The sequence below is a fragment of the Camponotus vicinus genome, unplaced genomic scaffold (assembly GCF_025532165.1).
Source record: "Camponotus vicinus isolate PSW18456_S1 unplaced genomic scaffold, iyCamVici1.0 SCAF_6, whole genome shotgun sequence".
Classification (NCBI taxonomy): Eukaryota; Metazoa; Arthropoda; class Insecta; order Hymenoptera; family Formicidae; genus Camponotus; species Camponotus vicinus.
The window spans coordinates 10,845,755-11,384,916 of record NW_028141978.1 but is presented as its reverse complement, the minus strand read 5'-3'; the positions used below and the strand labels follow the sequence as shown (position 1 = coordinate 11,384,916).

Below are 539,162 nucleotides of genomic sequence, written 5' to 3'. Positions count from 1 at the left end.
GAAAGTTCTGCAGAAATATCAACAGTAGAATATGTGATTTCCGAGTAAAATGTTAGCTGAATAATTCTTATATTAAATGTAACACTTTTTTTTACAGATTATATTAAAATTTAATTTAATCCGACTATATAAGGAGAAATTCTGAAATTCTGTCATACTAGTTATTTACGTTAGGTGTATATACATATGTATATGTATATATGTATATATACAGGGTGAGTTTTATTTCGTGTGTCAATCTTTTTATCATGCGGGAGATTATCGACTGCATAATAAATTGATCGGTACATAAATGTCAATTATTTGGACCGACCGTATCAAAGGCTCGAATATAATGTGTAAAATTAAAGCAAATTAAAAGCTGAACTTATGTAATATAGATTTATTATTATTATTATTATTAAAGCTACGTATTTATTATTATTATTATTGTACACATTATATTCGAACCTTCGATACGGTCGATTAAAAAAATTGACATTTATGTACCGATCAATTTATTATGCAGTCGATAATCTCCCGCATGATAAAAAGATTGACACACGAAATAAAACTCACCCTGTATATATATACACACACACACACACACACACATATATATATATATACATACATACATATATGTATATTTACAAAATATTTACAATATACAAATATATTTATTCATTTTTAAAGCGACTAAACTGTACGATTTGTTATTCAAAAATGTTTTCTTTATGTGCATAAATCCTATTATAGAAATATAATAGAATTTGTGCACATAAAAAAAACATTTTTGAATAATAAATCGTACAGTTCATTCGCTTTAAAAATTAGTAAATATATTATAAATATATAAATATTTTCTTATTTATAATTAAGGAAACTTCTGTCTTTTGCAAATTGGGGTTTTATATTACATAACATTTAGTTTTCAACCTTGAAAACGATTTATATAAAAAAAATAATATACATAATTATGTTATAATTTTGCTCATATTGGCATTTACAAAAAAATAAATTTATTCATTTAATACGAAACATTAGTAAATGATAAATAACATTGGTAAAATATTAGTATATTTTATTACATTACTTTTGAAAGATGTGAGCAAATCGTTTAGTCTTTATTTTAAGAAAGAAATTTAGCAAAAATGCCGTTCTAATTTTTTTTTAATATATTGGAGAAATATACAGCATATGATGAGATATTTTTATTTTATATATACATATTTACTTAGTAATATATAAGTAAGATTTCCTGGAAGACATATAAAATATATTTCGTAATTAATGGAGAGGTGTAAATAAATAATTTGATTTTTAGTTAGAAATAATTAATTAGTGGAAGCTCTTCGTCAAAGAATGTTTCATTTATTATTATTATTTTTTATTAACTTGTAATTAAAATTCATCACAGATCTGGTGCAGACTGAAAATTCTTTTAAAATGTCAAAAAATAAATATGATTGTATAACCGACGAGAAATCTAGAAATCTCGCTCTTCGGGGGAAAGAATAATTCATAAAAAATAATTTATAAAAGAATCGGGATATTTTGATTCACTATCCAACTAAGGAAAACAATATTTTGTTAATCTTGGCAATCTCATTAGCGATTTAGTCTGTTTCCAGTCTGTTTCCGCTTCTTGCGATATCTAACGAATACAAACAAACACAGGCATTCATATCAACACTCATATCAACACAAGAAAGTACGAAAGAATTCTCTATACATTTATAAAAGACATCATCTCAAAATCCAAAAAGAATGATAGTTCAGACTTTCAGAAATTTCAGAAAGTTCGTACTCTTTCTCTTTCTCTTTTTCATTTCTTCGAATATCTTTTAAGTTTAGTCTCTGAATCTCGATTTTTTTTATATTTGATCACGCTATCAGAGGATAACAGTTCGATGCAACATGAGCGTTTTATATACGATGATTTACAGCTAAATATACATTTGAAAATTGAAGTCTCTTTGAATATTGGCTTGTCATCATTCATCAAAGCCTCGATTGTCGATGAATACGCGGTTTCTAAGGCCACTGTCCGAGATGTAACCGGTAGCCATTTTATATTGGTTCGCATATATCACACTGTTTTCATTTTCCTTGATGTCATCCTGAGAATTTTGCGTATCCTGCTTTTTATCGTCTTTGAAGATTTTTCGTTTGCCCGATGTGTTTTCTAAATTTTTCTTCTTGTATGCTTCCTTATAGAAGCCACGGAAAAGGAAGTAAAACATTATAGCATGCATGCCGATCCACCAAACAAAAGCCTTCGGATAATTGCACTCGATGAAGAGCAGCTGGAATGCATGAATTATTACGAGAATGAACTGGATCATCTGCAGTGTCGTCAGATATTTCTTCCACCAGAGATACGGTTGTATTTGTGGGCCGAGCGCCGCCAGAAGATAATACGAGTACATTACTATATGTACAAAAGCATTTAAGAAACCGAAGAAGCTACTGTGACCGCCTAAAAAAATATAGATATTGGATTAAATCTATTTTACAGACGAAGATTAAATTTTTTTTCCTAATGTCAAAGCCAATCAGAGCATTTAAAAAATAGACTAATTAAAAAAATAGACTTTTCTTATATCAATAATAGTAAAATATACATAGACTTTCAAGATGATTAATTAAATGTAAATAAAATAATAAAAGATTGTATATCGAGCGCTTACCGGGAGTGAATTTAACTCCGAACCAAACGGACATAGGCATGCAGCCATGATGAATAACATGGAGGGTGCTAATATGATCATTTTTCTTCCTTAATACGAAGAAAATCGTGTCCGTAAATTCGACAAACTTGGAGATGTAGTACCACCAGCAAACTCGCGCCATTCGCATTGCGATTGGATTGTACGAGTAATCGACCGGTTGACATCTGAAGGAGTAGTGCTCACCCCAACCGGAAACCCAGCCCTGAAAGAGACGAAATAAAAGATACAAAATATCTCAATGAGTTTTCTTCATGTTTGAGAATATGTATACAAACACTTACTTCTTTGAATAACCATGACGAAAATATTACTTGAAAGAGATTGTACCATATCATCACTCTTCTGAGATCGAAGGGTTTTCGATTCTCCATCAGTTTCGGTCCCAGAACTTTAACGAAATAGGCATAAAATAAGCAAATTGCTAGTGTGGGGAATGGACTGCTCATCATAACCCAATCATTGACCCTCGGGTCGCTCTTGTTGTCCATTAAGTCTCGATAACCATCGTATATTATTTGTATTAACTGCGCCATCTAAAAGTAAAGTAATACTTCGTTATTGTTATGTTATTTGAATAATATTTTATTATTTTTATCATTTGATTTTTAGATTATATAAATATGTAACAATTCAATCTAGTTATACAGGGTGTGTCATTTTAAGTGATGCAGCTGAATATCTCTTAAAGTAAAAGAGATTGGGAAAAATGTTTCAGACAATAGTTGTATGGTTTCGAGGGGGACATAAGACGGTGCCATTAGTTTGACTTTGAAGAGTCAGCTGAAGGTCACTTCCAACTTTGTAAATGGGACACCCTATATACTTTTGCATATTTTTGTAGCTCATCTCGAGAGCTTTCCAAAACACTATAATTAAGTTAGTTTTCGTTAAGTACTTTCCGAGTTATGAGGCTTAAAATCATTTCTTAATTTTACATAAACCGTAAAATATTTTGTAAAATATTCATTTTTCGATTATCTTACCTTAATACTTTTATGTACAAAATAATGAGAGGAATCAATTGGTGTAAAGAAAACACATAGTTATTTTTAAGAAAAAATATGTAATTTGCAATTAACAATTCCATATTTTTTCTTAAAAACAGCTACGTTTTTTCTTTGCACCAATTGATTCCTCTCATTATTTTGTACATAAAAGTATTAAAGTAAGATAATCGAAAAATGAATATTTTACAAGATATTTTACAGTTTATGTAAAATTAAGAAATTATTTCAAGCCTTATAACTCGGAAAGTATTTAATGACTTAATTATGGTGTTTTGAAAAGCTCTCGAGATGAGCTACAAGAATATGCAAAAGCATATAGGGTGTCCCATTTAAAAAGTTGGAAGTGACCTTCAGCTGACTCTTCAAGGTCAAACTAATGGCACCGTCTTATGTCACCCTCGAAACCATACAACTATTGTCTGAAACATTTTTCCCAATCTCTTTTACTTTAAGAGATATTCAGCTGCATCACTTAAAATGACACACCCTGTATAATTGATACTGTTTTGCGCGAAAGTAGACAAAGAAATTAGAAAGTAAAAGAAAAAAGTATTAATATAATTTTAATAATCTAATACTATTGATATTATTATATAAGATTCTTAATAAGACTGTCCAGTATATTATCGATATATTAACATAAAATTACACAAAGTTAAACGCTCCCCAAAATTAACAAATTAAAATGAATAATAAGAGGCAATAAGGAGCCAACGCAGTTGTAGGGCGTGAAAACAAATTTTTTCTCCAAACAGTCAATTAAAACGATCTTTCTTCTTTATTTCATACGTTTCGGCCTCATTTCGAGCCATCTTCAGTGATTCTAATACAATCAAAAAATGCCAATTAAGACAGTAAAAAGGATGCGGTGTCAGTAAAAAATACAAAAGAGAGAAAAAAAAAAAGCATAATCACATACATACATAGTCTATAGGAGTGAACGCTATCTCATCCAAGTCGATCCACCCGAAAAAGACCGATGCAAGCAGCACTCTCAACGGTAAAAAGCGCGAGGAGTGATGCACTGACAAAGTAAACATAACGGAGTCATATATTTGCAATAAAAATTGATTGACAACAGTCAAGGGCTACTCACTCGGACAACGAGAAGACCGGCAGAGACGAAACGAACACCCAGCACGCAAACAATCAACTAAGTCGGAAATTCAAACAACAACGGAAAGCGATATCAAACTGTGGTTGAACAAAAACAATCCGTGTACATGGAGGGCAAACATCAGCCCATTAAATCTTAGATATGTTTTCAATAATCGACAGACACGATGTGTTCAACTTTAAAGTATCGCTTTGGAGGTTCAACGCATTCGTATGAAATAAAGAAGAAAGATCGTTTTAATTGACTGTTTGGAGAAAAAATTTGTTTTCACGCCCTACAACTGCGTTGGCTCCTTATTGCCTCTTATTATTCATTTTAATTTATCGATATATTGTTCATGACATATGACCATATTTACTGCTTGAGCAACATAGCTTAAGTGTATGTTTCAAACACGTGCATAACATAATTATTGCAAAACTAGGAACTAGGAATAAAAATAACTGACATCATGATTTTTTATATTATAGTAATTGAACGTCAGCGAATTTAATGGATTCAATGTTTACTATACCGCGATATTATGAACGCAGATGAAAAAAAGTCTAAAAAAATAAATTATTTTAATCGCTTATAGAAGGATAAAATGACTAGCACATCTAATATAAGCATTTTAATTTATAACAAGAATTATTTAAATTACATGACATGATACAATATATTCAACGTTTTGAAATGAGTCTTGCTTTTTTGATTCAAGATTCAAAATACATAATATAATATAATATAATATAATACAAGCACACTAAAAAATTTTTATTTAGATAGACGCTTAATTTAAAATAGAATTTTTTTTCTAATATCGATTATGTTATTATTATATTATTAATCATAATATCAATAGATCTAACACTTTGATTTCATATACATTATAAGTAAAATCTGTATATTAGCCACCAAAAAATAGCAATTTAAAATGTATTATTTAAAACACATCGTCATGTCGTGTACGTATATGACTTTTACGCACGACTTTTATTTTTAAATTTTTTTTTATCTCGATAAATTGCAAATGAAAGCAAACAGTTTCTGCACCTCGACGAACTCTCGACCTCGGCCTCGTTAAATCGCGAGACACGCGACTTGATCTCGATTTACGGTGCAGATGACGATTGAGGATTTACAAATCGCGCCTCTCCGATGATGAAAGATTAGGGTTCTATTCTTTTATCTGTTAAAACTTGTCATAAATTCATCGACGATATTTTTATCATATTGTTTCACAATGTGTGAAAAAGCGCGCCTTTGTGTTATAATTTTTATTCTCGTGGGAAGTCTAAATCTTATTTTTGTAGTTTTAAAAATATAGTAATGTCAAGGGCAATATTGTATTTTATGTAATTCTTTTCGTAAATCGTCACAGTAATAACAAATAAAAATTTTACGAGACGTGACTCTTTTAATTTCCGGATACAAAATTTTTACAAATCGAATGGAAGACGTGATTCTCTTTTACTTCTGTAATTAAAATGATTGAAAGTTTATCACGTTTGTTTGGAAAAAATTTTAAACTAATCACGTCGAAAAGAATACACATTTAGTTTTTTAAAAATATGAGATGTGTGTTGAAATTATTAAATATTATTATGCAATTATAGAAACAAATGTTATAAAGTATATTCACACATCGAATTTATTAATATTTCGATGATTAGTTGTAATACGTAGTGTTGCAGTAATTATTATAATTTTATCTAATTAACATTATAGAATATTCTGCGAAAATCGATTTGCGATTGTAAGTGATTTTCTCATTATGTTCTCGACATTTTTGACGCGTTAAAAATACACATGTCAGTATTTGATTTTTATTTTTTACGAAAAAGCTAATGCCACCTAACGCTACTACATATGTAAAAGCTTATACATGGTACTTTTAGCGTGCAACATTATGACAAGCATTTGATTTATGATTTAATAGGTTTCTTCAAAATGCATCAATAGATGTTTTACTAATTATAGTTTCTTTAAACAAGTTGTAATAGATCTCTCTTTGACGAGAATGTCAGAACGTCAATAAGTTTTAAGCAATTAACTATTGAAAATAATATAAAGAAAAATTATTTTCTGTAATTAATTTTTTATATGAATTAAATCAAATTTATATATATATGTGTGTGTGATTTTATTTTTCACACAGAATCAAATGACAAAGTTTTGAGGTGTAAAAATTGTTACACACACTGGTCGTTCATTGGTGGATTAGAAGTTGATTTTTTCATGATTTACTAATTTGAACGATATCTACATTCGCGAATGCACTTGTTGCGGAATTTATCGGTCTATAATGCCTGTTTCTACCAACGTCGTTTAACTTTAATCTTAGTTTAACGCACTCTTTGTCTCCTTCTAACTGTTCCTTTAGAAAGAGACAAAGAATGAATTAAACTAAGATTAAAGTTAAACGACGTTGGTAGAAACAGGCATAATTCCTCTTGCGATGTGTTTCGAAATTTGACATACCCAGAGTTGGGAACGTTACTTCAAAAAAGTAACGCGTTACCGTTATCGTTACTTTTCGTGAAAAGTAACTCGTTACCGTTACTCGTTACTAATTTTGAAAAGTAACTCGTTACCGTTACTAAGAAAGTAACGATTCGTTACTTTTTCGTTACTTTTTATAATACAAAAATTAAATTAATTTATTTTAAAATATAATTATTATTTTATAGTATTTATTATAGTTGATTTTAAAATATAATTATTACTTTTATATATTTGATAATTATAAATTATTCCATCATTGATGTTCTTCATATTCAATTTTTCATTGTAATTTAGAAATTTTAGATTTATGAATACAGAGAAAAACATCATGCATGTATATAATTTTCCAAAATATTTGCAAACTGTTTTGTAATAGGAATAGATTTTTCAATTACTAAGGGGATACTATTCAGGATTACAAAATTAAAATAACGATAAAAAAGTAACGGTTAAATTCGTTATCGTTACTGTAAAAATGTAACGACGTTACCGTTACCGTTACAGACAGAAAAAAGTAACGATTGTTACCGAAAAAAAGTAACGGTAACGGTAACGACGTTACAAGTAACGCGTTACTTCCCAACTCTGGACATACTATTCATTCTCAATTGCTTCGATTCGACATTGTCCTTCTCTCCCGGATTCAGAAACTCTGGATTTTTAGGAGTTAAAAATTCGAGCATTCTTCTCGTGCCTTCCCCCGTGATTTCGTGATTCGACTGTCACGAAAACGAAACTCATTACTCACGAAAAACGACAAACGTGTGCGGCGACCGGCGTCGCGACTTAGTCATGGGATTTTGCAATCCGCGCATTCGCTGCGGAAAGGAAAAGTTAAGCTGCTTCACCAAAGACTGTATGCGGCTAAATAACTCGTTCTTCGCCGCGTAAAAATGCGGTCCCTCGCATGCGTCCTGGATTCATAGTCACAGAGATACTCGTCTCGTAATCCTGTTTGCTCCTCCGTTCGCATCATGACCGCTTGCACCTGCAGCGACTGTTGCGGTTAATGCCAAACGAATGTTTTAAAAGATGCGCAATACCTAATCATAGGCGTCGACGTTTAATTTATTAATTATTGGGCGATGAAAAGAAGCTTATTTATGGCTAGGGTCTTCGGCGTAGGTATTCGAGTAGATATATGTGTCTGTGGTCGAAAATGATTCTTTCTTAATAAAATGTTACCTATGTACATCTACATGTATATGTTACCTATATTCTTTCTCTCTCTTTTTTCTTTTTATACTTAATAAAATTGTATTACCGAAATCTACAAAGTTCGTGATATGTGCTAAGCAATTAAACATTATAAAAATTTGTATAATCATGTGTCTCGATGTAGAATGACAGTTTTGCAACTTGTGCAATATCTCCTTTTTTTTTGATATTTTCTTCTGTAATACTAACGAATTTTCTTGATTATAGGTTGCCCTTATGTTATGTAAGTGATCACTAAAAGTAGTAAAGAAATGGTAGTGTTGCTATCGTTAACTCATTCGCAAATACTTTGATTCGCAAAACACCTTGGAAAGATTTCTCGTGATCGACGGTCTAAATGTTACGGCTAATTTTCTGGGCACCGTTATTCCGAAACCGTTTGTCGAATAATCTCTATCTCTTGACGGCGGGACACGTAATAGAATTTGCAAATACATTCGCTTCGAGGCACGATCGTAAATCAAGTTGAAAAATGCGATAATCACGTCGTGGAATTTCCGCGACATCGTCTTTAATATAGCCGTATCTTTTTTACATGTACACATGTCTCTGAGAGTATCTTCTTTCCCATTCATATCCAAAGAGTTTACCTTCGCTCGATCGCAAACGCGCGGACTCTGATCTCATAAAATTCAAATTACTCTTTTGTGCGTTTTCTCGATGATTATTGTCACGCGTACTTCAACGAATATGCAAAAATATGAGAAAAATATGAGAAAATGGACTTGCAATGTAAACAGTAATGTTCCACGCTTGCCTTGTGATGCAATTTGAATCATCGCGCTTTTTAAGTGCCACTTGTTTGGCGAGTCAAGTGCATCTTGCCACATTTATTTTATAACGAAAGTGTACCGCGTTTTTGTTCCATTAAAATATGCGTCTTCAATAATGATACATTGCCTATCTGTGAAGCACGTTTCTCATGTTAACCCCCTTTTCGTTACGTGTTTTTATCAAGGGATCAAAAGAATTCGCTCGCGACCTTTCGGATAAATGAAGAAAAATATTTTCTTAAGTGCGGTATGTATCGAAGAAAAAGAACGATTGGAAAGTGAAGGACAACCAATAGTTCGCTGTACAATCTTTTCCAGATTATTACAACTACTATAGTGATATTAAATCAATATTTTAATATTTTAATAATAGGCGCAATATAACAATAGAATATAGCTAAAATAGGAATTTACACACATACATTTACACAAACTCTTATGTATTTGTCTTGAAGAATTTTTTTATAATATGGGAATTTATTTTATAAATATTAAATATATTAAAAATATTTGAAGTTTTCAAGAAATAACAAACTCCTTTTCTTATTTCTTTTTTAAATAAAGGAGTATATTTATTCAATTTGAGAAATAATTGATTAGATTCAAATATTTTACATGATAATCCATATATGTATCTACAATATATATGTATGATAATTGTTGAATCATGTTATTTGAAAATAATTAAGTACACGTTTTCTATTACATACGATTTCAAATAGGTGAAATAATTATTCTTGAACAATTTTATATTAATTTAGTAATACATTTGTTGATTTCAAAATCAGTACAAGTCATGAAACGAGACATATTATAAGTTGGACATAAAAATACATTTTACATATTATTTATAGATTTATATAATTCTGTTGTTATTATGAATTGTATTTTAGAAGGAAGATGATATAATTATAATCTCTATAACATTAATAATAATTCTATATGTTCATTATGTTCATATAAATTATGTACATTCACAATTTCTGTCAAGGAATCTTATTTAAATGCAAATCATATTTATTTCAATATCTACAGATATACAATTATGATTATGAGAATTTATTAAATAATTTGTATTCAGATCAATATTAAATGATTAATAGCATGATAAATAGAATTATAAATAGAATGATATTATTAAATCAAATAAAAATGTTAGGACCTTTTAATAAAATAAGATGTGAATAGATTCGTAAAAGCAGGTTTATTAGGAACGGTTAACAAAACGTGATGTGTCTTATATGCAAGCTATTTGAGAAGCTTACGCGAACTAACTAACGATAACGAAAGTCGTGATAGTAGCGCCACCATGTCAGGAAGCGCGGATTGCAAAATGAACTAAATGACTAAATATAAAGATTAATACCAACAAAAAATAAAAACAAATGTTTGAGAAAATTTGATGTATCAAGGCTTCATGAAGAATGCATTAAATTTTGCATAATAAAGAATGATGATTTAAATAATTAATCTATAATTATCAATCGGCACATTGAAACAGTTAAATAATCAATAATTTATGATATCTCATCTTTTCCAAAAATTCTTTTTTAAAGATTTATTATTTCTTTCATAAATATTTCATTAATATTTTATTATTATATTTTGTTACTTACATACATTGTATGTCTTTTTGATTATGTAAAACAGTAAATATTGAACAATAATATTAAAAATTCTAAGGTAATAATGATTAACAAATTACTAAAATTTTCTACATCTAATTTGACGGAAAATTTATTTTGTCTACAACCTATGTGAGATTATTGAAATACAATATCATTGAGAGAAATTCTCGAAAAGATAAATAATTCATTGATATTTTTATGCGATAAAAAGCAAATGAATTATTAATATTTATTAAGTTAAACATACTTATAAAATTTTAGAAATTTTTACAAATGGATAAGAGAGATTTTTGTGGTCATTCATTATTTATTATTTAGTCTGATTGAAAGAGATCTTTAAATTTGCACACATTACTCATAATTAAATGATTTTATTTTTATAAGCTATTTTTTTTCAAAAGGAACAAAACAAAAATATTAATTTTAGGTTTTTAAATACAAATCTTCTAGTGATATTCATTGCATTTTTTGCAAATTTACTCATTACTATATTTAATTTGCTTTTTGTTGTATGTATGCATTGCATTGTATACATACATGAATAAAACACAGACTCGGGCATCTCTACATAGGAATGATTCTCGCGGATGACTGTTACTCGGCATATTAATAATATATTCTCGAATACAATTTACTTCGCCTATCCTAATTCGAGTATAATAGATGATGATTCGATAAATAATCTCCCACATAATGCAATGTGTGTGTATTTGTTTGTTAATATATTATATTAATATTTTATAAAACAAATTCAATATTATTTGTAAATAAATAAATATATGAATATTTATAATGATAATTATAAGAGTATCGAGATAATTAATGTCTTCTGGTACCATTATATTTAATTAAATTTCTCTATAATATTTAAACATTATCACTTAAATATAGAAAATGATAGAAAAATATAGAGAATTATGGAGAATGTTATCGTTTAGATAGTATAATTTGATTGCTTTAGAATTTTGAAAAAATCTATAAATTAGATGTGTTTATGTATAAAATCTCTGTATGATAATGTGAAGCGCAGCGGAATGCATTATTGTTGTCGCGTGTTCATACTTTGGCATACAAATTAATAAGTATATCAATTGGATATCCGCCTACTCGTAGATAATAACTGTGTAAATACACAGCAATAATGTTGTATAAATAACAGCGATATGTGGAACACGTGAAATTGTGCGTAATACTCACTGTTCGTTATTCTTCTATCGTTATCAAATCTCGCTGATATAGAGGAAGATACGCCTACATAGAAGTTTCACCGCGGACACGACGTCCAATTTGTGAATGAGTCGTGATCACGAGTGATAATTATGAGCAATACACCCGATAAAACAAATAAATCGTGAGAACCAACGGGAGTGAGTGAATATCTCCGTCGCGAGACAACTGTCGACAAACTGAGGCCGCACCGTCATCGCAGGGGCCTTATATCGTCTCTACCTGTATAACACCTTCATGAGCATGTTGTAGGTTACACACCTTCCCCATCCACCGCTTCCGTGCGCAGATCTACTCTTTTACAATCATCCCCATGAAGAAAAAGAGAATAGATAGACCGCTCCGCGGTTGCGAGTGATGATGCGGTTTGACCATTGTACGTTATCCGGCTGCGATTCCTATACACGTGAACGTTTGTCCGAATTACTTTATCTTTACAATTGGATAGGATTATAGTATTAATTATACAATGATATACGAAAGATACACAGGATCTGCGCAAAGATGCTTTTTATTTCCGCGAATTTATTTGACAAGTGAAAAATGTATTGTGCCTCTGGAAAAAAGCCCTGTAAAAATTTAGTTGAAAAATACAAATTGGATAAATAGATTACAATCTTTGGATGATAAATATAATGTATAAGTGCATAAAATGTGTAAATATATTTCGTTTGTATGCGTTATTGGAGGACGCTCATATATATGTATATGCTAATTTCATATTATACTTCTTGTAATTTTTTTACATATCCTTGAAAGAAAATATATTTTTATTTGTCTCGCCCACTCTATCGATTGGACTTTAACCGGCTCTATATAAAATGTTGTTTCATTTGTAACCGGTTATTAATGTAATATCAAGAATTTGTTTTAATTTATTTCTTTGTTGTGTCTATATATTGACTGATTTACTTATTTTTATTTATCTACTTTGAAATATCAAAGATGAAGATATAGCTCTTATATCCGCATGCGTATCTCTCTCTCTCTCTCTCTCTCTCGCTCTCTCGCTCTCTCTCTCTCTCTCTCTCTCTCTCTCTCTCTCTCTCTCTCTCTCTCTCTCTCTCTCACTCTCTCTCTCTCTCTCTCTCTCTCTCTCTCTCACTCTCTCTCTCTCTCTCTCTCTCTCTCTCTCTCTCTCTTTCATATCGGTAATATAAAATTGTGTATTATGTGAATTATTATTATTTTAATTGTAACGTATAATATTTAATTGTAACGTTTGAATAACGTTTAAACGTTTGTTTTTATAAGTATTTGGAATATGATTACGACCGTTTACGATTCTAATCGATGTACACGATAGTCGATTTATTTCCATTGGAATTTCTTGATCCTTGAGCGATTAATTTTTTTTTATAATTGATATATCCCGCGAACTGTCTTATTTACAAAAAAGTTTTTACATAACGATCTTTTAAATACGAAACAAATATTTGATTAACAAATTTTTACTTATTTATTACATAGAGTTTTGCAAAAATACTTGAAAAAATATTAATAAATTAGTTTCTCTTCTAAATGATTCAAGATATACAAAAGATATACAAAAATGTTATGTATGCTTAAATATAAAAAAATGTATAATGTATAATGTAGATAAAATTTCTACCTAATTATTAAATTCTACTAATTTCTGGTTAATTACTAAGCACAATTGAAAATTATAGTTATTAACTTTGAAACTTTTACTTATTAACTTTTACCGATACTTTGTTTTAAATCAAATGCAACGACGAATAAATTCCTTTTTAACAATGCTTTATTTTTATATTTATTATGATGACACTCAATTTTTCTGATTTTCGTGTCGAACGCATATATGCATGCTTAATAAGGACATTTTTTTTGAAAACACAAGTCATATAATTGAGATGTACATATATTTCTTTTTAAGGTTCATGGCGCAAATGACTTAATTACCTGAATATTTTATTTTTTGCAAGTGCTATTAACTATCTTTCGTAAGGATTATCTATGCACGATTTATTCTTTACGTGCCAACAATCATAAATATTTTATGACATTGAACCTTTTCTATGATAATTTATCCATCTTGCAAAACTTAATATTGTATGATTAAATTCTAATATATTTAAAATAAGCTTATATAAGCTTATATTATATGTAATAATTTTCTTTTTCTTTAATTAGATTTGTTTATATTACATTACATCAAGTGCATATATATGACAGTTTTAATTAAATACTATTGTTAAGTACTATACCGTCATATTACATAATATAAATATGGTGTATCTTACAAATAAAATATTAATTAGTTTTTTGCTTTTTGTACTTTTCATATTTTGTTTTCTATTACTTATTTTAATATTATATATTTAGTCATTAATACACATGTATGTAGGGAGCTTTTGACTCGCACTTATTAGCATGTTACTTTTGCGTAGTCATTTAAGAAATTTACGAATATTATACTCACATATTTCATATGATAATGCTATAATTTCTATTATCTTTGTATATTCATATACTCATAATTTACATAATCACAATACAATTACAACAATGAGCAAAAATATAATATGGAAGCGTCTGCATTGATATACAACAATAGCAGATTATATGTATTTTGATCAAATTTACGAATGTATAAGTTATATTTTTTTAACGTAAATGTTTGTGGTTTTTTATTTCTAGTTTCTTGAATAAATTATGTAAATAACTGATGCAATTCACAATTCACAAATAAAATAATAATATTGGAAGGTCAATTTTTAAATGTGAAAGTCTGATATCTATATGATAATACAGGAAGAGGGAATTTTTTCTTACTCATCTTTTAATGTTTTTAATTTCCTTATTAAGATTCATAAAATATGCGTGATCACATTATATACATATTCTATTAAATTGAATTTTTTAATTGAATTTTTTTTCAATCTTTTTTTTATGTTATATCTATTTTTAATGCGTACATTAATGAATAGTAAATGCGCATATTTAATTATTTTGTTACAATTATTTATAGAACTTTACAATATTGATTAGTAAGTAAATGATATATAAATTCCAAATGACTGAAAATAAAAAGATTGGGAAGGTCACATCGTTTCTTGAATCCTTGATCGTACTTGTAGATTAAAACGTCGCATTTTTGTGTTGATTAAATTGATGTCTTTAAGTGGGTGTTGGATAGTGTCCGTGACGCTAACGATCGTAAACGACGTATACAGTATCGATTAGGAATCGGCATTCAAGATGCGTGCGAGAGCCATTCGAGCGAACCACTCCGTAAGATCGAGACGCAATCGAGACACAAGTGCCATTAGCTATTCATATAATTTACTATTATTCGCGATGCGCACAACGAACTTTGGCACTGGGTGGTCCTTATATGTAAGAGAGCATGCACGGTGAACAAGCCTACGATCTGCGTGGCGCATAATGCGAATGAGCACGAATGTTGACTGCTTCTTCTATCCGTTGAATATTCGAGTCGCGTATCTGACCGAAGTTGAAAAATAACGTGAAATTATGAGATTAGATATAGATAGCGAGAGTGATTTGTATTTGTAACAATAAAGATAAGAATCTGCGATAAGAAATATTATCGTAGCTCCAGTAACGAATAAAGTTGGAATGTGAAAAATTAGATACAATGGTATATATATTATGAATCGAATATTATCGGAATAAAAATGCACGATTTTCGTTTATTCTTCAACATAAGCACTTAGATTATGAAGATATTTTCTTGAATTTTTCCAAACGGTCCAAAAATAAATGATAGAAACATTTCATCTTTATTATTAGTTTAGATTTATTCTACATATTATGTGAATGCAATGGCTTTTGCATATCTTTATTTTATTTTTAATAGTACGCAATTGTAATTAAAAAGACATGTAAATAACAACACGAGTACCCATAGATATATAAAATATTTGTCTATATTTTTATATGTCTATACGAGTACCGAATGGATAGGGAAGCGACATTGCATCCACATAATATTTGCGGTGGTGAACCGAGACTATAGATAAAGAAGACAAAGGCTGAGCTTAACTTACAAAGAAAATTTTACGTTGGTTACTACCAGGTCTGGATGACCTTGGCCGTGTCATTCCACGACTCACTAATTGCCATACCACGAGTGATTATCGTTCACGGAATTAAAATTCGCATGGCGCGAGGATGACGGGTGCGCGCGTTCGAGTTTAAGACACTGTTTGCACGCAAGTGGTGTACACGCACATTTGCTACGTCGATATTTACTGTTTATCTCGCGTTAACTCGAGCCAACAACCTGTGCATTGTCGCAAACATTCAAGATATTCGTCTTGTATATTTGCTTATTTGCAGTCTTTTTCTTTTTTTTTAATTTCAGATTAGTACAATTTTTTTACATGTGTGTGCTTTATAAAAAGAGATACACACATGGATCAATTAATTGATATAAAATAGATTCAAATAAAATTTTTTGTTTTGATAATAAAAAGAGGATATTGTTTGTATATTTAATATAATTAATTATTATAAATGGATAGATTGAATCTTAAGAATAGTTTTAAGAAAATTATGTTTTTCTTAAAACTATTTCTCTAAGTGTAAATTTTTGCATTTTTAAATTAAATATAAAATGTAATTTTTATACAAACATTGATGAATGCAATTATTTTAATGATCAATTTTGCTCGATGAAATATATTAATCAAATATATATCAATTGTTTTCTATAATATTTCAATGATATTTCAGATACAATTTTGTCAATATTTTTAATTATTATTAGTAAATACATTATTATTACAAGATAAAGTCAATCGATGTAATTTTAATTAATTTAAATTAATAATTTTGTTATTGTTGCAAGTAATATTTTGGAATAATTGAAATAGCAGAAAACTGTTAATTAGTTTCAGAATTATAATAAGAGCCAAGTTAACATATTATAGTTAAAACATTTCATTTTATTTCAAATCCGATTTTACTTCATCTGAAACACTTTTAAAAAATCGAAATAGAAATATTTACGACTTCGTACAAAGATTCCACTGAAAAAATCGGACGAATTAAAAATATTCTATTTTTAACTTGCAATTTTGTATTATATTTTTATTACTGTTATATTTTGCTGAGAAATAAAATTGTTTCCTTTTTATCTTCTGATAAAATATATTCTGTATGATTGTTTTTCGTTTTCACAGAAAATTGCTATAATATGGCTTTTCCAACTTATTATCAATCAATATTTAAAATATTAAGGAAGATTTTTACGATTGAACTTCTTTTTAAAGTATTTTTCGACATTGAAAAATTGGATTCTCACTTTCTATGAGATTCACAATGCTAATCATCGGAAGAATTAATTAAGTACAGGAAATAAAACGTATTCTTGGCATGATTTTATAAAATATTGTTTATTCCAGGAAATATTTAAATTTTTTACCGGTTTCTTCTATGCAGAAATTTCGGCTTGATCATTCCACTGATTAATCAGTCACTTGTTTTTGCAAGAGTTACAAAATTAATGTTTGATTCTTTCAGGATGCCCCCAAAGTGGCCAAAAAGGATTTTGAAGAGTCAGACCCTTTCATCAATAGGCCGCTCATTATAAAGGAATTTTTATTCACGTCCTACCTGTCTCACCGAAAGAAGAACCTGGTCAGCAGAAACTTGTTGTCCTTCGATATTTATGCCGCATTCAATGATCTTTCATTTGTGCAATGAAACAACCAATACACACTATCTTAATCATTTTATAAAGAGAATTAAAGGAAGATATAATAGATCATCTGAATGGATATAATGTTCTTTTTCATTTGCTTTGCATTTTCAGTGTTCTTTGGACTGAATGAATCGTGTTAATGATAGCGCATTTTATGATTTAAAAATTTATTTAAAATTATAAATTTAAAATTTATCCGAGTGTGTAAGTTCATGGCTATGTGTCGACGTAGTTGTCTCATCTGAAGGCAATTTATTTGCGTATTGACCTTCAAACTCTGTGCAACATTTACGCACTATGTATTCGGCGGTCGAGAAATCAAGGTCTGATGGTAGGTCTCGATCAGTATATATATTTCCTATGTACATATAAATCCACTTTGTACTCAAAATAGTCATAAGAGGTCTTCCGTAAAAATACAAGGTTGTATCTATTTAACTTCAAAACGTAATATTATTCTACGATTGTAATTTAAATAACATCTAAATATATATATATATATTTTCCTTCTTATATTTTGATAAATAATTTCATCGTTGAGAAAAGTATTATTTTTTCCTATTCAATTTTTTTTTCACTTTATTTTCATTATTATTATTGTATTTTTTTCAGAGTATTTAAGGTTGAAATCCAAGTTTCTCACCATTTTTCTGCTTTTAAAATATTCTCTTACATTAACAAATTGTAATTAAAATTCATCATGCTTATGCACATAATATTTTAAACTTAGGGAAATTAATTTTTTTCTTGGTAAATATATACCGAAGTAACTTCATTAATTCTAGAATATATAAGGAGATATTTATAATCTTTTGTTACTATATTTTACATTGAATACTCTGTTGCTTTTCGAGATTCTTAAAATAAAATCTTTTGGTATTTAAAAATCTCGAGATATCAACACACTTGGGATTTCCCTTATTCTATTCTTGTTTATTAATTTGTCAAGAATCTTGTAGTTTTCCTTTGCGCAAATGCGGAAATAATGTGTGAAAATTTTCCAGAAATAAACTATTATATAATATCATATTTTTTTCGTATTTATGTTTATACATTTATTTTTAAAAATGTAATAATATATTTTTAGGAATAACGTATGTTTTAAGGAAAAGATTATTTATTTAATGTCAAGGCGTTAGCAATAAAATTTCATCATAAACAGCTCATTCTTGCATAGAAATGTTTTCAATTACGCATTTGGATAATAAAATCTCATTTAATAATTATACACTCCTAAGAAGTCTGACGATGTAGAGATACGCGGAATCAATATGTTAACGTGGAATTATATACATGTGACAAAAAGGAATGCACGGTCGATGGCGTTCATTGTCCGGTAAATCAAATGTTCAAATGTGCATTGCTTATTTACGTAACATAAACATTACTTTTCTACACAAAGTTCTACTTATTTTACTTTGCTTTATACTTGGTAATTTCTCGCTTGTCATTCTAGTTCTCATAACAAGTAACTGTGATGAGATTCAATAATATTTAAAATAAACATAGCACATTTCAATTTCTTTTTTTCCCACTCAGATATTCTATTGTTATCTTGTACATCTTTTTTCTATACTTTCTGGTTTGATAATTATTATGAAAATATTTTCTGGTTAACGCATCAGTACAAAAACGGAAATGATTCTTTTTCATACAAATCTCAATTTAATATTTGTAAAGATTATGCAGAAATTCATGAATTTTTATAGGAGCCTGTTTCTCCAATCTTTTTACCGATTCAGTCTAGTCGTTTTCCTGTTGACCTCAATGATTCCCATCATAATAACAGTAGATTTGTTTAAATTAAATTATATCACATGTGAGAATAATTGTGTGTGTGTGTGTGTGTGTGTGTGTGTGTGTGTGTGGGTGTGTGTGTGGGTGTGTGTGGGTGTGTGTGTGTGTGTGTGTGTATATGTGTGTGGGTGTGTGTGTGTGGGGGTGTGTGTGTGGGTGTGTGGGTGGGTGTGTGTGTGGGTGTGTGTGGGGGTGTGTGTGTGTGTGTGTGTATGTACATTCCATATATGGAATGCTCTTCATGTCATTGTATAATTAATATATATATATATATATATATATATATATATATATATATATATATATATATATATATATAGAATTAGTTTAAAACTGAATATAAGGGCGTTGATTTGTTGAGCGTATATTTTTTCTTTAGCGATATTAATTTCTTTTTAACAGTATAATAATTCTTTTTTTGTAAATAAATTTTTATTCAAAAGTACAAATATTAAGGAGGTTATTATATATTTTTTAAATAACATATTAAAAAATGTTAAAGTTATAACTATTTTTTCCTATTGTTTTTTAAAAAGCGCTGCGCACACACACACAGTGAGCAGTAATAATATAATATATTATTCAACTTATTTATAACTATAAGATGTAAATAAACTCACAAATATTTTGGGTATGTTTGCGAATTTTAAAAAGTTTGATAATGTATTTAATAATAATTAATAATGTTTGAATATATATATTTAATATATTATTTAATATTTTATATATTATTTAAATATGTAAAAAAATAATTGTTTATAATTTTATTGAAAATTATGATTTTCCCCTTTCTCTTTCTTTTTTTATTTTCTCTTACAAATTATTTTAAGCATAATTCTTAAAATTTTGTTTTTTCCGAGATAGAGCATGGACTGCGCTATTTGTAACTATAAACAGTGTAATAAACAGTGTACTAAATGTGATCAGAAAAGTTGAAATAGTGTGAAGTCATTTCTCTTTCTTTCTAAGCGTTGAATAGAAAGTGACAGAGATTGGCTGTCCTATTCTTCTTTTTTGATGATTCTTTGATCACTTTAAAAAAAATTTGAAATCACTTAAAAAACTTCCAAATACGATTTCTAAGAGTTGTACAGAGAATTAAAAGATCTTTAAAATGATATTATTGACTCCTATTGCCATTTAAGATTTTTGAAAGGATAGCTATTCCGACGAAGGGGATAAAAAAATTTCGTTGTTTAATACTTAAATGTCCTCCTCAAAAACAAAATTGACGTGTTTTGGCATTTTTCGCAAAAAATAGTGATTCATGAGAAATAAACGGGTGGAAAGTTTTAAATTGAACACCCTGTATACATATATACACGCGTATCGATCGATCATCTGTTCATTGATTTTTTCATGTTATGATATTGATTTTTACTGTTGATTTTATTTTGTCATTTCTTATATACATGTTTATTATAAGTATACGTACATTATAATGATTAATTAATATATTAACAAATTATAAATAATATACAAAAAACATTTAATTCTTTTTTAAATAAAAATTTAAATAATTGTTTAATTATTACATTTTTAAACAGATTTATAAAACCTAATGTTTTCAACACTTATTTGAAAAAAGATACATTTTTTTTAAGAACGTAGAGAAGATCTCTTGTTTACGTTTTGCTTTTTAGATTTATTTTATAAAATATCTGCAATCTTATTATTATTATTTATAGATATAAGATGATTACACTGACGTAAAAAGATGTAAAAAATAATATTAATTTGATATTTTTTACATCTTTTTACGTCAGTAAAAGAATTAGGTAGCAGCAATTTACAAGTATTAAATCGTAAATGCACATTACAATGTAGGTATTTTCCAACTTTTTATCTTCAATTTCCACTTGAGTAATTTGAATAAAAACTATTGCATATACTTGTGAATTAAGTCATATATTATGCGTGTTAATGAATTCGTGTTGTCAATATCCAATGTCATCTTAAATCTCAGACATTAAAAATTATATTTTTGATTAAATGGAAATTATTTATTCCGCCAATTGTATGCAATTCAATTTTTTACCCTTCTAAACATTTTGCCTGTAAAAGAATACTAATGAATAATAATAATTTTTTTAGAAAGAGAGAGAGAGAGATATTCTCAATAAATACATATAATTATAGCTCTATTATTTTGCTATTGTATTGTCGTAAGTTAAATAATTTCGATAATTTATTAAAAATGTATTGATAATTGTATGTAACACATATATAACATGTTATAGTTAAGCAAATGTTTTTTTATCTAAAAGTTAAAATTGTTAGAAACAGTCATGCGAGCCAAACCATGTACTATAATTTTGCTTCTGCAAAACACACATGCAGACGTTTGGAAAATGAATTGCGACATTGAGTCGTAATAATTTGCAGAAAAATGTCTTTTTTCAAGTTTATCTTTGATTTTGACTGGTTATTGAATATCACTGTTTGTTGCATAATATTGCAGTAACCATATTTTTGCAATGAAATTTGTCCTGGTGATAATACGGTGCTAACTGTGAAAATAAGATGAAAAAATACAGAAGAAGAAATAAATATCACGATGCATTAATTTTGAATTCGAGGAGAAATAAGAAAAGAAGAATCTCCTTGTTTGCATAATTGCATTTTTTTTTAAATAATTGATACTCATGAATTGGAATTGTGACATTTTTAATGTTGTTTGCGGAACATATTTTGCGATGAAATGGACGGTCAATTTTCTGTAATTTCTTGTTTTACTTACGTTACATTTATCTACTTTAATAGTTTTATAATAGCTTTAAGATAAGTATTACTTTAAATAAATATGATTGATTACTTCACAGAAAGGCAGTACATACAAGATACTGTGTCCCATCAAAAAATTGCTGCAACTAATTAGTTATTTTTAAAGGTATATAAAGAGCAGAAAAAGTAAAATACCGGTAAAATTATAATATAATTTAATAATATAATATAAAATAATAATAAAATAATATATTAATAATATAATATATTTTCGAAGTGCGTATTGTCAAAATAGAAACCAAGTCTTCGAAAACTGTAAAGAATTTTATATAGTGTCTTTTTTTTAAAATCACATTTTATTAAGTTTATTAAAAATTTTGAAAGAAACTTAATTTCTGCTTTAATTATAACGGTGAGCAATTCAAAAATATTTATTATTAAGATTACCGATATTTGGAATTTTTTTATGAATGTTTGTGGAATGATAGAAACATCTTTGATTATCTTTAATCCATATGTAAATAAAACTGCCAAATGTTTTCTATTAGAAAATATTCTAATTTTCCTATGTGCGTTTAAAAATGATAACTGATCTTTTCAGCAACTTTCTCTAGGATACTTTGCATATATTAATTTTACTATTTTTATTTTATTTTTTTAATTTTTTTACATTGAATTATTTTCTGGATTATTTTTATGTCATAATCATCAATAATATTTAATAATTCATCGATATACTGATGCTTTTCTATTAATTTTTGCAAATATTATATTATATCCAATCCATTATAAATCCTTTCTCTCTTTCTCTCTCTCTCTCTGTCTCTTTCTATTATCTTTTCTTTCTCTCTATATAGAAAAATTAAATACATATTTTTATTAAATTTATAAGTTATGATTACACTTGTTGAATATTCATTTATCATTGTTTAGCTACTTTCTTTATTACAACTAATTGTAATTTAAATTAATACCTATATAGATATGATGCATTAATGCGAGAAGTATCTACTTAATAAATATTAAAGTATATTTATAACATTCATTACTCATATGCGCTATATTTAAGACGAAAATCGGATACTGTTGCTTGATTGCATTTTGCATATGTATTTCATAATCGCACAATCTTTATTAGGTATTCAACAGATTACTATTTCGCACAAAAGTCGTGTAATATCATACATATTTGTAAATTCATAAATTAATATATTAAAACGATGAATCACAATATGTGTGATTCATAAAAATCATAAAAATAAAATTATACGCAGTGCACGAAGTTCATATCTATCCATCTTTTTTTTAAAACATAGCTTCCTGAAGGTTGTGTATCAGTTGCTCATTCTCCTCAATAATATATGTATTCATATGCGTATCGAGTAGAATAGAAAAATTGTATACGCAAATATAAGAACTTTTTTCATCTTTTCTTGCAATTTTCCGAGAAAAAGGAAGAAGGTTATTACATCTTATAGCAAAACATACTTATTATACAACTACAACTATATACATTCGCTGTCATGTTCGTGATGTCGTCATGTCGTATATAATTCACTGCGAACTTACTAATCGAATCATTTTTTGTCATTTTGTTTCTATCAAAGAAGACCTAGAAAACTTTTAATGAGAGTAAATTTCCACATTCATTTTTACAATGCTGTACAATCAAGATTGATGTATAACATTTTCGATATTATTCTTGATTTTTTTTTTGAATATCCACTGCATATTTAATGCGAATCACATGTAATTATATGTAATGTGAATATTTAATAATTTGATTGTATTATATACATTACGTTTTTATATTGCAAAATTATATATTGTTAATTATATTACATTGTAAATTATGTTTTTATAAAAATTTTACAGAATATTCAGATGTAAATGTTAATATCTAATAATTCCGGTAATATTAAATAAAACTTATTATTTAACTTATAAATATATAAATAATAAAATAATAAAACTTATTATAAATATATAAATAATAAAACTTATTATTTAAATTATATTAGAACATAAATAATTTGTTAGATTTTTAAAATTTTTAGTTTACTTAAATTGATAAAATATTATTATTATAATTAATTTAAATAATCTAAATATTGCATTTTTATTATTATTTTAAAACATATCTTTGTCAATTATTCGCAATGTTAAATACTTATATGGAATTATTCGATACTGATAGCATCATTTGTAATTTAAATTATTGTATTTAAATTATATGTATTATAATTTATATATACATATCTTGCTATACAGCATTATACAGGGTGAGTTTTAATGGTTGTGTCAATCTTTTTATCATACGGGAGATTACCGATCGCAATTTTAATAAATTGATCGATACATAGATGTCAGTTAATTGGATCGACCGTATCGAAGGCCGAAATATATGTACAATTAAAGCAAGTTAAAAGCTGAAATTATGTAGTATGGATTTATTATTGTTAAAGCTACGCACTTATTATTATTATTATTATTATTATTAAATATATATATTATTATATTTATTATTATTATTATTATTATTATTATTATTATTATTATTAAAGCTACGTATACATATTTAATATATTAAAGCAGTAAGAATACATATTTAAAAATTCAGTTCAAATTTAACACTTTAACATTTTATGTAAAACTTTATTTCAAATTCCGCATTTATTTTTATGATAAAAATTTTTATTATTGTTATACGCTAAAGGTATGTAGTATTTCTGCCTTCTTGAAATAAAATCACGCAATGCGTGATTTTTATTTAGCTAACTTTCGAATAAAAATACATGTATTTTTATTCGAAAGTTAAGCCTACGGCACACGGTACAATTTTTCGTACTGGATTTGATAAGATTTAGTAAAATATTAGAAATGCTGCATTCTGATTGGTGCATTTTTAGTATTTTACTAAATCTTATCAAATCCAGTACGAAAAATCGTACCGTGTGCCGTCGGCTTTAGCTAATATGGGATATATAACCTTTCGGGAATTATCGGATATGCGACGGAAACACCCGAAGGTTGCTTTTGGAAAGAGACAGAGCTATACACCTCCCTCACCGCAAACAGAGAGAAGAATGAGAGGTGTCACGGCCCGCTTTTAGGTGATCCCTGAAAGCGATACGCCCTCTGTGGACCTTGAAAACGTGCACCTAAACTACGAAGCCAAGGTGCACGAATGTTCTCAGAGGGTAACATATAAGGTGCACAATTTCTGGTTCTGTTCCGCGCTATGTGCACAAAATGTCGGTAGCACCAGTGCTGTATAGCAAGGTGCTCACGTATATCAAATAAATTTTAATATAAATGAGAAATGACGAATTTGCGATCCTCTCTCTCTCTCTCTCTCTCTCTCTCTCTCTATATATATATATATATATATATATATATATAGAGAGAGAGAGAGAGAGAGAGAGAGAGAGAGGATCGCAAATTCGTCATTTCTCATTTATATTAAAATTTATTTGATATACGTGAGCACCTTGCTATACAGCACTGGTGCTACCGACATTTTGTGCACATAGCGCGGAACAGAACCAGAAATTGTGCACCTTATATGTTACCCTCTGAGAACATTCGTGCACCTTGGCTTCGTAGTTTAGGTGCACGTTTTCAAGGTCCACAGAGGGCGTATCGCTTTCAGGGATCACCTAAAAGCGGGCCGTGACACCTCTCATTCTTTTCTCTGCCGCAAATTTCACAGCCCCCTCGCCCATATGAGCGCTTTAGACTCCATCCATATCTTCTTAGGTCCATGGTTGGGCATCCAATCGTTTGAACCAAAGAGAAGACTGAGAGGTGTCATGGCCTGTTTTTAGGCAGAGAGAAGCCTGAGAGCGGCCATGCCCCTGATTTAGGTGGAACCCGTATTTGAAGCGCCTCTATGTCCATAAAACGTGGACATTGAACTACATAGCCATGTCCATGAAACTTTTCAAAGGGTAACATGCTATGTCCACGATTTGTGGTTCTGTTCCGTGCTATATGCACAAAGTGCCGGCAATATGACTGCAAAAATATGAATGCAAGACAAGTTATGTATACATCTTTAATGTAAATAAGATTTGTGGTCTCTCTTTCTCCATATATATATATATCGAGATTTATACTAAAAATAGCTATATACAATATATAGAAATTTATTCATAATATGACTATACTTGAAAATAAGATATTTTTTACCAGACTATTAATAAATAATTTATATATTTAAAGAGAGAGAAAGTTTGATATTATTTTCAATATAGATCCTACACATTTCTTAAGAATAAAAGTTCTAAATAATAAAGATGTATATATATATATATATACACACGCGCGCGCGCGCGCGCGCGTGTGTGTGTGTGTGTGGTATATACGTATGTATGTACGTATGTATGTATAAAAGCAATGCGAAAGTTACGTGAGGAAGCGAGAAGGACAAGTAAAATAACAATAAGAGCGAACGAGATAGAAATAGCACGAGCAACGAGACTCGAGCTCGAGAATCGGATTTTTCTTGCGCGCTATTATTTTCCTCTCGCTCGCACCTATTACTGTCTCGCTCGCTCCTATTACTGTCTCGCTCGCTCCTATTATTGTCTCGCTCGTTCTTGTTACTGTTTCGCTCGCTCTCGATTCTTGGGTCCGCTTATCTTTCCGAGCTATCTATCACGATTGTCAAGTGTGACAAAGAAAGTAAGACCATGAGTAGAGAGCGAGCGAGATGACCTATCATCAAAGAGTTCCGAAGTCTCTTACAATCGGTTTCTTCGCTTCCTCTATCCATTCGCAATTCACGAAAATGTAAACATCTTATAAAATAAAAATTGAAACTTTTATTTTTAATTTTATCGGTTTGAAAGTAATTTTAATGAATTAATGAGATTTTGGCGATTAAAATGATATCAAACATGACGTAAATCGGGTAATTTTTAATTAATCTGATAATAAATATTTCATTATAATTATATATTTAATTAAATTTATGCGATTTATATCGTGTTTGGTATTATTTTAATCGCAAAATTCTCATTATTCTATTAAAATTACTTTCAAATGAATAAAAAATGCATTTTATTTTTTGACATATATTCGTGAATATTATAAATGAAGTCTCGTGTAAGAAATTTCGGAATCTGCGGCATCGGGAATTTTTTCGTTATTTATAATAATATATGACTTTAAATTGCCATAAAATAAAAACTAAAGCTTTTATATTTTGTTTGATCTTTTTTGATTAAAAGGGATTAATGAAATTCTTGCGTTTAAAATGACATCGAACACAATATAATTCGGATAACTTTTACTTATTGTTATATAAGTAAAAGAATGTTTCTAATTGAAAATTATTTGAATAAAATGTTGGGTTTAATGTGATTTTACAATTAGTCGTAAAAATCATATTAATTCTAAAATTATGTTCAGTAAGATAAATTAAGTAATATAAAAATTTTAGTTTCTAATACATTTTCAATGTTATCAATTGTGGTGTTCACATGACGTCTCCTGGTCTAAATATGTTCAATATAATTAATATTAAATGGTCTATATATTGTGCAGTGAAACAATTTATTTTAATTTATTATATATATATATGTATATACAGGGTGTCGCAGATCACCCGTTTCAGCCGAATATCTCAAAAACTGAGCGCGGCAGACAAAAATATTTCAAACAAAAGTTGTAAGGTTTCAAGTAACGCATTACATGGTGATATCAGTATGACCTTGAAGAGTGTTGTCAAGATCAGGGCAAAATCACTTTGGATTTTTTAAATGGAACTCGCTATTTTTATTACATATTCTTGTAGCTCATCTCAAGAGCTTTCCAAAATACTATAATTAAGTTAGTTTTAATTAAGTACTTTCCGAGTTATGAGGCTTGAAATCATTTCTTAATTTTACATAAACCGTAAAATATCTTGTAAAATATTCATTTTTCGATTATCTTACCTTAATACTTTTATGTACAAAATAATGAGAGGAATCAATTGGTGTAAAGAAAACATAGTTGTTTCGAAGAAAAAATATGTAATTGTTAATTGCAAATTAAAAGAACAGTTAGAAGGAGACAAAGAGTGAGTTAAGCTAAGATTAAAGTTAAACGACGTTGGTAGAAACAGGCATAAGTCAACGATTAAATTATAAGATAAATCGCGATTTAAAATTCCCGAGAAAATGCGACGAATAAATAAATCGATAATATTCGGAATATCCGATTGTGATATGTATACCTTTTATAATATAATAATCGAAGCGTCTCAATAGACATTATAATCGCGCGCGATATAATTATCACATAAATGCGAAGATATTTGGACAGACAATTTGATGTCTGTAATATTTACGAATACAGTACTCATTGTCTGAGTCAATTGCGAATCTTTATAAGATAAATCGCGACTCGAATTCACGGGAAAACGCGACGAATAAATAAGTCCATAATATGCGGAATATTTGATCGCGATACGTAATTTTTATAATATAATAATCGAAGCTCTCAATAGACACGAGCGCGATATAATTGCTATCACGTAAGTATAGAAAATCAAAAATATTTCGACAATCATTTGAGGTCTGTAATGTTTGCGAATATACAATTCACCGACCGATTTACTTGCGAATTTTTATAAGATAAATCGCGATTTAAAATTCGCGATAAAACGCGACGAATAAATAAATCGATAATATTCAAAATATTCAATTGCAGATACGCGAATGATATATCAGTAATATCCGATAAAAAGAGGAGCGATCTTAAAAATGGAGAACGATTAACATCTTGTGTCTACATTAGATTTCGCAACATCAATCTGCGAAGAAAAGTTAAGTAATCCATTGAATGTCGGGAACTTCACTGTAGGAGGGAACGAATCCTGGATCTTCCGGACTATTCCCGATAGCAATGATTTCAGTAATAAATCAACCACAATTATCCCTCGTCATTATCTCCAATTCACGAAATTGATATGCACATTAGAAAACATGTTCTTCCATTATTAAGAAATATATTTCTTTATTGAAAATTAAATGGATATAACGACCTTTTTTATTGAAATGTGATTACGAACGATTATATTTATAAATAATAAAATACATGCATTATTGGAGTTTGTGTTAAATGTGCGAACACATAATTTGGGGTACGGTTTGCGCGCGCGAGACGAATCGAACCCGATATCAGCAAGATTTAAAAAATTTCAATTCGAACAGTGTGCAAAATAAAATAAATCAAATAATTTTAAACAATTAATTCTAGATTAATTCTCTAGATTCTTATTCTTATAACGTTTAAATTAATAATTTCTTTTCTTTTAATCAATATCTTACTGATATAGGTACCCATTCGATTTGTCTCGAAATTTTTAAGTATTCGCACATTTTATATAATATACATGTATAATTTCGCGTATATATAATATATAACATTATTAAAAATTATAAAAATATTTTGGATACGTAAATTTGTGCATGTATTTTATTATACATATATATAAAATGGTATATATCTAAAAACTAATATTTCAAAATGCCGATGGATGTCCAATACCTGCAAATAGTTTCTTAAAAGAAACTAAAAATTAATGTTAATATCCCCAGCACCTAAAAATAATTTTTCAAAAGAGACAAATTATATTAATTAAAAATATATTCGTTCGTAATTATTTTTATCAAAAAATTTATACAAATTAATTACAATATGAAATTACTTGAAAACCTAAAATTTATACACAACGCTATATCCATATTTAATCTACTATTAAATCTTTCTAGCATTATATATATAGACAATAATAATACCAATCCTAATAATGATAGAACATTTTTAACGAAGAAAAGAAAAGATACATTTCTCTCATCTAAATATATATTATTTAAATTAATTCGACGTTAAAGAAGCGTATCATCGTTGAATTACTACCGAAATCATTGCTTTCGGAAATTGCCAGGAAAACCTGAGATTAGTTCCTTCAATCTTACAATAAAAATTCCCAATTTTTAACAGGGCACCGAACTAGACGTCGCGAATGGATCTCACAAGAACCGATGAAAAATAATTCTCCATGATGAAAATCGTTTTGACTCCTTGGCGGTACGAGCCACGCAACTTTCATTAAAGTTTATTTAACGGAAGGAACAATGGTAACTCTTTTATTAAAACGACAATCTCGTCTAAGAACGCGAAAAAGAATGCGAAAAAGGACGCGAAAAGAACACGGTGTTTTCGCAACGGTAATTTATTAATTTATTTATGAATATTTTCCGATATGAAAAAAAAAATTCGTAAATACAAATATAACCAAAAAAAATAAATTATTAAATTCATAATAATTAACTCGCGATTCTATAATATCGAAGGTGATCGTTAAATTTTGTGAAGTTAATATTTAATCGTTGACTTATCACAAATCTTATCGAATCTTCACTCTCTTATTCGACATTTCTTTATATTTAATTAGCAATATTTAGGAATATTATCTGACGAGAGGGACAGCGATAAAATTCTTCTGTTAAAATGATAATCTTGTATAAGAACGCGAAGAGAACGCGGAAAGAACACGGTATTTTCGCAATCATAATTTAATAATTTATTTTAAGAATATTCAGTTCCTCTTTGACATGAAAATACAAACAGTTACTCTTTTATGAATATTCCAAAAATATATACTACAGAAACAAATACTTTAATTTAATGAATTACTATTATGTTAATTACTATTATGTAATCATTATACGTATACTTTCGATAATTTTTCGTGTAATTTACATAAGAATTTACAATCATAAATACAATTTCATATAATATAATTATAGTCATAATTGTATTGTATTTTACAATTAAAATATCAATGTTAGATATTATAATTAAAATACAATTATAACTATTTATAATTTACAATTTACAATTTACAAATTTATGATGCTATCAATATCAAATAATAATTCCATTTATTCAAATATTTAATAACATTGATATAATAATTTGATATTGATAGCATTAACATTTGGATTTAATATTATATTCGATTTAATACACATACATTTTTAAGTTTTAAAATAAAATATAACATGTTAAGATTTCTTAAACGTTAATAATTATGCAATTTCTTTAATATTTCTGAAGATAATTTTGATAATTTAAATTTCCCTTTTAAAACATTTTTATTTTTAAAACATGTTATATTCATTTTTACGTTTTTAAAAATAAATTCAACTTAATTAAAATAATTTTAATTTACCCCTAGGATTATTGGAATATTAAAAGAAAGAATGAATCTTACTTAATAGCCCTAACAACCCTACTATTAAAGGATTCTAATAATTTTAATAGCTCCAACAATCCTACTATAACAGAATTCTAATGATCTTAAGAGCCCTAACAACCCTAATATTAATAGAAGAATTCTAATGATTTTACTTAATAGCCTTAACAACCCTACTTCCTGATTAACTAAAATTATTCGAGATTTGAGGAACCTATCTCTAATCATCACCTCACCTAATCATGTATATATTTTAGTCACGTGCCCTAACCGCGTACCCTAACCGTACTCTTCAGGCCAGTTGAACCTACCTTTCGTTGATCCTGGCCACTTTCTTTCTCGATCTCTAATCAGAGATCGAAGAAGGAGATAATTACTCCTTCTTTTGCCGGATAATTACCGGCAAAAGAGCGTGAAATATTTACGCTCATTTAGTAACGATCGTTCGATTTCACGATCGTTCGTTAAATATTGAATATAACTTTATTTTAACTGAAATAAAGCCAAATTACTACAAATTTCTATAAATTATATTTTATAGTAAAATATAAAATTAATATGTGTATTTATCATATTACAAATTATTTAATTAATTAATCATTTGGCTTTATATTAAGTTAAAGTAAAGTTTAAAAACAATATCTACAAACAAATTCTACGATAGATGAGCTATGAGCAATTAGAAGATAAGTGCGTATTATAAGAATAAATTAGCATCAAAAATTGATAAAATTGGTAATTGTTAATGCGTGTCCTTTATTTAATAAATTAGACAAAATCTTTACAAAAAAATCTTTTCTTAATCTCTTCTTTTTTTAATTAATATTTCAATATATTTTCGCAATAGATGCAAAGCATAAGTTCGAAAGAACTTATTAAAATTATTTAATTTAATTGAATTAATTTAATTTAATTATTTAATTTAATTTATTTAATTTAATCCATCCTAGCTCATCCATTTTAAGGCAACGGATTTATCTACAATCTACAATCTACATCTACATCTACATCTACATCTACATCTGCAATCTTTACGAATCTGTTACCTTAAAGTTAAATAAAAGTTTTTTTCACTCACCGGCACTGATGCGCAACAGCGGAGTTGTTGTTATCGAAGCTAGTTGTCTGTAACATACAAATATAAAATTCATTTATAATAATGCTCACAAAATGCAATTAATATTTAAAAAAATCTTTATCGCGCGGAATTTTATATCCCATGTGTAAAATAATAAGCAGATAAACACGTATGGAAAAATTTTATAAATTTTTGAAACCGTTTTTTAAATAGAAAATTTTATATGACTTTTATAAAAATCTTTCTCTTTAATTCATTTAAATAATAAGATCGAATTATTGTTCGTTTATAACAAGTTAACGATTTATAACAATTAACATATAAATAATAGATATTCACCATCAGGTTGCTCCGCCGATGTAAGATGCCTCTCCCAGGCCTCCTCCTCCTCTCATGTTGTTGGCGCGCGATAACGACACTCCCGCACTCGCGAGCGATATTTTTATATCGCTATTTCCGCTATTTTACGCGATACTTAACGGTGTCCGCACTATTTCGGTACAATAAAAAATTTTCTATTTGATCGCGCGATGTATATACTTAATATGTATATACTTTGAACGGCACTCCCGGTTTCGGTACGAGCGAAAATCCCATTTCACTTACGAGAATCAGCTTCGAGTCAACAGGTCGGGAATGCAACGATACAACGAGCAAGGACTAAGCCCAAACCGGAAAGAAGACGAAGCGATTAACGGAAATAGAGGAAAATGAAGTTCACCAACTCTTTTTCGCGCATAATTATCCTATCTCGTATCGAACCTGGACCCGCTAAGCACGATTTCAGGTGCTCCGCCCGGACATATTATGCCTGCCGCGGTTGCTATATGCTACACCAGGCTAGTAGACGGCAAAAGAAGAGGATACCCACATTTTTTAAATGCTAACATTCAGCAATTTAGAAAATGGGTAGGCAACCCCTTTTACCGAGCGAAAATCGTGCTTAGGGGAATCCACTCGACTCCTCGACAGGGTTAACACACGCAGTGCGTATGGCTGTAGACGAGCAAAGAGAAGGGACCCATTGACGACCATTCCGAGCAATCGATCAAGTTCTAACTAATTCGGGCCGAATCACTTGACGAAGCACGAAGCACGAAGCGCGAGTGTACGTTGTATAGTAACGTGTGCAAACTCGAAACATCCCAGTTAGTTGGCATCGGAAGTAGAGACTCGTGACAATAAATGAAATTGGGATTTTATATGAAAAAGTCCAAAAGTTCCGCGAAAACGCGACAACGCGAGAATACTGCAACGCGAAAACGCGGTAACGAAGCGCTTGCCGTCCGCGGCACGTTGACGGCACCGACGACGCGAAAGGGTACTTAGCTTCCCATTCAGGCACCTTAAAATTGATCATAAATAGAAAAATTTAAGATAAACCTCAAGGCACCATCCAAGTACTAAGCCCTCCCACCGCGACAAGGTGTACCCCATGGGAGGGTTATATTATATATAATTTTATATATAATATAATACATAATTTGAAATTTATTTTGTAATATAGTACATAAATTTAAATTCGCAAATATAAATAATAAATAAAAATATAAAAGATAAAAGAAAATCTATTATATAAAGCAATGTTCAAAATAATTGATTTTAAAACTAATTATTTTTTAAACTAATTATTATATTTTAATATTATAAATTTCGTAATTACAAAATAATTTATATTTCTTAGATATAAACTTTTAGAAATATGATAAATAAAAAAATTTCTATTTTTTTTATACATGAAATATTTAAATAAATATATTAATATGAAATGTTTTATAAAATATAAGAAGTAACTGAAAATATTAATTAATAAAAAATTTTATAAATGTTTTATAAATATTTTAAAATAAAATGGAATATTTTTTTCGGCATACGCTGACGTTCGTGCACTCGTAAATAATAACGCGATTTAAGGTGCACAAGAATTTTAATAAACCGCGAGTAACATACAAGAATTCAGAATAATCGTAAAATGGATCACAAATAGACGCGCGTCCGCACAGCTTGACAGCTGGGCTCAGATTCTTTGACAGTCGTTGTTTATAACAATATCTTGACATCGCGCGCGGAAACGACCTTCTTCGAAAGAATTCAACGGGTGACGAATACACGGGACGGGACGCGGGGACGCAACAATATAACAAATAATGAATGTGATAAATAATTTATATTAATGACTTACATCATATTTCATTGGTCCATCCATTTCCAAAATCTCCTTTTTTTTTTGCTTTCTTCGCTTTTTCCTCGTGGCACTTCAATCCTCGTTGCACTCATTTGAATTCCTCGTTGCACTTACATTCATTCACGAAAAGTTCCTCGTTGCACTTGCAATTGTGTTCAGAGAAAGAATTTGATAATATATGATACGTCTCACATCACTACTCAAGATATTCACTGCTCAAGAGCCACTGAGCGAATGATCGTAAGTCAGAAACATTACCGCGGTACTGTTTATATCGCCAAGGTTGACTATGTAAAGAAAGAATTTGATAATATGTGAAACGTCTCTCACGTCACTACTCAAGATCACTGTGCGAATGATAATAAAGCCGTGTAACATATTAACAATAGCGCGATACTGTTTATCAAGGTCGAACACGGTGTTATTGATAATTCTCTCGTTGCCGAAATATTTTCTGTAATATAAAATATTCGTGCGCGGAATATTAAATTATAGAAGCATTTTAATTTATTGATTAAGATTAATTGATTATTTATTAAACTATTCATCATGAAGTCTTTCGTTATACTAATTATTTGCATCTATAATTCGATTGTTTTACTTCGTGTTCTTTCACAATCCCCCCCCAAATTATATTTAGATTGTCAAGTAAAATGATAAAGTAACACGGATGGAATATATTTGTGACTCTAAGTATTAAAATAATAATTATTGTCCGTAAAGATTGCAAACATCGATGTGATTATTTAATATGTTGGATTCCTATCACATTAAATCGATTCTCGATTAAATTGTATATTAATATACAATTTAATCGAGAATCGATAAAATGATAGGAATACAAAATATTAAATAATCACTTCGATCATTGTGATCTTTACGGACAATAATTATTATTTTAATACTTAGAGTCACAAATATATTCCATCCGTGTTACTTTATCACTCTACTTGACAATCTAAATATAATTTGGGGGGGGGAGGGATTCTGAGAAAACACGAAGTAAAACAATCGAATTACAGATGCAAATAATTAACGTAACGAAATGCTCCGTGATAAATTGTTTAATTAATAATCAATAAATTAAAGTATTTTTGTTATTTAATATATTTCGCGTTAGTGTATATTTTATAATATATAAAATATTTCAACGAATTGTCGATAACACGGTGTTCGACTTTGGCAATATAAAATATAAACAGTAGCACACTATACGTTACGGCTTTGTCATCATTCGCGCGGTGACTCTCGAGTAGTAAGGTAGTGGTGAGAAACGCTTCGTATATTGTAATTTTTCTACTAAATACGATTACGATTAGTATCGAAACATAATTTGCTATAAATATTAATAATTAAAAATTAATTAACTTTTGATAAACGACATGAAACTGTATCGCAACGATAAATATTTATCGAATCGTAATCAATCATTACTGCGAATAAAAATTGAAATAGGGGATACATGAAAGATGACAAGAGAATTAAATATATTATGATCTTTTGATCATCGATGCTTATTATAATATTTCTTTAACAATATTAGAATTAAATATATTTCTTGTTTAATTAACCAGGATTGAGAAAATTTAAAGCATTGGTCGAAATATATTTAATTCTAATATTGTTAAAGAAATATTATAATAAGCATTGATGATCAAAAGATCATAATATATTTAATTCTCTTGTCCCCTTTCATGTATTCCCTGTTTCAATTTTTATTCGCAGTAATGAATGATTACGATTCGATAAATATTTATCGTTGCGATACAGTTTCATGTTTATCAAAAGTTAATTAATTTTTAATTATTAATATTTATAGCAAATTATGTTTCGATACTAATCATAATCGTGTTTAGTACAAAAATTACAATATACGAAGCGTTTCTCACCACTACCTTACTACTCGAGAGTCACCGCGCGAATGATGACAAAGCCGTAACGTATAGTGTGCTACTGTTTATATTTTATATTGCCAAAGTCGAACACCGTGTTATCGACAATTCGTTGAAATATTTTATATATTATAAAATATACACTAACGCGAAATATATTAAATAACAGAAATACTTTAATTTATTGATTATTAATTAAACAATTTATCACGGAGCATTTCGTTACGTTAATTATTTGCATCTGTAATTCGATTGTTTTACTTCGTGTTTTCTCAGAATCCCTCCCCCCCCCAAATTATATTTAGATTGTCAAGTAGAGTGATAAAGTAACACGGATGGAATATATTTGTGACTCTAAGTATTAAAATAATAATTATTGTCCGTAAAGATCACAATGATCGAAGTGATTATTTAATATTTTGTATTCCTATCATTTTATCGATTCTCGATTAAATTGTATATTAATATACAATTTAATCGAGAATCGATTTAATGTGATAGGAATCCAACATATTAAATAATCACATCGATGTTTGCAATCTTTACGGACAATAATTATTATTTTAATATTTAGAGTCACAAATATATTCCATCCGTGTTACTTTATCATTTTACTTGACAATCTAAATATAATTTGGGGGGGGATTGTGAAAGAACACGAAGTAAAACAATCGAATTATAGATGCAAATAATTAGTATAACGAAAGACTTCATGATGAATAGTTTAATAAATAATCAATTAATCTTAATCAATAAATTAAAATGCTTCTATAATTTAATATTCCGCGCACGAATATTTTATATTACAGAAAATATTTCGGCAACGAGAGAATTATCAATAACACCGTGTTCGACCTTGATAAACAGTATCGCGCTATTGTTAATATGTTACACGGCTTTATTATCATTCGCACAGTGATCTTGAGTAGTGACGTGAGAGACGTTTCACATATTATCAAATTCTTTCTTTACATAGTCAACCTTGGCGATATAAACAGTACCGCGGTAATGTTTCTGACTTACGATCATTCGCTCAGTGGCTCTTGAGCAATGAATATCTTGAGTAGTGATGTGAGACGTATCATATATTATCAAATTCTTTCTCTGAACACAATTGCAAGTGCAACGAGGAACTTTTCGTGAATGAATGTAAGTGCAACGAGGAATTCAAATGAGTGCAACGAGGATTGAAGTGCCACGAGGAAAAAGCGAAGAAAGCAAAAAAAAAAGGAGATTTTGGAAATGGATGGACCAATGAAATATGATGTAAGTCATTAATATAAATTATTTATCACATTCATTATTTGTTATATTGTTGCGTCCCCGCGTCCCGTCCCGCTGTATTCGTCACCCGTTGAATTCTTTCGAAGAAGGTCGTTTCCGCGCGCGATGTCAAGATATTGTTATAAACAACGACTGTCAAAGAATCTGAGCCCAGCTGTCAAGCTGTGCGGACGCGCGTCTATTTGTGATCCATTTTACGATTATTCTGAATTCTTGTATGTTACTCGCGGTTTATTAAAATTCTTGTGCACCTTAAATCGCGTTATTATTTACGAGTGCACGAACGTCAGCGTATGCCGAAAAAAATATTCCATTTTATTTTAAAATATTTATAAAACATTTATAAAATTTTTTATTAATTAATATTTTCAGTTACTTCTTATATTTTATAAAACATTTCATATTAATATATTTATTTAAATATTTCATGTATAAAAAAAATAGAAATTTTTTTATTTATCATATTTCTAAAAGTTTATATCTAAGAAATATAAATTATTTTGTAATTACGAAATTTATAATATTAAAATATAATAATTAGTTTAAAAAATAATTAGTTTTAAAATCAATTATTTTGAACATTGCTTTATATAATAGATTTTCTTTTATCTTTTATATTTTTATTTATTATTTATATTTGCGAATTTAAATTTATGTACTATATTACAAAATAAATTTCAAATTATGTATTATATTATATATAAAATTATATATAATATAACCCTCCCATGGGGTACACCTTGTCGCGGTGGGAGGGCTTAGTACTTGGATGGTGCCTTGAGGTTTATCTTAAATTTTTCTATTTATGATCAATTTTAAGGTGCCTGAATGGGAAGCTAAGTACCCTTTCGCGTCGTCGGTGCCGCGGACGGCAAGCGCTTCGTTACCGCGTTTTCGCGTTGCAGTATTCTCGCGTTGTCGCGTTTTCGCGGAACTTTTGGACTTTTTCATATAAAATCCCAATTTCATTTATTGTCACGAGTCTCTACTTCCGATGCCAACTAACTGGGATGTTTCGAGTTTGCACACGTTACTATACAACGTACACTCGCGCTTCGTGCTTCGTGCTTCGTCAAGTGATTCGGCCCGAATTAGTTAGAACTTGATCGATTGCTCGGAATGGTCGTCAATGGGTCCCTTCTCTTTGCTCGTCTACAGCCATACGCACTGCGTGTGTTAACCCTGTCGAGGAGTCGAGTGGATTCCCCTAGGCACGATTTTCGCTCGGTAAAAGGGGTTGCCTCCCCATTTTCTAAATTGCTGAATGTTAGCATTTAAAAAATATGGGTATCCTCTTCTTTTGCCGTCTACTAGCCTGGTGTAGCATATAGCAACCGCGGGAGGCATAATATGTCCGGGCGGAGCACCTGAAATCGGGCTTAGCGGGTCCAGGTTCGATACGAGATAGGATAATTATGCGCGAAAAAGAGTTGGTGAACTTCATTTTCCTCTATTTCCGTTAATCGCTTCGTCTTCTTTCCGGTTTGGGCTTAGTCCTTGCTCGTTGTATCGTTGCATTCCCGACCTGTTGACTCGAAGCTGATTCTCGTAAGTGAAATGGGATTTTCGCTCGTACCGAAACCGGGAGTGCCGTTCAAAGTATATACATATTAAGTATATACATCGCGCGATCAAATAGAAAATTTTTTATTGTACCGAAATAGTGCGGACACCGTTAAGTATCGCGCGTAAAATAGCGGAAATAGCGATATAAAAATATCGCTCGCGAGTGCGGGAGTGTCGTTATCGCGCGCCAACAACATGAGAGGAGGAGGAGGCCTGGGAGAGGCATCTTACATCGGCGGAGCAACCTGATGGTGAATATCTATTATTTATATGTTAATTGTTATAAATCGTTAACTTGTTATAAACGAACAATAATTCGATCTTATTATTTAAATGAATTAAAGAGAAAGATTTTTATAAAAGTCATATAAAATTTTCTATTTAAAAAACTGTTTCAAAAATTTATAAAATTTTTCCATACGTGTTTATCTGCTTATTATTTTACACATGGGATATAAAATTCCGCGCGATAAAAATTTTTTTAAATATTAATTGCATTTTGTGAGCATTATTATAAATGAATTTTATATTTGTATGTTACAGACAACTAGCTTCGATAACAACAACTCCGCTGTTGCGCATCAGTGCCGGTGAGTGAAAAAAACTTTTATTTAACTTTAAGGTAACAGATTCGTAGAGATTGCAGATGTAGATGTAGATGTAGATGTAGATGTAGATTGTAGATTGTAGATAAATCCGTTGCCTTAAAATGGATGAGCTAGGATGGATTAAATTAAATAAATTAAATTAAATAATTAAATTAAATTAATTCAATTAAATTAAATAATTTTAATAAGTTCTTTCGAACTTATGCTTTGCATCTATTGCGAAAATATATTGAAATATTAATTAAAAAAAGAAGAGATTAAGAAAAGATTTTTTTGTAAAGATTTTGTCTAATTTATTAAATAAAGGACACGCATTAACAATTACCAATTTTATCAATTTTTGATGCTAATTTATTCTTATAATACGCACTTATCTTCTAATTGCTCATAGCTCATCCATCGTAGAATTTGTTTGTAGATATTGTTTTTAAACTTTACTTTAACTTAATATAAAGCCAAATGATTAATTAATTAAATAATTTGTAATATGATAAATACACATATTAATTTTATATTTTACTATAAAATATAATTTATAGAAATTTGTAGTAATTTGGCTTTATTTCAGTTAAAATAAAGTTATATTCAATATTTAACGAACGATCGTGAAATCGAACGATCGTTACTAAATGAGCGTAAATATTTCACGCTCTTTTGCCGGTAATTATCCGGCAAAAGAAGGAGTAATTATCTCCTTCTTCGATCTCTGATTAGAGATCGAGAAAGAAAGTGGCCAGGATCAACGAAAGGTAGGTTCAACTGGCCTGAAGAGTACGGTTAGGGTACGCGGTTAGGGCACGTGACTAAAATATATACATGATTAGGTGAGGTGATGATTAGAGATAGGTTCCTCAAATCTCGAATAATTTTAGTTAATCAGGAAGTAGGGTTGTTAAGGCTATTAAGTAAAATCATTAGAATTCTTCTATTAATATTAGGGTTGTTAGGGCTCTTAAGATCATTAGAATTCTGTTATAGTAGGATTGTTGGAGTTATTAAAATTATTAGAATCCTTTAATAGTAGGGTTGTTAGGGCTATTAAGTAAGATTCATTCTTTCTTTTAATATTCCAATAATCCTAGGGGTAAATTAAAATTATTTTAATTAAGTTGAATTTATTTTTAAAAACGTAAAAATGAATATAACATGTTTTAAAAATAAAAATGTTTTAAAAGGGAAATTTAAATTATCAAAATTATCTTCAGAAATATTAAAGAAATTGCATAATTATTAACGTTTAAGAAATCTTAACATGTTATATTTTATTTTAAAACTTAAAAATGTATGTGTATTAAATCGAATATAATATTAAATCCAAATGTTAATGCTATCAATATCAAATTATTATATCAATGTTATTAAATATTTGAATAAATGGAATTATTATTTGATATTGATAGCATCATAAATTTGTAAATTGTAAATTGTAAATTATAAATAGTTATAATTGTATTTTAATTATAATATCTAACATTGATATTTTAATTGTAAAATACAATACAATTATGACTATAATTATATTATATGAAATTGTATTTATGATTGTAAATTCTTATGTAAATTACACGAAAAATTATCGAAAGTATACGTATAATGATTACATAATAGTAATTAACATAATAGTAATTCATTAAATTAAAGTATTTGTTTCTGTAGTATATATTTTTGGAATATTCATAAAAGAGTAACTGTTTGTATTTTCATGTCAAAGAGGAACTGAATATTCTTAAAATAAATTATTAAATTATGATTGCGAAAATACCGTGTTCTTTCCGCGTTCTCTTCGCGTTCTTATACAAGATTATCATTTTAACAGAAGAATTTTATCGCTGTCCCTCTCGTCAGATAATATTCCTAAATATTGCTAATTAAATATAAAGAAATGTCGAATAAGAGAGTGAAGATTCGATAAGATTTGTGATAAGTCAACGATTAAATATTAACTTCACAAAATTTAACGATCACCTTCGATATTATAGAATCGCGAGTTAATTATTATGAATTTAATAATTTATTTTTTTTTGGTTATATTTGTATTTACGAATTTTTTTTTTCATATCGGAAAATATTCATAAATAAATTAATAAATTACCGTTGCGAAAACACCGTGTTCTTTTCGCGTCCTTTTTCGCATTCTTTTTCGCGTTCTTAGACGAGATTGTCGTTTTAATAAAAGAGTTACCATTGTTCCTTCCGTTAAATAAACTTTAATGAAAGTTGCGTGGCTCGTACCGCCAAGGAGTCAAAACGATTTTCATCATGGAGAATTATTTTTCATCGGTTCTTGTGAGATCCATTCGCGACGTCTAGTTCGGTGCCCTGTTAAAAATTGGGAATTTTTATTGTAAGATTGAAGGAACTAATCTCAGGTTTTCCTGGCAATTTCCGAAAGCAATGATTTCGGTAGTAATTCAACGATGATACGCTTCTTTAACGTCGAATTAATTTAAATAATATATATTTAGATGAGAGAAATGTATCTTTTCTTTTCTTCGTTAAAAATGTTCTATCATTATTAGGATTGGTATTATTATTGTCTATATATATAATGCTAGAAAGATTTAATAGTAGATTAAATATGGATATAGCGTTGTGTATAAATTTTAGGTTTTCAAGTAATTTCATATTGTAATTAATTTGTATAAATTTTTTGATAAAAATAATTACGAACGAATATATTTTTAATTAATATAATTTGTCTCTTTTGAAAAATTATTTTTAGGTGCTGGGGATATTAACATTAATTTTTAGTTTCTTTTAAGAAACTATTTGCAGGTATTGGACATCCATCGGCATTTTGAAATATTAGTTTTTAGATATATACCATTTTATATATATGTATAATAAAATACATGCACAAATTTACGTATCCAAAATATTTTTATAATTTTTAATAATGTTATATATTATATATACGCGAAATTATACATGTATATTATATAAAATGTGCGAATACTTAAAAATTTCGAGACAAATCGAATGGGTACCTATATCAGTAAGATATTGATTAAAAGAAAAGAAATTATTAATTTAAACGTTATAAGAATAAGAATCTAGAGAATTAATCTAGAATTAATTGTTTAAAATTATTTGATTTATTTTATTTTGCACACTGTTCGAATTGAAATTTTTTAAATCTTGCTGATATCGGGTTCGATTCGTCTCGCGCGCGCAAACCGTACCCCAAATTATGTGTTCGCACATTTAACACAAACTCCAATAATGCATGTATTTTATTATTTATAAATATAATCGTTCGTAATCACATTTCAATAAAAAAGGTCGTTATATCCATTTAATTTTCAATAAAGAAATATATTTCTTAATAATGGAAGAACATGTTTTCTAATGTGCATATCAATTTCGTGAATTGGAGATAATGACGAGGGATAATTGTGGTTGATTTATTACTGAAATCATTGCTATCGGGAATAGTCCGGAAGATCCAGGATTCGTTCCCTCCTACAGTGAAGTTCCCGACATTCAATGGATTACTTAACTTTTCTTCGCAGATTGATGTTGCGAAATCTAATGTAGACACAAGATGTTAATCGTTCTCCATTTTTAAGATCGCTCCTCTTTTTATCGGATATTACTGATATATCATTCGCGTATCTGCAATTGAATATTTTGAATATTATCGATTTATTTATTCGTCGCGTTTTATCGCGAATTTTAAATCGCGATTTATCTTATAAAAATTCGCAAGTAAATCGGTCGGTGAATTGTATATTCGCAAACATTACAGACCTCAAATGATTGTCGAAATATTTTTGATTTTCTATACTTACGTGATAGCAATTATATCGCGCTCGTGTCTATTGAGAGCTTCGATTATTATATTATAAAAATTACGTATCGCGATCAAATATTCCGCATATTATGGACTTATTTATTCGTCGCGTTTTCCCGTGAATTCGAGTCGCGATTTATCTTATAAAGATTCGCAATTGACTCAGACAATGAGTACTGTATTCGTAAATATTACAGACATCAAATTGTCTGTCCAAATATCTTCGCATTTATGTGATAATTATATCGCGCGCGATTATAATGTCTATTGAGACGCTTCGATTATTATATTTATAAAAGGTATACATATCACAATCGGATATTCCGAATATTATCGATTTATTTATTCGTCGCATTTTCTCGGGAATTTTAAATCGCGATTTATCTTATAATTTAATCGTTGACTTATGCCTGTTTCTACCAACGTCGTTTAACTTTAATCTTAGCTTAACTCACTCTTTGTCTCCTTCTAACTGTTCTTTTAATTTGCAATTAACAATTACATATTTTTTCTTCGAAACAATTATGTTTTCTTTACACCAATTGATTCCTCTCATTATTTTGTACATAAAAGTATTAAGGTAAGATAATCGAAAAATGAATATTTTACAAGATATTTTACGGTTTATGTAAAATTAAGAAATGATTTCAAGCCTCATAACTCGGAAAGTATTTAATTAAAACTAACTTAATTATAGTATTTTGGAAAGCTCTTGAGATGAGCTACAAGAATATGTAATAAAAATAGCGAGTTCCATTTAAAAAATCCAAAGTGATTTTGCCCTGATCTTGACAACACTCTTCAAGGTCATACTGATATCACCATGTAATGCGTTACTTGAAACCTTACAACTTTTGTTTGAAATATTTTTGTCTGCCGCGCTCAGTTTTTGAGATATTCGGCTGAAACGGGTGATCTGCGACACCCTGTATATACATATATATATATAATAAATTAAAATAAATTGTTTCACTGCACAATATATAGACCATTTAATATTAATTATATTGAACATATTTAGACCAGGAGACGTCATGTGAACACCACAATTGATAACATTGAAAATGTATTAGAAACTAAAATTTTTATATTACTTAATTTATCTTACTGAACATAATTTTAGAATTAATATGATTTTTACGACTAATTGTAAAATCACATTAAACCCAACATTTTATTCAAATAATTTTCAATTAGAAACATTCTTTTACTTATATAACAATAAGTAAAAGTTATCCGAATTATATTGTGTTCGATGTCATTTTAAACGCAAGAATTTCATTAATCCCTTTTAATCAAAAAAGATCAAACAAAATATAAAAGCTTTAGTTTTTATTTTATGGCAATTTAAAGTCATATATTATTATAAATAACGAAAAAATTCCCGATGCCGCAGATTCCGAAATTTCTTACACGAGACTTCATTTATAATATTCACGAATATATGTCAAAAAATAAAATGCATTTTTTATTCATTTGAAAGTAATTTTAATAGAATAATGAGAATTTTGCGATTAAAATAATACCAAACACGATATAAATCGCATAAATTTAATTAAATATATAATTATAATGAAATATTTATTATCAGATTAATTAAAAATTACCCGATTTACGTCATGTTTGATATCATTTTAATCGCCAAAATCTCATTAATTCATTAAAATTACTTTCAAACCGATAAAATTAAAAATAAAAGTTTCAATTTTTATTTTATAAGATGTTTACATTTTCGTGAATTGCGAATGGATAGAGGAAGCGAAGAAACCGATTGTAAGAGACTTCGGAACTCTTTGATGATAGGTCATCTCGCTCGCTCTCTACTCATGGTCTTACTTTCTTTGTCACACTTGACAATCGTGATAGATAGCTCGGAAAGATAAGCGGACCCAAGAATCGAGAGCGAGCGAAACAGTAACAAGAACGAGCGAGACAATAATAGGAGCGAGCGAGACAGTAATAGGAGCGAGCGAGACAGTAATAGGTGCGAGCGAGAGGAAAATAATAGCGCGCAAGAAAAATCCGATTCTCGAGCTCGAGTCTCGTTGCTCGTGCTATTTCTATCTCGTTCGCTCTTATTGTTATTTTACTTGTCCTTCTCGCTTCCTCACGTAACTTTCGCATTGCTTTTATACATACATACGTACATACATACGTATATACCACACACACACACACACGCGCGCGCGCGCGCGCGCGTGTGTATATATATATATATATACATCTTTATTATTTAGAACTTTTATTCTTAAGAAATGTGTAGGATCTATATTGAAAATAATATCAAACTTTCTCTCTCTTTAAATATATAAATTATTTATTAATAGTCTGGTAAAAAATATCTTATTTTCAAGTATAGTCATATTATGAATAAATTTCTATATATTGTATATAGCTATTTTTAGTATAAATCTCGATATATATATATATGGAGAAAGAGAGACCACAAATCTTATTTACATTAAAGATGTATACATAACTTGTCTTGCATTCATATTTTTGCAGTCATATTGCCGGCACTTTGTGCATATAGCACGGAACAGAACCACAAATCGTGGACATAGCATGTTACCCTTTGAAAAGTTTCATGGACATGGCTATGTAGTTCAATGTCCACGTTTTATGGACATAGAGGCGCTTCAAATACGGGTTCCACCTAAATCAGGGGCATGGCCGCTCTCAGGCTTCTCTCTGTCTATCCTTGTCTCGTGTCGACAATCAAAACGTGTATACATGTGTATCCGGTCACGAAACGAATTAGAACTTCATTATAAAGTAAAAGTTTAATCAGTAATTCACTCACAATGGTGAAACTGACGCCGGAATTGATAGAACAATCGATGCAATACATTAATCCTGTGCGTGATCGTGAATTAGATCTTAGAGGTTTGTGAGAGAAACCGCGTATATGCTAAATCTTTTATTGCCATTTTATATATTGCGTTTATTATACATTATTCTTGTTCTGTTTGTATGTTACAGGATACAAAATACCCACCATCGAGAATCTGGGGGCGACTTTGGTAAGTACACGTGGCATATATATTTGTATTTATAATAGAATGTTGCTATTTACTGTTTGCTTTGCAAAAAGTTCGAGTTGAATTTAAAAAAGTGATGTGTATTTATATTACGTATGGATATATTTGCAACTGATTTTTTATTATTATTGATATTATTATTGAAGATATTATTATTGAAGCAATATTTATATTATATTAAAATTTCTCAATATATAATAAAATATACTTTCCTTGATTTATGATAGATTTATGATATGATGATCGATTTATATCATAGATTTATGATATGATTATGATAGTTGGACTAAAAATATGAAATTATAAAACCCTATAGTTATATTATAGTTATGATAAATATATTTATTATTCTATATAGGATCAATTTGACACAATAGACTTTTCTGATAACGATATACGTAAACTGGATGGATTTCCACTTTTGAAAAGAATACAAACCTTGTTTTTCAATAACAATCGTATTGTCAGAATTGCTGATGGATTAGAGCATTGTATACCAAATTTACATACGTTGATGTTAACTGGTAATATGATTCAAGAATTGGCTGATCTAGAGCCTCTGATACAGCTGAAAAATCTTAAAAGTTTGTGCCTGCTTCAAAATCCAGTATCGGCTAAGCCACAGTACCGACAATACGTTATATATAGATTTCCACAGCTCAAATTACTTGATTTTCGAAAAATTAAAATGAAAGAACACAATGCAGCAATAGAATACTTCAGAAGTCAGCGTGGCAAAGAAATGACACGTGAAATAGCAAAGAAGGTGAAGGCTCAAACAGCGGGTACAGCTATGGATAAACCTCTGACTACTCCTGAAGAACGTAACAAAATTCGCGAAGCCATTACAAATGCCTCTTCCTTGGAAGAAGTACAAAGGCTTAGTAAATTCCTGCAATCTGGTCATATTCCAGGAGAAGAACGATTGCAAAATGGTACGTGAGTTTGCAAGTTTTGCATTGCATAGTATTTCCATTTCTTTTAACATCTTAAACATAAATTTTGCACTTACAAATATTAAAAATAATATAACGAGATAAATATAAGTTTTACAATATAATTTTATGCATTTTCTATACATATTGTACGTATAATGATGTTTTTCTTATGACAATTTAGGGAGCGGAGCTGTGGAACCTATGGAAGAGGATGATGATTGAGTAACTTGCTTTCTATATTGTATTTATAATGTAAGCTTGAAAAACATGAAGGGACTTCACATTGTAAGTATCTAATGTGACAGTATAGGACACGATACAATATATATGATGCTGATAAGAAATTGTATACTACACAGATATTATCTTTTTTGAATATTACAAATATTGATTTTCTTGATATAAATAAAGATGAAAATATTAAGAATATAGCCTTGAAGCGATTTTTGATATTATTCCTTGTTATTATATGTAAACAATAATTTTAATATATCAATATGTTTATTTCAGTGAGATCCGAATAAAAAGTTTCTTCAAGAAATTCATCTTATTATTGAATCTCCTTCTATATTATACTTTATATAAACTATACTTTATATATTATATTATATATACTTTTATATTATACTTTATATATACTATACTTTATATAAACTTTTGAATTAACGAGACAAAAATTCAGGAGCGCACTTTGAGCAAATTTGACTCGATAAATAATTGAAGATTTGTTATATTTATTTTTGCATATTTTCCTAAAATTTTGTAGTTTATGAAAAATTTTTCAATTTAGCAATGTTAGAAATGCACAAGATCAATGGTAACGAGAATTTGAGTTCGCATATTATCGAAGTATACGATTGTGTTGAACTTTTAATTTATCGCACATAATGATATAAATAATTATTATTATTCGAAGCAATTTAATATTCGAGCGATGTTTAATGTTACATAAGTCAGATCAATAGATGTCGCTGCAACACGTAACAGTGTCCTTTAAGTCTTTGATCAGATGCTCCGTTGAATGTAATTTAAAGAGAAATGGGTAATTACATTGCTACTTACATAACACATCCTGATACAATGCCCAAACCCAGTGGACCACCGACATTTGATCCGATGTTTGGATTTCCAAACGGTCGGAAACCCAGAGGCAAGTATTGTCATTCGAACCTCACTTAACCTCGTATGCGTATTTTCATTACATAGTATCTTGTTATTGTTATTTGATTAAATGACTTGAAGATATAAAATTTACATATCGAAATTTATATATATACTACGTCGCATTCGTTATTGAATTATTTTATAGTTTTCTGTCACAAACAAGTTGTGTGATATAATAATGATTTACTTCGATTTCATATATTGTTGCTTTACATCTGCTATTACATTTAAATGCATATTGGCAATATATTAGGTAATTTTGCTATAAAGAGTATAATTTAAATGTTTATATTGTTTTCATCGCGTATAGAAAATGAGTTATAAATTCTAACATTATTATGCTTTTTACTTTATTACAATTATATCTGATTAAATTAGGCAATAACTGTTTTATTTGGCTTATTTACAATGAGAAATGTATATTGGCAATATATTATGTAATTTTGTTATGAAGAGTATAATTTAAATATCTATATTGTTTTCTTCGCATAAAGAAAACGAGTTATAAATTCTAACATTATTGTGCTTTTTACTTTATTGCAATTATATCTGATTAAATTAGGCAATAATTGTTTTATTTGGCTTATTTATAATGTACCGCAATGTTTTACTGCTTTATCAAAGAGAAAAACTTGAAAAATTATGATGTATTAAATTTTAAGTATAAATCTATGATGTTTATTTAAAAAATTATATGTTGATATCCACTGGTTTTTATGATCATGTTTATTTGGAAGATGTATGCTGTATTTAAATTTTGCTTAGTGTGCTGGATTTACAGAGATGAAAGTATCAGAAGAAGATATGATAGCTGCACGAATACCACATAAGCAACGTGATTATTGTGCCCATAAATATTTGGAGTTACACGACTGTAAGAGGATTCATTATCCCTTCATGGTAAAGTGTGCACACAAAAGACATGAGTATCATGCATGCTATGTCGAGGAGTAAGTAATAATTATAATAAAAATATATAAATATATAAATATAAAAATATAAAAATATATATATGTCTAAAAAAATATCAAGATATATTGTGATAAATTTTCCAGTTATGTTCTAAGAATGAAAGAATATGAAAGAGAACGCCGTTTGCTCGAGAGACAAAAGAGGGTACAACAAGCAGCCGCAGCGTGAAAATCTTGTATAGAGCTTTAATGAATTTTGATTGTTGTCGTCAGTAATTTAGGATGCACATATTAAAAGATGGAGTCGTGTCCAGCTTGTATATAAATTATATCAATAAAATATATAACGATAGATTTTTCACTTCATAAGACGTTCAATATACATAATTTAAGAAGATTGATATCAGATTTACATCAAAAATTTTGATTTTTTTTTAAATATGACATGGTACATGTTTGAAATAATTTTAATTATTTCTTGTAAACTAACGATACTATTATTTCTATGACGCATTTTTTGATATATAATTTCGAAAATATTTGGCAAGAAATCAATATTTTCGTATCTAATTCTGAAATGTATACAATAACTTCTTTTTTATGTAGCAGGGAGGATAATTGATTTACACGAACGTAGAATCTATAGATAATATTTTATTTATTGTTACAAAAAAAAAAGAAAGATACAATATGTACAAGTCAGCACACAAGTCATACGCAAGTGAGCGGTAATCCTAAGATTGGAGGTAAAATTAGCGTCTCGCGTCTCGAGACTTAATAACTTATTTTATTAATTACAATTGTTAAACCCCTCGAGTGTGTGTGTCGACGTTCGCGATGATCGCTATATGCAGGATGCGCGCTCTCGGCGCCCTTTAGAGTCGCGCAGCTTTATCGAGGCAATCGATAAAGTACGGAAAGCGCCGCGAACGTGCAACTCCGCGGGTCCTCTCCGACGGCATCGGGCCGTGTATGTCCGCACCGGTTCTGATCTCTCTTCGTCGCGTATTCATCTCGCGTCTCGCTTAATATTCTGTAGAAGCATAGTAATGACAGTGGTGAAATATATTACGTAGCGTAAGATCGCCCGGGGTTTCTTCTTTATACATTGAATTACCTGAAATAACAAATATACCTCTATATCGCATCTCTCTCTGTACCTCACGGAATGGTGAGTTTGACAGAAGGAGCAATAAAACATAGTAAACTAGATTTTCTCTCGCTATGTGTATACGTGAACAATTTCGATCAACTATAAGCTCCATTCTTTACAAGTTAATCATCAGTTTTTCAGACGAAAATCATGTAAACGGAATTTATTGCAAGTGCATCGTTGATGTGTAATTTCATCCGTGTATTCATTGTTTTGCAATTTGACTGCCTATAATAAATATTTGTATTATGTTCAAAATATAAAATTAAGACACGCTATTACAAAATTTCGCATAACCTGCATTGCGGTATCGCTTAATTTTATATTTTGAACATAATACAAATATAAACTTATTAAATTCTATAGATCTTTCTTCAGTTTACGCATATAGTATTAATCGATTTTACAATTATCTATAAAAATTATACCAAACAATATATATATTGTGTATAAAATAGTTTCACATTTTTAATTTAATATTTTGCATTGATTGCTTTTTGAATCATGTGATTATATGTTATGCTTATTTTAATCTTTATCAATAAGTATTTGGATAATGGACAGGTACATTAATTTGTAATGGCAGATATATTTGAGCTTGAATATTTACAAAATATCTTGTAATAATAAATAGATCGATATTTACGGATTTCTATATTCTTTAACTAATTTAATAAAAACTTTTCTCACTGTGTAATAAATCGATGCAATATGACGATATTATATTGAGCAATTGTTTGGTATAAAGATTTTATATAAAAAAGATTTTAAGAGATTCAAGTTGTGCAAGGGATTTTTTGACATAAAATTAAAATTCATAAAGAAAAAAATACGAATGAAAAGTGCTCGCGATAATATTATAAATGTGCATTTTACAACTCATGTGAATAATATTCTTAAATAGAGCCATCGGAATCAATCATTTTGTAATTATTTAGTTGGAGATGACAAGACTCCAAGCGCACGCATAATAGCTACTTTTATATTTACAATAATTCTACTTACACGATGAAACATAGTAATTTTTATGAAATGATAAAAGAGTTACAACACACACTAAGGACACTAAGGCATGCTTGACACAATGATTCCGAGCTTCTGAGATTCGCATAATTTTCAAGATAGGTAATTCTAATATGACAAAGCGTATCCTTGAATTATACCTGTAATCAATGTAATGTCACATTTCCGCTTTATTATTGTTTCATTTTGTTTTCAATGTTGCTCTCTTTACATTTTATTAAATTTTTAACTTCAAAATTTTTTCTAGACTTTATTTTACGTAGATTTATTTTAACTTGTTGAATGTTTTTAAACAACATAAAAATAGTAAAATAGTAAATTATATAAAAACAATATAAAAATAGATGTTGAACGCCAATTAAAGAATGATAAAGACGATATTTTTGAAATTGATAGAAGTGCCGGTCCAAAGTGTGCGCGAGATTTGAGATGTCCTGCGAAGGACACGATAGGTATAACGAATAAGAATCCTCTTCTTTACGGAAGCAATATCTACTGCTTCGCAACTAGTGAAATGTTTGACCTCGATCGTCTTACCAGAAAGTTGTATCGGAAGCTAATACGATTTATGTCTGTGCAAATGCGACCGAAACAGTCGCATTAACGGATAAAAAAGGGGTTTCTAATGCATTCTTTCCTATGTCATCCTAGATTTCTCACTGTATATCGTTTTTACAAATGGATATGAGAGGATGCGAGAGACTGATACAAGTATTAACCCATTGGCCGACTGACTCATCTTCTTCACTTATCAGTTTCTCTTGCCATCATTAAGTTTTTTCATTACTTGCAAGTTTATAATTGTTATTTTTAAACATCTATATATTTCTATCTATTATATATATATTACACACATATAATATACATAAAAAATTATATATATACTAGGTGTTAAAAATGTCTGGACACGGTCGAATATCTCGATAAAGAAGAGTTTTACTAGAAAGTGTTTCAGACAAAAGTTGTATGGCTTCGAGGGGGACATAAGATGGTGTCATTAGTTTGACCTTAAAGAGTCACCTGAAGGTTACGTGAAGGTCACCTCCAACTTTTTAAATGGGACATCCTATATACTTTTGCATATTCTTGTAGCTCATCTCAAGAGCTTTCCAAAACACTATAATTAAGTTAGTTTTCATTAAGTACTTTCCGAGTTATGAGGCTTGAAATCATTTCTTAATTTTACATAAACACTAAAAAAAATATCTAGTAAAATATTCATTTTTCGATTATCTTATCTTAATACTTATAAGTACAAAATAATGAGAGGAATCAATTGGTGTAAAGGAAAAACATAGTTGTTTCGAAGAAAAAATATGTAATTTGCAATTAACAATTACATATTTTTTCTTAAAAATAATTATGTATTTTCTTTACACCAATTGATTCCTCTCATTATTTTGTACATAAAAGTATTAAGGTAAGATAATCGAAAAATAAATATTTTACTAGATATTTTATTGTTTATGTAAAATTAAGAAATGATTTCAAGCCTCATAACTCGGAAAATACTTAATGAAAACTAACTTAATTATAGTGTTTTGGAAAGCTCTTGAGATGAGCTATAAGAATATGCAAAAGTATATAGGGTGTCCCATTTAAAAAGTTGGAGGTGACCTTTACGTAACCTTCAGGTGACTCTTTAAGGTCAAACTAATGACACCATCTTATGTCCCCCTCGAAGCCATATAACTTTTGTCTGCAACACTTTTTAGTAAAACTCTTCCTTATCGAGATATTCGACCGTGTCCAGACTTTTTTAACACCCAGTATATATATATAATAATAAGTAGAATTATTTTATAAATATAAAAGTGTGTTGACGTGAAAGTGGTGGCAATGCATTTTTTACTCATCTCATCACATCTGTCTCTCTCTCTCTCTCTCTCTCTCTCTCTCTCTCTCTCTCTCTCTCTCTCTCTCTCTCTCTCTCTCTCTCTCTATATATATATATATATATATATATATATATATATATATATATATATATATATATATATAAAATTATTATATATATATATATATATATAAAATTTCATCATTCTTTTTGAGTACATTAAGAATTATGATATTTTCCCTATTGCGTGTATTTGAAGTTTCCTTTTGCACAACTGCATATTCTGAATATATATACTTATCCGTCGATATATTAACAGAGACAGGTTTTGGAAGTTGATTCACTGATGTAGAAGGGAGGTATATTTGAACGAATTCGTGACATGTGTGTATGTGTACGCATATTTTCGTCCAACACATGAGAACGAAGATTTTTTTATCTTCCATGTGTTCTTCATGTATTCTATTCAGCCTTAAGTTCCTTCGCAGATTTTCTTCTACGATAAGCAGTCCTATAAAAGTCAGAGAAGAGCACGATAAAGATCAACGAGTGAAGTAGAAGTAGACCCGCCACCAGTTTCGGATAACCGCAGTCAAAAATGAAGGCCTGCGCGCTGTGCACGAATACCACGAAGAACTGTACCTGAAAATTAATGCAGATAGCGATATAGCTGGACACTATAAATCATGAACAACTTTGGTGAGTAAAGAAAAAGAATGTAATTAATAGCTAATAACGGAAACATAGAAGTGTGGGAATTTAAGCCTCGAATATACAAAACTTATAATTTGCAAAATAATTAACATAAATTTACGTCTTTTTTATATACTATCTTGTACTATCTTGTACGTATACTTGGTTTAATACTCTTGATTTCGTCATATTTTATAAGCCATATATATTATATCTTCTATACAAAGATCTTTTTCTCGAGCCTCTTGCACAGTCGTGTTGCGTATTGCGATTAGTTCGCTCAACACGATTGACTTCATCAAGCAATTCGAAGAAAATGCGCCAATATACATTATGTAGCAATAACTGCTCATAAATCCATTGCTTACCACATGTTCGTTCTTTTAACGATCGAGAGGCCGATTCGTGAATGAAACAACATCAGTAGTACGGGCAAAAACTTTTTAAAGTTTACCTACTGATGTTTCTCACAAATTGTTTTTGAGGACTTGTACAAAAAAAAGTCCATTCAATAGGGCGAATCGTCATACATAAATATCAGACACTGTTAACCGATTTATAGAAAGTACATATAGATGTATATGTGTGGCCGAGTTTTCGCGAGCCGATAGCTAAATTCACCGCGTGTTCATTTGGTAAAAACTTGCCATGCTTTATTATCGAGATATACTTTCGGTACCAATCTATTCTAATCCGCTCCTCTGCTTAAAGTATATAAAGCAATTGCGAACGAATGATTATATTTCACGAGCAAATGCTACTTCTAAGAAATTTATATTTTGAACATTTTAATAGTTTCATTAATTAAAAAAATATGTTAGAAGATGTTGTTAATTAAATTAAATCAAAGATATAGCCAGAAAATAAATATAATTAGGATATAATCAGAATTAGCTGGGAAAATTATTTTCATATCGTGCTAATTTGATATTTGCATTTGCATCTTATGAAGCGCGTGTAGGATTTTTTGAATTGTAACTTTTGTAAAGCTCTTTAATTTCTGCTCATATTTAAATGTCAAATGTCAAATGTCTCATTAGATTATTATCAATTCAAGAGAAAAGATCTCTTTGTTGTAATAATCTAATATTTAATTAGGAATAAAAATATGCGAGATCATTTAATTTCAACTGATATTGAAGTAGCTTATATCATTATAACATTTTCTATAATTTGTGTACATACTAATATATCGTGCAATATATAAATTAACATTTACAATTGATATATCGTACGTGTAGAATCTCTTAGATTAGAAAACTTGCTAAAACCTCTTCTTTCATTTTTACTTACTTAAATGTCAGACATCTTGCTATTAAATTTATTTGTTAAAAAGGTTGTGAAAATATTTTCTATTACTGTAATCTAATCTTTAATTCTTTATGAGATTGATTTTAAAATATTGCAAATGAAATTGCTCATTATTTATTAAATAATAATTAAATCATATGTATATGTTTCTATTATATCTTTCGAATTTCTTGTTATCATCGAATATTTTTCAATTACTATTTATTCGAACAATTACATACTTTTTCAAGTTCTCTATGTCGCAATAATTGATTTAGCAATTACCGTCCGTAAACACACCCGTGCTATTTATCTACCATTCGATTTAATTTCGTCATCGACGAAAATAAACTCTTTTTTATAAATGGTGGCTGGTTATATCCTTATCTATCCGTACGTTCTTTCGCGAGATGGAACTTCTCGGGGGTGGGGAAAAAGGCGAACAGAAGCGAATACACCTGTGCCTGTACCTGGCATGTAGCGGATCGATGGTCTTGCGAGATAAACCGGGATAAGTGAGTATTTAGGTGAGGCTTCATAGGTATGCAGCCGGTTCGCGGTAGCTTTCGCGACGCCGGTTGCAGCGGCGACGGCGACGACGTTGACAACGACGATGACGACGACAGTGACAACGACAACGCGGCGGTGATGATGATGATGGTGTCGCCGGGGTAGGGCAATGGTGGTGGTACAAGACAGTGTGCCACAGTACGACATATCGGAATGCCAAATTGTTGCGCCACCGCCAGCGTGGTTGGTCGGGTCCGGTGGCCGGCTTTAAAGCGAGGTCTAGTCAAGTCGAATTGCCCAACGTGCGCGCGTTGTACTTTTCACTTTCCCTCACCCCTACCTTTCATGTGCACATACGACGTATGAAATTTTGCCTAGGTAGAGACCGGGACCGACTAATCTCTAACGAGCACGAATGTATGGGCCGATGGCCCAGAATCCGCGAACGATCGCGAGTTCGTTCGAGCAACGTATTATATATCCGGTGAAAAAGGGGAAGGTGTCGCGCGTCTATACTTTGTCAAAAATTTGTCCTCTTTCCAGTAAAATCAATCTTAGATATCTCATATTTCTCGATTCGAAAAGATATCGTCGATGGGAACGATTTTGAACAATTTTGCCGTGATGTGCAAGAGCTTGAGAATATTAAAAGAATCTTCTTAAGTCGTGAATATATCTCTGTTAAATATGGGCAGAGAGAGAAAAAAAGGCAGAGATAGATACTTGAGAAAATATACTCTCTTAAATATGTTTTGAGAGTGTATCGGTACAGTAAAAAAATTTTAGCAGTGTTTAACTTGATTTAACGGATATGAATAAAAAAGGAATTATAATAATCTTAATAATCTTACTTCGTTTCTATGCGTTTACAATCAGAATCACTATTTTTTGTTTAAAAATACGTTACATTCATGAATATGCTATTATGCTATTTTCGTACAATTTATTTTAATTTTACGCAATAAACGTGTCTCGTTACAAGTTTATTGTATTTTGTAAATGCAAATTGTAAATGCAAATTCGAGTATAGTATTCATTACAATTTTTGCATAGATTTAATGTACGATTGATTTAAAATCGCCACGATTATTGTAACGGAAAACGCCGAATGTTGCGAGACCAGTTTTGGATCCTAAACCGCAACCAGTAAAGTGGCACGCAAAAAAAACGGGCAATGAAAAGTACGTTCTATCGTAGACTTTGGTTACTGGCGCGAAGCGAGGACAGTTTTAGACAGTTACTAAAATTTCCTATTTTTTCTCTTTCTCTTTGTTTAAAAAAAAACGTTACTTTTATTAAAATAATTATACATTTATTTCTTTTTATATTATTCCGGAATTAATACTCATTAATTTTTATTTAAGAAACTGTTGATTTTTTAACGTTCTTAGCGATGAAATAAAAAGGCAGGTATTGCATTGAGAAGCGGACTTACAAGAGGAAAGCAAATACGCTACGTGTCTTAACGGGCAATTAGCATATTTTGCGTGTTACCGATGCACACCCTTTAAACCTTTAAGGCAACGGGTCGGTAGTGCTTCTATCCATTCACTTTCAACGACGCGAATTATTATCGCGAAACTTGTGTTGAGCAAGAAGAAGGTATCACGAATCGGTTTGATTTACGCATTGAAAAAATCGCGTAATACCACCGTACAACAATCGCATTTGAAACATTGAATCGTGTGTGAATTTTTACTATATTATACTCGCCCAGAATTTCGCTCAGCATTCTTGTGTCTGTAAATCACCGGTAGGCATTGAATCGAATTATACATTGTAAATTATATATTGCATACACTGCGCTTGAAAGGGAGAGGAAAAATCTATCCCGGAGAACGCATAATAAGTTGATTCATTCATCGTGATAACAGTGACTGAGAGCTTTGAAGAAACTGTTTTTTAAACAAATAACGGTTTTTTTAAAACTTATTTATGAAATGTATAGTTTATGTATTAAACATAATCTATAATTCGGAAGTTTTTTTACTTCTATAATTTGATACTGCGTTTTTAATTATATAATTACAGATAAAAATTTTTGCATTGTTGTTAATTTTATGTTTTTAAATTCTATCTTAATATGCCATTTAAAAATATTACATGTATTTCGGCTTGATTTAATTTTAATTCCGTTCTTGAAATAACATAATGAACATTTACAAAAGAATGTGTAATTTAATTAGATTCGCTTACTTACCAGTTGTACTGTGGTCAAGTGCTTCTTCCACCATAAGTACTTTTGATATTCCGGGCCCATGGCTGCTAACATATAATACGCATACATGATCACATGTACTGCGTTATTAATAAGATTACCCAAAGTACCATGACCGCCCGCGATAAATTTCACACATATCCACGTCTCTAGAGGTGTGAGAGAATGATGATACAAATGCAGGAATGTCACCTGGCTGTCCTTCTTGCGTAATACGAAGAATATCTGAAATTTCAACGAGTAACGTTACGACATTTTTTGAGGTCGTAATTTCCTGTTATTCAGCTTAGGTCTAGATTCGCTGACCCACGTTTCAAATAGATTGAAAATAATTGATTGTAAAACTATGTAAAATTGAGTTTAGATATTTCGTCAAGGGATTGGAATGCTTTTCTTTAGACTACATTGTCATAAATTATTAAAATATATCTTCGGATTACATCATTTATATATACATATATTTCAAGTCATATTTTTCAACATGAAAAAATAAATAACAAAAAATTATTAATTATTTAATATAAAGTATATTTATAGTGGATGATATTTTTCACTGTTGTAATAATTTGGCAAATTAAGCTCTTATATCGTATATCTTTTCGAAAATATCTTAATAGTGGCAACACACGTCGTTGTTAAAATTGAGCAACGAACAATAAAAGAATCTGTTTTGCGATGATTCCTATGTTCGGTTGGGTTTCGTACGCATGCTGTTGAAAGACTAACAAGCACTTTCTCTCTCGCAAGGGTAGATAGGTAAGCTAACATCCACTTCGCGAATTGTTGGTTCCTTCGGTCAGAGTCTAACAAACGCTCAGCGATCGGCTGATTAAATCTTATCTGCTCCTTTTATCCGCCAGCATGATTGCATGCTCGACAAGTAATTCGGTGCTGCCCGCGCTGCTCGCTCGCGCTAATGGAAACGATTGCTTAAGGGTTATTGCATCGAGAGAAGGGATATACGAGCATATATGTACGTGATTATCCGATTTTCGTGAAATAAGCTAACCGTATACTTCGCCTCTTTCTTTACTCAGGATCTATATATCTTATGCATATACATATCTGTTGCAAGTACAGGGTTTACTAGACCGTGTGTGATGAAATAAAAAATAGGTAATAATTTTTTTTAATTGATAGCATAATTTGACAGAGAGAAAGAGAAAAAAAAAGAGAAAGAGAGAGAAATTTTGCAAAAATTAAATTTTGAAAGTGCAAATAGATAAGAGTCTTTTTCTTTTAATTTATACACTTATAATTTATAACTAATAATTATTAATTTATAATTTATAATTTAATATAATTTGGATTTATATAATTTTCTTGTTCATTAAAATGTCATTAAATGTTCATTAAAATAATGAAGTTTGTAAATTGTTTAAAAAATTGATCACGTGATGACATTTTCATTAAAAATAATGTGAATAACACAGTATATGAAGATATATCGAATATATAACGTGATATATCGAATATTTTTGTTTCTGTCCGAAGTGAATAAGTTCGAGTATGGAAATAGATCTCTAGTTTATGTCATAAAGATACATTTATATATAATTGCATTTTATTCATTTTTTATTTATTATAAAGAAGTACTATTTTGAGATATATACTAAAAATATTTTATTAATAGATATATTCTAAATCTAGAAAGTGCGTCTCGATACGATAATTTTGTTTCTTGTTTTAACGTTTTGAATGTTTAATGTGACAACATTTCAAAGGAAATTATCAAATGTTTATTATGACTTTTTGCGCGTGATTTTTATCATTTAAAAATCTACGTAATACTTTCTTCATATTGTATTTATTTTAATATATTATAACATTTTGTTTAATTGTACCTGATTATATATTGATTTTATTAATAATATATATCCATATATTTTTTTAAAATTTTGTTAGTTTGTTTTTAATTTTTTCTTAAAGTCCAAAGAAATTCTCTTTAAATTTGCTGATTTGACCTTTTAATTATTATCATTATTATATATGTCACGCGAATGTATGAAAGTGAGTCATACCGTGTCAGCGAATTCCGTAAATTTGCTGATGAAGTACCACCAACAGAGGTTTGCCATCCTCAGAGCGGATGGATTGTGGGAATAGTCAACCGGTTGACACTTGTAACTGTAGTCAAGTAACCATCCGGACATCAAATGCTATAAAAAAACAGAAAACATCTAATTAGATGTATATCAATTAGCTTCAATAAAACAATTTTGATTCTTTAGTGACCTCATAAGTCAGTTAAAGATAATTGATGTCTCAACTCATTCATTTCGATATTTATAAGAACTGTTTAACTTCAACATAAGTTGATGAAATATAATTTTGTATACGATCGGTTTGAGCAAACATTTGTTGTATTTCACCATATTGAATCGCGCAAAACAGAGTTGGTATAACTCTACTTTCTCTATAAATAATAAAATTAAATATGCCTTGCAGAATCAGTATAATTGAAAAATAATAATGTAATAAAATTTATTATTTTAGATTAAATAGATATATTTTATAAAAAATACTAAAAAAAATTCTTTATATTCTCTTCAGACAGATATATGTAATCGCTATCTTTAATTGCTAATTGCGTTCTGAGTAAATATAGCATTATTATTTCATTGGTTTGGTGGTCTAGATTCAGTTATAAATGTTTATTATGAAGATTGCACGTTATATTTCATTATTAGCTTTCATATAGCAAGTGACTAAGCATAAAACAGATTCAGGAGAAACTATGTGTTTTAAGGCCGACATGTTCCGTTTCGCATATGTTTGCATATTTTATCTGCATAACATTTGCATAATAAATCTATTTTTTTCTCCTATATAAATTCATTTTTTCTCCTACTGATATACATCTTTCTTATAACAACTTTTTCATTTAGTTTATTATATTTTGTTATTTTAAATAGTTTAAGCAATATGCGTGAGAAAATTTTACGAAATTTTTGACGAGAAAAAAAATTTTTTTTAAATATTTTTATTTTTAGAAAGTATATACATACATAAAATTTATAATTTATATATTTATATAAAATACATTTTATTTTTTTTAAAACTGTTTATGTAAGCCTCATTAATCTTGACAATGATGGCTCACGTGTATTATTTTATTTAGTAAATAATATAAAAAGAATAGTTGTTAAAAGATTATAAGTGTTGAATGAACTAAAATTTGCATAGCTGAACGAATAGAAATATCTTGAAAAGTTATTCCATCTCGTACATAAAAAGCTATCCCGATTGACTCTCTAACAGAAACGGCAGTTACTGCGGTTACTTGCTTCTGCAAAATAAACTTTCGCGTAGTTGCAACCGGTTATTATCCATTCTATTGCGCATGAAAAATCGTTTCTTGTTGTTTGACCTTCCACACGAAATTTTACTTTGTATTTTTGATCGTGCACCGTAGGAGAAGTGAACGAGGTTTAGCACTTTATGGAAAGTCGAAAACAGGATGTCGCGTTGCTAACGAAATGCGTACGAGTGCATAAACCGATTAAGCAACATTGTAGTCGCTATGAAATACTATACTTCTTTATGCATATTTCCTGTCACCTTTGAGATCGTTATATAGATGATACGAAAAGAGAGAACATTTTTAAATATTGTAATATTAATATGTGTATGCCTATATTTTGCATTTACTACAAATACAATAGTTAAATAAAATATTAAGTACAATTTTAAGAAAAAGTATTTAGTGCTGTCGACTTAAAAATTTATATATACACGAAATTTTGTGAATATTTATATATTTTAAGTCTTTTAAGGATTGCAATAAAAATGCATGCAATTAATAATGCATGTAGAATTGCATTGTATCAATATGTGAAATTCACGAAAATATTAAAAAGATAAGGGCCATATTTCTATTATATTTGCAGCAGAAATCTGTTAAATAAAATATGTTAGCTAAAAATATGATAATAAAAATGATATAACTACAAAATATAAATTAGTTCGCGATTAATATCTTTCCATTTGAGAGATAAAAACGATTAATAAATGGGGAAGGACAAGTTGCGAAATTAATATTTTAATTACATTATTACAAAGCGGATGCTTCGTATTTTAGTAACTTTGTTCAGAACAAGGTTGCTAAATAAAAATATTTGCCACGCCTAGTTATGCGGTAATCAGTAGGTCAAGGTTATTATCAAAGAAGCAGAAATGTAATCTCTGTTTCTAAAATTGTAAATTCTTTATCGAGCAAGTTAAGTTTTTTTAATGCGCTATATAACCAATTAATGATAGCTTACGACAAAATGAAATTTTTCAAAATTTATAAGAAATATAATTTCTTATTTCTATGTTTACATTATTGGAAATTTCAAAATGTTGAAATTATTATAGTTACACATAATAGTTACATTTTTTAAATATATTTCTCGAATCCGAAATGTGCGAATTGGAAATGATATTGATTAGAGAGACTGTATATCCGTATTAAAAATTTTTATTAGAAATTTAAAATTTTCTTAATTAATTGAAATTTACAACTTTTGATTTAAAATTTTAGTTATTATTAGGATTTTTACTGAAGCTTCGCTTTGAGATTATAATAAGCTTATACTGCTGTCTGTTCGAATTCAAATTAAATATGTAAACTCTCGAGGAATGAATGGAACTCAGTTAAAAAAATGTTTAATAATTTAAATTTATGATGAGTTTAATAATTCTTAAATACTCATTTGTTCTTATTGATTTCCGCATACTTTAAAAATTGATTTTAAAAGATTACATCATTTCTTACAATAAGTCCATTTTTATGGAAATATTAATATTGATAACATCAAGAAAATGAATGTATAATTTTTCATATTTATAATTATTACCGCTTTTGATTGCTTGATATCTATGACTGTTAATCTAGAAAATCTATAATTTATGTGCTTTAAAAATCATTTTATTAAACTATATTAAATATTATTAATTATTAACTATATTATAACTATACTATAACTATATTAAATATTATTATGAAAGAAAATAAAACTTACGATTAAAATCAATTAAGATAATTAAATCTAATTCAAAATAATTGAAAAATTGATTAAAATATAAATCTTCTCATATAATTTGTTTTTTAATTTATTGTTTTTAAAACATGGTAGAATCAAAGAGCTAAATTTTATTTTTTATTTTTTTAATCTTGCTTTTCATTTCTTATTCATTTTCGCTTAGTGAAAATTAATTGAGAATATTGTACAAAATTTATATTCCTGTCTCTGGTCATTTGACTCGTTTCATTTTCTTGAATTCACGTTCTTTCTGATCTGGTCACCACATTATTTTTTAGCGAATTTTGATTTCAGCGTACAGTGATTTATGTGAGCGTCACAACGCGATAATAGTGATATAAGTCGCTTATTTATTTATCGTACGTAGTACGATACATAAATACTGTACAACATATCTAATTAAGATCGAATGACGTTTAATTACAATACGTAATTATAATACGTATCTTATGGGAATTATCGCATTTGGTTTGTCGCGTGATCGCATAGACTTTTCGCGCAGCATAATTGAAGTTCTAGGTCGAACTTTCTTCCTCGATCTCTCTCTTTCTCTCTTTGTCAATGATTACGCGAACTATTCATCATCTCCTTTCACCGTCATACTTTGTTAACCGTAGCAATCTTGCGAATTCGTATACTGTTCGCTTCGATTCTTCATCGTCATCTCCGCGACTAGCGATCCAATCCTTTTCGATCTCGCGAATACGTACTATACCGATGACATACTTATATCGCGACCTATATAACGAGGCAGAAGTTGCTTGACCGGCTTCGATTGCCGACCGAGTCTTTAGATCCTGACGGATCGTTAGCGTTCGTGAACTTTGTGCGTCGTGTATGTGTTTTCTTGTATAGCAAGAATCTAATGATGGCTATAAGAAGACGTGAATGTCAAGGGTGACTTGGACAAGGTCATATCGAGCTCTCTCTTTCTCTCTCTTTTTTAGTCACTCACATACACATGCACGTACTCTCTCCTTTTCTTCTTATCTTTTTCTCATTCTCTTCCTCGTTTTTGTATTCCTCGTGAGCATGTTTTCCCGCCTAAGGGTAGTGTGATCACAAATTACACGATTTCTAGCTCGTGTGCCTCTTTGTCGAGATATCTACTTTCATGATTCTCTCAATAATCATTTTGTGTTTACCTAATAACTTAATTGTATCTTCTTCAACATTTTTTTTTTTTTACATACAATACATATATTTTGCTTTATATATTTATTTAAAAATTTTCAATTTTTTAAAGCGTCTAAAATAAAAAATATCTTTGTTAGTCTCTTAATGGTATCTATTTTCGATTTTTAACCATTTGCAAGATATTTAATTTTTCATGTAAAATATATAGATTTTGAATCATATAAGATACTTTAAAAATTTTATCAGGTTTATTAATATTATAGATTTTTTTTAGATGAGGCTAAATATGTCATTTTTTGAATTTATTTAATTTATTATACATTTATTATTATTTAAAAATAATACATATATATGTTGATTTTATATTGATAAGGAATCATAAATTTATTTTATTTTCTTAAAAAGATAAAATTAATGTTATCATATCCTCGATTAATCATAATAGAAAAAGTTATAAAAAATTCAAAAATATTACCTCGTACATCATTCCTAGTGAGAAGACGACTTGAAATGCGTTGTACGCTACTAGGACATTTCTGAGTTTGTACGGCTTTCTGTTGGCCATCATACGCGGGCCGAATATGACAACGCCATATATATAAAGGAGTACAATGAGAACTGTTGGTACAGGCGAGTCCATCAGTGGCCAGTCACCAACACGAGGATCCGAGATTGTCGCGAGAATTTCCGTGTATTGATCTAAGGCCATCTTAACCAAGCCCTGGGCGCCTACGAAAGTTCTGTTTGAGTCCGTCATCTCGAGAATGAGCTCCGGCTCCCTTTCCGCTACTAACTCCGCTGCCGCCGATGCCATTTCTAGAAAAAAGATTATAAAAACTGATATTGTTAAAAATAAACTTCATTTAATTAAATTTAAAAATTTAAAAATTTCACATTACTCATCAAATCATAATTTTTAAACATAATCAGAAATTTTATAAAAATTATTATGTTAAATAATTTCAGAATATTTTGATCTATAATACATAGAGTAAATAATATGTGCAATATATGCAAAACGCTGATTTATCAGATTGAGTGACGAGGGAAAAATATTTTAATTTGTGGATGATACAGATGTAAACGCGCGAGAAATATATATTTTTTCCGAATATTATTAAGACATATGTGCTAAAATCATAAATATTTTTTACAAAGAATGTGAAAGAACAATAAACCATTTCTTTAATGATAGAAGGATTAATAAAGTTTTGTAAAATTTCAATCCTCTGCATATCATTAATAAATACTTGGCTTGATTCGATTCATTGACGGATATTTGTATTTGCGTAGGTTGCGCTTAGTTGCGCTCTGAGCTACAATCAGATTCATTTGAATTGATTATTTAAATCAGGTTTCGATATTTGCAATTTTTATTGGGTAAGGTATTCAATTTTGTTAGGTCATCTACAGTTAATATCTCTGATCGAGCAAATCGTACACTTTATAAATTATTAATAAAATTGAATAAATTGATTAAATTTTATCATATGTGTGTTTTAGTTTAAGGGGCTATTCTACTGTGACGGCTCAAAAAATAAGCTATTTTTAATAATTTTTTTTTTGAAAACTTGCATGTATCGGTACAAACTTTTTTTTCGCTTAAAGGTACACTCTTAGAGAATAGAAACAATTTTTTTTGTTGCATATAAATGTATATTTATTTAACAATTTATAATCGTGTAAAGGCATGAAAAAAAAAGTATGTTGCTGGCGTTGATGATTTGCGCTCTCCAGGTGATCTGAAACAAAAAATTCAAAAAGGTTCTTAATCTGTATGAGTGTCGCTATCGCCCGAACTAGAATTATTAAAAAATATTAATTTTAACTTATACTTTTGCCCAAATTATGACGAAAAAAAACGTGTTTTTCGAACACTTTTGCAAAAAACGACGCCATTTTGTTATTTTGCAATATAAAATAATAATTCTAGTTCGGGCGATAGCGACACTCATACAGATTAAGAACCTTTTTGAATTTTTTGTTTCAGATCACCTGGAGAGCGCAAATCATCAACGCCAGCAACATACTTTTTTTTTCATGCCTTTACACGATTATAAATTGTTAAATAAATATACATTTATATGCAACAAAAAAAATTGTTTTCTATTCTCTAAGAGTGTACCTTTAAGCGAAAAAAAAGTTTGTACCGATACATGCAACAGTTTTCAAAAAAAAAATTATTAAAAATAGCTTATTTTTTGAGCCGTCACAGTAGAATAGTCCCTTAAATTAAAATTATTAATATTCTAATAAATTTTAATTTTATTTAAGAAAATTAATATTCATCTATTTTTTTTTTTGCGAATATGTATTATGCATATGTATATGCATTATGCATAGGAAAAAAAAGACATATTCGCTATTTATAATTTGTGACGTTGCCGTTCCGACGCGCGTCCATCCGCCCCGGGAATCTTGACGAGGCGCGAGCCGAGCGGCCGCGCCAGAAAAAGATTGCGAGAGCCGTATCGAAATCTCCGGAGAGACGAGCCCTTGTTATATTTCGCGTTATTAATTAATTTTTTTTTGTATTATTTTGTACGTCGGGCAACCCGCCGGAAAGCAACCGGAAGAGGCGGAAGAAGAATCCTTTTTGCGACAACCGGTACGACATTTACGACCTCCGATTTGAGAGCGGAGGTAGCGCCCGAGGATCAGGACAGCACAGAGTCGCGGGTGGAATTCTCCCCCGCGAAAAGAGGATGAACAGCGGAAAACCAAACAGCTGTCAAGGACCGGAATCGCAGGGCCCGGTCGGCGCTACCCTCCGAGGATGGAGGACGAACAATCGGCATAAAAGAAGACCGCCGATAGCAGGATTATCGAAATTATGATTTTCGAATTGTCGGGGCCGTAACGGCTCCCGATACGACGTTGTTGCGGGACGCATTAATATCTCGCGTGTCGCGGCGCTATTGGCCGCGAATCCGCGCATCCCTGCGCGCAGGATTGACGCCGTTATTCACCCTTGATCGCGAGATCCAGGCAGACACTGGTGCGGGCGCTCGTTGAAAACAGTCGCTTCATATAGTCGGTTCTTCGTTGTCGTTTTGTGTGTCGCAGCCGAAATCAGGGCGAGAGGACGAGCCGAGGATCATCCCCTGGCCACGGGAGAAAGTATCGGTGAGGTTGCCTATCGCATAATTGTAAGCCTCTTTTCGAACATATTGTTGTCGACTAAAAGAGCGAGTGAAAGAATAATGTAAAAAGATCTGTAAAATTGAGTCGTCGATGAGATCGTCGAAATTTCCGTTACGTTTTTGAAACGCCGTTCGGCCTCGCAAAGTCCGGCCATAAAACGGGCCAGGAGAACTACAAATATCAGCGCTTTCTTAGAGTCTCGATTTCGTGTTGTTATTCTTATCACCACTATCGAGGAATTATCTGTTATACATTCCGTTATTTAAAATTTTCGAAGTTATGTTAACTGCAGTTATATTTCGTTAATTCAGATTTGCTAATTTATGTTATTATTATTTCTTTCTTGAATTCATTATTTCTTTTACTTTATATTCTTTTTTTTATATTTCTTTTCTTGAATAAATTTGTTATATTTTCTTTTATATTAAGCTCGCATAATTTATTTGAGTGTTCGTTTTTCGTGAGTGTTAAATTCCGTTGTGCCTGTCGATTTTCGTAATTCCCAAAAGCCTCGCATAAAATAATTCAATATCCTTTTCAACAGACCCTGCCCCTCTACCGTTAGGCGAGCTAATCGGCCCGTGGCGAAATAGGCTAGCATTTTTCGCGTTATTCTGGCATTTAGCGAAACTGATACGTGAAAGACCGTATCTGGCGCCCAACTTCGAGATATCGAAACGGCCTCCGCTTCGCCGCGCAGGAGCACCCTCCATCCCGGCTCCCTCGGTCGCGAGTACCTCTTCCCTCTCTCTCTTTTTGACGACGTTTCCGTTCCCCAAATTTCTCTCTACCATCCGAGAAAAATCTTGATAAATTGAAAAACACGTCGCAGCATATACATTTATTGTGGATCATGGACTGACTGAATTGCATTCTCTCAAACGATGCAATTTCGCAATCGAGATTCGCGAATAACTCTTTCCGCTCACGTTGATGCGCAATTATACATATAATTCTAACCATCGATCGAAGCGAATCTAGCCTGTATGAATGCAATAGCTTGGGGAATTCGTCGAGGACATCATTAAGAATTCTCGCGTTATCGCGAAGTCATCATGCCACGCTTTCGCTGTGACTTTATGTACGGATGTCAACCGGTCTCCTTTCCTTCCCTCCCTCTTTAGTTTTTATCGTCTCCATTAATCACCTCGTATTTTTTTCTTTGTCTTGTTTTGCACACGAATAAATCACTGCATCTTTGTCCCTATGAGCGAGCGCAATGATGTCGCAGAGGATTGCGAATACAAATAGTATATGTATACAATAATGAATATTTAGTTCGTTAGAAATATAGAAATAATTAATTTACATTAAAAATATAGGTGTATTGTGTGTGTGTGTATATACAGGGCGATCCTGAAAAACGATCCGTCTATAAAATGACATATTCCTGACACCATTCTAAGACAATTTTTCCTTTACCAAAATTTGATTTGAAGCGTAGTTTTTGAATTATGAGCAAAAATAGTTAGTAAATCACGCGTCGGGTACAGAAGGCAGGCAGGAGCGGCGCGGCGTGCCGCGAGCGCGGGCGCAGTTGACCGCCCGACGGGTGATTATCACCGCATGAGTCGCTAACTATTTTATCTTATAACATAAAATTATGCTTTAAATAAAATTTTGGTAAAGAAGAAAATGTCTTAGAATTACGTCAGAAATACGTGTTGCTTAAAATAACGTTATTTTAATAATGAAAAGTTGTTCCGGATCGCCGGCCGTCCGACGTTGCAATCAGCTGATTGCTACACGCGATGTGTGTATGGCGGAGTGTGTGCGTAAGAGAGAGAGAGAAAGAGAGAGAAAGAGGGAGAGAGGGAGGGTAGGAGGGACAGACATTCATACACACGCACGCACTTATTTATTATAAATAATTAATTTTTTAAGTATGTCATTATACGTTTCATGTTTTCTACCGCATTCGCAATGCGAAGGTTTTAGCCGATCGTTCGTCTTATCTCGCGTCAATCATGCGCCACGCGCGGAGACTGCGCGACCACAAGAGTTATGTTGCCAGAAACGCGACACGCGACATCTAACAAACGACTTGCGCGTGGCGCGTGATTGACGCGAGATAAGACGAACGATCGGCTAAAACCTTCGCATTGCGAATGCGGTAGAAAACATGAAACGTATAATGACATACTTAAAAAATTAATTATTTATAATAAATAAGTGCGTGCGTGTGTATGAATGTCTGTCCCTCCTACCCTCCCTCTCTCCCTCTTTCTCTCTCTTTCTCTCTCTCTCTTACGCACACACTCCGCCATACACACATCGCGTGTAGCAATCAGCTGATTGCAACGTCGGACGGCCGGCGATCCGGAACAACTTTTCATTATTAAAATAACGTTATTTTAAGCAACACGTATTTCTGACGTAATTCTAAGACATTTTCTTCTTTACCAAAATTTTATTTAAAGCATAATTTTATGTTATAAGATAAAATAGTTAGCGACTCATGCGGTGATAATCACCCGTCGGGCGGTCAACTGCGCCCGCGCTCGCGGCACGCCGCGCCGCTCCTGCCTGCCTTCTGTACCCGACGCGTGATTTACTAACTATTTTTGCTCATAATTCAAAAACTACGCTTCAAATCAAATTTTGGTAAAGGAAAAATTGTCTTAGAATGGTGTCAGGAATATGTCATTTTATAGACGGATCGTTTTTCAGGATCGCCCTGTATATACACAATACACTTCCATTATTATTATGCACAACATGATTATCCCGCAATTACGCGAAAAACTTATCGGAAAAGATCAAATATTCATAAACGATTATATAAACACGATTATATATGTATATATAAAAAAATATGAAGAAAGATGTAGAGATAATTTTCAGAAAAACTCAATAATTTATTTTTTTTATATTATTGATTTTTTTATCTTCTTATATTGCAGATTCACGTGTGACATGTAATTATAAAATATGTACATTAGATGAATATTTAGTTCGTTAGAAATATAGAAATAATTAATTTACATTAAAAATATAGGTGTATTGTGTGTGTGTGTATATATATACACAATACACTTCCATTATTATTATGCACAACATGATTATCCCGCAATTACGCGAAAAACTTATCGGAAAAGATCAAATATTCATAAACGATTATATAAACACGATTATATATGTATATATAAAAAAATATGAAGAAAGATGTAGAAATAATTTTCAGAAAAACTCAATAATTTATTCTTTTTATATTATTGATTTTTTTATCTTCTTATATTGCAGATTCACGTGTGACATGTAATTATAAAATATGTACATTAGATGAATATTTAGTTCGTTAGAAATATAGAAATAATTAATTTACATTAAAAATATAGGTGTATTGTGTATATATATACACAATAATGTATATGCGGGATAATCATGTTGTGCATAATAAGAGGATTGTGCGTCGCATGTTCAGCACTCTGTCTCTGTCATGTCACGTAATGCACTTTTCGAGATTTAGAGCTTGTTGTTATTATTGTCGTAAATGTTGCCGATGAACAGCACTAATTCACGAATAACACTTTCTCACTATTCATCGCGAAAAAAGTCTATATCTTACCGTGCATCAATACCGTTTTACCGTATGGTCATTAGATTGCATTCCCGTAGACCTGACGATTCGTATTAGATTATTATACATGAGTCGTGCGAATTTTCGCGCATGACAACCAATTTGTATAACGCGACAAAGAAGACAGTCTGTTCTCGTAAGAGATCGTAATCGCCTAAATCATTTTCGCAGTCGATTTTCACTTCCGCGCTCGATTTAGGGAACTCCATGTAATCACCTTTCGGAGACTCTCGTTGATTTTTTTTCCACTGTCATGTCGGGTGACATCGACTAATCGAATGGAATGGAATCGCGAGAATAGCCGCGACTGCGTCTTCGCGATTCGTAACAGTCGATTGCTTATGATTTCCGTATTTATGATGTAACTCGGGCACTTTCGGCGGACATGCGAGTTAAGTATTACAATTTTTTGAAGACACAGTTTAGAGAAAATTTCACGAGAGAGAAAAGATCGTAACTACGATATTCTCACAATTTGATTACTCATGGTTTCCGTAATCGTGATGCAACTGCAATATGCATTGAATCCTTTGAAAATCGTTCTCGTGTACATGTAAGAAATTTATTGTACATATTCTAAAATTATCGATTTATTATTTAAAATTTGTTTAAAAAACCAAGTTCCAGAAAATATACATCTGATAAATTAAAACGATACTTTCCCGAACTTTTGTGTTATCTTCAATTATGTATCATATGCGGCTCATTGTTTAAAAAAGAATAATTCCTTGGAATAAATCGCTTGCGATTAACATTAAATTATTATTAAATTATATCAGGGATTTCAAATAACAAGTGATTAGAGAAACGATTATTTCAAGGATTGAGCCACACAATCATCCAATCATACGATATCCAATTATACGAACAGGGAATACATTGTCTATTGTAACATCTTTATTGCATTTATCCATACGCGTGGTTATCGAAATACGCTTATAAATTCCGCTTATAAAATGGACACGGGGGATGAGCAAGTGGCAAGTAGACCAGAAAAATAAACGAGCCGCGATTCGATCATCACCTCAGTGGCCTGTGCGGTGTTCTAAGGCTAGCGGAGAGTTTTTGCGTTTACGTAATTGAAATTGCAGTTCCCGGACTGCGAGAACTGGAGTAACGGCTATACGCGACTGAAGGTTGCTCAATGTCGTTACGTGGCCCTTCACCTTTTTCTACGCCTTATAATGGTCAGTTTTTACCATCGGTTTTTACCTTTTACGTAGCGCGCGCGCGTACATATACACGTACATGATGTGGGCGTCAAAACGGAAAGACCGGTCATTTGCGCTCTCGAGCAACCTTCGTTATATTCCGCAACGAATGAACCTCCGATTTCGCGTAACCGGATGCCCGGTTATTTAAACACGATCATGTCATGTCGACGATGTCAATATTGTTTATGATTAGGATTACGCAAAAACACATTGCACTGTTTACCGAGAGAATCTGGGTTAACGATCTAAGTTTCTACAAATATTTCTACGTTGTTTAAGTGAAAGTATTATACACGTGGATTTTTCGTTAAATTTTAGAATAAAAATTTATTGAATTTTTATTCATTTTTTTTATTTTATTTTCGTTGCGCTTTTATATCAGATAAGAATTCGCAAATACGTTCAATATTTTTTAATCTTTAGAGTAAGAAAAATTAGTAATTTGTTTATATCAATTATATTATGCGTTATTGAGAACGAAAAATCTGTTTTCAGTCATGAAAATAGATATTTTTCTCTTACGAGAGATAAAATTTTAAAAGAAAGGAAGAAAATCATATCTCTTAAATATATTTATATATATGGGAGGAAACGAGATGTCTTTGTGTGTGTGTATGTGTGTATGTATATACAGGGTATCCCAGACCACCCGTACATCTTAACATTTGAAGTTCATTATTTCATCACAATTACTTTCAAGGTCAATTTTAAGATTGACAGAGGCACTTTCAGAAAAAACGTTTGATACAAAAGTTTCTTATTTTTTCACGTACAATTCGAATCTGTAATAAAAAGTACCATGTTCCCCTAAAAAATTCAACTTCCGATCCAGATGGCGTATTTCCGGTCGGAATCAAAAGTTGAAAATATCACCATTTGATAGAGCGTACCCGATTTACTTAAAAATTGTTCGCGATTTTTGATAAAAGCCATTTATTTTCATTTTAAAAGGGGTGTATGGGTGGTCTGGGACCCTGTATATATATTTATATATAATTTAAAATATATATCTTTGGATCATATATCCTTTAACACCTATCATTTTACTTTAACCGATATCACTATAATATGTTAAACGTTAAATTTATCTGTCGGGGAGAGCGGTGGATCGTTAATCCGGCAAGGTTAATAGTAGCACGTTTTATATGAAGAATCCTGATTCACATCTTATCTCTCGGTACATCGTTCAGACGCCGCGATCCGTAGAGTAAAACGGTACTCGTTACATAGAGAAAGTCTCGCGCGACCGCGAAAATACGAAGAGGATGAAATCGGCGAGCAGAGGGAGATGGAGAAAGAGAGAAATGCCGTATAGCCAGTGTCAGCGAGTTCTCTCTCAATGAGAGAGGATTCCGATGATGTGATGGCAACATCCGTGCCGCGGGATGGCTCTTTGAGTTTAGTGGGTAAGTGGGTCGTCCCGACCGTTTAATTGCCGATCGGCCTCTGCCCGGATCGGCCGTGTAACGTGAGACATTTGCCATGCAGGAAGAGGTGACTCTTCTTCCTTTTATTCTCTTCTTCCTCGATCTCTTCTTCTTCCGCTCCACGCTTCGCACTTTCTCGAACGCGACTACTCTCTTCCCTTTCGCGCGCACTTCTTGTTACTTTCTGATCTCGTGCTACTAATTATCGCCAATCAAAACTTTAACGCGTCTATCAATCACTTTTGCTCAGCACTGTCGAGATTGTTTTGATCTTTCCGTGACATTTTGCCTAAAGAGAATAGAGAGTATTCATCCTAATTTTTCTAATTTAATTTGTCATTATTTTGCAAAAATTTTTTATATATTTTCAATTCATGTGCTTAAACTGTTGGAAGTAAAGCTAAAAAACTATTATTTGTTTAGCAAATTCTAACGATATTTATGCATATGTTGAGCATGATGTTCTAATTTTACGAAAGATTTGCAGTGCACTTCTCTTTCTTGTCTCGCTTTCTCGACCGATTAAAAATTTTGCTATGTCAGCTTTCTGTGTATAATAATCGTTTAGCAATATTTTTGACGAGAGTTAATCGATTAAGTGGAACTTACTTAACGACATTGATTTATGCAAGAAGAATGCAATTGGTTCGATTGCGACTAGGAAATTAAGAAATTGCGGTTAAGAAATTCCGGTTATATTGACCGGATTACAATTGTGTCAAGAAAGTTATACGTTACATTCGTAAATGAGAAGAATGAAGTAGCATTCACATTAATATAAGTGCAACAAAATATAGACAACAATTCCATCTTCCGCCGAGTGTTTTGTGAACTGATTTTATTATTTCTCTATTATTTCTCTTTTATTTCTTAATATTATTTTTGCGTGCTTGACAAATATGTATCATCAATTGTATCTATAAAATTGTATCTATTTCTTAAGTTTCTCTCATCTTATGTATTTCGAACAAGATAAATGTAATTAATTAAGTATTAATTATCTTCTAAAGATTCGAGATATTATAGCTTCAATCGTTTGTTACACTTATTCGAGTTAATTAATTATCGTGAAACAAAGAAATAGAGCGCAATACTTTGTGTATATATATTACAGATTTTTATGTTGATTTTTAGGTTTTCTCCTTCGCTCATTCTTGTGAAATTTCTTTTTAACAATATATACTCGTTGCTATTTGTTCTCGATGTTCTCTTCCTGCATTATTTCTGCCCGCAGCTCGGAAATATATGTCCTATATCTCAGAACGGGTTCTCTCTGTCGATTTATTCATTATACGTCATCGTGCAATTTTTTGTATATGAAAAAAACCGGGTATTATTCGCTAATTTCTCTGTGCTACTAGTTTGTTCTTGCGCGATCGAAATCTATCGACTTTTAAGAACGGTTTTCACCGCTCTTAAATGAGAATAACAACGTCATTACTTAGAAATGTCTAAGTAAAAGCGTAGATTTATTATTACATTATCAATTAAATGATGATATAGTACGGATTAGGAAATAGTTGAAATGTACGAAATTAATAAAATTTTAATACGATATAATAAAATTATAATACATTTAATTTCAAACATTGTTAGAGTCGAATTAGATCAAATTAATTCAAGATTATACACGCAAATGTCAAAGATTAGAATAATGACGGGAATAAATCGAAATAATGATGAGATATAAATGTGCTGCTATTTCTTCTATTCTGATATAATTAATAATTTTTTAAATCAATAAAAAATTACGTACATTCTCCTGTTTAGATTATTTTTCCCTCAGTTTTCTTAAGTTTCAACATTTCTATAAAACCACAAAATCTGATCGATTGCAGTCTTGTTTTTCTTTTACAAATATTGCAGATTTTGATTGTGATAGTCGATTTGAAATAATTTAAAGCATTTCGCGCGTTTCTTTCATTTATAATTGAAATTTATTGCTTAATGTGATGGTTTTGTTTAGCTGCTTGATAAAGAATGAGGTATAATAAGTATAACAATTACATCGTGAAACTTTATCTCATCATCATTTTCGTAGTCCTTTCCTTTTTGTCAGCTATTCATCTAGGGTTAGGGCTTTTAGGTGAGTTAATTATGAGACGCGTCACAGTTTTCAATTCGCATTCTAACATTTTATTTCGATTTCCCTTCCAGCCAGCGAATTATTATTATATGGATTTCATTAAAATCTCAAGTTCTAAATACATTTCTTATTCAAACTAGATTAGACACTAATATAAATCGAGATTGTCAACTAATATGCTAAGCGCATAAATTAGAAGATAGTAGTTGAAAGAGAGATGAAAATGTCGTTATCATTAACAACTTGAAAGTAATTGCCGCAATTCTCAAGTGTTTCAATGTCCTCGATTTGTATAAAAGCAATGATACGTTAACACTCTTTCGAAATTCTGCAATCTCCGTTGGAGAGATCTTAGCCTTGACTAGCGCAAAATATCTTCAGAGTTTTACAGAGACACATATTGTGTCATATGAAATCGTGCGTTAATCTTTAGTGTAAATATGAGATTTATTTCTTTCTTCGCTTCAACATCTTTTGCATGCGATGATCATTCATCTCGGCAGAGAGAACGAAGCTTATATTATTATTTAATCAAAGGACTTTATCGTTCATCTTTATTCGTCTAAAATTTAATGATGTAATAAAAATTTCAGGGATACTATTAAAATTAATGAACTTGAAAAATGCTTACATAAATTAGCTTAAAAAATTTTTTATTGATTTCTTTGTATATTAAAATTAATTTTTTAAAAGTTTTTGTCATAATATTTTATTTAAAAAATATTTATTTGATTTATATACATATAATATTATCTCTAAAGAAACAAACTAATTTATTAAGAAATTGCATATTATTAGATATATAAACATAGATATAAATATATTATTAGATATAATTCAGTTATAAAAATTGTACACTGAAAAAAAATTTCCATAAATTTCCATAAAAAAAAGAAAAAAGATACTTTTTAAATCGGCCCAAGTTTTTACAAAACAAATTGGCATTTATGACGTTTTCGATTGGTAAAACGCATATTTATATTTTATGATCCATCCAAGATTAGAAGATTTTGCGCTTCAAATGTATTCATTTAGAATGTAAAAAACATTAGAATTCGTTAATAATCGTTTTTTTTTTATGTTTATACTCAATTCATGCTGTACTATTATAAGACAATTCTTATCTTTATAATAAGAAAAAAAATCTTATTTTTTTTATATGTTTAGATGTTACTATAGTCTATGAATATTTCGAAAAAGATGTGGGAAATGATCATAATCATAGTTATTTAATTACGCATTTGAAAATAATAATTTCAGATAATTAGTTTATTTTTTTTGTTATTTTGATCTTGTTCACCTTATTCGCTTCATGAAAGATAGTTATTAATGATACTATAATAATGACTAATTCTCCTTTACTAGAATATCATTATTGTTCATTTATATTCAGCAAAGGCATAATATAATTATTCAATTAGTAAGTATCAATTAAATGATTTGTGTGTGTATGTGTGATTTGTACACTTAATTTACCATATTCTGTATTATATATTTAATATTATTTATGGATATTTTGTATACTTGTATGAATATTTGTATGAATTACATAAAAATTAATTAATATATTTCTTGCTGCTCATTTTATGGATCTAATTAGATTTGAATACTACAAATTGTGTAATAAGTCAAGAGTTTCGTTAAAAAATTCGAGAATTTTTTGCATTACGTGCAACTTATAAATATTTTATTTGATGTCGCTTCAAAAGGGCAGATTTCGTTTTCCTCGGATACGCGAAATCGCTATTAAGAAACTGGCTCGAAAACGGTCCAGCGACCTTGTGCCGAATATTACGACGTGTTTCGAGACGGTTGTGTAATGTTACGCATTTCACGTGCCTGGACATACATACGTGGGGATTACATTATAACAAGTAGTTGATCATACAAAGCGAACGCACGTTCGTGTACACAGACTAGCGAGAAAATCTTTGCGAGACGAGCTAAATTTTTACAGAGCTCGAGAAAGGATCTTTTTTTCTATCATCTGTCGAAACAATATATATGCAGCTTTTATAGTAGGACCAAACTTGAGTTAAGACAACTGCGACATTTCTAACGTATATATTTTTCATCTTAATTATGAAAGGTGCGGCGCTATTTTGAAGAATGTACATTTACGTATTCAAATATTAAACAGACTAATAAATTGCGATCATTTATTTAATGAAATCTTGTTCTTTCTTTCTCTCTCTCTCAATATTCTTGTAGCATCTCTTTAAAATAAATTTCTTCAGAAAAGCGTACATTTCTTAAACATTTGTGTGTGTGTGTATATATATATTTATTGAAAATTAATAAACATATATTTAATGATATATTTTAAGAGAATATTAACTTTAAATTTAACTTTAAAGAGATTTAACAAATGTCTATATTTTATTTGTTGCTATTAATATATACGCGCATATTTATTTATATTTTCTTATGTAATTTGTTTGTTAAGAATTTTATTTACACATTATGTACAGAATTATATACACATTTTTTATATACACACATTTTTTTGTCCAGAAATATGCATATTATGCAAAAAAATGGTTTTCGCAAGATGCGACCAAATTTGACCCATTTTTTGATAGATATTTTATTAAAATATTATGGCAGAGAGAGAGAGAGAGGGGGGGGGGGGAGGGAGAGAGAGAGAGAGAAAGTTAATGTCAAAAATGATGAATGTGACATTTTTTCGAAGAACTTACTATGATGTGAGAATATACATGTGACACGGTTAAATTGTGCAGTTGCGCCGAAGAAAATTTACTTGTTCTACTTTATCAATACGAACAGAATACGATTTAGATAGCGAAGCAATAATTATTTTTGCAATAGTTTATGCGTTAATAAAATAATTGTAATCTTGCATTTTTAATTTTTTGTGTATATTTTCACAAAAATTTCCTGGAATTTTTTGGCAGAAATCTTTGTCATCTCATATTAAAGTAATTGTTTCTATTTTTTCGAAGCTCATTTTAAAATCGATCGAAATTAACAAAACGTGATATCGATCAGTATCCGGGAAAAAACCTTAATGTGCGAAATATATATTCTGACGGGTAAAATATATTAGTGAGATGATATTGTCAATATTTAAATGTAGCTTTTGAATATTAACAAGCCTGGCATATAAAATATAAACGACTTAATTGATCCGTTATTGCATCATCGGTATTATTACAGTGCATAAAATTATTTTATTCGATTTTTCGTGTATTTTTTCTGTATTAAGTCTTTAATTAGTTGATTAGTGGAACAGACATAGTAGGATGAATCCTTTATACGACATTAGCGTATTGCTCTATTATTTGATTTGTGGCCAGGTCATGCGTGCGATTTTGGATGTTAGGATGCATATATGTGTTAACAATGTATGATATAATATTTTCACTATTTGAGCAAAATATGTAAGATAATGGGAAAAAATTTTGCCGGCACAGAATTTGTCTTTCTAATCCGATATTGATAGTCTCGTATCATTATTTTGTCAAATTTTCTTCATCTTCTCTAATTTTCTAATGCGCAGCATACCTCAAAAGAATTTAAATGATGCACTCGAGGATACTCGTTAGAGATGCGGATTTTCGCAGTGTAATTTTTTTTCGCACGCGTACGTGCATCGATCCGTTTAAGGAATCGACCCGATTTCTCGCGGCGGAAATTTGTTTCGGACTGTTCGCTCGCTCGCGTTCCACTCTCCACGGGATTTCCCAAAAACCGCTTACCTTCTGCTCACGATCCGCCGGATTCGATTGTCGATCAGAAACTGGCCGGGCACTTCGCACTTCACCACTCCTGCTCTCTTGGCTACTTCGAAGTTACCCGAAGTTACCAATCTCTACGATGATTCAACGGTGCTGCATCAAACCGAGCGACGCATCAAACGGATCATCGGAGACTCGCTCGTTCGACTTTCGCGCACTTCCCTCGAACCTGGTAGACGCGTCGTCGACCGATGCTATGAACACTAGTGATGGATACCGATCGCGAGGGGATCCCCTTCCGACGAGCAAGGGTCGCGGAGGCTCGGAGGGAGGCTGTCGTCACTCCGAGCACTGATCGCTCACGCGACTTTCCTTTTTCTCGCGGGGTCAAAAAACAAAACACCTGTATGCGTGCAAGTAGCTACATATACTCCCACGATCGCATACGCGCGATCAGTGCTGAGTCGCGCGGCGCACAATGATTAGTCCTAAGAAAGGTCGTGAGGTCGCGCACCAAATCGAAACGCGTGTACGCGCGTGTACAGTGCGGATGTGCGTGCGCTTATGGATCTAACAGTCGATGCTGCGGGAATAGTCCGCGGCACGGTAAGTCCCCGGTTTAAGTATTGGCTAACCCAAGTGGGGTTTAAGCGCGCGTGAAAGCGCAAGGAGGGGCTGCACGATCGGGACTCTACCAGGTGATCGTCTGCAAAGTCCGCGCCGCGCTCAGTCAAGGTCGTTTTTCAGGCGGCTGTCTGGAGGAGAAGAAAGGTGTCTCTTCTCGATGATGTCTCCGTATCACGGGCGTGACACCCTTCGGTCAAGGTCACATACCGTTCGAAACACGCGCCTCCGCTGAGAACCGACGACATCGAGGCCGATTCGAGAAACGGACTGGTATTCCCCAAAATCTCGTCATTCATACTAGTTTTTTTTTCGAAACGATCTTTTATATTTTCTTTTCTCGTAGATACGGTTTCTGGATATGCGATCGCTCTTATGGATTTCAATAGGATGAAAATGAATAAGATGTACATTTGATTAATTTCATTTTTTTTTGAAAAATTGATGTTACAGTAAAAATAGTTTGCGCCTATATAGTTAATTCTACTTATCTATTATAAAAAGAATATTGAAGTAGTCGCAATTTTTCTAACGTAATTATATTTTTCATTATTCTTATATATTTATTAATATAATACAAAATATGTTAAGATTAATAAGAAGTAAAAAGATATGGTATTTTTTGTATTATATTTGAAATCGTCAAAATATCAAAGTGCCAATAGTTTTAAATCTATAAGTTAATGAAGATAATAAGTTTTTCTTAATTAAATTTCGAAAACGAAGAGATTTCAATAAATGTGAAATAAATTCGATTCTAATAAAATTTTTATTTAATTGCTAAAGGTATTGAAATAAAAATATTATTAAAATTATTATTTCCTAGATATCATTGAAATAATTTCGATATTGACAAATACAATGAAAAATTACGATTTTATTTTTGCAATGCATAACTAACATTTTCATTAGGAAGAGATATATCATCTTGAAAAGAAACGTAAAGAATGTTGTATATTTTCTGCTAATTCTAGGATATTTTACACTTTGCAACAATTATGTATGTATTTATAGCTAATAATCTACACGCGATTAATGTATGTACAAACATATCTTAGTAGACTTGTAAAAGCAAATTATCATAAAAAAATAAAATAAAAGAATAAACAATATCTCATACTTAAAATATTTAATTTTTTATAATTAATGATGATATTAGAAAAATCAGAACTAAAAAATATATATTAATAATGCATATTGGCGGTGTAATTATTAGACATTAAATAAGATTTCGCTATACCTTATTATGTTAGGTTATTCTAGAGTGATACATAAAATTATATTTCTAGACTGATACATAAAATTATATTACAGAGATTATTATGAGTGTTATTCCACTCTACAGTGCTTTGTTTTTTAATAATATCTTTCCATGACGTCTTTCTATTTGTTTCTCACAACAGAGAGTGAATTATGTTTTTATAACATTTTATTTACATAAGAGTCTTTTTTCAAATTATTATTAATTGTAAGAGAAAAGACATTGGTATTAACAACAAGTAATTATACGGCATGATACATCATTTTCTGCAACATATAATAGAGAATACTTACAGACAAAAAATTGGTATAAAAAGTATATAAATATTACTTGGTTGTTTTGTTTTCTCTCTCTCACTAATTTATTTATATTTAAATTTATATGAAAAGAATATAAATATTACTTGACAGATGTCTGTTCAATATTTTTTATTTATATTCAATCATATATCCGATGATTAATGATTTAACAAATAATGTTTGAAGTCTCTCTTTGTTCATATATTTATTAATAATTGTATGGTAATATTATGCACTAATCTAATACGACGTATAATTAAAATAATTTATGAAATATGCAAAATTAATATATACATATGTATAAATTAAAAATATAATATGTATATACATATTTTCATATATTAATAATCTAATTCCTTCTTAAATATTAGAAAAATCTATCATGAATCAAATGAAATGTGTCTAATATTAGAGATTCTAACTGTTCTTGATTATATAAATTTTGATTTGAACATATTATCTATAGTGTATAATCCTTAGGTAGACTTTGTACTGGTTATTCTTAAAATATATAAGAGTTATATGAATCATATATTTGACAGGATGAAGTAATCGACATGGAAACCAGATTTGATTTCTTTAAGTGGATTCAAAGCGAACTTTGCTTTCAAAGTCAACAGATAAAGTATCGTTAGAGAAACGTTTATCACGTAACATTTCAAAGCCGAGTTTGAATGTTCTTTTATCTCGGCAACACATCGATACACGCAAAGCTAATTTTGGAAATTAATCACTTATCCTTGAATTTCGTCTAAAGAGTCTATTGGCTGGTTTATATAACCTTTCCTTTTAAAATTTCGATTTATAAAAATACAATATACATAGCAATCGTAATTAAATCGCGCTCATCGGTGCTGTAAGAACAAATCGTGTAATTTTGGACCATGTACTATGGTTGATGTAACAGCATTAGAGCCAACACAGTAATAAATTATATTAATATATTAATATATTCATCTAAAAATATATTTGAATTAATTTACATCATACTGATTTAATTCTGCGTTAATTAATCTTGGTATTTCACTCCGTACATTGAACTATTGCATCAATTTCATTTAAATTATATATATATATATATATATATATATATATATATATATATAAATTTAATTTATTACTATAGTTAATAATCTCCTAGTTATGTATTTATAGAGAAGAATTTCTTGTGTCTTTTTTACTTTTAATGAAGAAAGAGCAGTATTTTTGAGACCTAACCTAAGAGACATACCAATTCTTCAAACAACTCTTAGGCATTTTTATGTATTTATATATATATTAGATTCCTATATATTAGATATATTAGATCTTTATTTAAGTTTTTCTTGTATTGACGTAAAATATAGTGTCACTTTGAACTCGTCTAATCGAAGAGAAATTATTTATAATCGATATACCGATCATTCAAAAAAATTCATGCGTAATATACGAATCATTAAAAAAAAATGCGTAATATATGAAAATAAAAAAACTTGTTTACTCATTCTTTATCCTTGTATAATACAGTTGAAATAATGAAGTTGAAATAACAAAGTTAAAATAACAAACCAGTTTGAATAACAAAGTAATATAAATTTAACAAGAGAAAAAGTTACTTATAAGTTTATTATTATATTATATTATATTATTATTATTCGCTTTTTGAATAAAAACGCAGCAAACTAAAAAAAATAATTATAAAATTTTTATAAAAATAACTTAATAATTTAAATTTGTATTGATTGTTGCATAATCACGTGAAATATTCTTCAAATTTTTCGGGGGTTTTGCAATATATATTAACTTTCTAAATATATATAATATTACACGCATTCTCAAGGATGTACTCTAAAATATTCTCTAAAGTATCTGTCACTCGCTCTGTTAGCCACAAATACATTGCACAATATTACATGTTTTATGATTTTCTTATACGCAATCAAGCATTCTTGATGCAACCTTGCATTAGGCAAATGAATTAGTGCAGATTAGATAAGCTGCGATTTCGATATATGATCTTTACTGAATAAACCATTATCAGGGATGATTAATATGCTAGTATAATATAATAAATAATACTTTGCACAATTGATAAATTGTTAAACTATTCTTTTAATGTTAGAGAAATCTATGTTGACGTTATCTTATATTACCAATTGCAATTTTTTAAAATGTTTTGGTTAAAAACATTTTTTACATTAAAAATGTTTATGAGATATTTTTTTCAATTATATCTTTCAAAATATACATTGCAAGCTTGCAGAGAATCTTGTGAGAAATTCGAGTAGTCAAAAATCAGATTGTGTATCTAGAATTGAATTTCGTAAGATCGAATTACAATGAAAAGAATAATAATTTGCTCGCGACGTAATGCAACGGTAAAAATTCCGTCAGCACATTACATATATAAGACGCATATGTTACAGTTAAACGGTTGACGTCATTGTTGATACAATTTCTGCAATTCAGCATTAACTTAAACGATAATAAAGATTATATAATAAATTAGATCATTCAATAAATATCTCAAAATCTGCATCTTGATTTATAATCATATAACATATCCAATGAATTTCGTAGAAAAAAATCAAATTCGCATATTTTAGGCTCTCAAACTTCAATGCAAAAAATTTTATTTTGAAGGACTTAATAAAGAGAAAATGTTCCCTTATATATATGTATTTATTTATTTATCTATTATTAATATAAATAAAATTCATTGAAACTATGTAATTTATAAAAATTTATGTAGGCGGTAATTTAAGGTTAATTTGTTGTTTTTATTAATTATTTTTGTTTATCATATATATATATATATATATATATATATATATATATATATATATATATATATATATATAATATATAGCAGCCGGCTTAGCAAAACTTCTATTTTCCAAATATTTTTTAAAATATCTTTCAATCTTTTATATTAACTTCATTTATCGAGCTTCTCAGAAAGCGTTATAAATGATCCATTGTAGATGATCCAATTTTTCTTTGCAAGATAATTTGTCACAGTTACGTATTATGATTTGTTCGACGAAAATGACGTACAAAGTTTTTATACGTATGAACTATGTTGATATACAATAAGTTCGGCATTTTTTTTAAATCACACATTATATTATATTGTTCATCTTTTTTTTATTTAGATATACCTAATTGTAAGTTTAAATACATTTATATTTTGATACATTTATAGATACATTTATTTTGTATTTTTATCATCTTTAAGATAATGTTGCAGACTTTATGTTTCTATTTTTCAGAATATTTCTAGATGTATTCTTTACATCTACATAATAAGTAAAATTAATTTCATATTCAGTTTTTCTTTGAACAATTATCTTCTTGAAAAAAAGTCATAACATAACACAAATCTATCATTCATTATGCGAAAAAAGAATTAATAAGTTTGTTTTGTTATGTTATGACAGAAAGAGACTTTTAGTTACGTCTCTAAAATTGTAGAATATTCTCATTCTATGAAATATTGATTTTTCATAATTACATTCAAAATTAATATCTCCATATAGAATATCAAAAAATGTGTAAGGAAATACATAAAATTGTATAGGATTAGAAAAGTTTTGAATAAATCTACGAAATTAGAAAGAAAAATGTTTAATTTATAATGTCGTGAATGAAATTTTAAAAAATTTTGATTTTTTGAATTTTTAGATACATGTGTAAACTTTATTATTAAAATTTGAAACTTGCGTACGAAATAGCACAGTTTTTTGTTCGATCAAACAAATTTAATTATTCCATTTGGAACGGATGTCTCAGATTTTATAAAACACTAAAGATGTTAATGTCTTTATAGTGCAATTATATCCCTGTTTGCATATAATATACATATTTGATTAACTAATTTTTGCATATCTTTTCGATAAATTAACAAATTAATGCTTTTATTTGATAAATTACTAAATCACACATGGATATTTGTCTGACGTACAAAATAATTTATTAGAGAGTAAAAACTGGATTAAATTTTTAGTATCGTAAATATGTATGTCTAATTTAGACGCAAAACCTGAAAATTATATTGAGGCCTGAAAAAATATACTGAATATTTCTTGATTTATATAATATTATACATAGAATTAATATTAAACTGTTGACGTTCTTTTGTTTGTAGCATGATGATAAATCTGTTTTGTTTGTAGCATGATGATAAACCTGTTTTATGTGATAGTCAAGGGCATCAAAAACTTCATATTTTTATCGGATTTTAATCATACATATGTAAAGATCAGAGTTGGGAAAGTTACTTTATAAAAGTAATTAGTTACAGTTATAGTTTTTTTAGTAAAAAATGTAATTAGTTACAGTTACAAGTTACCGATTCTGAAAAGTAACGCGTTACAGTTACAGTTACTTAAAAAGTAACGAGTCGTTACTTTGTAGTTACTTCCTTGGAATGGAAATAAAAATATTAAATCTGCACGCAGTAATAAAAATTTAATGACAATCTTATAAAGTATTAATTTAATTCTTGCATATTATAGGGAATTTTAGAATGGCATTCACTTTAAAGAGAGAAATATACATTTTTTATTTTAATTTAAAAACAGCTGAATAAAAACAAAAATTTTTATTTAATGTAAAAGAAAACTTATAAAAAATATAATTTTATTGCATCGCTCTTATAATTTCATTATTTTAAGATAGATAGTATATGTATATAATTAATCTTTACTTTTTTACTATATTTTTTATATAAGTGTATATATATACATACATCACGAATAATCCAAATTACAAATATTTATTACTATATTTTTTTAGTTAGTTTTTTTAATATTTATAACATACATGAAATACTCTACATATTATAATGATTAATACATATGTAACACATATCATGAAATACTAAGATATGTTAAATGATTCAATATGTTTAAAATTTTTATTAATAAAAAATGGGAGCATATGCATTGGGTCATAAAGTATCGATAAAAGCGTTTATGCGCAAGTTGGAGGTGACCTTCACGTAACCTTCAGGTGACTCTTTAAGGTCAAACTAATGACACCATCTTATGTCCCCTTCGAAGCCATACAACTTTTGTCTGAAACACTTTCTAGTAAAACTCTTCCTTATCGAGATATTCGACCGTGTCTAGACTTTTTTAAACACCCAGTATATATATATAATATTAATATTAATATTATTTTTTATATATATTATATATATATAATATTAATATTAATATTATTTTTCCTTTAATAGATATTATATATATATATATATATATATATATATATATATATATATATATATATATATATTAAAGGAAATTATAAGTGCAATATTGATGTAATTGAATAGAATCTCAAAAGATGATATCATATTTTACATGATAAATAAATTTATATAATAACTAAATTTTGAAATTTATGATTAGTTTATATAAACATGAAAAATATTGTCTATTAGTGTTTATTTTTTCTGACATAATTATATGTCTGAAAATATCAGGCAGTTAATGATCCCATTATTATATATTTTAAAAACATCATAAGATATGTGTAGATCTATTAAAATACAAAGATTGATGATTTTTAAAATCAATAGCTAATTTTATATTGCATTTATATATAGAGTATCATATGCTATGTAACAAATCGCATACGCCTGTTGCATTGCAACCATTATTCGTGTCTGCATGCTTATGGTCGCATTCAATTCGTCGACTCTCATACGAATTTACGAAGTTTCTTTTTGAAATAAAATGATATAAATATTTATTAAAATATTGATTATATTGATTGAAAAATTAATTGATATATATATATATATATATATATATATATATATAAACTTTAAAATAAATAATCGGTTTAATAATTTATTAATAGTAAAGAGCGTTTTTTAATTTATTTTTATTTTAAAAAATTTCTTTCAATTTATTCTCTTTAATTTATTTTCTTGCAAGTTTTCTTTTGTTGTTTATAAGATTGATTTCAGATATGTAAATATTGGATAATTAGTAATAATAGTACAATTGATGTATGCGATGATTGATTAATCGTAAACTTATTATCCATCTTTAATCATTTTGATCATTGAGTTCGCATAATTACAAACTTGCAGAATATATCGATTCGTAGAAGAAATTTTTTTTAATCGATTTTTTTAGCGTGAACGTCAATCGATTAAATAGAAAAGCGATTATATATTGTTTATATATATTTTCATATGAAAAGCAAATAAGCAGAAAAGCAAAGAGATGCATGTATTAGTTTCAATTATTTTTTTGCTCTAATTATTTTAACCGAGTGATATCAAATAATAATTTTTTGCAAACTAGCAAAAGAAAAAGTTTCAACATTTTAAACTTTGCCTCAAGATAATATTGTGCATTATTTGCGGAGATTTAATTCATTTCGATTTAAATGATATGCGATGATGATCTAAACTCATGATATTGTTTTTGCCAACTGTATTAATAAATAATGATGAAAATGTAGCAAATCAAACATGTAATTACAATCCATCTTATCAATTTGTTATGTTTGATTTGTTGAATTGCTACATTAATATTTATATTATATATATATATATATTAATGTAGCAATTCATATATATATATATGAATTCATATATATACTTCTATATAGGGTAGACCATTTTTATCAATACACGCGAATATCTCGAAAAGGAGAAGTTTTTTCAAAAAATGCTTCAGACAAAAGTTGTATGGTTTCAAGGGGGTTACTTTTACGTACAAAATAATGAGAGGAATCAATTGGTGTAAAGAAAACACATAATTGTTTCGAAAAAAAAATGTAATTGTTAATTGCAAATTACATTTTTTCTTTCGAAACAATTATGTGTTTTCTTTACACCAATTGATTCCTCTCATTATTTTGTACGTAAAAGTATTAAGGTAAGATAATCGAGAAATGAATATTTTACAAGATATTTTACGGTTTATGTAAAATTAAGAAATGATTTCAAGCTTCATAACTCGAAAAGTACTTAATGAAAACTAATTTAATTATAGTGTTTTGGAAAGCTCTCGAGATAAGCTACAAGAATATGCAAAAGCATATAGGGTGTCCCATTTAAAAAGTTGGAGATGACCTTCACGTGACCTTCAGGTGACTCTTCAAGGTCAAACCAATGGTACCGTCTTATGGCCCTCTCGAAACCAAACAACTTTTGCCTGAAACATTTTTTTCTAAAATGCACCATTTGTGAGATATTCAGCTGTATCGGGACTTTTTGGACACCCTGTATATATACAAAGTTACGAAAGATTCATAATTTATAAAGCTCAAATGTATAGTCTCTATCATATTTGCGTCAACTCTGCATAGATATCAGCAAATTTATATTAGCTTATTCCAATGATTAGATTTTATTATTAATGAGTAGATTTTATTATTTCTCTATATTTGATATATCAAGTAAAATTAAGAAATATTGATCTAATGGATTATTCGGTGGTGATAATAAAATGAAATTTCCAAATAGATGCGATTAGGTTGATATTAATGATTTTATTGCATTACAAAAACATGTATATGACAATAAATGCAATTGATAAATATTCGACAATAACTAACCGTTTTATTCCGACAAAAAATGCAATATTACAAAAGTTTTCCTTCCAAGTTAGTTATATGCGATGCGTTGAGTCCGTCGTGTCTTTGCGATCTTCATAAATTGCGCAACGAGTAAACGACTCGTGTATAAACCGTGACTTTTTGACATTTTCATTTCCCTATCGAGGACATTTCCAACTGCAGTAATATAATGCGAAATATATTTACAACATGAAATAAAATTAATTAGACGCTGCGATATAACAAATTGATAAGATGGATTGTAATTACATGTTTGATTAATATTAATAATATCAGAATTTTAGTTGATCATTGATATTTGATCACTATTCTTAGAAAATGGAGCATATCTTAAACATCAAAAAATCATCAGTCATTTGTAGATGAAAATTGATTTACAGTTTATATTACTGTTGATTTACAGTACACATCATTGCATTAGCAGCAATATTGAAAGATATTATTAATTAAAAAAATTTATATATGTTATAAGAAAAATTTATATATATTATATATTATATGTTATTTAAGAATTATATATATGTTCTTGCACAATACATTTAGTTTAAATTGCAGTAACAATACAGTCTTGAGTTAAAAGTTCAATATATAATACGTTAAGAGACAAATCAAAGCAGATGATGTCATTATATGTAGAAATAAAAATGTAAAAAGAACATTGTAATTAAAATATTAAATTTGAATATTTTTTTATCCTTTTTACCCATTTAATAACTAAAAATTGATTTTATTCATTGAATAACTTTTTTTTGGCTTCTCGAAATTTAATCATCAAACAAACTTTCTTTATTAATCGTTTGTAATTCGAGAATTGTTGATACTTCGATAATTTTGCTATGAAAAAATTATATTAAAAATTCTCTTGTTAAAAAATAATGCAAAGAGTCGAATATTTTATACAAGATTATTCGAAATCTAATGTTTTTTACGACAATTTTAATTTTTTTCATCGCAGATTTCAATCATGAATTGGTGAAAATTATCTAATGTCGTGAAAGATTATCTAGAATCACATTCTAGATTCACAGTCTCATTTTTCTTGATTGTGGTAGTGCTTTTCTATAATTTTTTAAATTAATCGCAAATAAAATTTGCCAAAGAATAATCTATTATCGACTGTAGTTATTATATACATATAAGCGGTTTGTGGTCATCAACCATTATCGACACTCGGGCATACGTACGGAAAGGGTTAACTAGATGCTTAATGTGTAATTGTCTACATTCGCATAATTGTCTGCATAAGTTTAAATATATTTGCGAATATTATACATTTAAAGAAGAATATCAATATATCAAAGCTGTTTCTTCTATCGATATATTCAATACTATTCATCTCTCTCTTTCTCACTCAAATTTTTTATTGATTTATATATTTATACATTTTAATACATATCCTTATTGCATTTTTAAATTATTTATAACTCTGATAGTTTTAGCAATATGTACTGATTATTAATCAATGTTTATACACAATATGAAAAAAAATTTAGTGTTTAGATTAAAAATGTGTGGCCTTTACGACAGATTAAAGTATAATTAATGTCGCGTTCTTTTCAGTCTATTTTGCATAAAAGATGACGTCAACAACGAACTTGCAACACTCGTTCAAATACCGGGGAGGCGAGTATGCAGAGAAAGCATACATTTACCCGCCTCATTTGCTCCTTCACTCACACATGCTTGATTTGCTCCGCGTCCAATGACTGGTGGTGACTGTGAGATTTCCTGTGATTAGTAAGCAACGATTTTGCTCGTCGATACATAGTCATTCGTCAGACTGCAATGTCGATTGCTGTCTTCTCCCTGCTGATCTTCTATTCGTCTCCGTTAGCGGTTTCTTTACGATGAATAGCTGTTGAGGTACGCAAAACCTATGTCATACCGGACGTTCGTAATATTATGCACTTAATTCGTCTCATAATAACGAGATTCCCACGTATATTCTCATGATTACCTTATCATTTTCATGATTTTCCTGTTTATATTGCGCGTAAAAATTTTTTTTGTAAAACATGGAAGCTCTGCATGAAATATTTATAAATTTATCACGTTGTTGAGTATTTTATGTCTTGATTTAATTATTTCATAGTAACAATATATCTTTTTAATAATATATAAAAAAATTTAAATAAAATATATTATAATTAAGAAATAAGAAGTATTTAAATTTATTAATGCCCGAAAATATATCTGTTTTTGCAGAAAAAGGATGACGCTATCCGTATTTATTAATTTCATTTAATCATTTGTAATAGTTTAATTTAACTTGAAATTATCAAATATGTTATCAAATTATTCATTAAACTGCATTTGATAAAGTTGGCGTAATCTTGTTGCGTTTTTATTACGTTAGTTACCGTTTTTCATAATCAATATATACTGGGTGTTAAAAAAGTCTGGACACGGTCGAATATCTCGATAAGGAAGAGTTTTACTAGAAAGTGTTTTAGACAAAAGTTGTATGGCTTCGAGGGGGACATAAGATGGTGTCATTAGTTTGACCTTAAAGAGTCACCTGAAGGTTACGTGAAGGTCAACTCCAACTTTTTAAATGGGACACCCTATATACTTTTGCATATTCTTGTAGCTCTAGTACTTTCCGAGTTATGAGGCTTGAAATCATTTCTTAATTTTACATAAACCGTAAAATATCTAGTAAATTATTCATTTTTCGATTATCTTATTTTAATACTTTTATGTACAAAATAATGAGAGGAATCAATTGGTGTAAAGGAAAAACAGTTGTTTCGAAGAAAAAATATGTAATTTGCAATTAACAATTACATATTTTTTCTTAAAAATAACTATGTATTTTCTTTACACCAATTGATTCCTCTCATTATTTTGTACATAAAAGTATTAAGGTAAGATAATCGAAAAATGAATATTTTACAAGATATTTTACGGTTTATGTAAAATTAAGAAATGATTTCAAGCCTTATAACTCGCAAAGTGTTTAACGAAAACTAACTTAATTATAGTGTTTTGGAAAGCTCTCGAGATGAGCTACAAGAATATGCAAAAGCATATAGGGTGTCCCATTTAAAAAGTTGAAGGTGACCTTCACGTGACTTTCAAATAACTCTTCAAGGTCAAACCAATGGTACCATGTTATGTCCCCCTCGAAGCCATACAACTTTTGCCTGAAACACTTTCTAGTAAAACTCTTCCTTATCGAGATATTCGACCGTGTCCAGACTTTTTTAACACCCAGTATATATATATATATATATATATATATATATATATATATATATATGTATGTATGTATGTATGTATGCATGTATGTATGTATGTATGTATGTGTATGTATCGTTCCCCCGAGATATTGCAAATGCGCGCAATTTTGCGAGTTTGCAGAAATATATGTTGTATTTCGCAATTGATCGTAATCGATTTTGCAATTCGATCCGCGGAATTCAGTTAAGTAAGTAATCGGTTTCGAATTGTGGCCCAGGTGCAAAACGTTTACACGTGCATTACGATGAATATCGACTACGTTTCGTTCAAGGTATTATTGAGTCTGATGAAAGAAAAATGATTTTTAAGATACGTTACGCATGACTTATCCTCTGACGTAAAAACCAATGTCTGCTTTACATGGGATATTAATGTGATTTATAAAGAATGAAAATTTTATTTTTTATATGATTAATTTATGCGAATTTACACAAAAGTGGTATTTACTTTTAAATTTAATCCTCCGAGTTCTTTTTCAATCTATTATTATGATGTACTTTAAAGTTTTTATCTTTTTATTATAGTAATTTTTTGATGCAATGAAATTTACTATTTCTATATTTTATTAAGAATAAGAGATTGTTATTTTTTTTGAAAAAAAATTACATTTAAGATTACATTTTGCTTTAAATATATATCTAAATCTAAATATATATCTTATTGTGTAAAGTATATTTAGTTTATTTAAATTGTACGTGTGTTAAGTATGATACAAACATTCAGGAATGCTTTTGTAAAATTAAAATTAAAATGAGCGAATAATTCTTATGTCTAGCCATCGAAAATAGAAGTCTTTCATGCATACTTGAAAAAATGCTAATATCGTGTATGAACTTTTTTCCTCTATTTTTCCTCATATTGAAGAGCCACTTATTATTAATTTAACTTCTCGTCTTATGACTAACAATTTATAATGTATGTGATTTCCAGGTGTGCATATCATATTTTTATATGAATGTAAAAGATCCATTGTAACACGCTATAAGTTATGTCACACATGTAATTTGTACCTGTATGATTATTGAGACATTGTAATAAATTTATAATAATTGCAATATAGTGTGATTACCTAATTAAGTAACAAATCGCACTGATAATATCTATAATATATTATTAATATATGTATATACTTTTTTATTCTCGAAACTAATAAACGTACCGTACCGTAGTAACCGAGTAATTGGCATGCTAAAGGCATTAATTAACCTAAATTCATCATTGATGAATGAAAGTATGTTTTCTCTACGTATACCGGAAATGGCTAACTCTTTGTACGAATAATTTTGTTTTATTCGCGCGCATATATTATTTATATTATAAAAATTATAAACTATATAATAAAAATTATTACTTTCTTTCACAAAAATCACGAAAACAAAGCTCTTCAAATTTTTACTTTTCTTCAACTAATAATTCACTTTTTTACGAAATTATTCGTTCAATCTTTATATTCATTTAATCTCTAATTATTTGAAATGTTAGATACATAGAGAGATTAAAGGGATATTCTGGAGAATTTATCATATGCAGATTACGCAGCAATATAAAGCTGAGATTAATTTTAAAAAATGAGTGAAAAGTGAAAACAAAGTTTGAATCACAGGGGAATCAAGGTTTTTGATAATAAGATTTATTCTCAAAATTTTTATATCAAGTTTCGTTAAAATATATTATGGCTTATAAATCAATGAGATAAAGTTTTTCGTTAATATTATACATAAATATATTTTTTATTAATATTAAGTTATATGTAACTTTATTTTTTAAAGAGATAAATTTATAAAATTCTTTATAAAATATTTCGTTTCTTTGTATACTTACATACTTGCACAGTTGTAATTAATTTAATGATACTAGAAATGGTAAATATGATGATAAAGAAAATGAATAAAAACTCCATAGATAGACAGCGCATTGCGGTAATGTAATTTTCAAGATATTTTACTTTGGGGTAAACAAATTTCAAATCTATTTTCCGATGTTTATAAACCGCTTGCATTATTAACCTAATCGATTGCATTATTAATAACATTAATCAACATTGTATCTTGGGTTTAATAAAATTATACTTTCACATTGTGAATCGTAAACCTGACATGGATTATGATATGGATTGAAATATCAATATAATTTACTCCTAATGAACGTCGGCTTGTAGCAACAATCTCGGCGTGATTACGGTGTTGATTGTTACATTTACCGACTTATCTTTGTCCCTGATGCTATGTGCGGCTGTCGCGTCGTTCCAGAATCATAGCTCTGTAGATTGAATCATGGCTCGACATTTAACGCCAGTGACATAATCGTTTGTGCTTCGCGCAAATGACCTTTGAGAATGAACGATAAATTCTCCTCATCCTCAGAGTCGTTGCTCTGGCTGATGAGCTTTTTTCCTTTTCTTTTTTTCCTGATTTACGATCACCTACTACACTCGTCAACAAAATTATCGCATAGGTAATTTCATGTCAAATTTTCGCATAACTTCAAATAAGTATAACTCCGTCAAAAATGGTCGTATTTGAAAAATTTGTTTTTCATTTTCAAGCTTAAAGCTTCTATTTTGAAAATCATTTGTCAGATTTAGAATTTATCCTCCCCCCCTCTCGTCATCTCCTCAAAAGTAAGGACGTGTTACGTCTCCAAAAAATTGCATACTTTGACGCATTCCACGAGGTGAAATAAATTTTTTTCGCAAATTTCATGATAATCATCGTAAAATATGGACTTTTATATGTGAATTAAAAAAAAAATTTTTTTGTACGATTTTTTTTCGCGGAGTTACGACATATCAAAATTACCTATACATTTTTGTTCATTTACCGCCAGCATTAGCATTACCCGATGCGTACCACGAGGAGGTTGGTCGGATTTGGCGCATCGTGTGTGTGTGTTTGTAGATATTAATTTTGAATGTAATTATGAAAAATCAATATTACATAGAATGAGGATATTCTACAATTTTAGAGACGTATCTAAAAGTCTCTTTCTGTCATAACATAACAAAACAAACTTATTAATTCTTTTTTCGCATAATGAATGATAGATTTGTGTTATGTTATGACTTTTTTCAAGAAGATAATTGTTCACACACACACACGATGCGCCAAATCCGACCAGCAACCTCCTCGTTGTGCGCATCGGGTAATGCTAATGCTGGCGGTAAATGAACAAAAATGTATAGGTAATTTTGATATGTCGTAACTCCGCGAAAAAAAATCGTACAAAAAAATTTTTTTTTTAATTCACACATAAAAGTCCATATTTTACGATGATTATCATGAAATTTGCGAAAAAAATTTATTCCACCTCGTGGAATGCGTCAAAGTATGCAATTTTTTGGAGACGTAACGCGTCCTTACTTTTGAGGAGATGACGAGAGGGGGGAGGATAAATTCTAAATCTGACAAATGATTTTCAAAATAGAGGCTTTAAGCTTGAAAATGAAAAACAAATTTTTCAAATACGACCATTTTTGACGGAGTTATACTTATTTGAAGTTATGCGAAAATTTGACATGAAATTACCTATGCGATAATTTTGTTGACGAGTATATACGCTCGCGATTTCTCTCTTGGCCTTAATAGCTCGCTTGATTCTTTCTCCTACTCTTTTTCCGACGCGATGGTATCGCATTCAAGGTCTTTGCAAGTAAGAAAGGATTTCGCGTCTCGAGAAAATAAGCAGATTATAATTAGTAATCAAGTTGCACATGAATATATCAATTCATTAATTGATTATTATATGTATAGAGCATCTTATTTTCTATTTTTTAAATCATGCTTTTATTAATTTAAAGCCAATTATTTTTTATAAGAATGTTGGACAAGACAAAACTGAAACTTTTCAATTATCAACGTTACATAATGATTAAGAAAGTGTTCGTACTTTTTAAATATGTACATCTTAATAATTCTGTACGAGATAATTTTACGCAAAAAAACAATTATTTTGTAAAGGTAATTTTTTAAATATATATTGTAAGTTTTTTAATATATATTTTATAATGTATATCGTATATTCTGCTATGTTACATCTGAATTATATTATATTGTGAATATACTTAAAATAATATAAAGATTAAATTAATATCTTATATTCAGCAAAGAATATATTATTATATAATTAATAATATTATATTATTAATATATTATTTTTTCTTTTAGGATCTTTTCTTTCCTTTTCTAACAATATAGAAATAGTTTGCGAAATATGCTAAAACCTATACTATATATAATCTGTAATCATAATCAAGATTAAATGGATCACAAATGCGGTACAAGCTGGCAATATGATAGAAATCTTTCTACTTTCGAATCTCTCTAAAACTAATTTATTAAGAATGCACTAGCTACTAGCGAAGCGCTTTTGCGTCTTTCAGTTTGTACAAGCATTGGCTAAGTAATATATATTATATATATCTTTTGCATTGCTTTTTGTATTATAATTTATAGTTTTATATTATATTTTACTTCATATTGTATAAGATTTTTGTAAACATTGGCAGAATAGTGGCAATTTATACAATAATCTTTTTGCGTTATTATCAATAAATTTTGAATAGAAATCAATTACTACTAAGCTGATTAGACAATAAATTATATTAATTTACAAATCATTACTAAATTTTTGTCAAATATTAAAAAAAATATATTTTCCATAAAAGAAATTGAAAGATATATGCGTTCTTTATTTACCAATAAACATAAATTTTTGCAATTAAGATTTGGCAGATATCAAAATAAATAACAAAAAATTACATACTGCACGAATAATCTACAATCTTAATTTAAAGGAGGCAATTATATTATTGCATATTTAAATGTATAAAATTAATATAAGTAGCGCGATATGCACTTGGAACTTAATTATATTTTTCTCTTACAATCGGATATATTATACGATTAAAAAGAAATACGAACTGTAAATTTTCGATAAACAATATGCTGGAAATAATTTTTTCCTACTTTCTTTTCCATTTTGAGAGAGAGAGAGAGAGAGAGAGAGAGAGAGAGATTTTGTGTGATAATATTATATTAGGAATATTCTTTTAATATAATCTTATTAGATTATAGACATATTAAACTTGGATTTTAATTATATATTATAATCGAATTATATATGACCAATAATATTTTGTATTCGGTATATTAAAAAAATTTTTCAATGTTTTTAGAAAATTATCTCTTTTTTCTAAATAATTTATCGAGATACAAAAACTAAAACAAAATGATTTTTAAAATTTTCAAAATGTGCGAAGTCAGTTTTAACCTGAGATTATAGTTTACAATTGTCATAAAAGGTTAAGTAGATACTATAGTAAATCATAATTAGGAGAATACTCATGAATAAAAAATTGAAATTAATTTAATGTATCTAAAGAATAACTTCCTCGAGTTTCTATAAGATATAAAGAGAAAAAGATTGCGTAAAGTTTAGATTTCGTAAAGTCAATGCAAATCTGCATTAATTTTTTAGAGAACTTCATGATTTTTTAATTTATCATTAAAATACTCATAAATAAAGCTTATATATAAATAGAAATATAATAAAAAATTATATTAAAAAACATGTTTTTTAATCACAATCTAGTGTTACACATCTTTCGACTTTATATGATCTTTATTACAAAATTATAGACTAGTACATATTTTGTTATAAGTACACAGATTTCTCTTATAAATACACAGATTACATGCGTTCGCGATTCTTTTTTTCTTCTAAATAGTATTACGCACTTACGCTATAGGGGGGAGGAGAGATACGTCCATCGTGAAAGAAACCATATATCTCATACAACTTTCTCAGTTTGAATGACGTAATTACGACGAGAACAGCCGATGCCGATGATATTTCCGTAAAAGAGAGAGGAGAGAAAGATCAAGTAGAACTGGACCCTTGAAAGATTGCGGGAAAGGGGACTTCTTTTGTGGTCATTCGGAAGCACCCCACCATCACATCGACCGGTATCATGGTGGTCGTGCTTACGAGAAATCGTATGTTCAAATGTTTCGCACCCCACTTCTTACAGCTATTCGATCCCGAAGGTGGAAAGCACACCGCGGGCTTACTTCAAGCGTATTGCGATCGGTCGTTCAGTCTTTTGGAAACATTGGATCGCGCGAGATCGATTGCTGTGAAATCACTGTGGTTCATCGTAGGAGGATCGGTCCTCTTATCGATTTTATATAGTGCGTGCTTTGGCGACATTTTAATTTCTTTTCAAAAATACGTATATTAATAGGGACGCTTTTCTCTTTTTTCTTGGATTAAAATTGCTGACATACCCTGAAATCATCGTGTTGTACTATTGCGACATTCTCGTCGTGAGCTTGCGGAATCGAAAGAAAGATCGCGTGGTTGCGTCCCGCGCGGACGATCCTAGAGGATGAACTAGTGAATTCTATTGCTATACGTGTAAAGTCCAAAGGTAAGCTTCTCTGCCGATCGACTTTTTTTCTATACTTGTGAAACTTTGAAATTATTGATTGCTACTTTCTTTAGTGATCCGCGAAGTAGCTTAAGAGTTGTTGACATTTATCATAAGAGATTGACGTTTTTGCTGATGCCACTAACCACTATTCTGTGGATTAGTATTTCCGGAAGGAAAGTGTCGCGTTTCATATAATAGAGATTCTTGATTTCTTCCCTATTATTTCACAAACGTCATTACTTGCGCATCATTAAGAGAGAAGAGAATTGAAAATAGTTTGCCGATTTTGTTTGATATAGATTTAACAAGCGCCGCGATTACGATAGTGATTTTACTTCTTATGATTACGATACGCAAGGACATGGGCATTGACATGTGCGAAAAATATTACACTGCAAGTGCAAGTTACACCCTCAATGAAAAACGTTTATCTAATATTAAAAAAAAAAGAAAAACTTATTTGATACGTTATGCAATTTGTTCCCGCACAACGACAACGAGAGGAATTTTTCATGAAAATAATTTGTTAACTTATTATATATTCATTAAATGCATATAACTTTATTACATTTATTATAAGTATTTATTAAATCTCTCTCTCTCTCTCTCTCTCTCTCTCTCTCTCTCTCGAGGCGAAATGAGAGAAATTGGGTTGAGAGAGAAGAATTCTGGCAGAAAATGCAAATATAACAGGAAATCTTCTATAAAATATTTATTTCGCACTTCAACTTCGCTTTCTCTACCAAGTTTCGATTTCTTTTATCTCTCGCGAATAACGGGCTTGGAAATAATAATATTGCGATCAAATATAGTGCTTTTGTAGTAAGGAAATATCTTTCCTACTAATTCACTTGGTAGTGAAAATATTAAAAAGGTACAAAATGTCTTACATTATGCCTATATAACTTTGATATACAACTTTCTTGCATTGATTCTTACAGCGACCTAGTCTTTTTTAACAATGAAAGCGAAAATAATCGTGACACAGTCGTGACAATAATCTTGACATTCTCTTTTTCCTTTTTTCAAACGATTTGGTTCTTTCGTTGTTTACGTTTGTTGTATAAATTCCATGCACGAAAGCATCAAAATTGCTGGTGTTGCATGTCACTCACGCAGAAGTAATATACCTTCCTATACAACCTTCCTCGATTTAATGCTACATTGCAATACTGTGAATTATTTTTCTTTCAATCTTTTCACATATGCTAGTAATCAAGAGTCCACAGATGTATATTTGATTTGTTCGCTTTGATACATTATTACTATTTTGACATTATTACTATTTTACTAGGTTTTTTATTTTACAGCGCACTTTGTAGGATGGTGGGAAATGCAGAAATTGCGAGTTAAGTAATTGTGTAACGATTAAGAAATTAAATAAATGGAATGAAATACCAATTCGAATTTCGCGATATATACACACATTCGAGAATTCAAATTATATAATTTTCTTACTAATCTTAATTTCTTTAAATTTAACATATAATAAAGAATAACGAAGAGTTTTATTTCTTTCGTTTATAAAAATTCTAAAATTTATTACGTAATACATTAGTTATTTATGTTGAATAATCGAAATGAAATTGAGGAAATGATTTATGTCATTATCAAACAATATTTCATTATGCAGATTACATGTTCGTCCAGTTTGCCTATATTTCATATTTCACGCTTGCTCATGTTTGCACAAATTATTATATAGTGTGGAAAGTTTGGAGAGTTTCAGTGGCAATACTTTCCGCTTTTACTTTCACAAAGTTTGTATATTAAAGAAGTAAGGCACTTTTGGAGAGAATTCAGGATTTGAAGAACGTTTATATGTATGTGTGTATATATTATTTTAAGATTAACGGGCAGATTTATTTTAGTTTGTATTATATAAAGTTAAAAAAAATCTTTTTCTAGTTTTTTAAAAGTATTATATACATGTATGAAAAAAAGCGAATTTTTTCACAATTAATTTAATGTATAAAATTGTATTTTACCATTATCTTCACAATATTAATGCAACTATTGTGAAGTAACATTTTTTTATCGATGGAAATGCAGTTGCAAATTTAAATTTTTCAATTATATTGAATTGATTCGGATGTACAATATCCTATGTGAGAATGCGATATTGAACAATGAGATTCTAAAGTGAGCATAATTTATCATATGTCTATTTGAGAGGTTGTTTCATTGTCAATGGTGTGATTCTCGTTAATAGTCATACACGTGACATACAGATGGGCATATCCACGCATGCACGCGATCGCGTGCGTGAATGTCGTTGAACATCCATTTGCTCTATTGCACGTGAACTTTCTGTATAGTGGTATATATATATATATATATATATATATATATATATATATATATATATATATATATATCGATGGTGAAATGGCCAACGGGAAGAAAGCGTAGCAGGAAACCAATGATATGTTGTTACGTTGGTCGACTTCACTGGTAAGACAGCATAAGTGATCCTGAATGTATATACACGGCCGCAAGGTTGATATCACGAGACCGAGGACTGCTCAAGATATTCACTAAGCGAAGCGTTTCATTCGAATAATTAATTTCGGTAAATTGTGCATATATACTATAGAATTGAATTGAATTATTGGAGATTAAAAAGAAAATATTTAATTTTACTTTTTTGGGGTTGCAGTTCAAACATTTGTTTTAAACAATTTTTCTCCAGATTAATAGCTCGAAATGGATCTTGACAGTATAATCGGTCTCCTGACTTAAATCCATTCGATTTTTACTTTTGACATTATTTAAAATCTATTATATGCATGCACATAAATTAATCATATTCACGACATCATATTCATTATTGACTTGCTAGAAAATATGCAAAATAAATGCAAGATTATGCGAAATTGATATTTTTCAGCGAATATGAGATACTCAGTATGAAGCTATAACATATATGGAAGTGCAAGACAGATATTTGAACATTTTTAAAAATCTTTCAACTATGATATGTACGATCCTTGTTCAAATAATATTTTTTACTTGTTTTAAAATGTACATTTATTTTTTGAAATATTGCTATGCATTTATAAATCATCTTATATAAAAATATATATTTACAATGTATAATTTATTTATTCGTATAAAATTTGTAGAAAAAGATATTTATTATTCCACATGTTCACTATTACGTGACAATATTCGTATCTGTTTTATAGTTAGTTTTATAGTCTGTTTGACCTATTTAAGAAAGTAAAATATAAAAATTATCGAAATACTAAAAATCCAGAGCTCAAACAAAGTTAACAGTAATGTAAATTTATGACAAAAACGTGTTATTTTCAAGAGCTTGATTATATTGTTGAGGCGCGAATATATTTAAATAATTAATACCGTTGCATAAATGTAGACTTAAGAGGATATTGTTTGTATGCAATATTGTTTTTATGCATATATTGTACGTAGAGCTCTTATTATTGTATAATTGTCAATGTATGATATTTCAATTTTTTGTTTAGTATCGGATTCAACGTGTAAAATAATTATTTTATTTAATGATGGATTATATAATTATAATTATAAACACAAATTTGAATTTCACAATGTAGCTTATGTTTATTCATTTATAATGTTATATAAAAACATATACATTATAATAATTTAATAATCATAATTTTTATATAAAAAAAACTATTGAAATGCACGCACGTATAATATAAAAATGAATATTCGTATAATGTATGTAATACATATAAATGTAATACATATTTAATTTATAAGAAAGAGCTGAAAGAAAATCAAAATCTATTATTCTATATCTCTCACTATTTATCATGATCACCATGATCAAAATAGGAGATATAAATCCAATTAAAATTATTATGCAATTACAATTTATCAAAATAAATAATAACATTTTGAGACATTTAATTTGAGTAGTAATGTGAATTTAAGAAAATATAATATTTTGAGATTTAATAGAAATTTTATTTATTTTTCTTTCTTTTTCTCTCTATTTTTCTTTTCGAAAACAGTTGTTTTTTTATATTACTTTTTACACATATTATTTCTTTATATTATTATTTTTTTATATTATTTTCCAAAATATATTGTCAGATTGGAAAATACAATCTCAAATAAAACAATTAAAACAGCATATATATATATATATATATATATATATATATATATATATATATATATATATATATATATATATGAATGATTGCAACTTCGTTGAGCAATCGATTTCTCTATTTTTTTTCTCTGTCAAGAATTGCTACTTGACATTGCTTACATCAGTTGAAACGTACAAATTATTGTCGTTAGAATTCCTTTCAAATCGACCAGACATTCTGGAGAAAATTAGTAAGACCTCATTTAACTTTAACGTTTACAAGAATAATTGTCTTTTTTTCATGTTAATTATACACTATATACTAGATTAGTTTTATCAATACCACATATTAGTTTTGTCAATATCTTTGTAAAAATTGCATAACTTACAACGATTATTCTTTTCTCAGATTTGTTGCAGCACCTATGTCAAGTTCTTGCGGCTATATAATTTTCCATTGCAGTATTATTTTTACGATCAATGTTAATGTTCTTTTTTTATTGTACCGCGTCACATTCGTTATGTTCCTTCTTTATCATGAAACTGCAACGTGTGAACTATTGCTAGCTCCTTTCTATTCACTGTAAGTCATAAGATTACTACTCTATAATTTGGCAATCGCGCTGTCATGAAAACAGGGTCAGTATCGATGACATTTGCGTGTGTAACAACCGCAATTATCCTAAATAAGTTTTTCTTCGATTGCAATGTCTAGGTTCTCGATTTTCGATAAGCTTCGTTAATGCTCTTTTTTTTTCTAATCATTAAAAACCAATTATAAATTGCGAAGTTAAGTACTGTTTTATCCGAGCGCCTCGTAAATCTCGAGGATGATATTGCACGATGAGAAACGTAGCTGACAATAAATCACTTGGAAGTTTTTCGATCTTATAATCTCGCACACACAAGGAGAATTGTTGCAACATATAAAACGTATTCGAAACATTGACGACGGCCGACTTTACAGCCGTGAAATTACCAGATAACGCAATACTACATCGTATATGTTTTCATGATGGAGCACCGATGCATAGTAGCGATGAATGCATTCAAGCAACTCTATTCAAAGACATTAGTGCGAAGATAGATAAATAGATAGAGAGAGAAAATGTGTGTGTGTGTGTGTGTGAGAGAGAGAGAGAGAGAGAGAGAGAGAGAGAGAGAAAGAGAAAAAGAGAGAGAGAGAGCTACTAATAAAATTTTAAAGATGAACGATACAATGAGTTACTGTTGAAATAGCTTGCGTAAAGTAAAGGATCTTAAGTATTTGCAAATTCTTTTAGAAGGCTCATACAGAATTAAGGTATAAGAAAAAGCGAAAGATCTATTTATATTCTGAGAAATTAGTAAATTGATTATAATTCGAGAATTTATAATAATTTTTGCATAACTTTTTCTAATTTTCTACAATGCTTGGATTAATATAACAATTAATTATATATATTTTATGTTAAATACATGTTCGGTTATACAAAGAAATAGGATTTGAGCTTGATACTTAAGTATTAGAAATGAAAATAACCATGTATTTTTAATTTACAATTATGCGTAAAGTAGATGTTTGATTGCACATATTTTCGCGTTTGTAGACTCACTGTTCATGAATTAATCAAGCATATTATATATACATCCAATATATATAATATAATATAATAATGCAAGAAAATATTAATTTCTCTTTTGAGAATTTCTTCTCCACCTCTTGCCCCTCCTTCTCTTTCCTACACCTTTCCTTCTTGTTTGCTATTAGGAAAATATACGTAATCAGCTGACAATTAACGAGACCGACACGCGAATGTTAATCATCATGAGAAAATGAATATTGCGTGATTTCCTATTGCTGCAAGTAAGTTCTTTGAAGTCGCGGGATATACTATCTCTGAATGCGTTCGTCATTGGTCAATAAACTCATGGTACACATGTCGTGGCAGACAGAGCAAACGCATTATGCGCGAAAGGTGTATACTTCCTTGGCGAACCGGTATTCGAGTTCTTTGGATCAATGTGGCACAGAAATACGTCGGGAAGGAAGAGAAAAGTTGAACAAACTCTTAGTGGCATACATTTAAATATCCTAGCGTACATTTAATTTTGCATTTGAAAAATTAAAAATTAAAGGTGATGAAGTTGAAATTTCTATATTCTTTATTCGATGTTTCTTTTTTTACTCTCTTTAGTACTATTTTTGCGCGTATATATATATTTCAATATTTATTTTAAATGATGATATTAATGCAATATGTGAGAGAGGGAGGGCAAATTTGACGAATTAATTATCGAAAAGCATATTCGAAATGTTATACCTTATCCTTCCCGCTTCTACTGCGCTCGCAAGAACTTTCCTTATCAAGATCATTAGGATATTACATAATATTAATCGATTTCTATTACAATCAATGTTATGTTATATTATTTTCCATCTAATTATAGAAAATGGAGCAATAAATACAACACACAAAATAACATTATTGATAATAATCTTATTACAAATTGTCAAGTAGATTGTAAAATAATATCAATGTGTACAGTTGTATACGCTGCATTCAATGTGATATAATCATGGTTGTGTCATTGACCGTGAACGTTGGTAACACAATCTGTTGTTAAAAACCACAGTGTAACTGCTCATTAATGCTACAGCTCGTATAATCTATTCTCTCGTATATTATCATGTATATGTATAATGATGTAGTAATATATATTGATATTTACATTGATACATTTTCTTTTATGAATATCGATTTTAATAAGTTTACTTAAACTTGCTTAAAAGATTAAACCAAGCACTGCAAAAAAAGCATGTGAACAGGAAAAGTTTGTGAAGAAAATCTCGTTTGTTTTCAAATCTTTTAGGAATATTAAAATATATATATATATATATATATATATATATATATATATATATATATATATGCATACATAGTTCGAACATATTTTTTTCATGGCTACGATATATATTTTAAATTTATAATATAATTCTTCTTTAAAAGAAAACTGTACAATTCTTATGTTTCATTCTTTAATTGACGCGGAACAGAATTTGCAATTCGCATAAATAAGGCGCAGATCAACGAACAGTGATAACATAATGCATAATATTCCAACTCGAGTTTATCCATCATCGATGTATGATGCAATGTTGAGATAATACGATCTCAGTATGTATAATAAGCAATTATTCAAATTATACATTACTGAAGCGCATTGGCAATGAAGAAAGTGAAAACAAACACTATATCTCCAATATTTGTTATAAGTGGACAAAATAAAGAAATAGAGAGAAAAAAATAATTAGATAAATAAGTTTATCGTGATTATTAAACATTTCTTTTGGAGCATCTAGAATAAGTTATAAAATTATATCAGTCTAAAATATGATTAAAATCAGACACAAAGAAAAAAAAAGTAAAATTACACGATAAGATAAAAGAGAAAAAAAGAGTGGAATTAGCAAAAAATTATGCGAGAGAAAAGACATCCAGTGCTGTCATATTGAATTTACATGTGCTATGTTGTAAATAAATAAATATTAAGTAACACACACATAAAATGAAATAAAACATAAAATAAAAATCGAATAGATATTATCATGAAAAATGAAAGCGAAGATTTATATATGAGAAAAATTTTATTGGACCATTATGCTTTTGATTCAGATAATACTGCAGCATTACAAGGATGCGCGACTAACAATAAATCTAAATTAATAATCTTTTCAGAAGAGAAGGAGAGATAAGGATCGGAACAAGTGCTGGGAAAAGTTAAATAGCGAAGAAGCATGTGTCGCAATAGTAAGTGAAACTGCAGTTGGGGTATTATGGACCCTTGATGGCTGATAGAATCGCGCGTGTGATGCACGCGAGTCACGTGTCCGCGCGTGTACAAATACGTACATGAATGCTCCAAAACGAATAGGGGGGATGATGCGTTGCAATTGCGCCGTTAAAAGGACAAATCGCCAGCAGGCGGTGGCATATTTCGCAAGGCGAATTTATTGACGGTCATTTGCATGATCCTGAAGCAATTGTTGGTTTCACAAAGTCGGTCGTTCATTCTAGAAAACACATATATGTGTGACAGTGGTGTAGGAATATAGCTCTGGCGGTTTATTATGTAAAACTTGGCGGGTCGATAATTCATGTGTCAATGAAGCGTAATGTGAGACACCGATAATAGAAGGATGTCTGGCTGTATGTTGCAAACTGGCATTTCATTGTACCCTTTTCGCATACGCGATAATAATGAGAATAATTGGATATAATTGCGCAAAGTGGAAGTGACTATTATTTCGAGAGTTTTAATTTTGCATTCTGAACGATTAAAGAGAGATGTGTGATTTGAATAAATATACAAAACATTTACATGTTGCACACACATACACAATGTAATTGAGAAAAGTTTTAAATTATATAACAAAATAAACAGAAGAAGAGTATATTTTTATATTGACCGATTGTGTGTTCAAATTAATCGTTGTTTAATTAAAATCTTTACTCAGTTTTATCGTTTGATTTCGTCATTATATTTTCGCGATAATATTAATTTATTTATTTAATTCGTTTCATTGTTTTAGAATATAAAAATAAAGCTAAGGAGAAATATATGAATCATGAGGAATTCAGTATGAAACGTTTGATAAAACGTAGTCAAATCGAGATGGCGCGTCTTTATTCAGTTACGCTTAATTTTTCAATATCTATAGGAAAGTGTACAATAACATATCTGTAAAAATACTTAAAATAAAATTTAGACAAAAGTTTGCATATAGTTTTATCGAAAATTTTTTATATAATTGCGATTGTTTTTCAAACATTACTTTTTACATTTAAATATTACGCTCGTTTCATTTTTGAAGTGATAGTAGGTTATTTGCAAGAATTATTCACATTTTACGATTTACTTAATATTGTAGGTTAATATCGTAAATTGTGAGATATTAAGTTAAATTGAATGATTGTAAAGTTGAGAAGGAGTCTAAATTATAAGTTCTAAGTTAGTGAAGCTAAATTAAGTTGAATGAATACTATTCTGATGATAGCATCGAGGAACCGATTATTTTCTAAAATGAGAAATGTTATGTAAGAGCACTTTTTAACGACATTGCATTGACATTGCATATCCCAAGAGTCATTATACAATTGATGTAATGTTTGGTTTTGCGAAAGTTCACGCGATTTTACGATTTTCGTAAGCCATGATTCTTCTTCCTTTGACGAGTAATAATATAAAATATATCTAGCAGTTATATTTAGCAATCATGAGGAAAGTCGCACTGTGCCGAAAAACATAACATTATGCAGTGATATTCTCGCGTCTATTTCTCAATCAAATAACGAAAAAATAACGATATATTACTCGAGTTATTAAATTAGTGGGATGAGATTATGAATTATAATTGAAAATTTATGTATTGCTGATTGCATATCATATTTTTGCGATAAACAGTGCAAGAGAATCTGTGAAACATCTGATAGTAATTGAACGTTCAAGCGTGAGAAGGCACATACAAAGGTATATGTGAAAAGTAATGTGTGACGATGCTAAATGTGACAAGAAAAAAACTATTATGAAACACCATTCACGTGATTATGAAGAAAATACATTTCCGGATATTTAAGATTGAGGATATGATTAGCGGAAATTGAAATACAACATGCTTCGATCAGTTCACTCTATATTAATGATTCAACGTTGCTTATCATCGAAAAGAGAAAGAAAATATTACAGTGTTGCGGAAAATATATTTTTTAGTAATTGATAAAAATCTAAGCATTGATTTTAATAGTTTGGAAAAGAGAAAAATATGTTCTTCATAAATATTTTTAAAATATTTTTAAAAAAGAAACTATGTAATTTAACATATGTATTTTCTAAATAGCAAAATATTGCTACTTAATTTTTAATTCTTATAGTTTGTCTTTTGTATATTTATATATTTATATAATTATTTTATAAAAATTATATTTAGTCATATAACTGTTATATATAATTTTATTAAATAACTACAATCGAAAAGACGTACTCTCTCGTAAAAAATAGAAGTGATAATACTTCTTCTTATATACATACATAGAAGCTATGTAACTTGTAAAAATTTTTTCCAAACTTCATACTTGTTTGTGGCTATGAGCAGTTGTCTTCTCGCCATGCTAGATAATCTGCATGTTTCACAGATGATTGGACCGTGAAAAAAATGGTTAATTTTCGACAAAAAGGAAATTCGTGGCGACACCTCCCTATTGTCTGAAATTGCGTTGCATACATATATGGGACTGCTTCTTCTAACGAGGGATCGTTCATGCGTGATGGAATCATACGGTTAGTTGTTAGTTGTCGAATCGTTAGTCATAATCACACGCCGGCTTTGCTCTCACTCTTTCAGTGAAAAGTCCGGCGTGCGATTCGTCCATCATCCGTTGCTCGCCTCAACAACTTCCGTCGCACCGTGTGAAAAGTCGGAAAGACAATTGCATTTTATCGAGATGATGATAATGACATCAACAATATTAAAACAATATTAAAAAACCAAACGCGTATATTGAACAGATATGAAAGCGTATTGACACTGATAGAAATTATATTTGATAGTGAGAAAACGATATTATTAAATCACTGCAGCGACGATAAGTGAAGGTCATGAAGGTATGTTCGGGTGAGTATAATTCTGATGATGCGGAATGACATTTACCATATTTGCGATTCACATAAGACAAAAGAAATGATTTACATTTATGATGTTTTTTTCATGATTTATTTGTAGTAAATATATAGGAAGGATAAGACTAATATAGAATAAATAATATATAATAATAAATAAGCAGACAAAATAGACTTTATAGTATTTAAAAAATTTCTTATTTCTTTGTGAAGAAAAAAATATTAGCAAAATAACATTTATACAATACATACATATGTTACTCGATTAATCAGTTAAGACGAATAGAAAAATATTTTTAGAACATTTTTAATATACTTTTATAAAGTTAAAAAAAATAACTTTATAAAAGGATGCTGCATTATCAAACTGCAGATTAGTCGATCTACTCTATAATCAAATCAATTTATTGTTGCGAATTAATACAACGACGAGAAAGAGAAACAAGTTTAATACGATCGGCGTTCGTCACGCCAAGCGTTTGCGATTGCGCATGTTTTTTTTTTAACGATGTACTTACTGCCATTGAGTAATGCCAAATGGCAATTCAAACTGTCATTAGAGGCTGCGAAAATGAGCGGGTTCTTCCTGTCTATTTTTCTTTTATTTTCTTTTTTTTTTTCGTTGTAACCACATCGGATCATATTAGACGTGTGCGAACCGGTTCGTATGCAGATTTATGGGAAGAATGCAGATTTCAGCAATCGACAAACCACGCATCTTGCGCAAGAAAATTCCATGCTGTTCAATTAGGACCTTACTTTAATGGCGATATAAAAGTGAAAATTTCTTTTTATGACAAATTGCGAGTTTTTCTTCGAGTAAAAACGTTATGGATATATGATGTTTGTAATAAAATTTAGCAATTTGGCTATAAGGTGATGCAGTGTGTGTCAAATTTTCCTAAAAACTTACGTTTATTATATGCGCAGAGAACCCCTAATATATGCATTTTATTTAATTCAGAAGCAAGAGCATAGACTTTTTAAATAAGCATTATTGTAATTAAAAATTATGTTAATATATATATATATATAAACACATAGTTGTTTTTAAGAAAAAATATGTAATTTGCAATTAACAATTCCATATTTTCTCTTAAAAACAACTATGTGTTTTCTTTACACCAATTGATTCCTCTCATTATTTTGTACGTAAAAGTATTAAGGTAAGATAATCGAAAAATGAATATTTTACAAGATATTTTACGGTTTATGTAAAATTAAGAAATTATTTCAAGCCTCATAACTCAAAAAGTATTTAACGAAAAGGTACTTAATTATAGTGTTTTGGAAAGCTCTCGAGATAAGCTACAAGAATATGTAATAACAAATAGTAGGTTCCATTTAAGAAATTGAAGGTGACCTTTATGTGACCTTCAAATAACTCTTCAAGGTCAAACCAATGGTATTATCTTATGGCCCTTTCGAAACCAAACAACTTTTGTCTGAAACATTTTTCTCTCCCGGGCTTGGTTTTCGAGATATTCGGCTGGATTAAAATGGGCCACCCTGTATATATATATTTTCTTATATATATATATATTTTTCTTATATATATATATATATATATATATATATATATATATATATATATTTGTGTGTGCAAGAATATATATTGAATATTTATAAATGTATTTTTTTATATATATTATTAAAATTTAAAAACTTAACGCTCATAAAATAAAATGATTTTTTCAGTTAACTTCCTACCATGAATATTAGTGCGCCACCGACAATCGACAGGATATCTAATATCTACAACAACTCAGCAGTGCGTTTCTGGCACTATATATTCCACGATTTATCTGGCAAGTTTACATTATGCGAAATTTATTAAATTTGAAAAGGTTTGTTAGACTATTAATTCATATAATGGCAATGACATGAGACAGTATATAATTACATTCTATTATTTGTGATATCCTTTTGCAATCCTTTTCGTTGTTGCATGAAAGATTGATCTAAATTATGTTACAGAATCATGGATATATATTGTAATATATAAAGTAATAATTAATATTATAATTGTAATGTATAAAATTTTATTTACTGTATCGTACTTTAATCTGGCAACTTTTAATGATAATATAACTTTCTTTGATTGATTTTTTACTTATTAATCTTGTATTATATCTTATAATATAGATAGTTACAGAAATATGTAATTCCGAAATATAGAGTAGAATCACGCAATATTATCTCATGAAATTTCATTATTTATAAAATTGAAAAGGGGAGACAATAAATTGCGCTTTAATTGTACATGATTGATTCATAATAGAAAAAGAAAAAAATATTCAAAGAAGTAAGATCTCTGTATTAATAATCTTTTACGTAAAATATTTATATTTAAAATTCATTTTGATAATATTGAAAGAAAGCGAACTTATTTTAATTTATATTGGAATAATATATAAAATGTTACATAATAATTAATAAAAAGTTACATAATAATGTCAATACAAAATATAAATTAAAATTGCTATTTGATTTAATCATATTTTGTTCTTTTCAGATCCTCGAACTAGAGACTGGTTTTTCATACCATCACCCATACCCGGCGCTAGTATTATAATTGGCTATCTATATTTCGTATTATCATGGGGCCCGAAATACATGAAACATCGAAAGCCGTATCAATTAAAAAATACCTTAGTCGTTTATAATTTTTTACAGATTCTCATTAGCACGTGGTTGTTTTGGGAAGGCCTAACCGGTGCATGGCTCAATAACTCTTACAATTGGAGATGTGAACCGGTGGACTTTTCATACTCTCCGCACGCTTTAAGAGTGCGTAAAATGTTGCATTCGAAACATTTAATTATTAGTTTGTTAAATTTTTGCATATTTCTAATTAATTTCCAATCAATCGTGATTTACTTTCGAAATACGTTTGCACATTGCGTTTTGAAGGCTTACTACAAGCTTATAGTCTTGTAATTTTCTCTAATGCAGCATATTAAAATGTTCTGCGCACTGCGTCCTACATAGATAAGTAAAACTTATCTAACACATATCTATGTAAAACGCAGTGCGTATATACACAAAAATAATGCAATTAAATTTTCCTAACGTCATAAATGAATAGAGGTGGAACGATTGAAGTCATTTATATTTTTATCCGCGTCTTGCGTGATGTTTATTGTAGATCGCAAGAGGTGTTCACTTGTATTTTTTGGCGAAACTCACGGAGCTCCTTGACACGGTGTTCTTCGTGTTGCGCAAGAAAGAAAAGCAAATCACGTTTCTTCATATGTATCATCATACCGTGATGCCAATGATATCGTGGGGCGCTACGAAATATTATCCCGGAGGCCACGGTATTTTTATAGGTATGTCAGGGTAAGGAGTAATATAATATGCACCTCTTTCGTTTTCTTCTAATAGAGTTACCTCTGTATCATTCATTTTCCATAGTTTTAACAATCAAGAATCAAATCATACGTACTGACTCGATATTCGCTTACAGGAATCATTAACAGCTTTGTGCACATCATCATGTACACTTATTATCTATTGGCAGCGTTGCTACCTCATTACCAGTATCAACGGTACCTTTGGTGGAAGAAGTACATTACCACTTTGCAAATGGTAAGAAATAAATGCGCGTATAAAATAAAAGGTAAAATTTTCATTCCACTAAAATTTTCTTTTAAAATTTCTATTTTCGTCTATTTTAATGATTAATTTCATTTGACATCGACCGTTCGTTGACACAAACTATTTCATCATATATTTATGAAAACTGTTAATGCGGCAATTTTCGTTTGATTTACAGGCTCAATTCTGTCTGGCCTTCCTGCACAACTGCCAATTATTGTTTTACGACTGCGACTATCCGAAATTTTCGCTGGTTTTCGTCCTGCCAAATGCGGTGTTCTTCTACTTTCTGTTCTCGGACTTTTATAATAACACTTATACTTCGAAGAATGAAAGCGACGGCTTAACGCCGTCGATCCAGAACTCGGTCAGAGCGAACGGTATCGCGGAGAAAGTGAGCAACGACGAGATACCGAACGGAAAAGGGAAAAGCGACTAATTGGGAGCGGCCAAGGAAGAAGATGATTGCGACCGAAATGAAACGCAATAGCGGCCACTATCATTCCGTTTTTTTCAATTGAATCGCAATTGCAGTCTCTATTAATTAATTTTACCGATGTGTTACAACTGCGAAGAACATTCAGTGCAGAGAGAAAAGATCAAACGCGCACAATGCAAAAGTAAATCGTAACAACCGTAGAAATGGCCAGATATTGGCACAGATCGAATACATTTAATTATTCAATGATTGATTTTTTAGTCTGTTTTTTATACAAGCTAAAGCGATCCATCTATTGCGTATTTTATTCTGCATCTTCTTATCTTTAGTGCATTCTTACATTATAGTGAAATTTTGACAACAAAGTCAATGTCGAACTTCTGTGCATAATTAGTATGTAATATTTCAAATACGTCTATTTTATGTATGATTTAAGTGGATAAATAATGCAAACATTATTATTTCTTCTTCTGTGTATTATTCTATGTATTATTTATAAATTTACAGTTTAAAATATTACGACAATAGAACATATGCGCAGTTATTGCATATATACTTGGATACTAACAAGTTCAAATTGAATGGTACATTGTGTGTGTGACAATTAGATTCGCTCAATTATAATCTCTTCCACACAGTGTTGTTTTCATGAGGAAATACGTAAAATCGTGTTTTATCTATTCTATAATTTAGCCATAATATTCGAATATTCACTTATGATTATATCATAGCTACGTATGATGAAATATACTTTGTTTAACATTTGATAATTTCGGCCAGATATCTAAAAGCCAAAAATTTATGATATTTCTAATAATGTTTCAAAACGTAGGTTTTTCATATTTCTTTGTTAATAATAGATAGGTTATACATGTTTTTTTATCGAAAGAATATTTTATTTCATTTGTTTTCGTTATACTTTGTCATAGATTATCTATATGGATTATCTTATTGCAAATCATAGATATTATAAAAATGATGAATATCACAAAATTTTCTGCTACGTGAAGTTCATAATTTCAGCAAAATATATAATATGTATTACGTCATTTTAAGAGAAATCATATTGCTTTTTTACACAATAACAGATAAAACATTCTATATATCTCGAGAAATCGACAAAATATCATATAATAAATGCTGAAAAAATATATTCACACATATTTAAAGCCTTGCTATTGTCGTAATCTTCGCTTCCGAGAGGTCCGGTGAATTCATTGACAATGTTTATAAGATTATGCAGATTTAGCTGTAATTATATAATTGCGAGTTGAATTGCGATTTTAAATCGTAAAGAGGATACGCGATACAGAATACAGTCATTGTAATGAGAAGTTAGTAATTTATATATTCAAATTTGCAGCGTATCTCGCGACGTAAACAATACGTATCTAATGCGATTAATCATTCGATTGGAGCTAATTACAGAACTAAGATATGATATTAATGAATATCGTGTGCCCTAAATATACAATTTTACGATAATTGTTTAACGAATAAAAATCCTATCAATCGTTTATAGATGCTAATGAAAAGTTTAAGAAGATATTTAAAAGAACGTATTCCAAAAATTTATATCAAAATACAAAAAGTGTATCTATAGTTAATCATATCGATACATATGGACATAATATACTATTTAATTAGAACATGTCAATCAAAAGCATTTTTAACAGATTCAATAATATCTTTTGCTGTTTTTGCATATATAATACGATGCAATAATGTACACAATGTAGTGTATATAAAGATTATACATACATATATATATATATATATATATATATATATATATATATATATAATATTCTTTTTATATTATGCAATTTACAAAGTTTTAAACTACTTGTGAAATTGTGGAAAATTTCGTTTGAACACTGCCGAATTTATCCTGAAAAATTAAACTTTCGAAAGTAAGGAATTTTCAAATTAGATCTTATTGAGTTTTTTAATTAAGTTGGTTGAAAAAAATTAGAATCTTTGTCTTTCTAGAATTTTTATCTTCACTAGGAATGATTGTAGAAGTTCATACATAATATAAATATATGCGTGCACTATACGCATGAGCAAAATGACTTTCGAAATTACGCGTTAAATGTGTTCGGAACAAGTCAATAATCAAATATATGTATATATATATATATATATATATATATATATATATATATATATATATATCAAATAATTGTAGATATTAGGAACAAAAAGTATACACAAATAATACATAACATAATTGTCATTTTTCGAATAGAATAATACACAGTAATATTAAGTACGCAGTAATAGATAAAATGATTATGAAACTTAATTGTCAATTAAATGAATGTAATCACGAGAAAAAGAACTTTTAAAATATTGTTTTTTTGATTATAATTTTTGAATTTTGTATCTTAAATTTTTTTCCAAATTTTGATTATTTTATTTTTTTTTCAATAAAAAATTAACTTCTTCAAAAATATAGTTTACAAAATTATTTATAATAATTTATAATAATTTAATTGAATAATTTATAATAATTTAATCGAACTAATATGTGTATTATTTAAAAATATTTAATAAACTTATTATTTTTATATCATATTATATATTTATTAAAAAAGTTTTTTTATATTGTTTGAATCATCTTAATTCGCAAATGTGTTTGAGGGCTCAACGAATATTCTATTAGTTACTCTATTTCTTCATCAATCTTATTTAATTTAAATATAATATAAATAAAATAAAAATATGTAAAAAAAACAATATATCATACACAATATCGGAATTCACGTCGGAAGAAATATTGATAGCTAAAATAATGAATCCAAAGAAAATGGCTTTAAGCTTGTTTGCTAATTGCTATGAATATCCCGTGGTAAATGCCACGATTCCCTCTTTATCTTTCTTCTAATTTTACATATTGATAATGCTTTCGTATTTAGAGATACTGACAATAAAATATATGTTTTTAGATTTTAAGGTTTATTGGAGCACGTCTTATTTTTTGGAGATACTAAACTACTAGGGTTTCTAATGTAAATAGTTATTACACATACATAATTATAAATATTATATCTCTTTTAGTATAGTATAGACAGTCTTCCAAATGATTTATTTTCGAAGTGTCGCAATTTCAAAATTGTTGATCGATTGCACAAAAAACTTCGATCAAAAATCTCGCGACTCCGAATGAATGGATGGATTATTATGTCGATCATTTTTTTGTATCATATAATGTATAATTTTTACTATAAAATAAAAGTGTAACATATTAATACACTAATACGATATTAATGATATTGTAATCCTTTATTTTTGATGCTTAACAGCGAAATTTTATTTTTAATATTTTTAATTTTTTTAAAGCGAATAAAATCAATAACGTACTTAATTTTATATAAATTTAGAGAAATATTAATTTAATTAATTTGATTTATCTCATATCCCAGATAGCAGAGTGACGTCAAATGACATCTTAATAACGTTTTAATGACGTCATTGTACGTCATTAAGACGTCTGGAGACGTCATCTTGCTACCTGGGATTTTTATATGTTATATGCTAGATATATTGATAAAATGTTGCATAGACATTTATCGTGATAATTAATAATAAATAATTAATAATAAATAATATATATAAGATATAGACAACATTTTTTTAAATATTAAAATATATATATATATATATATATGTGTGTGATATTTTTCATTTAAAATGTATCTAATGAAAAAGACAATACATACACCGTACGTTTGATATATTATGAATCTATATTTAATTGATTCAAATAATTAATAAACAATGTATGTATACTTAAGCAATAAGCGCACATCGTTTTGATGATAAATGACATGATTTGACATTATATTTAAAATTTCTTTATATATATATGTATATATATGAATTTGGCACATGTCACACATTTTGCTTCGGGCTTATATACTGCGTCTGAATAAACACGTTTTTTTTCTTTCTTTCTTTCTTTTTTATTCTTACAATTAACGGATAGATTTTTGATATATAGTTAATTTAACATATATATTTTATAATATTTGTCAATGGCAAATTTATTGACATTCGAAAAAGAGATTCAAAGTCTTAAATATAAAATCTTGATAATTCTTAAATCTTAAATCTTGATAACGCTGGAAATCGCAAGACTGCATTTTAAAATTGCTTTCATATTTTAATATTTCTTCATATAGTAATGAAAACGTTAATATGTGCTTTGAAAGACAAATATATTAAAATAATTTGGTTCTTATATGTAATTAATACAATCGGCGATATATAATTAATACAACAACGAATTATGGACAATTAATTACAATTAATGATTATTGATTATAAGATTCATAATAATTATGCGATAATTTTCTTGTTAAAATGTTTATAGAACATGTATAACAGATGGAGAAACTTCAACATACATGTTCTATAAACTATATAAGGTGGATCACTCAATAAAATGGGCCATTCAATTGGAACGTAGCAAAACGTGTATTGTTATACCATTCAACTTTTTTTACCTTTATCATTTTTTTTCTATCTGTTTTCTATCTAAAATAGATGTTAGAATCCGTCCCAATTGCATGATTCACCCTGTATATCGTTAATCTTATATATTTACGCGCGTATATCTATATATACAGATATTATTTTTTATTGTAAAAGTATATGACACAATTATAGAAGATTGTTGCACTGTAAATTGCAGTCTTATTACATTTTAGCGGAATATATCTTAACTTTTATCAAAAAATGCATTTATTATTTAAAATTTTATTTTATTTTATAAATAAATTCGAATATAAATCCGTATTTTTTAATTAACCATTTGCGAAATAAATTTTCATTATTAGGCCGTTTTAGTTTTATACGCTTTTCGATAAAAATCGCTGAACAAGTAAATGAAGATTATCATGTTCGTTGCGAAGAAGTAGGTCAGAATCTTCGGCAATTGGCAATCCATGACCAATGTTAATATTAGATAGAATAATATTATTCCAAATTGTAGCTGAAATTTATGACAAACAATTTTTATTATTAGATCTGATTTATATAAACAATGTTTCTGCAATCTTTTTCTTTTTGAAATTAAAAATCAGTAATTACAATCCATTTGGCATAAATATTAGCATGCAACAAGATATATGTTAATTGAAGAGAGAATAATCAAAAGAAATAAAATAAAATATATGATACTATAAGATTTATTTTTTGTTATTAGAAATGTAATCTCATAATTTCATTGATATATATCGATAAAATAATAATAATATGAGTTTCTATGTAATTTGTAAATTACTTTGGTAATTTAATCAATATTTTGAGAGATAGTTACCAATTGAATCCAGGTCATATATTTTTTCCACCAGAGATATTTTCTGTACTTGGAGCCAAGTGCCGCGATGAAATAATAACTGTACATAATAATGTGAACTGTAGAATTCAAGAAACCTACGACGATACCTTGTTCACCAGGCAATAATTTCAAGTAGCACCATGAGAAAACGGCTGTTATGGAGTGATGATAAACGTGAAGAAAAGTCACTTGGTTTTGCTTCTTCCTCAAAACGAAAAATACCTTCAAAAGCAAAATGTTACATTAGGGGACGTTTTCTTTATGAAAATCTTTTTTTAGCTTATAATAATATATGTATATGTATATGCGTAGATATATATATATATATATATATATATATATATATATACATACACATATATTTATATTATACACGTATTGTTTAATTAATATTTAATGATTTAATTTAATTGTTATTTTGATTTGTAGCATTATCAATAATTTTTATTACAATCTTATAAAATTGCGCAATTAAAATAAATCACATTTAAAGAAAATAAATTTAACTATATATAACATAATAAAATTTTTACTAAGTATGTAATTGAATAATTGTTATGTTGAGTTTATGTTTTAAATTTATATTTTATAACACGTGATATTTTCCTGATATTACGTGCGTGATAAAAAGAATTCAACTCATTTGTAGTTATTGATATAATCAAAACAATGTGTGAAATTCACAAATACTTAATGATTGTCGACTTAACAAAGCGCTTCGTCCGTATTTCAAAATACCATTGGTTACGATTGCTTTTGTCGGTTAAATGACGAAATGATGTGTAACTTTTGAACGATAACGGAAGTACGATATCGATGATGTAACTTTCGAACGGAAGTACGATAAGAATTAATGCATATTGTGTTGCGAAATCTTTGTAAATCAATTAATACATATTAAACATCTTAATTATTAACTTATTAGTTAATTTTATTTGCATATAAATATTCACCTACCGTGTCCAGAAGTTCGATAATTTTTGCGAAGAAATACCACCATGCGCTTCGTGATAACTATTTGTCCGAAACATATATAATATCGTTACAGTAGTGTACATACATATAATATTGTTAAAATAGTGTATTTACTATTCATCGAAAATTGAAATTTTACTTAATCTACTATTATTAAAAATTACGAAAGAAATGCTTACCTCTTTTTGAATAAGTGCGGCTTTTGCATCAAGTCGACTATTGCATCCATGAGAAGAGAACAAATATTTAATATCGGCATTCAATATCTGAAATAGGCGAATAATTTTTACAAATTATTCTGTATCAAATGTTATAATTTGTTACGCATTTAATGATAAAGAGATGTGGAGAATCACAATAGAATTAAACTTACTAAAGATGACAACCAGATACTGAAGAGCACTTGAACCGCGTTATATAAAATCATAACGGTATTTAGTTGAAAGGCTGGCCTTTTTTCCATCATTTTTGGTCCGACCTTCAACACGAATATCAAATATGTGCCGACAATACATAACATAGGACCCGGAGACCCCATTAAAGGCCAAGTGTCTACTACTGGATCTGTTGGGGAAGAAAATATAATTCGAACTTTTTAAAAAAAATGGCTTCTTTTATAGTGCTAATAAGCTTACCTTTAATATTCTTCAAAACTTCATTATAATTGCTGACAACGAGTCGTATAAGACTGGTCATGATGTTCAGGCTTTCAAAAAATCTGAAATATGAGTATAAAACATATTTGTTAAGTTTGTTTAGTTTTTATGCTTATTATATGAGTTTGAATTTCAAGGTTGAGTTTTTATTTCTCATTATTTTGCACTTACATAATTTAAAAAAATGTATGTAAGAAAAGATGAATAATTCTTCTTACAATGAATAATATGATTAATGAATAATTATTCTTCAACTTTATTACGATTTGCAACACATTAATATAACAATTTTGCATGTAAGATGAATTAATTTTTCATTTAGTATATATTATAGATTTTTCGAGCATTTTAATATTTTAAGTATGTTTTTTACACAGATAAAATATTGATTTGTTCTTCTCAATTTTTCAAGATATATATATATATATATATATATATATACTGGGTGTTAAAAAAGTCTGGACACGGTCGAATATCTCGATAAGGAAGAGTTTTACTAGAGTGTTTACTAAAGTGTTTCAGACAAAAGTTGTATGGCTTCGAGGGGGACATAACATGGTACCATTGGTTTAATCTTGAAGAGTTATTTGAAGATCACATGAAGGTCACCTTCAATTTCTTAAATGGAACTCTTTCCCATTACATATTCTTGTAGCTTATCTCGAGAGCTTTCCAAAACACTAAACAAAATATTTTTTCATTGAGTACTTATTGAGTTATAAGGCTTGAAATCATTTCTTAATTTTACATAAACCGTAAAATATCTTGTAAAATATTCATTTTTCGATTATCTTACCTTAATACTTTTATGTACAAAATAATGAGAGGAATCAATTGATGTAAAGAAAACACATAGTTGTTTTTAAGAAAAAATATGTAATTGTTAATTGCAAATTACATATTTTTTCTTAAAAATAACTATGTGTTTTCTTTACATCAATTGATTCCTCTCATTATTGTAATGCGTTACTTGAAATCTTACAACTTTTGTCTGAAACACTTTCTAGTAAAACTCTTCCTTATCGAGATATTCGACCGTGTCCAGACTTTTTTAACACCCAGTATGTGTGTGTGTGTGTGTGTGTGTGTGTGTGTGAATTTCACAAGCACAATAAAAAATATATCTATATTTAATTAAATACTCTGATCTATCACACATAAATTGTGTAATTCGTAACACTATTAACGGTATTATCACTAATGTAAAATTTGAACAAGCGTAAGAACAAACAATCGATATAAGTGTCTCGTTGATTTGCACTCACGTTCGCAACAGAGAAATTAGAATTTTCTTTTTATAGCATACTCACTCTTTCTTTAACGAGTGATAAATTTTTATCTTGTGATTATTTGTACAAGCTTTAGAATGCGGAAATTTTTCACGGCCTTGAAATCGACACGTTAAAAAGAAAAGAGGAACGAGAAAGCCCCGATATACAATTTTCTTCAGGAGCGTCTCGCTTGCGATGAGAAGAGAGACGCGTCTTACCAAAAACTGATTGTCCACTGTGGTGAGCGCCCACCAAGAAGAAAATCACCGTTCGACAAACGTATCCTGCGATCCCCACCGCACTTGTCAACTTTCGTTACTTCCAATAACACGGTAAATAGTTGACGATGAAAAAATATAGAGGTAAATATAAGTAAATAGAAATAAAAAGTATAACTTTATTTGACTGATTGTCAATCGCGAGTCAATAAAAAAAGGAAAAAAAGAAAGAAAGTATATGAATACGGAAGATCTTTATACATGGGAGCGGTAAAGATAGCAGTAGAAGAACACGCCGAAGGAAAAGAGAATACTGGAAGAATTTGTGAAATGGCCGCCAAAACGCTATAAATATACAACGCTGTAAGTGAACATTCTTATCGCAACATTTAACATTAGATAATAATATGGTTATATAATATAGTTATATAAATATGAGTGCCAAGCGGCGCGATTGCGCTTCTTTTGCCCAGTGCTTAAAACTTCCAACGCATCAATCTGTAAATTCACAGTAACTGCACTCTCGGTTTTTATCGATACGTGTCTTTACTGTTACCGTTTGGTAATAGGCAAAGTAAGACGAAATTGAAATCCCCTAAAAAAAACCTTATAAAGGTAAAAAAATACGCCAAGTACATAAAAAAAATCAAAAAATCTAAAAGAGTGATAAAAATAAAATATTTAAAAACCGATATGAGATCAATACTATTAGCCAAGTACAATAAATTATGTGATATTAATTCGTAATCGATACTAAATGAGTTAAGATTACTTTAATTTCTAAAGCATTTTTTATATGATGTATATAATTTAAAAAAGTTTTACACAAATTCTAAATCGCATAAATGACCTTCAGGTCGAAGTAACATATGAAAACTTGGCGTGCCCCGTATTTAAATCATATAGTAATTCATGAGTCTGAACCTTATGAAGGAAAATGAAAAATGTCACAATTCTGACATGCGATTATCATTTCTCGGGATTGACTGCACCGATTTTATTCAAACTGGTCACAATCGAAAGCTTGTATTCACATTATATAAGAAAAATGCCGTTAGATTTTTAATTACGGCTTTAGTTTCCGAAATATTTCAATCGAAAGTTTATGTGACGTTATTTAACGTAAAATTCCGGATAAGCTACTTGGTAGCGCCGCGTCGAGAACAGTGACTCTCAATGCTCGGATCCAATTTTTTATCAGTTTTTTATGTACTTGACGTCGCGATGCTATCGCGTCGCTTGATAATATAACACTCTGTAGGTGTACATTTTTTTTTAATATTATAAAAATGGCTGCCCGCTTGACTTTTTTCGATTCGGAATTAGACAAGCGCTATCGCGCCGCTTGGCCGCTTTTTTCGATCGAGTTTCTATAAAAGTGGCACTCAAACGGTTAATAACACAATAAAATATTTACATATATTTAATTTTATAATTAAAAATAGAATTTTTTTACATTAAATGTTCTTATTTTATCTCTTTAGATTTGTAATTCATATTTTAATAAAATTTTATTATAAACATCTTAACTACTGAATGTTAAACTAAAATTTTGTTAAAACTTGCTTAAAATTTTGTTTGCTAAAATGTCTGCAAATATTATTAATTTATAATGAAACATATATATATATATATATTATTCCATACATAATATAATATAATATATAATTCTTTAGATGAAATGAGGTCGATAAACTGTTATTATTAAATGTTCTCGAAGTCACTTACCTCACACGAATGGAACTTATCGATGTAATTCGACGCTGTCTCGCGCATGAATGTTACTGATTTTGCTTTCTGCTTTGAAAGGAAGTGCCAGCAGTATCTTCCTTGCGACACTGCTTCCGTTTCGTAGATTTACATATGTTTTAATATCTTATTGTTTGATTAATGAAAGGTCACCTTGAAATGACGAAAAAATAACAATGCAGATCATTATACACGCTGATGGTTTGCATAAAAAACCTATGACTATTTCCTTGAACGTTAATGCAAATTGGTTAATTCTTATGGACACATTTCGAAGAAAACTTAAGTCGCATGAAGCTATGAATTTGTTTGAATGTTTATTCATCATATATTTAACCGGAATAAGTAAGATATAACCGCATATGGGAGAAATGTTTAAGAAGCGTAATGGTACTACGGATAATGCAATAACTCAGGCTTGCCCATCTTTACTAAAGTGTAATTGATTTTCATGTCAGACACATATCGATCATGACATTTCCTTTTTCCTATTTTTTTTCAGATTTACAAAACAGGAAAATTCGCTGATATTGCACCATATAATTTATTTAAAAAAAATTATTCTTATCCTAATATGATGACTGCGTCTGCATTTCATCCATTAAAAATTGAAAATTGGATGAATAATATAATGTAAGATTGGATGAATGATATAATGTAATGTTTTATTGAATCATCTACATGTTTATCTATCAGGTTGAAATGGGAAATTTTAATCATGTTAAGCAGGTCATGATAAGAAAAGATCACACTTCACATAAATTATGTAGAATCAAAACAAGAGTAAAGCATTTCATTGCATATTCTTAAATTAGTCAGGCTCGATTTTGAACAGTTGAGAATCTCTTGAATCAAATTAAAGGTCCATTTTTGTGTTTATTTTTATTTTTGTCCTTATTTTTAAATGTTTTGTGGTTATTTAAATTCATTATAAGTGATTTTATTACTATCAATAATAAATATGATACAAATTTACGAATGTAAATATTATACAGTAAAAATTATACATAGTAAAAGTTTAAATTTTGAATATAACCCAATCAGAAATATATAGTTGTTGTGACATCTTGAATTAATAATAAAGTAGAAAACCAAAATGTTGAAGTAAAGTTAAAATTCTGATCGAATCGATATTATGGTCGATATAATGGTACAACGATATAATTATATTGCATAATAGTGCAAAATTAAAGGGAAAATTCTACTAATTTTACTAAATAGAAAATACTTAAAAAAATAATCATATAAAAATTAGATATTTCCTATTTTATATGCTGCATAATAAACAAAATTCTATCTTGAAACATGTCATAAATTATAATGTAAAAAAATTTTACATTAAAATTATTTTATTTTAAAATGTGCTTGCCGGATTCCCGCGTGATACAATAACGTCATCTGCGCGCCAATAATAGATATGTTTGTATAATTTAATGCGTCGCATTTAACACTGTGTAATATATTTTATTAACATTGCGCTGAACAGGGATCAAATATGATCCGAAACGCGTTCGTTTCTTGCTAATATAATTACTTTTAAATTGAAATATATGATTAATCAGAAAAAAGAAAGTATTATTTCTTCCCTATGCTCCAACTACCGCGTTGTGGCTTTATTTGCTAATTTTGATTTAATTTTTAGTTATTATTATTTGAGAAAAAAATTTTCATTTATTTAACCCCTGGCGAAAATAAATATCGGAGCGTAAGTCGATTGTAAGGAAAGAGTAACAGAAGTGTTAACGCTTCATTTACGTTTCGTTGTTTCAATTTACGCCTCCTAGAAGCTTCGTTTACACTTCTGTTACTCTTTCCTTATATTTGACTTACGCTCCGATATTTATTGTCAGGGACTATAACAACTAATGTTAACCCACTGATAATGATACTACAATTATCTTTAAAGTATTGCATTTCGTAACGAGGAAATATCGCATTCTGTTAAACTGTAATTATTATAATTGGAAAACGCATAGAAGCCTTTATGTCTTTAACGTTCGTAAAGAAGAATGAAAGCATGACTGATGACACCGTTAGATAGCGCCGTCGAAACATTTTATTGCAACAATGTTAAACGCTCAAGAATATCGATCGTTAATGGTAGAAAAATTATTTTACGATTGTATTGTATAACCCATAAAATACCTGTAGAAGTTCTTACTATGTTACCGAGGCAAATACAGTTACATAAAAGCCAAAATGGCTTCTAATAATAGTGTTTTTACAATAATTATAGTGCACAATTGTAATGCACTCTTTATTTTATGTAGCTAATTATTTTAAGTATATAGATAAGACGCCAAAATGATATAAATGATGTGAATGAGAGCATTTTATAATAAATTGTTATAGCAAAAAAATATTTTGTCGCTATTTTATTCTGATATATTCCATTGATAAGAAAAATTTAATACATCTAAGAAGTTTATGACATCGAATAGTTTATTAATAACAAAATTAAGCAGAAATGTCGGCTTTTAAATTCAAAGTTCATTGTAATTTTTGATTAAATTAAAATATTGCAAAGAAATATATTTTTTCACGGAGAGAATTTCTTAAAATTTAGAGCTTCACATAAAATCGCAGTTCAAAGACACAATTCAATGCCACATATTATCTAAATAACGGGAAACTATCGTAAAATTTTTTCGCGTATCACGCTATGCAGCTTTAACGAACTGACAAAAATTTATTGTTCGTTTAAAACAAACCTGTGTATGCGAACCAGCCGGCATGTTTAAATAATTACGACGCTGATGGAAATCAGGTTAATAAGGCACACGAGTGTTATGAATAAAATCGACCTGGAATGTTCGATATTGCTTTCCATCATTTTTAACTAGGAAGTAAGTTAACGATTTTCAGCAAAGAAGTAGGATTATGTACTCTTTGTAGTGGGTTAAGCGGTCGGAATATCCTCGACAGGATTGCAGCGGATTCAGATTTATGCGCTAAAGACACAGATGAAGCTACGTCATACTCTTGCGACTAGAAAGAGAACATAATCTATGTAATCCTAAAAATCGATAAGAGAATAAAAAAAGAGATAAAAAAATATATTTATTTACTATGTTTAATTATTTTATGCAAGCAATTAATTTATAGGTACGCATTTAACCCGTTTAAAATAATTCATAGTGAACCTTTTTTTATTTGAAATAATTTCTATAAAAATTTAAATTAATTGCGCGCAATAAGTATAATAATAATAAAGTATGATAATTTAATAAAAGTACATAATTTAGATAAAAATAATATACTTTATAAAATTTATTTTGTTATAATTTTTGCTTACTTGATTATAATACTTACTTAATTATAATATAATGTATATAAAACTAAAATAAAATACTCTATAATAAGAGTTTTTATAAATGCACATATATTTGTATATGAAACAATAAGATGCTTGTTGATTCAAACGCATACTTACGTCATATAGTAAAATAGATGATTTGCTACGTCAGCCCTATAGTTCAAATAAATAGCATTTAAAAAAACATAATTATTAATGTGCTACGCACGTCATTTTAGTTCAAGAGATCACTAAATACATTCATCAAATTTTCTTATTTACGTGAGCTCTTACATTACAGTAAACTAACTCTATAAAGTTAAAAATAACATTATATTGTAACAGAATTATGTTTATATCCATTTGCATAATTTTATGGTCATTTTTACGCAATTGCGATTAATATTACCGCATTCCGAGGCTGCTATTGAAAATACTATACTAAATATTAAAATATATTAAAAAGTATATATATATATATATATATATATATATATTAAATATATTAAATAGTATTCTATATACTAAAAAGTATTCTTGTATAAGCCATAATATCGTCAATTATGTAATTATTGCATGATGTTGCTATTAAGTAACTGATTGATTTTTACTAATTTTTTTGTGTGAATGTTAATCATCAACGGGTGGCACTGTTTTAAAGCTTTAAGTCAAGTCAACCAACTGTAAAAATTTCATTATTATCGGGCATACATATCATAAAATACGTCAATTAAAAGAGATATAAAAATTTGATATCGTTGACAAAACAAAATGAAACAAAGAGTAAGTGATCAAGTACTGAGAGTAAGACTAAGTATAAAACTTAGGATAAACGCGATGCAAACATTCGAAATATTAATAGAGGTTTTTTAAATAATTATTTATTACATATATAAGTTTTTGGGTGGTTTGGAAGATTTAAAAATAATTGAAAAGATGTGGAAGACGGCAAATAGTCGAGATAAATATCTAAAAATAGTTTCATCATTGAATCTCAAAACAGTATGCAAATTGAAAATTGTAAATGTGATTGTATAAGCGTTAGCGGTTGAAAATCTGGATATCTTTAGAATATCTTTAGAGATACAAATCGTATCATTGTATGTACACAAAGATTTGTATAAATGGAAGATCTGCTTTCGGTTTTGTTGCTATATGTGGCAATAAACATGGCTCAATGGTTTCCTTTTAGAGCTAAAACTGAAAGATTTCCGTTAAATAAAACATAAAATATATATTTATAATATACGATTATTAAATAATCAGACTACAATTATATAAATTTTCAAACAGTAAATTTTGAATAAAATAATGATAAAATTAATTTACTTTATCAATTTTTTATTAATTTATTTTATTTTATTCAACATATGTTTTAAACTGTTTAAAATGTGCTAAAACCGTTTACATCGTGACATACTATTCAGTATACTGAAAACATTAAACGGTTTCTTCATTTCCAGTTAACTGTTAAATAAAAATTTTCGAAAAATAACTGCTTTATTTTCTTATAGATTCTTATACTGACTAAGTGAAAAAATAAGATTAGTGAAATTAGAGATAAAGTCACAGATAAAGTTCTGTGTTCAAGAAAGCTGAGAAAGATTTAATTCAGTGCCTTGAAGTTGCTCGAGATTTTTAAAATTTTTTTATAGAAGTTGTTTTTTAATATTCTATGAAATAAAATTAGACAAAAATTTCAAGATATTTTATGAATATATTTTTTATTATATGTAACAAAGGAAGCGAAACACTTTTAATCATGCATTTCTGTCCGATTGTGAAGCGCCGTTACTGAAACAGAAATTTTGATGACCTTTATGCGCGGATCTTCGAGAGCGTGGACCAAAATCAAATATAACGGCATCTTATAACAAAAACCGAACTTGCTATGGATATATGCGCTTCTTTCGGTACTTCCCCACCTTGTTTGTCCTTTTCCTCTTGCTCGTCCCCGTTCGGATATGTGCTCAAAAAAGTAGGTCATTAGCATCTCGTCCACGGTCATGGCTACAATTAATTATTTGGCCTGCGGTCAACCGGATCAACAAAATCAAGAAACCAGTGTTGGCGCGAGATCATTTCAACCATACGGGAAATGGGTAAGTCACAGAACAGAAAAAAAAGAAAGAAAGAAAGAAGTTAAGACTACCGGTACATTTCAATATCAAGGATGGACCAAAAATACATAAGAAACTTTTTATATAGTTTTAACAAACTGACAAAGTATATTTGGTCGTTTGGATCAAATCTTCTATATCATATTCTCAGAATTAAATTAGCTAATTTAATTTTGCAACTCCTTATGTTTTGTTAAATGTTTGCAAAATTTTTAACAAAGTCACATTTCAATTATTATTAAAATAATACATTGTAGCAATATCGAGATTACAATATCGTCAAATAGAACAATTAATATTTCTTCACTTTTAATGTACCTAATGATAACCGAAAGAGATAAATGATAACAGATTTATATAATTTTAACTAGTAATTTATTATTATGCATATATATATATATATATATTTTTTTTTTTATAAAATTTTTTTTAAATTGTATATAGATAATATACATAGATAAAATATATTTGGATAACATATATAATATACATAAATACATATATAAAATTATGGTTTAATATATATGGTTTATACGCATATCCATACTTATAGAGAGTGTATATTTATACATATTATAATTTATATATTTCATTAAATTTCTTTTTCTATTTAGAAGAAATAATATAAGCAATAGAAATATTACACATATATTTATAAAAACTTTATCATTCTTTATCTTCTGCTATAAAAATACGCACTTCAATTTTTATTTATATCATAAGTATAATATAAATAATGTATGACATGTATGATAATTTATGATATTTATATCATAAATTTGGATTATATTAATGATTACATATATGTGAATGATAATGCTGATAATGTTGATGTTTCTATTATAACAATATTGAATTTCTTATTAATTAATGTTACTTCACATGTAGCTTAAAACATAAATATAGTTGTCTGTAGAAAATAATTATTATAGAAACTCCTCATATTCCGTAATTTTGAACTTGAAAGTTTAGCATTTGTATTATTCTAAATATAATATATTGCAAAAAAATTTTAATATTGTTCTTAATGTACTAAAATAATTGAATAAATGCAAGTAGGCAAGTGCGATTAAAGAATGGTATTAAATAAAATGTAAAATGCATATTTTTCAAGCAGAAAAATAAAAAAATAAAAAAGATGTATACATTCCTTACATTGTTTATATTATTTCAAAAATATTTTTGTATTTACCTCATAAAAATTTTTTTAACTTACACAAAATTTTGCATGATATTATTATGCAAAGAAAATACATACTTACAATTAGAATTTATTATAATATTAAAGCATAGACTTAATAAAATTTTGAAATTAAGTATAATTTTGAGAAATAATTTGATTAATTGATTGTCGTATTATACATAAACTCAAAAACATAATTAAAACGGCTTTGCAATTTCAGATATCAAAATGCTACACTTTACATGTGTATTCTTTTTATGCTAAAATATTTATATGTAACGAATATTAATAATCAGAAGAACACATAATTATAACAATTCTCAGAATTATCAAAATAAAGATTTAAGAAAATGTATATTACAAAAATATCATATCAAATGTTCGGCGAAAAAATGTGAAAGATTTTTCGCACTATCTAATTTTAAGAAGCATATTAATATTAGTGCCAAATATAAAAAAAGATATGTATAAAAAAGAAGAAAAAAGATTGATAAATAGATAGATAGATAGATACATAGATAATAGAGAAAGAGAAAGAGAGAAATAGAATAAACAATACATTATGCTTTAAATTCATTGTTGTTTTGAATTTTCTTTCGAGATTTCAGCGGAAACGCCATTTGTTTCCATTTTCCTCAGTACCATTGCCGGCCGTTTTTTAATGTACGTTTTATAATAAAAGTCTCCAAATAATGTCATCATGAACAAATTCTGTGGGACCATTATATATGCTACCCAAAGCGGGAAGCCACAATCTTCTACCCAGACTAATTGTGCGTAATGTAACATAATCAGGAAAAATTGGATCATTTGCAACTGAGTGATGTATTTCTTCCATAAATTTGTATTTATGTTCATAGTCGATAGCAGATAATGCGTGTACATTATTGCGTGTACAAATGTATTGAGCAATCCTGAAATATAAGGTTAATAATTAATTAACTGCAAAGTACAAGATCTCGTTTATGAAAAAAGAAACCCATTCAGTAATTCTGTACTTAACTTTAACGAGTAAAATTCTTTGATTTTTAATATAACATAAACATTCTATTTTCTTATATTAAATATAATTTTCATATCAAAAAAAGAAGCAAGAAAAAATTTATTATCTTGCAATTACATATATCTGTAAAATTATTGTATATTTTAAACTGAATAACACGAATTATTATAATAATCGTAAAACAATTTTTTTAATTTATACCGAGGAACGTAACATGACCGCCAGGTAGATATTTAGTGGCACCCCAAGAACCAAATACCATGCCCATATGATGATATACATGAAGGAAGGTTACTTGATTTTGTTTCTTTCTGAGTACGAAAAAAATTGTCTCCAACAAATCCAATATCTTAATCATGAAATACACCCACATTGTTCTGGTAATCTGTTTAGGCAAATATAAATGATTTTTTTGTTGTCTCTTATTTCTATGTAAACGTAAAATAAAACTAAAGATATTTATGACATTTAATGTGTGATTTTTGGGCCGGATTATATATACAATTATGTTAATATTCTCATATAAATAAGCTCTAAATAGCTATAATAATGTCATTTTTTTTATCTGAAGAATCTTATTTTATGAATAAATATAATTGATAACATAAAACCCTTTTTAGATTTTAGATTAAATTGAATTAATTAATTAAATTTTTAATTAATTAATTTATTAATATTTATTTTAAATAATTACCTCTATGGCTCTTGGTGAATACGAAAAATCAACCGGTTCGCAAAAGAAACTGTAGTCGCGTAACCACGCCAATGTTAGTGCCTGTGAAATATATATATATATAAGCACTGTATTGATGAACAAATTAATGCATAATCTATTAGTAATATATCAGTTGAGTCATATTCTACATCGAAACGATCAATTTTTATAGTACGAAAAATGTCTATCTCATGATATCAATTATTCCTATTTTAAATTTTTTAAGCATGCCAAGAAGTTTGCAAAAATAGAATTTTTAGATACAAATCTTGTTAAAACATGAATTTGTTGATTTTCACTGTCCATATGTTATTTTTAAATATAATATAATATAATTTTTAAAAATTTGTGCAAAATTCCAAATGAAAAATGAAATTTTCTTCTTGTTTTTGAAAAATAACTATAATAATAAAACAAATGAATAGAAGAATTAATTAAAAATATAACTTACTTTATAAAATATATATGCGTTTATTATCATTTGTGAAAAATCATATATTTGCAATATTCTATTTAGTTGGAAAGGTTGTCTCCTTGCCATAAATCTTGGCCCCAAGTCATAAATGAAATATACATAAAATCCAAGTAGAGCTATACAAGGCCATGGCGTGGATATCATAAAATAATTTTTGGTACGTGGATCTTGCAACATAAGAAAAGTTAAATATTAGTTATTATAATACATAATTAATTATACATATTGTGTAAATAGAGATAAATTTCTTATATAAATAATTATTTTAAATATTTCTTTTAGTTATTTAAAATATTTTTAAATATATAATTTAAGATTGAGAACATATTATAACAACTAAAATATTTACATGACTAATATTGTTATGAAATTTATATAATTGATTTTGTGTCTGTTTTATATTTTGTGAGATGACATTTTTAATTGTCCGTCACAATTCATATTGCGATTGAATGAGAACTGTTAAATATATTTATTTAATTCTTTTATATATTTACCAGAAGATTAATGAAAAAATTTCCTCAAAATATATTTATCATTGAAATATACTTATATTAAATAAGATTAATTATATATAAAATTTTTTATATAAAAATTATATTTATTATTATTTATTGAATATAAGGAGATAAATTATTTTATTGAATTTTATTTTAATTTTAATTTTATTTTATTGAATATTTGTATTTCATTATTAATTTTACTATTAAATTGTTAAAAGATTTAAAGGAGAGTAAAGGAGAGTAAAAGGATTCAATGTCGAAGAAAAATGTATTTTGATTAAACAGAAAAATAAATGCATGTATTGGGAACAATGTTATATAGTACTGTACAATTTTTTTTTAGACCTTTACATAATTTTTTAGTATTGCTACGATAAATGAAAAATAGTGAAATTCTAATAGATGACTAAATAACCTAATGCTACTTATTTTTATGCTATATGCATATGTGTACTGCAGAAAAGTGATAAGATAATTTGATAATTATGTGCTAATTATGTATACTAATAATTGAAAGAGAGAGAGAGAGAAAAAAAGAGGAAGAGAGTGACAAAGAGGGAGAGAGAGAGAGAGCGAGAGATATGATAAAGGAATACATATCACAATAGTAATATTATAAAATAAAATAAATAAACATCATGATACTTACCCTAATGGTTTTTGTGAATAAAAAGAAAGAATATAGAAGAATTTGTGTATGCCTATTTATTTGTTACTCGCAATTTATTATAAACAAAATTTGTAAATACTCTGTAATAAATTAAAATTCTTCTACATAGAAATTTATTTTTTTATAATTTAATGACACAACAAACTATTACTTCTTTTTTATATATTTCACAATATCTTTTATTTTAAATTTAGTTTGTTGATTCAGTGCTAAGATAAGAGATACTCACCTGCTAGATTTTCGTTAATATATTCATATCCTGCTATGAATTTTCCTATAATTGCAGCCATGACGATGATGCATATAAATAGAACTTAGGTATTATTTATATATATATATATATATATATATATATACTTGAAAATTCATTATCTAATTACGATTTTTTTGTCGTAATGCTCACACAAATAATAAATAAAAACATTAATTAACTTGATATACCCTCATTTTCTAACAGTAAGATATTATATACGTTTTCTAACAATATAATTGCGATGGAAAAATAATAATTTAGTTTTGTATTTAGTCTTCAACTTCTTTAATTGAAATAGTTATCTTCGATTATTATGTGAATTGATTATCTCGAATTTGAGACTGAACATTTCACTCGGTCAGTCATGAAGATATATTTTTATTAGTCTTTTTTGTCGCCAATCTACTTCAACGTGACTAGTCACTATGAAACTCGCGAATCGACTGCAAAGACGTATTTCCGTCCTGTCATAAAATTTCTTTCTCATTGTATTATAATTATAGCACGTTTGCTTAACAAATACGAGGGGTCTTCCAAGTGTCGCACTGACACTTATCCCTTCTAGAATATGTGACCTTCCAGGTAACTTAACTCATGATCATAAAAGGATATTGAATATTTATAAGTAATTGTAAATCGAAAAGAAATTGCTCCAGCAGTATCTAGAAGTTTGTTTACATTTTATCTTTTTTCGATCTCTTATTATTTGTCTAATATTTGATTAATTTTATCAATTTGGAATCGAGTATAATATTTTTTACGTCATATTATGCAGTAATTATGATCGATATGCATTGTAAAGGACATATAATCTGAGCGAGAAAAGTATTTATACACTTTAAAATATATTTGAATATTTAGAATATATTAGAATAATTTTGGTGAATAACTTTTTTATAACTAGAAAAATAGAAATACAATAATGTTATAAAAATTTCGCGAATCTATTTTTAACTGTTAATAAAAAAACTGTTAATAAAAAAAGAATATTTCACATTAATTATGATTTTTCTAATTATAATAATAATTATATATATTTAAGATATATTTTTTGAAAGTTTAATTTGACAGTTATATTATAGAAAATAATATTTATTATTATTTTTTGTAATAAAACTATTGCTTTTTTGTTAGAGTGTAATTTCATATATATTGCACATATTTAAGAAAAAAGAAATCATGATTTCTCTTACTGATAAAAAAAATTGGCATATTTCTTCTAATAGTCTTGCTAATAGCTAATAGTTTTGTAATCGACAAGAGTTTTCGAAATTTGTTACGTTTCTAATTTTATTGGTGACACACTTCTCCAGTTTCATCTTCTTCGCGGATGATCCCGGCTAATTACAATATAATTGCATTTACAATGCTCAGATACATTGTTAAGAATGAATATGAAACATTACAGCAATCATGACCAACATTCGAGAAAGAGGAGACATGCACATTTTTTAACTATAACACTGTCGTTTCTGCGTAATAATAGCAAGAATTACAAAATTCCTTACTCTATGCGTTATCGATATTAGTATATATATTTATGTATAGATAAATATCTATTGATACACGATCGTCTTGCATAATAATCAAGAGCATATGAATTGTTAATGAAAAACATTACATTATACGAATTCATTAACAGAAAAAACTAAAAATTCCACAAATTTTATTATGTTTTTAATATTCGAGATCATTATAATATAATATTAATATATATATTTATATTTACTGTAGTATATTAATAATATTAATTTATCTATTTTTTACTGATTTTTTTCAGATAAACACAAATTGATTTTTTATCACATAAAAGAAAAGATTTTTTTTATATGAAATTATTTAATTCGAGTTTCTTACCAATCAATAGGCCAATTAACATACAATATACAGTCATCGACCGCATCTAAAGGACATTAACATTTTTATTTGCACAAAAATATCTTCATCTCAGAAATATCACGAACAGTAAGTGATAAGTTAACATTTTTATGCATTATCATTTTTATCACTGTTATATGATAATATTTCAATTCTAATAAAGCGCGCGCACGCACTTAATAATCATAATTTAAGTTATTTTACGTTATATTATTTATGTTTATTATGTAAAAAATCAAGCAAAAAGAGAATAATAGGTTTTGATTAAACAGTCATAATTCTAAGAAAGCAATACCACAATAAAAAAGTAATTTGCAAATATTTTCTTATGAGAGCTACGACTATTTAAAATTTCTAAACAATCATTATTTTTGTATAATATTTGTGTTTAAGTTTTATAATAATGAACAATAAAAAATCTTTCGCATATAAAATGTAACGTAAATATGTACATATATATTTTAAAATATATATATTTGTAAAATTTAAGCTTTTTTTGTTCATAATTGTGTCAATGTTGTTTGCACATAAATTTCAGAAAAATTACGAATAATGTATGAGTGCGTACGAGCGTGTGTAATGTCATTTATCTATTAATAACTTTTTCTTAATGTTCGATATTTCTTACAATTTCTTACATTATATTTTAATATGTTATATTTTTTCTTCTGTTTTATTTTTTTATTTTCATTAATTTTTAAAAATAAAATTAGTATTAAGAAAATAGCAATCATTAGTGTTTATCGTGTTCATTAACCATGTGCCGCTACTTACATTATGCACGTAATATACTTAATATTCCACGCATGACGTTAATGTTAATAAAATTTCAATTATTAGTAATTAAAATTTTTACGAGAATGTAAGAACAGAGGGAGGAAATATAAGTTATTGTGATCATAAATTGTGCAATCTTGAGACATTTAATCGTTTAGACGAAAAAGATACGTAACTTTTCAATAATAAGGAAAATTGACAAGAAGAAAAAGAAAGATATACAGAAAGAAAAAGAGACAAATTTGGAAAAAAATAATACAGCTTATCAAAGAAATACTTCTCTTAAACGATAAAAATATAAGCAATTTTGCGCTTCAGTCTAGATATATTTTGCGATTTCAGTTAAAATGAGTACATTTATGTTTGAAATATCATAAAGATATGAAATAAGACATAAAGACATAAGGATGCATTAACAATGCAAGATATGAAATGTAAGATATGAAATAAGACATAAAGACATAAGGATGACATAAAGATGCATTCTTTTAAAACTACTTATAAAAAAAACTAACATAAAAAAAATTGTTTTCATGTGATCGCCAAAATACGGAGATCGGAATTTAATTTTCTGTATTTTAGATCTATAAAAAATTTATTGCAATTATATTAGTAATATTAATATGTGTTAAAATAATTTTATTTTATTATTAGAATTTATATTAATCATTGGGATTTTTATCGGAATATACGTTAGTAATATTGCGTCATAGTACATGTTTAAAATTAATAGCATTCCTACAGTTAATTTGATGTTAATGTATCCGTAAACTTCCCTGTTATATATAGTGAATTGTAAGAATATCAAATAAATAATTAAATATTTATTAATTCATATGAATGCGTATATAGAACTACTCAATATATAATAAAGAGAAAGAAAACATCATCGGAAAGATCAATCGATGACACGACAATTTATAGTTTATAATAATTTAAAACTTTATTGTTTTATAAGGCGCACGTAATTAAAAAAAATGATAATATCATATTATACGCAAACATTCATTTTTATAAAAGCTGCAATATTAAATATGAACTCTTTGTTAATTTCAGAATATTTTTTTATGTGATTTTTTTCAAGTCATCTTTTCTTCTTTTGGATAATAAATAAATATTTTATTCTAATTTTCATGTGAAAAAATTGCATTTAGTTATATTTTCTTTGTGTGATTATTTGTTAGTTTTTATAAGATAGATTGCCTAAAAGTGACAATACAGTTGGAAAAATTCGTTTTTCTTAACTGAAAGATAAATTTGCACATTTATTTGATATCTTTTATTAAGATAGTAAAAATATATATATGTGCTTTCTGTATCTGTCTGTAATCTGTCTATAGTATATAGATTCAAAGTCTTTGCATAGAGCGATAGCGGGGATCTTTAATCAATTCTAAGATCACGACCTCAAATTCTTGCATTTATTAGATTATACAATGATAGTATAATTCCATTGACTTCATAAATTGCAGTGTAATAAATACATAAGAAAACTTTCCTCAGTACATATTTTGATAAAAAAATACAAAAGATTTTGTCATCAAATTCTTATTTTGATTTAGGTTAAAATGATATATAATTATTAATAAATGTTAAGAATAAATTTCATCAGCATTATTTATAACTGAAATTAAAAATCAGCGTTTATAATTAAGATTAAAAATCTGCATAATAAATGAAAAAAGTAAATGTAAAAATTAATTGATATGAGTAAAGGATTTAAGATATTTAGCGAAATGACAGTGCAAATATGGAAATGAAGACTGTTCGGCTAGAAAAAGATTTAATTTTGTTATAGAATAAGAGTTAAATTGATTTAATAAGGTTTGTAAAAATCAGCGTATCATTGCTTTTCATTGCGTCTAATGCGCATGCGATAAAAATACTATGATTTTGAAAGAATAATTGTTTTATCAAAAAATATTGTATAATAATTTATAGAATATGTATAAATATATATATATAATATTAATTATTTTTTATAATTTTCTATTATTATAATTGTGCTTAATTTATAATTAATATATATTTAATCCACTCTCTCCCAATGCATATATACTCTCTAAAAGTGAATCAGTGTATTATCACTGTAATCAGTGCTGTACTTATAACTGCTTGTAATCAGTGTATTATCACTGAAAAACAGTAAATACTCACTGATTACAAGCAGTTATAAGTACAGCACTGATTACAGTGATTATAATACACTGATTCACTTTTAGATAGTATATATACATATATATAGATTTTTATGATAAAATAAATAAATGTAATACATTTATTCCACAAAACAAATTTTTCGTACTTTTATTACAAAATTTTTAATGAAAATATGGTATACAGATCAAAAGTATAAATATGTAACTACAAAAAAATGTGTGTTCTAATCATTAAATCATAAAATACACATTTTACAATTAGTACATTATTTTACAATTACGTAATCATACTATATAATTTGCGCGCAAGTTTCGAAAATATTCCTTGATTATGAAAACGAATAAATATTAAAAAGTTCATCTTCTGTGTGCCTTTAATGTTATTTAATTTTTGTCGCACGTTACGATAAATATTTTACGCAACAAATTCCACACTTGCTTGCATTTGCTAACAATATTATATCGCGCTAGCGATGCAATAAAAAAAATCTTAATATTAAATCGTTCTAAAATTAGATAATAAAACACTATATAATATATATCTATCATTATTTATATAAATGAATCAGCACTTTGTTGCGAGTCAAAAATTTTTAAATGTTTAAAGACAGAATATTTTATAGATTTATTATATTAGTATACTTAATAATAGATTCGGCTAACTTGATAAATATTTGTACAATAAAAATAAGTTGATCTATCTATAATTTTAAAGATATGATGTAAATATCAATTTCTCTATTTAATAATATTTTGCAATTATATAATTTTTTTTTCTTTTTAATAACTTATAAAAAATCAACATAGTCCTGAATAACGAAGCATGATTAATCACATTGATTAATCATGTTGTTATCATGTTATCAATAAATGTAGGCAACATGACAGTAATTTAGCAGGTGTTTATCTGGGTTTATTTTTAAAATGAGCAAATAAACATTTAATTTTTAGAAATATGTAGCCATTATTCAGAAATAATATTTATAAAAATTAAGTTTTGATTAATACGACGGGAAAATATTGTATATTTAAGAATGATGAGATTATACGAATTATATTGTCTTTTCATAATATAATTTTTATAATAAATTTTTTTATAAAAATAAAAATCTATTAAATATAGACTTTTGAAGAAAGTCGATCTCTTAGTTGGACTTGTTTTATAAAAGAAACTTTGCCGTATTAGAGTAAAAAATTTAAATGTCATCAAAATATTGCTGAGATATTTGAACAAGTTTGCTTTTCTAAAATAAATATTGTCATGACTCTTAATTTGTGTATACAATTATTGAATAGGTATTTAAGTAATTTTGTATTACCGACATCGTTACAGAATAAAAAATACTTCTATTAAAGCGGCGCTGGATTCTCATCACTGGGGAATCGTTTAGTTTGTATGAGCAATTATTGATAAGACGTTAATTCTATCTTATCGATATTCGGCAAAAAACTTTTTACAAGAGTATTCTTATATAATAATTTAAATATCTTTAACTTGAGATATTTTTCCATCGTATGTTATGATTTGAGCAAGATAATATTTTCTAAAGTTTAAATTAATAATTTAAAAACTTTAAACAATTTTTGTTTTATTTATATTGCAAATAATTCCATTTATCATGCATATCTTTTGCATAGAATTTCTGAAAAAAATAAATTTTTATTATTCATCATTTTAATAACAGAACAAGGTACATCAAAATATATATATGTAAAATGTGTAAATAATTACATATTTAATGTAAATAATATATCATTGATATTATTATAATCTATAATATTTAAAAATAAATTATAGTATAACCACATATAATGACATGATTATACAGGGTGTCCGATTCGTGAGGGACCAAACGAAAAGTGATGATAGATTGGGTCAAACTAAGAAGAAAAATCCTCTACTATTTTGCAAAATTTGCAATAATTATTAAGTAATAAGCAAAAATGTCACATGAAGGTTTAATTTTTTAAATGGAACCCCCTATTTTTTATTATGTATTCTTATAGCTTATCTCGAGAGCTTTCCAAAACATTATAATAAAGTATTTCTTCATTGAGTACTTTTCGAGTTATGAGGCTTAAAATAATTTCTTAATTTTACATAAACCATAAAATATCTAGTAAAATATTCATTTTTCGATTATCTTACCTTAATACTTTTATATGCAAAATAATGAGAGGAATCAATTGGTGTAAAAAAAAAACAGTTGTTTTTAAGAAAAAATATATATATATATATATACAGGGTGAGCCATTTTAATTAACGCACGCAATTATTTCGGAAACAAAGCATTTTAGAGAAAAATGTTTCAGACAAAAGTTTTATGGTTTCGAGGGGGCCATAAGATGGTATCATTGGTTTGACACTGAAGAGTCATTTGAAGGTCACGTGAAGGTCACTTCAATTTTTTTAAATGGAACACCCTATATATTTTTGCACACTCTTGTAGTTTATCTCGAGAGCTTTCCAAAACACTATAATTAAGTACCTTTTCGTTAAGTACTTTTTGAGTTATGAGGCTTGAAATAATTTCTTAATTTTACATAAACCGTAAAATATCTTGTAAAATATTCATTTTTCGATTATCTTACCTTAATACTTTTACGTACAAAATAATGAGAGGAATCAATTGGTGTAAAGAAAACACATAGTTGTTTTTAAGAAAAAATATGGAATTGTTAATTGCAAATTACATATTTTTTCTTAAAAACAACTATGTGTTTTCTTTACACCAATTGATTCCTCTCATTATTTTGTACGTAAAAGTATTAAGGTAAGATAATCGAAAAATGAATATTTTACAAGATATTTTACGGTGTATGTAAAATTAAGAAATTATTTCAAGCCTCATAACTCAAAAAGTACTTAACGAAAAGGTACTTAATTATAGTGTTTTGGAAAGCTCTCGAGATAAGCTACAAGAGTGTGCAAAAATATATAGGGTGTTCCACTTAAAAAAATTGAAGTGACCTTCACGTGACCTTCAAATGACTCTTCAGTGTCAAACCAATGATACCATCTTATGGCCCCCCCGAAACCATAAAACTTTTGTCTGAAACATTTTTCTCTAAAATGCTTTGTTTCCGAAATAATTGCGTGCGTTAATTAAAATGGCTCACCCTGTATATGCAGGGTATCCGATTCGTGAGAGACCAAACAAAAAGTGATGATAGATTATATATATATATATAATCATGTCATTATATGTGGTTATACTATAATTTATTTTTAAGTATTGTAGATTATAATAATATCAATGACATATTATTTACATTAAATATGTAATTATTTACACATTTTACATATATATATATATTTTGATTATAAAATATATATATATATATATATATATATATATATATATGTATATAAATATTCTTAATAACATTTTTAATAATCTTAAATAAAATATATAAATGTAAATCTAATTTTGTATGACAATAATATATACATTATATATATATATATATATATATATATATATATATATATATATATATATATAATACAAAATTAATATTTACATTCATATTTCTTAATGTTATTAAAAATGATTTAATATATAACAAATTTGCAGATATACATATGCATGATAAAAATGTATTATAAGTTAGGTATGGAATCTCTCCTTGAAAGTACTTTGGCAGAGAACTTGTGTTGCAAAATATGATAAATTAATTTTAATTAATGTACCTAGTCACATATTACATATTAAAATTTATTTCACAAATTTTTCCAAATCTCGTATAGTTGAAGAAATGCATCTGTACTTTTAAAGAAATAATAATCAAATTGTCTAGATCGCGCCTAATTCGATAAAACTGTTAAAGATCACTCTCGTAAGTCAATCGGCACTCAACGTAAGTATGTCAAATCAATCTTTCCATCTTTTTCTACTGGCATGCGTTAACCCACTTTCGTAACTAGCGTTGCAAAAATATCGGCGGATTCTTTTTCTTATGTGTTAAATACGGTGCTTATTACAATTATGTTACAGGATTTAATATGTATTTCTCTTGATAAATCATCCTTGGAGAAATATTCTATTCGCGCAATTACAGTCTTGCGAATAGAAAAATCCCGCGTTAAGTTTTTTAATCGGACTTATTGTTAGCTATCTCGTCAAAAATCAAATTACCATTGACGGAAATGGAACCATTGGCAGTGATACGTACAATACTATTAGTTTTCGATTTCTTCGTCATTTCTGATTGTTTATCTTTCGATTTCACATAATTATTTATATAGAACGATCCGAACATGTATATAAATAGACCGGAGTTGAGCACAAGTAGGGATGAAAGCGGTTTTGGGAAATTGCAACTGGTAAATAACATCTGGAAATTGTGGAAGAATATTATAATAAATTGGATGATCTGCATAGTGGTCAAATACCGTTTCCACCAGAGATATTTCTGCATATGCGGTCCAAATGCTGCTAGCATGTAATATGTGTACATGAAGATATGGATGAAAGAGTTGATGACACCAAGGAGAGTCGGATGACCGCCGGCGAAAAACTTGACACCGATCCAACCGCAAATCGGCATCATCGAGTGATGATAGAGATGTAGAAAAGAAATTTGACGATCTTTTTTGCGCATCACGAAGAATACGGTGTCCAGAAGCTCGATCAGCTTGCATATGAAATATACGTAAACAGCACGGGCCATCTATGGAACGACATAATTACGTAAAGATTGAGCGGAACATAATGGTACATGTAATTATAATATTAAGTGACATTTCCTTCACGGAGAACGGAAGGTTCTTTCATCTGACGCGCGCTTGGATATTTTACACAACCACAATTTAAAACTGTCGCAATCATTGCAAAAACAAATAATTCGTCATCTTTTTACGGTTACGAAATCTATTGTAATCTATGGTAATATTTAAATTAAGATAGAATTTCTTCTTAGACTTTTTTGGCATTTTCTTTATATAAATATTTAAATATATGTATTAGTATCTTTCCTTAGTATCTAATAAACTCAATATTTAATATCTATGAAACTTAAGTCTTGTTTTGCGATATCAAAATATTCAGAATACTGATACTATTTAAGTAAACTGAATCTTTTCAAGAGTCTTATTATCCCTATTTTAACCGCTAACACATAAAAAATTACTTAGAAATATTGCAGAGATGCTATGATTGCAATAAAATACGTTTCAAAATTAATTATAATATATTATTATATGTGCAATATTATGTTATGCGAGAAAATCAAGAGTCTTGCATAAATGTAATCATATAATACACATTAATTTATTATAATAAACTTTCTCGCACTGAAAAATAAAACTTTAATCAATTAGGAAAACTTGTCGAGATAATTCAACAAATAAGAAATTATAGAGACATTTAAATTTTTGCCTACTTTTGCCGTGATAATAATTATCAATTCATCAGTCATACAATATACGTTAGATTTTATATGCAAATAGCTGAGCTACATACGCGAGTATAGTGGACGAATTATTGTAGAAATATTACAATTATTTATCAGTTCAAGTTTAATACATAAAAAAGAGGGTGATACTATATAATCCCATTTCATTTTTAATACATTACGAGCTTTCAATATTATAGGAAATTTGTTGGAATGTTTCATTTTCATGTCTCTACAATATCTCTGCAACTTTATACTATAATTATGCAGTAAAATATTCTATGTCATATGATTTATTATCAGAGATTCATTTTGTTAGCAATGATTTAAATCTCAAACTTACCCTTACAGAGCTCGGTTTGTACGAATAATCGACCGGTTGACAAATATAATTATATTCGTATAACCAACCAGCCATTAACCCCTCGTGAACCAGATAAACACTTAATAGGACCTGAATAAAGTTGTAAATTATCATAGTATTCTTTAATTCATACGGCTTCTTGTTTTTCATGTATTTTGGTCCGGCGGAAACACAGAAGTATATGTACGTCGCTACAATTGTCAGAGTTGGACCAGGGCTAGAAACCAGAAACCATCCTTCTGTTCTCGGATCTAAAGAAATGTAAGTAAAATTAAACACATGTATAATATCGTTTTTTTTAATATAAGAATCTTTTTTGTTGTAAAATTACCTTGTCCATTGTCCAGTACATTTCTATACCACTCCACGATGCCCGACATCTTGCAATCTTAAAACTTGAAAATCTGCGAAAATATGTTTTATAAGTTACTTCAAAATTTCAAAAAATTTCATTGATTTCTAATAATTGTATATTTTTTTCGTTCAGAACTTTAAGAGTAGAATATCTTTTTCATATTTTAATAACAATTGAAAGACATGATTTACAGAAAAGTTATTTTATAATACTTTTAAGCAAAATAATAATAGTAACAATAAAATATTTATATAGAGAATTTAAAAAAATATTTTATTATTACACATATCATTATATATATATATGTAATGATATGTGTAATAATAAAATATCTTTTTTAAATACACACACACACACACACACACACACACATATATATATATATATATATATATATATATATATATATATATATATATATATATGTATATATATCAAATATTTCACTTTTCTATAAATTTTGAAAACGTAAAAAGGCTAATTTAATTTATGGGTAGATACAACATTGATACTGTAAAGAGTGTAAAGTATTACAGTTGTATGACATGCACATTAATCATATGTTGAAAAGTATATGGTGTGTTGCCCTCTGTTTGTCTCTTTGCTCATTCTTGATTATCCTAATGTGAGTTATCATTATACGGAAAACGATAACATGAGAGATGTGAAGTTATTTGAGTCTTTCCTAAATTACAGCAAGCAATTACGACGGCCGTGAGATGCATCTACATGTAATTTCAAGTAACATCATTCAGTGAGAAGTCTGCGAATGTTCGCGAAACTTATCATTATTTTTGAACCTTCGAGTTTCTTTGCAAAAATAAATCAAGGATCGATTTTTATAATATCAATTAAATTTTATTATAGCTCATTTATACTACAACTTTTTAGTTTCTTTTTTTATGTTTCTTTAAAATACCAATTTGAAAAATTGCTGACATTGAAAAAAGCGCGCGACTCTAAATCTATAATTTGCAATTTTAAATTTAATGTTAATATTTAATATATAATAATAATATGTAATGTTTAAAATAAACTTTGCAACAAAATTGTTAGGTAAGCTAGAGATTGTATGTAATAATTCGGACGGTCTCATGTTCCGTTGTCATATTACAAAAGTTTCTACGTCACAATGAAATTAATGAACGAGGATTTAGGTTAGCACGAATAGAGGAATTAATTTTCTATGTAATTCTATGTAATTTTCTATGTAGTTCAATGTTTACGAATGTTTCTTTCTTAGTGTAATCTTCTTAATGTTACCAACATTAGCTAATCACGGACTCCTTTTTACCTTTGCAAAAGGTTGTCATGATTGAGTACATCAAATAATATGAATCATTAGGATTCTTCACACTGCGAAACCGAAAACGAAATACAAAACCAATCAGACAAAAAATGAAGAATAAAAAAACCGGAAAAGTCTTTTCAATCGAAAATCTTTTTAATCATCTTTTTAGTTAACTACAATTTTTTCTTGTATCAAAGATCAAAATTTTTTCCTGTATCATCGAATTAAATGAAATGATGAATATCTTTTAGGCTTACTCTCTATAAAATCTATGAACATTAAATATACGAAAATTCCTTTTGTTTTATGGAATGTCTCATTTACAAGATGAGAGATCTAATGCGTGTTACATAGAAAATAAAATCAAAGCTAATGTCAGCAAAAATTCGTTACAATTATGTTCATTAAAAATTTTGGCTTTGATTACCCGTCATCGGGTCAAAGATCTTTCTAAGATGACAGGTTTTGGGCCTTGTTCGGACCAAGGTGAACGAGATTTCTGAACAGCTTCAACGAAGCTAATGTCCTCCTTTGTTAACCCTTCCACGTAAGGCACATTAGCAGACTTCCCCAATGATCAATCTTATTTTCCGTTGCATTGCGATCTTTATCAAAGCTTTGCAAGAATATTGAATGAATCATTATTTCATGATATACATATACACTTATACATACATACATACATGCATATTTATAGTATATACATGTATATGTACATATGTGTAAATATGAATTAATGTTCAAAATGCTTTTTCGTGCTATTTATTTTGCTATATTAATTGTTCCGTTTCCTATAACTCAATATGGTAATGGTAAATATTATTTCCATATGATTATTGGAAGTAGAATAAAAAATGCAAGAACATACAATAACACACATAAAAAATATAGATGCATATGGAAAAATATATAATAGTTTAACAAATACATGTCACAGTTTGCTTATATATGCTAATGTTAAAGTGTGTATATATATTTGAAAAATATATAATATAAAGTCTATAAAACATAACATATCTGTATGTATAATGAGTCACAGCGTACGAATGAGATAATCAATATAGCAAAAAAAGACAATAATGCAAGTAATATGCCTTTTTTAGAGAGGGATATTTTTATATTGTTTTTAAATAATAATATATTACATGTTTGTTTCTACGAATGATAAGTTTTTCTTCTAATCTTTTTATGAACTTTTTTTGGATTTGTGTTTTACAACTGTGCAAATATATAACATATTTTAAAGTTTTATATTATATATAAAGTTATTATATATATATGCGCTTTCGAATCTTAATTTACATTTGCATTTGTATTATACATAGAAAATTATATAAAACAATATGTAAGTAAAACACTTTTATGAATATTAATTTTTGAGTATATATTTGTTTGATTTTATTTATTTAGTTAAAATATATAATATTTTGAAAAAAGAAAAAATATTTTGTAATTTTTATTTATGTTTGATTATCGGTGTGGATAAGTAATACAAATACTAATATTTTTAAAATGAATATCTGATTGTTAATAATCGCGTCTATCTTCTAAACACGAGACATCCATAATTCAATCCATAATATAAATAATACGATAATGAAGTAAGCATGTCGCAAACGACCAGCTAGTTATTACGTTATCCTATGAAATTATTATTACTAGTAAATTGTCGTTCAACAACGGGTTTTGAAAGAAACAATCAAAATCTTTGAAGGACATTAATATAATTGCGACCAAATTTTTGTGGCTAACCATAGTTTACGACAAAAAAGACAATTCTCCTCCTTGTAGAATATATTATCTCACGTTGCTATTTATATATGTTGATGCTACTTGTAATGCATTTTTGACTCGATTCTCTCTATTCAAATTTCATTTTATTATTCAACGCATCTGTTATTTAGTTTAATAGAATTGAAAAAAAATAAAGCAATATTTCGCTAAATGAGATCAAATTTCAAAAGTGCATTGTTCGATTAACGGAGGATGCATCTGCGATACATTTTATTCTTGATTTGTGATTGCGAACTGCCTCAGGTTCTTGGAAGACAGACCTTGAAGAAAAAACTTGACCAAGTGTAAACCGGTTACAATTATTCGCGAGTTTCCTGCGTATAAAGATTGTATAAAGCGAGATACGTTGAAAACAAAAAATTCCATAACTAATTACAATATTTACGATGCACATAAGGAGTCACAAAGATATAATACACCAATTAATTAGTCTAATCACTTTTCTCGTCCTTGTAAATTCTTTAAATCTTTTAATTATTAAGTAAATCTTTTAATTATTTTTTTTTCATATATGTCGATTGCTTTTTTGTACTGCATTTCGTTTATGTATAGATGTTGCAATAAATATTTTAAAATGGAGAATTTCAATAGAGAATTTCTAAACAAAATAGAGAAATAATTTAAAAGAGAGAATTTTAATGAAAAATTTTTAAACAAATACCGAGTAGATTTTTTGCATAATAATAATATTATGATATTAATATTTGATTTCTATTGGATGAATAAAAAAATTGCGAGAAGAAAATAAAGAGGAGAAAAAATATATAAAATATTTACTTCTCTTATTCCTTATGTAACATGATTCAGCGAAACTATATTCATGAATTTTTCATAAAGAAAAGTAAACATACTCACATGTGGATTGTCTTTTCTATACAGCACAAGTTCACTATGTGAAAACGTAAAATATCTTCGTCTCATGCTGATGTGATATAGAATACTGATCCTAATTAAATATTATTGCTTTTTTTAATATGATTATAATATAATATGTAATACATAATGCAGGAATGACCATTGGTAATACATACTATTGTATGTTAAAATTGCGCACTGCGGTTACATTGGAAATGATTAACTATCTATCATTAATGTCTGACATAGCACAGCCACATTCATTTAATGTATGTATTATAGTATTGTATGCAATATAAATTTGCAATGTATAGATTCATTTATTATATATACGTTTAAATATTATTGTTTTCATTGCAATTTATTTGATTTGATATTTTACTAATTTTCTATTTTCACTTTAGTACATATACATAAATGGTTTAATTAATAATGTTTATGTAATACGTATGTATGAAATGGAATTATATATGAAATAATTATAGAATGAAGAATAAATATTTTAAACGAAAATCTGTGTGAAGATATCTAATAAAAATAGTAAAAAACATATTTTTTTAAATTTAGGTTTATTTAGAATTTTTTCATTCAACAACCGCTCAAATGAGAACAACATACTTATGCGGACATTTAAAAAAAATGTTATATGTTGACATATTTGCTCAATTATCTATGACTTTTAAACTCTTTGTAAATAGATTGTAGTTTTAAGTTCCATGCATATATAATTTTTTATAAAAAATAAAGTGTAGATAATTATGATTATTAATTTTTTCTGATTTCTGCAGTATTTAGAATATAATAATCGAAAAATAAATGCATAACTTTCCGAAAAAGTGTGTGTGTGAGAGAAGAGAGAGAGAGAGAGAGAGAGAGAGAGAGAGAGAGAGAGAGAGAGAGAGAGAGAGAGAGAGAGAAGGACAGTCTCAGATGAATGATTCAGATAATCAAAAAATTTATCTTAAAGTACATATGTACGAAATTTCGCACGTTTCAGGATAGACAAACACTGCAGCTTCGATGGCGAAGGTGAATACACTTTTATAAAGTCCCATAAGAGTAACCTCGCCCTTTTGAGACTAAGAAAAGTCGACATGAAAAATCTTTATTCTCGACTGTTCCACCTTGAGACCAGTCCCGAGACGGTGACCGCCAAAATTAGGTTTGTACACTCATCCGAGAAATGCATTAAATCAATGTGCGTGTACATTAAATCTCATATATCAAAAAGTAATTATTTTAATATATTATTTAGTATCACTTACACATAGTATCACTTATATTTAGTATCATTTTCTCTTTTTTTTATAATTATAATAAATTACATTAAATTGCTTTATTATAGATACATTGTATATAAAGAAATTTTTAGTATAAATTATAAAAATTATAATAACATCACGAAAAATAATTCGAAACTTAATGTATCATATTTAATGAATAATATACACATATTTGAAAGAGAAATACAAAGATGAATCTTTTCTAGAATAAAAAAAAATTAATTAGTATCAAAACAGTAATATTATTGAATTGGAAATACTAGCTTAAAACTATCGTCTGATAATACTAATCAATCTCTAGTAATAATGATGTCTAATAATAGTGATCGATAATGAATTGATTACTTCACACTTCACTAGAAATACTTTTATTTAAGGATATCTTCATTACGAAATATTGTGCTCTAAAATAATGAGTTATTAAATGCGCAATACGTAATAAACGAAGAAAACTCAAAGCACTTAACCTTTCCAGTAATTGGATTTATAATTCAATCTATATAATATAAGTCAATCTATATAATATAAGTCAATCCATCAATAATTTAAATATGATTTACATCAATAAAATATTTTGTTTTCCAAATATATCATTAATATTCATATAGTCATATTATTGATGTGAACGATATTAGAATTAGGAAGTATATCTCATGCACATTTGCATAAATTACGTGCGATATTCTATTAGTACAATTATTAACAAACAAGCTCAAATTATTATAAGACGTTTTATTATGATCTCCAAGTTATTGCGTTTCGCAAGCATCATAGACATTATTTCATCGAAATAATGCCTATAAAATTGTTTTAAATAAACTTCTTGAACATTCGTTTGTGTATGAAATTATAACGTGGATTTGTTTGAAATTAAATTACGGATTCCTTTACTAAAATATTATATTAAATAAAAAAATGATATATATTCACTCAAAAAGAAAACAAATGTTACTTAAGTAATTGCCAGGATCACGTAATGCATTTAAGATAAGCAGAAGGTGTAACGTGTATAACTTTTTCGTAAGTCGCTTCATTTATTTTATTTTTTGAATAATTTATTTAAGATATCTTATTGTACTCAATTCGATATATATACAAAAATTATATATACAAAATTTATGTATATTTGCATAAAAAGAATATTAAAATTTTTTAAACTTTTTACAATGCAATATTAAATATTTTTTATTATATTTAATCTTGCAATTTTTTCCAATAGAAAGATTCTGTAGATTCTGATAGATCGAACAAAAAATCGATGGAACTAATCAAGATAAATGAATAGTAGATAAATGAATATGTAGATGTAAATGTTCATTAATCAGTTTTAAAATATTTTCCTAATAGAATATAATTTCTAATTTCTTGATGAAAATTATTAAAAATTGAACAAGTATTTAACAGACTGTTTTGTCAAATGCAATTCTGTACAATCTAATTCTCGATCGAATACAAGTTCCACGACGTTATAGACTGGTAGTAATAGTCGCCTTTACGAATATACTTGAACAGTAATATGTTTTAATTGTTGGAAATGCATTTGGCATGAAAATATTTCATTATATTTTAATTGTTTGAAATTTCCTTATACTTTGTTATATTTTAATTGTTTGAAATTCGCGGCATTGAAAATGTTTCGTTGTTTCCACGATTCATTTGTCCTTTGTGGTCACGCGTCGCGATATACGTAGCAAAATATTTATACTTAGCTCTTGCGAAACAAAATTATGTGGCATGTCCATAAAGAATAAAGAAAATGAAAAATAAAAAAAATTAAAAATGCAGAAAACAAAAAAGAAATGAAGAAAATAAAAAATAAAACAAAATATGATGAATATGTATAAAAATGCATAATTCTCGATGTAATTACACATTAGTAGAATAATGTTATTTTGATATAAATCGAAAAAATAGTGAATAAAATGGATTTTAATTATTTTCCTGTTATCTGTTGCAAGTTCAAAGATTAAATATTAATGTAGTAGTTTTCATCTCGACATTCATAATCTATTATTAATATTTATAACTATTACTTTTATAATTAAGTAGAATAAGTAACAAATAAGTGTACATAGATAGATAAATATAATAAGATGTTTGTCAAATAATTAATCTATGAAATGCTCGACAAATATAAAAGAAAATAATGTCTAAAACGTCTGAGCAATTTTCTAGAGAAAATGAACAATTACATTTCACAATGTTAGTAGAAAGATCTTCTCAAACTGTTGTTTATATTTAAAATATTTCTTATATTTTACTGCTCATCTTAAAGATCTCTTTCGTAAATAATCATAAATAATTCTCAAAATTTTCTAATTTTTCACTTCGACATTTTTTTGCATGATCACATTTCGTTATTTGCCTCTCTAACGCACAATACATAAATAATTTTAGCATCGATAAATATCTAGATATACATCGTACCTTAAAGGAAAAATAATGGTACATGATTATTGGCCGCTATCGAAGTCACTGACTTTCTCGGTCGCGTCCTTAAAAAGTTCCGGCCGTTCATTCACGCGTCCTTCGGCGCGCCAGGGCTTGCGAGGAAATTGTCTGCGACTTCTTATCATCGACATTTTATATATTTATAATGTTTTGTAAAAAATACATTAATATGCATGTTGCTCCTTTAAAATACAATGTATAGCCTGCAATTGCTAATTCTTAAATATATAACGGAGACATAAGACGGGTCACTGAATACATACGAATCGCACATTTCATTGTGCATAACAATTGCGAAATGCTCAAAGAAACCGGTATACATACCATTGCTATATTTGATTCGGTAGAAATTTATGCAGGAATTGTCTACACGATATAATGGAAAAATAGTTTATATAATCTTGAAATAAATTAAAAATTTATTAAGAAAATGAAAAAAACCAAGATTAAAAAATATTTAATTAATTAAAAAATATGTTAATTAAATAAGTAAATCTGTTTAGGATATAACAAGAAATTCTCCTATGACTGTTAATTTTGCTTTTATCTTAATGTTTATTACTTACTTTGTTATTCGACATTGAAAAGGATCCGAATTGGATTGAAACGCGGCGTTTGTCATGTTCAAATTAAATAAACATTTTCATATGGTTATTGTATTGTAATAACCGTTTTATTTTTGCATATATTCCACCATTGCGTTGGTCCTTGTAGCCTTTTAACTAATTTTTATTGATTTTATCTAACGGACCTTTATTTCATTATAATAATTTTGATATAACAAGAAAAACTAATATAAACGGACTTTGAATTTAATTCTTGTGCATTAATGAAACATTCATTAGGTTGCAAACGCAGGTTAGAAACCACTAGCTGACAATTATTATCGAACCTGAGATTGGCATGCGAGTGAATGTGCAAAGAGATATTTAAATATATAAACTTGCTCATATTGCTATATGCCATTGATAAAAGGATTTTTAATTTTAAACATTGCAATGTTTATCTTTTTTTCTCGGATTATTGAATTTGTTTTATTTACGTATAATCAATATTGGCAAGTTAACATCAATTCAGAATAAATTAAGGATGAAGAAGCAAATTATACTTATGTGGTTTGTTAAGCAGAAATAATTAGCGTGACAAATATACAGATAGACAAATAAATCCGATTATCTATTGCAATTTCAATGCTGTGTAAAAACAGATTATTTTAATATCTGCGTATTAACTTAATATAGAAGTAGATAAGTGAATAAAAGTCTTAAAAAAAATTTAATTATAATTATATGAAATTAGTTAATATTTGATGATTTTCTTAACATTACAATTATATAATAATATTATGTTTCATTAATTATCATATCATAATTATCATATTATATATTTTATATATATATATATATATATATATATATATATATATTCATCATAAATTATATATAATATAATTCAAAACAATACTTTAAACGTTTTACGTTATTTTTTTTAAATGTATGCTAACTAAAGTAAGAAATTAAAATACATGAAAACCATCTCAAGAATCTTATTTACAAACGGAAATTACATGTGGCATGTTGTGTTATTGAAAGCGCATTAACTTAACTTTACATAGTCAGTCCAGACTTCAAGTCCGCATGTTATCTCATCTATGCAGAAGTTGTAAGATTTTTTCAAAGTTTTATTGTTCTTTTCAAGTTATAAGGTAAAAATGCATCAGCCGTTTTAATTAATCTTTTGTAAAGATATACAATGAAATTAAAATGAACGTTTTTATGTTACGCAAAAGTAGGTTGGTCTACCAAATAATAAAATTAAAAAAAAAACTCAAATGCTTTTTACAGTTTTCATAATATCAATGCAATCCGCTTTTTACAACTTTACGAGAGTCAATTACTTTATTTAATTTTTTATTTAATATATTGTTCAATTAGACTCAAAGTAATAAGGCTGGTAAAAAATTAATCATTCAATTGTTGAATGTTTTAAATCGGATGAAGTCACAACTTATTTGTGATGAATTATAGAAATTTTTGGATTTAAATACTTACATCAAAGCCCGTTAAAATCGATGCAGCAAATTTCGGCCGCGATCTTTTCGTTGCTGTCCAAAATTGAGTTGGTCGACGATCGTGACGTGCAGTTATCCCACTGATTTCGTGATCTTGCGACTTCTAAAAGTTCTCCAATCTTTTCTTATGTGATTCTAACCATTCGTCGATTCTTCGCAATCACTAATAGAATTTCTGATATTCTCGCTGATCGTTTTCGCTATCGTTTTCTAAGCTCGTTTGTTCGTCGTTAGTGATATAAAACACTTTTGCGAATCTCGGGATCATCCACGTGACTGTTTAACGGATCAGAATAACAAGTGCGTGCAATTGAATCGAAGTACGAAGAAGATCGGGAAAAACTAGGAAGGATAGGCAAAGGGAAGGTGGAGATAGAGAACAACGGATTAGCTGCTGCCGCAAGTTAGCGAAGCACCGTCCGGACACCGTGTGTGGAGTGGCGGGTAAATCTGTGTCTGGCGATGTCGGATGCATAGTGCACCACTATTCTTTCCCCCTTTCACGGCTTACCCGAACGACGTGGACGTCCTCCGGAATGGTAGTGGCGCAATGCATAAATGACGCGATGTATGAGTTTTTACGGCATCAGACCGGTCTGCTTTGTGGTAGACATTGGCAGAGATGTATCAAAAAAATATATATTTTTTTTTATTTATAGATTCATGTCAAAATATTTCTATTATTTTATATCTAAATATCTATTTCAAGGATTTTGAAATCATAAAATTTTAAATATTTTATTTAATTAGACAGATACTTTTAAATTAAGCGTAATGCTATATAAATAGATTCACATTTTATATTATTATAGTTTTAAATGTTTATAACTATAATTATACATCTATATTATCAAATCATCAGATATTTATAATATCTATATTAACAAATCATTTTTATAGAACACCTATAAAAACAATAAATATTTTTTTACGTTTTTTGATTTACATCAAGGAAAGAAAAAAGATTAGGAGTAGAATTTATAAAAACGTTTGGAATAAATCATGAATTGTTTCAGACATATCTGATTCAATTGCTTTTTATAAAAAAATATGTAAATAGTAACAATTATACAAATTCTATTTCCGAAGCATTACTTGTAAATATAATATTTGTAAAAAACTGAAGGGAAAATTGATTATTAATATTTATATTAGTAATTACAACTCTTTTAATCTCTAATTTATGATAAAATTTAAAATAATAGGATATTTTATATAATACGTGCCCCATTATTATATTACAATAGTATATTACATTTATAATTGATTTATAATGATATATTTATAATTTTTATTGCAAACAATTAAAAATAAATAAAATATTATTTATTTATTTTCATATAAATTTACGTGGATGATCATTACTTTCCTAAATCATGCAAATAATTTAATTCCTATTATAATTCCTAAAGTAAATCTCTCTTTATTTTAGGAGAATTACGATAGGAATTAAATTTAAAGTCAGTTTAAAAATTTTATAATATCAAAATTCTTCAAATATACATTCATTAGTGCATGTTCCTCTCAAACATCACTCGTCATCTCATTACTTATAATCTATAATCTAGTCTAATGCTTTCTCGAAAACATAAGTGTTGCAAAAAAACGTTTTTTCCGTCGAATTTTACGCATTACCTATATCAAGATTACTAAAAAGTGTTGCGAAGAAGGTTTGTGGTAATGAGGGTAACATTTATAGTTTTATTGTTTTTAAAACATTACTTTGTTTTGAATTATTTTTAATCTTTTATCGTTATTTTTAATATCGTAAATTTTTCCCTTTTGCAATGCATATTCATTAGTCATAATGAGTCAAAATCTGTTTTCTATTTTTTTAAAAAGTTTTTCATTAGTTTAACATTGAGTTAATATATTCATTTTAAAAGTGAATTTATGATTGATTTAATATATAATAATGCACATTATTTATCTCATTTTGCATAAATATTTCGCTTTAATGACACAAATATATAAACAAATATATAAAAAATACAAATATATAAAAATAAATATATAAACAAATATATAAAATATGCAAATATATAAAAATAAATCTTTTAATCTTTAAAATCTTAAACTTTAAATAAGTTGCAATGTATTTGCATAAAGACAAATAAAACTTCAAATATTAAATATTAAATATTAAATATTAAATATTATGTTACTTTAAATATAAACTTTATGTGTAAACTTTAAATATTATATATTGATAGTTTATGATAATTATTTTATAAAGCCTACACGTTATTTATACGTAATAATAAGTTAAAGAAGACAATTTAGTTTTCTATAAAAAATATAAATTTGATTTATTAAAGTTAAATTAGAATAATTGATATATATGTTTACGTATATATCCTATAGATTTTATTTAATTCATAAGATCAAATTTTTTCTTAAATTATAATATTTTTATGTTAGTCTTTGACTTTAATTAATAAGAATTATATAGATAAAATTACTTATTAGAAACAAAGAGTGCGGACAACTGTTGCCCAAATTTTCACAGCTCGAGATTGAACTTCATTTTTGACTTAAAATAAAGTTTATAAAGATTACGAATATGTAAGTTTCTAGATGGATCGAGTTACTGTTTCGAAGAAAATAATCGATAAAATAAGTATCTTTTATAAGGGTAAAAATTAAAATTTTTATAAAGATGAAAATTAAACGAAAACTTTAGAAAAACATATATAATATAATATTTTTGTATTAATAGCATTGACACAAAATTTATCATAAACCACAGAAATGGGATGCGTACATTTATATAATCTAATCATTTCTAAATGGTAAGTGAATTTTAGTGAGAAGCGACTTCAGTGCAATAAACACTCAACAAGCACGATTTTTAGATAGTCTGATTTATAGAATACCTATTTTGTAATAATGTTGTCAAATGTAAGCCGTGTAAAAGGATTAAAAAATAATAATGTTTCTCGTGATCTTTTGAAATTTATAATTTTTCTCACTTATATTAATGCTTACGTATATTTACAATGAGACTTACACGAAGTGACATATATTTATCAAATGTTTATTACTGAGCATCGATATAAGAGGATTATATTCTCTCATAATAATTTATTATGTTAAGCTTGTTGAAATGGTTTTTCTTGAATGGAAAAGTCTGTTTTCTCTATGCTTATTGATTTCTTTTAATTAAATTCTTAAGTAAATATTTCACATATTTAGAAACAAAAACAGATCCTTACATAATGCTATAATTATTTCTTCATTTCTGAGTTTTTATATTTTAAAGCAATGTAATAAACAAATTTTCATTTTTTATATTATAGTGAAACAAGCTTCAACTTGAGTATAATTCCTTAATTATATTGACATTTTAAATATTGATGCTGTATCGTACGATGTCATCTGCTTCTTGAATGTCATGACTAAGAAACAAGACTATTTGCTATTAATACATTCCTTGGTATATCAAATAAAAAATAAAACGTCCAATCATCATTACGAAAGCTAGCTATTTATCTTTCAATTACGTATACATGAAAATCCCTCTGTTTATGACTTACGCGAACACGTATGACCTTCAAAGTCTTTACACAGTTCACACAAATACTTCGTTTATTATCTTATTTCGTTTATTATCTTACCTCCTCTTTTCTTTTGTTATCTTTCGTTTTGACAAGTTCTCACGTTTTCGATTCTTTGTTACTTAAAATCAGATGATATTTGCAAGTAAAACATGTGATTTACAATGAGACTTACATGTGTAGCTAAATGCCATATAATTTATCCGACCCACATTACTTAACAATAAATAATACAATAATTTATAATTTAAAACAATAAAAATGTGTGAATCTGACAAAAGCCGAGTTATGAAAATAATAAGTAATTTTAATATAAGTATTATAATTTTAAAAATATTTATTATTATACAGGGTGGCCCATTTTAATCCATCCAGTCAAATATCTCGAAAACCAAGCCCGGGAGAGAAAAATGTTTCAGACAAAAGTTGTTTGGTTTCGAGGGGGCCATAAGATGGTACCATTGGTTTGACCTTGAATAGTCGCTGGAAGGTCACATGAAGGTCATCACCTTAAATTTTTCAAATGGAACACCCTATATATTTTTGCACATTCTTGTAACTCATCTCGGGAGCTTTCCAAAACACTATAATTAAGTTAGTTTTCATTATCTATTCGATTATCTTACCTTAATACTTTTACGTACAAAATAATGAGAGGAATCAATTGGTGTAAAGAAAACACATAATTGTTTCGAAAAAAAAATGTAATTTGCAATTAACAATTACATTACGAAAAATGAATATTTTATAAGATATTTTACGGTTTATGTAAAATTAAGAAATTATTTCAAGCCTCATAACTCGGAAAGTACTTAATGAAAACTAACTTAATTATAGTGTTTTGGAAAGCTCCCGAGATGAGCTACAAGAATGTGCAAAAATATATAGGGTGTTCCATTTGAAGAATTTAAGGTGACCTTCATGTGACCTTCCAGCGACTATTCAAGGTCAAACCAATGGTACCATCTTATGGTCCCCTCGAAACCAAACAACTTTTGTCTGAAATATTTTTCTCTCCCGGGCTTGGTTTTCGAGATATTCGACTGGATGGATTAAAATGGGCCACCCTGTATATAATATATAATGTATTTTTAAAATCATATGTATATATTTATCCATTCATACATTTAAAAAGACATGTTATTTCGTTCTGATTTATTTAAAATCTAATAAAATTAAAATTAAAAGTTACATTAACTATCATATAATTCATTCGAAAAATTCTACTTTTGTTAAATACTTCGTGATTTTTTTAGAGAATGATATTAGATAATTTAGATAAACTAAAACTTTTTCTTAATTAAAATGATTTCTTTCATTATTTTAATTATATGTATAATTAAATATATTTTGTTTCAAATTACTTAAATTACTTATATTTTTATCCATATCATACCCTTGTGAATATTAATATAAAAATATAAAAATAAAAATATTTTTATATTAGTACTCATTGTTAGATGGTTATATACCTGTCTTTTGTTGTACGCAGGTTTTTTATAAGCTACTGTCCTCTGTTAAGCAGCAAAACGGGTGGCTAGTTTGCAGGCGCCTTTTATACGCGTATATATCAGGCCTGCTCAATCTATCGATTATAATCGACCGGTTAGTCGCGATCGATCGATCGATCGCGGCGTGATTCTTATAGCTCAGGAACGTGCTATGAAATTTCACTCCTGTTCTACATTTTTAAAACGGTCTTTTCTTATTTAAACATGATTAAAATTTCCCAATGCTACAGTCTGATAAACATGTAAAAGATTCAATGAGAACTCTTACACATTGTTCATCCAATTTTCAATTTTTAATGAATGAAATTCAGGCATTAATTGAGGAAGAGCATGAAAGTATTTTTTAAAAAAATAAATTGTATGGTGCAACATCATTATTACACCGGTTCATCGTCTTCTATATGCCAACCGGAGGAATGCATTCCTTTCTCGTGTTTCACCGATGTCAGAACCGCTAGTTATTCTCCTCTCTGTTTCCCTCTCCATTACCGCTCATACTACTCTCTCTTCGCATCCTCCTCTCCACCGACCATCGTCCTTGCGCACCAGTGCCACAGTACTTGCGTCGTAGCGGTCTTGCGTGCTGACAGAGCGACCCCACTACTAACCAGTTCCCGTTACTAGTGTAGTCCGCCTTGATACCTGATGCGGCAACAGTTGCTTCTCACTTATTGTATTGCTCCGTCTTACTCTCTTACCATCCATTCATTTTTCTGACGTCTCCCCTCTACGTCAATTCTGCGTGCGACAGTTTCTCTCGATCTTCGCTCGCACGAGTCTTATCCGCGCGCTTGATAAAGGCGGCAGTGTCAAGGTCAGAGTGCGAGCGAAGAACGAATGTCAAAAACGTTTAGTGTGGTGCAACACGAGTGAAAGGATTGTTCTGCTCTCTTTCTTTCTCTCTTGCCTGATCATCATTTCCGTCGACGAAACATGTCTCTCATCGTCGAATGCTTTCGTCGCCTGACGGATGCATCGTCTTGCAAGAGCGAGGTATGCGATACACGTGCTGCTTATTTTGCATGGCAAATATTGTTGTGAGTGTTCTGTGATATGGAAATATATTCATGAATCAGGGCATAAAATAAAATGTATTTTGATTATGTTTTTGAGAAATAATTCATTAAATAATTTTTCTGCAAATTCGTATTTTAATTAATTATATTAAATATTTGTTTTTTTTATTAAATTGTATCTCTGAAATTGAAATTTAAAATAAGATTCAAGTTGTCAGTTTTTCTTTCTAATTAAATAGAAGGAAATGTAAAAATGTGGAAGTAAAGTTAGATCAATTTAATGTCATATTAAACTCTCTCTCTCTCTCTCTCTCTCTCTCTCTCTCTCTCTCTCTCTCTCTCTCTCTCTCTCTCTTTAGTATTGTTTAATGTTTCTTCGTACAATCACAATGTAAAAAAAAATCTTTATTTATCACGAATTTGTAATAATAATTCCTAAGTATTTAAAAGTATTTGTAATAAAATATCACTATTTATATCTTTATCTATATATTTATTTTTTATGTGTAAGTTATAAACTTTATACTATTAATATTTTTTCAAAGCTAATAATTGATGTGATATATATAAGAAAAGGGGAAGAATAATGTCAAGTTTGAGTATCAGCGACTTTATTATTTATGATATTTGCATTTTGATATGACGTGTCAACTGGCCTCGATTGAACGCCATTGAATATAAAATATAGGTCACTCAAAGAAAATTGTGTACACGCGTAAAATTTTAGTTATTTTCATCTCTAAAATCTGGAAACCTTGAATATATGATGCTAATGTGACAGCAATTACTTGCAATAAATTATTTGTTTTAGAAGCGATTACTTGCTGAATCGTAATAATCTAATATTATGTGCCGTTTAATAATATATATTTGTTAACAAAGTCTCTTTCTTCTTTCTTAGTTGTTATATCTCTTAAAGTCGTTCTGATTAAGAAAATTTATTAATAATTATTTCTTTCATTTAAATATCACTGTATTTATCAAGTTTATTGTTTTGTTTAAGAAATTTTGATTAAGTATATATATATATATATATATATATATATATATATATATATTAGCGCGCCGTATGAAATATATAATATTCAAAAAATTTATTTACAACAATTTTAAAGAAAAGTTATCAATAAAATTCTATTCTAGCGTCTTTTATATCAAAAATAATTATTAAAACAATTTTATTTCACCTTAAATAGTTTTTTCACATTAAAATATTAAATTAATCTTTTCTTCAAAAATTAATATATATTTGAAGTTAAATTTATATCTTATATATTTAATTAAATACTTTTTAGTTTATTAATGACAGGAATTACTAAAACAGCAATTTGATTTCATATTGCATAACTAAACGTAATATTCTATGAAAACAATGATAATATAGAAAAATAAAACTAAAAACTATTGCTATGTATGGCTGAATTCAAATTAAACATAGAAAATTGTTTTGAACATCTCAGTTATAAAAAATTATTACATTAACTAATATTATATATTATATTATATGTTGTGGTATAAATATATTCTGAAAAAATTCTATAATAAATGCATCGTTATAAAAACTGATAAGAGCATGTTTCATCGTATTTACATTAATTTTATGGAATCAGATTATATCTTTTTTTATTTATTTATTTCAGCTCAGAGGATATAAAGTGACAGATGTGAATCGTATGCGGAAAATTGGTATTGCCTGTAGAAATTTTCAAGACCTTAAGCGAAAAGCATGTTCGAAGTTAAATGTAAGTATATATATGCTACAATAGATTATATAGATTAATTAATTTTATATTATTTAAAACGTTAAACTGCTTTTGGATATTATATGCGATAAAATTCCCGTGCGATACTGGAATAGATATCGTATCGTATGAATAATGTAATATATTTTCATGCAATATAACTGCGTATGATAATGTAACGAAATTTATCATGTAAATGCTGCGCATCCAGGTTCGTCTAGTATTCGGATGATGAATGCTTCATTTTAAGCAGGATTTATGTAATATTCGAATGCATTGTGACATTATTCAACGAATAATGTGAGATTTCATTTCAAGTCATAGGGCAATTAGCTGCTTATGCACGAGATACATTTAAAATAAATTTTAATATACAAGTACTATTGTAACTTTGAATAAATAGCAAATATTGGATATTAGAATTTATAAATGTTTTCTTTCTTTAATTTATGATATTCTCGCATTATTTATAGGATGAAGACTCAACACAATAAAAAAACACCCGTATGTGTTATGCCAATCATTGCTGCTCGACTTATGCTTACATTCAATGCTTTGCTAGAATGTGAAATTTGTCCTTGCAATTGAAAGCAAGAATAGCGCTCGGTGCACGTGCACTAAACAATTCATCATTGTGTTTATTCGACTCGCACTCGCAGGCTCAGTGCATCTATTCTTTCCTGTATTGCTTATGCAGTAATTGTTTAAATTGTGCTGAGTAAATTGCGCTTTTGTTCCAATTTTCTTCCAAGTTGCTTCGCACTTCTTACTATATCTATGATTTTTAATTAGTCAGTCATACAATTATGCGCGATGGAATGCATGGTAATCTACGGGACGATATATCAATTGAAATGCAATCGCGTGGTGTAAGTTATAGTGTCTGCTTAATAACAAAGAGATAAATCATTTATTAAACAAAGATTTGCATCGATTAACTCTCCTGCATAAATTATGCAGTCTTACGATCTTATTTACGCATCTCTCTTTTCTTCGATCTTTTCATCAAGCACTGAACTGATAAGTGTTGCGTTTAGAAATGCATGCAGTAGCACTCAAGAAATTATATCTATATTATATAAGAAATTATATGTGTTGAAAATATGAAATTATATGTCTTGTACTATTATATCCGAGTATAATATTTTCATAACTTTTACATGACAATTGACATCTTCTAATAACAAATTTTTATTTCCAAATTTTAATTAAAGTGCATATGATTCACATTCCTTTTATTTTTTATAATACTGTAGAAATATATTGGAGTTATTATTACAAAATTGAAATATTATTTGCTATTTAACATGTTGAATTTTACTGTTGATTTTACGATTTATTTCACATAAGAATTTAATAAAATGGTAACAGGACCAAAATATCGCGCGCGATAAAGAAACGTATATATAAATATATTTATTCCGAATCATAGTATCAATACTGCGAATTCTTTCAATAGCTACCTTTGATGTGGAAGAGATCGGAAGTGTACAGCATTGTTGACAGTATTTCGAGAGTTAATAGATAGATAGGTTAATCCGGTTGCAGCACGTCCTTGAAATCCGTATCCACCCGCCCGCAACCGCTGGCTTTATCGAACCAGCCGGGCCAGGGACAGGAAATAATCTCAATGTCAAGGGCGTGTGAATCCATTTTCCGTGTTGACTTAAAAGTCGACCCAAATATTTCCGACATATAGCAACTTCAATTCGACGCAGATTTACGAGCTTCGAGCTCGCAGAGCATCTTCGAACGAATTGTTACGAAAAGAAATTAGAGTACAAATTCTGAATCAGCTTTATACGTTACATATAGATATGATTATTATTATGAAATTATCGCGTAATCTATGCATGAAGGTGTTTTAAATACATATATCAAACTAATGTTCTGATTGTATTCAGCATTGATTAACAGTTGTGTTATAACCACTTATTATTAAACATAATGTTACAACTAATAAAATTCTTGGATGAGAACGAATTATTTTCTATTTACTTATTTTGGAACTTGTCGAACTTTAAAGGTTTTGAACTTTCAACAACTTGGATTATCGAAGAAAGATTTGCAGATGTAATATACCCGTGGCAAATTATAGATTATTTTTTCAAACCGACCTATTTTTTCAAACTCGTTGAGAGAAATGTGAAAATGACGCTGTCACGAGAAAAGCGATATAAAAGTTGGTAATCCTTGAGTTCGACCTTCGGGGAATTATATTTATGAGAGAGAGTGCATTACATTATAGGGTTGACGTCTGTTTGAGATATCGAGTATTCTCTTGCATTGTTGCATTATCGATCATTTATTCAAAATAGTTTGTTCATGGACGTTAATTAATCTGTGGCTACGTCCGATTAAAGCTCTTTCGTGTAACTGTTTCTTCCAATCTCATAATATCTTTCATATAGTGTCAAAAGAACTAATTATACCTAATTGACAATAACTTGATCAATAGTAATTTGCAAATGATAATTTGATACGTTTTTACAGATAACTAATGATCCGGCAGAAGTGAATGTTTTTCTCTTGGATGGATCATTAATCGATGAGGAATATTTTCACACATTAGAACCACAGACTACTCTCATTTTACAGAAGCCAGGAGAGAAAGTATTATCTGGTCAGTATATAATAATATAATTTATAAATATATGCATTATTTATATATATTTTATGCATCATAGTTTGTTATTTCTTTTTTATATAAAGAAGAAGCTGTAGAAAAGGTCACGCTGCTAATAGTATTTTTATATCAATTTTTCATTTTTCTACATATAAACTATCATGTTATTAGTTAGTTTGTTAGTGTTTATTTTTTTAAACATAAATTTATAGATCTTACTAATATTTTCTTTATTGTAACTGACGCTTTTAGCACAATTAGTTGTTTAATTTTTCAATGTCAACCAAAATAATCGCACGTTTCCATCAACTTCGAAAACTGTCGCTGCTTTTAAAATATCTCCTACACTTTCTTAAAATACTCCTACATTGTATATTTATCATTGTTAGCTCTATAACTTAAGAGTATATTTTCGAGATTTATTGCTTTACAAATTCAACCTAAGTTTAACACCATAACAATAACTAATGTGTGCTGCGAGTTTGGCCGCATGCCAAAATTAAATATTCCGGTCCAGTATCGCTCTCTTAAAAGTTTACTAACTTCTTGGCAAAGGCCGAGTTGCGCTCTGGGGAAAAGTAGATCGTATTTTACACGGCAGCAAAGATGCCATGCAATTCCTTTTCAAGGACGAACAATTTCCCGCAGACGCGGACATTTTCTACGATGCGCTGAGACGCGTGAACATTGATTTCCTCACTGCCGGCGACAAGGTGACGCAATTCCTCACGGAAAATCTTAAAGCAAAGGTCGCCTTGTTGAACAAAGTGTTGAACAAAGATGACTCCAAGACGGCACTTAGTACGAGGGACGAGCATCCGGAATGGTTTAAAGATTTGGAAACTAATTGTACGACCAAAGTGAGTCCAATAAGGCGAAAAATCTGTCGTTATATATAATTTATACCGTTCTTTCGTTTCGGTTAAATTAATCTTAATAGATTATAAATATTCTGAAAATATATTCGATAGATAATATAATGCACATACATTAATGTAATTAATAATTTTTCAATTTACAAACGAGATATTTTAACTTTTTTCTTAACTAAACTTCTAACTCTCTAATTAATTCTTTGCATTATCCATAGGAAGCATATATGCATCGCAGGTGTCAAGATAGGATACGCACTTATCTGTATAAGACGATCGAGCAGATCAGATGTTCGGACGTGTATATGAACGATCGCAAGGCGAGGCAACAGCTTCTGCGTGCGATAGCGTTCTTCAAAATTCAGCTTAAGGAAGATCACTATTTCGGATATTATTTCGACAGAAGCAGAGCGGAGACTGGAAACTTTAAGGATGATAGTGACGAGACCGATTCTAGACAATGTTACGAGCATTGTCCTTGCAACTTCGGCCATATCAATGACGAAACGTATCTGTATCAACTATATCTTTGTCTTCCTCAATCGTCCGATAGAAGCACGACTATAGTCGATTCAACCAAGACCGACGAAACAGATGCGAGGAGGCTCGTCAAATCCGAGAAAAATGCAAATGACGAGATATTAGAAAGTTGCCCGTATGGTGTGAAACCACAAGGAAAGCAAATCGCCATTTGTGATAGGAAAGGCGAATTTAAATGCGAAGGCCGATGGAACGCAAACGGCTGCGCCTACAGTGATCGACACAGAATCAATCCATATAGATCCAAAGAGGAGCTCGCTCTATTCTCCACATGGAATTTGGATCACAAGTAAGATAATGATTATAGTATTTTTTTTTGCTCATCGATTTTTAAAATGCTCAACAACTGACTTCGGGAAATTATTAATCTGCATGCATGCGTTTGAAATTCTCTCGATAACTTAAATTTAAAACAATTTATTTTCGATGTGTGCGATAAGTACAATGATTCGATTCATTATTATTTGCAGAATTGAAAGGTGCAGGACGCTCGTTCCGAAATTACTACAGCTGTCGCAGCAGGACATCAATGAACAGGATATCTATGACTGTTACGACAATCTGTTTACCGTGAAGAATTTAAGACTAGTTCATATCGTATGCCACGATAAAGGATCGCACAAATAAGCTTCGACTTTAGAGTTTTTATGTTAACATATATTACATATATGTATACATATATTACGTTATTAAAAATATGATCGTGAGACGCGTGAAGGCCAAGATATAATTGTACAAGGGTGCGAGATGATGTATACAGATACATAATATAGATAGAACAGATCTCCTCATGCACAGATCTCTATAAATAAGTATATTTAAGTGCTGTTGACAAAATATAGACTTAGAGATTATTAATGTTAATATAATATCTTGGTTATACTTCCATTGCGGCATGAAATACTAAGCAATAATATTAATAAAATATCATACAGTGTCCTCTAAAGCTTAAAATACTGTAATTTATATTGTGATTTTTGTTTTTGAAGCAGAAAATTTTTCGAGCAATTACTATTGACATAATAATTATAAATTTCAAATATTCTGATTATTTTATGCGATACGAGAGAAAACAGGTTCAGAATTAAATATAACAGAATCGTAACATGTTTAATAAGAAAAATGCTCACTTTAAAATATCATTTGACGATGATTGTCAATTATAGTAGAAAATTTAAAAATATAAATGTAAAAAAAAAATAATTTATTGTATAAGAAAAGAATTGAAAATCGATGGAAAATCAATGTCTCCTTGAATAATTATGACATGTTACTTTGATTCCGATTGAATGAGAGATTTTCAATTCTTATAATAAATTATTTTTTTTACATTTATATTTTTAAATCTTTTGATTGTCTTAATCATATTCTAATACGTTTTCTTATACATAAAAATTATAATGACGTAATGATATGACGTAATGATATTAACGTCTTTTCATATAAAGACATTATTTATATAAATCAATTACGAATACAGGGTTGCATAAGTCACACGCAATGGAAGAACCGTAATTTATTCCAGCGCCTATAAAGTTGACAAAATAAAAAAAACCAGTTGTTTCAGATATATCGTTAAGCATTGAGTATATTCAGTGCTTGTAGATAAAAAAAGGGACTAAAAAAATCCTACTAAGGAACAAAAAGATCCTCTTTCATGCAAAAAATCACAAAAATATAACTCTAATTCTCTATTAAAATCAGATCTGGTTAAAAACTAAGACTAAATTGATTTGTCTTAATTCGGTGAGCTATTGCTCTTCTTATGCTCCGAGAAAAATATATGATAGAAAATCTTTCAGACATATTTTTATTCAGACTGCTCGATAAAGAGACAAAACAAAGTTCTGATATATACACGTATACATGTATAGAAAAACATACACACACATATATATATAAATTAAATCATATATATATATATATATATCTATATTCTAATAAATAATTAATAAAACAATAAATAAACTCACCCCAAAATTTGATACACTCTATCTATAAAAGAATAATATTGTACATATATAGTCATTTTTTTTCTCTAAATTAAAACATATACATATATGTATGTGTGTATATATATATATATATATATATATATATATATATATATATATATATATACACATACATATATGTATATGTTTTAATTTAGAGAAAAAAAATGACTATATATGTACAATATTATTCTTTTATAGATAGAGTGTATCAAATTTTGGGGTGAGTTTATTTATTGTTTTATTAATTATTTATTAGAATTTAAAAAAACTTTTTTGTTAACAAAAAATTGAAAAAAATATTTTTTAATGTTCAATTATAAATATTTTTATAACTCAAATTAAAATCTTAAGAAAAGAAGTTTGCTCTGCATAAAATTGAATGAAGAATATATATATAAAATCTTATTACTTATTTGTGTGCTATTCTCGCTTCAAATAAAATTGTGAATATTTCTTCTTTTTTTTAGATTGCTTAATATATTATAATTAAAAAAACTATTGATAACATTTTTCAAAAAAGCAAGTTAAGTTGGAAAAAATCCATATTAAAAGAAAATACAAAAATTCTTGCAAGCATCTTTATATATATATTATATATTAGGCGATGTTTTAGAAATTTTAACTGTACGAAAAATGATATTTTTATTAATTTTTTCATTATATTTGTATTATACATCTTGCAATTATATGAACTTAGCATACGGTATTGTACTAAAAAAATATTGTTCCTAATTAAGTCGAACAATTTGATTATTTCATGTAAATGTTGGTGTGTTGTGTGTATTGTTGTTTATAGAGTGCAAAGTAATAGTCTAGTTATAAAAGCAATTGTTATGATTTTGACCAATGTACATCTTACTCTTCTGAGTAGACATTTGTTATTCATATCGTTTCTAATGTTTGAAAAATATTATATATAGACATGCGCATCAGCAAATGATTGATTAAAAATTTTTTTAAATAAAAGTTTTATATATAATAAAAAATGTGTTATATATATTTTCATGTAAAATTACACAAAAGTATTCAAAAATTTCATTGAAAAATATGAACATTAATTCTAATAAATAATTATTTTGTTATAATGAATTAAAATCTGATAATAATATCATGTTTTATAAAAAATATAAATTCAATAAATTTTATTATAAATTGAAAAAATATAATTTTATTAGTTTATTTTAATCTCTATTTATTTAATCATTTAATTTAGCATAAAATATAATCATATTATCAGATATATGAATATTACATATAAATAAGTATATAAATATATTGATCATTTATTGATGCGCCCACCTAATGTAAAGTTGCAACAATATGCAAAATTAAATTGAAAATAAAGCAAAATTAATTTTATTCAAGCTATGGAATAAATTCTTTTCGTATAAAATCTAATGAACATTTAAATCTTCAAAATCTAGAACGATATATTTAATATAATATAATAACTTGATATTTTTTATAATTTTATAATTTTAAATAATATAAATTGTTATATTTTATTTATTCTAATACATCTTTGTACACTAAATAAGTCATTGTCGAGAGTGAAATGGCTTAAACAAAATATTTTTTATTTTATATTTATTTTTTAAACATTTTTATAAACAATATATTCCATATCTTTGATAATAACATCAATTTTGCGATTATTCGTTTTAAGTACTGCATTTTACAAACATAAACATTATTTTGACCGTTTTATTATTCATAGATTAAGGATTACATTTTATTTATTTAGAGGCATTGGTAGGCAGATATTGATATGACTGCGTATTGCAATTAATTATACACAATATATTTACACAATATATATTTGTTAATTTTATCTCATTGTTAATTAACGATGGTGATGGTAAAGCGTGCCAATCTAAAACATACCATCTTACCATAATCTTAAACATACCATCATATTTTACGTTAATTTTGCATTCTAAATTATTAGTTAATAATAAAATATGCCAATCTAAAATGTATATATATATATATATATATATATATGTATATATATATATATATATATATATATTGTACTGATGTTTCATATAAATGATATTTTAGCAAAAGAATCACATTATTTTGATACATTCGTTAAAATTTTACAAGTTGTTCCAAAGCAATATAGAATAAAGATACCAAATATGGAATATATTTCTAATATGTAATATTTTCTGAATATGTAACAAACAATGATTATATAGTAATACAATTAGACTATTTAAAGCGATGTTAAAATTAGCAATTAGAAAATAAGCTTTATGATTAAATTATCTTTCTTAGAATACCTAATATTTGATAATTCTTTTACATTAGATACAGACAATGGCAATTGTTGTACTAGTATCTAATTTTTAGATTACAAAGATATAATATAATGAGATAATCAAATGGTATATAGATAATTGATTATAAGTTTTTTGTATAATTAGATAAATTATTTTATATATTCAAGTCTTTTTTTTTCTTTTTAAATGCAAATTCGAATTTTTTTCAATATTTTCTTGCATAATTTATATTATTATTATATTCCTTGCTATAATTTTATATTATTCCAATATGCTTTTTAAAGCTTTTTAATCTAACAAATATTTTTTATATATGTGAACGACACAATTTCAAACGAACATTCAATCGATAAATTGGAAAGCAAATTTTTTATAAAGCAAAATGTAAATGGTATTTTTTCCATATTTGGTATCCTTCCTCTATAAATTTTTCATCGCTTTTATTAATAAAGTACGTGGCCAATTTGAATGGCCTGTTATTTTCAATAAATTTTTAATCAATAGTCAATGCAGTTCAAAGTTCTGTTCGATATATATCGATAAAAATTGGTATTATTAAAAGAGTCAATACTATGTGTACCAAGAATTGTATTTTTTAAAGAAGAGGTTTTATAACTGAGTTTGGAGGCGAAAATATTTTACAGAAAATAGATCATGTTAAAACTTTCTATAAAATTTATATATACAATGACTGATATAACTATAATGAGTTTTCTTCATTATAATCTATTAAACGTTAATTGTAAACGCATAAATATTAACTACAAAACTTGTTAAATGTTAACTAAAAAAACCGTTTTACCAAATGTACTCAAGACTTGTTTAAGACTTATTAGCAGTAACGCTTTTGAAATAGCATGAAGTACTGATTTTGTGCCATTTTTCACTATCCATGAGATTTATGTGTCTTCGAAATGTAGACAAAAGAAATATATATTTGAAAGAATGTTATATAAATATTTTGATGCATTTAATTATATGCTGATAGATAGAGAAGAAGTGAAAAGGAGAAAGAGAGAGAGAGAGGGACAGAGAGAAATTACATTGTTACATATGCATTATTTCAATAGTTCATGTATTTATGTGTAATTTTCTGTTGAAAAATGATACGAGACCTTATGTTTCAACCTTTTGTTGAAAAATGATATGAGTCTTATCACTATATGTAAAGAAAATTTATTTTTGAATAAGATGATTTCCAATCGTGCTAAATCAGAATAAAGAAAAACTACATAAAAATACGATATCTCTTTGTAGATTACATGTAAGTACAGCAAATATTTTTCAATGTATAAGAGAACTGAGTAGAAAAATATATTTTAGGTACAAGAAAAAAGAAGAATTTCATTATCTTTTTATCCTGCTCTTTAAATATGGATATGCTCTTTAAATATGATATTAATTTATTTAATTTGAATTAACCTCTTTCTAATTTTGATGAAATATAAATATCTAGAAAAGCTAAACCTAATTTTTTATTTTTATTAACATATGTGTATATTTGAATACTTGTTTCAGAATATTTAAATGTTACACATATATAAAGATGAAAATACGTAGAGAGATTTCATCTGTCATCTTACGGAGCATCATGCATGATACTGATACATCGTGCTGTGATTTCTGAACTATTTTGCATCAGGAAAGTGTCATAACAAGTTTATAGATGCCATTGAACGCTATCTCTAGGCGATATCAGATTACAGGAATTTAATGTCATTTTTTAGTTGAGAATCGTATTATCGAAATTACTATGATATGGATCAATGCATATAAATAGCGCACAACATAGATCAAAATTTATAGCTGTTGACATTATCGAAAATTTAAAAAATTAATTCTCGCTTTGGCGATGGCAATTATGTTCTTCGTTTAAATTTCCGTGCATTTTTTCAATTAGTCAATAATCTGGATCATTGCAAATGAGTCAAATTTTGCATATTAAACGAACCCAATAATTAGTTCCTCTGACAGATTTTAATTATAAGAAAATAACCTATAAAAATAATTACATTGTGCACATAGCATGTTCTGATCGTTAGATTTTGCAGGACTTTCAAATTTTCTTCATTATTTCCAACTCCCGATTATATTACGAAATGCTATATATGTCTGATTTGAATAATAACGAACTGAAAGTATAAACGAAAAATTGAAAGTCGATGAAAGAAGAGTGGATTTTTATATATATATATACGCTATCCTATTCAAATATATTTTTATGTATTTATTATGCAATTTTTAATTTCGGTGGTTTTCATTACATGCTTTTATAATAATATGCGAACCATATGATAATATTTCTATTATAAATTCAGATTATTTCATCATTTGGTATTTTATATTAAATCGTGAAAATCATTTCTGCAAAAATATCAGAATAAAAACGAAATAATAGAAAAAAAATACAAGAGACACAGAGAAAGAGAAATACCTTATTTAAGATTAATTATTTTTTATGAATCGTATTCTTTATTCAGCTGACAGAACGGTGATTCGTTTTTATGCGAATTTCATAATATAAAGTGAGCAATGAGCAGCGAAAGTTTATTTTAAAGATAACTTAAATTGAAATTTTTAATTGAATTTTGTTCGTATATCAATTTGTTCGATACATGCATATGTATATCTCGCTCTATTATCGCATATCCGCACATAATACATATTTCTCGAATAAACAAAACTCTTACTATTTCATTAAAAATTTGATGAATTATTTATATTAATTATATGTATCAATCTCTGAAAAAGTTGATATGAAAATTATTCGACACAAAGAACTAATTTCGATTATTCAGAAAAGCAATAGGCGAAAACGCGAGAATAATAATAAATGATGCGGATAATGAATGAATTTTCGATTAATCGAGTGAATTGAATGAATACTAAACATGTGGATATACATATAGAGATTTCCTCTCTCGGTCAAACGGATGTAAAGGACAGCCGCGTGTATCTAATCCCCAAAAACTTCCGACTCTCGTATAGATACACGGAGTGCCGGGCTAATGCTTCGCATGAACTTGGCGCGAGACACTACCGTGTCTCTTGATATCAAAAACAAAAAATTTTTGAAAAAAAATGTATCAGACGAAAGTTTTAAAAGTTTTATTAAATGGTCATACCCGTTTGACTTTAAATGAAAGAGTCAAGGTCTTAGGGAGTTCAACTTTGTTTTCTTAAATGGAACTTCCTATTTTTCATCGCACGTTTTTATAGCATCTCAAGAGTGTTTTCCAAAACACTATAATAAAATATTTTCTTGTCAAGTACTTTTCGAATTATGAGGCTTGAAATAATTTCTAATCTTTACATAAACTACAATCCAATTATACTGAAATAAATCTTCACTTGCTTTTATTTCACTAATATTGAAATACTAATATTAAAAATATATATTAAAGTATATATATATATATATATATATATATATATATATATACACATGTGTGTGTGTGTGTGTGTGTAAAAAAAAGATACATATGAAGAATAAGATATTTTAATAGATAGTTTATGATTCGGAGTATCTTTGTTCTTTCTATATTCTTTATATTTTCTATATTCTTTTTAAAGAACATTATTTATATTAGAATTATTTTATTGAAAAAAAAAAGATTATTTTGTTTAAAAAACTGCACATTTAAGTTAAAATCATCTAATACAATTCAACGCACATATAATTTATCTATTTGATACTCACTTTTAATCCTTCTTCGAGAAATTTATAACACAAATTTCAAGTTAAATTGCAATGAAAAATTGCACGTTAAACTTTGTTGCATAATGACATACAATATTCAGTTCTGCATTTATATATATATTTGCATAGATAATCTATTGCAATAGTTGCAAAAGAATTTAATATATGCAATTTTATATAATTATTTGACTATTTTACATACATACACATACACACACACACACACACACACACACATATATATATATATATTCTTTCGCAACAAACTAATTTCCAACTAATTGCAACATTTACAATAGATTATCTACTGCAAATAATGCATTTTTTATGTTAGTGCAATTAAAGTTAAAGTAGCATGATACCATATTGTGAGTTTTAAAAATAATTATGTATGTCGCTTATCGGAAAAGTCTCGTAACAAATTGAAAGAAGGCACTGTCAAAGTGGCAGCTGGCGGCTTTATTTGTAATCAAGACCACCCAGAGATCCAGCCTGATGCGGATAACGAGAATAAATTTTCATTTCACGTATCGGTGAGTTTTTGCGGCTGAGTGATCCTCTATGGGTAACCCCCCGTGGTGCAAATTACCCCGCAATATGTTGCCGATTGTACGGGTGAAGTCGGAAATCGATACGCATCAGGGCAAGGAGGATCATTGAAAATGCTGTGCATATCGTCCTTTGAAAGTACGGATTTTGGCGTTGGTACGAGAGCGGAAAAGTGTCGCAAAAGAGCAAAAATGAAAAAGAGAGCGAATCCTCTGTGTTACATGCTCTTACGAACGGAATTCAAATTGGTTCTCTAAAATCATCCCTCTCTCCTCGATCGTCCTTTCGAACTCTCGAGTGACTTTACTACCGGCACTAATCACTTCACTGTGAAACGATTTACTGATTTATCGTTTAATTTCGCGAAGATGGCTTCCCGATGCATCTCCCCAACACACACCGACAGGGAATCGCATACGTGTGTACGTAAAATCCCCGAGCAAATCCAGATCATAGGACGGTAATGGAGGTTCTTTACCGTAACGGCGACTGGCAACAATGAAATTCCACGAAGTAGTAGCAAGAACTAGTTTTTATATCCGTTGTATTATTAACACGTTTTCAAAGCATATCATATAGGTGTATTGTCTCGAACACATGAGGAGGATTTTAAAAATATATGCCCGAAGATTATATGACGGAGCTTTTGAGCACAACAGAAAGTTTTGCGTCTTTTCGCAGTCATTTAGAGGAGCTATGAATTTTTTACGATGTAAGTGCATACCGAGTTTAAAGTTTGCCAAAAATAAGCGGACTATAACCTCGAATATGCCGAGTTAAGCATGTGAATGAGCACAATATTGAGAGGAAGTCTTCGAATTTCGGCTATATATATATATGTTGTAATGCATATTATTTTATTTTATATTTTCCATACAATATAAAGTTAATTAGAATAAATGATATATTTATTTTTAAAGATATTAATTTTTCTGTTATAAACTGGCCAATATTTTCATAGCATTAAATATATTTATGACATCAAAAATATTAACTATTTGTTTTAACTTTTTGTGTACAAATATTTACGAGTTTACACGTATCTTTATGTATTTAATAATAATTAAAAACTCTTTTGTTAAGTTTAACTTTAAAATAAATTTTACATAATTTTTTTTATTTTAATGTGAGGAAAATTTGGTTTACAAGTAATCTATAAAAAATATTCTAGTATATAGAAAAAGATAAAAAGAAATATTATTTGAAAATATTCAAAATTGCATTTTTAACTGATTTCTATATTTTTTTTACTTCACAATTACACTAGCAAGCTCATCGAGGAATTTATAAGTTTATTTGTTTAAAGAGTACCACAAAAAAGTAGTATTATATTTCCTAGCTACTATCAAAAACCAGTATTTCGTATTTTCAATTTTTCCTCCCTTCACAAATATCAACCCGTCAATCTAGGTGTATTTATGATCCGAGAAACGGTATCATTTAAATTGCATACGCTCCCGTTTTCTCACGATCGATAGCACGCGACCGCAAATAAATATTCCACCGAAAAACGGCACGTTTAGAATTATTGATGGAACTACCAGCAGGAAGTTTCGTCGCTGGTACGCGTTTCAGGGCGCGTCTGATTTCTGGCATATAATTCTTTTACGTGCGTTTCCCCTTTTTATGGAGACATGATATTGCAACGCGCGCGTTGCATCTCGTTCTTTTCGTTCGATTATAATTCCATTTACCACCCGAGCGCAACTTGACTGCTATTATTATTAAATTTCTGCATGAGATTAGATTATGCTTCGTTCGTGCGCGCTTCCGATGGCGGTGGCATCCTCTCAAATACGCTCAGTGATACACGGCATAGCTGTTTGCTGTCTTTTTTATGAATCTACCGCGCTTCGCACATACACAAACCGGCTATTAAACATGCCAATCGTGCATACGTCATCTTTTGCGTTCAGAAACTCTATGCTTCGTGCGATCTGCGGCACGATAAGAAACAATGCTCTTCGTCTTGAGCACGTTACCGTTACCGGCGAATCACCACTCGCGATTCTTATCGTCTCATAAGCCGTTTCAGCACCACTGAAATGGAGCACTCGCCGAAAGGCTTGCATTTCATAATTGGAGTATTCAAAGAATCAGAATGAATTTGAGAATTTAAAATTCGAACCTTTAAGATTTCTTCAAACATGAGACTGTCTCGAGCGACGACACAACAATTCCATGACATAATATTTTGCAACTCGCTCAACGCCTCATATTTGAAGCCGGAAATTTTGAAAATTAGAATTTTAAGTTAAATTTGGATTTTCTATTGTATAGAACAATGTGTACTTTCATTTTATAGTTTTTACAATTACTATTTTATAGTTTCTGTTTATATAATAGAAGCGTATAATTTTTTCCAATTTTATTTTATAACTTTTGCTCCATTTTTGGCTCATATTTGTCCGATCTCGTTTTCATATCATTCTTCCAATATTCCAGTTTTATCACATGTTCCAAAGAAAGATATTTTCTATCATTAGCAGTCTTATTATAAATTTAAAATATGCAAAGAGAAGGCTAATAAGAGTACGAAGCGATGGGCGTAACAAATACATGGATTTCCCATTAATCAATAAATAATTTTATTTACACTTATTTGTCTCGCGTTTGGCTTTTATTAACCTTTCTTTATATATTTGATATTTTGATATCTCTCGGAGTCTTATTGTTTATTTATAATAATAATAACAATAACAACAACAACGACAACAACAATAATAATAATAATAATAATAATAATAATAATAATAATAATAGATATTAAATCCATTTTATCCTTTTTTCATTGCATATTAGTTGTCTACTCTTCGCTAATTCTTAAACACATATAAACAATATACACAAGATAATAGAAAGCTTCAAGCAGTAAAGGCCAACGAGATGCTCTTCTGGTTCACGATTATGTTTTAAATGCGGTAGTACGTTGCTTTAACCGCGACGCATAATTCAAAAGCAATTTCGACGCGATGATCTTGCGTCTCGCTCTCTCTAAGCGTCTACATCGTTAAAGCCGCTCTTGTCATCTGGTTACGCTCAATGCGGCTGCATAGGAGATCGAGAGGACATGTCGTGGACAGTTTAATGTTTTGGTCAAAATTTGTTGAATTATTTAGCGTAATGCGAGCAGAGTCGTGAACGAAGAATAAAATCGGAGAAAGCAGTGACATTTCTCGGTCAGATTTATACTTTTATTAACGCGAATGTGCAATTAATTTAAAAATGTCAACTTTATCGCAAAGTAAACCTTTTCACGTTAATTCAAAATAAATACACATATAATATAATAACAAATCACGATATAAATATATAAATATTCGTGAAAAAAGTTGAAGATTTACTTCTTATTTATTAAAACTTGATAACTTACAAGGAATTATTATAATGCATCGTTTGTATGAAAGTGTATCAAGAATTCAGACGATGTAGTAACATAAAAATCAACAATAAATTTTGCAATAATAGTATTAGAATGTTCCGGTTAGAACAAAGATATAGAGTAAAGTTATAGAGCACAGAAAAGATAATATAAAAGAGGTCAGAAGATGAAACAATAGAACAGATTAAATTTTCCATGATCCTACAGAAACAAGCGTATCTTTTTTACAATTTTTCCTTACTCGAAAGAAAAGAGAAACATTTTTCTGGTGAGTTTAGTATTAAAGCAGAATAAAAGAATAATTATTTGGCGCAGAACAAAATATCTCTGCTTGTATTTTATATAAAATATAAAATCTATTATTTCAGATTGTGTAGTATTATTATTAATTATTTATTTATTCAAAGTAAAAGTCAATGTTGCAAATATTTAACAAGATTATAATATTATATTGCTTGCAATACACATAATTAATAGATCATATTTTGGATATTTTTGGAAAATAAATTAAATGCAAATGATTTTAGAATAACTAAAATATTGTAATTTAAGGAAATACGATTACAGAAAAGAGGATCAATATTGAATGCACTAATATAAATTTTGAAAAAGATTATGTCGACAAGAAGTAATACCTCGATTATCTCGCTTCCTAATTAAATAGCGTATTTATTTTATTGTTGGTGCAAACTAATGCATGTGTATAAAATATGACTTTTTGGATATTGTGATTACTAGAAAAATATAATAATCTAAAATTGTACGATCATTGTTTGCGTTATTTAAAATTAATGATTTATGCTTTTATCGAGAAAAATTTTTCGAAAGGAGATAGGACATGTTTGCGTCAGGGCGAGATATGCGTCGCAGCTGTACTTAAATGCGTCTCGTAAATTATAGAGGAGAGAAGCACGATATTATACCGTAGTCCGACACATATATATACGCACACGCTTACGTACACGTAGACGCAAGGCGACGAAAATTGTTTTTTACGCTCTCGGACGCCTGAACCAACTCTCTTTTGGTGGCTGCCGTTGAGCTCACGCCGGGGATCACCGGGTGGGCTTAAACGGTGTTTTACGGTGCGCTGTTGAAGATCCTACAAGAATTATCCCAGAAACCCTGCAGGTGTCACGTAAGTTCGCTCGAAGGGTTTCCCGCGAAACTTGCCTCGCGAAAATATTCTCGTATAATTTTTGCGAAACACGGCGCGATTGTGATAAGAGCGAAGTTTTCTAAAAAATTGTTTGTGTTCTTTGCTATCTCGTAATTTTCTAAAAACTAATAAAATTGATAGATTCAGTTGCTTGCGCAATTCGAATAGTTATCTTTAAAATATACGCATTTCAAGTACCTTTTAATTGTTTAATATTTTGAAAGCAGAATATCCCATGATAGTAATAATTTGTTTATATTTTTAAAAGAATATCGCGCGATGTATTATTTAATTTTTACTAGTCAATAGTAAAATCTCGCGAGACAGTTGATGGTCCTTATAATAAGAAAAATAAGCGCATCAAAAATCCGCGCATCGAATAATCTTCGCAGAACGACAAAAGCAACGTAGGTCCTTCACTGATGGCATTTCGTGGACTCGATAACGACTATGTGAGAATATTTTCTAAAGAATCCCGTTTCTCCACATACGAGTCCTTACGAACCATCGTGCGACGTTTCCTGAAGTCTACCAACTCGCCTCGAAAATGCGTCTTTACCGCGGTTCGAGTGTGCGAGCCGGGCCAATTTACATAATCTCGTACGCCCAGAATCCCTCCTCGGCCTTTTCTCTCCCCTTTCTCCGTCCTTTCCCACCCCTTCTCATTCCTTTATCATCCCTTTTCCCCGCTTTCTACCGAGTACTAACTCGGGGTAGAGAAACTCGTCTCTTGTACACCGCGATCGAGGTCAAGGCTCCTCCTTCGAAAGTCCCTACCTTTGATCCTCGCACGATTCCCGTTCTAACTCCGGACCTCGAGTTCGGCGCACGCCGCTAGGAAAAATCTTAAATTCCGATCGCGATGAAAGATTCATGAAACGAGGAGTCGCGTGGCGCTCGCGAGCGCATGACCGCTTTGTGTTTTCATGATAGGCCGCTGAGTCAATTTTGGTTTATGTAACAACGGAGCCACTGACGCGGTGCGTTACGTTTGACGATCACATCGATTTTCGTTCGCGCAAACCGCATTCTGCACTCGGAAATGTCCGATACTGTCACTTAAGAATGCATTGGTTAAAGCGCAATATGCAAAATTTATACCTTCGCGAAATATTAAATCAAGAGCCAATAGTAGAATTATTTATGCGGTTCAAATGATCGTTTTTAAATCATTTATTAAAATTTAATTTAATTTTGAATTAAGTTTTAAGGCAGCAACAACGTTCTCTTCACTCATCTTCTATTTTAAGTAGGCTTTAATTTAGTCAAATATTACTATGGTGAGTAATTTATAAAGAGAATATTCTTTGCTCGTATGTACAACATGTATTAATTGTAAATTTATCTTAATTCAATTAAATCGTTCTATATACAGAATATAAAAAATCTATTATTATTTTTATTAATTTATAAAAAAAGATAATAAGATTGTACAAAGCTACATAGAAACACACGTTCGCCAACACGTATGTGTTTGTTCAACGGAATAAACAGTTTTATTTAGTTGGAATTAAATATTTAATCGGATGATCATACTTTCTAGATCGGGCCACGCTACATTTGCTAATGCGTAATTTAAAGTTTTATGAGATCGCACGCTGGGCGAATCGGCCAGGAAAAGCTGGAGAGAACTGATTTCCGGGCGACGAAATTGAGTCGGCAGAGACCCGCGTGTTACTCCCCGTTTTTGCCGAAATTAGCCGATCGCGGGAGAGCTCGGTGCGGACAGCCGATAATGATTGGAAACAGCGGCAACGCACCGCCGCATCGTTGATCGTTACAGTGGCTGATTGTTTCATGACCGTTTTATTATTTCGACGTATATATACGGGAATGCGCGGGGTCGCTCCGTCAGCCGTACGTTAATTCAATTTTCGAACAATCAGAACCGATCGTACGTTTTCCCTACATATAATCGATAAATAGGTCGCAACGCGATGAATTATGTTATGAGCCAATCTGCATTTACACAGCGCGTAAAACTACGTTCAAATAATTTTTAGAGAGACAGAGAAGAGAGAGAGAGAAAGAATATATGTATATCTCGATGAAATATATAAGATACTATGAATTTTTGAAATATTAATTTACAGAATATTTAACTGGGAATAAATGAATTTAATAAATTGTGTGCCTTTTATTGTATTTGCAAGTATAAAAATGTTTATTTGCATAAAATTTGGATAAAGTATAAATATTGTTTGGTCGCAATGTTTGCAATCAAAGTTCATGCAACGCCAATAGCTGACGTTGATTTGATATTGTCGAGTGGCCGATAAATTTTATTGAAATTTATTGTTAGTATTTACACCCAGACAATCCACATTAAATAAATTTAGTTAGAGCACTTTAATTTATTATTCGACTCCCGATATGAAACGATAAATATCGCTTTTAATCTGTCAGTGAGTCCTATATGCTCGGTCTCTCTTTCAGTATTTAATTATATAATAACTCTATTAAATCTATTAATATTAAAATTACATGTTAAACTCTGAATAATGGACTAATAAATTACAGATTAGAAGATATTATTTAATTCAATCTATCAATTTTAGACTAATAATAATAAATAAATTCCGGGCAGTTAAAATAATCTCTGGATTTCTAATTGATTTATCGTGTTATCGTTGGAATAACAATGTGTCAGGGGGAACACGCGTAAAACGCGTCATTCTGTTGCAAACAAGACTCTGCAAAAACCGCTCTCGTAAATTCGTTGAACTCTGATGCGCGACGAATTATGAAAGAGTTAACCGGGTTAAGTACGCTTGTCGTACGTTCGCGGCTGATTATCTCTCCTGTTCGACTAATAATTACACCGAAGCACCATTACACTATACTTCGTGTCGCGGTCTCGTTGCCACGTTAACCCGATTTTCCCCGGCAATTACAGTTGCCGCGTGCACAGAGAAACAATCATGTTCGCTGCGCCGGGGTGAAATGAATCTGGTAGACATTATAATTAGAAACGGACACCGAGCAAAATTAATACTGCGAAAATCATTCGGAGCCTAGACATCTTGAATCGTCTTTTGATCGATAATGTTGCTTTAGTTAAATGGTGTCGAAGCAAAACGATTCAAATAATTTTTTTTCACAACACTTGAGATCGTACATGTATACTTGTGTATTGAAGAAAGAAATGATTTCTAACCAGCATTTAAATATTTAACATTTCGTCGTATAACGAAAAATTAACATATTATCGTCACATTTTCACAGAATATGGTATTGTATACAGTATGTTACCGTATTAATTTACATCTAAGATTTTCCGTTAATAAGACTAAATTCTGCGAAGTTTAGATTAATTTCTGGTTACGACAAAGGAAATGACGACGAAGTAAATTACTGTAGCTAAAGGTAGCAATTAATATACATACTTGAGAACACACATACTTTCGGCAAACAAATTGTTTCGGTGAAGTTCGGATCGAAATTTGCCGGGGATTGTTTCACAAAGCGTCGACGACAATGACATTCTTATGGGATACACAAACCTATCGATGCGCATACAAAGTATCCGCGCGCTCGTATGCTCGTTGTAGATGAGCGAAAATGTGGTAGCGCTCTCGCACACGCGCGTGCCAGTCATATTCCGCCCTTTTTCGCCCTTTCAAAACCGCCGAGCCGGCGCGCAATGCAATATTAATTGTTCAGCTTCGTCACAACGGCGGCATTGTCGTCGATGTGCCATCGCTCCGTAATTTCGTAGTAATTATTTCTCTATTCAGGTACATTCCCGGAATTGTTTCCCCCATTCGACGAATATTGGATTTCTACCAACCATCATTTTTAAATGAGTAAAGTTATTATCGATTTCGCAAAATGCTTTTTCGATGTTAATATTGTTTCTGCAAATGTCCCCGCATTTTATCATAAATTTCCGCGAGTACAACATAATTATCGATATTTAAAGTTTATTTTGCGGAGACAAAGAGACTGGTACGTATGCATCTTATTATCTTTACGTTAAGATTTTTACGAGATTTTGCTGCATGATTTACGCATCGATGCGAATTCAAATAGGAACGTGACAAAAATACGAGTAATCTTTCTTACTCAGCGATTTCTTCTTCTCAAAATCATGGTACTGCGTTCCCCGATTCGTATAGACATTTTTGCGTAGTCGCGAATTATCTGGATTGTGCGTGAGAGGCACAATAGCGAGGGACCGCGTGTACTTGGCAAAGGGAGCTGAAGAGGAGCGGGAAGGAGAACGTAAGGAATGAAAGTTATCGCGAATATAGCGCACCCTCGCACAAAAGACCCTTAACGCCGTGCGCTCTGCGCGGTACTTTAGTTTACTAATGAACCCAGCTAGGGCTATGCTACTCGAAAAGCACTTTTACTTCTGTCATTCTGTCTGCCGACAGTCTGCAGACAGTTCACAATGGCTACTTTTGTAGTACGCTCTTCCTTACCTCCGTCATACGGATTTACAACTGATTCTATCTTTCACTGGACTTTCTTCTTCCGGATTTAAATAGAGGATACCGCGTACGAGACGAAATTTCGTCTCTTTCCTATCAGTTTTACGCGTTAAAACGGCATCGCTTTGAATGGTCGCGCACAGCGCGCATAAAGCGCAAAATTAAATTATTTCATGTTTCTCTCAGAGAAAGTTATGCAGAGAGAATGGCGTGATTCGAACAATACGACTGTTTACGAGGAGACGTAATTAGACATAATTAAATATAAATATATATTTACTTCGTTTAATTAAAATCTTTGTTAAATTACATATTAGTTTGGCTTGCGAAGAGAAACGTCGTAAAATTCAAAATAGAATCTATCTCAATTCTCCGAAATTTCAAATAAATAATTTTATAAATCTATATAACCTAATCAGAGATTTTCTTTAAATAATTAATTAAATCTGTTTTGATTATAAAATCGTTAAAACTTATCTAGTGTATCGATTATCTCAAGAGGCACGAAAAAAGTTAGGAAAGTTTAGTGGCTGGCTTCTATATATCCGAGAGATTCTGTCCATCACAGTCGACTGTTCCAAGATCTAAGCAAAATAAAAATGTACTGAAATTATTTTCTTGAAAATTTTTTATATTGAAAAAATATTTTATAAGAAAAAGGAAAATTTATCATTAAATTCACAATGTTAAATACACATGGAGAAACATAGATTAGAACATATGTTATATTCATGCTGCCGATTGATTTGATTATAATTTTGATTTTGATTTGGATAGCCTCTCGAAATTGAATTTCGATTCATATTTGAAATTGGAAAATATATTCAAGAGAGCGAACCGCGCGAAACTCGAACATTTGTCTTGCGATGAATTTTAATACGATTGCACGTAAACAATGTTCGAATAACCAAAGTACGTGTCGATCGGTGTCGCGGTTGTGTGAGCTAATTAATATTAATTAATATTATTAATATTAATTATAAATACATTGAGACGATCATCTATTGATGCATTCGACGCTCCCGATTTTTGTTCGCATGCGAAATTTGCGCGAGGAAGGGCGCGAAGTGATCGGGATCAAAGTATATACCGACGACGTGCAAACTGATCGATGCAACACTGGCGCGTTTAAAGTTAGATACATGTTAGATACATACATGCGTAATATTTTTATTTTAAGTATTGGCAATAACCCGGTTTTGCTTCATTTGAAATCTTTATAAAATATTTGAAAATAGATATATAAATAAACTTCAAGAGTACACATGCAGTTGCGTATATGAAAACTTATAATGTAAAATTATATTATATCGTGAAACAAAGACAGCTATATAATTGAGCAGAATTTATAACAGATATTATAGAATTTGATGACATGTCCCATATACCCACATACACTTAATAAGATGTGATTATAAAAACAATTAATTATCACATTCAATCTATACTTACATATCCTATTTAATTGTAAATGGTTGTCTCTATGCATCTAAGCGACGCAGAAAAACTCATTCGCGGGAAAATATATAAAACAAAGCCTAACTGAAAATAGAAACTTCAGCAATGTCGCAATTATTATTCTCATTCATTCAAGAGACATAATTTCGCGTTATAATCGCAAGAACGGATCGCTTTGTGACGCTAAGTGCTCTCTAAATGGAGGGAAAATGCTTCAACGATTCCTTTGAATCACTTGTTTTATCGAATAACGATGTTCTGAAATTTATCGAAAAACGATATGAATGTATTCAATAGCCTAGATTTTACAAGTCGATGGGTAAAGTTATGGTAGTTGCTGTCGTTGTTAATGATTGGTTTTTTTTTACGAGAAAACGGAAGACGAAACGCGAAGCCATGTGTGATGTCTAGTTAGATACGCGATCAATTTGTCGCAAAACATCGTGCAATTTTTAAACCATGTGATGGAATTTTAAACATTGAAACGATGAAATACTCGGAGAACTCCAATCCATTGTGCTACTTATTTTTTGCTGAAACAAACGTTTTGGCGTAGAAAAGTATACATTTTCTGCTTTCTCAAGTTGACCAATAAATCTAATTTAATTATAATAACACAAAGCTTTTTTTCTCAGAACACTATTGTATCTAATAAATTCATAAAATTATAATATTTTAACAATTATTTAGAATTATTCAATTTTAAATTATTACTTTTTTAATAATAATTAATAAAGTAAATGCAAACTTCTAGAATACGTTCGATTGTGCAATATATATGAAAAAATTGTAGACAATCGAATAAAAAATCAAGGTAATTTTCGCGTAAGTCAACTATGTTGTAAAAAAATTGATGGAAATGTTATACATTTTTTATTTATTGTGTAATTTCAAGCTTATTGTTCATGTAGCTTGCAACTAGGGTGCTTTTTTTACTTATTGTTAGCGCAATAAAATGCTAGAGTTACATACATTTTCTTCACCTTTAACCTCTTTCTACAACCTAATCTCTGAGTTTATTTTTCTTATTTTTTTATCGTCTAAAAACATCAATTATTTTAAATTTTATCTATATCTATGTTCGTCTTTACACTTCTATTTTATTTAATCAGGTAATTTATAACACTATCATATCAGTACTGGCAAATTAGATAATTATGAGATTGATTAACAATGACTGTGCTAACTATTTCATCATTATTTATACTCGTTGTCGGTACTGACTAGAAATATTTTAGTTAGTTAGTTACGAATTCGTTTAACGAGGAAGATAATGCGATAGTGTATTACTAATGAGCAATCGTGGATGCAAAGCAAATCTGTGGCTTGGTTCTAAAAGAGCCAATGTTAAATTTTGCACATTGGATTATTCAATATTTACGCATTTAATTTCATTGCAAAACAGTGTAAATTATAATGAATAAATTATAACGAAAATTAAATGTAAAATATTTCAATAAGATTCATATAAATTTTTTTTCAAAAAACAGTGCGACCGAAATATACATAAAACAATAAGCTAATAAAAGTAATAAATAAAGTATTTCCACATTGTTTCTAATTAGGATTTAAAGGCGAACGATCCTTTCGATGTGTTGAGAGATATAGTAATATCTTTTGAGCAAATTAATAATAGCTTCACACGATTCGCCATCGTATGTATTTTAATATATGCAGTCGAGCTTTATACATCAGATCGTATTAATGTTCATGAGACGCTATTCTCTCTGTTCTCGCGGATTTCGCTACAAGTGCCACGAACATCTTTAACATCGTAACAGAAGTGAATCCAGGTATGAACGATCGTCTCGATCTCCCATTGGATTACGCGGCCACGTCTACCGCGGTTATTTTTAATCGGCATCCATCGCTTCGCGCGTGCCAGTGTTTTTCACCAAATGTCATTCTTCAAAAACGTGTTTCGTGCGATGCTCGAATGTACGGACAGTCAAGTGTGTTTCGTAATATCCGCAAGTGTAACTGAACAGTGCAACACATCAAGTATCATCGAGGGATAACTTTAATGGATTATTTGAAACGAGGGATTGCTACCTAGAATATGGGTGTATTTTCACATATCTTTCATTATTTCTTGATTTTATTCACACGCAATGTCAAATTTAATACATGAGGGTATTATATTATATCTTTTACATCTCTATAAAATTTCTCTTATAATATTACATAATATTATTCTATCATAAAATTTTATAATCTATAATTGGTGTAATTATGGAGATTTTTTAAATTTGTACTTTTAACAGCAAAATTTTTATATATAAATAAAATACAAAAATTAATGAACATTATAATAAAAAAATATTTTTTTCCAAAGAGAGGTATTAAATTAATTAAGGTATGAAATTTTCTCTAAAACGATTGAATCACTCTTGAGATATGCATATATCCTTTTCTTGAAATGGTTGGGTCGCGATAACGCGTTCCATTGCATTTCTAGCGTATGAGCGCTGGAATTTTTCATCATCATTGAGAAACGATGGAAAAGTAGGAGAGCATGGTTCTCTTTTCGAAATTCTATCGTTAACAAAAGGTCACGTGGCGCAAATGCGAGATATTTTGGCTATCCACACATCGTCGACATCGTCATCGGTTTTGCTTGCTCTTTCTAAGAGCGCGGATAATTTCGACGGGATGGAGCAGGTGTTAACGACGGTTCGTATTTAGGTCTCCCCAACCATATTTTCGACGCTTATCCGACGTCGTGCGTCCATAAAAGCCCGGTATAAGGCTAAGGGAATGGAGCGAATGAGAAAGAGAAAGAGAAAGAGAACGAGAGAGAGAGAGAGAGAGAGAGAGAGAGAGAGAAGGACTTTTCGTGCGCGACTCTAGGAACCCTTCGGCCCTATTTCGGTGAAGAGTTTTCGTAATAATGCGTATCCTGCGTGCGCAGCGCCATAAATATATCCGTGGTGGAAGCTCGGGGTGGCGGGCTTTACCCTCTAAGTGCGAACGTAAACTTCGTTAACGAGAAACTAATTCTCCGCGCGCAGTGGCATAAGAAAGTTTTGCAATTTGGTGGACGAGGCGGAAGGAGCATGATGCACAGGCGGTGAATTACGGTGTAAATTAACACGCTACTCAAGGTCGCTGATGCAGTTTACCCCAGGCTGACGACACTTTTGTCTTTCATACGACGCGAGATTCTCGATTCCTAAAGGCATTAAGACGGCCGTGCGCCAGCTTGAATATGCCCGAAATGCAATTTGTGCGTAGCATCTAAGATTATTACACGCACGTAGACTAACATTATTTATCGCCTATTAATTTCGATTATTATCCTCTGGATCGCAGATAATCAATTGTCACATGTTGAAGTTTGTCCATGCTATTATTGGCTCTAATATTATTTTCTTAATAAAATCTCGAGTTTTTCTTAGCAGAATAAAACAAAGCGTATAAAGTATTTCATACATTAATATCACTAATATCTACTGAATATCTACATTAATATCACTAATAAAGAGTAACGTTTATCTCGAAGAGAACCAAGTGTCTTGAAAATACATTTTTTATTCACCTACTAAATAGACTTTCAATATCTGAGAAATTCTTTCATGATATATCCGCATCTCGTTCTTTATGAAAGTATGATATCGTACACTCGACCTACCTTCTACATTTCCAACGAACCATTCCTCCTTCTTAAGAAGTTTACCCCGACTTGCGTACTTGCCGAAGATCGCGATGGAGCCGGTTCCTCCAAGGAGCACGAGAGCTTCGTGTACCTCTTTACAATGGAATACGTTACCTCCCGAACGATCTCGTTATGCGTGAGTATACATATGCGCGTGTTTATCCAAGTCGCGGAGTAGCAGCGAAAGCTGGAGAGAGAGGAAGAGAAAAAGAGAGGGACTCCTTCCTCTCTCTTTTTCGTTTCTATTCTTTCGTTCGGTTTTCCTCTCTCTTACTTCTTACATAAAGTCCATAATCGATAGCTGGTATCTTTTTTTTCATGAAAGATGCAAAACGCTCAATCTCCATCTTCTATACTCGATCGCTTATTTTCGATTTCACTCGCGATGCTTAAACAATATCGTGTTATGTCATGCACACAATGTGATAACGAATAATCCCTTGTTCTTGTTAACCAGCGTATTAAAAGTATGGCATACAAAAAACATGAGCAATAAGACGTAAATAGAAAATAAAAACTTAAAAAACAGAAACTTCAGAGATATAAATATTATTAAATTTTATATCAATTTTTAATTTAATGAGAAAAATGTAACAGGATTAAAAATTGTTATTAATATAGATCGAGGAGCCCGATTTGAATTGTAGTGCCATTGAAGAGAGAAAGAGAGATTAATATAGATTTAGGTCGTATTTGCCATTTAACAAAACACTGATTTATTTGTTACGTCAACTCTTAATCTATTATGGATTTCATTTTGGATAAAGATAAATTAAATTAGAGAACTCTTAATTGATAAATACAAATAAAAATATTTTCTATTTAGTTTAACATTTTTAATAAAATATATCAGTTTTTTCCGAAAAAAACTGACATGAATTTTATCGAAAAATGGAATCGAAATATGGAATTCTGCCAATCCTGGCAATAATGTGTTAAAAATAGATGCAATCATATATCTGTAATCTCATGAATGGATTGTTCTTCAGTAGATTATACAAAATCTTTTGAAATAAGTGAATTAAATATTTATTTATTTTTTTAGCACATTACGTATACCAATACTTACAAAAATGTTTTTTTGTAATATTCTATTAATTGATTACAAAATTTAAAAAATTTGGATATTTCTATTCACACGCATAATTAAATCCGTTTGATTGACATATGATTAATTAGTTTTATACCGGTTAATGCCATTTACACGCATTTTGTAAAGAATGTATATTATTATAAATATCGAATAAGCGTGTTGAGATATATTCGTAGTGTTAATCATGCATCGATATCGATTTTTTCGACGTTTTCTATTTAGTTTATATTTAGACGTAGCTTATTTAGTTTATATCTAGAAAAAATTGAGTTAAATTAGCAATATACAAGTTTAACTAGCCTACTCGAATGCACATAATGGTATATTTATATTTAGAAATCAATAATATGTGTAACAAGTGTGGTATCCAAAAAAAACAACGGGCTATGACACGAGATAGAAGCTAGTCGATACGCCTTGGTTGCAGCATTATATAGGATAGCAAAAAATATAATAGAGATAGAAACACACACACATGTATGTATGTATGTATATATATATATATATATATATATGAGATTTGAAACGGGGGATCAAATTGCGTTTTCTGGATTTGCACGAAAAGATCCACGAAAATGGTTAGGTGATACAGTTCAAATTACAGGATAGGAAGGGCGAAGGGAATGATGTTATTTACCAATAATTTACTGCAGTAGCGTTACCCTCTTTTCTGTTCTATATAGCTGGATATGTAGGGACAGATTGATATATCTATAATGCATCCGTTGGGAATGTTGTCCATTTCATCTTACGCGTCTGTATCGATACATCTCGGTGTATATATATATATATTAAGAGAGATTCGTGTAGAGAGATACGTGTATATGTACACATATTGCAAATGATATATGTACGCGTGCCGCAGATATGCACATTGTGCACATACGCGCATTGTCAACATACTTTGCACCAACGATTCAAGCCGGTATAATTTTGGCGAGATCAGATTTCGATGCCATTAACACGAAAATAATTTCCGCGTATTAATGATAAAATATATCATAATATAAAATAATGTAAAATATATCTTTTCGTGACTTTTTTACTTGTATAGCGTACAAAAGAACATCTTATTTACTATACGAGTTAGATTTTATTTTATACATTTTGATTTTAATATTAAAAGATTATTTCTTAATTTTATTTACTTAATATGAAAGTTTTATATGTTTAATCTTACATGTGTGTGAAGCTGATGCATCATTTCGTAAAAACTCATAAATAATTAAGAGACAATTCTGAATTTATTTTCAATGACTTTATTTTCAAGTTCTGTAATTCGTGATAGTTTGAGCATGTAGCTATTAAATTAAAAAAAGTTATAAAATAACAATTAAATTAAAGAATAGCTAATTATTAAATTAAAGGAAATGTCTTTAAAAAATTGGGCAATGTTTCATTTTATTCTACAAGATTATTTTTATGGTTTTTTTCTCAGATTTTCGAACATTTATAACTTTACATGAATTTTAGAAAGAATTATTTTAAAAACAAAAAACATCACATAAAATAAAGTAGTCAGAAGAAAACGTATATATGTATGTACTTTACATGAGAGGATAGTTAATTTTCAGCGTTCTATTTATTTTAAAATAATTTTGAATTATTATTAGCATATTCATGTTTTTTTTCTAAAGAGTTCTTATCATGAGCGTTATTAAAAAATGTTTTAATTATTTTCTTTTTGTTCGAAAAAATATGTGCTTTAGAATCAGACAATATATATTGATGAAAAAAATATAGATATAGATATTTGCTTCGCGAGAAACAGTTTCATAAATTACATATTTTCACATATAACAAAAGAAACTATTGTCAGAGGAAAGAAACTACAGATAATGGAAAATAATTTGCTAAATTGGAATGGACTCGTATGTTGATTTAATTTTTGGTAACGTCATTTTTATGAGAATTTTCTCGATTCGGTAATTTTTTTTTTTTGCTAGGAAGAAGAAAGAGTCACAATATACATGCACTCGTGCGCGTTAAGACACACAGCTGCGATTCGTATCGATAGTAGCAAAATCAGTATGCAGGCAGTGACTAAAACCATATCGCATGCAACGCGACACATGCGACAAATAGCTAAAAAGGCCGCGTTGTTCGGATGTACCTTTACATATTCACGCTATGTGGCGTGTTAAGGTGCATTTACAGGGCGTGAGACGCGGATCGCAACGACGTATATACGATGCTGCAAGATGACGCATTCTCGTTCGCGGCAGATTGGCGCGAACGCCACTTTTCGACGCGATATGCACAGTCCAACTTTTCTTATTTTTACATTCGTGACACGATGCAGATCGATTTAATTTCAGTGTAAACATATGTGCAAGAATTATAAAACATTGGTAAAAAAATTGGCAAACTTTCGTCTATCTAATTAATGCCTTATTTTGTTAATAAGTAATTCCTCTAATATCTTTTCGATTGAATGTGTGTCGGGTAAAGTTATCTGAATAAAATTAGAAAAGTTATAAATTAAATAATTGATTCCTTTTCTAGATTATAAAAGTGGCCAGACAGCGAAATAAAATTATACGAAGTTTTTGCGGACTTAATGTATATTTTAATTTACTTTTTTATTTACTTATATAAAATGTTTAAAGAATTAAATAATATTATTAAAAAATCTGATTAGAAAAAGTTAATGGAATATAAAATTCTTTTGAGTTAAATTAAATGTAATTTCAAAATTTTAATTATATAGAACGCAAAAGTCTTTTGATGCGAGAATAGTAGAAAAAATATTTGTTTAAATGAAAATAATTATCGCAGTTACTTGAACTTTCTATTCTTCTAGATTTAATGTAAAATGTCACTAACACCTTAATCATGATGTTCTTTTAATGCCACTTTAAACAATTTATAATTTACGACAGATTTCAAGATAAAATTTTATTTATAATTTTAAATGTCGCATATATATATATATATGTTTATCTTTATTTATATTGTATTTATATTTTATTTATATTTTATTTATATTTATATTATATTGTATTTATTTGATTGTATATGTGTGTATTTTTCTTCTTTGGATATGGTTTTTTATTACACGATACAAAAATTATAGATAGAATTCTATCGCAAATTTGGTGATAAATAATAAATCCTCTATAGTGGTCTTTTTACTCGTATAAAGTATCATTGTATCATATATCGAGTTTGTAGATAAAAATTCATAACGGTTGCGCTGCGAGTTGTCTGCGTGGATATAGAGATTCATCATGTTGTTCTCCAGGACGATGCGACTCGATGCAACCCCCGTATTCTGCGTCGGTTGCATGCGTAGTACGCTGGCCTTTACATTTTGCGTTCGCCATTGCCGTCATCCGCGTATCGAACACTTACAGACAGTTCTCGATTTGCCGCGGTTAATGCGTTCTCTAGGGTGTAAATCAAATACGCACAAAGCGAGAACCGATTTTGCGCGCACGCAATACAAGCGGTTCTTGTTCGGCGCGCTTTTGATTTACGCGGCTTTGGATTTACATGATAGTTTTCGGGCATTGCATTAATGCGTGCGAGTCGAATCGAGTCGGATCGAGTTGAGAGAACTGCACATCGGTAACATCGCGTGCAGTTTTCATCCCTTCGAGTACATACATACGTCAAGTACGTGTGCGCAGGTGCGTGCGCGCACTCACCCCTGTACGTACAGAGATCCGCATGCGCTTACACGTACACCCGTACGTGCGGCGTATGCCGATGGGTGGTTGCGGTTTGACTCCGGTGGCTACCGGATAGGCCGCCGTTATTATCCGTAACTCGCGTTGCGGTTGGAACGGAGCGAACGCGCTCGAAAATCCTCTGCTCGAGAAGTCTGCGTCAGCAACAATCTCCGTTCCGTAAGATCCCTCGTGTTCTTGAAGAACGAAAAACAAAACGAGTACCTTTAAATCTAAATGAATGTCTGTGTCGTAAATAAAAAGCTTGAATATCGTGGAGCATCTTCACCTAGTAAAAATCTATCTAAATTTTATTTTTTTCAAAGTATTTTAAAGAATATTTCAAAAACATTGTTTTATTATCGTGCATTAATTTATAAAATGACAAATATTACGTAATTATTATTTCTTAAAAAATAACGCATTTAGCGATTACTGATATACGGCTTCAATTTTAGAATATATAAATAATATTTAAAGGCTCTACGGAATTTATTTATTTTTTTATACTTATATTTATTATGTTTTATATTTATTTCTTTTTTTATAATTGGATAATATTGTTATTATTTTAATGTAGCTTTTGCAACATTTTATCATGAGATCATGGATAATAACTTGAATAAATTGAAATTATAGAGAGATAGATAGAAGAAGTATTGCATGGGGAGATAATCTTTTTTGGGAGGGATAAACGATCACGGAACTAAGAATGCTGCCAAAATACATAATGCGTGTCCGAGGTTTCCGTATCGACATTCGGAAGTGAGCGATTGAATTAAATTCCTCGTTGAGTGCTTCCGCGATATAAGATATGCGCTCGGGTTTTTGGGGAAGGAAGGGCCTCGGGTCTAACGTGAAATATTTTACTATTCGGCGGAGAGGGCTCTCGTCCCTTTTCATCGTATTCTTGGGGAAAACTGATAAAAGGATCTGGGAGAATATGTGGAGGATGGGGTCGGTTTGTAGAGAAAAGGAGGGAGACTCCTGGTTTAGGGTTTAGGGTGGGTTTTCGCGTATCCCGCGGTAAAGCTTCGTCGGTGCGCCGTAGAAACGATCGGATTACCATTTTTTAGCGCCCACCATCCACCCAGCGAGAAAGCATGGTCTCTTGTTCTCTCGCCATCCACCAACAAGTAATTCCGTGTTTTCAATCTTGGCGAATGACGCGGAAAGAACCCTGGCTTCCGCGCCGGGCGAGCAGTCGTTCGGCTTCTGAAACAAATGTCGCTGGACCATAAACTAAATTAGCACTTAGCGCTGAAACGAAACTGCCCGGCTTGTCGTTGAAGTCTTAGCTGTTTACGGATCGACTTCTGTTTACGACAAATAACTATCAGGTTCGATTTAAGTCTACTGCACATTAGTCATGTGAAATGATACGCAGAAAAATTGGAATGTAAATGGAAACGCAGAATTTCATTAAAATGTAAATAGAATCTATCCTAAAATATTATATTAAACAAGAAAACCAATATTTAATAAAATAGAATAAAGTGTAACGTATATCTGTATAAATAATGTTGGTGTATTTTTCTAATATTTATTATTAAAGAAATTTTTTAAATAAAAATTCTAAACGCACACGAAAAAGAGAGAAAGAGAAATTAGATAGAGTAACTAAAAATATATAAAGATATTTTAAATGTCTGAAATATGCATTACCATGAGATTATCTGACATTATCAATTTTCATCATTTTATATTAATATGAATAAAATTATTTAATGACTTTATTATGTATGATGCAGAGCGAAAAATAATTCATCATGTTGAATAAAGATGTGGCGAATATATCATAAATCATATTTTTTATAAGAGGAAAGAAAAAAGAAACAAAGAAATCATTTTAACGTACATTTGTGCTGCACGAATTGTATTGCAAAATGCGACTTGTGAAATATTCTTTACACACATTCCGCAACATTCTTTCGTTGCTTGTTGAACAGTGCAATTTGATTCTAAGTTCCGTGAATTTTCTTACGAAATACCAAGGATGGATGTTAGCTATAGACGGATGATTTTTAGTCTCTCTTGTTGCCCTTCGAGGATGCGGTCGACAGCATTCGAGACATGCTCTTCGAGAACCTTTATGAAATCGTGGCAAAGCATACCTGGCCCGAAAAAGCAGAGGTTGCCCGGCGCGATCAGGTATGCCGAGAATGGACTGCAGTTCTGCCAATGGGAGGGGTATCGTTTCCGAAGGGTGAGGAAAAGGGATGCTTGTGAGCCACTTCGATATCTCTTTCATATCGGATGCTGATGGTTTTCTTTCCCATGAGAGGAACATCGAGACCGGAAGCCAAAAGCGTACACAATAACGTGTGATACATTTGTGTCTGACATTGAAAATCCGATCGTGACAGAAAATTTTGAGCTTTTTACAATACAATATTATTTTGTAATATACACACACACATATGTTTATATATAAAATTTGTAACACATATATACTTTTATTTCGTAATTTTTGAGTCGTAATTTTGAGCCAAATTTAGTTTTATAAAATAATATAGTGCTGTTGTGTTTGAAAAAATGTATACCTTAATAAAAAAAATAAGAAAAATAATTTATTAAATAAATCTATTAATTTTCCAAAATACCTTTTCTTTATTAAAGATAAAAATTGAAAAATTTTATTGAATCTACTAAATAAATTTTTATACGTAATATTTTTTACAAAATTTAAACGCTTTCAAGAATACATGTTCAATTTAGTGCCTTACATAAAAGAATGAAAAATTGGATAAAAATATGAGAAAGAGTCTATTAAACATTTTATTCCATGAAAACTCTATATATTACAAGAGGTATTAATTTAATATATAAATGAAGATAATAACGTAGAGCGCAAATATATATACAAGAACTCTTGTGCTTACGCGATAAGTAGCTTTTAACATGCGGCAGATTATATCGATTAACAAACTAGCTATTATTTAGCGCTATTTTCTCCGATTTCATAAACACAACAAATGAATAATAGAAATTTCTATTTGTGGAAACAGCGGAAACTTACTTCCCATATTGTTGATATAATGTCAAAATAAATCAATATTAAAAATTTAAAAATTTATTTTAATTTATTTTAAATTTATAGGCATGTTTCATAAAATCGGAAAAAAATAAAAAATACACTATCCTAATAAATAAAACTTATTTATGCGTAATAATTTTTAGTTTTTATAAGAGTTGCTCTTATTATGTAAATTATATATTTGGTAGTTCTCTCGAATATGTATTCTTTCTCTCTATAAATAAATTATGTAAATTTTTAATGTTTATAAATTTCGGCGTAATAAACGTTAAATTTCTTTAATTTTCATTTTACTAAATCCTCAACTGTACTAAAAGTGATACATAAAACTGATATAAACTCATACACAAGATCCATTCACGAATATTTGAATCAAATCGATTAAAATGTTACCAAATATAATCAAATCATTACATCGAACTCAATATCTTATGAAATTAATTCCTGCGGAAAGAGATTTTTTAGAAACATTTTTTCAAACGCGTAGGCCCAAAAAATTCACCCTTTTTTGCCGATTTTTTCCGGTATTTATAAACTATGATTTGTAATAAATTAGAATAGATAAGAGATATCAATTCCCATAGTTCGCGAAACTCGAAGGTCCAACTTGGAATACGGCACTGATGCGGTAGGGTGGAAGAACATAAGGGAGGGGAGGCCGCGCGACAAGGGTTGGGAAAGCCGAAGCGTGGCTCCTCCGGGTGGGGGGAGATGGTACCTCGAACGACTACGCGGGCCTGTCGGGTGCCCCTCTGTTCAGTCCGACCCGGACGTTCGAGGGAGACGCATCCGTCTTCTGTGTTACGTACACGCACCAGTCATACGCACGTTGCGTCTCTCGCTCTCGTACGCGCTCGTAGGATTCGTATCCCGAGGCAGTTTCCGATCTGTGGGTGCCTGTTTTACACACGTACACACGCACAGAGAGGGAAAAAGAAAGGAAGAAGGAGAGAGTCTCGTACTCTGGGAAACGACCTCGTGCGCGCGGTACACGAGGCCTCCTCGGACGAAAACGGAGCACACGTTTGCCTACGCGCAACGTAGACGGATATTTAAACGTGTCGTCCGCGGCGGGGAGAGAGAGAAGGATACACGGGGGAGGGAGGGAGAGAAAGCGAAGAAAAAGCTCTCTCTGGGCCGTCTCGCCGCCGGCTTTCCACGGCCACGAATCGATACCACGCGACCGTCGTCGTCGTCGTCGTCGTCGTCGCTGCCGCCGCCGCCGCCGCCGCCGTCGCCGCGTCGCTTGTTCCTCTCTCTCTCCCTCTCTCGCGAACGCGTGGCTCTTTCTCCGCTCTTTTTGGCTTTCTTCCCCATCGTTCGTTTCGGCTCGGAAGAAGCGGAATCACGCCGCGACGAGGACCGACGCGACCAGGTATATCGCCTGCTCGCGACGCCTCGAGGTGCGCGACGTAGCTCCGAGCCCATCCCCGGAAAGGTACGGTAACGGTGATGGTCTGTTTGCCCTGTTGAAGCCTGTTCCGTAAGCGTTCGAGGGTTTTCACCCTTGTCTCACGAGGAACGGTGATTACGCGCGACCAGGATCGGCGGGACGACCGGTTGATGTGAACTTTTATAAGTGGCGGTTCAGTGACACGTGACGCTGTCAGTTCTCGTCGCATTTATCTCTCTTGGTGTATTCTGTGACGAACGGGGTAACGCGACAGGTGAGACACTTCGCCACCTCCTGATCGTCGTAAAAGTAAGGAAAATTGCCTATTTTAAGCGTTGATGGTTCTCCCTTTTATCCCGCTCCGATCCGTCCCAGGGCGAATTCCGGAGCTAGTGAAATTACATTCACGAAAAGGCGATTATCTTCGTCGCCGACTTTCGGCATTTATGCATTTGAATTATTACGCTTGTAAATTATACGCTTGGCGACCGACCAAATTGCTCCGACACCGTTAATTTAAAAGTCTACGGTTTCGTCGCGACGCTCGCGTATCCGTCTTCGTTAAATTCACTAATCGCGCGACTTATATTCGCGTGAACGTCGCGTGCTCGACTTAACCATCCACGATCACATTGGTACTTAACAGCGCGAGTCAATCGCGATAATTAATCTCTCGCCATAATTTGCACTCGAGTAACTTTGTTGTTAACATCCTTTAAGATTGACAACTGTGTGTTTTAACGTTTAAAGGATTATAAAATTATTCATGTCATATGAAGAAATTAATATTTATTTTAAAATCCTACTGTCTCTTTCTCTCGATTAACATAACGGAGCACTTTTTGCGTTAATGATTTTAATATTAATTTTGTTGAAAAATTGTTTTTGTTATTTTATTATAATTAAATAATAATTACGATTGAATCTGATATTGGCTTATTTGCAAAATGCGTCTTTATATTGTTGTTTTGTTTTCACAAAACAATATATATTATACAGCGTATTGTGTCTATTTGAATTCGAGGTGTTTATTTTAGTAATTTATTTTATTTTGACTGTTCTCTCTTCTCCTTTTCATCTTTAGCAAATTATAAAATTTACGGTGACATTAATATATGAAAATTAATAATTATGAATCATTGACATTTCTTTGCCATTGATTTGCGAATATATTTTTGTTATACTTTCATTTACGCTTTTAATCTGCAATATATTCTATAATATTATTTATTACCTACAATTTCTCACGCAAAGCATGTTTTTCCAGTTTAATAATTTTACAATGACAGATGTGACTGATCGTAACTTTCAACGTTGAATGGATTTCTCATGAATTCTTTAGTGTTCATTATTTTTCGCATTCTTCGTATCCATTATACATAAGTAACAAATATGTGTCGCAAGATCTACTAGACGTCTTCTTGAAAATATTCTTGGTTGATTCAATATCTCGATATTGAAAAATCTCATAAAGTACTAACGAAAACTGTGAAAATCTCGCATGCTTGAAACGTTTGTTCCCATTGTCGAAAAATTAATCGCCTTTAACAGGTCTAATGTTAGAGATACGACCGACGAGACGGACAAAGCGAGCAGTCGTCAAACGAGAGAACTTGTGCGGGCACATTCTCCATTCTGGTATAATTTATGCCCCCGACATGCCATACGACGACCGACGCGGACTGCCTCTAATATTTTGGAGAATCTCTTTATATTCTCAAAGATGATCCGTTGACCACATTAACCCTTTAACAGTACAGAGTTCACTTTGTTCAATGTTTAAGTGCATTCAAAGACAAAGATAAATTAAATTCATCATTATTACACAATTTTTAATATATTGTAGATATATTTTTTGTATAATTCCTTAGGTTCTATTGTTATTTATATTGTTGACCATTGAATTTTATTTTAGTTTTTAATGAGAAAATCAACTCTAAGTATAGTTAAAAGTACAGTTTTATTAAAAAAAATGAGTTGATTATATAATAAATAGTTTTTATAGTTATTTTTTAAATGGAGATAAAAATTTATTTAATTAAGAAAACTTTTTATTAATTTGTAATTCATAGTTATAAAGAAATCCGCATTTAAAAATACTTATTTTCTTATTATATTATTTCAATAACAACAGATATTTCTCATCTATTTTTTGAATATTTTGCCAGTAAACAGAAATTTTGACTTAAATTCTTCAAAATTTTATCTAATGAATATGAATATAATATATGAATTAATTACAAATGTTTATGGCAGAATCGAATGTCAGTCTCATTAGAATTGCTCGCTTTCGAAATGCTATGATGCTGAGATAATAAGAGAGAGAGAGTTGCTTCTTGGGGAAAAATTCGATCGATTTGTAGAATCGAGTATCGTTCTGCGTAAATAAATGATCGAGCGTGAAAAGCCAGGGGAGAAAGTACACAATAACAGACCTATAATTTTCCTCCCTCGCCTATATAGACTTATAGACTTGGCACGTCGCAGGACGGCGTGACAGATATTACCATCGCTCTGAATTCTCTCTCTTCTTTGGCAAAAGAGAGCGGGGAATATAAGTGTACATTTCACTCGTTATTGTTGGCTGAATTAATTACGAATTTATGAAAGGAAGTTACGAGAAAAGAAACGGAAAATTCTCGGCTCGATGCTCACCGGAAGTGGAAATTCGTCGCAGATATGAATGCTTATATTCTCGTCTCCCTTCCTCTCCGACTTCTCTTAGAATAGTACGCCGAGCTATATGAAGCTTGCAGAGCGGAGATGATATCCCTATACTTTAGCGCGCTTAATACAGCGGCACGTTATTGTGTGTCTCCGGAGTTCTTGCCGGGAAACCCGACAACTTTGTTTCAAGGGCTCGCGTTGTCCAAGATACCTGTGGATTAAGACACGATGAATATCATTTAAAACAGTATCATAAGACCAAAGGGAACGAGTTGACAACGAATACGGTTGCTCTGTCTGTTTAACAGTATTATAAAGTACAAAATTACTATCTAATTTGAATGTTTTAGAATTTTACTAATGTAATTATACTTATAATTATATAATTATATATATAGTAAATTATAAATAATATAATTATATATATAGTAAATTATATAATATAATTATATATATAGTAAATTATATAATTATATTATATAATATAATTAGTATATATAGTATATTACTATATATAGTAAATTAAATAATATAATTATATAGTAAATTATATAATTATATTATATAATATAATTATATAATTTACTAGTATAATTGAGAGAAATAAGTAACGAAGACGAAGTGTGAAAAATAATTAATAGCGTCATACAGATATTCCAGCGATTATCGAATGTGAAAATCATTATTTAATATTCGGACATCATTGAAAATTAATATAGAAATTTTCGGTTAACGCTTGTATTACTCGATCGAAGACGATTTTTCCGTCAAGGCAGCTATACTCGAGAACTTGTGGGCGGTATCTGCGCGTAAAGATGTTCTCGCCTTATTCCAATATACCTTCGTCCAAAATGCCTTCGGAAAGGGTTCCCCCGTTGCCGTAAAACAGAAAATCTCACCGGCAGCCTCGCGCGGCCCCGATCGATCGTAACCTTCGCAACGTCATGTACATGCAACCTTCCCCGATCTTGCTAAAAAAAAAGACATTGGTTCAACTTATAGACCCATATGGTTCCTACGAAACGATGACACGTACGCTTATTTAAATACCAAATAAATCGTTTTCTTCGCGTCGCGAATCTCGTGGTCTGTGATTTTCGTGCCGTCGTCGTTGTCGTTGTCGGAGGGTCGTGATCGTCGTCGTGTCGTCGAGGGTGTCTTCGGGGAAGGGCTGGTGGGACGTGCCTCAAACGAGGCATAAAATCGGAGATGAGTCTGTCGTCGCGGAGCGAGTCGGCCTGAATCGAGCGAAAGAGAAAGGGTCGCGAAACCGTTTCGAGCTCCACGGGGCGTATTAATCAATGCAGAAGAATAGCCCCTCGCTCTCGCTGCTGCCCACCCTTTTTGTCGACCGTTCTGTTGTTGGTGCGTATAATCGCGAACGTATATATTTTGTCTGCGAATCCCGGGCGCTACCGGCAACCGAGGATGATTGAGAATGAAAGAATTATCACGCGACATACAATGATGCGCAACATTTTTTTTTCGAATTTCGGCAACTTGATTTTTTCCTCTCGATGAAAATTGGATTAGGGATATTAGCTACTTTCCCAACTTTTTAATTTGCGATACTAAGTCTTCCGCCAACTGACTCTCGAGAAGTAAGATTCTTAATCAAGGTAAAGTGCATTTGTAACTAATGGAAAAATAAGATTTTCTACTTGCACTTCCGAAAGTTCATCCGTTATAACTCGCGCTATTAACAATCTAATATCTTCTTTAAAAGATGGGATGGATTTAAGATGTTCAAAGGATATCCGCGTAGATAAAAAAAATTACTTCATTTTTTTATACACAATTGAAAATGGTGCTAATACGCTTGAAAATTACTTGTGATAACAGCGATTAAATTAAAAACTGTTGCTTCGACGATAATTTTTAGTTTTGAAAAAAGAACGATGTATAAAAACACTATAGAATAATTTTATTAATTTTATTTTATTTCCCTACTACAGGTATTAATTATATATATATATATATAAATGAATAATCTAATATAACACATTTATATGACTTATGGCATATCATATGTAATTATGTGTGTTGAATCAAATATATGAAATATTATTTAAATATTATAAAAAATATCCTCTCTTTAAACACTATTATGGCATTCCCAACATTTTTCAGTTTTACTCTTTGAATTTTAGAAACAATTTGCGCTACGCAAATAATTAAGAGAAAACATTATCGATTCAATGTATCTATAAAGAATCAGAGTCGATATCATTCTACCTTCAACAGACAATCGCAGAGAGAATCACAATATCGCGTTCAATGGAAATGATGTGGCTTCGTTTCCGGCTGTATAGAATTTTGCCTCGTTTTCTCGCTCTCGTTCCCTTAACCGGAGTGCTGTGAAACGAATCGCGCGATGATGACGATAACAACGGAGTTATTTTTTACGAGCTTTTCTCTCGGCGACGCCTCTCAATGTCCGAACTCTTCGCCCTTTCACCTTTTTCTCTCCTTTCTGTCGACCTACGAATTAATAACCGTTCCGTAGCTGCGGGATTAAAGTATCCTCTCCCGGAGGGGTGGATTCGAGGACTCTGAATCCGCAGAGGGCGACGGGGGGAGACAGCGGGATTGGCCGCGAGAATTAATCACTCGTTCAATCTGCGCGAAATCACGCCGTGTAATCGTTCACCGGGTTCGTTATTAGCGCTTGGAGCGCTGTAAAGCGACCGCGTGTTGTATTGTAGTTTCGTCGTTGCCGGTTTGGTAGAAATGGCGGCAAATCGAATGTTTCGATTAATTGGCACCGAGCGACCTTCCAGCTTTTTGCTCATCTCCGGTGCTCATCCCGATGTTCTTTGGCGTGGAACATCGAACGCGCTTCCAGCCATCGGTTTCATCGTCTTGCTTTCGATCGCTCGTCTTAACGAGTTCGCTGAGCAAGAACAAAGTCAAATTCGTAGTTTTGTTCTTGTACAAAATGTTATCAAACTGAAATGTTATTTTTGCACATTCTGTTGAAGCTTAGATTCTTATTTTTAATATAACTTTAGAGATATAAAAGAATTTAAATTTTTATATAGGAAAATACATGTTAACTTTTAAATCTAGATTCTTTGCATTATTGCTGTTTATTAATAAAATGTTGCGCAACCAATCTGCAACCTAAATAGACGTGAGAATATTCTTTAATTTCTATACAGAAAAATTAGAGAGGTAACTTTGTATATTTGCGACTTTTTAATTCGGAGCAAAGCGTGTTTCGTGACGTTTCGAACCGCTCGCGGCGAATAAATGCTAGACAAGAGTCCGAGCGGAGGAGCAACGTCCTTAAGCGGAGCTCCATTTCGGGCCAAGAATTTTAGAGAGACAAAGAGGATAACATTAGAGTCCTTTAGGGTGAAGAAGCACGCGAGAGGGAAGAAACGAACGGACGCGAGCCGCGAGAAAAAGAAGGGAAGTCGGACTAAGACTGATAAGACCTCGTTATGGATTCCGGCGGCGTGCCGGGGTAGGACGTCCTCATTGCCCGAAGTGTCCTGCAAGATACGAAATAATGTCGGCGCGCGCGCACGAACACGCGGAAACGCGAGGATAACTTATCCCGTCCACGCCCCATGGAATTCCTCCTATCTGCCTCTCGAAACTCGTATCTCCGTTTCCGTGACTCATCTCTCTCGCTTCCAATCTCCTACTCTCGGGACAAATCTCGCTCCGGGATCGTGACTACCCTTCCGAAAATAACGTATATCTGGGCGCGATTAGATCCCACGGACTTTTCGAGAGAACTCTCGAAAAAAGATTGCAAGACGTTTCGTTCGCGAGATTTCGGTCCGTACGTTATATGCGATCGTAGTCGCATAATACCATACCGGGAATCTTTCGACGGGATAACATTATACGTCACCTGAAAACTCTAAGGCGAGATCTCAAGTTTTAAAATTGCATAAAAAATAGCGCATGTTTCTATTAAAATACGCGCAGTATTTATTTCATAAAATATTCAAATATGAAGACGATTATATTTTTGATATTTTAATAAACCAATTATCAATTTATTTATATCTTTAATGAGAGGTAAAAGAGATGTCGAAAATCGAACTTATTTTTATATCTTTTATTAATATCAATTTAATGAGCATTATTTTTGTAACATATGTATAATGGTTTATAAATAGTTTATATCTAAAATATATAAATATTATAAAAATTGCATTTTTAGCCGGGAAACAATCATAGAAATTTTAATAACCAGAAACAAGTATAAAATAATTTTGATATGTACAAATTCGAATCAAAATTGCATAGTGCTCTACAGTGATAAATATTTGATTTACTTCCGCTAGAAGCTATGTAAATGTGATACGATGCTGTATCGCAACCGCGATCGCAATAAAGAAAGAAGATTTAAGATGCACCCCTGAGCTCGTGATTATTTCTCGATGGAGATACTCGGAGACAAGGGGTCGGGTCGAAGACATTTTCTAGGGAAAACACTCGGCTGTACCGCCGGAACTTTATTAGGCGCCGTCTTATTTCTCTCCGCAACGCGGACCACCACCGTCTGCATAGTTCTGCGAAGAATTTCGCTACCTCTCGGTGCAGCAACACTTTGGAAACTAGGTTCTATTGCAGAGAAACATCCTACACTAAGGGAAACGAGTGTGCGGTCAAAATGTAAAGATAATAGATATAGCAGTTTTATGTACGCTACACAATTAGTTTTATCTATACTGTTATTGCGATAAAAAACAATGTTTGAAACAAACAATGGTCCGAATTTTATAATATTTTTAGGGTAGTGGCCACAAAAATCTCATGCGACATGAAATATACTCGCATTTTTCTGTATAAAAATCATTCAATTGCTGCGTATGAAAAGCTATTTCGAATACATTCGATGTTTTTGAGTATATGAATTTTTCCACACAAAATCAACATTTCAAAATTTCTCTTGTCAATATTAATTAATTATTATACACGAAAAAGTTTTGGGCTATATTTTCCAAATTTTATTTATAAATTAATATTTTATAATTTTGATATGTCGCGAAACACACGATACAAGGTCGAAAAATAATACCTCTTTAATCTTTTTAGAAACAATATAGATATATACATTTTAGTTAAAGTTTGATCCATTTTACAATTTATAATGAAATAAGTCTTAATCCTCTTCTCCCTTTATTTATAATCTAAAAAAATTGTGAAGGGGTTAACAAATAGTGAAAAAACATGTTTCTTTATTTCGTATAATACCGTTGCTGCAGTGCACTTGCATCATGCATGCGACTTTTACCGGAAACCACGAAGTTGGCGTCGTTCACTGTGGACGGTTCCACCAGCGGTCAGACCGGAACTTCTTACGCGTGATGCTTGTTACATCCGTTTGCGGGTAGGAGGGAGAGGAAAGGACCGAACAGTAGAAAAAGGGAATGGGAAGGAGGAGGACGAGGGACGAGAATCTCGCGAGTAACTCTCGCGACCGGGACTCAACTCGCACCGATGAAAAATTCACGTCGACGATAACTCGGCCGTTGCATTTTTCATAGCGCCGCGAAACTTTCTTATCCGTCGCTTATATCCAGTGTCGTTCTCGACCTGTACCGACAACCACGTGCCTCTGGAGGCTGATAAAGGCTCGCGCGCGCGCGCGTTCGTTGCACTTCCGTCCTGATATCGCTTTCCGTTTCTCCTCTCTTTCTTTCGGTTTCTGTATCTCCCGGATTTTTCGGCGAACCGAAATTTCTCAGAGTATTTCTCCTCTCGACGGGAGAAAGTTTATTTCCTCTTTCGCGTACGTGTATTGTGTTGTTGCAATATCGTGATTGAATATCGAAGAATTCTCGCGGTCGGCAGAAGATCGATCCGCGATCTTCTGCATTAATCTTTGCATGATTTTTTACATTTCACTTTGTTATTGGAACGCGTGACATCTAAAATGTGTAGTCCATAAAAGTACCATATAAAATATTTTTTATGTTTCTAAATAATTGTCAATACATTTAAAAAATATAATTAATCGTAATTAATCTTCTTAACTTTCTAAAAATATTATTGTTTGTACTCTTATAATTTTACACATACATTTTGCATACTCGCATCGATTACTTAATTATTTTCAGCATTATTAGCACAGTAATGATTTTTTTCACCGATCGCAATATCACATTAATATCTGGTAGATGTACGAAAATATGAAATAAAATTGTTTCTCCCTTTGAGAAAGCAAATCCTATTGTTTGCATCCGATCTATTCGAAATCGTAAGCGTCACTAACTATGGCAACCAGATTTTTTTTCTAATTGTCTCCCGGCGCGTGCCCGGAGCGGTCCTTTTGCACAACTTCCGTCGTTCTCATTCGATAGATGATATGTGCCAGCAGCGACGCAAATAGACACGTCGCCCGGTTTTAGTTGGAACGATTCACTCGCGCGAGACGTCCTCGTGATGACAGTTCGACGTGTTACATCCGGGCGTCCCCTTTTTCACTGTAATTCCGTATCTCGGCGCCGCTCCGAGCCGAGCCGCGCTGCGCCGCGCGGAAAAGCGATGAAAAATGTGAAAAACGAAAAGCCCTTTCACGTGATGTCGTGTAACTTTCGTATAACGTTATGTAACTGCGATCTCGTACGGGCGACGCTCATCGTGCTCGTCAAAAACTGAGTTTTATATATATATATATTGGTAATATATGAATGAAACAAATCCCTTTTCCTCCTTGGTAAACTTCGCTTGGATTGATTGATCCTATAATGTTTTCATGACGTTCTATATACTTATCCTTCAGAATTTCAGATACATCATTTGAAACAAATTAAAGGTAATGAACGTATTTAACTGAATTTTAATCTATATAAATATTTACGTAGCCGTTTGAAATTTTATTTTGTAAAATAGACTCTTACATGTGTGCGAAAAACATATATCATCAAATAAGATAATTGCGTTTGAAAATTTGAAAATGGTTAAAAACTGTAATATAAAAATTATACACATCCACGCACAGTTTTACTAACGAATAGATGATTTTTTAAAACGATAAAAATTCGCTAATTGATTTAAAAATTTTTTTTGCTGTGCAATTAACAAATTATACATTTAATACATATTACATAACAGTAACGATAAGATTTAAATGTTCAATATATAAAAATTCATTTCTATACATCTTTATATTTTTATTACAATATTAAAATATCTAAATGATCTTAAAACGAAACAAAGAAATTATTCTTTCCAACTTTTTACACATCCAATAAATATACATTATTTTCTTAGAAGAAATAATAAAAAGAATTTAATAAAAAAAAATAGAATCAATCTTCGAATTCAAAAATTAGGAATTCAATTCTGCGAAAGAGACGGCATTTCTTTTAATTTACTTATTTCGAATAGGAAATGTTTCATATCGGAAAACTGTCTCCACTTTTAGCCGATAGCGCATGCAGCGAGCTAGCTGCCTCTCTCAGGCTCGGAGATTCATTGCGCGTCAGATGGAATTCTCCTGAAAACTCATCTCGAAGAGAGATAGGGCGCCGCCGATCTTTCTATTTCGAATTCAGGCAGTTCGTATTTACCACGCGTCCCGGCACGATTAACTCGTAGGGAAAGTAGATCGTAGCTGGTTTTGCGATTAAATATGCACGATTTGAGGCGAATATAAAGTAGCGGCGAGGGACGTGCGAGGGTCGAATCCGGGGGTCTGTTACATTGACGATAGACACACCCTCGGCATCTGGCTCGGTAGGGTTCAAGGGCGAAGCGAACCACGGCAGAACGACGTTGATTCAAAGGAGCGACAACGAGCTTGCTTATCTTCTCTCTCGAGGGTTCCTAGACGCTCCGCTTACGCTTATGAAGTCTGATCGCGTGAGATGCTTCTTCTCTCTTTATCGTCGACACACCTTTCTGGGGTGCAAAGAGGATTCCACTTAGAGCGAGCTTCTTAGGCAATTGTTATGAAACGACACCGGTGTCAGATATTCGACGCTTGGTGAACGGGATACAGCCGCTTAATTGAAACTTAGACAGGTGCAATAGTATATCAAAATAGATAGATTATTATTCAAGTTTTATGTTTTTGTTTCTTTCACTTGTTATTTTTGACATTTTAATATTCCGTGTCCGTTTTTTAAAATTAGATTGTGACATATTATATCTCCATTATTTTCATTACTTTTTATTTTTATTTAGAAATTTGAGTATATTTTACGTATATTATCTCTTTATATGAGAATTTTCAGAAAAACTTATTACAGACTTTTTAATTTGACCGACAATGCGCTCTATTCGAAGAAGTTTGTCGCTGCACCGCTCTTTAAGCATTTAAAATGGTACGGGAAGAAAGGCGCTTCTTTCTCTCATTACGTTTGAGCTTTGTGAGGATTTACCGGTTTCTTTTATATGAAAACGAGTTTCTCTCTCGAATGTAATCGAGCACTGATACGTACATGCGCAAACTGTATTTCACGACGAGCTTCATTATGCGCCGTGTACGCGACAGCCGGAATTATATTGATATAACAACGTAACTGGTCTAATTATTGGGGAATAATTCAACGATCTGTAATAATAATTATTGTAACGCCGTTGTAGCAATATTCACGTGGAGAGAAGGCAGCCAGTGCAGTATTAATCAGCCAGGATGCTGTTGGGAGGTCTGCATTATTGCGTACACACAGGGATAGGAATTATATATCTGTGTGTTAATTCAATAACCGCCGCTCTAGTTGACCAACAAAAATACACAATCCGCCAGTATTGATGTATAAATTGTTACGAACAATATATTTGCCATATTAGTAAATCATTTTTCAGTGTATTTAAAGCATTGACATAAAATAAAATATAAATGCAGAAAATGCGTTTTTTTGAACAATATTTTCTTTATCACGAAAAAAAAAGAAAAAAGACGACATATACACTATTAAATTTTGCAATATTAAGTATCACAGTTTGTAAATTTGAGAATGAATTATATTTTATTATTATAGAAAAATATGTATATATCCTTTTTATGAATTTTATTAAGAAATCGATTTCGTACAATTTTAGCAGCATATAAATATAAAATCCTGAAGTATATGACACAATTTTTCATAACTAAAATTTCAAATTAGCTCCTTCTTCCGATAATATATAATAGGATTTTTAAAATAATTATTCTAGTCTACGAGATTTTAAAATAATCGATCGACGACAAAGAGCTGGTCCATACGATTTAGAATAAATACCGGTTTCGCACCTGCTCAAAGGGACGAGGCGGAATGCGGAGAACGCGCGCGCGGTTCTCGTTGAGGGGATCGCTGAAAAATCTCGATCCCTCATCCAACTCATTAAGGATACGGCATGACGTAGGGCGTTTACCTAATTTAAATATTCCCCCTCGGTCCCGCAAGGGATCCCCAGAGTTTTCTAATTTAACCGCGGTGGCTCGCGCGTCTGTCGCCCTTCCCCCTTTCCGCGTTCATACCTCAGGACTCGTTAAAGTCCATTAAGCGGTGAAGAAAAGACGGACGAACGAGGAGAAAGAGGGATGGGTATCGCAGGTGCTAGCTTCCCTTATAGAGACGCAGGTGTTGCCAGGCTTCTTTCTCGTAAGATTGCATCGTACATCGTGTATGCCTCTCGCGCTACTCTGTTACATTTTTCGAATATCACAATTCTACGTGGCGTTTCATCTGTCTATTATGAATCGTTCTGTGATAAATCTAAAGTTTACCAAATTTAAGATGGACGTATCTCGCGCGCACGGTAGGACTCATACAAGAAGGATGACATTAGGAACAAAATTTGGCAACACACAGTATTTTCTTCAATACTCTATTTATGTAAGAATAAAAACATATAGTCATAAATAACATATATGCATAGATTGATACTAACAGATAGTTTCGCTTAGTCTATGCATATTTTTATATGTAAAATACATATAATATTGTTTTCGAAATAATATATTACGAATATTATTATTTATTAAATCACGTACATCGTATTTAATATTCAAAACATGGGTTTTTAATTTATTATTTAATGTGTATTAATAGAGTGAAGTGATTTTGTTGTTTAATTGATTTGCTATTTCCAAGGCAAGGGATGTATTATTATATTAGGAAAATAGAAAAAAAAAATAAAAAGAGTCTATTTAACTATATAAATGACATGTTTTATAATGATTTTCGGCTAAAAATGTTCGGAATTTGTTGAAAGTATTGAGTGTTTAGTCAATTTATTTCGAGTATGCTTTCCGATCGGAGTGAAAATATTGGCAGACATATTTTCTGATTCTCTCTTTTATAACAATATCAATACAATAATTCATATACGAAATATAATATATTTCGAAATCTCTTTTTTTATTTTTTTTGCATTAAATCTTAGATAATAACTTAAATCGTGGTTTTAAGTAAATATATATTATATTTAAACCAAAAATTAATAAATCACTATTACACAAGGAATAATTGTATTTATAATTATCTAAATATTAAAAAATAGAAAAAAGCAGTTAATATCAAATAAGCCATAAATAGATAAACTCTACAACTACTTATTCTTCGTTAATTTCATTTAGAAAATTGTACATGACAGTTAAAATATTGATTGATTTACGTGATAGATTATCAAAGAAGTCGAATTTTGGTCATCATCGTTCATCAGATCCCTTTTGTATAACTGTCGGGAGCGAGATCTAGGGTGACTGAGTCACCCCACGCTTGTGTTCCCAAGTTAATCCCCCCTGCGCAATTGGTCATTCTGAAGATTAATATTAGCGATCACAAGTCGAAGAGAGTGGCCGTTCATCGAGCATCGAACATCCAATTGTCGCGGCATTTTCGAAATTTCGCCTTCGTCTCTCTCACTCCAGCGATGAAACATTCGTCGCGTCATCCTCGCGCAAATGAGCGAGCTCATGCGCGCGGCTTCTCCGCACAATGGCCGCGCGCGGTCGTGCAAAATACTGTGTACAAGGCGCGGAAATGCGGCGGGAGGAAGGAAGCAGATTCCATTTGCGGCTAAATGACTGATGCGTTCGCGTGTTGCGCGTCACGTTATGACTCTGGACGTGCGATGATATATCGCCGTAACCATCGCATATACGTTCGTAGATGAGCGAGTACGCGCGCGTATATCTGTGTGTATGTGTGTGTGTGTGTGCATTAAACGTGTGCGCGGGAGGATGTGTGCGTTAACGCGTACATTTACGGGTAAACCACGAGCCCCAGGGCCGTAACAAGAAGCTCGCATTTCAGAGCGTTTAATCATGCTGAAGTATTTCGAAGAGTTTAATGAAGACAAATAGGTATGATATTGTTTACTCAGAAATACGTGCGACGATTAATGCGGGAATTTAGGCGTGGTAATTAAAAGGAATTTGGATGGCTGGAACCGGATGGACAGTTTTCCATTCAATTTTCCTAAATGATAAAATATATTATTTGTGTAGAATGTTATTTTTCACATTATACGTTAAAATAAGCGTCTCTTTAATTTAATAATAATCAATTAAAAATGTTATTCGAGAAAATCGTATACGTATGTATTTATTCGTAACTGGACTTCGCGTTCTAGTAATTATTTTAAATGAAAAAATAGATCTCTCTTGAAAACTTTTTCGTATATTTTTGCAATTTGTTTATCCCGGTTTTGCCAAAATAAAAATCCAAATGTAAACATTTTATTTCACTGGATAGTTTACTAGTTAAGGGGATTAATAAACGTGTAAAATCTTGGTCGTCGCTGTAGATTGGACAGTTTTCGTGTCGAGTATCGCGAGTGTCGCGACTGTAGTATAACAATGCTCGATCAGCATTATGAAATTCACGAAAGTACATAGTTGTGCTGCGTTGTCGGGACGACGAGTTTGGTCATCGTCTACGATATCGACGACGGTGTTGGCTCTCGTTGTTGACCGGAAGACCCGATATACGATGTTGGCCAATGTGTAGTATTCACGCACACACAAACACATATGTGCGCGCGCGCGCAGACACATACGAGTAAAAGGTGCGCAATTTGAATGTCGGCCTCGGTGGTGGCGCATCACCGCGAGATTACTCCATTATACCTCATAGACAATGGAAACCGCTTACCTGTCCGTAAATGGCTTCGTCTACCGCGAGAAGACGACCGGTTTTCTCCTTCTCGCTCTTTAACTCTGCGCCGCGTTCTATTCCATCCACCGTTTCGCCTCTTGTTGTGTATTTCGCGCACCTCGACCTCTTTATAACCCCGATTTACTTATTGCTTGAAGATATACTTCGTGGTAAAACGCGATAAAAAGTTATTCATTTCATTTAATAATATTTATTATTATTAAATGAATAAGCCGCTCGCGACTTTATAATTATCTCTTTATCAGTTTTATGCATATGTATTCACTTTTATACACAAAGTTAATTTTTTATACTTGTTCTACGATAACAATAAATATGTATGTGTAATCTTTGATTTAAGATGAGGATTAGTATTAAATTAGATATAAATTTTGATGAGTTTCTTTATTTGTGTATACTGATACACAAATCGAAGACTGTTAAAGATTGTCCAACATTACAATAAATAATTTTTTTTCAGAGAGAATATATTTATCTCGTTAGCTTGTTATTGGCAGCAAATATAATTTTTTAAATATATCTGCTATTTTATATGTATATACACACATATGTTAATATGACATATGTTTATTAAATTAAATTATAAACTATATAATTATAAATATCATCCACATAATTCTATAATATAAAATAAGTAATAATAATAATAATTATATATATGTTACTATTTATTTTATATATATTATATGATTATGTGTGGTGTTTATAATCATATGATTTGTAATTTTTATATATATATATCATGCATTTAGACTCTCACACATATACTTTATATAGATGATACATATATACCTACATTCTTTTGTAGTTCCCACGAGTTTCGTTTTACCATTTCGAATAAATCGTGTTTCGTCCCTTTCTTGAACAGCCGCCGCTCTTTTATCCAACGACGTTCTCTCGCCGAGCCTGACGCGCTTCGCGGTCTCCCGCTTTAACCACCCTCTCCCACATCCTCCCTTCTTGTCGTATATTCTCTTTCTCATCGATCGTCTCTCGTCAAAGCTTCCCTTTCCATCCTCCCTAACATCGTTACGATATCGTCGCGTGCTCCCGAGACACGTTCGACACGGGTTCGGAGTTGTTTGAAGGTGTCTGGAGCGGGGATAGCAGGAACAGGGGAACAACCGTAATCGGGGGTGGGAGCGGTTGTAATCGCGCGGGGATGCGACCGCACCCCTCGTCGGTATAACCTCATTGCGCGATTGATGTGACACATGCGCCAGCTTTATGATGACGGCTTAAATACGCCTCCTACTTTAATTGAATTGTCATTAATCAAATTTCGATTGAATAAACGTTCGAGCAGATCGAAATGTATAAAGAAGGGATGCAAGATACTTGATTCAAATAGTTTCCATGTTTGATTGAGAATTATAAAGTGCGCATAAAATGAAAAAAAAACAAAAGTTTTATTGTTTGATAAATGATTTATCATTTTTAAAAATATATTATTGGCTATATTTTCTAATTGGAAATTGGTACATCTGTAATTTCGTAAACTCGGAAATCTCAGTATTCAAATATAAATTAAGCTTGATTTACAAATTAAATTCAAGTTGCAGCATTGCCAGTGTTTTAAAAAACTCGAGTTATTTCATTTTAATCTCGAGTGGTAGAAATTTATCGATAGGTTACTACTTATATTTTTTCGCAGTTTTCATTGGGCTGTAACTATTTGCTCTCGAGAGACTATGTTTCGGAAAAAGGGGCAGCCGTGTATGCATCTTTGACAGAATTGCTCGTGAATCGTTGAACGGGGTTCGCGATGTTTCGACGTTCCCGATGTGGAAGATCGAGAGAGCATGTCGCAAACAGCGAATGCACGAAACACGTGCCGCTACTCTCAATCTGCCTCGCAGCGCGAACGGGGAGACTGTGCCGCCGTTGAATTTTGTACGTAATTTGCGGCTACCCTTCTACACACGCGTTCCCGGTCGGTGCACGGTATAGATCTTCGGCTGCAGTGACCTCGTGCTGCAGTGAATGCTGTCTCATGACATAATTCCGGCTCTTTCTTCTCTAAAGCTATTTTTCTGGAAATAACTCGATTCACAATCGTTCCCTTTTTTTTAAAGAAGATAGCTTAATTAAGACTACTGTCGCTACTGAATTTTTCACAGGTGCACTTTTACTGCTATTTAATTACAACTTTTATTTTTGCACAAATAAATTTGTAACTAAATTTTCAAAAATAAATTTAACATAAATAAAATAAATGCAATAACAAGATAAAATATGTATAAAAAAGACTTTAAAATGTTTGACAGAAATTACATTTCGGCAATATTGTTAATGAAATATGATATTTTTCATGATAGATTTCATATATAGGTACACTAAAGTCCATTAACTGGTTGTGATATTCAAATTCCGAAATTTTGATCGAATCGATTCCAATTAATGTTGATCGAATATTTTCGAAATACTTTAGTTTTTTTTTCGCATTATTTTGTAATTCTTGATTTGTAATTCTTCATTTTTGTTCGTAATACGATTTCGTATTAATAATCAAGATGTCCTTTTATGTCAAACTTATGATCTCCATCTATATTTCCATCTTTTTTGACTTATTCAAAAGCGTAACTTTTCCATTCTCTCGTAGCATGATACACATTGAGGTTTTCTTCTGTAATTCTTGATATGCTGTTGTAACGGCAGCTTTCTATCAATAATCGAAACTTGTCTTAGCCCTCCCTTATAAATCCGCTGTCGTTCTTTTCTTTCAATGGTCCTCGCTCGTTTCTCGGTTTACCCTCGTAGCAGAGACGCTGCTGAGGCGTCGCCATTGCGCGGACGTGGCGGCTGCACGGTTCGTCCTTGGTTGTCCTGCCGAGCGTACGGCCCAGCGTCCCTCTGGAATATTAATATGACGCGAAATATTATAAGCCACGACAGTCGACGCCGTGGGAATACTAAATATTATTCCGCGGAAGCTCCGGCTGGCCAGTCTACTACTCCCGTCGCGCCGTTGGCTGTATTTTGCTCTTGGCAGCAGCCCGCAGGACATGCGGCGGTCACGAAATCGCGATGATAAACTGGCTTTCGCGCGTCACGACGCGGCCGCAAAAAGTGCGCGAGCGATCGCGACCGCACGAGCGTCTCACGAGCTCGCGATCCCGCAGCTTCCGCTCGACGATCGAACGATCCCAACTTCTGCTTCGCCGCGAAACAGTACGGCGCTTTTTGCATCTGTCATTTGCGCGGGGTGTGATTTATCGCTCGTATTTTCCGAGTCGAGCTTCGGCAAAGGGTATTAGACGCTATCCTCCGTCTCTTTTTGCGGCCGGTTCTCCGTTCGCGTATATCGCTCACTTTGTATTATATTCGCTATTGTGGTTTTGTCGAAATTAGACACTTTACATTCCCATCGCCTGGTGTCATAGTTCACCACGAGTTGAACTATAGTTGCTCGTGCATCTAACAGCAGAGAAATCCGATTTTCTTGTATATCGGAAGAAACTTGTGTTAGATCGCACGATCATGTCTCCTGATCTAGTCTGAAATCGAACGAGATTCCATTTCGGATTTTACATCACGATTATAATTTATTGCTGAAATATTTGATAAATTAATAGCGAGAATTATCACGCACACAATTATAATTATATGTTATAAAGCCATCATGTAATGTATTAGTTGGTATATTTAATTCCCCGAAAGCTCAAATAGAACTCTGCTCTTTTTATTTATAGTATCATACATAAACAGTTTATTAAAAATCACTTACGGTGAAAGAGTTACGACGCGTGTTGTTCAGCATAGTGACACGAATACGATCTCGAGCATCGATCCGTACGATGAGATAATCGGCGATAACGTTACCCGCGCAAGATGACAGAATGAGCGCGTAAGTTAGACTGACGCGCTAACGCGACATTTATTGGACGGCGGTCGCTATCGCTGCGCATACCTCGGTTAACAGGTCGTTTTCTTTAATGGCCAGATAAACCGACGAACAAGTGATTATTGCCTTGCTTCCTCGTAACCACCTAGGAAGATCGCGGGAAGCGCGGGGGAGGTTTTATTGGTTGTGACCGTGATTTCTTCAAATAATCTTAATATATTATTATATAATATAATATATTAATCTTAATATATTAATATATAAATAAATATTCTCTTCATTTTATGTTACGTATATTATTTTGATTCGTTTATGTGAATGATTATGTGTTATTCTGAGAAATGATATTTAAAATAGATAATTCAATTATTTTCTATTATTTGATATTAGAGTAGATTTTTAATACAATTTATTAGAATGATATATATTATTAATGATATATATTTTATTTATTAAAACATATTATAAATTTATTTATACTTTAAAAATATCTTTAAATTATTCCAAAATTATTAAAGTAATATCGAAAAACTTATCTTTTGTCAGAATATATTTTAGCCCCGAAGAGATGCTCCCGTATCTTTCATGTATTTGTTCCACAATCTATGACACTCATAAATTCGCAATGTACCATAAGCGAAATTGTGATATGAAATTTTCCTTCGATTTTTGGCGCGAAAAAGTGGGCGGCTGTACGACATATCATAATTTATGCTTTGCCCTTCCTTCGATTATTCGCGTTAGATTTAACGAAAGCACAAAAAGTAAGAATGAGTTTAACCGCATAAATCAAGAATTACTGAAATTTAATCACAACATTTAAAGATTTAATCATCAAAATCGTTCAATTTTTCTCAGTTTAATCGATTTTCTTTGATGCTGACTGCTTTCTTTACACAAGCTATATCAACGCAGGATATAAAAGTCATATTAGCATGATATACAGATAAAATATTTATAGTGTCATAAAGGATGTAAAGATATACATTTCGTGATGAAATCTGAATCTGTGTGTATATTTTTATTATTCTGGAACTAGAAACGTGTCTCTTTTATCTGTTTTCAATTATTTATAATAAAATTATAAAGAATAATCAATCCGCTTTTATTAAATGATGGACGTTTATGCCTTATTAATAGATGTATATAGCCATTGAAATACATATATTATGAGAATTATCGAATTGCACTTGTGCATCTATATTTCTATTTCGAGAGAAATTATTCATAGCTTTAGAGATGAAAAAGAGAAATAATATATAGGATAAAGTAAATTTTTATTTAGAGGAAATTACATGATCAAATCAACTTTTTTCTAAATAAAAATCTTTTATTTCGTAGTTTGCATTATCTTTGTTTTCTGAAAATGTGCGATTTTAATATTTCCTTATGTTAAATATACATGTAATATTGTGATAAGAAAAAATTCTTTCTTAAGATGATGGTGTGTCTAGATTGTGTGTGTGATCAAGATGATTAATGCTAAAAATACGGGTAAAGGAAAACAATTGTCGAACGTGACGTGAGGAGAAAACTTGAGACAATCGTTAATATCGCTGATCGCGCAATATCTGCTAACGATATTTTCTCTAGAAAATTCCAAGAGAAGTGACAGGAAAGACTTAATTTTTGATATTCTTTCCTCGAGGTTTCTTAGCAAAAAATTAATTATTGAAATCATACATCTCCATTATAAATTCTTTGACAAAGTCTGATGTTTCTTTATCAGAAATCAGTGATCAAATAACGGAAATGAATCATGAAGCAAATGAATATATAAATTCTATATTTTATATTTAAAAATTGAATATTTTTTGCTCCGAAAATACGTCGTAAAACATAATATATATATGTATATTGTATGTACCTTATAAAGATTGCTTTGATTCTCAAAATTATTGAACGGATGCAAATATTATCGGCGAACAGAATAATTTTCATCGTTCGCGCAAATTCTGACATTATCGTCAAGTGTACGAAACTTTAGAACATAGGAGCATGTTATGCAGAAGAGACGGCGACGGGGGGAAAAGAGGGAGGGAAAGGCCGTGGTCGAAGTGGTGGAAAGAAGCTAACAACGGCAGCATCAGGAACGGCGGCGGGTGCTTGCCGGTCGTTAGGCAGCGTCGTAGTAAAATTAATTACGCCTCGAAACTGTCTTAATTAAAAATGTGTCCGTCGGCCTTGCTCCAACTCTGCAGCCCTTTTCCCCATTCCCTTCTCTCTGTGCCTTAACCTCTGTCACCTCTCGTTCTTCTTCCACCCCTTCTCGACCGACGTAATATTCAGCCACCACCTCGGTTCCCATCAAGAGTGGAGATCGTTCCCTCTTTCCCTCCCTTCTTTCCTCCCTTCTCACCATCACGCGTCCTATACGTCGTATTCCCGTCGTTGCACCCTTATTACCTACTCGGTCGCGAGCATAAGCGTACCGTCATGAATATTATGTCATTATGCAATCTCGCGGTGCATGCAACGCGTCGTGTGCCTCACGCGGCTGCACCTTGCACCGACGTTCGCTATTACATTCGACGTAGTTGCCACATACTTAGGGGCTGGTTCTCCGTGTGTTTTGCTATAATGTTCTCGAGACGCTTTCACGAACCACCCTCAGAGTCCGCGAACACCTTTAATCTATGCGCGCTGACGCTATGAGCGCGCTACGCGAGCTTAGAGTGGGTTGCTTTCCTCGCGCGCAGCGATTATGCGAAATACGGTCTCATACTTGGTGTATTTAGAGGTACGTTTCAACATCCTTGTGTAACTTTGTATTTTACAGTTTATTATAAAATAACGTCTTAATCTTCACATTCTTGTATTCGTTGCCTCGAGTTTTCTTTCCTCTATTTCAGTAACATTTTATGAAAAAAAAAACATTCTGATGGTTTAGAAAAAAAAAAGTATATCGAACGAGCGACGATTTATTCTTTTTGACACGGCAGACTTTGATTGGGCTTACGAGAGGAAACTACCTCTCTAGCAGAAATTACCGTAATCGCTGGCGCGGTAGGTTGTTTTTAAAAAAAAGACTTGTGCGGAGATTTTTTTTTCATGGGGCAAGCAAAGTCACGCGTCCGTGAGAACGTGACTACGAGATTCGTGATAACGTTGCAACCACGCGAATCGCTGCACCGTGGCGTTCGAAACTCTCGCGTTTAACGCCTCAATTGAAGCGCTTTCGAAATGCGATCGCGGAAACTCGAGGTGGCACGATTTTTGTTTATAACAAAAGCTTTTTCCGTCCAGCTTGAAACGAACGCAGGCGGAACGCGTAGTAATTAATGCAGTGCCGTTAATTATGCAATTTAGCGTATGACAGTTGCTTATTTGCGGCATTATGATCTTTTGGCGAGCACCCCCGACGATACATAGAAGCTAACAGACGGATTTGCACGAGAAAACGCTCGCGTCGCCAAATTCTGCGAACAAATAGTATTATTCATCAGCGAGCGAATTATATCATAATTTGCACTTCGGGCATTTAAATCGTAATTTTCACAGCTAATTCCTCCGGCGTAATGATAATGTATGTATTTGATGTGGCTGTAAATATAGAACGACCTGCGTTTAAACGAGAACGCGGATGTAATTTATTCATTTAAATTAGACTCTCGCAAACACATGAGCATGCCAGAATTAATTGGAAAGTACGAATACTCGGCGATAGTTACGTTCCCCGAAATTGCGCTCTCTGGATCAACTTATAGTTGCGAGCCTTTTGCGTTTTCGGAACTAAAATAATTTCCTATGGGCCATTGTTGAAAATACGTAGTGGAATGTTGACGTAGAATTAAAATAATGGAATGTTCATAGAGAGTGTTTGATGTTTCCACCATAGTTTCCTACATTCAATTAAAAAAGTTTGTACATGTCAAACGAATATTATAAACGTGAAAAGAATTAAAAAAATTTGTCGGATTATTCTAAACGTTTTTATCTTACTAATAAAAAATATAAAAACAAGTAATTTAAAAAAATTTGACAGATTTGTTTTTAATATTTTTTTACATTTTTTAAAAATCTTAATTAATCTCTTTTAGTTAAAAATGCGCGCAGTAAATAATTTAATACACACGTATATTATTCTAGGAAAAAATATGAGTTTTTTAGAATAAATTATTTAAAAAAGTGCATTAAATTTGGTTTAATTTAAATATAAAAATTAATGATTTTTAAAATTATATCTCATTATTACATTGTTAGTTTGAAACAATTTTATGTAAACTAGGAATATATGTCGCTATTGAACATTTAAATAGTAGAGAATCTGAAAACGTGTACTCCTTTTGTTTATTGTTCTGCGTCCCTAGATTCTCCAACTACATATCTCTGTAACGCATGCACGTAACTATTATGTTGCCAGTGATAAAGAGAGAATTCATATTCAACTTTTGTTTCGGCTGTAGATGTAAAAGCGCTGATAAATTAAAATTTGTTAAAATGAAATTTTTATATAATTACTTTTAATATCGCGGAGGACAAAGCGAATATAATTCTGTATTCTATTTCCGAATTATACTCTATTTCTCCTTTTTATACAATTATAATAGTACATTTTATAATAGATATATCTTGTATAAATCTATGAAATAATATAATTTATGTTAAACTAATTATAATACATTATCCAATTACTCTTAAAATTTTTCTCGAATTTTTCATGAGTTTTATGATATAGTTTTGCAGATATTTTCATTTAAATATGTAATCTTTTCAAAACTAAAAATTTTTTTTTTTAATTTAATGGCATTTAATATGCGGGAGCCTTTAAAAGGAAGAGAGAGAGAGAGAAAAGAGAGATTAGCTGATAATATTTATACATACTTAATACTTAAATGCGGCTTCCCAATAAACACACATGATGGTATATTATACGTTTAAATCAAGTATTTACGGGAGGTCTAAATGTGATAGATTTAACGTATATCAATTGCGTATAATTTTAATTGTGATGTCTGATTGATATACGTTGTCATAAACTATATTTATTTGTTTTCTAATGCTATTCTCAAACCAATTAAAATCGTATTTGATAAACTAATAAACTACGTTTTATGAGTATATAATTTTTACGAATTACGAGTACCTATATAAACGTATTACAATGATTATTTAAAATACGTATTGTAATGACTATTTAAAATACGTATTGCAATGACTTTAAAATATGTATTGCAATGACTATTTAAAATACGTATTGCAATTACTATTCAAAATATGTATTGCAATGACTATTTAAAATACGTTATTTTTATTATACTTTTAAATAATTTTTGTTTTTAAATAAACGTATTATATACAATTATACAGGTCGTCCCATTTTAACTTATACAACAAAATATCTCGAAAATTAAGCTTCATCGAAGAAAATGTTTCAAACAAAAGTTGTAGGATTTAAAAATATCTATTTATTGATCTTATCACTTTGACCTTGGATAGGGTAATCAGTTTACATTAAAAAAATATGATTCCATTTAAAAATTTAAGATAATTTTGCCCTGACTTTGACAACTCTACCCAAGATCAAAGTAATAAAATCAAGTAGCATTTACTGTATCTACAGCGACTTCAACACTTTCATTATTCCCAATTGTATAGCATGTAGGTGAACATAAATTTTGTGTAAAATATTGAAAATAAGAGATCTGATATTTTTTAATGTAACATTTACGTCTCTAAACAATTTTTAAATACCTATAATAAAACAAAATGTAATAGTAAATAATAGAGCAGATATAAAATCTCTATTATTAATACAGAATTGTATATATTGAGGCCATAAAAGCGCGATTATAAGCAAGACTGTTTAGGAAAAGCTATATAATACTATAGATAATATAGCTGTAAATAATACAAAATCAATTTACATATTATTTGTAAGCAGCACAATAATTTTAAGATAAAGGAAAAAAAACTATTACATTAATCTTTTGCGAACTTGTAAATGTGTTTTAATGTTTAAAATTTAATCAAATATGACACATGCGCATAATAAACATTTTAGTCTTTCTAACTAATAAATCTTCAAATTATTAAAAAAAAATTAATTATAAAAAACTCTCTTATGTAATACAATGAAAACCTTAAAACCATTATAACTGTTAATATGAAATACTAATGTATAAACACTTTTACTGCAATTACACAAAGAATAGAAAAAAAGAAGAGAAACAAAATATAAAAATATAATAAAATTTTTACCTTTGAAAACGTTGTCGAAATTCAATTTTTGTAAGACACACAGAATCGTCAATAAAAGAAATGATCAACAACACCATCAACATTATCGTACAAACACATTTGCGCGATAATTAATTAAAGTAAAATATTAAAATCCGACAAGATTTTAAGCTTTCGGACCAGGCGAGTATTAGCTTCGAAATAGGTAAGCAGGAACGCTATGATCCGTGTGGAGCTGTCGACACTGTGAAATGATGTAGCAACGGCGCGGCAGCACTGGCAGCAGCTCACCGCGGAGTCGAGAGAGCGTTTGTTTTAACAAAAGACGAATATTAACGTTCTTTGTATGCTGGCAATACTTCCAAACAAAACAAACGGGACATAAGACGTTTTAAAGATATCTTAAAGACGTCTTAATAAAGACCTGTTATAATACTATAAAAGACATCTTAATGACGTCTTTACAATTTATATTATATAGTATGTATAGTAATAAATTAATATTTTAATATATTTTGATATTAAAATTTATATATAATACTTACCGTTGAATATATATGTGTGTGTGTGTGTGTGTATGCACTTAAACCATAAATTTATTTTTCTTCACAGAAAATGAAACATATACGAGTACACTTCAGAATACACTTATACACATTAAAATGCAATGATTATTCCATAAGCTGTAATTGCATGTAAGCCATGCAATATATTTTATAAATCGTCAAAATATTTATATTTTAATGCAATAATATATCTTATCAAACTGTAAAACAGTCATTATATGTATTAGAATATGTATTCACCAGTATGTGAGTCAATGAGTAAAATTTGTACTGATATACTTATGAGTATATCATTTTGCTGTAATAACTCGGTTAAATAAAGACGTTATTATTTCGTTACTATTATTATTCTAACAATAAAATTATGTGTCACATTAGTTTCAAGGGAAGAAAGATATTCATAAAATTATTAAATACTATAATCAAAATTCAAAATATGCATGTCAATATAACATGCACGTATATTATAGAGATAATTATTGTATATATAATACAATACATACATATATATATATATATATATATATATATATATATATATATCTTGATACGTTTATAAAAGGAAGTTCGTGTAATTATTATAAATGTTGAAAATGTATCATTTTTATGGTTTTTATACAATCGTATAATATACGATAATGATATCCGTTTTTATTACATTTGCATAAAACAAGACGAATTTTATGCGTTGAAAAATATTATATAAGAATATTATATAAGAATAAAAATATTATAAGAAACGTTTAACTTCTAGAATAAAAATATTATAAGAAACGTTTAATTTCTAGAATGTATCTGCGTCTATTTTATTTCTTATAATCGTATATTTATGTAATCGAAGAAACGTTTATTGAAAACGTATATAATTTATGAGAAAAATCTCATTTATAAATGTTTACAAAATTCTATTCTATAAATGGTATAATCTAAGTCTATAAAACGTTAATAAATTATTGCACGAATAATATATACACACCTGATTTTACAACTAAAATATTATACGACTAATAAACATTTTATTATTATATATATTTAACTCAAAATATGGTCAAATATAGAATAGAATTTTGTAAACATTTATAAATGAGATTTTTCTCATAAATTATATACGTTTTCAATAAACGTTTCTTCGATTACATAAATATACGATTATAAGAAATAAAATAGACGCAGATACATTCTGGAAATTAAACGTTTCTTTTCATATTCTTATATAATATTTTTCAACGCATAAAATCCGTTTTGTTTTATGCAAACGTAATAAAAACGGATATCATTATCGTATATTATACGATTGTATAAAAACCATAAAAATTAAAACATTTATCTGATATACTTATACCACATTTATACTAACTTTACGTTTAATAAATGTTTAATATTCCATCATGTGTTTATTGGGTTAGTACACTAAATGAATAATTTTCACAATCAATTTCTCATTAAAATCTTGATTATACAACAAGAGATTAAGGAGTTGTATAGCATATAATGTAAGGAATAAATTTTTTCTGCTATATCGAATATTATCTTCTAAAGTAGCATCGCGAAATTGTTTAATTTGATCATCTTTCATGCTAATCGAAGTTTCGCAATACAAATGGTAGTTTCAAAAGGAAATTCCATAATCCAATATTCCTGACAGACCTCACATGCACGCGGCGATTATCGGTTCGAGCTAAGCTTAGGTTTTAGCCTAAGGGGCAACGATCGTTACGTAACGTAGCTTGTTTAAACGTGAGCATCATTATCGCTATCCCGAATACCGGCCAGGGCATCGTACGTACGTATCAGAGGACGGGGGGTGGGCGAGGGCGAGGGGCACTCTATTATAGCGCGCTATGGAGATTTGTGCGCGAGTGACGTTCGCCCCGAGTTTCCAGATCGTTTCGAGCCACTTATGGCATCTCGTGCTCTAGCTCTCGCTCACGAACGCGGTGCTCTTTCGTCTCCGATCAAAGAGAGAAGGAGAAAGAGAGAGAGAGAGAGAGAGAATCCAACGTGAAGCTCTATATACATGTACATAACAGGCAGAGTCGTATCGTGTCATTCTGAATTATTGCCTCGGGCGCGCCTTTGTCGCAGATGCAGAGAGTGCGAAAAGATCGTGAAATATTTCACGGGAGAAGGGGTGATGTATCGAGAGCCTGCTCCTCCCGATAATGTGCGCTCTAGCGTAGAGAAATTCGTTCTCTCGCGCGAGAAATCTCATTTCTGCCGGATTTGCGTAGCGCGCGACGTATGTCGCGCGATTTCACCTGAATTATGACGACGTCGTCTGAACGGTGCTTGAGAATATCGTCGTTTAATCTTTTAACCTTCGACGCGACAATTTGTAGAAATACGACCGTGCATAGAGTGTCTATTCTTCGTCAAACGATCACAAAATCGTGTAAAAGTTACATTTAATTTTTAAACAGTTGAATTTTTTATTCGAAGAAGAGCTAAAGTGAAAATGTTCATAATTTTGTCAATCAACAAAGATATAATTCTGTTGAGTTTTTACATTTTATACATGTTTTGTCTCGAATACAGAATTATGTCGACGTTACTTTGACTTTTACTTATGGTTATACATCGGTCTTCATCTCTTGTGAGATTCGCTACTAGTGCTCATCGTCTTCCGCAGTCCAATTGCCACTCGAGAATGCAAGTTGCAGGCATTCGCGCGATCAATGATAGGTACTCGCAAGGGGACCGCCGCGAGCAATCTTATTGCCCGTTCGGAGCGACCATTATCATCGTTATACTTCGATGTAAAGGAACCCGAGGCATTGTGATATATATATATATATATATATATATATATATATATATATATATATATATATATTGTTGCGTCCGCGGAACGATATTTATCGAACGCGCGCGACATAAACGATCGGCACACGCTAATTACGCGGCACCCGCGCACTCGTAAATAATGACACGGTTTAAAAGATTAAGAGAACTTTAATAACAGAACACAGAACTCAGAGAACACACAATAACGATATTAATAAGCCGCGGATCGAAACGCGTCCGTACAGCTCGACAGCTATTTTCCGACTCGACTGTCATTCGACAAATCAATATTCTTCTTGACAACGAGATCTTCCTTGCTTTCCAAAGCTGACTCGACCGCTAATTGAACCAGGGACGTAACACGGACGTAACAATATATATATATACACACACAGAGTGTCAGGGCAATCTCTTCCCAAAAAAAAGCTCTTGTAGCTTATCTCGAGAGTTTTCCAAAACATTATAATAAAGTAATTTTTCATCGAGTACTTTTCGAGTTATGAGGCTTAAAATAATTTCTTAATTTTTACATAAATCTTAAAATATCTAGTAAAATATTCATTCAAAAAAAATATGTAATTGTTAATTGCAAATTACATATTTTTTCTTCGAAACAATTATGTGTTTTCTTTACACCAATTGATTCCTATCATTATTTTGTATATAAAAGTATAGGTAAAAGATAATCGAAAAATGAATATTTTACTAGATATTTTATGGTTTATGTAAAATTAAGAGATTATTTCAAAATACTTTATTATAGTGTTTTGAAAAGCTCTCGAGGTAAGCTACAAGAGCTTTTTTTGGGGGAAGAGATGCCCTGACACCCTGTATATATATATATATATATATATATATATATATGTAGATATTCGAGTGATTGCGTAACATCTCTAAGAGCGTATGATGTGTATTTCGATTTCTTATTTTTTAACGATATTTTTCATATAATAAATTGTAACCTTCTTACTTAATAAATCGTAAACTTCATCACACACAGTATCGTTATTAAAATCTCCTGCTATACATGTATGTTTTTACTCCTGGTACGAATATTGTTATACTATTGTTATTGGTTTGCATGTTTTTTTTATTTATTTCAAATTGTATAGTTTCCAATATGCGATTGCTCAATGTGTTGTTAACCCTCTATTAAATCGTATTGCCTTTATACAGGCTATTCAAATGTATATAATAAATTGTGATTTTTATTATCAAAAACTGATCAATTGTAGAATTTTTCATAGTATAAACAAATAAATGCAGTTATAGTGAACACATATAACAATACCTTTTATTTAGAATGAAACGCAAACATGTATCTATTATAAGCGAATTTTTTTTTACATTAAATTCAAATAAAACGATATAAAATGGGAGAATAGGAGATTTTGAAGTGGATTATCGTTAATCCTAAGTTCTCTAAAATTGTGCCAAATTTAATCGCATAAATAACTAGACTAATTGAATTATAGCTATTGTCATTAATATATATTTTATAATATTTATTTATATTTCTGTTAATTTGTATTATAAATCTGAATAGACAATGATAAATTAAATCCTATTATGTGTACTTTTTGTGCGAAATACTTAATATTAAAGAAGAAAACTATACAGGAAGGGAAATTTTATCTTGCAAGTAAATATTTTTAGGAGCATATTCGTGTGAACTGTCTATTACTTTTATATCTCATTATCCATTATAATCATTATCCATTTAATTATGATCTACATAAATGCGATTTTCTATTCGACAAGAAATTATTAATCGGAAATACACATACAGTTCTTTTATAACAGTGCGCGCATCCACCAGTATACGTGTATGATATATACGCGAATATATAAGAATAAAAATATCGCGCGTGCATTGTAGTACACATCGCATAAACTGCAGTCTGGTGAATTCCGATACGGTGCCTCGCGTATCTCCGGGGCGGGCGACGCGCTTGAAATATGCACGAAACGTAAGTATGAAACGCGCGGTATATCGTATTGCGGCGCCTTTTGTTTTATGCAGAGAATGGTTTCGTCCCCGCGAGTCGCCGACGTCCGGCCGGCGTGGGTGGGCGGCGGTGCATCTCGTAACATCGGGTGACGTCGCGTTTCCCCGCGATAACGCCAGCGAATTATCTTTCCCGGCCACCCTGTCGCGGAGAACCGCGACTTTTTTTTACGCCTGCGACTGCGATGTGACGGCATTAATAAGTAACATTAATAAGAACGGTCACAATGGCGAAAGAAATTACAACATGGTTTCCTACTGGATAAAAGTTGAGAGATAGAAGAGACGACGTTGTTCCGCACGGAGGAAAGAGTGCCATTGTTTCTCTGCTATATAAATTAGCCAAAGTATCTCTAGAGCAAAGTTTATATCGACGATTCTTTCATAGTGAAAATTGAATGAATACTCCTATTCATCTATCACAGCTTTTACATTTGCTCTCTGTTTCTCTCTCTCTTAATTATTTTTGGAATTAAATATTTACAATTAAAGTTAATATAAAATTAGTAGGAAATTTAAGTTTTATTGTTGGCTTATATATTTTTTTTTTTCATAAAAATAGTGTACCGGAAGTTTTTAATTTTATTTTATTAATTTTATTAAATACAATTTTTATTAATTTTAAATAAATGTACACAAAGTATGTGCATTTAGAGAAATTTGATTCAAAGCTTTCCATTTACCGGCACATCGGCTATCAATTCCTAAACATTGCGGCACGGAGTGAAAACGGCGGCAGCGAATGCTTCCTCGCGCGAGCTCCCCGCGAGCTCTCGACTCCGCTCCACGGCCAATTCCCGGATTAGTCGCGGCCGAATTAATCCCCCGTTCGCGAAGTATGCACGAACGATTCGATCAGCGATGCGAGATCCCGAAATCTCTCCGTGGCAGAGTTCGTGCTTTCGACGTCCACGCTGGCAAGGGTCGGCTCGGTGGCCTGGGATCGGGGCGCGCAGGAGGTGGAGGTGGAGGTCGACGAACGCGCGCGAGCGCGGTGGGTGCAGGGTTAGCAATGCGTACCTGTCAAGAGCAGAGACTCTGCCCCCTTCCTCCCCCTCTTCCACCACTTCCTCCCACGCTCTCACTCGCTTACCTGCTTGTTCGCATTTCACCTGATTCGCTCATTCGCGTGTCGTTCGAGCGTCCCCCATGTGTTGATACTCGGGTTACGTGTAACCGGTCACTCTTCCTTATCTGGTCCCTCGAAGAGCAAAACGGATCGAGCTGCGATTTATTCGACTGGAAAATCCGTCACTACTCTCTCGTTCCCTTCCTGCATTGTCGGAAAACGACTGCTTCGCAAGCATTTTCGCTTGTTGGCGCGAGTACGAAGGTGAACTGGTAGCGCGCGACTTTATTCGCTTAGAGAAATTAATAACGATCCGAGTTTAATAGCGATCGATATTCCATTGTAATAATGTGCGTGCAAGTTAGTTTTACGAAGGGACGGGGGTGAAATTGGGCGGAAGTGCAACCGAGAATTTTGTATGGTAGATACACACTTATTTTTGCAGGCACAGCGCATAAACAATACGCTGTCATCACCCATAAATCTGATAAATAGTTGAGCGTGATATACGCATAAAAGTCTCTATTCGCATGCAAATTCACGAATGCGAAATATCTCGTACGATATGTAATTTACGCGTGCTCACGTAATCGATTACGCTGTATGTTGTATACGACATTGATCGTCGATTAATTTTTAAAGTGTAATAAAGGAACTCTTTAAAATTTTACGAAAATTTATGTAGATTAAAATTGTGAAATGTATATATATAAAACACGGTATAAAAGTTTATTAATTAATTTATCTATTTAAAATTAATTTGGCGAAATGGTAAATTTGGTATAAATTTTTTAAATAAATCTTCTTTGATATTTATTTAAAATACAATGATCTAAATCAAATCTTTCTAATGGTGTTTCAATAGTAATATCGAATATTATTCGGAAATAATTTCTAATAATAAATTTTTTTTATCTCCAAAAGAAGATCAAATACTTCATCGTTAAAATTAAACGAAGGTTTTGCCGGCAATAAAGTAACACGTCATATGAAACAACTGGCGCCAGCAATAAACTCCGCCGCATACGAGATCACGACGATTTCGCTATTCCCTCGAGGATTTCACGGGCTTTCCCATGACGTCTCACGCTAGAGAAAGAATTAAGTCGCTCACACGAACGTTCGACCGAGGTGAAGGTTGTCCGATAATCCGGTGACGTCTGGTATACGAAACGAGTCAGTTATTGTCTTTACTTCCTAACCGTTCCATTCGGATAAGGTATACCGTAGGCTCAACCGATTTCTTTTCTCGAGAAACATGTCCGTGGAGTTTTACGCGAAAATCTCACACTCGCATTCTGCGAGAAAGCCGTCGACGAGACGAAGAGAAGAGGGACGAACGGAATTGGATGGGAGGTGATGGAACGTCGATGGAGTGAGAGAGAAAGAGAGAGAGAGAGAGAGGCGGTATCGAGAAATTTCTGAAATACCATGGTTCATGAAATGCACTCGCTCTGCATTCGTACTCGGTTTCTTTTCTCCCCCGTGCATTGCATCGATGCTTTCCATTATATGCAAACGAAAAAAAAATTAAATAATTACTTAACCAAAATTTCCCAATTAGAAAAGAACATTTAACTAATTTAATAATTTTTTGCTATTTTTATTATTTCCTTTTGCATTAATAATTCTTGCCATTTATGCAAAAAATCGAATCTCTTACGTTTAATTAAAGATATTTACATAATACATGTAGAAGATAGACTTGAGAGTTGTATTATTAAAAGAAAATTCACTGAAAACATAAAAGTTAAAAATACCGCGTTCAAATATTTCTTTCAGAGACCTGTTAATGAGACCTATTAATTATTGAACTATAAGAAGCTTTTGACACCGGCTTGTGGCTGTCAACGCGTTGTTTGGGGCGCGGCGTCGACATCATCCCATGAGTCTTCTGCGAATTGATACAGACCTAAAGCTGGAGGGGTTTATTAATCTGGGTATTACAAGACTATCGTTCTGTATTCGAGAGAGTTATCAAAGAGGGTATTAAGGGACCGGAGCTAGTCCCTTCCTTTCGCTCTGATAAGTACATTCGCCCTTCATGTTTCTTAAGGCCATGATCTGTGAGTTTTCTCAAATGCTCTAATGCTCAAGAAAGTTATGTAAATAATAAAACTGAAAGAATATTTTTCTGCGTTTATTTATTTATTATCAAGACTAATTAATTATAACATTCGTGTGATAAAGAAATTTCTTTTTTATAATAGCAAACATATATAGTATGATTGCATTGCCTTCAAGATCATTTTAGTCAATAAGTCAACTTTAAATACATGTTTTATGAAGTTTCTTCAGGAATAATATAATTCAAGAATACGCAAAGCTTTTAGTACAACTTGTTGAGAAAGTATTTTTGAGTATATTTCTTGTGTTGAAATTTTTTTTAGTAAAAATTGAATTTTATATTTTATTTCAATTTTTATCAATATTTATTAATATGAAATATTCTTTTACTTGATTACGTTCAATAATTTAAAAAAATCAAAATCAATAAGGAATTATTATTTAAAATTGCACACACACGATATTTATAAATGTTAGTCACTGTTATTGTTTTTTGCAAAATAGTTTACTCGTATTCGTTATTACGTTAAAATTGCTCCCTATGGTTGAAATATACCGAAAATTCGTGTGGTATCGCGGTCTGGCGCGCAGAGAAGAAAAGGGAAAGAAGGAGGAGGAGATCTGGGTGATAGCCTCGAAAGTTTTTCGCACGCGTTCGCACGCACGTTATTGGTAGTTGGAAACGATCCGTCGACACATAGTTGTTGGCGTTCGGTGGTGGACGATAACGGTAATCCAATTTTTCGGAATAATATTTGTCTTGAAGATCAACGACTAACGTCGTGCGATGCTGCTGATGTGTACATATATGCGTGTGTGTATATATGTCGTGTGCGCTGTACGCGGTGCTTCATTCCTATCGTGACATCTTTCATTTTAATTTTTAATCCATTTTCTGATAAAATACTTAAGTCGGAAGATAAAAGTCAATTTAAGAACAAGAATAACAAAATCGTATAAATAAATGTCATAGAAATGTCAGGAAATAAATAATTAAATAATGGTTAAATAATTATAGAGATGAAGATCCAACATTAAAAATTGAATAAATTTGTCAGATAAAACCAAGAATATATATGAATCGAGAATAATTAAATATATTTCTAAACTAATTTAAAAAATGCATTTCCGTTGACGAAAATAATGTAATATTGAATTGCCAAAATAATTAATATGTTGGCATATTTACTATCGCGATGCAAATATAATGAGATTAGAGAGAGTGACATAATGTATATAAATATAAATTTAATTTTAATAATATTCTCTTTTATTGTTACAAGAATGAGGACAATTTTTTAATAGAAGCACGTATATTTTGGAAAAATAGAAAGAATAAGGAAACTCCGTTTTTATAGATATATTATAGAATAACGACAAATTCTCATGATAAAATAAGTTCAATAATATACGTGTAGTTCATAGAAATGCTCTTGGGTATTTTTCTATGGAATATTATTTTATGTAATAGTTCAAAATATTGACAAATTTTATTGATAAAAATTTACCACAAAAACGGAGAAAGATTTGTTACTCGTGACGTAAAAAAGACGTAAAAAAGACATAAAAGGAAATAAATTTACAGATTTTTGTCCAATTAAATCAAAAATAGTTGATCTGCTGTTTTCTTAGTTTGATGCTTTTACAATCTGATATATGGGCATTCTCGGATGCATTTCGTTACCCTATCTCAACAATTTGACAAAGCATTGAGAGGAATAATACACTCCGCTATCAATTTTTTCATGAGATTGAGGATGACGAAAACAAAGATCATTTTTTTAGCGGCTGTAAAAATGTATGTGCATTTAAAACAAAAATTTAAAATCTTATTTTTAATCCACGAGGCATTTTATGTATGTAAATGTAAAATTTATATAATGTTTTATTTTTAATAGAAATTCTTTCAGTTATTAATTACATAAATTGATTGTATATTATCGAGTCTTTTTTAATAGATTTTTAGATTATGTGATCTTTTGTTGTATATCGCTATGGTAATTGTATATCGTTGTACATTGTTCATTATTTATATAGTTTGGCATTTAAAACGAAAATAGTATTAAATATATATTTTTTCAGCAAACGATCGCGGCGAAAAAAATATATGGTACTTTGTCAACGTTCGCTTTCAATACCGATTTCTCGTTTCTCGGTACGCAAACTTCCCGAATAAAATTATCGTTAGGGAATTCGTCAACCGATAGAACCGACGACAAACGGGCAAAGTCGAGCGTCAAGTCAGTTTCTCGTCTTCAGTGAGTTTCCGTGAGTGCGCTACGCGATTTGCATACAAAGACGAGAACTCGACATCCCTTCGCGCCCCGCGACCTTCTACATCAGGCAGAATGAATGTCGTTTTAGCCATTGTTCGTATATCGATTTTAAAGAGACGTTTTTATTGCGAGCGTCATGGAGTCGGCTGCGCCTTTGCGGCATTATTTTATCAATGATATTTCGCCAGGCAAGTTATCCGATAAAATAAAACGAATATTGCGTATATCGATTAGGAAGAATTTTCCACATCAAGCGCACACGTTGCGTTGATATTTTGACAATTCAAATAATGATGAAAAACATTAAAAATTTTAGGTTAAATAATTATTCATTAATATAAATGATTGTAAAAATGTAGTAATTATATATATTTAACATTTATGTAAATTTATATTTATGAAGATTTATTTCGTTATATTCGTTTAATTTTAGTGAAACTTTATTCATGTTTTGTCTCAGGAATTATTTTCGAAATATGGCTTTAGGAAAAGGAAAAGTTTTAACAACTAATGAATGTAAGATGTCGATAAATTTTTTTACTTGTAAACGTGAATAAATATCAAGATTACTGAAATAGCGATGCTAAAATATCATTATCTTATTAATTTATTCGTCGTATCATGCGCGTTAATTTCCTGCCCATTGAATAATTATGTAAGTAGCGTGAATATGCCATGTCCGAATGAATAAGCAATTTCAGGAAAAGCAATTAATACATTAAATTCTCATATTCGCGTATTTCTAGATCGCAATAAAATAAAAAACGTCACTTCTCCCCCTTTTTTTCGCAATTTGAAATTATTTCAAACAATTTATTCAGTAATTCAGTAAAATTTTATGAATTTAAATGGCATTTGACATCTCTTCACAATATGTTACATATTTATAAAAATTAATTATTTTTAATTATCAGCTAATAATTTTCTCTCTGTTATACAAATATGTGAGTTCTTCCTAATGTGAAAAAAAAATTATGGAATTATTCGGGAAAAATGCACAATTAAAGTACGAATATTCGGGAAATCTTTCGGAATCCTTCAGTTCCACTGATACATTCACTTTAACGTTTCTCCAATCTACGGAATCCCTCCGACGCATTCGCGCACCATGTTAGAAACAACCGACTCCTGTACAGTCAGACGAAAAATCGGATCTAAGATACGTGCCTGATCAAGTTCGCGCGCGCATTTTTACAGGTGTACGTGTATCTGTGTATGCGGGAAAAGTCCAGGAAAAGAGAGACCTTCAACGTAGGGAACACCGTCGTGCTGTTCGTAGATTCTCGTGGAACGAAAAGACACGCTCGACTAATTTTCTCGATGCGCTCGACTGGTCGATCGACGTCGATTTCGAGTGGGCGGGAACTCGTAACTTTGGGAGAGAACGCGGTCCGGGAGGATGAAGGAGGCGTTTGAATTCATGACTGTCGTAAATATGTTAATACTTCGTAGCCACCTCCGTCGTTGAGAGGGCGATTTTCGGAGACGTGAGAGGGCATCTTTCTATAGATATTCCTTATACTGAGAGGCACATTGTGAACAGGCGAATTGCATCGTCAATTTAACGCCGTAGAGCATCGAAAACTTCTTATGAAGTTTGGTATTTATTGCTTATTGAAAGCATGCTCGATGATGCGCTCTTCTATTGTCACTTTATGTGACTTTTCGGTAGCACGATACTTCGTGAATGTATTTACGATGCGCTATCAATTGTAACTGAAATGCTGTTATCACATTTTTAAATTATTACGATAAATTGATGAGTAAAAAATAATAAATATCAATACAAATAATTATAATTAAATAGAAATAGATAATGAAAGAATGGTAATAATATAAAACAATTTGTATAATAATTCATCTTAATCGATTGTTTGCATTAATGACGAATTTAGCTTCTAATTGATTTGATATAAATATTCTTTGATTGCTAATAATGCGTTTAATTATTCATCTTTATTGAGTTAATAGCAGCTGATAATGCAAATTACACTGTTATAAATTCGATCATAGGTCCTTAATGAATGTCGATTAGCGTAATCAATCCATCAGATTTATTTTTCCATTTCGTGAGTTCGAATATCCAACATCTATCAGGTCGATTACGTAACGTTATACATTATACCTACTCTATATAATGGTTTTGACGTGGACAATCTAAACTCTCTGGATATGCTTGGAGCTATTCCTAACGATTGATAGAGCTGTAATTGTATTGGCTGTGCCTACAAATAACATGCCTGTACCGCTAATACACTTTAGGACTATGGATTTAATGGCCCGTATTCTGAACGGATCGCTTACAAGAGCAGTAGCAGTTATTAGCGGTAGGTCATTAGACGGTTTGCGAGGCTAACGGCCGACAGGTTCGCTGAACATGGTCGTTTATAATCGTTAGGCTGAGCATTGGTGCTAATCGAATGTCGAGATAATACCTAGCATATCACAGCGAATGAAAAATCTTCGAAATTCGACCAACTGCGCGATTAATTCGATTGTTAGAGATTTCTGATTAATATTGTTATAATAATTACTGCGGAAACACACATATATACATTTATTTATTTATTTATTTCAAGAAGGAATATATTCTATTATTAGTATATGTAATTATGATTCTAATAAACAATAATAGCACATTTTCTCTGCAATAGAGGAACAAACACTCAGAATATTATTCTATTTCCAATATTGTTGTATTTGATTGCGAGTGTAATCATATTAATTATTGGAATATATACTCTATATATTAGGATCATAAATACTTTCAAATTATCGCTCCATCTTCATTAAATTGAAGACATGACTATTCAAACAATATCGTTATACGTTTTACGTAGATTATCTTTCGCACAATTTCCAAGAGACGATTATAAACAAGATGGCGTTAATATAATGAACAACAGTATTATATCTTTAGCATTTAATCAAAGCGCAGTTTGGTCGCCATCTTCGGTCACTGTGTGATGGGTATATCTGTAAAATACCGCCACATCGCCGTAATAATATCGATTTTCCGTAATACGAGATCCCGGCGTCTTTGATATACCTTCTTTTTTTTCTTTCATCCTCCACGATGACGGATCACCCTTTGTAACAACACACCGAGTAAACAACGTTCTTGTTTTTATGCGCATATATGTCCGCGGATGTCGCTCCTATGTATAAAAATAGTGTATGCTTTTATCTTGGCTTTTATCTTGACTACAGTTTGTATCTGAAGTCTTTAAATGCGATTATCGGATAAATATAGACGTTTTTCTTGGATGGAATTAAATAGGCCGCAACATATTAAATGTTACATATATTGAAATAAGTCATCATATACATTTTCGTTCGTTTTCTTTTTAAAAAAGTTGAAATAATTATGTCAAGGACCAATACAAAGTTAGACATGATTGTTCGTTTTAAATGAAGCGAATTATTATCGGAATATAAAAGGGGTCGTGAATATGTTAGTGGGCTCCGAACGTAAACATTACTTGTTTACAATGTCTTATTATTACGAGGTCACTGAACATCGAGAGAGGGTATTGTAAGCTATACGCAAAGAAACCTGGAATTTTACTCAGTTAGTTGTTAGCTTTCGGTTGAGAAAGTTGTGCCGGGGAAGATCGAATAAGTAGCTGCGGAGAGCAATGTAAGTAGCGCAAAGTTGTATTATTACAGACATTTATTATTATTCATACCTAATAGCTCGTATATGTCGGTCGTGAAACTTAATATGTTTTTAATCTTAAAATTAGCTTTTGATAGCTTTTGGCGAGATACATTACAATCTCTATTATTCCTCTATGAAATTTATTCGCGTTACAGAACGGAATATGCTACGATGCAATTAGATAAATTAATCTAAACGTACATCTAAATTACCGTAAACCTAATTAACCTAGCCTAACTCTCATCTACATTACGTGACAGTTAATTACACTCTATCTCTCAAGAATATTAGATTATCAAATTAGATTCCTTTCGAATATAGAATATCTTTTTTTTTCACTTATTGTACAAATATATCTACTTGTTCATATCTCTTCTGTTTGAAAGCTTTTTCGTTTTAAATTTCATAAGTTGAGGTAAAAATTTTTGTATTTATATAGGATCGCGATTACCATTTAAATACGTGTATATATAAACTGAGGCAAGTTGTATGCGAAAGATATATTTAGAAACATACGCAGATACATACGTACATAGAGCAGATTTTCGACGTGGTAGTTCGCGAAAAAGAGGGAATGGCGGAATGTACTCCTACTTCATCTCCATAGCAAATATTGGATCGTCGGATATATACTGAAGATTTTGGATATTGCTAGCACAACATCCTCCGGCGTCGCTTTCGGTGCTCCTTGCGATAGAATCAACAACCTTATAAGGTTGACCTCTTATTTTATTACGCCCAAGTAAGAGCATATCTGAATCGCGCACAATCGCGAATCGACCGCGCGTGAAATGTCTTAAAACTTTCAGCTTCGTACCGTGTAATCCAAAAATTTTCGATTCTAAAATTTTCTACATCGATTCTTCTGCTGAAAAAAAATCATCTCGATATTATTCATAAAATTTTTTAAATGAAAGATGTATTTTGGAGAAATGTGTATTGTTATAGTATTATTATATCAAATTATGAACTGACTGTTTATAAAAAATTATTATGCTGATATGAAATCTATTACGAATATATATATAAGCATATCGAATATTCTAGTTATTTTTAGTTTAGTGATTAATTTAATAATTATTTGCGATATAGTGTTGCTTGATTTGCAACATACTATTGTCGGCTAATTAAGCACTCTCGTTAAAATAATATCTATTTCGCGTGATGCAGTCGCGGCTTAAGTCGAACAATTAATATTTGGCAGACAATTGTATTAGTGTTGGTGCGTTAATTAGCCCAATTTAATAGGAAATGATGCTTGTTAGCGGCTGTGTCGTTGGTAATCGGTTATTTTTTCACGCTTGCACAAATAATATGGTTCGGTATCGAAACAATGATGATCGCGTGCATCGGTCTAGATATAATTATTACCGCCCACAATACCGTTCGCTCGTTACGCATTCATTTACAGCAAGCTGATGTAACGTAATAATGTATATCGTCGATATTGTTTGATCCGTACAATTAATATAAAATTACACTTGCCCCTGTAGTTCGCTTGGCTATTTGCGTGGAATTTATGCCCACGATAACTCGAAGGACTGCTTATGAAACATAATCGAAGCTTTCTCTCAATAGAAATTGTGATAATTTTAATCATCCGTAAGTTGATTGAAAATTTATTATTTCTTTATTTGTTTTCTATTTATAGTTTATATAGTTAGCAAACGATAATTAGATTAATCGTTTTAGAAATTAAAAACTCGAGAATAATTTCGAAACTTTACGCAAATAAAATTATTAGCGTCTCTTTATTTAGACTTTTTTAAATAACATCCATAAATTTTTCTTTACTTTCGTAATTTTCTCCGGCAATTTTGCGACTTTGTTACCCGCGAGATGTGACATATGTGTTACAGCTGAATAAAATCGTTGTCATTATTGAAAGATTTATGGGAAATATGAATCAGAAGGGAATAGATAAATTATGCTCTAGCATTATTCTTCGTTCGCTTCGACATTGAAGATGTGCGAAGCGCTGCAGTTTTCTAATTCTTTTTTTTTCCGGTACGTGACTCGGGAGAGCCCCAGTTTTTTCCTTCGACAGTCGCCTCCACATCCGGAGACCAACACAACCTAAGAAACACCCTTCGTCTCGTGAGTGTCCGATCGCGGCACGTGACACGATGCAGAATGCACTTTCTGTTGGAGCGTGTCTCCCTCCAACAAATTGGAAATTGATTTCTCTCGTAGCCATTGTCCGGTCTTCGCGCCGATTCCGCATGAGTAAATCCCCGGTGCGCAAAACAGTGTCGTCGTTCAAGCTCGATAATTTATCGGCTTTACGGTCGGAATGAAAGCTTCACGTACGCGCGCGTGAGAAGTTGGTGAAACGGCGCAATGTTAGAACTGTCGGGAACTGCATTTATTCTCCAAGAAACGTTCTGTCAGATATTATTCGCCCGTATGTTTGCGTGAAAACGCTTTCATTGAAATATTGCGCGACTGTTTATTTTAACGTTTCCATTGCGGTTATACTCGCAGGAAAACGCATGGTGGAGTGGCATTGACATTTTTGTACGCGAGTAGTAAATATTTGCGGCTGAATATGTGTACGCACAATTACCATTAATTCGAGATTTATCCATCTGTGCATTTCCCCTTGTGAGCTTTAATTTTTTCGATAAATGATTTTTTTTAGATTACGCGAGTCGCCCTTTGTAATGACATTTTATGTAATTTGATATGAAAATAAGTTGCCTTGTAATTTTGAATCTACAATGATTACTTAAATGAGAAAGAGAGAGAGAGAGAGGAAGGGAGAAGATATGAATAATGAATCTTTAAACAAAGTCAGTGAGTAAATAATCTTTAATGTCTGAAGTGATTCGTCAAAGTGTGCCATAAGACATTTATTGCAATGAAAATGATAAGATAAATTCGTCAAGATGAATAAACAGCTTCTTAACATACTGCGAACGAAATAGAAAAGAGGAAAAAAGGACGCGGAGTAAGGGAAAAGGTGAGAGAAATTGTAAAATCCGAGAGAAATATTTTCTCATCTTGCAAAAGCATCGCAAGACATGAACGATTACCGGATTTTTGGTGTAAATGCGGAATATGAACATCGATCATCTCGCGAGAACGTAATAATTTAAACGGTCGAATGAGCCTCGAGTGACAATCGCATTTTTTATCTTCTTGTCAGAAAATATAACTCCAAGCCCGCGATCTTTTTCTCCATTTTCGGGACACCTGTCTGTTTCGTGTTTTCAACAGAGACAGCATTTCTTATGTCACTGCAAAATTGGCAAATTCAAGCAAAACATTTGAGTGATGAATTGCATACATTGGCGTATATTTTTAACGAGATTATGAGTTTGAAATTCCGGATGCTGTTATAATTTCTCTCGAGCCATGATTATATGAAGAGCATATCAAATGCTCAATTGATTATAAATATCTCTGACTAAGTTACAAATTATACAAGTAAATTATTTATATCATTTTATATTAAAATCAATTAATAGCATAAAAGATTTGTATTATTTGAACCATTTTTACATATTAAAATTTTTTTACTGGGGGCCCCAGTAGATGGCGTGATAAGGAATGTCTGTTGTGGTCGGTGAGTGAGTGCAATAATTTTAAGGAATTATTAGGAGAACCACGTTAGACACAAAGGTAAGACAGTGTTATAATAAGAAAATGAAGGGAAAGGAAGCTGAGAAAGTGTAGAGAGATAGAGGGATACGATAATAAGGGAATTAGAAGAGAGTACAAAGCAGGACAATAAAGTGAGGTTAGGTAGGCCTGAGCTGGATAGAATAAGTGAGAATTAAGTAGGTGAAGTACAGATTTAGAAAAAAAGTAAGATGCACAATTAGAGATAGGGAGAAGTAGAAAGGGAAACGAGAAAGGGAAAATGTTTTTATTACTTATTTCATTAAAAAATTATAAATATTTTTACAGTTTTATAAAAAATACTATACGTAACATTAATGACCTAGATTTCTTATATAAAAAAATTATACGCTTAAAAGAGAGTTAAGATTTTGTTGGGAGTTAAAATTTTTCGTTTCTCTTTCTTCTTCTCTTTCACTTTCTTAATCTTTTTTATTATTTTCTTTTTAATATCATATGGCAAAAGAGTTCAAAAATATCGACCGAGAGAAAGCGCTTATTTTATTTCCTATTTATTTTATTTCTGTTTTATTTCGATTTCGATTCGCAAGCAGACTACATGAAAATTTCGCGAAGGTGCGTTTTATAAATATAAATATAAATATTTTTACAGTTTTATAAGAAATACTATACGTAACATTAATGACCTAGATTTCTTATATAAAAAAAATATACGCTTAAAAGAGAGTTAAGATTTTGTTGGAGTTAAAATTTTTCGTTTCTCTTTCTTTTTCTCTCTTACTTTCTCGATCTTTTTTATTATTTTCTTTTTAATATCATATATGGCAAAAGAGTTCCAAAATATCGGCCGAGAGAAAGCGCTTATTTTATTTCTTATTTATTTTATTTCTGTTTTATTTGATTTTGATTCGCAAGCAGACTACATGAAAATTTCGCAAAGATGCGTTTCATAAATATAAATATAAATATTTTTACAGTTTTATAAGAAATACTATACGTAACATTAATGACCTAGATTTCTTATATAAAAAAAATATACGCTTAAAAGAGAGTTAAGATTTTGTTGGAGTTAAAATTTTTCGTTTCTCTTTCTTTTTCTCTCTTACTTTCTCGATCTTTTTTATTATTTTCTTTTTAATATCATATGGCAAAAGAGTTCAAAAATATCGACCGAGAGAAAGCGCTTATTTTATTTCCTATTTATTTTATTTCTGTTTTATTTCGATTTCGATTCGCAAGCAGACTACATGAGAATTTCGCGAAGGTGCGTTTTATAAATATAAATATAAATATTTTTACAGTTTTATAAAAAATACTATACGTAACATTAATGACCTAGATTTTTTATATAAAAAAAATATACGCTTAAAAGAGAGTTAAGATTTTGTTGGGAGTTAAAATTTTTCGTTTCTCTTTCTTTTTCTCTCTCACTTTCTTAATCTTTTTTATTATTTTCTTTTTAATATCATATATGGCAAAAGAGTTCCAATAATCGATCGAAAGAGAGAAAGCGCTTATTTTATTTCCTATTTATTTTATTTCTGTTTTATTTCGATTTTGATTCGCAAGCAGACTACATGAAAATTTTGCGAAGGTGCGTTTCATAAATTTATGAAGTCCGGCATGAGGCGTATGAATGGTTCGCGACAGCTTACGGCGTATACGGCCGGTCGACGAAAAATGGGGAAAGCAAAAAAGGAAAGGCGAACAGGAAAGAAAGCGGAATTGAGGATGCAGTATGAAAATATAAGAACCGTAAGATGTAAAGACTGCAAATTCGGGAGGCTTTTGTTCTTTCGCCTCGTTTTCCCCTGTTCTCGCACGAGGAAAATTCACGGGCTTAATGGTCTCGTTTATTATTTCTTATATCTTAGCCGTCCTCTCTGTAAGAGTCCAAAAAGTCATTCACTTTCTATCATCCCGTCTCGTTCTTTCAATTTTTTTTTTAGTTTCTTTTATGCGAATTCTCTTCCTCCGTCTCTTCTCTCTCCCCGTCTTTCCTTTTCTTATATATACGAGATTGAGAAACATACCTCGCATATTTATGTGCTTCAGTATTCGTTGGTATATTTGCATTTCTTTTTCGGACGATTAATAAACTCACGTGTGAGCCATAAAATATACGATTGTTTAAAGATTTCTTTCGATTAAACTACAAACGGGAAATAATAGGAAGGAAGCGAGAATGGAAAAAAAAAACGAGATAGCGCGGGAAAGTAACAGGAGAGTGCGCAATAATTTTCCAGACTACTTGACACCCCTTGCGAATAATGCGAGCGAATAAATTTTTCTGCGCAATTACAGATTTCTGCCTCATTAGCGTCTAGTTTTTTGTTTAATTGCACGCGTGACACGATTATGATCCTTGAATTATAGAAATGTGAGCATTTGGAATTTTTGGAGAAGCGTACAAGCACTCGCTCGCATAGATTAAATAAAAAAGCATCAGAATAATATAAAGTGAAAGCGAAAGGAGAAGAGTCCGAAGAAATATCACGTACGATTCTGAAAAGAAACATAAAAGGAACCGAGCGAACTGGAGCGGCACATCTCGGATGTAAAATATGATGCTTTTACACATCGTGTAGAACAGGTCGCAACAAACGCGCGCACCGCGTTGCCTTTAAATTTTAATTCGCGGATCGAAAAGTTCCTCCTATAAAATCAAGCGAACGATTCGGCGGTATGCAAATACACTGCGGAGAACATACATGCGAGCTAAATTTAGGAGAACAAAAGAGAGAGAAACGTATATCAAGGCGGAGAAAGAGATGACCGGTAAAACAAAGAGCAAGCGAGAGACGGAATAGGGAGTGAGTCGAAGGAGAATGACGGGACAAAAGGTGATCTTCTGAAAAATGGGGTCGTAAAGCATTCCACTCATATCGTATCCTACCTTTCCACCCTCCTTTCTCGCGTTCCTCCAGTGGCGCGCTCGCGCACATATTCCCCGATGCTTTTCAACCGTTTCCTCTTCCGTCTTCATAGTGGCGGGAAGTAACAGGGAGAGAGGGACGAGGGAAGGGGAGACGTCGATTTTTAATTTTCGCGAGATTTTCATACCGGTAGAAAGGTACCCCTTTGTGGCCTCTAAGAAGGATCGCGCGTCGTCGGATTCTTGCGAATGGAATAATGCGCCCAGGCTTGGGCTGGATTTTCTTGGAAGAGACAGGGTATAATAGTCTGGCCTCCCCGTTGCGGGGGATGCTTTTGCCGTATATTGTTTGCAAAGCGTGTCGTAAGATGCTCGGTGCACGATGAGAAACTGTCGTGGCCGCGAACGCGATCGATATACGGTCTGACGCGCGAGTCTAGTCTGATAACGCTATTATGAAGCATACAGCTACGTTCCGAAGACTGTCGAGTATGATACCGTTCGCTTTATGCGAGGCCGGAATTAATAAACTATATTTCATCTACATGATTTTTTTTATTAATTTAGAGTCGATATTTTTAATTTAAGAAAAAAATTTACCCTCTTTCTTTTGTTTTCCCATTAATAAGCGATCTCAACATGTCACAATTTAAATAATAATATATAAATAACGCAAGAGAGCTCAATTTAAATAGATAAAATATAAATAGATAAAATAAAAGATGTTTTATTAACAAACTTGTACAACTTGACGGTTAATTATAAAAATATTTAAAATTAAACAATGAAAACTTACAGTAAGCTTATTTTAATACTTATTAAAATGAAACAATTGACTTGAAATAAAAAAAATTGTTGGTTCTAAAATTGGAACATCTTGTATAACATCTTGAATCACAGAGTTTTGCTCGATACATTTTAATGCGCGGCTTGCTTGCCGGCTGCAACGTTTTGAAGGATCAGGGCAAGGTTTTGTTTCCTTTCATGCTTCATTCAGCATCTATCTATGCGCTTGTATTGTGATTCGAGCAGAATCTTGAAATTTTTTCCATTTCCAGTTCTGTTATTTTAATGCGATAGAAAATGTAACTATGCAGAAAGCGTAGTATGCAAAAGAATAAGCGCGATATAATAGAATATATATTGTAATAGAATATTACTACTGTTTCTTTCGAGACGTGGAACAAATGGAGAATGTGCATTAATATATATTATTGTTGTGCATAAAACTGTAGATTTTTGCATTAAGAAGTTACTAAATCTTTGACAGAAAAATATTAAATTAATATCTGTATTCTTTCGTATGAGATCAAAAAGTTGAAAAAATGATATAGAGTATAAACATGTTTCGTGTAGTCTGTATAATATAATATAAATGCTGATATTCAAATTTTAGTCTGTTCCGTTAAATTTACATTCTCGCGATGCTGTTGGCTTGGTTTGACACGATAAGACTCTTCGAGGCTGCATTTCAAAGTCACTCGATGGAAACATTGGGAATCGCATCTGCCATCGTAGTGTCTTGGCGTTGAAATCCCATTTAGGAAACGTTTAATCAACATTAATCACCTAAGCGATTATCGGCAGATAGGCTTTGTTAGCGGCACTATTTTCTGACATTTTCTGGGTACTCGTCTTATGCATCGCGAATAGATGTGTTTCTAAATTTAATGAAATTTAGCATATCTTTTCTGACGATTCTTACATATTTTTCATGTATATTATTGTCACATTAATTTGTTGCAAGATTCGATAAGATAATTGCAATTACACGTATTGCGAAATATTTTTCAAAATAGTTTACCAAAATTTATGTATGTGTATTATAGAATATTTTGCAAAATTATAAAAACGGATTATTTTTTATCTATAACGCGAGAATAAAATTTTATTTCAAAACTTATATTTCAAAGGAAATTTTATATTATATAATTACGTTCATTGTACGTTAAGCATTTCTTCTTTATGTAAATTTAATGCGCAGCATATTAAAAGCGTCATACTGTTCGCTCAACGAGGAAAATAGTTATTCTAAGAACCCGTATATCTCGCTAGTCAGGCAAGAGCTAAGGAGGCTGCGCAGCGATCCATTCAGAAAATACGCGACACCGTAGTGCTTACGGTAGCAGCGCTTATAAACCAGCAACGCCAACCGCATTACCGCGTTGCCATCCCGAGACATGCGCATTTCCCAACGGCGGCATCTCATCTTAAAGAAAATGAAGGACGTGATTTATTAACGCTTTCCAAAGTTACCGCTTAGGCGCTATAATGGCATCGTTGCAATTATTCTAAATCAGAGTCGCTCGACGAAGCGTTTTACACATTCAAAAATGCGCATCGATAAAGAATTTGTGAAATTTAAAATTAGCACAGAATATTACGCGTAGAAATCACGATCTATATATTATCGATTTGTGCAACACAAATATCTGGCTGTTTTTTCATGTTAGAATTTTTAAAATTTATTTCTCATTTTTTCCATTCCACAGATACTTTTTAGAAAATGCGTGTGTATCGCTGTAAGCGGTATCAAATTATACTACTAATTTTCTGTAAAAAAAAAATAAAAATGTTGAAATTATGATAAATGTTGCGAGTCGCAATATCGGAACTTGGTAACGAGCGTGTTAAGCGCTCGGATTATATGCACTCGGAAAGTTTTAGCGCGTAAGAACGCGTTGAATGCGCAGCAATTCGCGTTTAGTACGGGGCACGTGTCTCGTTATCGCGGATGGTGCTGGTCGTCGGGGGTGTCCGTATTCGCCGATAACTTGGAGAAGCGCGGACGTGACTTAAATCGCGAATCGCGATGATTTTGCAGTTTCGCGGATATAAAAGGGCGGCTTTCGCCCTTAAAGATTGAAGGTTTGCGCACTTCTCTATCTAACGCGGTTGGCGCGACTGCGAAAGAGCGTGCGACGGTTCACGGGACTCACACCTGTCGACCTCTCCGCCCTCCTCTTTCTTCTCGTTTAATAACTTAAGCCTATTAGCAGCGAGTGCCTTCGGTCTTGTCCCCGGGGACCGTCTCTCCCGTTTCTCCTCTTTTCCTTTTTCTTTTTTTTTGGGGGGGAAAGGGGCCGGGAACCACGCGAACACTACTTTTTTTCGGTCGGGTTGCGGGAGAAACACTCGATTGTTCTCTCTTTCTCTCTCTCTTTTTCGCTCTCTTCTCCGTTTTTCCCAGCGTGCACGACGCTTATTAGCATCCGGAGTGCAAATTATTCGTCGGCTATTATTACCACTTCTTCCGCCTGGCCTCGATGTCGCCGGAAATATTTCCCGCGATTATATCCGGGTTATTACTATTATTATTATTATTATCATTATTATTATTTAGAGAGTGTTCGGCCTCTTCTTTCCCGGCAAACATTATTCCGTATCTTGTCTTTTAGTCTCAAGTAAATTTTGCCAGTATATTAGCTTCTCAAGTGTAATTCATTTCTATACTTGCCTTTTTTACAGAAAATGAAACGATCATATTTCTTTCTTCTACATTAATAAGAATAAAATAAATAAGTTTCATGATTAAACTTTATGTCAAAATTTTGTATATCGTTCTTTTTTTTCTTTCTTAATTAGAAAACATTTAATAATAAGCTATCACGTAAGATAATAATAAATTCCTGAGATTATTACGTAAGATAATAATAAATTGCTGAAATTATTATTTGAATATTATGTATATTATATAGGTATTTTAATTCGGATATATATTATATATAAAATGAATTGTTAATTATAGTTATGATGTAAATTAGCAGTTGGTTAGGAAAGATTTGCCAAAAAACCATTCTACATTTTCCGGGATTGCCGTCATTTCTTTTTGCGCGCGAACATTATTCTTTCGTAGTAACGTGGTCCGCGGGAAAAATAATCATTGTTCCCTTTTTTCTCTTCTTTTCTACGAGTGTACTGCGTTGATTAGCATTTGCGTAGTAATTTACTTTTGTGCTTCCATTACATACGTTACTCGTGCTACACACATCCATTTGCCTTCCTTTTTCTCATGTCTTCTTTATGAATATTCGTCTTCGTTAGTTAAATCATTATCGTTTTATAACTCTGCAGTTCTGTCATATTTCCGATGCGCCATGCAATATGCGAGATGCAATTTTTTTAATCGTAATATGCGAAAAATCTATTTAAAAAAAGAAAAAAAATACGATACTTTTGTGCCTTAATTTATTTTTATATTTAAATATATCGCATGGCAAAGAGGGAAATAAATAACGGGAGAATAAATAAAAAATGTTAGAGGCAATAAAAATATAGAGATTTCTTTTATAATTTCATACATGAGATCGGTGATCGTTGAACGAAAATATCCTTATGAGAAACATATAATTTCGACTAAATCCTGAAATCATTCGCGGTAAATTAACAGATATGATTTACGCATTCAAAGATCCTCCGCAATGGCTACGAAATTCCTCCCCCGCTTTTAAGCTCGACGGGATTGGAGAGATGTCGCGAAACTCCAGCGTATGTGTATGTGTGTGTGTGTGCATGTGTGATAAGGCGATTACTCTTTCTATTTTTTCTGCTAAATTTATGCCATCAGCTCCGCGCCTCGCCGCCAGCAGCAACAATATTTTCGTTGTGCCACGGGCAGAAAAGCAATTATCGTGCTGCGCGCGCTTTCTTGGCACCCGGGCTACAAAGCGGATAAGGATCGGAGCTGATTTCCGGCGTGGGAAGGGTTTTACGGTCTGTCCCCCTAATTGAGGCAGGCGCTTTCCCTCGGATGTTAAACACGACGAGTAATGGCTTCTTACGCGAAGGCTACGCAATCTCGGTAACGCGTTCTATTGACGTTTCGTGCTGTTTAAACGTCACGTGCTTCTTTTCTGACAATACCTCTTCCGCATTTTTTCCAGCGATGTAACTGTATAAAGTAAAATGTTTGTTTCCATATCAAACAGAAATATTATTTACTTATTTATTTATTTTACTTTTATTCCTCCTTCTCTTTTCGCTAAAGTGTGTATCTATTTTATTTTAAGTACACAATGCGTAGAGGTGCAAGCGCACACAGACTTATTATTTAACTTAAACAGTGAACTCTCTACGCGATGCATATTAAATTTTCTTTGAGGCTCAATCTCTCTCTTTTCTTTTTACAAGCACCTCTTTTTCTTTAGATGTTGCTGCAATTTTATGAAGTTTCGAATAAAGTTTTAAATAAAGTAACCAATTTCTATCATTTTGACTGTTTAAAGTGACAGATTTTTTAATTTTTTTTTTATTTGTGTTCTCTCTCTCTCTCTTTCCATTTAAAGATATCACCGAGAAAAGTGGGACAGTCTGTAGACGGTTTCTGCAGCAATAGCAGGTGAAACGACTTGTTAAAAATGGACACGAGTACGAAGCGCAAGTCGGCGTTCCTAGTTAAAAATAAAGCATTGTCTTCTTTTCGCGAGCTAGCGCGAGAGAAATGTAATTCGTACATACATATATACATAACCGCCAGCCCGGCAGCATTGACAATGGAACGAGCCTGGATTATGTATATCTTGTAACAGAGGTGCATCCACGACGGCATGAAATTTACGACGGGCATGCCGACGCCGACGGTACGCCACGAGTGGATTTTATTTTTGCTCGCGCGCTTGTAACTAGGAATTTATTCCGGATTTCATTCGTTCTGGTCGGCTGCGTTTCGGAACAACGTCCGTGTGTCCACACACGTATATATATAAATGTGTACGTGTGTGTGTATGTATGCATGTACCTGTCCTTTGTATGCATGTATGTACAGGAGTACAATCGAATTATCAGCAACCATGGGGAAATCCTTTAATACCGGCACACGAATTTACCCTTCCCGATCGATTAATTCCCTATGAAATCACCGGCCATCCTCGTCGCGGATTAGGTCTCGGTACACACGCGTACGACACACGTACACACCGTGGCACACATTATCGTATTTCGGGTCCGCTGTACGCATATACGACGCACGCGGAACCTCGATGTAAAATTAATGAAGAAGTCCGCGCCCGAAACCGAAGGGACGATGCATCCTGCATAATCTCATTTCGCTCGCGCCGTCGTATATCCACTCGCTCGCTCGTTTTAATGAAGTTATAACATTCAATGAGAAGTTATGTGCGCGATCGCGGGAAATTTGTTTCGCGCGGTAACCGGTTCCGGCCGGTTCTCGCGGATATTTGATTATCCGCTTCCGCTTCGGCTGTAACGGGGGAATTCGCGAAAGAATATATATATATAAACAGGGTGTCAGGGCAATCTCTTCCCAAAAAAAGCTCTTGTAGTTTACCTTGAGAGCTTTTCAAAACACTATAATAAAATATTCTTTCATTGAGTATTTTTCGAGTTATGAGGCTTGAAATAATCTCTTAATTTTACATAAACCATAAAATATCTAGTAAAATATTCATTTTTCGATTATCTTACCTATACTTTTGTGTACAAAATAATGAGAGGAATCAATTGGTGTAAAGAAAACACATAATTGTTTCGAAAAAAAAATGTAATTGTTAATTGCAAATTACATATTTTTCTTCGAAACAATTATGTGTTTTCTTTACACCAATTGATTCCTCTCATTATTTTGTACAGAAAAGTATTAAGGTAAGATAATCGAAAAATGAATATTTTACTAGATATTTTATGGTTTATGTAAAATTAAGAGATTATTTCAAGCCTCATAACTCGAAAAGTACGCAATGAAAAAATACTTTATTATAGTGTTTTGAAAAGCTCTCGAGGTAAGCTACAAGAGCTTCTTTTGGGAAGAGATTGCCCTAACACCCTCTCTCTCTCTCTCTCTCTCTCTCTCTCTCTCTCTCTATATATATATATATATATATATATATATATATATATATATATATGCATGCAACGGCTTGTCTGAGACGTCGAACGCTCTGAACCGCAACCGCTCGAAGTCAAGTTATCTAACAAGAATAGCGGTTATTTTAGAATAGGGGAATCGATAGTGTTCCAATTACGCGATTGAAAATTGATGGAACTTGGCAAGTTGAGTTCCAGCGGGATAAAACATTCAATGAAATTGTTTCAGTTAAACTAAATCTAACAGTCGGAACATATATAATTTATGTGCAATCAAGTATAAAAAAGAATAATTATGGGCGTATATTTATTTTTGTAGATGTAAGTTAATAGCGTCACAATGTGCAATTATTAACGATTAGAATAATTTCGAATTCGACTTAGATTGTTTTAAAATTAGTATCCCATAGTAATCATTAAATCCGAGCAGCATTAACTTGTTTCTTTTAGACAAGTTTCCGTGATTTTACGAATCGTATATAGACGACGACTCGGTGAATGAAATTGGCAATTTCAGCTGTTACTATTATACAATCTCCGACGAGAAAAGTTCGGAAATAAACCCGAGAAAATTGCAACGCTCTGGGTATAACGCGAATAATTAAAGGCATCTATTGGCTTCTCGTGCGGTCATAAAAGAGGAATATTATCGCGTCTATTCGGCAAAAATCAGTTCGCGAAAATCGGAAAGACGATCGCGAGACGTGGAATCGTTATGCAGCGCAGTATACGAATTTTATGCACCGTAATTGCACATCACGCATATAAACGCGTGCATTCGAGCAGGTATGCTTATTATGTGTGGCTCTGCATGAAAAAAGCTGAATGAAGGGAGAACGAGAGCGAGCGGTTGCTGTTGTAGAAGACCTTCTAACCAAGATAAATTCGCGCGATTAAGGATAAAAAGAGGCGATAGTGGGCGATAGGACGATGAAGGATAAAAAGACCAGGGTAATCGAGGAGGAAAAAGATCGACGGTAGAACTACCGAGTGCAAGAGGAGCATCGATGTTCGGATAGAGTCGAGACAGGGAAAGGGGAAAGGAAACGTGCGAGATGAAGAGACAGAGAGAAAGGCGGTGCAACGAAGCTGGAGGAGGCGAAGAGGAAGAAGCGGGGCGACGAGTAAATAAAATATTCAGGAAGCTCGAAGCCCCGGGCGTTTGGTCGTGGATACCGGGGGGTGTCTGCTCCAAGTGGTGGTCGGGAATTGCCGGATGCGGAGAGGAAGGGACGCCAGGAGTTGGGAGCTGGTTGGACGTACTGTAGACTCGGTGAGGCTGAAAGTTCGGCGGGATAAACGGTTCGGTCCAGACGGAGCGGAGGAACCGCTCGCCGCGACCGCGTATATGGGAGGATGGAACCGGAGCAGCGCGGGCCCGGGTTTGGTTTTATCCCGTGGGAGATTCTCGGTGTTGCCCGAGACAGCGACGAGAGAGAAAGAGAGAGATAGAGGGAGAGGAAGGGGAGGCATGTGTTCATGTGCGTTCTGTGCGCTCGGCGTCGGATGGTTGCACCTGCGGTTCGAGACCGTCTTGCTCCCCCCTTGTTGCCTGGACCATTCGATGTCTCGCGGGGCGCAGCTTCTCGCTTTGCTATTCTCGCGATTCCTATAATGGAAATTAAACATATACATGTTTAGCTGCTCACGAGGAGTAGTAGAACAAATTTCTTCCTCGCAATAACTTATAAATTTTATGTGTAATATATACATATATGTATAATGAAGGTTTCTTTAATTTCTTAAAAGATTTCTTCCTTTCATTTGATATATAATTTTTCGTATAGAAATCATTTTTTGACTAATTGTCCAAATTGAACCAAAATTTTATAATATATACAAAAAAAATATCATTTTTTAAATATTTGAAATAGTATTTTTATAACACTTTTAGTAAAAAATAACTTTATTTTTGATATGTCATATATAAAGGATTAGTGAAATTAATTAAACCAACGCAGGAATGTGTATTCCTTAAAGATTGATTGGATTTAAGAAAATTATTATTGCAATCTTGAATTTATTATCTCTATTTATCTTAATATATTAGGAAGAGAGAGAGAAGAAGAAAAAGATAAAGATAAATTAATAAATTATTAGTTTGAACAAGCACGAGATATTCTTATTTTTAATAGAGTAACGATTAATTTTGTTAAAGTGATAAAAAGGTATTAAATGCATTAAGTTCGGCACCAGCAACATATCGGTTAATTCCATGAACTCGAGTTCGCATCTCAGGCAGGATTTCTTGACTTTGAATTTCACGCGAAGCTGCCGGCTTAAAGCACCTCGGCATACCACCCAGCCGTCTTCGATCCTGCATCTCCTTTCGACTTTGCCCTCCTACATAAACACTCGGAGAGAATCGCGGGGTAGAACGTTGGAATGACGATCTTTCAAGGGAAACAAGGTACTTCGACGTTGTGGATCGGAAGCTGCCGACGTAAGATCAACAGAACTTAATGAAACATTAATCGAAAACGCAAAGATTAGACGCCTGGAAATCTTCCTGCAAGTGTCAGAATCATTCTAGCAGCGAGATGTTGAAATCTCTAGATTTAACGTGTCAATATAAATATGGTAAAAATTAGTCGGGATTTATTGAATTTAATGAGTCGAATTGAACATCATCAATTACGTATGTTATCGGATACAGCTTCGCTTTATCTGTTTTCGATTTCAATTAACATATCAGTAAAATAAGAAATAATTAATAAAAAGATTCGTCATGTATGTACGAAAAGACCAATCTTTTATAACTCAACTGAAACAATAAATTTCGATTCACACAATGGTATAAATTTTTATCGTAAGATATAAATCTGAATCACGCGCTGTATCTCTGTTTTCGCCTGTAAAATATGCAACTATTTCGTGAAGTCACCTTTGGACCAGATCCGAGTAAATATTGTATCGGATTGGCATTGTGGCAAGAGTATTGCGGTCTCTCGCGGGCAACTTTGTTCGACGTTCGAGTTTCCGGCTTGAGCCATGACTCTTGGTGCAACCGCACGATCTCGTCTGTGGTCGCGAGTGGGAACTAAATTAATGGATTGGAGCGCGATACATTTTCTTGTAAAGGACAGGAAAGGGTGGACTATTGATCTTAAGAAAATACGTCCGATTCGGGAATTGCGATCCTACGAAATTGCATATTTGTTACCAGCATATACACTTTTACATTATTCTTTACATCTGTAGATTTATTTGACCGACTTTAATCAAGTAATTTTTTCTTTTTCTGTCTCTTTTTATAAATTACACTATTAACACCTCTCTATTGAATTTGTTCAAAATTCCTTCAAAAATTTATATTATAATCATCATAAATTCTAAGACACGATACATAAATCTATAACAATCATTATATTATTGTATTATGTACACATTGTATACATTGAAATTTTAAAGTATTGTATATTATTTTAAAGCCAAAAATGTGTGCGTAATTATTTTCAATGCGCTAACCGGAAATTTTCTCGTTTTTCGCGAGGGACTCGAGAAGTAGGTTTGTAACATCGCGTTAAATAGATAGGGCGACGTTTTCACGTGCGTGAGAAGTGAGCATTCTCGTCGGACTTAAAAAGGGCGTTGTCAACCGTGGAATAATTCGACGATCTCGACACGGCGCACGATAATCCGCCGTGTCATGCGGCACAGGGCGCATAGAAAGGTGAAAGTACCGGGGTGGGACGACGCGAATCGGTGCAAAGGGTTGAGGCGGAGCAAGCACAATATATACAGCGAGGATTATAATAAGCCGAGCCGCGCGCGCCGAAATTTATTTCGTTCTCCATTAATAACGGCACTCCGGACACCCAAAAGGGCCAACGTACCCGGCACCCTTTCGCCACGCGACGCTCATTATTACTATCAAAGGGTGGCTCCCTATTCTCCCAGTCCACCCATTTACTATTAAGATTTCAAATATCATTTTAAATATTATTTTGTCTCAATATTACACAAATAGACATGACTTTTGTTGTTTTAATCGTAAAAAAACAATGCAAAGTATAGGTGCAGAGAGACAGTAGCTTGAAGATTCTTATCACTTTATTATTAATAATTTATTCAATGATTGTTTTGTTTTGAAATAAAATTCGAGAAATAAATGAATAAACAAATAAATATATATAACTTTTTTATTAATTTCTTGAAATATTTAAATTTTTTTATAAAATTATATAATTATATAATTAATATTATAATTAATATATATAATATTATATTATTTTAGGATCACTCTTGTATTTTATATATAAAAGATCTTTTATAAAATTCTATATCTTATTAAAAAAAAATTTTATTCTTTTTTAAGGGAAATCAAATTTAATAAATTTTGATGATGTATAATACAATTTTTTAAGACGGTACGAATTGGGAGGCTTCTGCGGCTGTCATATACATACAGTCAATCTCTCAACAGTGTCGTTACTTCGCTCGTTAATAATCCAGTTCAACGATTAATTTTGAGTGTGTTCTCCGAAAGCGATCTTGTTAGCCGATCGTTTGTATACCACAATCGGCGTATCGCGGTCACCACCGCTCGTTAGAAGCGCTTTTGCTTCTCGAGTAACGTCCTATCGTCTAATTAGTGTACCTATTCGATCGCGAGGGGCCTGTACTCGTATTTCGCGATCGATACCCGCGATACTCCGTTCCGAGATAATTCACTTTCCGACGATGATTGCGCCGAGTATTCGTTGTTCGCGCAAGTCATTTTGCGTTTCGCATCCCTTATCTATGCAACGCGACTACTACGTATTATGTTTTCGAGAGGCGGGGGAGGAGGGAATGCATTAGACGGCAGGACAATAGAGAAACGCCGAGAGTCGAGTTGTTGAACTGTAATGTCGATCGTGTGCGAGAGGCGTTGATTGCGATTACTCTCGCGGGTAATTACGGAGCATAAGCACGTTCTCGTGAGATGCGAATGTTCCTTTATCGTTCCTCTGTTACGGTTAATCTGTACGTCGCGTGTCTCCGACGAGTGATAATAACTCCATTGCCAGCGACTAACTTAAGTCTTAACCAATACGACGTCTTGCTTCATTTGGAAGTACATAGGTATATTAGTGGATTTACTCTCTTATCAGCTGATTAGATAGGTATCTCAATTATTCTCCTGACCGTTTACATCAGGTGTTGATTTTTTGAGGAACAGGCGACAATATTCCAAAATCATTTCTATTTTAGTAATAAAATATGTATGTAAATTGTATCATTGACATGATTAAAAAATCGTAGAGAGAAAGATGAACTCAAAGCATCGAACAATTTTGCGATAAATTAATAACGTATAACATCGTTTCCGATTTTTAATGAAAAATTTAAATTTTTTTAAGCAAAGATTTTTTTATGTATTTTGAGACGTATGTTAGAGCGACTTATTCAGCAAGCGAGTAACTTCAATTATGGTTGTATTATAATTTTTCAAGTAACTCTCAATGAAACTAGTTTATTCGGTTGCTTACGCCTTGTTAGCATCGAATAGGGAGTAGCATTATGAAGAAGAACGCCTCAGTGGAATAAAGTGTTCGCAGTCATTCAAAATGCATTCATTCGATTTTAATCCTTAAGTAGTCGAATGGACAAAACTATGTTGTATCGACATATAAAAGAGTTGAATGTGAATGAGAATTAAAAGAGCATAAATTAAAGGGGAAAATAAGCAAGCTTTACTTTGAAGTTAAATTAATTTCTTTACACACGCACATAGATATACATATATTTACATATATACAGTCTTGCATAGATATTTACGAAATATTAATTGGGATGTCATTTTCTCTGTTTCAGTGTAAAGCCGGTCGCGAAAGGAAGTTACGTCCAATCGATCGAATTCACGGTGCAAATTGGTGCGTTGGGAAACAGGTATTTATAATAATAGAGTGTAATAGTAAACGTGCAATTTGCATGCTACACGTTATGAGCAGCGAGAGAATGCGGGGCATAATGTATAAACTTTAATTACGTCGCTTCAACTCGAAATTAGAATTGTACTTAAGTTTTAATTGGATCGATTGTCATTGTTACAGTAAGGCAAACTTGTGCATCATGATTGGCTTTTCAATTTTAGAGTACTCGAATTGCGTTTATGTTTCACTGAAACTATTATGCAGTTAGTGAAGAGAGTTCATAATAAACGTAATAAAGTTATGCAAAATGCACCCTGGCTCGCCTTAAAACACATCTGGCGATATTATCACGCCGATGAAACCGACATATAAAAATCATAGTCTACGTCGCAAAATGCGAATAGCATCATCTCGTTTTTGAGGATATTATTTGTTACATTTTTCACGCGCGCTGACATCGCAAACTCTATTTTGCGGTTTCCGCCCGAGAAGAAAGGCGCAAGACGTTCTCCGAAACCTGTTTCAGTTTCCGATCTGAGAATGGAAGTCTATTTTAAAGTCACCCTGCTTTCCATTTGTGCGAGAATAAAAAAACGCGAAGTAGAAACGCGTTTTCACTTGTATCTAGCAATAAACGGAATACGCATAAAACTAAAAATATCTATATTCACATATCTTTGAACAAATTCTTTTTTACATTTTCCACGCATGTATTCATATACACGCACACACATGAAGGATGTGGATTACATTCTCGAATATGTATCGATTTTCCGTTTGCGGGCGAGAAAGGAATGCACGGAAACGCATTTGGACTCTTTTAGATGCACCAATAAAACTACACAAATAGTAGCATTGCCTCTTCATTTTCAATCAACCGGGAGGAGGATCAATTTATATTATTCGTTCGCAACGATTAAAATTTCGTCTTTGAAAAATATAGTAAAAAATGCGAAATGCGCTCTCTAAAAGTGAATCAGTGTATTATCACTGAAAAACAGTAAATAGTCACTTATTACAGCAGTTATAAGTACAGCACTGTAAATCAGTGATATTTTATTGAAAGAATCAGTTAATAATTTTGACTGTTTCAATCAGTAATATTTCTCAATATTAGTAATATTTCTTTCGTTATTGTCAGTAATATTAAACTACAATTCATCTCTCTATCTGTTTCATAAAAACTTAAAAATTTTATTTATATTTACTAAATATTTATTATATTAAAAATTTTATTTTATTTATATATATTACATGCATATTGAACTTGTTATTTTAAATAGATAACGAACGAATAATTTTCATTAAGTCGCCAGACATTTATTTGTCCGACTTATAAAGATCGATTTAATATCTGAAGCCTCTCTATTGAGATTGTATCAGAAATTAAATCGAAGTAATACTTCTAATTTTAAATGTCGCTCTTTGCAAACTTTATATAATTCTTTTGACTAAAATTAAATACCAGAGAGATAGCGATCGTAGCGGTAAACGAACGAATTAGCGATTACTGGTTTTACAGTAAAATTTACTGGTTTTACAGTGAATTTTATTTTAACTGACCATAATCAGTGAGATATAAGATAAAATAACAAAAAAGTAAGCGTTTCCACTGAAGATCAGTAAAATACTCACTGATTCTCAGTGAAATCTTATTTTACTGTTTAAATTAGTGATATTTTCACTGATTCACTTTTAGAGAGCGGGATAAATTGCCATCGACGCGCCAGTTATTCTTTGTCGAAATTAGAACCGCACTTTTGATGGACGCGATCGCATCGGGGAGAGAAAAGTTGCCGGCTGTAAGATACGCCAGGTCGTCTTATTCTTATTGCGCACGATGGTGTTCCTCGCTCACCGACTGTCACGAACCGACAGATGCATACTTGCCGTAGATATTGTCTCGTGCCTGAGGCAGCTGGCCGAGAATATTGAAATATTAATAGAATATCGATGAGAGGCGCGGAAGCTGCACGTCGGAACGAGAACCGGCGAAATTCGGTTACGGTGGCTCGCCGCGGGCCGGTCCGAAAAATTTTTCGGTGGTGGCCGCGACGATTATACCGGCCGTTTCCGTATTACAGCCCGTAATCGGATTTTTTACACAGACGCACACTTGTTGCGAGAACATTGTTCGCGGCATTAGACTACGCGGAACATCGACGCGAATGAAAGGGGCGAAATGCAAATCGGGTCGTCGCTCGCGGCGGCACGATTAGCGGCGCACGATATCGATCGAATGCGAGCAGGTTTCAATTATTAAACATGCGTTTAGCACGTCCGCCTGAGTGGCCGAGTATGTTTTATCGCGAGGAAACTTTTCGAGTGGTTTGTTTCGGGGGATATTTTCGAGAGGAAACAGGGAATACAGAATGAGTTCTGTGTTCACATGATATGAAGCACATCCAGAGTTAGAAAAGAGGATAATAATTTGTAAGGTTTATTTCAAAAATGAAATAATAACGCGAAAAGAATCTTTTAAAAAATGATTTATGTTTTATATAATATAACAATTAATAAATAGCTAAGCTGACAATTAATAATAAAAGACGTAAGTTAGATCGACCACACTGGCAAATTTATTGATTGGTAGTATATCACGACGTTTCGACCAAGGTTTGGTCCTTATCAAGTAAACTAAAATATTTATACAGTATTATAAGAAGTAATTGACATACATTAAATTGATAATAAAAATAAGCGAAAAATGTACATACAGAGCCTTAGTTAGCTATTATATTGTGAGAGAAAAGGAAATCACTGTGTCAAGATTTCATCATGTCAACCTCTCCATCCAACTAACTGAGAAAGACTAAACGACCTTTATTAGTTTATCATAAATATTGTTTAAATTCTCAGTGTCCTTTTGTAAGTTACTAGTGTTGTCAAACTTTTTAATAAAGAACATTTCAGCAATTTCTCTCTTTCTCACATGTTTTTCATTATGTAAAATAACTGGCATTGACCAATCACCAATCAGTGTGGTCGATCTAACTTACGTCTTTTATTTATTTACTGGCGACATTGAAGAATTTAACATTAATTAATAATAACTAATAAGATATTGAAAAAAATAGATAATCACGACGCGAGTAGGATTCCTTTCATCTCATTTTAATATGAAATATTATCACGAATATCTTGATAGGCTACTGTTTCGGACATCATGTACGCTTGCTGATCGTAAATCTGAACAATGCGCAGATGGTCCGATTTCGTCGATGGATAATCTTGTTGATTTCACAAGATACAGCGTAATCGCACCGTGCACATTGCGGATGAGAGGCTTCTATTAGATTCGGCTTTATATCCTTTGTTGCTCTCGACTTGCGCGCGTATCCTCGGGACAAAGAACCAACTGTTACCGCTTTTTAAAGGTTCCTTTAAAAATTCTAAACTCATTTTGCTAACGATGACAATTTTATTTGTTTTTACTTCTTAGATATTATTATAGCGCGAATTAAAATTCATATAGACAAAGAAAAACGAGAGTCAACGTCCATGTTTCGACATAAATTGCAATAATATCTGAAGAACCCATAAAGAAGGAAAAGAATATTAATATTACATATTCCCGCGCGCGTAGAAGCGAATGTTAACGAGCTTGATGAAATGTGAAAACACGAGTGTGTATGGTTAATCATAGAGTGTAAGCGTAGGGTGTTTTTCATGATAATACGACTGTTAAAGTAATCGACCGTACTCCGCAATTTCTCGGAACAATCGCGACGCAGCGGTTGCCCAAGCCTCTTGCACGACGGCGTCTTCCGCAAACGCGTAAACGTCCCGCTCCTCCCTCGCTACCCCCGACGCATCCCCTCTTGAGGGATCTCGATGGAGAATCCTCCCTCCTCGCCGTTGACTCGTGGCGAAACTCGCTCGGCATTCGGCGTCAGCGTCTTGAATGGTGACAAACGGCATGCACCGCGAAACACACAATCGCGCCGTGGTGGCTGCGACTGCAGGTACGATTGGGGAGGATGGATGGCGAGGGAGAGGGGGAGGGGGAGGAAAGAGGGTGCGGAGGCTGACTGCAGCGCGCGAGCAATGCGGCTGTGCACCCCCGGTAGCGACGTACAGTTGACAGAAGCGCTTGCGGAGGCGAGAGAGATCGTTCGCCTCTCTATCTTCATCCCTTCCTCCTCTTACCTTCGCATCCGCTCCGTTTCCACGCTCGTGCGTGCGTGCGTGCTTGCGCGCATTCAAGCATACGCGCTACGGGATGGGTGGCGTACACGCGGGTCGATTGCGTGCGAACGCCCGTATGCGTAAATTGAGGGAGTAAACATGTGTGCGCGAGGCGCGTCAGATTCATATAAGAAAATTACATTGAGATAATTAAATGAAATACACGCGAAGTGAAAAGAGCGGCGACTTATCTCGATCTCGTCTCTTTCCTTCCTTGTCTCGTGGTTCGATAAATATATATATTTATATTTATCTCTTTTATATTTTTCATAAACACATGGACCGATCTATTTCGCGTTACGACTGTGCGAATAAGAAATAGAAATATATGAAAAATGAAACGCTTGAAAAAGAGAGAGCATGATACGATGAGAAAGTAAGAAATAATGCACGAGATGGGGATTTCAAGAGAGGGATCACACAAGTGTAACGCGAAAGACGATCGTATTTCTTTTGTGACAACGTTTTATGCGCATATGCATACAAGAAGGTAGATTTACGATGGTTGCACGCTGACGCAAAGTCAGGAATTACAATTTAATCGGAAATGCACTCTCGCGCCGATTGGCGAAATTCGTTTGTCTAGCATATAGGCATTGCAATCTCGTGTTGTAATGTTTTATTAATTAAAACTTTTGGCGGGGTAAATTGCGAAATACTTAAGCACAAGCAGTAATAAAACGTTGCGGTTGATGCTAATGAAACACACAGTGGAGCGAACATTCGTAATAAGCAGTGGCCGCCGAAAACGGAGTACAGCGGGCATTGCACTCGTTATTTTGCGACGTTATATCGCGGGATGTATTTTACAGTAGGAAGATATTAAACATTCTGGTCTTTTGCCGTTGTAGGACGTAGCCTGTAATTTTTCTAACGAGCTACACTAGGAATACGAATTTGCAGACTTTATTTTCAAGAATGCTGCCAGAACCGCATTTTACGCGTAATTAAATCTTTCAGAATTCTATGACACTTAAGAATGATGCATTTAAAACTCCTATTATTGAAATATTTTTACTCCACGGAAAATATCAGTATAAATATATTTATTATGCTACGTAATCGTACAATAATTTTATTGATAAATATAATCAATGATATTTTAAATATGAATAACTTATTTAAATTTAGGAAAATGCAAATATGTGATAAATATAATTTTATTTTCATTTAAATTCAAAATAAAATGATTAAAAAATAGCGATATGAGATCAAAATTTCATGTGTTTAAAAATAAAACGTTTCGTTATAAATTTTGCTGTATAGAATATACATATATACGATATAGAAAAATTATTAAGTTTTGGAGGAAACAATTCATAAATCGCGTATAATAAAAATATAAATATTTCGAGATTTCGAAAAATATTTGCGAGTATATTTATTAAAGAAACTTAACTCTCCGATCGTAATCTAAAATTCGTAAATCTAAAGATTATGATTTTTAAATGCATCATTGATTTTCCCCCGAATCTGAAACGATGTAGCTCTTTTCTCATCATCGGCATACTCAACCGCGAATAGCGGTTACAAGATCCAAAGCCGCATCGACTAAAATTAAATCGGACTGAATCCGATGAAAGTCAACACAGAAGTTTCCCACCCCGCCTCTCCCTCGATTCGCGTCTCCGTTTCCCCTTTGCCCTCTTTGCTTGCGTTTGCAAGTTGAAATGGTGATCAGTCCGCGGGTGTCTTTGCACGCATACGCACGTCCTTGGGGAAGATTGTGCGTGTCTGTGTGGGCATATGGTTTACGTGCGCGTATGTGGAGAGGCCGCAGAGCGGAGCAGAGCACGCGGAGCCCCGAAGCGTAGTCTCGACTCGACTCGAGCGGCTGAATCGATCCACCAGCCTTCTCCTGTACACTCTCTGCGCCCTTCCCCCCAGAACCAGAGCGCCGAACGAACGAACACCTACCCTCCCCCGCGCGACCCCTTCGAGCGCCCACCCTCTTTCGCTCTGTCTCGTTCTCTTTCTCGTCTGGCTTTCGCCCCCGTGTTTCCGTCTACCTTTCTCGCTCTCTATCTCTCTCGCGACGCCGAACCATCGACCAACCTAGTCACGCGAACGCTCGTTTCAAAAATGCCCGGCTCTCGGCAATGTACGCGCGAACTTCTTCGGTATTTCTCTTCCCTTAGCACCGTTTCCCTTTCGCACTTGTCCCTTCTCCCCCTCCCTTCCTCCGAAACTCGTTCGAAGAATTTTCGCGATTGGCTAGTCCTCATACTTAAGTGTTTTCTCGAATTCACTTTTATTAGCTTTATCTGAGACGCGAATGGCTGAATACCAGTGAGATTCTTTTTGCACATCAAACACATATGAATGTTATACGAATTTTGTTTTAGGCTTATGAGTTGAAATTCAAGATTAGATAATGAGAGTTTGATGCATGATATGCTTGTGATGCTTATATATTATTTGATTGTTTGATATTTCTTGAGAATACGTTTTCCTATCAAAGAAAATTAATCTTTTGGCCGAAGGCGATCAAGAATCATTATTTTTTGTTTATTTTTCAGAATCAATATATTTATAGATTTTGAAGATAATATTCACAGTGGTTTTTACAGCAAACGTATTTGAAAATGTCTCAGGGAAATTTTTACTACTTCTGAAAAGAAATAGAATAGTCTACTTCTATTCGTTTTCTGAGAGAAATAAAATAGTCCCATTCTTGATCTGCCTGAGAAAATACATACCGATGCTGAAAGCATATTTAGTTTTTATATGCGAAATGGAAATATTTGTGGAGAAAAATCTTTCATTGAACGTTACTTTTATAAAATACTTGCTGGCGGAAAACTATTATTTAGTGCATTTTAAACATGCGAGTTTTTTATATACTCAAGTAGTGTTATTAATATAATCAGTTAATTGACATCATGTTGACATTATAATACAAAGCGTTTGTATAATGTTGAACGAGATATACCTTTCCATAAATGCACTTGTGATTTCATTTATGTGGTTTGTTGTTTGAGATGCATTAGCCTCATGAATGTAATCAGTTGTGTCGCTTATTGCAATTACGCAAACAAGGACGATCATGCTAATTACTATATAATCGTAACATGGGACATATTATCATGAAAGTACCTCTATCTCTTTCTCTCTCTTGATAATAACTTTTCATTATTTAGAAAATATAGTTAATCATAAAATATCGCGTATGTATAGTTTACTATAAATATTGCGTATAGATATTTTAATATATGAGAGATATAAAAAGGATGATATATTTATCTACAAGACGAAATAAAATAATAATATAAAAATAGCATTGAATTTATTCTTAATCGTACATAATCTCTCCTTTAAAAAAAAACGATGTAATATTATTAAGAAAAATACATAATTTTATAACAAATCATATATTTAATACTGTAGAAAAGATACTCGCAAAATAATTCAACATAAAAATAATGGTTTATACGTATTATATTTTTGACTTAGCAAAAATTTCTATATTTGTTTTCTAAATCATGTATTTATTGAAAACACGATGAAACAATGGAACCCGTATTTAAAATATGATCGATTTAATTAGATGAAACCACTTCCCCATCAATGTTGGTGGTGATTTGCGTCGCAATCTGTCTATGCGCGTGTATCGAATTGCGTGTGCATTTGCAAATTGTATACATACCCTGTGTGTGTACGCACAGACGGTAACTATGTGGCATAGGTAGCTCACAAGCAGAATATTAGTTAACATATTAGTGAAACACACATTACGTACATTATTATATACATTACGTACATTATTATATACATTACGTACATTATTATATACAATATGTGTATTACATATTACATGTGATGCATATATTATATGCATTATGCAGGATATCAATTGAACATGTATAGATTTGTTCCAGATTTATATAGTAACTTTTTTTATTGAAGGATTTTGAATTTCGGATAATTTCACATAATTCCTTCTTGAAAAAGTACACATTTAGCTATTGATTATATACGTTCTTCAGCATTCTTTATTTTTATATTTTAAAAAATAGTAATAAAATCATAAATGTACAATAGTAGTATAATCATAAATGTACAATGTTATTTTTGTCAAGATTATTTATAGTCATGTTCATTAGTTACATTTTTTTCACGATATATAAATTTCTATGCATTCTAGCAAATAATTATATTTTTTTAACGTAAGTTTATGAGCAAAACCAGATATTTTGAAATAGAGAAAAGTAATCAATATATATTAAAAATCTCGGCAGTCCTCCCTCTTTATTATTAATATATTATAAAAGAAAAACCTGGACACATACATACACATTATCTGATAAAGGGAAGAAGTATTGGTACAGAAATTATTTTTAACGATTTTTATTGGATTCGGGTGTAAGGTTATAACATCGCACGATAACGCTATACATGCATTCATCGATTCAATTACTCGCGTATGTCATGGAGGCACCTCCCCTCGATGTTGTCCCTCTCTACACCAGTGATTTGTGTTCCCCTCCCGTCTACGTGCGTGTCTCGGGCCGCGTATGCATTTGCAAATTGTATACACACCTCCGTGTGTATACGTACACATGATAACCCGGTATTTGTATTTGAGCATACGTAGACACATGTAAACGCGTACGCGTGCGCTTTACGTTTCCCTCTAGCTAGACTCGCATAGACGTGTGTATAGTTAATATATATGTAGCTAATATATATATATATATATATATATATATATATATATATATATAGCTAATGGAGAAATTCAGCCTGCGACAAAGACCGTGATATATTATCATGTTTCTCTTGTCTCGCTACTCGTAATCGTGGTTGGTCGCCTTCTCTATTTAGAGACTATTTGATGTGGATCGCGCGCCAACACGAACGGCAGTCGCCCGGGGTTCTTCTCCTGTAGCCGACCGGGACCAATTTGAAACTTTGTCGACTACACGTCGGTCAGAGAGGAAAGCGAATCTTGGCGACATCCGGATCATAGGAGTTTGTCTTACGGATCGCGCTCGAAGCTCGAGTTTCGTATCGTTTCATATAGTCGATCGTTGTAGATCGTGTCGGACATCGAGATTCGAGATTAAAGGCAATCATTTAGGATTCATACTTAATGACGAGGGATTTTCATTTTTTTTTTTTATGATATCGTAGATTTGAAAATATATCATGACAAATATTTTCGAGCGATGGAAAATGTTATTAAAGCAGTAATTATTTAAAAAATTTATATTTTGAAACCTATCAAACCCATCAATTTTCTTATTAACTTACGATATGATAATGTAAGAATTTTTATATTATTATATTATTCATATTTTCATATTACTTTTATGATTTTTAAATCGACTTTATTGAAAGTGAGCAAGAATATAAACAAACGTGTAAAAAACATATACAGATATGTCAAAATATGTTAGAGATTCAATATATTTGAAACCTTTAAAATACGGGCTCGGCGAAAACGTTTTCATATTCGCATAAAGAGTGATGAAAAACGAAAACGAGGGTATGCACCGACAGGTCGATTCTCGTATCTTCGCTTCCCCAGAATGTCCATTTTAATCTGTTCAATTCCATGATTTGTGACTTCTCTAATCCTCTCTTACTCACAAGTAACGTTATCCCTCTGATATAAATAAACTACGGATTTTCCTGTCGATTTCATACAACGTCGCGCGCGCGAGTATCACAGATATTGTTGCTTTAATATTAACTTGAATTTATAATAACTTTAGTTAACTTTAACGTTAATTGAATTCATAATTTTTGGGTCGTCCCATATATTTTCATTAGAATAATAATGAAATATGATTAATATTTATATCGACGTGAACTCACAAATATCGTGATTAATTCAACGAAGGGTAAGCTTTCGAAAAAAAAAAAACTACATGTCCTTTTACATTTTAATTGCATAAAGAGAATAGATATTTTCTCGTTTCACGTTACTACACTAACTAATAATTTATCATGCATATATTTCTTGTTTTTAATTATGTATTACGCTTGTGTAAGGAAAAGTTTCAAGGAAAATCTCTTAAACTTAAAAAGAAATTTTTAAATGCATGGAGGGAAAGAAATTAATTCTTGAACTTTGATGCAAACTTTATTCTGTATATAAGTCTAGTGAATATATTTGCAATATAAGAGTAAAGGTAGAAGGAACTGCTATCAAATGTTACTAATTTAATCAGACATAAAAAAATTAATATGTTGTGTAATGAAACGCTCTCAAAAACAGCGCAAGATTTAACGAAAGAATTGTAGCTATAAAACTTTATATAACAGCTGTACTTACTAAACTCTTATGAACTCTTCAGAGATGTTACTCAAGATTTGATCACGTACTGTTGTAAAAAAAAGTATTTTATAACCACCGTTGTTTGCAGACCTCTTGCAAAGACTGGTAGATGTGGATATACACACTTATGACATTTCTACTTCTTTTATTGGAACGTTTTGCTTTATGGATTGCATCGTGCAAACTTTTGCGACGAAGAACTAGAAACAAAGAATTCTATATATAAAGCTCTGTCATAAGAATCTCTCAGCGAACTGCCATTAGGATTGTTTGAATATCTTCAAATTCGATTATTTCTTCGACGTAAACGTCAAGAGATTGTTATACACAAAATTCTTGAATATTTAATATTAATTATCTGTGTCGTTATATCTAAAATTTTATTGGAGATAATAATACGACGTTTATCGACATCATTATCCGACGAATAATGTAATTTTACTTAACATTAATGAAGCTTTTGAAATATCTTCTCTATTTGTATGAGGTATATAATATGGCTCGTATTATATTTGTGCAAAAATATTCACCATTGTCTATTAATGTCAGCTGTTTTTTGCTAATGTCAGCTGTTTTTTTGCTAATGTCAGCTGTTGTTGCTAATGTCAGCTGTTTTTTGCTAATGTCAGCTGTTTTTTTTCTGTGTCAGTAAAATGTATCGTACTCGCGCGGCTACTCGAATATATTGGTTGGTACGCACATGCCTCTCCATCTACAGCGTGCATAGGGTGTATCCGTTTCGTACATAGGTACATACGACGTGCGAGAGCCGAAGTAACTGCAGATGGGCACCTACCACGGAACGGTATCTAACAGGCGGGTTTGTGTCGGTGCATAATGACTGGAACGATTGGAGCGGACTGAATATCAGTACTTTAGCTGCTCTAGCGCCAGCGTGCACGTTTGTAGGACAATCGATGATGTATTAATGTCAGAGGTGCGTCTCTCCCTACGATGATCGACAGATCGATAGATCGCGTTCGTCCGCTTGATACAGATTGTCGCTCGTGTACGCGCCAATTTGTCACGACGCCGTCGTTAAGAAACGCGTGACGGATTATATTATTGTTCTACGACGATGCGAGCGAGATTGATTGAATATATGATATTATCGCTATATCTGTGCAGTTTCGTGCGAAAGGATAAAATTAAGTCTTCTATTTTAAAAATAGAAGTCGAAATTTTTCAGAATTTTTATTTATTCATACGATTTATTCGTGCAGACAGACAGCGAACTGATACATTGACGGTTTTCCAATCTGATCATTAGAAGATTAATTTAGCTCAAGAAATGATTATATATGGATTTGTGAAAATCTGGATTATTCAGACAATATGATGGAGACATGATTTATATTTAGCGATAAGGTGATAGACATGAATAGAAGCTTCATGTAGAATATTAGGTTCAAGACTAAGATGTTTATGAAGTGCCACGTCTCACGATAAGCTTGCGACATATACACAGTTATATACGAGACAGAAACAGGACCAGAGACATCGAATCGATAACAATTCGAGGAGAACAGAGACGATCGGGCGTCAGCATCGGATACCGGCATCTGGGAAAAGGGTGAGAAGGGGGAGAAGGGAAGTCGACAGGTCTCTTGGCCTAAATTCCATAGAGAGCCAAAGGAGCCAATTTCTCGTGTATCTCCGCGTTTTTTTTTGCTCCTACTACGTTCCCCAACATATTCTCGCGCTCTCGATTTTCACGGTAATCGTTAACATGCATTTCGCTCGATACTCGCGCGATACTCGGACATGGAAGAGCATTTATCATGCGCGTATGTAGGTTAGACGTGGGCGGTAGAGCGGATTGCCAAACCCGGATACATGCCGAATCGATGTGCACGTTCGAGGCGGATAAGAGCATCCGGATATTGACGACGCGCGCGGTGAATTAAGTGGCAGACCTATCGAACCGATAACCGTTCACGGAGCTCTAAGGCCATCTTTATATTTAAGGAGATTGCAGAGAGAATTTCATATGCGACTAGGTTTTATGATAAAGTAGCAAGAACGTTCGAATTAGCATAATAGAAGCAGGAAGAGCGTGTCATGGAGTTATTTTCTCACGAGGAAGAAGAGGAGGTTGCAAAATTGTTTATCATAGAATATCCCTTTTTACAAAAATTTCGATAGATATATATCGCCTCAAGAATATTTCCTCAGCACTACAAATACCTCGTTCTGTGCTATTATTTAGTATATTTTTGCGTGAATTGACGGTGCAATTTTAACAGAGAGTTGCGCGGCAAGAATAATTTTCGAAAGATAACGTAAAATATTTTTTTTCTTTTTTTTTAATAACGATTTAATTGTTCCTCGCGAGCGGAAATTGATCGTAGACTCTCCTGACGCCCACGCTTCCTCGAGCTCGTGCGTTGATTCCATTCTCACGACGATCGTGCGAGGAGGCCAATTAGGGACTCGCAAGCGACTCTTTACGAAGGATAAACGCTCGGACGATTTAACTCGCAATAATAAGCTCTCACCGGCCTTAATGGCCGCTGATTCAGCGCTATTTTGACGCGCCGCACGCCCAGTATAATCGCGCGGATCGCGATTTTCGAATCTGCACCGAACGTGCGGAGCCGACAAATTAACCCTCTCGCGGTATTCGCGTATAACCAGAGACCCGTCACTCGCACGCTCCCTTCGCCCTCCACCCACCACCCTGCCTGCCGGTTTTCCGCCAGTGAGTCGAGGTAAATGCTGAGTATTTAGGATTCGCGAGCTTCGCCGTGTAAACCGAGGCGAAGCTCGAGTCGTGCAAATATTTGATTCCTAAAGCCCAATGAAACACACCAACTTTGCCGCCACCGTTCGCCCATTTGCGCTCTTTTTCTCGCGTTCTTCCCGCCCATCCTCTTGCTCGCTCGACTAGATTATTAACAGATTATTACGCGAATAAACATCCGAGCGTTACGTTACATTGCGTTCAACAACGAGAAGCGAGATGAAATGACTCGCGTGAGAATATAATTGAGATTGAGAGATACGATGGGAATTGAATGGGAAGTCATAATACGATTATGATTCGCATAAACAAAAGTTCAGAATGAACAATCTCTCGCATTTTGACGAAGGAAATTTTGGCGCAGATGTGGATATAATTTTACCAAACATATCGTTCAGATAACTCGAATTTTTCGTCGCGACATTCGGAAGTAAGAGTAGACTCGTTGAAATCTCGCTTTTCGGTTGCCTCGAGCGAATCCATCATCACCGAACTTACACGATTAAGCTCGCAAACTCTCGCGTTCATCGTCCCCGTATCTATTTTACGCTATCATCGAATCTGTTTGTGGGGGAGACTGGATGTGGGGACCTAAGCTCCCTCCGTATCTCGAGAAGCACGCTCGGTTCCGCACGGAAGCGCGTTGAACGAAAACGGGACGAAACGAAGGTGCGGCGTGGAGCCACGACCGGTTTCGGTCGATGCGACCCTCACCCCGAATGCGTTAAACCGAATTAAACAAACACGGCCGCCACCGCCGCTGTGGCGTCCTACGGCGTATAACATATTTCAGAGTCGGCCGGGCCTGCGTAGTTCATTCTCCTCCCAAATACCTCCCACCCTCCACCCCCATTCCTCCCCCGCGCATACACTCCGCTTGATTATTTTCTACCCCTTGCCTGGACACCCTGCGCGATGCACGGACGATGGCAATCTCGTTCCCTTTGTTATCTAAATGAAAGCGTTGCATCGTTACGCGAGTGCATACCATTTGATATCTGTATTCTTTCATGTCTAAACAACGCTCTCGTAACTTCGTGAAAAGGATTTAATGAGAGATTTATGATAACGGTCGTGTCCGCGAGACACGCGGGGTGAATACGGATGTAAACCGAAGTAAATATTAGCCGATAAATAACCGATGACTTATTGTAATAATTTTTCTCAGACGAATAATAATTCTCCATTTTATAGAAAATGTAATATTTTTTAAACTGAATACTTTAAGGCAACGACACTGATGAACAGTGCAAATTATTTGTCAAGCGTGTCGCAAATAGCTCTTTGCAAATATTAATAGCGGAAATAAATAACAATTATTGTAATATTGAATTATACGTATAATTAAAATTATATATAAATATGTGTAAAATGTATTTTAACAAATTGAAAAAATATTTAATTATTTAATTTGATATTTTGTAATATGCGTTTTATTTTAATCAGAATAATTTAAGTTTACTTCTATTTAATTTATTTTAATTTATTTTTATTATTTAATTATCATTTAAAATGTGAAGAATAAATATTCAATACAGTAAACGATTATCTTCTATCAAATTTTTACTGGGGAAAAAGTGATTTTAATGCTAGGATAACTTTTTGTAATATTTTATTTTTTAACAGTAGTAACAGATAGCTTTAGAAATAAATTTGATCATTATTTATACCAATTATTATTAATCATTATTCATTATTTATATATTTTTACATATTTTAAGAATTAAAGTAACATGAATGACACATGTTGGTAGCGAGAGCGCTTTTTCTTACAATAGTCGAGTTTGAATATATCATACGTTTTAAATACGGTTCGATAAATCTGTAATTCATAGAAAATATTTAATACTTGGAGTAGAATCCCTCTCGAATATAGATATCTGCCGCACGCTTACATTTCCGAAAGCCGCAAGGAATAACTTTTGCATCACGGCGATGGCCATCGGCGATAAACTATATTAAACAAATATTACCGTCGCGATACATTTTATAGCCGATTCCGCGAAACGGACGTATCCTCTCCGCCTCCTGTGTACCGCGTGCGGATGCGTTAATATCGTACCCCCAGCTAACCCTCGCGGTTGAATGCGCCCAGCTAAAAGCCACCACCACCAGCAACACCGCCGCCATTCATCCAGACGCTTTCTATCCCCTGTCCTCCTGCCCTCCTCATATGCCGTCGAATAGCCCCGTCCTCTCGCTTCCCCCTTTTGCGCCCCCGTCCGATCCTCGCGCGACCTCTCGAGAGTACAATAGATTCCTGTAACTACCCCTATCTACGGTACGAATCGAATGCCTGTTTGTGTATTCGAGTGCACGGTTATTTGACGGACACCAAAATGATGTACACACAAATACACGTCGCACCGGTAATCCTCGCGCGTGTGGTCGCGCATCGACAAAGTATCAACGACGCGAAATCGAGATACATAGAGACGACTGGTAGCTCTTAAATCATCATTTTCGCGTAAGAACTTGTGAGGGAGAGAAAGAGAAAAAAGAAAAAAAAGAGAAATAACAGATATCTATAGGCTCTCGACAGTTACCCGCATTTTATCAGTTATACGTTATTTCACGGACAAAGAAAATTGCCGATTTACGAGCACCCGCCAATCTCCGCAGATTGCATGGCACGAGTGCCGATCGCTCGTTTGTAGCCATACGTTGGAGTAATACACGAGCCAATTTTCGAGGAGCGTAAAATTAGAAGGGGAAAGAGAGTCGCGCGAAACAAAAGAAACTTTTTACTTTGATCTCCATCGTGAATGTACGTAATGACAACGAGGACGACGACGACGACGATGACGATGATTTGTAAGGATCGCACGATACTCGCGATTACGAATAAAACGCGCGTCACGTAATAGATTTTCACGAAACTAATTTCACGCGATCGTTGCTATAACATCTCATCTCGCTGGTCAACACCGCTATTACCGTGCCACGGAAACTTTGCCACCGCGCTGTGTAACGCCGGGCTAGGGCAATTACAGTGTAAAGTTACGAGACGGGACGTACAATGTGCCAGTTGCAGGACGCACAACTGAGCAATCTGACCCGATTTCACTTTGATATATCCATACATATATGCGATGGCTCTTTCATAAATCCCGACTTATACCATTAACCTGTGCGCGCAAGATACTTTGTTCCAATTTATGGCAAATATCCGCTAACTCTATTTTAGAAAGAAAGAAAAATAAAGAGAGAGAGAAAGAGATAGAATTCAATGAGAATTCAAGAGAGACGTTCAGTGAGTTTAAAAGAGTTAATCGATTTAATCCATTATTTCATAGGTATAGTCGGTTGAATAATTCTTGATTGCACAGTCGAGATCCTTACGAGTAAATATCGGGAGTCATTAAAAGGAGGAGAGAAACTCTTAAGTTTACTTGCAATGTACTTATCTTTTTAGGCTAGAAACGAAATAATTGTTATTCCTTAGGTAGTTTAACGAATTTAGTCGTCGTACAATGATCAAATTTAATTATGAAAAGAAAAAATAATCTAATTTTCTATTTTTTTATTATTTGTATTATTTTATATTATTTTATATTATTTTATATTATTTGTATTATTTTATTTTTATATTATTTATTATTATTAAGCAGTTAGTGTATATTTATATATAAATGCATATATAATTTACATTTACATACATTGATAATATTTTATTACATGCATTAAAAACGATATTAAAAATATATAATTTAAGAAATTATAAAAATAAATAAATAGTTTAACTTAATAGAGCAAATTGAAAGAAAGCAGTTAATTATACCAAAGATACTTAAGTGCTTCGACGTGCATAAAAATCAATCTGAATTCGACTACTTAAGAGTTAGAGCTACTTGATGTTTACTTGACAACTTGTGCTACAAGTTCTTGATTTACCGCGATTAATCATTGCAATTTTTGCATGATCCTAGCGAGTTCTTCAACTGCAAAACTACATTTATCGCATTACAGTTACCATCGTACTTTTACAAGCACCTCCGGCTGCCGACGAATTCGAAAGTTTTTAGTGCGCATAGCAACCATGCCGTCTCGCCGTTTCGCTTTTCCGCGCAACAGCTTCCCTTTTATACTCGTTTCCTTCCCTTTCATCCCTTTTACGCACAGCTGTGCATTTCATCTTCCCTACCTCTTATACTCTGACACATCGAATGCTACTTACGAGCCTTATTAAAACATTCTGTTTGATGGAAACTTTATAAAGCTCTAAATCTATTTCTCTATCTCTTTCGGTAGAATTATTTTATTCGAGATTTTCTTGATATCGCATTGCTCGTAAATTCTATGATCTTTGCCAGTTTATTGACGCAGAAATATATATCACTTATATATACATATATTGTATTTTTCGATTTTTACTTCTATTTTATGTTTATTTTAATTATCTCAAATTAATATAAAAATGTACATTTTTAGATATATTCTGATAAAGATTGCTCTTCTATACATCGATTTGCTTAAATTGCTTTTTTTTTATTTGAAACAGCTTTACGCCAATAAATTTTATAGAACGATATTTCTCTTTTTATTCGATGTATCAAATTAAACATTTCCGATCGAACTATGTCTCTTGTGCACAACGAAAATAAATTTATGGAGAATTAAAAATATGGATTGCCAAATGTTTTTTATTAATGTTTGCCATTGTAAAAGGATAAATTTCAGAAATAGTTAGTTTTTCCAATGCATCATTCCATTCTCGCTTGAAAAATAAAAAATAAAATTTTATTTTATCATTTATTTATGGAAGTGTGCTTCTTGAAATAGTTCACGAAAATGGTTTTCATCATAATTCTTGTAGTACGTACGTTTCTTGCGCTAAAGAACATAATGTAATATCTTTTTGATATTCATATTAAGTCCATAAAGAATATACAGTAGCAGAGCAACTTTCTTTTATACTTTCATCGACCACAACTAGTCGCAACTCAACTAACTCGTTGACTTACGGGAGCCATCGATAACGAAACGTCAAACTTTTAATATCCTATCCATCGAAATGTCGACACACAGCCGCGCGATGGCTCCGGTATTGATTATTCTGCATTATAGCAAGACTATGGGGATATCATATCCGTTCGTTAAAAATGACGTGAAAAGAACAAGTGGTATATCGGCTTGCTGCTGCTGCTTCGAGAGCGAGCCACTCGGGCGTGGGAATGAAAATAAAAGTGTGTATTATCGAGCAACCCCTGCTTCTATCGGCGGCACAGTAAAAGCTCGAATAATGGAGGGAATAAAAGTAAATAAAGATCGGTGGAGGACACGGATGAAGGTATATGCGGCAAATGAAAATTGAGGCTGACGAATGGCTATAAAGGTTCTTGAGAATTATCGACGGTAATCTACTGATGAAAAAAAAGTGTGGATTCACTATGAGTCATGATACACTTTTGTGCATCAATTGTTATTTATATCCCATGCATTTGCTATATATGTATGCATCTTTGTGAAACGTATCTCTTCTCGATGATGTGATAGACTCGAATGAGAATATTAACCATGGAAGAGAGAGGAAATCTCTGAAATAATAGATCTCTGAATAATTCTTAAAGTTTATTTTAAATTTACATATGTACAATTTTCTCAGGTTAAATGGTCTATTTTGAATTAATCTATTTTAATTTTTGTAATAATAATACCTGTACTTATAATATATATTTTTATTTTATTTTATTGAAAAAATGTATATTTGTATTCTAAAGTAAAAGAATTTAAAAATATCTTTGTAAGTATATTTTTTCAACACAATACTTTATTTTATATTTAAACTAATTTATTATAATTGATTACAAATTTAAGACACGAAAAGATCATTTTAATGTTCTTTAGCCATATTTTATTTAAGATAAAATGAGTTTCTTTTCTTTCACAATGTAACTAGTTTTTATAGTCGAACTACTTAAAGAAAGAAAAAGAATGAAAAAGAGAGAATAAAACGAGAGAGCTTTTATGCATCATATATATTTATTTTTCTTATTTCTATATTAATATTTTTTAATACTATTAAAATCAAAACAGTCAATTGAAGCAATATAACAGGATTCTTGTCGGAAATTATGCACCAAACAATTAGAACGCGATCGAAGATATTTTGCCAGTATTTTTCACTTCATTCTTCTCTGTATCTTCTGTTCGTTTTGTTTTCGCGCTCTTCAGTCAGTCAAGCGCAAATCGCTTGCAAAAAATGGCCTTAATGCTTCGCACCGTGTTTTAAAATTAAACTAAGGTTAACGAACCGATCGGAGGTGCGGTTGATTTAATCTTCCCGATTTGCTTCCGCTCGAAGAAACTCTTGTCTTGCAAAACGATGTAAAAGAAAAAAATTAATAAAATATTCAGTGAAAACAGGGCAAACGAACTCTTATGACATTTGCAACAGGCATTTTCTTATATATATATATATATATACATGTAATATACAAAAAATTTTAAAATCACAGTGTGATATATTATGAATAGTACTATGGTTATTTAAAAAGAGAAACACAAATTGCAATTGTTCACGGGAACCACTTTATAGTTTTAATTTAATTTAAATACTGATTTTTTTATATTTGAGCCATAAATTATATGTAGTGATGTAAATTAATCAAGATATAAATTTCATATTTATTCAAAATTTTACAAAAAATAATTTTAGGATGATATATAAAAAAAATTTTAATTTAATCAACTATCTCTGTTTAAACAATTCATTATATACATTTACACAAAAGTATTACTTTACATTAAATAAACTTTAGAGAAATTTATTTGTACATATATTGAGAGAGAGAGGAAGGAGAGACAGAAAGAGAGAGAAAAATTTCTATCGTATGGCTGGGAATTACTTCGACTACGAATGAAATATTTTTTATACGTCGTGATTTTTCTAAAATGAAGCAAACGTAAAAAAAAAACGTGAAGCCACACGAGGGATTGTCACTTAACCTCCGATGCTTTTTTTTACTGCGAAATTGAATTGGTACGGGACAAACGGAAACGAAATAAACTGGCCTCACTTTCACGCTCAGCCGCGGATGTTGCGGCGTTGTTTACAAAATAAATAATACTATGTACATGTGTATGGCTGCAACGTGACAGGACGCTTTTGCAACCCTGTGTTACTGATTTTTGCAGTTTTCCGAGGTCGGGTCTCTGGCCAACGATCGATTTCACGCGACCAAGTGCGATCGTTCTTTTATTTACAGCATAAATTTTTACATTTCTTTGATTCCATAAATAAATCTTGTAATAAGAGCAGTTTTAAAAACGCGTAAGATTACTGACGGATTAGAATTTGTGGCGAATATCAATCGAAAATTAATTAAAATTTGTAAAATATGTAATCGCTTTACGTCCTAGATGTAACTATAAAACAGAAAGTTATGACATGCGTTTCAATAATTTTTATTAGTAGCTTTCATATTTTATTTATTTTACAATGTATAATCTCGACTGAATGATAAAGACAGAAATATGTCGCTTTATATGGGAGATAGATTTAACGCTTTAAAAAAGATAAAAAAAATAGTAGAAATGGTAAAGAATATATACACATGTTATATCATATTCTACTCTATTGATGATTAAATAAATACAAGTATTAGTTTTTATAAAATTTTTACGTTTTAAAAAATTTCTTTATTAAGAGAGAAAAAGAGGGATACAATTATTTTCAATCTATTTTAACATGTAATTTAATAATTAAAATAATTTTCTGCATATAGAGAGATATCTTATATATTTATTATTATTTATCTTTTTATATTTTATATGATCTATTTTATTGAAATTATAAATTTATTTACATTAATAAATACTTCTATTGACTGATGTTTTGCATTGGAAAATATAAATATTGAAATTTGCTTAAATTTGAAAACTAATTTATGTTATATATATGTATATAAGTATATACATAATTTATAATATATACATAAATGGAGCTTGGATTCGAAAATCCCTTTCCTCGAGTATTAAATTTTTGGAATAATTCATCCGTACATAAAATTAATTAAAATTTTAAAATTTAATTAAAAAATGTATTATTTTTTAAAGTATACACAATCCAATTTGTCTAAAATGTTTTATTGGCTTTTACAAAATTAGAAAAAAGAAACAAAATTACAATATATGTGTGTATGCTATTTTTACGTGAAATAAAAGTTGATTTGATAAAGAGCAAAGATAAAAGATTAACAATTCCTAAGGAATCAATGAAATCGATGAAAGAATTTTGGCGAATATCAATAATGTTGGCATGATTCGAGTCTCGCTTTGATTTCTATGTAACTACATGCGGTACCACGAAAGGAAGGGGAATATATCTTCGATAGGATAAGCAGCGACTACGAGTGTACAATGGTGACTAGGAGCCCAGTAGGGTGTCGAATCGAAGAAGGAGGGAATCGCCCAAAGCAATCCGAACCCCTGCCGAACTCGTGTAACAGATTCACTTACCTATTCGTCCCTGCGTTTCTAACTTCGCTTTCGCCCCCTCGCAATCCTCCGCGAGTTACGAAACGCGTCAGTGACGCTCAAATTGATACACTATTGCGTCGCAAAAGTCATATCTCGTCTGTTACGAAAAAGTCCTCTCAACTTTTTTTAACATAAATCTCCTCACAAGTATAATAAAAGTTTTACAAATAATAAAATAAAAAATAAATAAGGATATAATTATTATATTATTTGTCATTTGATGTCAATTATATCTATCATATACATTGATTAAGTATATGTTTTATGAAAAAATTATATATTTTAAAATCTTCTTTCTCTTGATATAATTTAACAATATATCTCGTTAAAATCTTTAGAGTATTTTATGGCTATTGTTAAATAGTAAAACTCTTCTTTGTAGCAATTTTATTAAAAAATGATTAGATTACATAAAATTTCACTGTCATAAATGCGTGTCAAAAGAGACAAGCAGGTACGAGAGAAAACGTGTGATGAGGATAAATAAAGGCGGTGCAGATAGTGTAAAGATGGTGAATAGCCAAGATTCACAGTGCGTGAATCGGATGCAGCTTCGAGATGATAATGTTCGTAACACGATGCGTGTAACGAGAATACGAATGTGTATTTGCATGGATATGAGAAGAACGGAACGAGTTAGATATAGAAAAGAAATGGAAAGATAAGAGAAGAGTGAAACAAAGGGTGAACAAAGCGAGAAATCGAGGAGAGAAAGGAGACCGGAAGCAGGGGGAAAGGGAAGGCGATAGAACGAGGAAGGTAAACAATCCACGTACGAAGTGAGAATGTCACAGAAATAGGTAAGAATGGAACACGAGGAAATGAGAGCGACTGTCTACGCTTTTCCGCGTGCGTTTCCGTTTTGCGAGATAAAGAAAGAGAGAGAGCGCAAGATTCTAGAAAAAAGAGAGCACGAGAAGGAGAAAAAATCGCGGGGCAATATGAGAGGGTAAGAAAAGATGCGATAAGAGGACGAACACCGAGATAGAAATGTACGATAGATGAAAAGAGACACGGAGAAAAAGAGAAAGAGAGAGAGAGAGAGAGAGAGAGAGAGAGAAGATGAACTGATGTAAGGAGTGAAAGGGAGAAAGCTTGAAGAGAGCGAGCGGGGGAAGGAGAGCTAGTGGAAGGAGAAAGAGCGAGAAACGTGGTAAGAGACCGGGCGAGGGGAGAGAGAGGTATTCGACCCTCTATAGGGAAATATCCATAATGCGCATTTGCAATTTCAATGCCTCGCCGAACCCCGCCAAGTTGCCGAAGCGCAGCCAGCAGCAGCCTCAACCCTCTTCGTGCCAATCCGGAGCATCGCGGTTCTTCCCGCGTTTCACCCTCTCCCTTCCTTCTTCCGCGCATCTTCTCCGTCTCGTTCCGAGGTTTCTGCGCCTTCTCTTTCCCACGTTCTCCTCCCATCGTCGCATCCCTTTCCCCTCCTCTCTATCGCAGAATCCCATAACGCCTCGAGCAACCTCTTATGTGCAACAACCCAATCCACATACTCGAACGCGTCGCGTTCGCTACCCTCCCACGCGATCAAATAGATTCCGTGTGTGTTGCCTTTGGATTTTTGTTTCCCGATTTTTTTTCCGATTGTCCTTCGAATGTCGTCTCGTCTGCTTATCGTCCCGCTCGTGGCGGTTGATCGAATATCAGGCGGATAAACTGCGGATCTCGGCGTCGTCTCGAAATATCGATAGCGCGATAGATGTAATTCCATTATCGGATTGTTTAAATATGTACGGTTAAATTTGCATGTGACACTGTCATCGCTCATAAATGATCGCGAGTGAAAATAGCGGAGAATGTTTGGTGCGAAGCTTCTCTATTTAGTATGCCGAGAAATTGCGAAATGTTTCGGAACTAGATATGTATGCGCGGATTATCTTAACGTGCTGCGGTGATAATAGTAACTGTAACAATAATCTTATATACCGGTACTCGCAATACTATTTGCAATTGTTACGTGAGAGTAACGTTATAAGATAAATTTTATCCCAGCTTTACGCCGAGCCGAACTATAAACTCTAAAGACGAAACTGCAGCGTGCAATAGCGCAACTTCTGTATTGTTTAATTGTTGCAATTAATAGCAAGAGATTTTAGCATCGAAACATAAGTTTCAAACGAACCAAATAATCGCATAATCTAGAAAAAGGTGTTTTTATGAGCACATTAAAAAATAAAATCTATATTTCTTTTAACAAATAATTTTTTAATTAATCTTTTTTTAAGAAAACAAGATAGTTCTTTGTATGTATGTTTCGAAGCATTTATTTAAAACGCAGCAATATTCGTATGCATTTTATTTATATGATTTTCATTCTTACAACGTGCAAAAATGTTGGACTTGCAAAGTAATAAACAACTACCATCTGCTAGCTGTCAAATTTAGCTTTTACGAGACAAGGCAAAATCGAGAGAGCCGCACTATATGCATTCAAACTTTACAATATTTCTCTCGTTATTGCGTTGAGATTCAGCGAAATATTAAATCTTAATATATTTATATTCGGAGCATGGGAAATGGGAGATTTTTTAAATGGCTCCTACATACTCGCGTAATCAAATATGATTAATATCCGCAGAATCCTGCAGTAATTAAGGTGAGTAAATCGAATCGGAATTGGGTGCCGAGAATCTGTCGTTAAAATGAAAAGATGAGCAGTGAGAAGATGAGATTCGCACGTGACGACACACGACAGAGAGCAGACAGAACGGAGTCGTTGACCAGACAGACAGGCCAGGTGGCCGCGAGAGGCATGAGATCACTTCACGAAGTGGCACGTAACGCGCGCGCCGGCCATTTCGTATGGTCGGGCGGCCGGGAGGTCGATAAATCTGACGTCGATTGAAATATTGCCTTCTTCGAAATCCCTCACGGCACCGATTCCGACCCACGGTCCCGCATTTCCACCACCTTCCTTTCACCCTCTCAACTCTTTCATTCTCTTCGCGCATTTCTCCATCCCTGTCCCCTTCTTTTTCTCCATTTCTTCCTTTTCCTTTTTTCCTGGCCTCGCCACCTTTTTGCTTTCACTTCCTCCCCTCGGCCTCTCTCTTTACCTTTCCTTCTTTGATCCTACGCACTTTTTTCCTTTCCTTTCTGGTTTTTTGTCTCGTGTATTCTCTCGTGTTCTCTATCTATCATGTTTTCTCGCATTCTGTTTCTTTTTCTCTCTTTTCTCTCCTCCCAACCTTTCGTGTAACCCGCGAAAAATGCATACGACAGAACGAACGAGAAAGGGGAAAATAAATTTTACAGGGGTGAAAAGTAACGACCGCGATATGAAGCTCGGTGAATTTCATTCTCTCGTCTCTTACAATAATTCTCTCCCTTTAGCATTTCTCTCCCTTCTTCTCTCTTTTTCTCCCTCTCTTTCTCTGCTTCTACCTCTTCTTCCATTTAGCGGAAAGCTATCGATTCATCTATACATTCATCGTCGAATATTTATTAGCTACTGTTAGCTCATCGTGGTATGTGTATGATACTAAAAACGCGCGCGGCGGCACACCCTTGGGACCGCGCCAGGATATTGTCTAACCGCAAATCCAATTATTCGGCTAACGAAGTAGATAATACGATAAAACGTTGCGAGACACTAATGCCTGCGTATAACATGCAAATGTAACTTCCGCTCTAACGCAAATCATGTTCTTACCTTAAGGTTTTTCCAAAAAGATTCTCTTAGAGAAGAGTGTATTCCGATTAAAAAATTATTAAAGAGAGAATCGCGAAATATTTGTCTTTCTTATTTTTCCAAAATTAATATATTAAATTTGACTAATTATAGTTCTAATTATCTAATAATATTAGATCAACAAAAGAGTGACCGTTAATAAACGAAATTCTTCTCTAGTAAATTAAATCAAGTCTCTTATATGCTATATATTAAAGTACTTTTTGATAGTTTTTAACATTCCACACTTAATCGGATGAAACGGATTACGCGAGAAACGTAGATATTAAGCGACGATTTCGTATCAGCTTTACTCACGAGGACGTGTGAGCTTTTAATATTTACGATAATAAATTAATAATTGCCGCCAATCTCGTAGCCGAATAATATGCGCGGGAATAATTTGTTTTCCTAAATATTTATTTACTTTTTTTTGCTGTCGCTCGATGAATTCCTCTCAGTTGCCATGATTCGTTACTAATTGTAGGTATCCTGCGCATCTCGTTGCCGCAAATACGTGCCACTAATTAGCTTTTATGCTATACAGCAGTTATATTTTATAGTCTTGGTAATTTCGACGCGAATTTTCAACACTAATTACTGTGCGATGCGGCACAAATCCATGATTGTGTTTGATTACGTACGGTAAGGTGCTTCCTTTTGCTTCTCTCGTTTGCGCGCGCGCTCACGTCCGTGTGTATGTGTGCATGTGCACGTGTGCCATCGTTGCACTATTGTTCGTAATTGGAATGCCCTCTAATCGCTTGCATTTCCTCGATTAAATTAAATTTACTCGCGCATGTCTACTGTCATGCGAGCAAACTAAAGTTTTTATCGTAACACAATGTCTTTCATTTCTTCGTAAAGTTAGCAGTCTACATTTTATTTTAACAGCAAGTACGCATCGCTGTCGCGTGACCGGCTATTGATTATTTAAACCTAACCGGGATTTCTCGAATGAGGACAAAAGTATTTTCCAAATAATTAACTTGGACTATTTATACATTACACGCGATAGTTGTATTATACATATAGATTGATAGATTGATATTAGTACAACACTATCATGCAATTGTCGGCATGTGACAATAATATTATTCACCTTTATGTTTCATAAAATAAATAAAATTCTGAAAGTAACATAATAATAATATTTAATAAAAGATTTAGTCTTTTTATAAAGTGCTGAATTTTTTTATAGGCCAGCGTTTTATAAAAATTTTAGACTTTGTAAAAAGATTTTATGTATAAAATCACAACAAACACAATAATAAATAACTTTAGAAATACGCTGTACGCTCGTATAATACGCGGTATTATTGTATGTGCATATTATTGACATCATTGAAATTCAGGTCAGCGATCCCGAAAATACTTTGCATATATCAGTTGTAAATCCTACAGTTGCACGACTGATTCTTCGATTTACGCGAACTGCGCGATCTACAATACAAACGCGAAACAAATTAGGTATGTAAATCGCCGAAGACTCGCTGTACAGTTAAGAGGACTTAGGCGTTGGACGGAAGATTGTCTCAGCATCTCTAGAACTGTCTATAGACAGCATGGAAGTTTGGCCGGTGGACGATCGATAAGAAAGAGTTATTAACGGCGGTTCTCCGGCGACTACTAAACTCATCTTTCTCTCTCTCTCTCTCCAGGTTCGACGGGAAAGTTAAAACATTGCGGTTACTACGCACGATTGATAATGGAAACGTTATTAATTGCTCCGCCGTCGTCGAGCCGTCGACATTCGGGCTTACCATATGGCACTGATTAATTACTCTGACCGATATCGGCGGAGAGCCATGTTCGCCGTGTACTTTGCCGAGCGGGATTAAGTTCGCAATGCCAATAGTACCCGTACAAATTGCTCGTCCTTTCGCGTACTCTCGCTGTTTCACCTTTAATTGCGCCGGTATCGCTCCCGCTGTTTATTCGGGGATAGGAACTTGGAAACGAAAGTCCAGCGCGACATCGAGCCATTACCAACGTTATTGGTACGCTTAAGGATAAGTATTATAGTTGGCGGCGATATCGACTGCAATAACGAACGATCTGATCTGCGTCCTTCTATATGCATTGACTCGCGACCGTTATTATGGACATTTTGCTGATTATTACAAAAGTTGGCGAAATTCTCATTTGCAAACTTTGAAACTTGACGGTAGACAGTTTCGTTAACGAGATATATCACACATGTGAATATGGATATCGTGTGCACATATATACACTCTAATTATTATAAATAAAGCAGTTATACGTATACACTTCGTCGTGATTGAAGTTAAGTACACGTGTAAAAATATTCGAAAATGAAGTGTAATATTTTTAATACAATCGATCACGGGAGATGTGTCAGACCTTGCGATTCCATCTTTAGTAAAGGTTTATGTATAGCACTTTAAAGAATCTTAAAAGATTTGAAAGGCTAAGGCCCGGTTGCACCAACGTTATTTTAGCTTTAAACGAGATTTAAATATATGTCTATCTTTATCTTTCTTTCTAAATAAATAAAGACAGACATATATTTAAGTTTCGCTTAAAGCTAAAATAATGTTGGTGCAACCGGGCCTAAGACACATAAAAGCGAAATATTTGCGAGATTCGATGATCGTCTCATTATTGTCGTTAATTTAATATCGCCGACTCATGCGCGTAGAAACGAGAGCAGCGATGCGAGCAAACGGCCGAGAGAACAGGAAGGGAAACATCTGACTTGTTAATTTTTCCCGCATAAATTTCAGTCTGTTCGCGAGCTTTTAATTGATTCGACCAAGCCCTCAGAGGCGAGGGTGGTTGCCGTCTACCGCCGTCCGTACAACACTGTCGACGATCTCGTTTTCCATCATCGATCGCGGCCGGAATTTCTCAAAGTCACGACGACCAATCCACATTCTTGTTCTTGTTACGATACGATGAGCGTGTTGCGAATTAATCGAATCCGGCATGCCATTCCAATCTCGCGAAAGTTTTTGAGTATACATAAAAAAAGCCGCGTTTTTTTACACAAACACATACATATATTTGCATTCGAAAAAAAAACATTGAATGTTCGATTAGGTAATTTACAGCAATAGTCAATAATTGGATATTGCTGCTCATTTGAATGGAAAATCCATTTTCAACAATTTGGAAATATTATTTATATTTTATTTGCATATTTTCTACGTATACTAATAAAATTATACAATCGTTTCTTTACACACACACACAAAATTTTATGTATGTACAGTCAAATACTTGAAATTGCAGTATTTATATATTCTGTAGAAAAATATAATGAATAAATCGTGATTTTTCTATATTTTATTTATTGTAAAAAATAATAATAAATTTATAAATTTTATAAAAGAAAGACAATCGAATATAAACGTATACATAATAAACTTTGAATTAATATTGATTAATGGTATATTTTAATATATTAACAGCATTAAAAGCATTGACAGAATTATTACGGTTATTAACGAGCCAATTTATTGCAACCGTGCTTTAAATTCCCCCTTCTCCTTCTCTTTTCTCTCTCTCTCTCTCTCTCTCTCTCTCTCTCTCTCTCTCTCTTTCTCTCTCTTTCTCTCTCTTTTTTTCTGTGATGGGATTATTATTTTTCCGCCAACATGAGTGGTGCACGGTACCGGAAGAACTCTCCAGACACCGCGAAGGATATGTGAGGAGGGTTCAGTAAGTCTAATTAGAGCGTAGCATCCCGAGAGTACCGGGAGGGTGACAAAACAAGCAAACTAGTCGAAGGGTTGTCGCAGAAAGGAAACACAGAGATCCGAAAAATATGCAGTACACACATTCGACTTCCTCGAGCGCATTCTTCGCACGTGTCTTTTTTCGAACGTATTACGCTCGATCGAGCGTGGAATTTCGAATTCCCTACGGTTCTTGAGAAATGTGAGGCCCGGCGAGGGATTTCAAAAAATAATTTCTCTCTCCCCTTGACTCGTATAACGACGTCTGCCGATAATAACATTTTCACAAATACCTATGCTGAAAATAATCTTTCCTGCCCTCGTTACAGGCGACTGATTAAAAAAAAAAGCAAAGCACGTCGTTTCTATAAAAATTCGACGATACAATTTCTAGTGCACTTTTAGTATTCCATGTAATTTCTTGAAGAATAGGTACAAATATAAAATAGTTTATATTTTTATATTCCTTAATGGTGAAATATTTGTATTGTGAAAGACATATGAGAGAGAAATTGAGAAAATCAAAAAATATACGGATAAGGGATTAGTTTAGCATTCAAAGTACTATATTAAATTTTAACGCAATTTATAAACATATTATGATTTTATTTTTATTTCTATTCTTTTTTCAAAAACCGCTTGCATTCGATGTACGAACGCACATGTAGGAGCAAGTCTCGTTTTCGCGTGTCACGCTGTACGCGGTGGAAATTGAAAAATCACCGTGAGTGTTACACCGACGTTATTACTCGTTATCGAGTTCATTAAAATTAAAATTAAGCACCGCCCGGCTATGTTATTTCGGAAAACGTCTCGCTGGCGGGTCGCGAGCCGCGGGACGAGGTTGGAAAAATATCGGTTCGAAATATCTTTCGGGCGAAAAAAGTTACGAGTTTTCAATTAAGCGTGTCTACGTTGTTCGCCAGTTCATTATGTATCGATCGGCCAGCGCCGTTTGCTCGCCGTTACCGCCCATTATAAACTTTTCAATTTGCGAATGAAGGGCGAAATATTACTCGGTATACGGACGCGAAGGGAGGGAGAGGAAAAAAGGAAGGAGCTCCTCTCCTTCTCTTTTAACTCGTAAAAGAAAGTCTCCCGAGAGTACATCGAATGAATATCTCTAGTCTCCTCTCCTCCCCCCGCTCATCCTGCAACCTGTCCGGGCGTCAAAAAAGTTGAGGCGGAGAGACGGAGGATCAAGAAATAGTAGGGAAAAGGGCAATTCGTTTTCATTACCCATCCTCTTCGTAGCGGCAACTTCGATGCTGCCTGTAACGTGCAAATTTACATCATCCTCTCGCCGTAGTACTTCGCTGTCTTGTCTTGCGAAGCGCGCGAAAACAGTGGGAGAAAGAGGGTGGTGAAAACGGGGCCCGCTGCTGATTTCTTTTTATCAGTCTCCATCGATAACTTTGATATCGTTCTTTGCGCGAGCTTCATTTATTAACGAGCTTGGAAATATTCGTTCGTCCAGGCCGAGGCTGCCGACATAATCAAGGGATGATTTCATTAGTTTGAATTATGAATTTCTATTAATGCGCGTCTGGCAGAGCCTATCCGGACGGGCAATCTCTCTTCGGACTCTTCAGTCGCTCTCGCTCGATTTATTATCGAAATTTATGAGGTGCAAAAGAGTGTACGTCCCATCGAATAAACATGCAAATGTTTGTTCGCGCGTACATGCGTTTAAAAAAAAAAATTCGAAGAGTATCAATAGACATGTTACACACAGCATCTCGCACGTCAACGTCAGCCGCATCGTAATCGGAAAAATGATCGCATTAGGCCCAATTACGTTTTCCATTAGCGGCGGCGAGCTTAGCAGGACGGCTAGGGGAAAGAAAACGGAAAACACACCGAAGCTTTTCGACAAACGAGACTCTCGGTGTCTACCTGAGTACGCGAACCCCTCGTGTTTCGTGCGAGCGTGTCTGAACGGACGAGGGAGGATGAAAAAGGGCGGGCCGTGGAGGAAGAGCGATTCGTTTTCATTATCCAGGGCCGTAGCGGGTTCCAACTCGGGTCGGTAGGTTGCTCCGCCGAGTATGGGGCGGCCGGGGTTGCTGGATGGCTGGGCGACTAGATGGCTGCCTAGCTCGCCGGCTGGCTGGCTGGCTGGTTGGCTGGCTGGCTGGAACGGTCCACGGGAGAATTCCACTTGGAGAGTAAGTACGGGAAGAACGCGAGTTGTAGAGTAGCGGAGGTATCAACGGAGTTTCGCAGGGATATGTGTGTTTCGCGCGCTACAGACACGTAGCTACGGAACGTGGCCCGATGTGATGGTAGATCGGGGGTGGGCTACACCTAAACGAACGCCGACGCGGACGAGTAGCTGTGGCTGAGGCAGTGGTTTCCAAATCATCCGACCAAGTCATCCCGATCCTCTTTCTCTCTCGGGAGATCTTTAATCAAATTTAAATACTTTCGAGCCGTCCGAATTGCGCGGAGATGGCAGGTGGTGAATATCGGACTTCGAAACCGTCGACGGTTACTTGATTAAAAGTTGGAGCGTGAGAAATATATATTATTTCTAGCTCTAACCGCGCCTTTCCCGGTTTTCCTCGCTAATTATATGTATCTGTGTCGTTGCGAATTATCCGTTGGACTCGGCAATGGTGCAATAAAGGCGAGAGTCAACGTCGCGTTACGTACGAGTGCAGCAAGAGTGACTTTATGAGATTTGTTATTTCAAATGACACACTCGCTCTGCACTCATTAATATTGTATACAAATTGTTATAGCGAGATGATAATAATAACGCGTACGCAAATGTAATGCGTATGCGTCAGTATTAATATTATATAAATTTACATTGACATTCTCACAAAGCTCTCTACGTGTGCAATATTAAAATTATTATTGTGCAGGGGCTGCGCAAAGCATTCGTATAATCCTGAAATACCGAGACCGAGATAAAATCAACGCGTGCCGCATTAAATTACGTGAATAATGTAAATCGATATTTCAGCGAAAAAAAAAATATCACGTTATGTGTAAAATTTTTTCGCTGATAGAATTCGAACGATGCGAATTTCATAAGATTCCCGATGGACAGAGATCGCGCACCGAGTTAATCACACATCGATGTCGAATGTCGCATGCTGGATCCTGAAAACCACTGCTGTACAGAATGGTATCCACAGTTCAAGCGTATCTCTGACGATCCTACAGTCCGACCGTCAGCGAGAGATGGGCCAGCGGGTTGGAGAGGGTCGGGAGCTCGCAGTCGCGGGGGTGTAAGTGCTGTTTCGTGTACGACCAGCCCCGTCGCCCATCCGCCTTGGCAGACCTCTCCCTGTACCTCCTCTCCGCAAAAGCCATGGAGAAGCAGTGGAGCGAAACAGCTACGCACGCACGCACGCACGTACACACATACACAGCTTTTCTCTCTCTCCCATTCTCGCTCTCTCTTTTGTTCCTTCTCTCACTTTCTCTTTCCCTTCGCTTCCCGACGATCTCGAACATTGAATAGCTACGACGAGGATAGTTTGCGAATGGAGAGGAGAGGGACTTTTCCCTTCTCGCGTTCTTTCTCTTCAAGCCGTGCGGCTCCGGATTCACCCTTCCCTCGTGATTGTTCCTTCATCTTTCTGCTTTTGCTGCAACTTCAAGGACGCGTCCGTTTCTCTTACATCCCTCCCCTGTCTCGCGTTCTCATTTTATGTTTTCGACCGGAAGTGATTACTCGCGTACAATGTCGAGGAGTTTTCGTCCTTCGAGAGCGATACCGAAATCGCTACTTCTTTGAGCTTTTATTTCTCTGTTGCAGTTTATCGATATCTCGCTTTCCCGTCACTTTGTTCCGCTCTCTATGTTTCTCTCTCTTCGTTTTGTGTCTCTTGATTCAAGTCGGATATTTAAAAAGTCGGTTACTTAAATTACTTTTCTCGAAAAGTTACACTACATTGCCGTGATTATACCAAGATTCATTTCTTTTGTGTATCTTTGAAATGAATTTTTAAATGAAACGATATTGTGTTTATTTTAAATGTCGGAATTATTTATCTCGGTTTCTTTTTTTTTCCGCTCTTCTGAAATTTTAATATCATATTTTCCTACGTATCTCTTCTTACTTATCGATATTCTTTTATTTTGTGCCGAAGTTTACTCCCGTTTTCACTTTTGGCAGAGAATCAGGAACGATAACTCATTCGGGACGTAAGCCAGCACTCGACCGCCAGAGATATGTTTGAACTTTGCAATAGAATGAAGGCGGTGATCGATATGTTTGTCGAGTTTTGCGAGTACGTTGGCGTCTCCCTATGAGAGAAGAGAGTGTTTCTATTCCTAGAGAGGCGATTGTTTTCGCGTCCCTTCATATATATTTGAGAAAATCGTAAATAAACCTAGCGCTAAAATTACTTGTCGCATAATCGTCGCTCCTAAGAAGGGAGCAATTTTTAACGCATCGCTCTCTTCTAACGAGAACGCTCATCTTACGTAAATCCGCGTTTTACCGCAAAGGCTTCTCGCCTCTTACGTTGTTTTTATCCGACCGAGCGGAGCGATAACGGACGTGAACGTAAAAGTCATCTTCGCCAAGCGGTTCTGATCCTCTCCAGCGATACGCCGACGGCGGATGAGGAGATACCTCGATAGATCGATTTGTTCGTCGAGTTTTCTCCTCGGGGACTTTTCGAATAAAACACCTGCGACAACTTGGCGCTCCGTTTCGCGGGACGAATGCGACGAGTTACTTGTCTAGACGAGCGTCCTCGTCGATCGAACGAGAAAATTGTTACTCGTGGTCAACGGTGGACGAGTGAGTAGCATTCGTAAGGTTTTCCACTTTTTTATCGCTTCCTTTTATCGTACGAGAGAGATCTCTTATTTAAGTAACAACAGCAGCATTAATTTAAACATCGTAATTTTCAATAATATATTTCTCTTGTCAATTTTAATAATTATTGACTCATGAAAGATTTTTATTTCTTAAGATTTTGTATAATAATTCGCGAAAAAGATTCTAGATAAAACTAATATATTAATTTTATGTATCGCATTTTTTATACATTTTGATGTGTCGCGTATTTTATACGTCTGTCTTATTTCTTCGAATATTTTCTATGTAAAATTCGAATATTGTACTATATAAAATTTTATTTAAATTTTGATGCAAATACACAGCGTCTAGACTTTATTAAAATGTCGCGTCCTCAATATAATTATTAAATTATTAAATTATGTAGAGAAGAATTATATATGTAACTTTAACTTATATTTAGCTACGAATATTGTTCTTTCTACAGATGTACCTTTCGTATCAAATTTGCAAACCGAGATTGATCCCAATGGTTACACGTCTGTCGTGTATAAGACAGATTTGTATTAGGACGATCCAATCTCGTATGGGTCCTTTAAATAGCAGTAAATCAGAGAATCAATTCGCAGTCGAGTTAATAGCCGGTTACGATGGTCAGACTAATTCTAGGTAAGAGTGAGCGTGGTTAATCTAATGGTGAACAGCCGGCAGTCCTTCAAAATGTGAGATTTAGGACGGGAGGAGGGTAATCGGATCATGCGACGAATGTTCGCTTTGAGAAAGTCTTTAATGATCACATTCGAATCGCCCGAGCCATTAGTGGCATATGAGAAGAAGGCAAAGCAATAGTGAGAACATGAGGGATATCGTAATGTTATGACAATGGTAAAGATTAGAACTGTAAAAATTCTCTAATAAATCAACATAATATTTGAAATCGTTTTCAGGAATAACAGAGCTACAGCCAATCCTCTTTTTAAATGAAAAATTTCTTATATTCTAAAAATTTCGAATATTTCATATTTGAATGGTAGTATAAAAAACAAATTTTTATATTCTGCGATCTATATTCCGCTCGTGACAAAAAATTATTTCGCTACAAACTTTCATTTCCTTTCATCGCGATATCTCTAATTTTTTCTTGCGTGATTTGATTAAGTGCAATTTATTTGACAAGTCTGTTCGATTATACCGAATATCATGATTTTATTTTCCTTTCAAACGATGCTTTTCACTATTTATATTAGAGCCGTATTTCAATTTATTATTGGACAACTGTGCAATATAAAGGTAACTTTGAAAGCTTTGTGACTTTGAAGAAATATATTGTAAATAAACTCACATTTTCTTTGACATATTTTTTATCAAAAATAAAATAAAATTGCAATTTATGTTAGAAAAAGATAAATATATATTAGTTATATATTAAATATTAAATAAAAATGATTAATCATTATATATTATATATTAAATTAAAATATTTAACAAAATATGATATCCTTCGTTAAAGAAATATAAATTTTGCAGTTTAAAAATTTCAAAAATATTATTCATATAGCGTTTAAAAAAACATTTTAAAGAATGTTCACACTGATAAAAAAAATTATCGTAATTACTATAAATATAGTTATTTTAGAGGCACCAACACAATAAAATTAAAGTTATTATTACCAACATTATAATAAAAATAATTATAACAATAGAAATCTCAACTAATTTTTTTACTATGCAATTATTGTTGATCCCTTTTTTTCAGTGAAGCATATTGAAATTGCAAAAATTTAGTTTTTAATTAATTATTCTTGAATAAACTTAATTGTACTATGTATATTCTTAGATGTGTGTCACGGACAAGAATTTATCGTCAGCAAAGTTAGATAAACGCGTACGAGAGTGTTACAAGTACGTGCGTAGCGGAGAAAACACGCAGGACCATTCCATCTTACTTTCGTTTCTTTCTCTCTTTCTTTTTTAACGTTAGCAATTGACATTAGGGTATTTTTATTTACGTCCCGGCTCTACGTTTCTGGGGCGTAAAGCCTCGGCTATATATACGTTATCGCTTCTCCAGGTCCGCATTTAAAACCGCACCGTGTTTCTGTGCGTGCCTCGACTACGGATTTGATGTCAAAGTTATATCCAGACGTTAACGAGACATATGTACGAGCCAAACGATCGTCTACATGCGGCGTTCACCTAGTAATTTAGCTAACTTCCGTGTTATTTATCGGCTTCTCCGTACATACGCGTTTTGATTTCCCCCTCACCGATCGCGTATCCGCTGATTTTACCGCCCTCCATTAATCAACGATACGATCAACGGTACTTTGCCGGAGCACGTTTTCTTCTTCATTACGGGAGATGAATACATTCGTAGAAACGTCAAATAAATTATTAGCCACGGCTCACGTTATTTCGTAGAAGGCTTTCGTACGACAGCTTTAACGTTCTTGGCTACCGTATAATCATGTGTGTTCTGGCGCAACTTGAATATAAACTGATCACGATATAAAGCCATTTTCTCGCTGAGTCTACATAGCTTTTTAGTGCTCCTAGTCTTAAATACTTTACTATCATTTCACATAAAAGGTGTACGTACCATTTCGAATACTATTTCATCCATAGAAAGCGAGAAAGGGACAATTTGCAGAAATTTAGAATTAATTTTAGACATCATACAGCAGAGGAAAATCTTTAAGATTCGCAGAAAGAATCACGCAATCCTCGACTAACTTGGTAAAGTCGGAAAACTTCAGCCTCGATTCATTAGATCTCGCCGCAAATTCGCGGCAGTTGTCAGGCGGACGTTCATCGAAGGGTTTAAATCGCGCCGGGGATTTAAAATCCCCGCCGCGGCTGCGGTTTTGCATCGCGCGAGCGTCCCTTGGGGGCGAGGGGGGAGACAGAGGGGGAAAACGGCGCGCAGGAGGGCAGCGGATTAAGTCGGGTTCGGTGATAAGTGGTCGCGGTACCCGGTCGGAAACTCTAATTAATACCTCGACGCTTCGTTTGAGCCCGTGACTTACGGGCCTGTCGACCGGGCGCGGAATTACGGCCGAACTAGTGCGGCGCAGGCGGCAGCTCTGCCGTTGTCCTTCAGGGGCGGCGCGGTCATTTGTTATCGAGAAAGAGAGAGAGAGAGAGAGAGAAACCGAGGGAGAGAGGATAGTGGGGGTGGGTAGGTATAGACCCGGAAGGGAACGTCAGGAATCGGGGAACACGAGCATCGGAGTTCGCCGCTTTCGGCACGTTGGGATTCAATCAGCATACGCTGAACGCCCCCGCCATCACCTGACGTCGAGTTTAACGAGTCGACGAGTAATATCGATCAGCTGGTTACGTTAATTGTACGTTTCTCAGCGAGCGAGTGTGCCGCTACCCTTCCGGCGGGAGGATCGTGGGAACGTGAGTTTGTAATTCTGGAGAACCGTGAACTCTCGGCGCCTGCTCCGATCCATTAAGATCGAATATCGGTGTATCGAATCATTCGAGTTAACGATTCGCGTACTTAGATTGCAAAAAATTAATAAAAAGATACGCAAATATTTATATATAATTATTTATTATTATAACTTCTATTATAATTTATATAATTTCATGTGAATGAAAATATTATTAATATATGAAGAGATTAATATATGAAGGGAAATGTGGAAAAATTTATTCCTTTAGATTTATATATGAATAGAAAAAATTAAAAATATATTGCAAATATCAGAATGGAGTATCGTACGATGTAATTTTCTTTAATACGGCTTTTTTTCCCAAATTTCTTTAAGAAGGGCGTAGATTTAGATTAATAGACTAGGTGGAGAAAGAGAGATAGAGAGAATAGCACATTGGAAGCTGCGCCAAGATGAATGAGTTTTCGTAGGATCTCTCGGTACATTAGTTCGCCTATTTCGTTCTTAAACAAGCATAGATAGAACGACGAGAGATAGAGCTTCAACTTCGAGCCTTCCATTTTCGTTAACGCAGAATGAAAAAGGAGCCGAGCCTGGACGCGTCGCACGCACTTGCGTTTTATTATGTCCGCCTGAAAATATTCGCGCGCAACGAATAAAAAATGATCCCTTACTCTCCCCCTCGCTTTCTACTCCGGCCCCCGCTTTTATCGTCGTTTCTTCTTTTTCTCCTCTTTTTATGCTCCACCTGCCGCGAAATTCCGACCAGGCCGAGTGTCCGTTCGCCATAATAGACGTCGCGCCTTGCATAGCTGCGTCCCAGCGCCGACGTTTCGCAAATGGCTCATTGTAATGGAAGAAAAGACGACAAACGCCGTTGAATAAAGAGCACGGTTGCAGAAGTGGATGGACGAAGTCACGCGAACCCTCAACACCTCGCGCTGAAAGTGCGTGAGTCGGGGAGGGAGACAGACGCGAAGAGGGTAGTTCTGTAAAAATTTCCATCGCGCTCTCCGGTCGTTGTCTCCCGCGGCCGTCCGCTATTTTCTTCATCCGAGCTTCGCTCGCTGGACCTCTCTCTCGCCGCCGTTCGTTCATTTTTCTCGCTCTTTCCAGCGCCATCGTCCCGTCGCTGCTTCGAAGTTTTCGTAATCAGATGCGCGCTGTAATTTAATTCTACGCAGGAAGAGAATAAAAACGTGCCGTCCGCGTGCAAGAGGGCGCACGTAATAAGTTGATGGCGGGCGGCGTTAAACAAACGGACAATTTGATCTTTTGCATTTTCCCTCGTGCGTATTCTTCTTTATTATCGTCGTTTTTTGCACGCTTAGTTTTGGCTTTCTAACGAACTTGAGCATAGTACGGTAGTGCCGCTATCGGAGGGATAATTTATCGCGATGATTTTATTTTTGAAGCGACGAGGAGTTCTAGACGGATAAAACTAAAGCGGGTGGTTGAAGCGAGCGCATGGAAATATAAGCACGAACGATAAATATGCCGGAGTCGCACGATACTTTTTCTCTTCGCTGTCATTTCTTTTTTTTTTTTCTTCTTTTTCTTTACTTCGCCCTGGCCTTTCTTGTCGTTACTGGCAAAATACCGTCAGCCAATTCAGTGTCCAACTTTCACGTCGCTGAAGAATCGTATTCCAGCAAAGTTCCATAAATAATGTCCTAAAGGAAAAAATGGAGGAAGTAAAAAAAAAACCGATAGCGGAGAGAGGCGAAAGAGAAGATGGCGGCGACAGCTAGTGAAGATCGTTTATGCGAACCAGCAAAGGACCGTAAAAAATATTTTCTTTTCTTCTGTTGTTATAAGTCCCTTACTTACTCTCTTTACTCCTTGTCGTATCGATTTATTTTCACTTTTTTGTTACTTTTTATTTCTCGGCTCTATTTTCGTGTGAGGAGAGAAAGAGAAAGAGAGAGAGAGCTGCGGCAAATTCTATATTTAATTAACTTGATTTCCATCGGCGATTTTTTTTTTTCGATGATGGCCACTTTACTTCGTCATTTCTTCTTCGTAAGATAAACTTTTATTTGTAAGAGTGTTCTAAAACATCCAAACTCGTTGAGAAACAGATTTTTATCGAGAAAGTTGTGCGAGAAAAATTTCCGTCAAAAGAGATAACTTTCAAAGCCAAGTGAGAAACACGACTCGAAGGAATGAAGTTACGAAAAGTAATAGATACTGAACTACACGAGATATATACTAGGAAATGTGAGAATAATTATCAAGATTTCGTTTTTCCAGTTTACCATCTTTTTTTCAATAAAAATTGAATTATTTGCCATTTTCTCTCTATTTTATAAATGTTAAAAATTTTGATATTATTTAAAAGTAATTATATATAAAACATATCTTTTTAAATACAACATTTTTTACTGTAAGAAGATTTGCTTAATTGTTTTAATGATAATTATATAAGAAATCGAATGGATTATATTTATAGAAATGAAAAAAGATATAATTTCCTAAATAATTTATAAATTTATTAATCTGAAATAGCATTCAATGCATTATATTTAATTTTATATTTAATTTTTTTTATTACTTTTCACACTTTCAGCTTGTAGTAAAATTTCTTTTGTCATAAGTTGTTATGTGATTCAATTACAACATACAATTGATTACATATTACAAACAATAGCTTCGCATCTAGAAGTAACGATAGTAAAAAGATCGCTCGCGGATAAACACGACATGGAAAAAACGGAAGCGGATACAATTCTCTTATCCTTATCCGAAGCTTCGGCGAATGTTGGAAATCATTCTAACGTCTTGGGCTTAGCGTCCGTTTTCTCGGAAGCCGCCGTCTGGCTTTTCGACCTGACCGGGCGCCCAAGATCCAGGGGGTTTCGAGATGGCGGTTAGATGCGGCTGGCCGATTAAGACGTCGATAAATAATATTAATTGCCGGGCAACCCCGGGCCGAAACCACCTCCCATGGTCGAAAGGGACGGTTGAAGCGGGGAGGGGACGACGTGTTGCGTTTAATCAATACCCACGTAATGCTGCGGATGGATGATGGCGATGGTGGTGGTGGCGACGGCGGCGGCAGCGGCAGCGGTGGTAGCGGTGGAGGTTGCCGATAGTGGTAGTGACGGAGAGTGGTGAATGGCTGCGGGGGAGTCGGGGGGACGGCGGATAGTGGTAGTGATGTTGGTGCCGGTAGTGGTTGCTAGCGATGGTGTTGCTGTAAGTTTATTACGTAAGGCAGGTCTACTCGACACGGCAAACGCACCCGGGCCTTCTCCGCGCGCGAGAGTTGTGTAATTAAAATTAATAATTCCACGACCTCGATGCACAGCCTCGTCGGAGCCTCGACGACTCTATTTGCCACCCCGCCCGCTCGCCCACCGCGACTTCGTGCCTTCCCGCCACCTTTCTCGCACCTACTTCCTCCCTTTCTCTGCTTCTCTTTGCTCCCTTTCTTTCTTTCTTTCTCTCTCTTCTTCGCTTTCCATCCCTTTTACCGCATCCTTCTTCTTAATGTTTTCGAATTCGTGTCGAAACCTTCCAAACGAGACACGGCGTGTCGAATAATGATGCGGATGCACTTAACGCGATGATAACTATCAGGGTGATAATGAATTTTATCGTTCTCTCCGGGGGAGATTGTTTGTGATCGTTCATTATCAGGTTTTTAAAAGTGGCAATTATCCCATTTACAATGGACGTCGATCGAGTACTTTTCCATTTTTGAATTAAAAAAAAGTTCTCTGGGGTCTTATAAATTTATTAATATTCATACATTTGAACATATAAAGATGTTGAATTAGTTGTAAATTATAAATAAAAATGTTAAATTATAATGCACACACAAATATACACACATTTACTCAATATTTAGGGCTCTAAATTATTTCAAGCACATATAGATTTATTAGCCAAGTTAAATTCAATCAGATCGTATTTCAGCGTTGACATGAGATATCACATCGTACGCTACATATTTTATCTTATAAATATATTTCCATCGATTTGAAAATGACAGAGGGTAATTGATCATATATGCGAACGATCTGTAAATTATATATTTATCGACTAGAAGAAGCTATTTTCCAACACGAGATTTTGTTTCTCGGATTACGAAATAATTATAAATTTAAATCCCTAGTATTTTATATATATAATAATTATATTTTATATAATAATTATAAAATTAAATCTCTAGTATTTTTGGCCGATTTCTTTTACGGTCGTCGCTCATTATTTCGCCTAATGTCATAAATTCGACGCGTACGTGCGTTACGCGTATTCGCAAGCCGCGACTTCACGCACCCACGTACTCGAGACGAGTACTCAACCGAGGAGGAGGACTCGCTTCCCCGACGACGACACGACGACGCGAACTCGAAAGCACTTCAGCGAATGCTTTCTTTTTCCGTCAGCAGCTACAACGACAACCGGCGCCGTAATGGAGTGACAATTGCACTCCGGGATGGATTTTAGTCAATGGATGTCGAGCACGATGTGCCGCGACGAATAAACTGTCTGTGGTCGGGGATATCGCGAGATGCAACTTTACTTTACGACGGTTGCGATTTGCAAACATTGACTGTAAGCAAATACACTTTGAAACTCGGGATAACTTGTACAACTTGAGGAGTTAAACATTATAATAAGCAAAATATCCTTCTGAAAAGAACAAGAAAGAATTCGATTTTAAGATTTAAATATGAAATTGTCTTTTTTAGTTTTACATCAATCTGTCAGTTGTCTCGTAAAATTTAAATATTTAAATTATTACAATGTATATCTATAATGTGAATGTAATGATAGGATAATAACACGTTAAATATAAAGTTATATCTTAATGTGTCAAATTTAATAATTCATTAATAAATTTAATTTTTAACTTCTTAATGTGTCATTTTATATTGTTAAATATTTTCGATCTGAGAAAACTGCTTTAACAATTATCCGGAAAATATTGTGAAAATGTTTCTTCTCTTATCCTTCAGATCGCTAGGAAGCAAAGAATCATACGTGAGTCATAAAAAATATAGGGGCACAAGCAGACCGACTGGCATTTATTGACGCCTGTACACACTGTGTTATCGCCAATAAATGATTTTACGAGCATTTATCGTGATACTTTGTCCAGGCTAGTGTTGTGTTAGCCGACAGCTCGTCGAAACAAGCTAAATTCGCTATTAGTGTTTCGCATAAAATAACCATACGACAAGTTTGTTTAATCAATACGATATTTTACCCATACATACATACTAATATTCTTGAATCGAATTAAATTGTATTTTCTTCTCTTAAAATTTGCGCCATAAGACAGAAAATTTTATTTATTTATACAGATGGTAGACAGGATATGATTTCGTAATGAAAATCTCGATAAGAATATTTCGAAAATATTTCGCAATGTGATCAAACAGTTAAATGTTGAAAACGATCGTTACTAAAAAGGAGACAAAATTATTTTACAAAGTTAACCATTTGCGAAGATCTACTATCTCGACTTTTCTCTTTGCAAAAGTGACTGCGAAATGCATTAGTTAACGAGAAATGTCTGATGAGACGAAAAATGAACGAAATAGCTTTACAGCGAAGAATTATTCTTAACAAATTTAGCACACTGATTATTGATTTGTCGTGGATATAAAAAAAGAAAGATTGACATATTAAAGAATTTTTTTTTTCTTTATTACTTTTAATTGTACTTTATTGATAAATTGAAATGTGATAATTCGATCTCACATGCTATTTGCATATTGCATTTTTTGAATTTAATCTTAATTAAGAATAGTAGAACATTATTTAAAAAAGGTAAGGTTAATTCATGCAAATAATTGCAATAGAAATTGTTTATTTTTACAAAAAATTATATGTGCATATATATTTATATTCTTTATAAATAATTTCTTTTCAGAAATCTTAAAGGATGTATTTGCATAGAGACGATATGATCTGCAAATAAAACCGTTCGAATATCGATATTCGAAAATATATGTATGCGACAGTAACAGCAACTGAAATTTTGTTCAAGCGGTGGAGAGTTTTATTTGCAATACATTCGAATCATATCGAGGCCGGCAAACTATTTAATATCGGAAAAATAAGAAAACGTTGCGATAAATTTTCATTCCTTATAATAACTCTCTTGTGAGAGGAAAAAATATCGAATTCGAACTTTGCAGGAATAAATATCTATTGCGTGTATCTTTTATAAAACGCTCTGTATGTATACGCGTTCGTGTGCTCATTTCTACTTGCATCGTCGTTCTCGCCTCGTCGGCGCGACTTGCACGCGAAAGTTCGGGCTGAAATATTAATTGGTCGTGCCGCTCTGTATAAATCTACGTATACACCTGCCGAGAAAACTGGGAAGAAGGAAAGAGAAACGTGTGAGACAGAGCAAGAAAGAGAGAGAGATAGAGAGAGTAAAACGTCGAGTGAAATAATTCATTATGTTCCGGGATACAATGTGGTCCATCTGAAACAATGGCAGATGAGAGAAAGTGGCAGAATAATTCGCAAAAATGGAATTCTACTGGTCGGTACGCGTATCGCATGAACGTCCGAGCGGCGAATATCATGGACATAAGGCTGGGAATAATTGCGATTTGCTGTACGGCCTTGCTTGACGAATGAAATTCCATGGCCGGAATAAAATTTCAAATTTGCGGCGCGGACTCCGCACTGTACCCCCGGGGACACATTGCGGTTCACCTATTAAGTTATTCATAATTGCGCCCTAATTGCAAACACATTCAGCATACGTTGAATTTCATGCTGCGCATTCAACTCGCGAGATCTCCGTGAATTAGCGTGCTAATTTAAGCGAAAATTCAACGCGATTAGCAATTTGTATCGCTATTATACAATGCGATTTAGAATTTCCATTTTATTCTAAAGAATTTCTTTTCCGGAAAAAATATATGTCTCATCAATGTATTTAATATTATTTTTTATTTAGATATATTTTTCATCTCTTTATAACATTTAATAATATATTTGGATATTAGTTTAAATTTTTATGGATGATACATATTTAAATGCTTCAAAATCATGGACAAGTTATTTGATAATTCCAAAAGTGAAGAAAAAATAAGTGTTTGTAAATTATAAATAAATGCTTTAGAAATAACAGATGAACGAAAGAGAAGAATGCAGAACGAAGAAGAGAAAGTGTGTAGCATGTGCCCGTGAGAGAATGAAACGATAACTGAAATGGGGGAAAAGCACGGGGCAAAGATGGGGGAAGAGGGAGGAAGAAAAGGGGAAACATGAAATGGCACTAAATCAGCCTGCGGGGGGTTGTAAAATCATTAGCGCTAATAACCGAAGGCTCGAAAGAGAATGACGGTTCCCGATATTCAATTATGTTTCTGCGGTTTGCACGCGAGGAAGGTGAGACGGTCTATCTCTGCTATTGACATTTTAGCTTCGATCGGCTGTACTCACACGTCTCGTTATATCTCGCGCGAGCATTCGACACTCATAAAAATTATCGAGGCGCGGTTGAGCTTGTGCTCGGGTGATTTATCGCTTTCCGATGGCTAGCCGATGATAATGACTGGTTTATTATACAGACGGCAGCTGGCAAATGCGAGCGATTTTCGCACGCACTTTACGTTCTATCGCAAGTGTGATGCACGAACCATGCGATTTTTCGTTAATAATTGTGTCGAATTTCTTACAACAAATTTCTTTCAATTCTTTAATTTCTCTTATTTCTACAACGTAATACTTTATAAGGTAATACTTTACAAAGGGAGTATTTCCATTTATTTCCGGAGTAATCTAGAGATTACGTCTTTCTTTAATTTCGTAATCTCGCAGATTATTCTATAAATAAAAAGGATTTCTAAAACTTTCTGCAAGAAAGGATCTATTATTTAAAAGGGTATTTATTCTTCAAAAAGGGCACTTCTCTTCCCTTAGATTGTATTATTTAATCGAAGCGATGCACGTAAATTAACTTCAATCACGTAATGGACAGCCTAATTTCTGCTTTTGACATTATGCTGTTATATAGAAAATCAATGATTCGAAATTTGGGCCAACGCCGGTGCAATGTTCACTGTCATAACAATAGCACGCTGAGATTAACGTCGCGTCGATAATGTGATGCGATTTGTGCGAGTAAAGTTTTCAAAACGTGCCATATCCATATTCGGTATCTATTATGCGGTATACCGTAATCAATCTCTTGCAAATTTGTCTAAATATCGGTCAATCATTGCCCGCGCTCGATTATTAATCTCTGCGACTCTCCCTTTATTTCTACCTCTAGTCTGTCGCGAGTCGGTTGCAATTAGCATACTCAACTTCGACAGTTTAATTAAGCGGTCTTTGACTCGTATTCTCGCGATTCGGGCTTAAGCCGATCTTAGACTAGTTTAATTGTGAACTTTCGCCATTACTCTCTAACGTTATGCTCTGGCGTTGATCGACGCGAATGGGAGGTGCAAGCGATAATAGAAGTGTCAAATACCTCGCCGAAGAGTATTTCTACCAGAACCAAATATTTTGTACGTTTTGAAAAAGAAATTAATATAATTTTAGTTTTACACATTTACCTTTATTATATTTTTTTCTCGATATTTAATAATTACACTTGGATCTATTTATCATGTAACATAAAATTACAAACATTCACTGCTACAATTATCTGTCAAGTTTAAAAGTAGCATCTGCGCTTTTAAGATAAAATCGGCAAAAGCTGATTGGGAATATCGCAGTTTATGTTACTATAAAAACTGCAATTCAGAGACACACATTTTATAGATATTAAGCTATTAAAGTCCGCTAGCACAACTTCCATTATCACTTTTTGGTATGGCACTTGTGGTCACAAATATCCTGCGGCAAAATATATATCGATTCGAAACGTTTTATGTTATCGGGAAAGACAAAGTCTTATAAAAAATTTTCAAAAAGTTACGAGAAGTAATGAATTAATATTTATTACACTCATATAAGTAAACAAGGAATATAAAAAAACATTGGAAAACTGTTAGAGAGCTTGATAGAAATATTACTTAATTGTCGAAACGTATTTTTATTTGATACATATCGAAGTATCATTCTTTCTTATAAGATTATTAAGTCGTTATATATATCCATAAGATACATGCACAGAGAAAAATAACATTCTACTGCCAAGAAAAGCGATTAGTTTATTTTTCTTTTTTTAAGTAATAGTTTTCTTCAACAAAGAGAATATATGCTTAAAATATACTCATCACAAGTGTTAGAAAATCTCATTATCATATACTCAAAAGAAGAATTAATTTTCTCTTCAAGAATATTGTATCAAAGAAAAATCAAACTTACTTTACGCCAACTCTATGTAGTAAGCAAACCAAATTTTTGTCTTAATTTAATATTCTTGACTAAAATACTGCACTTACTAAAATTCAGAATATATTCAATTAAATTTAATGCTTGTGGTGAACTTATAATATATTTCCGGATATACAAATTTATGATATACTTAAAATAAATAATATTTACTTGAATACAGTATACATTTTTCTCTGTGTGTCTGCGTTTAAACCCCGCATAAACTAGGCTTCTGCATTACGCGCATATTTATCAAACCCTAGGAAAAGAATAATAACTCTCGCGAGGGGTTGTTAGCAGTATTCCAGACTCGATCGGCAAAGTGCCTAAGTTTACGTATTTGCGGTGGATCCGCGCGACGCTGGGAATAGTTATCAAACGCCGAGGTTATTGCACGCCGTCGCACCTGCAGCCTGTCTGCAACTTGGCGGCGTGCAATGACGCGAGAAGGGCGTGAGTCTTTGTTTCCGGAATAATTAATCTCGACGAGTGTCAACGGAGAGCACTTCCGAGTCTCTCCCGAGCAACTTCCCCCGACGTCTCGATGTCACGGAGCAGTTAGTTGTTTCTTCTGGAACGACTCACTGCATTAGTATCCGCAAAATTCGGAATTCGGATATCCTCGGATTATCCTTACCATTATACTCTACAATATCCGTCTGATCAGATTAAAATATATCCGTTATAATTAAATTAAATTTTGTTATCAATTAAATTCTTCTGAAGTTTTCGCGAAAGATATCCGTAAAAAGTAATTTTTGCGATTTAAAGCGAGATCAATAAATTATTATCGAATATAACGATAGATAAAGTCACTCTTTTTTCTAATAAAATTGGAGCTTATATTTTAATCTTATATAATAATCATAACAAAATATATGCGTCTCGTTCCACTTGTCTTAATTTTGAAAATGCCTTCTTCTCCATCATTTGCTTTGAGAAGCGCGAGTTATCCTTGAAAAAAGCAAGCTCGCCTCCGCGCTCGCTAATCATCTACATAATGAAATTTGGCCGTTGTCAAAATTAATAACCAGCCGAATTTACCCCGTCCCTCGCGCGCGTACAACACGCCCGTGCGTTTGTTCCGCAAAACAAACATTCCACGCGTCTGCCAGCGGACGCGCGCATTAATTCCAGTAATTCCAGCAATTAATCGTGCATCGAGGACGCGAGGCGTAATTAATAACGCTTGTCGCGACGAAAGGTCGTTGCGAGCCTAAACGTAGCATGGCGACGAACGACGGGGGGGCCCGCCGAAAACTTATGGCTCTGTAGGACGTGTAATTTCCTGTCTACCGACTTTACGCCTCCACCTCCTCCATTCCTTTCCGCATCTTCTCTCTCTCTCTCTCTTTCTCTCGCTTCTCTACTCTCCCCCGCGTTTTCTTGCCGTAGAAACGACGATCATTCCTCGGGCCTACAATCGCGACATGCACGCGCGCCGATGGTTACGAGACGAGCCCGCGTTTTTTTCTCCTCTTATTTTTTCCTTTCCTTTCCTTTTTTCCTTTTTAACCGCGGTAATTCTTGAGGGAACCGAGGAGCTTATTAAGCGCTCGAGTGTGCACATCCTCGTGTAGTACCTCTTTCTTTTAACTCGACAAGCCTCGTGTCCCTTATTAATGGCCCTCGTGAATCAGACGCGCGATACTCGAGCGCGAGCGTTGAACAAGTTTGCAGATGCACGGCAACAATTTAGAACAAGATCGACGACGTTATTGAATATAATTTAAAAAAATTTTAAAAGCGTATTTTATATTAGACAAGGCTGTTAAGAGGCGGAAATTAGTTTATGTAATTATGTATATGTTTTCTTAAAGTTTTTACGATAACTGAAAAATATGTTGATCGTTGAAGCAAACCGAGCATTGTGGGACCGATATTTATTAAATATTGTACATCGCTGGGCTCATAAAGCAAACCACAAAGTTTCAACCTGATTTTAGGAAGAATTAAAAAGTCAATGAGGCATGCACATAAATTATGCATGAACCATAGAGTTTCATACTTAATAGCATAACAGTAAAGTTAGTAATAGGATAATAGCGAAGTTACTTTAGAGATGCGAAAATTATATTTTACGTCGTCGCACAATATTTATCGTTCTTACTAACAGCTTACGGTAAGGTTATATATGTAGCACGTAAAATTATAAAATTTTTTAAAATGTTATTAATTTCATTATTATTTTGTTGTATTAATTTCCTTATTATTTTTCGCGGTTGAGTCTTTACAAGATAATATTGCAATTGCCTATGTCGGGTTGTACTCATTGTTAAGGGCCATTTAAATTAATGAAGTCCGTAAATCAGACATGATACGCACAAGTCCTGTAATTCGACCGGATTGGATCATTTAGGAACACATGGATCGTTGGAATGCAATTACTCGATCAAAGTGGAGGAGGAAACGTTTGACGAAACAGGAAAAATGCGAGTAGAAAATGAGATCAAGCCATATATGAGCACATAACATTTATTATTGCACGCTACGTTATGCATACATAATTTATCGTTTAAAGTTAGTTTGCATTTAAATTTTGTCGCGAGTTTCCAAATTCGATGAAGTTTTCATCTCGTAACATATGTAAAATAGTAATATCGCGGAGTGTTCGTATGTGTATACGCGATGCACTTTTCGATCGATGCTAGTTATATTATATTTCATTCACCTGCGAGAGAGCATCGTATCAATCTGCATCATAGCTGTCAAGAGATGCAGAGTTTGCGCGACATAATTATATACTGAAGAGGCGCAAGAGAAAGGAAGAAACAATCTCTAAGATCGACGACGTCGCTTGTTCCTTTTTCTGTTTCCATTTTTCAGGCACGTTATCTTGTACTCTGTGCGCGAGGCATGGGAAGAGAAACGGCAGTGCTTGTATTGTACGACGAATGTCTCCCATGTTTCAGACAAACTCTCTTTCCTCCTCCCTCCCCCTCCTCATTATATATATGCGAGAGAGTCGCGTTCGTTAGCACACTCGCATTTTTCAGTTTGCGAGAAATTAAGATAATCTCTTGTATGCCGCATCGAGAAAAAAACATTTAATCGCCATACATTATGAGAGAGAGAGATTATTCAACATTAATTTTACTCCGCATGTACGGTAAAATTTCTACGTGCAATTAGAGAGATGCTCGCGCAATCGTTTGGAAACATAGCTCTCAAGACATTTGCACAAATACGTCGGTCGTCAAGAAAATGTCAAAACACAGGACGCGCGGATGATAATTCATTTGTTGCAGTTTCTCACGGGCACTATCAACCCTCGCCGTTCGAACATGCAGAATGTCAACAAGCGGGAGCACGATTCAACGTTTACGTTGTCGTATGCGACGAGCGGAGATTTGGTCGGTACAGGTAGTTCGAGCTTCGACTTGTTGCTAATCAGCTTAATTTGTAACTTGTAAAACACACAAGCTGGGTCCGCGGTCCTTAATGAAGTTATCCCTTGTTAGGCATCCACCTCTCTCTCTCTCTCTCTCTCTCTCTCCTTTCCCTTCCTCTCTCCTCGCTGCTGTCGAAATCTCGACCGTGTGGCCCGCACACGGTCGTCCGACTCGTAAAAATAAAATTAAAAAAAAAACAGATCAGAAAAAACTGCGGACAATTTTGTTGCTCGGAGAGCAAAATTGCTCTCCGGCGTTGTGTCGCCAACGTCGTTGGCGCGACGGTTTTTAAAAATTTTATTGTCATTATTTTTCCATTGCTCTGATCGAAATGTCGCGGTGCTGCCGTCGATGTCGCCGTCGCCGCCGCTGCTGCTACTGTTGCTGCCGTTAGGAAAAATTTCCCTTCAAAATTGATTTTCGTTACGTGTCTATCTTCGCCGTTGTCCCCGCATTGAAAGTTACACGGTACACAAAGAACAAACTAATTCATTTTTCAACGCGCCGCTTGCAGGATCCCAAAAATGGGCTTCGGTCATCGCGGCGATGAAACGCGAGAGATTCGATGGCATGAAAGCTCGTTGGTGGAAAATGTTTTTCGTGTTTTCAAAACATAGGCTTACAGAGGAGAGATTACTTTTATTTCAATCTGTAGCGACATTGGCTGATTCACCTACATAGCTTGCGAATAATCTCTTACTATCTATTTTTGCGACAGCTCGTGTATTTCAAACGCTCGTGAAATAGAATCAAAATAAGATTGTAGATTATTATTTGATTGTGAAATAGAATAAAAATAAGTAAATTAATCATTGCTACGAACTCCGAAAATGTTTCTATTTAAATATACTTTTATTTAGCAATTTTATATAGGTGTTCTAGATAATATTCTAGGAGTGCAATGATAACATTCTTAAATCTCTATGCAATTAATAGAGATTGACGTAAGTCAAATCTCGTAATGTTTAATATTTATTGTGAGATAAATATAATTTTTTTATCTATTGAATATCAATAGAACTAATGCATTATTTTTGTTCTGTCAGATATACACACGTCTTATTGTTAATCATTCTGTATTTTCACGTTTACTGTCAGAAAACCAAAAAATTTAATATTCCACTAGTCACATGATACGATTGTCATATACAGCAAAACGCGTACATGCATTGCGTAGTCACGACGAAAAGATCATTCGTGTCACGTTCGGCCGAAAATTCGACTCCTCGGTGGGTTTGTTCGAGATAATGGACGGCTGGTAAAAAGTTTCCGTCCGAAAACGACTCCATCCTTGCGGAGTCGTTAACAAAAAGCGGATGAGTCCTCTTCCAGGGAACTTCGTTAACGAACACGGTGGGACAGGTACGTAAACTCCGTGTAAGTTGCCGCAGAAAATAATGACGCGCGAACAGTAGGGAAGTGATTTCCGCGGGAACCACGGGAGACGAATTTAATTCGCTGCAATTATGCACCAAGTACGGTCGCGAAAAGATGATTCTGTATCTCGTGCCAAAACCTAGAAGTTAAAGATCTATGGACATTTCAGGATGAAACGACGTATATGTATGAAATTAAAAATACTTTTAGAATAAAATGGACCTCACAGTTATCAAAAAACTGCTTAAATACTATAGTCAAATTTGATAATCGGTACGATGAAAGAATCATAAAAGCAGTACCCAAAAATATCGACATCTGAGTTAAATTCTCGTGAATGATTAAGCGTGAATATTTTTAGTTGTGCTTAAATTTTTACAAATATAGAGTATTATACCTCTGCGCATAGACGAAATTATACTTCTAAAATCAAAAAGAGAACTTCGCGAGGATATATTTTCTGTATGCTTTATAATAATTTGTCGTATCTTGAAATATCTCAGAAATTGTATTAAGTCTGAAAAGATTGTAGTTTTGAAATGGAATAATGGAAATACTGTTCTAGATATCTCGAAATAAAGAAAGAAATATAAAAATGTTCGTTTTTATTTTGTCCGCGCGACTTGTTTTCGATGAGCTATTTTTCATATATTATAATAGAATATAATATAGTCGTGCTTAATTTGAAGATATTAAAGCAAAATATATTTTCGTACGTGTGCGCGCGTACAATGATAATTTTAATGAATTATGATAATATTTTGAAATAATACATTTCTATTATATGTGTTTACTTTCCTAATTCAAAAAGAATTTATCAAAATTATGTATCCTCTAATTTTATCGTGATTCTTTTACATTTAGAATTGTGTTTAAAATAATATTAGATTTATGAATGTATACGTTATAAATTATAAAATACGAATTATATGTATTAAATGAATGTAAATTATTATATATAGTAAATTATTTTATATAGTAAATATTCAATATTGTTTCTGCCAAATATCTTATAATTGTATTGACAAATATAAATCCAACTATACAAACTGTAAACTTTATAGCATTAATAATTTTAAGATATTTATTAGGTTTGATAACCATTGATTTCATAAAATCCCGCAGCTAATTTTTGATTTTGAGTCTTTATTTCTTATTATATTTATTTTTAAATCCATAACAACGTGATATACTAAAGCGTAAGAAGCTTTAACGACATAAAGTATAAAAAATTGAATCTGTTCAAGTCGATAGCGATTTTCTCGAGAGATGCGTTGGTGTGATAACTAAAACCACGAAAACTTTTGCTTTCGCGAAGTGTTGTACATCGATCCGTTACTTTCTTCCTTTCCAAATCTACGTCGATCGTCGAGGAAGAAGCCATCTCTCCCACCGTAAAGCCGGCCCGAAACTCGCCGAGACTCGTACTTACGTAGTTATGAAACGGTGATTTCGGCGAACTGCGGTAATTTCGTTCTGTATAACGGTCACTTTGATTTACGAAGATCGTTCCGGCGCGGCGGCCCGATCGGTCGAAAGTCGACGGGGCTTCGATCTTATTCCAAAACTCATTTCGCTTAGCGAACGCCAGGTACGATTTACGACTTCGTCTCGTGGATCCGGAGTAATCGTCGGATCCATTTCTCCGGAGTCGACGAGTACTCCGTCACGGGTTTCTCAAAGTCTCACGGCTTTCGACCTTCTCTCTCTCTCTCTCTCTCTCTCTCTCCCCTTTCCCACTTTCTCTCTTTTTTTTTTTCTTCTCTCTCCTTCCTTTCCCGCCACGTCCAGTTGAACCGTCGGTATCCTCCCGTGATTCACGTACGAAGACTTTTTTACGTGACTGCCCAACCATCCGTCCGTTAAATTTCCTCATCCAATTAAATTCGATCGTCATTAAATTTCGTTAGGTACGTGCCGTTACCTCTGCGGCCCGGTCTCGGCTGAAATTCAATTACTTCCATTATCGAAGTTTTTGGGATGTTCCCTTACGCTCGCGGTATCAAACTTTGCCGATTGCGCGAAACGAAACGTTACTAACGCAATGTTCGCTCTGTGATGCCTCGATCTTCTTTAAGTACCTACCACCGCGTCCTATTCTCGCTAACATTATCCGACAGAATGACCATGAGAATTCCTTGGAATTTTTCTAGTAATTTTATATATTATTAATATTACACGTCAAATTGTATTATTTATCGAATTATATGAAATTGCATTCGTGTGCGTGTGTGTATTGTTCTAATGTCATATCTACATATGCTTTTTGTTATATATGCAGTATTGTTGTGTCGTCAAATTTTATGGCAACGCATAACTCTCTTCATATCTTGGAAAAATATCTCGACCCAGTTTTTCTGAATAAATCGGATTTAATTAAATTTTAATTAAACTTTTTCTCTTCTGCCTGGTCGCATCGCGACCATTTTAAATTTAAATGTTAAACACAATGCACCTTTCAGTATTGTAATATAAAATATTAAAATTATGTTTTTCAAAGCAACGCATTTTTCTCAATATTTCGCTAAATTGAGTTCTTAAAATTTTTAATTCTATAATATTCGATATCTGTCATTTTTTGAAAATTTATTTGCTTTCATTTTTCCAAAATGCTCAATTCTGAATATGTATGTCCGCGTTTGTAGATTTTGCGAATTCCTTCATGAACAAAACGAGCAACGCATTATTGTTTGCAGTCGCATCCGCCCACGCAATTGCATCTCATGTCAAGATTCCCATTGATCAGATTGGAGGCTTTTTCTTGAAACGCGTGCGTGAACGTATATGTCGAACCAGCTAGTAATCCGCGAGTTGGATTTTTCGTCTTCGGCTACACCGGACGCGGTACCATCTGTGTAAATCCATGCTCGCAGGTGCTTGCGACCATATATATACGTGTATTTGTGTCCCTGCCACACAAAGTTTGCTTTCTTGCAACTGAACGGAGTTATAGGTCGGATTACTACGCTCGACTAGCACGAGTTTCGACGACAATTTGCCCGCCAACTTGTATCGTTCCATTTGACCCTACTCACACTTGTACTATGCATGATACGATATCTTTGTTTTTTTTATAATATACTCATGGACAAAATTAACGCATAATTTTTTTTCACTTTTTCTTTAAAATTTTTCGTTAAAATTTAAATATCAGCTTTTAAATATTTTGCAAATGCCTATTTTTATTTCGATTTTAATTGTAATTAATCTTATCATTGATCTTAGATTTGTGAAGAGTTTTTCGGACTGTATATTTAAGAAATCTGATGATGACGCGCGATACATTTTTTACAATGAATATACGCGACTAGAACATAAAATTTTGATAACACTGGGTCTGCAATTTGGATCATCGTGCTTTCGTCGTCGCATCGATTGGACGGAAACGCGATTTTTCGAGCTGGAATATTGCTTTAATTGAGATCGCGATCGCGTGAAATTACTCAAACCATGAAATTCAGTGAATCTTTACGTTCTCGATATATAGGCTCCTGCGATATCTATGACCCGGTTGCTTCCAATGAATTCGATTCGAAATCCGATTTTTTGTAATGAATTCATTCAGCCGAGCGATTTAGTGAATAAAATTCCTAGAGCGCTATGCGATCAGCATGCCTCTTTGAATTGGATGTTATTCGATGGTTTCAGTGACGACTTATTTTTAAAACCATGCGCAGCGAAATTATTTTTAAAGTGCTACCAATTATCTGTAACATTGTCTAGTGATCGACAATCATCTCGAATCCATAGTTTGTACGATTCAAGTAATCGTTTCGCTTGCGGTACATGCAGTTCTTTAAGAACAGAAATGAAACAATAATAAGGGGAGGAAATTGAAAATAACTTCATATTTTACGCTTGCTTTTAAACAAGCAAAATGTACGCAGACGGGAGGTGGTTAATTGTAATGAATTAAAAGAAAACATACTGCGCTTATCAACCAACTCCACGTTACACATAACTTCATAAAATCTTCTTTAAGTAAAATAGGTTCGAAACTTTCCTTTACGCGAGCATTATTCACCTTAGAAACTTAAAACTAGTTCATGCAGAAGGAGCGTTGAGTTGTGACTATCGGACCGGATAAATTTTCATTCGTTAATCTCGATATTTCTCGTCGCTCGAAAAACAATATTGCGCGTATACGTATTTCATATTTTGAAATTTTAATATATTTCAAGGTAACTCAATATTATATATCCTGTCAACATTTATTAGATTTTAATACTATATTTATGAATAAATAAGATAATTATATTACACACGGGAAAGATGATTAACTTTTGTATTTTTAAATGACGATTTAGTTGATGTGATAATTAGAGCGATATATTTTAAGTAAAATTGCACTAGAATTTTATAAAAAATGATACAATATTGAAAGCACTTGGGAATTTTCGATACTGTAGTTTCTTCTATTTAGCTAAATTGTCATCACGATAGTGCAAAGTCGGCGGCAGTAAAAGCGAAAGAACCGGCCTTACATAAAAATAACATTCTTTCCGTATATATAAATCTGGCAGGGAGGAAAATTTTGAGGTTTGCGTACAAGTTCGCACGTCTTCGGCTACCATTGGACGGGAGATAGTCACTTTTCCACATAGTCAGCAGGTCGTTCGATGCGATCCGAAAACGAAGTGAGTATTGCCCGCGAGAAAACCTAAAATCGGCTTATTCCGATACAACACTCGCCTCTGGCTCTCTTTTCCATCTCTGACTTCGGCGCCGAGGGTCTTTGTGTACGGGAGGTTTAAATCAAAGTCTAGATGTCTGTTTTATAAAACAGCACCGCGATCGAAAGAAATTTAACCGAAATGTTATTTATGTCGAATCGTATAAAGTCCGATTTAATAATTTCAGAGACTTTAAAAAGAATCTGATACACATATGGCATTTCGAGCCACGAGATATCGCTATGATATCTCTAATATTTCGTTTGAAAGATAAAAATTTGGAAGAAAGTTGATATTAGAGATGGCGTTTCTGCTACATATCTTTGACAACTTATATTGGCTATAGTTTTAGAGTCGTATTCTGGCGAATCGTAGATAATTTATCGCAGCGTGCATCCGCGCAATCGGTAAATAAATCATCAGATAAAGTGAAAGATGCAACGAGATCTTGGTATCTGTCCGCGTTCGCTTTGTTTCACTATAGCAACCGAGTATCGAGCGCCAGCTGGAAATCGGCTTACATGTTCTTCCTTCGATTCTCTTTCCCTGTGTCGAGCGAGCGAAAGGTAAAGCTCTCTTCGTGATTTCCTGGATACCTAAAGCGCGGTTGGTAACCGCAATTTCGACCGCGAGTAAGAGCGCAGGACTAAGGACGAGGCGAAAAGGATCCACGGAGCGTGGTCTGGTTTGCGGGATAGGATGAACCTGCGAAAGGAGAGAAAGAGAGTACGTACGTGTCCGTGTATGTGTCCGATTCCTGCGGTAGGATAGAATCGGCGAGATAGCGAAGAGGGAAGTTCGTCACGGAAAAAGCTGGAAAAGCGAGAGAAAAAGAGAGAGAAAGGAGGAAAAAGACAAGGACGGTAGAGAGAAGCGGTGGACTCCCATTGTTGACTCCTAATTCCACTTCGACGCCTAATTAAGTCAGCGTGCTGATTCTCTTTCGAGCCTCGAGGCGGCGGCGAAAAGCCCCGCGGGAAAAGATCGAGAGAGACGGAAAAGGAATAGTAGGAAAGTGGATAGGGGAGAAAAGTATAAAACTCATTACATTCACTGCCGAGTTAGTGACCGAGTTTCGGCGAATGTGACATTTTCAGGACATTTTTTTTTGTCATGTCGCACAAATGCGATTTTTACAATTATTATGGTATCATTGGATAATTTGGGATAAATAATGTAAGGCTTTTTTAAATATTAATGCGAATATATATAATACGAGATGAAACATGTTTGATCGAGATATTTCTGTGATATTCCGAAAGGTATGTGACATACAATTATAAAAATATTATTATTTCAAGTCAAAATAGCTGTCTAACATACTTGACACATTTCCAATTCAATTATAATTATATAAAAATACCTAGAGAATAACGTAAATCAGATTAGCTTTTCTAAATTTAAAATATGTATATATCTAAAATATAAATCTGAGAGATATATACATATCACATCTCGATTTAATTGAATCAACTAAAACGATGTAAATTATATTTTTACGGAGATAGATAATATTGGATGTGTTTGAGAAAAGTAAAATGTCTTTTATTCATCATTCACTTAACGGTTTTATTTACCAATTGATCCGATTGATGTCCTCTATTTGTATTTTAACATCTAATTAAGTCGGTGCGCCATGTCTCTTGACTTTCTTTCGAGTCAATGGCGGTAGGAAGGAGACGCAAAGAAAGAGATAAAGACGGAAAATTGAACAAAGGGAAACTGCAGAACTCGTTACATTTACTGACACGAAGTGCCGGGCCAGTAACACGAATGTTGTTGGAAACTTTGGAAGTTCCTGGAATGTTTTGCGCTATTTCTACATAGATAGTTACATAATTCTCGCAGTTTGATGCACATTTGCGCGTCCTGTGTAGAGCTACTACGTTTCCCCTAAAGTTTTTATCCTTCCTTCACTATACATTAAGCCGTAAATCCGATAGCAGGCAAGCGTATGTTGGTCGTGCTCTTATCTCGCCACTAATCGCTCTTTGTAGCCTGCGCATATGTTTTAAGCCGCGCTTCGCAACATTATTATTTTGCAACTTTGTTGGTTGTATTAGAAAGTTATAATTAGAACTCGCGTTTTTTTATATCAATCTTGAAATCTTCATAAACTTTGAATCATCTACGTGCCGCTTTCTCTTTTTGACATAGCGTAGAATGCGCATTTTAATCGGCATAAGTATACAGGGTGTTTCTTAATAAGTTCGAAAAATTTCAGGAGATGATTCTTTGTCGAAAATTAAAGGGGGTTTTCCATATAAATATATACTCCTACATTCCTTCCTGTGGAGTTACACTGCTCCAAAAATGGGGTAAAAATTAGGTTTTTATTTTTTTCTCAAATTTGGAACACGTTAAAGAAATGAAATTAGGTGGATATTTTCTACCAGTAAAAAGGTCATTTATTAATATTTTTTTCAGCCTCCCGTATTGTTATAAGAGGATGAAACTAGCAACCCCTATTCAATTTTTTATTAGAACCTTTTAATGTTCATATGAAAAACCCCCCTTAATTTTTGATAAAGAATCATCTCCTAAAATTTTTTGCATTTAAGAAACACCTTGCATAATAGTAGATGTACTATACACATCTTATAATTAATTATAATAATTATAAGCGATAATTATAAAATTTGTAAAGTTTTACATTTGTTTTAAAATGCTTTGAAACAGCGCTTCAAACCTCGATTCTTTCAATATAATAGAAAAAACCATCGATGTAAAGCGTATAAAAAAATTCTCTTATTAGATTTATAAATAAGGATCTAGCGATAAATGTCTAGCGTGGACGGTGTTTCTCTGATATTAATAGCTCTCGCTATCGATGTTCCGGAGGTTTTTTCCTCCGAAGCGAGCGTTACCCTCCTCCGGAACTATAGCGATCCACCGAATATGCGGTGCGGCGGATGCAAGGCTGCGGGAATCGATCGTGAGATATGATTTTACGGCGAGGGCGAGAATATCGGAGCTTGGTTGGTTCGCTGGTTGCTCCGGAGAGCAACGGCATTTGCACGGTCGCGGATCGTAATTCGAATCGGACGTCGTATCAGCCCGAAGCGTATTCCAATCCGCAAAACGAGCTATACGTACGGGAGCAAGAACGGTGAGCTGTTCGTCGAGCCAGACGCCGAAATCAGCTTACGCCTACGCCAGCAAATCGGGCTTTGGCCTGGCGAAAGAGTACACGATGTACCAATTTACAGCCGGCTCCTGGAGGATATTTGCGACCTTTTCCCTCGTATTTTCGCGGTGTCAGGGGCTTTAATTCTGTCATCGACAGGATGGTACAGCCGAGGGTCGTCTACGCAGGATTTGGGAAGCTACGATTTCGAAAAGAGAGATCTCGGTACATTACGAAGTACGTATTTCGAGCGGTGGTTTAAAATAGCTGCCATCTGTTATCTGATTCGCGTTGCTTCTCTTACCTTTTTTTCGGGCTACACTTGAATATAGCTAGCTTAAGACAATTTATGGATCTCGTTTTATTTCCAGTTTCGCGTCTATTGGCTCGCAACGCTCTCATAACGTGAAATCTGAGCTCTCGCAATTCCTGCGCCGCAGTTTCTAAAAATCCAGTTCAAATGCTTTGCGGAGTTTTGATAGTTATCGCCGCGATGGAAAGCAATTCTGGCATAACAGGCGTTCACGTGGAAACCAGCAGGAAGCTACAAGACGAAAAGCTAGAGTTCGAGTTTCCGAGAACGATCCCCGCATTGGCATCGATTGCACCAATTGCTGTTTCTCAAATCGGATAGATTCTAAACTAAGCCAATATCAAAGCGAAAATTAGTTAGCGATTATTTATTTTTAATTTATCTAAATTTTTTAAATAACAATGTGCAGCAGAAAAATATATATATAAGGAAGAAAGATACAGAAAAGAAAAATAAAGAAGGCAAAAATTAGAGGACGAAAAGACAATTAAGGAAGGGAAAAGAAATATATTTAGAAAAGAAGGAATATTTTTGGGGGAACGAGAGAGAGAGAAAACGGATGAAAATATGGTAACATTAAAATTTATTGAGAAATCGAAAAGATACCAGCGACAAATAACGGTGCCAATGTCATTGTCGTTGCTGTTGTTGTAGCCGACATAATGTCAACTCGTTGGAAATGTTATATAAGATCTAGACTCAAAGGAGATTTCACTGCGCGCGAAAGGGATCCGCCGAGATTAACCCTCCGGACAGATAAGGATTTCGAGCCGGCCGATAAAGCTACCCTCCACGCCAACGTCTATCCGTCTTGGACAACCGGTATCAGTTTCCGAGACGGTGTCCGTATATCCATGAAGTCGTGAAATCGTGGTGGTTGATGACCGCGCGACGGCGCAAGAAATCGGGGGTCGTTAATGATGGAAGTCAGACTGCAAGATAATTGGCGGTCGGAGACGCCGATACGCCGTCGGAGGCAACGAGAATTAATGGGACTTGCAAACGAACCTGAGTCAAGTCGTATTTGTACGATCGATCTTTGGTTATCACGTCAGCCGGATCGTCGCGGGAAGAAGTTTCAACATCCGGAGACACAGATGCGCGGCCGAATAATATTCTGACGCTAGCGTGACACGGGGAGAAGGTACGTCGATCGCGTGAATTCTTCATTTCGCAGGTGCAAGCATATAAATAATACACATTTGTGCCTATTTAAATTTTATCAATATCTTTCTCTGAAATATTAATAGCGAATTTTTCTTGTCTCGGTTAAGATATTCTTGCGCTTTCTTAATATTTCTTAATCAAAAGTCGACGCAATAGAATGAATTACAATGTTATGAATTATTAATAAATTCTCTTATTTTTCTCGGCGCAAAAAGCTTGAAGCCTCGTTTCTGAATCTTTTTATGAAGGAAAAATGAAGCAACGACGATAAAATCGTTCAGTCGGTCTTCAATATCCGGAATACATCGAACGCTACTTCCTCGAAAATGTCCAGATTAAACCTCCTTAATTATCGACGACGTCGATCGATCGCGGAGTCATTAATAACATTAGATGCGGTACGCGATAAGTCGAGGGATCGACTTTTCTTTTTTACCTCCTCCTCGATTGGACGGTAACGACCGTTAAGACGTTGCCGCAATTAATCTTGCCGTTCTCGTACAACATTCTAATTTCACGGAGAAGAGGGCGGTCCACGCCACATGAACGTCCATGTAAAATTCACGTAATTATAAATTCGTATTAGGTCTTGGAGTTATAAGTCGCTTTCGAGAATAGGAGAAGAAGTTTGTTTCACGCGGAGAAATCTTGGGTTGTCGATCGGTTACCGAAACTTGGGTTTCCCAATTAACGTAAGGATGGGAGTTTGACGACAAAGCCAACGATCCGATGGCACCTCCGCTTCTCTGTCGGCTTTAGGGTTCCCCGGGACAATATCAACATTGTAGACGACGAACAGCAGAGCGACGACAGCGACTGTAACGCGGCGCAATATGGACCAAAGCGGCTCGTGATTTGTTAACGGGGAGAGAGAGAGAGAGATATGAAGACCGTGTTCCGGACAGGAATTCAACGAGTAGCTTTCGCTATCGATCGCGCGCGAAAACTAGCACAGCATTTGATCAATATGAACCGTTCCTCTACGCGAATTCTTCTCGCTTCCCCCGACAAATTCGAGGTCGTGTTTTTTATTATTAATTCCTCAAACAATGCGGAAGCGAGTAAAGGCGCTTGACTGAAGCGACCGAATTTTGGCCAGTTTATTTGTCTCACTGTTGAACGCAGTTGTGAGGATAAGCGAGCTTTCTATTTAATTTTACAAAATTTGAAAGAAAAAAGAATTAAAACCCTAAGTAAAATAAGAGTTGAAACGACATCTATATACAATGTCATTAAAAAATAAAGAGATGTAAAAATGATAGTCTCTAAACTTCAAATACACAATATAATAATAAATTTTTTATCTATCAGAAATAAAATTTATTATATCCACAAAAGAAGATAATAAAATGAAAAATTTATATCTAATAATTCAATTTTTTTATAATATCCTAAGAGGATAACAATTTCAGATATTAAAATATATTTCCTCTAGAGAAAAAAACAATTATATTTAGTATATTAAAAAATATATATATTTCTGTTTTATATTGTCATTCAAATCTGAGGAAGTTAAAAAGATATTAAAAAAATACTTGAAATCTCAATGTTATGTTTCTCGAAAATCAAGTTTTAAACGAAGCGAGTAAAGGCGCTTGACTGAACCGACCGAATTTTGGCCAGTTTATTTGTCTCACTGTTGGACGCAGTTGTGAGGATAAGCGAGCTTTCTATTTAATTTTACAAAGTTTGAAAGAAAAAATAATTAAATCCCTAAGTAAAATAAGAGTTGAAACCACATTTATATACAATGTAATTAAAAAATAAAGAGATGGTAAAAATGATACTCTCTAAACTTAAAATACACAATATAATAATAAATTTTTTATCTATCAGAAATAAAGTACACAATATAATAATAAATTTTTTATTTATCAGAAACTTATTATATCCACAAGAGAAGATAATGAAATAATTTATATCTAATAATTCAATTTTTTATAATATCTCAAAAAAATAACAATTTCAGATATTAAAATATACTTCCTCCAGAGAAATAATTATATTTAATATATTAAAAAATATATATATATTTCTATTTATATTATCACTCAAATCTGAGGGAGGAAAAAAGATATTAAAAAATACTTGAAATCTTAATGTTATGTTTCTCGAAAATCAAGTTTTAATTTTCGAGAAACATAACATTAACCAAGAAAGACCAAACGAAAGAAATTTCTATTTCTAGTTTTCGGTTTATATTTTCGAGAGAATTACGCATATATATCTCGTGAATTTTACAATCGTGAGTGCGCTTTTCGCGGTTAAACGAACCGATCGCTACGAGCGCGGTCAAATCTCTCGCGAGCGAACGGCGCAATATGGGATCTCGAAGAGACGTTTGTTAAATGACTCGGCGCTCCGCGTAGACGGATGATGGATGAGGACGCGCCTGCCGGGTTTCTTCGCCCGGTAAACTCGGAAAAACGCACGGCGCCGCCCTTACGCGGAATCCAATAAAACGAATTGGTGCCGCCGTACCCATACAACTTCGCGATCGGGACGGAAATAAAGGATCCGGATAAAAGCACCTTTGACGGGCGCGGTGAGTTGAACGCGTGCGAATCGGCCAGTCTTGTGCCACTCGAGATGACTGACTATCATTTTTACCACCGGTCATATCCGTCGACGACTTGCCAGCTTAAGCTCTTTTCCGTGCTTTCAATATATTCGCATCAAAAATCATTTAATTTCGATTTTATCGAAGTATGTAGATTTATTAAACAATGTGATATTTTTTGTTGAATAGGTAATATGGGTTACATATTACAATACATAAATTAAGTTCATAAAAAAACAAGTAAACTTGTAGAAAGATATATTTTATATAGTCTAGAAATATTTAGATTATAAATTAGAAATATTTTTATTATAATAGTTCATGTATTATATTCTAGTATTTTATGATAATTATATCATAAATAGAAGAAATCAACTGCATGAAATTCAATTTGTTCTCAGTTTGTGACTTTTATACGTTGCAGTTTATTTCTTTCAAGGTGCGTTCTCGCCTCATATTGATAATGAATAATTTCTCACACACGAAGAATACATGTTATATTCTTTCCAATTTTACGATAGCGGGCATCTAAAAATTTCGCGAGATCTTTGTCCCGCGATCGTGAGATATTCGCGCTAGCGAGTCTTGCAAGCCGCAAGGAATACAATCAACGACGTACATTCTCACGAATTAGATTTCCGTCTACGTCAACGGCCCCTTTTGTTTCGTCGCGCATGAAAGAACACGTCGATGAAAGGTAAAAGAGGAAACGGCGAGTATCCCTGATGCGTGGTGAGACTTCGAAGGAGAAGCAGAGAGAAGGAGAAAGACAGTGCAATTCTCTTGACAATTTGGCCTGGCGGTTCGCCAGCCGCGAGACCAGTCGATTCAACTAATCTAAGTTGCTTAACACGACTTCGTTCGACTCGCCTTACCACACCAATGCCGCTAACACCACCCTCGTGGCCGCCCTCGAGAAACTCTCCTTAGCCAAGTCGAAACTATTCCCTTGGTCGCGTTCCCTTCTCTCTCGACGTCGACGGGAAACGCGTACGAGAGAAGTACGGATTTTTACGCATTTCCGCTTAAATGCCCGTGTATCCGGTTAGCCATTTCGTTCTCCGGGAATGTTCGACACTGGATCGAACTTTGCGTGCCTCGACATCCGCTTTTCATCCGAGAGACAGAATGCGCAGTCATGCATCGCTTTTTATTGCACGGTGTTTGTTGTTCGACATCGGAAAAAAAAGTGGATGACTCGCGTGGCAAGAATAACTAACGATCCAAGAAACTCATTTGTTTATCGGTAACTTTCACGCGATGGATTTTGCATGAATTGGTCGGAAATAATTCTCCTTATTTCTAGTTAAAAATTATAAAATATGTTGAACGCAATAATCGTTCTATGAATTTTTTTCTTTGTCATTCTACTTTGAAAAATGTTAGTTTTGTTCTATCCTGACTTACTTTACCGTCCCTTTGACATAGTAAGAACTGCTCCGACTAACAACGCCTTTTATAACTAGAATAAGTTTGCGATTGAACCTTCGGGAATCCTATACATCTCGCGAGAGAGACACCACCATAACTCGTCCGAGAACGTTGTTTCTTATGACATAATTGGTTGCCGCGCGAAATTGGTTTCATACCAGGGAGGAACTTTACAGGTCTTCCCTATCCACGACGGACATGACCTGATTTTCGATATACGCTTGTGTTAATTCCCTGTTTGAAGCAGTTTCGAAGCCGAAGGAACGGGAGGGATGTGTATAGCGTGAAACTTTAATGCTGATAACATGTATAAGTATAATCCGGTTGCGTCTTCAAAGTCTTGTAAATGCCCGTTAAGTACCAATGAAATGGAATAAACGATTATTTCCAAGGAAATTATGACAATTAGCGACGTCTTTTTAGGAAAATAATTATATAAATGTAACTTTCACAAAAATATGTTGTTATAAATAATTTTCTTAGAAAATATTATTTTACATATGATATCGTTAAACAATAGACAGTAGCTATCGGATTTTATATTAATCAGCATAAAAGAGGAGATCAAAAATATTAAATATAAATTAAATATAAATATTAAGTATAATAACATCAATAATCAAAATCTAATTTAATATGGAGAAAGATTCTAAACCACATTATGTATTATTCTATTATTGAGAAAGTTTGTTAAATAAAGCAAATTTATTCTCGAAACACAAGGCAGAGGATCTCGTAAATACGTTAAGAGCTAAACGTAAACATTTGTTTACAAGGCGCGCCGCCTCAGTAAGATCGCTAAACACTACGTGAGAAGGCATAAAGTTTTAGTCAGTTAATTGTCAATCTTTGACTGAGAAGAGTCGAGATTAGTACGGAAAATTAGATACGGAAAGCAATCCGTTACGAAGAGCGACATAATTGCTTCGAGATTTGGAGTAAGTGCTCCGTAATACGAACATTTGTACTTGACAGCTCGCATTGATCTCGATAATGTTACTTGACATTTATTCTCTTTTATCGATATAATCTTTGGTTTTTTTATCACGATTTTTATATAATAGATTTAAGAATTTTTATTAATAAATTTATTAATTTATTAATAAAAAAAGATAAGCATATTTGAGTGCAAATGTTATTAAATTATTATTATTACACGTCCATCTTGTCGCTTAAGATCTCCGACTTGAAATTTACTATCGTGGGGGCGGGTTAGAGATTAGGTGAAGGAGAGTTAGCGTCTCATCGGACTCTCGCAATTTGCGAGCCTGGAATTTCTGGACTCGCGCGCATCTCTGTGGAGCGTACCTTTATGTACGTATGCTTTTAGTATTGGTGGATAGAACGGATATAGAGCGCGAGCAAAGCGGATGCTCCCAACTATATAACTTGATATCTCTTCGTCCCGCGGCGCCGTTATCGCCAGGGATGTACACGTAGTATCGAGGGAGGCAAGACTACCTCTCTCGCGCTAACTGCTCGACAAACTAAGTTAACGTTTCTTACGATGTAATTGGCTCCACGCAGCACACGGAGAATCGCATACCTCGCGTTGTCGACGAATACGAAGGGGATGAGGGGAAGGACGACGAGATGCGGTGGATTCGTCCTCGTCGACGTCGACGTCGGCGTCGGCGTCGATGCCGAGGAATTCGCGTGGTACGAAACGACGAGGGGGAAAGGGTTGCGGAAACGCGTGCGGTAAATTGTACGTTCATTTGCGTGGGATTCGAGCGATACATGCGAGAACGAGAACGAGGGAGGGAAAGGGGGATGGGTAATTACGAAGAACGAGAATGCGCCTGTTAACGATTGGAAGGCGAGAAGTCGCGATTCGAGACGATTGTGAACCACGACAATTTTAACTCGCCCCCATTCCCTCTCCCGCAAGTTTTGCGCGCGTCACGCATTGCTTTAAATATCTATGAAATACCAAGAGGTCGCAATCTTTTGCGATTCAAATGTCTCTATATGAGATATTTAAGTATAAATATTATATAAACTTTTATTATAGAATATTAAATATAATTATATTTTTTTATAATTATATATTTTTTTCTTTTTTGTTTTTGTTCTTTGTCGTGTAAAATTTTTGAGAGGGAGGGAGAGTAAAAAAGCGCGTTTATAAATATTTATGCTGTAGAAAAAAAATGTCATAATAAGTATAATAAATATAAATGTTAACATTTTTTATTAATTAAGAGCAATACATTTTTTTATTTTTATATTACATTTAATATGATTTAAATATGCAGCTTTATGATTTTGATTTTCTGCGTTTACCCTTTCAGAAAAGGGAGATGCAATTTTCACACAAAGCACGATAGAAAATATTATCGAGCCGAACGGAAACTAAATAATGTCACTTGAGCACATACTCTTCGAATATAAGTTAACGCGACTCAGTCAGTTCTAAAGGACTTCTCGCGAAGCTTCGCGATCGTATCTTCTTCCAGTTCATGAAAGTATGGCGGTTCAGCTTCATCGTCGTCGTCCATCAAAGTTCCGACCAAGTTTGCGTCTCGCGTCACAATATTGTCGTTCTTTCTCACGATTCCGCCTTCTCGGCTTCTCTTTCTTTTTTCGATGAGGAAAAGAATCGTCCAGAATCCACTACGATAAACCAGTGCGATTCTATTCTCCTTCTCGCCGTCTCTTTCTTCTTTGCCTTTCCATATCTCCGCTAAACTTCTTTTCTCTCTCACCCCAATTTCTCCGCTACCGTCCGTTTTTATTCTTCCGCTCTCGCACCGTGATCCTTTTTTCCTTCCATCTATACGCTTCGGCGATAATAACCGGCGAACCAACGGTGCAAATCTTCAATCTCGTTTGGCAAATGGCCGATCTCGAAGCTGCGTTCGCCAGACGGGACAAAAGAAGAAGAAGAAAAAGAAGAAGTCCTACCTCCCATATATGTCTGTAGCTGCGAGCACGCGGAAATTTTCCGTTAGATAAGACCACATTGTTTGCCGGCGCACAACTTTTTCCGTGCTTTCCGTGTTTTTCTTTTCTTTCTTTCTTCCCCCGCACATCTCACCGTTCTCCTCCAAATGCGTTCGACATCGTTTCCATCAGTTACCGCTTCGCGTTTTGGCGAACATCGACGCGAAGAAGAGAGATTTATAAGCGATGACACGTGAAAGTGGTCCATTTGCATCTTGCAAGCCGCTGAGCGTGGCAAACGTATCGATTGCCCGTGAAGCATAATATTTTCTTCGATTTTTAAGACGCTATTTCATACCGCGACTTCCTTGTGGAAGATTCGCAGAGGATAAATTGAAGTTCTTTGAACGAAGCGAATCTTTGTCATATTAAGAAGCGGTCTTTGAGAGAAGAAATTTCCAAGTTTTGGAAAGCGATAAATCCGACGATCTACGAAATAGATATTTATAGATCTCTTCTACCCACACTTTCTTTAACTTGAATAACGCACTTGCACAGAGAGTATATCATTATAATATTGCAAACAATATATTTCACTTTCCGCAGAGAAATCAACATCGATCAGCAAAAGAGTTACGTACATCATTATTTGACAAAGCGCCTGTTTCATGAACTTGTTTATTTCTCGACTTTGGGAGATTCTATCAGTTCTTGGTTTTCAATTTGTCGCATCGCTTTCGATAATATCATTCCAATCGCGTCGCGCCAATATTGCAATCCCTTAGGTTCGTTCAAGGAATACAATTTGCGCGATCAATAAGAAAACCGTCAAAGCGGAAGCTTCCCTGCGGAAGCTGCGCTTCCGCGCGAAGCTGGCTTTAAAACGACAAGGATGTTCCAAGGGAAGAAACAATGTTGTTGGACGGTCTTATCTCTTGCTTTCCGTCTTTCTCGTCTTCTCTTTCTTCCTTCTCAGCCTGTTATTCTTTGTCTTCTAAACATACGATGTAGCAGGTAAACGTTGAACCAACATTGTAAATTTCCGGCATTGTTTGGAAGCCGACTAGATCCTAGAATCCACCTGTATTGTCACGTAAAACGAGAGGAAAAGGATGTTTAAAACGTCGGTCGAATCGAGACTATTGAAATACGCAATAGATGAAATTTTATAGCGATTTTCCGATTCTCTGATGCACGTTTCTTTACCAAATATATGATAGACTTTTGCGCATAGCGCAATATTTCTATTCTAATGTATTACTTTTTATCTTCTGCAAAGTACAAATATAATATTTAACTTGCTATTAACGAGATATGAATCTAGAATATTTTCTAGTAAATATTACGAAAAAATAAAAACTTTTTTATACATATGTTTCTATTTATGCTGCATATTTTGTTCTTGTTGCTTCATTTTGATCAAGTACAGATGATATTTTCCACAAGACGGTACGGGATTGCCTTAATTTAATTCATGGCATATTATTGAGATGGAAAACTCATCTTAATTTTTGTGTTCATTTACGATGCGTAATGCCGAGGAAAAAGTAGAAATGTAATAGTAATGACTTACTGCAAGAGTTGCGATTTGAACCCGTTGTGCTATGAAAGCCATAAAAATTTTTCCGCGCAAATATTACGACAGCGAAATCAACTCTCTCTGAAATGAAATTAGCTTTTCATTCCCAAGTTCTATCTTTGGTCCTCGCTTGTAGTCCTGGTAGAGATATAATCTCTTTTTTTCTCTCTCTCTTTCAGATTTTAATTTAACTTTATTATCGTCTTAATTATCCGCTGCATTAGTTAGTAGGAAAATTATTTTTGTTGCGCATTGGATGTCGCAATTAGTTATTCGAAAAAATAATTTCCATCTGGCTTTCAATGTTATTCGAATTTTCCTTCCGTCTGTTCTGGTTATGCATTTTGCCAATTATATTTTTAATTTTCGTGTACGCAAAGGAAATGTAATGTACAATAAATAAGTTAAATTGAATTTTTTATACGTATTAATGTACAATATATTTTTTTCACTCTAATTTGTTATATATATGTGTATCTTTCTCTCTTGTAAAATATTTACAATAACTTAATTACCGAAAGATTCTTGCCTGATATTACTAGTATTAAATATTTATACGACATTTCAAAGGGGTGAATGCATATATACATATGTTGATTTCGCTCAGTATCAAAGCTGTGAATCTAACTCAAAGTCTACTCAAAATCGATCAAACGCTTATAAGCTGCATGCGCGAGGGGAACTAAAAAAGTATTGAAAATGTGCGGTAAAAGCATTGCGCATGTCTTGTAAAAGTACGATATAACAAGTTTTCGTTGCTAGCCATGACAAAGAAAAAAAGAATTTGATATGAAAAAGAGTTTGCGGTACCCAAATAAAATAGTTCGCCTGTAATCGAGTCCTTGAGAGGAAAAGCTGCATCGTGGAAAATCTCAAACACCGATATTCGGTTGTGCATACGTCGCGTTTCCTTTATGAAACTGCCTGCATAGCAAATCTTCGAAATAACGCACGGAAAAAAATTTTGATATAATTTATAATATTGTGAATAAAAGTGAAAAATCTCTTTATTTGAATTTAATTTCTAATTAACAACTGTTGGAGATATTACGTTGAAATAGTTTAATCTCCGATGTACCAAATAGCTGTGTGTATTATCGCTCGAATAAGAAAGATTCGATGCCACATTCGTCGAAGAATAAAAAAAACTGTTGAATCGTAAAAATTCTTTTACGTAAGGTCTGAATATACGTCGATCTATTAATATCCTCGGGTGCGATTCGACGTCAGGCGTGAGAGCCATTTTTCATGGGAAAACCATAGAAATCATCGTCGCAAATGCGTTTTCGCGTAAAAAGCTCGAGTGCCGCGCCGGCTGATGCTTTTCGTCGCGAGGCGACGCTGACGAATTCGAGGTGACGCGGGGGAGAGAAAACACGAAGCGTCGTCGTCGTCGTCGTCGACGGGGTTGTCCGCGAGCGAAAAGACGTATCGCGTGCACCAGCGGAAGAGAATATGGGCGAATTTAATTTCTACGTAACATTACACCTTAGGAGCCTTGCCACGGGCGCCATTGTGTGCGCCTTCGGGGGTCGGCCGCGAAGAGACACTCGATCGCAGGACTCCATTTGCGGTTTAGCATAATGGAAACCCAACGCGCCCCGGGGGCCATCCGCGTCCCCTGCCTCTTCCCTCCCCCTCCCCCTCCCACCGGGCGTCCTGTCTCGCCTTCTGAATCTACTTTGTTCTCGTATTCTCTCTTCCGCTGTGTGCTTGCACGACGTAAGAATGGGCGAGAATAAGTAAACTGAGAGAAAACATGGCGAGAAAGATAACCCGGTATTCTGTCGTCGTACTATTCAACGTCAGACACAGGTCGCTGGTCATCTCGAATGAGAAAACGAGTAATCGTTCCGCTCTTCAATTGTGCGAGCGTGACATCGGTTGACTTCTATCCGAAATATGGCCGTAATGTCCGTAACGAAAAAAGATGGATTGTCTGATATTTCAGAGGGATATACCACTTATTAATCATTCTGTACAGATATAAAAATCATACAATTTATTAATTTATTTTATTATTAATGTTAAATTGCTACTGACATTATTATTGGTCGTTCCAGTTTCCAGATCTTTATTATAATGCAATAAATGTCAGAAGTGTCCTCGAATCAGCCGGCAAATATGTGTCAGCTGTGATTCAACGATTGCCATGGGTCTTACGAGACTCCTCGCGAGATTTCATTTTCGTTGACGAGACTGAGTCTCATGTCTTATCTTTTATTCTTACAGGGAGGCTGTGATGAGGGAAGCCGGCTAAGAAGAGCCCGTGTCGCGCAAGCGCCGGTAGAGGAGTATAGGAAAGATGCCGCTTTCCTCGAGAGTCTTATTAAGCCGGCTGCTGCTTCTAATCATCGCAGGAAGCACCGGCGCCTTCAGCTCCCGGCAAGGAGGTAAGAAACCTCCGTTCTTGAACGACGTTTTGTGCCCGGCGGGGAGACAATGACGATGACATGGACGAAGACGAAGACGAAGACGGCGACGGCGACGACGACGATGAGACGGCGGTGACGATAGTCGTTACGAATTCCGCCTTTTCGTGGCTACGACGAATTTCCACGAGAATAGTCGCGGTCTTAATACTTTCTCTTCCCTTCTCGTCGCGAAATTCGTCGCTAGATGTTCCGTGTTGTATCCTCAAGTTTTGAGATAGCGCGTATTTCCGTTCTCTGCGCAGCACATCCGCCTGTCAATTTCACGCTATTTGCACATTCGCCGACAAGCGTGAAAATACGTTATCGCGCGTTATTCGTTCGTTTATTTCACGCACGTTTCCTTGTCAATCAGGCTGGGGAATTCGCGTTGCATATTTTCGATACAGACATGTTTTAATAAGATGAGTTAATCAATTATCCGAGCAGAAATACACAAAAAAAGGAGCGTCTGTTTGGAGAAAAAAATATCTTTTTATGCATGCGCGAATCAGCTTCTATATTCTTCCAAAAATACGCAAGTTCTTCTGGTAAAATGAGAGTACATACGCATGATACGAGATAATGAATCGCAGCGAATATTTCACAAGCCACGTATTTAAGAGCGGAAAGAGAGATTCATTTCCAATCTTTTAGCTATTCGTGACTTTGTACGTATGTATGGACTTATTTCGATAATCGTGTTTGCAATTACTCAGTTCCGAATAGGTACAGATAAAAGGATACGCGTATCGAAAGGACAACGATATATAAGCAAAATATTTCTACATCTCGGTATCTCTAGCTAGTATCATCCATTTCTCTTATCCATCCTTCTTCTCTCTCTTTTTCTCTTTACCTTTCTGTTGCTCGCTTTCGTTTTAGCCGTCTCTTCTCTGGTTGCATTTGTAGAGAGAATACCTCTTAGTGACCATTTCCTAGATTAAGGTCACCTGAAAAGCAAATAGTTGTTAGAGGAACGAAAGAGAGAGAGAGGAAGAGGACATAGATGGAGAAAGAGGAGTTCTGAGTAGTCTCACGGATGGCGAACTTCCGGTATATACGTTCCTGGAAAACTATTATGCGCGAAGGTCCGTTGCATTCGAGAGAAACTTGGGGTACTAGGAGATACGAGCGAGCGCTGGACAAATTGTTCTACGATCCTCGCGATTCGCCAATGACGGTAAATCCTTCGTCGTACTCCGGACAATGCATTCGATTGATACGATGTTGGATCAGTGGTTTCCAATCTTTCCCAAGATGCAGACTCTCGCATGAAAAATAATTTCGGAGAGTGCGATTATTTCATTGCTTAATTAATCCAAGCATTCGCAGTGTTTTATACGAAGCACTTATAAATGACATTTTCCATTCTTTTAATTACGACATAGCACTTTAATATTCAAAGTATAATGATTTCAAAATTTAAAAAAAATGTAAATCGTATTAAAGTAGGAGAGAGGAGAATTGTAATGGAAAATCACACATCACAGGAAGTTCAATTACGTGATGGGTTGCACACATTCAGTGTGATTGTCAATCGAATAATTGCCAGACATAGAAGAAAATTTCGTCTAGACGAGTATATCTCTTGTAAATCTGCTGTCGCATAAAAATAGATTTTATATTGGATTTTTAATTTATTAAAGGTACATTGCAGTTAAACTCGCTATAGAGAAACGCTAGAAGATTATACATAGAGGAAAATTAGTCTATATATAAGGCAAATAAATATATCCGACTGCTCCATATATATATATATATATATATATATATATATATATATATATATATATATATATACAGGGTGATTCATATAAAGTGACCGATGTGAATATTAGCTAAAGTTGAAGAGCTATGAAAAAATTTGTATACCAAAAGATGTTTGACACAGAGGGGGACATCGTATGGTACAAACGATATTTTTATAGATGAAGGCATTAAGGAGATTTCAAGATCAACTTAATTTTTTTAAACGGAACCCCCTATTTTTTATTACATATTCTTGTAGCTCATCTCGAGAGCTTTCTAAAACACTATAATTAAGTTAGTTTTCATTAAGTACTTTCCGAGTTATGAGGCTTGAAATCATTTCTTAATTTTACATAAACCGTAAAATATCTTGTAAAATATTCATTTTTCGATTATCTTACCTTAATACTTTTACGTACAAAATAATGAGAGGAATCAATTGGTGTAAAGAAAACATATAGTTGTTTCGAAGAAAAAATATGTAATTTGCAATTAACAATTACATATTTTTTCTTAAAAATAACTATGTGTTTTCTTTACACCAATTGATTCCTCTCATTATTTTGTACGTAAAAGTATTAAGGTAAGATAATCGAAAAATGAATATTTTACAAGATATTTTACGGTTTATGTAAAATTAAGAAATGATTTCAAGCCTCATAACTCGGAAAGTACTTAATGAAAACTAACTTAATTATAGTGTTTTAGAAAGCTCTCGAGATGAGCTACAAGAATATGTAATAAAAAATAGGGAGTTCCAATTAAAAAAATTAAGTTGATCTTGAAATCTCCTTAATGCCTTCATCTATAAAAATATCGTTTGTACCATACGATATCCTCCTCTGTTTCAAACATCTTTTAGTATAAAAATTTTTTCATAGCTTTTCAACTTTAGCTAATATTCACATCGGTCACTTTATATGAATCACCCTGTATATCGTAAAACAAAATTCGAGTAAATATTCGAACATATCAGCTAAAATAGATTTTCAATATTGAAGAAATAGAAGGAAATGTCGATTGCCGTAGACAGATCCGCCTGCACTGCAGACATGAGCAGATTTTCGAAACGTCTTGGAAATATATATATATATATATATATAATACCGACAGTAACACGGTTGAACTTTACCAACTTTGTCTCAGTCCTTGTCACCGTCTGGTCGTTTCACCGCGATGACATGTCCCACAATGATCAGCGAAGCGGTTACGCGCGCACATCCTTGTTCCACATTCGCGAATGCAAACACGCGATTTTCCGGAGTAGAGTCCAACTTGAATCCGACCCGGTTCCGCATTTAGGTCAGAGCCCTAGTGCGACCGCTCTCTCGCGAGCGAAGGGGCAAAAAGCCACCCTCGCCCTCGCTGAACGCTTCTCGGGCGGACGTTGATTAGCTGGAAATTTATGCGCCCTCGAATCGGACGCTGACATCCGGCGGCAAATTCGTGGTCGTCGCCCTGAGAGAAAATGCCGCGCGGTTGGGAAAGGAATTTGGTCGCCGTAATCGTGGCGCAAACAAGATTATCTGATCGAATTTTAACGCGATGCCTCGCGTGTATGCGATTCCTGGCCGGCGACGAGGCGAAGCACTCGTAAATACTCGTACTCTCTACCGTGTGTGTTGCACGAACGTGTGTTCGAGCGTGTTTCCGTTCAACTTAGCGAGACGAGGCGATGGCGACGGCGACGGCGACGACGACGTCGACGTCGACGTCGACGTCGACGTCGACAATCTCGAGCGACGAATTTACAGCGTATAAACACTACTTGTCCTAGTTATCTCGCCTCGTGCTTTCGCGGAGCCTCCTATCCTTTTATTACATTTTCCCTATCGCTTCCTTCCCCCTTCCCTCGCTATTTGCCTTTCGCTTTTTTCTCCATCGCCTGACGCCGCTGCCTTATCTTAATATTAGCGAATTTAAGCAAACGCGCGCGCACGCATCTTTCAGGACGTTTACTTTCGAGCGTCATAAAAACTGTCTCGCGAAAGAAGGTTTTATAGCTTATGTGAATATCCGTCGATGAAATTAGTTGGACACTTGAAAAATTCATGTTGTTTGAGAGATTCACGAAAAAGATTGCACAACTCCTTTTGACGAAATCAAAACATTTACCTTAGTATATGTATTACGAGTTATTATATTTACATTTCAAATATTTAGAAATAAAATATATATAAATAAAATAATATATGAAAATAAAATATATATAAGTAAAATAATATATGGAAATGAAATATATATAAATAAAATAATATATAGAAATAAAATATATATAAATAAGAATTTATCTGAATTCAATGCAAGTACTTGTTGTTTCAATTGATTTTAAAAATTTTCATTTATTTTGTTTTTCTAATTCTATTTTACATACAATACCTGTATAAAATTTGGTACATTCTGTAGAAAATTCGTAACTTTAGATATTAAATAAAATTTCAGAATTTTCATTTTTACCTTATGTTTTTATATAATACTTCTAAATGTTTTTTATATCCTATGATAATCTGAAGAAGTTAAAATTAAAATATTTCGTCTAGTAAAAAGCAGTTTCGAGATTTAAGAATAGAGGGCGAGATCAAAGCAAATTATAATTGCGACGGGGTTAATAATTATCACGAGCGCAAATGGTCGTTACGATTACGTACGCAGTTTCGGCGGTCGCGGAACACGATTTCGTGATAAAACAGCTCACGCCAGGGGCAACGCGCGGGCTCTCGGCATCATATGGAGGTACGAGTATACAATTAAGCGAATACCACGAGGTTAACATCCCTCCTGCTCCTCTTGCGCGAAAGGCTCTGTTTGTTAGTCGCGACAGACCTCGCTTTGATCTTGCTAGGAACCAGAAGGCGGGATGTTGTATGACGCGACGAACGGCGTACGGCGCATATCCCGTTAACGAGATCGTGCTTGCTAGAGCAGCTCTTGCACCTCAAGTGCAACAAAGGACGAAGGTGAAAGAACAGAGAACGAGAAGCAGGAGAGTCGCCCAACCCTTCGGAGTCGGGCGAATGCGGCTTGTCGCACGTTTCGCGTCACATTTCGAACTTCACCGTCTTCTCTTCTTTTTTTGCAACTTTTTCTACTTCCGCTTCTTCATCTTCTTCTTCTTCCTGCGACCATTCTCCCCTCCCCTCTCTCCCCCTATCTGGCAGTTTTCCGCGTTTCTGACTTTCCCTCTCTTCTGCCATTCGCCAAAGTAGTTGTCAGATAAAATTCGCCGGCGAGCAAAGTCCCAGGAGCGCGAGGAGAATTCCATGTAACCGCGGAGACGATAAGAAATGGATGCTGCAAAATTTCAGAATAGGAAAGACAAGAAGGAAAATGTATTATATTTCCACCCACTCTTCTCCCCTACTGTCGCTTCTTGCCCCTCGACTGATACATTTTTTATTCCCGCGGACGCTGTTTGCTTTTCTCACGCGACGCCTACGCGATTCTCTCTCCGATCTCCTCGCGAGATAAATGCCTGTCTTCGTGACAAGCGCTTCTTTATTTATCCTCGATAGAAACTTGCCCCATCAAAAATTGCAAAAGATATGACACTGCATTTTGCTCATGAGCATCCAAACTGTCCAAGTTAAGGGGAATGTCCTGGGATTGTTCTTCCGAAAAGATTATCGAACGAAACAAAGTTCGCGCGCTCAACTTTTCATAAGTGCATGATATAATAAATACGTACTTATCAATGATTCAATTTTGTGGCATACGTTATGGCATTTCATGATTACAGAAAATTCGATATTATGGTAATTCCAATCAAATTAACGTTTGCATTATGCTTTACATTATTGTGGTCTGCACTAATCACGATAACGTTAAAATAGACGTTATGCGTCATGCGCTTCTAATAGAAACATAATATTAATCACTGAATAATTATAAATTATTAATATAAATTATTAATATAAATTATTAATTTGTAATTGTATATGGAAACTGCGTTATTGACATTTAAATTTATAATTACACAAGTTACAGATTATTTCTATAAATTTGTTAAATTATATACCACAGAGAGAGAGAGAGAGAGAAAGAGATTAATAACATATATAAGATTATATATAACTATTAGTACTTGTATGTTAACAATTGCAATATTTAATTACATTTTTCCTTTAATTTTTTTCGTATAATCTGGAAGATAAGAAATATAAAAAAAATGATTCTTTCAATAGATTCCATATGTAACTTATTTTTTTAATGATTGAAACTTAGCGCAATCTTCAATCTTCAATGCTTAATTTGTTAGGCTATGGTAATTACGAGAGAATTCGTGCGTTACGCAAGAATTTACGATTATCGTGGGAAGACGGGATAATAAAATTGATAAGAGTGGCAAACAGGAGCTCAGGGCATACATATTTCAGATAAAATTTAACATAGGCGACAGACTCGTCATCATTCACTTATATCCGCCGCTGTCGTATAACCAGCTGTCTGTGAGCCCGGATACATTTTTGTGTTTCTTTTACGCCCCTTCGGCCCAATGTAAGATAAAGAATGGGACAGATAGGAGGAATGAGGGCGCACGAACCAGAAACATTTAATTCTGTTTGCGGCGAGCGTAGAATGACGCCTGTGCTAGAATAGAAGATCGGAGACAAATGGTCTCGCATACTTAGCGAGCACTTGACTGTGACAAACTACCGTATACAGGAACACGTGCGCTTGTGCGACTGTGGATAGAAAATACACACGCGTGTATTACACATACACAAACGTAGCTGCACAACTACGCGTAACATCGCGAGGGGGTTGGTTCACTTTCGGCGAGCGTTTGCATCCTCGCAGGAATTCGGGAACGGTTGCCCACTTTCCGGCTTTCTCCCGTTTTTCCCTCTTTCTCTCGAATGACGCGGTCTCGACTAGGCATTGCCGCGATCCTGCTTTCCGTATTTGCTCGTTGAAAACTTTTTTTTACTTCCGGAGTGAAACGCTCCGCTGGGTACGTACTTGCTAAGAACTATACGAATATAAGCCAACAGCGTGAGCTGTCTCGAGAGCTTCTTCTAAGCCGAACAGTAAATACTGCAAATTTTAGTATTGGATGTATTGTATCACGCTGTGCTCCTTTTTTTTTAAATAAAGGGCAAGTTATATTATTTTTTACATTTTATTTGTGAAAATCTTTTCTCCTTTATTTCTTAAATAGATTTCCTATAACGTAATAATTAATAAAAGTCAAATGTTTTGTTGATTAATAGAGGATAATTTCCTTTAGAGTTAAGATCATACTTTATTTTAGGAAGATATGTAAGTCTACGTTACGTTTGCGATTAAATTCACAATATCGAATCGAAATGTACAATCGTAAAACGCGTTACTATTCAGCGGGATATGAAATTATTATGTTTTTGTACAGCAATGAAATGCCAGTTATACTCGTCGATTTCAACCAGAGATTGCATATCGCGATAAATACTGTCCACTTGTTTTACGTCGTGTGCAGCACAAAATTCATAGATTATTACTTTGCATCACGTAACTCGGTCATTCTTTATGTACGTTATTTTTTTTTCCTAGCGCCGTGTCGGCTAATAATTCTCCTCTTTACACTGACTAGAAAATGCTTTGTTTCAAGAATCGTGGACTCACAAGCTTTATCACGCTTCCGAAATTCGCGAGGGACAAACAGCGACAATTTTAAAAAGCGACAGAGTGTTTTTCCTCCTGGAAAACAAAACACGGAGATCATAGTTAAAAATAAAAGCTTTAAAATAAAGGTTGTTTTTAAAATACCTGAAAAATTCGATAATTACAAAATTCTATTTTTTATTATTATAATTGAAGCACTTATATTTCAAAAATATGGAATTAAAATTCTGGAATTAAATTTCTCTTGCCTTTGCATCATTAAGCAAAAGTTTTGAGATAAAATAAAAAATAAAATCTTTATAAAAAAATCGAAAATATATCAAAGAAATGGAAAACTAGAAAAATCGCTAAAAAGGAAAATAAGAAAAGAATCTGTTACAAAGAAAAGATTTAAGAGATTTGCTAAATAATTTCAAATTGGAAAGAATCTGTGCTAATATATAGAATGTCTAGAGAATATCTAATTTTTGTTCGAACGATTCTGTTTTCGTAAAGAAGAAGCTAACGAACTACGATCAGAAATGCGCAAAATCAAATGAAGGAATTTTTGAGTTATTTTCTTTGGAGATATGCCAGCAATCATTTGTTTTCCTTTCCTTTTTTCTCTCTCTATTTCTCTACAAAAATAAAATAATATTGCGGCGAAGAGTGTTCGATTCAAAAATACAAGACAAATCAAACCATCTGTCCGATTTACGAGTTTTTTTTTATTTTACCAAAAGCTGGTTTCGTCGTTCGTTATTTAGTAAAATGACACTGTATTAGATTCTTAATTACTTACTTAATATTAGGATATAGATATTGATATTTATAATTTATTTTCATATCATTAATAGAAAATTTGATAAGCAATAAACACAAATAAGAAAAATATCATTGAGGAGAGAGAAAGCGTCCTATAAATAAGGAGCATTAATTACGCGAGGATACAGAATATGAAAAATCCAAGCCTATTAGTCGCAAAATCAAAAATTTCCGATAATTACCTCCTGCATTAATGGCAGCAAATTCGTCTCGCAGACTCTCGCTAATTATTATTGTATTTATCGCGCGGTTCGGAGTCCCGGAACGAGTTTTTAATTTGCCCAGCTATGCGCGTATGCTTTCGTGGGCTAGGTCGAGCCGTGCTTTTTATTTTCGCGCTCCTTGTCCTTTTTCCTCTCTTTCACTCTCGCCTTTCCTCTTTCCCGTAGTCGCAGTCTCCCTGGTGCTATTTTTTTTTTCAAACGTGCGCCCATTTAGCGAGAGAATTTGTCGGACGGGGAAATATCTCTTTTGTCCGACGATGCGACAGGCGGTTTTCGATTATTTCGCCATCGAGTCGCACGCGCCGCATTGCGTTGCGTCGCTTCGCTATTTTACGCCCGCGAGGAAAATCGCCGTTCCGCATCGCACCCATGAACCCTTTTCGTTAAAATATGTTTGTTTTTCAAGCTCGATCGCGAATTACAAAGGCATAAATTTCGAACGATCCGCTGGCGATCGATTGATTTTATTCGCGCGAATTTTCTTTGGATTTGATTTGCTTGAAAAAAAGAAACTAATTTATAGCTAAATCACGAATTTATGAAAATATCTGTTACAAGATTACTCGCAACAATTAAAAATTATTTTCCCAAAATTAAAAATTTTTAGAAGATACATATTTTTTATTAATTAATTTTGTTAATTATTTTTGTAAGTGTGTGTGCATTTGTAGAAAAATATCAGATGATATTTAATTATCATTTCATGAGCAATATAAATTTTTATTTAAAAAATGTATATTATAATAATTACACGTAGACGAACATTTATTTTAGCGATCGACACGAAACGAAATGCCAACGAAACGATTAGGAGCATTTATAGGAGCATAAATATCGCGTTTGCATAAATATGTTGATTGAAAATGCGGATTGAATAATGAGATAAACTCTCCAATTGTCGCATATCCGGCGCTATCGCTTTTCTAATTGTTTTAAGCTGTATAATATCTGTACTCACGCGTTCGGCATCCCCGCGGCTCTTCGTAACGCGATGAATTCGCATCGATCTTCCCGTCGGCGTGCACGCTACGGGGAACGCAACACGCTGCAACGCACGCACATCGGCGACCAGGATCAATTCAAATTCGCATTATTGCCGAGAAGCCGGGTGCGCGATACACCGCTCGATCCGACACCTAATACCGGTAATTCCGGTTTATTAGGTTGAACCGCATTAGGTTTCCGGTTTATTAGGTCGATCCGAGATCCGTGTCCAACGGCCGGCATTACTCCGGGCGATCGTTTATGGATTCGATCCCCGAGCCTGTCTCCATGTTTAATCGAATAATGAATTCCGATCGGCTTTGTTTCCTGGCTACGTCACCGGGAAATGACGTGCGAAACTATATATTTAAGGTGCCGCTTCTCTGCGCGAATCTTAAGAAACGAATTATCGTTTCTTGCACGTTGCGTATTTTGATAATCGTTCTCTTCCAATCGAGCATAGAATTAATTAATTAATTCTTAATTAATAATAATTAAGAGAAATGGACTTGATATTTTATTAAAATATATATCAAGAAATCATGTGGTCGTAAAAGTCATAAAAAGACAAATTGTGTCTACATCAACATTGGAGAGAGAGAGAAAAAGAAAGAAAGAAAGATGAAAAAAATATGAAATAGCATTCAATTCGACGCATTAAATATTTTCATTAGAGATATGAATTGTTGAATAATTCCGTGAGTTTACACCCATTATATTAGAAGGATTGAAACACACACTGCATGTGTTGTATGAAATTGTTCCAGATTTCTCCAACAAAATTCGCGATAAAACTGTTAAATAAATAACGTTGCATATCACAATTTATATCTTTACTGGTATATATCAATTATCGGTATAATATTGCAGGACAAGAAGATAATAGTTATTCTTTTGCACTAAAAAGACTAAGCTAATGCATTAAAATTATAACATCGTTCTATCGATAAGGTTTATCATTTAACCGTCAAACAAGATTGTTATTGATTTGATTAGGGTTTATGTTCCTAACGAGGAATTGAATAAACCCTATCATACACATTAATATGCCTGCGAATGACATATTGCACAGAATACGGCCCGCGAATGACGTAATTGATGTTATATAATATCGGTAATCAAGGGAAAGCTCATTTCACTAACGAATTAGCTGAAATATAATGCATCAGAAACACAGTTTGTTTTCAAACTCTCACACTGATGTAAATTAATCTTCCTTTCTAGAGGAAAATAGCAATATCTTATCATATAATTAATTTAATAATTCTAAAATTGTTTTAGATTGAACATGTTTGAATTTTGATCATTCCTTTGTTTAGAAACTTAACTTTGATAGAATTAATAATTTACTAATGCGTTATGTTATTATATAATATATTGTATATATTATAAACACACACAATTACATATTACGTTTGCATTTTATTAAAAATTCGCGTTTCAAGCTACAGAATAAAATCTTTTCATTACTTCCTTTATTGAAATTTTTACATTTATAAATCTATGTACATATATATTGAATCAAATTATTTGTTTTATCAAAATGTCTTTGCATCGAATCGTTGACATAATATTTAATATAGACATCGAAGCACTCAATAGCGTTGTATATTTTATTGAAAATTTTCTCCTATAATACAATAATGTGCAGTATATCTTTTTATTTTGTGATTATCGTTCCATTACAACGTTATCGGTCTATTACCATGGATAAGGCATTAAAATGATTATCTGGATCTATCGATCGGCGGGGCTTGTTAGTTGGCTGTTTCTTCGAAGGCCGATGGCTGGATGGAAAGTAATTTCTTGGCCAATAAATGACAACAGGGAGAAGAGACGCGGATGAAGGAAAAAAAAATAACTAAAAGGGAAAGCACCCGGGAAAGAAGGGTAACTTAAGCGCGATGAAACAAGAAGACTTTTTTTCAACTTTAATTTTCTTGCTGCGCGTCAAGATTTTTTCAACGAAAAGTCGGTTGTCATTCATCATTCACGAGAACAAGAAATTCGTTTAAAAATAGAGACAACGATATAAAAGCGAATATACACGTGGCATCTCTCGAAGATACTTTATGCATCTTGAAAAATTCCCCTCGATCACGCGGTTTCTTGTGTATAATAATCAAATATGAGAGAGCAATTAAAATCTTCTTTCTGGGAGTAGCTAACCACGATATTTAGCATCAAGAAAGAAAAGTCGACAAGATTTTTAACGGCTTTCGTTTTACGAGGCAGAGCCTCGAACACTCGAAGACAGACGCACAGACTCGCGATTAGATTTGTTTTCTCAGCCGCGAGTAGACGTTATATACTCAGTGCTAAATTTACGAATCGCCGGCGCGCCTCGCGTCCTCTCCTTTTAGATTCTCGGTTGTCACCGTTGTGTCATTGCGTTTTACCCGGACACTCGGTAATTTTGGAAGCCGTAACAATAACGACGTTGCCCCGCTCTCTGACACATCGCGGTCCGTTTTAGATTCCCAGACGTGTATTCACCTGCTTTCTTTTTGCGTCTCCTCTCTTCTCTTTTCGCTTTTTCCTCGTCTTGCTCTGCCTATCTCGTCACTTTGGAAACAGGCGCCTGATGTTTTCGCCATCAAACACGTGCGTTATATCGCACTCGGATTAATCTGATATTACAGGCACCGCGAGAATAGGGTTTACATCCATCTATCCTATAAGTGTACACATATGTGAAGGTTCCAACGAAATAAAAAATATTTAAAAAATTTGTTTGCGCGAGAGATATAAAGTAATTTATCATTAATGCCAAATATATAAAAAAATTTTTTTAATAAATATATATATATATAAATTTATTTATTTAAAATAAACAATTAATTAAAAATAAATAATTAAATAAATATTTAAAAAATAAATAATTAAAAAATATATATATTAATTTAAATAACAATTTATTATATGTATATAAATTTGTTCAAAAATGTTAAATTTTATGTTTTAAAATATATAAGAATCTTCTTTTAGTTGCGCTAATATTTTTTTCTTCCTGTATGCAAAGTTAAATGCAAAGTTAAATGTGCGTGTCGATATATGTATATTCATGTGGGATGTGTTCTCCAATTATATTCCCGGCCAGCAACAATACGATGCCGCATCGTCGAGAGTCGGAGCTCGTTTTAGATTCCGGGCTTTTCTTTTTGCGCCTATCTGTGGCTCGTATTTAAGGCAGTCTTGTTAGTTGTGCTTTTACACTTCTAGATACAAGTGTGACGGCTGCGACATATGCGTTTTTCTTAGTTGCGACGACATTCGTTTTTAATTATCACATATTGAAGCAATAATACGTATTTATTACATTATTATTATTTTAATATTTTTATTACATTATTATCGATATGCAAATCACGTAATTTAGTAACAATCTCGTATGTCAATAGTTTTTACTTTCTTAAATAAAATAATGAAATTGATGTTGTGCAATATCAAGGCTTGTATTGCATGTTTGATGAAAAAATATCAATCGAAAGAGGCAGACAAACTCATATGTACGTGCATATGTCGTAAGAGATAGTAGAAACATATGGTATAATTACTTCCCGACATATAGTTCGATTTATCACGACGATGTAATCCAATTTATTCTCCATAACATATGTTTAATCAAGATAGTATATTTCTCTTTGTCACGTGGGGAGATAACGGACGTCTCCGGCGCCACGTCCGCCTTTTGTATTTCACGGTGGTCTTTTTCAGACGGAACCGTGACGAGCAAAGACATACTTAACCGTGGAACAGAGGCGCGCGTCTACGGGCGACTATTATTAGTCTTAATAGACCATGTGTTACAAGTGGAAACGTTGCCTCGGCTCGTTCTTTACTCTCGAGTCTGTCGTAGGAAGAACAATGGCAAAGGAATAAGCATCGAAGGGCCGTGCGCAGTCTTGAGCGAGCTCTCGTTAATCCTCGCGACAGTCGTGTAGATTTACATTTGTAAATGAATTACATTTGTAATTCAAGAAAGAAGTCTCATCCGCGTGTTTTGTTTTCTTTTCGCATTGTTATGCATGAATAAAGTTAAAAGAAGAATTAGTTTCATTGCTAGAAGATCTCTTGTTGTTTTAGTTAATTACAATCAAGTAAAATGCACATTTTTAATGTAAAATTAAGTATCAATTATACTATTTTTTTGTAATTTTTAATTGCAAATAATAGCGCTTTAATTAATCTCAAATTTAATATGTAATTTATTTTGTTTATTCGGTATGAAACAATTTCGGCAAAATTTTTCGACGATCAATTCTCATCATTTTCCCCTCATCATTTCGTCATTTTGTAATCTCATTGCATAGGATAACAAGAAAATAATTAAAATCCGTTAATCTTGATGAAGACAGAAACACCAAAGGCAACAAAAATAAAAAAAAAGAGATACAACTTGTGACGAAATTAAAAAAGTCTAGCGAACTAAACAAGCGTACAAGCGGGTTTCTGGAATCGAAACCAACGATCAGGAAATGGAAGAAACAAAACGAAGATTGAAAAAAAGGTGACTACATCTCTGATGGCGCTTTTTCGAATTCTTGACCGAGCTTCTTTTTCCTTTCTCAGGAATTCTTATCTTCCTGACTGACTTTCCCTTACGCAAGCATTTGACATCCCGATATCGTTACACAAGTGCCAAAAGAGGACGTTTTTATTTTTTTTTTGTAATATATAATACATCATGACAATTTTTCAACCATCAATATCATGATTTACGTTATCGGTTATCAACGACAAGAAAATAAAGTGCAATTTATACGATAATTATGCGTACACCATATAAAATATAACAAATTTTAAAACTTTTAAATATTGTTCGCAATCGTGTTACTCAGTTGCTGAAAAAGATACTTATATATTATAATTATCAATTACAACATTAGAAATGTACATTTATATTTTTACTTAAAAAAAAGGAAATATCTGTGCGAAAGTATTTTTTGCTTATATATTCCGTAAAAAAATATGTATTCGCGGAGGGAATAGCCCGAGATTTTGCGGGCGGGAATAGAAGCCGATTCCTCCGTTAAGCCGCGACAAATTGAACCGAGCGTAACAAGGCGCGTCGAAATTTCATCCCCTTACCTTACGCAATTCGAATTTCAACCCCTCGCTAACCGTGCGGCCGCGTCGCCTTCATCGCTTAAGTGCCCGGCTCGTAAACGCACCGGCGACGCGCGGGGGTTGACATCCGGCATTATCGTCCCATGATTTACGCATTCCGCGACTATATTTCACCGTTCGCATCTCCTTTCGTCGAAATTTATTATTGCGCGCGCGCACGCGCGCTTTAATACGGGCATTTCGCCATCGTCGCTCTCCCTTAGATCCCTACGACGCTACCCCCGCCGCCGTCGCTCCGTCTCTCTTTTATCCTTCCGTCCCCTTCTCCCCCTCCCCCTCGTCCCACCCGTCTTCTCCCCTCCGTCGTTTCCTTTTCCAACATTTCTCCGTTTACCGCCTAACCACGAGTGGAACGAGCCGCTCGGCGCGGATTACAACGTGTAAAAGGGAGACATCGGGAGGAGTAACGGGATACCGGGGCCGCCCCGGGAAATGCTCCCGGGAACTCGACGGGCGATAAATAATCAGATTAATGAAAAATATTTCCTGCCGCGCGTGGATAGGAGGGGTAAGGGGAAAGGGGTGTCTGCGCTCGAGTGCACTTACGTATAACGCCCGTTCGTTATCCTGTGTATGCGTGCGAGCGGGGTAAAAGGGAGGGGGGGGAGGGAGAGGGAGCGACGGTTTAAGCGCAGGTTGGGTTTATTTGGAGAAGCGTTACGTGGTGTAATTTCGTCGGGAAATTGCCAAGTGGCTCAACAACGGAGAAATTTAGAAATATAATACGGAACTCTATTTTTTCTACACGATTTTTCGTTGTTTTTGCGACGATTTTAGATTCGCGATACAATTTTATTACAGTTGTATAATTCTAAATTAAATATGCGTGCAAGTATTTTGTTAGAACTTAAAAATATGTAATTATTTTAAATATAATTCTCTATTAAATTTTTATACATTTATTTTTCAATATATTATGCAAAACAGTGAACATTCGAATCAAGATTTTATTATATTCTTTACATTTTGCTCTAATAACGAAGAATCAGTTTAATAATTTGTTGGCATTAAAATTGATAAAATTAAAATAGCTCAGATAACGGAATCTGATATCTTTATTTAATGATGAAGGTAGATTTCTCGGATTTAAATCGTGATATATTTTCGCCGCATTAAAATTAATAGTTCAAACAGATAGAAGATACCATCCTGCTAGAATTGAGAAATAATTTATAAGCTTGATGGCTTTATACTTCTTAAATTAAAGATAGAGAAAGCTGGACACTTGTGACATAATTGTGTCATCCTTAATTTGTCTGAAATAAATTTCTTAAAGTAAATGCAATAAAGAAAGAACACAGAGGTGTTGTTACAAGTTAAAAATATCGTAGAAGTTCTAGTACATCTCGTATTTTATGACGGAAAACGAGTCGCTTTTACGCTCGTGCCATAATTCTGTCGCGTTAAAATAAATATAACAAGAGAATATTTCTGTTACCATCGTGACTGCTGTATTTTAGCAATTACCACAAGCAAGAAAAGTTAAGGTCGATTACCCATCTCTATTTTTATTATTTTTACATAGATTTGTCTAATTTGCAAATTAATGATTTAATGATAACACAATCCACAATTCTTAACTTATTACATATTAATGTATTTTTTTAACTTTTATCATACAAGAAATATCATAGAATCTCTGGAGAAGTAATATATATTTTCCTACATTTTAATTTAATAATATTATATTATAATTTAATAAGTAATGTATTTTTTAAGTTCCTTAACAACACACATGTCCAAAAGACATCCGTAAAACATCTAAAGGACAGCCAAAGGATATTTTATGTTCTCTCAATAATCTCTGGTCTTTTGAACATGTACGCTGTTAAAGTCGTATTAGAAAGCAAACTATTTCTGGATTAAATTGTTACAATTAATTAAGAAGAAAGAAAGGAAGAAAGTCTCGTTGACTTATGATGTTGAAAAATTAATTTTTTCCTCGTGAATTAAAAATGCAAACAGTAATATCGTACATGAATCGTACAACTTGTCGGCTCGGTAACAAACGCGCGCGCACGATATGTATATTCGCGCCTTTGTCGAGCAAAAGTTTTTAATTAATCGTTTGTAACCGAAGTTTTTGATTGCACTAACAGAGGCGCGGCCGGCCGAAGTGAATGAGCGTTCATTCGATGCATTTGAATAATACCCTCGCGCCGGTTTCACGTAGTATTTTCTGCAGTATTGGCGCAATTCGCCATCGCAATACTCGTGATTTATAAATTCCGCCCGTCGGAATATACGCACCGATTGTTATACGCCGACACTAGTTTAAGCGCTCGATTGCTACCAAATCATATGTATGGGCGTCGATTTTTCCGCGATGTGTCAGAGTAGTTTGAATAATTAGGGAATACAAAGAGTTTCTCGCGCTAAGGAAACGCTAATTAAATACTTGTAATTAAAAGGGCACACGATGTATATTTCGTACGTACGTGTTTATGAAAAACGCGTTTCGCGCTGATTTTTGCGTTTACCCCGAATCGAAACATTCATGTAATTGAAATTTGAAATTTCGCCGAGATTTTGTATCGTTTTTCAACTCTCTCTCTCTCTCTCTCTCTCTTTTTGCGGCTCCTCGACATTATATAAATATTTTTTAATGCAAGAGCGCGCATTTTCATTCCTAACGACATCACGGGTCAGGATGTTGACCGGATGCATCTCTTATTTGCATCATTATGTTTGCATACGAGAGCGGTATCTCGCGAAAGTGCATCGTACGCTACCATAAAGATCGCGGCACATGTATATTTCCGCCTCTCACGTTTTACTCCTCGCTCGACCGTAACGAACGACGCGAATCTAAACCACGTACATTCTTGTCAGCCAAGATCTCGTTAGAAAGTCCGAGAAGATGGCGCTTATGCACGGAGCTGGAAAATCGGGAAAAGCTTGCGTCGAGGTCAAGCGGAATGGATTGCGTCCGCTGACCAACTGCACCAACAACGGTCGTAAATGGTGGACGAGTGATTAGTTTTTGTAACAAGCTCGTGGCTCGCGCGAATGAATTTAATTCTCCAGGTACTTTAGTTTTCACGTGCGCAATAACGGAAAATGTGTATTGCATGTAATTTTTTTAAGTATGTACTCTAATATATTTGAGAGCGCTGGATAATATGCTCTCTAAAAGTGAATCAGTGTATTATCACTGAAAAACAGTAAATAGTTACTGATTACAGCAGTTATAAGTACAGCACTGTAAATCAGTGATATTTTATTGAAAGAATCAGTTAATAATTTTGACTGTTTCAATCAGTAATATTTCTCAATATCAGTAATATTTCTTTCGTTATTGTCAATAATATTAAACTACAATTCGTCTCTCTATCTATTTCATATAAAATTAAAAATTTTATTTATATTTACTAAATATTTATTATATTAAAAATTTTATTTATATTACATGCATATTGAACTTGTTATTTTAAATAGATAACGAACGAATAATTTTCATTAAGTCGCCAGACATTTATTTGTCCGACTTATAAAGATCGATTTAATATCTGAAGCCTCTCTATTGAGATTGTATCAGAAATTAAATCGAAATAATACTTCTAATTTTAAATGTCGCTCTTTGCAAACTTTATATAATTCTTATGACTAAAATTAAATACGAGAGAGATAGCGATCATAAACGAACGAACTAGCGATTACTGGTTTTACAGTGAAATTTACTGGTTTCACAGTGAATTTTATTTTAACTGATCATAATCAGTGAGATATAAGATAAAATAACAAAAAAAATAAGTGTTTCTACTGAAGATCAGTAAAATACTCACTGATTCTCAGTGAAATCTTATTTTACTGTTTAAATTAGTGATATTTTCACTGATTCACTTTTAGAGAGTGGGATGATCAAAAGCGATCATTACCGATTGTAATGATTTTGAAAGAAAGATTTCGACGGAAATCAAAATTCTTCGTGCGAACAAAAATCTCGATTATCAGTGAAATGTAAGCTCTTAATAAAATTGTCATGTACGGAAGATTTTAAAAAATGATATTGAGAAAATAATCTTATAAAAAAAGCTCGTTATTCAGAATATCTCATTTGCAAGATTTGACAATTTATGCAGAGGCCGAAATCGTCATTACCCTTTTATTCTTCTAAAGAGGCTGTTCAGCCCTCGTTTTGTTCTCCGTACCTCTTACACTGGTCTTAAATTCACGTTAAATTTTGTTAAGCTCCACCCGAACGAGTACTCGACCTGCTATTCAATATTTCAGTGCAATTAGGTGGCAATACGCCTCCGCCGTACGATGAATTATTCAGGAAAACTCTGGAGTGAAAATAAACCGACAGTCCGGCGGGGGTTCCGAGGGGCCCGCCTGTACAGTGGCAGGGGATCATCCATTACTTAGCGCGCGTTAACGCACTTTGCCTGTAAAACGCATCGCGCGCTCGCGCGCAAGCTCGTCATCGTTGACGTTAATCGAGATCGAACTAGGGTCACAGCGCTGTCCCCTTAGGAATACGTAACGAGTTCCCAGCGAAATGTACCCACCTGCGTTATTAATCGGCCATCCGGCGAGATACAAGTTTGAATGTACTTCGCCGACACAGCTTCTCACATTCAGTCAAAATTCGAGAGAGATTTAAAACTTGGCGAAAATTTTACTCTTAATGAAATAATGCAGTTATGAGAATTAACAAGTCTTCCTTTTCTTTCTCTCTCTCTCTCTCTCTCTCTCTCTCTATACAAAGAAATTGCAAAGAGAGAAACGTCGTCTAATGGATTCAGATATATTAAAAATTAATTTCGTATATTATTACACAATTATAGATGTGAGAATTGAAGGGAAAAGAGAAGAAAATTACTGTTCATACTCACTGAATGTTATATCGTACTGTCGATATTTTTTGCGTGAAAAAGCACGAATAAAATGACGAAATCTCATTTTTTTAAATTCAATTTCGAATTAAAAATTTAATAAATATTGACACGAGATTTTAATTCTAATTTCGAAATATTTCGTAAGGTACTTCTGCTACTATCGCGGAATTACAACTGCAAACGAATATAAATCATGGTACGAATACATTTCGCGGAGAGATGTAGTATATTCATTATAAAGGCGCAATTAATCACGAATGTTTCATGCTAAAAAAGAAAGAAGCAGGTACATCACGAGCAGCAGCATTCACGCGCCACTCAACGGAAATAAATATATTCTGTCCACCCGGGCAGCACACACAACTTTCCTCTCATCATTCTTGCTGACAGAAGGGGAGGAAAGTGGGAAGGGGGTTAGCGGAGAGGCACTGACGTAGTCCTCGCGATCTATCACTTAACGCGAAGCAGGACCAGCGGCCTACTCGTCTTTTCATCCCCGCGGGACTTTCACAATCGGGATCCTTCCTTCCGTCCCGTCCCTTTTTTTCATTCTCGTCACCACCGCAAACTGATGTATGGCTCGTGATTGAAGTGATTGCACATACATATACACACATACACATGCAATGCGCGCAGATATACATATACATATAACAGAGACAAAGAGAATTCTCGATGTCTCAAGGGACAGTGGCCGATGCGATACCCCATGAGAAAAATGTTGCGAGTGTGACACGCACTACCCTACGTTTTCCTTCTTCATCCCGACTGATTTCGCCTCACGATATATCAATTCCATCACTTAAATCGGAAAAGAGAGATACAATGCGGCCTCGTCAAGTGCGCGAAGAGAATTTTCGATGAGCGAGAAAAGAACAACAAGCCGGAAACGATCGATTATCATACACAATTAGCCATGACAATTATGTAATAATAGCAAAAATACCAAGTATCGATTTTTCATGAAAGATGACAGATTTGATGATAAAAATATATTATCGTGTACAACTTTGATCAATTTTAAAAAATGCCTACATGATACTCGCACATAGAATTGTTTGATTCTATCGAAATCAGACGCCATAGAGATCCCTCTTCGTGCTCATAGCGATTACAGCAATTAAACGCATTCGTTCGACCGTGCGATGTTCATCGAAACGTTCCTTTTCGCGCCTATAAAATCTGATTTCGCTTTATATTCCGCGCGTTCGTTTCCGATCAGGGCGCGTTGAGATTGTACTTCCATTCTCTCTGTAATATATATATATATATATATTTTTTTTTTATCAGAACGCTTTATGCGGATGGCAAAATCCGTCGTCGTTCTTTACGTATGAACGGTCACGTAGGCGGACCGACGGCTCGGCATAATTACACGCTTTAATTGTTTAATTAATCCTGACGACGTTTTCGGTGTTTTATCTAGATGCTCGTTAGCCGAACCAAGCACCATCGTCGTAACATGCAAGAGAGTGCGTATATATTTATACATGTATAATATGTACGTATGTATATACATATATATATATATGTATGTACAAGCCGGGGGATAGCAGCGCATACGAGTTATATGTAAATTGTCGAGCGCGGTACGTAATCTTGCAGAAAGCATTAATAAATTTGTTGTTCTCTCCAAACTAGATTTGTTTACAGCGCCAGATGTTTTTTCTTTTCTTTTTTCCGTGTCTGTCCGTTTATTTATACCATATACGTGACGCGCGAGCGAACTCTCGTAAAACAAACAAGATGAAAAACGACACCATCGACTTGCGTGGCTTTTAAATGTAAAAGAAGTCGGCGATATTTCTGCTGAATATATTAGAGAAAAAAAAACAATATTATAATTATTCCCTTTTTTCATAGGAGCGCATAAAATACCATAACACTCATATATCGCAGAGAATTTATTGTGTGAGAAAAAGGAAATCTTCTAACTTCTTTTTCGCTCTATTTAACTGTAATAATATTAATACTATTAATAAGTAGAATAACTGTAATAATATTAATTAATAAATAAATAACTAATAATATTAATAATATTAATAAATAGAAATATAATATAATATTATAATACATAGAAATGTAATATAAAATTGAGATATGCTCTTTGTTCCCGTCATCTAAAAGAGAAAAAAAGATAACAATGATCTAGACATGTCTCGCGACAACAAAACTGACAAATAATGTAAAGCAAATGCTAAGTAACCACGTTATTTGTCTAATAATTTGCCTCTATCTCTCTAGATGCATTAACGAGGACGAAAAGCCGAAGAAATTAGAGATTACCTATATGCGCATCCTCCCATCTCGTACATTTCTCTAACGGCCGACGCTTTATTACGAACGCAGCAGCTATATAATTATCATAATTATGATAATCGCAATAATAATCGGCCACCGTTGTGTCGTGCACGCATAACGGTCGCGCCACTACGTGCCGGCTAAAGTTAACGTTATATCCCTGCCGCAGAGCGTTCCGGGAGGGAACTCGCGGACACTAATGACCCGATCAATGAATCGCGTAGAGCGCGATATTTCCGTGTGTATCGCATGAGAAAAAAACCAATGGGATTCGATCGAACAGATCGTCAAACTCTAATTAAATCGTATTTGGATTGAGCGAATCTTCGTATATATACTTATAGTTGTAACGCGTACTACTATTTATTTATGTTAATAAAATAAACACAGAACATGCATCCAATAAAATAATCACATGTGTGTGTATGTATGTATAATTAATATATGTATCTATCTATTTTTTAATTTTTTTGCGTTGAATTTTGAGACTTTTTTTCCCTTCCTCTCTTGTATGTTGTAATGAAGTTTTTAGTCTTCTCAGTCTTTTTAATTTTTTACATTAAACATCTTGGCAGTTAAGAAATTGATTTAAACGAAGAATTTACCTTAGGCTATTTTAACAAGTAAAACGCCGGGGAAAGTCAATTAAAAATTTTTCCCGGAGAAACTTCTTATAAAAATAAGCACTGTAGGCACTATCTACGCGTATATCATCTGTCATATCTCGTAGATAATTTACATAGAAAATTGAAAATTTACATATATACATACACGCACACACACAAATCCTGAAATGTGACATTTTTCCTTGTATTCGCATTATTTAAACAAGCAAAGTTGCAGGCAATTCCATTTATAAGTTTATATTATTCATTAGGGAAAGCAAGATGTATAGCCATTAATGACTTTATCATCGTGCGGAAGGAACAGTATTTCCGACGCGCGGCGGGCGAGCATCGTGAGATTTAATCGGGAAGGTATTTTATGGTCCACGCTGTCGACCAGCGGCATGAAAAATGATTACGTTATATTACTTCGTGCTAGAGATAAAGATTTATATATATCCTTTTGAAAAAGAAAGAGAGAGAGAGACTTTTGTGTCATACCAGTTTTCGAATTTTTCTAATAAAATCATATTTTCCTGCTCGCTTAGTATATCTTTTATACGTTCTATTTCTACATCTATTATACTTATATTTCTCTTGCAGTTCTAAACCTTTCCTCTTTGAAGCTTGAAGAAATTCTGCAAAGTAAAATCTACAAAAGAGCTATTATGAATAATGAGTAATAATCTTAAAAGCATCAAAATGACGAGAATTATCATGAGAATATAATCTCAGATAATTATTATAATTGATGAGAGCAGCGAAATAATACACGAGCAATTATAGACAATTTGGCTTATTAAGTCGATGATGATATATCGTGATTGAGATTATATGTATAATCTTTATGTAAATCCTCTTATCTTACTTCTTATCGTTATCTCTTTATTTCTCTTTCTTTTTCTTTCTCGTTATAATTGATATTGTTTCCGTATCATCGCAATTCACGACTATTTGCTTAATGAATCCCATAATGAATCGCTACGAGCGATTCTCGTCGCTTTGATGCTTTTTTTCCGTCGAACGGCTCGCGAAGGAATCAAAGGTCGTAGCATCGATCTGGCCACAGGTCTTCTACAACAACAATAAAATCAACGGGCATATTGTCGTATAAATAAAACCGGAGTTTATTAAATTGTAAACGCCGACACGCAAACGATAACGAGCGCGCATCGGGATATGCCGTTAAAATATTGTTACAATTGGCACGAATGTTTACCATTGAAAAGCGCATCCTGACGCGCAATAATTGGATCCGAACGATGCAAATCGGCCCCGCAGATACTTGTATATATACATATACCGGAATATAATCCTAACAATAAATAGATAAAACTAATAATTTCATTGCTATAATTAATGCTAAATATCTGATAATAATACGGATCAATAGCTCTTATCAGTTTAATCCGTGTCTTTTATTTTCGTTTAATGGTACGAGCTAATGCCAATTAAATTTTTATCGCGTGTGTTTATCTTCGTGCGAGCAACTGAATACATTGGGGAAATTTTTATTCATCTGATTTTAAAGTCTGAGTTTTATTTAAACATGCAGAATAAAATTTTTAAACAACATTAAAATTACCTCTTTCTCTCTCTTTTTCTGTTCTTGTAGCATGGATATAAGTTTTCAAAATTATTGAGAAATATGTTGACAAGAAAATTATGATTTGACACAATATAAAGCGCTTAATCGATGATGGGACGCATTGGAATAACAATGACATAAATGCTTTAAAAGGATACAATAGGCGCGTATGCGCGTCTGTCGATTACTCGTTACACGATGTCGCGGGCGTTAGTAACGTATTCAGCGTTAATGGTGGCAGCTATTTTTCCAGCGCGTCAATATTCGGCAGAGTCGACGGCGACGGTTGATCTATAGGCGGTGATTAATTACGAGTCGCTTATAAAAGCCCCGTGAACGCCGACATTCGTTCTTCGAGTGACGCCCACGATCGTTCGCGTCGATTCAACTAACGAGTACCCGGGTATCGAGAGAGCAGCGAGCTTTAAAGAGGAACGTCCGCGCGCAAATTTGTCGAATAGTGTATGATCAGCCGCCGAATAATGGCGCGGAACGAGAATTAGGATGAATTTGCATCCTTTGGTCCTACTGAGTTAATCAATCAGACAAATCGGTTATTGCGTGTTCTCAAAAATGTGTGAATTATCATTCAATGTAGATTGAAACATTCCTTGAAACGAGAGATCTTCTTGGAGCTGAGGATCATCTTGGAGCATTAAATGGAGTCGGAACAAAAGTTGACTAAGTCTATAATTTATATAATCTATTTTACCCATCTACAACTCTCCTCACGTTTAAAGCGAGCATTATGGACTTGGCTCCCTCTCTTTCGCCTTAAACCCCTTATTCTCTTCAATTCTACTCTCTTTGACCCATTTCCATTTTTAAAATACGGTAATTTAGTAAAGGAGGAAGAGAGAGAGAAAGAGAGGAGGACTCGGATACATTTTCACATTTTTGGAGATAGTCAATTTTCTATTGATACATGTGAAAGGATGAACAACGAATATATATTTGACTAAAACTACACATGTGTTATATACATAAATAAACAGATGTCCATTTCAACTCGTACGTATAAAATGAATTTAACAAACAATCATACCAACAGAATTAATAATTCACTTTTCGTTCATTATCATCCACATCTCGTGTTCCGCTTTCCTTTTTCACCCTAAATAATTTATTCGATGAGAATAGTTTACCGAGCGCGTCCGATGATGCTACGAGCGTTTGCACCCATCGTCATGCCAACCTGCGATCTCTGATATTGTTATTCGCTGCACGCATTGTATCGAATCGGATTCGTTGCTAAAGAGAATCACCAGATCGATACCAGTTCCGCTACGAATTCTACGACGACGAAAATAGGTCAAATGCGCGCAGTTAGGTGGATTAGATGTGTCGCTCTTAATTTTGACAAGTAATGCAACGCATACTATGCACATATGTAACCATAAATAGAAGGAAGGAAGAGAGATGCGAAGTGTCCCTTTTCTTCCAAGTTTTTCATCGAGAAATTCACGAAGAAATTTGCATAATTTCGAAACTCGTTCTCTCTTCTCGAAGCGTCTCTCTTTAACTTTCTTCGTATTTTTTGCACTGCTCTTTGTGAACTCGCTTGCGAGAGAGAGAATCCGATGAAATTCAATAATGGAATTCACGATGTAAAATCTAATTTGCTTTATTGCGAAATATATTTTTCGACAAGTCCGGACGATCACGAAATTTATAATATGTCATCGTCACCGAAACATATCGAATCGCGTACAATCGATACTATTTTTTAGGGATTGCGAACGTAATTGAACGACAAGCTACAAGTCTGCATTAAATTGCGATGCAACGTACCCTGGATGTCGTGCATCGGCTAATCATTTGCAAACACGATGCGCTTCGTGGTACACGCTTTTGTTATTGCGATATCGCGCGCGCTGTATAACAGTCTGTTTTTTTTTTTTTGCGCGTTCTCTCTATATCGTAGAGTGATTGGAGAAGTAGCGTTTCACGCGATATCGATTAACGTTCACATCCTATATAATCACCTATAGCACGATTCAAGAAAGTTCTGAACACTCTACGAGATTACATTATCATTGTCTTATCGTATAAATTTTTGTTTGGATTACTGTAGAGTTCACTACATAACATTACTTTAATATTTCGATAACTTATTTATATAACATATTTTTTAATATTTTAATAATATTACTATTTTTTATTTGTTTATAATTAACATTTTTATGATTTATTATTGTCTTTTTTTTCAATTAACATGATCATTATAAGATATACTTTTATGTGGGATATATTTTAAAATTTACATTTATTATCTTAGAAAGAAATTAAATTGCAAATATTTGTAAATATAAAATATATTTGTAAGATTTATTATCTTAGAATATATTTTATATTTACAAATATTTGCAATTTAATGATTTAGGTGTCACACATTCTCTCTTTAATCTAATTTTAAGATCGATTTTATAAATAATAAATTAAATCTTTTTTTCACATTCTATCTTTTCGAATAATATGTAGAAATTGGAAAAATCATTTAGCAAGATATAACAGACAGAATTAAAAAAGAATTGCTCTCTGGTAGAAAAATTGCTCCGAGATAACTTTATTATCCCTCTCATAATGGAAGAGTTAAAATACCGATACCGTATGTTTCTCTGTGAAACGAAATTTCACCCTTGTTCTTATCACTATATGCGACGCATGGAAAATTACATTGTAAGCTGCTATAGTGTGCGGTTGTTATACGGTCGATCGAATAATTCGAATTATATAGACTTGAACTATTACAGCTCTCTTAGCCAGAATTGATTACCGCGCGGCTAAGTTAATACACGATGTAATTATGACGTTAAATTGTTAATTTTTTAAATGGTCGATAACATCAGCATGCCAATCAGGGTTTGATTAATTAATTATCGCGCCTTGGTGTTATACGTCGATCCGTCAGCAAAACGTTCACTGGTATTACGAAAGGGTTGTCAGGAGAAAAAGCGAGCATGGCGGAGCAAAAAAAACGTCTCGTTCGCAGTTCGATGGACAGAATCGTTGTGCTGGAAATACCTTTGTCGATGTCAATAAACAGTTCGCTAATAATTAATCGTTTGTCGAAGCGATTAATGCGCGTTCATATTATAATCAGCGTCGTGCATTAAACTGTTGCGCGAGCGCGCGCAAATTTCTACATAAATATTATTTATCTGCTTATCTGTCAAACAAATATAGCGTGGGCTGATATTGCAATGAGTATTCAAGAAGGCATAAATAAACGCGCTAACGCGAAGCAAAAAATTTACAATGGAAATAATAATTATACAAATGTAGTACAATTAATAATATAAATATAATTATACATGTATATATACATTGAAAAATATAATTTTAATTCTCCAATTTTATATTTAGGAATATGTGAATTGTATAAGAAATTAACATGGAAAATAAGGTAAAGAATTTAAATTATATTTCTTTTTTATTACATTATTAACGATTATTACGACTAGGAAAAGAAGAATTTTGTCAGATAGAAATGCACAGGCATACATGTACGTGAATGTTATATGAATACATAAATTATTCAACAATTATGGAATTCAATTTAATATAATTTGATAAACTATTCAACAGCTCTGATAAAAATAGGAGGATGCTAATGATATTGTGTGAATTTATAAGCGAGATAATGAATTGTTCAAATTATATCCGCTCGATATTACTACGAACTAAATTTAGTCATTACAATTTACATTAGATAATAATTCATTTAATTGACGCACAGAAAAATGTATTTTTTAAATAAAATCATTGAGTGTATATATTCAACGGACCAATATAAAATAACAAGATATTTCTGAGATCTCGTATAAATTGAGCTGACACAGAATCAAAGATTGAAGTTGGCAAAATTTCGGTTTTACATTTTGACACAGGTAAACGAAAATAGCTAGCTTTGTTCGTAATAATACAAACTGGGACAACCGTGTATATTTTTCCACATCCACGACGCGTCGAAAATTAAATTTGCCAAAATTACGGCTGATCAGAATATCAATGAACAATAACGACCGTGCTTAACCGCAAAACAATGAACGATAGCGCGAGAGAGACTTGTTCCCCATCGAGAAACTTTTCCTTTGTCATCCGAGTGTCGCTTCGAGCAGCAAGCATTCGCGCTGGTCGAAAGCAAATCCGTGTTCCCTACATTTTCCGATATGAAGGGACGCTGGATAGCCGCACACTTGGAAACGGTTGAAATAGTAACTGCATGGTTTGCGAAAGTTAGATTACGGATCGATATTTCCTTTCAAAGTATGATTGCTAGCGCTGAGCTTTTCCTTTTTCTTTTTTTTTTTTGAAACAACACAGAAGTATGTGCCTCTAGAATACCGATTTTCTGACATGTTCGGGAAACGAACAACGGACGAGCGAAAGAGAACGTGTCAGTCGCTTCCGGAGTAATAATTCCGGTTACCGTTTGCGAACGCCGGAAATGTGATTAATCGGTGAGCGAGAATTAGTTGGGTCGTCCGAAAGCCGCGGTTACCTTAGCATCGATCCTCGTCCGCGCGAAGCTTCAACGGCTTTCAGAGTTATTCGCGAGCGTTGAGAGCAAATTCGTGTTTTGGCATTTCTGCATTTCCGAGTGCGACTCGCTACCGTACATAGTAGTCGAACAGTATGCACGTTGAAGAGGAAGGACGATTCGTTTTCGTTAATGTAGCTCAACCGTACAGAGGTCTTGAAATCTTCGGCGTGGCTGTCCGTGTTCTATATTGGAGAACGATATTGCTTCGCGGTTGAGGCAAAGTAAAACCTTGATTTCAAATTGAAACAAATCGACTCTCGATTTTATGTGTTTGTATTATTGATTTTTTAAGAGCAGTGTTATGTCGAGAAAATTAATAGGTTTTTTACGTATTAATATTTTTAATTTAAAATCAGATTGTCAGATCTCTCTCTCTCTCTCTCTCTGTCGTGAATGTTATTTAAGATGTTATTTATTTAAAATTTATAAATTTTATAAATTAATTTTAAAAAATAATGTAGTATTGTTCCATTTAATTCCCATTTAGTTTCTTCTAGAATTTAATTTCTAGAATTTAATTTCTAGTTTGATTTTAATAGATAATCTTGTATCTATACGTTAACTGAACAATAATTATCTTGTTATCTTTCTATTTTATTAACATTTTATTTCCACATAATTAGTGATTTCATGCGCCAACGGAATAAATCTAAAAAAAAAACGGAAACGGAACGAGGAACGTCAGACCATGCATTTACTCTCGAAATGTAGGAATAACTCCGAAAACGGTTGCAGTTTCCATGGTCGAAGAGGTGGTGGCGGGCAGAGGTCGTGTTTCCTGGCCAGTGCTCAGTTCCGGTAGTTTACGAGTTTCTCTTGTCCAATAAAAGACACGCACACACACATATACTTTGAAAAAGAAAAAAGGAAGAAGGAGAAAGAGAAAGAGAGAAAAAAAATTAGGAAGGCAGAGAGAAACGATGAGACTCGCTCGGCAATTTGAGGAAGGCTTGCTGCTCTCCACTTCCATTCTTCCTCTCACTCCCTTTCTTTCTCATGTTTTTATATCCTCTACGAAATATTTGCATTTCTTTTTACGAATACCTATGTGATTTCTATCTTTAACTAACCGCGATGCGACTAATGCATTTTCAGCTTTTATATCGATATTGCAATTATGTTACACAGTAGATTTATAAAGCGCTGACATCTCAAATATTTCGTGTCGGCAAAAAATATTTGATAGCCAAATTTATTCGAATTATTTTAATAATACAACTATGTGTATTTTATTCCTCGCAGTATTCTCTCTCCGAAATTGAATATGTGTGCAATATGCGTAATATAGCGTAGATCGCTTAATGCACACGGAAACATCTCAAGTTTCCAAATTAAATTAATCTAACTTATCTGTGTACTGTGTCAATTACTCGAGAATCAGTATTCAGATAGTGACGTCCCAATTCCGTGCAATTACCAACCACAGTTTGTGCAGCGAACGGATCGTTGAATTATTACACAATATCGAATATCGCTTCGCCCAGCGCGCACCCACCACTTTTTCGCCGACAACCCGATCATTTTCAGCCCGCGTTGGCGAAATTAAAACTACCGCCGTTTCAACGACATCATCGATAAATTGTTCTTATATATGCGAGTATTTTATATATATATTTATATATTCCATCGTCGCCGTTGCTTCCGTCTGCGCGCGATTGAGAGTCTAAATAGCCGCACTAAACAGTTTAGCGGCGCGCGTGATTTCCCAAATATTTGCACATCGATCACGCGGCGGCGTACGCAATACAGGTGAATTAACATTTCCGCCGTCCGTTTCCCGAGGGCTTCTCCTCCAACCCAGGTGCTCTCAGTTCGGTCGGGCTTCATTTTCCAAATGGACCAAACTCGCGGCTCATTCGTCAAGAGTTGCGGAATTGGCACATTCACGTGGCGAGAGTAGAAAAACACAGCAGCGAGATGCAATAATGCCCCGAGAAAATTACGGATGATTGAGTCACTTTCAAAGTTCCTTGAATTTATTATCCTAATAATTAAAAAGAAAAACTTTTTTTTCTAAAAGATTAAAATTAAAATACAAATCATTTATAGTAAAATTGCGTAACAATGTTTCATGGGCAAGGGGACACAAGATTTAAAAATTAAATTATTTATTTATTATTGCATGCATAAAAATATCATGCTAGAAATTTTCCAATTTTTAATTTTTCTTTATAATGATTATAATTTTATTAAAAAAAAATTTACTGAAAAAGCATACATGGAATTATTTTTGTATATAATTACAAATTTAAATATGAAAATTAGTATGTAAAATCACCTATCTAACTAAATGACTTACAAAAATAAAAGTAGAGATTATAGAATTTATCGCTTTTCTCTTGAAGTACGTTCAAAAGCTCTCAAACGAAAACCGTGGTAACTTTTAATGTCCCATCGGGCGTAAACGTAACTTTTTGACCGAAAAGGATTTACGACAGAATTTACGGACAGGGGGGACGCATCTCGCATCCCACAGTCCGATAACTTTTAGAGCAAAAATTTCGCCGGACGCGAATCGCATCGTGGGAAGAGCTCATTAGGAACGCGCGAGATTTTCGGATCATCATTATGAATGCGAATAATGTGCATCGAATCGTACAGAACGAGGAAAATGTTCTCGCGATTCGAGGATTATCGCGAAAGCTTAGCATTCATAGTTTCTATAGAAAATTAATTGAAAAGTCGAAATCGTCACTCGCGTTGATTAGCATGATATAAAATATAAATTAACAACAAAAAAGTTGGAATTGTTGTTCTAATAACATAGAATTAACAGGCTTATACAGCGAAATTTTTGTCGAAAATAGAAACGATTTTTTCTTAAAAAGAAAAGATATATCATGTGCGAATAAAGTTTTTAAGCTGATCGAATAAAAAAGAAGTTATTTGAAAACAATGATTTCATTTGTTAAATTCTTTAACGAATGAATTTACGCGAGTAATAAAAATTAAATGTGGAAATTCGATGCATGAAGATATTACTTGGATTTCGATGAATTAATATTTTACTATATATATATATATATATATATATATATATATATATATATATGTTCCTGGACAAAATTAATGCATAATTTTTTTTCACTTTTTCTTTAAAAGCTGATATTTAGATTTTAACGAAAAATTTTAAAGAAAAAGTGAAAAAAAAATTATGCGTTAATTTTGTCCAGGTGTATATTATTGAAGTGCAATACGCATTTCTTATTACATTTTTTATAGATACGTATAAAGTCGTCGATGCGTTTTTCCTCAGTTATAGGAGTATAAAATAGTATCATTCAAATATAAAACATCTCGATTCGTGACATATTATTTCAAAGATGGGAAACTAAAGATTTGCTTTTTGAAAAAAGGATGTTCTCTTATCTTGCGATAGAAAAATATGAAATGAGATAGAGTTACTTGTGAAATAAAGTAGATATTTCGACATGTAAAATATGACGAGAGAGTTAAATTTTTCGCGTTCTTTTTGATTATATCTTGACGCTCTTTCAAATACTCGATCGTGCGATACATCTTTCGTATTTTCCAATAATGTTTATCAATCAGAAGCAATGGATTTGTGAGATAAACTATTCCCTTTAGAAGAGTCGTATGTAAAAGAAAAAAATACTCGTTTCATCGACATCGTATCTTATTAATCAGTGTCGTTCATTATTTGCTGAAACAATGGCCGCTCTGTCTCGCTCTAATTGACATATCGGACCGACGGATTGTTCAAATTACGGGACGCGAAAGTTTGTGCACACGTGTGTGCACAAGGAGGTCCAGGAGGGACCGGGAAAAACCCGTGGTGCAATGGAAGGGAGGCCAGCCCTAGGACTTAATTAGTCAAAGCCCTTGCCAGCTTACTCGCAAGTGCCTCATTAGGGTCGATGTCGCGTCCCGTAATTGGAACGCGCGTCGCGACTAATTACGCGCCGGCTAGAGAGGAGAGGGAGGGAGGGGAGATAAAGGCGCGCGCGACCGAAGGGTGAAACTTGAAGAAGATCCTCCTTCCACGCTGTCTTCAGTAAGTCTCAGCGTTTTTGAATTTCTTCGTATTTCCTTCCGATGTTCCGCGATAATTTTCATCTTGCCGTACTGACAAGTCTAAGAGAAGAGTTGTGCATCGCATCCTTTTTAGAATCAGATTGTTATAAATGAAAGAGATTGATTTCGAATTTTTATACTTATATTTTGTTAAATTAATATTTTCTTTTCATTAATTATGGCAAAATAAATGCAACCGCAATTTAAATTGTCGAATTAATTTGACATAACATGTTTAATTAATTTAACAAACAATTTAAGATTCTTACTTGATGTTTTCAATTATATGTGCTTATGAAATTTATAGAATGAATTGCAGCAATGTAATATGGGAAATATAAGAGAGCTATTATATTGTAATTTTAAAATTTTTATAATTTAAAATTTTTAATATTTACAATTATTCTTATTACGCTGCGAGCAAATTTTAAAATATTTTGATAACTTGCTAGGTTTTATCAAATATTGTTTTGCACAATGTGATATGAAATGATATTAAACTTTTCCAAGTAGGATTTTTTTTTCAAATAATAGCTGATCGGTCCACACTTTTTCCTCAAATTCATTTAGAGATATTACAGCGTAATAATAGCACAAGTGATGTTACGATACATGGTAACGTTTGTATCTATTATAGACTGTAAGGTAAGAGAATATAAAATAGGAGAAAAAAAATGTATGAAGGAGTTACATAGAAAAGCGTAGCATTTGTATTCAGTATATAGTTTCTGAACAGAGTGTTTTACTCTGTTGTAAAATAGGAACGCAAGTAATATCGTACTTACTATTCGACGCAGTCGCGAAACTTTTGAACTATACCCTCTCTCTCGAATAAAGTATTAGTCGTCCAGTCTCACTTTTTACAAGCCATATACATGAGAAATGAAACGAATTTTTAATATAAGTATCAATCATTTATTTTATTAAAATAATATAACGGGACGTTACAAATAATTTTTCATGTAATGATGTCAAAATATTGAGTCGTCAGACACAGATATGTTGGCAAAATCTAATCAAATATAAGAATTTTACGGCATATTATAAATATTTACAATCTTAAACTAAATAATTTAAAATAATAAAAGAAAAATATAATGATTCATTATACGAACATGATGGATTACATTTCCATTATTGAAAAATTCATTGAATAAAACAAATTTATCCTTGAAACGAGAATTTCGTAGATATCCAAACGTAAACATTATTTGTTTACAATATTTCGGTAGCTTGTGGTCGCCGAATTCCGGAGTGATAAGGGTGGGGGAATCTATTTCGCGTCGCGCAAAAGGCCCTTATTCAGTTAGTCGTTAACCTCGAGTAAGGTTGAAGTGAAATCGAAATCAATGTGTGCCACTACGGAAGAGAACTTGCTATGGAAGGCAACATGGATACCATGAGAAGCGTAGTACTGTAAGTACCTCGTAGCTCGAATATATTTGTACCTAATTTAATGGCTCGTAATAACATTGACATCATTACTTTTGTACTTTTTTCTCACTTTGAACTATTTTTATAATAACGTCATTATAAGCGAATAAGCATTTTCTTAGAATTTAGTAGCTATATAAATATTTTAGGTGGAATTTACGTAGAATTCAATTTAATAGCTATGTACATTTTTCTTATACGCGAGTATACATAATGGAATCTAAACGATACGACATTATAGTTACATATGTGATGATAATAGGTTTGATTTGTTAAGAATATAATGGCATAGAATTATGAAAGATTACGAATTATTATTACGAGTTATGCTTGTTAACTTAAGACTACAAAGAAGCATCAAACGACTCGAACGCGCTAATATTACCTTTTTGACAATTATATAAAATAATTAACGTCGATATGGCTGGATTTTATCGATTATATATCTGCGTAGTCGCAGATGCAACGCAATTGTTCGTCGTGACGCGGATCGCAATTTGTCAAACTATACGTCATCGACGTAAATCCCATTCGTTATTGACCTTCGATGTCGGCACCCCCGAAGCCCATCTTCGTGTCGTAAAATTACCTTCGACATGGATATCCACGCGATCGTTACCCTCGTTCGACGGTCTTTAATTATTCGTGGGCCGAATGGCTTTTTTAAGGACGCGCTCAATTGCACTCAATTTTCTCGTCACGAACACGTCGCATCTTCTTTGATCCATACAACTTTCTTTGTCAACATATATCGGAACACACATTTGCGGCTGCATCCTAACTTTCGTGGAAACGACGTTAAGGGATGGGAAAATATGTCCGAGTAATTTACATGAAACGCGAGTAAATAAACGCGAACAAAGTTCTTTGCGATTTCTATAGACGGGACGATACGTGCACGCATGTACACGAACGACGGTGACTAAAGTTTGCAGACAGTTTGTGTGCACATACGGAAAACTACGTGTAAATATAGTTGCAGTGTCGCGGAACAGTGGCCATTCTTTTCATATAGGGATTCTTTTGACCAAGTTGAAATCGATCGTTTCTCGATGAAGGTATCTATCGAAATATATCGCTAATTTCCGAATTAGAAATAAAGTAGATGGTATGAATAATTGTAAGTGGCGAAATTTTGTTGTACAATATACTTTAAGTGAACTTGTTTTCATGTTGCATTCTTGGTTTAAAATATACAATCGTAAAAAATGATATATTGAAAATTAAAATTGTATGAAAAAGATTTAAAAAAATCCTTTTCGACAAAGAATTGATTCTTAACAGGTCAAAATATCGTTATCGAGAAGAGATCTGAAATAGGAAAAACATGAAAGGTGCAGTTAAAGACGCTATAAAATATAAGACACCACGTAACGCACATTTACGTAATTGAATTTGCAAGTATCAGCGCATGCCTTATAATTGAATAGGCAATTTCCCAAGAGCTTACATCGCCAGTACTTTGAAACTAGTACGTACACCACCTCCGAGGAACATCTTCGAAGCCCTTCAAGGAATTCAAGATCTTAGACGACTCTGTAAAGGGTGATATAACTAAGGGAAGAGGGCCACCGTGGTATTTTATTACTCAAACGTGGAGGGAAATGGCAGTTTGCCGTAGACTCGTATATTATACTACATGACGTTATTACTTGTACGAAAATTTACGAATGATAATATCAGCATTTTACAGGACATTTCGCGCGCAACTTTGTTTCCTCAGACATTGAAATGTAGCGAGTGACAATTAAATCCACCATGGTTAGATGATCTTATAATTTTCGAAAAAATTTTAGACAAATTTATTTATAATTTTATGTATCGCATATTCTAAAAAAAAATATATATATATTTCTTTTTTGATATATTTTGTATATTATATATTTTTTTTAATGTGCTTTATTAAACGACACAAAAATGAAATTATAAATAAAAATTCTATCTTGTATTTTATAAATCATCTAAAATTAGAACCTTAGATCGAAATTATACAAATACGATTTCTATTTATAAAGTAGAAAAAATTTCGAATGTTATATTTAAAAAGCAAATTTGTAAAAAATAGTTCATATATATATGTATCCCCTCATTCATATATATGTCCCCCTCTTCCCTCAGTGTTATGAGACATATTTAAAAATTTATTGCATTTCCGCGTATATCATCCAAATATTTCAGTTTAACATATTTTTTACTTCGATTCAATATCTCCGTGTCATAAAGCTGAATTAAGTATACAGCGAATGTTACCTCGCGACATTTGCACGATAGTTGAGCTAGTTCCACTCATGGCGTATTCCGAACCGGTGTGTATCACGGCAATTTTCGCTGATTGCGAACTGTTTCGTGGATGTGCCTACATCTGCAAGTTGCTATTAACAGTTGAACTCGCACGAAAATTGGCACGAATAACGCGCTATTGAACGCGCCGGGCTTTATAGTAGCCATATACGCCGATCGGCGGTATTTCGCATGTCATTGAAAGCAGTTATTTGTAGACGCTGGCTAGATTGACAAATGTTAACGTCAATCTGCATTACGAGATCAAAGGGACCATTTATGGCTCTTTAACGATAATCGTCATTTCGATCGTAAGAATCGTAATTTATCCAAATTGCTTACAATTTTTTTATCATAATAATGTGGCTCGATACGGGAAAACATTGCAAATATCATTAACAATAAGTTATCATATGATATGAAGATGAAAAAATTAATTTTATTTTGACCGAGGAACTATTCTCCATCATGCAGCATTAATTAGCACACGCATCTCTCTTATTCATATAATTTTTTTACATGGCTTCTTTTGTAACTCGCTATTGTTTTTTTACAAACGTATAGTTAATATATATTTGTAACGATAATTCTCTATTGCATTTATACTTAATAAAGCTTAATAAAATACGCTACAGTAGTTAAATTAGAGTATAATTAAAAGTATAACTTGCATAATTAAAATTGAAAGAATGCTGCGGCTATCTCGCGTAAACGTAACAACGCACACCACGCATCATGTTTTAATTAAATCCCTTTTTCAAATTCATACTGCTGCGGTAGCAACGCATTGTATCGCATGCCGCGTTAAACCGAAGTAGCGGTCTAATTAAATTAACACACGAGCCACACGATATGCGCGAACATTGGCCCGGGACATCGCTCGAAGCCGCGATGTTCTCTTACGCGATGCATTCGTAATACACTAATACAATATTGCTATTAATAGCGTAACATACTTTGATGATGTATGCCTCGCGGAACTCGGAAAATTCGGACAACCCTCTCTTTCTGTCCCCTTTCTCTCTCTCTCTCTCTTTCTCTCTGAAAGGACCAATATAATCGGGCTATATAAGGGCTCTCTCGCGGCATTTTATTATTCGAATAAGAGTTTCCGGAGGAAAAGGAGGGGCGAAACCAAGGACGAAGATGGGATTCTTCGAGGGTAGAAGATTGACGGGCCTGGCCGTCACGAGGGTCCTTCGCGTCGCGTTTGAACAACGGTAATCCAGAAATGTCCTCAAATGGCAGACGTTCCGACGAGTGACGATCGCGCGATGAATTTTACGGAGAGCATTCTCGAAAACTGCAAAACGACGGACGTTTTTACACATCGTCATTTCAGTCGCCATTTCTAAAACTGCGAACATATTCGCAGGATCGAGCTCTCTCTCTCTCTCTCTCTCTCTCTCTGCTGGGATATGTTTGCGAGGATGAATGAGGCGGCGAGGGGACGAATTAATATTTCCTCTTTGTCGGGATCGGGCCGCGCGCGATTATTATTAACCAAGCTGCGTGTAATTATTAATTAACTGACAAAGCATTGCCTGTTATCCGCGGTTAGCGTACCCGGAATGCTAAATTGAGCGTTTTACGATCGTGTTTGCTGCGCAATCGTATATTATTTCCGAAGTATTATTGCCGCACTTAATATCCTCGTTTGAGATCATTGCGCGTTGCAATCCTATATTCCTGTCCGATAATAACAATATTCTTCCGTTTAACGCGCACTATTATTGTGATTGTTAGGATTATTACAGTTGTGCGATAATGATAATTATTATTGCAATACACAAAGCACGATTAGCAATTAATTATTTTCTCGTGCGCAGGGCGCAGGTGTACGCGCTATTCTAATTTTAGGATGTCATGAATAAAGTAATTTTTCTTGCTTTTTATTACCAGAGAATAATTATCTTTCGTTTGATGGCAATATTTCGTTCCTGAAACAATAGTCTGAAATCTCAATTCGCCTACTATTATTGCCATATCCATAAAAAGTACACTAATTAGCGGAACAATTGATCTCTTTTCGTATCAAGAAAAGGACCATCTTTCATGAATAACGCTATCAACTTTTAAAGCGAAATGTACGTTTTTAATCGACCCGATTTCAAATACACTTGTTTCTTACCATCTCATCGATGTTCTCGCCGTTTTACACACGAAGCGCGAACGTGACAGAACTCTAATATGCTATCGCAGCGCGAACGAAAGCGGTTCGAATGCAGAAATAAAGGCTCGCGCGGACGAAGAATAGAGACGCGTGGTCGCGCCGGGAAAGAAGGGAGAGAAGAGACGCGCTCCGGGGGATGAGATAAATTGAAAGAGCTCTCGAAGTTGTCAACCTCCACCGCTGGTCGACTCTCACCAACCCCGACGACCATTTCTCTGTCTCCGCATTCTGCAACGCGTGTCCATGTGTATACGTTCGTGCATACGCGTATGCGTATGTGTGCTACGCTACATGTGCAATTCTGTGTGACAATGTACATATATCTGAATATATAACAGTGTGTGTGTGCACAGTACACGTATATCTACGTACAGACGCGGATTATACCGTATCCGTGTACAAACGTATAGCCGCCAAGCGTGCAGTTTGTGCATTCGGGCATTCGGTTATTTATTTATTTATTTATTCAGAACAGCCCGAACGCGCTCGTCACTTCATGAATACAATATTAGACGCTTTCGCGCCTATATTTCCGAAGATTCGCAAGAATATCCCATACCCCCTGTCGGACTTTGCGCGAACAGGCTCTTGAACAAATCTTTTTTGCGTCTCTCATTCTCTCTCTTTCTCTATATCTCTCTCAAAGCCGAGATTAATGAAAGGGTTGGTAATATTTGATAATAGCGTCATTGAACATGGCGATCGTGTTTAATATTTACGTTTTTCCGTAATTATAATTGTTAAAAGTCAATGATAATTCTAATATTATAGTGTTATTTTGTGGAAAGTAAAATTTTGCCTTCAATTTTTATTGAGAAAATTTTACTGAAATTCCTGAATATAACTGAAGATCAATAATGCTTAAAATATTTTATTAAATTTAATTCTTTTAATTAAAAAGGCACTGATGCCTCATCTGTTATATTTTATTAACGAAGGTAAATTGTATGAACTATCGATACTTTTATTAAAATTTTGCATGGAAGATTGTACAGTTGATAAATACAGAGTTTTGCGAGACTTATATATAATAATCCGGAAAGACATTCTTTGCATTTTTTGGGAATTTAAATAAATGCTTATACAATTCTGAATTGTTAAGAAGATTTTTATTACAAACGATTAAATGTTATTGCATATTTTGTATCAAAATTTTTTTTTGTGTTTGGACAAGATTTTTTAATTGCTTATAATAACATTCTTTTTTTTAAATGTTTTTTCTATTATCTTTCTTGGCCGTTTCTTATATACTTTCTTTTCTTCAACAGTACAAAAAAATTTCTCTCTTTATTTAGATTTTTTTATCTATTTTAACATCCTAAAAACATTTTCCAAATATCTTAGTTTTCTTGAATAATACTGCATTTTGTCTATTATAATAACAAGGCATTATCGAAAGTCTGTCAAGTCTCGCTTATATCCTCGACTGTACTAGTTTTCCTGCTCTCGCTCATGCGTCTGGCGATGAGATAAAGTTTGTGCGAGTGTAAAGTCGAGCAGCGCTTTCTTGGATTCCATAACGAAATCCGTTCTTACCACTTCTCAGGCGGAAACTTTGCAATTTCGACTTCGATGACTCCGTCCGCCACATCCTGTTCATAATACATTCCATTGCGCGTAGATAAAATTATAATATAAAACAAACATTATTGTGGAAGTTAATGTTTCGCAATTTTTGTTTAATAAAATTAGAATAGCGTTACTGACACAAAATATATAATTAATATACAATTATAGTCATATTTGAAATAGTCAATTCGAAATCTTAAAATAAGGATGAAATTTTTACAACTTTTTATTTCATTATAATCTTATTAAATAATTTTTTTTCTAACTTTGCATTGTATTTTTGTTGTACATTTAAATAAGATAATTAAAAGAAATTAAAAAACTACCAATTTTAATAATTGAAATTAAAAGTAAATCAATGTTAAATATTTATTCGCTTATTCATCAAATAGAATATAATATACGATACATTTGCCTTCGCAAAGGCAAATGTATCGTATATAAAAACGCTCTGTTTCAAACTGCTAATATTACTTTAATTTACATTACATGCAATATCGCTTCGTTTTTTAATAATCTATCCAAAGAAATCGGGAGCTTCGGGATAGAGATATAAAAAAATTCAGCACGTAGTTGTGGATGTTGAATTGTTTGGGAGGAGACGATCCTTTGTTGACCCTCGAAACGTTTAAATCGAGGGTGAAGCAGCCTGATTGCTAACATCGACTTTAAACGGTAATGAGAATTCTTCTTGCATTATCAGACGGTTTAACAGACTTGAACTGCACTTTGCCCAAGTATTTCTGGTCATTGCTTTTACAGATTTAATATATAATGGAAGTTTAAAGTTAAACTGCTATAAAAAATAAACATTAATAACGTTCAAAATACCTAGACTAATTATCAAAAGCAAAATTAGAAGTATAAATGAGAAGCATAAATTATGTTTCCTGTATTGCATTTAACATTGCGTTAAATATTTAACTATGTAGTGGTTAAATACGGCTTCCTATACATATATCGGCAAATCTAATCGCGAGCAAGTTGTTTAAAATTAATGCATGACTCGAGAAAAAACTTTTTATCTAATTATACATAATTGTGTAAAGATATAATTGTATCTAATTATACATAATTATATATAAGATCTATTTATTTACATATTATATTATATCAAAATATTTATAACCGATAAAAATATCGAATAATACTCAGAAAAGAAAATCTAATATAATTCTGCATAATTCGATATGAAGTATGTAATTGGCGAATTATATAGACATAAAAATTACCACCAAATTTGTGATAATTAGTTTTAATTCTTCTCCTGTCATACTTATATATTTTTTGATACAATTATATTTTCACATATAAAAAATTGATGGAAAAAACAAAATCCTCAAAAATCTCAAACGCGGGCAAAGATATTGCGAAAGTCAAAGAGCGCGATTGTCAAGCGGCAAAAGTCGGAAACGTCGTGGAAACAAGGAATGAGAAAATTGTGTTTTCGTGATGAGTGCCTGAAAAGAGTATCCAAAGAAGTCCTTCAAAGTCCTGTGTATTGTGCACTTTGCACTTCGCGCATGTGAGTATAAAAAACGACAAGAATACGAGAAGATACGTGCAAGTTTATTTTGCTGACAAAGAAATTTGCCAAATTTTTTTCAAAATATTTATCGAACTTTCATATATAATGTTTCCTCCGCCAATAATTGCTGTATAACGAAATATAAAATAAGATCGTATTAATGTAAAAACGTATATATATAATACATGTGCAAATTATGCACTCAATGGGACGAAAGAATTAATGTTAGGAATAATAAAAAGTTAACAGTACCTTAATAATTTTTTTCTAAAAAAGATTGTATGACGTATCGCGAAACGTGATTTTAAACGTTTGTGAAAGAAGAATAAAGAGGTTGTAATCTTATATACTTTTGCTAATACATCATGCAATCTTTCTTTATCAGAGGACGGTAAAGAAATATGATGTACATGTTCTCAGCGTGCTTTTTTTCCAAGATTACATCTTGCATATACTTCTAAAAATCATTATACCAAAGAGAAGGGAGAACAAGAGAGAGAAAATTATATATTATTATATATTATTATATATATTATAGAGTTATATTAAACGTTATTATTTTTTATATTTTCTCTCTACATAAAAATAAATGAGATCGAGTTACATTAATTAATCACACACAGTTATACAAAAAATTATTTTAATCAATTATTATATAGACACCGCGCCAAAGAGGCATCAATAACTCGATTTTTTTATTTTCTCTATTATTTGTCTCGCACGCGATGTGGCGAGCGGCCAACATTTTTAACGGAAAGGGAATATGAAGGGAGGAGAGACAGAAGAGAGATAAAATTGGAGACTTCGAATATTTCGCCCTTGGGAGCAGTGGCCATTTTACGCGCCATTTCAATCCGTGACGTCGTCATCGAGAACGAGCGCGCGTTGTCCCTCTGTCTCTTGCGTGCTCTCGATCTGGGAAAGAGAGAGAGAAAGAACTTCAATTTTTTTTTTTTCGTTTTTTTTTCCCTCCTTCAACAATTCGTCCCGTCGGAGTCGCCCGCGCGCGCGCGCACTGAAAATTAAAGCGGTGATTATCGAATTTCCTTTTTCGCGCCGCGCCGACTATTTCTGCCATATCGCACCAGGGGAGGAAAAGGGAAGAGAGGTAGAGCGGATTGATATAATAAGCTGTACGTTTAACTGAAGTGTTTGTGAGAAATGCAAAAATTTTTCGATGACCACGAGAGCGTTCGTTAATATCTCGCGTTGACGTAAAATCGCGTTCGCATTTGTACGCATCTCCACGATCGTGGCTATCAAATAAAAAATAATGTAGTGGTACGAGATGTATTATGATACTCGATAAATTATTAAATTTCTCTCATAGAAATGCAAAATCATTGATTTGCATCTGTCTCTTGCGCGATAGTAGTTATGAAATAAAAATCATTTGATACAAAATGTATTATGTTACTCGATAAATTAAATTTCTGGATATGAAGCTACGGCATTCTCTCATGGCAGTTCTCCGATTTTTGGACGATGATTTTATGGAGTATGATGCGGCGGTATAGTTAAGGTATATTCTGAAAACGATGAAAGCTCGTCAATATTTTGTAACCCCGATTATCGGTAAATGTCTCGTGCGGCCCATTGACACGCGCCGCATCAGCAGACAAAAAAGTGACTGACGTTTCTCGATTGGTAGCTGCGAGCGCAGAAGTAATCTGCACGTTTCAGCTTTTGCAGTGAAGTTAATAGTGTTGACGCCGACGCGGTAACGTTTCGGTCCAGCCCATTAAACATTTCACGATACATTAACATCGAGCGTTTTGAAGTTGATTATCGCGATACACCTATTTCCGAAATCTGAAAGCGATAGTGCGACGAAGATAAATCGCATCCGGTGAAATTGAAAAAACTTTCGTAATTCGTGCGCAGATAAGACAGAATTCTGTGGTCGATTCAATGATTAATCGAGTTTCTCTCAACGAAAATTTAATACATTATAACTATTAGAGAAAACATTTATTATTGAAAGCAAATTTTATAATAAAATGCATCGTTGAAGTTTTAACAATATACTTAACAGAATATGTTTCCATTACGTTACAATTATCTTAAAAAACTAATCATAATTTTATGACTGATAAAATATAAAAGATTAAATCATAAATCAGGACACTAAAGACTTAATTTCACAGATATTTCATTATAAAATGATAAAGAGATATTTAAATTTAAATACGAAGATGTTAAACCATCATTGAAAAGTTTGCCGAATAAATCAAATTTATTCATTTATATAAGCAAGATACATTAAGAATTTAAATATGAATATAATATTTGTTTACAACTTTTAATAAAAGCTCGCTAAACGTTGAAATAAGTATTATGTGCTGCGCGTAAAAAGGCTAGAAATGTCTAATCAATTGCCTTTCACTAAAGAGGATCAAAAGTAATACCATTATAGGGAGCTACCTACTATAGGGAGCAACATAATTCTTAAGAAATGTGTACTATAAGAATATAATCTGTAATATAAATACTCGTGTCTAATGTCTTAGCCTTGATGTCATTTAATTTTAATAAATCGAATTTTAATATTTATAATAAACGAAAAAATTGTTAATTAATTTCAAATGAAATTCCTGGTATGGAAATTTCGTTTAGAGATAGTATAATAAAAGAAGTCTGTGTAATAGAGAAAACTGCGAGCGCAAAGTCAACTCTCGTCCTCGTAAAACTTTTCAACTGTGACGCTTGACAGCTGTCAATGAAGGGTGAGCACGGTCGCGGTTTTCCACTCCCGGTCACTCCGTTTCTCATTTCGGAGATTATCAAAGTGTCAAGGATTCGCATTGCCATTCTCTTCCTTTCGTAAAGCTCATAATCAACCGTTATGCGATATGGCGTAGATTGGTTAATTACAATAATAATGCGATATCTGACTGCCGAGTTTTTCAATTATTAGAATTTTACTTGCAAAATTTAATAAACTCAGATATTCTTTTTATAATTTTTTTAAGTAAATAACTTGTATACTTATTTAATGATTTTTACAATTTTCTTATAAATTGTAATTTTCTAAAAATAATGTGTATTCTTTTCTTTATTAAAATATAATAAGGAAAGTGTAAATTAAGGTAATTGAAGAACCGATTCACAGAATACATGGTTAAATTTAGCTTTCTCTTCCGAGCTTTATAATTAATTCGCTCAGCATTGAACAATCCGTTTGCTTAGCGGTTGTATCGATCGTAACGAACCGATTAGGATGTATCTCCATCTGTTACACGTACTGTAATTGGTCGCTTGCTGGTTCCTCTTAATGAGAAGAGAGAATCAGTCGACATGTGAATACTATTGCATGTATTGACGTTATTTTGGTCATAATAATAATGTTCAACATAAATAGAAATAATTAATTTTCATCGAATTTATATTTTTATTTGATATTTATCGTTGAAATTAACGTTTTATTTGCGTTTTATTCAATCCTAAAAAATGATTCAGGATAATGAATTTTTCTTAACTTTAATAATATTGCAAACTAATTTTCTATGGCTCAAGATTTCGCATTATTCTCCCATAAAGATGACATTCTAAGAATCTGAAAACTTGGAAATGCTTAATCCTAACTAATCTAAGTAAGTCGACTGTTATCATCGTCAATCTTTGAATAAGCAATTGTATAAATATTTTATTCTGTCGTGCGTACATGATTAAAGAAAAAAATACGAGTTTAAATATGTATACTGAAACACATTATTTTATATTTTAGTGTATTTAATAGATTTTTAAAAAAATCTCAGTACAAAATTAACGAAATTTGTATTGTTACGAAATTGAAGTTCGTTGTATTGCGCGAAATTGTGAAAATCGATCGGAATCGATAACCAGCGCGGTCACCGAATTCGTTAAACCTTTTTTCAGTTTTTACCGGACAGGAAAAAGAGAGACGCGACACCCTGGCTATAATGTCGCCAGCTTGGCAAAGAGTTTTGTAGTTGTTATGTCGCTCCCTCAAACTTTCTTTTTTTTCCGGTGTTGCGTCCGCAAGCCGGAAATAAAAGTGCCGATGAGTTCGGTCGATCGGGGGACGGTTTAATAGTTATTTGCGGCAGTGTTTCGAGCAGGTTTCGAATAGTCGCAGTGTCGCCGTATGACTACGTTACGGAGATAAAAGGGGTGTTTGTCGGTAAATATTTATTTGGAGGCGGAATTTGATTGTGAAAGTTTGCTGCGCTCTCTCTCTTTCTTTCTCTCTCTCTCTCTCTCTCTCTCTCTCTCTCTCTCTCTCTCTCTCCTCTTCCTCTCTTTACTAGAAGAAAAAGATAAATTTGCTTTTCTTATGTTATCTTTCCCAATTATGGGATTTACCTCTTAATTCATAAATATTTAATTGCTTAAAAAATATTTGACAAGATTATTTTGTCCACACAAGATATAATTATATGTATACATACACACATATCTAAATAAATGATTATAAATAATCATTTATTTATATTCAAGTGGATGTTTATATGCATGTATATATAATTAATATCTTTAAAAATTTTTTTAACATTTCCTACACCATGCTATTTACATAGATTCATTTATACACAGAATCCTAAGTTTCTCTAGTCGCTGATGTTTGCAAATATGATGTATGAAGTCGTTCAACAGATTAATTGTTAATTGTTGTATAGAATCGAATATAGAATTATTGATGTGCATTGTATTCGTGATATTTCTTTGCTTTTTAGATATTTACATAGTTCTGCAAAATTATTAGAAATTCTTTAAAAATCGTGGACATTCCAAACCACTTCATGTAAGCTCCATACTTGTCATTTTTAAATTATTATGATTGCAGCGACGCAAAAAGCGAATTGCCGCGTTATTCAATGAGAATTTCAATCCTCAGCAATTAAATTGTCAGGAATTGTCACACTTCGACATTTATTCAGTTATAGTACTGAGAATACGCAATGTTAAATTTCTCCGGATATTGAGCGCGTACTAATTATTCGGGGCTCAAGTGCAATTAATGCCCGGCCATCCATTAAAACTCGTTTGCGCGGATCTATATTTTGAGGGCCGAGCAATTCTTTTTTTTTTACCGCGCATTTTCGTTCGAAATTTGCAAATTTTTTCGTTGCGAGGACAATAACAAGATTACGTTACGTTCGATTACGCGGCGCATCGTCTTTCCATCGCGCACGCATCGGTTTTCCCCGCAGCATTTCCAATATTTCGTACTCGGATTCCTACCAGATGTGAGCTTCAATAAAGTCATGCGCAACAAAGGTACTTTCGATGCGGATACACTGCTTGCTTGTCTTCGTGTGATGCTGAAAAAGCTATATCATCAGAAATACAGCGGTGAATGTGTTCATTTACGATATCCGCACTCAGCGGATTTTTTTCTACAAATCAGTTTTAAGAGAAAAAATTATGATATTATTTTTTCCGATATGTATTAAAAAAAAAAGAGAGAAAGGCAGGATATAATTTATATAAATCGAACTATCAATACAATTTTATTTATATATTACTTTACATAAAACAATATTTGAGAGAAAATTATATATTCCGCGATAGTGACTTATAATATATGAATCACATTTTTTTACTTTGTTTCCAATTTTAAACTTGTTTCAAATTTTTAAAAATAGATTCAATTTAAAGTAATTTGCCACAGACAATAGATATAAATAAGCAAATTAAAGTCAAACGTAATCAGAGTATTTATGTTGATCGATAAAGAGTGAGCGTGCACAAATTACGTAGGTTACGTGTTTCCGTCTTAATCAAGAAACTTCGGATCTAGTCACATGGCAGTCGCTTTACCGGAATAAGGGGCGCGCAACGTAGCCGGCGTACGTCGCAGACTATTTTCGAGGGTGACTTACAGTCTCGCGGGGGTCGTTACTTCTAACACAGAAAGGGGAAGGACACGGAAAGCAGACAAAGAGACTACGCGAGGTAATTTCGCATCCATGAAAACGCAGCTCCTTAAGTTTGTCTAATATACGAACGTTCTTACGTCGCACCGGCTCTTTATCGATCTCTAAATATGTCTGTTATCTCAGTCAGTTTTCGATCATAAATAAAGATTGAACACGAAACTAAAAATATTCATGGTTTCGTACTCGCGCAACGATCTTTTCATCTCAACATATCTTAAAATATTAGAGAGTTGAACGTTATTTTATGGTCATAATAAATATTTTCAATATTGTTTATAAATATATTTATTTAACTAAAAAATTTAACGATATATAAAATGCAATATATAAAATGTAACTAAAAATGTATATTTTCTTCAATTTATCAAAACGATTAAGGATTAGACAAATAAATATGTTTATAGTATTGTTTGGATATATATTTGTAATTAATCATTCATTATATTTTGTTAGATTACTGGCTTGTTAGTTACAGATTTCGCGTATGTATTAATTTTAAATTATAATTTGATTTAATTTAATTTAAAGAAATTATGAAGTATTTCCATGCGATTTTAGCATAGTTGTAATATCTTTTTCCTCGGAAAATATCTTACCATTAATCTCTGGTGCGCTGACGTACATCTTTTCGAGAAATATATTACGATCTGGCAAGCTTCGTTATCCCGCGTTGTAAAAAGAAAAGTAAAGGAAATGTAATGTCTGAGACACGTATTTGCAATGTAACGTACATTTTAAAAACTTGATATATATCCAGATTTTTTCTCTTTTTTTCTTTTTCTCTTTCTCTTTTAATCAATACGTAAATTTATTTTGAAAAAAACAATAAGAACAAATTAAAAACGCAATTAATATTTAATATATAAGTATTCAAATAATATTTAGGATTTATTATAATACTTGAATCAGTGTGTGAAATAAAATCTCTGACACTGAAATATAAAAATACATTAAATATTTTACCGAATATCTTTAATTTCAACTGAAATGGATATAAAAAGTGCAGATATTATAAAAATGATATTATGCATGAGATTATAGAAAAAATTTCTATTTTTATACACGCTCTATTGGTTTTCTTTTTCAAACATCGAACGAACTTAATTTTTCCATGTCTGAACAAAGGAATTTCACGGGCTAATTAAGAGTATTATCATCCTCCTCGTTGTAGACAGGGACAAGGGCAATAAGCGAGATCACTTCCGGCGCCGTGATTTTCCTCATTACTGTAGCAATTATTCTTGTCGTTATTGTCCTTGTTATCATTGTCCAATTGGACGACACGGGTCATTTCGGGATGAAAATTACAGGCTCGCGAGGGATCGTTACTCGCGTACGAAACGAGGGGTTGAGAAAGAGAATGGAAGAGGGGAACAGTGGAGGAGGGCAGGACGGATAAGGAGGTCACGGGAAAGTAATGACTCGTCCGTGAGAATAAAGCCCACATAATTTTGCGTTTCTCAAATCCGCGCCCGCTACCGAGGGCCATTCGTTTAACGAAAAATAATGTTGATGTCGCACCGATGTCAGAAGTAGGTCGTTGCCCGACGATGTCGGGTAACAATCGCGATATTCGAGCCGAAAAGAGCGCCATCCGTCATTCTTTGTGCTCGACGTAACGACTCGAGCGAGCTTTTGCGCGACGATGGATTTAAATCCCATGCGGCTGTTTGCGAAAGGGACCCTCGATTGTTGAGAGAAAGAGAGAAGCATTTGCGTTTCGTTCACACGCACACAATGTGTTTCTGAAAAATAGACGAAAACCGTGATATCTTTATTCGGATAAAGGGTATATCGCCAATACAGGACTCATACCCTATAGTATATGAGAGAGAAAGCCGCGATGATTCGTCTCTCGGCGAATTTGTGCCAAATCTATCCTGCCACAATGTAAAATATATACTTTGACAAGCAACGGAGATGAGTTTGATTAAGAGAATTTCTTATGTGAGAAAATTTTTCGTCATATAAATATAATACTTAATTTTGTTAATTCCTACGTGCGACGATTATGTCGTAATAATACATGGGGCGGGATTGTTCTTGCTTATCACTTACAAGTGTAATGTCGTACACAGTGACTCGTAACACAGTTATTTGTTAACGAAATTATGCTGCGCACGCGTATCGTTTTGTCGACGAACATGTGCCGTTTTGGGAGGTAAATTATTGTCATGAGCGAGGGATCGTTGTACGTTGAACAAAAGCAGAATGCGGTAACTGTTGGGCGGGAGGGAGGGATGTTCGGATGGAGATGAGGAACGGGGGGGGATCTCCGAGAGAGAATGCGGAAAGTAATGTCCTGTCCGTGAGAATAAAGCCCACTTAATTGCGTGTCGAGCACATAAGAACGTTTCTCAACTTCTCGCTGCTACAACGATCGTAACTTACGCGGTAAGTAACGTCGTCCGAATCCGGTGGGGCTTAAGTAAGCTCGCGCGATTACCCCCGAAAACAGAAGTACGATAGTATTTCACTGGCAAAAGTTACGCTGCAAGAGAATTTTGAATAACTAGGATCGTTAATTTGTCAGAAGAAAGATTACTGGTACGGTAGACCTTTGTGTAATATTTCCTCGTTTCGATATCTCTTGCTATTTCGGAAGAGCGAAGTTATTTCGTTTGCATAATCAGATTATTTAATTTTCTGATTGCATGTATCTTCACGAAATACGTGGTACGATCTTTCGTATCTCAACTAAAAGAAAATGTAAGAGATAATATATTGAAATATAATTAATATATTGAAATTTTCTTTTTATTTACTCTTATAACAATTAATCATTATTTATTTATTTATGTGAGCTTTTACTCCAAAATTGTTTATTTCATTATTAATGAACTTTTGCTATACTATTTCATATCGTTTTATTACGGTATTTGATATTATCAAACTTGCATTACATACACACACACACACACACACATTATTATATATAATTAAAAATATTCCAAAATATTGCAAGAGGCGTTCTTCGTTAATGACTACTTCAAACTGGGAAAATCCAATTCTGTGGGTAAAGCATATTCTTATCGCTGTTAAATTGTTAAAACTTTAATTATTTTATATTGTTTTATATTGTTTGCTTTTATCTCACAATCTCTCTCTTTCTTCTTTTCCTCTTTTTTTCTATTATATTAACATATTAAAATATTGTCAAACTGTACATGCACATGAAAATATAAATGCAAATAATAATATTTTAAGCGTAATAATAAAATTCAACAAATACGATTTCAAACATAATCAGAAATTTTCTTTCATTAAAATGTCGATTTACATTTTCAATTAACATAACTCATATAATAACTATTGTGAAAAATGCATGGTTATTTAATTAAATAAATTATTAAGATATCATCTATTATCAGAAATCTTAATTTGCTCAAAAATATCCAAATTCTACGAGATCAAAAATATTTGTTACGTTATTATTCGTGTTAAAATGAAAGTGAGGACATTTGATACAATATGAAAATTGCATCTCAGTATCGGATTCATTACGTTACCGCTCAAAGACGAGGTACTCTGTCATAGTAATGGAACATATAGAGACATATACCGTAGTTATGGATTTCAATTTACCAACAACGCGCGTATCGATGCCTGTATTGATTTTGTCTATTCGATCTGTTTCCTATCGAAACCAGCAATATAACTGCGAAGATATGTGTGTGTGTGTGTGTGTGTGACATAAATATAAAATTTCAGTACATTCCATTGGCCGATAGTCGAAAAGCATTCCACCCTTCACCACTATTCTCTGACATAGAAAAATCTTGTATTCTACTGAATCACGTATTCCGATTTATCTTTTCGCGATTAAAAAAAGCTTCGTTAACGCGACATAACTGCTTTTTAAATTTCTCTTTAAAGTAACATTCATTGTTCATTCATTCTATGCGAAACCGCGACAAATAAATCGATGCGAATGATATCAGTCGTAAATTCTAATCGACTCGAAATAAACGATCAATTATTATTTCAAGCAAAGAAGAAAACGGCTCAAAAGCAATTCACAAAGGCCTGAATTGAGGAATGAAATTCACGTAACGTTCGAGACTCTCCAGACGGCAGGCTCGAGAGTTATTCTCCCTCAACTTCTTTTTTCCAGCCGCAATTCACCTCCTCTCTCGAAGGTGCTTCATCACGGTGGGTGGCTGGTGCGAACTGTGATTACGGATTTTGAGTCTCGCCCGCGGATTTTACGACCCTAGCGTGTAACCACTCGCGGAGTCGCACCCCTCGCGGACTCTCGCCCCCTCGCAGATCCCGCGCCGCTCTTTCGACCCTCTAGAGCGCCCCTTTCCCCCGTTTCGTCTCGCTGCTCGCTCGTGCCCGAAAGTCGGGAGACGAGGCAACGTGCGGCATACGAACCGCGTGGAAATAAATAAATGCCCGGGGATGGCCGCCGACGGTAAAACGACGATAGAGGGGTGGAAGGGGTAGATGGATGTGCGAGGAGGGTGGCTGACGAATTTCAGGACCGTAGTTCTCTCGAAACCCCGCGCATCGTATCGATCCCTATTCCACGCCGAACGCACCTGTACCTATCGTTTTTTGAGTGTTCGATGATTTTTTCATCACACGTAATCAATCTCTTTGACCCTCTGCTTACTTCTGTTTGATATGAATGATGCAAAATAAACATAGCAGACCATCAAGGTTTAATTAATCCTGCTGATATATTTGTTTGCTTAACAATATTTAGCTCGCATTTAAATGGATTCGCGCACATGTATATATGTGTATTTCATATTATTTTAATTAAATATGTTTTTTATAAATATACTCTTCGATAAAATTTTTACATTTTATAAATTTCTTTAAAAGTAAAAAATTGACAATTTTATTTATATACGAAAGCTCAATACTTATAAAGTTATTATATGTATAAAAAACTGTCTAAAAAATATAGATTCAAGTAGAATAATAAGATGAATCATGAATTAATTCTATGAGATTAATATGATCATTAGGCAAAAGAAATTTTCGGATGCTTTTCCATTTATTTCTATGTAAAATTCTCTCTAGACTCATCAATTAAGAAATCGCAGTTTTTTCTTCAAGCAAAATGAAGAGAAAATTTTATATGTTTATGTGAACTATTATAAAAGCTCCACAAAGCTTAGCATGTCATCATCAAACCATTCGTGTGAAAATGAAGAAGAAAAAAAAAACGAAGAAGAAAATATCTTAAAAAGATAGTTTCGACATTCGGAGCGTTGGAATTCATTCGCGTTTTGTTATTGCAAACACTCGGCCAAAATTTGCGTTAGCCGCAGAGCTTTGTTCTTGAAGAGGTCGCTATTTACCCCACGGTCGGTAAACCATTTAACCAACATTTAACCGTCTCTCCTTCTAAAGAGCTAAAAAAACTCACTTCAATTAGATGAATCAACACAGTGAGTCAACTTCAGGAAACGATAACAGACTTGCCTCGTTACAGGCACTCGACTAAAATTCCCTTTGTTACAGTCATAAAAAAATCCTTGCGAAAATATTTCTCTGTGTTAAATTACTTTCGCACCATGCGTCAAATTCCACGCCTATTCGTTTCTTAATTATGCCTCGCTGATGCCTAATTAAGTGCATTAAATGGGATGTCGTAGTTACTCGATGATGTGACATTTAAATATCTCTGAATTCTTTTAAAAAATCGTATTTCAGATGAAAATACTATTATTAATAAATACAGGTAATTACAAACGGAATTTATCGCGATAATTATTACGCAGAATAAATCAAAATTATGAGACTATTAGTTTTAGCAGTCTGGCTAATACTAGGCTATACATAAGGGTAGTTGAGACAGTTACATCTGATAGGATATTAACGAAGAATACCTCTCTCACAAGCGAAACGATGATGCTATATAATAAAGTTATGCTATTAAATTAATCTCTGGCGTGAATTATATTAGATATGTATAGAATGACAATTCGAATCAAGATAAGATGAAGATATTGCACGATATCTCAAGGAAAGGATGCTATTAAATTGTAATGCTTATCAGTTTCATCATGGACGTATGAAAATTATTTTAAATTATAATCAATATTCTCCCATATAATATTAGAATGTATTAATAAAATATATAGAATAATTATTATTCTAGCTCAATTTATTTGCTATTTGAGTTTACAAATAATCAATAAATAATTTATTAAACACTAAATATATCGTTTAATAATATATAGCGCGACCGGGTGTATCGGATTTATCGCGAATTTGCCGTTTGAAAAATAATATGTTTTATTCAGAGTATGAATACATGTAATATCCATTGTACGAGGAGAGAAGAAGAGATACATCCATCATTTCTATTTCGTAATTTTCACCTCATGTTTAGATCAAACATTGTTCTGTATCGCGCGTCCGCTCGTTTCTCGAAAATGGATTCCTATCCCGTCTCGACGAGTTCAAAAATATACCCCCGCCGCGTCATCCTCCCCCTCGTTTCTCCGCTCGTTTTCAGATAGGTGGACCTACGCACGGGGAAACGAACGAGGCACAAGGGACTCCTCCGGATTTCGATTATCGTCGATAACTCGGCTGGATGTATCCCTTCCATACTAGCAGTAGTTTCCGGAAATTCGCCTCGCCCTCGGGATTATCCCACCCCGGGAATTCCCATCTCGCCACCGACGTTGTGTTCTCTCCGACTTCTCTCTGTCTCTCTTTCTCTCCCTTCCTCCCTTCTTCTCTCTCTCTCTCTCTCTCTCTCTTCCCGACTTCAAATTCTGTTCTTTTCTCTCTCTTTTATTCTTATCCCTTTTTCTCATGTCTCTGCATTCGATTTGGTCTGAATTATTTTATTGGGTATATTTTCTATTCAGTCGTCTTTTTTTTCTTGAACAGAGATGTGCCAAATTTCGCGTCAAAAGCATTACGTATTAGAAAATTTTGGAAATGTACATTATCTCTTTTTATTATATAAAAATCTTAGAAAGATTAAAATTGCTTTTAGTGATATGAAAAATATATACATATGATGAAAAACATGTTGAAATATTTTTTAACCTTGATCTATTTTTTTCTATTTCAGAATGCTCATTTCCAGCGAGATGGGAAGGCAAGTGGTTTCAAAGTGGCGTGAGGCAATCAATAGATATACTCAAGAACGAATTATCAACCAAGGGCAAGTGCCTGCACAACGAAGGCGACAAATTTCTTCTAGTAGATTCGTAAGTAATTGAACGCCAGTATCCTCTTATTTTATGAAATTAAATAATAAAAGATTATGATAAACAAAGCACATCAACTAATTGCTATAAATAAATTAACTGATAGAATGGTGATATTTTATTATCATAATTAGTCTTCTATTGTGCATTGTTGTTCTTAGATGATAAATCTGATAAATGAAAATAAAATAAAATAAGTAAAATAATAAATAAAATAAAATATATTATGATATTGCTTTCGAAATTACTGATAGAATCTTTAAATTTTACTGAATGTATAGAAAACTTATATAAAAACTTGCAGACAGTTGTACATTTCTCATCTCTCTATTTAACATTGCGTATTATAGTAAATAATTAAGTACTAAGAGGACCCACATATTTTTCGAACCAATCCGATATTAGTCCTTTCAGATATATCATAATGAAGTTAACAAGCTATCCGTATTGTATCTATCATATTTATTTTAATCTCTTTGAGCGAATCCCGCGAGCAATTGTAGCGAGACAATTTTTATTCTGGAAATTTTCTATGGAGTTATACATAGTAGGATTCACAGATAACATGTATAGAATACATGTACCCAACCGATCAAAGCCTTAGTTACTAAAGCTAATATAGCGATATCGTTCAACCGAATAACCTGGATCCTTTTTTTATCGCGACTAGCGGTTTATTCAATTCCGCAGAATTGGCAGTATCGTTTAAAAGCATATGACTGTAAACTTTTCCAGATTCCTTTACGAGGAATTTGATGCAAATAATACGTGAAAAAAGAAATAAATTTCTCTTCAGAGAATTTAAATCTTTAGTTTTCAGTAAAAGTAGACAATATTTTTATATGAGAGACAGAATTACGATATATATGTGCGATCCGTAAAACGAGTTATAATAACGAACCAGTTAAAAATGCAATCTTTCTTCGAAATGCGAAAAACACGGGATTTTAAAAATGAATCTAACAAAGCTTCTTGACAGAAATAGAGCTTCTGTTTTGTATCATACACGACCTGTTTCTTTAAATTTTTTAAAGATTTCAGATTCACTTATATATAAAATGTTTGATCGATAAACCGATGTATCAAGCGAGATAAAAAAAGGAGAGAAGAATATATATTGTATATATTGCGATATGTTTAAATTATTCAATTTTATTAAAGGAAAATTGTAAAAAAAGAGAAAGAGTTTTTATCTTATGATTGATGTTAGAATCATGCTGAAAATATTAAAATTTAATCAGACTGTGTATGTGAATATCTGTGATTATTATTACAGATAATAATAATAATAATTACATCTACAGATTTTTCTTTAGTAACTATTTTTTCTTATTTAACTTTTTTGAAGAGTATTATTAACAAAATTATGATATATTTTTTTTTTAATTTCAATGCGTTTTAAAAAACATTCAAGTTGTCTTATTTTATCTGTTTAACTTCAACGGCGAGAGTGGAAGTAAAGTATATCAAACATAGAATGTAAACATTATCAAACGAAGAATGCGATTTAATATAATGTTCTTTGTCTTTTTCTTTCAGAAAATCATGCTATCGCTGCGTCGTCATTCACGAGAAACACCCCAACGTTCTTCAGTACAAAGAGAGTAAGTACGAAAAAGTAGTAAAAACAAATACGCGAGAAGCACGTGGTGCTGCTTGGAGTCGTTGTTATTTCGCGGGATTAATAACGATCTCCTCGAAAAGCCGTTCGTTCATTAGAATGCCGATCGTTAATTAAAAGCTCGGCAGGATGCCGGGACGGGAAGAAAGAGAGAATGCCGGAGTGAGTCGTAGCGCCTGAAATTATTTCTTGGACGTGGAATTTAACGATCTTCTGCGTCCATTGCGAGAGTAATGATGAACGCGATGTTAGAAAACCCGTTACGAAAACGGTTTCTCTAATTCTACCCCGCGATTTACCAGTCTCATTTACCGTATAAAGGAGATCGGGAACGTCATTTAACCCTCTAGATATATATTCGTTTTCCATCTGCCTCGTTAATGCGTATACTCTAACGGAAGGGACGAGTTCGCGTCGAAACGCGATAATAATTCCTAACAAAATTTCGCCGTACTTGGTTGGGGATTAAGCGTATACTGCGCGCGTACGCTTCCAGTTAGTAATTTCCAATAATATCACAATATGTATGATATGTAAAAATTTTCCGTGATCTGTGTTTTATACGAGGGGAAAACTCATAGTCTGCGAAAAAGTAAGTTATTACGCACCGACATTTTACACGATGTCACGAATCGTAATTACCCTTTTATAGAAATTATACGTGAAATTTTTATTTATACTTGATTGTTTTTTTTTTTTTTTTTAATTGAGCTAGAAATATATTTTTCCCCTCCTGCAGTTTTATCGATTATCAAGCGCAACAATACGAGCATCAAGAAGTAGCTGGAAGTTTCGCCTACCGGATACGATAGGAGACGGGCATCTACTACTGCATCCGACTCTCAAGCATTGCAAAGAAAGAGAGAGAGATAAAAAGAGAGAAAGAAAGAAAGAAAGAAAAAAAGCGCAGGTCAACATGTACGGGCGGAAAAAGTGCGCGACAGCGTCCGCGCTGGATCCGCCTCCTACGTCTCGCGTCGGCATTTTTCGACGATTTGTCAAAGTCCCCCGTTTTTCTTCTCTCCTCTCTCGTCGTTTTATCGGGCTTTAATCTGCATAGTGTCACGCCGCGAGCACCGTCGCTCGCAGACTGCCTTCGTTGTGAGCACAGTTTGTCGCCGGGAAAAATGGGAAGAGCCCGGGAACGCGAACGCGCGCCTAGAGTCCTGTTCTCCCAGGACGAATCCCACGCAACTCGGTTGCGAAAACGTCAAAGCACAGCGGAGCTCGAAACGTCGAAGCGCGAATGCAATATTTCCGCAGACGACGTATACTTTATTAAGGAAACGCGAATTTTGCGCTTTCGCGGTGCCGAGTGAAACTCGGCCTGTCTGCGCTATACGTGCCGATGAAATTTTTCCCATTGAATAAATGTGACGTATACAGTAATAATGTTGAATGAGCATCATACATTGGTTTATAATATTATTTTTGAAATATCTAACATATTATATAAATAGAGTATATACATTTCTCTTTCTCTTACACAAGAGAAAAATTATAAAGTACATAATTTATTCTATATATTTTAACATACAAATAAAATCTAGTTATAAGCAATTTATATGCATCTTTGTGTCACTCATAAAATTCTTACTCAACAATCTTCCTTTTAAATTTTATTTTTATTAATTTAATAAATATATCAAAGGATCATTAAAAAATATATATAATCGACCAAAACTAGCCAAAATTCTTGTTTATTTATTAAAAATTACAATTGTAATTTTTAATAAATAAACAAGAATTTTGGCTAGTTTTGGTCGATTATATATATTTTTTAATGATCCTTTGATTATTCTACTAGCGATATTAAGATAATTTAAGAAAAACTTTTTTAATAAATATATGCTTACATTTCTTTAAATATATTTTTATCAGATATGAATATTTGATATAAAAGAATTGCAATCGACATATATCTGTGAATTGATCACGCCGCTTATACAATTCTAAACAATTGTCAAGAAAGCAGTCTACAGGCGCTGAAAGTATTCGAATTAGAAGAGAAGCTTTAAACACTCTGAAGGAGCTCCGGCGCCGCCAATAAAGAGGTAGACTAAAGACAAAAGTCTTTTGCTCGATTTTTCGCTGGCCGCGGGTAACACCTGCGTGCAGAAAAGTTAAGTCTCTTTGCGAAGTGAAGTCTTTTGCGGGAGTCTCCGCCACTTTCCCGCGGCGCGGGGAAAGAAATTGAGGGAAATATCCTCGGTTAAACTTCCACCGCGAGTATGAACTTGCTACTCAGGAAGATTCGTCATCGTCCAACTCGACCTTCCTTCTCTCTCTTCCGCCAATGGCTGCCGGGACTACTTCAATCCCCGTCTCTTTCCCCCGTGTCGCCGACGATATAAGAACTTTTCGTTACCCGGCAAAATTTTTATTAACGTCGTGATTCCTCTGGGAGGAGAGCCTCGTAAAAAGAGATGTAACTGCGATTATCGTTGGTTCGTTCGAAAAATGATACGCGTCGTAGCGAAAGATTTGCTGCCGCGGAACTTTTCCAAGAGCGAAGTGAACCAAGTAATAGGACGGCTTGTGGAGGCTTTCATTCACTTTACGTTGTACGAGTGATACGTTATCATCAGCGATACGAAATCCGATAACGGGGCGATATTGCGTTCGAGAAAATTGAAGTTTCCGCGATGTTACAAGACCTCTAATCACGATCTTTTGAGCGAATCCTGTAATAATACAAATTTCATAGATTTGCCAAATACAAATTTATACAAATCAACAAGAATAAAGTGTTTTAAATATACTGATTTTTAAATAAATTTCTTTCTCGTAAAATAAAGTTATTCGCTTTTCTGTTCATGAAATTATGAAAAATGCTATAAAATAAATTTCACATTAAATACCTTCATGAATTGGTTGGTCTCTCAAAACGGGAAATTATAATTTATATTGTGTCTGCACTTAACGCGTTTAAAATAAATTTATTAAACATATTTAATGTATCTCTCGTTTATAATACGTAAATTACCTCCCAGTTTTTTCTATCACATTATTTCTCTCATATCGCTTTTGCTACGCTTTTAATATGCGTTGCCACGTTTTCGAATAATGGATATATTTCTGTCGGAAAATCTGGGCCGCGAATTTATGAAGCGATGAATAAGATCCATACATATTATTAATATAGAATATATGTGTATTATAAAACATGACTACTTAATTTCGATTAATTTCTTCTTGCAGCTTTTTGCCACAGTAAAAATTCTCTGGCGTCCCTATGTTCATATATTACGGGCGATGCGTTGCTGTACTCTATGTTTCGCGAGGAAGCACCCCCCGTAGCGTGCCCTTTTCGTGGACCCATGACCTTCTCGTACAATCGGGGCCATGGTACGTGTTCAAATCCACCGAGCAACGTCGATACTTGTACAGATGACAGCAGACTCCTCTTCAAGTACCAAGCCTGCCCCGATGTATCCGCTTCAGAGAGTGCAGGTAAGATCTTTGATTATCGAATTTTTATTTGTATTTTATAAGAAAACTAACTTTGTCCATGTGTTAGAGGAAGAAGCTAACGTTGTAGAAATAACGCAATTTAAATCGTAAAAATACTTAATTAAATTCGAAAAAAATACTTAATTAAAAACATATTTCTTAAGAAATCATGGTGCACCTTTTCCATAATTTCATAGCTAAAGAAAAAGTAGATAAATGCATAGTAGTTGCGTAAGCTTCGAATTGCAAGGTATTGTTAAATCTCAGAAAGTCTCTGAAAAAGAGTAACAACAGGATGTCTTTTTTCACTTTCTCCTCTCTTTTTTTTCTCTCATTGTAAACTCTCTTTTATCCAGTTACATTCTTTGACAAATCTAGCGCACATTTTGCTTTAACAAAAAGGTTGCAAATAGTTTTTCAATTATATACTCAATAAAAATAGAAATTTAAAGTGTTGAAGATTAAAAGTCTCTGTACTTTTTATGAATAAATTTCACATTTATTATTATTATAAATATGTGCGAGTACGTTGTTCGTATAAAATTCTCTCATTTACTGTTATTTATTTATTATATAACACGTGTGTGTTCATTTTACAAGAATGTTGCTTTGAAACATTCATTGTGTTACAAATTATGTAAATACGATGCGTGTAATCATATTATTACACAAATTATGTTAATATTTTCCTTTTACAATCTATGTGCTCTTTGATATAACGATATGATATTTTACATAATTTATAATAATGTAATGAGTGTTGCACAACGAAATTTTAGCTGCGTTTTGTGTCAAATATTCTGTATTTTCGTATTATTACTGCGCATTCTCATTTTCAGTGTTATATATATATAAATTTAGATAAAATACAGTATATAAATTTATTTAGTTTACAGTTACATAAATTTAAGTTAGATAAAATACAACTCGCAAGAGATTCGACAGCAGTCGAGTAAAATCTTTGTTTAAAAGCCTAATCGATGATTAATTGGCACAACTTAGTCTGAGTAGTGGAGCTTATTAGAGTGATTGGTCTCGCGCGAGCAGTCACTTCAGCAACCTCGATAGATTACTGATCGCCCCATCAGTTTGCATATCTTGCGCGATGTAATTAAACACTTGTTACTCGATGGATTCGTATTTAATAGCATGACGCAATAAGATTAAATTTGTAGTCAATATCGGGTTTATGTATGTACTTTTGACTGACGTGTATTCGATTCAATATATTACGGTATATAATCGATGCTGCCGATATAGTCCACTTGAAGCTATCGCAGCGTTGTCAATTATAGCAAGTTACATTGCAAAATGTGTGGGTAGTGTCTAAATATTCATCAATTCTATCGATCGCTATTAAAATGACTATCACTGCCAAACGAGAGATAGGGGATAACAAAACAGAATATTCATTTTACGAATATCCTTTCAATTAATAATTTACATTAAAGAAGAAACTAGCAACATACTTTTGTGCTCGTTATATTTGGATATTTACATTACTCCGAATTAAAACATTTATTCGCAAAATCGTCCATGATACTTTTTTACAAAATAATTTACATTTATACACATACCGCGGCCCCATATGATTCAAAGAAAATTCAACATGTTAAAAAAGTTGCATACATGTGCATCGTTTCGTTTGATTTTATCGTGATTATAGCTACAGTTTCGTACTTTATCGCGAAAAAATTGCGGAATATCAAATATTTTTCTCTCCATAATGTAAAATTATTAATATTCCTCCCGTGCAACTGCCTCTCGAAAGAAACGGAATTCCAAATAAATGAATTCTAAAAAATTAAAAAATCTGATACTGCAATTTTTTTAACAGCTATTGCTCTTCCTATAATTTCGCAATATCTGCACATGTATTTTTAATAACATGACGGATTATAAGGGTCTATACATGTCGTAAAAATACAGCGAACGAGATGAATGAAAGAACCAGACTAGCGTGCGGCTTTATATAGGTACCTGCATTTTCTTCTATTTTTCTCGCCGCGTTTGATCGGATTTACTTTCGATGCGCTTTAGTCCCGCGTTTTCAAACACTCATCAAAATGGAAACGATTTCGGGTGAAATCTAACCGGCGAATCGTAGCCTTTAACGAGCACTTTGCCGGGAAAAAAAAAGTAGTTGCGAATCGGTCAGGCGGCAGATTTTTCAGAATTAAATCGGCGCACAGGTATTGCGGTCCTTTCATCCTGATTCCTACCATTTACGCAAGAAAGGGGACATCATCAATACCTTCCATTTTCCCTACCTCGACAACCTGTTGAGAAACCGATTTATTGGTACAGCATGATGTATCGTTATCGACAAATGCAGCATAAAATAGACGAAAAATTTAAAATTTCCGTAATTTGATGTAGTGATTTAAGTTAAAAAAAACGGTTTCATATCACTAATGTTTCTGCATTTTTCGTGACATATAATATTTTAAGTAACGCTCGAACTTTACCACGCTTGTTTACCATCGAAACGATTTGATTTAAAAGAAAAATATGAGAAAAATGCATATAATTATTAAAAAGTAATTTTCGCGTAGTGTGCAAATAATATTGTTGTTAACAATAATTTTTTATTCTATCGTTCAGAAAACAATTTCGGAACTTAAAAATTAATTGCAATTATTTTCAATATTCTTAATTAAAGAAAATTAAGGTATATAAATAATATATATTATTTCTTACAATTAATTTATCGATTCTGCTTTTGATGTTGACTCACCCGCGCAAGAATCATGTTCGCGTGTCCAAAAAAGCGAAAAATCGCAGTTCTCGCCGGATGCTTTGACGGTGACGAGCGATGCGGAGAAAAACGAGGGCGAGGGTGCACAGAGGGAAAGCACCTGGAGTAAAGTCCAGAGGAATAAGGCTTTTTTTTCAAGCGGCACCTCTCTCAAATTACTCGAAGATCAAAAAACCGACTCCACGGCGGTCAAAAGAGGAGATAAAAAGGCGCCGCTCGCGCTCGCGATGACGGTAAAAGAGCGAGCCGGTAAGAAAGAGTCGGCCCCGAGAAAAAGAGAGGAAGGTAGACCTTTGCGCGCTCCTGCGAGATATGTGATTTAGATACGCGCTTCCAGAATCATGCTCCGACTACCTCTATTCCGAGGCTCCGGATCTCAGAGAGGAAGACTAAGGGACAAAAAAGAAGAAGATAGAGAACGAGGCTAAAGTGGCGATGCGAACTTACGGCGGCTTCTGCAGGACGATAATATCTCCTCGCTCTTTGCGCGTTCTTTCCGGCCACGCCTCGAGAGTTCGGTACCGAACCGATAATTGTCGGTCTCGTCGCCATGGAAGCTAGAGGATCTCTGGAAAGCAGCGACAGCCCGGAGAGAATCCCGGTATCGTTTTTCACGCGGAAATCTTCCGGAAAGCTCCCGCTCTCGCCAGCGAGTAGTCGATCGCTCGCTCGTCGCGCCGTCAGGTCTCTTTCCTCGCTTCTTCTTCTCCTACGTTCATCCGTCTTCCTCCGACCGACCTTTTCCGTCCGTCGTTGAATGTCTGAAGGGGTGAGAGGGGACGGGTGGGTCTCTCCCAATGGCGCTTTAAGGAGCGCTCTGGGAAGCGTCTTTACGACGCCAGGCCGGCGGACGCTGCGCTCGAAACATTTTTGCGGCGAATAAACGCCCGTCGTCCGACGATATCTTTGGAACCTACATGCCCCGGATCTATCGGATGTCTTTCAACCGCCGATCCTTTGACGAATTTTATAGGTCAGCGTTTTCTTAACGGGAATTTGTATATCGAGATAGTTCCTCTCCATATGCGTCACGTACAAAGTAAAAATTCTCTGGATCCAGAAAAAAAAAGCACCTCTATATCGAGGCCAATTTTTTCCGCTTATCGCATGTTACATCGCATAACATAGCACTTTGCGGAGAATATTTTTTGAAATTTACAAAATATATTTGTTGCAATATTCATTTCGAAGGAAAAGGGTAGTGATGGTTCTTTGAAAATTTAACTTTTTTATAAAAAATGTAATTGTGTGTGTTTTCTTTTTCTTCGATTCTCTTTTACCGAAGAAACAACCACTCTTTCTCTTTGTAGCTTTAACATTCCCGATAGATTTGATCTCTCATATCGAAAATATAAAGAGAACAAATACATAAAGATACAATCTTATTTGAATTTTGTCAAAGTCACGTTCTCTTTGCTGTACGCATTTTGATATGTATACTCTTTCTTATTACAGCGAATACAGCATATAATCAAGTTAAAATATCAAAGCCAGCAATTGCGAGCATCAGCAGGATTCAATCGACATAAATTGAATCTTTTACATGCATTAATTCCTCTCATACATTCTGCCTTTATCTTTTCAAGTGTAAACACGTTTCAATGATTTGAAACCTTTGCTATCACTTTTTCATCGATTTCTATCATCTCCTCAAAGAACAATTTTAACAAGTTTATAAATTATATGAAAACTCAAGGAAATTCAAGGAAATATATTAGATAAATAATCGTAGATAATTAAGATAAATTTTATATATATTTAAAAATTTTAAATGCTTGCACAGTTTATTAATTCCAAATTAAATTTTAAAAGAGCCGCAACACGTGATTTAATATTTGAGAAAAATGTCTCTTATAACATAATTTATTATTGCAACCCTTAAGTTTAATAACAATGAGAGCCTGCTATATTTTTTTATGGTGATTATTCAATTCTCATGGGAGTACGATGTATCTCTTTCGTCCACTTTCTCATCGATTATCATGAACCCGTAGATGTGTTTTCATTAAAATTGCATGCGGCGAATAAAAATCCAGCAGCGAAGTGAAAATGGATATCGAAGTACGGCCTGCGGGCAATGGTCAGTAATCGCGGCTGCGTTTTTCGCGCGGAAATCACATGATGGTTGTCCGTCTGCGATCGCTGCACCCGCACGTTTCTCTCGTCTTTTTGTTCGCCGCTTTTTCTCGTACGTTTGCATTGGTCCGTTTCTTCAATAGCGCTTCCAGGAGTGCTATCGAAATCCTCTCTACGGTGCGCTTTTACGAATAGTTGATAATAGCCGAAAGAGTTGGCGCCAAATCGAGCATTAAGCTTTAGCCGCGAGATACTGGATTGTATCAACACTATCAAGTTATCAGTATTATCGGAGTAATCAATGTTATTTTGCGATCTGAAAATACAAGACCAGCAAGTCAGTGATTGTGGCACATTTTTCTTATTTGCAAAAATTTGCGTAAAATTATATTAACTTTAATATCATCGATATAGATGGTGGGATTTATTTTTCCGAACGAAACGGAATAGAAGCGATGAAAGCAATAAAAGCAATTACGATGCGAATGCAACGATAATATTACTCGATTTTTTTTATCGATAACCATGGGATGTTAAAGAATTTCCATAGGATTTAAAGAGCTAAAATATACATTTTGGGAGAGATTCTCGGGAGTCGCTTTCTCAAACAATACGATTGTTAAGTGAACGTCATCAAGAGCTTTTCCATCAATTCTTTGTCTAGCGGATGATTTTATCATGTGGAGAGTCGTTGTCGTAGAATAAAACTTTGAGATGTATATCGAGCTAAAGCTACGGCCGCGCTGAAAGCGAGTCTAGCGTGTAAAATGCCTGAAACTTCGAAAGCACGTTTAGCGCTCCGAGCGTCAAACTCAAATTCATTTAATTTTGTTGCTCCAGACAGTTTAAACATAGGAGCGCGCAGTGTCAGGCCGCAACCGTGCTTCGCCATTATTTTGTAACACGCCTCGAAACGCTAAATGCGCTTTCGAAGTTTCAAATGCTTTACACGCTAGACTCACGCTTTCTGCGCTCGCGCACGCTTTAAGAGCACACGATGTACAGATTTAAACGCTCTTAATGCCAGTTGAGTGCCGTTGACAGTCTGTTAGTTTTGCATGCAAAGACTTTGTCAATATCACGCCGCATTTTCGCAAAAGATTTAAGAAAGATTAGAAAGTTGCTCAACAGTTATTTCAGGAAAATCCTGGCTATCTGAATAAAAAAATTTATTTGTTTATTTAAAATTATACGTGTATCTCAGTCCAGACGAGAAGTAGCTCGACTACAGAACTTGGAGGTGGCAATGCATAAATGTTACATGGAAATAATATATATATATATAATTTTCATTGAAACATTAATTATTTTTAATATTATTTACATTTATAAATGAAAATAAAGGAATTATTTGAATTTTTGGCATCAAATTTTGTTTATCCTACAAATTTAATTAAAATAATATATGTATATATGTATATATATTTCGTTAAATTTAATAATTTTTCGTATAAATTCAATATTTATCAAATATACACATACATATCTCTTTCCGCAGATATTGAAATATTATATTTAATTTCTTTATTGTACGATGAATTAATCGAGAAGAGATTGCACGATGTTCTAACACATTGCCTGTCAAGAATGTATTTGAAATCTATCTTGTCGCTTAGACGATTTTACTATAAACAGTTTTGCTGACGCTCGCTTGAAACTATTGTTGGCTTCGCTAATTTCATTGGGCATATTTGTTTGCCTGTTTCAGTGGAAGAATTGGAATGCCTGGCCACCTGGAAGGAGGGCAGCAGCCGTTACTTAGTTGGCCGCCTGCATCACGGCCACGCGTCCAGCAACGAGGATCGATACCGATGCTTCGTGTACGAGAAGGCCGGCCAGACGGTGCAGGGTAACCTGAATAGAGCCGCCATGGGCATAGGTGCCATGGATCATGAGGTCGCTCTGCCGGGTGGACCGGTGCCCGAGGGCTCCGCCGAGGTATACCGGGTGGCACAGAGCGGCGACGCCACGTGCAATGGTCTGTTCAGTCCCATGGAGGGCTCCCGAACGATGACGTTGAGGAAAGGTGAGTCCGATAATGTATCTGTGTATCTATGCATTTTAATTTTGTGACGAGAAAATTCTTATTTCTCTACAACGTGATTGTTGAACTACTTGTATAGCTTTTACGATGTGAATTTGATGATCTTTTAATATTTAATACTAGAGAATACAGCTATATATTATTTTTGTGGATTATTATTTATATCCGATTAAATCGAAAAACGCTCGAGTTTGATGTGATAAAATAAATTTTTCGTCGTCATTCATTTAGTTAGTCTACTCCAAATTAATTTTAAATCATCGTTTTTACCGGTGTATGTTATTTTTTATTCAATTCGTTATTCTCACTTGGACGCTTCGTTAAAGATAAATGTAATTTAGTACACGTCAACGCGGAGATACATCGCAAAAAGGAAGATATACATGCATACATATATATACACTGTATATAAATAATTAAAAATTGTTAAAAGTTTTACAAGTTTTTTCCGATTTAGATACGTTGATGAAATTAGGTATGAATTAATAACAAATAATAAATATTTAAAGAATATATATATAACAAATAGCAACTTTCTTTTCTCTCTCTTTTTTTCCAGTCGCTGTTGAATAATTAATAATAATAATGGCTGCGTGTTTGAAGATTTCGCGTGGCGCAAGATAGATATTTTTAGCGGGTGGAAAAGTTATGGCAGTTAAAAAATGTTTAATTATCATGAGATATCGCGTGGTAATAAATCGTATCAACGGATCGTGTCTCCCATCTCTAGTTGTACGATTCATCATCGTTAAAATTTTTTCATTTGTACCGCTCTCGTGGATTTTAATTATTACAGTGTAAATACGTGCTTGACGAGGATTCCCATCGGGCCACGGACGTTTCAATTTATCGTTATTTTCTAGCTGGCCGGATTTTTGAAATTTTTTATGACTCGTACAAGCAGACGCGCGTAGCTTGTCCACGGACGATGTTACATTTCTGATGCTGTTTGTATAACGCCGTATTCGCCTGCTTCCCGTGAAAAACATCTTAAATGGAATGCCGACAAACACACATACACCCACGCTTAACAATTATTAAATTATAACTGACAAAGTGCGAGCTCTAAAATGTTACGAGCGTCATGCGGTAGCGGTAATGTATACTTTAAAGAATTGCTAATCAACGTACGAGGTTTTTTTATTCCATGAATAAGAAGAGCGTGTTTGCACGACGTCTGGCAAAGAGTGACGGGGCGAAGGGAGCGAAGAGCAGGGGGAAGGAGGGGGATGAAAACCTGGGGAACGAAAAGAGCGCCCTATCTTTTCTCCCTTTCGCACCGTGTGCGCATTTCCGTCTTACTCGCTTTTCATCTCGCGGCTCGCAATCCCATTTCGCTCTCCGTTAATGGATTCATATATAATTACCGGGGCTTCACGCTCGCGCATTACGCTTGATAAATATCATCGCGAAAGGAAAGATATGAAATTCTCCGGGCAATGAAAGCGGGCTTTAATCGGGGCGCTACGGAGCCACGTCGATCGTAAGTAACCCACCTCTTCCACTTCCAGCGTTTCGGCCGCGTGCGTTTTTCCGTATTTTCCCGATTTCCAGAACGGACTTTTCAGCTTGTACCGGAGGATAAATAACGCTGGATTAAACAACATCTCGTAATATTCACGCTATCGCGGCGCTATCCGAAATCTTTTTAATCCGAAATGTATATACACGGATATTTCGTAGCCGTAAATGTCCCCCGTTTTCTTAATTTCATTGTTTAGACTTGGAAAAGATCACGATAGGTATTCGGTGTAATAAATGGTCGTGACGTTTTCGCAATATTCGCCGAAATTATTTGAATGAGAAACAAAAGAGTTCAATGATAGAAAAGAGTTCGTTACTAGTGTCGTTTATACTTTGGACAGGTAATCTAAAATCGGCCATACAATCGAACAATACCAGCTTTTATCCCCATATCAGACTCCGAAAAATAAGTTTCTTATTAAATTATATATATTGTGCGAGTAATATTCGATCTAGATTCGTGATTTTTCGTATACATGATATTACATGATATAAAGTTTTCTATTTTTTTCCGACTTTAAACGTCTGAAAAGTTTTATATCATTTACGTGTGTGAATAATAATCAATATTACTTTATCAAAATTTATTACTTAAATATTCGCGAATAAAATAAAAAAAGTAATAGGATTTTCGGAACGATAAAATACAAAGTCGTGATGATAAATCGCAAAATAAATCTTTTCATTCGGACTTGTGTGTGTGTGTCTGGAACAAATTATTCTTAGCGAGACAAAATTATACTTTTCGCAAGCACGCATTAATCGAACGAATCTTAACGCGCGCCTCTTATTCGCTCTGCGAATAAAAAGGAAATATTTACACGACTTTTCCGTGCTCGTATTCCCTTTCTTCCATCTTAACCCCTTTCCCCTCTCCCTGGAGCTTGACGTCTCTGTCTCTTACTGCCGTACCGTCTCTCGAGTTTGCAAACCCGTATCTTGCTCTGCACAGTTTCACGACAAACTTCGTTAACGGATTTCACTTCGGTGGATTTTCACGATCTTCTCCTCTGGCGCATTCGTCCTCCCCCCCCCCCCCTCTTTACAGCGCGTTCATCGCGCGCCTCTCCAATTGCCACTTCCTTCGGCAAATCGTTTTAAGTCGAGTGGGAGTCACCGACACGCGCATAAAACTCGCTGAAGAAAAGAAGAGAGAACGAACAAGGGAAAAAGATGGGCAAGAGTTCTTAAGAATCGAAGACACAGACAGCATCTTGGATGCTTGTTGTAAGCTTCGCTGTCGTTAATATTACAATTCGCGTTCTAAAAAAAAGCGCAAAGATGGGAGGGCGAAGAGATGCGGAAAAATGTATTAACATCAAATCTTCCTTCGTTGCTTTATCCCTTGGACTTACCTAGTGTTCCTTTTGTCCCACTTTGCCCAGTTGGCGTAGATAGATAGGTATATCATGCCCTCATCTTCCGGCACTCGTGCGAGCCCCTATTAACCGCAACCTCGCAGTCGAGATCTGAAGTTTGTTCAATTAGCTCGGCATCAACCTTGCCAGAGTAAATATCTGGGGAAAACTGCGAGACTGCATCGCGAGATAGTCACTCGGAGCGCACAGTTGGTGAGCGAGTCAAACAGTTGGGCGAATGGGAGGACAAATTATATCAATTATTCGACCGTAAAATTTCGAGAACAACATTATTTCGAATTGTTACGAAGAGAAGAAATAATTCCATCGATTTTTTAAAGCTTCCTCGATAATCGGAATTCTAGCAACAGCAAATTAAAGAGAACCGGAAATATATATTTCTCTTTCGTTTTTATTAACAATTAGCAAAAAGATAATCGTTAAGAGATATAAGATAAATTGAACGATTAGGCAAATATTAAAAGAACTGATTTTATAATTATTGTAGGTTAATTACATACAAGGTGGAAATATGCAGAAGAAAAATGAAAAAAATAATGAGCAAATATCCTTGATACTTTTATTAACTTTTTGAAATAGATTGGAATACAGATTTTTAAAAAATCCTATATAACTAAAAAAATCGTTAAAAGGGAAATGAGCTTAGAGACCTCCGAGATGTAAATGTCAACAGAATAAAAAATTCCGAAAAGGTCAGAGGAGCAAATCGGAAGACACATGTTCTCCATTCGATTTTACGATGCAATTTACATTCGCGCACTTGTTCTATCTCGGATTATCAACGCAGCCGAATTGCTTTAACCCAATTTGGTTACACTTGTAAAAGAATATTGCGGATAATACAAACGTCGAACGTTTGTCAAACGCGATTGCCAGTAACGGATATAAATGTAATATTCGTGCATATGTCGGAATCGACATAATTCCCCGCACGTGCGTACGCATACGTCCACTCAATTATTAATTCCTATATAAATTCATAATCATGACATCACACGTATTTCACCGAATTACCGTCGCGTTATCCGCATTACAATTACTTGTAATTCTCTCAAAATTGCGCATAGTTTGACTCGAAGCAGTTAAATTCATTCAACGGTATGCGAAACCTTCCGATACGCCGACGTATTTCAGCGTGCCAATTTTAGAAACTTAATTTTCGGAAAAACAGCATTAAATGCCAGTGGTTTTAACAGCGATGCGACGTGGCCTTTTAAACAATTACGACCGTAGACTAAAACGATCGGTCGAGATGGCACGTTCGATATGAAAATCACGAAATTCTATCACCCTCGCGATTTTGTGGAAAAACGAGTTAGTCGAAAACGTGAAAACGGATAACGTCACTGCAAAAAAAAAGCACGCTACCAGAATGCAGAAATAATAACGCGAATGTAGGGCATTATTATTGCGTCACAAGTTTTGCCGTATCACGTTGTTAAAGAGACGTACCGTTTATATTTCATCGTTTTCTGCAATTAATGTAAAAAGAAGAAAACTGGAACAATATGCAATTTGTATTTGCAGTATAAATCATTTAATTGAAATTTAAATGATTCCGTTTTATCGAGAAAATATAGGTCACCGATACACGCGATATTACGTAATATGCATATCTTTTTTGTGTATTTTTTTATTTGAAAATTTCACGTCACGTTATACATACGTTGTTAAATAAATCATATACGAGATAATAATTCATATTCTTTTCGATGAAAAAAAGTCAGACCAATCAGTGATACATCAGTAACCGTATATTCATCAGTCTAATTAATTTTAATGTAACGCGACAAAGAAGTCATGTGGGCGACGAGATAACGACGTCGTTCCTACTTTAAGGGACGAGGGAAAGACTTCGTTCAACTTTTATCGCGAAATTTGTATCTCGGTCGTGGTGTATCACGATGTACGAACTTATCGGGGCGGATAGTTGAATTATTTTCATTCTTTTTGCCACGCGGTGTACAACGATGCCTTTATGTGCCATAAAAGCGGCCGCGCGCGCTCGGTTAACCCGTCGACCTTCCGCCCTCGACCGTATCCTCTCACCATGGATATAACACTCGACGCGGATCGAACCCACGCTCTCATGACACTCCGATTTTACATGCCACGACCGGAAGTGGAACGTCCCGGCGAGCTGGTATGACTCGGGCGAGTGCATTGGTCGCATAGCGCGTCGCGTTATACGCGAAAGGGATGAAAGCGAAACGGAAGGGAGAAGATCGGGAGGGGGATTGGCTGCATTCGGGACGAGTATTTCGCGATTCTGTCTATATCGAGTATCGAGGTCGTCACTTTATCGACTGTCATTTCGCGCGATACGAAGGACTTTACGGTGGACGACCGTGGAATTTTTGAGTACCGTATCGGCCAGCCCGTACGACGTAACCACGTATGTTGCTGTCGTCGATCCTGCGGCATTTACGGGCAACAAATATTGTATATACGCTGGAACGCGTAACGGTGACCTGGAGAATTATTCGTTTTACGACAGTTGAGGTTGCGAAGGGAGGTTTTAAAGGAGAAGTCGCAAAAGCTCAGTCACTAATCTGCTAATGAAAACATATAATTACGACTTTTCCCTGAACAATTCGTATGTTTAAGTACAAGACTCTTGCCATTAAAAATGTTATAGATAGATATATTTGATCCTAGAATTTATTTTTCTATTTATATTAGGTCTAATCAAGAACAATAAAAGCGTGTTGTATTAAAATATTTCAAAGAAACCCATTCTACACACACACACACACACACACAATTTGTTGTTCTATTTATTTGAAAACAATATAATGTGATGGTTGTGTGTGTTATGACGTTAATGTAAGACGGTGTATTTCTGATTTTAGTCTCGTCTCCGGGTGAATGTCGGTTTCCGATTTGGCTGACCGGACACTTGAGCAGCGGACTGACTTGGCACACTCTGGACCTCGGCAGATCTTACACGTTTCATCCGCGAAATGCTTCCTTGCACGTCGCTCGGCCAAACGCGACTTCGTCAAGCTTTGAGAGCGGGTCCATGGACTTACAATACGTGCCCGGACCGGAGGATCAAGACGTGAAGATCCTCTGCAACAGCATAAAGCAGTCGAACGGAGCTCAGACCATAACGATGACAATGTTGGTAGCGCACTTCACTGTCGGCTGGTAAGATCGTCCTTCCGTCTCGATTATACAACGCTATTTTGTATAATATTATAATTTTTATTCATGTTCAAATTTCTTAAGTAAAAAAGATTAAGAGACGCGTTTTATACTCTCTAAAAGTGAATCAGCGTATTATCACTGAAAAATAGTAAATAGTCACTGATTACAGCAGTTATAAGTACAGCACTGTAAATCAGTGATATTTTATTGAAAGAATCCGTTAATAATTTTGACTGTTTCAATCAGTAATATTTATCAATATCAGTAATATTTCTTTCGTTATTGTCAGTAATATTAAACTACAATTCATCTCTCTATCTATTTCATATAAAATTAAAAATTTTATTTATATTTACTAAATATTTATTATATTAAAAGTTTTATTTTATTTATATTATATGCATATTGAACTTGTTATTTTAAATAGATAACGAACGAATAATTTTCATTAAGTCGCCAGACATTTATTTGTCCGACTTATAAGATCGGTTTAATATCTGAAGCCTCTCTATTGAGATTGTATCAGAAATCAAATCGAAGTAATACTTCTAATTTTATCTGTTGCTCTTTGCAAACTTTATATAATTCTTATGACTAAAACTAAATACGAGAGAGATAGCGATCGTAGCGGTAAATGAACGAATTAGCGATTACTGGTTTTACAGTGAAATTTATTTTAACTGACCATAATCAGTGAGATATAAGATAAAATAACAAAAAAATAACCATTTCCACTGAAAATCAGTAAAATACTCACTGATTCTCAGTGAAATCTTAGTTTACTGTTTAAATTAGTGATATTTTCACTGATTCACTTTTAGAGAGTAGTGTTTATATTTTTATAGTGTTTATATTTATAAATATTCAAAAATTATTATTACTTAATCTTCGAAATATGCGATATGTAAAAGATATGCGTCGCACGAAGATTTGAATTAAAGTCATAAAAAATTGCAGTGATTATCTCTGTAATTCTCTCTAATAATGAGAATTTCAACATACATATATCGCGTGTCTGTTCGGATAATAACGAATGCGATTAAAGCGGTGGAATATGTCGCTCTCCGACCTTTATAAAATTTCGCGTTCTTCTTTTTTCCAGTCGGAGCGGTTTTATGTGCATGACATTCTACCGAAGAGACCGCCACGTGATCGAGCTGCAGACGGGAAGTGCAGTATCTAGACCGGAAGAAGCATGTAGCCCGCCCCATTTTCTGCAGCACAGTATGCCTTTCCTCACCTTAGTCAGTGAGTACAATTCTTTTTCATTCGATGTAGCTTGTGCTCTTCCATTTGTTCCTCTCGTCAACAAGGTTCAGTATCATGTTACTGAAACGCCACGATGCCCCTTTTAACGTTTCAACGTAAATATATCGCGATTTTTTCTATGATCTCGTGTCGAAATTGCCTCGACGTACAATTTTACCGAGCTTTCTTATAGAAAATGCTTGTGACGATAGATTATTATCGTCTATAATTCATAAAAAATGTCCTTTTTAAATGAAAAATGATAGAAATGTATTATTATGCACACTTAGCATTAAGCACAATCATGAATTTGACTCATCTCGTATAAAATTCGTTATCTCAAATTGAAGATTCGGACGGTCGTACAGCGTTGCAAGCTCCGAATACGAGGTCTATGTTATCAAGTTATAGGTAGGATATTAATGAAGCAATTGATAAGCTATCGGATTAACATAACTGGCTAAACCTTATCGTCGTACGAGAAACCCCCTTTCGCGATATCGTATCGATTGCGAAGCTCTCTCGACCAATCGAGTGAGCAACGCGATGCAGCCGCTCGTTACGCTTGATTTGCGTGGCCGTTGGGTTTTATCCGATCCACGTAAAGACGAGCGGAAGCGAATCACACCGGGAGCAGGGAGAGGAGCCGAAAAAGGGATCGGATTGCGGACGGGGAAGGAGGAAGAGAGGGAGGAGAAAAAAAGAGTTGCCAAGTAAAAACTACCCGCACCGCGCCGATAAACCCCGGGAAAACTCCAACTTCGGCGGGGAAAAAGTTTTCGCGCGGCGTGGCACGAGGATTTAGTGCACCGACACTGGGAAGACGGCTGGGAAAGAAGAAACGAAGTGACGGGATGGGAGTTGAGAGAAAAAAAGGGAAGAGCGAGTGAGGGAGAAGGGAAAAAAAGGAAGAAGTGAAGAAAATCGGGAACTGGTCGGTCTCGGACGATTTGTCAAAATCCCGCGAACGACTTATAAGTTACATCGTTCTATCGCAGGCGCTCGTCTGAAATCGGCTAAATCGTTGTACGTTCGCTCACGCCGCTGTTCGTTGCTCGCGTGTTCGAGTTTGGGCGATTCGCCGCGAAGTGCCTCGAGAAATTCAATTTGCCGGGGAACGTTTTGCGAGGCGCGTCACGGAAACCCGTTGAACCTGACAAGCTCGTGATTGAACAGCGTATTTTCTTATCATTTAGTGGAGGCGGTGGCTCGACCACTTGCCGTTTGTCCCGCGCGATCCGATCGCTCGAGGGTGCAATCGTGTCCGATATATAAAAAGCGACAACAATTATTGCGACCGCCGCGGATTAATATTGGCTACGTGTCCGAGCTAACGTATCGAGCTCGCGAAATTCTGTCTCTCTTTCGCTCTGTTTTTCTACTCGGCGCGTTGCCTCTGCTTGATCCACCCGTTATATCGGCTCTGATACAAATGCAACTCGCACCGTTCTGTACATTCCGGTCGAGCTCGACAAAATATCGTCGTTCCTGCTGTTGTGCCACGAAGAAGAAAGCTGCCAACCTCTCTACTTTTCTCTTCCGGACGATCCACCTTTCTAAACTTGCCCCTTCTTTCTTCCTCGCGAATGTCTCCACTTCACTCTTTCTATCCCATGTCTCGTCCCCACCATTTCTTCGGGATACGATCGGTTCCCGTGGGCCAGAGTTGTAATCCCACGGGAGTTATTGGATTCGGTTTGATCCACTGGTCGTCCGTCCTCCCATCTCTTTCCACGGCATCTCTCTGTCTTCTTAGATCCTTCTTCTCCTCCTTCATTCCTCGATCCACCGATTCGCGCGGAACGAAGAACTGCAATCCTCATTCGAGGACCAAGGAATCGTCGAAGATTTGGCGATGCTTGAAAATGAATTGGTCACCGATAACAAAATGCGTCGGTGTAACGATGTCAATATGTTATAAAATAGCAAGGTTTTGTCAATAAGAATCTCGATGAATAATCGATGGGACGGTTTACTTTCGATCTCGAGGTAAATAATGTGAAATGTAATGGAATATAAATTATCCATCACAAAGTTAATGCGGTGCATTTAAATTATTGGATTTTGAGATCATTATAACGACAATTAGTGAATTGGTTAATACTCGATTATATACGAGAATATATATAAAAAGCAAACAGAATCACTTTAATTGACGAGATATTAGCAAATAATATAATTGATATTTCGTGATAATCATACAGATTGAATTTTCATTTCGTGCGCTAGAATTTGGGTGTTTGCTTAGAAACATAATTAGTGCAATTAATTATCCTGTCTCTTCATTAGATTCCGTATCCACTTACATCATTTTTCAACAAAGCGTGAAAATTACTCGATAATTTGCTCTGCGAATTCGTTTGTGATTGTCTAAAATTTATTATAACGTCCTTCGACGAAAGCTTACGATAAATTCTTTTTTAAATTAAAGAATGATGTGTTCGACTCGACTTGTCTATCTACCATCTTACCACTCACGAGAGTGTATCTTTCTGGTGGTTCTTTCATAATTCAAGGGAAATATTGACTTCGATTTAATTCACTGCTCGTTCGCAGTTATCTCTCGTGGTTATCCTTCTCGGGATGAGAAGAAGCATCGAAAAGCTCAATCCGCCGCTTCGCAAGAAGCAAGAAGCTATTCTCCGGACTGAGTCACGTACGGATCTCTGGGGAGGCGGATACGAACGAAGGATAGTATTTATCATTCCACGCACGTGGCATACAAAATTTACAATTCAAATGTAAAAAGAAGCAGCCTCTGGAGTTTCGTATTAAAGATTGCAATCGCAATCGCATAAACAATGACGTGGCGTAATATCGCGATAATACATATAAACAATAACCAAGACGCCGAGATATCATCCTTAAATTATATAAATATATGTATAACGCAAGAAAATTTTCGAATTAATGCAGATGTTGCATTCGTGAAACGGAATTTGTAAATTCACACATTTGGACACATTTACGAAAGAGAGAAACACGTATTATATTAAAATTTATTACTGAATTACAATCATAGGACGCATATTCGAAATAATATAACTCTTTTTTTTTTCATTTTTGATCAAAACCAGAGTTAAATTGTGCAATACAAAAATGCCAGCAATAACAACTGGTTTCCTGTTGGATAACCAATTAATTCTATATATGCTCGGTGAATTTGCTCCATTTTATTATTCAACAGTGAATGAATGGCGAGTGATCAGTGTATAAAAATTCATTTCGACCCTCTCACCATACCAGTCAATATACGGAACGATTGATCATTCATTCACGAACGAAAGCTCTCTATCTTCCTCGCTCTTTCTCTCTTCCTCTCCCGGATCCGGCCAAAGCTCTACCATCTCGCCTTCATAAGCTACATAATGTTCAATGCCGCAATAAAGTAGATCGTCTACGAACTATCCATCTTTTTTCTTACTTTGTAAGATTCTCATTCTGTCCTCCTCCTCTTTCTCTCTTTCCTCCTTTTCTCTCTCTTCTTCGTACTCCAAACCGACGCTCCTCTAAACTTTTATGACCACTCACGGAGAGAATGGAGAACGACGAGGATGACGATAGAGAACGACGACGACGACGACGATGACGACATTGGTATTCCGTTGACGTCCGCGAATTACACCTCCAAGATAGACTTGCCGATGGTGCACATCGAGAAATTTCCACAGGATACTAGAAACTTATGGAAGAGAGTAGCAGCGAAGAAGCACGGATCGTGAGTCGGATAAACGCTAACGATACAAACAGCTAAACGATGAGAAAATTCGATACATCAGAAATGGAAAAAGCGACACTCGAAATAGACTTTTGTAAATTATGGAATAAATGAATAATATTATAATGAATAATACATACGGACATAATATTATAATACTGACAATTTATTTTTAGATTCAGGAATATATAAAGACCTTGATTCATTTTTCGATAAATGTTTTGATAATTTGAAAAGCTAAAATTGCGAATGAAGTGACGGTAAAATTAGGTCTGTATGATTAAAATCAGCGAATGAGTAAACAGTTAAATTATTTTCTGAAAATATGTTTAAAATAATTTTTATGTGTTCTAATACAATAATTGCTTTTGATGCAATGCTAAAATAGAGATATATTTATTTTTCTTTTTAATAAATTGTAGCCATATATTGATTGTGTAGATAACATCATTGCATAATGATGTTTGCTCGATACTGAATTAACAATAACTATTCAATAACGTGCGAAATGTATCATCTTTAATCTTCGTTGATGGAGTAAATTGCGATTAAACGAGGAGAAAAGCCACGATCGTCTCAAGATTCTAACGGTAAGAAATTTTGATTCCGCATAGTAAATAGCCGGGCCAACCAGGGTCGCGAACTGGGTTAGCGAAACCGCTGTAACGGATTATGTAAGCGTACCTGAGACACCGGCCATAACGAGCTGGAATCCCCGAGCAATTAAGCCACCAGCACGCCAGGCGTTTCTCCGGCTCGTCTTCTTCCGCCGCAACATTGCCCAGCCAGGTTACCAATGAGCTTCCTGCCTGGTAAATAAATAATACAGACCATAATGCAATGAACCTAAATGTGAAGTTAATGGGCTGAAGTGAATTAATTCTACCTGAACTATGCCTGGATTTTTTATTCGTATACACTTAACAATACGTTTACTACGTTTTACGAAAATTTATCTCGCCCTTAAAACATAAAAGAATAGTTTAAAGTGTGCAAGTGTACCTCATTATAAAATAAAATTAAAAAATGTTATATTTGAGAGAAACGAAAAGGAATAAGTAAATACATATACGTTACACCCTCCCCGATATGTATAAATAATATACAGGTAATTGACATTAATAAAGCATATAATGATGAGATAATGATCGTTTGTATTTTTGGTGTTGTAAAAAAATTCCGCTTACTATTAAAAGTTGCACGAATACAAAGTACCCGCAAAGTTTCGACAATATCACCCTATCGAAAGATCCGACGTAAGATTCTGTTTTAACCTTCGATGAGCTACGTCACGAAACGCAATCGAGATTTCGCGTGTCTATCCGAGGCAGGTGAACTTCAAAAGCTTGTTCGTTTCTTATTTATGCAAAAAGCTAATATTTCATGTAATTTGGATGGGCTAATTACAAATTCAATAATCGACAAACTTAATCATCTATCTAATTCTAAAAGAAGCAACGTATGCTAAATATTAGAAAAAATGACTTTTATTATTCATGCAAATGAAATTGATAGAATCGATAAAAAAACATGCAGTGATTTTCACGTTTTATGAATTCACATTTTTACGAAATGTCAGTTTCGCGTATTTCCCTCTTGCATTCATTCATGATCAGAATTTATCATGAGGGAAAAGTTAATTCTCTAATGATGAGAGATAAATTTTCCCGACGCGAGTAGGAGAGAAAGGCACGACTTTTGTCGGTGCACAAAAAAAAAGTGACAAATTAGGTGTATTTACGTGTATTACACGCACGACCCGACCGAAAGTGCCGCAATTAAAAACTCCCTTTGACGCGGTTTAAAAGCGGGAGAGAGCGGAAAGATACAGGGGTCTAAAACGAAAAAAAAAATGTCCAGAAAACACAAGAACACACGTCAGGGGTGGGAGTCGGCAATGGAGAGAAATATGAGATAAAGTGACGCGCGAGAGAGAAGAGGAGAGCGAGAGAGGGAAAGAAAGGGATGTTGGGAGTGAAAGAGTAAAGGGCTTTTTATGGGAGACCGGGTCGAATAGCTAAACGGCGGTCAACCGTTGTATATATTATATTTTTAAATCATGTATATATAGTGCAGAGTCATGCGGGGGTGTACCTACCTACGCATAAATACACGCATACGCAGATATCGCTCGCTCATAAACCGTGCATGTGCGTCCGCCATGTATACGCAGTCACATCAGAACGTGTCGTACATCGCGTAGCATACAGGCTGTCCTATGCACCAACACGCGCAGCTTCCGCGCTACACGCACGAGTCTAAACACGCGCGCGATCATTCACTCGCGCGCGGAACATGCACCGCATACAAGTGCCGGATTACACGATCACATCGTCCGTACAGGTAGCCTCAGTAACTGCCGCCGTCGTGGTGTCTGATGAAGTGATTTGAATTCTTGTAAACGCGCAGCGAGAATTAACTCTGATACACCGTTTAATTTTCATCTTGCCAAAGACATGTACGTAATATAATACAGAATGAGTAAATGCGATCTATACTCTTCACGAAAGATTTATATATCTATTTTGAAGATTGCTCTAATTCCAATATCGTGATACATTGATTTTTTTATTAACGTACAAATATTTAAAAATAATTTTAAAGAAATTAAAAAAAAACTTTATTAATAAAAAATCGAAGGAACATACAAAATTCAGAATATTAACATTTTATTCTATTTATAATTTAGTTTAAAGTAATTAAAAAAAATATGAGGAGAAATATATCGTTATATTAATATATATTTTTATTTATAATTTAATAGCAATAGTTTATAACGATTATTGATATATTTTTAAATATATTTTTATTTATAATTTAATAGCAATAGTTTATAACGATTATTGATATTCCTAGCCGAATTTTTTAATAAAAAGAAAAAAGGGAAAATATAATTTGCGAAAAAAATACAGAATAAAATATAAAAGCGTAACAAATCTCATAAAAAAATGGCAAATGTAATTCAAAAATTATATTTCAATTTGATTTCAAACTGCATAAATGTTTTCATGCGATTACAAGTTGTCTGTTCCTTTGGGAATTTGCTGCAGCAGTTCGTTCCATTGGAACATCCTGTATCCATCTGATGTACGAGCCACGTAGAGAAACTACGTGCTCGTTGTCTGGATCAAATTGATTAAGGTTCGGCGTGGAACTTGATAGAATCGGGCTACTGATTATTCCCGCGCGTTACAAAAATTGTGGACGACAAAAAGGAAATGCATTTGTGTTATCGAATCAGTGATAATCGCGTAAATTCTATATCTCTGTCTCTTTCTCTCATTCTTTTTCGAAGTAACGACAGTTGGCACACGTACAAAGCAACGCGGAAAAAAGTAAAAACGTCGCATTAATTTCAGAGAAGCTAAAGAGTCGCTTTTAAAGAATCGCTCCGTTGACGTCGGACAACGACCGATCTTCGTTTAATAACGAGAATCGTAAATTTGTGGAAGAAACTCGCAGGCAGTTTTTGCGAACCATCGCGAGCGAGGAATTTTGAAACGAAATTCAAGAACGAGCTTGCGGAAGCATCAAAAGAGAGGAGCGTTTTCCTGTGATCTCTCTGCTTTTTTTTTCCTTTGTTCAACACACACCACAACGGCAATGCATCAAAAGACGCGTTTCTCAGAGTACGACCAGAATAATTTGCATCTCCTCTTCACGTTAGAATTTGCCACGTTTAACACGAGCTCTACATCTCTCCGTCCCAAATTTCGTGCAAGTACCTGCCTTTGTTTCTCGCTGAACAGCACTACACGTGTAACAAGATTTTAATTACGAGTTACGATTATAAGAATTTATTATTGCCGCGCGTTACGTTGTTTAGTAGACGGCTATAAAATGGGCGAGCTAAATGTGGGCGATATTATTCACGATTTACGTGAGCATAATTACACGGAACGTGAATGAGTAGCGAACTGTCTAAATCGGATTATGTTAAGGGAGCAGTCTGAATTTTTCATAAATGTAATATATATTTTCAATAAAAATGCATATACATAATTAAAATTAAAATAACAAAATTCAATTAAAATAATAAAATATAATAATTTTATAAAATACAAAATTCGCAAACCATTGTTTCCGAGAGACTAAAAATATAAGAAAAATAAAAATAAAAATATCTCCAGCTTTTTCATCAGATAACGAGAAGCTGGGTCACTCGTTCGCTGCTGACTGGAACGACCTTTTTGTCCGTTCTAACAAATATCAGACTCGTATCTACCGTGCTGAACATCGAATGGCTGCGACAGAAGCCAAAGCGAGGAACGTCGGAAGCGAATATGACTCACGCGTTTAAAGTGCACGCTTTCTCGGTCAGTTGCCCACTTCGAGAGTCGTTTTCCAGAGGTTCGCGATTAACCTCGTTAAGGCTCGAAACGATTGTAAGAGTGCGGGCTAACGCAAGTTATCTTCCGTGGGATAGCCACGCGACAACACCCTTTTCCACCCTCCTCTCTTCCGGCTCGCGACAAATGCGAGGGAAGAGAACGGATAATCTCCGGCGGTAATGGCCAGAGTCGTTGGAATTTTGTCCGAGAGGAATCCTCCTCCAGTTCTGGATGGAGTGAGGAGGATGAAAAAAGGAACAATAGGGAGGAGGGGCAACACACTGTAAGAGAGCCTTGTAATTTTCCAGGTTCTCTTTTATTGAATTCCTTGACACACCACCCCCGGCGGAATCCGCGCGTGAAGAAACACGTTTGTTTCGCGTTCGCGTCTTGCATTTGTATGTACGTTTGAGCAAAAACAGCTATAGCCGCGCTTGCAAGTTCGAAAACGTCGTCGAAAGGGCGTAATGTGAGAATTTGAATACAAGCAGCGGGTTATGCACCGGGAAATATTGCAACATCAGCGGTTGCACTTCCGGAAAATGCAACTTTTACAGTTTTGGTGACAGAAAGAATTATAATATATTTCGATGCGATACATCGCGTCTAAATGAAGAATTTGAAAGACCTAAGCATCAACAAGATGGTATGTACAATGTCCCGTACAATGAAAAGACGGAAAACAGGAGGGAATAATTAATTTTTACTATTAAATTCTAAAAATTTTAAGAGAGAGAATTGCGTTGCCGCACGCGATTGTCAAGTTTCGACTCTAACAAAAGAATCGTTGTATCCGGCGGGAGTTTCTACGTTCACGTTTTCACGTGTGTTTTTTTGCACGTTCGTGCGACCTGGTCGCGATGAATTATGACGCATAACCTCGGGAGACATGGTGGCACGATGCATATGACCTATATTTCACGTTCTTACTACGAAACGTGCAGTATCGCAGTGTCATAATATCTAATTTGATCTATCTTAATTTTATATTAAGATTAAAGGTGTTAAAAATATTTTCTTGCACATAGATCTTTTATTATAATTTTTTTCATATCTTTAAAACTAAAATCTGATTTACACAACATACATAGTTGTTTCTCTCCCCCTCTTTCTCTGATTCAAGATAAAAAAATAGATATTTAAATATTTTTTGTCTTTTTAAGGTTTGTTTGTAATTTGAAGATTTTTATATATTTTGAATTTTTTTATCGATGAGTATCAATTCAATTAATCTGATTATTTTTATACAATTTCAAAAAAAGAAATTATATATATTGGCAACTATAAATATAAAAGGAAAGAATGTATTCTATTGAAATTAGAATTATTTGGAAAATTACTATTTGAATAATTGTACGATTATTTCTTAATTTCTAATAGCCTATAAAATAAATGATCTCTCTTTTTTATGCCAAAATGATATTTATCCGAGTGAACTTTTTTAAATCTTTTATGTTCAAGTTATTCTCGTTTTGAGTTAGTAACTTTACGTATATTTATATTAAATCCGGAAGCTCGCCAGCCGACCAACAATGCTGTTTGCTTCCGCTCGCCAATCGTGGAACTTTTAAGATGGAGAAAAGAGTAGCAGCTGGGAAGATAAAAAAGAAGTTATATCGATTTTCTTTTGAAAGCTGTTGTGTCTTTAAAGTGTTTCTCTAGAGAAAAAAAGAGAGAGAGAGATAAGTCAAAGAAATATGTTTTCTTATATTTAGTCTTCTCTTACTTTATCCTAATAGACTCAAGTATTTTTATTAATCAATCATAAACATTTCTTTGTTTCATTATTATTGATCATATTGATTTTAATTTTCTAAATATATCATATTAAATATTTTAATTTAACTCTTAAATTGAATAAAAAATAATATTAATAAATTATATTTCCTAAAATACGAAAAGTCTAATCATATTTTTAAATATTTGATAATAATATGTAAAAATTTTTCTAAATGGATCAAGAATTATATTGAAATTCTTATATAAATTTAATTCACGTTTAAATCGGCAGCAACTAGATAAGATAAATACATATAAGGTATATTTGATGCCAAACGAGAAAAAGATGAGATAAAAAGGTCGCAATCCAATTTTAGCAATTTAAATTTTATTAACAAATACATACACAATGTATAGGAGCAAGTATTTTATTAATTATTCTATTAAAAACATCTCACAAAAATATAATTCAATTCTTTATTGCACACAACGAATTATATTTTCTTTCTTGCCATTGAAACAATAAAAGTTTTACAATAAGATTAAAAGGAACGCAGCTTGTAATCTCAAATATAATGGACAACTTGTCGAATTGATATTTCAGGTTACGATTGACCACGAGAACACCGAGGAGATAAGAATTAAATGCGACACACATAAGAGAGTTAAGTTTACTATCTGTCCGTATGGTTCGAAGACGTTTTAACTCTTCGACACGACCGGCAATAAACTTTTGTGCCTTAACGACGATAGTATAAGGAGGGGTTAGGAAACCCGAGCTCGAGGTGAAAAAGCAAGGAGAGGGGGTGGCAAACCGCGGGAAGAAAGAAAAGGAAGAGGAGGAGAGGGCCTCGCCCGGCCAGACTCATTTTTCATAAGTTCGAAAAACACACCCGGGGCAGTCGGTGCGTAAATTTGAATTTCTCCACGGCTGCAGCGCGAAGAGAAGAGGGAGGGAGGGTAAGACGGGCTAAGGGGATGGCGAACGTTCCTCGAGTGCGGCCGGGTTAGTAGTCTAGAAGTACCATGGAGCATATGGCGCGGAATTTCGAGGGACTCTTTTTGTGGGGTGGGGGGAAAGGGCCTTCCCCCTTCCCCGTCCGTTTTCCTTTTTTTTTCCTTTTTTTTCCGTCGTCGCCCGAAATGCTGCTCCGTGGAACTTTGCTCTCGTTCTTCTGGAAACGCGAGGCGAAACGAGTGCCACGTGGTCACGGTAGCACCCCCAATGGCATAGCACGCCACCTGTAATTACATTGGGCGATCGATTGTCCTCGAAACCAGCCGCCACAAAACTAGCGCGAATGGCGCAAACCGACATGCTTAAATGAAAGAAGTTTCCCATTCCATGGGACGCGAAGAGAGATGAAAGATTCGCCGCGCGAGAAGGGCACAAGTCCGTTTTATTAAATTTTTGTAAGAGAGATAAGTAACTCATTTTTAGAGGAGGAGAGTATCTTTTACAGAGAACGCAGATGGAACGACTTAATTGGCTACAAGAGTAACTTGCTGATAATTCTCGATACTTTCTGCGAAGATGGATTATTAGTAAGCCATAAATAGAAACTCTCTTCTCCTTAAAGACATTATTTTTTAATTAATTGATGAAAGCAGTGTGCTAACTTATCTTTATAAGATCCGATCCTGCCTATAAAGAATAAGTTGTAATTATTTCTATAAGCCTTAATCTTCCTTTGCTTCAGGTCGACATCAAAGATGAAAATTGATAAAGTTTAATAAGAAAACGAAGAGAAAAATGGTGTGTACGAGTGGCGAATTTTCGTATCATTATATCACGTTAAAATAACTTTTCATCAGGAATTTCATTAATTCTCAGAAAAACTTTTTAGTACAAAACAACTTTTATAAAGGTACATCAGTAATAGCTTTCAAGTTTGTCATCGCAATAGCTTGATTACGGAATTATAGATAGCGTGATGATAATTCTCAGACCTTCGACCACGTCTAGGCAGTGATCCAAAGCACTAATTAGATCGAATAGTTCGTGCGCCATCCTGGAGGCTCTCATTCATTGTTAGCTCCCAGACTTTCCGTCAGCGTCTTCGCAGTAGACGGAAGACCGCTAATGGTCGGCTCTTGTTGGCAGACGTGCAATTTCGTGCCTCCTTCTATCCGACGCATTTTGCCGCCTCATCCAGCCGCGTCGGAATCTGGCTGGTTCTCCACCGCACCGGAAACCGGCTCGATAATAGCGCAGTGACATCTCGGGCGCATGTTACATCGAATTTTGGCATGCCTATGGCGCACGCTGTGTTATATCTACGCGTCAAATTCGTCTCGTAATTGCCGATTTTGGATCGTTTCCAATCAAGGATGCGTTTCTGTGATGATTCTGGTTATACACACCGTAGTAACCGCCCACACTTATGCGACAGCGGTAAGATACACGTCAATCGCCGAACATGCTCCGCTAATTGGCAGATTGGTTCCAATTTGGGAAAGTACACGTAACTCGAGAATCTGATAACAACGTCTATAATATGTGGCATCGGACATATAAATTTACGTAAATATACTTATAACTTATTTTTTAATATAAAGGCGGGATTTAATTAAACTTTGTAAGTTTTTATCAACTATTAATAGTTGCAAGAATTTTAAAAAGAGAAGGAAATAAAAGAAATTATTTACATCAGATATAAAAATATAATAATTATTATTATTGTTTATAAAATTATTACTAATATAATAATAATAATTAGAGTTAGTTTACACATAAAATGATCCATATCATTCAAATTATGTGACATTTTGTTTATTAACCAGTTTAACTAACAAAAGGTATTGATAATGATGAAAATTTTTCTGACGATAAAAGAATTTAAAACAACAGAAATAAAAACAAAATAATAATACATATCAACGTTGCAATTCTAAAAGGTTCTCGTAATCGAGTCGATTAGAATTCCTACCTTGGGGAGTCACTCGCGCATCGCAATTCTGAAAAATGAACTTGGAAAGTAATCAAACAAACCTGGATTCCGCGAGGAACACGGAGCGATAGTCAACTAGTAGAACAGTGGGATTTGGAAGTCCGCCAATGTTCGGCGATTCCACGGATGTTGGCAGCAAAAACTTTGTTTCTGAGTTTTGATGCGCGTTGTAAATTGTTCGGATTTCGTAATGGATCTTTCTGTCGCGCGTTACACTTGAATATATCTTCCTCCGTCTTTTTCTCTCTCCGCTGGAGGGAAACAAATTTCCTTGTCCCCTGACATTCGTTATCGCGCTGTTCAATTACTCGCGGTCACATCGTTCATTCCAAGAGGCTCGCACGCGCGTTGATGAAAGTCGAAACGTTTTTCTTCCTTCGCGACCGTTCTTCGATCCAGGCCTCGCACGACACTCTGAATAGCGCGAGATAACGTTAAGAATAATGCGATCGGCGATATTTCCGCGCATTCACGAGCGTTGGAAATCTTCGAGGGATAAAGGAGGGAAGGGGAGGGAGCGTTCGCGAATGATGATTGTACACAATGCGCCTACGTAGGCGCAGCAATCCCTCAACTTGTCACTTACGTCCCGTTTGTAGCGGGTGGTCGTTGGCGTTCTCGCGTTCTCCCCTTCTTCACCCCTCCCCCTGTCTCTTTACAACCTCAACTTTTGCGCCAACCCTTTCATTCGTACGCCAGACGGCTCTTTTCATCCGAGGCGTTTCAGTCGAGAAACTCGTCGATGTCGTCGACGTCGACGACGATGACAAAAAATAGGATGAGTTGACCTTTCGTCTTTGTAAAACTTTGAATTATATGAGAGTACTCGCTACAAGGTCGAGTGCGACTTCAAAAGATCGGATGGGTCCATTCATATGTCCTATGTCTTCACCTGAGAAAAGATGTGCTTAATAATGTATCCGGAATTTAATGAAGCCGTTTACTAAATATACTTTAATTTTTCTTGTAAACTTTACCGGCATATTTTACACGGATAGGGAAATAAATAATATACAGGGTGGGGCATTTTAATCGCCCCAGGCGGATATCTGGAAAACTAAAAGAGATACAGAAAAATGTTTCATACAAAAGTTATATGGTTTCAAGGAGGGCATAAGATGGTGCCATTAGTTTGACCTTGAAGAATCACCTGAAGGTCACGTGAAGATCACCTCCAACTTTTTAAATAGGACACCCTATATGCTTTTGCATATTCTTATAGCTCATCTCGAGAGCTTTCCACTACACTATAATTAAGTTACTTTTCATTAAGTACTTTCCGAGTTATGAGGCTTGAAATCATTTCTTAATTTTACATAAACCGTAAAATATCTTGTAAAATATTCATTTTTCGATTATCTTACCTTAATACTTTTATGTACAAAATAATGAAAGGAATCAATTGGTGTAAAGAAAACACATAATTGTTTCGAAAAAAAAAATGTAATTTGCAATTAACAATTACATTTTTTTTCTTAAAAATAACTATGTGTTTTCATTACACCAATTGATTCCTCTCATTATTTTGTACATAAAAGTATTAAGGTAAGATAATCGAAAAATTAATATTTTACAAGATATTTTACGGTTTATGTAAAATTAAGAAATGATTTCAAGCCTCATAACTCGGAAAGTACTTAATGAAAAGTAACTTAATTATAGTGTTTTGGAAAGCTCTCGAGATGAGCTACAAGAATATGCAAAAGCATATAGGGTGTCCCATTTAAAAAGTTGGAGGTGACCTTCACGTGACCTTCAGGTGACTCTTCAAGGTCAAACTAATGGCACCATCTTATGTCCTCCTTGAAACCATATAACTTTTGTATGAAACATTTTTCTGTATCTCTCTTAGTTTTCTAGAAATCCGCCTGGGGAGATTAAAATGCCCCACCCTGTATAAAATATATAAATTATACAAATATATACAATTATTAAGAGATACGACAGAATGTGTGCATAAAAGATTAATCAATAATTTCATTCCCTAGAAAGACAACTAAATTTTATTTAAAGACATAAATATACTATAAATAAACAGATAAGTTACAAGTATCTGATACTATTTTTCACGCATTTTTCATGTATTATCGTCATAAATTCTTTAGTAATTTAGAACACGTAGTCTAGAGAGTAAACTTAAAGTGGATCGGCGCCAGATTTTAATCGATCCGACAATTTGAGCAATTTTCCCAGCCCGTTACCGTCAGCTTTCCGCGCGAGTTTAGACTCGTAAAGTAAAACTGAATGCGTTCGATAATCACCGGCCCGATTATTAATGATCAACGCAAGCAAAGTTCTCGACAAGTAATAACAGGAAGCACACGCAGAATTTGATAGTCGCTATGGGTTCGTTAATTATAAATACTAATAGTCGATAATTAGGAACAATTCCGCAATAACTCGCATACGGCCCGTTCACCGCCCGTACATTTAGTTATTATGGGCGAGTCATAATCACGTAATATCTAAAATTATGCCCGACGTAGTTTTCGCATTGGCGCGCGGGCGGTGCATTAGCAAATTGGCGGTTAAATAATTAAATAATGCGGTACAGCGACGTGATCATTTTAATACAAAATCATCATCGCGGAAATTGTCCTTCTCGTCATCGCTCGCCGCGACACACTACGCTCCAGCCGCTTCGAATTTAATTATAACTTTCATCGCGCGCGTGCGTAAATTTAACGCCCTTGTTAAATCACTCTCCGCAAACTACCCTACCCGTTCCTTCTCGCGATCCTCTATCAATAGTTCGCGTATTGCGTCTATCCCCGAATATCTACGGAAAAACAGCGTAATAACGTTTCTCGCTGTCGCGCGTTTCGAATAATGGCTTTATTTTGTTTAATCTGTGATTTCATCTCTCTCCATCTTGCGCGACGTAGTCGCGAAACGACGTACGGAGCACTTATCGAAGTACTCGCGCCGATTTAATTCCCGGATGCACGCGCGAGATATAAACGTCACGTGCAACGAGCTCATTTTTTTTGAACGCGGAAACTTCCGTTCTAGAAGCGATCCTCCATGAGCCGCGCGCTGTTTTTAAATGCGATTTTACCCCTTGTCACCTTAATACATTCATTGAATTATCTTCCGACCGCTCTATTTTTGTTCTTCGCTTTCCTCTGTCGCGACAAGATAGTGTGTACGCATTGGTCGGATTATAAAAATATAAAATGTAATAGGTACATGATTAACGTACTTGTTTGCTGCTTTACTGAGGTGCACGCGAGCTTTCATAAAGCATTTTTCAAGATACTTAATCTTTTATTTATGTAATGACTATATTACACGTTTCGTAAATTTTATCATATATTATTACGAACTGTAATAAAGTATAGTAAAGTTTAATGTAAATTATTTGGAATCGAAAAAGAGAGAAAGAGAGAGAGAGAGAAATCAAATATCAAAAAATTATATTTGTTGATATTTTTTTTATTTAATAATTTATTTATTCTAAGCAAAAAAACACACTTGCGAAGAGATTTTATGCAGTTGCGATTCTGTGATTCACCCATTTAAAAATAATCGCTTTCGAATCGTGTTTATTATGCCGCATTATAATCCGAATGGCTTCATTAATTTGTCCACGTTAATTTAATCCAGCGTACTCGTTCCACATACTCAAGTCCGAATTCATCGTAAATATCAATGGCGTAACTAAAAACCATTCAATGTTGCAAAGCCACCTGGTTTATTTTATCCAGTATTTATCGGATACGATAAGACGATTGTGATTTCCGATTGAAGGATTAAAAATTTACATGGCATACTATTTAAAACAAAAATAACGAGACATTAACAGTTGTTGTATATAAACTATTGAAGATCTAAGCATTTTTATTGGACAATTTATTAGACAATTAGCGTGTTTGATAAAAAATGCGCTGTGGAAATTTATAGTTTAAAAGTTTCGAAATAAAAAGAGAAGACGAAAAGAGCTGCAAGATGCTAGCTTACATCAGGAAAAAGAGATACGAGAGCGACACCGCATGAGCAAGTCGACTTGTCAGATAAACGACGTTTATCTTATCGCGGCACAAGTTGTATTACGGGTTTCCAATCAATTACGATGCCCACGCTGGGCATAGAAGAAGATAAACTCCCTCGCTCGGTCGCGCAATCCTCGATTGATAATCGTCTCCTCGGATTACGACCCTTCGACGTTCCCCTGCCAGTCTCTCGAGCGCGACGAAGGTGAGGTGAGTTAATTCGAGGGAACTGACAGACGAAGGATGCCTGTCCGTGAAGGAAGGTCGGGCAAGAGGGAAGAGACACGGACGGAGCTTTCTCGTGTCTGACTTTTCGGCCGGGCGTGAGAGACGTGACCGACATAGTCGGTCAATCTCGTACGCCCATGGCAACCACAACTCCGACTAGATTAAAGGAAAACAATTGTCGCGCTCCTCGAGATTGCCGGCGAGAATTAAAGCGGAATACGTTCAGGTATTTCGGTCAGTCTCTCTCCGAAATAGTTGGAGAGAGATGCGCGCGTATGATAATAGATACACAGATATAGTCATGCGACATAAGTCAGAGGTGAGAGGCAAACATGTCGCGACATAAGGGAAAATAGTCGTTCCTGGATGAAGCTGGAAAAACGTTTCTCCTCCGGCTTGACGGAATAACGCGATTAGAGCTGTGCGAACTGTATATTCAGTTCTCGATGCGCGTCTCGTGTCTTTAGGAAATTCGAGCAAATTGCGTCGTGATAAGAGCACGTAGGGAGATAATCGAAACCGTATATACTCGCGCCGCGGCGAGTATATAATCCTGTTACCGTTACTAACGTCCGTTATCGTTTGCTTAAGTCCTTATACGCTATATTCGCTACGAACTGCCGAGACTGCTTGAAAATTTCATCGGCTAATCAATTTTTACCGTCTAGACAAGACACGACAAAGATTAGCGCGTTATGAATTCAGGATCGAAACTTTCGCAGTTTTTGAATCTGGAACAAATAACAATCGGGGGAGACTGCCTACTGGTTAACTCGTTTTATATTTTCGGGAGATAATGCGTTACGCGTAGGAAGAGGGAAGGACTTTCGCGAGACTTGCGAGAGACGTTTAAATGACTGTTGCGGAAGAGCTCGCAGCATTCGAGATACAACAGCGAGATGTAATTTCGACGCGGAAAATCCTTGTTACCTGGCATAGCGACGGAAACTTCTCGGAGTTAAGGAGAAAAATAGCGTCGCTAGGGGAGAACGGCATCGCGATATTTGCAAGTGAAACTCGAATCAAATGCAGGAAGTAGAAATGAGAAACATAATTTTGTTGCCAAGGATCCTCGGTAAGCGTCCGGTCGTAACGGGGGGGTTTTCTCAAGGAAAATAAGGACATGTCCGCGAGCGGCTAACAACGCCGCGTAATTTGCAAGGCAGATTTCAATGGCATGCGACGGGTGAGAATGAAAAACATAAGTTTGTTACGTTTGTCGAAGAAATGAAACGAGTTGTGAAGAATTGCTTCGGAGAGGAAAAAAATAAATGCGTATTTCCGGTTTGTTTATTTTTTTACGAGCGCAATATGAATTATCATAATAATTTTTTGGATGCAGACGCGAAGATTATACATATATACAATTTTTTTCTGATTCTGGTTCTAAATAATATCTCAAGAGTTTTATCGAAAAATATTATGATGATAATCAAATCTATTTTGATTGAAGTAAAACGATTATTATTAATTTTCGTATAACTCGAAAATAAATTATCCCCTATATATCTTTGTATTTTGTATTTAATCGCCAGAATTTTTTTTATAACTCGAAAATAAATTATCCCCTATATATCTTTGTATTTTGTATTTAATCGCCAGAATTTTTTTTACCGTATTTGGAACTGTATAATATGCAATATTGTATTAAAATTCGGAAAATGGGCTGCTAACTTTACAGGGAAAATTTTTCCATATAAATGCATACATCTCGTCGAATTTTCTCATATTACGTTCATGATATCTGCATCGCGATATCACAAACGTCGAGAATGGAAACGGAAATGTTCAGGAATGCGCTCTCGAGCGTTTCTTCACGCGCCGTAAAGGCATCGTCCAGGGGCTACTTCGCCTCCGCTCCGTAAAACCCGAGGAATCTCTCCGATGTGGTGGTGAACCCGCGGGCTACGGCGGCGGTTCGTCGCATGAAATTTGCAAGCAAATTGCCAATTCTCAGACGGTCCGTGGACACGGTCGTCCGCGTAGATGGGACGCATCAGGTACGCAGCTGCCGCAGGTCCTGCGCTCCGACAGCCAGGAACCGACCCCGGAAATGTACACGCGTCCTGAAATTCTATCGCGCGTCCGAATACGACAAGATACGATGGACACTCGAAAGGAGTACTGTCAAAGACTTAACCAGCTTTTCGATTGTGGAGCGCGAGGACAATTCGATTCCGCTCGGAAACGGGATCAAGTTGTAGCTTATGACGTATTTCGAGTTACATTAATACCGTCTCTGTTTAATGTCAATTATAACGAAAGCACGTTACAAGATAAATAAAATAAAAGGGTCAGGTTAATTTTAAGCATGCAAATTTCCACTTGAATAATCACTTGATTTATCATTTGTTGACGTTTCCAAAAATAATTTTGACGTTTCACAAATTCGAAAACAGGATGTATTATGTCATTCTTAATTTCTGTCCCCAAAAAAGACTCAAAGAAACAACTCTAATTTTTATCGGATTATCGGTTCCGACTTAAACAAGCTTTCTGAATTATATAACAAATTAAATAGAACTGAAGGAGTTGATTAACGACAAACACGATTATTTGAAGATTAATAATATATATCTCCCAGCAAATTACAATATAAATAAATAAATAAATTCGATATAAATAAATTCTTAATAAAAATTCTTAATAAATTACAAATAAACGATACGTTGCAGCAGAATGTACATCAGCTCACATATATGCTTCCACACAGACGTAGATTCGAAATTATTTTATTTTGACTTTTAGATATCTAATCGCAGACATCACGCGGAAAAACACACTATCTTTTTAATTAAGAGATACTTAAACACTTTCTAAAAGTAGCATCAGTATATAGGTCTTTATACATGTCGAAAGATTCTCCATTAATTCGAAATGAGATCCTCTTTCATTCCGCGGCTTCTTTCAAAAGACCGTAAATATCTTAGAATCAGTTCAGATTTGAACATAAGACTTGGTAGTTGAAAAAAGCCCACAAATAAGGAAAGTAATGGTGCAGTTTTCGAGGCTTTGTTTCTTAAAATATGTATTCTTCACTCTTTTCAATAGAATATTTATTTAAATCTTTATATTTATAGACACATAATTTAAAGAATACATATAGTATAAAGAATTAACAAAATTCGGCGATATGATTTGATATTTCTTTCGTTTGTTCTTAATTATTGCAGTTACTTAAAACTTTATATTTGCATTGATGTAATTAAGTAACAGTACGTATATACGTCTATATATGTAACACGAGCGAAATTGCGGCATTTGAATAAATTAAAAAGTCATATTACGCATCGCCGCGAATATTATCATATTCGCCGGTCGATGAACGACGAAGATAGCAGTAGTTATATCTCGAACAGGCGAGACAGTAATCGCAGTGGCAGGAGTAGACGAATAAAACGACGCAACGTATTAAAGTGTCGGAAGTCTTAACGAAGAACGGAAAGCGATTCGCAAGAAGCATAGACGCAAACCAGAGACACAAGCTGGATGACCTAAGGTATCCATGATCTGATGGACAAAAAAAGCACCGGAGGCGAAAAGCCAATGGAAGCAAAGTACAAAGAAAGAGGCAACAAGAGAAGGAGAAAAAAGAAACAGAAGAAAAAAGAGAAAAAAAATGAAGAAAGAGAGAGAGAGAAAGGAAGGGAAAAAGCAGCAGGGGCGAGGCAGCGAAACCGAATGCCGCGTTTCTCAGTATGTGAGCGAAACGGATTGCAAAAACCGAAACTGCAAGACGTGCAACTGCAAGCTTCCCCTCGAGTGGACGAACGCAGGGATTGTGGGCAACGTCAGCGGAAGACTTGTCGCAAGCCGGCCAAGGCTTCCCTCTTTTTCCTCCCGCAGACTTCTTCCAATTCGAGCTCGAAGCTTAGCGAGAGACCGGTCCACGTCCTTTGCCATCTTGAGCGCTCTTTTGAAAGTACGAACTGGAAAAGAAGCACCGCGGAGAGAATATCCAGTTGCGCGTCGCGGCATCTCGATAGCGGAATTTTCATATCTATCATTTGAAAGTTTGAAATGCGAGACAATACGAGGGAACTGATAATTTTCAGGAGATCGTGTATATTCGAGAAAATATTAAGATACGTTTAAGAAAGGTAATAATTTAAAAAAATGAATGTAGTTTTAAATTACATAGGCGAATCTCGCTCCTTTAATAACAACGAGATGTTTATGACTTTCGAAAGTTCGCGCGGGAATATATTGTACATCGCATCGAAATTCGTTGAACTCGAGCGCACTTTAAATAATGAAACTCGAAATTATGATGCCGAACGCGATTTGGCCGGACGTAAAAATTTAGATACTCGCTTTTCTCGTATGAAAGATTAAAGCGGCAAAAAGCTCTCTCGATAACGTGAAATGCCTCGCGAGAAATTATTTCTGAAGGCACATCTGAGACTTTCATCGTATCGGGTTATCGTAGAAAACCCTGTATAACGTTTTCGATTGCCGAAGCGAAACGGGTCTATTAGGATTATTAATATTTCAGGGCAACAATAACGATGTCGACCACGGCTGTTATCGCATTAGAAATCTATTTCCGATAACTACTCGCCAATTAACGACTACCTGCCGCTCCATAATGCGTATTTCCCCCGCCCCCTTCCGATACGCGATATATCGATTATCTTCTAAAATACCCAATACTTTTCATCCCCTTAAACGGCACAAAGCACACGATCCTTCCATCTTTTCCATTTTGGTCTTACCTCATTCCCTCGTATTTCTGTTGAAATAAACTTCCCTCTATTTCTTTCGCACCCTCCTATCGTCGTACTCGCGCTTCCGCGTCCTCCCTCTCCCGAGCCCTCTTCTTATTCCTCTCCTCCACCTCTTCTTCGTTCTCACCCTCGTATATTGATTACATAAGCGACCGAATATACTAACTCAGCTAAAAACGTCCTCTATCCGTGACTCTCCCTCTCTCCTTTCGCTGCGTCCGCCCGAAATGGCGTTCACACCGTAGTCACATCTCCCGCTTGTAGTTTAACAGCTTATAGAAAGGGGGCTGTAATGCATTAACGATTTTACAAATTCTCAACACGACAACCACAATGAAATAAACTGTCACGATCACATTGCGCAGCGCGATGAAGATCGTCAGTTACACTATTCATATGTATTTTTGTAGTTTCAAATTGCATATGTAATATTAACTAAACAATCTGTCAAATTTAGATTTGGATTTTCTATTAAACATCATAGTACTTAGAGCTTATAAATCGTTGAAACTTTCCGAAGGCAGGAAAATATTTTTTCTAATTCTTCTGAAAAATAGAGGAAATAAAATTGTTAGACAGAAAAATGATAAAATTTGGATTACATTAAAATAATTGGAGAAACCTTTTATCCTTTTTATCCTAGAGCTGATAAACTTAATTATCAAGCTAGTAATGCCGAAGATAAAAGAAGTTATAAGATAAGAACCGCATCTTATTTTCCAATTAATATACGTTAGATTTTTCTCCTAAGGAGAGACTCGTTTATAGTTATCCAGCTATATTAAAATGAAGATTAAAAGTCTTTTAATTAAGATTTAAAAGCGAAAACGCATAAAGGAGTTTATTTTCGACAATTTATTTAGAGATAATTAATTTTTCTCTATGGTACATTTTTCTTTAGCTTGAATTTAAATATATTTTTTAATCTCATGTTTGAAATAAAAATCGAAAAAAATTAGCTAAAATAACGAACTGATATTGTTAGAATTTTTATTGTAAAAAATCGGTTTCAAAATCGTTGAAAAAAAGCAGCAATCATGATATTTGCACTATGGAAAACTTCATTATTAATATGATTCTCTCATGGAATAACTTGTGTAACGAACATGATTCGAAAAGCGGTGCATAAAGCATCGTTATTGCGGTAGAAAGTTCAAGTAATATATATTACACGCCTACGCTCGCCGAGCACGCGTAATTCATATGCTCGGAATGCATAATTGGTATTGCCGATAAAATTAAACTACTTTCGGTGAACAGTGAAGCGTCCATTAAAACTTTTCAGAGGGAGGATCGCATCCCTGTTCACGGTGAATAGACCACGTTTCGCTTTTGAAGCCTCTCCTAGTTACAATCCTTGCACGCTTATAACATTTCAGCTCACGTAGTCGTTAAAAAGTCTGTGTGATTATTGTAGCATTTTTTATTGATTGAAAATTATATTTTCTCTTTTCTCTTAGGTTGTCAAAATTATTGATCTAAAAATATCGTTTCTATTGATCATTGCTGTTTCAATTTAAATTGTCGAAAAGAAAAAAATTTTGAGATGCTCACTATAACAACGGGAGCGATTTTATTTGTTAAAAATGCATATTAATATCCTAAGCCGCAATAAGTTGATTATCCTGTCAGTGGAAAAGTTCACGAAAATTTTTATGGATGAGTTCTTTAAAGTGTTATATCCATTGTTTCATGAAAAGTCATCCTTCTTTGTTACGTTTTAGTAATATTTTTCATGAAAATATCAGTTAGAGATAAATTTATCAGCAAACATCCATCTTCGTTTTCAACTGCAGAACACAGAAATTCGTAATTTTTACTCACCAAGCGTAGGGAAATGTTAAAAGTAAATGAGAAAGAGAAGGAGAAAGAGAGAGAAAGATAAAATTGGAATTATGTGAGGGAAGACGATAAAATTATTAAGCAAATCTCAATCGAAATTTAATAGCGGGCTGCAGTGTGCGCCGGATGACGCAAAATAATTGAGTCAAATATAAAAATGCCGGTGCGGGCGGAAGATTGTCGAAAAGGGAAAAATTGATAGAATTATTGAAAAAAGAAAGCAAAAAAACAAAGACCAGAGGTCTTTAGAGCCGATCCTCGAGGACACAAACACGCGAATTAATTTGCCTCCAACGTTTTTTTCCACGCTGCTATTGGTAGGACATTGGTCCGTTGAAAACTCAATGGGGACGGAAAACTCTGTAGCCGCATAACGAACCGATCTAACCGGGCCTGAGAGAAAACGCGGCACGAGGCCGGACAAAGAGAAACTGGGAAAAGAGAGAAAGAATGCCCGGCACAATGAAGTATGAAAAAAAACGCGTGCCAAAAATTCCATCTCGTTGGACGCGCCATTTTTACGCGTTGCCGCCCTTGGGGAATTGAATTTCTATCGGGCGCCGCGCTTGATCGTTCCGACGAATTATTTGTCGTTCTGACTTTCGTCGACACAGCGACATCCGTTTTTCTTTTTTGTTTCATCCTTTTTTCATCTTTTTCATTTTTTTAGCAAAAAGGGAGAAAGGCGAACTCGTATCGCGCTTGTTTCAGAGTCCATTGTTTCTCTGTATAAAGTTCGAGCGACCTGCTAACATTGTAACCGCAGTAAAGTTATGCGAAACGAATAGATTTGTCATTCGCCATCTCTGCAAAAAAACAGAATTTCATTTTGGAACAAATTTTTGTTAACATAACGTATTTTAAAATTATTAAGTTCTTTATATTCAAGAATTATTTGTTATTTTATTATTCGTATAATAAGATTGCGCTCTTATTTTTCCCCGTAATTAATCAAGGATGTGTTATTATCATAAATATTTATAGAAATTTGCCCAATTCAATCTAATCTAAAAAATGACGATTTTGAAATATTCATTAAATTTTATAAACTTCTTAATCTTTTGTCTTGATATTTATTTTTCCTTAACAAAAATAATCAAGACGGTAATATATAATTTTCAAACTTTTATATATTTCAATAGAGATAATACTTTAATCTTTTGTAGAATCGAAATTCAAATTAGTTTCGTTATTCCGATGCGGCAGAACTTGACACAATGCCGGTCGCTAATGATAACTTTAGGAGAGCAATTTTACGCACAACGCATAATGCGTATTCATTCATCGCGAGCATTTCAAGGGAGGCGACGGACGGATACGTGAGTTCATCAGAATGGAAAAGTTCTCGGTCTCGCGACATTGTCGACATTGAGAGGGAGTCGCGAGAAAAGAAGCTCGAGCGCCGGTAGACGTCCCTTGGGAGCGTCGGTTTGCTTTTCGCGCAGAAAAAAAGAGAAGGAATGGCAGAAAAAGACGGTAGGAGGAGGAGAAGGCGGGGAAGGGTGACAGTCGTCTCTTACTTTCGTGAGATATTAAATTGCGAATTGAGAGAACGAAGAGAGAAAGAAAGAGAGAGAGAGAGAGAAATCGCGTTCGGCGAATATCGCCACGATATGCATTATACAATGGACGCTCGTTTTTCACGCTTAATCTCATTAAACTTCGCCGTTCCGCCACTGTTCCCGCGGGGTATCGTCCGTTATAGAAGTAGAAAATCAAATCTGCGAAAATATACGTACGCAACGCGCCGCCGTGTATAAATACGGACGGCAGGCTAACGCGATTATTGTGTCGTGCCGATAATCCTTAATGCATTCGTTAATGCAGAAGTCGGTGCGAGTTCCGAGGCGTCGGCTATAAAAAGCTATCCGGTACGGAGAGTGGATAATGGGAAACGCGATTATGGAAAAGCTCGCGCAGAGAGCGACATCGACGGCCGTCAAATGAATAGATATGTATATGGATGTTTCGATTCCTCGGAGTCGTCGGATTGGGAAGCACGACATCGAAAGTATCGGCGTAATATGAGGAAAAAGAGATGCGCGCACGAAGGACCATGAAAATTTTCCTCTCTCGGATCGAGAGAACTTCGAGAAGCGTAAAGAGGCGCGCGCGCAAAGTCGTAGCGTCTAACAGCCGGAAAGCAGGATTAAAGTCGCGAAGAAATAATTTCTGCGTCGAAGGAGCCCGGCGTTTTCACGGTGGTTCGATCAGGGGGATCTCTATAGCTGCCTCTCTCTCTCTCTCTTTCTCTGACGGCGGCGGCCTTTCACGAACGCGGAATAAACGGTGACGGGGTTAGCATTCGCGTCTTTGAACTTGACACGGGTCACCTGACTCTGTTACAGCCCCCTCGACGTGCACCCCCTCTCAGATCCTCTTCGAGCTTTCTCTCCTTGGTGAACTTTACTCGGCTATGAGCTAACGGTGCGGGTCGTAGAATCTCCCCTCTGTGTAGGATCCCTTTCTTGCTATATTATCGTTGCATCGCGTGTCCATTGATGATTTTAGCGGTGGCCGAAGATATCGCATCGTTCGAAAGAAAAATGTCGCAATCATATGAGCAAAAAAAAAATAAATAATCTTATCTTACGAGGGTTTCTAAATCGATAACAGTTTTAAAAATTTCTTTCCAATTTTAATAGAAAATCATTGTTATTCGTGAAATATTTATAAATAGATGTTCCATTGAGAGCGAGATATTATTGAATTTTTTAATTTAGAAAAATTAATAAAAATTAATGAAATTCCGGTATTTATCTCTCTTCCAAAATTTCAGAATATTTTATATTTTATTAACTAAATATATATATGTTATATATATTTTTATTATTTCCTATAAATTTTTTGCTTTAGATTTACGATTTAAAATACTGGAAAATTCCAGTAAATATAATTAATATTTTTGTTAAGGAAAAATTCGTTTTAAAATAGTGAAAAAGTAATTCATAACTGCAAGGTGCTTTATTCGACCCGAGAACAAGATTTTCATAGATTTATGACACATATAATTTATAAATAAGGTATATGTTGGTTTAATTTTTTTTTAAATTAATGCTGCACGTAAAGCATTTCGAATCCTGAACTTGTCACAGATTAATAGACTGCGCCGGGAGATACCATGTTTACTCTCTTCCCCCATCCTTTTGTCCAGTTTTAATGAATCCCGTTCCGCTCGAAACTATAACCGCAACTTGCCGCACGTAGTTCTCCGATACACTCCTTCACCAAAAGTTTCGGTAAGTTCATGATCTAGCGCGACTGTTCCGCTCGGGAACGATTCTTCTCGGTCCGCTGGCAAAGTTGCGCTCACAATTAGCAAAGAGCAGCCGGAATAATCGGAAGCTAATTCAGAAACTGCCTCGGAATAGCGATAATTAAGTAGGAAAGAGAGAGACGAGAAAATGGCTCTGACAGCGCTCGGTTACTAAAATTTCGGGCGGATAAATCCGACTTAAATCGTTCGAGAGACTCGCGATCGACTTTTTTGATTTCCTCGAGATCCTCGAGATCGCGACTCTCCTCCGCCGCGTATCGTATCCCCCCGTACATCTCGATATTTTATAATACACCACCGATCTATCCTGGACGGTTCTCTTTATTTCTCTATTATGTCCGTTCCGTTTCTCCGCTTTCTTGTTTTTCCTCCGGCACTTCAGATTTCCTCCGGTTCGTTCGGCTTCATGAAACTTTTATTACGAGGCAACATTGTTTCTTACAACGGTACTTTGATCATTTTAAATCGCAGTACAAGTACGTTCAGATTAAACGAAAGAAGCCGTACGCGCGTTTATCCTCCGGAAAAACGAGAAAGGAAAAGAATGAGAGAGTCGAGCGTAACAAAAAGGAAAACTGCACTACCAAAAAGAAACATTGTTTTCGTTGAGTATCTTGTTGATTGCACCGATGCCAGTCTACTAATTGATGTCTACTTTGTGCTACGCGTAACGAATGATCGAGCCACTGCGAATTAATTAAGTCGCGTCAATATATTGTAGCTGGAATAATAAATGGCGAGTATTGGCAATCGCTACATACATATATTATACATATATATGGCGTACGCCAGAATCTGGCGTAATATTTTAAATCATAATATTGCATCGGACTGCATTAATTAATGAAAGGACACTCACTCTTTCGATACAATTAATAAAATCATATCGTGAAAAACATGAATTGGCCAAGTCAGCTTATTATTGCACCGCGTTCGAAATATATGTATCATATTATGAAAATAATTTTATCCTTCAAAAGAGTGCTTTCACGCGTTCAATGAGAAATTCGTGCACTCGGTGAAATTTAATAAAAGCCGGAATTAATGAAAAACGGTACGTTCCTTTTCATCAACTCGCTGCAGCGTTTAAAACACTGACTCTTAAATCCAATAAATTTAGTGCCTAATTCAATTTCAAAATTGTTGAATTTGAGGCAGGGCTGCGCTGAAAGAGGCTTCAAAATCATTTTTCCAGCATTATTTTTATAATAATTAAATTTTAATTGTGTGTTAAAAAATGTAAAATAATTTTGTAATAAAGAGTACTGAGAAATACTGGAATTTAAAATTATCGGTGCATGTTTCCAGTTTTATACATTTTAATGACACGTATGTGGCGTTTAAATTTTCTTTTTCTTTTTAGTTTTATTTTTTTAGGATTAAAGAAACATACACATATATATTTTGCATATTTACCGGGATGTATTAATCGTTAACGCGACAAGGTTGCTATTAACTCGTAGCGCTCGTCCCCTTCCGCGTTTACCGCAACCTCCTGTTTATTCCAGTTTCTAACGAGGTACACGGGTGACACAGGTATTTCGATTAGTTCGATGAATTTTGCGGGATATTTCAACGAGGGTGAAGCGACCACACGGTTATACCTAACGGTTTAATATTCGCGACACAAAATTATGTCGGCGGCCAGCATTGGACGGAATCAGGTCGAAATGTTGTCCGGCCAATAATAATCAAGCCAGTAACGATCGACGTCCTGCACTCAGGTTTAATTACACCGGTTGTCATCCGTGTTTACTCGCAGAGACGCGTGCATTTCACTTCGATAAAATTTCGTTGTCGGCAAACGGAAAATATTTTCGAATTGCTACTCGACGTTTATATTTGTAGAGAATAGCGTTGCACGGAATTGATGAATCATTTTTCCGCATAGCTACACGAAGAGATTTTCGTTGTATTTCGTACCTCGAGAACCTCGATGAAATCTCTCTCTCTCTCTCTTTCCCTCCCTCCCCTCTCTCTTTCTATTCTATTGGTGAAAGTATAGGCGATAATAACGACGAACGGGATAATGAAACGATATATTGTAATTTAAGTGTACGAGCTAAATCAAGAGCGTTGGATATGATTGATTAATTAATTAAATTCGGTCATGTTGCATTTTGCGATTTTCCTACTTAATGCACTCATGTGACGTTAGAAGAATCAATTTTCCGATAACAAACTTCAACAATAATATTGTGTCGAAAACAATAAATAACAAATAATAAATTTTATAAATATTAAAATTAAAGTTATTAATTTCTTTTTCAAACATATGAAACAGTTTCGCAATTGAACATACGAATTTGGATATATGAGATAAATTAAGGATATCTATTTATGAGTGATTGATTAATTAATTTAAACTTTAATTGACACTAAATGAAGCGGAAATAATATTGTCGTGTTTAACGATTTAATTTAATGTAAAGTTGGCTATGTAGTTTCAATAAAATAGTTCTATAAATATACGTGTTTTATAAAACAGTTGTATAAATGTACAATTCTAAATGAAAAATAGATGAGCGATTTATACTCACGATATCAAAGTTAAATCTTAATGATTTTTTTCATGATATAAAATAGTTCTAATAATTCTAATCATATAATTAAAATTAAATTAAAGTTGTGGCTCAAATCTTATTTCACATTGATTAATCCATATCTTACGAGTAAATAATTAATGTAAAATCTCTCACCTGTCATAAGTTAAAATTATACCGGGAAAGAGAGAGGGTTATTTTTAATTCATCAATTCAAATATTCATACTTTTCTGCTTTAATATTAAATACATATCGGTTATTATTTCATGAAATAATCCGCTTAACGTAAATTTCGATGTGACGATATTTCTTGGAATTGTCTTGGATCCATTTTGAGAGGACGATCGGATGATTTATTTTATAAATACAACCATAATTTATCGAATGACGCAAACCGACCCCTCGAATCTTCCGATCTGCTTTTTTTCCAAACGAAAATAAACGCGCGCGGTTGTTTCGAGAAGGATCTCGTTTACCCTTTCGCCTTCCCCCTTCTTCCTGTCCTCCTTTTTACCGTGTATTCCCTCGCCGCCATCTACCCTGCCAAAAGTTATTTCCGCTGGAAATTTATCGCTTTGGCGAGAATCGAGGCGTCATTTCCTGGCGAACGAAACAAAGAGAGCGCGTCGGACGATCTCGCTCTTCGAAGAATAATTGGCGCCCTCTTTTATCACTTTCCTCTTTAATCCGTCCCGCCTAGATAAAAGTATTATCGCGGAAACTCACGAATGTAAATCGTCAGCTAAAAGTACGTAACGTATCGGCACATCTATCTTGCTAAAGAAAAATGCGCGCTATCGGAAGAAGACGAGTGCGGGTTGTTTTCTTATTTACAAACTTCCGCTCATTCGATACATTCGATTTAACTTTCGACGACGATAAGCAAAGCACGCGCGACTCAACCCTCCTAAAGTATAATGAGATATGAGACTTAGCTCAGCAGACATTCGTTCCTGCATAAGAAGCTTTAGTCATCTTGATATAAAGCAAAATTGCATTCGCGGTTAAAAAAAAGTACACTTTGAAGAAGTTTAAATGAAGAAGCGCAACGAAAGATCAATACAATAGTTTACGGGGTTTTTTATTGTTACTTAAAAAAAGCAGCCAATAGTCTCCAATTAAGAGTTAAGTGTTAAATATACGGGATTTACACGATTACGAAAATTCACGCGGTTACGTCATTCTCGTTGCCGCATGATGATGCAAAACGAATGAAACTCTCACGAACATCGAGGAGATATGAACGAGGCAAACGAAGCACGCGATAACGGGGCGAATTTCCGATCCGTTTCCCTCGTCCTAGAGATCGATCGTTAGGGCGTTTCGTTTCCTGAAAAGGGTCTACGCAGAGAGGCAGGGATGGCAGAGCAAAATCGAGGGAGGCACAGCACTCGACCGATTAATTAAAAACTTGGAACTGCCGTGTCAAGAAGCACGCTTCGCCAGGGAATGACGCGGATTCGCTCGATGTGACAGGATAATGCCGCGGTGACTAATCGATATCGGTTCGCCTACGGGGCTTTTAGATCAAAACTAGCTCTCTAACAAGACATCAGGATAGGCAGGAAGTTAATGTTATGACGGACTCGCAATTAACCTCTTATTACATCGTCTTCTCTTCAGATAATAAAAACTCGCTTTATTATCATAATCTAGTTAATTTTAAGCTCTCCACTCGATCCTTAATCCTCGAATAATCCATTAAATGGATTCTAAATAAATCTAATTTATTTTGTTTTAGAAATTTTTTCGCGGATTACATGAATCATGAAATGAATTTATGAATAAATGTTTTAAAAGAATGAAATTATTTCAGATTAATTTAATTAATTATAAGTGAAGAAAATGATACATAAGTTTTTAATTTTTTAATCAGAATTCGACAACTAAATCGTTAACATTTTTAAAAATACAAATTTACATGATATAAAAGGTCGAAATGGTATGTAAGTATATTCGCGATGTTTTGAAATTACTTTGATTTCATTTCTGTCATCTTGCTCAAGTTACGATATCGTGTAAATTTAACAAGGCCTGTTAAGGAAACGCAAGCGAGGTCGTGAACCTGATCCCCCCTTGGCTGCCACGACAATACAGGTAATTGTCGTGATTAATTCCGTGATTTTCTTCATTCCGAAAGCGGATCGGATAGCTAGTTCACTTCAAGTTAGCCTGAGTTGGAAAGCTGCGCCGGGTAATTTAACGCTTACGGATTGTTATCGATTATCGAGAGCGCGACTCGTTACCAATAAGTATTTGCGCCGCGGGATATAAGTCTCGTATATCGTTTGCGACGACGTTTGCAACAGCGTGATTTGTGTTTGAAACGTGCAAAAAATACAATTATCGGAGATTAATTTTTTTTTAATACAATCAGATAAGAACTCATGTAAAAATCTATCTCTTTCATTAATAAAAATATGTTAATCTATCGCATGTATACTTTTAACGGTTTGTAATACAATATATATATAAAGTTAAATAAATCTTTACATTTTTTGTTTATATAATAAAAACTGTAAGTGTCATGTTTCTACAAATATGGACATAAAGTTTAGTCCATGGCTATTATCTCTAAAGACAACCAGACCCTATGAGACTAGTTTGTTGCGTGATTTTCAGAATAGATTAATACATTGAGATAAGGAATGATATGTTCCCCTATACATGTATATTTCTAATTTGCGACACATTGTTACTCCGACAACGTGTTGTAAAAGCGGATCAATTTTATGCAAAATATTAATATTATAATACAGAGCTATCGTATGAATAATGTATTCGCTACAGTACTATCTTGATGAGTTATAATGTATTGAAATAGCATTTTTATCGTTATTATTATTTATATAATATTATTATCAATATTATTATATATAATCTGCCAAGTTAAGCTCGCAAATTAAAAAACAATGTGTAAACTATAAATCTTCTATTATCGAGAAATTTATGATATTCGATATTTATCACATTTGAAGGCAACAATATATGTATCTATCAGCATAATTCGTGACTCACGTTCGATCGAGCAAAGAGGAATCGAGATGGACCAAAGGGACTGACTCCCAGCTTCCATTTCCCGAGAGCCACTCGCCCTTAGCGTACCGTCCTTTTAGGCAGGTCCTTCGTACCGGGAATCGCTTAACGAGTCGGAAAAATCAAGTCTCTTTTGCCGAGACCGAACATCGCTTTTGCGTTGCTGTAAAATCGTGTCTAATTAACCGTAAAAATAACGAGATTTTTGCGATATCGTCGCAAACTGCCTTCAGATTTGACTTATAAAATTCACGAATGCAAAATGAAACAACAGCGCGAAAATAAAAACGATATTTTATTCCTTTGAGGAAAAAACATAAGAATTAAATCAATCTTTAATAAATAATTAATCTGAATTTTCCGTTTACTGAATTCTCTTTAGATATTTTCGTGTTTTCCAATACAATTAAATTACAAATAAAAATAAAATAGTATCATTGTTAAAGCGGATCTTTCTCAGACTTAATTAGAAAGTGAAATCCCGTTACTTTTATAATCGAATCTTACTTTCTAATTAAGAGCAAGTATATGTAAATTTTCCGAATCCCTTTGCTCGAGCTTTTTCAACTCTTTCGACGTTAAATAGCAATTAAGTCTTTCGCTGTATTTTCCCTACAGGATAATCAATATGCTTTTTTTCTTCTCTTTTTTCATCAACATCGTGTATCGCGTGCTTTCAATTAATCCAAAGCACGTATTGTATATGTAAAATGTAAAAAAGAGCGAGCAAAACTCTCGCGATCGTTAGTCTGCGAGTTTCGAAAGCTCGGTATCGAGATAAAACGATAATGCACAGCTCACCGAGCTCAGGGAGGAAGCCTAAGGGTGCCACCCTTGGCTCGAGGGTGCGTCATCAGATTTGTCTCATTAGAGTTCGCATTGTGCCTGCCTATGGTCGATTTACGTTCTCTCGTTATAGCCATTCGCCGTCTTCCGCTGTTTTCTTGGATCTCCCAGAGATTCTTGGCTTTTTTTTCCTTTTCTATGATCTAACGAGCTTTCATTAAGACCACAATGCATTTCTCTTGTTTGCGCATGATTGGCGTGATATTTATGTCCCATATTATATGTACATAACGAGAAAAATATATAAAAAGAGAAAAATAGAGGAATATCAGTGAATATATAAATTTAAAAAATTTTAATAATCACTCTAATATAAAATTTATGATGAAGTTTTAAAATTTAATACATAATTTCATGAAGGATTTTAGAGGAGAATAATGCTTACTCTTTATGTATATATCTTTATGGGAACTACATACACAAATTATATAACTACTTCAATTTAACTGCTCCGGAAAAGTGACTAGCATAAGTTCTATAAAAATTTCAAACTATTACATGTTATAATATTTTCAACTATTTTAAAATACATGAGATATAATATGATTATGCGAATATAGAGTCGGATATCCGCAGCTCTTTTCAGAACTTTTTTCTCTCAGGTTAAATATACCGTACTTTCTCACTAACAAGAAAGTATCATTAGCAGGAATCGATAACCTTCGCCGAGCTTCTTGTCCCAACTTTTAAAGTTACGACATTTAAAATTCCGTTTAAGACTCAACTTCAAAGTTTCTTCTTAGGCCATAGAAATTACGGGCATATCGGTATTTTACTTTCGTAGATAAGATCATTAATTTACAGCGACTCTTTTTATCCACAATGCCATTTGCATCTATTAGTATTTATATTCGTATAAACTTTTAATAAAATAATAATAATAATACCGTTACGCACGTATGTCATATATATCATGCGCATTTTTTTATAGTTTTATATTATCCATACAAAATTCCACTGGTCTGTATTTGATAAAAAGTTTGCATCTACGATAAATGTTTTTTACATTTTTATACATTTATTTTATCGCCATGTTTTACTATTTACATATCTCACACATTAAACTACTTTATCGTAAATATAAAATACAATTGTATCGCGGGTTATATAAAAATATTATATTAATATATGAAATAAAGGAATTGCGATATTTTACATCATTAACACAATACTGTAAATTTGTTCTTATTTTTATTCTCTAACCACAGTTTGTGTGTATCACTTTGGATATCATGTGGTCAGAATAATTATTTACTCTTCAATTCAAATTTAAATTTTTTTAAATTTGTTACTTGTTATACATAATTATTTTTTTTTAATACATTTGGTACAATTTTATTCAAGACATACAAATTAGAAAGTTTAATTAGAAATATTAATAATAAATAAATGAAGAAATATTAATAATAAATAAATAAAGAAATATTAATAATAAATAAAACTAATTATAAATATTAATAATTTGAACTCTATCAGCTGATTATGTGATTTATACAATGTGTATGTACGGTATAAAACACATTAGCCATTTTTAAAATGTTTATTTCTCGGGATTTCTTTTAGTTCGTATTTCTTCCAAAAGGGGAAAGATTCCGACGCTTAGTAACATACGAGTTTGTTTCTTATTGCAGCGAGTTCTCCGGAACCGCGTACCTGTCCGTACTTGGGTAAGTTCACGGTGACAGACGTGAATAGGAATCAACGGAATACGCGCGAGAGTCGCAGAAGCCAACATCAGCAAGGGTCCCTACCCATCCGTCACGACGGTGAAAAAGTGCGACACGCTCAAGAAAGGAACGAGGATCGGCGGAGCCGCAAGTTGGATTACGAGGTGGAGAAGAGACGGGCCAACAACGAGTATTTGATCCATGAAAGAATGGGTCGACGGGCGCGTTCGAATCACGGCAATCGGGGTCACAAAGACTACAGCCTGGAGGAAATCGCCACCTCATCGAGAAGATCATCCGAGCTGGAGGATACCTTCCGAGATTTGCAAGAGCGTGCCTTGCGCTCGAAGGTCAGAAGGTCAGGCGACCACTCGGAGCAACGTATTGCGGAGAGCTTGCGCTCCAAGACGAGAAGATCACGCGCTGTCAGTCGCTTCGAGAAACACGTTTCGCAAGAGATTGAATATGCGAAGGTCAGCAACGAAGGAGAAATCAAGGACGAGATAAACTCGAAAGATAAGGAGAACAGATCGAGAAGATATCCGATAGAAGACTTCCGGCCGAATGATGCGGATACGATCGGACGTTTCTGGGTCGTGGAAGATGCCTGGAGCTCCAGCTCGCTTCAGGTGCAGGACGATTATTTCGGGGATTATCTGGAGGTCGAAAATCCGCCACGAAAGAGATCCGCGTCGGATAATCCGACCGACAAAGGTTATATGACCTACAAGGATCTTCTGAGGATGAAGAGGGAGCTTGAGGAACGCGAAAGAGACGAGAGCGTTCCGGAGAGAAGGGAGAAGAGGAACGAAGATGACTCGAGGTGCAGCTCCGAGGTGACGACCTTAACCGTGGGTTGCTCCACAGCAGACAGGATGGAGTTTCAAAGTGACTGCGTCGATGACGACGCTATCACCGGTAATTATCTGCCTTTTCTTCCTCTTTACCGCATCATACTGAGAGCCTTATGCCGTACTTGTCCCTTGAGCGAAAGCACTATACCGTGAGGTAGGATTATTTTTTCAAAGCATCTTGAGAATTCGACACGACTAAAGAGCGACTTTTTAACGTTAGAGAAACGTTGGTCAAAGTCGATTTTTTATTCTGGCAAGAATCTTGGAGAAAAATCAGATTCTATTATCTTTTCGAACTTTTCTTTATTATTTATTTCCTGAACAATATTTTTTTTAATTACACGTAAACTGTTACTCTTTAGTACTCTGTCCCTAAGAAAAAATTAAAATTCCAAATTGAACAGAAAGATCGTAGATTCAAAAGATTTGTAAGATTGCGTGATAAATCTGAAATACTCTATATATTGAAAAGTTTGCAAATGTATATCATCTTTCAAGTAATATTATACAGCTACCTTTTTCTTGTAATTTTGTTAACATCGATTGAATATTTATAGAAAATGTGATTGATGAGCTTAAGAATTATTCGCATAGATAAGCGATGTGTTTGCTTCTGCTGGCTTTTTTTAATATTAGAAGAAAAGGTTGACACTCATGCCTTGTCTTTAGTATACAAAGAGATAAAAACCGTCCATCATATTTATATAGGCATAAAGCTTCCTCTGAGAATTTACATAGTTAATATTAATTAAGGAAATGTTAGCAATAAATCTCTCAACAAAGACAATACGACATTTATTGCGCTTACGAAAATATTATCTAGGGACAATATAACGAATTCGAGTCTTTCAGCGTTAAAATTGATATTTAAGACGACATATAGAGTGAGAAACTTACATCTCGTGTGCCGTTTATCAATCACGATAATGTCGCAACTTCATTAGGATGGTTGAAATAGTATTCGAGCTCGCCCTCCTTCGTTATGTTAAGCTCGAAATATTTAAAAGAACCACGAGCCACGTCCACTTTCCTCCTCCGACGTTCCATATAGACTTCTCGGGCCTGTAGATATTCTCTCGACCCTCGACATCGCTTCGAAGTTTATTTCGGGGGAATAATGGCACTCGAAGGGTAACGGCCGTCGAGACGCCCGGGCGTTATTATCCCGAAACTTTCTCAAATCAAGCCCTCTCTTCCCTCATTCTATACGAAGATCTCTCTAGCAGCCTCGTGCTCTCTCTCTCTTTGCCTTCCAGCCTACTCTTGCCACGGTAGATGGTTTGACGCCGAGGGCACGCAGTTCGTGATCGCCACCCCGTTGGCGCGCAGAACAGCGTGGTCGAACAGCGAGAGCAACAATAGAGCGCAGCCCTACAGAAACAGCCGTAGACTGTGCTTCATGTACAAAGAGAGTGGCGGAGTTGTCAGTTTGACTGCTAGTCCCATAGCGTGTCAGAGGGGCATCCCGCCGCCCACGCCGATGTTGGCCTTCAACGCTACCAGCACCGGTAAGTGGCAACCTTCATCAACCCTCTCACTTTCCGTCGTTGCGCCATTTCATCCCGGATTAGCGTTAATCCAAGCGAGAATACCAAGGACGAATATACGAGCGCGATATGTATTCAAAATTTATTACGTTAGAAATGTATGTGCAATAATCTTAAATTTTATAATATCTTTTCATCGGTTATCTTGGATACCGGCAATATAAGAAATCGATTACTATAAAAATAATGTAAAGTTTATTTTAAAAATTCTGTTTATAAGATTTTTTTTTAATTGCATTACTGAAATACAAATTTAATATTAGCGCCTGGGAAATGTCGCTAGAAAATAAAATTGGAACGTTTCTTGTATATAATACAAAAATTAACAAGTATTTTATATTGTTCGATTTGTTTCCTAAGAAAAAACTTTCTTCCTTATTCAAAATTTATTTCAATGCATGAATTATCGGGAAGCAGAAATAATGTATAAGAAGATAATGCAAAACAAGTTTTCGAATATGTATCAAATATTGTACAAAACTCAATATCCCATAAATATATGACACAAGACGATATCCTCTTAAAATTGAGAACTTATTTTGCAAACTTATCGCGACTATGCCCGACCGGGAAGGCGCGACGAAATTTTCCGCAAAACGTTCACTCACAAAACGCGTACTCCAATAACTTGCTCGTGACATGGAGGCTGCGCCATCCAATCGAAATCGTAGAGTCAGCGATTGTCATCCGTTGCGTCGCACGAAATCTCGTCGCGAGAGGGTGCGTGACAGCCGCGTATATAATTTAGCGCGACATTCGTGTAGCTCTCTGTGACAAATAGACTGCGACAGCGCGTTGATAAACGCTGAATTATGCGTCGCTAGACTTAAGGCTATCTCATATATAATCGCGAAATAATGATTAAATATGATAGATATATTATCTTAATATGAATTACGTTATTCATGTTACTAGCGGTTCCTTGATTTCAATTTAATTTAGCAAACGGAACGTTTCTTAAACATTTAAATCGTATTGCAAAATTTACGCTGATCAAAATTAAAGAAAATTATGTTAATTTAAAAAGCTAATATTAAGATGATTGATTTTAATAAAATTTTAGAAAGAATAATTTTATTTACAATATTTTTTTAAAATTGTCTACAAGTCTAGATTTTTTAATCAGTTTTTATGTAGGATAATTATGTTTAATTTCACACTCACAATACATATTTTTGAAGGCAAAGTATTTAATATGTACTTGTAAATATGCATTTTTCAAGTAGGAAAAATGATGTTGCTAATTAACTGAGTAACACAAAATGAAAAAAGTGATTTTTTTCTTGCACACGAAATTATACACATCGTATGGTAATAAATATTCGTCACCTCCTATCGTTGCAGGTCAATGCATGGAAACAAATGGCGGGCGAATCGGCCGATCGACATACCTGACGATCGTTCTGCTGATGGCGGCTGCCGCGATATTCAGGTGATTCTAATCGAAAACGCGACAATTAATTCAAATCAGTTAAAAATCGAATTCAAGTGGTACCGAACACTCAGTGATCATTAAAGATATTTGCGATATAGTGATCGGCCATGAGACGCGATGCGACAGTCGATTGATCGAACGCCTGGATCTATGAGAAAAAGGACAAAGAGTGCCTGGATCTATGAGAAAAAGGACAAAGAGTGCGATTTCAAGCCGTGAATGAGAAAAATGCGGGAAAGACGAAGCCATTGATCGGTTTATGCAATCGTATTCGTGGCTCTTGTTAGTTTTTAGCTGTCGAGAGAAACTCGCGTTCGAAGTGACATTCTCGCGTTGTTGACGAAAACGAAATGGGTACACAGTGACGGAAAAAGAAGAATACAATGGATCATTTCGCGAAGAATTGACGGAGGAAGAGCCCAAGAAATCAGTGAAAATTAGTTGAAATTCCAACGGACTTAGTGCGTGATCGAAGAGAGAAAAGCTTGAGCGCGAGTTTTCCTTAACAAATAGGTTTTTTTACTGGACGTAGCGCGTAGGCACTAAGATTGGACGAAAAAATTAACGAAATTATTAAGCAATTTTTATGGTTAGACCATATCACGAGATCGATATCGCGACGCGAATCTCGATTGAAGATTGAGAATGAAGGACTTCGTAGGATCGATCATTTTGAAGTCCTGTCGTTTCTAACCGGTGAAAAATACGATAGAGTTACTTTTTAAAACGAAGAAAAAGGGAGGACTATATACATGAAAAGACTATAGTCTCGACAAGTGCAAAAAGGCGAAGAAGGAGCACCTACACGGTAAATATTTTCTTCGCCGGGCGAACGCTCATTTCTTTGCTCATTCTCGGGCATGTACCCTCTCAATAAATACCGACTAATTGACGATACGCGTAATAATTATATCGATAAATTACATGTAATATTCGCGGTGAGCATCCTCCGATGGATCGAGTAGACTTTTGCATGTCCTCACGAAATAACGCCGCAAGGGATGAAGGAAAAATGATGGTCGGTGAGTCGCTAGTCCTTCGACAAGAACGAATCAACCGAGTGAGAGCGAAAAAAAAATTTTTTCTCCAATTAAAAGTGATAAATAGGAATAAGAATAATAATCCTTAAAATATCGGCACAATAGAAAATCTTTTGACCGATAGGAATAAAAATGAGTAATATTATTTCATCGAAAGGGTGGTTTTCTCGAGGGTAGAGAGTCAAAGGATTATTAAACGAGATGAAACTCCATTTTCGAATATTACTTGGTATTCTATCTCGGGGATTCCCGGCTCACCACATTTTTCGTTATTCATCCGTCGAGAGGAGCCGCCGAGAAATCGCACGCTGTAATGCGTCTTTCTGCGATAAGTGGAGATTAGCATCTCGTTAGGCGCAATGCAAATGGTGGTCCCGCCTATAATTTTAAGTTCCATTCGTCGAGAATAAAGATCGCATGCAATGTCTTTAACGTTAAATGCATGGTGATCGACGCGAATTTCTTTGTTTCTTAAAAGCATTAGCTTAATCGTGACGTGATGCGTGCGAGTGACATTTCTTCGGCGATCCATTTGACGTAAACATTAATGTTAAGCAATAAGCAATAAAGATACACGAACATATATACAAAGATATACACACGCAGACACATATATGCGGCAGCAGCACGCTCGAGAAAATGGTGATAACGAGGAAGATGTTGTGCTCGTAGAAAGAAGCTTAACATCTTCACGCTTCCCCAAGCGTGAAGATGTTAATTCCAAGAAGGAACTCGGTTATTAGTTCCACATTTTCGCGATTAATGACAACAGATAAAGGCCGGACATGACGTGTAGGAACGCTACGATATTATTGTAACTAATACAGAGTCTATATTATATTATTGTACAACCATCTTTGTAATAATTAAGCCGTAATCGCGCGCGAGTGACAAGATATGTAGGAAGAAAGACAAACAAAGAGGAAGTTAGAAAGAGACAGCAGGGAGAAAGCGTGAGTGAGAGATAAAATGTATACATGTACGAAAGAGAGAAGGAAAAAGAGAGCGAGTGAATGAGAGTGAGAATGAAAAGAGAAAGAGAAGAGAGGGGGTGTGAAAAAAAAAAGAGCGAACCATAGGAAAAAGCCAATCGCTATTTTAGCACTTTTTCAATCACGTTGTATGTAGTTTTTACGCCACTTACAACTACTTCCGTCGGATTTGATTTAATCAATCAGTGACGTCAACGAGATTGATTCTTGAGAAGCGAAATCCAACGAATACAGCGATGAGAGAGTTCTGTCATCGCGTCAATCACGCATCATTCATTTATATCCGCTTTTAATTATCTCTTCTTTTCTCCCGTTTCGATCTCTCGTATAACATGCGTGATAACGTTCACGAAAACTTTTATCGCGATAATCGCGTTATATTATTTACGTCATCTCGCCCTTGCTCTCAATCGATCGTCAGAATAGATATTAATTATCACATGTTATTTCATGCTTACTCAAGAATTTTCTCGGATAATGCGCTTCATCGGGCAACACTATCTCCGTTTCAGGGTTCTCAGAAGAGAAGGATCGATCAACTTTCGTTAACAGGTATCTCCAGGTACGCACCGTGAAGATTATTGCCGTCAGTGCGCACAGCAAAACGAGAATGACTCGCGCCACGAGCGAGTCATTTTTCACCGACAGGTAGGACTTAGGCTACTTAGGACACTTTAGCGGTTATCACATTAGGAGCCATACTGTACCTATGAGCGCAGCGTACACACACACATATATATAGCGTATATGAAGTAGTTAAGATCGGACTTAGCCGTTAAGATTTCTCTAGCTTCTTAGGGGATAATAAGCTCATTGTGAACAGCAATCAGATCTGATCTAGATGCCCCGCGGTTACGAATCACGCATGTATATACAATTCCGACAAAGTCCGGTCTTCAGTCTCGCGTCTGACAACGAAGCGCGAGGTCTGTCGGAGGAGTGTGCGACTATCGATGAAAATAACTCGATACAGTAATAATTTAATTCACATTTTTTAAGAACTAGAAAAAATTAATGTCGAAATTTTTTGAACTTTAATATATATTTTCTGTGTGTGTTTAAGAAGAAGATAATGAATTAGAGTGCTATATCCGATATTCCAATTTGAGAAACCACGCAAAGATTTGTATTCCGCATGTTCCGAAGACTTCCGACATAGAAAATATTAACTGAAAATTTTTAGAATCTTAATTTAAGGGGTTGTTATATAGTGTGGATTGAAGTGCTGAATTAAAATGCACAACTTATGCCATCAACCGGAACAGAAAGGATAGGTTTCCAATTATTTATTACCCGATATATTTTAGTTAAAACAGTAACTGTTTATTTTCCTTTCGAACATTGTTAAAATTATTTCGTATAAACTTAATATCAGACATTTCAAATCTCGCGATTTTTTGTTTCATTATCTCACTTATTGCAACGGAATAGAACCGAGTGTACAAATATCTTTCAAAGTGTTTATATATATTTTTCCATTTATTTCTATTCGCTTTCGCAATTTCCGCTTTACGCAAAGCTACAGAATGCACGCAATAATCAGATTAGCCGAAGCTGACACGAACAAAAAGTGGAACTAGCGATATCAAAGAATAAAAATTGCTATTTAAACATTGCTACGCACGCATTACTTTGCTTTTTAACTTCCGCTATCTTGCAGTTTACGTTCGAAAACACGCGCTTTTTGAACAATTCGTCCATAAATTGCATTTTATTATTTTTTAAGAAATCATTTTAATTTAAAATGTTCTCGCAGAAAAGAAAAGTTTCTTAATAAATGACATATGTGTGTGTATGTATGTATATGTATTTGTATCATTGAGTTAGTAAAAAATTTGATACACTGATACACACACATGTGAAAGGAAACTTGTGAATATTTTACACCATATTTCGCAATCACGAATAAAATTTTCGATGATGAGAACGATCGAATACGGAAGTCACGCGAGATCGTAACCGGTACTCGAACGAATGCTCGAATATTCTATTATTTTCGATTTGCTCGATGCAAACATCGAGAGATTCGATAATTATCAGAGCACTTCCAAACATTATTGCTAACTGACCGCCTCCGCTCGCGTCGCTCTCTTTCTCTCTCACTCTTCCCTTCTCGCTTCTCCTCTCTCTTTTCCCCTTTTTCCTTTCTCTCTTTCTGTCTCTTATTAAACATTATGCATATCATTTAATGAGATTGGTGCAATTGTCCTGATGCATTTAATCCTAATTTACGTTGCGTCCTAATATCGTATGCGAGCATTCCGCTAATGGAATCACTAATAGGAAACAAAAATATTTTTCTCGCTTGTTATTGTTTTCGATAGATTAGACAACCTCCGGCAGAAAATTGCTATCGATCATACTGCGCAAGGAAATTCGCTGCACCGCATTTATTTTATTTTATTTGTATGTACTCAATGGTTATCTATAGTAGCGAAAATTACGGTGACAAAATATCTGACTCGAAATATCTCGGAAAAATAAGTGATTCCACACATCACATAATAAGTCAATTTAAGAAATTAAATCTTCAAAGAAACTGTTAAATTCTGATTTATAAGACTAATTATTTTATTTTATTTTATTTTATTTTATTTTATTTTCTTATTATTCATCGTCGAATTTTAATTCGCAATATCTGCGTAAATTATCGAAGCTAAAGAGATAAAAACATTAAATTTTTAAAACTCTTTTTCGAAGCGTCATTTGAAAAAATGAAAATTATCCTTAACAGCTGATCTCTTCTGACAGAAGCGCTGTCAGTGATGAATCGGTGCACAATCTCCAAAATGATGTTAAGACGCGCTTTTCGCGAACGCACTGCGCGCGGTTGATTTCACCGCAGTGCGGATGTGGCTTCGAAACCGATGTGAATACCGAACAGGGATTAGAGCATCACGTTTAGCCGTACGGGCCGGCGGCGCGGCGTACCGAGACGATTAACGATTTTATGGAAGCTCGTCTAATGGGATTATCGGATTACTTCCGTGTCGGTACAAGTACTCCGCGCGCGCACTATATTACTCCTCGCACTACTCTGTGGATTACGTTCTCATTCTTGAGATCGCTGCTGACGCCAAACTGTTATTCTTTGAGATTTCGGATGCGAGATTTCTCAGCCACCGAGTCACGATGAAATTGGTTTCGTCGCAAACGAATAATTTGAATATCGATTTTGTTCTTTATTAAATGGATTTGTTACTTTGATAACAGCATGAAACATGATGAAAATAGAAAATTAAATTAAATTAAATTAAATTAAATTCAGGGAAAATATTTCTGAAGTGTATAAATAAAACGCACGTTTAATAGAATAATATTTGGATAATAATATTATTTTATGTCAAGTTTTGTGTCGTACATATTTCATGTAAATACAAGTCTGTGATTTATAAATTTCTTTAATCTTAATTTTTTTTATAATTGGCATCTTTAGACTCACTTTCTCTTATTTTTAATTTTCTTTTATTTCTTATTAAGCTTCAAATTAACTTTTAAACTGTTTTTGCAATATTTGATTTAAAAGTTTTCCGAAACTTTTTTTGTTTTAACTTTCGTATTATATTTTCGTTAAAAGAGAGAGAGGGAGAAGGAGAGAGAGAGAGAGAGAAAGAAATTATGTATCCTAGAATTTATAAATTCCATTAGCTATTCGTATTTCTGGAAATTTTAAATATGCTTCCGAAATAACTAACTTTAAATGAGTGGAACATTAATGTGATTAGAAATGATTAATTCATAATTTAATTACAAAATGAGATGAAGTATAACTTCGTAATTTTATCGATTTTTAATTCCTATCTCCTTTTTCACACTTATTTTTAAAGCTCTAATTACGACACAATAAGATATCACACAATTTATTGATATTATTTTATTTTTTTATTGTCAAATATATCAAGGATAAATATATACGAGACAGATATTGTTTTCATTTAAGTTTTTATTTATTTCTATTATTAAATTGTACTCGCATACATTTTTTTGAATAATGATAACGTTGTTACTATTACTATTATCGTACTCTTATCATCATTTCTCAATTTGAAGATGGAATAGCGAGATGAAACGAGGCCGCGTTTCCGCTTTTTCCGAAAAAAAGGGATGAAAATAACGGATGCGCTCACGGGCTCGCGATTTATATCGTCATAAATATATTTACGGTTATAACTCGAACTCTCTTCGATATCGTACGACGCTTTATTTCATAGCTTCCGGAAATAGATCCGTCGACTTCCCGCGTCTCTAGAGGATCGATACTCCGATAAAATCCCGCCCGTCCATTCACAGCCGCTCGAAAACAATCCGCGATTATTTCCCTTCGTGAAATACTGTCCGCGTATTCTGTTCTCGAATCAAACGTGCATCCGGCATGCAAAAAGACAGAGAGATTATCAGTGATATCCAGTCCACGCGGCAAGGACCGCGCCTCATGTTAATTCATCGTTATCAAAAACGATTCGCGATCAGGGTCACCGCAAAAGCAAATTACACATTAATTAAGAAATTATACATTAATTTAAAAAATTCGAGATTTAATTTTAAAAGTATCCAAATCCAAATAATTCTTTTTAAGAACTTGAAAAATAAGAATATATATATTATATAATTTTCATATAATTTTTGTTCCACATAACATTAAGATTAACTCCCTCAAGTTCCTACAAAGTTCAGTTAAATTGCTGTTGTTATCTTTTTTATTTCAGATTTAAAATCTTTAAATACATATATTAAAAATATATATTATACAACACAAATATATCACAATTTATATCAATCACAATAAATATCATTAATTGTGAAATATAAAATGCAATTATTAAATATGTAAAAAATATGTTGCAAAGGATTATGTCTTAGAAGATTATGTTTTAAGTAATATTTCTTTTTGCTCGATTATCATGCTTGTTAAAAAACAGTCAAAAATGATTAACTGATGATTTTGAAAAATCATCGTGCGACCCTGATGTGTCAATCTTGTCCACGATAGAGATACACGCATACGCGTGTCATTTACGATTTCAAAACTATCGTCGTCCGGAGATTAGAGTGCTTTCAGTGCCCTATGGGGAAATGACGAAACTTCCCCCAATCTGTAGAAGGTAACGACTCCCGCGTGTGCGCATGAGAGTCGCGATGCGTCTCGATTACGAGAGAGAGTACAAGGGGAGGAAAAGAAAAATGCGAGTCACTGATAGCTTACGTTTTTCACAGCCCAAATGCCGGAAAGTTCTTAAGCGTCATTGTGTTGCAGATTCAACTTCGCAATGACAAGCGACGCGAGCGACGCGAACTTCTTCTAATTTTCCGCTGAATTGTGATCCTTGCATTTGCCGCGTGCCACACACTTAAAACTTTCTCTATTAATTTATTCCGACCATGTATGTATATAATGAACTTATGATACTATTAAGAAAATTCTTTTAATTTTATTTATTATAATATATATATGACATTATAGATTATTTTGAAGATTCTAATAGGATATAAGCTTGATGTCTGGATGTTCATAAATTTATCTATGTTAGAATCTAATTTTCTCTACAAAATCAGAAAAAATCAACTTTTATATCATTGTTTTTTTTTTCAATTATTAAGAAAAATATTTAATCTTTCTACTTTTATAGTTAAGTTAAACGTATGTAACATTCTTTTAATGTTAAACATATGTAATATTCTTTTAACGATAGCGTATCGTTAAAAAAATATTCAATTGTAGCTACTATTTTGATTTATAACACTGGCTATATAATTGTTTCTGTGATCTATTTTTATAAATGCAGAAGCCAGAAAGGTAGAATACAGAAATGGATTAGTTCCTATTATACTCTACTCGACAAATGTGGATTCGGCGTTCACCCTTGGAAAACGAGCATAACTTTCCCAAAGGGAGATGGGAATCAACGTAAAAAATGCGTTTTCGGAACATGTGGAATTGCGTGCCACGAGACTTTCGCATACATCGTCACTTTCCTTCCCAGTACAGTATAGTCGACACCCTCCGTCGATTCGAGGACGTTTTCAATCAAGGGACAATCATCCCTCGACGAGCAATCCAAGTTCTATCGGATCAGTCTGCCGTTTCGTCCCTCGACGAGACGCGGAAAGATCCTTCCCTTCCTTCCCCCAACCTTCTTATACGAACAACGATAGGAATAACTTCCGCTACACCCCCAGCAATGGTCCCCGAATGTAACGATGCTGCAAATGCGTGCGAGAGATGTAATAACGCCACTCTGCGTTTCGACTAATGTTGACTTGATATCCTCATAGTGATTGGTCCCCATATGTTTCTTTATATCTTTTCGATCACAAAAATGGCTCTCATCACATTCCAATTTTTTATTAATGAAGATAAAAGCATTTTATTACAAATCATGTGTTGTTTTTATAGAAATCTTTCTTGCATCAATTAACTAAAATAAAAGAGATGAATATTTTGAAGATTTCTTCATATTTGTGAATTAAATAATGCCAGTTAGCATAAATCTTTTCATCAATTAATTGATAAAAAGATCGTTAATTTGCGAAAAATCTTAAATAATAAAAAAATGTACACATTATTGATCAGCGTGAAAAGTTGATTAAGAGGGAATTATTAATATTGAAAATATAGGATAGTGCGGCCAGGACAGATTACTGATATACGTATACGCGTGTATTAAAATTTCGATTGTGTATATAGATATAATACTTTGTGCGCATATTATCGGATGCGTCCAAAGAAACACCGAAACACGCGTGTGTAACGAGTGCAAAAACCGCGGGGCAATGTAAAAAAAAGAAATGTCGACGAGAGTATCATCACCCGATATTTTATTCTCGTATTCTCTCTAACTTGGAGAATGACATCAAATTGGATTATTCAGCGCGAATAATCGAAATGAAATCGAGAAATGGAATCGACCGTTCTTATATTAATGTGAAATTTTGATAATGCGCTTGTAACGCGAGGGAAATTGCCATCGAGGCAAACGATCTCATTTCACCGGAATAACGGAACATTACAATTGCGTTACGTTAATTTTTTAACGGTATTGCAAAGCGTGAAAAAAGTTTAAAATCGGAGAGAAAAGATACAATATCTGGAAGTGTAATATGTCGAAATAAGAGAAAGAGATATAATATATTTATTCTTCTATATATAATAGTTTTTCGATACTCTGATATAACATTAAAATAATTGTATAATATTTTTATGAATATGTTTTTTTACGATTTCAGACTTTATAATTTTTACTGGAAATAAAAATGTTAATAAATGTTGTTAAAATATCATTATACGATTTTAAAACGTATTGTTTTCTTTACATAAATGTCACAAAATCGATAATTGACTTTTGCTTCTTTTATGCACGTACGATTTCGAGATGTTTCTATTATTTTATTTCTGTGTCTTCTTGATTTAATCATTTCATAATATGAAGAGAAATCGAATCACTTAATTTTCGGGCTGGATAATCCGTTACGAGCTCGTCAAGAAGTTTCGCCATTGGCGCGATACGACAGGAGGAAACTGGATACATGACCACTTTGGATTTGCATACTCTCTCATAGTCTAAACCTCATTTGCTTAGGCGAATTGTCGAATTAAAGCAGCGACGGTCGTCGTGCAATGCAAGCGATACCAACGATTTACTGAACCGGAATCGAATCTAGGTCAGATGAGCAATCGGAAAGTCTATTTACTGAATATAGTATGCTCACGGAAATGTCGAAGCAGCATCAATAATGGAATAAGCAATAATCGGCCGCTAACAAATATAGCAGATGTGGTAAAAATCCGCTTAAAGATTTTTGTCGATTATATTGAGTAATACAAAATTATATTCACTCTTTCATCAGATTAAGATTTAATATAAGTACAATTGAACAATCAATATGGCCTTTAACAATTTTTATTCAATTCCTAAAAAAAAAAGAAAAATTATTAATGCCATCCGGCATTATTATTACTTACAAAATTTACAAATTTATTAAAGATTAATATTATCGCGATTTGTACAAACTTAAGTATTAGAAATACATGTCGCACATCGATTTCTATCGAATACGAACACTCACTGAATCGGCCTTTTCATGCGCGCGAACGCGAAGCAAGCACGTCGCTGCCATTTACGGTCGCACAATTTTCCGCCACCTCGGCTACCGCTGTTTCTCTCCGGCTTTAATCGCTTGCTCGACATCGTCTCGACAATACGAATTGATGATCGAACGTAAAATTGATCGTTCATAGAGTACCGAACACTTCGCTCAGCAGCAGAGCCCATTAAGAGCTCATATTATGTCGCGAATCATGCCGCGAACGCGCTAAATCGACTATCGTAATTTCGTGATTACATAACGGACAATCATTCACAGACTTTCGTTGCTGTGATGAAGTTTGCGAAGGAAGAAAAAAGTGTATTCTCCATCATCTTTCTTTTCAAGTATATTCGATATTTCATTTATGACTATTTTTTACCTTTATTTTAATGACGTTTAATATTAGATTGTCTAAATTTATGAAAATATTCATGAATATTCACATAATTTTTTGTCGAAGCACATGTCTACTTCGACATTAAGTAAATGGATTACGATGTTAGTGCAATTGCAGTATCGTTTATGCAAATCTAAGTTATCATGATCCAATTATCTCGGATGTTTATTGTGCGAAAAAATAATACCAAGCGCGACGAGGAACGAATATTGGCTATGAGATCGGCGAAAAATACGATTTAGTAGTTTTGTCGAGTGAATGGCAAAAGCAATACTCAGTACGTGGATGCGTGCATGATATTATTATAGTGTGTGTAAACCGTGAGGAAAGAAAGAAATGTGTAAGCTACCTGTGCCTTGTAATAAACCATATATATATGTATGTATATATGCAACACATGAAAAAAAGAAACGTAAATACACATTATATATATAGATACAATACGCGTGACACATTGACACGCATAAACATACACGAACGAGATACTCTTACGATAATCCATTTAAAAAAACAATCGTTGCCGTCTCTTCTGAAACAGAAACCCCCTCTCAGAATTTCATTGCAGCGCCCGCAAAGAGAAATAATGAAGCAAATGACGAGGAAGTAAAAAAAAAAAGAAATGAAAAAGATATGTTGTTGAATAAAATAGCAATAATCGAATTTCAGACTGAATTATGATTGAATATTATACCGCAAGTCTTTGTTGTCGCGGCGGCGACGCGCGAGTGTGTTAATTATTATAAATACTGTTACACAGTGTCTTGCTACAATCGGGGAGATTAAAATAAAATCTCGAAGCTCGAAATCTTTGGAGATTTTATTTGCCTATAAAAATTTAATCCTGAATGCGTAAGAATTTTTTTACTAATTTATTATCAATGTAATATAATTGTGAGGCTTTTTAATGAATTAATTATCATTAGTCAACAGCTTCTTGGATAGAGACCCGGGGAAAAAGTTTATATCTAATTATATATATATTGTGTAAGTATAACTATATCTAATTATATATAATTATGTATAATAAGATCCTATTATTTACATATAATTATATCAAAATATTTATAACTCCGTATCGAATTATGCAAAAACATCGAGTATAATACTTCGAAAAGAAAATCTAATATAATTGCACATAATTCGATATAAATATCTTAATATAACACATATATTAATAATACATAAATGATAATATAAATAGATCTTATACATAATTATATAATTAAATATACATAATTATAAACTTTTTCCGGGGAATAATGGACAGAACTAGAGGCAATCGTCGCACGGTCGAATTTGACATTTCCTCAACTTCGTTTGCGTAAAAAGAAGCGCACCCCCCCCCCCCCTCCACGATCGATTCTTTTTTTCGCTTGTGCTCGCTCGGATTTATCGCCGGCTGTTGTTGCGTTTCGAGCGGCCAATTGGCGAAGAGCGATGCTCCTTTTTGATTTAAGGTTTCTCTTTCTTTACGATCGCGCAGTCGACTATCTCGCACGACTAACAGCGACGCGCGTGCGGACACATAAATTCTTTCTCCCGGTGCTGGCTGGCATGTGGCAAGATCGAGATTCGGCGTGCGGGCTTCCGTCGTTATTTACTGCCATTCGCACGGGTCAGAGGGGTAGGAGGTGGAGGCTGTTTTTGATGGATGTCGCGGGATAAGTGCTTTTTCTTTCTCTTCGAGACCGTTTTGTAATTTAATGAAAATAAAAAAATATGACGGGTCCCTCTTGTTTTTCCGACGAAGAAAAATATCCATTATACGCAATCTCCATCATATCAATGAAATGTCGCTGCATCTCGGGAGACACAGAAGAAAAAAGCCAGGTAATGTACTTGCTTGCATGTTAACGCACGAAATATGTATATATATTTTTTTTTATTTAAATAATGAAAATTTTAACTCTGATGATAGTTATAAGTACGGAGCGATAATTAGTGATTATTTATGTATAATCGATCTATGAATATTTCTCACAATTTTCTTACCGATTTTTATGTTAAAACAAGTATAAGACTCGACATACTAGGCATGAAAAATTAAATTAAATTTTGTTCGCTTTTAAAAAATCGGTTTGTCAATAAAAATGTGATAAAAATAACGCACATATTGCAATGAAATTATAATCCGATCGGTATGTCTGACGCAACGATATAATTAATGTCGCACAGTTTCTTCTGCGAACACGAACGATCTTGGTACACATAATTCTGTGAAAGTAAATGGCAGAGCAACTATGAGAAAGAGTCGTAGATCGCTTGCTCAGCGTACTACACAAAAGGAACGAAACTACCCGCGCTCGTATCAGCATTTTATCACCCATGCGATCGACATTATCCCTTTCCACAGCGCGACATGAACTACCGTCTCGCGTAAGGGGACATGTTTCCACCGCATTATGAAATCGATTACCGCCGATGTGGTACAATTTCGTACGTATATCAATCCGTTGTTTCCACCTTTTACTTTTTAAAGCGTAAAAATACAAACGTTGAAAGATCCTCTTTAAATTTTCGTCAAATTTTTTTACAAATGCAGAATCGGTTTTTCTTAGAATTAAATTATAAAATTATTAAACCAAAGGAAGAGAGACGTATAAGAGTATAAAAATTTTAACGAAGTTAGACGTCAAGAGTGAAAATGGATGACAGAATCTCGTTTTTCAATTAATTTTAAACGTACTTTGATATCTCTCTCGACAAATAGTAGTTTTATTTAATGCTGGAAATAACGATCGCTGTACAGCTGATTCGCGTGTATTATTTTCGAAGAATGCGTATTTTCCACCGAGCTTATAGTTTACCGCGCTTAATAATCATCTCTAGGGATATTATTGATTAAAATTCAATATGTATATATTTATTATCACGTTTTCAATGACACATTTTATGAGCATCTCCGCATTGATTAGCGACGATAATAAATATCTGTGCACAATATCTCCACGTGAAAGACAATGCGGTTTCTGGAATTTTAACGTGTAATAACGACGCTTTTCATTTTGAAATGCTTAATTACTACATTTTATGGAACAATAATTAGATTTTCGTATGAGAGATTTTTTTTACATAATGCACATAATATTCATTTGCAAAATACTATGTGCCATTATTTCATTCTCACTAATTAATATTTTTTGAATTTTCTATTATGTGTATGCTACATATTTCTCAACAATTTCGGCTATTATATATTCCAGATAAAAAATAAAAATGAACTGTTTGATGTAATAGAATTATATAATTCTTATATAAAATTTTTATATAAAAATTTATATATATATATATATATATATATATATATATATATATATATATATATAATCTCTTATATACTTTCTGCTATTTACAAATACAATATCTATATTTTAGAAGGTTAATTCTTGGAGCGGAAGTTATTTTATCGGATATTATCGTGTAAATAAATAACGATAAAACTATTACGATGATATTCTACATTTATGAGAATAAAATATATCAAAGATTTGCTGGTGATATTTGTTTGGAAATGATAATTCTATTTTATTTTCATGATTACACACGTGTTATGTTAACATATTTGGTTCTTCCGCATCACATGACAATGGATTACTGTTCATTGAATGCTAAACAGTAAAAAACTCACTAAAAAAGCTTGTTAACACGTAGTTCATCAAAAAACAGGTAGGTATCTGATTCTAGCTGTGCCTGCAATCGGTTCCGGGTGATGCAAGATCGATATCGCCTAGATTGGAAAATAACCTGTATTGTTCTACCCGCGCGCGTTATCTACCCACGTATGTCTCTTGTCCCCCTTCGTATGTGTACGCGTTTCGAATACATGTATATCCTATTACCTAACACATGTGTATCCTGCATGTTGCAATTGAGATCGCGTGACAGACGGCCGTCTCTATCCGGTCGAATGAGACGACGTGACGGGACGCGATACGAAATCGGTACATGACCAGACACTTTTTAATCACGCATTACACGGCCACCATAAATCTCCAGGCGACCCGTTATTGTGCTGGACTACACTATCCAAGGATCATATTTCATTTGGATAAGACGCATATAATATGATCCATAATATAATATGTATTACATTTGAGGCACGATTGATATATATTTTGTAGAATATAATTTATGTTTATCGTTTGTTATCTGTGTCAATTTTTTCACCTGAGCTGTTTACTATAGGAAATTTTAAACGACGTTGAAAAATTTTATTTTCTGGCTTTTCTGTATCAAAACGCATTTGCAATATTTAATAAAAAATTGGGAGCCCGAAAATAATCAGATAAAATGTTCAAGTCCAATGGAATGACTTATTTATTCTTACGATTCGTTTATTAAACCACCACAGTTTATCTCTGTTTTGCTTGCAATTCTCTACCTAAGTTGCAATCTAATCATCGCGATAATTCATTTATCAGCGCTTACCGTTCAACCGTGAAACGAAATTTCCTTATACGATCGCGTTACTATCAAAGATTGATTTTATAATCATGTTGCAATAGAATACGCAAAGCGTAATTGAAGATTATATTTGCATATATATAGATTTTTTATCACAAAAATATAAAAATTAATGAGGTATTCAAAAATATAAAAATTCGAAAATATAAAAATTAATGAGATATTCAACTTTTAAAATAAATTATAACTGATGCGATTAATTTGTCTTATATTAAAATATATAAATTTACATGCAATTCAATCTTAAAAATTCTACAGTCGCTTTAAGTTTTATAAAAACGGCCATTAACATTTAAATTGCATATATTTCAGCATTATGGAAAAAAGTTTACAAGTAATCAAAAATTATATTAAATATCGAACAAGTATCGAAGTCTATGTTCTTCGATAGTGCTCTCATTTTATAGTGCTTTCATTTTCATTGATTTTATTTATAGTATTTATAGCACAATCATTTTCTTCACTGCATCGATACTCGATCACAAAAAGCGACCAGCAATTAACATCTTCATTAATATCCATGACTAAGACCTTGAACCAAATTTTCTTCTTTTGCGTTACGATCAATAAATTATCAAGAACGCGGTTCATGATGCTATTTATATAAATACTTTAAGTTGATTCATGTTGAAATAGACAGAAACGAGATATTTAATCACAAATGAATTAATATTTACTCGTATTTCCTCGCAGAACTTCGATAAAGTGCTTGCTCCATTTTACTCATATGAGAAAGAGAAAACCCATTCCACAATATAACATCGTAGACAGCCGTTATTGTCCAGGTGCTTCTTCAATATTGCAATAATGGTAATGTACTCGTGAGCTATACAGTTGTACAGCTCACTTTTAAGAAGTTGCATAATAAATCTACAAAGAAGCCGTAAAATGATTATAAACGGCCAAAGTTGCACTTAACTGCACGCTGACATTGATTTAATGCGGACATTTACGTGGCTGAAGGTATATATTGTTGCTGGTGGCATCGTTGCCGAAGTCTTTTTCTAACGAAGTATCGCCGGTGAAATCTAGTTTCAACACTTTGCGCCATAAGCCCGCTACGAAGCTTGTTTAAAGGATCTTCAAGAACGATTATGGAAGTAAGGAGTGGCCGCAGAAGCCGCGTAAGAGCAGGAGAAAGGAGAGAGAGATAGTGGCGGCAACGGAGAAAAAAGTTTATTCGATCAAAGCAATTATTGAAAATTGCCGTTCGGAATAGACGTTCGGAAACTCATCGTAATCGACTCGTTATTACTTCCGAGCCTCTGAAACGCTCGATATTAATTTAAAAGATTAATTAAAGGCTCTCAAGATTTCTTCGCGGCGCATCAACGTCTTCTGATTATCACTTGGCTATCTGAAGAAGAATACAGAGAGATTTTAAAATGTAGGGAAAAAAATATTTTAGAAATGAATTTTCTTTTTAAATCAAAAAAAGAAGAATGTACAGATGCGAACAAATATTGATATAAATCATTTTTTTCTCATGTTTAGATTTAAAATAACAAACTCGCGAAGTTTATATAAGCAATTCAATAAGATTCAGTTATAAAATTTGTAATCACAATTTGTATTACAATATCATTTTTTTATAGAAAGAGATTAATTTTAAAAAACGTGCGAAAGTAATAAATTGAAAGCAAACTTCCGCTTTGAGTGACAAAGCTAATTTTCCTTCTTACGATTCTCATAAAGTCGATGTCAAGAGATATTCTTGCAAAAGCAGATGCTCTTTAATAATTATAATCTTTGCGCGGAAGACATCTTTCTTTAAGAGGCGAGAGAAGAGCAAATTATATACGTAAACGAGAAGCTCTATGTTGGCAGACGAGTCGAACCCGTTTTAAGACTCGATTCCAAGTTAAGGAACGGTGTAGCGTTAAGCCCTTTCCTTTTTTTCCTATCATCTCTTCTTTTTATTTCTGAGTATTGCAATCCGACCATTACAGGCTATGTAAATGATACTTCCCTCTCTCTCTTTCTCTCTGTCGGTGCATCGAAAAGGCGTGTTACAGCGCACTGTAATAACGTAATTTACGGCGAACCGCTGTTATCGTGACGAATTTCGGTATTCGTGCAACTGAGATTTAAACTTTTCACCGAAAAGGTGAAATGGGAATTTTTATTGCATCTCGTGAGCACCTGCTGTTTATGCTGGTTATACATGGTGTTTAACATGATGACTTTTAAGTTTAAAAAAAACTTATATAGAGTTCAGTCAGAAATTTTGTGTACCAAAAAAATAATTACAAGTCCGATACATGATCATGTTATGTCAAATAAATATTTTTTGATATTATGTATTTTTAAATTCGATACAATATATTTTTCTCTCTTCACAAAAATCGATGAGATAAATAATAAATATAATAAATTTTTTTTTCAAAATGTTCGTGTAAATGAACTGATTATACGAATCACGATTATATGAATATATTGAAATAATGGGGCTAATCATCGTTCTATTTTTCGCGTTCGTCCTTGTGCAATTTAGGCAAATTTGCTGCCATTTAATCACTTAAGAAGCACGATTTTTCTTTTGTATCGGCGGAGCAGCTGCAACATTACAATCTCGCAGTCATCTATGATGTCATAATTAATCTCAATCTTGAGAATGGTATTGTCTTTAAGAAATTGGAAGTTTTATCGAACAGCTGGCGTTCTGAATAATGTAGCTGATGATGAAACCACACGTTAAATATGAATCACATAAACGAGCTCATAATTTTTGGTTTTTCAAATTGACAATTGCATGCAATATAATATTTATAATATTGATAACCTTTATTGGACCATATAACTATTATATTTTTAAAAAATCGCGAATTTAAAAAGAATATTTTTTGAATATACAAGAGAATATACAAAAGTCTGTAATTGTCTCAATTCAAAAGACGTATGACATATATTACTATTACAATAACCGACATGCATATTTCATTTTCATACAGTTCACTTTTATCTCTTATGTCAGTTACATATTACACTTATAAATTGTTTTATCACATGTTTGTCCCAAACATACACGAATGCATTTTATATTACATAATATCTCGGTAGTTGCAAGTACACTATAATGCAAGCTGTGTAATTATAAAGACACAAAGGCGAAGAGTGCAGGATGCATAAAAATAGAAGTTGGTCAACAGTGCAAAAAAAAGAAGACTAGTACGCTAAACATCTCGCGGAACAAACTGGTATTTGTGTTTGCTTCGTGCAAAAAATTAGGCAAAGTGCTCAACGGACGAGAAATATATCTGCTCGTTTAGTTAAAGCAACTTTTATTACAGCTCTTTTGTGTTATCTCGATGCATATCAAAACCTTTGTATACGCGCTTTTAACCATTTATTTCTTAATGCGCGGATTTCTATCATCTCACAAGATGTATTTAATAATAATATAAAATATAGAGAGAGACGTTTTAAAAGAATTTAATTATTTAAAAATCATAATTAAGCCAGAGAATTTATTGTTTATTTTATATAAACTAAGAGAATTGAGCGTAATATCGAGTGAACGAATAGAAAAATACATATATCTAAAAACTTTTATTGGAATTTTGCTGCAAAAAATTTGTGCAAGCGATTTAATTCAATCATCGGACGTCTTTACTGATAATAGAAATAAAGTAGACGGTTGAATAGCACGACCAATGAAAAAATAGGATAAATATTTTAATAACATAAATGAATTTATGCTATGGCTTTTTTCATGAGCTGATAGCAGATTGTCTGCTCGAACGTATGGATAATATAATCACATAACAAGCAGACTGGCCACAATTTACTTTTCGACGTGATTTGCTTTTGTGACATTGTAGTAGTGATAAAGTTCCATCCATCGAGGGAGAAAGAAAGAGAGAGAGAGGGAGAGAGTGGGAGAGAGAGGAAGAGAGCGGGAGACCACGTTATCGAATCAAATTTGCAGTAGCTAATTATGGTACGATATAATCCGTTAATGAAGCTATACGTTAACTCGACGTAGAACGGACTATCGAAGCATTATTTATAACAAACGCTGACAAATCCCTCACCGAAAGCGCTTAACATTTGATCGAGTATTTTCCAACATTATTCCAAAATTATATCTAGCTGGCTGACATGTGACATTATCATTTTGTATATTATTTATAACGCACGGTATAATTCCGAATTCATATATCTTTAAATGTTCAAGATGTTACGTAAAAGTTAGTATAAAATCATTTCAAGTTAAAAAGTTCGAATGGTGTATAATTTATGTAAAATAATTGAGATTGAGAAAAAAATTGAAGAATAAAATAAAAAGTGCAGACACACATATACATATATTATCAAAATAAAATATTAAAATAACGGAAAAATATATATTACAAAAATTTAATACAATATATACGATGAAAAATTTGACTCGTAGATTAATTTAATTTACATTTTCATATTATATATCATATCAACAATGTATTATCCATTAAATGGCATACACTTCTCTCTCTCTCTCTCTCTCTCTCTCTCTCTCTCTCTCTCTCTCTCTCTCTGCATGATTATTACAATTTAAAATACATATTTATTTAAAATTTTTAAATAAATTTGTAAAATTTGTATATAAATAAGAGTTATTATCAAACTTCTGTATATATTCTACATTATATTGTAAATGCATATAACTTAGATTTCTCTCTGACTATGTAATTAACATGTTCCTTACAGAAAATGTACAGTTAGTTACACAGAAAACTTTTCTTCATTTCATAACCCCGTACAGTAGAATTAAGAGTGTACACAAATATCTCTGCAGGAGAATCTCATTGAAAAATTTCTTTAAAAAATTCGCTAAATAAAAACTAACCCTTTTTATTTGACAGTTCTACTAATGGGCATGTTAAGCATAATAATTAAGACTTTAATTTACGTGCTTCTAAAAATAGCATTTGGATTCATGCATATTAGAATATTGTATTAATAGAGAATATGAAATGCAAAAAAAGCAACACATATATAAAAAAATTATTAATATTATTTCTAATATTAAATAAATTATTTGCCATTCGTCTCATTCATTATTATCTTTGTAACGAGAAATATAATCAAGTTTTAGCGAGTGGAGTTAAAAGCACTAATTTTGTAGCTAGGTTATATTTCAGAACTATAATTGCATGATCGATAGTAAAATTTATATGTAAAATATGATTGCGAGTTTTTTATAAATAATTCTTATTCCGCGACTTTCTCCTTGAAGTCGACACATCGCGAAAGCAAGATGATAAAAAACTCCGCGTCGCGTCGTCGGACATTCATCGTACTCGTGGTATTTGTGTCAATCGTGTGCAATTCGGACGATCTGAAGGATCTAAGCGTGCGGGGAAGAACTCGTGCAATGTGCCGTGAGTTACGTCATTCCGCACATTTGTCTCGTCATTCCGTGACATCACGATACCACGTGTTCCGTGAATATCTCCCGCCGTCATTGTTCAGTATATATCGTTCACGTGTGAGTTATTGCACGATGAACGCACACATACTTGATCCCCATCGCTGGTTCACAAAATTAGCCCTCTTTCTCAAGTCAATGTCAAGGTGAGCGGTAATTTAAATCTCATCATCGGTCATATCGGTCATAGACGTATTCACATATTGTGAGGCTAACTTGATGTTTACTTTCATCATAAGCATTTGAATATTTGGCGAATATTAATCATATGTTGACACACATTTAAGCAGCATATGAGATGGCCAATATAATGTCCTATTAATTTTTCATGAACACGATTGAATTTATTTAATTTATTTAATAATTAAGCAAAATAATTTATGTTCTTTATTTTTGTAAATAAAAAAGTCGTAGATTTGAAAGAATTATATATCCGATCTTTTTCTTTATTTCATAATTGAATTAGATATCAATTTTGCTGCATGCCTTAAATTTGAAAATAATATAGATAATATAAAAAAATTTGAAGAATACGAATGTGAGATTTATTAATCTAATCCATAGATATAATTTTGTATTATTGCTATATATTAGATTTTATCATTTTTGATAAGGATTTTCGTTTTCATGCTTCAGAGATTGATGGCTTGTTGATAAAGATTGATATGTACAATTATTAGATAAACACAGGAAGCGTTCAAAATTATTTTAGTAATTACTTATAATAAGCACTCGTTTTCATATCATTGATGCATCGAATATAACGATCAATTTTTAATGACTTTCATTGGCCGCAGCTTGACGTGTAGTGGACTCAATTGAATTCAATAAACATCAATTAATCTGCCGATTTGTTGCTTTGTCATGTTACTTGTCATTACACATGTCATTGTACGCATGCGAATAGTTCAATGTTAATACACACACACACACACACACACACAGATATATATATATATATATATATATATATATATATATATATATATATATATAAAGAACTCAGGATTTTTCATTTCTTGAATTAATAAATTACTATCTATAAGTGATCTATAAGTAGAACGCACACTGATTTATTTTGCTTACAATTAAATGTTCTTCATAAGACATATCACAAGTGTCATATTTTAACCGTTTTAACAAGTTGAAAGTATTACGTAATGTAATTTCTCAGAAACATAATATTGGATTATCATTTTTAATGCTAAATATAAGCTTTCAATTTAGTGATACTTTAATTGATATCAAGAAAATTAAATATGGAGTATTAATTGTAGAAAGATCAAAATGAGATTGCAAACATACCGATTTCTGTTAATTTTTATCAATTAATTATTACCAGTTAATATGTATAATAATAGGAATTTGTGATATAAGGAATATACAAAATATTCCAATCTAATCTGTCTAGCATCAACGTTATCTAATGAGAGATGATAAAAATAGATTGAATTAATCTTGTAAAGATACGATCCAAAGATATGATGACTTTTATCTAATCCAACAGTCTCCTAATTATCTAAGCAAATTGAATGAATGACTCGAAAGATAATCTAACTTATGTCATTATCTGAAATTATGAGAAACGTTATAACATTATAACATTGACATTTAAATATAGAGTTTTAAGAAATTCAGTTCAGCTTTTTCCCTTAATATTCATTATATATTATGAGCTAAAAGCAATATCTTTACTTCATATTCCGTACTAAATGTAAGGTGAATAAAATAGTCATGGGAATAAAAGTGCGGTAAACGCTCTCGGCAGATGGCAAAAATAAAAAATCTGCTTTGAAGCAGGAAACACTCCGATGCAAAGACGGATCGATCAAAAGATTACAGGGTATAGCTTATATTAAATTTCATTAAAACCCAGACGTGTCTTAAACGAGGGAGATTGCGCCGTTAGCGCAATATGTCGCGCACGATGGCGCGTATTGCACGCTCTAATGAGAGTTAGAGTTCATTGTGGGACGTATCGAGTATTTCGTCAAAGGAAAGCATGTCTTAGGGGAATATTTGCAATGTCATGTATAAGGATGTCGAAATCGTGCGAAATCGAGCGATTTTGCTCACGTAGAGAGCAAGCGGTTAGAAATGATCACAAGCAGAATGATGGAGGGGCACACCATCATGTATGGGGGAAAAGATTTTAGTGAGAGGGGAGAGACTCTCTTACAGGATTTATATATATTAGTGATCCGGTGCGAGTCTTTGCGAGTCGTATCGTACGTACGGCAGGAACCGGTCGATTTTAAATGCGGTGCACGTCATATTTTTCAAGGAAAAAACAACAATCTTTTACAAAGAAGAATCGTTGCGAATACGCTGATTGTTTCCAACATAACCAGTGCTTCTGATGTAATGGTGAGATCGATTTTCCGCACGAAAAGATCGTCGCGACAATTGACTGTGACGAATTAAATGAGTTTGTTCCAAGCTATGTTGTCGAGTTTGTGAATCAAAATAGAGATTATTATCATTACGTTATTATTATTACGTAAACTCCTGCTTTTATCGTGTCATTTCACGTTGCAAATAATAAGATTGTCACTGAGATAGTGAATTCTTATTCAACAACTTCAAATTTTACGAATTTTATCAGAAATTGTTTTGCATTGAAAAATAATGGTGTCACCATTTGTGAATTTATATTTATGTTTTAGATGATTTTATCAATCTCAATGACATTATTTAAAGATGTCTTTTGTGAAAAATATGTGACAATTAAAAGAATAAATAAATAAATAAATAAATAAAAATATATATATATATGTATGTGTGTGTGTGTGTATGTAATATTTATTCTTTTAATATTCTTATATATAAGAAATTAAATATATTTGCATGCAAAACAAAATCAAAATATGTCAGTAAAGTATAATAATAATAATTGATAAGAGTTCACTCTTTCTTCTAAAGGGGAAATATATTCCCTTTAGTTTCAAATTCTTCAAGAAACGAGAATAGGAAACTGTATGAATCTAAAGCCGAATCTAAGGACTTCGAATATCGAATATCATGGAGATATTGAAACTCAACTGATAAAGCTTCGATTGAAGATTAAAGTCGACATTATTATCCGGTGAAATTATCGACAAGCTGGATTTCTTGCACAGTATCGAGTTTGTGATTGAAAACATTTGTTCACTGGAGTGATAACACTACATGATTCTAGATGTAATAGAATTTAAAAATTTCTCAAATGATACGTATTTGTTCAAGTTGGATTGATTGATTGATAACAAAGTGGTATGTGTTTATTTAAGTTTACTTCATATAAGATATTGAGAATTTTTTTGAGTGAACAAAAGTAAATTCTTAGAATTCGATTATCAAGTGTAGTTTACCTAAAGATTATAATTTTAAAATGTCCACACAAAATTTTTCTGCTTACTAATCATTATTTTTCTTTGACATTTATTGATATAAGACGTATTTTTATATTGGGAAGTATTAATTATGGATATTACCGGTTTTATATGATGCATCACATAAATGTTCAGTCAATCAAATGTTATTTTCAAAATCAATAATACAGAGTTGATGGATGAAGCAGAGAAAAATAAATTACACTGTCACTCAAAAAAAAGTCACTTAAAGAAATATTTTTTCTGTCAACGAATGGCGTGCATATTTCAGCAGCCTTTAATAAAGAGCTTTTCGTTACAGACGATCCCGTGAGGTCTATTGTAGCACGCAGAGATTGAACGTCTCTGCATCTCGACGGTAGATTTTAACTGTCGCGCCTGTGAGCGAGAAATTTGACAGGTGAGTGAGCGCTGCGGCGCAAACTTTTATCGATATAAATCAAGTACGGTAAAAACCGGCAGGATTGCATCGTAACAATCGTTTAAATCGACTGAAATAACGTCATGATAGATATAATGAACGGCCCGTCAGAGGCGGAAATAAGCCGAATAAAGTAATGAATTATCACGTTACTACCCACACTTAATCAGCAGCTAATGCTACTAATGCCGCAATCATGAAACACTCACGTACACATGTGTGCTTTTTTTTCTTAATTCAATACGCTAAAGTGAACTTTGATTCATCTTCCACTGGTCCCGCTACATACGCACACGCAAACCATGGGGTATTATATATGCATATCGTCAATCGCATGAAGTCTCTTCCGCGTGCACGTTCATTGAAGGAACGCTAAAAGGGAGACACATCTATCACGATAAAGTACCGTTAAACGATCTCTATATGGCGGGGACGAATAGTGAGGATTTTGCGCCGCATGAATTTATGACAAAGCGATCCGTCATTTTCGCCGATCGTGCAATGATTTAATTTCCGTGAAACTGGCCGTGAAATCAAAATCGATCGGGAAAGAAAGGGAGAGAGGGGAGAAGGCGGATGAGCTGTTTCGTATTGTACGATCGGCCATCGGCAAGCGTGTCGTTATTCGAAATCAAGGAAAACGAGGGCGTTGAATGCGATTGTAAATAGGTCACATAAGTCATTGGCACAAGACACGTTTTGCACACATATAACAAAATGCTCGTCGACCACTTTCCTAAGTTGCGAGAATTTCTCGCACATCCAGCAATTCTTCCGCATGCACAATCATTGTCTTAAATGATATTCGCATTAAATTTGAATAAGAATGTCGAGCAAGAGAGATATAAATTATCGTTGAAAAATTTTAAAAATGAAGTTTCTTTTAGATAAAATGATAGTTCAGAATTTTAAAATTATAATTCTAGCTCTGTATTCGAAATAAATATAGATTATGGGGTTAATTATAATATTAATTATAATAAAATAATATATTTTTTAAATCTCTAATAAATTAATAAAATTAATAATCACATATATTTACGCGAATTAAACAAATTAAATTATATACAATTTAAAAAAATAATATTGTACAATATAATATAAACACCTATAAGTTTTCATTAAAAGAATTACATAAATTATTATGTAGATAGTTTTATATAAAAAAATGTTCAGACACAGATAATCATTTAATCGAAGACTTAACAACCTCTTCAATATCAAATAAAGCTTACTATCATTTTATATCTCGAATATCGTATCATGAATTAATGATCAGTAATAGTCTTGTATAATGTAATAAAAGAGAGAACAAAAGAAGAAGTGATCATCGTCGCAAATATCTTCACGAATGTATTATACGTGAACATGATTATAATTTATTTAATCACGTCAATCACACACCGTCACTCATTATCGCAAATAGAATTCCAAAGTAGAATCTTTTCCAAAGCAGATCTTCAATAAATATGAAAATAAAACAGATATTTAAGTGACATTGCAAATTTGTGACTTTTCACAATTCGATATTGACAATTTTATTCGTTTTGATTACATCCATATTACGTTTCAGTACTATTGTTGTTTTCGTATGTGGAATTTTCGAAAATGGAATAAAATTTTGATGAAGCCATTTACACACTATTTCAGGAAAACTACCAAACATATTCGACAAACATCAGTGAGAAATAAATAATTTTGAATCGGTGGAAAAAAAAGTCAACATCGTGAGCGTCGCTTAGAAAAGTACATAAATATTGGCCAGTCATGCCAGTCGATTAATCCGCGATCGCGTCGATATTGATATTAAAACTCAATAAATTGTGAATTATTCATGAACACGCCAGATCGGGCACGGGCTTACGCGAGCTTTTTAACTTCTTCGTGCTAGATAGAACGACGCTTTTATCGACGTCGCACAGAATAACGACAAAAAGCGCCAAACATAGAGCACGTCGCACAAATACAGTGTTAACGACGCAAGTTGTTTTCGTTGAAAATTTCACAAAATCGCCTACAGCATTTCGTAAACAAAAATCAGTTATTTGCAACGAATGGAAATTTTGCAACGAATCTACAATACGCGATGCAGGATTCGAGACCGTTACAAGGCACTTCGTTCGTATTCCATTACCGAGCAATGAAAGGAGATCGATCAAGCTACGTTATAGTCAGTCGAATCGATAGCGACTTAAACTCTCTCGATCAGTCAAGATAAATGGACAACATAATTATGATAGAAACGATAAAAATGATTAGCATTCGTAACGTTCATTTTTTATTAGCGTAATATAGCATCGTATTATTGCGCAAGCTGCTGACATTGCTTCGAGCAAAGAATTTTTTTGCGAATGCATCGAATTTAGGATACCGGTAACGCGCAATCCTTCTTTCATAATGAAAAAGCAGTGAAGAGAAGGGTACAATTTTTGTGGAATTTGTCATCGAATTAAACCAAATCGAATTTTAAAAAATTCGATTTTAATTTAGTTAAAAAATCGATTTTAATTTAGTTAAAAAATTGATTCTAATTTAGTTACAGAATCTACCCTTAAAAAAATTAATACGACAAAATTAAAATTGATTTATACTAATATTATCATAGTTAATAAATAATAAGTAATTAATTCTTGTGAATGAATTTTTCTATTAATATCACGAGCTTTCCTATTTAAGAAACACATCTATTGAATAACTCATATTGCATTTTATGCTCGCAATGTGATATTGATCAGTCATAAAATAATGCCCGATCTTGTTAGTGATGCGCACGTGATTCATGAAATGTTCTTTGTCGTAAATAAGATGATTGAGTTACGAGCTAATCTCTCTCGAGCTAATTAATCCTCCTACTTCTTGGTAGTCAGACACAAATATATTAATGATTAATATTAATATTATAAAGTTATTAATACATTTAATGATTTGTGCACATTACATTATATCAAAATCGACACTACAAATTAATAATAATTAAAAATATTAATCTCGAGGAACATTGTATATCGATCAAGAAATAAAGCGATGAAATAATGATTAATGTATAAAGGAGGCGCTTTCTAAAAATGGTGTATTTTATTCTAAGATGCTAGATTATAAAAAAATAAAGTTTGTTTCATCGATGTTACATCAATCAATTCTGATTAATTAATTTTAAATAGCGCGGTTGAGAGCGTGTTTTATCAAGTTAAATTACAATTTTATAAATTTAATTTTAATTTAAAAATTGGAATTAATTTCAAAAATATAGCTTATATTATTCTGAGTTATTCACATCGCTTCCGTAGCGATCCATTACGGATTTTATTTCATTCCCATTATCATGATAAATAACGTTGAATAAAATTATAACATAACGTCATGAAGTCAAAATAAACGTCAGAATGACACGATAATTTGATCGTAATGAAAAATATAAATGGAGCTTAATCTAAAGGGCCGCTTATTGTTTGAGAATATCGGACACTCGGTTGCACGAATTAGCAATTCGACGGAATGGGATAAACAAATGGCGTAATTAAATATTCACTCTCGTCCCACTGATTTGTAAATTCGACTGGATTTCGTTCCGCCAACAACATACGACGACACCATTTTTATTTATTTACGCGATGACACGTTATCGGCCATAAGCGGAAATTGCATATTGCCTATATCTCACGCGCGCGCGCGATATGTATATTATATCTCGCATTATATTGAATTTTACAGCACGGTTTCATCGCGCGAGAACGAGAATATATTTATTTGAACGCGCGCGCCGCAATTAATTCGATTATCTACTTACGCGTTATGTATGTGCGCTCTGGTTATTAACTGATATAATTTGTACGCCAGGAATTTCTACTTTACACTTTGCAATTTTGCCAACTAAACCGATAATCTCACTTGGCAACATGTTTCGCGAGCATCGTATGTACAGACTGCTAAACTTTGCAAGTGTATTCTTTCAAGATCGATATACACTGACCGGAAAATTTGTAAATGTCAGTAATTTATGAATTTTATACAAATGATCAAAAGATCTTTCAGGAATATTTTTTAAGAAAAATCTTCTAAAGAAATATAATATTTAATGATTTGTGTTATAATTGCATTCTGTTTCTCTCTCGCGATATTACTGATATATCATTTTCTATACGTATGTTTTATTGATTATGTTTTATCATTATGACTTGTATCTATTAATTTATATATATGAATATATATATATATTCACATATATATCACACACACATATATTTATATATATGAATTTATATATATGAATATATAATAGAAAAGTATGTAATAAGAATGTAATTGAATTATAAATTTGAAGCATCGATTATGTTTTTAATAAATTGCTGATGCAACGGATGATTATGTATTCTTGGCTCGTCAATTATGTTCACTAATCAAATTTCCAATCAACTGATCGAACGTCAGAAGTGAATTAACTATTGTCACTTCAATGAATTAACGACAGATCGCAGCTTTTCCCAAAATCCCAAATTAGTCTTTTAAACATATCACTCAATCAATATCAATATCTAACAACTTCATCAATTAACTTAATGATAAAAGAAACAGAGAGAAATATTTCAATAGTTTAATGATTAATTTACAGTTTCAGAAAAAAATGATCCACATGTCTACACATGTGTCTTTAGACCAAGATGCAGCGAGAAATCAAATGTCATGATTTTTCGAAATTTTAATTATTACCTTTAATGAATAATTAAATTTTTTTCAACTTATATTGTAGTAAATTATATGTGGAAAATATATATGATTTTATCCATTCTCTCACAAAGAGAAATATTATAGAAGAATTTAATTTTGTAAAATGTTTCAAAGATCACCCTAGTTTTTTAAATAAAATCATCCTAATTTATTTATGTGAATCAATTTTTCACAGTATTTAGCGTAAAAAGTTATAAAAGTAAGATGACCAAAAATTAAATAATTTACAAGATATTTTATATTTTAATTTGACAATTTTACAAAAATTATGAAATATCTCGTAAAATATTCAATTTTTGGCCATTCTCTTATAACGTTTTACGCTGAATATTGCGAGGAATCGATTTATATAAATTAAATAAATCGACTTATATAAATAATTTGGATAGTTCCATTTAAAACTAGCTTAATCATTACAAATTTTCGAAATATTTACATTTATAAAAAAATAGATATGTTATGTAATACGTGTTCCTTTGGGATTATGCAACTTTTATATAAAGAATATATATATATATATATATATATATATATATATATATATATAAATCTATAAATAGTATAAACTCTATAAAGCAATAAAATTAATAATTAATGTTAATATTAAGACTCGAATATATATTTGGTTCACACATATAAAGTAATGAATTAATTTTTACACAAAATTTGGATAAAATTAAATAAAAATTTCTATTATGTAATAAAGTAAAACTTAAAGAAGAAATAAAAAAATCGAAATAAAGTATATATATTTATGATAGAAATTGCGCGTTATATTTAAAAAAATCTATATTTCAACGATGATTAAAGTATCTATTGTCATTTTGCTGTTTAAACATGGATATTTTAAAAATCTAACGGCCATGTGTCATTTTTAAAAGCTTTTTAATTGATGAATATTTAAGAAGATGCAAATACATTTTTATGTTTAAATACGTGTAACACACAACTATTCTGCTCAATCATCTTTATATTTTATAAATATTAGCAATATATTGTTTTTTGCTATTTAAGTATTATATGCTTTAATTTTAAGTATTATATGCTTTAACCTCGCGAAATACGATATTGCAGTATAATCAAACGCGCTGAACGATGATATTAATATTGGAAACCAGATCTACAATAAAAAGTAGATCAGCAAGAAACTCGTAAATTTACATTAATAACTGACTAAAGCATACAAGAAAATCACATAGCAATTACACAGAATAAATTGTATACTATATCGTACGGAAAAATATATTAAATATATGAAAAAGAATCGACCTTGCAAAATATTTAATTTGTAATTTACAAACGTAGCAATATTTAATTAAAAAATACGACTTATTACAATTAAATATTTCGATGTTGATTAACAATCATTAATATCGCGCGCGTGTATGAAGTAATAATACTTCCAAAATGAAATTTATCATTTATAAAAAACTTATATATATGTCTCTTTTAAATAATAATAAATATAGAATGGAAATATTTACTGATGATACTTTCTAGAAACGAGTCACCCGACTCCATGTTGTGAAAATAATCTCGCAACAATATTACAACGCGTCTCGTCGTCAGCCATGAAATTCATGCATCGATGGACAATGGCCATCAATATTCATACGATAAAAGCATCAGTGCTCAAATTTCGCGACGTAGCTATTACAAGCTGTTTTCGCGACTACCTCGTATGTACGCGAATTCTGGCAATCGTACGGTTATTTTCGTAGAAATGATACATCGCTGCATGCACGAGAGAGGCATACCAGTTCCTAATAATTTATAATATGCGATTATTGCTTGCAGATTTGTGTTTTTCGAATATACGTAATAAATTATGGGACCAAACGGAAATTAATGAAAACTAAATTCCCCTTTTCGCGACTGTGTAATTTTGCGACTGCAGTCACTGAACGGAGAAAACTCGTTTTACAATGAATATTGTTATTCTCCGCATTGCAGGGACATGAACGCGTTATAAACACGCGGATATACGACGCAAAACTGAATTCTCTCTTTTCAAACGAAAATCATGATTGAGCAAATAAGCTACTAAATGAGGGAAAATTGCATCATAGCAGTCGAACGTTACTCCCCCGCTACATGTTATTGTAGGAGTAAAACCTTTGTATAGCTATGGGGATATGAAAATTAGATAAATTAAATAAATTATCGCTTCTAGTCATGCAAATATTTAACAAACAACGTGTATCGGAACAGGCGACAAACAATGGCAAAATGAAAAAGGTTTTCGAAGCGAACAAAAACGGACATTCGAGGGTGGTTTATAATTTTTCAATGATATAATTTGTGTCTCACATTATATAACTATAAAATATCTAATAATATGGAAATTGAACGAGTTATAGAAGACGACATTCGTCGACATTATCGATAAAAGTCATCTTTTAATTCCTCTGAGAAACAACATTAATGTCCCATTTTCTGGCAAATTAATAACTCGTTTCCGAGTGCGAGAACGTAGAAGCTCATGTATTAAGTCGACGTATTCTAGAATAAAAAAATAAAAGTCTGATAAAATCGGAAATAAAGTCATAAAAAATTTCTCGACGATCAATGACGGATAGACAGACAGACGGCGGCGGAGTGTGGCCGGCGGCCGTATATTTCGCGCTCCATCGATCGGAGGGCCCCGAACGGGGCGACAAAAGAGCCGGCGACAGTGCGCGACACGGAGTATTTAAAACCGTTTAGCTATAGAGACAGTTAATTGCGCCAATAATTCCACCGATGGAATAATAATGTCGGTATCGCGCGAGATATATCCCGGGGTGAGGTCCAGGAGAATCGCCGCTGCCGCGAGTCGTTCAATGCGCAGCTAGGCACACCTTGTATAATGATATATTGAGCGACGCGTGGTTGTAATGTCGACATTTTGCTTTAATGTATCACAGAGAATACGACGGAAAACAGGGGAGGGATAGAGGAAGAGAGAGAAAATGTCCCCTAAATATCTCGAATATACGAGAAAGATGAAATGTTCTCCACCTCGATGACATCCTGACGGATATTAAAAAAAGAATTACGGTTATAAGAGAGAAATTACTGTCGTGCTAGGTATATATTTTACGGTACCTGATGTAATTTTAAAGGAAATGAGCAATTTATATTAATTGTATAAATTTTAAATGAAATATTACTTATAGAAAAATATATATGAATAAATTTTATTTCCATTAAATTATGATAATTGCTGATGATAGTTTTTGTCATATAGATAAAAATAAAGAAAGGAATCAATTAATATAATTATTAATATAATTAATTAACATAATTATTTTATTATTATAAATTATTCAAAATATATAATATCATAATATCATAATATCATCTTTCGTCCTGTGAACGTAAAATATTGTATGTCTTTCGAAATTCGTAGAATCTATAAAAGTCCTAAAGTGAAATATATAATCGTGTCAGAATTTTACATCAGTATAATGTTATGTCTCCGAAATAATAATATTAATGAGTCGGTGTGTGTTGAATTATACTTTCTAATCAGAAGCGAACGTTTAACCCATATTGGAACGCGCGCGATTAAGTAATTGTCCGTAATAAGAAATTAGCATGAAACGAACGTTAAGTCAGCTGATCCAACAGGCACGGCGGCGTGGTCGGGATTTAATCTGTAATTTATGATAATCTCGTTATTATACTCGTTCGCCTAGATTTTAATTCTCGTTCGTGCTTAAATCGTTCGCGGTATCGTAATATAAATTAACGAATAATACGCGATAACGGGATACGGCAGTAACATTGTCACCGAAAAAGTAAAAGGCGTCTCATTTTCAATATTGCAGCGACTAATAATCATCTATTATTCTTACGTTTAATTAAATAGCCGGTAATAATCACGCTATAACGAATTTAAGTAAATATAATATGAATGAGCGACTATATTTCTATCCCCTGAGTTTTTGCCTCATTTTTATAAAAGATACCATCCTTCTCTCTAACCCGACTCTAATTTAGCCCTTTTTCGATATAAAATATATACGTTTTTCTACGCATTAATACATATATCTCGCGAATAGAATCGCAAAACTGTAGGCATCAAAAATAAAAATTCTGTTTCTCTCACGCAAATATCATCGTTTTTTAGGACAGTATTTTTCAATTTCATTTGACCCATAAACATATTTCAAGAAATATATTTCATGTTTCGAATTCCAGTACATATATGTAATAAAAAATTTCAATATATATATATTTTTTTTTCTTTTCTCTTAATACATGTAATAGGGTAGAAAAAATATATTAATATTCAATTTTATGAGCATAAAAATATAAAGAATGAAGAGAAATATACGAGAAAGATATCGAAAATATGCTACGAATGTGAGAATTTTAATAAATAATTTTATTTGATTAAATTACTCATGTGTGCAGCTTTCTCTCTTAATTAATTATTCATATTATTAATTTCCATATGTAATCCAGTTTATTATCCCCATGAAATTCTTTTACACAAAATATCGTTATTCTGTTCACCATTTTTATTATGCGGATCTTTTATGACATAGGAAAGTAAATATATGTCGTAAATCTTCGTCACTTTGTTCGATATATTGTCCTCTTCTCTCTTGTTCTCTTTTCTCTTTCATTACTATCGTTATCATACTCTTTTTATTTTTTTTTCTATTTTTTTGGACACTCGTGCTAGTCTTTCTGTAATCTCGATGAAACTTCATCGAGACTTGACCCATTATAGCGTATTAAATTTATCATCGATTAAATGTGAAATAAAGAAAAAAAAATATCGGACAGTGTGTGTTGGAATTTGGTAGAAATAGGAGATTAGGCGAATTAATGCTAATGATAATTAACGCTGATGTTAATACTAATTAAATTAAATTAAATTTTCTGATGTATCAATTAGATTTAGAATGAAAGACACACTGGTAATCATTAATTAATATTGTTTAAATAGTCAAAACCTTATCAGTGAAATGATTTTAAAATCTTTTTAAATCTTTCTGATCGCGTTCGTTAGTGTTAACATTAATTATTACTAACTATAATTAACTAAATTTTCATTCTCTTTGCATCATTATATAAATTATGTAATGCAATGCAATAATCACATTAATATTTTTGAGATATTATATGTGTATAAAGATAAATTAGGTTTCACATTATTGAAAGTTTTTATGTATTTCTGTCATATGTTATTTCTTTAAAACTTGCACTATCATAGTTTATAACACGATAAAAAAATATTATTGCGTTCTATAAAAATTCCAATAAAAATCTTTATCGAACAGCTGATTGCACAAGCGTTACATTTTCAATTTCTTGCCGCCAGATAATACACCAGCTGACTGGACGTCACGTGTTCGCTATTAATGGCTTATTTATCGTTTTTAACCTCCCGTGAAATTGTCGCGTCGTCGAGGTTAAGTTTGTGTGATATCACATTTGTTTAGCGTCTCTTCACCGGTGGTACTTAATATCGTTGTCGTTGTTTAATAATATTTAATATCGTTGTTATTGTTTAATATAATAATATTGACAACCGCGGAAATTCGATGGCGTCGATAATATGACAAAGTCGTGAAACATACATTACATCTGTCAATCAACGACAAGTACAGCTGACAGCTAGTAGGATGCAAAAGCAACGTTAGTGCGCGAAATGCTATCGTATCGTACGAATGATGACCCATGCTTTTTTGAGGTTAAATATGCCGCTATCATCGTTCCACATTTCATATATCGTCTGTGCGAATTTTAATTAATTCCGCGAGCGGGCCGCATCTCGCGCAAGTAAACGCGCGCGATATTGTGCCACACGTGACACATAAAAGATTGCGATGATAATGGTGGCATTGGAATAATGACTGCGATAGCACCAATTCCTTCCGCATTGAAAAACGATAATGCAAGTTTAAGCGTGGTGCACGCTTTTGTTTCAGCTAAAGTGCAATATGGCCTTGCTACGTTACACATGGATTTTAATATTATTAGGTAAGATGTAAAAAAGAATATAAAAAGCATATGTTAAAGTATCTTTTGTTTTTGCACTCTATTCTATGTATTATATGTTATCTTTTATATATTTGCAGCTTTAACGTATGTTCAGGGAGCCCTTAAAGTGTCAACGCAGGATTTAGAAGTACATCTCAATCAACAAAAATCATTTAACATTTCCTTAACGTGAGTATAAATTGTTACGTGTCACTAACTTGTGCTATTGCATCACGCTGTGCTATGAATATTATCGAGTACTTATGGATTTTATTGGCTATTACATATTATATTGCATGGATTGCATATATATTGCATTTAGGAGCTTCTGTATATATTTGCAATATTGGCATCGTAATTGATATCTATGAACTATAGTAATAGAAACTAATCTTATATATAAGTGATAAACAGTATATTACAACATGTGACAGTATATTGAAACATGTGTATATTACTTCACTCTTATTCTACTTGTATCACTTAATCGTAGCATGCTACAATCATGACAGGATTAGTCTTATCATACATTGTAAAAGTACTGATAATAATAAGCGGATAATGATATTAAAACATGATATCATCCCTGGACTTTACACTTTATCATTCAATTCATGTAGATACTTGAGAGATAGCTTATTCGTTTCATTGTGCGTGAAAATTATAATAAATATATATATATATATATATATATATATATATATATTTTTATTATAATTTTCACGTACAATGAAATGAATAAGCTATCTCTTAAATATATATATATATTAAAAAATAATTAAATGTATATTTTTTTGTATTACATTATATCATGTCTCTCTTATTTTTCAGGGAAGCTTTATCTGACACAAATGCAACAGTTATAATAGATATACAGCATCCTGATTTAATATCTACAAATCCATCTAACTTTACTATTACATCGGATGTAAAAGAAAGGATTATTTATGTAAAAGGTCTGAGTGCGGGTCACTCAATTGTTAGTGCTAATGTAACTCCCAGTAATATTACAGAGTAAGTATAAATAATGAATATTTTAAGTTTTAAGTTTTAATCAATTATTACATATAGTTGTGGCTTATATATAAAAAAATATTTATGTTTATAATAACAGTTGATCACAAACATATTTTATTTGAATAATGTAAATATTCATCATTAAATATTACGCAACAATAAACAGTAAAGAGCAGAGATCTATGGCATCGATGCCTCTCCTATCTTTATGACTAATTCTGAAAAGATTTTGATCAATGTTACATTCACATTCCATTGCATTGAGCTAAGACTGCACAGATAGCCTTTTGGCCTAAACTTGTCAAGCTGAAACTTGAAGTTTGGTCAGTCTGTATTCAGATTTTGAATGGATTACATTCTAATTTAATACTGTTTAAATTTAATAATGTTTCAACTTGTCTATAACTAATAAAAATTATTTCAATATATTTTTCGGTGATGTTGATAAATGTGTGATGTTTATATAATATGTGTATACCCTCCCCAGTAAAGTAAATTTTAAATTATTATTATATTGTATATTATATACTTCTTAAAATTGTGGATCTCAAGAAATTACTGTGTAAAAGAAAATCTAATTTGTCAGATTTTTAATAATCATAAAAACTATTGAAAAATGTATAAAATTATCATTATACCACGAGATCAATTACATACTGTCGATTTAAAGTGAGCAAAAATTCTATTCTATTTTTTACATTATATATTTTACTATATATATTTACATTATATTATTTAATGCATTTCATTATATCCCTTTTTAAAGTAATTTTATTAATATTCTATAAGTGAAATTAATTTCTTTTATATATTTTTTTTTTTAGTTTCTCTCAAGCATTTGTTAGAGTGACTATAGAGAAATCGGATGTGCTGTACCACATTAGTGCTGTGGTTGGATGGATATATTTTTTAGCATGGAGTGTAAGCTTCTATCCACAAATCTATATTAATTATAAACGAAAAAGTGTTGTGGGACTTAACTTCGATTTTCTCTCACTAAATGTTGTCGGTTTTTTTATGTATGCATTATTTAATTGTGGCCTTTTTTGGATACCTGAGATTGAGGTAAGATATTGCTATTTCTTATTATAGAGGAATTTTAAAAATAAAAATTCTTTTACAAAAATACTAAACATAAATAAATAAGATCTAGATCTCTCTTATTACTTTTTTATAATTCAATAGGGTTATTTTTTTTGGATGATAGAACTTCAATTCCTGTTATAAAAAGAAAATAACTGATTAATTTATTATAATATTTTCAGGATGAATATTTTAATCGATATCCAAAAGGTTTGAATCCTGTACAAATCAATGATATATTTTTCTCTCTACATGCAGTATTTGCTACTGTTATAACTATCGGACAGTGTTTCATTTTTGAGGTAATTAAATATATAATAGTTACATAACTGAAACAGAGAGTTTTTATATAAGATTATTAAATATCATGCTAGACCATGTAAATTGAAACATAAATGTATTAATTTTTACTTTAGATTGGTAATCAAAGAGTATCAACGACTGCACGTATTATTCACGGAATATTTGCCATTTTTATATTAATATCTTTGGTATTATCCTTCGTCAACACAATCCACTGGCTAGATTTTCTCTATTACTGTAGTTATGTCAAGCTCAGTATAACGCTTATTAAATATGTACCGCAAGCATATTACAATTATAGAAGAAAGTCCACAGTTGGTTGGAGTATAGGAAATATATTCTTAGATTTTACCGGTGGCACTCTATCAATGCTACAAATGATACTCAACGCTTATAATTATGGTAAAAATATAGATATACAATTAAACTTATATCTCTTTAACCTGCGCACATATCATATTATAAATTAATTCTCGCGAAATATTAATATATCATAATTTTTATCTCAGATGATTGGGAAAGTATTTTTGGAGATCCGACTAAATTTGGTCTAGGATTCTTTTCTGTGGCATTTGATATATTTTTCATAATTCAACATTATGTCCTATACAGGTATGTATGCATGCATGCTTTAGTATTGCCTGTGCTTTATATTTGTTTTTTCTTGTTCTTCACCATTTTACTGAATAATTTTTTAAAGATACTGATCCTATCAGTTACCAGTAGAATAATGCATCTTATGTGTGAATCATTTCTCATACTCTTTATATAAAATCCAATAAATGTATTTTATTAATATCTTATGCATGCAAGAAATAAATACGTTTTTAACCCCATTTTATGTTGCATTTTTAATTGCACGTTTAAAATATTTATTGTTGATTGCATGATTTTATTAACTGTTAAAATAAATTTATTTCGGTAATTCGCTATGTTAATTATTTAATTAATATCGAAAGATCTTGTATATGAGTTTAACGTTTTCGCGTAAAAATGAAAAATCTTCATTTACTGGATTTTCTTAATCATATATATAACTGTGTTGTACCATTACCAAACTATGTTACCCTTCCATCTAATCGACCAAGTAAGTTATACAATTGTAGATAGAGCGAGACTTTGATTTTACAGATATAATGATGAAAAGGTGATTGATCTGAACGGCAAAATATAACGACATCGTCGAGAACTTAATTTCCTTCCTTAAAAATTTTTCCATGATCCACGTTTTATACATATGTGCATTTTTTAAATCATTTCGCATCATTTGCATAAATAATTCTTCATTCGTCATTATCATGTACTTCAGATATCATTAAGTAGAAAATAAAGTGCGTATATAACGAGTATATATACGCACAAGCATACGTGATATTGAAAAATACGCACATTTTGATACATATTCTCTTTTCATCTCAATACTTATTCCGAAAACAAATTCCGTGGAACGTATTTTTTTTAAATTATATATATAGGTAAAAATAAATATATGTAGCATATATTATATGTATATAGATATATTTTAAATATATACATATAATATATTTTTTTATTACGAATGCGCGTATGATGTGAAGGAGACAGAGAGACAAATATGTTTTTTTATAAAGATATCAATTTTTGTTATGTAATGTTTTTTATAATATCTTAAAAAAAAAATATACATATATATTTAAATATTCAAATCAAAGTATATATATTCATTAGTATTATTATAATACTGATAAAAATAATTTATTTTTTTCTTAATTTATAACTCTAATTTGACTAAGTCTCAAATTGGAAAAATAAAATAAAATATCTTCATAGGATCATAATGCATCTTAGCATAAATTGAAATAACGTCATATCAGAAAAAATTTAAATGAATAATGCTCTTAATCTAATGATCTTATGAGGAACTTGCATAAATTACAAAATTCAACATATTTGATGATATTATTAAAAATTTATAAATGAAGTATTATGAAGTATTTATTATTATTTAATATGTAGCAATATACCAAAAATGTAAAATTAAAATATTAAAATAATGATATATGTATATAGAGACTTGGGAAGATTTTCTAATGTGTGTAGATAAATTTTGTTGAAGAGTTACAAAACAATTATTTTTATAATTATATTAACAATAAAATAGCATGTTTTATGCGGGCAATATCTGTCTTGATATAAAATACTATTTTCATTGTTTTGTACAATTTATCGATTTGTATTTAAAATATGTATAATATATTATTAAAGTATATATATTATATATCTTATAAATGTTGTATGTTCCGTAGAGCAGAATATGGTAAATATGATAAATAAGGATGACTATTTATATAATATATGCATGAAGCATGTTTTGCGTTGATTTTTACATCGATATTTACGTTTAATTGCGGCAAGTCTTTTTCAATTTGCACGAAAGACTGCGGCGATTTTAGGTGAACATTACAATTTGGGAGAGTAATCGTCCAAATAAGTTTGAATGTTGAATAAATACGATTTTGTGTGTACATTCCCGTATACCGTCCGAATGAGTGCGTATGTATGGTTTTCATCATTAACCCGGGAAATAAATGCCTGTCCTTTTACCTCTGCATTACGAGCTAATACGTAAAGATAATATATTGCGTTGTTTAAATGTTTTATTGATAATATATAAACGTTATTTCTCATATATCTCTTTTGCTATTTTTTATTTATATGATGAATATTTATGATAAATTATATGATAAATAAATCGATTAAATAATTTGATGGGCAAATTTATATTAGAAATTTTTTATATAATCACGAAGATTTTAAAATTAATTTTAGAAATAAATTTCTCTATTGCGTTCAATTTATTATTATAATTTTTCATACCTGATATTGTGAAGTAAATATTAGTTGTGCGAATAATTATTATACGATGTATGAATAATTAACATAAATGAATTATTTGTACCTTTTCGAAATGTAACGATAAAAAATAAAAAGTTAAACCGCGTCAATATTTACGCGAACTTTCCCTTTCGTATGAAAAGAAAAAATTGGCCATTTGAATTCCCGGGTTAATATTAAGTTCGCTAACTCGACTAACTCTACTAACCAGTTTAATGCACTCTGATGACGATATTTAGCGAGACATTTTTTTTTTAAGCATACCCGAAGGAGATCGACGAATCTCCGAAATCGTCGTTCGCTACCGAATGTACCTAAAGAATGTGTCGTAATTCCTTTCCTTACAGGAATCGTACCGAGTATATCCACCTGCCTGGCCATTGTCAGGAGAAATCCGAGAGCGGATGCGACGTATAAACACATCTCGCTTGCCGCTACGTCAGAACGCTTAAAACATAATACTCGTCGCAAACCCTTTTTCCTCGTCGACGATTCATCACTTACGCACATTATTTCACATATCTCGCAAGAAATTCGCACGGGGATTCTACGCAAAGCGAAAGCTTCTTCTCCCCCCCCCCCCTTTTGAATCGAGACTGAATTGACTTACCTCGGGGAGAACTGCTCCACTGACGTCGAAAAAAAGATAGACCTCTGTCTGACGTCGAACCACCTCTCCTTGTGAAAACGCACAGAAACGAATCGCACGCAAAGGCACGCAACGTGTGCTTGCACCGCTCGAAAAACAAAAAAAAAATGACAAAACGTCCGCCGACAAGCGCACACGGTCGCGCGTTTCGAAACCTTCGCCATATTCTGATAATCGCAATTCGATACCAGCAGCGCGCGCAGCCTTCGATCCATCGCGCGGAAACGTCACGTCTCGATCGCTCGATTGCGCAGAGCTTCAAGTCGTCGCATCAAGCTGCTCGTCTTGTCGATCGTTGCGGCAGGTAGGATTTTCTTTTATTCTCAAGTGTTCACCCGATGTTCTACGAATAAAAGAATAATTTAGAAGCGCGAAATTACTTGGAGTGATTTAGAAGTAATGCGTCATGTCAACGTGTCATTTTCACGTTATTATGCGATATACAACATAACATAACCTATAAAAACAGTGCACTCCTCTAGAGTGATGTGTGTGGAGTATATTTAAAAATTTATATATTTTTTATTATTTATGTTATGTTGTATATTTAGCGCATAAACGAGGAAAACATGAATTTTCAAGTTGCAAAGTTGCATTTTAAAATTGTAATTTGGAATTATGAGAAGCTATACTCGTTATATCTATCTTGAGATCATTGTTATAAGCTTATACTTTATGTGTGAATGTATATAAGTCTCACATTAGTAATTTTACAGGCCTAAATATTTGCTTATTTCAGAATGATTGCGTCACTTGCACGAATCAGCAGTTCTGCAATTGGCCAGAGAAACTTTAATTGCTGGACAGCGGCAATTACAAAGAAGCACAGAAGGGTATATGAACGAACATATCCTACAACTCTTGTTTTGTCAGATGGAAGTAGTATAGAGATCGAGTACCACGAGCCACGAAAGATAATAACTCTCCCGTTAAATATCAAGGAACTTACACCGGAACAACAAAAGAAGCGACTCGAGATACGTAAACCAAAAAGGAAGGTAGTCATAACCAAGGAAATTGAAGACACCTATGATGAGAACAGGTATCTCAATTTTAAAAAGTGATGACAGGTATGCCAACTTTAAAAAGTTGTATTTTAAGCGTTTCTGAGAACTGTATTATACGTGCTAAATCTATGTCAAAATATAAAAATCTAAGGATGATACAAGGATCCTTTCTATCTTTCATATATTTTTAGTTTTCTGTAATATTAAATTATTACATATCCATTTCCTCTGCATCATTGAGGAAATGTAAATACTATTATTATAAATTTTTGTGTCAAAGCATAGTAGTAAACAGATCTAATCTGTATCACTGTTAATTGTATCTAAATATTTTTAATTGTATATTGCATTTCTTGTATAAAATAGAAAATACCATTTATATGACATCGATATTACATTGCTATGAATATTGTTCTGAAAATATAAAATAATGTTTGTAATTCTTTATAATGGCACAGTAGTGAATTAATAATGCAATAAAGATTATAGGTATACAATTATGCAAGATAATATTAATCTCTTTCTTCCCATGGAATTATATTTTTCTTTCACTATTAAAATTATAAAAATTGATAAAAGGTATATATTTCGTAATTGTGAAATAATTATGAAACCGAAAAATGAATATAATAATTTGTAGATTTTTCCTTCAGAGCGTCCTTGAACTTGTCTGAAAAAGAAAGTAGACTATACGCGACGGAAATCGAATTGATTACGGGTTCGAACCGCTTTCGAATAATATTCCTCTCTCAATGAGCAATAATCGTTTGGGCAATAAACCCGTTTTCACATCCGGATGAGGGAGCCGCATAGTTGTGGGAGCCTCGAGTGAAATTTCGTTGCAATGCGCGTATGACGTATGTCATGACGAATTGCAACAGACATTAAATATTCGTTAAATAAGTTTTCATCTCTTCGATTCAATGTATGCGATTCGCGTTTCATTTATTTTATCTATTGAGAATTATTTTATTAATTATACTGTATATTATTCGATAATTGAACGTCAGTCCATTTGTGTACGCATGCTACATTTTACAGGATTCGAGATGTAACATATCGAAACATATACGATATGATTGCCGGTTATTAGACAATAGCGTATTCTTCTTCAAGTGGCGCACGTGCTCTGTCATTTCTGCGGTATGTCGCGTGACAAGAGAGGTTTGCCACGACCGACGTCGACGGTCATGTCGTTTGTTTTAAAGCGATTTCCTTCGTGACTTTCTCCGATTCTCGCCTTCGCACCACAGAACGCACTTTTCGTCCTCGCGCTAACCGTAAATAATTACCGGACGAAACGGCGGATGAACTTTCGACGACGTGCTATAATTGAAAGTCTCGTTGTTGCACTAAAGGCAAGCGAAAGTGATGGATTAATATAAATGTCCTTACAGCCGATGTTTAAAAATTTATCCGATATTTATTTGCGAAAGACGAACGAGCTGAGTGTGTTGTAAATTTTTCATGACTTTTTCGACTGACATAATATTATCTATACACATAAAGTTATAGTGTAAATGATATTATGTTACATTTTTACACGATTCCTAAATAGAAAAAAGAATATATGCTATATATGTATATTCATTTTTTTTAATTTACTAGTATAAAAAATTTTTCATGACTTTTTCGACTGACAAATAATATTATCTGTATACATAAAGCTATAGTGTAAATGATATCATGTTACATTTTTACATGATTCCTAAATAGAAAAAAGAATATATGCTATATATGTATATTCATTTTTTTTAATTTACTAGTATAAAAAATTTTTCATAACTTTTTCGACTGACAAATAATATTATCTGTATACATAAAGCTATAGTGTAAATGATATCATGTTACATTTTTATACGATTCCTAAATAGAAAAAAGAATATATGCTATATATGTATATATACATTCTTTTTTAATTTACTAGTATAAAGAATTTTCGATATGCGCGGGATGATTTAGGAAAAAAAAACATGCCAAACGATTATTAAAATTTTAAGAAATTGAGAGATTACTTTCTAAAATTTTTTATTTGCATAATTATATTTATTATATATTTATATTGCACGATACACACGATTCGATTACATTGGAAAATTTATACGTTACCAGCATATTGAATTCGGCTAGGAATGCGTGATACAATGTATCAGTGCGTCCATCAAAACAATTATTGCATGCACTTTCGCGGTGAAATCATCATTGCGACAGAAGTGTGAAAATTGTTAGGCAACAATATGGGGGATAGATGAACTATCTACAAGGTGCTGAAACGCGTCCAGCATACAATCATATCATCAAAGCGCGCTTTGAATATGCTATTTCGACGAACGTTATTAATACATACATTACACTCGTCATAGAATCGATTATCAGCTGATGTTGTTCAAAGTCAAGCGGCTCATTATTGTCTAACTGATAATAAGTATATTCAAAATGGAAGTAGTATATTTAAAATATCCTATATTTAAAATGAAAGGAACAGTGACCTTAATCGATATTTTTTTTTAAATTAACCCAATATATTAAAAAAGAAAAAGAAAAAAAATTACGCAGAATATGCATCTGTATTCCATTATGATAATAAGTGAATTTTTTGGAATATAATAGAATCGTGATTATGTTAATATAAAGTATATAATGAAATAAGAATCCAAATATAATAATCGTTACGTCTAAAATTAATGAAAATTAAAGAAGAAATTCTCATATTTTTATTTCCAAAGTTTTTTTGTTATTACTCTTAATTTAATTGTATTTAATTATTAACTATCAATAATTATTATTTCATGATTTTTCACAGATATAAATATCTGAGAAATATTTTATACTTCGATATACATTTTAATATAATAAAAAATACTATTGCTGAAAAGCTTAGTTTGTATAGTTCAAGGGAAAAATTGCAATTTGCAACAGAGCGAAATTCTTATGCTATTATATAACAGCTCGCGAATTATTACCTACTTTTGCGTAATTATCTACATAATTATATCGCAGCACATTGAATGTTACTAATGTAAATAGTACACATTGTGTGTGTGTGTGTTTTGTATACATATAATATAATATTTCCCGTTACGGAAAAAAAGATGTCTTTTTAATAACATTTTTTTAATACACGCATACAATGCAAAAACATAATTGCGCAAGCGCATAGATATCAGTACATGTCATTATTTTATAAATATATATTTATAGAGGTGACTGTAATTAATGAATGTTTATGATATGCATTAATTAAACTTGCACCTTCGGAAAAAAAAGGAAAAAAGTAAAACTAAGAATATTTTGATGCCTCTTCTACATTTGATATTTTCGATAAACGGGTTAAGTTGTCTTGCACCATTTTTTTCATGATATTATTTTTGAAGTTCTGAAGATAGAAAAAGAGAGAAGATAGAGAGAGAAAGAGCACCCTTTGTGATTACTCCCGAATACGGTTGTATGATCGCATTCGCGAGGTGGAGGAGAATCCGCGAAGTGGAGGCACCAACCAATTGACTGACCGCTCGTTGCAAGACATGACGCTTAAACACCGTTCTCTGCTCATGGTACAGGTAAAGAGACGGCGTAACATTACGGTGGGAGTCAGTTCTGTTATAGTAGGCCACGAGGCAGCAACTCTCATGCTTCTGCAGGCCTTGCTCGTGAACAACTTCGCATACGGCTCCGCTCTCTCTCTCCTCGTTTCTGTTCTTGCGAGCGCGAGGCGCGTATCGAGTATCATCGCACCGTGAAAATCATTGCATCGCGAGTTTATGCCGTTTCGAGAAATCAATTTCGAGAAATCAAAGCACAGTCTCCCAAAAAAAAAAAGAAAAAAGAACAGCGCAAAGATTATGTGTAAAATCGATTAACTTCGAATCCGCTTTCTTCCCTCGATCTCGAAATTGATCAGCCGTTTCGGCTGATTCGACGTACGACAAGAGAACGACACCTGGTTCGTTCATGAGTGATTATACCTGTGTCGCAAATATGTCAGGACGTTGGTAATAAGAACGAGTTTGCGCAAGCGACGAATTCGGAATCCGAGGTTCTTTCGTGGCGGAGAAAGCGGACGGCTTGAGTGTACTCAACGAATGTACGCCGCGGCGCAGCTTTTCCTATTTCTATTTCAATCTCTTTTAATTGCAAAAAAGAGGAGGACAAACAGGATGAGGAAGTTGTTCCCATTTTGCGATTTAATTTTATTACATTAATTGCATGGTTATATTGAAAACTATCACACAAACTTTCGAAAGAGTTCTTATCAATGGGGCAATCGTTCGATATCAATATATTAGAAAAAGCGAATAAAAATTGATCTTACAAGAGAAAGAAAAAATTATTTGGATCTTGAGGAAAACAAGGATTTATTTTTTTCCTGCGATATAAAGATAGAGTCTTATATCTTGCTGATTTTTTCGCCGAATTTAATAAGAACGCAAACAGAAGGCAAACTTGTCTTCGCATCTTCTTGATGCGATCCGCCGTGACACGATGGATTTCTAACTGTCTATAATAATGGTGGACTTTTAAAGAAGTTTCCGGGATTGTCCAAAGACGTGAGATGATTGGCAAACTTCTTCTGACTCTTTGGATATTGCAATGGACCAGTTTTATCGGTAAGCAATATTTTAACTATAGATATTATATATATAATTATCTATTTTCTGATTTGGTTGTTTATATTGTTTATGTAAAAAACAACAATAATATTTAGACTCATATAAAAACTAAGATTTTTAAAAATACAATTATGCGGATTGAATATCTAAAAGATAAATAAAAATTGGTTCACATACAATACGACACAAAAAATATTTTTTTGTAGGTATGAACGTATTTGTTCATTGTTCTTAACGTGTCGTTACAAAATTTAATGTGAATTATATTTATAAAAAAAATTGTATCATGTCACTTAATGTCATTGTCGTGTAATACGAATCAACACTTAAGGCTATCTAATGTGTATAAGCGTCTTTTAAATGCCTTTTGTACGGCATCTTTATATGTCTTTTATATATATGTTTTTCAAGTACACATACATTCACGACCCAAATTTTCTTTTCGAAAACTAGAAATGCAGGTATTAATTCTTCAAATGTGTGTCACATAAGTATTACTGTATGCTTCATTAAAAATTCAATTTCGATAAATTCAGCGATACACTCAAATAAGTCAATGAGTCAATATTCGATAGCTAATGTTTATTTTACGAAAAATACTAACGCATTGCACAAGAGAAAGTCATGTTTATGAATGGAATAGTTACATATCATATATCATGTATATTATATATATCATCCAATTTGAAAGAATTTTTTTATGTTGCCTTGTTCAGAATTATTAATTATTAATGTTAAACTCTTTGGCTTTAAAATGGAAAAATAGAAAATAAATAAAACAACGATTATTAATAAAATAATACAATAATTATTTTAAAAAATAGATATTTTGTGTCGCTATGCACACAATTATAGTAAGATATAAAAACATATTTTTTCGATTAAACGAGCAGAAAAGCTTAATTTTATTTATATACATTATCTATATCTCTATACCTGACTAAATTGCTTAAATTAATTAATATTAAATAAATACTACTTGTTTTACTCGTTACTACGTTTTTATTTTTGTCGTTAAAATTCGTTTCTATCTTTCTAGACTTATCGAAGAAACGAAGCACTTAAATGTATTTGCGTAAAAATTTGCATCTCTATGAATAGTTTCAAATTTATGCAAACGTTGCAATAAATTTTGCAACTTCAAATTCAAATAGCTTTTTTGAGTGTCATACATTCATGTCTATTAAGGAATATTATGCAAATTTAGTGTCTTTATCGCTTAATTTTCTCACAATTTTGAGTGCAATTTTACCTATAGAAAAATAAGAAACAAATAAGCAAAATTTCTTGAACTTGCCATATGCCTTGAAATATGTCAAGGTAATACAGCGTAACGAGTTTATCTATTATTTTATACGAGTGGTAGAAATAAAGAAAAAAGAAAAAAAATAAAGGCTTGTAAATATATAAATACGTTGATTTGAAAAGATAAGTATAAAGTATTATTTTACTAAAAATATACTTTTGTAAATTTGCTTGTGTGCTCTTTAGGGTCAACGAAAATAACATTAGCAGTAAAGAGAGAGAGAGAGGAAGATTTCAAGTATAATGACGTGTAAATTTCACGGACGCGTTGCCGCAAGAAGCGTTCAGAAAGGTTACTCTGACAGCAGTGAAAGCGACATGTTCGCGTACTAATATTATATGCACGCACGTGAGATACGTCAGAGATTAATGCAATGATCTCGGAAGGTCTCGCACAATGATGCATACATGGATGCACGACTAGATTTCTGACTTCATATCAGCAGATAATTTTGTAATTTATTTTGACTTAAAATCATCAATTTTATAATTAATAAGATTATTATTTTAAATTATATGAGAATTGTTATGTTAGTTTTTATGTGATGATAACTTGATAACTAATAACCGATCAAAATTATTCAGAAAATTATGAAATATAATATATAATACGTCTGTATCATGTTATTTAATATAACAAAGTACAATAAAGATTGTTCCTGATCAAATTTAATTTATAAGCATTTATTCTCTGTAATATATTTCAAATTCTTTCTTTTTATAAAATTCAATAATATTTGAAGATTTATTCAATTTTTTTATTTCTATCTGAACAATTTTTAGTTACATTTCTGTAAATGAATTGTTACTTTTGTAGTAAAGAAACCGATAATTCAACATGAGATTTTACATTTCGCGGTTTCTGTGAAAACGTTTGCTTGTTATGGTTATGTCCGTAAAACTGCGGCCGATTACTTTTGTCTATTATCTTATCAAAATAATTTTAATCCTTTCGCGATAATCATATGCATCTGTTTTATGCTCGTAAGAACGCGAAAATTATTGCGAAAAGAAAGAATGTTTCTTTAAAAGAACCAAAATTTTTTTAGCTATTCGAGGAAAGTCAGATCCTCGTTAATCTTCGCGTTATATGACATCTCATTTATGTTAAACATACTGAAATTACTGCGAAATGCGCGTGGAATTAATTGGCAACACTCTCTTTCCACTATTAATTATCCACCTCGAGTTATTTTTTGGTATAATTAAATATTCAAGTAACATTATATCTACAGATTTCGCGTTATGCAGCACTTTTTTTTATAATCGAGTATATTCACGCAAAAATATTGCTGTATCTTTTTGTCTATCAATTCATTGATCGTAAAAATGTTTAGAAATCGAAGCTTTATGAATCATCTTTATAATATTTGATCCTATGAGTCAACACAGGTTTAATCTTTTTTTTTATAAATTGTAAAACTTGGAATTACCTTTCTCTAAGCAATCAATTTCCCCGTGTAACGTGAGAGAGGAAGATGGAGATCGATACACTCGAGAGATTATATCTCTCAAAATCAAAGAGTAGCACTCGTTTTCAATTAGGTCTAGTCTTTTCGTGCTATCCATTTATCTATCTGTCGATAGATAATCGCCATTCAATATATTATTTAAGATAATATCTTGCAGAAAACATACATTTGCATATTTAATGCCAAACCGGAATCACTATGTAGAATGCAAATACGATGCGATAAATATATATATATAGTTTTTACATTGATACACACTGATTAACATCATAATCGGTTACGTCCAATACCAGTCTCGTGGATAACGAGACATGATTCGCAATTAATGACATCTTTATATATTACTATCACAAAGTTTTGAATAAAAATAAAAAAACTATTCAACGGGATCGAAAGAGAAAGTTCTCCAAAAGCATTGGCTCTTTCTATCTAGGTCGTAACGGTCATTGTATGCGGTGCATAAGTAAATCCAAATGGCTTTTGAATGATTGAGCAAAGGCTTGGCTAGCATTATTCCGAGAATATTTATACCTCTACGCTCTCTCCAAAGTAAAATGACAAAATGTATCGAACACATTTATGCTCTGCGCAACATCAAGATTAATAAATATTTATCGTACATGTTGTTTGCTTCTTTTATCAGAATATTGATTGGTATTTTAACCCGCCAATTGGGTCATCGTTTCATTTTATCCCGCCCACGAGATTTTGTGGAACGGTCAAAGTATAAAAAGACCAACAAAGCCGGTAAATGAGCGATTGATTTTGGAATGACGGGTTCGAATGCCCGTTCTGGTGTTAATTTTATTTTTGAGAGTCATCATTGATAGTCATTAACCCTTCGATGCCCCCATAGTTAAGAGTGAAAGGAATGAAGCCCACATACATATACACTTATTTACACATAACAAAAACTGTTGCGCAAACTCGTATGTAATGCACTTTGAAATGGCACATGAGCATGTGCTGGAAAAACAAATTTTGTGCAACGATAACTTACGCAAGCTATTACATAAAAGATACATTCGGAGGAAATTTACATTATTTTATAAATGAATGATTTAGTCATCAAAAGAAACTTTAAGGCCACATATAACTTTAAGGCTTTATTTTTATTGTAAGAAAATATAAAGGAAGGATTTTTTCTCTTAGCTTTAACAAGTACTGTACATAAAATTTTGCTACATTTCTCAAGAATTAATTTAAAAATAAAATTCTTTATATATAATCTCAAGTAAGAAGAGGAATCTCCGTGTGTATGTGCAACAGAACGACATAATAAAACGAGCGTTGATCTTTAGCACAATTATCAAGAATCATAAAATGACAGAGGAAAGCATTACGTCTAAACAAACGGAAACTCCGGGACGTCTGATTATCGAATCACCTGCCTAATAGCAATTTCATCGCGCAAAATCAACTAGCTTCCTGCGATCGCATTATGCTATATCGTTAGCTCGTTTCATAATTATATTTGACGAAGCCCGGATTCCGGAAGACGCGCGATGACGTTTTCGGTCCGTCGGCTGCAACGACACTAAAATCTGCAGGAACGAACGAACGACGAAAGAAAAAGCGGGTAATTATTTCCAGTCTGTGCGCGACGTCCGTCACGTCGTCAAACGGAAACGGTTTGCTGATGATTACGGTAGCCCCGATCCTGAAACAATCCCGCAATTTCTTTGTTCCTCTCCGAGATGACATTGGACTTACGATATATCGAGCAAGAGATTTTGCGAGCAACGCTTGATACGAAGATGTGATCTCCTGATGAAGTATCTTGGTGAGCTCAATATCATCTCGAAACACAAAAAGATCTCTTTTTTTCGCAAGATACTGTAAAATTATGAACGCATCAACGCGAGCGACAAGAATTCCAATCACTAATTCGTACTTTCTATTTGAATGGCTTGATCGTACGAGCGTTATAAATGAGATAGCAATCTATCTATTTTTTTGTCTTAAGTCTGGTAAATAAAATGCTGGATTTATCGATATTTTCTTTACATATCTTGGCGTGGCACGTCGATATATGATCGTTGGCGCATCGTATTTATGTTATAAAAAAATATAGGATATAAAATCTATATGAACAAATTACATTTTATCATTTCTCCTTTTTCTGATCTTTCATATAATAACGCACTATAAATTATCCGACTATTGCATGCATATTTTTCACCTGTCTTGTTCAAACATTCAAATTTCTAATTTCTAATTAATGAAGAAGAGATGCGATGTTTATTCGCGATAATACCATGTTCACTTGTAAAAAAACGTGATTGTATGTATGTATGTGTACATTCGTATGTAGGAAAAGGTTGAGCAATTTTAGAACCGAATGTTGGATACTTTCTCCGGTACACAGTCGTTTCCTCTTTTTCTACTCTTCTCATGAATTTTCTTCATCTGCCAACGAGTTTGAAGCTTCCTAAATAATTATAACTCTTAATTATTAAAATATTGAAGCTGAAATTTTTTGTGTATAATAAAAATATTTTTTTAGTTTCAGTTTTCAATTTGTTTTTTATATTAAAACATATATTTGCATAAATATCTGCAATTTATTTGATCACTATTTAATTACTTGATAATTATATTTAATACTTGTTAATTTAGTTACGCTTCGTCCAACTCCACTTCGTGATAGACAATTAAGCAGAATCTCCGAAGTGAAGCAAAAGCGAAATGAAAAATGACCGAAGATATTATCGAAAATATGCTACACTGAAAGCTAAAAGGATAAAGTCATCAAGTGATAACTAAAAAATAACAACATTTTTCCATAATAATAAATATAATAGATATTGTGTCATACATAATAAAAATTAAAAGAAAGTAAAGTTATTAAATTGCGAATGTAAGTAATAAAAGTTTCAATAAAATTTGATAAAACAAGTAATTTGCGGTTTTAATGGTTTCAAGAGATTTCCTCTAAGAGATGTCTGCTTAAGATGTTTGCTTGCCGGAAGAGAATGCCTGGTTTTTCACAAATTATAGTTATGAATTTGATTAAAATTTCGCATGTACATTTTTGCGAGAAAGAAGAAATGCGGGCAAAAAATGCTTAAAAATATGCGCGCAAACCCTTACATTACTCAAGTAAATTAGGAAAGAATTTTTTGCACCTGTTTTCGGTTTCATGTTTCTCCTCTGTCATTTTCTTGTCAGAAGAAATTCTTTTCAAAAGTAGCCATTAACGAGCTTTATAATAACGCAGGATGAGAATTTCAGTTTCTTTTGAAATTCTTTCTCACGTAACATCCGACGTTATTTGAGTTTCTGAAAAAAAAATGCAATTGTCAGAGTGAAATATTATACAAATCTATACATATTCGATTTCTTTAAGAATTTCGCTATTGTTAAAGCTGTCGGAATTTATGCATCGATAACTCGAACCTTATCGGAGCACGTAGAAAGCGATCGTGCGCGGAATTTCAATCGCGAACGTAAACGAGACTTCGTACCATTATTTAACTATTAAACCATCCATTTCCGCGATGTTCCAGTTTCGCGCAATTTTCTCCCAATGCTTTCCTTATATGTCGGTTACATTATAATCGATGATTACAACGGCACCGATGCAGACCTTGAGAAAAGATTTATTACATATATCCTCGCTCATTCGGTGAAACATGAAAGGCATAGCTAAGAATGAGTGACTTTCATTGATGGTTATCGTACTGGCACGCCTACACTTTCTGTGCGATTCTTCTGGAAATATCAAATTGTTGTCTGTTTGCCGTCTGCGAGGTGATTTACAAGTATTCAAACGATTCTATGATTAGACGAAGCGTTCTCATCATTTCTCTTTTCCCCGAAATTTCAATTCCTCGCTATAATTTGAAGTGATTTTTTTTTCAGATTTTGTTTAAATCGTGTATAATGAAGATGACAAAAATAAAAATTTTCAGAGCCACTGAGATAATATTTTTATTTGGGAAAAATAATTGTGTACCCCTTTCTTTTCTTTAAATTTCACATATCGTGTAAGCATGCGATCTCAATGAAACACAGATACGGTAATTTGCAAGTTGATTTCGACTCGATTTGCTTCACTTGCGGTTTATGAAGTTTCTTCTTTTTATAAGAACATAAATGTGTCAAGATAATTTCTAATTGATTTGACCTCTTCTGCTATTCAAACGTAAGTGTAAAGTTTAAAGTTCAAAGTCATCTAGATACAATGTGCGTGTGTATGCTTGTTGTATATTTGAAAAAAATCAGACTTTAGTCAGTAGCAGATAATGTATGTGGCTGCCTCTCTGTTCGGGTTAAAAAGCAGTCTACTAATAGCTAAATGCGTAATCGGAACATTTGCATGCACATATGCAGTTTGCATTGTGTTCATAAAGCGCGTCGCATCAAAACTTTGATAACGGTGCTTCAACGCAACCGTGTAACAAAGCATTACGACATATGGTCCATAGTGGTTTGTGACATTCTTCATTCTCGTTCTACTTTCTCATAATTTACTTCTGTGCACACTTCTAGCTCTATGAATGTGAAAAATTTTAACATTTTTCCTCTCTTATCACATAATATATAAAATCATATCACATATCTTTTCAATTTTAGAATCATAATGTTATTAGTCATTCTTGATACTTAAAAGCTTCCAGAACACAAAAATTCTTCTCACGTTACATTTTTCATTAATAATTAAAAGTTGGAGTATATTATCGCTGAGAAAAAATCAAGTACAAATTACTAAAAAAACAAGGCTTCTGTATCGATATGCGAGGATGTCTTTTAAAAAGTACGCACTATTTTTGAAGCATGTTCGAGTCAAGTCGAATTCAAATCAGAAACTGATAAATTTGATTGGAACGATCTATGTATATTTTAACAAGAGCGTACCTTGGTAAATCGGTACAATCCCGCTCTGCCAGGCGGTCTGCCAAATGCGTGCACTATCGGCATAACGCGTCGGAAGGTGTCGGACTCGTTTACCGAGTTCACTCACCTCGAGCCACCTGGAAACTGTGTCACCAGCCGATTTTGAGATCGCCTACCCAGTCTCGATCCTGTTCCTCCTCCTCTCCTTCTCTTTCCCGACCTTCTCCCGGTCTTGAATTCTCACGCCAGCCGAGCGAAGCGAAGAGACAGAAGCTTGACAATCATTATTTCTCTCTAGCGCGGAAAGGATCGCGTAGAAACGCGATTAATCCCTCAATGACGGGAATTATAGGCCCGGTATTCTGTATTGAGAATGAGATCATGCGACGCGGGATTACGATTACGGCCTGGATCACGTACAGAGAGAATGCGAATCCACCGGTATGTAATTATTCATGTCCTGAATCGCTGAGCATTTGAATCACGTCATTCCTACTAATTATTTGATCGATTTTCATTCTGAATAGTCCCTGATTTCATAAGATAGCTATATTTGCATATATACATTCATAGCGATATATTTAATCGCTCTTCTCTCGATAACCTTTATAATCCACAAAGAAAAATAATCTAAGCATTTAGAAGGAAAATAGACGATGGAATATATCCTCATCGAATTCGGTGATGTAATGTGTAATTTATCACATAGATGACAATAAATTGTTCAAATGTCAAAAGTGATTAAATAATAATCAGAAAATTACTAGATGTTGCAGTAATGAAACTATAAATTTGTTGTTTTCGTAACGATTCTTTGTATTCGAATCATATAACACATTTCACTTTCTAAGACGATGATCGACAGTGTATCAAAATGATCTGATGAATAAATTATAATCATGAGTCACCCTCTTCATGCCGCTTTCGTATGACACTACTACTTTTCGAACGCAACTGTAGTTCATGAAATTGTATCGAGGATCGGTCGATTCCGGGAGGGTCACAAAGAATCCACAATGAATGTCAATTCGCATACAAGTACGACAAGTGTGGATTTTTCGTTGTCACGCTTGCTAGTAAAAGCTACCAAAGAAACGCTCTTCGGGTCCCGTTTTAAAGAGCCACGGCCTCTCCGACGTACCGTTAACTCTGCTCCTCTTCAGCGATGTGATCCCCGTCATTCATCTACCTCGCCTTTTCCCAATTAGGAACGTTCGCACGATCATAGCGAATTAGCCGATATCGATGTTACGAAGAAATGGTCTCGCTCGCCAGATGTTCGATAAGTCAAACTTCCGTTACAACGAAATTCCATCAGTCCAAATGTAAGGTGTCGTTATACTTTTGTAGACTGTAACTCGTAAAACATGAAAAAAAGACATTTACACACATACTCCTCTGTAATTAGTCTAGTCTCGGGTCAGTTCCATTAAAGGGAAAGGCGATGAATCTGGGGCACCTTGTACACGACACCTTTCTATGAAATCGCTGATAAGATTTCACACAACGCTCGAATGCCGAAACTTTAATCGTCATGAGGCGATGATTCGTCTCTTACTCAACAATGAGATTTGGTAATTTGTATTTTTGTTCGTATTTGCTCAATAAGTAAAAGAAAGATAATTAACATCAGTATAAAAATATATATCCTATTATCTAACCATATATTTCTCTTGTCTTTAACGTTCACAATCAGCTCAATAAACGAATAAGGAAGTAATTTATTATAAATAACGAGGAAGCGAAAAAACGCGCATTATTGAACTATATATCGTGCACTGGATGTTTATTGGATAAATTTAACGATCCTTATTAAATCACTGATCTCTCCGAAATAAACTTTGTTACGATCGAAAGTCTAATTTTATTTTGCCATCAATTTTCGAACGTATCTTTCCCCATAGGTTTTATTTGTAGATATAATCGAGAGATTAAGGAGAGTTTTACTTTTTTTTCTTTATGAAGCAGTTAATTAGGGCATTGCGTCATCGATTACGAAAGTGAGCAATGTGAAACATAATCGCACAATATTGTGCAATTTGTATATAAAATATGTAATATAAAATATGATACAGAGAAAAATATTTTTCTTATTATCTTTCGCAATAATAAAATATTATGCAAAAGTGTAAATATACATAATATGCACTATTTGAGAAATTATGTCAGCAAAGAATGACATCAAGCTTGAGATAAACAAGTTATTCATTTTGGAATTAACACGAGGCAAATTGTAAAATATGCCGATATAAATAAAGGTGAAATGAATTGCTGTTCTCATAAACACGTTATGTTATGTTGTCTTCTCTTCTCCCTGTCTGTGGTATCGGGGTGATTTCCCTTTTCCACCGGTCATTTTGTGAAGCGAGCAAAAAGTCGAGAGATACGCTCGCCTAAGTCATTATCACGGTATGGTCGATACGACCGGGAGATCTCCCGGAGGCCTTTCCGATTTTCCTTTTGCCAATTTCTCCCGTGTAATCCGATAGACTAGTCTGGCAGCATCGAAGACGAACCCGACGATGATTTCTTTATTCTTTTTCGATGTTCGTGAAACGGATATCTCGAACCAGTCTTGACTTTATTTTCACGAATCATAATAAGAACGTACATCAATCAGTCTACTCATTCCCATGACTTCATTAAGCTGGCTCCCACCAGCGTCTTCATTCAATGCAATGCCCTCGACTAGAGATTCACGACTTCCGTCGCTACTTTTTCCTTCCACTCCGAAGACAGTATCGGTCAGATCTGGGTCGTAAGTTCATACCTTACTCCGTAAGGATGTATTGACGATTTCTTGACCCGCAAAGAGACAAACATTAACCATGTCAAGCGCTCGAAGTGATAAAGGATAGAAAATAATCGAGTCTGCGGTTTGCATATACGGAAAGTATATATTTCTGTAATTGAAACGCCGAATAAGATTTTGTTAAAGTCATGTCCTCTTGAACCTAAGTGAAGAATACAATTTACATTAGTTTACCACAGAAACCCGTTATCTTTAATCGTTACAGTGGAAAAGTATGCATGCCTCGACGTTGAAGAAAAATCGACCTCAAGTCTTGGCCACAGAGTCTGTCATTAAAAAATAATATGGCAAAAGTGGGACACTCTGTATATACGTGACGTGACATAAAATTCACGCGCAGTCATTACAAATGTATCGTCCGAGACCGTGCGCTAAGAGTAAAGTGTCACCATTTTCCAGCTGAGTCTCAGCAGTCTGCATACGCGATAATCTATTTCCTATCCATTGTATGTCAACGCAGAATATATCGGGGGGAAAATCATAAGCCACTTATGACAATCAACAGTCATTACAATTAAAGGACGTGAACGTAGCAGTTTCGCGTCTTGAGAACCTATAGATAAGAAATGATGTCGAAAGATGCAAGTAGTAATTTTCATCACTGCGGCTGTCGCTAAATATAAAATTATCGAACGATTGCGTAGATATATTTACGTAATATGTGCAATAAGAAAATTTCCGAAGTCATTTTAAACGATTACAATAGTCTCTATCGGGAAAAGAAGAATGGTAATTGCGAAAAGTTAAATGAGATGGGCATTGCGATTCTTGTGCAAAATTTACACATTTGTAATTGCGCTGTTTCAACTTTGAAGCACACAAATGATCCTGAAATAATTATAGAGTATGGTAATTTTTTAACGCTAACACAGCGAAAAATATGCAAGTCTATGCATATTTAAAAAAAATATATATTTCGATTTTTAAAATGAATTTTTGGAATTTTACCTTAATAATATTAAATTTTTGAAAAAATTTAATATTTGATGAAAAAAACATCTTAAATTAAAAAAACTAATATTGTAACATACGTGATTTCGATGCGTTATATTCATTTTTGATATTATAGAATTTTTAGCATTGTTTAGAGACAATATCAAGGATCTTTATTTTTTTTAATTTCCATATAATAATCTTGTTGTTGCATAATATTATGGCATCAAGCTATTATTATGTAAGTGGCAGATACATCTTTAGAGAAAATTATATTATTATTACGTATTATGTACTCAACGAATTTACAATTGCACTGACAGCTTCAACTTTCTCACGAGATTTTAATGATAGTCGTCCACTTGTTGTCACATGACTACTATCATTTAGTGATTAACCATCTTCCGCGTTAACATTTCTGGTAGCATCAAGTCTTACTTGTATAACATGAGAAATGTGTAAATCACCGCATTTAAGTACATTCGCACAATTTCGCGATTTTAATGAGACGTCGCACACTTTGCTTCCCTTTCCGTCAGTTGTAATCCTCCATCGATCGTTTTTATATAAATTATGACACATTAAGCGCACAAATAGAGTTCTTTATATCTGTGACAGACTTTCAACATATGGGGAAATCAAAGCGTTTACAATAGTCTTAATAAAATAATACTGTACATTTACAATTGCTATTTAATGCTAAGTATCTAATAAAATGAACAAATGCTAATATAAAATAATTGCGGCTTATTTTCTTAACTGGAATCACTGTATTATCACTGAGTAGTAGTTTCATGTATAAATATATTTAATATTATTGCGGTTTAGTGTTATAAAAATATATTTCAATATTATAGAACTAAAAGTAGTGAAATTTCATCAAGAATTAGTGATTTTTCGATGAAATCCTTTTCATTATTAATGAAACATAAAACGAAAGAAAATATGAATATTTTCATTAAAAATCAGTCATATACACCGATTTTTGGTAAAATTTCACTGCTTTAATCAATGATATTTTTACTGATTCAGTTTAAGAAAGTTCGCCATCGATTTTACTAACTATTTTGCAATTTTTCTTTCCCTTTTTCTTATAAATCTTTTTTCGTCGACATTTAATAACTATTTAATTTTTTGAAGATAGCGGTCCAAAATTTGTCAATGTTTTTCAGCTGCATCTTATCTGACATTTGTTTCAAACCAATTGAATTCCGATATGATAACACTAGCAGCAAATAATATCAATATAATCTAAAAACGGGAACACCCTTAGGTGTATCAAGTATAAAATATTGCCATATTGCGTTCCAGTAGATTATTATTCAGGCGTTAGACTAATAACGATAGCGGTTACAAGCCGTGGACCGGGGAAGCCGTTACTATTTTCATCGACCGAAACACTCTTTAATTAGTACGCGTTTAGATAAGTTATAGAATTTTCAAGATTAAAGATAGAGCGCGTCTTGTAATGCTGCTTTTCCCAAGTTTAAAATGTTGCAAACTATTAATTTTTTAATAGAAAACAAATGGCATACATTTTACTGATTTCTCTATTCGAATTTTTGCAAAATATTAGAAAATTCTAAATTTGTTAGACCTGTAAATTGTTAGAACGAAATACCTCATTTATATTGTGTATATTTATATACGTTACACTATCTCTATATATTCACTATATAATGTAATATAATTTCCATCGATTCTGTAGCGGGACAATTCTTATCCTTAAACGACAACGCGGACGAAAAGAACGACGCGGAAATTTTTCGCGCAGTCGTCGAATCAATGAGGCAATGGACACTTCAGAAGACACTCCATCACAGAAAGAAGAGAGAAGTGTCGAAGATATGTTACGAAGACGTAGGTTGCTTCGAGGATACCGGGCCTTTCAGTTATCTAGAAATGCTACCGTCACCGCCGAAGGACGTCGGAACTAGGTGAAAAGAAAAATATATCTATTACGCGAAAAAAAGTGCGTGTGTGCTGATGCAAATCATTACAGAAGTGAATTATATTATCCAGTACATAATATATTATCTAATAATAAATTATCTAATAATAAATTATCTAATAATATTCTTATACTATTTAATAGATTAATATCGAAAGAATCTACAATTGCAAAAAAATATATATCAAACATATAAAATATTTTTATAGGAGATAAAATGAATCTATTGTAAATAATTTTATAAAATACTTAATATCTTTTAATAGATTCCTCATATACGGAACTAGGAGGGCAAGGTCAATCCCTATGGAAGTATCTGCTGATGATATAAATGATAATACACATCGTGCCATAGATCCCACTCTACCCACAAAAGTGATTGTGCACGGATTCGGAAGTCATTGCGGTCACTTGTGGGTGTATGATATGAGAACAGCATTAATGAGCATTCAAGATTGCAACATAGGTATGCACATCAAAACTTGTAATTAAATAATTCGCATCGATCGGTTTAGTTCAAATCTGGTTTTTAAAATTCTATAAAATTTGCAGAAAATCTAATATCTATATTTATCGCAGAGAATTCTAGTGGAAAGTATCACCGCGCACTTTATTAAATCACTTCTAATGACAATTTAGTATTTATGTTTTAAATTTACCTTTTTAAATTTGCCTTTTTTAACAATAATAATTTAATCGTATCAAATTTTCGCATTACATTTACGTAATTATATTATTTTTATGTGATAGGATACAAATGTAATTCAGTAGAACAACTGATATTTACTTTTCCTTTTTTTAACCATGAATATAATAATCGAATAATATCGGTCTTGTCTCAAAAAATTACTCTCTCTTTCGAATTTATATACATATGTATAATATAATACACACTATTTTAGTTTGTGTGGATTGGGGTCCTGGAAGTGCTGTGCCCAATTACGTAAGAGCAGCGGCTAATACGCGATTGGTGGGTCGACAATTGGCAAAATTAATTCGCAATTTGAATGTGCCTTTGGAAAAAGTGCATATGATAGGATTTAGTTTGGGCGCCCATGTAGCCGGGTTCGCTGGTGCTGAGCTAGGAAATGTGTCTAGAATAACCGGTATGTCAACTTTTATTGAAAAATATACTTTTTATTCATGTTTTTTTTCCAAATAAAATTATTATAAGAGAGCTATAAAAATATTGCGCAAAATTTAGCTAAATCGAAGAGATTAATTTCTCATGTAAATACACGAACACATTTATAGAAAATTTTGTTTTCGATGTGCAATATGTACAAATCAATTTTTCAAATATTACGTAATTTTTTTGTCACATAACAATTTATGATAAATAAATAAATATAAATACATTTTTGGAACTGCTTTCAAAAAAATATCAAACAGTAGTAATTGTTAAAAAATTCGTGTATTTAAATTTCATGTAATAAATTCTTCAGTTGGTGTAGTTTATTGTGTCGCGTGCAATCTATTCTATATTTTTTCTATATGGCCTATTTACAACAATTATTCTCTGTTATTGTCACTCAGGTTCGTAATATCTGTCGGTACATGCATTGAGTTGAAGCGTCGACTAGGATTTTCGCGCGAATTTCTCACGCGCGAGATATTTCAACTATCGAGTATTAATTCGCGCGTATAATCGATTATTCGAGAGTAACTGTAACAAGGTCCTGCTAAGCAACTATTTCGAAGCGTTCACAAATGATCATTCCATTCGCCTCTTACTTCGATACGCGTCGGTGGCTTAGTCGAATAAGAACTGACTTTGACGACAAATTTATCATGCGTTTTTATTGAATAAATACGCGTAATCGGATTTCAAGATAAAATGAATATTTTCTTTTTAAAATCTCTAAGATTATCAGACCGAAGAATATTTTAACATATCTTTGCTTTTGCAGTATCTTTGCTTTTGTAGTATCTTGCGTAAAATTGAGAAACAATTATTTTCATAATTCATGGCTATTTTCATAGCAAATTGCAAGTTTTTATCAATTGTACATTTTAATCTTTTTCTCAATATAATTTTTGTTCAGATTTTTCGAGAAACAAGTAGTTTTCAAATTTGTAGATTATCAAAGTAAACGATATCTTTCTGTAGACACGTCCCCTTGCATTTTCAATTATTGTTTATTTTGTTTATAATATTCAGAAACGATCATTTTCGCGCATTTGATCCTGATTTTAAACAGCGAGAGTGAATTTAACAACGGTAGTCGGTCACATTAAGTAAAAGTATATCTTAGTATATCTATGTGCAATAACCTGTAGACTTATAAAACAACCGGTTAACATTTTTACAGTACGCTTGTTTACCACATTACGTAATACGTCCATGTATATATGTATATATATGTATATATGTATATATAATGTTAATTTTATAGAAATAAGATTCTTTTTTCTTCCTAAATTTCACATTAATTTTTTCTTGGTGGATATTTTTAAAGAATATTATTCTCCTCAAATTATATCAATTTTTTAAATTTCTATATAATTATGATCTTAAGTTTAATTTAGAGAAGTATCTTGAGTTTAACTTGTAGATGAAGTTTTATGCGAATTTTATGCACGATATGTACATTGCAATGATTATTGCATGTTCTCGTATGCAAATAGGATTAGATCCCGCAGGACCACTTTTCGAGTCGCAGGATCCGAGGGTTCGTTTGGATGCGACGGATGCAAATTTCGTAGATGTTATTCACAGCAACGGCGAGCAACTCATCTTAGGTGGACTTGGTTCTTGGCAGCCTATGGGCGATGTGGATTATTATCCGAATGGCGGAAAAGTGCAAAGTGGATGCTCAAACATTTTCCTTGGCGCTGTTTCTGACATCATCTGGTGTAAGAATTTCTTATGGCATTTTGCCATGGAATTTTTCTTTTTTATAGAATATATCATTATTTTTTTCAAATATATTCTTTGATAATATTAGACATTTATCGTGAATACACGATAATTCTATAAAAAATTCACGATTAATTCTATAAAAAAGAAAAATATTAAGTTAAAAATATTTAACTTAAAATGAATTATAAAGTAACTAATCTTTAATCATTTTATAATGCTATTCCTCTCGCAATCAAAAAGATTAAAAGTTAAACAAATGAATTACTTTTTCGACTAATAGTGCGACCATTTTAGCGAGCGCGGTCGAAGGAAAATCGCTGTGCAATCATCGGCGAGCGTATAAGTTCTTCACCGATTCCGTTAGCCCGAAATGCCAATTTCCGGCCTTTCTCTGCGATGAGGGCTACGAGGGTCTGTTAAAGGGCGAATGTTTTCCCTGCAGCAAGAATGACGTGAATCGATCATGCGGCAACATGGGTTATTACAGCAACGAATCGTCCGCCAGGGGTAAACTTTATTTGATGACTCGAGAAGAAGAGCCCTTTTGCGCTCATCAGTATCAGATCAAGGTGTACAACAGTCGTAACGAAAGATCCGTCAAGAGCTACGGCAAGCTGCAGGTGAGCGTATTTCATTTTCGTTACTAATGATTTTTATCTATTTTTCACTTCGGATGTCATTTATTAAATAAATAGTTGAAGAATATGTAATCAATTTGATAAATAGTTAAAGTATACATAAATTTTAAAGACAATATTTCAAAGTTTTTATTGTCTTTCAGGTCACACTTATTGGAAAAGATTCTTACAACGACACATTCGCAATGACACGCAAGGACGAAGAACTTTTAGTAGGAGCCATTTTACAGAAAATTATTGTGCCGCATCCTGCGGTCATTAATCTTGAAGCAATCGAAGTAAGTTATGATATCTTAATATTTGTATCTGATGTATCTTTGTATGCTTATTTCAAGCTTTAAATTTATCTCTGCGCAATTATTATAGATGCAATTTTTTTAATGCACGCTGTTTAAAAAGATATTGCAAATTAAGAAGTACTATTCTTTAATAATACATTAAAATTGATTGTTGAATTAAATTTAAATAGGTGAAGAATTTTTTATGCTATAGAACACTGAAGATCCCAAAAATAGCGATTAATTTTACATTATTGTGTACCTACATAATAAATTATATTTTTAGATTTCTATAATTATACTTAATTATTTTATCAAGATTAAGTACACGGCGTACAGCGGCTGGATATCGTCTGGTTTAGTGTCTTGGACCATCGACAAGGTGGCTATTATTAACAGTTTTGGGAACACTCTATCGGTTTGTCAGAAGGGCTTGATTCTGGAATCTGATCATCCAGTCTACCTCCCTCTTTATCCCGGTGAATGCAATATTCCTTTGGATTCTGACAACTCTACCGTGTCCTCGGTATCGGCGTTCGAACGCGTAGCGGCTGAAGAGAAGCAGCAGCAGCCGGGTAGCATAGGACCCTTCACGAAGGAACAGAATTATGAGACGAAGGATTCTGGATACTCCGCAGAGACCTTCTTGATGGACAGAATGACGCAGAGGAAAAGTCTCGGTCCATTTACGAAGGAGCAGAATCTGCACGTTGTTGAGACGATGACCTTTACAGAGGATGCAAAGAAGCGGCCTAACGTCGCGAATCCGTGGACCGTCTTGGACATATCGAGCGACGGAGACTCAAACTCACTAGAGAACGCTGACTCGGAGCACGGACGAAGCTTCTCCGGCGCCAAACTGATCTATCACACCTCGGCAGTGCAACGTCTCGAGATTAACGTCACTACTTCCACCACTACCACTACCAGCACTACTACGACTACTACGGAGTTCCTGCCGGAGATCAGAGAACCGGTCCTACGCCCGAGCAAAAAGGAAACTGGCCGGTCGCTAAAGTTGTCCGAGATCACGGAACCGATCCTGCATCCACGCGCCATCAGGCATAACACGCGAAACGAAGGGATGCCGCAACAATATGACAACCAGCATGATGAGATACAGGAAACGTCGTCCACTTCTACCAGGTCGTTCACCGTGCAATTCTTGCCCGAAAGACTTGCGAACATTTTAGCACATGCCGAACGATATGCTCGGCAGACCTTATTGCCTTTGATTTCTTATTATACACCGAGCTTCATGACCGGTATGCGATCTCACGAAGAGCCCAAGTATTTTCCCCTTCTTAGTGATATAACGCAGTCGAAGAACGACTCTTCCGCTGAGACCGACAAGACGACCGATCAGAATAATAATCAACTCTCGCGAGGAGACATTAACCAGTACAAATCCGACGAGTCGTTCGGTTTTGTTGAAGACGGAAGACGTCACGAGGAATCTAAATCGAAGACGCAAATGGAGAACGGCGAAAACGTAAGTAATGAGTATAGCGTGTCGAAAGCTGAAGCGCCGCCGGTGATAGTCGAGGCTGTGTATCCGGAGAAAGTAGCGGATGCTAATTTCACCGATCCATCGGAGGCGAGAATGACCGAGATTCGTCGCGAGAACGACGATTGGCGACCGATCGACGAGTCGGCGATTCTTTCGAAGAATCCTCCATCGCGAAGAGACTCAAACTTTTCGCGATCATTGAATTGGTCGATTGACTACCGTGACTGGACTTTCTCGACGGACGCAAATTCCAAAGAGGAAGTCAAACTTGACGATGATTGGATACCGATCACGTTGAAGAGTGATGCTAAAGTATCGACGACTGCGCGAGGGATGACGTTAAGTGAAGCAGCAAAGAAGGAGATCGATACCACCGATAATTCACGGAAATCTACCCAAGATATAATCTCCGATGAGACCAAAGAGGAAACCACGACTGTTGCGAGCACGTACGAGAGAAAATTTATACCTCTCTTTGGTTTCGAGGAAACGACCGATAACTTATTTTCATCGACAAATTCCAACGATATTCCGGAAACTACGACAATTGCTTCGCATATCCAGAAAATTCCAAGACACGAGCAAACAATGAAAAGTGCCAGAATGTTAATGAAATCCACGATGATGTTCCCATACGCTTACGAGCGGAAAAACGACCCTAGGACGAGATATATACCGTTGATTCCGGAAGAAGATATGGGCAAACCTTATTCATCGATAGAAAAAGATCGCTAACATTATATGGCGATACAAACTTATTAGAAAATAAAAATTGAGATTGTTGAATATTAAAACGCTCGCAAAACATGGATTGTTCATTGTATATCTTCTAACATGTATTATTTAATATTATTCCAATAAGTGGAATTTCTTGTTTCTTCGATAAATTTGTTTTAATTTTGTATTTATTTTATTGAATTGTTTCCCTCTTCCCGTCGTTATTTACTATTTTATAGAAACAAGAAACTAAGCATCAAAACTTGTAACGTTATTGGTGTCCATGAAATATCCCATTGAAGAACGAAGAATTATTGTTGTTATTTTAATCAGATGAAAATATTTGCATTGTATAATATTTCTAGTATTTCTAAAAACGGATACCATGAATTGCTTCTTTGTGAATAAAATCGTGAATGCATATTGTTATTATTTTCAAATAAAATAGATTTTGTTTGAGATCGCAGTTATTTTTAAAAATTAAAGTCACCGCAAGAATGATCATCTATTGATGATTTTATGGAAATAATATATAGTCTCATTACAATGGTGTTTATTGTAAAATAAAATTTTGTCGCTATATTATAATTATTAGTAATAGCTTACAAAATTAGAGGGAAGATTAAAAATCTATTCGTATTCTTAGTTTTTGCCTCAAAATTAAACGCGCGATTTTCTGATAATAAAATCATCGGATGTAGAAAAATATAAGATAAGATAAGATCTCATGTACGATTTTTAGCAAAGAGAAATATTTGCGCGCCTTTTATTTTCCGCGTCATCTTGTAGATATCAAACTAGTGTCTATTTTTTATGTGATTATAAATAATGTTATGAAAATTATAATAGAAAGATCACAAAACTTTTTCTTTGGTTATTAGGATCGCTAAAAACTTAATGATTTTAGAAGAAAAGATTTAATAATTTTTTCTTTTGGTAAAAATTGGGAGCTCTTAACTTTATTATCTTTGTGTGTGTGTATATATGTATATATATATATATATATATATATATATATATATATATATATATATATATATATAGGATTCTTTCATACAGCTATATATAGCTTCATCTTTTACTATGAATCATTACAGCTATTATTATCATCACGCCATCATCGCCATTGTTTTGTTTTTTCTTTTTCCAGTCTGTAAGTAAGTGACCAATGATCACGAAAATCGTTCATAGTGCGCTCACTGTTATGTAACTTTTGTATTATATATATCTTGACGATCAACACGGACAATCACGAAGAGTCCGAGATATCGCACGTGTATCCTCTTGTAATGTAATAAATATATACAGTAAGAAGAGACAGTTTAGAGACTAACAGTTGAAAAATATGGAAGAGACGATATTTTTTATAGATTTATAGATATATATATATAATCTTTAATATAAATTGTTTTTACTTAAAATAAATAACCCATATTTCTTTTTTAAAATGCGTCTCTCGATTCGCCAACTTCGCTTTCTATTCTTTTTTTTTCTATTTTTCTTTCCCTCGTTCACATTCACTCATTCATCCGCACTCGTAATTTGCAACACTCGTCACTTGTAATCACGCATTTATTGCCCTTTATCGATCGGGTTGAACCTCAGCCCATACTCCTGATATGTCCGCATGCTTAAGAATTAACTCGTTCGCAGTTCTTCCTTCGCTGCGATTGTTCAGGTACCGATTGACGCATCGAGGAGAAACGGAAGGCCCCGACTCGATGAACGAAAATTAAGACGAGAAGAAAAAACTCCGTGCACGGCGCGCATCCTCTTATACACGAGAAAGAAGAGACTGCGAATGTCGTTGACGCGATTTCGAGCTTCTCTATCTTATATACGACATATTATTTTAACGAACGCACAGTCTTATAGAGTAAACCCGTGAGCGAACTTCGACAAGTAAAAAGGTATCATCATATTATTCTATCATCCTACAATCGTAAATTTGGTTCGACTCGCCGTCTGACGAAACAATTCACATTTTATATATATATATATGTATATGTGTGTGAGCCTAGCTACCTATATGTATATCATTTTGGACGAGTACATTTTCTTCCCGCAACGCGCACACACATAGGTATACATCTCATTCGTCTTACACGCTGTCACTCTCGCGTTTTCTATTGTATAAATATCCCGATGTTAAAAAAACCACTACGTACTACCAGGAGGCCCAGTTTCATCTCGCGCTCATTTCACGCTCGCCGTTTCATCTTAAATACTAAGTTTTAGCGCTACAACGTATAAAAGATAAGGCCGCCACATTAATACACTGACTAGATCAGTTTCATATGTTCTTTTTTCAAAGTGTACACAAATTCTCTCGGCTTCACATAACAAGGATATCCAGGACACGGTGTGTAATAATATCTCTATCAACAAAAAAATATATATGTATATATATTATCGTTATGTGTCTCCGGCACTTTATACCGCGCGTCCCGAGTTATTAACGTCACGACACGCAAAATTGCGAACCGTTGCGAAAGCGCGTAGCACAATGAACTTTGGGCCGCATCGATGTTAATCTGTCGACTCGAAAACAAAGTGAAAAATTCTGCGAAACGCAACGTAGGCCTCTGTAAATTGAACTTGCCTTATTCTGACCTCTCATTGCAGTATACTAGATAATCAGAAGAAAAAATTGAAAAGAATACGTTATATTATACGTTATACAGATTATTATTATAAATCAATAAATAGATATTATAGATCAATTATATACCGTTATCCTTATGTTTAATAGAATAAATTGGTAAATGTCTTTTTCATTTCTTAAGTAACTATATCTTAATATACAAATACTTTATATTTTTAGAAAAAGATGGATTTTATAAATTAAGATTATAATTATGTTTGGTGAATTAAAAAGAATCGTCGACAAATTTTGAAATTTCTATGAGATACGAGTATATGATAAAACCAGTTCAATATATTCCGCAATAAATCCAGAATAGCTGCAATAACAGGTCAGTATCTTTAAATATTTTTAAAGATTTAGAATTAAAAATTGATAAAGTTGCACATTATTAACACATTATGAAACAAAAAAGAAAAAAAAACAACCGTAACAAATCGATCGAAAATTAATCGCAAATATCAATTATAAAATTAGAATGGCCAGATAAGACGATTTGCTTATTTGCCTAAAATAAAAAAAGTAATTCGTACTCACATCTTCGATCTGAATATCTCTCTTGCAGTGATCGATAATAAGCACGGTTCGTGTGCATAAGGACGGAGATGGCTACTAGGAACTGCGAGGCACTGCAAAACGTACGTCGATTCCAAGAAATCAATTAGCACTGCGCCAGCGCTAATTTTAAACGCATTTTTCAAAAGAAATTCGCTATTAATTCGTCCTCTCTCTCTCTTTTTTCTTCCGAACAATGTCTCGTTATAGTCCAAGTGAAACGCGACTCATGTATTAAAGATTCTATGTGCCGATGGCTTCGCCAAATTTCAGTCGTACAGCTCAATTATGTATGTATGTAGATTATCAAAAAACATCACAGTCAAGTTATTAGGTTTTTAGAGAAATGTCCTTTAGCACGCTGCGCGTGTATATCACTATCCTGCCTACAAGTCACGTATGACGCGCTGGTACTATTAATTCCCTTCTTTACCTGTCGTAATCTTTATGTGCAATAAAACCGCGAATACTATTATTTTTAATACAACTACAATTGTTTGTTCTCCACTCTTAATTATACGTGCATAAGAACGCGCTATGTATTTAATTGTCGTGTAACGTCTCAGGATACTTGCCATCATCACGCACGATGACGAGGCAAACTCTCCTCAATCTATGTCGCATTCATTGTGTAGGCTTTTTTATGCGGACGCTTTTTGAATGTCAAAAGGAAACGATAAGAAACTGTCAAACGACCGTCAGGCGTAATATCACTTCTTGTCGAATAATGCAAGTTTGCTACGTACGGCACCCTCACATACGACCAGCCGTTGCGCGGCTGAGATGTTACTGATGGGTACGGGTCCTTCCAAACTGGCCCGCAGCAGGGTCAGGCGGCTGGGACCAGCGGTATCGCCGTGTTCACCGAGCCTACCCGCCATCGCCTGCTTTTTCTCGAAGTACTCAACGATTTTCGAAATGGTCTTGCTTGAAGAACCAATGCCATTTAATCGATCCTCCCAACATGAGTCACCGCCGCCCAAACTAGCAATGTCCTCAGAGGAATCCGTGTAGATCGAGCTAGTCCGATGGTCATCCAGCAAAAACAGACTGCTTGCCGCTGAACTGCTGAGGGTTGAGGTATGTCGTCGATTCGGTGGCTCCGGACTCAGGTCCTCGCCAACGCAACTCCAAAAGCCGGATTCGCAGCTGCCACGTCTCCGTGGTTCCCAACCATCGCGGAAGAGCGGATGAGTAAAGAGACTCGCAGCTCCTACTTTGGTGGCGACCTAAAAACAATGTATATCAGTATGAATAATTACATATATAATTATGCATATTTTCTCTTATGAATTTAATGAGCATAAAGACATAAAATAACACATCTTTGAACCGAATAATTAAGTCCAATCACTTGCAATTAATTTGTGCTTACTTACTTTTCTCTCCCACTTTTTTCTAGCAGTAGGGCTGCTCGGTTCAGAGCTCGGCTTTTTCCTGTCCAGAATCTTGGCGATACTATCATTCTGCGCCGGCTTGAACTTGCTGCACGCGCCATCAATAGCACTGGGTCGCACATCTTCTAGGGAGGGTAGCTCTAGACAACTGGAGAACAGATTACCAAGGATCTTTTTGACACCGCCCAATGCGTGGAACGGATTCGCCGTCATCGGTCTATAATGCGGATCCCGTTTGCTGGCGAGCTCAGCCACCCGCCTGGCGGAATGACATCTCGCCTTATCGGAGGGAGTGGCATTATCGCAACCTCTCGCGTCTGCCGACTGACTTCTAATTTTTGCAGTACGTCGCTTCGTCGTGCGTCCTTCTCGCGTAATTTCGTCCATACTGGACATCAACGTCGGATCGACGGTCGATTGTCGTTTACCCATGTTGCTCTTTAGTTCTTCTTCGCAGGTCGCTATTATGGTCTCCAAATTAGTCGTGATCTCCGGAAAGGTTGGTCTGGACTTGGGTTCGTACTGCAAATAAATGAAGAAGTCTGTCATTCATTACATCCATACGGAATAAATAATTTGAGGAATAATCACGTAGATAGATAATTCGAATTAATAAATTATAAAATTCAATTAAATTGATTTGACAATTAATGAAATTCACTGACAATTAATGAAACAGACATCTGCGTGAAATATTGCATGTGTGCGTACATAACGTAACATTTTTCATTTTGAGTGTAACAGCAGTTATAATAATCGTCCGACTTTATTCGCACTGGATCCACATTGCATGCCTTTACAGTTACAAGAGATCATCATACTCACTGTACAGCAATTGAAGGCGAGTTGCAGAAAGGCGGGCGGAGGATCGGCGGCCGCGCAGATCTCCGCCACGGCCAGATAATCGAGGCCAAAGTTATCTGAGCGTGGCAGAACGTCCGGATCTGCCGGCACTCGGCCGATCAGCTCGCATACAACGATGCCGAATGAGAAAACGTCGGACCTGTGATCATACCATTGACCCTTGAGGCACTCGGGTGACATCCAGTAAGGGCTGCCGACAGTACTGAGTCGATAACCCGTGCTTGGGTCCGGTATCTTTGCGGCCAATCCAAAATCACCCACAACCGCGATCATCTCGTTGTTGCACTCGTCCTTCTTGATCAGCACGTTTTTGGACGTGAGATCGCGATGGAATAGGCCACGGCTGTGCAGGTAGGCCATACCACGAGCTACATCCCTGGCGAGATTCATCCGGATGAGATGCGGTAACGGCGTATGCCGTGACATAATCAGCTGTTCCAAGCTGCCACCGTTGATGTACTCCGTTAACGCGTGTAGTTGACCCTCGTGTACGCATACTCCCATGAACCTGGAAAATGTAAGAGGAAATTAATTTATGAATGCTCGAATGTGTTCGACTGAAAAAATTCTTTTTGTTGTGACAATAAAACGGTGGCTTCCAATATTGTCTACAAAAAAAAACTATTTCAAAAAATAGATTAATTTCGTTGAATAGTTGCGATGCTATAGGACAAAATAATAATTCAATTTCTCATATAATAATAATTTTTCAATCTCAATGCTTAATTGAAATATTTCTCATAAGCAATTTCAACAAGAATTTGTAAGACTAATATCGTATTTCAAATTTAAGATGAATTTAAATATATATTTTCGTGAATAGAAGAAAGTAAAAAAAAGCATCGCAACTTTTAGATAAAAAAAGTAAACTTTTTATTCCATAAAATTTATATAAAAGAATGTAAATAAAATGATAAATTTTCATACTCGTTAGATAAAACTCAAAGATTAGATTGGATTTAAATTTATAATGAAACAATATTCTCTCAAAATTATCACAAAGTAAAACAATATTTGTTATGTAGTACAAACTCAAACGGATTCAGAACTTGGTGCCTTTATCAATTCAGTGTTTCTCAACCCAAAGAAATTAGATATGGAAAACGAACAAAGAAGAAACTAGAGTAAAACTGACATATTTATAATGTTTTATATTAAACTTCAATTTTATACATTCTTATATTCTCCAATTTATATAAAAAAATGCAACAATAAAAAATAAGATAAAATGTGCGCGAAAATATATGATAAAAGTAATGATGAAATTCGAAATCAATATATTACAAAATAAATAAGAACAGACAAAAGATTTAAATAAAGACGAAAAGATATAAATCACGCCAAAAGACAAGGAAATTTTATGTATGAATATTATATTCGCAATATCGTTTATCATTCATTGTTTTTGAATAATAAAACTAAATCCAAATAATGCTCTATAATAAAGACGATTAAAGAATCCAGACATCTTTTATATGTATCTTGTAATTTAATTGCGATATTTTTGACGTTATCTTTATAGCCACTCTATTATGACAGATTAGGACAATTAAATACTGCTTTGTTTCAACGGAACATAATGGACTCGCTTATCTAAAAAAGCTTTTGAAATAATTTAATATTTTTGAAGTTCAATAAAAAATAGACCCGACAAAAATCAATTACCGCAATTTTTTCAACTGCAGTTTTTAACTATAATTTGTAACGATAAATATATCTATTAGTACGTATAATGTAACGGTTAATATCCTTTATTGTATATATATATTCATACCGATAAAATTTAAATTAGAAAGTTTAAAAGTATATAATAATATACAATACATTGATTATAAATGTTATATAACTTGTACGATTTACATTATAATTTACATTATTTACATTATAATTTACATTATAATTAACTTTTCTTATACTTTTAAAATAATGACATCATAATTATTATTATAATAAAAAATAATATTGTAAGCTGTTATAATTTTTTGTTATTATTATTTTAGATCGATATCTTAAATGGATACATAAATTCACAAGTGAAAATATATTCGAAAAAGTTTTGGGAAAATTGCTATAAAACAACCTGATTATCTTGCGAAAGCTACTTTTGCTTGCTATTTCTCCTGCGGAGGAAAGACTTAATCGATGAGTGCACTTTACATTATCGCGGAATAAAACGAGGATCCTACATAAATGGTAGATCTTGAGAAGAGAGAAGAAAATCACGCGTTACGCTGTGTCGTCCCGATTTCGAAGCATTTCTCGCCGAGCACGTCGACGCGTTTCTCCCACACGAGACGGAAAAAAAACGACAAACAGCGCGAGCGAAAGAGAAATTTCCGGCGGAGAATTTTTCCCAGGTAAAATACAAGCGATGCATACGCGATGCTCCAGATTCATTTTTTGTCGATCAGATAAGAGGAGAAATTGTCGCTCCCCTCGCACTTCCCAAGGTTTGTCATCTGTGATTGATACACGATAGAAACATTAATTATACCGCATCATGTGGCAGAATTTTTTATTAATAGATTCGGCATATAATTCATAATGAAATATGAAGAAAGATTTCTGAGAGATTATACGGTTTCAAGAGTGAAAGCTAAAATAATATATAAGAGACAAAAATACATCGATAAAAAAACAATACAACTAAAACAGAAACGACTCATTGGAGGGAGAGACAATTGTATTAAATCGCGATAAATTTTCTAAAGTAAAAATGCCAATTCTTTCAATCTTTTGAACTATTGCTCCGTATTCTTTACGTTTATATTAATATTTAATTATTACATATCAATATGCTACATCGAATGCAGATCATAATACACGTACATAAGTTGCAAAAGCGCACGTAAATCGAAAGCTCGAGTGTCAAGACAAATGTCTGACTATGTCGTGTCATTATCTACTAGTAACGCAGTATGTTGTCTCAGGCGATTAGGCGAATTCATTCTCCGCAAGCCAAATATTACGTAAAAGGGAGGGGGCGTTCGCATACAACAAGCATTGATGAATCGATTGAGAACATGTTTGAATGCAAGAATTATGCAGAGTTCGAAGACGTGAGATATTTTTGGGCTGTCCGGTTGTTTTCATTCAGCCACTCTTGAAAACGATTGGCACGCGTTTGCTGATTGTTCAATGCATCGTTCTAAGAATTATGACTTGATGTTGTTGATGACATTATTACGTTGAATACCTGACATAGCAATATTATCCCGATACTACAGTGCTGATATTTTTTGTTTGTATCGTAATATTTGGCATTATTATATTGTTTATATTGTAACAATGATACCATAATTGATATGTTATTGCGATATAATGATTGGTAATGATTGGTGGCATAATAGTAGTCATTAGAAACAATGATCGAAATTATTTTTTTCTGAAAATAAACATTAGCTATTGAGATAGATTAAATGCCATAATAACAATTGATGATACACGTTATATAATACCAATATTTCTCTCGTTAGCTCATATATAAAGAATGATCAATTGCATTTAAGTTGTAGGTAAGAAGAACGGACAATGTTCATTATATGTTTGAGAAATTTTTAATAATTTAATATAAGAGATTTAATTATAAGGTAAAATAAACGCGAATATTAAAGTCTCGTCTAAAAATATCGATATCGATTTAACGTTCCTGCAGCAGCAATATTACTCCTGTTAATATCACTCAAACTAAGACATAGACTCGCTATAGCAGTCCTAGTTACAACATCGCAATAAGCGCGGGTGTAATGATACACCTCGCGGTAAATGCCACGAGTGGAGATGATAACTATTTTTACGGCTGAGTCAGCTGGTGCGCGAAGCGGAGGATCCTGAGAGGACCCACGAGTTTCGCGGAGGCCTTCGCCGAGGAAAATGCCAGAAATAAGATCCGCTAGGTTCACCCGACGGGTAAACACCGTATCCGAATCTAGGCCAAGCCGTTTATATCGTCGGAATGCGTTGTCGTCGCGGCGCATCCCGAACGTCCCGGCAACGCGCGGCGCGTTATGTCATAATAAGAGAAGCATTAAACGGGAAACGAATAATCTCATATCCTCCCCCCAAAAAAGACATCAATATAGTACCTCATCTCTAGGATTCCGATTTTTTATTTTTCAAAGTATATGAATTTATTTGTATTCCTCGTACGATAGATTTCGCAGTTACTTGGAATTATTTGAGGTAACGTTGGATTTGGAATCCAACGAATAGTAGACATAAATAATTACTTGATTATCTAATTAAATTTAAAATCGATTTTTGTCAATAAAAATATTAATAAACAGAAAGTAACAATTTTTAAAAACAAAACGCGGTTTAAAAGTGAAAATAAATAATGTTATTCGATTTAATATTTAAATATTCTTCTTCAGTGTATTTTTAATTCATGTCATGTCAGATGAATTTATATTATGATATTAAACAATTAAAATTGATAAGAAATTCATAAAATATTTTCTCTCGGTATAAACATAAGTAATACACATGTACAATTATATTGTATACTGTAGTATATTCAATCCGATATTTACACATTTAATCTCATATTTGCAATTATGGAATAGAAGATATTGTACATGCATTATGTATTTGAATGCTGTACTTTAGATTCTGTTCTCTGCTAGCAGGAATTTTCGCAACGGGTGTCGAGGTAACGGCCGTTACCGCTAGACGATGTATTATGTTGTAATTCGTAACGAGCGTGGTTAAAGCGTAATACCGTTTTTTTCTAATCTTTTGCTCATTTCAGTGGTCTCCCAAGCGAGAGGAATGTTAACGATATAATCACTAGATGATAAATCAAACATAGGATCACACGCTTTAACTTGAACTTGGTACATTGCAACGAACTTCTATGATATCATTTACAAGTCTTGACAGTCGCCACATGTTTAGTTGAATGTATTACGGTAAAATAACTTAATACAAAGAGCTTGTGCCAGAATTTTGGCAAGACGCCGAAAAAAAGTTTTTAAATTGAATCATGACAAGGCAAAACAAATGTGAGGATACAAAGCATTTGGCAACGGACCGATGTGATAAATCTGAAGAAATGCTTGGAAAAATACTACAGAAAAATTCATTTAATATATATATACAAAATTATCTACGTAATATTTTTATATAAAAATAATTAATATAAATAAAGAATTAATAAAGCGATTTGATGATGCCTGTTAACATCCTCCGAATATCTTTCTTACAAAATCCAAAAGTATTATTATTGGCAATATATATCATTGCATATGTTTAACCTTGAATAAAAGATACTTATTCATCACGTTTATTAGTCTCGAATTTTGTCCGCGTTGAAATAAATCGTGCGAAAAAAAATTAACATATTTACCTGCAATATAAGGATTAGACGGGCAAGCGGAGTGGATAGAAATTTCATCGTCATTATCAAATTCGGCACATACGGCTGAGCGATTTTCTTCGATTGCAAGACACAAAGTTTCACCGGCAAAAATAAACCGGATTCGATTCGCGCGGGCTCACCTTAGTATGTTCGGATGGCTGAGCTTGTTCATGAGCTGAACTTCCTTGAGCATGTTCGGCCTATTCGCCGGCAGCTGATTCATTTTGAGCACCATCACCTGACTCGTCACTTTATGAGTAACCTGGAAAAACGAAGTGAATACGGGGTTAGTGACATATTGCAACGCGTGGTCACGTTATGCAGTTATTGACATAAGATCATATTGACAGGTGTATACGTAATAGTTCCGATTCTAGCAAGAACTTTGAGGTCATAAACGTAAGAGCGCTGTTTTGTGACTATAATACGCTAATATTTTTTCAAATACGTATATGCAAAATTTCTATTACACAAAATTTTTTTCAAAAAATTGTGTGTGTGTATACATTACCGAAAAACTGTTATTTTTTTAATTATATTTATTTTAACTAAAAAAAGTTAAATTCTAATTTTTCTAAATTGAAATAAATTTTTATTTTTATTGTATAAATTATATAATATTGTATAAATATATATTATATTTTTTATTGTATAAATCTGTTTATTTTTATATCATTATTATTATATGATATTATTATATATACATATATACACATACACAAATATTTCTACCATTTCTAATATATATGTACTTAAAATTACAATTTAGAAACTTTTTCTGACTGAAATAAATATAATTAAAAATATAATAACAAAGTTTTTTCGATTATCGAGAGAAACAAAAGAGAGATGCATAAATTTATTTTGTTTTATAGCTAATTACATGCTATACTACATGTGAATACTATAATATATTCATTGTAACGTTAAATACAGGATGTGAAATTTCTATAATTCATTATAGTGCGAGTAAGATAGACGAACCTATATAATTCATCATCGTATCCTCTATAGTGACCTTAATGCAAAGTAATTTCATCGTGATTGTGCGAAACATTTATACGGTTGTCGCAAAATTGATACAAGTACAGCTTGCATCAAAATTTGATAGTATTATTTGATACTTGGATAATAATCACCTAAAGTCGATTTTATTAATTACAAGATTTACGAGAGACTATTGTTATAATTTCCATAATTTCCATAATTTTAGATATCTTAATAACTCGAACTGAATATTAAAATTTTATTCAGATTTATATAAAACAAACAAGATTTTTATCATTAAATTTTATTATTAATATAAAGGCTAATAACAGATTTCTTTTTAATTTAGTTAAAATATATCCGTCTTGCGTTTGATGTTAATGATTTGACGGTTTTGAAACAACCTGTATAATACTAGCTAATCGTTCAAGTACTCGAAGACGACGACGCCAGATGCGATTCTCATCGCTGACCACGAAACGAAGGCTTGCGTCGTCCTGTTTTCACGTGGCGCAAGTAACACGCGCGAGAGAACGCTAAAGCGATATTTTCGCGAAAGAGAAACTTATTAATGAAATTGCGGCATCTGGTTGGCGTATATACACTCGTAAAGGCACCGGCCGCACAGCATCGTTCAATGTCGAAAATGGACATACAGTAACTTCTTTATTAATCTTGAAGGCGCGATTGCTTTGCTAGTCGATTATTATAAACTTCCTTAGAAAAGCAGTTTCGTGAAAATTATGGGAAGAACTTAATTTAAAATTATAGTGCTATTATTTTATCTGTATAGCGCTGCGTAATGAGTTAAGAAATAAAAAAATCTATTCTATTATGGAATTAATTAAATAAACTCATGAAATATTTATTAAAAAATTATTAATACCTAATATAAGTTCTGAGTCTGTCTATTTGCCAAAGAAATTCGTTAAAGCCTTTTCTGGCAATATAATATACTGTAAAAAAATGCTATCATAAATTTAGGTAAAATAATTTTTAAGTAAATAATTTCTCATTTTCTCTATATACAATATATATATTTACTAATTTTATATATATATATATATATATATATATATATATATAAATATTTTTCTTTTTATACGAATAAAATAAAAAATTTAACAATTTCTTTTCATGACGGTGCGAGAACATCTGAGAATACAAGAGATGCGAGGAGGTTAAGGACCACTAGATTACATCACTCAGCCGATCTCCGGCGTTGAAAGGCGTATAATGCACTCTCTTTTACATTCCAGCACTCGCGCACATTTTACCGTTCATCTCGGATTTCATCTCGGTTCTAAAAGAAGTCGGCCGAAGATGAAACGAGAAAGATGATGAAAATGGAGACGTGACATGAGAGAAGCTCTCTTACATCTCGACGCGAGATGGAAATTTCGCGGATTAAAAAGTTGAGAATAATATCCGAAGAAAACCTAGCCAGAATTCCTTGGCAATGGCCGGCTCCGGTTGGATCGCGGCCAAAACGGTGACGAATGCGAAAACCGGAATTCGAATCCGCCGTAAACAGAACGCGAATCGTTATTATTTCTCGAAAAAAGAGAGAGAACGAAGAAGAAAGCCCTGTGTGTTTAATCCGACGAATTTTATTTCCGTTCATCGCACGGCGAAATTCAAGAGATTGGTGAATCGACTGACAGGAAGATGGGACGATGCTATCGATCTCTCACCTGCGCCAGTTTATTTGAATAATTCCCATTGTCTGAAAAGCTTCTTTCGATATTGCGTGTTTTCTATCACACACTGCCATTGTATTTACTGTATGTATACATTGTATGTACTGCGATTGCGGAGAGAAAGCATGCGCGGCAATTATATTGTAACAGCGAGTGATTAATACCTCCTTGAGCGTCGCATGCATAATGCAAAACACGTTTCGCGCCTTTCCACCCGCATGTAGAGATTACCACGTGTAAGTGACGATCGGTATAAACTCGGCAAAATTGAATAAAACGAAAGCTAGTCCTCATTATTCAAAAACGAAATAACGATTAAAATTAAACGATTAAAATAATGTTTGAAAGACATCAAGTTGGAGAAATACTTTAGAGTAGACTAAAACGAAAATAAGGAGAAAAGGAGTTATATTTTTCTACATGTGTATCATTTTCGTCATTCTGTTTTCAAGTTGGAAAAGAATTGATTTTTTAAATTTCAATTGATAATATATTGATATAAGCTAAATATAACTATATAATTACAATATAATTTTTTACAATTAATATATTTCAATTAATAAAATTTAAGAATTTCGTAATTATTTATTTTGTCTCTATAAAAGACGATTAAATTTTGTTGTCAATACAGTGTTATCGATTTCTTTGGACTTTGATGATTCAATCGCCGAGAGGTTCACTTTATAGAGAGGACAGAAGAGGGAAACACTTCATCTATCAAGTATCGTTCTGGCAAGCTACGGCGCAATTAAGAGCAGCGATCCAATTAGCAAGCGCACTGGACTTTGCAAGCTCAAAAGCTCTCTACAAAGGTTTGCCTCGTATGTTCACAATCATCGTCAACCATCATAACCGTCAACAGTCTAATTATAAATGCATCCGAGAGATGAAGGCGCCAAATAGGGGATGCGAAAGGGAGGCAGACAATCGAAAGAGTATGTGCTCTTAAACTTTTTGTGTTGAAATATTTTTACGCTCAATATTTTTGAGCTTACAATACAATGGCTTTGTACACTTTTGTTCAAATAGGCATGAAAACGATAAAAAATATGTAATTTTTCATTATCCATTATGAAAGTATAATTTTAATCAAAATAAATATATATATACATAACAATTATAATGTATTTATTAATTAAATTATATGTAACTTCGTTCTTTTTTTATTGAATTGCTTTTAGTAATTTTATTTCTACTTTAGGATTAACACATAAGCACAAATTATTTATATCATATAAAGAAAAAGAAAGAGACAGAAAAAGAGAATATGTTATAATTGCTTAATTAATTATATACTTGAATACATTTGATTTTTCGTGAAAAAATTTACTTTTTAAAACAATTACCACGCTTCTATTTTTTAAAACAATTATAAAACAATTATCATGCATCAAAAACAGTTTTAGAAATGTATATCTTTTTATACTTATAATTCTTTTTATTTATTGTAGGTGTGTAATTTGTATGATATTTTGCGAAATTGCGATATCGCGATAATCACACACACACATATTTGTGAAAAATTTATAAAAATATAATAATTCATGATTTCATAAACTGGTAAAAACGACTAAAAATATGATATGTCAAGGAAACCAGACATGCAAGAGACTTTCTAGACTCAAACTTTTTTAGGCAGAAATTTATGTACTTATATACAATCTGGTAAAGGTTAACCGCACTTACATGTAAATGAATTCCGCAGAGTAACATATAAAACACAACGGCACGACAACTGTCATTTTTATCGTATATCTACCGTTAATTTTAGCCAGAAATATATACATATAAATAATAGTTATTTATACTATTAAAGACTTTAATGAGTCATAATCTGTAATCTATAGCATAAAAATGACGCATAAAAGCAGATAAGAATACTTTTAATTTCCTGATATGTTTCTTTAACACAGCTCCGTCTAAATTCTTCTAGTATTATATTTCTTTATATATATATATAACTTTTATTAAAATAGACAAATCTGTGTAATTAATTGATATCATGTATGATTATAGAAAATTGGCTTTTATGTAAGAATTATTCTTCTATTTTATGTAAGAATTCTTATTTTATATAAGAATTCTTATTTTACATATGAATATATTTAATTTTACAAAATTTCAGTTTCCATTTCCACAAATTTAATATAAAACTCTTTGCAATTATTTTGCAAAAATTAGTTTTATGAAACATTTAAATAATTGTCTGATATCTCTATTTTTAAGAATTCCAGAAAACCGAAATTTTCAGAATTCAACATTTAAGATGCAATGACCTTTGCTAACTAATTTGCTTTTATTGCTCATTAATTTATTAAAATATAATTCTGCAAAAAATTGTAATTATTTAAAATTCGAGATATAACACGCAATATCATGTAAAGGCAAGAAAGATATCAAATTTTGTAGTAAAGATCAATTGCACATTCAACTCGATTCACGTGCAAATCCTTAGTTTCATAAACGAAAAACACGTGATTTTTCTTGGCTTCTATCCTGTTGCAATGCTGAGAAAAAATGTCGAGAAGAAGTGATATTCAAGGTCACAATAAAATACAATGAATGAGAAATTCTCAAGTGAAAGAACGCACAATATATCGATCGATTTCTTTCTCACGACGCGTGTCCTGCGAACTTTCTCCTTATTTCTAAAGATCGCAAACGAAAGATAGAACACGGAATATTTTTCTCGCAAGTGTGTGCTTCTTGAAACATTTCATGCATTCTGTTTCTATTTAAGCAACAATAGATAACAATGAGTAGATATCTAGATAAATCGCAGTGTAAGTATACGGAATGTATGCGTAATTATAATATAAATATAAGCGTAGAAAACCACTTTTTATATATATTCTGCCGGAAACTATTAGATGTTGCGTTGCTTGAAGTTTCACGATACTAAATCACTTTTAAGTTATTTATTTAAAATAAGATTATATACACATATAGTTAATATAAGTCAATGCGCAGAACCCATGTCCTCAATTATCTTTAAAAGTATACATATATTTGCATGTATCCAGTAAAAAAGATATGTTTAAAATAAGGGATGCGATCGAGAAAGTGAGAAATAAATTAAAACTTGAAATAAGGGTAAGACATAAATGACTTGACGATAAAATAATTAACATCACTCGCGATTAATTAGCGATAATAAAGCGATTAAATAGTGATAATTTCTGACAAAATGTGTCGATTTACGATTTCGACTGGGAAGAAAAAATCACGAAAACGTCGAAAAGACGTCGTCCAAACGATGGTGTTCGCGAGAACTTGTCACGCGTGCACGCGCACGAGAATATTTCGCGATGAAACTTACCGCGCACATTTATAATTTACATATCAAGTGCTAAATAGTGAACGACGATTTCATGGGGTCGTTACTTTTTCTATCGTCTGCGTTCAATCGCTGTGGATCGATCGGATTAATCCAAGCGACACAGTCTCGATATTTTCTCATTCGCGACAGCAACGAGGTCGCTCTCGCTTGTATTTATCCGGAATAATTCAAATATACGATGTGCAAGTTTCAATAGAGTCTCAATCAACAACTTATTCACTGATAATTATTGATGTTAATTCTTTTATTGAAATAGTTAATTCAGAAATCAATAATGATCCAGATACACAATAAAATCGGCAGGAAATTTTTTACTTTCTATAAAAGAGCCAAAAAAATCTTAAAAAATTCAATAACAATTTGAGTAAAATTTTTGTATATTATTGATATAAAATATTGCATTTTATTCTTATAATTTTGTTATAAGCGATATTGATAATCAAAAGGGAATAATCCTTTAAAGCTCCCTTTTTTCTCTTTAAAAATAGAGAGTAATTTTTACAGGACAGACAAACATCTCGTCAAATACAAGTTTTAAGCGGAAGTCTGCAAGCCGATACGCACATGTCGCGCAGGTGGGAACGGTAACGAATCGAATCGTGCGGAAGGCAAACGAGCGAACGACCGAGCGAGGCTCATTAGAGAGTGTTCGTACTCCATGGCCAGCGCGCCGTGACCGGCTTTCTCGTCTACTTCCAACACATATTCTCATTCGCACGAGGGGGAAGGAAATGCCGGTACTGCCTACGAACTCTTGAGTCACAGGCAAGGTCGTCGTTTCCGACGGACGAATGCGAGCGCGAGATGATGCCAGCCACGCGTTCACTCTTCGTTGAAAGATCACAAACCCCGTTAACCGCGTTTCCGAATTATTTATTAAAATTTTCAAATGGATATGCGGCTATTTGAATATTTCGTATTGTAAGAGCTGGTTAATGCGCATGAGTTTATATGGAAACAACAAGTTACCTTACAAAGGAAAAATATTAAATAGAAAGACATTAAATAGAAATATTAAATAGAATCTTAAAAATTATGCAACATTACAGTTATCGAAGAATTTAATTTTAAATTGAATTTATTATTTTTCTATTAATTCATTATTTGTATGCTGTGCAATAGAAAATTGACAGAAAAAATATATTTTTTTTTACTAGTTTATATCTTAATTGGTACCAATTATAATCAGACATCTTAATTGTGGCCGACAAAATTTCACCGTAATTAGGATATCCGGATCCGTAATGTTTACCTATTGTCAATCATAATTAGATAGGTTGACTTCGTAATTAACATCGTTCCATAGAACATGGATAATATTTTGCAAAGTTTCCGCTCCATATAATGTTATGAAACAATTCATAAGTCACAAAATTTAATTTTCGACAAAATATAATATATTTAATATATAATTAAGATATAAGCGTAAGATACACGCAATATAACATTCTTGAAAAGATAATATTTATCATTTGTGATACACTTTTAAAAGTATTTATATATATATACTAAAAATATTTATTAAAAAATCTATTAAATTTATATATAGATATTTATATATTTAGAGATAAAAATTTATAAAAGTACATACATGTAAAATATTAAAAACTTATTAATTAGATTTAATAATTTTATGAACTTAATGATAGTTCTTCAGAAGTTAATTATTTATTTTTGTGCTATAAAAATAGCTTTTTTAAATCTTTCCGATTTCTATAAAACTTTAATTGAGTAATGCTTCTCTCTCTTTAAGTTTTTACTTCCCGCTTTACTTACGGTTTCGAGGAGTTTATATTAACTGTAAGATAAAAAGTTAAAAGAACGTAAATTATATAGTTATTTTCATAGCGGCGATTACGTATAAGCAAATGCGGAGAATGTTTCAATGCGAATGACTGGAACGATCAGGTAAATGCCACGAATAACACTCTTGGAGAACCGTTCCTTCGGCAATTTGTCATAAAATTGAAATTGCAATCTCAACACGTAATCATTTTACGCGTAATCTTACACGTCTATATTCTAATTTAGACAATCATGACAATCAGCCAATCATATTTTTTCCGAACATGATTTTTTTCTAAATAAAGAAATTAACAATAAAAAAATTTATCTTCCATAACACAAAATACTTTCGTTAAATACCTTCATATTCTTCAGACAAATTTTCTTGATTTACTTCGATTTTGCATTTTTCCTGTTCTTTCATGTACAGATTTCATTTGATTTCTAGAAATCAATTTTTTACATTGAAAACCAATAAAAAATTATAAAAAACTAATAAATAAATTATATAAATTACAATTAAAATTTCGAAGTATTTAATATATAGGTAATCGCAAAAATAAAAATTGATAAAGACGAATGCCACATTAATAAATCCACAGGAAGTGTCACCGTGCGATGTAAAAAATAAAGATTATCCGACTCTATTTTTAATCATCTTACACGCAGTGAGCAGATATAGTTAACTTTCGCCTATTATATCCATGAGACATTCTCAATATCGAATTATCGCAACGTTCGCTATATCGAGTCATGGTCTGATCATCACGTGCGACTGGCGGAGCCTCCGGTTCTTAGCCAGCTCTTTCATGTCCCACCGACTCTCGAGCATCGCCAATAATCGCGCGCCGTAGCCATTATGCATGTCATTACCGATAATTTACTGCGTTTTCACCACGAGCGGCGACTCGTCGCTTGTGCATACCGCTCGTAAAAGCTCTCGGAATTACTGACGCAAATAATAATTGCATTCTGCGACGATTTGTCCGCGACGATGAGCGATTAAAGAGAATTCGATCGATGATTCCTCCGATTTCCTCACGTCGACTTTCGCCTGATTGAAGATTAATGTCACCGTCAATCGAACGATCGGGAAATCGCGATTGAAAGTTGTATCTATACAGGGTGTTTCTTAATAAGTACGAAAAATTTTAGAAGATGATTCTTTGTCGAAAATTAAGGAGGGTTTTTCATATAAACATTAAAAAGTTCTAATAAAAAATTGAATAGGGGTTGCTAGTTTCATCCCCTTATAACAATAGGGAGGTTGAAAAAAATATTAATAAATAACCTTTTTACTGGTAGAAAATATCCACCTAATTTCATTTCTTTAGCTTGTTCCAAATTTGAGAAAAAAATAAAAACCTAATTTTTATCCCCATTTTTGGAGTGTAACTCCACAGGGAGGGATGAAGGAGTATATGTTTATATGAAAAACCTCCTTTAATTTTCGACAAAGAATCATCTCCTAAAATTTTTCGCACTTATTAAGAAACACCCTGTATATGTAGGAAATGAAAGTGTCGCGTAAGTTTTCTCATAGTTATTGATTTTCTAATGAATTTCAAATGGATTCTTACTTTACTAAATATGGGGGAGCCAAACTATTTTTAAGCACTCAACAAAGCTACATTAAGCTAGTTTATTCAACAAAATAAAATATGAAAGTTTATATCAAATTAAATTTAATTGGACACCGAATGTCCAAAGAGTCATGAGATTTGACACGTAACAGATCGAAATAGTTTTTGTTCACAGATATAGACCAGTCCCACTTTCGTAAAAATGATGATTACTGTCTTTTTTCCATTGAATAGCCGAGTGAGATGAGAACCGTGATTGAACGCGTAACGAGCGGTGATTTCGACGAGAGGCCGAGCGAAGGGAAGTTCTACTATCGAGCCTGCGGGCGATTCGCGTCAAAAGGATTTAAAAGCCAGCGGGGAGGATGAGGACTCGTGTAGGTGGAATGAAAGGCGGAGAACAAACGAGAGGAAGTTCCTTCTCGGCCGCTGTAGGAACGTCGTAAGACTCGTTTCGCTTAAGCCTCCTCTCGCGAGGGCCTCAATTCGAGAAGGAGGCATCACGTTTTCTAGCAACAACGACAGTTTTGCAACGGACGTCGATTACGTGATGGTGCAATTGACTCGAGACGATCCCGAGACGTATACGCGATAAGCGACATCGACGGAATGTGCGCTTTAGATGCACCTTATGCAGTATTCATGCGTGCACCGCGTTTAATGGGTGAAGATAAGAAGTAGTAGACCGACTAGACCGTTCGTTCCAATCTCGGAACTGCGTCCTTCGATGCGACTTCGTATTATAAGTCGATACACCGACCAATCATCAACAGGCTCTTGCCGCTTCATGCAATTTTCGTGCTTTACATGCATAAAGTTATCTATTTCTATCGAATTAATTACTCGTACATTTTTTTATCAAGTTATATATAATAAATAGTTTTTGGCAAGTAAAACTTTAAGTACGCAAATAAACAAATAAATGTTATCCTTTATACAATTTCAAGAATGTATTTATATAAGTTAAACAAAATTAAAATTCAAAATTAATTATCAAAATATCAAGACATATGTTAAAAATTTAAGGATTGCAAATTTTAAACCTTCTTTTTCCCGTTTTTTTTCTCTAGGAAAATCAAATAACAATCTAAAAAATATGTCATCACCATAAAAAGATCATTTTTCGATTACATATTCAATCATTAAAAATTAAAATGATATAATTTAACACACACTTGCATAAATGACAAAATACATATGTTCGGCACAGAGAAATAACATGATCTTCCTAATGCATATAGTATTCTTAAAGCCAAAATTATATTTGGCAATGGTGAGATATTGTAACATAATCTACGAATTAATCTGAACGAAAATTGTTGACATAATATGTTTAAACTATTATGCGCCACGTAAACTTGGCTCGATACTTGGCTGGAAAGATTCGAGCTTGGACTTCTTTTGATTCGCGCATTCTAATTCGTCGCGACACACGGAGACACAACTATGTACATGGACGCTCGATGTAATTTAAAAATAGATTCACTGCATCTTTTGCTTGATCTTTACCACCTATCTCGTGAGCTATTTTTTTTCACACGTTACGTTCGTGTTGATCTCTTATAATTTAGTATAAATATAATCAAAATAATGTAATTCTAATTAAAAAATAGACAAAAGTTTAAAATTAATAATTATTAATCATCGTTATTAATTATTTATATATTATATTTGGAAAAAAGAAGTTTTATTAATCGTAAAATACAACATTTACCATCTTTTATCGTGGCTTATCAGCAACCTTGACTATCTTGGCGATCGTTAAAACATATATGATTTGCCAGTGACTATTCATAACTTGTTTTTCTTTTATTGCTCGAATTTTGCAGTTAAAGAGCCACATATGAGAATATAAATAATATATTTTTTTATTAATTGTTATTAATTTTTTTAAGATACATTAGTATATTTTATATTTCAAATAGATTTCTATTATTACAATACGATTTCAATATAATTAATTTTTAATATGACTAATACATTGTATTTAATACTAATGTTTTAGTAGTACTTAAATATGATTCTAAAAATTCAAGGCGCATAATTAATCAATCGTATGTAAAATCTCAGGCTTTAGGTTTCTATCATAATACTTGATCGATGAAAATAAAAAATTATTTATTTTATTTACTTACAACAATTCGCTCGCGGGAACAATAATAATGATTACTTGTTATGCGATTTTTGACATTATTCCAATTCTATGAAATTTCATAAGTCTTGGAAACATAATCAGAATTTAGTAGAAAATCGAAGCATAAAATAGCAGTTTAATAGATTTATTTAAATATGAAGATATGTTTCGTATGTTTCTAATGTTCATTAAAGAGAGAATATAAGATATTATAACATAAGAGAATTGTTGAGAGAGAGAATATATATAAATAATCATTAGATATGAAACATGTCTTCATATGTAATATTTTAAAATAAATCATTAATGATTTACTGAGATTTGCAATATATATTTGGATAAATCTTTTTCAAATTTATCTTGTCTAAAAATGTATTTTATTTCCCGATGAAATATATACTTTATTTCAAGCTTATAATCTTTCATATATAACTTTTTCATTTTTCATGAAAATCTATTAAAGTGTAATCTTGGCGATGATGTTACTTCCGATTTTTTTTAATTTTAGATTTAACTGAAACAGATTTTGCAAGCAAATTCGTTTTTAATTTATAATTAAAGTATGTAATCTTATGCTCGACTAGAAAATTGAAGTACTTACTCGAAACTCTTGGCACGGTAATTGATTTATCATGCCAAGAATGCACGAATCTGAATCCCCCATCCCAGTGATCCTATATCAACTGTTTTTGAACTTTTTCAAGGTGTATGTTTCAATTTTATTATAATTATAATGATTCATTTTTTCATAATGCTTATGCATTTTACTAATGCAAAATTCTCATAATGCCTGTATTTCTTTACAGATTTCTCATTATTAAATTACGAAAGATTTTAGTGATAGATAAACGTTTAATTAAATTTAAATGTAATTAAATGTAATTAAATTTAAATTATCAGATTTAAATATTAAACGTTATTATAATAATTGAATGAGCTTTTGGTTTTATATTTTATAAATTAATTGAATAATTAATGCCTAATATAAACAGTAGATTTTGACAAACAAGGTGATATAAGATATCGAACTTTATCCTTTTTCAATTTGAAATTGTTAAATATTCTTCAAAATCTATACATGCCTTTTATAATAAATAGAACAAGTACATCAGCAAAATGTAACAATCTCCATATAGTCAAAATATATTTTTAATTTTCATACTTAACCATATTTAGAAAATTGCAAGTAAAAGTTGCCTTTATCGTCGGTATATTTGACGGCAAAAACAGAATATGTCGATCTCATTCGCGATAATATCGAGAACGATCGATTTATTTTTAAACGAGTCTTGCTAATGCGCTTAAGTAGAGGCGCACTATTCACCGTCTGACGAAACAGAAAAATATTATCTTTAGTAATTAACAAGCAGAAGAGAAAAAAAAAAGAAATTATTCTACGTTATTGGAATGCTGCAAAACTAAGACTCAAAACTAAGGTCTTTTTCTCGCGAAAAAGAAAGAAATCATTCGCTTACTAAATCAAATTTAATTTAATTTAATTTAATTTAATTTAATTTAATATTGACTTTCACCGAGAATGCAGAATATTTGAGAATACAGTGTAAGAAAAGTTATTTGCAAGGAGAAGTATTCTGCGATGTTTTGCGCACCGCTGCGCCGGAGGAATCACCGCAGTCACTACGTGCTCAATTTCCTGTTGACCTATTTATAACGCGTCGGAGAAGCCGCGGCATACTTTTCAAGGTCCCGGACTGCTCGACTGATTTCTGATGAACAGGTAGTTCCAGCGCAAGGAGTCGCGCATCTGCCGTAATCGCGGACCTGCGAATGCGCAAAATTGCAGATCGCATGAAAGGAATATCGCGAAACTAGGGCAGCTTTCCGGCCACTTTTGCCGACCACCGTCGCGCGTGGTATAGATAGATCGATAGAGAGACACGTGCATATAAATCTCTCCTCTGCAAAATGCGGCATCACGCGCTCAACACGGCAAATTTCGATCGATTCCCGCAAAATTGCTACACGATACTATCTCGAATCAGCACGAGCCGAGTCCCTATTACATTAAAAACACGCAAGAGCGATATGATTTGTTTACTTCCATTTCGTGCTTTACAAGGCTGCCTATTTAGTCCTAATTGGTGTATATAATATATTGTTGTGTCTATTTATAATTATTTCATTTTATTCTATTCGAGAAATATTTCTTTCCTTCTCTCTTTATAAAGATATAATTTTTATGGATTTGATGCAGAAATGTTTCTGCAACAAATGTTGTCTCCTAATTCTTTTCTCCTTGTGAAATCCTAATAAATATTTAAATAATTGAGATATCTATCTTTTCACAATTTTATATCAATTACTTAAAAAAATATATATTTTTTACTTTAGTGTTAGATTAAATTAAATGAAATTTGTTAGATGAAATTATATATATAAATTTTGAGCTCTAAAATCACGCTCAAGAAAAATAAAGTCAAGGATAAGATCCTTCGATAATTACGTGCTCCTGCTCGCTGCGAATAAAACACAATGATTTACGTAAGCTGCCGTGACACTATTCTGAAGTCGCAACATCTTCTGCATTCACAAACGGAAATGCGTACAATACGTGACCATGAAATTTGACAGAAAAGTGCATTATGGTAGGGAGGTATTGCATTGTATCCCAAGAAGTTACACTTTTCATATTTTTTCAACTATGAAAAAGTTTTTTTATTATCTAGCATTGCAATTTAGAGCCTGTTGATGAGAAACATTTTCTATAATGTTTTACTTTTCACGATTAATATTCAATAGAATTTCACGCTTTCGGGACAAAATGGATCTTTCTTTTTGGTCGTGATTTTATCAAGTATTTTATTAACATTCTTTCATTTCAATATTCACGTAGTAAATACTTGTATTATCTTTATCTTCGTATGTTAATTCTATTGCATTAATTATACATCGCTCGTATAATTTAGAATCGGTGAATAATAGATTGGAAAACATTCTCTTCCGCGATTTTCTTTCGTTTCGTGAGTAATCGACATATAATGACTTAAGAATCGAAGAAAACGCGAATTCTAGTGAATGTGCGGAGAATTAATATAGTAAAGGTCTCCCTGGAAAGCCGTATGTGGTAAAAAAATGTTTCTAATCACTCATTATCGGCGAGTAACGGTGCGATTACAAGTAGAATTAATTTCACGAAACTATGCGTTTGCGTGATAGCGAGCGTATCTAATCTTTGTCGAGATATCAATCTGCTAAGATAGCATATTTCATAAAACGAGATACGTCCGGAGAACGTCCGTTTCAAATAAGCGATTGTTGTTCAGGAACAATAGCGAGAATTAAGAGGAAGCGCGTGCCATCCGGGAGAAAAAGTTTCTAATGAATTGCTAATGAATTCAAAAATATTTTTCGAAACATCTAATAGCGCATTTTCAATTTTTATTTATATCTTTCTAATGAAATAAAAATGGCACGTTTTGACTAAATGATTATTTTAATAAATTTTTTAATAACGTTTATTAAATACGAAAAAATCTAAGTTGCATAATATTTTGAATTTTATATCAATTGAATTTTGCAAATTAATAGATAATTATATAATTATGATTTTTTAAATAAAATATAGCTCATATTTTAGCATAATAGTGGTAGTGTTGTTTATTATAAATTAAGTAAATTTTTAAACTAAATGTTTGCAACTCGATAAGTGTAAATATAATTATTTCACTTACACATTAAAAGAAAAAATTATTATTTATACTATACACAAAAGTACTAATAAAACATTTGTAATTTAAAGCAAAATTTAATGCGATAGAAACTCAAAATGGAACGCGTCCCTTACGTATGCGCATAATGCCTCTGTATAATATAATATACTCTATACAAGCTTCACAAACGTATATCGTGCGTTTCATATCTATTGCATTAAATAAATTTTACATTAAGTCGCAGGAATATTTCAACGATACTTTAATGTAAATTTCGTTTAATATTTATTCATCAAATCAATCAATTTTTGTTTCAATATATTTTCTTATTGCGTATATTTTGTTTAATTAACTACTGTCTTACCTTGTAAACCTCGGAGAAGAAGCCCGCGCCAATTTTCTCCATGTAAAAGTCGTCCAGACGATTTAACGAGGCGACGGCGTGCCTGAGCGCCTGACAGGATGCTCCGGTGCGTCTCTTCGAGCTCGTATCCTGAAACGTCTCGCCCGAACATATTGTTAATCCATGTATCGCACTCTCCGTCATCTCCGTGGGCCGCCAAGAAAGATCGCGACACTTCTCCTTGTAGTTCCTCAAGGATGTGGACGACTGCAGCTCCGTGGGGAGATCCTGCGGCGCACAGGCCACGCAATTCTGCAACGCGTCGCTGCTGACCTTCCTAGACGTCCAGTCCTTGGCCGGCGTCGAGGTGACGAAGTCACTGACGCAGGAATCGTCTTCGCAGGTTGCGGTGGTGATCGTAGAATCGCCGGCGCCATCTTTTACGTCGACTATCCTCGGCGCCGGCTTTTGATGCACATACAACAACTCGCTTACAGTCGACACGTTAGATGCACTGTTTGCGGAATAACTCGCGGATGTGTCCACCAAGAGATCCTCGTTAGATTTCTTTCCGCCTGGTGTTTCGTTAATCATTTCGGAAGACGTTACGGAGGGTAACTTGGCCTGAAAGCATTTGGATTGCTGCTCGTTGCACGTCGTTCTGTCGCCACCTGGAGGCTCTCGACCAATGGCAGCAATCTTCTTCACAGTTTTCGTACAGTCTCTTGTACACGACTCGACGTTGAGACTACCAGTCGAGGCGGATTGCGGTCTCCGCGACCTACCGGCCTTTAGGAAATTCGGACAGTTCTGACCGGAGGTACATTTTTGCATCGCATTGGCGTGATTCCTGCCGATCTGTGACGCTGCTTCCTTGGGCGAACATTTGGCCGAGGTCTTGGAACAAGCGGTGACGCAGATCGTCGTTGTCGTCGCGTCGGTTCTGCAGGATCTAGGAAGCTCTGTGACGGGTGAGGTGTCCGTGAACGGTTGGAGAGAATTGCAAGGAGCTTCGGAGACTACCGCGGCAGAGTCGTCGGTGTTGTCCTTCATCGGTCGCCAGAATCTCGCTTTATCATCGACACCCAACGTCGACGTCTCCTCCGTCGAGAAGCACGGCAAACACGACGCCGTGCTCGTCGTTGTCATCGTCGTCGTCAGCACCCTGACGCACGGTTTAGCTGACGTCTGGCCGCCGTTATTATTAGGCGGACCCGGCGTGTTCGACGGCGGCACCTTCCCGAACATCTTCGCCGTTATTACGACGAGACGGTCGCGCAAGCTGACGCGAAACGGCAGCAGCAGCGGCGGCCCTGCGTGCGACGCATCACACGCAGCCGGCTCGAAGATGTGCCCCTCGATCTCGGTCGTCACGGCGTCGTCCTGCCGTATCCGAGTGATGAGAAAAATTCTAAATTGTCGATGGCCGCAAACGAAGACGACACCAGGATGCTTTGAGCGTGTTCAGATGATAGAAATGATTGATGCAAGGTGCACACAATGATCAAGATTAACGTGATATAGTCAACAAATCGAGATCTCTAGTCAAGAGACATCCTCGAGGAACTCGATGTCGTAGCGGCAGAAGAATCGAACCTTCTTTATTTTCTTGTGTATACTTCAAACGAAGTTTGAGGAAGTCGAGAGTCCTTTTTTTGGCCGATTAAAGACGTGGAAATCCGCGGAAGACATAGAGGGTTTTCGGTGTAACACGATGAAATATACTTTCTGGTACAACGTGGAAGACTTCGTCTTCGACGAAGATACTGGAAGGCGAAGGAAGTGAAGACGAAAGCGCAAGTTCGCGATCGACGCAAGTTTGTATCCTTTTTTGGCAGTGGCGTCACACGTTGAAATCACAGTCGGTCACAGATGAACGTTATCCTCGAAGAGACGCGCAATGCGGTCCCAGGATAATGTCATAGATTCGAAGCGAAGCGTAGGAAGACCGCGGCACCGGAACTTGGCACGGCTCCTCTCTCCTCGTCGTCGGCGGACGACTTCTCGCGGGCTGATTCAGATCTTCCTGAAATAAAGTTGCATGCGATCGGTGATTGACGAGCGTTGAAAACTCTGGCGAACACAGACGTTATGAGAAAGATGCGTACGCAAGGTTTAATATACGCATCTATGACATCTAGAAGTCATGCTTGCTTATTTTTTCAATATTTTGTAGAACTTCTCATGATGTTCTCTTTACACAAGTCGAGTTTTAAGGTCAACTTTTTTTAAAAAGGTTAACAGTTTAAATTTTTAAAATAAGATAATAAATTATAAATCATTGAAGTTTCTCCATTCGTGTGGCAAATAATCATATTTTCACACGCAATAAACATCATGCAGATTGATTGATCATAGATTGACATCGACATTTTCCTATTTTTTCCCATATCTTACATTTATTGAAGAACGTAACAAGTAACGGGAATAATAAATTATAAATTGCTATTAACAAGAATATTGCGATATTTCATAATAATACTAAATAGCACACGTCAATTTCTCGCAAAGTAAATATTTTATTGCCTAGTATTTTCAATAAAATAATTAATAATTTTATAAATTCGACATTGAATAAAATGAAATTATCTTTTAGAGATATTTTTTATCTTGTAAATCTTGCAATTAATTATTATGTATCTTGAAATTTTAATTAACATTGCATGAAAATTACGAGTTCTTGTAAAAAAAGAGCAATTATAATCAGATGAGAAATAATTAAACTGTTATTTATTGCTAATTACCGTTGATTACTTTTGTTGTTTACTTGTTTCGTAATTTCATAATTGCTCTATGCATCGTTTTTATTGCATAGTTTAAATTTTATCCACGTTACAATTATTATATTGTCACGAATATGATGTTGATTTAAATGAGAGCATAACATTGAAGTTAATTTTATAACATTTTGTTATACAAATTTAATAATTTGCACTAACTTAAAATGTGTTATGTCACGTCAGCAATTTTTATGTTTTATTTATATATTCGTTGTACAATACTGATTTAAAATAATTGAACTCCAACAACAACAACGAACATGAAACATCACAATTACATTTATATGATACATAATAATGTAATATATGTATGAAATTTTGTAGCTAATTTGAAATCTTTCTCAACAAAAATGATTACATATTAATGAATTTTATATAATTAAAAGATAATAAAACATTTGAAATATCAGAAATGAAGTTTTAAAAAAGCAAAGTATCATATTTTTTCAATTAATTTTAACTAAATTTTATATTAACAATTTTAATTTAATATCTAAGTTAAGAAGACGTAGATAATATAAATAATAATACGTAAATAATATAAAAAGTTGTAATAACCGCTCGATTTATCAAAAAATTATCGAAATGTCAAGAGATGTCAAAAATGATGATAAAAAATCCTCTGCTTTATTTCTCGAGGAAGTTAATTTGCCAGAAATCTAAAATAATACGTAAATAATATAAAAAGTTGTAATAAGCGCTCGATTTATCAAAAAATAATCGAAATGTCAAGAGATGTCAACAATGATGAGATAAGAAAATCCTGTTTTATTTCTCGAAGAAGTTAATTTGTCAGAAATCTCTTACTTTTCCAACGAATTCAAAACTGTCAACGTTTTGTTTAATACAGAGGAGAAGAATCGATCTAAAGAAGGTAATATTAACGTCGCAAATTAATGAGAATCAGAGAAACTCACGGACCGAATGGTACTTACGGTGCATCGGATATCGGACGTTGCAACACTTGGTGTCGTCACATCCGAGGAAGCTTGCGCGGGTATTCCAGGGGGTTGAGACGAAAACACCAGTCAGAAAAGTCTTGCCATACGGTCGCTGACAGCTCTTTCGCGCGGAAAGCGTCACTTTGTACCGTCCGCTCGTGTCGTCCGGATGCTTTTAGAATGACCTTGAACCACGTGAGGAAGAATTCGGGACCCGCGGCCCCGCCGAACGCAGCGACTCTCGTTTCTCCGGATCGGCGACTATCGACAAACCGAAAAGAAAAAGAAAGGAAAAAAAAACAAACGGTCGGCTCTCTTCACTCGCGCACGCTGTTACTCGATGTGTTTATCATCTCTTGGCGATGAGGAGGCGAGGAAGCCCGGCGACGACGCCGTTGCGTCAGTGGCGCATCCGCCGCGCGAAGCGTGCTGCATCAGCGGCGTCTCATCTCGCGCTCGCGAAAAGACAGGACAGATATAGATATACGGGCAAAGAGAGAGACGACAGATCGACGTACCGATTTTCGGACGAGTCGTTGACACTCGTCGCGGTCGATGCTTCGGGTAAACAGACGGACGGATGGACGGACAGGGAGAGAAATAAAGGGGGAGAGACGGGAGAAGAGTTTGTAAGAGAGAGAGAGAGAGAGAGAGAGAGAGAGGGAGAAGGGCAGAAGAGAGAAGGGTAGCACACACCACTATGTACGAAATCCAGTCGCTCGCTTTTAAATCGCCGCTGGCGCGAATCAGCCGCGACACGACACGACACGGCACATCGCGCACTCGTGTCGCATTCCAACTGTCACCGGTCTCGTTTCACCCAAACTTCCGCGACTACCTCGAACGCTATCCGACGTCGTAAACGCAACTGCTCCCGACAAGTACTCGCACACTCACTGACAACACCAGACGGCGGCCATTACGGGAATGAGTCGCCGTGACGGACGCGCAAGCGCCACCGCTCGACGGTAGCCCGAATCGCTCGTCCCCCTCCCCCCGCCGCTTACCCTCTCGCCCTCATCCGCGATTCGACTTCGGTCCGTTCGATCCATCGTTCGCGGAGGAAAAATGCGCGCCAATTTCGAACGCCCGTTTTAAACACTCGGTAAAGGCATAACAATGTTTCGCGTCTTACGAGTCCTGTTCGCGTCAGTTTTCATGATTAGTTTTTATAAATGTGAAGAAGGAATTTAATCCGCAAAATTGAATCTCCATTTATCCGGTTTCAAATACATGTATTTATTTGCTAATATATATTTAGATTAGAAGTGTGGAAGAATTCGAAGCAATTTAAACATTCAAATCATGTGTTAAAAATAAAACATTTTCTATTAAATATTCGTATTTAATCATTTACTTCAATCGAAATTTCGAATATTTGAAATTTAAATACGAACTAAATCGAAGATAATATAAATCTGTATATATCAGTTTCTTTTAATTTTCATCAATTTTATCGTCCGTTATATTATTGTCCGTTTTAAATTTTATTCGAACAAATAACATAACTTTCTCTTTTTTATTTTTGACATTGTATATTTCCCAATATACATTTTCTATTTTTATTATTCTTTATTAATTATTAGTCTTTTATATTAATTCATATTTATATTATATATAATGTCAGAAATAATAAAGAGAAAATTATATTATTTGTACGAGTAAAATATAACGAAACGGTAACAATAATAATAACGATAATATTACAGAACGATACAATGTGTGGGAAACGAGATTAGAGAAATCCGTATTATATCCTCTCCCTCGCGACTTGGAAGTCGCGAGTAAGAGTCGTTTCACGATGCGCGTGAAATAATTTACGAGAATTTCTATTCCGTTCTACAGCCACCAAGACATCTCCTTGTCTCTATTTCATCAAACGAACGGCTCTTATAAGACAAAATGAAAGTGTGCGAATCCCCGTATGCATATAAGCGT

The 539,162-nt window shown here is 33.1% G+C and overlaps 14 protein-coding genes and 3 long non-coding RNA genes across 44 annotated transcripts; 8 read left to right on the top strand and 9 right to left on the bottom strand.

Annotated features, from left to right (window-relative positions):
- Positions 1–1,178: 1,178 nt before the first annotated feature.
- Positions 1,179–12,374, bottom strand: LOC145972958 (very long chain fatty acid elongase AAEL008004). 4 transcript variants are annotated; one of them, XM_083102004.1, is made up of 5 exons: positions 4,818–4,907; positions 4,645–4,745; positions 2,996–3,247; positions 2,673–2,916; positions 1,179–2,461 (listed from the first exon to the last, which is right to left on the bottom strand). In XM_083102004.1, coding segments are annotated over exons 1-5 (1,083 nt in total). In that variant the 5' UTR covers positions 4,819–4,907; the 3' UTR covers positions 1,179–1,976. The 4 variants fall into 4 exon arrangements, with proteins under 4 accessions (XP_082958130.1, XP_082958132.1, XP_082958129.1 ...); XM_083102006.1 differs by lacking the exons at positions 4,645–4,745; positions 4,818–4,907 and adding an exon at positions 12,142–12,374; XM_083102003.1 differs by having other exon boundaries at positions 4,645–4,840.
- Positions 12,375–46,534: 34,160 nt separating this feature from the next.
- On the top strand, positions 46,535–48,451 carry U2a (small nuclear ribonucleoprotein polypeptide A'-like U2A). Its single transcript, XM_083103083.1, has 4 exons — positions 46,535–46,929; positions 47,026–47,066; positions 47,443–48,019; positions 48,204–48,451. The coding sequence occupies exons 1-4, from the start codon at positions 46,848–46,850 to the stop codon at positions 48,242–48,244; spliced, it is 741 nt and encodes a 246-aa protein (XP_082959209.1). The 5' UTR covers positions 46,535–46,847; the 3' UTR covers positions 48,245–48,451.
- Positions 48,452–48,981: 530 nt separating this feature from the next.
- On the top strand, positions 48,982–50,449 carry Nd-b18 (NADH dehydrogenase (ubiquinone) B18 subunit). The gene is made up of 3 exons (XM_083103084.1): positions 48,982–49,172; positions 49,968–50,136; positions 50,242–50,449. The coding sequence occupies exons 1-3, from the start codon at positions 49,061–49,063 to the stop codon at positions 50,324–50,326; spliced, it is 366 nt and encodes a 121-aa protein (XP_082959210.1). The 5' UTR covers positions 48,982–49,060; the 3' UTR covers positions 50,327–50,449.
- Positions 50,450–50,584: 135 nt separating this feature from the next.
- Sit (stuck in traffic) lies at positions 50,585–114,823 on the top strand. Of its 5 annotated transcripts, XM_083103078.1 has the most exons (8): positions 50,585–51,268; positions 54,599–54,809; positions 91,460–91,762; positions 112,015–112,124; positions 112,832–113,106; positions 113,465–113,648; positions 113,786–113,907; positions 114,095–114,823. In XM_083103078.1, the coding sequence occupies exons 4-8, from the start codon at positions 112,028–112,030 to the stop codon at positions 114,353–114,355; spliced, it is 939 nt and encodes a 312-aa protein (XP_082959204.1). In that variant the 5' UTR covers positions 50,585–51,268; positions 54,599–54,809; positions 91,460–91,762; positions 112,015–112,027; the 3' UTR covers positions 114,356–114,823. The 5 variants fall into 5 exon arrangements, with proteins under 5 accessions (XP_082959204.1, XP_082959202.1, XP_082959203.1 ...); XM_083103076.1 differs by lacking the exon at positions 50,585–51,268 and having other exon boundaries at positions 54,346–54,809; XM_083103077.1 differs by lacking the exons at positions 50,585–51,268; positions 91,460–91,762 and having other exon boundaries at positions 54,347–54,809.
- On the bottom strand, positions 54,280–80,745 carry LOC145973572 (very long chain fatty acid elongase AAEL008004). Its single transcript, XM_083103080.1, has 5 exons — positions 80,156–80,745; positions 65,461–65,801; positions 60,843–60,980; positions 58,804–59,046; positions 54,280–54,752 (listed from the first exon to the last, which is right to left on the bottom strand). The coding sequence occupies exons 2-5, from the start codon at positions 65,797–65,799 to the stop codon at positions 54,573–54,575; spliced, it is 900 nt and encodes a 299-aa protein (XP_082959206.1). The 5' UTR covers positions 65,800–65,801; positions 80,156–80,745; the 3' UTR covers positions 54,280–54,572.
- A 3,475-nt stretch (positions 114,824–118,298) lies between the features above and the next one.
- Bond (elongation of very long chain fatty acid james bond protein) lies at positions 118,299–123,149 on the bottom strand. Of its 2 annotated transcripts, none has more exons than XM_083103081.1 (7): positions 122,823–123,149; positions 121,313–121,395; positions 121,051–121,241; positions 120,857–120,943; positions 120,660–120,716; positions 119,682–119,924; positions 118,299–119,354 (listed from the first exon to the last, which is right to left on the bottom strand). In XM_083103081.1, the coding sequence occupies exons 2-7, from the start codon at positions 121,371–121,373 to the stop codon at positions 119,196–119,198; spliced, it is 798 nt and encodes a 265-aa protein (XP_082959207.1). In that variant the 5' UTR covers positions 121,374–121,395; positions 122,823–123,149; the 3' UTR covers positions 118,299–119,195. The 2 variants fall into 2 exon arrangements, with proteins under 2 accessions (XP_082959207.1, XP_082959208.1); XM_083103082.1 differs by lacking the exon at positions 122,823–123,149 and adding an exon at positions 122,644–122,812.
- A 7,539-nt stretch (positions 123,150–130,688) lies between these two features.
- Positions 130,689–135,224, bottom strand: LOC145972767 (very long chain fatty acid elongase 7). The gene is made up of 5 exons (XM_083101677.1): positions 134,765–135,224; positions 133,339–133,529; positions 132,867–132,947; positions 132,374–132,557; positions 130,689–132,083 (listed from the first exon to the last, which is right to left on the bottom strand). Exons 1-5 carry the CDS (start codon positions 134,823–134,825, stop codon positions 131,743–131,745), a joined length of 858 nt encoding a protein of 285 aa, XP_082957803.1. The 5' UTR covers positions 134,826–135,224; the 3' UTR covers positions 130,689–131,742.
- Positions 135,225–143,255: 8,031 nt separating this feature from the next.
- LOC145973274 (very long chain fatty acid elongase 7) lies at positions 143,256–175,382 on the bottom strand. Of its 3 annotated transcripts, none has more exons than XM_083102533.1 (4): positions 175,313–175,382; positions 145,695–145,767; positions 145,343–145,614; positions 143,256–144,276 (listed from the first exon to the last, which is right to left on the bottom strand). In XM_083102533.1, exons 2-4 carry the CDS (start codon positions 145,741–145,743, stop codon positions 143,698–143,700), a joined length of 900 nt encoding a protein of 299 aa, XP_082958659.1. In that variant the 5' UTR covers positions 145,744–145,767; positions 175,313–175,382; the 3' UTR covers positions 143,256–143,697. The 3 variants fall into 3 exon arrangements, with proteins under 3 accessions (XP_082958659.1, XP_082958657.1, XP_082958660.1); XM_083102531.1 differs by lacking the exon at positions 175,313–175,382 and adding an exon at positions 155,444–156,141; XM_083102534.1 differs by lacking the exon at positions 175,313–175,382 and adding an exon at positions 149,659–149,677.
- Drep4 (DNA fragmentation factor-related protein 4) lies at positions 161,092–168,736 on the top strand. Of its 2 annotated transcripts, XM_083102316.1 has the most exons (6): positions 161,092–161,524; positions 163,188–163,289; positions 165,783–165,912; positions 166,564–166,775; positions 167,006–167,616; positions 167,798–168,736. In XM_083102316.1, the coding sequence occupies exons 1-6, from the start codon at positions 161,465–161,467 to the stop codon at positions 167,952–167,954; spliced, it is 1,272 nt and encodes a 423-aa protein (XP_082958442.1). In that variant the 5' UTR covers positions 161,092–161,464; the 3' UTR covers positions 167,955–168,736. The 2 variants fall into 2 exon arrangements, with proteins under 2 accessions (XP_082958442.1, XP_082958443.1); XM_083102317.1 differs by lacking the exons at positions 161,092–161,524; positions 163,188–163,289 and adding an exon at positions 163,763–163,793.
- Positions 175,383–185,303: 9,921 nt separating the features above from the next.
- LOC145973808 (uncharacterized) lies at positions 185,304–217,773 on the bottom strand. 4 transcript variants are annotated; one of them, XR_014439549.1, is made up of 3 exons: positions 217,617–217,773; positions 195,782–195,930; positions 185,304–185,422 (listed from the first exon to the last, which is right to left on the bottom strand). It is a non-coding gene; the product is annotated as an uncharacterized LOC145973808 (long non-coding RNA). The 4 variants fall into 4 exon arrangements; XR_014439548.1 differs by lacking the exon at positions 185,304–185,422 and having other exon boundaries at positions 195,194–195,930; XR_014439550.1 differs by lacking the exons at positions 185,304–185,422; positions 195,782–195,930 and adding an exon at positions 215,280–216,742.
- LOC145973805 (uncharacterized) lies at positions 198,524–452,757 on the top strand. 6 transcript variants are annotated; one of them, XM_083103381.1, is made up of 12 exons: positions 198,524–199,419; positions 257,426–257,484; positions 328,766–328,926; positions 383,291–383,429; positions 384,969–385,033; positions 388,252–388,503; positions 395,046–395,363; positions 401,137–401,434; positions 402,537–402,682; positions 437,525–438,478; positions 439,671–439,922; positions 441,306–452,757. In XM_083103381.1, the coding sequence occupies exons 3-12, from the start codon at positions 328,839–328,841 to the stop codon at positions 441,395–441,397; spliced, it is 2,604 nt and encodes an 867-aa protein (XP_082959507.1). In that variant the 5' UTR covers positions 198,524–199,419; positions 257,426–257,484; positions 328,766–328,838; the 3' UTR covers positions 441,398–452,757. The 6 variants fall into 6 exon arrangements, with proteins under 6 accessions (XP_082959507.1, XP_082959505.1, XP_082959506.1 ...); XM_083103379.1 differs by having other exon boundaries at positions 257,426–257,500; XM_083103380.1 differs by having other exon boundaries at positions 198,524–199,454.
- LOC145973810 (uncharacterized) lies at positions 400,397–482,451 on the bottom strand. Of its 2 annotated transcripts, none has more exons than XR_014439554.1 (3): positions 482,168–482,451; positions 407,085–407,209; positions 400,397–401,467 (listed from the first exon to the last, which is right to left on the bottom strand). It is a non-coding gene; the product is annotated as an uncharacterized LOC145973810 (long non-coding RNA). The 2 variants fall into 2 exon arrangements; XR_014439553.1 differs by having other exon boundaries at positions 400,397–401,356; positions 482,168–482,450.
- On the top strand, positions 464,003–483,085 carry Ctns (lysosomal cystine transporter cystinosin). 7 transcript variants are annotated; one of them, XM_083103385.1, is made up of 12 exons: positions 464,003–464,151; positions 464,727–465,036; positions 465,457–465,555; positions 476,229–476,280; positions 476,379–476,469; positions 477,112–477,294; positions 478,122–478,362; positions 478,563–478,682; positions 478,797–479,085; positions 479,193–479,295; positions 482,398–482,510; positions 482,946–483,085. In XM_083103385.1, exons 4-12 carry the CDS (start codon positions 476,241–476,243, stop codon positions 482,948–482,950), a joined length of 1,185 nt encoding a protein of 394 aa, XP_082959511.1. In that variant the 5' UTR covers positions 464,003–464,151; positions 464,727–465,036; positions 465,457–465,555; positions 476,229–476,240; the 3' UTR covers positions 482,951–483,085. The 7 variants fall into 7 exon arrangements, with proteins under 7 accessions (XP_082959511.1, XP_082959512.1, XP_082959515.1 ...); XM_083103386.1 differs by having other exon boundaries at positions 464,707–465,036; XM_083103383.1 differs by lacking the exons at positions 464,003–464,151; positions 464,727–465,036; positions 465,457–465,555 and adding an exon at positions 472,875–473,084.
- Positions 482,947–483,708, top strand: Mrpl55 (mitochondrial ribosomal protein L55). Its single transcript, XM_083103390.1, has one exon. The coding sequence runs from the start codon at positions 482,947–482,949 to the stop codon at positions 483,268–483,270; it is 324 nt and encodes a 107-aa protein (XP_082959516.1). The 3' UTR covers positions 483,271–483,708.
- Positions 483,709–486,645: 2,937 nt separating this feature from the next.
- Positions 486,646–507,328, top strand: LOC145972654 (uncharacterized). Its single transcript, XM_083101410.1, has 8 exons — positions 486,646–487,820; positions 500,893–501,121; positions 501,402–501,601; positions 502,038–502,241; positions 503,764–503,991; positions 504,293–504,618; positions 504,780–504,914; positions 505,234–507,328. The coding sequence occupies exons 1-8, from the start codon at positions 487,766–487,768 to the stop codon at positions 507,157–507,159; spliced, it is 3,303 nt and encodes a 1,100-aa protein (XP_082957536.1). The 5' UTR covers positions 486,646–487,765; the 3' UTR covers positions 507,160–507,328.
- Positions 491,724–495,915, bottom strand: LOC145973403 (uncharacterized). Its single transcript, XR_014439430.1, has 3 exons — positions 495,461–495,915; positions 493,729–493,882; positions 491,724–493,031 (listed from the first exon to the last, which is right to left on the bottom strand). It is a non-coding gene; the product is annotated as an uncharacterized LOC145973403 (long non-coding RNA).
- An 877-nt stretch (positions 507,329–508,205) lies between the features above and the next one.
- Positions 508,206–538,165, bottom strand: Cdi (serine/threonine kinase). Of its 2 annotated transcripts, XR_014439243.1 has the most exons (7): positions 537,219–538,165; positions 533,525–535,529; positions 518,101–518,222; positions 512,563–513,109; positions 511,720–512,259; positions 510,323–511,569; positions 508,206–509,519 (listed from the first exon to the last, which is right to left on the bottom strand). XR_014439243.1 is itself a non-coding variant. In XM_083101411.1 (6 exons), the coding sequence occupies exons 2-6, from the start codon at positions 534,749–534,751 to the stop codon at positions 511,051–511,053; spliced, it is 2,955 nt and encodes a 984-aa protein (XP_082957537.1). In that variant the 5' UTR covers positions 534,752–535,529; positions 537,219–538,165; the 3' UTR covers positions 508,206–511,050. The 2 variants fall into 2 exon arrangements, 1 of the variants encoding a protein (XP_082957537.1); XM_083101411.1 differs by having other exon boundaries at positions 508,206–511,569.
- Between the last annotated feature and the right edge of the window lie 997 nt (positions 538,166–539,162).

Bases quoted from the DNA above. Each gene is read 5' to 3' on its own strand.
- LOC145972958 (XM_083102003.1), bottom strand. From the start codon at position 4,761: ATGTTTACTTTGTCAGTGCATCACTCCTCGCGCTTTTTACCGTTGAGA. The intron at 3,248-4,644 runs GTATGTATGTGA...CTTTACTTTTAG, and splicing joins CGTTCACTCCTATAGACTAT to ATGGCGCAGTTAATACAAAT. The intron at 2,917-2,995 runs GTAAGTGTTTGT...CGTCTCTTTCAG, and splicing joins CGTCATGGTTATTCAAAGAA to GGCTGGGTTTCCGGTTGGGG.
- U2a (XM_083103083.1), top strand. From the start codon at position 46,848: ATGGTGAAACTGACGCCGGAATTGATAGAACAATCGATGCAATACATT. The intron at 46,930-47,025 runs GTTTGTGAGAGA...TGTATGTTACAG, and splicing joins TCGTGAATTAGATCTTAGAG to GATACAAAATACCCACCATC. The intron at 48,020-48,203 runs GTACGTGAGTTT...ATGACAATTTAG, and splicing joins AGAAGAACGATTGCAAAATG to GGAGCGGAGCTGTGGAACCT.
- Nd-b18 (XM_083103084.1), top strand. From the start codon at position 49,061: ATGGGTAATTACATTGCTACTTACATAACACATCCTGATACAATGCCC. The intron at 49,173-49,967 runs GCAAGTATTGTC...CTGGATTTACAG, and splicing joins AAACGGTCGGAAACCCAGAG to AGATGAAAGTATCAGAAGAA. The intron at 50,137-50,241 runs GTAAGTAATAAT...TAAATTTTCCAG, and splicing joins CATGCATGCTATGTCGAGGA to TTATGTTCTAAGAATGAAAG.
- LOC145973572 (XM_083103080.1), bottom strand. From the start codon at position 65,799: ATGGCATCGGCGGCAGCGGAGTTAGTAGCGGAAAGGGAGCCGGAGCTC. The intron at 60,981-65,460 runs GTAATATTTTTG...GTTTTTTTATAG, and splicing joins CACTAGGAATGATGTACGAG to CATTTGATGTCCGGATGGTT. The intron at 59,047-60,842 runs GTATGACTCACT...TTGAAATTTCAG, and splicing joins TTACGGAATTCGCTGACACG to ATATTCTTCGTATTACGCAA.
- Sit (XM_083103078.1), top strand. From the start codon at position 112,028: ATGAATATTAGTGCGCCACCGACAATCGACAGGATATCTAATATCTAC. The intron at 113,107-113,464 runs GTGCGTAAAATG...TGTTTATTGTAG, and splicing joins ACTCTCCGCACGCTTTAAGA to ATCGCAAGAGGTGTTCACTT. The intron at 113,908-114,094 runs GTAAGAAATAAA...TTTGATTTACAG, and splicing joins ACATTACCACTTTGCAAATG to GCTCAATTCTGTCTGGCCTT.
- Bond (XM_083103081.1), bottom strand. From the start codon at position 121,373: ATGACCAGTCTTATACGACTCGTTGTCAGCAATTATAATGAAGTTTTG. The intron at 121,242-121,312 runs GTAAGCTTATTA...CTTCCCCAACAG, and splicing joins AGTTTTGAAGAATATTAAAG to ATCCAGTAGTAGACACTTGG. The intron at 120,717-120,856 runs GTAAGCATTTCT...TCGGACAAATAG, and splicing joins CCGCACTTATTCAAAAAGAG to TTATCACGAAGCGCATGGTG.
- LOC145972767 (XM_083101677.1), bottom strand. From the start codon at position 134,825: ATGGCTGCAATTATAGGAAAATTCATAGCAGGATATGAATATATTAAC. The intron at 132,948-133,338 runs GTAAGTTATATT...TATATTTCACAG, and splicing joins ACGCATATATATTTTATAAA to GCACTAACATTGGCGTGGTT. The intron at 132,084-132,373 runs GTATAAATTAAA...CTTATATTTCAG, and splicing joins CGGTCATGTTACGTTCCTCG to GATTGCTCAATACATTTGTA.
- LOC145973274 (XM_083102533.1), bottom strand. From the start codon at position 145,743: ATGTCGGGCATCGTGGAGTGGTATAGAAATGTACTGGACAATGGACAA. The intron at 145,615-145,694 runs GTAATTTTACAA...ACATTTCTTTAG, and splicing joins TGTACTGGACAATGGACAAG to ATCCGAGAACAGAAGGATGG. The intron at 144,277-145,342 runs GTAAGTTTGAGA...GTCGTTCCATAG, and splicing joins ACAAACCGAGCTCTGTAAGG to ATGGCCCGTGCTGTTTACGT.
- Drep4 (XM_083102316.1), top strand. From the start codon at position 161,465: ATGTCTCTCATCGTCGAATGCTTTCGTCGCCTGACGGATGCATCGTCT. The intron at 161,525-163,187 runs GTATGCGATACA...TATTTATTTCAG, and splicing joins CATCGTCTTGCAAGAGCGAG to CTCAGAGGATATAAAGTGAC. The intron at 166,776-167,005 runs GTGAGTCCAATA...CATTATCCATAG, and splicing joins AAACTAATTGTACGACCAAA to GAAGCATATATGCATCGCAG.
- LOC145973805 (XM_083103381.1), top strand. From the start codon at position 328,839: ATGCCGCTTTCCTCGAGAGTCTTATTAAGCCGGCTGCTGCTTCTAATC. The intron at 388,504-395,045 runs GTAAGATCTTTG...TGCCTGTTTCAG, and splicing joins ATCCGCTTCAGAGAGTGCAG to TGGAAGAATTGGAATGCCTG. The intron at 439,923-441,305 runs GTAAGTGGCAAC...CTATCGTTGCAG, and splicing joins CTTCAACGCTACCAGCACCG to GTCAATGCATGGAAACAAAT.
- Ctns (XM_083103383.1), top strand. From the start codon at position 473,055: ATGTCGGTATCGCGCGAGATATATCCCGGG. The intron at 473,085-476,228 runs GTGAGGTCCAGG...CTTTTGTTTCAG, and splicing joins CGCGCGAGATATATCCCGGG to CTAAAGTGCAATATGGCCTT. The intron at 479,086-479,192 runs GTAAAAATATAG...TTTTTATCTCAG, and splicing joins ACTCAACGCTTATAATTATG to ATGATTGGGAAAGTATTTTT.
- Mrpl55 (XM_083103390.1), top strand. From the start codon at position 482,947: ATGATTGCGTCACTTGCACGAATCAGCAGTTCTGCAATTGGCCAGAGA.
- LOC145972654 (XM_083101410.1), top strand. From the start codon at position 487,766: ATGATTGGCAAACTTCTTCTGACTCTTTGGATATTGCAATGGACCAGT. The intron at 502,242-503,763 runs GTATGTCAACTT...GTATGCAAATAG, and splicing joins AAATGTGTCTAGAATAACCG to GATTAGATCCCGCAGGACCA. The intron at 504,619-504,779 runs GTGAGCGTATTT...ATTGTCTTTCAG, and splicing joins AGAGCTACGGCAAGCTGCAG to GTCACACTTATTGGAAAAGA.
- Cdi (XM_083101411.1), bottom strand. From the start codon at position 534,751: ATGTTCGGGAAGGTGCCGCCGTCGAACACGCCGGGTCCGCCTAATAAT. The intron at 518,223-533,524 runs GTAAGACAGTAG...TCGTTTTTCCAG, and splicing joins TCTTCTCCGAGGTTTACAAG to GTTACTCATAAAGTGACGAG. The intron at 511,570-511,719 runs GTAAGTAAGCAC...CATTGTTTTTAG, and splicing joins GAAAAAAGTGGGAGAGAAAA to GTCGCCACCAAAGTAGGAGC.